The sequence below is a fragment of the Oncorhynchus clarkii genome, chromosome 10, assembly GCF_045791955.1.
Source record: "Oncorhynchus clarkii lewisi isolate Uvic-CL-2024 chromosome 10, UVic_Ocla_1.0, whole genome shotgun sequence".
Classification (NCBI taxonomy): domain Eukaryota; kingdom Metazoa; phylum Chordata; class Actinopteri; order Salmoniformes; family Salmonidae; genus Oncorhynchus; species Oncorhynchus clarkii.
In genome coordinates, this window is record NC_092156.1 from 38,980,313 (window position 1) to 39,557,028 (window position 576,716).

The window sequence follows — 576,716 nt, forward strand, 5'->3', positions numbered from 1 at the left end:
GCGATAGGGAGAGTAATGTTCAGTGAGCTGTTCCCTCTCTCTGATGTCTGGAAGTAGCTGGCAAGATAGTACAGAATGGTTGGATCAACCCTTAAAGAGATGGGACTAAGGCTTAAGAGGGTGTGACCAATACTGAATGGTGTAAACACAGAAGGACTCTCCAAAAGTTGTACCAAAACATTGAAAAGATAGTTCTCAAAAGAGAAAGTTGATAAACTTTCAAAGCAGAATTACTTTCCCATTGTTTCCACAAATGCAGTGTATGATTATACAATTTTCTAGCTCAGTCTGTTTTTATTTTTACATAAGATAAAAGTAGACATTCAAATGTTGCTACATAAAATCAAATCTAGGTGGCGAGTCACATTTTGGGTTAAATTAAAATATTTGTGAAGCTTTTAGAGAGAGGTTTAGTGCTTTAAAAATTTCAACCCACCCAGTTCATATTCATTATATAGATGGGCACAAAATAAATTTACTCACATGATTTATAAAAAAAAATAAAATAAAAAAAATCAGGAGTACGTCGCACCATACGTAGGTGAGTAAACGGAGATATGCCACCTGTAAATATGAGGGGAAAAAAAGGTTAAATTACAAGACTAGTTGGTTTAGCCAAAGAAAAAGGGGAATTCGGGTTTGATAGCTAAGGAGAAAACACGAGTCTGGATTACATCGTCAAACTAAGGCTAACACGAAACATTTTGTAAGCGGCTTGTATCGTAAATTCAGTGTGCTTCAACTTTGGACGTAACATTCGATGTAATTACTCACTCTAAAACGGATGTTTATCGAGCCATGTTTGGTTTCATTGCAATCCTCCGTTTGTTAGTAACACAGCCATACTTCATGGTTTTTTTCCCGGGACATGTTGACCGAAAGGAACTGATTTGAACACACCAAACTATGACCTCATTGCGCACCAATGATATGACCAGTTCTTCGTTGATTGACTGTATTTCGGACCAATGAACACTGATCGTCTTGAAATCTAGCTCGGTAGATAGCCAATGAGATGAGGTAAACAGTAATAGGTAATGGTTCTATCCGGGAAGACTAGAATTTGTGGGAAACTCGAGCGTAAACACAGCCATTCGCCATTGAAAATTCTACCAGAAGCAGCCACGCTGGTTACGCACAGCATTTTTGTTTTGAGAGCATTTTCAGAGAAGAATTATGGCGAGTAAATCTGTAAAATCAAAGACAGTCAAAATATACAGATCTACACGATATTATTGAAGAAATTGATAGGGAATTACTCCAAGATGATATTATTGAAGAAATTGATAGGGATAGGGACAGTGAATTACTCCAAGATGATGATTCGGACAGGGAGAATACTTTTGACTCAAAATCTGAAGAGATGTTCTTGTATTTTTTTATTTTTTTATTTTTATTTTACCTTTATTTAACCAGGCAAGTCAGTTAAGAACAAATTCTTATTTTCAATGACGGCCTGGGAACAGTGGGTTAACTGCCTGTTCAGGGGCAGAACGACAGATTTGTACCTTGTCAGCTCGGGGGTTTGAACTCGCAACCTTCCGGTTACTAGTCCAACGCTCTAACCACTAGGCTACCCTGCCGCCCCGAGAAGGATGGAGAAGATTCCGTGTTGGATTGGTGAGTAACGTTGTTTGAAATTAATATCAAATATTATTCATTTGAGTTGTTTGAGATATTTTATTTGCCATATATAAAAATAATCAGTAATGAAATGTGTAAAGTACACATTGCTCTACATTGTGGGTGCGTGCATGACGGTCTGTATATATTTTTTTACATTTTATTTGATCTAAAAATGGAATGGAACCGCTCCTCACCATAGTGATCGTTTCCCTACTCTTTATATAATCTGTGTCTGTGTGACTGTCTTTATTTCACAGTCCCAGCAATTCTGTGTGAGCCCATACTGCCAAGGTTCCCATCCCCTACTGAAGCTGGTCCATCCAGCCGGACCCCTGCTGTCCCTGGCACCACACCTACCCCCGCCCGGACATCTAGGAAGTGTGAAGTTGGTGACAAAGAAGCAGAGGAAGGGAAGTGTGGAACCTGCTGGCAGAGAGGAGGAGGATGTGGCGCCTCCACCTCCAATATTCAGACCAAAAAGGCCACCAGGATCTCAGCTGGACATGACCTTCAGTTGTTTTTCACCTCGGCAGTTGTTGATACCCTGGTGTTGAACACAAATAAGTACAGAGCTAAGAAGCAGGCAGGCAAGAAAGAGACATGGAAGCCCATTTCCTTGTCAGATCTTTTTTGTTACCTTTCTATGGTCATTTACATGGGTCTTGTAAAGCTAAAAACCCTGAAGGACTACTGCTCCCCTCTATCAACTGCATTTCCCCACCACGGTCATGTCATGCAAAAGGTTTCTGACAATCTCACGGGCGCTTCATATCAGTGACCCAAAAGTTGATGAGGACAACAAGAAGAAGCGAGGTACGGCAAGGTTTGATAAGCTCTGCAAAATTAAACCTCTACCACAACATTGTTGAGGCCTGCAATACTTATTTTCAGCCCACCCAGAACCTTTCCATAGATGAGAGAATGGTAACCTCAAAAGGCCAGAATTGGCCAAAAACAGTACATGCGCAACAAACCAACTAAATGGGGTTACAAACTGTTTGTTTTGGCCAATTATGCGTGTGCATACATGTGCAATTATTATTATTTTTTGTTATCTATGAGGGGAAGAGCAGTTGTGTGACCGGTAAGGGCATTAGCTATGACTCATGGACTTATGGATTTTCAGCTGCTAAGGAAGGGCTACAAACGGTTTGTGGATAACCTGTAAACAAGCCCTACCTTGTCCATAGACCTGAGGAAGCTGGAGAAGTGGGCCTGTGGCACCATTCTGACCAACAGAGTGGGATTTCCGAAAACCAGGGTGAATGACATGCCTAAGCGGGCTGAGCTGGGTAGCATGAGATGGATTCGCGAGGATGGCCTGCTCTTTGTGAAGTGGATGGATACCAGGGAGGTGCTCCAGTATCCACAAGTCCTTCAGTGGTGATACTGGGGCATGGACCACCAAAAATGTCCCCATTCCAGCTGCTGTGAAGGACTACCACAAGACCATGAAATGGTACAAGACATTGTTTTATCATTTCATCGACATTGCTGTGGTGAACGCCTTCATACTCCAGAAGGAAATGGCTAAGAGCTGTGGACAGCCCCCCATCTCACAGCTAGCCTTCAGGGAGCTGCTCATCCAGGACAGCCCCCCATCTCACAGCTAGCCTTCAGGGAGCTGCTCATCCAGGACAGCCCCCCCATCTCACAGCTAGCCTTCAGGGAGCTGCTCATCCAGGACAGCCCCCCATCTCACAGCTAGCCTTCAGGGAGCTGCTCATCCAGGACAGCCCCCCATCTCACAGCTAGCCTTCAGAGAGCTGCTCATCCAGGACAGCCCCCCATCTCACAGCTAGCCTTCAGGGAGCTGCTCATCCAGGACAGCCCCCCCATCTCACAGCTAGCCTTCAGGGAGCTGCTCATCCAGGAGCTTGCTCCAACCAGTGGTGTTCACATGCCAAAATTCATCATTCATTCATTGCCCTGAGGAATGTGCCTCAGGGCAAAACGGGCTCAGTAGGGAGGCTTCGTTGTGCTCTTTGCCACAAGAAATCCCCTGTCACCTACACCACCTGTTCAGTGACCCTCTGCTTCACACCAGAAAGACACTGCTATGGCATCAGCAGCACAATATTGTGTAGAGGACTGAGGGTCTTCACATTATTGTACATTGAAAGTGTAAATAGGTACTCTTGTTATTTAGAAATATTCTTTTTTTCCCCCATTAAATAAATAAATAAATATATATATATATATTAAATTGTTCAAATATATATTTTTGGGGGGTATGTTAGAATAAATGTTTTGTATATAGTTATTTGCAAAATTTCCAACTAATTTGGGAACATTTTGGAAAATTTGTGAGGGACACCTGGGTGACTTCATGCTCAATGGCATGTACCACACTCATTCCTGAAGGTATTCGTCTGAAACTTTGGTAAAATACTGTTGCCCACTTATGTTCTTATTTGAAATGATACCCAGCATCATTTCTGAATGTTTGGCTGTTCTTGTTCATTTCAAAGATGCAACAGTAAACATAGATTATTTCCTTGTATTTACTTCTACCAGATCTATTGTTTTATATTCTCCTACATTCAATTCACATTCCCACAAACTTCAGAGTGTTTCCTTTCAAATGATACCAAGAATATGCATATCCTTGCTTCTGGGCCCGAGCTACAGGCAGTTAGATTAGGGTATGTTTTCAGGCAGAAATTGAGAAAACCTGTTAAGGATGGCCCTCCAGTTTTTAAGCTCTGAGAAATATATAGCCTCTACTTACTATTTTACAGCTGGGTTTGCTATACATAATTTCTACCCATTGAATAAGAGACTACCCGAAATTGAAAATAATCCAGGCATTTATATATAAAATCCAGCCTTACTTTATTAAAGGCCTTTTCAAAATCTGCTATGAATACCAGGCCTGGCTTCTTAGATGTTTCATGTTGTTCTATTAGTTGTCGTATATTATCTCCAATGTATCGTCCATCTAAAAAACCTGTTCTGAACAATACATGGTCAAACTTTTGTTATATCACGCATATTGTTGAAAACAATACAATGGGGGCAATTTTTTGGGGTTAAATGTGTCGTTTAAACATACATTATACAAAAGCCACTGGGAAACTTGGAATAACCTATATAGTGCATTCGGAAAGTATTCAGGCCCCTTGACTTTTTCCACATTGTTACAGCCTTGATTAAATACCAAGAAAATCCTACATCTACACACAATACCTCATAATGACAAAGCAAAAACAGATTAAGAAATGTTTGCAAATTTAAAATAAACATTCAGTATTCAGACCCTTTGCTATAAGAACCAAAATTGAGTTCATGTGCATCCTGTTTCCATTGATCATCCTTGAGATGTTTCTACAACTTGATTGGAATACACCTGTGGTACATTCAATTGATTGGACATTATTTGGAAAGACACACACCTGTCTATATAAAAAAGTCCCACAGTTGACAGTGCATGTCAGAGCAAAATCCCAGCCATGAGGTCAGGTCGTAGGAACACTCCGTAGAGCTACGAGACAGGATTGTCGAGGCACAGGTCTGGGGAAGGGTACCAAAACATTTCTGCCGCATTGAAGGTCCCCAAGAACACAGTGGCATCCAGCATTCTTAAATGGAAGAAGTTTGGAACCACCAAGACTCTTCCTAGAGCTGGCCGCCGGCCAAATCAATCAGGGGAGAAGTGCCTTGGTCAGGGAGGTATAATAATAATAATAATAATAATGATCTGTTTTAAGCAATTGATCATGTTGACTATAAACTTATACCAACATCCCCAATCAGAGGTAAAAAGGGTACAATTCCCCTCCAATTTGATGTGGTCAAAAACAGCAGCTTGTGTAATGTAGTAACACATACTGTCCACATGAAAAGTAGCGTAATATAAATGTATTAGATATTTATTTTTCTATATCTTAAATTAGGTTTAGTAAGATTTTTGTAGTACATCTTTTTTTATAAACACACTTCACATGACCAGAAGTATGTGGACACCTGCTTGTCGTACATATCGTTCCAAAATCATAAGCATTAATATGGAGCTGGTCCCCCCCTTTGCTTCGAACACAGCTTCCACTTTTCTGGGAAGGCTTTCCACTAGATGCTGGAACATTGCGTCGGGGACTTGCTTCTAGTCAGCCACGTTCATTAGTGATGTTGGGCGATTAGGCAATTCATCCCAAATGTGTTCAATGGAGTTGAGGTCAGGGCTCTGTGCAGGCCAGTCAAGTTCTTCCACACTGATCAACAAACCATCTCTGTATGGACCTCGCTTTGTACATGGGGGCATTGTGATGCTGAAACACGAAATGGCCTTCCACAAAGTTGGAAGCACAGAATCGTCTAGAATGTCATGTTGTAGCAAGAAGATTTCCCTTCACTGGAAATAAGTTGCCTAGCCCGAACCATTAAAAATAGCCCCAAACCATTATTCCTCCTCCACCAAATTTGACAGCTGGCACTATGCATTTGGACAGGTAGTGTTGTCCTGGCATCCGCCAAACCTAGATTTGGCCGTCAGACTGCCAGACAGTGAAGAGTGATTCATCACTCCAGAGAACATGTTTCCACTGCTCCAGAGTCCAATGGCGGCGAGCTTTACACCACTCCAGCCGACTCTTGACATTGCGCATGGTGATCTTAGGCTTGTGTGCGTGCGGATGCTCGGCAATGGAAACCCATTTCATGAAGCTCCCGACGAACAGTTAGTGCTGACGTCGCTTCCAGAGGCAGTTTGGAACTCTGTTTTTACACGTTACGCGCTTCAGCACTCGGCAGTCCCGTTCTGTGAGCTTGTGTAGCCTACCACATTTCCACTTCACAATAACAGCACTTAAAGTTGACCGGGGCAGCTCTAGCAGGGCAGATCTTTCATAAACTGACTTGTTGGAAAGGTGGCATCCTATGACAGTGCCATGTTGAAAGTCACAGCTCTTCGGTAAGGCCATTCTACTGCCAATGTTTATCAATGGAGATTGCATGGCTGTGTGCCCAATTTTATACACCCGTCAGCAACAAGTGTGGCTGAAATAGCCGAATCCACAAAGATGAAAGGGTGTCCACATGCTTTTGTATATATTTCTCACTAGTTAAACTATGTAGAGATTTTTTTAAAATGTTCCTAAGCACAATTTAACTAGGTGCTCAAGACTATAGCGTCCAACATTTGAAGTCTCTACTACAAGCCCAAAAATCCCCGACATTAGAGAACCTAACATTGCAATCAGTAGCCAGAGAAAATATATTATCAGTAATGTGGTGAAGTGATGAGAGGGTTAGACAGGGGAGGTAGACTCACCTTTGGCACCTCTATGTCCCAAACTGTAGGTGGCTGGCTGCTGTTGTAACTCTGGATGTATTTTTCAATTTGCTGATCAGTGTTCAGCAGTTGACTTAGCGGACTTGGACTGTTGATATGCTGGTTGTCCCGGGCTTCGTGTTCAACGTAACGGTCTACAGAGTCCATGCTGTTCACACCAGAGCCTGGGGCAGTACGGATCAGTCACTTGTGTTGTGTACACAATGTAACCTCGCAAACACAGCAGCACACAAAACACCCACATACAACAGTAACAGGGGAGAAAGAAAACATTCTGGCATGGCGAGAGTTCTCTTACCTGAAAATACTGCGCCAAGAAGGCAATACAAAAAGTTAAATTAGCATGCAGGGGAATGTTCCCTCATCAGCAACTGTAAAAACTGTATGGTGTCTAGCTAGTACTGAGACTAAACCAGGTTCACATTCTATATGGGAACTCTAGCAGCTGCAGGCTAGAGTATTGCAAAATAAAGAAATTTCTTCACTGCAGTAAAATCAGCCCTGAAGTCATAAGGCAGAGCTAAAACAGGACACCAGCCACTGGTGTGTGACCGCAACACTAAGAAATAAAGGGGACCGGTCAGCTTGAACAGAAAGATACTGATATATTGTGAGAAATTGAAAATCTACTATGAGGCAACTCACCTGGAACAGCCACCTCTGTCCTGTGACCGTTAGGGAGGGCCATGCTGGTGGCCCCCAGTCCTTCAGCGGGTCCCCTGGGTGGTTGCAGGCTCACACTGGGGCTAGAGTATTCGCCACTGGAGCTCTCCTTGGAATGACCTGAGCTGGAGCCAGAATCACCTACTGCAGAATCTTCTGCTAGCTCTGCTTGCTCAGTCGCAGTTCTACTGCTGCAGTCATGTTTCACATCCTCATAGACTATAGGAGATGAACATATGTTCTCCCTGCCAGTTGTTGAACACTGATCCTCCTGCAATAGACCAGGCATCTCTCTCCCAGTCTCACTGTTACCCATTGAGATGATATCTGGGGATGTGAAGGGGTCCCTGTTACAGAGAGGCCCAACATTATGTTCTAGTAGGGTCCTTTCCTTCAGGACTTGACTCACTGCTACTGAGACCACGTCAGTAATCAGACTTGACGCCAGCTGGTTAATTTCCTCTGTGTTACTCCTGCTAAGTTCACACTCCTCAGACTGGTCTTTCTTCTGAGGTGATATCAGAATGCCCAATGGCTGCCTTGAGGGGGACACCTGACTGGTAAGGAGGTTGATGGGAGAAGCCAGACAGGTGTCATCCTGTAGACTTGACTCACAGGTTGGTTCTTCCACAGCAGGCAGGATAGATAGGTTGTCTTTGGAGAGGAGGCAGTTCTCAGCCAGATCGGTTAGAGGCTTCATCTCTGCAAAACAAAATGTAATCTTGTCTTCTCCAACCTCTCCCTCTGGGTCCAGTCTAACCTCCCCTGGGTCTAGTCGAACCTCCACTGCAGCCTCTTTGTTGAAAGTTCTGTTTGTAGTGTCCTCCAGTGTCTCAGAGAGCGGCGGTGCATGTGGCGTTAGGCCTGCACTCTCACCAGGGTTAGGATTAGAGCCTAGGTCAAAGATACAAGAAACTTGTTCCTCATCAGAGGATGGCTGGTGTTTATTTTGTAATGCTATATCCTTCTCAGGTCCCCCCTGGGCTTGGCTCTTAGGTGCAGTCTCTGGGAGTACTTGAGCTGAAGACTCAGTTCTCTCCGTAACGGGCTTCACAGTAGTAGTATTGAGGCCTCTACTCAGACACTCTGCAGCCACAAACGTTTCCTCCGGTTGTGATTGGCAGAGTGGGATGTTAGCCAGCTTTGCTGCCGCTTGTGTGTTTGTACAATCAACACGCTCCTGTTCCACTAACAACCTCTTCCTCACTGCGTGCCTGTCCCGATCTGTCCCAGTGGAGTGGCCGTTCTCCACAACACCAATACCTCTGTCTCTGATGGAGGAGGACAGGTGCGCCTGGTCTGTGGTCGTCTTATCCTTGTCAGTGGGTTGTTCTTTCTTCCGAGAGGTGTACCACCACAGGCCTAGGAAAGCCAACACTCCCGACAGGGAGAGGACCAGAACGGATTGAAGCCTCAGCACCATCTCCTAATCTCCTGCTGCTAACAGCAACACCTGAGAAGAGACATACACAAGTTAACACCATAAAAACAAATCACAACACGCCCAGTCTCTTTACTTCTAGCTGGGCTAGAAAGGTGTGAAGCACTGATGATAAAAATACCATTGAAGGGATGGCTAAGGGAGTATGGCCACACTATTCTAGTTTAGTGAGAAAAAAAAAAAACTCAGTCTCCACCACACCACCCCTCTGAGCAGCAATCCCATTAGCAGCCAGGTCATAGTGACAGCATCTGATTGCAGCGAACAAAGCACACGTGTCACGTTACCTTCTGCAGAAGTTAACTTTGGGAAGCTGGGTCTGGGGCTAAGGGTCCGGGCCATGATAGGACAATGGTAATGCACCACTGTCCAGAGTGGTGCATTACCAATAGAAACTCACTCATTATTACCTACTGTGGGGGGAGAATCAACTTATCTGTCATTATCTGTTGTTTAACCAATAGGCTAAATATCAGTAATTATGTTGCCCAATAGTTTTTTGCCACAGAACAGAAGATTATACAGCGTAGCAAGCTAGTAGTATTGTTTGCAGTTTGGCCAGACCCTGACCGGCTGTCCTACATGCAGGTTGACTCAACCTTTTGGTAGAGAATTATAAAAAGAGGTGAGCATGAAAGGCATGCCATTCGTTCACAGATCCAGTCAGTCCAATTAAACAACGCAATGGGCTATATTGCAGTTCCACTTAAGCCTGTGACCTTCAGGTTGGCATACGGACAAGTTGGCTACGCTTCTCGCCAGGCATGCCAGCCCTACCGTCACATATGCAAAGTCTCAGAGGGCCGTTGTGTGACTTGACTTTGACCCTCATGGAAGAAGTGCCAGGCAGGGTGTGCTGTGGAAAATACTCTAGTACTCATCTTCAAGGAGGAAAGCTCTTATTTCCTAGAGTTCGTTTCAAGTTCCCACAGAACAAAGGAATAATAACCATTAATAGCATCATAAACATCTGAGCCACGCAAATATATGGTTCTGAAAACAAATGCCTATAGGCTACAGCAGTTCATTTATGAACGTGATCTTAGAGACAGGAGAAGAGGTGTAGCCTAAATGTTTGACAAACAAGCAGGTTCATGTGACAGCCCTGTCTTAGTATTCCTCAGAGGATTTCCAAAACTATGCTCAATATCTAATTCCATTTGCAGGGCATCCTCTCCACAACCAACAGGAAAGGGGAGTGACAGGCCCAACGTCCCATGCTCAGCAATATCTACCCTCAACAACTAGCCCTCTGACTGCAGATATAGAGAGCTAGGGATTATAGAGGTTCTATCTGCAAAAAGATGGAGATAATTGGCTTTAAAGGGATACTTCAGGATTTTGGCAATGATGCCCTTTACTTCCCCAGAGTTAGCATGCTAGCAGATACCCAATGACTTCCAGTCAGTGCGCTAACGCTAGTTAGATGTAGTTTTGCGAGTCAATGCTAACTTCCTTCATACTGGATAGAGACATAAAACATGGTATCCACAAGTACACCGGACTATGGGAAAGTAGATAACGGGCCTCATTGCCAAATAAAAGTATCCATTTAAAGTTCAGAACCCTCATTGGTTTAACTTCTTGACGCTACCCATCCCTTAAGCGGGATAATTGTCATCAGCAACCGCTGAATAGCATAGCGCCTCAGTCAAATAATATTACAAAAAATATTCAGATTCACGAAATATGCAATATTGCAAAACACAGCTTAGCCTTTTGTTAATCGATCTGTAGTCTTAGATTTTGAAATTATGCTTTACTGCGAACGCAATCCAAGCGTTTGTGTAGGTTTATCGATCGCATGACAAAACATTAAGTACACTTAGCATCAGGTAGCTTTGGTCACGAAAATCTAAAAAAGCAATCAAATTAATCGTTTACCTTTGATCTTCAGATGTTTTCACTCACGAAACTCCCAGTTACACAAATGTTCCTTTTGTTCCATAAAGATTATTTTTATATCCAAAATACCTCCGTTTGTTTGGCGCATTATGTTCAGAAATCCACAGGAAAGAGCGGTCACGACAACGCAAACAAATTCCAAATAATATCCGTAATGTCCACAGAAACGTGTCAGACGTTTTTTTATAAACAATCCTCAGGTTGTTTTTAAAATATATAATCAATAATATATCAACCGCAAATGTCTTTCACAGTAGGAGAGGGAAAAGCAATACCTATCCAAACTCTGTTGCGCGAGCAAAACTCATGTGACCACTTGACGAGATGTTATCGTTCTGGCTAATTTTTCAAAATAAAAGCTTGAAACTATGTCTGAAGACTGTTGACACCTTGAGGAAGCGATAGGAAAATGAATCTGGTTGACATCCCTTTAAATGGAGCAATGGGAGGCTATGGAACATGGAGTTTTCAAAATAGAAGCCACTTCCTGGTTTGATTTTTCTCAGAGTTTCGCCTGCAATATCAATTATGTTATACTCACAGACAATATTTTGACAGTTTTGGAAACTTTAGAGTGTTTTCTATCCTAATCTGTCAATTATATGCATATTCTAGCATCTGGTCCTGAGAAATAGGCCGTTTACTTTGGGAACGTTATTTTTCCAAACAAAAATAGTGTCCCCTAGCTTCAAGAGGTTAATGTGTCAGCAATCTTTCATCTTGTATTCTTTTGAACTGAACATGAATCAGGGTATTTAAAGTACTATGTCAGGTAGAGAATATTGAACAGAACAAAGCTATGTCAACAAAAATTGACAACAAAACAATACAGATAGGACTAAGTGCTTAATTTCCTCTCTGCTGCGCAGCAGGACCATAGCACAGTCAATAATAATCCAACTGTGGTCTTTGCTAAAGTATGTTTGTTTATATTGAATTGTAGGCTAAACTTATGAATCGATAACATTGGTTGAATCCTTGTAAGGTATAATCAATTATTAACATGCGCCTAGTGTTGCTGTTCAATTTTGATAATGAATGTAACAGTAAACTGAAGGTGATGTCAGAAAAGACGAGACAGTACATGGCATAGGAAAATAGCAATGGTACACATGGAAACAGTTTCTATTTAATGCCTAACTAATTATCCTAACAGGATTGAGGGACCTCTAGCTATTTGCATTAGGTCAAAAAGTCAAGTCAGCAAGCATGGACCAACTGAAATAACTAGCTTTAAAAACATTGGCTAGTCAGACCATTACTACTGATGGCTGATAGCCGTTGGCAGAGTAAAGCATAGCACAGAATTTCCAGCTATACTTCCTGAATTCCCGACTTGGAAGACAACATAGTTGGGTCAGGTGGTTATTAAATAAAATAATTGTTTTGTTCAATGAAGTAAGCCAACAATGTGTACGTCGCCATCTTGTCTACTTCAAATCTTCTCATTTGTCAAGACAGGCGAGTGTTGTTAAACGCACCGCTTGATTTCTAGATGGCGCTCATGACATGCAGCACTTTGGTGTGGACATCCACCCGTCTCAATCAATGAGACAAACCATCTGCATGGAAGGTTAGAAGACCACGCATGTCTTCTAAGTCAGGAATTGAGGAAGTGTTGCCAAGTAAAGGCTGGTCGAAAATGTACTGTGCTATGCTTTATAGTACCTACGGGCAGTTAGATGGGCCGCGGCAAAGGTTTTAGAATTCAATGCGGCAAAACTCAAGCAGTTTCGCAAGCAGCACGGTTCGTGGTGCTCGCTCCCGTGAGGCTCCAAAAGAGGAAATTAGCTGAAGTCTTGAGCGGGTACCGCGTGACTTTGTGAGAAGTATCAGTAGCTTTATGAGGCCTAATTCTGGCACGTATCACCCCCTATAGCGCATGGTTGACCAATTAGCAATCAATGTTTTAATGACAACATTCAAGTTGAGCTGACAACAACCAGGACCGCAGGAAGGCGAATTTTCTCGCAATTCAGTTGCCATTTACCACAGCCTTTGGGAACAGCGCCTTTAGGAACAGCTATCAGCTGCTGTTAGCCAGCTGGAACAGTATTACTTTTTTATTTGACCTTTTTTAACTATGCAAGTCAGTTAAGAACAAATTATTATTTTCAATGACGGCCTAGGAACAGTGGGTTAACTGCCTTGTTCAGCGGCAGAACTACACTTTTACCCTGTCAGCTCAGCGATTCGAGCTTGCAACCTTTCGGTTACAAGTCCAACGCTCTAACTACTAGGCTACCTGCCGCCCCAAATGGTCTGACTAGCCAATGTTTTAAAACCTAAGACAACCTGTGGCCCGAGTTTTTGATGAGGCTGATAAAAACTAAACATAACCGATTGGCACTCACACTGGTGTACACAAGCAGCCCAATTCAAATGTTTTTCCACTAATTGACCAAATCACATTAGGTCTTTTCACATCAGATCTGCTTGGTCAACAGAATATCAGAATTGGGCTGCCTGTGTAAACGCATCCATATTGCACTGACAGCTATCAGCATCAGTTTATTTCCCCCAAAAGACACTGACATTTCATCCTTCATTTGCACGGCCGAAATATAACCATCACCAAATGTTGGCCTCTGCAGTTGTCATTCTGACCGGCTAATGTGTTAAATGGGAATCAGGTGCGTTGGACAACTCGTGTTACTAATTAATAGAGCGCTAACCTTAGCTGGCTCACACTTTAATTTCCGCAGTTAGAAGTAACTAGCTAGCTAAGTAGATAAATTAGCTAGTTACCAAAGCAGAGATGTTTGCGATCATCTTTGCTTGCAACAATCGAACGTTTCCTCTGGTTTCTCCCCATTGACATGCAATGCATTTGAAACTGGTGCAAGATGAGGTTGATAGTTAGCCAAACAAACTGTACACCAGTTTGAGTGCTAACATTTGGTAGCTAGATATCTACTCACCACGTTTTTAATATCCCGAGCAGCTATATAACAGCACACCAGTAAATTGCTCCAGCTACCTCTTGGATATCTCCACCTGTTTCTTTCAGCACACAGTCACTTTTAGAAGTCCAGCAGCTTTGCTCCAAATACTGCAGCCAATCAACCCTCGCGATAGTATTGCCCAGGGAGGGAGACTGCATGGTTTCATAGGTTGTCACCTCCACAACCAGTCAAAATTGGGTAAAGCCTACCGTAAAAATGTATGAAAACAAACAAAGAATCATGAATTTAAGGTAAGGGTTAGGCATAAGATTAGCAGTGTGGTTAAGGATAGGTTTAAAATCATATTTTAAGAATATAATTTGTAGAAATAGAGGGCTTGGGTTTTAGTCGTAATTCTGATTTTGTGGCTGTGGTAACTAGTGACGGCCGGTTTCATGCGCATGCTGATGAGCATAATGGCGGAGTGGCAGGTAGTCTACACCTTTTATTTTACTATTAATGACAATGAGGTGCAGAGATAGAGGTTAGTCATTTTTTAAATAATAAATTAAACAACCATCAAAAGCACACAAATGCTATGATCTACAAGTTTGGACAGAAATGATTTATTAGGGCAACATCTGTAAATGTCAGATGAGGACAGCAACCAATCATACAGTGGAGGTTTTAGAGTACACAGTCATCTATATCCTCGATTTAAACCTTTATTTTCCTCAATATATTTAATGACACAATGCAGTGACATGATGGAGAGAGGTTATCATTACTAACACTAGAATCATTCAATTTGTATGTTTTACATGTACAGCAACTAACTGCTTTACAAAAAAGCTAAATAATACAATATATCATCACATGTATTTACAGTGTAGTAAATATACCTTTATCAATTTTTACACAAAATTATTTACAGAGGTGGAGCTTACTGCATAAAACATGAGGGAAAGAAACAGTAAAACAGTGGCCAATGGTTAAAAATATTTTGCATAACCTTGAGATGTGTGCCAAATTAGGAGATATCACACCAGTGCAATACACAATTGACTTCAGTTGAGAATGATGAAAACCTACAATACATTTACAGAGAGTTCAGTCGACCTTTCGGAGACAGTTTCTGCTCCCAATACTTCTGTCTGTTAAATGGTGTGATAACAGGTGGTAGGGTGCTCTGCATCCAACACTTTTCAGCTATCATTTCTATGCTTTACCATCTTAAAAGGAAGACCAATTGGCCATTACTGTATATTAAAGCAATGTTTGAGGAGAAAAGCTATTTTGACATTGTTTTATCCTTGCATTGAACAAAGTGGTTAACTGCTATCTATAATACTGTCTCTCCTGAGCTACTGCTAGTACATTTTAGAGCCTTCAAGTGACCATTTTCAATTTCACATGAACAGACAAATGTTCAATTCACTCAAATTAGGACAATTCTTTTCAGTTCTTTAAAGTGGCACATTTCCATGCCGTAAAAGCAAGGCAAACACATTCCCTCTGGCCTACCATTTATGAAGAGACACTGAGAAAGAGGGATCCATTGAATATACACTGTAAAATAAATACAAATAAAATCAGTTGGTTGGGTTTATCCTTCAAAGCATATGAGCTAGAAACAGAGATCTGTAGTTCCTAAAGTCTGATGAGGCCAGAACTAAATAAAACGTTTTTTTTTTTTTTACAATACACACATCATAGCACATTATGAAGAATGCTGTGGTTATAATTATCATTAAATGTACAAAAAGCACATACAAAAAGAAAACATTATGGTTTGCATTGATTCATAGCTTGTTCCATCTCTCTTTCACTACTTGAATCATCTCTCACCCCCATATGAAAGCAAACTAAGTTGTGGATTAGTACATTAGACTTCTCTCAGAGGACTGTTTATCAAACACAGTAGTTTCCGAGTTTGTGTGTGTACTATATTGCAGTTCCTAAACTTTGGTTTCCTTTCATCTTTTGAAATGTTGTGTTTGGTAAACTTGTTCCATTTGACTTCTAAAAACTTATTTGTTTTCCCTTTCCATGATGAGGAACTGCTTCTTCTTGACATATAGCCTCCTGATTCAAGTATATTAACATTTGTAAACAAAATCTAGGCATTTGGAATCAACTTCATTACACAAGGTTCATTACCTCTCAACAGCACCAACACACTTTGATTTTGGAAAAAAAGTGTGCACATTGTTCATTTTCTTGTGGTCATCATGTCCAATCGAAACCAGATGAATAGAATAAGAAAATAAATGTAGGGTTGAGCATGGTTGTTGATTGTTAAAATGTCTGGATGTAGGTGAACAACTAAAACTGTCAGTTTTCATATCCTCCCTTCCCCCATCTCTATACACAGACTCCTACTCAGTTTACATAATTCACTTAATGCACACGCTGGCCTTCACAAAAGCAAGTCAAAAATGTCTAATGGAATTGTGTTTGACCCCAGGATTAACATCAATGTTAACAAGCACATTTACGAAAAATTCTGAAGGAGTTGGCACAAGCTTCTGAAACAACCATGACTTCAGAGAGACTCCATGTATGGCACTGGTTGGTTTCTTGGTACACAACCTCAAACAGCAGAAATTAGGAACCAGGCTCCACGAGGAAATTTAATGGTGTGACCAGAGAACTCCTCTGCTGCCTAACAAACTGCACCATGTTGTTAGAGAAAGGAACGTCTCGGTTTGCCACACGTCTATCTGTGCAAGGCCTACTGGACCAACTGCAAAGGCTGAGAGAAAGTCAACAATGATAAAACTACCGAACAGATTTGCCAGTCTTTGGTGCAGCATCCCAGGACCTGCCGCACTGCATCATGGAACTGACCCCTATGTCTGCCTAAACCTTTACACATGCCACACTACGGACTAATGAGGGGAAGACAATGGCAAAAGGGCCAATAACACCCTGTACAGCTGTACTCCCAAATACACACAGTTCTATCTGCGAACAGACAGCCTAACCATAGTCTCAATCCCGCACAAAGTTATTTTTTGGCATTATTTCCTTATGCTGATTTTAAACATGGAGAACACTATTCAGCAGGTGTGTGTCTTGAGGTGATTAATTACAACCATAGTTTAATTAATCCATATTTCAAATCTCAAATCTTTCAAATTAAATCAGACTTTTGCAATGATAAAATTCAAAGCTCACTAAAACAAATCACAACTATGTCATTGTAATTACTATATAACAAATACCTTATTGTACAATTTACATCATAAACAGGGACAGATTTACTAAAGCTTTTGAACCAGAACATAAATTGGCACCAATTTCCCTAAAACAAAGATAAAAACAAACATAAAAGCCATCACTGTTCTGACTTCAATATCATTCACTCTTGACAAAACAGGTGCAACATTTGCACATGCACACACTCAGCTAAATCTGGTCCCTAGTGTCATGGAATTTGTGTGTGAATACTTGTTTTGACAAGAGGTACCGAATGTTAATGTTTTACATAAATATTTAACCATACAAGGCAATTACCAGGCAGCAGATTAATAATGCCTGTATGCTTGTCATTCATAAGGTATTGTTTACAATACTCAACTGTATATATAAATATACATTTATGCAGAGTAACCATCTACAATACCTTTAATGCTGTATGAAGCAATTTTTTCATTTCTCATTTCATTATAAACATCTGAAAACCCTAGAAAAGGCACACAATGAACAAAATAACCTCCCAAGTTTATGGTTTGTATGTGTTTACAGTAAATTGGGGCAAGAATGAAACAATTATTACTGAGAAAGACTACCACTATAGATATATTTCAAATCTCAAAGCTAAGGACAATTTCAAATGTCCAATCCAAATTTCTGACATAGGACAATATCTATTCCTGTTCTCTAGATTTTCCTCCTTTACTTTCCTTGACATAGTGATATAAAACGTGAATAGGGTGCTGATTAAATGCGAAAGCTCAAACCTGCAGGGCTGCTGTCCTCCAACACCAGAGTGGCCCACCTGGCAGGTTAGCGTTTTTCCCATCACAAATCTAGTTCTAGAGGCAGCCCCACAGTGGTCACTAGCTGGCACAGCCACAAAATCATCAAATCTAGCACGTTTTCATGATTTTTTTTACAATATAGCCAATTTTGACTTTACAGCTGGGCTATCTAAGGGGAAAATCGCTCAGTTCTGCCTCTAGGACAAGACTTATGACAATAAACATCAACCTGCCGCCTAGTTGGCGCTCTCTGACTCTCATGTGGGAATAAAAATACTGCCAAACAGAAATCCCCACAGCTTTGACAATCAATAAAGACACACGGCTTGGCCGTTATTAGATTGTCCCCGACAAAGCTCAAAACAGGGCCAATTGATAGTCCAGCCCCCAATAACACAGTAAACCACTAATGTCTGTTGTTGGTCATGCTTTTCACAGATGTTGCTACTACAGGAGGGTTTAGGGTATTCAGCAATTTCCTCCACAATGGTGTGTGTGTGTCAGGGTAGTGCTCTCCTTCTGTAGCGTCTCTCTGGTGGGTGAGAGGGATCCCTTTCCTCAACGCTGGGTCCCAAGGCACAATGCCTCTTCATGGCCATGTGTCCCAATGAGATGCATCTGCAACTTGTCCTTTCATGTCTTTCAGCCCCATTGGCAAAGCTCTCTCAACTTGAAGAAAAATGTCCTACAAACACCACTTAGAAATGACAAAAAAAAAAAAAAAAAACGTACAAGCATGTTGAATTACAGAAAATTGTGCAAATCACAGAAATGGTCTTCTCGTAATACTTTGTCATTATAAAACAAAATTAAAACCAGAAAGAAGCAAGACAACAAAATGGCTTCAGACACAATGTTCCCTACTTTTACTGCTGTGTTGTCAATGTTAATGCTTTCTTTCAATTTTTGCTGTTTTTAAAAAAGGATTCCGATGTGACAAAAATACACAAAACATAATAACCGCCAAACTCTTTCTCAATGACATCTCATACACTGACTGTTTCATAAACAAAACTGCATCATATTCAGAGTTCTTGATCGTCAAGCAAATATGGCTGACTGGACAGTTTAGGGTAAACATCAAAAAAACAACGGAAACTGAGGAGAATCAAGGCTGAGAAAGATAGATAGAACGAGAGATAGAAAGAGAGAGGAGAGTTGGAGTAAAAGTGCAGCATGATGACTGGCGTGGGCGACCCCAGTAAGGGGTCCTAGTGGTGGGCCTCTCTCATACGATCTTCTTGATGCTGGGCCGTTTGAAGCTGCCTGCACTGCGCTGCTTCTGCACCTGGCTGGCAGAGCCGTGGCGCGTGCGTCCACTGTTGCAGTGACCCGTGGTCGGAGAGAGTTCCACATTCTCCTTGTCGATTCCTGCTGGAGGACACACGCCAAACACAGGCCATCAGGTATAATGTGTCACACTAATACATTACAAACTATTCTATAATTCTAAAGTAATGCAAACGCTTTTAAGTTATCTACCTGAAAAACTAAATGTAATCTACCTTTATATGGCTATCAATACTGTGAAAAACACAGGGATTGTAAAGCTACAAATCCAACAGCAGGGGGAGCAGTGAACCCATGTAACCAATGGCTGAAAACAAATCCACCATTTCTGACCTAAGTGCACCAACTTCTGCAATAGGATTGCTCTGTATTTTGAACAGTGGTGAACCATGAGGGCCATCAGGGAAGGCCTAAGGATTTATAAAATATACATTCTTTGAAATATATATATTTTTATTTCTATTTAAATCTTTACAATAAATGTAATTATCTTCTGACTTCATCTCTTAAGTTTATGTTAGAAAGAGAAGTGTTAACGGTGAAGAGAAAAAAAGATCCAATCAGGATTTTCTTTGGTGGTCTCGGGGTAGAAAAATCTAGCTAGCTCAGCCAGCCATTGGCTAAATCTTAAAAAGCTGTACATAAGGCCTCTACCATTCAACTGTATCAGAGAAGAATTTTGAAGTGACAGTGAAATGAACCAATCATATTTTGACTTGCAAAGGGTGGGACCGTTTAAAATCTTGTGGTGCAAGCAGTAGTTTCCCACACTAACGCCCCAAACACCTCTAGTGGCATTGCACAAAATGGTATGCAGCCTCATCTGGATGTGTGCAACAAAAGTTCAAAATTCACCTTTTCTGCTACCATTTCTGTCAAGCCATCTAAGCATAGAATTTGATGCATACTTTCAAAAAATCCAATGTATGCACCACACAGAACCAGTGGTGTTAAGTTCTTCAGTAAAAATACTTTAAAGTACTAAAGCCATTTTTTAGGGTACATCTGTAATACACTATTTATAATTGACAACTTTTACTTCACTACATTTCTAAAGAAAATTATGTACTTTTTAATCGATACATTTTGATTGATTAACAGAAGAGGAAAATAATCAAATTCACACACTTATCAAGGGAAAAACCCTGGTCATTCCTACTGCCTCTGATCTAGCGGACTCACTAAACACAAATGCTTCATTTGTAAATTATGTCTGAGTGTTGGAGTGTGCCTCTAACTATCTGTAAATATAATTAAAAATAGAAAATTGTGCCATCTGGTTTGCTTAATATAAGGAATTTGAAATGATTTATACTTTTACTTTTGATACTTAAGTATATTTGAGCAATCACATTTACTTTTAATAAAGTATATTTAAATCCAAATACTTTGAGACTGACTCAAGTAATATTTTACTGGGTGACTTTCACTTTTACTTCAGTCATTTTCTATTAAAGTATCTTTACCTTCACTCAAATGTGACTATTGGGTACTTTTTCCACCACTGCACAGAACGCACTGCAACTGCCCCTGCAACTCAATTCTGCAAGGCAGCGTTCCATGGGAAATGAATGTACTTCTGGTGTACCAAAACGCAATAACCTGTAGGTGTGATCGAGGTGTAACACTAGTAACGTTAGCTAGCTTGTGAGGTAGTAGTGTGACAATGTTAGCTAGCTTGTGAGGTAGTAGTGTGACAATGTTAGCTAGCTTGTGTTGTAGTAGTGTGACAATGTTAGCTAGCTTGTGTTGTAGTAGTGTGACAATGTTAGCTAGCTTGTGTTGTGGTAGTGTTACAACGGCGACAGCGGCTGCAGCAGCTGTTTTCAACTTGAAGGTGAATGTTGTTGCTAATTCGTTAATATTCCCCATTTGAAGATTAATTCTCAAACTTTGTTTACAAATGATCATCATCTGGTGAGTGGCACCATTTTTGGTTGCAGCTCGCTTCCTGTTTGATATCTATTTGAAAATAATGACTGTAAAACAGTGTTGCGTTTAAACTTTAGATCACCAGTTAGTGTGATGAACGTGGAAGTAATAGCTGGTTTGTTAATTAAATTTTTTAAATGAAATGGTTGTGCTTTTGTATTGTTCTGATTTCATGGGGCCTACTAGAGTGAATGGGCTGCTAATTCTTTAACGTTATTTGATTCTGCGTGTGACTGCTGTAGCCTGTCTATCATCCGTGTCTGTGTTTCACCAAAACTCTCTCCTTCAGCGCCATGGAGTGCACAGGTATGACGGTCGCTGTCCTATCAGCACGCCGAGCCTTTCACCTTTGATGCGACACGGTTGTCGTCGCTATTGGTAATAGTGGTGTTAGGCTACCATAGGTTGTGTAAACAGTGTGTTTTTGGTTTTGCTGGTTACATTATTTAATGCTTTGTGTTATGTTGTGTCCACTGTCCATGCTGGTTCTGTCTCTGTGTGTGCGGGAGCCCAAAGCGCGGCCAGGCCTATTTGATTCATTCATAATATAATCTAAAAGCATTGCTCTTCCTTCACTACAACTAGAACGGTTTGACTACAGAAGATGTGTCGGGCGCATTAAGAGATGCTATGTTTTCTGTTCTTTTCTTGATTTTGATACAACGTATTGGAAGATGTTTTTGTCCCTCTGAAGGCCTAGGTTCTATAGTCAAGGTTCACCACTGGTTTTGTTCAAACAGGACATAACGGTGTATGGGCATTGAAACATGATGTACATCAACTTCCATCACAAATACTCGTAGTGTTGTTGGGCTTTGTGATGGGCCTCTGCTACCCCACACACCTCTGAGAGGCTGTGCCGTGTGCCTGGGAGTGAGGAGCAGCATGGGGAGGAGGGGCTGTAATACCTGGCCGGACGTGGTGTGGGGCGAAAACAGCAGACTTAGAGCAAGGCAGAGAAGCTTCACAGACACAGAGTGGGAAAGAAACAGGAGTGAGTGTCCATGGCAACCCAAAAAGAGGAATGACATCAAACAAAGAGCAACATGATTAACAAAAACAACACTTAACCCAACTTAACAAAGCAGTGACAGAAATAAATCATGAGAAAAGTGATATGAAAAAAAAGGGGGCTCATTCTTTCATCCAAATAGTGGCATAGCAGAAATGACAAAAATGTCTTAAATTAAGAAAACAAATAATGAAACATTTCCAAAAGTATAAAATTGAATAAATGGTAAAGATATACAGTATGACATTACAATACATAAATAAGTTGTTACCACTAATGCACATATTATAGGCTGAGACACTATTTGCCCATTGCAGCTCTATAGTTTAATTGTATCCATCATTTTGGGGGGCACCACCTTGGGGGACCTCAAACGGGACAAAGTTGGAGATCGTCTACAAACTACAACGCATCCAGCACATCAAATGAGGCGAAAGAAAAGTGAACAAAAACATGAAATGAGATGTCTATGATGAACACTAAATAATAAAATATGACCTAAAAACATCATGCAGGGTTAGAGAGAGAATCAGCTGTACACATGGACCAAGTTGGTGAATCCACCATGTAACGTTACATATAAACTGGGTGGTTCGAGCCCTGAATGCTGATTGGCTGACAGCCGTGGTATATCAGACTGTATACCACGGGTATAACAAAACATTTATTTTTACTGATCGAATTACGTTGGTAACCAGTTTATAATAGCAATAAGGCACCTCAGGGGTTTGTGGTATATGACCAATATACCACGGTTAAGGGATGTATCAAGACACTCCGTGTTGCGTCGTGCAGAAGAACAGCCTTTAGCTGTTGTTTATTGGCCATATACCACACCCCCTTGGGCCTTATTGCTTAAATATAGTGGATGGAACTTTTCAGGTGAGGTTGAATTCAGTGGGAAATGAATGGATACTTTATATTTCTCTTTAATTCTATGTATTCGTTAGTGCATGTTGAGTCTCTTGATTGGTCAAATGGAAAGACCTAACATGCCAGAATATTATTATGATGACGACAAAACGCAAATAGGTCAAAGGTCTATTTAGTTTGCGATGGAGTCTACTGTAAAGCATCACAGCTAGTTAATTTGAAATAATAAAAACTGTTGAGAGAAGGGCTAGATTTGGCTATCTCTGTGTGTGTGTACTGTATGTGTGTGCAGACCTGGGGAGTGCTGGGAGGTGGCCAGTGAGGTCATGGAGTTGGAGAGATTGAGGTTGGCTGTGATGCTGAGCTGGCTCTGGCCCGGCGGGGGGTAGGGCGACGTGGGCGTACGCAGACACTCCTCGCTCGTCTCCTCGTCGATCCCCGGCAGATATGTGTCAATCAAAGCATCCAGGAATTTCACTATCAGCTCAGCGTAGTCCGGGATCTGGGTTTGCTGTGTGCACAGCAGAATGGAAAGGAAGTTAAACAGACAATAAACCTTCCATACTCTAAAGAGGCAAACGATTTGTCTGCTCACCTTTGAGAAGGGCCCAGCGAATCTCCATAGACCATTAAACCCAAAGCCTGAGAGAGAAAGTGAAGAAACAACTATTAATAAATGGACATTTTCACCACAGAACCCATAGTTCTAACTGTAATGGTGTGTGGAGAGGGGGAGGAGTGGGTGTACTCTCACTTTGTAGGTAGGAGGGCTGGTAAAGGGGGGGTGACTCCTCATGGTAAACCACACTCTGCACGATACCATGGATGGGGTTTAGGAGGTTAGGGTCCTGGCACAGTGAGAGGAGGGTGTTGATCTTCGAGTCCAGCAGGTTGTGACTGGAAAGAAGACCACAACATGATATGAAGTCTTGTGTACACACTAACAGGAATATACAGTACATGTGAAAAGTTTGGACACACCTACTCATTCAAGGCCTTTTCTTTATTTTTACTATGTTCTAAATTGTAGAATAATAGTAAAGACATCACAACTATTAAATAACACATATGGAATCTTGTAGTAACCAAATAGGTGTTAAACAAATCCAAATATATTTTAGATTCTTCAAAGTAGCCATCCTGCGCCCTGATGACAGCTTTGCACACTCTTGGCATTCTCTCAACCAGCTTCATGAGGTAGTCACCTGGCATGCATTTTCATTAACAGGTGTGCCTTTGTTAAAAGTTCGTTTGGGAATCTCTTTCCTTCTTAATGTGTTTGAAACAATCAGTTGTGTTGTGACAAGGGAGGTATACAGAAGACAGCCCTATTTGGTAAAATACCAAGTCCATACTATGTCAAGAAAAGTTCAAATAAGCAAAGAGAAACAATAGTACATCATTACTTTAAGACATGAAGGTCAGTCAACCTGGAAAATGTCAAGAACTTTGAAAGTTTCTTCAAGTACAGTTGCAAAAACCAAGTGCTATGATGAAACAGGCTCTCATGAGGACCGCCTCAGGAAAGGAAGACCCAGAGTTACCTCTGCTGCAGAGGATAAGTTCATTAGAGTTAACTGCACCTCAGATTGCAGCCCAAATAAATACTTCAGACAAGTAACAGACACCTCAACATCGACTGAATCAGGCCTTCATGGTCAAATTGTGCAAAGAAACCACTACTAAAGGACACCAATAATAAGAAGAGACTTGCTTGAGCGAAGAAACACGAGCAATGGACATTAGACCGGTGGAAATCTGTCCTTTGGTCTAATGAGTCCAAATTTGAGATTTTTGGTTCCAACAGCCATGTCTTTGTGAAACGCAGAGTAGGTGAATGGATGATCTCCACATGTGTGGTTCCCACCCTGATGCATGGAGAAGTTATTTCATAGTTTTGATGTCTTCACTATTATTCTACAATGTAGAAAATAGTAAAAATAAAGAAAAAACCTTGAATGAGTTGGTGTCCAAACTTTAGACTGATACTGTATGTATTTGTTCATGGCTTTATTGTGTTGAAATGAAACACTTACACAACTGGAAAGACCCTAGGGAAGACAACACTAGCTTCAGCTAAAAACTCGTAGAGGATTCTCTGGTCAAAATCATCTGTTGTATTCTTCACCAACGTAGCCTGTAGCATAGAGGCAAGACAGGAAGGAACAGTGAGATCCTTTACACCAGCATGTTAGAAATAGGCACAAACTAATGACAAGGAACTGTGAGATAGGGAGTTTAAAAGAGAGAGAGACAGAGAAAGACAGAGGTGGAGAGCTGAGCGAGTGGTCTCACCAGGACCGTGAGCAGCAGAGCCTGGATCTTGGGGTCTGTGAGAACCTCTTCATCCAGCAGCACGTTGGACTCTGACACAGACACCTTCCTCAGGGTGTGGTGGGAGATTCTTTGGGTCGATTCTGTGGGATGGAGAGAGAGAGACACACACGAGTCAGTGTCAAACCTCTAGCATCCCTGCCACAAACATGTAAGTGTCAGGTGAACAGGAGACAGACACTGACCTGGACACTCACCTATTTCATAATCGTTCTCCGCCACCCTCCTCATCTTTGGTGGCGTAGTGATGCCAGACTCCATATCTGGCCTCTTTGGTGCTTTGTTGTCTGATATCAAGTGATCAAAACTCTTCCTAGTGCCTGGTGAGCCAGCATAGAAAAATACATGATGGCCATGTTAACACACAGGTCAATTCACTTAAACACTAACAATACCTAAAATAGCATAGACCTGGTGGATTCTCTATGGATATCTAGGTCATCATGTCTATATAGGCTAACTCCCTCTGACCAGTTCTCTCTTGATAAAACGCTTCTGTTGATCTCTAGCAGTGCAGAATGATTGACAGGTGTCTTACCCAGCAGTTTCTTAGTGTTTGCCTGGGAAGGCTGGCCCATGTCCAGGCTCATGGACTTGCGTGTGCGGGGGCTGATCTGCCCCACCGAGGAGTAGTGAGCCACTAGGTAGCGTTCTGACACCTTGGGGGATGTCCACGGCTGACTCTCCCGAAGAGTCCTGACACAGGAGGGAAAAACAAAACATTCATGAAAGGTGAACACATATTGTCCGTACAATTCCTTTTTGACATTGTACAATACAGAGAGCTGAAACTAATCTTCAGTCAGCTGCTCTGTCAGCAGGCAGCCCTGTAGACTCACCTGCAGCAGGGGTCGCTGTGGTGCACAGAGTACGTGTCCATGGGAACATTCTCCATGGTAACTTCCGAGAGGAGCAGGGACTTCCTGTGCTTGAGGCTACAGCGGCTGCGGACCTCTTCTGAAACAGTGAGGAGAGCTACACACACAGACAGGCGTCATTTCACTATGAGATCAGTTTGTTTTCTACGCAGAAACCGTTGGCATGCAAATTAAGAATATCAACGAAAATCTGCGCCACCCGGGAGGCAGGAACGAAAATCACTTTTGTTTAAAGTCAATATGAACATGGGCATCCTGAAGATGCAAGACACTCTAATAATAAAATCAATCAATAGCCTCCCGGGTGGCGCAGTGGTCTAAGGCGCAGTGGTCTAAGGCACTGCATCGTTCGAGCCCAGGCTCCGTTGCGGGCGGCGCACAATTGGTCCAGGGTTTGGCCGGCAGGGATATCCTTGTCTCGTCGCACACTAGCGACTCCTGTGGCGGGCCAGGCGCAGTGCATGCTGACCAGGTCGCTAGGTGCACGGTGTTTCCTCCGACACATTGGTGTGGCTGGCTTCCGGGTTGAATGCGCGCTGTGTCAAGAAGCAGTGCGGCTTGGTTGGTTTGTGTTTCGGAGGACGCATGGCTCTCGACCTTTGCCTCTCCCGAGTCCGTACGGGAGTTGCAGCGATGAGACAAGACTACTAACAATTGGATACCACGAAATTGGGGAGAAAAAGGTTTATTTTTTTTTATAAATAAAAATCAATCAATCATAAATATTCGTAGTATGGCTTCATTGAGGATCCCTCCTGAACTCACCTGCCAGGTACGCCACACTCTGGGTGTTCACCTCAAACTTGTCACAGTTGAGGTGTTTTCCCACCAGGGCTAGCAGTGTGTGGAGAATCCGGATGGTCCGCGCCACTGTGTTGGGGGAGGGGTGTCTGTACCCTGGACAGAGACGTGGTTGGTTAGAGAAAGAGCTCAACCATGCCGACCTAATGCTTAGACACCCCCGCCTACTTACCTTTCAACAGGTGACCCACTAGTGCAAAGTTGAAGTTGGAATTGAAGTTGAGGCCCACAAAGTGGTCCATCTGTTTACAGTGCCACTCCAGAGGCTTCCTGATCTCCATAAACACCTCCTCTGGACTCTACAGGGGAAAGAGGGGAAGATAGGGTTTACATGTTTTTATAAATAATTAAATCAAAGTGAAACAGTGAGAAGACCTGGCCCAAAAAAAAAAAAGTGTGAATGTTTGAGCTGAAGGTTTGTGGAAGAACATCCTTTTGAAAAGATGTCTGTGTGTTTAGTACCTTGTCGTTGAAGACCCTGAGGCTGTCCAGTGTGTGAAGGTTCTGCTCCAGCAGTGCGGTGCCGGCAGAGTAGAGGTTGACCTCGTCCAGCTGGAGCACAGCCACGGCCACCCAGAACAGAGCCTTGTGCATGGGGGAGTCCTGGAGGAAACACAGAAGCTGTTATTTAGCCTCACCACTACTACCATCCAACACACACACACACACACACACAATCCAACACACACACAGGGCCCTGTGCGTAGGCGAGCCACCAACAAACACACTTGCAGTCAGAGCGTGTCTCACACGACAATTTACTGCCACCATCTACCATCTATCAGCAGCCTATTTACCACATACAGGCAGGGCCAAAATAACTTCCCTCCTCTCTGCGTGTCAGAAGGAGCTTTGGGTTCTACTTTTTAGAATGTGGTTCATACGCACGCACACACAAATAAGTTAGCTCACCAGAACATTTAATACATCCATCTCTTAAATTATCCCTTGATCGGCCATCTGTGTCTTCGTGTGTGTACCTTGTTGAGGAGAGGCTGCAGCTTGGTGAGAGCTATTACTGTAGCTTCTATCAACACCTGGCTGTTGTAGTTATCAGGTCCCTTTAGACAGCTCTCCAGACCCTATTGACAGACAACAGGTCAATTCAGTTTGCGCAGCACAGGTTATGCTACACACAGCATCTTTCAACAGACAGACCCTAATGAGACAGGATCAGACACTGCTCCAGCATTCACAACTACCAAAACTTGTAGCAGAATCTATTCAAAGACTTGCAACGTTCCCACGAGAGTAGAGGTCATGTCTGTAGATTTAGAACGCCAATTGGCAGATAAAAAGTGCACGAGATGGAAGCACGGTTACTTGAAGTGATATTCTATTTTGACAACAGCGCTGCTTTAAAAAAAAAAATTGCACTGACCATTGTCTTTCACAAGATACAGTACAGTCATTCAAGTGGTTTCAATGAGATGCATGTCCTAATTCTATGTATGACAGAATGTAACGAGGAACAGGGCCGAGTGATGGGACACAGACCCTGTCTATGCTGAGCAGGGGGCTGGCCTTGCTGAGGATCCTGATGATCTGTTTGATCTGGCCGTGGGTCACCCTCTTACTGATGCAGCCAAACACCACCAGGGCTCTGGGCTGCAGGGACGGGTTGTACTGGAACGCAAACCTGACAGAGGGAGAGAAAAGGAGAGAGAGCGGATGAATACACAGACTACTTTCATACGCATGCCTTATGAAAGTCAGTCAAGTTGACGGCGGAAGGTAGCCTAGCGGTTAAGAGAGTTGGGCCAGTAACCGAAAAGGTTGCTGGTTTGAAACCCAGAGCCGACTAGGTGAAACATCTGTCTATGTGCCCTTGAGCAAGGCACTTAACCCTAATTGCTCCTGTAAGTCGCTCTGGATAAGCATGTATGCTAAATATCAAAAGAAATATATATATATTTTTAAATGTAAATGATCTGAAGCCTCTCTACATTGCTCTGACATTAGCACCAATAGTAATATAAGCATCAGAAAATTGATTTGGAGCAAACAGTGTGGTTGGTTCTGTTCATTAGAAGAGTGTAAATGTTGTTACCATACCTCTGAGCCAGCTCTGTCCACTGGTCCAGCCACTTACAGCCAGGGATATCCCTCATACAGGCCTTGTGGAAAAGAGGAAACAGTTTGAGCACATTCAAAAAAATTAAATAAAAAATTGTTTAAACTATTTTTGTTTGCTAGACTGGGCAAGTAGAATATTACATTTGGTTGGTGTTCACCCAGCATCTAGCATCACCCGGTACAGACAGTAGTTTCATAGAGACGATGGAATAATGAGTGACGATGTCAGTGTGGTGATCTCTAGCATCACCCGGTACAGACAGTAGTTTCATAGAGACGATGGAATAATGAGTGACGATGTCAGTGTGGTGATCTCTAGCATCACCCGGTACAGACAGTAGTTTCATAGAGACGATGGAATAATGAGTGACGATGTCAGTGTGGTGATCTCTAGCATCACCCGGTACAGACAGTAGTTTCATAGAGACGATGGAATAATGAGTGACGATGTCAGTGTGGTGATCTCTAGCATCACCCGGTACAGACAGTAGTTTCATAGAGACGATGGAATAATGAGTGACGATGTCAGTGTGGTGATCTCCTGACCTCCATGATCTCCAGCAGGGCCTCGGTGACGGTCTCCAGGGAAGACAGGGCGAAGGTCTCCCTCTCGTAGGACCCGGGGGAGAAGGAGCGGTCGCGGTAGCTGGAGCGGAAGGCGATGACCGCAGCAGACTTGACCTTACTGATGCCGAACAGCAGGTAGAACTTAGGCAGGGAGAACTCTGTCAGGCTCAGCCTCAGGACCTGCTTGGTCTCCTCTGGAAGAGAGAAACACACAGGGGAATAGTTCAGTTAGTTTCAGCAAGGCTATACAGTACATCAATGAAAAATCTCCCAAAAGTGTACATCTCTAGCTATCCATCTACTTTCAAAACACTGAATGACACCCATCAACCCTCTGCCTTTTAAATTGTTTCACTTCTCTCTCTGTCGCTCTGTCTGTCCTCTCTTCTCTACAGCCAGGGCCAGGATATTGTGTGTGTGGCCTCCTCACCACTGAAGTTGAGCTGGGAGCAGGTACAGAGGGAGTGGATTATGTTGATGACCAGGCCGTGTGTGGAGGCGCGGAGGGACAGGGGGCCGGTGGCCACCAGCAGCGTGACCACGTGGAACAGGTAGGGCAGGTGAGTGGCCACGTCCAGAGAGTTGTTGAAGGACAGCATGAGCATGTAACGGGCCAGGATGGCGATGTCATCCCACATCAAGTGTTGCTCCAGGGTGGGCGTGGGAGACAGACACGTCTTATCGATGATCTTACACATGCGGATGATCACCTGCAGACCAGACAAGGGATAGAGTTAAGGTTACATCAAAGGTCTGGTACGTAGCACATCGCATTACCACATTTGACATCCCCATCTTCTATTATCTCTCCCATCCACCGATGATAAAGAGCAGGATGACTCAGGACTCTTTCATGTCATTTAGCTAGCATCACTGTCCTGTAGTTAAAGGTTACAGGCAGAATTGGGAATGCAGCAAGTCATGTTTAATATCCCAGTGTGTGGTGTTAATCAATTGTGCAATAACAATTTAAACCTGTGTTCAGTATTTTGCCTTCACATACAAGTACAGATAGAAGAGAAAAGAGACGTCACCCCACACAGACTGGCCTTTGTATTCAGTTGCCATACTGTTCCTGGTACTAGATCACATGATCAGCATTTTGTGAGGTAAGTTATGGATACTTCATTGGGCAATACACTCAATGCTCTCTTTAGGAGAGAAGTAGCTCAACAGTCAAAAGGAAATGACAAGTAAAGGCAGGACACCACCTGTGACCTAAATAGGGCAGGCACTTTTAAAATGTGTCTGCTTGTATGTTTGGTTTGTGAGATGTTTAAAACAGGCTTTCATACATACTGTAGTGGTATGGTTCAACATCCAACTGTAATCAGGGTATCTGCAGGTTCTATCAAGTTTCATTTAACAATTTGTTAATACTACTTGGAATGCAATTTAATACCAATTTTGAAGTATGCATGCAGCACACATCTGCTAATATTCTCCCATGTTGGCAAAAAGTAGAATTTTTAGGGCTGGCTCTTTCCCCAAAGACTATAGCCTATATGGCGCATATTAAATCAGGCAGATGTGCTATTTTAACAATGAGCATTCACCTCTAGACTGAAGGAGTAGTAGCATAGTGGCTAGGTTATAGATGGCTGAAGCATGGGGTTGCCCATCTGCATTTGTTAAGGCTACCTCAATGGGCTAATCATTAGCTGGATCACAAACTCTTAAGTGTTCAGAAAATTATACTCAATACCAGAACAATACCAATGTGAAAAAATGCCTTATAAAGTCAAATTTACATCACTGTTACTGTATAAAATAGTGGTCAACTCTGGGTGTGCAGGCTTTTAATCCAGCACTGCTTAAACACACCAGGTCCTTCCCTCATTCAATGAATCAGGTATCAAACGGCTGTACTTCCAAAGCAGGGTAGCTAAGCTGGAGGGCTCTTGACTGACTTTTTCCAGTGCCAAGTATGACATGAACATTCATTCAGTTCAGGGAATGCATGATGGATATTTTCATGTGCAACATGTCAAAATAGGATCCAGAGTAATCCAATCTATTTAGAAATTAATTTGCCTGAATGTTTTTTGTGCATATTGGCCTAGGGGCTATAATGCTACATAATTTAAAAACTGAGGAAGTGGGAATTTAAAACACATTAGCTAGATTGCTAACCCTAAATATGCTATTATTGCTAGATAGCCACGCAAAAACGTTCCATTGGTAGGCCTATATAGGCCTCCTGATATATTCACTGTAAATGGCACATCATCTCAACAACATACTCCGTTTGTAAAGTGGTGTTATTTCCTCTATATTGACAGTTTGAAAAATCATTCTTACTCACATGAAGCTCTCCTCTTTTTTAACAATGGTCTTTCCTGCAACTACAGTGCCTTCACAAGGTATTCACACCCCTAGACTTCTTCCACATTATGTTACGTTACAAAGTGGGATAAAAATATATTTCTAATTTTTTTGTAAATGATCAACACAAAATATTCTGTCAAAGTAGAAGAAAATGTTGAAAATGTGTAATAAAAAAATATTTAAAAACACTCATATCTTGATTACATAAGTATTCAACCCCTCGAGTCAATACATGTTAGAATCATACTTGGCAGTGATTACAGCCGTGAGTGTTTCTGGGTACGTCTCTAAGAGCTTTGCACACCTGGATGATATAATATTTTGCACATTCTTAAAGTTGGTTGTTGATCATTGCTGGACAGCCATTTAAGTCTTGCCATAGATTTAAGCCAATTTAAGTCAAAACTGTAACTAGGCCACTCAGGAATATTCAATGTCGTCTTGGTAAGCAACTCCAGTGTATATTTGGCCTTGTGTTTTAGGATTGTCCTGCTGAAAGGTACATTTGTCTCCTAGTGTCTGTTGGAAAGCAGACAACCAGGTTAGTTTTACACACCCATAACATGATGCAGCCACCACAATGCTTGAAAATATGAAGAGTGGTATTCAGTAATGTGTTGTATTTCCAAGAAATAACACTTTGTATTCAGGACATAGTTAATTGTGCATGTTTTGGAATAAAAACTATTCTGTACAGGCTTCCTTCTTTTCACTGTCATTTAGGTTAGTATTGTGAAATAACTAAAAATGTTGTGGATCCATCTGCAGTTTTCTCCGATCACAGCCATTAAACTCAGTAACGGTTTTAAAGTCACCATAGGCCTCATGGTGAAATCCCTGAGCGGTTTCCTTCCCCTCCGGGAACGCCTATATCTTTGTAGTGACTGGGTGTATCAATACACCATCCAAAGTGTAATTAATAACTTCACCATTTTCAAAGAGATATTCCGTGTCTGTCTTTTGGTTTTATTCACCCATCTACCAATAGGTGCCCTTTTTTGCGAGGCAAACTCCCTGGTCTTTGTGGTTGAATCGGTGTTTGAAATTCACTACTCGACTGGGGGACCTTACAGATAATTGTATGCGTGGGGTCCAGAGATGAGGTAGTCATTCAAAAATAATGTTAAACACCATTATTGCACACAGAGTAAGTCAAAGGGGTTGAATACTTGACTCAAGACATTTCAGCTTTTTATTTTTTATTCATTTGTTAAAAAAAATGCAATAAAACAATTAATTGCACTTTGACATTATGGGGAATTGTGTGCAGGCCAGTGACACAAAATCTAAATGTAATGCATTTTAAAGTCAGGCTCTAACACAACAAAATGTTGGAAAAGCGGTGTGAATACTTTCTGAAGGCACTGTACATTTTGAAATGTTGCTCAATCTCTATTTATTCATTTTGTTTGCCACGGTGGTATTAAGCAGCGGCACAATATAATGGAAACACTGTATTCACTCTGTCAAGACCTTTGAAAACTGAATTTAAGACATGAAAATGTTTTAAGGCATTTAAATCAGATAAATTAACTTAACACTTTTTAAGGACCCGCAGACACCCTGTGTAATGTAATCTGTAACATTGGCTAATATGTTAGCTACTCCAATTAATTCAGTGACATTACACAATTACATCTTGCCATAATCAAATCAAATTTTATTTGTCACATACACATGGTTAGCAGATGTTAATGCGAGTGTAGCGAAATGCTTGTGCTTCTAGTTCCGACAATGCAGTAATAACCAACAAGTAATCTAACTAACAATTCCAAAACTACTGTCTTATACACAGTGTAAGGGGATAAAGAATATGTACATAAGGATATATGAATGAGTGATGGTACAGAGCAGCATAGGCAAGATACAGTAGATGATATCGAGTACAGTATATACATATGAGATGAGTATGTAAACAAAGTGGCATAGTTAAAGTGGCTAGTGATACATGTATTACATAAGGATGCAGTCGATGATAGAGTACAGTATATACGTATGCATATGAGATTAATAATGTAGGGTAAGTAACATTATATAAGGTAGCGTTGTTTAAAGTGGCTAGTGATATATTTACATAATTTCCTATCAATTCCCATTATTAAAGTGGCTGGAGTGAGTCAGTGTCATTGTCAGTGTGTTGGCAGCAGCCACTCAATGTTAGTGGTGGCTGTTTAACAGTCTGATGGCATTGAGATAGAAGCTGTTTTTCAGTCTCTCGGTCCCAGCTTTGATGCACCTGTACTGACCTCGCCTTCTGGATGATAGCGGGGTGAACAGGCAGTGGCTCGGGTGGTTGATGTCCTTGATGATCTTTATGGCCTTCCTGTAACATCGGGTGGTGTAGGTGTCCTGGAGGGCAGGTAGTTTGCCCCCGGTGATGCGTTGTGCAGACCTCACTACCCTCTGGAGAGCCTTACGGTTGAGGGCGGAGCAGTTGCCGTACCAGGCGGTGATACAGCCCGACAGGATGCTCTCGATTGTGCATCTGTAGAAGTTTGTGAGTGCTTTTGGTGACAAGCCGAATTTCTTCAGCCTCCTGAGGTTGAAGAGGCGCTGCTGCGCCTTCTTCACGATGCTGTCTGTGTGAGTGGACCAATTCAGTTTGTCTGTGATGTGTATGCCGAGGAACTTAAAACTTGCTACCCTCTCCACTACTGTTCCATCGATGTGGATCGGGGGGTGTTCCCTCTGCTATTTCCTGAAGTCCACAATCATCTCCTTAGTTTTGTTGGCGTTGAGTGTGAGGTTATTTTCCTGACACCACACTCCGAGGGCCCTCACCTCCTCCCTGTAGGCCGTCTCGTCGTTGTTGGTAATCAAGCCTACCACTGTTGTGTCGTCCGCAAACTTGATGATTGAGTTGGAGCCGTGCATGGCCACGCAGTCGTGGGTGAACAGGGAGTACAGGAGAGGGCTCAGAACGCACCCTTGTGGGGCCCCAGTGTTGAGGATCAGCGGGGAGGAGATGTTGTTGCCTACCCTCACCACCTGGGGGCGGCCCGTCAGGAAGTCCAGTACCCAGTTGCACAGGGCGGGGTCGAGACCCAGGGTCTCGAGCTTGATGACGAGCTTGGAGGGTACTATGGTGTTGAATGCCGAGCTGTAGTCGATGAACAGCATTCTCACATAGGTATTCCTCTTGTCCAGATGGGTTAGGGCAGTGTGCAGTGTGGTTGAGATTGCATCGTCTGTGGACCTATTTGGGCGGTAAGCAAATTGGAGTGGGTCTAGGGTGTCAGGTAGGGTGGAGGTGATATGGTCCTTGACTAGTCTCTCAAAGCACTTCATGATGACGGATGTGAGTGCTACGGGGCGGTAGTCGTTTAGCTCAGTTACCTTAGCTTTCTTGGGAACAGGAACAATGGTGGCCCTCTTGAAGCATGTGTGAACAGCAGACTGGTATAGAGATTGATTGAATATGTCCGTAAACACACCGGCCAGCTGGTCTGCGCATGCTCTGAGGGCGCGGCTGGGGATGCCGTCTGGGCCTGCAGCCTTGCGAGGGTTAACACGTTTAAATGTTTTACTCACCTCGGCTGCAGTGAAGGAGAGACCGCATGTTTTCGTTGCAGGCCGTGTCAGTGGCACTGTATTGTCCTCAAAGCGGGCAAAAAAGTGATTTAGTCTGCCAGGGAGCAAGACATCCTGGTCCGTGACTGGGCTGGATTTCTTCCTGTAGTCCGTGATTGACTGTAGACCCTGCCACATGCCTCTTGTGTCTGAGCCGTTGAATTGAGATTCTACTTTGTCTCTGTACTGACGCTTAGCTTGTTTGATAGCCTTGCGGAGGGAATAGCTGCACTGTTTGTATTCGGTCATGTTACCAGACACCTTGCCCTGATTAAAAGCAGTGGTTCGCGCTTTCAGTTCCACACGAATGCTGCCATCAATCCATGGTTTCTGGTTAGGGAATGTTTTAATCGTTGCTATGGGAACGACATCTTCAACGCACGTTCTAATGAACTCGCACACCGAATCAGCGTATTCGTCAATATTGTTATCTGACGCAATACGAAACATGTCCCAGTCCACGTGATGGAAGCAGTCTTGGAGTGTGGAGTCAGCTTGGTCGGACCAGCGTTGGACAGACCTCAGCGTGGGAGCCTCTTGTTTTAGTTTCTGTCTGTAGGCAGAGATCAACAAAATGGAGTCGTGGTCAGCTTTTCCGAAAGGGGGGCGGGGCAGGGCCTTATATGCGTCGCGGAAGTTAGAGTAACAATGATCCAAGGTCTTTCCACCCCTGGTTGCGCAATCGATATGCTGATAAAATTTAGGGAGTCTTGTTTTCAGATTAGCCTTGTTAAAATCCCCAGCTACAATGAATGCAGCCTCCGGATAAATCGTTTCCAGTTTGCAGAGAGTTAAATAAAGTTCGTTCAGAGCCATCGATGTGTCTGCTTGGGAGGGGATATATACGGCTGTGATTATAATCGAAGAGAATTCTCTTGGTAGATAATGCAGTCTACATTTGATTGTGAGGAATTCTAAATCAGGTGAACAGAAGGATTTGAGTTCCTGTATGTTTCTTTCATCACACCATGTCACGTTAGCCATAAGGCATACGCCCCCGCCCCTCTTCTTACCAGAAAGATGTTTGTTTCTGTCTGCGCGATGCGTGGAGAAACCCGTTGGCTGCACCGCCTCGGATAGCGTCTCTCCAGTGAGCCATGTTTCCGTGAAGCAAAGAACGTTGCAGTCTCTGATGTCCCTCTTGAATGCTACCCTTGCTCGGATTTCATCAACCTTGTTGTCAAGAGACTGGACATTGGCAAGAAGTATGCTAGGGAGTGGTGCACGGTGTGCCCGTCTCCGGAGTCTGACCAGAAGACCGCCTCGTTTCCCTCTTTTTCTGAGTCGTTTTTTTGGGTCGCTGCATGGAATCCACTCCGTTGTCCTGTTTGTAAGGCAGAACACAGGATCCGCGTCGCGAAAAACATATTCTTGGTCGTACTGATGGTGAGTTGACGCTGATCTTATATTCAGTAGTTCTTCTCGACTGTATGTAATGAAACCTAAGATGACCTGGGGTACTAATGTGTGCAGGAACGCGAAGCGAGGCGGCCATCTCTGTCGGCGCCGGAAGAGACAATCCATAAAGCAGTATAATAAATGTACAAAACTGATCTTTCATGGCATTTTATAGAACAAGGGACATCTGGAAAGATTGTATTCATGTGTGCAGCATCTGTATTGATGTTTGTAGCATATTTCAGCCACATCCGTTGCTGAGGTTCATAAAATCGAACACATAGCCATGCAATCTCCATAGACAAACATTGGCAGTAGAATGGCCTTACTTACTCAGTGGCTTTCAACGTGCCACCGTCATAGTCAGTTCATCAAATGTCTGCCCTGCTAGAGCTGCCCCGGCCAACTGAAAGTGATGTTATGGGGAAGTGGAAAGGTCTTGGAGCAACAACGGCTCAGCCGCGAAGTGGTAGGCCACACAAGCTCACAGAACAGGACCGCGAAGTGCTGAAGTACGTTGCGCGTAAAAAATTGTCTGTCCTCGGATGTAACACTCACTACCGAGATCCAAACTGCCCCTGGAAGCAACGTCAGCACAATAACTGTTTGTCGGGAGCTTCATGAAATGGGTTACCATGGCCAAGCAGCCGCACACAAGCCTAAAATCACCAGGTGCAATGCCAAGCTTCGGCTGGAGTGGTATAAAGCTTGCCGCCATTGGACTCTGGAGCAGTGGAAACACTTTCTCTGGAGTGATGAATCACGCTTCACCATCTGGCAGTTCGATGGACGAATCTGGGTTTGGCGGATGCCAGGAAAAGGCTACCTGCCCGAACGCAGTGCCAGCTGTAATGTTCGGTGGACTAGGAATAATGGTCTGGGGCTATTTTTCATGGTTCGGGCTAGGCCCCTTAGTTCCAGTGCTTCCAACTTTGGGGAAGACCCTTTCCTGTTTCAGCATGACAATGCCCCCGTGCACAAAGCAAGGTCCATGCAGAAATGTGTGTCGAGATCGGTGTGAAGAACTTGACTGGCCTGCACAGAGCCCTGACTTCAACCATGTCAAACACCTTTGGGATAAATTGGAACGCCGACTGCGAGCCAGGACTTATGGCCCAACATCAGTGCCCGATCTCTCTAACGATTTTGGATGAATGGAAGCAAATCTCCGCAGCAAAGTTCCAACATCTAGTTGAAAGCCTGCCCAGAAGAGTGGAGTCTGTTATAACAGCAAAGGGGGACCAACTCCATATTAATGCCCATGATTTTGGAACAAGTTGTTCAACAAGGTGTCCACATACTTTTGGTTATGTATCGTATATCGCACTGGTAATTCTTGGGGTGTTTGTGTGTGCGCGTTTCTCACCTTGCTGGATACCAGCTTGACATTCCCGGAGGCCAGCGCCACAGCTGTGTCAGCCATGACCTCAGCCTTGATGGAACCCAGGCCTCCTGTAGCGCTGGTCTTGATGAAGCTGTCCAGCACCACGTCCAGCAGGTCAGTTATCTACAGAACAGGGACAACAAGACAAACCATAAACTCATCTCCGTTAATAGCCCACAGAGGTGTGATGCAACCCAGAACTTTCACCAAAGTTCTCACAGTAAACCTATAGATACTGGGACTTGCACAACGGCCTCAGCGTATGCTTTTTTTTTGTCTCAAGTCATTTCCATTTTCAGAATGACTTCTCAGCCAGCATCTTTTTTAGTAATGACGTTCCTCTCCACGCTAATACACAAAGCTTTCAGTGGCAAGCATGATAACTGGTGAGAGCTGAAAAGTACAGAGACGCTGACACAGAAGACAGAATCATTTGTAATGACAACATACAGTGCCTTCAGAAAGTATTCAGACCCCTTGACTTTTTCCACAATTTGTTGTGTTACTGCCTGAATTTAAAATAGATTAAATTGAGATTTTGGGTCACTGGACTAAACACAATACCACATAATGTCAAAGTGGAATTGTGTTTTTCTAAATTTTGACAAATTATTTAAAAATGAACAGCTGAAATGTATTTAGTTAATAAGTATCCAACCCCCTAAATAAGTTCAGCAGTAAAAATGTGCTTAGTCCCAAAATACGTTGCATGGACTCACTGTGTGCAAAATTGTGTTCAACAAAATAATAACACTTGTCTTTTGTTGGACATAAGACTGTAAAAACACCTGGAAATATGCTCTAAGTGATTTTAATTTAAGAAATCTGTTCCCAAGTATTCCCACACATAGAGAAACACATGATTATATACAAATGTAAGCAAGGTTTTACATTCTTATGTTTTAGTCAAACATATCTGTTTGGGCTTCTTGCAGCCAATTTACAGTCAACAAATTATGTTACGGGCCCCCGACCATCCGCTCAAGAAAAAAAACAGCCCATGGCTGAATCTTGTTGATGATCCCTGGCATAGGGTGTCCCTGTCCAGCATCTATAACATCCTGAACAGTGGGTCCCCTGAATCCTTCAGCCATTTCCCAGTGCATGAATCAGCAGTAGCATTAAGGCAATAACAGACACTGCCTAGGCTCAGTAATATTCAATATACCACCCGGTACTCTACCCTGCACCTAAGAGACTGCTGTCCTGTGTACCTAGTCATTGAACACTGGTCACTTTAATAATGTGTACATACTGGTTTTACCCGCTTCGTGTGTACTGTATTCTAGTCATGGCTAATCACTACTACACCTTTTCTATTCATATACTGTCCATACACACTATTTTTATTGATATTTCTTATTTTTAAGATTTGTGTGCATGGTTTTGCTAGGTATTACTGCACTGTTAGAGCTAGAAACAAAAGCATTTCACTGTACCTGTGATTACATCTAAAATATGTGATTTGATTTGAAATACTGGTTGATACATGGGCTAAAACACATACAAAGAGGAGAGACCCCCACCTGTCCTAGACTACCCCAGATCTTAGCCTGGATAGAAGGGTACATCTGCTTCTCGTTGATGGTCATGGTGATGAGCTTGTCCAGGATGGCGGTGACACGCTGGCGCTTGGCATCGTCATTGTGCTTACAGAACCTCACCAGGTTGAGCAGCCAGGGGGTCATGTACTCCAGACACAGGTGTTTCAACTCAATACCTAAACACACATCAGAGAGGATGTTACAGTGTGTGTGTGTGTGTGTGTGTGTGTGTGTGTGTGTGTGTGTGTGTTTGTGCATGTGTGTGTGTGTGTTTGTGCATGTGAGTGTGTGAGCGCATGTATGCGTGCGTTTGGCGTATGTGTGTGGAGGGCAGGAACAAGGATACTGACTAGATTTGCTGAAGCCAGAGATACACTCTTCCAGGAACTCCAGGGTGAGGTGTGGTTCGTTGGCGGCCAGTGTCTTGCTGATGGACACTATGAAGAGGGTGTTGTTTGCAGGGATACACAGGCCCGACGTCTCCAGCAGCTGGCCTTCTATCTTCAGGTTGAAGGTGCAGGTCAAGGCACAGAGCAGGTTGTAGGCCGCCGATCTGAAACCAGCACAGACAGAAAGGGAAGGAGAGAAAGAAAAAAAAAATAGTACGTAAGTAAGCATCATAGATGTATAATTCAAACATCCCTATGAAGCCTAACGGTCTGCTCTCATAGTCCCATCAAAATCTATACTAATAACATGACTATTTTCCACAGCTGTGTTTCTGACCTGAGGCTGGGGTCGGAGCTGCCCAGGTTGAGCAGGGCAATGTTGAGCAGGGTCCCCGGCACGTCTTTGGGCCTGATCTTGGTGTGCTGGGGGATGGAGTCCGGCTGGGACAGCTCCCAACGCGTCCTGATGTGGATGATGGACTGGACGATGGCCTCACACTCCTGGTGCATGAAGGTGAGCGGCGTGCCCTGGTTGGCGATGGTAAGCGTGAACTGGTTCTCATCCACCAGGCAGATCTCCTCTATCTCTGAGGCGTAGTAGATGTCGTTGAGGAAGACCGACTGACCCAGGACCCGGGTACGCTCTGCTGACGTCACCTGGACTGCTGTGGAGCCCACCTAGGGACAACAGAGACAGCTCATTGAGACTGAGTCACGATGCTATATGGTCCACAAAAGAGTAAATATGGTTTAAAAAAACTTCCATTATCAGCCGGAGTCTGGTTTAGCGGTTGACCCTTCAGACCACATCTACTTCCGGGGGACAAGCATTCAATCCGTCTCAGACATTCCTGTCATTCCTGTCTGTGCCCCTAATTACATCCCACAGCCCAAAAAGTATGTAAGAATCATATAACATTATAAAATCTACTGACTCCCCCATGTCCTGACCTTGATGGAGACCTTGGTGTCCTTGTGGGCCAGTTTGAGGGCGTTGTGGAACACCTTGAGGTCCTCCTCCAGGGCTAGCGTGGCCGCAGGCAGCTTCTGCTGGTCAGGCTCCACGTGCTCCGCAAGCCGCACTGGTGAATCAATGAACAGCAGCTTCTTGCTCCCCTTCAGGCCTGTCAGCAGTCTCTCGTGGTACTTAGTGTACTCCCTCACCCACGTGTTGCAGTTGTAGATGTAGATGGCAGCCACGTTCTCGTAGGCGAAGCCCGGGAACACCACAAACCACTTGGACAGGAAGTCGGTCTTGAAGCGGTTGCTGGGTCCGGCGTGGGTCAGGTCCACCACAATCTCATAGGGCTTGGCGTAATAGGGCTTCAAGGTCAGCAGCACGTGGTAGATGAGAAGGTCACCGTTGATCTGGCCCGTCTTGAATCTGGGAGGGTAAAGAGGGAGAGGGGGACGTCACAGAAGCATTGGTGGTTTTCATTGTAATTTAAATAAGGTGCACAAGACAGGAAGTGTGTGTTATGTCAACCTGATTGCGTCACAGTTCAACACTTGATTCGGTTGGAAAATGACAGACAGTGTGAACTGGATTAACAAGCAGACATGGGCTCTCAAATCCTCAAAATGTTCTACAGCTGCACCATTGAGAGCATCTTGACTGGCTGCAACACTGCTTGGTATGACAACAGCACCGCCCTCGATCGCATGGCGATACAGAAGGTGATGCGGACAGCCAAGTACAGTCGTTGCCCAAAATTTTGAGAATGACAAATAATAATTTCCACACAGTTTGCTGCTTCAGTGTCTAGATATTTTTGTCAGATGTTACTATGGAATACTGAAGTATAATTACAAGCATTTCATAAGTGTCAAAGGCTTTTATTGACAATTACATGAAGCTGATGCAAAGAGTCAATATTTGCAGTGTTGACCCTTCTTTTTCAAGACCTCTGCAATCCGCCCTGGCATGCTGTCAATTAACTTCTGGGTCACATCCTGACTGATGGCAGCCCATTCTTGCATAATCAATGCTTGGAGTTTGTCAGAATGTGGGTTTTTGTTTGTCCACCCACCTCTTGAGGATTGACCACAAGTTCTCAATGGGATTAAGGTCTGGGGAGTTTCCTGGCCATGGACCTAAAATATCGATGATTTGTTCCCCGAGCCACTTAGTTATCACTTTTGCCTTGTGGCAAGGTGCTCCATCATGCTGGAAAAGCCATTGTTCGTAACCAAACGGTTCCTGGATGGTTGGGAGAAGTTGCTCTCGGAGGATGTGTTGGTACCATTCTTTATTCAAGGATGTGTTCTTAGGCAAAATTGTGAGTGAGTCCACTCCCTTGGTTGAGAAGCAACCCCACACATGAATGGTCTCAGGATGCTTTACTGTTGGCATGACACAGAACTGATGGTAGTGCTCATCTTGTCTTCTCCGGACAAGATTTTTTCCAGATGCCCCAAACAACTGGAAAGGGGATTCATCAGAGAAAATGACTTTACCCCAGTCCTCAGCAGTCTAATCCCTGTAACTTTTGCAGAATATCAGTCTGCCCCTGATGTTTTTCTTGGAGAGAAGTGGCTTCTTTGCTGCCCTTCTTGACACCAGGCCATCCTCCAAAAGTCTTCGCCTCACTGTGCGTGCAGATGCACTCACACCTGCCTGCTGCCATTCCTGAGCAAGCTCTGTACTGGTGGTGCCCCGATTCCGCAACTGAATCAACTTTAGGAGACGGTCCTGGCGCTTGCTGGACGTTCTTGGGCGCCCTGAAGCCTTCTTCACAACAATTGAACCGCTCTCCTTGTTGTTCTTGATGATTCGATAAATGGTTGATTTAGGTGCAATCTTACTGGCAGCAATATCCTTGCCTGTGAAGCCCTTTTTGTGCAAAGCAATGACGGCGGCATGTGTTTCCTTGCAGGTAACCATGTTTGACAGAGGACGAACAATGATTCCATGCACCACCCCCCTTTTGAAGCTTCCAGTGTTATTCGAACTCAATCAGCATGACAGAGTGATCTCCAGCCTTGTCCTCGTCAACACTCACATCTGTGTTAACGAGAGAATCACTGACATGATATCAGCTGGTCATTTTGTGGCAGGGCTGAAATGCAGTGGAAATGTTTTTTGGGGATTCAGTTCATTTGCATGGCAAAGAGGGACTTTGCAATTAATAGCACTTCATCTGATCACTCTTCATAACATTCTGGAGTATATGCAAATTGCCATCATACAAACTGAGGCAGCAGACTTTGTGAAAATGTATATTTGTGTCATTCTCAAAACCTTTGGCCACGACTCTATATCAGGTGGTGTGAAAGGAAGGCCTGGAAAAGCATTAACGACTCCAGCCACCCAAGCCATAGACTGTTCTCTCTGCTTCCAGTCAGCAAGTGGTACCGGTGCATCAAGTCTGACACCAACAGGCTCCTGAACAGCTTCTATCACCAAGCCACAAGACTGCTAAATAGCTAACATGGCTACACAGACTGAGTTAACCCTTGTATTTTATTTTTGCAGCATCTCTATGCACACTCATAGGACTCCACACACACACACACACACACATTTTCCTGCACATTGTAAATACTGTATGGTATTGGAACTGACCCTGTATTTTGCTTCTTACTTTCTTGTGTATTTTTGTTCTACCTTGTGTTATTTGTAGTGCTACATTGATGATGATTACTGCATTGTTGGGTTTGGAGCTTGAGAGAAAGGCATTTCACTGTACTTGAGCACGTGACAAACTTGGAACTTGAGTCTGCAAAGACAGAAATTAGAAACAGATAGGAGGAATGACTGATGTACAGTAAATTACAGATTTGAATGGCTAATGTACAGTTAAATGAATGGCTAATGTACAGCTTTCAATTACATATTTGGTTAATAACAGAATGAATAAATAATTAAATTAATCTGACAATGCAAGACATTCATTGGTTGAATAACGTCTACCTATAGTAGCATTAGTAGGAGGAGATCGGTGTGCCTTGTAAGGATCCGGCGACGAGTGGCTAATCTGCCTTTGCCATCGGTACTATTGGCCAACGTACAATCGCTGGATAATAAAGTGGACGAACTTCAAGCACGTATATCCTACAAACGGGACATTAAAAAAACGAACATCTTATGTTTCCCCAAGTCGTGGCTGAACGACTACATGAATAACATACAGCTGGTGGGTTACACACTGTATCGGACGGTCAGAACAGCAGCCTATGGTAAGACAAGGGGTGGCGGTCTATGTATATTTGTAAACAACAGCTGGTGCACGATATCTAAGGAAGTCTTGAGGTGTGGGAACGGGACTCTAACCCGGAAGCTTATAAGAAACCCTGCTATGCCCTCCGACGAACCAGCCAACAGGCAAAGCACCAATACAGGACTAAGATTGAATCGTACCACACCGGCTCCGATGCTCCTCGAGTGTGGCAGAGCTTATAAACTATTACAGAGTACAAACAGAAGCACAGCCGCGAGCTGCCCAGTGACACGAGCCTACCAGACGAGCTCAATTACTTCTATGCTCGCTTCGAGGCAAGTAACGCTGAAACATGCATGAGAGCATCAGATTTAAAGACGACTGTGCGATCACGCTCTCCGTAGCCGATGCGAGTAAGACATTCAAATAGGTCAACATTCACAAGGTCGCAGGACCAGACGGACTACCAGGACGTGTACCCCAAGCATGCGCTGACCAACTTGCAAGTGTCTTCACTGACATTTTCAACCTCTCCCTGTCTGTAATACCAACACCAAGGTAACCTGCCTAAATGACTACCAACCCGTAGCACTCTCGTCTGTAGACATGAAGTGCTTTGAAAGGCTGGTTATGGCTCACATCAACACCATTATCACAGAATCCCTAGACCCACTCCAATTTGCATACCGCCCCAACAGATCATGCCATCTCTATTGCACTCCACACTGACCTTTCCCACCTGGACAAAAGGAACACCTGTGAGAATGCTATTCATTGACTACAGCTCAGCATTCAACACCAAAGCTCATCACTAAGCTAAGGACCCTGGGACCTCCCTCTGCAACTGGATCCTGGATTTCCTGACAGGCCGCCCCCAGGTGGTAAGGATAGGTAACAACACATCTGCCACGCTGATCCTCAACACAGGGGCCACTCAGGGGTGCATGCTCAGTCCCCTCCTGTACTCCCTGTTCACCCAAGACTGTGTGGCCAGGCACGACTCCAACACCATCATTCAGATTGCAGACGACACAACAGTGGTAGGCCTGATCACCGACAATGACGAGACAGCTTATAGGGAGGTCAGAGACCTGACCGTGTGGAGCCAGGACAACAACCTCTCCCTCAACGTGATCAAGACAAAGGAGATGAATGTGGACTACAGGACAAAGAGGACCAAACACACCCCCATTCACATCGACAGGGCTGTAGCGGAGCAGGTTGAGAGTTAAAACATGTTGAGGCTAGGGGGCAGTATTTTCACTTTTGGATGAAAGGTGTACCCAGAGTAAACGGCCTCCTACTCTTTCCCAGATGGGAATACATCCTTAGTATTATTACTGGTGGATAGAAAACACTCTGAAGTTTCTAAAACTGTTTGAATTATGTCTGAGTATAACAGAACTTATATGGCAGACAAAAACCTGAGAAGAAATCCAAACAGGAAGTGAGAACTCAATTTAGAAAACAGTGCCATTGGATGTCCACCTTAGATATGGATGAGAATGCACTTCCTAGGGCTTCCAAAAGATGTCACCGTCTTTAGATTCTGGTTGTATGATTCTACTATAAAGGTGGGGCTCATAATAGCTCTTTGAGTGGGTGGTCTGGCAGAAAGCCTCGGTCTCATTACGCGCGGACACGAGAGAGTGTTCTTGCGTTCCTATGCTTTTCTTCAGACAATGAAATTCTCCAGTTGGAACCTTATTGCTGATTAATGTTTAAAACATCCTAAATATGGATTGCATACATCATTTGACTTGTTTCTACGACCTGTAACGGAACTTTTTGAGTTTTTGTCTGGAGGAATTGCTCGTGCTTTTTGAGGATTGAATGCTGGGCTGAACCAGCTAACAACAAGTGGCTAAATTATGGGCTTTTTGGAACTTTATGGAACAAATCAGTCATTTATTGTCGAACTGGGATTCCTGGAACTGCCTTCTGATGAAGATATTCAAAGGTAAGTGAATATTTATAGTGTTTTTTTGTAGCTTCTGTTGACGCCAAAATGGCGGCTATTTCTTTGGGTTCTGAGCGCCGTTCTCAGATTATTATTTTTCTGTAAAGTTTATTTTTTATTTTTTATCTGACACAGCAGTTGCATAGAGGATACATTTATCTTTAATTCTGTGAATAACACTTGCATCTTTTATCAATGTTTATTGTGAGTATTTCTGCAAAATCACCGGATGTTTTGGAATGAAAATATTACTGCACGTAACGCGCCAATGTAAACTGAGATTTTATATATATATATGCACATTATCGAACAAAACACACAATACATGTATAACATGATGTCCTATGAGTGTCATCTGATGGAGATAATCAAAGGTTAGTGATTCATTTTATCTATATTTATGCTTTTGTGACTGTGAAATATCGCTCTGTGTGTTTTTGAATTTGGTGGTCATCTAACATAAATATATGTTGTGTTTTCGCTGTAAAACATTTTTAAAAATCAGACACGATGGGTAGATTAACAAGGTGTTTATCTTTCATATGCTGTATTGGACTTAATGTGTGAAAGTTACAAATATTCTTTAGAAATATTTATCAGCTGAATGGGAGGGCGTGTTCCCTTCAGGGAACTCCTTGTGCCCCCCTAGCCCCAACAGGTTTTAAGTTCCTTGGTGTCCACATCACAAACAAACATCCAAGCACACCAAGACAGTCGTGAAGAGGGCACGACAAAACCTATTCCATCTCAGGAGACTGAACTGAAAATATTTGGAATGAGTCCTCAGATCCTCAAAAGGTTCTACAGCTGCACCATCGAGAGCATCTTGACTGGTATGGCAACTGCTCGGCCTCCAACCGTAAGGCACTGGGGCCAAGCTTCCTGCCACCCAGGACTTCTATACCAGGCGGTGTCAGAGGAAGGCCCTAAAAATTGTCAAAGGCTCCAGCCACCCTAGTCATAAATGGTTCTGCACAGCAAGCGGTACCGGAGGGCCAAGTCTAGGTCCAAGAGGCTTCTAAAAAACAGCTTCTACCCTCAAGCCATAAGACTCCTGAACATCTAATCAAATGGCTATCCAGACTATTTGCATTGCCCTCACCTCTTTTACGGTGCTGCTACTCGGTTTATTATCTACATAGTTTAATAACTCTACCTACATGTACAGTTGAAGTCGGAAATTTACATACACCTTAGCCAAAGACATTTAAACTCAGTTTTTCACAATTCCTGACATGTAATCCTTGTAAAAAAATTCTCTGTCTTAGGTCAGTTAGGATCACCACTTTATTTTTAGAATGTGAAATGTCAGAATAATAGTAGAGAGAATTATTTATTTCAGCTTTCATTTCTTTCATCACATTCCCAGTGGGTCAGAAGTTTACATATACTCAATTAGTATTTGGTAGCATTGCCTTTCAATTGTTTAACTAAGGTCAAACGTTTTGGGTAGCCTTCCACAAACTTCCCACAATAAGTTGGGTGAATTTTGGCCCATTCCTCCTGACAGAGCTGGTGTAACTGAGTCAGGTTTGTAGGCCTCCTTGCTCGCACACGCTTTTTCAGTTCTGCCCACAAATTGTCTATAGGATTGAGGTCAGAGCTTTGTGATGGCCACTACAATATCTTGACTTTGTTGTCCTTAAGCCATTTTGCCACAACTTTGGAAGTATGCTTGGGGTCATTTTCCATTTGGAAGACCCATTTGTGACCAAGCTTTAACTCCCTGACTGATGTCTTGAGATGTTGCTTCAATATATCCACAATTTTCCTTCCTCGTGATGCTGATTTATTTTGTGAAGTGCACCAGTCCCTCCAGCAGCAAAGCACCCCCACAACATGATGCTGCCACCCCCGTGCTTCACGGTTGGGATGGTGCTCTTCGGCTTGCAAGCCTCTCCCTTTTTCCTCCAAACATAACGATGGTCATTATGGCTAAACAGTTCTATTTTTGTTTCATCAGACCAGAGGACATTTCTCCAAAAAGTACAATCTTTGTCTCCATGTGCAGTTGCAAACCGTAGTCTGGCTTTTTTATGGCGGTTTTGGAGCAGTGGTTTCTTCCTTACTGAGCGGCCTTTCAGGTCATGTCGATATAGGACTCGTTTTACTGTGGATATAGATACCTTTGTACTTGTTTCCTCCAGCATCTTCACAAGGTCCTTTGCTGTTGTCCTGGGATTGATTTGCACTTTTCACACCAAAGTACATACATCTCTAGGAGACAGAAAGCTTCTCCTTCCTGAGCGGTATGATGGCTGCGTGGTCCCATGGTGTTTATACTTGCGTATTATTGTTTATACAGATGAATGTGGTAATTTGGAAATTGCTCCCAAGGATGAACCAGACTTGTGGAGGTCTACAATTGTGTTTCTGAGGTCTTGGCTGATTTCTTTTGATTTTTCTATGATGTCAAGCAGAGAGGCACTGAGTTTGAAGGTAGGCCTTGAAATACATCCACGGGTACACCTCCAATTGACTCAAATTATGTCAATTAGCCTATCAGAAGCTTCTAAAGCCATGACATCATTTTCTGGAATTTCCCAGGCTGTTTAAAAGGCACAGTCAACTTCCGACCCACTGGAATTGTGATAGTGAATTATAAGTGAAATAATCTGCCTGTAAACAATTGTTAAAACAATTACTTGTGTCATGCAAAAAGTAGATGTTCTAACCGACTTGCCAAAACTATAGTTTGTTAACAAGACATTTGTGGAGTGGTTGAAAAATTAGTTAATGACTCCAACATAAGTGTATGTAAACTTCCGACTGTACAAATTACCTCAACTAACCGGTGCACCCACACATTGACTCTGTACCAGTACCCCCTGTATATAGCCTTGCTATTGTTATTTTACTGCTGCTCTTTGTTACTTTTATTTATTTTCTTTTTAAGTATTTTTCTTAAAATTGCATTGTTGGTTTATGAGCTTGTAAGTAAGCATTTACATATCTACACATGTACGGTCTACACATGTTGTATTCGGCGCATGTGACAAATACAATTTGATTAGTAATTATAAACACTTCTCGTCTCCAAGACAACACAGCATGTTTCCTCTCCTCTCAACAGCCCACCTGTTGTAGGGTGTTAACCATAGTGCTTACTCTCTGGCTTCTGTGTGACCAAGCTAATCATCACACACACACAAACTGATATACAGGTAACTTCCAAAATAAAGGAAACACCAACATAAAGCATCTTAATAGGGCATTGGGCCAGAACAGCTTCAATGCACCTTGGTAAAGTTGGCATAGATTCACAAGTGTCTGGAACTCTATTGGAGGGATGCGATGCCATTCTTCCCCGAGAAATTCCATCATTTGGTGTTTTGTAGATGGTGGTGGAAAACACTGTCTCAGTCGCGGCTCCAGAATCTCCTATAAGTGTTCAATAGGGTTGAGATCTGGTGACTGCGAAAGCCATGCCATATGGTTTACATCATTTTCATGCTCATCAAACCATTCAGTGACTCCTCGTGCCCTGTGGATGGGAACATAGCCATGGTAGCCAAAATAATAGGGAAAATAATGGCCTGCCCAGCATTTTTATACATGACCCTAAGCATGATGGGGTGTTAATTGCTTAATTAAATCAGGAAGCACACCTGTGTGGATTCAAGTGCTTTCAATATACTTTGTATCCTTTGTTTACTCAAGTGTTTCCGTTATTTTGGAAGTTACCGTTAGCTTCAAATAAAGCAGCAAAGGAGAAGTGAGAGCGGTACAGGAAACATATAATTACTGTGCGAGCCTGATGAAGGCTTCTCTCACACCCCTTTTCCCCCCCCAGACATTTCTCTTTTATAACATTTCTCACACGTACGGCTATTATTTTTAATCTTGGCTAGCTTCTCCCGTGTTACGAAGTACCACAAACAAACTTGTCAACTCCGTCAAGGTAAGTGACATTAACATATTTAAGAAGAGAAAAAAGTTTGGAAATAGTCATTTAAAAAAAAAAATACAAAATTGTGTAGTCTATTATTGTGAGAACCTAACTATAAGGTAATGCAATAGTGAGATTTTGTTCATCATACCCAGAATGTGTAGGTTACGGTCTATATTGACCAGAATGTATAGGTTACGGTCTATATTGACCAGAATCGCTTGAGCTACATTTTCTGGGAGATAGAAATTGCATAATATCAGTACATTTTTTTAAATGTGCTGGCCTAAACTGGAAGTGAACATTGATCGTCAATGATCTAAAATATATTCTGGGCAAAACAAATGAATAATGGTTCAAATTAATCAAGATGTTAAATCTCAGATGAGAGCATTGATCTCCGACTGCTGATTGAATCAGACAGAATGGAAACTGACTCACACATGAAATCACAATAGGAACTGTTACAAAAAAAACAAGCACAAATTAAGATCCTATTATACTTTCTGAGAGTCACCAGTCAAGCTCACTCTTTTTCTCACTCTTCCCCATTAGAAATATGAATGGCTCCCAGGTCTGCCTCTTGCTGTACAGTGTAGTACTAATGGGATATGGGGCTAGCCCTGACACAACCATGGGACCATCTGTAGCTACAGGTTTAACCACAGCAACAAATCAAACCTCACCTACACACTCCACTTGGGCAACATCTGCAACCAACATCCCAGCAACCACCAACATCCCAGCAACCACCAACACACCATCCAGAGCCAATACTAAGGCCCATCCCAATCCCTGTGCCGACTGGCTGTTTAAGTGTCTGTTTAAGGAGATGGATGGCACCATCCTGCTGATAGTGACGGGTTGCCTGGTGGTCCTGTGTACCGTCCTGCTGGTCTCCACCGTGGTGCTGTTATACCAGGTGTTCCACCTGAAGCACCAGCTACGTAGCAGCACCATCAGCAGCCGCCCCACCCGCAGCAACGTAGACCTGGAGAGTGGTTCTGGGCACTGGGGCACTGGGCAGAAGACCAAGGAGAGGCCTGGCTCTGAGCCCAGTGAGACCAGCCTGATGATGCCAGAGCTCAGACAGACGCAGGAGGGGGAGAGGGGCAAGGAAGAGGAGCCAGAGAAGTCAGTCAAGGAGCAAGGGAAAGATGAGACGGCGAAAGCCAAGCCCAAGAAGAAAGAGAAGGAGACAGCCACAGCTAACGTCACGTCAGGAAGTGCTGAAAATGGAGCGGCGACCCCCAGCCAGGAGAGCCCAGTCACCACCAACCAGCCTGCAGAGCCCTCTGACCCCGCAGCCACAACAGCCTCTCCTTCCTCCCAGGCCTCCAGTGATGTGGTGGTGGGGTGAGTTGCGCACTCATGGTGACCTTCTCAGACCGCATACCGATTGGTACAGCACAGTTTTATACAACAGCTTCTATTGACATGCCCTAAAGAGAGTATCTGCTTTCGCACTGACAGGTGTTTGCGTAGACAAATAGAGTGATTTTTAAAATCCACAGTCGCTTTTTTTCATTTGTATTTTTGAAAAACAAAAATAAGTATTTGTTCAAATGTAGAGCATTCAATGTCACTGATCAGAGGAACTGACTCCTATTTTGTCTAGTGGATATATTCACAGCTTGCTTATTGTCACATTTCCCTCACTTTTTTAGACATTGTAAATGCAATAGAAATGCTGTTAATATGACAAAAGCAGAAACAACCACCACTGAACTGTAGTATCAGGTCAAGTAAAGAGACTGCATTTAGAGGATTTTAAGCATCAAAGCTCTTCCAGAAACACTCTCACAATGTATTACTACAATTCAACATCACTTTCTTGGTCTTTTCTCTACAGTAAATAAGAATTCAAATGTTTCTACTCTAGCTCCATCTATCCTTTGTATACACCAATAAAGAATTACGACACCTTGTCAAGTGCTTCCTGAGTGCTTCTCTGCTACAGAGAGTGTGTCTGAGAGACAGCTAAATGTGTGTGTGTGTGTGTGAGAGAGAGAGAGAGTGTGCAAGACCCTCCATTACAGAGCATGTGAGGCTGGGCATTAGTAAGCAGAGCGAGTCCGTCTCTCTGCTGGGCAGTACCACTGGGCTTCTCAAAGAATGCCCTGTTTTCACTGACCAGAGAGGGAATAAAACAACGAAGCAGCACAAAACCACATTCTGAACTTCCACACCGCCACGGATCCCTTCTTTGTGTTCCCAGCGTCTTCCCCAGATAATTATTCAGCTACTTATGGCTGACAACATGATGAATGCGTGGATGTATTGCATGCCAAGTCTAAAATGGGTTGTCTGTGATGACATAATACTGACACCAACATCAATCCAAATGCAAAGGTTTTCCATTACAGCAATATTTGTAGGGGGGGGGCTTCAAATTGGGTACATAACTATTATAGTAAATATGAAAAACATTGCTGTGCCATAACAAAATCAATTCACTTCCATGGTGCAGTGAGTCAGTGGAATTGTATTGGTAGCTTAATATAGAGAAATGGAAAGAGGAAGGTGTGGGGGGAGAGAGAGAGAGAGAGAGAGAGAGAGAGAGAGAGACAGGAAGAGATTTATTTGAATGAGTGAAAGGATAGTGATTATGAAACATTGGCGTCAGCAGCCCCCAGCTCCTCAGTCATCAATAGCTATGAGCCGCTCTGCATCCCTCTACTCTTCTCCTACACCCCTCCCACTTTCCCCCTCCCCAAGACATACACACTCTTCCCTGCACAGAGTCGGCAGTGGCTGCTCAAGCAGTAGGAGCTTACACTGTTTAATGCTCCCTGCATCACTGAACCTAAAGGATAGAAGAAGAGACATATCCTCCTAACAGTCCATCCTCCAGAGAAGAAAGAAAGATGCAGGACAGAACCAGGGGACAAAACAGCCTCAGAAGGTAAGGAGGGAAAAGGAAGAGAGCGTTAAAAACAGTGAATGAGCGACAACCGGTCAAACCCAGGAAAATCCCTCATCAGCATTGCAGCAGCCACTCCAGTGTTTCAGGAGACAAAGGCAGGAGCTCAGCCTGGGCTGGGGACCACAGAGGAGAGGAGAGACTGGAACGCAAAGATGAGGAAAAGGTGAGTGCCTCTACTCTCGCACACCGATGGAATCAAATAGAAAAACAAGAAAGTAGCAATGCACACACACACACAACCTTACATACATGACCGTGGTGCTACAGTAACAATATCTGCACTGCTCACAATACATCCTCTCTGACTCTGGCTTGCTGTGGGACTGGCCGGTGTCTCCGTCCTCTCCATAGTCATTTATAAAACCCATCTAGTCAGCCTGTTCTAGTAAGAACAACTCCCTGCTCAATAGCTGACACTCACTAACTGGGCTATATATCGAACAGGCTAATTAACATCAGTGAAATGGGACAGCAGGGAATTCCCACCTCAAGTGAACTACAACCATCTTCTAAAAAGGTATCCCCTACAGACTAATAACCTAAGCCAATCAGAACAACCTCTTCAAAACAATCTACCAGCCATTGTAGTCAAAGCATGACACTGCCCACTAGTCTGTTGCTAGGGAGGATGGGGGAACTCCCTAAATAAATATGTCCTGGACTGTAGGCGTTAAAGACAAACGTTTAAACCCTACTCACATACTGTGTTGCATGCATGAGCATGCTGGAAAAGGTATATCTGCAGCACTGTGACTGATTGAGTGCATCTCTACACACACTGCCTGATTACTATACCTGCATAATTTTTGAGGTCACAGTCATGTTGGTACAGTGCATGTACTGCCTCCATGTGCCAGATATTAGGGATCCTCCATGGGAGAGAGTTGGGCAGAGCAGAATGGGAGCGAGTTGGGCAGAGCAGAATGGGAGCGAGAGGGGCAGAGCAGAATGGGAGAGAATTAGATCTGAACTGTGGTCTCTAGTCAGTTCAGCAGCCTCTACTCCACTACTGGTGCAGTCTGCCTCTCATTCATTCACACTGCTAGTTCTTGGTCTTCTACCTACGTGGACTATAAGGATTTACTACTAGATGCTGCTGATATGTAGCCTAGCTAATAAAGTGGGTTTGCCATCATGTTTCTAACCCATTCCTCCTGTGTTTCAAGGCGTGTGCTACTGATGCCCCACAGTGGCCCTCCCCACTGTGTGGCCATGCTATGGCTGTTGATGCTGCTGTGTCTCCAGGCCCTGGCTGTCTGCCCCCCCATGTGTACCTGTAACCGCAGCCACAGAGAGGTGGACTGTTCCTGGAGGGGCCTGAGGACGCTGCCCCTGGGCCTGCAGCACAACCTGCACTCCCTCAACCTGTCTCACAACCGTATCCATGACCTGGATGGCCAGCTGAGTACCTTCGCCCACCTCCGCACCCTGGACCTGTCCCACAACAGGCTGGTCCGCCTGCCCACCGCCCTGCCAAAGGCACTGTGGGAGCTCCACGCTGCAGCCAACCACATCCACCTACTGGACAAGAATGACACAGCCTACCAGTGGAACCTGCGGGTCCTAGACCTGTCCAACAACAAGCTGGAGCGGGCCGTGTTCATCAACAACACCCTGACCAGCCTACGCCTGCTCAACTTCAGCAACAACCACTTCTGGACCGTGCCCACCAACATGCCAGCCAACTTGGAGACCGTAGACCTGTCCGACAACTCCCTGGTGCAGATCCTGCCTGGCACTCTGAACCGGATGTCCAGGCTGACCACCTTCTACCTGCACTCCAACCGCTTCTCCTCTGTGGGCCCTGAGGCCTTCAGCCAGCTGGGCAGCCTGAGCCTCCTCTCCCTGGGGGACAACCCCTGGGCCTGTGAGCACCAGACCAACATCACCCACCTGCTGGCCTGGCTCCAGCACACGTCCACCCGCGTGCTTGGCTGCCCCTGCCACACTCACCCTGTCTGTGGAGAGCCCCACCCAGCCAGGACTGGAGGATGGCACTTTGCCTCCTACACTCAGCCTCCCCTGGCTGCTGGTACTCAGGAGGAGAAGAGCCACCCTCCTCCCCCAGAGGCCCTCACCAGGTGGCCTTGGTACCTGTCCGAGTCTGCCCTGCTCAACACCCAGCTCCACACCAGGAGAGCCCCAGTACGCCCCAGTGGACCAGAGAACAACAACCTCTTCACAGACCACTACCCGTTCACTTCAACCCCTCTGGCCATTTCCACCCTGCCCACTGACAGGTCCCACACCGAAAGCAGCACGTCAACCACAGACGACACCTTCATAACAGACACAACCTTTACTACTGACAGCATCTACACTACAGATACAGCCTTCACCACTAACAACCCCTCTACCATCCCAAGGAGAACGTCCACCCTCCGCACCAGGAGTGTCAAGAGGGCCAACCAGGGTGGCTCCCCGGACCACAACACCAGCCCAGCCCCCAGCGCCAGGTCAACACTCCCACTAGTACTGAACCTGTGGCTCCTCCTGACTCTCACCCTGTACGTTCTCTGAAAGTTAAATTAAAATGTCTGGAGTTAATGTCCTTGTCAGTCTATTGGACAACTGCACAAACATACACGAATGAGTGTCATTAAACCAACATTCTGTTTTCTTACCATTCTGAATACTGTGTCAAACACTTACACATCTCTCAAACTAATCAATAACATATGACATGCACAGGTAGCATCGATGTACATTTTACACTACCAGTCTACCACCGTACACATCATTATTGGGATGTTGAAAAAAATTGTTTTAGTATTCACTATCTGCATAACTCTGTTTTCATCGTTAACTTTTAATAGATCCTTAATGGCCCTTACTTCACCTCCGAGATGTGTTTGCCTGTTTCTTGACTATTAAACAGAGTTATTTCCAAACATTCTATAGGCTATGACCTTGTCTCAGCAGCAGGTGGCACCATACTGTACCTTTGTTTCTATTGGCACCACAGTGTGAGTGAGAGTGAGAGTGAGAGAGAGAATGTCTATGGGCTGTAGATGAGTGGATCTCAGGTAGAGGCAGCATTGTGAATTTCAATTGGAAAGGCTCAACAAAAATAATGTCCATCCCCCTTTGAGGTTCGCTGCCAATGGTCAACTATAATGATGTCATTAGCCAGGTACAATAAAACCCCTCATCCCAAACTGTTGGCTCTTCTACAATCGTCACCACTGCAGGTGAGAGGGTTTACTTTGTTCACAAACCACTGCAGGGGAGAGGGTTTACTTTGTTCACAAACCACTGCAGGTGAGAGGGTTTACTTTGCTCATAAACCACTGCAGGGGAGAGGGTTTACTTTGTTCACAAACCACTGCAGGGGAGAGGGTTTACTTTGTTCACAAACCACTGCAGGGGAGAGGGTTTACTTTGTTCATAAACCACTGCAGGTGAGAGGGTTTACTTTGTTCACAAACCACTGCAGGTGAGAGGGTTTACTTTGTTCACAAACCACTGCAGGTGAGAGGGTTTACTTTGCTCATAAACCACTGCAGGGGAGAGGGTTTACTTTGTTCACAAACCACTGCAGGTGAGAGGGTTTACTTTGCTCATAAACCACTGCAGGTGAGAGGGTTTACTTTGCTCATAAACCACTGCAGGTGAGAGGGTTTACTTTGCTCATAAACCACTGCAGGTGAGAGGGTTTACTTTGCTCATAAACCACTGCAGGGGAGAGGGTTTACTTTGTTCACAAACCACTGCAGGTGAGAGGGTTTACTTTGTTCACAAACCACTGCAGGTGAGAGGGTTTACTTTGCTCATAAACCACTGCAGGGGAGAGGGTTTACTTTGTTCACAAACCACTGCAGGGGAGAGGGTTTACTTTGTTCACAAACCACTGCAGGTGAGAGGGTTTACTTTGCTCACAAACCACTGCAGGTGAGAGGGTTTACTTTGCTCATAAACCACTGCAGGTGAGAGGGTTTACTTTGTTCACAAACCACTGCAGGGGAGAGGGTTTACTTTGTTCACAAACCACTGCAGGTGAGAGGGTTTACTTTGTTCACAAACCACTGCAGGGGAGAGGGTTTACTTTGTTCACAAACCACTGCAGGGGAGAGGGTTTACTTTGTTCACAAACCACTGCAGGGGAGAGGGTTTACTTTGTTCACAAACCACTGCAGGGGAGAGGGTTTACTTTGTTCACAAACCACTGCAGGGGAGAGGGTTTACTTTGTTCACAAACCACTGCAGGTGAGAGGGTTTACTTTGCTCATAAACCACTGCAGGGGAGAGGGTTTACTTTGTTCACAAACCACTGCAGGGGAGAGGGTTTACTTTGTTCACAAACCACTGCAGGGGAGAGGGTTTACTTTGTTCATAAACCACTGCAGGTGAGAGGGTTTACTTTGTTCACAAACCACTGCAGGTGAGAGGGTTTACTTTGTTCACAAACCACTGCAGGTGAGAGGGTTTACTTTGCTCATAAACCACTGCAGGGGAGAGGGTTTACTTTGTTCACAAACCACTGCAGGTGAGAGGGTTTACTTTGCTCATAAACCACTGCAGGTGAGAGGGTTTACTTTGCTCATAAACCACTGCAGGTGAGAGGGTTTACTTTGCTCATAAACCACTGCAGGTGAGAGGGTTTACTTTGCTCATAAACCACTGCAGGGGAGAGGGTTTACTTTGTTCACAAACCACTGCAGGTGAGAGGGTTTACTTTGTTCACAAACCACTGCAGGTGAGAGGGTTTACTTTGCTCATAAACCACTGCAGGGGAGAGGGTTTACTTTGTTCACAAACCACTGCAGGGGAGAGGGTTTACTTTGTTCACAAACCACTGCAGGTGAGAGGGTTTACTTTGCTCACAAACCACTGCAGGTGAGAGGGTTTACTTTGCTCATAAACCACTGCAGGTGAGAGGGTTTACTTTGTTCACAAACCACTGCAGGGGAGAGGGTTTACTTTGTTCACAAACCACTGCAGGTGAGAGGGTTTACTTTGTTCACAAACCACTGCAGGGGAGAGGGTTTACTTTGTTCACAAACCACTGCAGGGGAGAGGGTTTACTTTGTTCACAAACCACTGCAGGGGAGAGGGTTTACTTTGTTCACAAACCACTGCAGGGGAGAGGGTTTACTTTGTTCACAAACCACTGCAGGTGAGAGGGTTTACTTTGCTCATAAACCACTGCAGGTGAGAGGGTTTACTTTGTTCACAAACCACTGCAGGTGAGAGGGTTTACTTTGCTCATAAACCACTGCAGGTGAGAGGGTTTACTTTGCTCATAAACCACTGCAGGTGAGAGGGTTTACTTTGTTCATAAACCACTGCAGGTGAGAGGGTTTACTTTGCTCATAAACCACTGCAGGGGAGAGGGTTTACTTTGTTCACAAACCACTGCAGGTGAGAGGGTTTACTTTGCTCATAAACCACTGCAGGGGGGAGGGTTTACTTTGTTCACAAACCACTGCAGGTGAGAGGGTTTACTTTGCTCATAAACCACTGCAGGGGAGAGGGTTTACTTTGTTCACAAACCACTGCAGGTGAGAGGGTTTACTTTGTTCACAAACCACTGCAGGTGAGAGGGTTTACTTTGCTCATAAACCACTGCAGGGGAGAGGGTTTACTTTGTTCACAAACCACTGCAGGTGAGAGGGTTTACTTTGCTCATAAACCACTGCAGGGGAGAGGGTTTACTTTGTTCACAAACCACTGCAGGGGAGAGGGTTTACTTTGCTCACAAACCACTGCAGGTGAGAGGGTTTACTTTGTTCATAAACCACTGCAGGTGAGAGGGTTTACTTTGCTCACAAACCACTGCAGGGGAGAGGGTTTACTTTGTTCACAAACCACTGCAGGGGAGAGGGTTTACTTTGTTCACAAACCACTGCAGGTGAGAGGATTTACTTTGCTCATAAACCACTGCAGGGGAGAGGATTTACTTTGCTCATAAACCACTGCAGGGGAGAGGGTTTACTTTGTTCACAAACCACTGCAGGGGAGAGGGTTTACTTTGCTCATAAACCACTGCAGGGGAGAGGGTTTACTTTGCTCACAAACCACTGCAGGGGAGAGGGTTTACTTTGTTCATAAACCACTGCAGGTGAGAGGGTTTACTTTGTTCATAAACCACTGCAGGTGAGAGGGTTTACTTTGTTCATAAACCACTGCAGGGGAGAGGGTTTACTTTGTTCACAAACCACTGCAGGTGAGAGGGTTTACTTTGTTCATAAACCACTGCAGGTGAGAGGGTTTACTTTGTTCATAAACCACTGCAGGTGAGAGGGTTTACTTTGTTCATAAACCACTGCAGGTGAGAGGGTTTACTTTGTTCATAAACCACTGCAGGGGAGAGGGTTTACTTTGTTCACAAACCACTGCAGGTGAGAGGGTTTACTTTGTTCATAAACCACTGCAGGTGAGAGGGTTTACTTTGTTCATAAACCACTGCAGGGGAGAGGGTTTACTTTGTTCATAAACCACTGCAGGTGAGAGGGTTTACTTTGTTCATAAACCACTGCAGGTGAGAGGGTTTACTTTGTTCATAAACCACTGCAGGGGAGAGGGTTTACTTTGTTCATAAACCACTGCAGGTGAGAGGGTTTACTTTGTTCACAAACCACTGCAGGTGAGAGGGTTTACTTTGTTCATAAACCACTGCAGGTGAGAGGGTTTACTTTGTTCATAAACCACTGCAGGTGAGAGGGTTTACTTTGTTCATAAACCACTGCAGGTGAGAGGGTTTACTTTGCTCATAACAACAGGTAAGTGGCAGCGATCTTTGAATGGTGCTGGTGGTCCTGTTGTTATAATTGGTGAGATGTTAATTGTGATAAATTTACTTGCATTCAAGTCAGTTATTTAAAATGTACAGCGACCTTCACTTCATAAATGTAACTATGTGTAATGTACGTAACCCCTGAAAACAACTATTCAGCATGAGAGGGCCATAAACAATAACTAGTAAGGCTGTTAAAATCTAACCTTTCTTGTAAAAATAGTTATAAATTGCTGAGGTGTAGTCACTTTTTTTTATTTTTTATTAATTTGTCAAATTTCCAAAAACATAATTCCACTTTGACATTATGGGGTATTGTGTGTAAGCCAGTGACAAAAGAAATGATCAAATTTTCCAGATTGACTGGCCTTCATGTGTTAAAGTAATGATGGAATGTCATTTCTCTTTGCTTACTTGAGCTGTTCTTGCCATTATAAGGGCTTGGTCTTTTACCATCTTCTGTATACCACCCCTACCTTGTCACAACACAACTGATTGGCTCAAACGCATTAAGGAAAGAAATTCCAGAAATTAACAAGGCACACCTTTTAATTTAAATGCATTCCACCTCATGAAGCTGGTTGAGAGAATTCCAAGAGTGTGCAAAGCTGTCTCCTAGGCAAAGGGTGGCTCCTTTGAAGAATCTCAAATCTAAAATATATTTTAACTTGTTTAACACTTTTTTGCTTATTTCATGATTCCATATTGATTAACCAGACATGATCTCCTATTATTGGTATTAATTTGCCATTTACCTTGAAACATTATTTTCTTACATTGTTGTGTCTAAATAGCTCCTATTCATAGCCTAGTGGCCTAAGTGCAACTGTCAAGTCACTGAGAAAGACGTCAGCTTGACTTCGAAACGTCAGTCGCCTGTTCTCATCTGTACAATGGATTAAGGTGAGCTAAAATAAATTAATCTATGCCTTTTATTGTTGAGTGCTCCAACTCAATGCCTCGTTTTAAAATGTTTCCAGCATCAATGTTTCTGAATAAATGCATCATGATGAAGTGAATAGAGCGTTTTGTGACTCTGTTGAAATGTGACAGTCTGCAGTTCTCACCTGCGTGTGATGTAGTAGAAGACAGGGTTGCCGTTCTTGGAGGTGCCAGCCTGGTAGAAGATGTTGAGGGTCTTCAGGGCTTTGAACTCCTCTTTCTCATGTACCTGGTGTCTGAGGAAGCAAATACAAGATCGGAGGTACTTTTAGAGTACTAATAAAACAACCCCTGCCTCAGATACTATCATATCCAGTTTTATGAGACCGGCTTGTGACAGTGAGATCTATGTGATTAATAGTAATTTGATGTGTGTACCTTGTCATAAATTCTTCAAACTTGGAGCTGGTGAGGTTGAGGCTGGACCAGTGGGTGTCAGCCACAGGTTTGTGCTCTGGGGGCCCCAGATAGGCTAGGAGGGTGGCCATCTTGTCAAACGGACGTCTCCCTACTGCCTTGTGATCCCTGAAGAAGAACAAGGAAGTGGTTAGCACGACAGACGTGTACTCCCTGCACAATGACACTGTACCAATACCCCCTGTATATAACCTCACTACTGTTATTTTACTGATGCTCTTTAATTATTATTTGTATTTTTTTTACTTATCCATCTTTTACTAAACACATATTTTTCTTGTTGTTGGTTTAGGGCTTGTAAGTAAGCATTTCACTGTAACCTGTTGTATTCAGCGCATGTGACAAATAAAATTTGATTTGATCCAGTCTACTCCGATAAGCCTCTCTCACACGCAGCAGGTACAGAGGTGTACAATAGTTTCAAACAACGCTTCCTGTGAGCTGGGCTTATCAGATTGGTGTAAACAAATGTGGGCTTCAGTTCACCTAAAGATCTGGGTTATGTAAAACATCTTTGTTAATGGGATTTATATGTTTAAATTAATGATTAGAATACTCCACCCTGAAACCATATAATTGTATGAAATTGATTAGAATCATAAAATTATAATTAATGATGTGTGTAGTTTTAGTCAGTAAAACAATATATCTGTACAATATGTCTCTATAGTATCTTAAACACAGGGGCCACTGAGAGGGGGGCCACAGAGATTTGGTCTCACGGCCTCCCCAGGGAGTGCTTCTCACGGTCTCTGTAATCTATGTCGGTTGGGTAGGGAGACCGTATGTGTGCAGGATACCTACTGTTTGTGTGGAAGTTCTTATAACATCGAAGTCGTCCCAAGCAATACAACACAACTCTGTTGGACTGTTCAGCCCACTCACCTGTTGCTGGAGAGGTACTGTCCTATCTTCTCCTGGTTGTTCCAAAGCAGCCGGTGCAGGGCCAGAACATTGCCATCACTGATGAAGGACAGGCTGTGGTTGACGGAGTCACTGGCAGGGCAGTCTGATGCAATGTCCAGGAAAAACCTACAACACAAAAGGACAAATGAACAAGATTCAGCTAGGCCTGATAGGTTAATGAGTATCCAATAAAAACATCCAATAGGTTTCAATGAGGGAAGAGATCCTTATTTTATCATACCTTCTAGCTGCATCAAAGTTGCTTTTGACAAAGTCATTGAAAGGTCTCATGTGCTCCTCTTTGGTGAATAAAACATGGTTGGCAATGCTCTGCAGGATCTGGAAGAGATAAATAAAAACAAGTCAACAACAAGGCAAGATCCTCAAATAGAATACACCATATGTGACTGAATTCAGGAAGGTGAGCTTACCAAAGTCTCAAGACTGACTATTTTAACATTTTATAAAAGTGTAAAAATAATTAAATGAAGAATTTGAGACAAGTAGGAGAAAAAGCCCTTAAATGATATATTTTCTTAGTTTACACCCATTCAGCATCGTTCTCATCCTCTTAAGCTGTAGCCCCAAGCACTTTTTTTTAACCTTTATTTAACTAGGCGATTCAGTTAAGAACAAATTGTTAGTTACAATGACGGCCTAGGAACAGTGGATTAACTGCCTTGTTCAGGGGCAGAACAACAGATTATTACCTTGTCAGCTCAGGGATTCAATCTAGCAACCTTCCGGGTACTAGTCTTCCGGGTAACTTTAATGATTCACATGTAAACATATGAGTCAGAATGGCATTTCATACTGTCTATTCGTTTCTGTACCATACCGGGGTTTACAGTATTCCTGAATGTGCACTATTCCAACAACAAAAATAACAGTACATACAGTGCCATCGGAAAGCATTCAGAGCCCTTGACTTACAACTGTATTCTGAAACGGATTAAATCAGTTTTTTCCCTCAATCTACACACAATAACCCATAATGACAAAGCAAAAACAGGGTTTTTAGAAATGTTAGCTAATTTATTAAAAATAAAAAACGGAAATATCACATTTAAATAATTATTCAGACCCTTCAGTCAGTACTTTGTTATAGCACACTTGGCAGCAATTACAGCATTGAGTCTTCTTGGGTGTGACGCTACAAGCTTGGTACACCTGTATTTTGGAAGTTTCTCTCATCCTTCTCTGCAGATCCATCAAACTCCGTCAGGTTGGGTGGGGAGCGTCGCTGCACAGCTATTTTGAGGTCTCTCCAGAGATGTTCGATCAGGGTCAAGTTTAGGCTCTGGTTGGGCCACTCAAGGACATTCAGAGACTTGTCGGGAAGCCACTCCTGCATTGACTTGGCTGTGTGCTTAGGAATAAGGTCCTGTTGGAAGGTGAACCTTTGCCCCAGTTTGAGGTCCTGAGTGCTCTGGAGCAGGTTTTCATCAAAGATCTCTCTGTACATCTTCCCCTCGATCCTGACTGGTCTCCCAGTCACTGCAGCTGAAAAACATCCCCTCAGCATGATGCTGCCACCACCATGCGTCACCATAGGGATGGTGTCAGGTTTCCTCCAGACGTGATGCTTGGCATTCAGGCCAAAGAGTTCCATCTAGGATTCATCAGACCAGAGAATCTTGTTTCTCATGGTCTGAGACTCTTTAGGTGCTTTTTGGCAAACTTCAAGCGGGCTGTCATATGCCTTTTACTGAGGAGTGGCTTCTGTCTGATCACTCTAACATAAAGGCCTGATTGGTGGAGTGCTGCAGAGATGGTTGTCCTTCTGGAAGGTTCTACCATCTCCACAGAGGAACTCTGGAGCTCTGTCAGAGTGACCATCGGGTTCTTGGTCACCTCCCTGACCAAGGCCCTTCTCCCCCAAATGCTCAGGTTTGGCCAGGCGGCCAGCTCTAGGAAGAGTCAGGACACCCATTGAGCATGTTAAGGATGCTCTGGATGGACATAGACAATAGAGTGTTCCAGTCCCCTTTGTTTTGTACACTGCTGCTACTCACTGTTTATTATACATGTAGTCACTTCACCCCTACCTACATGTACAAATGACCTCTAACCTCTACCCCCGCACACTGACCCGGTACCAATACCCCCTGTATAAAGCCTCATTACTAACCTGTAGCCCAACACATTGACCCGGTACCAATACCCCCTGTATATAGCCTCATTACTAACCTGTAGCCCAGCACACTGACTCGGTACCAATACTCCCTGTATATAGCCTCATTACTAACCTGTAGCCCAACACACTGACCCGGTACCGATACCCCCTGTATATAGCCTCATTACTAACCTGTAGCCCAGCACATTGACCCGGTACCAATACCCCCTGTATATAGCCTCATTACTAACCTGTAGCCCAGCACACTGACTCGGTACCACTACCCCGTATATAGCCTCATTACTAACCTGTAGCCCAGCACACTGACTCGGTACCACTACCCCGTATATAGCCTCATTACTAACCTGTAGCCCAGCACACTGACTCGGTACCGATACCCCCTGTATATAGCCTCATTACTAACCTGTAGCCCAGCACACTGACTCGGTACCGATACCCCGTATATAGCCTCATTACTAACCTGTAGCCCAGCACACTGACTCGGTACCACTACCCCGTATATAGCCTCATTACTAACCTGTAGCCCAGCACACTGACTCGGTACCACTACCCCGTATATAGCCTCCTTACTAACCTGTAGCCCAGCACACTGACTCGGTACCACTACCCCGTATATAGCATTGTTATTTTAGTGGGTCACTTTTTTATATTTCAAATGTTGTTTATTTAGTACATATTTTCTAAGCTCTATTTCTTGAACTGCGTTGTTGGTTAAGGGCTTGTAAGTAAGCATTACACGGTAAGGTCTACACCTGTTGTTTTCAGCGCATGTGACAAATAACATGTTATTTGATATCCAGCAACCTCGCACAGCCATTGAAGATGAGTGGGACAACATTCCACAAGACACAATCAACTCCATACGAAGGAGATGTGTCGCACCGCATGATGGTCACACCAGATACTGACTGGTTTTCGCCCTTACCTTTTTTTTTAAAGGTATCTGTGACCAACAGATGCATATCTGTATTCCAATTCATGTGAAATCCATAGATTAGGGCCTAATGAATATTTAAATTGACTGATTTCCTCATATGAACTGTAACTCAGTAAAATCTTTGAAGTTATTGCATGTTGCGTTTATATTTTTGTTTAGTGTACTTATACACATTTTGGGGACGCACAAAACTATTTAGGCAACAGGGATCTTGATCCAGAACGGGATTGAATGTCACTGCTGTAACCAAGAGGCTTAATCTTGACATCTCGCCACTTAGCTAGCAAGTTAGCAAACCGAAAGAGTAGCTGGAGCCCTGAGCTGGATATCATTTTCTTGATACGTCTTAGATTCCTCATAGCTAAACTTAACTTATGCAGTGGTGTAGCACGCACCCCTGCAGCCTCCGCAAATAAACTAAAGTAAGTAACACAATAAAATAATAGTGAGGCTATATACAGGGGGGGGGTACCGGTACCAAGTCAATGCGCGGCTGTACAGGTTAGTTGAGGTCATTTGTACATGTAGGTAGGAGTGAAGTGACTATGCATACAATAGATAATAAACAGTGAGTAGCACCAGTGTAAAAACAAATGGGGTGGGTCAAGGTAAATAGTCTGGTGGCCATTTGATTACTTGTTCATCTATCTTATGACTTGGGGGTAGAATCTGTTAAGGAGCCTTTTGGTCCTAGACTTGGCGCTCCAGTACCGCTTGCCGTGCGGTAGCAGAGAAAACAGTTTATGACTTGGGTGACTGAAGTCTGACAATTTTGGGGGTTTTCCTCTGACACCACCTAATATATAGGTCCTGGATGTCAGAGAGCTTGGCCACTACCCTCTGTAGCACCTTACGGTCAGATGCCGAGCAGTTGCACGGTGCAGCTGTAGAACTTTGAGGATCTGGGGACCCATGCCAAATCTTTTCAGTCTCCTGAGGGGGAAAAGGTGTTGTCGTGCCCTTTTCAGGATTGTCTTGGTGTGTTTGGACGATAACAGTTAGTTGGTGATGTGGACACCAAGGAACTTGAAACTCTCGACCCGCTCCACTACAGCCCCGTCGATGTTAATGGGGGCCTGTTCAGCCCGCCTTTTCCTGTAGTCCACAATCAGCTCCAAGTTTGTAATTAAGGCATATTAGCGCTTATTTAATTTTTTAACAGCCCTACTGTGAACTAGGAAATAGCGTCAAATGCCTACGATGCTGAATCCGGTCACATAGTGTTAAGTCATATTGTATATGAGGCCTGGGTGCCCTGTCCTCTTACCTTGGACATGAGCTTCAATCCCCTCTCTATCCTGGGAGGAGGTTTCTTATCCAGGATGCCCGCCTCATAGGGTGACACTATGGCAGGGTTGATGAAACGTAGGAACATGGCACTACCCACCGCCCCTATGCTGTTCTGGGGGAAACGCTGGCTGACCACCTGAATGTGAGGGTGTTGGAGGAGGGATAGTAAGAACAGTGGAGGATTCATTGTTAGAGAGAGGGAGAGGAGGAGAGGGCATGGGTTGGAGCAGATCGAGTGTAGGAGAAAGTATTCCACAGGCTAGAGGACACAAGATGGCCACGTCACCACCAAACCACATTCACACCACTAGGCCCGCTTCAAAACTGAGTTAGAGATTAAAAAGGAAAGCAAGGCGCCTGGAAATCTAGATAAAGGGGAGAGGAGAATCTTAGACCAGTCCTAACTACTAGTTTAGACTTGATACTGTACGCTACTGAGAAAGCACTGGGCAATGTTCAGTTAAATCCATCGCCTGAACTGAACAAACGTTCTGCATGTCTGCATACTTTAATGTCATCAGCTGTAACACAAGTGTATTTTAAAAGGGGGATCGCAGCAATGGAATTACTAGGCTGTAAGATGAAAATAATTGTTTCATTGCTGCTGCAACACCACAAGCTGTTATTAACAGCCTGCAGTATTAGATTGCTTTGAAAGGTCAGCCAATTACCAGGCCTCTACAGCTTACTGCTCAGTCCCATGAACACAGGATATTGACCGCTAGCAATATTAACCATGATGCCAATATGACATCTCAACCGATGAAGGAGACACAACTACTCATGATAACAAGCTGCTAGCTCACTTCATTGTGCGTTTCAGATTCGGTAAATGCAGTAGAGGGGGCCTCCCGAGTGGTGTAGCGGTCTAAGGCACTGCATCGCTACAGATCCTGGTTCGATCCCAGGCTGTGCAGCAGCCGGTCGCGACCGGGAGACCCATGATGCGGCGCACAATTGGCCCAGCGTCATCCGGGTTAGGGGAGGTTTTGGCCGGCCGAGTTGTCCTTGTCCCATCGCGCTCTAGCCACTCCTGCGGCGTGCCGGGCTCATTGCAAGCTGACACGGTGGTCAGGTGTACGGTTTCCTGCGACACATTGGTGCGGCTGGCTTCCAGGTTAAGCAGGCGTTGTGTCAAGAAGCAGTGCGGCTTGCCGGGGGTCGTGTTTCAGAGGACGCACGGCTCTTGACCTTCGCCTCTCCCGAGTCCGTTCGATGGGACAATTGGATATCGCAAAATTGAGAAAAAAAAGGGGTCAAATTAAATAAAATATAATAATTAAATACAAATACAGAATAATTCTTAAATAAAAAAATACATATATAAATATGCAGTAGAGGGAACTGAGGGTGTGGTCATCAGATCACCCCTGGGGTGGACGTCTTTCTGCACTGCCAAACGTAGCTAGTACTGAACGGCACAGAAACCTTAGGTCTTCACGAGTGTTCCAAATTCCAGGAATCCAGGAATGATAAGGAATTCCAGGAGTGGATCCCAGGACAGAGTAGCACCACACAACTATCTGCCAAAGTGCTCCGTGACCTGCAATACAAGCCCCTTATCATAGACCCCCAAACTCCTTTCAAACACCAACCCCAAAAAAACTCACACCATTAAGAGACCAGAGGAGCAGTGGATAGGAACATTGTAGCTACAACAGTCCCACCAGTTTGTGGTGAGCGTACATTGAAACCGAGAGAAACTTGTTTGGAAGTAAAAGTATTAGTAGTGGGATTTCAGGTGGTGATTGTAAGGAGGGCGGGAGTATAAAGTAGTTTAAGGTGATAGAAGAGCAAGAGGCCTTCCCTTTCTTTCAACAGAGTGGCCAGGGAGAACGTTCTCTGAACTTACTGCTTTTTTGCTTTCCTTTTTCTCTTTAACTGTGGCTTTATTCAGTAGAGAGTGGCAAGTTGCCTACAGAACAGAGATGGGCACAAAAAGTCACCACAAACACACACACCCCCCAAACTACTACATTCGTATACAGAACCTGCACAAATACTACTGCCTTCGTATACAGGACCTGCACAAAAGTGCAAATGATTCCTATGCCATCAAAGCTTACCTTGTGATGTACATTTACCTAGTTCATAATAACCACTCTGGAAACAGAAATGGTGACCACTGCAGAAAAAGCTCAGATAATTCCTGAGATAAAAGGAACCCTGTCAGTCAGATGAGGGTTTCCAGCCGGTGGAGTGGGTTAGAGTTGGGACTTGAGGGGTCTAATACGTACCTGGAACAGGCAGTGACAGACACTGCGCAGCTGAGGGGGGAACTCTGTGGAGGAGTTGATGATGGCCAGGAAGAAGCGGTTGGTGATTTGCAGCAGGTTGCTCTGGTTCTCCTCCAGGTTCTCACTCTGCTCCAGCCTGCAGCCGGAGACACGGAACCAGTCAGCCATAACCAGAGACACAGAACCAGTCAGTCATAATCAGAGACAGCAAGAGAGCATGGGACAATGCAACACTTCTTCCATGTTGCCGAGAATCTTAACATTTTCCAAAGGTCCTAACTGAAATAAAAACAAGCAGATTATCAGTTAAATAGACAAGCAATTCTCTTGGTTTAAATAGCACAGCTGGAAAAAAAAAGTGGGTGAATGAGTTGAATAGTGTCTGTGGGGTAGGTTACCTGGTGGGATCCACCTCGAAGCTGATGAGCTGCCACTCTGGGGCAGTGATGACCCCTCTGAGGAGAGGCTCCAGCAGCTTCTGCAGGTACGTGGCCCCGTACACCTGAAACAGCAGAGGGAGGGAGGGGTGGACACAGGCATAAACACACTGACAACCTAAACTAGAACTCATTTTAGAAAGCAGGCGCCATGCTTCTTTGAAAGCCGAAGACCATATTGTGTCATGACCCTTGTCAGAGAGCAGGTATTTTGCATAGTCGTAAAAGAGCTCAACCACACTTTCTTTCCTGGGTTGATCAGGACAGGACTGGGCACCTAGCCAGTCATGTTGTGTACCTTAAAGCAGAAGGTCATGATCTTGCTGGCCAGACTGTTTCCTCTGAACAGAGTCTGCATGGAGTCTGCCAGCTCCACCTCCTTGGAGAACATGTTCCACAGCAGCTGGTAAAGGAGGTGGCGCGAGTCAAACAGAGTCACCAGCACCCGCGCCAGCTCATCCTGACAGGGGACAGGAGGGGAGAAAAAAAAATCCCTTACAGAGATCATACCGTTAGTGACACAGCTCACACTCCGACACCCACAGTCTACACATCACTAACACAACACTGACATTCATATTCACACCTATGAACAGTAGGAAACCATTTGCGTTAAATGTTATTCCATTTACACTGCCATATCTAACACCAGGGTCAAGATGATGGGTCACACAGAAAGGACAGTGGGTGGTGAGTAGACTGCATACCCATTGGGAGCAGGGCACTACGTTGGCCAGAGCCATGGCAATAGGCAGCTCTCCCTGGTCTCCCATCATGGTGACCAGCTCTACCAGCCTCTCAAACCGGTCAGCAAGCACCGTCTCTGCCAGTGTGTCAAACTCTGTTCCCTGCTGCAGGATCTTAGTTAGCACCTCCATGAAGGTGGCCCGAGTCTGCAGGTCCTTATGGTAGCCCAGACCTACACACACACACCGAGAGAATGCAAGAGAGAGCGCAATAGGTAAGATAATGCATTTCTCTATGTGGGACAAGAGGGAATATCATTGAACATGGGCAAGTATCGTTTTAACGACCCTACACTAATGAGGAATTAGATGTAATTCACAGAGATCCCATTAAAGCCACTTCCACTGTCAATCTTCTTTCGCATGTGCAGTGAAGCACTTTAAAAAACAGGGACACATGAAGCAGCCAACCAAAGAGCGAGCCCAAGCTTCATTCCTGATAAGTTTCTATGTTAGGCTTCCAGACTGACCGATGGAGTGCATGAGGCCGCTGTCCACGTTGGCGTTGAGGAGGTTGGACATGGCCAGGACGGTGCAGTGTCTGAGGGAGGCCAGACGTCGGGACATGCCCCTCTTCCTCCCTGCCACCTGCTGCCCATCATCCTCCACCTCACTGCAGTCATTCAGCAGGTTCATGAACAGGGTGAAGTACCTGGGAGGAGGACACACACAATCACTACAAAGCTAGTGGGAGTAATGAAAGCAGACTTTGCTTTCTGGAGAATTATGATGTACAGAAGTAATAAAATGCAATAGTAGTAGAGCTTGGCTGGCGTACTTGAGGAAGAGCTGGGACTTGGCCTCCATCAGTTCCACTCCATCTCCCTCCTCAGGCTGGAGAGGCAGGCCAGCTAGCAGAGACACCACCGCCTCCATACTGGCCTGGTCCAGGTCCCTGTATATCACACAGCACAGGGTATAGATTAGGGGTTAGAGGTCACAGAGGTCATGTTCACATCAGGTGTGTGAGGGGGGTACAATCCAAGCAGGGGGTAGTAGAACAGTACCTGGTAAGACACTTGACGTCATCGTCAGCCGCTTGGTTTGAGGTGCCCATCACCCAGTCTGTCAGGTACTCCACCATCTTGTTCCTGCAGGGATGAATGGACATTGCTTTACAGTATGTCAACTAAATGACACCTTTTTTTATTACTCCGTATCAATATGTTGCAGTAAACCTGGACAGTACAGTTTGACAGACAGTCAAAACTCCAGGAGAACATTCTCACCTGAACTTCATCTCCTGGCAGAAGGACAGGTCGTCTCGTCTCTCCATCATCACCTCCACCAGCTGGCACAGCTTGGTCTTGATCTGGATGGCATGCACTATGTTGCCTAGGATACGCACATACCTGCCAACACAACACAGGGCATGTGGAGGATGAGAGTGGGCAGTGGGCTCACAGCAGCTCACCAACATTCTCATGGTCGGGATAGAGGAGAGGACAGGAGGGGTGGCATTTACCTGACCAGGTTGAGCATCATGGTCTCTATGCTGGCCTGTCCCAGGTGCTCTGAGCTGCCCTCAGTGTGGTTGTCCAGTAGGTTCTTCATGATGGCGATGGTCTGCTCCACAAACTGGGTGTTGGTGTCATTGATTGGGACCTAAACAGACACAGAAAAACATATTTTACCACAAAAGCTAAGAAAGACAACAGTTACCTTCTCCATTCCTTCAGTGACATTGGATATAACAGGTATAACCCTTTTCAAAAGCATTGCTCACACCAATGTGATTATACTATAACAAACAGATAATCGATGACGTTTTCTGAGCGTGCGTGTGTTTGTTTGTTCTCTCACCGGCCCCTGTGCGTCGAAGAAGCGGCTGATGCCGTTCTTGAGTTTGTTGAAGAGCATGGGGTAAAGAGCTGGGCTGAGCTCCAGGCCAACTAGGTCCTTAACATTAGTCCGGATCTGAACACCCTTCTCATGGCTGCACACCATGAGGGACAGCAGGCGGTCCAGGAAGCGGCCCAGGGGTGTCTCCGTGTTCCCCTCACAGGAGCCCATGGAGATCATGGAGCCTTTCCTCTCACTGAGAGGCCCCATGGGGGGGCTGTAGGTGGCCAGGCCTGGGGCGCTGCGCTGCTGCAGACACACACCTCCCAGAGCACACAGGAAGCCCGTCATGTTGATCCACTCCTGGACACAGAAGCAGAGAGAGAGGACCAATGAGAGAAGGCAACAGAGAGACAACATCAATCCACAACCAAATAATATGTGAAGTGTATTTTTGATTTGCATAACAGGAATGCATAAGAACAAGGTACTGGGTGTGTGCTTGCCTGGCCATCCTCTAGCTTAGTTTTGGGATGGGTGAGGATTAATTTGGTTGCCTGCTCCCATTTTGCATGCGTGTCTTCCCATGCCTGTGGGGAAGATCGTAAAACAAATGCTGAGTTGATATCAATATCGTGCTTCACAAACATCCTTCCATGATTGAAGCATCAGGGTATGAACAGGAACACAGCAGCAGGCCACTCTTTCACCTCTTTGTTTCCTGCAGTAGGATGTTCGATCCTCCTCAACAGAGCCATCACTCTCTTCTGCAGGGCTGAGCGGCCTGAAAACACAAACACACGATGACAGGAGCCTTCACCTCGCTGACAGCCCCAGCACACACACACACACACACTCAACACACATGCTGCTGCTACTGTCTATTATCTATCCTATTGCCTAGTCACTTTACCCCTACCTATATGTACATAGCTATTTGAATTACCTCGTACCCCTGCACATCGACTCGGTACTGGTACCTCGTGTATATAGCCATGTTATTTTTTACCTGTTATTCACTGTGTAATTATTATTTTTTATTTTATCTTTAAATCTGAATTGTTGGGAAACTGTAAGTAAGCATTTCACTGTTAGTCTACACTTGTTTATGAAGCATGTGACAAATATCATTTGATTTGAGCATCATGACCATGAGCATGAGTTCTCATGGTGGGACTGCCCTCTATAGCAGTGGAGGCTCCTCAGAAGAGGAAGGGGAGGCCCATCCTCCTCAGTGAATTTCAGACAAATTAAAACTGAAACATTACAAAGGTTATCATTTTTAGATAAAACTATACTAAATATATTCACATCACCAAATCATTGATTAAAACACACTATGTTGCAATGAAGGTCTACAGTAGCCTCAGCCGCATTCTGTAGGGTAGCACCATGGTGTAGCCGGAGGACAGCTAGCTTCAGTCCTCCTCTGGGTACATTGACTTCAATACAAATCCTAGGAGGCTCGTGGTTCTCACCCCCTTCCATAGACTTACACAGTAAGTCGTCCTCCAACCTATCAGAGCTCTTGCAGAACGAACTGACATCATGTCCACCCAATCAAAGGATCAGAGAATTAATCTAGTACTGAAAGCATAAGCTACAGCGAGTTAGCACTGCAGTGCATAAAATGTGGTGAGTAGATGACTCAAAGAGAAAGACAACAGTTGAAGAAATTTCTTCTAAAATAAAGGAGACATAAGAGAGCGAGCTAGCTATATTTCGTAATATTTTTTTCACTTACTTAGCTAGTGATTGCAGCTAGCTAGTTTAGCCTACTCAAACATGGAGGGATGCTACAGTATGTTAGCAATGATGTAGGCTGCGGTTAGCGTTTATGGTATGGATGTTTGGCTTGGAAAGAGCTAATGTGTTGTGCACTCTAGTCCACAAGTGAAAGGAAAAGGTGGAGGAGCGCGCGTAGGAATTACACAACGAGCAGATCATGCTGTTTGTATGTGGCAGCTATGAAAGTGAACTGTGTTTGTGTGTATTCGTTCCACCGATTCTGTTGAAAAACATTTTTTAAACGGAAGCAAAGGGAACCAAACAGGGATAAACATACCTGAATTTTCCCAACAGAAACTCTCGTTTGCAACTGTTGGACTAATGATTACACCCTAGATCAGCTAGATGCAGGCAAGAATGTCCAAGACGGTATTGAACGTGTCACTGTCTTGATTACTTACATATTTCTCTTGACCTGTGCACCTACGTTGTAAACTTTCATTCATAGTGTAGGTTGTAGCAACCTCATGACGGGTATAGGGAAAATTTGAGTATCATGTAGCTGCCTAAACCTATCAATGTTACATTGAGCTGGGTGAATGAAATATGAATGACAGTCATCCAATATGCTGTAATAGAATAAAGGCCATGCTCGTAAAAATTAAATAAATCGTCCTCCCTCATCTTAAATGGCACCGATCGCCACTGCTCTATAGGTACAGCGCCATCATTTCTCCCCAAGGTCCCTCTGGATTATTGAACTGACCCAGACAAAGAAATCTTAGGAGGTCATTAGCTTGTGCGTTCACAACTAACCTGTGGACATCATGTTGCTGACGGAGGAAAACTCGATGAAGGTGTTGTAGTTGGGCAGGATAGTCTGTACTGGGACCTCATCCACGCAACAGCGGACCTCAGCCTCCTCACACAGGTGTCTGAAGCAGGACATGGCCACCAGAACGGCCTCCATGTCAGGGCTCCACAGGAACATGTAGAGACACACCTCCAGCTTGGTCTGGGCCTGTCTACAGATGGGGATGCCACTGCCCACCGTGGCCCGCTCCTGGGGGAGGAAGACAGGACAGAGGGTTAGAACAGAGATCTAAACGAGGTCACGTTCAGGAGGGTGTTCAGAATGTATATAGAAATGTCATACATAGAAATGTCGTACATAGAGCTGGCATTTTTCCCTACTCTGCATGACAGAAGTATATATCTGTTATACAAAGAATATTTCTGAACATTATACAATGTTGTGCCTTCTTGGATGAGACACAGAGGTATAAGGAATACATAACACAAAACACAGTAACCTACCTTGTTCCTGAGGAACTTGTTCCTGCAGATGAGGATCTCCCTCAGCCACTTGAGGATCTCTGTGCTGTTGATCATCTGGTGGCCAACCAGCTTCTTACAGATGAAGAAGAGAACCTGAGAACTGTAGGGTACAAAAGTCAATCACAGTCAACTTGGGTGACCATCTCTGCTAACCAATCAGCATCAATCAACACTCAATTTCACCTGGCATCTAATGTGGAGGATCACACATAAGCAAAGGTGGTTAAACAAATGGGGCATTTAGGCTACCTGATATCCCAGAAGGTCTCAATGGGAGCATCTGGGTTCCACAGCTCTATGGTCTCAGGTTGATGCAGGACCAAGAGGGCCTACAAAAGGAAGAGAACGGGAGGAGTATCTATTAGCCACTGTGGCAAATGTAACCATAATGGAGAAAAAGGGGAGAGAGAGAGAGATGGGGTTCACCTCCATGGCCTCCTGTGAACACTCTCCCATGTTGGCCAGAGGCACCAGCTGCACCAGGCCGGTGATCAGCTCTGCTGTACTGCTCTGGATCTCCTGACCCTGCTTACCCGGGTTCTGGCACACACAAAGCAAACCTACAGTACACACGTACACGACTACACAGCCATGTACAAACATGCCAAGAGTGGCTTTTCCGGATCCAGTCTGCCTATAAGTCTTTGATTTAGAAAGTCTTAAGCTGGTTTGGGATTTGCAGTCACTAACCAAACACTTGGCTTATTTGTCTAAATCTAACCCTGCAAGTGGAATTAACCACGATAATCCCTTAACTCAACACAAAAAATGTAGAATTAAAGGATAAGTAAAACTACTGTGTTAAACAGACCATCCTCAAACAGCAAAACACACATTAATTTAGGTCTCCTGGCCAGAAATAAACAGAGTAAATACTAACATGCAGCATGAGTTTAGGGTCAGAGTGGATGAGCTTGACCAGGGCCAGCAGGAGGCTCCGCGTGTCCAGGTCTGTGGTCTTCTCCTTGAACTTCAGACTGGTCATCTTCTCCTTGAAGGTCAGACTCTGAAGGGAACAAGCAGTAGAGACTGGCTGTGAGCAGGAACATTCATTCAATATGAGGGGAGTGGGGAAAAAAAGAAGGAGGGTAAGGAAAACGTGGAAAGGGGAACTAGAGGAGACGGAAACAGATGCAGAGTCTACTGTAATCAGACAAACAAGTTCCCTCCGAGCAGAGACCCACAGCACAGGGATCAGGAGAGCCACCAGGAGAGAAGGGATCAGGGGTCAAAGATAAAGAGGGACTGTTTCATGAGGTCCCTTCATGGGTGGGCCATGAAACAGGAGGTGGGCAACCAGACTGACAGACAGGAGCATGGGGCCATGCCTAAACCATGACACACAACGTCAGGACACGGCAAACCCAGATTATGGATGAGGAAATAATAACCAACTCTAGTAGAGGTGGAAGGAAATATTCAACTATGCACCAACACAATCTACAGGCCTCCCATTTCTTCACAGGTGATGAGATCCCAACCAAGTATCCATCCATAGAACCTAGTATGAAGGCATGTCAACACTTAAAATAAAGGAGATGAACCATCCAAAGACAGTGTGCGAGTGGAGGGCCCAGCCTCAACAGGCTGAGAAGCATGCTCCAGCAGCTAGCCTAGCATACAGAGGAGATGGAGTGGAGGACCCAGCCTCAACAGGCTGAGAAACATGCTCCAGCAGCTAGCCTAGCATACAGAGGAGATGGAGTGGAGGACCCAGCCTCAACAGGCTGAGAAACATGCTCCAGCAGCTAGCCTAGCATACAGAGGAGATGGAGTGGAGGACCCAGCCTCAACAGGCTGAGAAACATGCTCCAGCAGCTAGCCTAGCATACAGAGGAGATGGAGTGGAGGGAGGAGCCGGAGGCAGGCTCACTTCAACCAGAGCACAGAGGAGGTGGAGGACGACAGGGGCTCTCTCTTATCTGTGGTAGCCTGAGGGTGGGGTCAGGGGTTAGAGGTCAGGGGGTCAGCTGCAGAAGGTTCGGGAGGCGGCGGCTTGGGGAGTGGAAGGGGTGGCAGTTATACTTACAGCAACAGATGCCCACTGCCATGCAAAACAGTGACAGTGACAAGTTGGCATCTGAGTGAGTGAGCAGCAGCCAGTTCAAAATGAAGGAGAAGGAAAGAACGAGGAAAGAGAAAAGAAGCACCACCGAGTCAGTGATGTCAGAGAGCTCCCTCTGCAGTCCTCCACCTCCATGAGATGACTGAACCAAACACACCGATGACAGCGAGGTGACACACGCCCGTAAACATACTCACACATTCACACAAAAGGACAGGGACGTGAGGAGTTATCAGAAATGTTCAAATATTCTCCTGCATGACTCTCCAGTAGTGTCTGGGCTGTGTCAAATGGACAGGAGGATTTGTCTCCTGTTGCTGTGGATCTCCTGGTCTCTACAGTTCCTCCATACACGGTCACTGCTGTCTGACATTCATTAACATCTCAGCACATCCCATTCCGGAAAAAACAATCATGCACACTCACGCACCGATAATATTTGGGGTTTGTTGAGCATGTTTTTGTTTCCAAGAGTGTGTGCTGTGTGGTCAGTCTGCGCACAGACGGCAAGGGTGTTTTGCTGTGTGAACGTCTTACCGGAGTAGAGCGTAGGGGAGCGTGTGTACTGCAGCCCCTCATCACGTGGCCCAGTGTCTCAGAAAACATGACCCTCAGCTCTCCTGAGTAGCAGTACACAGCGTCGATCTTCGGCCACCAGTCCAACGGAGACTGCAACAGAGGAATGGACCGGGGGTTAAACTCAACCCTGTAGGTTGATTACGGTGGGTGTTTACGGTCTTGTCCCAATCAAAACTTTCCCAGATAACATGGGGCCTTCAGCCCAGGAGGATTTGTTGGGGTGGAGAAATGGACTTCTTCAGTTAGCCTGGAGGGGAGAAAGATGGTGTCTGACATCTCCTATTTGGTACCCACCCAGACATACACACAGGAATACAATCAGCCTCTAACTTCTGCTCACAGACAGGAAGTGCTTTGGGTAAGGGGGCGAGAGAAAGATCAGTAATACTCCCACTCCATCGCTCTTACACACACACACACACACACACACACACACAGTCTCTCAGGCACATGGAGAGCTAATAAAAAGGGCTCTGAATGAAACCTGCCCTCAGGCACTTCCCATTGAAACACACACACACACCACATAAGTGTCTGCAGCACTTCCTCTCCGTGCATGGCTCACAGCCAGAGTGAGATGGTAGTCCATCGAATGCTGTGTAATAAAGCTCAGTGTGTACAGAATGTGAGCCATTCCTACAGTAGTGACATAATCTATACAGTAGTGACATCATCTATACCAAGTCACCACAGATAAGGTCACCACTGGTCATTGTCGATGGGCACTGTGTGGTCACTTTTATATACTTTGGATGGTGCCACTGGACATTAGTATTGGGTGTGTTGATCGATCCCTTCACTCGGAGTTGGGCCACGACACCACACACTTACATTAGTGATGATTCTGTGTAGGGAGTTGACCAGGACAAAGTGAAAGGAGGGAGGGGAGGATGACGCCAGGCAGACCTATAGTGAGAGAGAGAAATAAATAGAGGGAGACGTTGAACAGAGATCAAACACAGTCCTTACTTCAACACACCAGTATGTGCTTAACATCAGTTCATGATAAATGGTTATCAACATTTCTATGGAATACTACAGTCAAGAGGTCCACAGGAGTCCCAGACCTTAAAGTGCTGGTTGTTGTGGGGATTGATGCGGAAACAGGAGACGAAGCAGTCGATCATGAGGTCCACATCTGCGTTCTGGCTTCCCGCCCCTCTGGAGAAAGGCTTGGCTGGGTTGAAGAGCAGGGCCTGACAGGAGAAGGGAGAGACAATGTAGATAGCATCAGCTGTGACTGGTTATTGCTGGTGACTAAACCTGTATACTACGATAATAATGCTGTCCCATAACAGTGATCATCAGAGGACCATCAGTGGCTGGTGCTCACCTTGAGGTCCACCACGACGGACTGCACCAGGAGGAAGATGACAGAGTGGTCCTCCCAGTTGATGTAGGTGGAGGCCTTGCAGAGTTTGACACAGGCGATGGCAGCACTCTCAGTCAGCTGTTTACTGCCCCCGTGGCCGGCCAGGGCCTTCCTCAGGTTCTCCAGGAACAGTTTCTGTGAGGCAGACAGAAGAGTAGTGTACGAGAGGAGAGTAAGACATAGCTAATTAAAACACTGGTGTGTGTGTGTTTTGTATCGGACCTTGTTGACCTTGGTGTCCTCCACGGTCTCTCTGGAGAGGTCCTGTGTGATGTCGGGACAGAGAATGAGGAGGATGATCTGCAGTGGCCACACGGCTGCCTTCCTCTTGGCACTCTCAGCAAAACTGTCCACCAGGTCAAACAGCTTCTCTGCACAGTCTGGGAGAGACCCGGACAGGGAACAACACGGTCAATGTCACACAGTCTGGGAGAGACCCGGCCAAGCAACAACACAGTCAATGTCACACAGTCTGGGAGAGACCCGGCCAAGCAACAACACAGTCAATGTCAAACAGTCTCGGAAAGACCTGGCCAAGTAACAACACAGTCAATTTCACACAGTCTGGGAGAGACCCGGCCAAGCAACAACATAGTCAATGACACACAGTCTGAGAGAGACCCGGCCAAGCAACAACAATCTATAACACAGGATTCATCTCTGATTGTAACATTAGATCTCTAACAGCATCCTCACCGGCCATGTCTGTCTGTGGCCTCTGGTACAGCATGGTGAACTCATCAGGGTAGTTCTCCACCCAGTTCCAGAAGGCCTGAGGGAGAGAAGAGGGTTACATCAACTGCCTGGAAAGCACTGTCCCTATCCTCAACTCACAGAGAAAACTATCAACGCACCAACTTGCAAGGATGTTTCCCTATCCTCAGCCAACTAAACTATTCAGATACTAATGTCACGCTCTGATGACGAGAGATAAAAAACTGTTTAAATGTACAACTTCATAAAACAGTTGATGTGTTTACACGCCCTCTCAGTGGAGCCACACTCCAGCTCCATGACTGGGGCTTCTGGCGAGCCAGAGACAGTTTGTGTAAACACTAGCGTCCTGACTGCACTGAAGTGTATCCAGATGCCTGAGCAGCTCCATGTAAACTCAGACTACACTAGAGCAGGAGGAGCATGGATACAGGAGGAGAGACACCACTAGGTAGAGACAGCGAGTCTATAGACAGACACTGCAGAGGGCGACACAGAGAGAAATTCACCTTCTCTAAACTGTTGATGACACTTAGCTGGGCAGGCTTCTTGAGGGCTTTGAATTTAAACACCGTCTCTGCAGAAGATAGGGAGTCAACACCGAGCATCAATAACAGAGAACAACTCAAAAGAAAATGTGACATCTGTTGTCCTAAATAAAGCAACGTGACTGATAAGAATAGGCGTATACCTTGGAGCAGTTTCTTAAGCTTGGCACAGTCCACATTGATGTACTGGATGAGCTCAATGTCATGGACATCCACTGTGTCCTCCGAACACACGGTGAGCTCCTGCAACCTGAGGGGAAACGCAGCAGAGATGGATATTTATTAAAGACGATCCTTGTCATCTCATCAAATATTCACATTCAATAGAATCACAGCATTACAAATCTGTAGATGAGTAGCATCATACACACTGTACACTAACCATCATACATACACACTAGCGTAAGGGGAAAACCAAACCCAATGGGAAATGTAATAATAAATGAGGTGGTTCGGTGAGTAAGACTACGAGAGCCTCCAAGAACAAGGTTAAGTAGCAAATTAAGGGTCATAAAGAGCTTTGCCTTCACGTAGCACTAATGACATCAAATAGTTTGGATGACTGGGCAATGCTTTTCAAGGTAAAAGCTCTGAAGAGCAAAAGGTGACACTGGAGAGTGGTTGAGGTCAACACACTCTCCCTGTCCTAACATCGCATAGCAAAACCTCATGTTTTAATAACCAGCTATTTCATCAGTCTGGGGCCTGTGAGTCATGGACCAATCAGACCACAGCACAGCTTGGTTAACAAGTGCCGACTCACAGACATGATAGATACACGAGTGGAGCAGCACTATTCTATAGTACACCAGTACAACGAGAAGGGAGACAAAAGCTGTGCTTTCTAAGCTTCTACAAATAATTCATAAACCCTAGTGGTTAATGGTTACACCAGATGTTATCTCCCCACACGCCTTGTTCAGGCCCAGGTCCTTATGGGACACGGTGCTCACAGTGGAACATTGCTCCATCAGACCCGGACAAAGACCCTCTTTATGAAGGCTGCTGACAGAGACTAGACTCCCTTTATTCATCCTCCCTCCCTTTCTCTCCATCTTAGGTGGGTGATAGAGCTATCGACTCTCTTCCCCCTCACTCTCATTGAAGCCCAAAGGCCTGAACTGGTGTACAGTGCATTTGGAAACTATTCAGGCCCCTTGACTTTTACCACATTTTGTTACGTTACAGCCTTAAACATTTATAAAATTTAAAATGTTCCTCAATCTACATATAATACCCCATAATGACAAAGCAAAAACAGGGGTTTTAGAAATTTTAACAAATGTACTAAAAAAATATATATACATTTTTTTTCTTCTTTAATACAGATTGAGGAACATTTTTAATTTTATAAATGTTTAAGGCTGTAACGTAACAAAATGTGGTAAAAGTCAAGGGGTCTGAATAGTTTCCAAATGCACTGTACACCAGTTCAGGCCTTTGGGCTTCAATGAGAGTGAGGGGGAAGAGAGTTGATAGCTCTATAACATAACAAAACATAACATAACATAACATAACATAAGTATTAAGACCCTTTGCTTTGAGACTCGAAATTGAGCTCAGGTGCATCGTTTCCATTGATCATCCTTGATGTTTCTACAACTTGATTGGAGTCCACCTGTGGTAAATTTGATTGATTGGACAAGATTCAGACAGGCTCACACCTGTCTATATAAAAATGTCCCACAGTTGACAGTGCATGTCAGAGCAAAACCCAAGCCATGAGGTCGAAGGAATTGTCCGTAGAGCTCCGAGACAGGATTGTGTTGAGGCACAGATCTGGGGAAGGGTACCAAAACATTTCTGCAGCATTGAAGATCCCAAGAACATAGTGGCCTCCATCATTGTTAAAATGAAAGAAGTTTGGAACCACCAAGACTTTTCCTAGAGCTGGCCGCCTGGCCAAACTGAGCAATCGGCACGGAGAAGGGTCTTTGCCAGGGAGGTGACCAAGAACTCTGACAGAGCTCCAGAGTTCCTCTGTGGAGATGGGAGAACTTTCTAGAAGGAAAAGTTCAGTACTGCAGTACTCCACCAAACCAGACGGAAGCCTCAGTAAAAGGCACAACAGCCTGTTTGGAGTTTTACAAAAGGCATCTAAAGGACTCTCAGACCATGAGAAACAAGATTCTCTGGTTTGATGAAACCAATATTAAACTCCTCGGCCTGAATGCCAAGCGTCACATCTGGAGGAAAGCTGGCACCATCCCTACAATGAAACATGGTGGCAGCATCATGCTGTGGGGATGTTTCTCAGCGACAGGGACTGAGAGACTAGTCAGGATTGAGGGAAAGAAGAACAGACCAAAGTACAGAGAGATCCTTGATGAAAACCGACTCCAGGGGCCTCCCGGGTGGCGCAGTGGTTAAGGGCGCTGAACTGCAGCGCTAGCTGTGCCACCAGAGACTCTGGGTTCGTGCCCAGGCTCTGTCGCAACCGGCCGCGACCGCGAGGTCCGTGGGGCGACGCACAATTGGCCTAGCGTCGTCCGGGTTAGGGAGGGTTTGGCTGGTAGGGATATCCTTGTCTCACCCACCGTGTACCAGCAATTCTTGTGGCGGGCCGGGCACAGTGCACGGTGTTTCCTCCGACACATTGGTGTGGCTGGCTTCCGGGTTGGATGCGCGCTGTGTTAAGAAGCAGTGCGGCTTGGTTGGGTTGTGTTTCGGGGGACGCATGGCTTTCGACCTTCGTCTCTCCCGAGTCCGTACGGGAGTTGTAGCGATGAGACAAGATAGTAACTACTAACAATTGGATACCACGAAATTGGGGAGAAAAAGGGGGGTAAAATTCAAAAAAAGAAAAGGGGAAAAAAAAAGAAACCCTACTCCAGAGCACTCAGGACCGAAGGTTCACCTTCCATCAGGACATCGACCCTAAGCACACAGCCAAGACAACACAGAAGTGGCTTCGGGAACAAGTCTCTGAATGTCCTTGAGTGGTCAAGCCAGGACTTGAACCTGATCGAACATCTCTGGAGAGACCTGAAAATAGCTGTGCAGCAACACTCTCCATCCTACCTGGCAGAGCTTGAGAGGGTCTGCAGAGAAGAATGAAAAAATACAGGTGTGCCAAGCTTATAGTGAGGAGTGAGGCTGTAATCACTGCCAAAGGTTCTTCAACAAAGTACAGGGTCTGAATACTTATGTTAATGTGATACTTCTATATATTTTTTTATAAATGTTCCAAAATGTCTAAAAACCTGTCTTTGCTTTGTCAGGATGGGATATTGTGTGAAGACTGATAAGGGGAAAAAAACTATTTCATCAATTTTAGAATAAGGCTGTAACAAAATGTGGGAAAAGTCAACGGGTCTGAATACTTTCCGAATGCACTGTACGTACATTTAGTAACCTATCCTCTATGTGCAGCCTGATGCCTTTCATCTTGGCCTGTTCCTAGTTAGAGCAGGTTGGGCTGACAGGAGAGTTGTGATGTGTTTATGGTTAATGTCACCTGGTGGAGATGCGGCTGAACACAGCGTTGAAGTTGTTGCAGCTGAGGGAGAATAGGACCCCGGAGGCGGAGTTACGGAGCTCGGCGGCGTGCTGGTGGCCCTCGCGGTAGGTGTGGATGAAGTGACAGATTTCTGGCAGCAGCTGCTTCACCAGCATGGTCTCGTCCAGACGCATGCAGTCCTTCGGTTGCTGAGGGATGGAGGGAAGGGAGAAGAGGAGGAAAGGAGGAAGGAAAGGTTAGAGGTCAAAAAGAAGAAAACCTTTAAATCGATGTCCGCACTGCCCTCTTAACCCAGAGGAGAGAAACCACTGATAGCTGAGGATGAGGATCAAAGCCATCCCACACAGAGAATGGTCAGTCAGGCTCCAGTGACAAGGCTGGCATCCCTGAACAACTACACCATGGACAGTGCGGAGCACCACAAAAGCAGAGAGAGCTCTGCATAAAAATGAAGTCACACATTCAGTGTTCTCTAAGCGCCTACTTTTTCTACTTCATTTCATTTAAAAGGTTCAATTCCCTCGTCAGAAAAGTCTGTATAGCCTTCCCCCGCTAGAATGAACGATATACAGTACATATTCTAGTAATCTATTGATAGAACAGGCGCCTGTCAGTCACAAAGTGAGCGATGACAAGGTAACTGCTGGTTTGTCAGTCTGCCGTCTGTCCTGCCTCTCGGTATCCGTGTTATTTATGTTTGCTGTGGTTGGCTGCAGTCAAAATTTATTTTCACGGAGCAGGGAGAGCATGGCGCTTCATCGTCCCCTGTGAGTGAATTTACAAGTCCCATGTAAGTGGTAACAATTAGTTGAAATCCACTTAATTAATGTTTAGCGCAAATTATTTTAATTTATTTAGCGTGTTTCATATAGCCAGCCAAGGAGTCAGGGCGCAAAGGCTATTTACTGTGCTTTGATTGACGACCGAACAGCAAGTGTTTAACAGCAGACTAATTTATTTTCCTAAGATTTGAAGTCCATGTCGACACTTGCCAGTGACCGCTAAAGTGACTTGTCAGTGTAGCTTAGTGATGAGTTGTTCACAAGTGACAGCCATTTTTGAACGGATCTTTTAGGTGAATGTCGGAACTGAGTCGGAGAGAGAGCTGTTCATTTGGCTCCCTAATTTACATAGTGGTAGGCTACTACTACTTTTTGGCGATTATCTGCAGATAAATCATGAAAACATTTAATTAAGATGTTGAATCCTCACTGCAGGAACAATAAGTAGCAGAGAGAGAGCCTAATTTTGGTCCAAAATACTGCTGATGCTTTCTGTGTAACCAAGCACATGTTTAACCTGCTTCATTCTTCAAGCATACCTGTAGGTCTATAATGGGCCCCTGACTTCGTATAAAATGGGGGTGCACAATCTGTGGGTCATCCCCCTGAAAATGTTGTTTCTCAACAAGGAATCCATGTTTACTTTACAGAACACAACCTTTTGTCTTAGGTTTTTGCCACAATAAATTCAAAGAGTAGACTACACTAGTTTTTCTGATGAATCTACTGCCTTCCCTCAAAGTCCACCCGCAGTGATTGATTGACAGGTCTGACCCCCTACCAACTCTGTGACTCACAAGCAACCTGCTCCCTCCTCTGACAATCCCACCCACAGTGATTGACAGGCCAAACTGTTAAAGGGATAGTTCACCCAAATTAGGGTCCACAGTCAGAGCCAATAAAATACATCATTTGAAGAACAAACATTGTGGCAATTCATATCTTGCAGTAAAACTAGCAGAAAATGTTAAATAAAAGGTTATCTTACTTAGAAAATAGTCCTGAACATATTAGGGTCGGGACGATACCAGTATCACAATAGTATAATGGCAAGGAAACAAAACAAGAAGCAGATTTAACTTCATTAGGAGAATAGCCCCAATGTTGGAAACAAAATCATTATGTTGTCATCCAGAGTGACATTTACTTATTTTCCAAACAAGCAAGGTGTTGTATAAAATAAGTATTTGGTTGCCTAGGCAGCGCCCTTCTCCCTGCTAAGCAGCACATGCAGTCAGGAGTGGAGGAGTGTACAAAATGTGCTTTAAAAAAATACAAATAAATGTTTTGCTATTCAAAAAATTAGAACGACGACCGCCATCACATGACCAATAACACTCATGACCGTCACAGCCCTGTGTGGAAATAAACTATTTACAAAGGTGAAATAGTCAGCAAAAAGCATTCAGATTTCAAGAACAAGGAGGACTTGAAGAACCCACTAACAGCTGTCCTCCATCCGCCAGCTCCCAGTGATAATATATATTTTTTTTTTAAAGTCCGGAAACTTGGAGGCTGCGAATGTGAAGTCAAGATGAGGAAGCACCTGGAAAAGCAATCTTCAGAAGTGGGCAGTAAGCACATCTTTACTGAGGAGAGGATGGAGAGGAACCAGGGGAATACTGGCTACTAACAGAGTTCACTGAGCCTGAGAGAGAGACAGTACTCAAACACACAGTTCATTTGTGTGGGGAGGGGAAAGGGCCCAGATCCAGGGCAAAGGCCACTGTCCCAACTGAAACAAAACATCTAAACCACAGACAGCCCACCACATCCTATTGTGTTATGCTGATATCCAATGGAAATCTCCTGATAAAAAAAGTGTCTTAGGACTGCATGAGAAAATGAAACCAATCAGGAAGAAGGATGAAGGGAGAGCGAGAGTCTGAGAAATAAAAGCGACATGTATCCATAATTTAAAAAAAAAAAATATATATATATATATATATATATATATATATATAAGGGGAAGGTTTAAGAGAAAAAATAAAACAGGGTATAAAATGTAGATAGCCTTAAGGTTCCTCACCCCAGCAAGGCACTTCTCCAGTGTGTCAAGGATGATGAGCTGAGAGAGATACAGGTTCTTTTCCGCAGCCTCCCCAAATATTCGCTAGGGGAGAGAGAGGAGACGGAGACATGGTTGAGACATCTGCAACACTGTACATGTCTCTATAGGCTACAACTGGTGTTGCTTGCACGCACACACACTTACCATGTTGTTCACATTCTTCAGTATGTTTGTGAGGCCACTGATCACCAGTGAGAACTTATACTTGGAGATGTTGATGAGACATTCCTTGTTGTGCTCCGTGCTGACTTTGGTGTGAGTGTTCTGTTGGCCCACTTTAACTGGAAGCTGCAAAGGGGAGGGGGTGGGGGAGTTAGGCTTATACAGTGTGTAAATCCTTGATGTTGGTGCATTCATCGAAGTTGGTAACTTCTCTGTGTCCAACACACATAACCCTAACCACAATGTCAAGAGCATGGAGTACAGGAATAGCCAAGTGTTGTGTATATCATTTCCTGTCAATAAGTTCATCAGAGAGCGCGGTTACATGCACACAACAATACGATTATTGCAGATAGATTAATATAATAGTTTGTTTAAAACGTTTACATGCCTTGCAAAAATAACAATTTTTCCTAATAATCCTGTTTACTTGAACATCTGAAACCAGGCTACCTGATGGGACTTAAATAAATGCCAAAAACCGTCAATCAAAATAAACATTCTACAACAGCGACCATGTTATTTTTGCAAAGCCTATTTGATTCTGAGATCGGACATATTAAGTGTGTATGTGAAAACTATTTCCAAGATGCATATTTTCAGTTTTTCCGAACTCACTTCACCTGCGCATACGCCTCGATCACACCAACAGCGTCATTGTATACACCAGAAGCACATTCATTCCCAATGAAGCGTTGCATTGCATTGCAGAGGCAGTGCGTTCTGTGTATATACATGTTGGATTTATCAATCAGTTTAATATCGAATGAATCAGTGTACATGTAAACGTACTCAATATGTTTTCAAGGAGGCCTGTCCAGGTCTGGGGGGGTGAACTGTACAGTAGGCCTAACTAGTGCATAGGCCTAACTAGTGCATAGGCCTAACTAGTGCATCACTATAGAACGAGCTAACGGGGGAAAAATTGTCTAGGTAGCAAAACTGATTTTTCTTCTTATGTACTACAAAAGTTAAAAAGCATTGGATTGGTGTAAACATAAGCGAAAGATTCCTTCCATCATATTTTTTTGTGCCAGCATCGGCGCAATTCCTTTTAAACCTAAGTCTCTTGAGATTGACGTTATAATTCTAATTAAACCTATGACCTGACACGTCAGACTTTTAGTGCCCGACTTCCACATCCGGCTTCCTTACATACGGGATCGTCTGAGACCAGCCACCCGGACAGCTGATGAAACTGAGGAGTATTTCTGTCTGTAATAAAGCCCTTTTGCGGGGAAAAACTCATTCTGAGTGGGTAGGCCTGGCTCCCAAGTAGGTGGGCCTTTGGCCTCCCAGGCCCACCCATGGCTGCGCTTCTCTGCCCAGTCATGTGAAATACATAGATTAGGGCCTAATGAATTAATTTCAATTGACTGATTTCCTTATACGAACTATAACTCAGTAAAATCATTGAAATTGTTGCATTTATATTTTTGTTCTGTATAGTAAAACAATAATTGTTCTTATGCAATGGATAGACTGTGTCCTTAGGTTGTCATAAGAAATACTATGTATATTATGTAACACTAGATACAGAACTTCTGACTTTATCATTGGCTATTAAGGAACTCCCCTTTTCTCATGCATTCAGCCACCCCCCTTCCCCCTCACAGCCAGTAGGCTACTCTATTCATACTGTTGGAACGAAAGGCTCATCTGTAGGTGAATGAGGGAAATATATTTTCTAAGGAACAATCTGCTAAGAGATCATTCATATGTTTAAAGGCAAGCCCATCATCCTTTCTTAAATATTAACATTGAATTATTTCCTGGGAGAAAAGAGGCAAGGAGGGACATCAGAAAAAAAGGTTACACAACAGCGTAGAATACCAGCACATATGGCCACAAGAAGAGACTAGAGGTCGACTGATTATCGGAAAACAATCGGAAATAGGTATTTTTGGGAGCCGATTTTTTTATTTTTATGTATACCTTTATTTAACTAGGCAAGTCAGTTAAGAACACATTCTTATTTTCAATGACGGCCTAGGAACGGTGGGTTAACTGCCTCGTTCAGGGGAAGAACGACAGTTTTTCACCTTGTCAGCTCAGGGGATCCAATCTTGCAACCTTACAGTTAACTTGTCCAACGCAATAATGACCTGCCTCCCTCTCGTTGCACTCCACAAGGAGACTGCCTGTTACGCGAATGCAGTAAGCCAAGGTAAGTTGCTAGCTAGCATTAATGTTACAAAAAACAATCACTAGTTAACTACACATGGTTGATGATATTACTAGATATTATCTATTGTGTCCTGCGTTGCATATAATCTGACTGAGCATACAAGCATCTAAGTATCTGACTGAGCGATGGTAGGCAGAAGCAGGCGCGTAAAAATTCATTCAAACAGAACTTCTTCGTTGTGCGTCAAGCATTGCGCTCTTTATAACTCCCTAGATGAGGCTGGTGTAAGTGAAGTGAAATGGCTAGCTAGTTAGCGCGCGCTAATAGTGTTTCAAACGTCACTCGCTCTGAGCCTTCTAGTAGTTGACCCCTTGCTCTGCATGGGTAACGCTGCTTTGATGGTGGCTGTTGTCGTTGTGTTGCTGGTTCGAGCCCAGGGAGGAGCGAGGAGAGGGACGGAAGCTATACTGTTACCCTGGCAATACTAAAGTGCCTATAAGAACATCTAATAGTCAAAGGTTAATGAAATACAAATGGTATAGAGGGAAATAGTCCTATAATTCCTATAATAACTACAAGCTAAAACGTCTTACCTGGGAATATTGAAGACTCATGTTAAAAGGAACCACCAGCTTTCATATAATCTCATGTTCTGAGCAAGGAACTGAAACGTTAGCTTTCTTACATAGCACATATTGCACTTTTACTTTCTTCAACACTTTGTTTTTGCATTATTTACACCAAATTGAACATGTTTCATTATTTACTTAAGGCTAAATTGATTTTATTGATTTATTTTAACTTAATATAATACGTGTTCATTCAGAATTGTTGTAATTGTCATTATTACAAATAAATATTTTTAAAAAAATTGTCCGATGAATCGTTATCGGCTTTTTTGGTCCTCGAATAATCGGTATTGAAAAATCATAATCGGTCGACCTCTAGAAGAGACATCACAAATAAACAAAAAACTAAGCTCCTAGCCCCCCATGCATGCTTTCTGTCCCCAACACTAAAACTACACCTTCAATAATATAAAAACGAAATAAAAAAATATATAAATTAAACTTAAAATATATAAAAAATGTAATGTAAAACAATATATATAAAAACACAAAGCTATAATAACCTTGAGTAGAAGAGGCTAAAGGGATAGGGAGGAGTGTAGAGTACTGGGGAAGCCTGGAAAGTGGCTGGGTGGCCCCTCCCAGAGTATATCGTACCACACACACAGGGGGTGGATGGGCTGAGCTCACAGACACCCGCTACGGGCCATGCTCCATGCTCCGCTCTGTAGGAACAAAGAGGCCTTTGGCGCTGCGCCGCTCCCATTTGGGCCACAGCTGCACACCTGCGGCAGTCTGCTGCTCACCCACATACAAACACGCGCGCGCACCCAGATACAAACACGCGCGCGCACCCACAAACACACAATTCACAAGTAAGACTACTAATGAAAACAAACACTTAGTCTGCAAAGTGCAAAGGAAGTCAAACTTGACACAGTTTTGTACTATGACTTCTTATAAGTATGCTAAACATATAAAGGTATGGAGATTGAGGAGGACACACCAATCCCAACCATCCGACAGGTCCAGAGGAGATTCCTCACCTATAGCAGGACCTAATACCATGTCCTCCAGCAAAGGCCAGAGGTCACCATAACAGACCCGAGAGGGGCTGCTCCTCTCCTGGCTCAGAGACATGTGCATGAAATGAGAGTCCCGAGACTTAAGCATCTTCCCTGAAAACACAGAGTATGGCTTGTTGACATCTATATTCAGGCCAGGCCAACAGACACAGGGCCACTTTGTTTCACTGGCACAGTCAAATTCCTCTAAGGTCAATCCCTTTCCTAATGAGTGCTTTGGCACCAGCCAACCGGGCACTGAACACAAAGAGGGGACGAGAGGCAGAGTACACTTCCCTAGTCGACATAACGCCAGAAGATACACAAACGCGATTTAAGAACATAGAAACACTACTTAGGCGAGCACAGAAACACCATTAGGAGATATTTATGAGCTTCCATCTAAGATGCCATCTAAAAAAAGACATGGCTCTTCACTTGGCTGAGCTTCTCTTTCCAGGTCAGGGCTTGTAAAGCAGCATCAGGGATCAACATCAGATTTCCAATGAAAAGGTCAGAAAGACTTCATGCTCTTTCCTTAGGAGCTTTGGTGTTACAAGCTCAAGCACAATACATGCAAGCACTAGTATAAGACAGTATTATTAGATAATACATTATAGTGCATCATTTTGGAGCTAGCAACACAAGCATTTCGCTACACCTGCAATAACATCTGCCGAATATGTGTATGCGACTAATAACATTTTACAAATATGTTGTTTACACATCAGGGGGAAAGAATCTGCTTTGACTGGAATCCCCGACACACACTACATTATTCTTGAATTTCGCACGAGGAAAGAAGCCTACCTAACATTGGATTTACAAAAGTGAGGGTTGGATTATTTATATGTTAATAACATCCAATTGTATTTGCTTTACTTTTAATTAACTAGGCAAGTCAGTTAAGAACAAATTCTTATTTTCAACGACGGCCTAGGAACAGTGGGTTAACTGCCTTGTTCAGGGGCAGAATGACAGATTTTTACCTTGTCAGCTCGGGGATTAGATCTTGCAACCTTTCGGTTACTACTCCAACGCTCTAACCGCTAGGCTACCTGCTGCCCCAATGCTCTGCTCTGGCCTTAACGGGTCAAGATCAAAAGGAAATGTGATACAGCATAACCTATAACGTCACAGTCGAGGGTTGAGCTGCTAATCTCAAAGCTGATTCTGACAGAAAGCCGTCTCAATCCAACCAGAAGCCAACATACAAAATCCTCTTTAATGATTACAAAGTGGTATCAATAGGCTTAACAGCAAATTAGGCCTGATCTCCATTAAACCTTCATCAAAGTGCAATGAGCCACACCCAGCCACCTGGCCTTCCAAGCACAACTACCATACCTCGTTCAAAGGCACTTAAATCTTATGTCTTGCCCATTTACCCTCTGTATAGCGCACATACACAATCCACGTCTCAAGGCATAAAAATCCTTCTTTAACCTGTCTCCTCCCCATCTACACTGATTGAAGAACAGTGAGCTAATGGAGGGGGGGACACAACTTCAACAGGATATCTGCTACAAGGGACAGGTAGGCCTATCGGCTTGATCTTCGGTGGAATAGTCCTCAGACTATCCCAACCCTGGAAGACGGAGATTACTGGAAGATGGAGATTACTGGGGACATTGGATTAGTTTGGACTATGCAACCACAGACCCTGTCAAAACTATGAATAGCGGATCTCAGAAACCAAGTGTTGTGATACTGTCTCAATAACAGACATCCGGCCTGTTGCATACTGTCTAACCTCATGTCATGCACTGTAGGAATGTCACTGATGTGTTTACCAACAGCTTAGATAGAACTGTTAAAATTAACCATTCATCCGATTAGCCTGCCCTGCATGGAGGTTTGAAGTAACCACATCCCCAAAACAAACCAACTTGGACACAGTAGCCTAAACATCCACAATTACTAATCTCGCTCATATCCACTGAGATTTTATACTAAAGAAATAGTTGATAGTAATTGAATGTGTAAACAAATTAGAAGTGTGTTCCAATATGGTCACACAAGCCACTTTCCTCTTGCAACAATGAACAAGCACAAAAATGAATGCTCCCAGGGCTGAGATTTCCGGTTCGCTAATCCGCTAATTTGTCATTTGATAAGGTTCATTAGCCTATATTTATTTTTACATTTGAAATATGGAATTTCCCATCCCACAGGTTCATTATGTAGGCATAACATATACACTGAGTTCACTAAACATTAGGATTACTTTCCTAATATTGAGTTGCATCCCTTTTTGCCATCAGAACAGCCTCAACTTGTAGGGACATAGACTCTACAAGGTGTCAAAAGCATTCCATAGGGATGCTGGCCCATGTTGACTCCAATTCTTCTCAAACAATTGAGAGTGAAAAACCCAGCAGCATTGCAGTTCTTGTCACACTCAAACTGGTGCGCCTGGCACCTACTACCATACCTCGTTCAAAGGCACTTAAATCTTATGTCTTGCCCATTTACCCTCTGTATAGCGCACATACACAATCCATGTCTCAAGGCATAAAAATCCTTCTTTAACCTGTCTCCTCCCCATCTACACTGATTGAAGGTGACATCATTAAGGGATCATAGCTTTCACCTGGTCAGTCTGTCATGGAAAGAGAAGGTGTTCCTAATGTTTTGTACACTCCGTGTATACTGCAATATACTACAAACGCCACTGATCAGAATTACACAGACTAGCTCGGCCTATACATTACAATGTAAACACGTGTAAGGATGATACAATGAAATCACTGCTTTGCATACAAGCCTAATACTGTACAACCACAGCTCATACTGCATCATATAGGATAGCTATGATGTACGAGAAGGAAAATTAAGATATTGGTGAGATTTTGTGAGGGGAGCAAAGTAGATCAATAAATTCATTCAGAAAAAAAGCTTCGATACCCATCATCACCAATGTTTCCCAATGCAATGGATGAGACCTGCTTGTCAGTCTGCATAGAAAAGTCCACAGTCCACACACACACTGTTGGCTAAACAAACTGGACGCAGCTAAAATAACACAGGATATGACTAGCTAGCAGCTACTGTAATAGCCAACAGGCTATAAACAAACTATTTGTAGTATAGACAAACAATTTGATTTGTAGTCCAAGATGAGTTACTAGGTAGGTAAATGGAAATTGAATTTGCACATGAATTACTGGACACTAGACAAATTGGATATCAACGAAGCTCGCAGTGGCTAGCTAGCTATCTATAGTTAGCACAGTGTTACTGGCAGAAGCTGAATGTATTGCTAACCAAGCTAACAACTCGCTGCTTAAGTCTACATCTAGCTAGTTCTTCCTTTTTAACAGCGAAATGCGTACTCTGTCGACTCCTTTGTTTATATAGAGAGTACATCCTCGTGGTATTATCCTTATGGATTTTAAATGGTATCTCAAATGTTTGGGACAAATTTGCCATGTGCTATTTCGCCCTCTGTCGCTGTCACTTGCTCCCGAGTCCTGTGTGTGATGATGCGGCTCTGCAGGAGCGGTGTGTTGAGCGAGCGAGCTAGATCCGCACAAAACACACCAGTCATGACAGTGCAGCTTTCTTCAAATGATCCCGTCGCCAAAGCCACGACCTCCATGATGTTACAGGGACAAGGCAGGGGCACAATGTCTGATTCTTACCTGCTCGTCGAATCTACTAATTACGGCCTGAACCCATTCCACGGGTTTATGCGCCGCCATGGCCGGCCGGGTGCGAGCCGCGATGGGCCACCTGAATTATCCGTATAAATAATGATTCCTCTCCTATTTGCAACCAGTTAATGCTCAAAATCCGATGTTGATGGGGTTATTTGTCTTTATTTTAGCAGACACACCACCATGTCGCCATGACAGTACCGGAAGTTTGAATCCTCCTTCTCAATGAAATGAAGCAGGCACTGATGCTGCTTTGAGAAACAGCTAACATTACTGCGCGTGCGTTGCAAGAATCTTTGCGGCGACTAGTATGAATGTAAAAACGGGGGATTGGACCAATGCCGTGTGTTTTCATCAATGACAGGCTTTAGATAACAAACCGATGATGTCACACTGCCTTGTGATTTTAGATACGGAAGAAACAGAACCATAAACATTTTGCAGTTACATTATAAGAAAATGCATGGTAACAGTACACCAGATAGCCATTCGATCTGTGTACATCATCAATATGTACAATATAATACTCCAGTCCGTAATATGTGCTGGTATTCTACGCTGTTGTGTAACCTTTTTTTCCTGTTATGTCCCTCCTTGCCTCTTTTCTCCCAGGAAATAATTAATTGTTAATATTTAAGAAAGGATGATGGGCTTGCCTTTAAACCTATGAATGATCTTTTGGCAGATTGTTCCTTAGAAAATATATTTCCCTCATTCACCTACAGATGAGCCTTTCGTTCCTACAGTATGAATAGAGTAGCCTACTGGCTGCTATTTGTGAATGTGTCTGTGGAGTGAGGAGTGGGGGGCTGAATGCGTGAGAAAAGGGGAGGGAGTTCCTTAATAGCTAATGATATTTTTTTTAAATAATGTTTTATCTATATTTATCTAGGCAAGTCAGTTAACGTCCACGGAACGGTTGAGCTAACGTAGGCTAATGCGATTTGCATGAGGTTGTAAGTAACAAGAACATTTCCCAGGACATAGACATATCTGATATTGGGAGAAAGATTAACATGAATTTAAGCTAACTGCACTGGCCAATTTACAGTAGCTATTACAGCTATTGTTTGAGGAGTGTGCACAATTCTGAACATGAAAAGTTACAAACAAACAAACAAATTAGGCACATTTGGGCAGTCTTGATACAAAATTTTGAAGAGAAATTAAATGGTTCATTGGATCAGTCTAAAACTTTGCACGTACACTGCTGCCATCTAGTGGCCAAAATCTAAATTACACCTGGCTGGAATAATACATTATGGCCTTTCTCTTGCATTTTAAAGATGATGGTACAAAAAAAATACAAAAGAACAGTTGGTTATTTCTTTGTATTATCTTTTACCAGATCTCTTGTGTTATTTTATCCTACCATTCTTTCATATTTCCACAAACTTCAAAGTATTTCCTTTCAAATGGTACCAAGAATATGCATATCCTTGCTTCAGGGCCTGAGCTACAGGCAGTTAGATTTGGGTATGTAATTTTAGGGGAAAATTGGGGAAAAAAGGGTGAATCCTTAAGAGGCTAACCACTTGACTACGTGCCGCCCCAATTGGTAAAGTCGGATGTTCTGTATCTAGTGTTACATAATATACATAGTGTTTCTTATGACAACCTTATGACACAGTCTATCCATTGCATAAAAACAATTATTGTTTACCTATACAGAACAAAAATATAAATGCAACATGCAACAATTTCAATGATTTTACTGAGTTACAGTTCCTATAAGTAAATCAGTCAATTGAAATGAATTCATTAGGCCCTAATCTATGGATTTCACATGACTGGGCAGAGAAGCGCAGCCATGGTTGGGCCTGGGAGGCCAAAGGCCCACCTACTTGGGAGCCAGGCCTACCCACTCAGAATAAGTTTTTCCCCCCAAAAAAAGGAGACAGAAATACTCCTCAGTTTCATCAGCTGTCCGGGTGGCTGGTCTCAGACGATCCCGCATGTAAAGAAGTTGGATGTGGAAGTCCTGGGCTGGTGTGGATACATGTGCTTGTAATGTACTGCCAAATTCTCTAAAATGACTTTGGAGGTGGCTTATGGTAAAGAAATTAACATACAATTTTCTGGCAACAGCTCTGTTGGACACTCCTGCAGTCAGCATGCCAATTGCACACTCCCTCAAAACTTGAGGCATCTGTGGAATTGTGTTGTGTGACAAAACGGAACATTTTAAAGTGGCCTTTTATTGTCTCCAGTACAAAGTGCAGCTGTGTAATGATAATGCTGTTTAATCATCTTGATACGCAACACCTGTCAGGTGGATGGATTATCTTGACAAAAGAGAAATTCTCACTAAAAATGTAAGAGAAATAATTGTTTTTGTACATATGGAAAATGTATGGGGTATGGAAAATGTATGGGATATTTTATTTCAGCTCATAAAACAGGGACCAACACTTTACATGTTGCATTTATCAAAGCCAAAGCTAAATTTGCTTTGTAGTAAGTAGTTAGCTAAAATGCTAAAGTTGTCAGTGATGAAATTCAAACACGAAACTTTTGGGTTGCTAGTAGGTAACCTTCTATCAATCTTATGTAACCACACCGAACATAACATACCCATTTGAGTGTCCCGGATTTACGTTTACCATGTTACTAGTCTATAAAATCAGAAGTGTGTTCAGTTCGCTTGATCGTTTGCTAGGTTGCAGAACGGTTTGTACTGAATGTACGTTCTTGAACAGACTTTGAGGTGCATCTGCTCCCGTTTGGTGGGTGTGGCTTGAAACAATGAGTGATGCATTTAAAGGGAAGTGACCGTGCTGACAGCGTTCCCGAACCTCCCTGGTTTTCAACTGGTAGTTCAGTACAGTACCGTTACCGTTCAAATGAACATTCCAGAACATTAAAAACGTACTGAAAGTAGGCCACCCGACATTGCGCAAAATAGTACGCAGCATCATCTGGATATGTATGCAACAAAAGTTAAACATTCACCTTCTGCTGCCATTTCTGTCAAGACGTCTACGCATACAGTTTGACGCATACGTCAACGTATGCACCACACCGAACGCACTGCAACTGCTTCTGCAGCGCAATGCTGCAAGGAAAACGCAGGGTTTCATTGGAAATGAATGTAATACCGTGTACCAAAATGCAATGAGCTGTCAGTGTGTTCGAAGAGCTCAACGCCACAAGAGGAGACTCAGTCAACAGCGTCAATTCCCATACACTGCAGCTTATGCCAATTTAAATTGTCATGAGAATCCATATAAACAGTTGTATTTGTTATGTTCGCTATGCAACCCTTGTATATTTGACTACTTGAGCAACGTCAGCATATTTCCAGGCACTATAGTTTAATTTAGACTAAACAGTATCCTCAAACCAGAATGACTGGGTTAATCACCTCTTTAGGGCATCACTATGGTGCCACCGATAGAAGGCAGGTTAAGAACATTCATAATAACCACCTGACGCGACCGAGTGACAGAGGTGCAACCTATTGACCCTTTTCCAGTACACGACACACTGACATCAGGCAGAGATATGCGTGACTCTTGGCAGCAGTAAGAAAGCCATCGCAATCTGCGCCCATTCAACATAGCCTAGATTTACATTTTTATTATTTCTAAACAAAATACGTTTTTGGGGTTCTCATACACTTACAATTATGTTTTGATTCTTGCATGAACAGTCTCTAACGCTCCAATCACACCTACAGCGTCATTGCATTTTGGTACACCAGAAGTACATTCATTTCCAATGAAACGGCTGCATTTGACTCGCAGCACTGCGTTGCACAGGCAGTTGCAGTGCGTTCGGTGTGGTGCATAATGTATGCATCAAACTGTATGCATAGACCTCTTGACAGAAATGTTAGCAAAAGGTGAATGTTGAACTTTTGTTGCAGACATATCCAGATGATGCAGCGTACCATTTTGCACAATGACGCTGTTGGTGTGATCGAAGCATAAGATTATATTTGGTTGTGATCCTTGTAAATAAACTATTTTGGAGGCAGCAGTTGTTAGCTAGAATGCTAACGCTCATTGAAATTGGCTATGGCAAAAGCTAGCCAAAGAGACATTTTTTAAAAGTAAAATGCAACTGATTTGCGATGATGAGACAAATATTATATTAAGCAGGACATTCATACGAGCCTTAAAATCCAATTATAATCCAAAAGAAGTGTGAAATGTACTCATAAGCAACATGAAAATAGAGCTTTTTTTGCTGCCGTTCTATAATGATGAGTGAGAACGTTACAGACACACAAATATCCTACTGCTGCAAAAATGCTAACCTCCACTGTTATTGTAATGGTGAGAGGTTAGCATGTCTTGGGGGTATGATATTCGTGCGTCTGTAACTTTCTCACTCAACATTATTCACGATTCATTCAGGACTATCTGTAACCATGGTAGCATCCACATGAATGTAAAGTGTTTAGAAACATATTCTAATCTTATTTACAATAAAAGTGACTCCAAAAGGACACAATACATTATTTATCATTCATTTCTATTGGGAACAAAATAATCTGAAACACAAGCAAAACAAACAGCAAACGCAACCAAACAAGTTTGTAGAGTCACAAGCTTGATGTAATCATTGCGTGCTAGGAATATGGGACCAAATACTGATTTTTTTTACTACTTTTAATACATATAAGTGAATTTGTCCCAATACTTTTAGTCCCCTAAAATTGGGAACAATGTACAAAAAGTGTTGTAATTTCTAAACAGTTCACCCGCTATAGAGGAAAATACCCTCAAATTAAAGTTGACAGACTGCACTTTGACCTCATAGTCATTGTTTCATTTAAAATCCAAAGTGCTGGAGTACAGAGCCAAAACAACAACAAAAATTGTCACTGTCCCATTACTTTTGGAGCTCACTGTATCTACTGCTGTACATACCATTCTTAATATCATGTAAATTCAATTCTGTTAAAGTGCTATTTGGGTTGTTAATTAGATTTGTTCTAAATTTCTTTATTTATTTGTATTATTTGTGTACTTGATTGACATTCTACTGCATTGTTAGGAGCCAGTAACATAAGCATTTCGCTGCATCCGCCCTAACATCTACTAAACTGTGTATGCGACCAATAAACTTTGATTTGACATACTTTGTCATCCAAATTTGTTGACATGTAATGTTACCATGCTTTGACCCTGTGTGAAGGGGCTCTTTTTGAATAAGATGCCATTTTGGTCTCCTCAGAAAGCATGTCAAATCACATGCTGCAAAATGAACTCATTTCACTAATCTAAAGAATGTTGCATAGGCATCTGTTTTAGTGAAAGAAAGGCCAACTTGTGCAGCACTGGTCTAAATAATTTTGGTACAACCAGGCAGTCATGGGCAGCTCCAGGGAGGGGCAAGACAGTGCTGAAGCCCTGTAAAGAATAGGCCTAGCACCCCCATGAAAGAATGTATTTATACATGCACAAATGCACCCCATAGATTGAAATCACCCCTACGCAACCACTGAGCTACCTCTTAAATATCGCATTGAAAAATGACTGGTGGCAGTAAGGATGTAGGGCTGCCCGGAGGCCTACAGATGAAAAGGATGGCTAAAAGGTACTTTGTGAGAGAAAAATACACTGCTAAAAAAGTAAAGGGAACACTTAAACAACACAATGTAACTCCAAGTCAATCACACTTCTGTGAAATCAAACTGTCCACTTAGGAAGCAACACTGATTGACAATACATTTCACATGCTGTTGTGCAAATGGAATAGACAACAGGTGGAAATTATAGGCAATTAGCAAGACACTCCCAATAAAGGAGTGGTTCTGCAGGTGAGGACCACAGACCACTTCTCAGTTCCTATGCTTCCTGGCTGATGTTTTGGTCACTTTTGAATGCTGGCGGTGCTTTCACTCTAGTGGTAGCATGAGACGGAGTCTACAACCCACACAAGTGGCTCAGGTAGTGCAGCTCATCCAGGATGGAAAAATCAATGCGAGCTGTGGCAAGAAGGTTTGCTGTGTCTGTCAGCGTAGTGTCCAGAGCATGGAGGTGCTACCAGGAGACGGGCCAGTACATCAGGAGACGTGGAGGAGGCCGTAGGAGGGCAACAACCCAGCAGCAGGACCGCTACCTCCGCCTTTGTGCAAGGAGGAGCACTGCCAGAGTCCTGCAAAATGACCTCCAGCAGGCCACAAATGTGCATGTGTCTGCTCAAACGGTCAGAAACAGATTCCATGAGGGTGGTATGAGGGCCCGACGTCCACAGGTGGGGGTTGTGCTTTACAGCCCAACACCGTGCAGGACGTTTGGCATTTGCCAGAGAACACCAAGATTGGCAAATTCACCACTGGCGCCCTGTGCTCTTCACAGATGAAAGCAGGTTCACACTGAGCATGTGACAGACGTGACAGAGTCTGGAGACGCCGTGGAGAACGTTCTGCTGCCTGCAACATCCTCCAGCATGACCGGTTTGGCGGTGGGTCAGTCATGGTGTGGTGTGGCATTTCTTTGGGGGGCCGCACAGCCCTCCATGTGCTCGCCAGAGGTAGCCTGACTGCCATTAGGTACCGAGATGAGATCCTCAGACCCCTTGTGAGATCATATGCTGGTGCGGTTGGCCCTGGGTTCCTCCTAATGCAAAACAATGCTAGACCTCATGTGGCTGGAGTGTGTCAGCAGTTCCTGCAAGAGGAAGGCATTGATGCTATGGACTGGCCCGCCCGTTCCCCAGACCTGAATCCAATTGAGCACATCTGGGACATCATGTCTCGCTCCATCCACCAACAGACCACAGACTGTCCAGGAGTTGGCGGATGCTTGAGTCCAGGTCTGGGAGGAGATCCCTCAGGAGACCATCCGCCACCTCATCAGGAGCATGCCCAGGCGTTGTAGGGAGGTCATACAGGCACGTGGATGCCGCACACACTACTGAGCCTCATTTTGACTTGTTTTAAGGACATTACATCAAAGTTGGATCAGCCTGTAGTGTGGTTTTCCACTTTAATTTTGAGTGTGACTCCAAATCCAGACCTCCATGGGTTGATAAATTTGATTTCCATTGATAATTTTTGTGTGATTTTGTTGTCAGCACATTCAACTATGTAAAGAAAAAAGTATTTAATAAAAATATTTCATTCAGATCTAGGATGTGTTATTTTAGTGTTCCCTTTATTTATTTGAGCAGTGTACATATACTACCGGTCAAAAGATTTAGAACACATACTCATTCCATGATTTGTCTTTATTTTTACTATTTTCAACATTGTAGAATAATAGTGAAAACATCAAAACTATGAAATAACACATATGGAATCATGTAGTAAACAAAGTGTTAAACAAATCAAAATATATTTTATATTTGAGATTGTTCAAATAGCCACCCTTTGCCTTTATGACAGCTTTGCACACTCTAGGCATTCTCTCAACCAGCTTCATGAGGTAGTCACCTGGAATGCATTTCAATTAACAGGCGTGCCTTCTTAAAAGTTAATTTGTGTAGCCAATCAGTTGTGTTGTGATAAGGTAGACAGCCCAATTTGGTAAAATACCAAATAAGCAAAGAGAAATGACAGTCCATCATTACTTTGAGCCATGAAGGTCAGTCAATACGGAACATTTCATGAACTTTGAAAGTTTCTTCAAGTGCAGTCACAAAAACCATCAAGCGCTATGATGAAACTGGCTCTTATGAGGACTGCCACAGGAATGGGAGACCCAGAGTTACCTCTGCTGCAGAGGATATTTTCATTAGAGTTACCAGCTTCAGAAATTGCAGCCCAAATAAAAGCTTCACAGTGTTCAAATGTATTTTATTTCACCTTTATTTTACTAGGTAGGCTAGTTGAGAACAAGTTCTCATTTACAATTGCGACCTGGCCAAGATAAAGCATAGCAGTGTGAACAGACAGCAACACAGAGTTGCACATGAAGTAAAAAATAAACAAGTCAATAACACAGGATATTTTTTTTTTTAAACAATTTAGCAGATTAACACTGGAGTGATAAATGATCAGATGGCCATGTGCAGGTAGAGATACTGATGTGCAAAAGAGCAGAAAAGTAAATAAATAAAAATAGTATGGGGATGAGGTAGGTAAATTGGGTGGGCTATTTATCGATGGACTATGTACAGCTGCAGCGATCGGTTAGCTGCTCAGATAGCAGATGTCCTCAGTCCTCAGCAGTCCAATCCCTGTACCTTTGGCAGAATATCAGTCTGTCCCTGATGTTTTTCCTGGAGATAAGTGGCCTCTTTGCTGCCCTTCTTGACACCAGGCCATCCTCCAAAAGTCTTTGCCTCACTGTGCGTGCAGATGCACTCACACCTGCCTGCTGCCATTCCTGAGCAAGCTCTGTACTGGTGGTGCCCCGATCCCGCAGCTGAATCAACTTTAGGAGACGGTCCTGGCGCTTGCTGGACTTTCTTGGGCGCCCTGAAGCCTTCTTCACAACAATTGAACCGCTCTCCTTGAAGTTCTAGATGATCCGATAAATGGTTGATTTAGGTGCAATCTTACTGGCAGCAATATCCTTGCCTGTGAAGCCCTTTTTGTGCAAAGCAATGATGACGGCACGTGTTTCCTTGCAGGTAACCATGACTGACAGAGGAAGAACAAGGATTCCAAGCACCACCCTCCTTTTGAAGCTTCCAGTCTGTTTTTTGAACTCAAACAGCATGAGAGCGGGATCTCCAGCCATGTCCTCGTCAACACTCAGACCTGTGTTAACGAAAGAATCACTGACATGTCAGCTGGTCCTTTTGTGGCAGGGCTGAAATGCAGTGGATATGTTTTTGGGGGATTCAGATCATTTGCATGGTCAAGAGGGACTTTGCAATTAATTGCAATTCATCTGATCACTCTTCATAACATTCTGGAGTATATGCAAATTGCCATCATACAAACTGAGACAGCAGACTTTGCGAAAATTAATTTGTGTCATTCTCAAAACTTTTGGCCACGACTGTATTCTGGATAGGACAGGTACTTTTGTAGTACCTTACCCTAGAAGTGAGGACGGAGATAATAGTAACATAATATTCAGTGCGGTGTAATTTGACTATAATGAAGTCTGTTTCTTGTGAGGTTATCTTTCATCAGTTAAAGAGCGCTCTGAAAGCCTATCTACATATGAAGAGGTCCCCATGAAGAGCAGTGGTTCTCAGTCCTTGTCCTGGGGACTCAAAGGGGTGAAGGTTGTTGTTGTCTCAGCACTGCACAGCTGACTCAAATGATCAACTCATCATCAAGCTTCGAGTGGTATTTATGTATTCATTTGTGGTGCTATCCTTGATATGATCCTGTTATTGTCACATGCACATATGTGTGCCCATGCATCTATCAATCCAATGTTTTTATGCTTTAGTAATCCACAATGACCTGGTGATGTAAAAGTCAAATAATTACATTATCTTCCATATTCCTAGATACCTTGTAACTGGAGATTCCTTCAAAACGATTGCCTACAGTTAACGTGTAGGGCACTGCAAGGTTGAGTGACCAGGGCCATCTGGGACTGCCTCCTGGAGGAATTCAGTTGTGTGAAGGCTACCTGTGTCCTGCATAACTTCTTGAGGATGGACACGAGAATGAGATCTGCAGCTCGCCGCCATGTGCCAGAGAAGTCTGCTGCTCTGCAGGATGTTTCAAGAATGAGGTCCAACAATGCAGCAAGAGGCAATCTGTGTACAGGAGATTTCACCTCCTACTTCTTTGAAGAGGGTTCTGTTCCCTGGCAACACCATAGACTACACTATGCACAACCAAAGGCTCTTTTAAGAGCCATTCATATTGCAATAAGAGTATTCTTCCATTTACTTATGTCAACTGCAGTTATTCAGTTCCCAGTTTCTCTCCCTTTGATTTCTTCTTCTCAGGTGAGGATGCTGTGATGTCTGTACAAAAACAAAATAATGAGACACCCTGTAACCCACACCCATTTATCAATCTGATTGGATTGTGTTATGCAGTAACAGGCTCAGGTGTATAACTGTGGCTCCTTCCACCTTCAAAGAATAGGCAAGAGGGCCAACCATGGAGAATAGTAAAACACTAAATAATTTCTATAACTATACTATATTGTTTGTCCTCGTGTGTCCGTTTGTTTTGCAGCATAAAGTACTCTGCAGCCAGCGTGGTGTGGACACCAGGTGAGACCACACACAGATTCCTGTTGAACACTGTCTCTTTAACTACCTTATTTTATCAATAACAGTCTCTGTCCTTCATCCCTCTCTCCTCTTCTTCCTAAATCCTCAAGGTTATATCAGCTGTATTGGTGAACCCCTTCCGCAACTGAACTGGCTACATAGAGGGCACATCATGATCAGAGGTGAGAGATCACTTGGTCAGGTCAACAGGAACAATTATTAAGAGATGCTTTACATTGAAATACAGAAAGAGATGCTGTAGTCCCAGACTTAATGATCCAAGGTCAGTTTAGCATTTCACCTCCTGATTATGACTAACAATGTTACAATAAAAAAATAACAAAAGGCTTAAACATGCTCTCTCTCCATCTGTATGCAGATATGTTTTGATGTGAGAGGATCCCATCATCGCCAGCTCACCTGCTTTTAAGATAAACTTCGGGCCGACTAGAAGCTATTATGTAATTGTGACGAACAGAGAATATTTGGGTAGCACTGGGATTCAATTCAATATGCTGCCTTCCCTGCTCCTATATTCTTACACCTCTCACCTCCTTTCTTCCTCTGTTTTTATAAATGCACAAGAGATGTGCATTGAAGAACAGATTGAACTTGTATTTATAATACTACAATTATAAATGCATGCATTTATAACACTTGGATAATTTACTTATTTCAAAACATTTCACATTCTCTACTGGTTGAAATACTAAACATATCTTGTGTTAATCAGATCAATGCAGATGAAGGGCATTAGATACTGCAATTAACTGGTTTTAGAGTATTTACATGATGCATAGGAAGTGTAGTGTTCTGCTGTTTAAATCATATATGAATTGTAAATCAGCCTTTAACTAGTTAAATCCTTTTTCTAGTCTTCATTACAATGTGTATCCATTGTCCCAGGACCAAGATCAGTAAACACTGCACAAGTGTATAATTGTAATGCAGACACAGCATCATTCAAACACTGGAATTTGATACTCCTGGTATTGGATATGACTGAAATAATCTCAGACACTCATACCTGAACTGCACCTTTATTTGCCAAGGTAGAATACATGATCAGTGAATATATTAAATGTACAGGCTACAGTGTGGGGATGGATCTCATGCATGGTAATAACTACATGTATATACACGACTTGCATCCTAGGCACAAAGTTATATTATATTCTACTCAATCCACAGGCTTCATTAAAATATCAACTTCAAAACCGTCCCTATGACAGCTGAGGTTCATAGCTAGGTTCTGAACTAATATGTATACCAATTGTTTGGGTCCATACACAGATCAGCTAAATAACTAGCTAAACAGCCATACAGGTATTTTTATCCTCCACTGCACAATAAGCAAGAACACAACTAGGTTACTTCATATTCTGTATTGCATGGCAAATATCAGCAAGGCAAGCTTCCAAAATTGTACATTCAATTTGCAGTAAATGCTTTAGCTAGCTAGATTCTTTACATCTACTGATTCACATTACGACAGCCTGGTTTGCTGGTTGTTTCAGGAGTCCCTAAGACATTAAACCAGAATTACAATTTCATACTAATGTCACAACACACATAAAGCTAGCTGACTAATGTTAGCTAGCTTATTCGAGATTTTCGGAAATTAACTTTATGATAAAAAAATATGCATAATAGTTTCTCTAGAATACTGCAGATGTACAGTACTCTCCAAAACGGAGGACCTGTCAGATACTCACTGCAGAGTTGGAGAAGGCAATGGATTCGATCTCCACATCCCCATACACGAAGATGGTGTCCACTTGGGTGATTGACATCCGGTGCAGGTACTCCATGAAGTGGGCACCATTCACAATCACCTGGGATAAGATCGGATTTAGGAGAGACAAGAAATCAATGGCACATGGAGAAAAAAAATATGGTTTGAATCTTTTTTGCTTTAGAATATTGATACAATTCAATAGTAAAACAAAAATGTGTAGCCTAAGTATAAGTGATAAAAGTCTCCTGACCGAATATGTATCTCTGTTGACCAGTAACAGGAGGGCAAATCGTTCCTCCTGGGTATGTAATATTTACGCTCCTCTGGGCCCCACTTAGAGCACAGCATGTTGTTGCAGGCCACATGTTGTCTGGAATCATCATATCGGGGGTTGAAGTGGAGGGCTACGTCAGGTACTTCTTTTGAGCCACATTGCAAATTCACATGAAACCTAGAGAGAAAAGGGAGCCATATTTTAAAGTGATTAGGTTTAACAAGATCCCTTCTGTGCTGATAGTGAGTGACAAGACTGAGCTATAGACGACATGGCTGTCCTACAATGAAAAAGAGATGTACTACTAGGTAGGTCTACCTCTGGGATCCTGGCAGGACTCTCCCTGTCACAGTGATGGTCTTCCCCTCATGCAGACCTCCCTGGATACAGCCTGTGAATGGCAATCTCTAGGGCATGAAGCAAAAAACATTTGACCTCGCTGGGTGTCTCATTTCTTTCACCAGCTAGTAAGTCTGCCTGATAAGGCTAGGGACATTACAAAACTGGGTTGGTGGGTTGCACCAACATGGATTAACTCATAAACTTGTGTAGCAGGCTCAAGGGTGTTGGGTTTCCACATCACCAAGTTCAATAACAAAACATGCACCAGTAGCACAACTAGAACACAAATTGGGAGTTTATTAGGGATTTTTGTACACGGGTGAAGAAGGGGAATTCATCAATTACTTCAGTCCAGAACCTGTTCTCGTTGTTCGTTCCATTCTTCAGGGGTAACCCTAAAACTCAGGTCCTCAGCCAATCCAGTACACAAAGGGGGTAATCTGACAGTCCAGGTCACAACGGGCAATCTCACAGATATTGTTCTCTCTTCATAACTCGCTCTTCATAACCCACATTTTTCTCTCCATTCTCTGCCACTTTATTCAGGCTGCTTCCTCCTTTATCTCCAAGCACTCCCTGGCTTAATGATCCACAGCCTTGCCTCGTTGGGGCAGGAAGTCTATGTAAAGCTCAGGGGTGGAGCCAGCGGGCTGCAAGATATCTCCCCTCAATAACCTCTCCCCTCAATAACCACTCCCCTCAATAACCACTCCCCTCAATAACCACTCCCTGCCATCTGCCACACTGGGTTAAATCAAGGTGTATCTATTCATCTTGCCACACCAAATTTTAAACCTAGTTTTAAATTAATCTTAGTTAAATTAAATCCTTTAGTTTTCACTTTAAACCTAGATACATTTTAAGCCTGTTGCTCAATTGCATTTAAAAAAAATATTAACTTAGATGGAACTGCCACTTGAGGTGGTTTAACTGATCAAATGGCAGCATATTTACTGTGGAGAGATCAAAACGACAGAGTTCGTCAGAGATTAATTATAGACAGGTTGAATCATGTTGAGTTTTATGATAATGATGAGTTTAAGGAGATACCGCTTCTCCAAGGACTCTGTAATGCAACTGGAAAGGAAGGTTGGACCAACCATTAAGCATGGGAGTGATAGGAACGAGGCTGTACCCCCACTACTTCAGCCCCTGGTGATGTAAAGGTCAAATAATTACATTATCTTCCATATTCCTAGATACCTTGTAACTGGAGATTCCTTCAAAACGATTGCCTACAGTTAACGTGTAGGGCACTGCAAGGTTGGGTGACCAGGGCCATCTGGGACTGCCTCCTGGAGGAATTCAGGTGTGTGAAGGCTACCTGTGTCCTGCATAACTTCATGAGGATGGACACGAGAACGAGGAGGGGATCTTCAGCTCGCCACCATGTGCCAGAGAAGTCTGCTGCTCTGCAGGATGTTTCAAGAATGAGGTCCAACAATGCAGCAAGAGGCAATCTGTGTACAGGAGATATTCACCTCCTACTTCTTTGAAGAGGGTTCTGTTCCCTGGCAACACCATAGACTACACTATGTACAACCAAAGGCTCTTTTAAGAGCCATTCACATTGCAATAAGAGTATTTGTCCATTTACTTCGCTATGTCAACTGCAGTTATTCAATTCCGTTTCCCTCCCTTTGATTTCTACTTCTCAGGTGAGGATGCTGTGATGTCTGTACAAAAACAAAACAATGAGACACTCTATAACCCACACATACACACTCATGTATCAATCTGATTGATGGATTGTGTTGTGCAGTAAGCAGGCTCAGGTGTATTACTGTGGCTCCTTCCACCTTCAAAGAATAGGCAAGAGGACCAACCACGGAGAATAGTGAGACACTTAATAATATATATAACTACGCTATATTGTTTGTCCTCATGTGTCCATTTATGTTTTTCAGCATAAAGTACTCTGCAGCCACTTAGTGTGGTGTGGACACCAGGTGAGGCCACACACAGATTCCTGTTGAACACTGTCTCTTGAACTACCTTATTTTCTCAATAACAGTCTCTCTCCTTCACTTCATCCCTCTATCCTCTTCTCCCTAAATCCTCTAGGTTATATTTATGTTTTATTTTATTTCACCTTTATTTCAACAGGTAGGTTAGTTGAGAACAAGTTCTCATTTGCAACTGCGACCTGGCCAAGATAAAGCAAAGCAATTCGACACAATACAACAAGACAGAGTTACACATGGAATAAACAAAACATAGTCAATAATTCGGTAGAACAAAGAAAACTAAAAGTCTATATACAGTGAGTGCAAATGAGGTAAGATAAGGAGTTAAGGCAATAAATAGGCCATGGTGATGAAGTAATTATAATATAGCAATTAAACACTGGAATGGTAGATGTGCAGAAGATGAATGTGCAAGTAGAGATACTGGGGTGCAAAGGAGCAAGATAAATAAATAAATACAGTATGGGAATGAGGTAGGTAGATAATGGGCTGTTTACAGATGGGCTATGTACAGGTGCAATATCAGATATAGCCCTTGGTTCACTCCAGACCTGACTGCCCTTGACCAGCACAAAAACATCCTGTGGCGTACTGCATTAGCATCGAATAGCCCCCTTGATATGCAACATTTCAGGAAAGTTAGGAACCAATATACACAGGCAGTTAGGAAAGCAAAGGCTAGCTTTTTCAAACAGAAATTTGCATCCTGTAGCACAAACTCAAAAAAGTTCTAGGACACTGTAAAGTCCATGGAGAATAAGAGCACCTCCTCCCAGCTGCCCACTGCACTGAGGCTAGGAAACACTGTCACCACCGATAAATCCACAATAATTGAACATTTAAATAAGCATTTTTCAACAGCTGGCCATGCTTTCCACCTAGTTACCCCTACACCGGTCAACAGCCCTGCACCTCTCACAGCAACTCGCCCAAGCCTCCCCATTACTCATTCACTCAAATTCAGATAGCTGATGTTGTGAAAGAGCTGCAAAATCTGGACCCCTACAAATTAGCCGGGCTAGACAATCTGGACCCTCTCTTTCTAAAATGATCTGCCGAAATTGTTACAACCCCTATGACTAGCCTGTTCAACCTCTCTTTCGTATCGTCTGAGATACCAAAAGATTGGAAAGCTGCCGCGGTCATCCCCCTCTTCAAAGGGGGAGACACTCTAGACCCAAACTGCTACAGACCTATATCTATCCTACCCTGCCTTTCTAAGGTCTTCAAAAGCCAATTTAACAAACAGATCACCGACCATTTCGAATCTCACCATACCTTCTCCGCTATGCAATCTGGTTTCCGAGCTGGTCATGGGCAGACTCAACAGCCTTGGTTTCTCAAATGACTGCCTTGCCTACAACTACTTCTCAGATAGAGTTCAGTCTGACAAATCGGAGGGCTTGTTGTCCGGACCTCTGGCAGTCTCTATGGGGGTGCCATAGGGTTAAATTCTCGGGCCGACTCTCTTCTCTGTATACAACAATGATATCTCTTGCTGCTGGTGATTCGCTGATCCACCTCTACGCAGACGACACCATTCTGTATACTTCTGGCCCTTCTTTGGACACTGTGTTAACTAACCTACAGACGAGCTTCAATGCCATACAACTGTCCTTCGGTGGCCTCCAACTGCTCTTAAATGCAAGGAAAACTAAATGCATGCTTTTCAACTGATAGCTGCCCGCACCTGCCCGCCCATCTAGCATCACTACTCTGGACGGTTGTGACTTAGAATATGTGGACAACTACAAATACCTAGGTGTCTGGTTAGACTGTAACCTCTGCTTCCAGACTCACATTAAGCATCTCAAATCCAAAATTAAATCTAAAATCGGCTTCCTATATCACAACAAAGCATCCTTCACTCATGCTGCCAAACATACCCTCGTAAAACTGACTATCCTACCGATCCTTGTCTTCGCCGATGTCATTTACAAAATAGCCTTCAACACTCTACTCAACAAATTGGATGCGGTCTATCACAGTGCCATCTGTTTTGTCACCAAAGCCCCATATACTACCCACCTGTCACGTTCTGACCTTTTGTTATGTCTTTGTTTTAGTATGGTCAGAGCGTGAGTTGGGTGGGTTGTCTATGCTGGTGGCCCTCGCGGTAGGTGTGGATGAAGTGACAGATTTCTGGCAGCAGCTGCTTCACCAGCATGGTCTCGTCCAGATGCATGCAGTCCTTCGGTTGCTGAGGGATGGAGGGAAGGGAGAAGAGGAGGAAAGGAGGAAGGAAAGGTTAGAGGTCAAAAAGAAGAAAACCTTTAAATCGATGTCCGCACTGCCCTCTTAACCCAGAGGAGAGAAACCACTGATAGCTGAGGATGAGGATCAAAGCCACCCCACACAGAGAATGGTCAGTCAGGCTCCAGTGACAAGGCTGGCATCCCTGAACAACTACACCATGGACAGTGCGGAGCACCACAAAAGCAGAGAGAGCTCTGCATAAAAATGAAGTCACACATTCAGTGTTCTCTAAGCGCCTACTTTTCCACCTCATAAATTAACTAGGATTCTTTTCATTTAAAAAGTTAAATTCCCTCATCAGAAAAGTCTGTATAGCCTTCTCCCGCTAGAATGAACGATACACCGTACATCTTCTAGTAATCTATTGACAGAACAGGCGCCTGTCAGTCACAAAGTGAGCGATGACAAGGTAACTGCTGGTTTGTCAGTCTGCTGTCTGTCCTGCCTCTCGGTATCCGTGTTATTTATGTTTGCTGTGGTTGGCTGCAGTCAAAATGTATTTTCACGGAGCAGGGAGAGCATGGCGCTTCATCGTCCCCTGTGAGTGAATTTACAAGTCCCATGTAAGTGGTAACAATTAATTGAAATCCACTTAATTAATGTTTAGCGCAAATTAATTTAATTTATTTAGCGTGTTTCATATAGCCAGCCAAGGAGTCAGGGCGCAAAGGTTATTTAGTGTGCTTTGATTGACGACCGAACAGCAAGTGTTTTAACAGCAGACTAGTTTATAAAAAGGTGTCGAACTGACTGAATAAAGTCAATATCCTATATCCCTTTGCTATTCATACAACATAGTTAAATGTCCATGGTATCGCATCGGGACAAGTAAACCAAATGTTGCTTTTATTTTCCTAAGATTTGAAGTCCATGTCGACACTTGCCAGTGACCGCTAAAGTGACTTGTCAGTGTAGCTTAGTGATGAGTTGTTCACAAGTGACAGCCATTTTTGAACAGATCTTTTAGGTGAATGTCGGAACTGAGTCAGAGAGAGAGCTGTTCATTTGGCTCCCTAATTTACATAGTGGTAGGCTACTACTACTTTTTGGCGATTATCTGCAGATAAATCATGAAAACATTTAATTAAGATGTTGAATCCTCACTGCAGGAACAATAAGTAGCAGAGAGAGAGCCTCATTTTGGTCCAAAATACTGCTGATGCTTTCTGTGTAGCCAAGCACATGTTTAACCTGCTTCATTCTTCAAGCATACCTGTAGGTCTATAATGGGCCCCTGACTTCGTATAAAATGGGGGTGCACAATCTGTGGGTCATCCCCATGAAAATGTTGTTTCTCAACAAGGAATCCATGTTTACTTTACAGAACACAACCTTTTGTCTTAGGTTTTTGCCACAATAAATTCAAAGAGTAGACTACACTAGTGTTTCTGACGAATCTACTGCCTTCCCTCAAAGTCCACCCGCAGTGATTGATTGACAGGTCTGACCCCCTACCAACTCTGTGACTCACAAGCAACCTGCTCCCTCCTCTGACAATCCCACCCACAGTGATTGACAGGCCAAACTGTTAAAGGGATAGTTCACCCAAATTAGGGTCCACAATCAGAGCGAATAAAATACATAATTTGAAGAACAAACATTGTGGCAATTCATATCTTGCAGTAAAACTAGCAGAAAATGTTAAACAAAAGGTTTACTTAGAAAATAGTCCTGAACATATTAGGGTCGGGACGATACCAGTATCACGATAGTATCATGGCAAGGAAACAAAACAAGAAGCGGATTTAACTTCTTTAGGAGAATAGCCCCAATGTTGGAAACAAAAATCATTATGTTGTCATCCAGAGTCACATTTACTTATTTTCCAAGCTTTAGCACAATATTTTGCATACAGCAGGTTTTTAAAGGACCAGAGAGTTGCATGCTTGTTCTCATTTTTGCCATGGAATAAAATATTGCGGTATTGGTATCGTCACAGCCCTAGAACATACAGGCCTAGACCATATCCAAAACAACTTACAACACACTGAATTCTTACATTTTCTGCTATTTTAAAGTCAGATATTTCTACTCAATACCACAACTCATTTCCCCCAATCTAGGAGGCAGTCGTTAAAGAATTCAACAATTTAGCTGTGTATTTCAGATGGAATCAAGGCATTAGAATGTACCAGAGGCCACCAAAATAGTTTGTTCTGCATTTTTCCCCCTGGGATCTGCCATTACCCCAGCACACCGTGGGAGGACTGGGGACAAAGAGGGTTCTACTTGGGGACAATAGTGGTGGATCATTAAGTTAAATATTTCATTGAAAATATAAGGATTTTCTAATTACTAGTAAGGGTTTAATATGTCATGATTTTAAATCGACTGGCAGTGACATGGGCAACAAAGTGGAAAGCTGTATATTTAAGCCGTATATGTAACTCACGATTCTGAATAAATACCATCGAAAAATAAAAATATATAATAAACAAACAGCTGACTGAAGACGGGGCGGGCCGGGCATTGAGTCCGTTTCTTTGGTAGCACGGACTCTTTAAAACGTGATGAAATTTGGTTGCTCCTTGCTGAAACAAGCAAGGTGTTGTATAAAATAAGTATTTGGTTGCCTAGGCAGCGCCCTTCTCCCTGCTAAGCAGCACATGCAGTCAGGAGTGGAGGAGTGTACAAAATGTGCTTTAAAAAAAACAAATAAATGTTTTGCAATTCAAAAAATTAGAACGACGACTGCCGTCATTTGGCTGACCAATAACAGTCATCCAAAATGCTATGACTGTCACAGCCCTGTGTGTAAATAAAAAATTAAAAAACTATTTACAAAGGTAAAATAGTCAGCAGATTTCAAGAATAAGGAGGACTTGAATAACCCACTAACAGCTGTCCTCCATCCGCCAGCTCCCAGTGATGATTAAAAAAAAATGTTTTAAAGGCCGGAAACTTAGCCTCAAGTAAATAATGAAACATGTTCAATTTGGTTTAAATAATGCAAAAACAAAGTGTTGGAGAAGAAAGTAAAAGTGCAATATGTGCTATGTAAGAAAGCTAATGTTTCAGTTCCTTGCTCAGAACATGAGAACATATGAAAGCTGGTGGTTCCTTTCAACATGAGTCTTCAATATTCCCAGGTAAGAAGTTTTAGGTTGTAGTTATTATAGGAATTATAGGACTATTTCCCTCTATACCATTTGTATTTCATTAACCTTTGACTATTAGATGTTCTTATAGGCACTTTAGTATTGCCAGTGTAACAGTATAGCTTCCGTCCCTCTCCTCGCTCCTCCCTGGGCTCAAACCAGCAACACAACGACAACAGCCACCATCGAAGCAGCGTTACCCATGCAGAACAAGGGGAACAACTACTAGAAGGCTCAGAGCGAGTGACGTTTGAAACGCTATTAGCGCGCGCTAACTAGCTAGCCATTTCACTTCGCTTACACCAGCCTCATCTAGGGAGTTGATAGGCTTGAAGTCATAAACAGCGCAATGCTTGACGCACAACGAAGAGCTGCTGGCAAAACGCACAAAAGTGCTGTATGAATTAATGTTTACACGCCTGCTTCTGCCTACCACCGCTCAGTCAGATACTTAGATACTTGTATGCTTGTATGCTCAAGTCACATTATATGCAACGCAGGACAAGCTAGATAATATCTAGTAATATCATCAACCATGTGTGTAGTTCACTAGTGATTGTGAATGTTTTTTATAAGATAAGTTTAATGCTAGCTAGAAACTTACCTTGGCTTACTGCATTCGCGTAACAGGCAGTCTCCTTGTGGAGTGCAACGAGAGAGAGGCAGGTCGTTATTGCGTTGGACAAGTTAACTGTAAGGTTGCAAGATTGGATCCCCTGAGCTGACAAGGTGAAAATCTGTCGTTCTGCCCCTGAACGAGGCAATTAACCCACTGTTCCTAGGCCGTCATTGAAAATAAGAATGTGTTCTTAACTGACTTGCCTAATTAAATAAAGGTATAAAATGTTTTTAAAAATCGGCAAATCGGCTCCCAAAAATACCGATTTCCGTTTGTTATGAAAACTTGAAATCGGCCCTAATTAATTGGCCATTCCGATTAATCAGTCGACCTCTAGTCTCTTCTTGTGGCCATATGTGCTGGTATTCTACGCAAAATCACACAACAATTATCAATAGAAATCAAATGTATCAACCCATGGAGGTCTGGATTTGGAGTCACACTCAAAATTAAAGTGGAAAACCACACTACACTCCAACTTTGATGTAATGTCCTTAAAACAAGTCAAAATGAGGCTCAGTAGTGTGTATGGCCTCCACGTGCCTGTATGACCTGCCTACAATGCCTGGGCATGCTCCTGATGAGGTGGCGGATGGTCTCCTGAGGGATGGTCTCCTGAGGGATCTCCACCCAGACCTGGACTAAAGCATCCGCCAACTCCTGGACAGTCTGTTGGTGGATGCAGCAAGACAGGATGTCCCAGATGTGCTCAATTGGATTCAGGTCTGGGGAACGGGTGGGCCAGTCCATAGCATCAATGCCTTCCTCTTGCAGGAACTGCTGACACACTCCAGCCACATGAGGTCTAGCATTGTCTTGCATTAGGAGGAACCCAGGGCCAACCACACTAGCATATGGTCTCACAAGCGGTCTGAGGATCTCATCTCGGTACCTAATGGCAGTCAGGCTACCTCTGGCGAGCACATGGAGGGCTGTGTGGCCCCCCAAAGAAATGGCACCCCACACCATGACTGACCCACCGCCAAACCGGTCATGCTGGAGGATGTTGCAGGCATTCTCCACGGCGTCTCCAGACTGTCACGTCTGTCACATGTGCTCAGTGTGAACCTGCTTTCATCTGTGAAGAGCACAGGGCGCCAGTGGCGAATTTGCCAATCTTGGTGTTCTCTGGCAAATGCCAAACGTCTTGCACAACCCCCACCTGTGGACGTCGGGCCCTCATACCACCCTCATGGAATCTGTTTCTGACCGTTTGAGCAGACACATGCACATTTGTGGCCTGCTGGAGGTCATTTTGCAGGGCTCTGGCAGTGCTCCTCCTGCTCCTCCTTGCACAAAGGCGGAGGTAGCGGTCCTGCTGCTGGGTTGTTGCCCTCCTACGGCCTCCTCCACATCTCCTGATGTACTGGCCTGTCTCCTGGTAGCGCCTCCATGCTCTGGACACTACGCTGACAGACACAGCAAACCTTCTTGCCACAGCTCGCATTGATGTGCCATCCTGGATGAGCTGCAGTACCTGAGCCACTTGTGTGGGTTGTAGACTCCGTCTCATGCTACCACTAGAGTGAAAGCACCCGCCAGCATTCAAAAGTGACCAAAACATCAGCCAGGAAGCATAGGACTAGAAGAATATAACTTTTTTAGCAGTGTATTTTTCTCTCACAAAGTGTACATAGTAATTCTTATGACAACCTAAGGACACAGTCTATCCATTGCATAAGAACAATTATTGTTTTACTATACAGAACAAAGATATAAATGCAACATTTTCAATGATTTTACTGAGTTACAGTTCCTATAAGGAAATCAGTCAATTGAAATGAATTCATTAGGCCCTAATCTATGTATTTCACATGACTGGGCAGAGAAGCGCAGCCATGGGTGGGCCTGGGAGGCCAAAGGCCCACCTACTTGGGAGCCAGGCCTACCCACTCAGAATGAGCTTTTCCCTGCAAAAGGGCTTTATTACAGACAGAAATACTCCTTAGTTTCATCAGCTGTCCAGGTGGCTGGTCTCAGACGATCCCGCATGTAAAGAAGTTGGATGTGGAAGTCCTGGGCTGGTGTGGATACATGTGCTTGTAATGTACTGCCAAATTCTCTAAAATGACTTTGGAGGTGGCTTATAGTAAAGAAATTCACATACAATTTTCTGGCAACAGCTCTGTTGGACACTCCTGCAGTCAGCATGCCAATTGCACACTCCCCCAAAACTTGAGGCATCTGTGGAATTGTGTTGTGTGACAAAACGGAACATTTTAAAGTGGCCTTTTATTGTCTCCAGTACAAAGTGTAGCTGTGTAATGATAATGCTGTTTAATCATCTTGATACGCAACACCTGTCAGGTGGATGGATTATCTTGACAAAGGAGAAATTCTCACTAAAAAGATAAATAATTGTTTTTGTACATATGGAAAATGTATGGGGTATGGAAAATGTATGGGATATTTTATTTCAGCTCATAAAACAGGGACCAACACTTTACATGTTGCATTTATCAAAGCCAAAGCTAAATTTGCTTTGTAGTAAGTAGTTAGCTAAAATGCTAAAGTTGTCAGTGATGAAATTCAAACAAGAAACTTTTGGGTTGCTAGTAGGTAACCTTCTATCAATCTTATGTAACCACACCGAACATAACATACCCATTTGAGTGTCCCGGATTTACGTTTACCATGTTACTAGTCTATAAAATCAGAAGTGTGTTCAGTTCGCTTGATCGTTTGCTACGTTGCAGAACGGTTTGTACAGAACAAGACGTTTCCCCAAAACGTTCTTGAACAGACTTTGAGGTGCATCTGCTCCGGTTTGGTTCCCCCGTTTGGTGTTGGTGGGTGTGGCTTGAAACAATGAGTGATGCATTTAAAGGGAAGTGACCGTGCTGACAGCGTTCCCGAACCTCCCTGGTTTTCAACTGGTAGTTCAGTACAGCACCGTTTTCCTCTTTAGGGCATCATTATGGTGCCACCGATAGAAGGCAGGTTAAGAACATTCATAACAACCACCTGACGCGACCGAGTGACAGAGGTGCAACCTATTGACCCTTTTCCAGTACACGACACACTGACATCAGGCAGAGATATGCGTGACTCTTGGCAGCAGTAAGAAAGCCATCGCAATCTGCGCCTATTCAACATAGCCTAGATTTATGTTTTTATTATTTCTAAACTAAATACGTTTTTGGGGTTCTCATATGCTAACAATTGTTTTGATTCTTGCATGAACAGTCTCTAACGCTCCAATCACACCTACAGCGTCATTGCATTTTGGTACACCAGAAGTACATTCATTTCCAATGAAACGGCTGCATTTGCCTCGCAGCATTGCGTTGCACAGGCAGTTGCAGTGCGTTCGGTGTGGTGCATAATGTATGCATCAAACTGTATGCATAGACCTCTTGACAGAAATGTTAGCAGAAGGTGAATGTTGAACTTTTGTTGCAGACATATCCAGATGATGCTGCGTACTATTTTGCACAATGACAATGACGCTGTCAGTGTGATCGAAGCGTAAGATTATATTTGGTTGTGATCCTTGCAAATAAACTATTTTGGAGGCAGCAGTTGTTAGCTAGAATGCTAACGCTCATTGAAATTGGCTATGGCAAAAGCTAGCCAAAGAGCCATTTTTTAAAAGTACAATGCAACTGATTTGCGATGATGAGACAAACATTATATTAAGTAGGACATTCATACAAGCCTTAAAATCCAATTATAATCCAAAAGAAGTGTGAAATGCACTCATAAGCAACATGAAAATAGAGCTTTTTTTGCTGCCGTTCTATAATGATGAGTGAGAACGTTACAGACACACAAATATCCTACTGCTGCAAAAATGCTAACCTCCACTGTTATTGTAATGGTGAGAGGTCAGCATGTCTTGGGGGTATGATAATGTAAAGTGTTTAGAAACATATTATATTCTTATTTACAATAAAAGTGACTCCAAAATGACACAATACATTATTTATAATTCATTTCTATTGGGAACAAAATAATCTGAAACACAAGCAAAACAAACAGCAAACGCAACCAAACAAGTTTGTAGAGTCACAAGCTTGATGTAATCATTGCCTGTTAGGACCAAACACTGAATTTTGTACTACTTTAATAAACATATAAGTGAATTTGTCCCAATACTTTTAGTCCCCTAAAATTGGGGACAATGTACAAAAAGTGTTGTAATTTCTAAACAGTTCGCCCGCTATAGAGGAAAATACTCTCAAATTAAAGTTGACAGACTGCACTTTGACCTCATAGTCATTGTATCATTTAAAATCCAAAGTGCTGGAGTACAGAGCCAAAACAACAACAAAAATTGTCACTGTCCCATTACTTTTGGAGCTCACTGTATCTACTGCTGTACATACCATTCTTAATATCGTGTAAATTCAATTCTGTTACAGTGCTATTTGAGTTGTTAATTAGATTCGTTCTAAATGTCTTTCTTTATTTGTATTATTTGTGTACTTGATTGACATTTTACTGCTTTGTTAGGAGCCAGTACCATAAGCATTTCGCTGCATCCGCCCTAAACTTTGATTTGACATACTTTGTCATCCAAATTTGTTGACATGTAATGTTACCATGCTTTGACCCTGTGTGAAGGGGCTCTTTTTGAATAAGATGCCATTTTGGTCTCCTCAGAAAGCATGTCAAATCACATGCTGCAAAATGAACTAATTTCACTAATCTAAAGAATGTCGCATAGGCATCTGTTTTAGTGAAAGAAAGGCCAACTTGTGCAGCACTGGTCTAAATAATTTTGGTACAACCAGGCAGTCATGGGCAGCTCCAGGGAGGGGCAAGACAGTGCTGAAGCCCTGTAAAGAATAGGCCTAGCACCCCCATGAAAGAATGTATTTATACATGCACGAATGCACACCATAGATTGAAAGCACCCCACACAACCACTGAGCTACCTCTTAAATAGCGCAGTGAAAAATGACTGGTGGCAGTAAGGATGTAGGGCTGCCCGGAGGCCTACAGATGAAAAGGATGGCTAAAAGGTACTTTGTGAGAGAAAAATATATATACTACCGGTCAAAAGATTTAGAACACCTACTCATTCCAGGATTTGTCTTTATTTTTACTATTTTCAACATTGTAGAATAATAGTGACAACATCAAAACTATGAAATAACACATGGAATCATGTAGTAAACAAAAAAGTGTTAAATTAAAATATATTTTATATTTGAGATTGTTCAAATAGCCACCCTTTGCCTTGATGACAGCTTTGCACACTCTTGGCATTCTCTCAACCAGCTTCACGAGGTAGTCACCTGGAATGCATTTCAATTAACAGGTGTGCCTTCTTAAAAGTTAATTTGTGTAGCCAATCAGTTGTGTTGTGATAAGGTAGACAGCCCAATTTGGTAAAATACCAAATAAGCAAAGAGAAATGACAGTCCATCATTAATTTGAGCCATGAAGGTCAGTCAATACGGAACATTTCAAGAACTTTGAAAGTTTCTTCAAGTGCAGTCACAAAAACCATCAAGCGCTATGATGAAACTGGCTCTTATGAGGACCGCCACAGGAATGGGAGACCCAGAGTTACCTCTGCTGCAGAGGATATTTTCATTAGAGTTACCAGCTTCAGAAATTGCAGCCCAAATAAAAGCTTCACAGTGTTCAAATGTATTTTATTTCACCTTTATTTAACCAGGTAGGCTAGTTGAGAACAAGTTCTCATTTACAACTGCGACCTGGCCAAGATAAAGCATAGCAGTGTGATCAGACAACAACACAGAGTTACACATGGAGTAAACAATAAACAAGTCAATAACATAGTAGAAAAAACGAATCTATATACATTGTGTGCAAAAGGCAGGAGGAGGTAGGCAATAAATAGGCCATAGGAGTGAAACATTACAATTTAGCAGATTAACACTGGAGTGATAAATGACCAGATGAACATGTGCAGGTAGAGATACTGTTGTGCAAAAGAGCAGAAATGTATATAAAATAAAAACAGTATGGGGATGAGGTAGGTAAATTGGGTGGGCTAAATACCGATGGACTATGTACAGCTGCAGTGATCGGTAAGCTGCTCAGATAGCAGATGTTTGGTGAGGGAAATAAAAGTCTCCAACTTCAGCGTTTTTTGCAATTCGATCCAGTCACAGGCAGCAGAGAACTGGAAGGAAAGGCGGCCAAATTAGGTTTTGGCTTTAGGGAAGATCAGTGAGATACACCTGCTGGAGCGTGTCCTACGGGTGGGTGTTGCCATCGTGACCAGTGAACTGAGATAAGGCGATGCTTTACCTAGCATAGACTTGTAGATGACCTGGAGCCAGTGGGTCTGGCGACGAATATGTAGCGAGGGCCAGCCGACTAGGGCATACATCTGTCGACCGGCCTACTAGCCCATTTCCAACCACCTGGAACTCCCAGTCATTTGAATACACTTCATGTAATTATAATGATTCACAGCTCCGTTAATGTCATCAGTATTGACTTTGTCAAAATCCTTCGAATTTAGTTTTTAATAAAAAATCGGAACCCTCCCACGACAATCTGAAGCAGGACAAAGTTAGTAATTTTATCAGAACCTCTCTGCCCCCTAGCGGTGATGTAGAATTATGACAACATCTTAGTTCCAATATTGAAGTTTATTTGATGTAGAAACATTGTCGGTACAGAGAGAACAGACATACAGTAAGTATGTGGAATGTGATAAATAGAAGACAATATTTTACATAGTCTACTCTAAATTAAATAGTTTATGAAAGAGATACAAATATTGATGAAAACATCTTTCCCAACATGATATCAACATTCGCCATCAGCTACATAGCAAAACATCCACACACAGAAGAGATGATTTCTCACCCATCGGTCTTTATAATGTCCTGATCAGATCCTACCCCTGTTGACCTTTGACCCCAGGGTATGTGACTCAAACCATAACAGAGGACAGAGTCATTACTTAGAACACCACAGAGGACAGGCTCACGTCCCCTTCCACCTCCAGGATATCTATCTGCTGGAGCAGGAAGTGGCGGTGGTTGTAGCTGAACATCTGGACTCCATTCACCATCACCCTGTAGCACTTGGTGTCACACGTAATGGTCACCTGAAACAGAGAGCCCGACATGAGTGCTGAGTTCATCCAAGGAAAAGCACACGGTAGCATTGCAGCTAAAACACATTCAGAACTAATTTCAGCTCAAATTCTTGTCAATGCACAAAAGCAAAACAAAAATGAAAATATAGCTAGCTTCCATAATACAGTCTACAATCAGGTATAATGGAGTTTATACCGTAAAAGGCTGGCCTCTGTAGAAGGGCATGCCCCCTTTCCTCTCCTCTGGACCCCACTGTTCCTTCAGGAAACTATTACGCACGACAGTGTTCTCATCAAACCTGGGGTTGAAGTGGAGCGCCACCTCCGAGTTGAAACGCAGGTTAACATAGAACCTGGAACCATAAATACCATGATCATGGTTATAAGGCTTGGCCAGGAATATGTTAGATGACCAAATAAATGAACGCTCTGTAGTAGATACAGGAAAGGGTGTGCAAAGGTAAGCCTACAAAGAGTATCACCCTTACCCATGTCGGCCATTGATATGCTGAAGGAATGACTTAGTACTGTATAGCTCTGTAATGTACTGTTTCTAGAGAGGGAGAACTTTGCTGGTGGTGAGTGTTACACAATCGTGAATGAAAAATTATGCAAATCATTTGGAGGGTGAGACTAATCTAAAAAGGACCTTTTTCCTTACCATCTATCTGGATTGTCTGTAATGACACGATTCATAGTACCAATTCCGACCCATAGCAGGTGACAAGCAAATTAATAATGCCAGATGTGTTTCAAATGAGTAATCGTTACTTACCTATCAGCGTTGTGGTTGACCACACCCTGGACGATGATGTTTCTGCCTGGGTAAAGTCCACCTACCATTATATTTTTATATGGCACAACCTGAGAACACAGGGTCCATAACATCACCATATCACCCTAACAATCGGTTTCGATACTAAATCAATTCATGTAATTGTTCAGTCTACACTTAGTCTGTAGGTTAAAGAAGGGGTACTTACGAAGGACGGCTGGGGGGTGTATGGAGGGGGTGTCTGTAAAATAAACCTTGTACATTACCATCTGAAGAATAGCACCTTTCAGTACAGTCTCTAAACTATTTAATCTTGTCAGAGCTTCATTTTCATTTCAGCTTTATTCCTTTAGATAGATCAATGATACGACTCCAATAAAATTCCTAATGTTGGCCTCTACTCTACAAATTCTGAACTCTAAAAAGTTGATTCATTTGAATGCAATGCACCTGAAAAAGTCCTGGGGCGCAAAACGCAGCCGAGAAAGCCTACAAAACAAACAAACAGTTGTCAAACAAGTATCAAATTAAACAAGGAAACCATGAATACAAGGAAAGCATGATCAACCATCAAAGTTAAAATTGACTGAATGGAATGAAATCCAGCCATCTTATGACAACACCCACCACAAGGAAAAAGGCTAAATACACCAAATTAGACTCCAACCCAGAATGCTATAATCTACCTGTGTGGCATTACACCATTGAGGAGGAGTTTTGGGACATGATTTACTTTGATGAGATTTAGTTCGGTTCCGTTGACCCTGTAAACAAAATGTCTCTCTTGGGTTATGGCCTATGCTACTGTTTTGTGAGGACACATATGTAGTAATGTGCTTATTACTAATTACAAGTGTTTCCATACAACTGCAGGTCTTATGTAAATCCAAATACTAAAACTCGTTAACACTTGTTTAACTAAGAAACCTGTTGATCAGTCTGTCTGGAGAATACTCACACTGTGTGGATGGACAGGATATCCTGGTTGGGGAGGAGGTGACTGGAGAAAAGAAAACACATTTCATTTCTCTGTGTAGGATATGGATAAACTCTTGGTCAGCACATATAAGTCTGAATACTATTTATTTAAATGATTAAAGTAGGAACTTTGATTAAAGTAGGAACTGCGGGAAATACTTTTTTTGGACACTAAAAATATGTCCAAAACATCCTTACAATCATTATACACTCCGACCATGACCATTGCAAGTTGCAACTTGTTTTGCAGACTGGGTAGCATTCCAAACAACTGACCAAGATCAGCAAATCTGTCCTTGTTCAAGACGGATCCTTTGGAATGCAAAGATTTACAGTATTCTCCAAAACGGAGGACCTTTCAGATACTCACTGTCACTGCAGGGTTGGAGAAGGCAATGGATTTGATCTCCACATCCCCATCCACGGTGATGGTGTCCACTCTGGAGAACGATAGCCGGTGCAGGTACTCCATGAAGTGAGCACCATTCACAATCAGCTGGGATAAGACATGATTTAGGAGAGACAAGAAAATCAATGGCACATGGAGGAAAAATAATGAATAAGGGTTTGAATCTTTTTTGCTCTAGAACAGAGATACAATTCAATTCAATGAGTCCACAGTAAAAATGTGTAGCCTAAGTATAAGTGATAAAAGTCTCCTGACCGAATATGAATCTCTGTTGACCAGGAACATGAGGGTAAAGTTGGCCCCCCGGGTCATGGATGCTGGGTATTCACGCTCCTCTGGGCCCCACTTAGAGTGCTGCATGGTGTTGCAGATCACAACGTCTTTGGATTCATCATATCGGGGGTTGAAGTGGAGGGCTATGTCGGGATTTCCTCTTGAGCCACATTGCAAATTCACATAAAACCTACATTTTAAAGTGATTAGGTTTAACAAGATCCCTTCTGTGCTGATAGTGAGTGACAAGACTGAGCTAAAGACGACATGGCTGTCCTACAGTGAAAAAGAGATGTACTACTAGGTATGTACTACCTCTGGCATCCTGGCAGGACTCTCCCTGTCACAGTGATGGTCTTCCCCTCATGCAGAGCTCCCTGGATACAGCCAGTGAATGGCAATCTCTAGCACATGAAGCAAAAAACAACACTTGACCAGGCTGGGTAGCTAATGTCGTTCACCAGCTTGTAGTTAGGTCGTCTGCCTGATAAGGCGAGGGACTTTGCAATAGACTTAGTTGAAAACGTTAAACGTTAATGTACCAGTATAACTTTAGACCGTCCCCTCGCGCGAACCAGGGACCCTCTGTACACATCAACAACAGTCACCCTCGAAGCATCGTCACCCATCGCTCCACAAAAGCCGCTGCCCTTGCAGAGCAAAGGGAACTACTACTTCAAGGTCTCAGAGAAAGTGACGTGACTGTGAAGTGACTGTTCAGGGGTAGAACGACAGATTTTGTACCTTGTCAGCTCGGGGATTTGAACTTGCAACCTTCCGGTTACTAGTCCAATGCTCTAACCACTAGGCTACCCTGCCGCGAACACCGCCAACTAGCCATTTCACATCCGTTACACTAACAATGGCCACATCAAGCATTGCGTAACCAATAACAATCTAAACGGTTCGTTTCCTTTCTCCTTACCTTCTTTCATTAATTATATCAATCACTTAAGGTTTTAAGTGTCAAAGGTGGATATGAAAATGACAGGAAGTATCGACAAGACCTATTCAATGTTTTTCAGTCCTGTTCTAGTCCACTAAACTAGCAGACCCATTACAACTCATTTTAGTTAGCATCGGATGTGCTAGTGCGTGCTGGGCTAGAGGAAAATCTGTGGGTCCAGAATATAAAAATATTGTGGACATTACACCAAAAATAATCACCAAAATGACTCCTGAAACTCAAACATAATGGGGGCTAAAAAAAGACATGTAAATACTGTCAAATTAGATTTTTACCGGATTGAAGAAGGGTTGCTGACAAGCCATGCTCCAGTGTGTCTGTGCGACTGTTTGGTGAATCAAGAGAGTGCAGCACATCGAGGTCCGGCGGTTCTCTTCTGCCAAAACAACTGGAAACTCGGGAAAATACAAGGGGAAATCATGACGTTAGTGAACTTCAGGTCGGAAAGTCGGAGCTCTAGAAAGAGGCATAAGTTCCCCAGTTGGAATTCCGAGTTGGTTGACCGTCCAAATCGATAATTCCAGGTCGGAGCTAGTATTTTTCCCGAGTTCCGATTTGTTTGAACAAAATGATGTCGGAGATTTTCGAGTTCCCAGTTGTGTTGAACGCGGCATTCGTAAATGATTTAGTATTTTGTTTCCTCTTCCTTAAGTTTCGTTTCTCAGATATGCGATGACTCATGCGGTCATCGTTGTTATACGTATTTTCTGGTAGGGAGACTGAGTCGGATGCACTCTCATGTACAGATAGAGACGATAGCAATCATTCCAAGCAAACAGTTTGAACCGCACTTATTCAATCTTCCATAATCAAAATTATACCAAATCGTTAATTTTATTTTCTTGCCTTATCAAAAATGACTTTGATATCACAGGTGAGGTCGCAGAGGATGCAGTATCCTAACGGGTATGCTGTTTAGCGAATGTTCAATTGTTAAAGCAAGATGTGTTCACGGTCATGACTTACAAACAGCACACACACAAATTGATCAAATTGAGGTGACTAAACTGCTTGGGAGTAATCCTGGATTGTAAACTGTTATGGTCAAAACATATTGATACAACAGTAGCTAAAATGGGGAGAAGTCTGTCCATAATAAAGCACTGCTCTGTCTTCTTAACAGCACTCTCAACAAGGAATGACTTACAGGCTCTTGTTTTATTGCACCTGGACTACTGCCCAGTCATGTGGTCAGGTGCCACAAAGAGGGACTAAGGAAAATTGCAATTAGCTCAGAACAGGGCAGCACGGCTGGCCCTTGGATATACACAGAGAGCAAACATTAATAATATGATTGTTAATCTCTCCTAGCTCAAAGTAGAGGAGAGATTGACTTCATCACTACTGGTTTTTGTGAGAGGTATTGTCATGTTGAAAGCACCGAGCTGTTAGTTTAAACGACTAACACACACACAGCTCAGACACCCATGCATACCCCAAAATAAATGCCACCAGAGTAGAGGTAGACCGATTACGATTTTTCAATGCCGATAACGATTGGAGGACAAAAAAAAGCTGATACCGATTAAACGGTCGATTTGTATTTGTAATAATGGCAATTACAACAATACTGAATGAACAATGAACATTATATAATACATAAATAAAATCAATTTAGTCTCAAATAAATAATGAAACATGTTCAATTTAGTTTAAAAAATGCAAAAAAACTGTGTTGGAGAAGAAAGTAAAAGTGCAATTTGTGCCATGTAAAAAAGCCACGTAAAAAAGTTTAAGTTCCTTGTTCAGAACATGAGAAGATATGAAAGTTGGTGGTTCCTTTTAACATGCGTCTTCAGTATTCCCAGTTAAGAAGTTTTAGGTTGTAGTTATTTTAGGACTATTTCTCTCTATACCATTTGTATGTCATATACAGTGCCTTGCGAAAGTATTCGGCCCCCTTGAACTTTGCAACCTTTTGCCACGATTCAGGCTTCAAACATAAAGATATAAAACTGTATTTTTTTGTGAAGAATCAACAACAAGTGGGACACAATCATGAAGTGGAACGACATTTATTGGATATTTCAAACTTTTTTAACAAATCAAAAACTGAAAACTTGGGCGTGCAAAATTATTCAGCCCCCTTAAGTTAATACTTTGTAGCGCCACCTTTTGCTGCGATTACAGCTGTAAGTCGCTTGGGGTATGTCTCTATCAGTTTTGCACATCGAGAGACTGACATTTTTTCCCATTCCTCCTTGCAAAACAGCTCGAGCTCAGTGAGGTTGGATGGAGAGCATTTGTGAACAGCAGTTTTCAGTTCTTTCCACAGATTCTCGATTGGATTCAGGTCTGGACTTTGACTTGGCCATTCTAACACCTGGATATGTTTATTTTTGAACCATTCCATTGTAGATGTTGCTTTATGTTTTGGATCATTGTCTTGTTGGAAGACAAATCTCCGTCCCAGTCTCAGGTCTTTTGCAGACTCCATCAGGTTTTCTTCCAGAATGGTCCTGTATTTGGCTCCATCCATCTTCCCATCAATTTTAACCATCTTCCCTGTCCCTGCTGAAGAAAAGCAGGCCCAAACCATGATGCTGCCACCACCATGTTTGACAGTGGGGATGGTGTGTTCAAGGTGATGAGCTGTGTTGCTTTTACGCCAAACATAACGTTTTGCATTGTTGCCAAAAAGTTCAATTTTGGTTACATCTGACCAGAGCACCTTCTTCCAAATGTTTGGTGTGTCTCCCAGGTGGCTTGTGGCAAACTTTAAACAACACTTTTTTATGGATATCTTTAAGAAATGGCTTTCTTCTTGCCACTCTTCCATAAAGGCCAGATTTGTGCAATATACGACTGATTGTTGTCCTATGGACAGAGTCTCCCACCTCAGTTGTAGATCTCTGCAGTTCATCCAGAGTGATCATGGGCCTCTTGGCTGCATCTCTGATCAGTCTTCTCCTTGTATGAGCTGAAAGTTTAGAGGGACGGCCAGGTCTTGGTAGATTTGCAGTGGTCTGATACTCCTTCCATTTCAATATTATCGCTTGCACAGTGCTCCTTGGGATGTTTAAAGCTTGGGAAATCTTTTGTATCCAAATCCGTCTTTAAACTTCTTCACAACAGTATCTCGGACCTGCCTGGTGTGTTCCTTGTTCTTCATGATGCTCTCTGCGCTTTTAACGGACCTCTGAGACTATCACAGTGCAGGTGCATTTATACGGAGACTTGATTACACACAGGTGGATTGTATTTATCATCATTAGTCATTTAGGTCAACATTGGATCATTCAGAGATCCTCACTGAACTTCTGGAGAGAGTTTGCTGCACTGAAAGTAAAGGGGCTGAATAATTCTTCACAAAAAAATACAGTTTTATATCTTTATGTTTGAAGCCTGAAATGGGGCAAAAGTTCGCAAAGTTCAAGGGGGCCCAATACTTTCGCAAGGCACTGTAACCCTGATTCAGATGACCATCCTACCCATGCTCGATTGCGGAGACGTAATTTATAGATCGGCAGTTAAGGGTGCTCTCGAGCAGCTAAATGTTCTTTACCATACAGCCATCAGATTTGCCACCAATGCTCCTTATAGGACAGGGCTGCCCAACCCTCTTCCTGGAGATCTACTATCTTGTGGGTTTTCAGTCCAACCCTAATTTAACACACCGGATTCTACTAATTAGCTGCTCAACAATACCTTAATTAGCTGAATCAAAACAGCTAAATTAGGGTTGGAAAGAACCTACAGGACAGTAGATTTCCAGGAAGAGGTTTGGGCAGCCCTGTTATAGGACATACAGTGGCTTGCAGTGACACTGCTCAAAAAAAGAAAGGGAACACTAAAATAACACATCCTAGATCTGAATGAATGAAATATTCTTATTAAATACTTTTTTCTTTACATAGTTGAATGTGCTGACAACAAAATCACACAAAAATTATCAATGGAAATCAAATTTATCAACCCATGGAGGTCTGGATTTGGAGTCACACTCAAAATTAAAGTGGAAAACCACACTACAGGCTGATCCAACTTTGATGTAATGTCCTTAAAACAAGTCAAAATGAGGCTCAGTAGTGTGTGTGGCCTCCACGTGCCTGTATGACCTCCCTACAACGCCTGGGCATGCTCCTGATGAGGTGGCGGATGGTCTCCTGAGGGATCTCCTCCCAGACCTGGACTAAAGCATCCGCCAACTCCTGGACAGTCTGTGGCGTTGGTGGATGGAGCGACACATGATGTCCCAGATGTGCTCAATTGGATTCAGGTCTGGGGAACGGACAGGCCAGTCCATAGCATCAATGCCTTCCTCTTGCAGGAACTGCTGACACACTCCAGCCACATGAGGTCTAACATTGTCTTGCATTAGGAGGAACCCAGAGCCAACCGCACCAGCATATGGTCTCACAAGGGGTCTGAGGATCTCATCTCGGTACCTAATGGCAGTCAAGCTACCTCCGGTGAGCACATGGAGGGCTGTGCGCCCTCCCCAAAGAAATGGCACCCCACACCATGACTGACCCACCGCCAAACCGGTCATGCTGGAGGATGTTGCAGGCAGCAGAACGTTCTCCACGGCGTCTCCAGACTCTGTCACGTCTGTCACGTGCTCAGTGTGAACCTGCTTTCATCTGTGAAGAGCACAGGGCGCCAGTGGCGAATTTGCCAATCTTGGTGTTCTCTGGCAAATGCCAAACGTCCTGCACGGTGTTGGGCTGTAAGCACAACCCCCACCTGTGGACATCGGGCCCTCATACCACCCTCATGGAGTCTGTTTCTGACCGTTTGAGCAGACACATGCACATTTGTGGCCTGCTGGAGGTCATTTTGCAGGGCTCTGGCAGTGCTCCTCCTTGCACAAAGGCGGTGGTAGCGGTCCTTACAGATGCACGTCTTTTGGAGTATGTCTCTATAAGCTTGGCACATCTAGCCACTGGGATTTATGCCCATTCTTCAAGGCAAAACTGACAACTGACATTTCTCCAAAAAGTACCATCTTTGTCCCCATGTGCAGTTGCAAACCGTAGTCTGGTTTTTTTTATGGCGGGTTTTGGAGCAGTGGCTTCTTCCTTGCTGAGCGGCCTTTCAGCTTATGTCGATATAGGACTTGTTTTACTGTGGATATAGATACTTTTGTACCTGTTTCCTCCAGCATCTTCACAAGGTCCTTTTCTGTTGTTCTGGGATTGATTTGCACTTTTTGCACCAAAGTACGTTCTTCTCTAGGAGACAGAACGCGTCTCCTTCCAGAGCGGTATGACGGCCACGTGGTCCCATAGTGTTTATACTTGCGTACTGTTGTTTGTACAGATGAACGTGGTACCTTCAGGTGTTTGGAAATTGCTCCCAAGAATGAACCAGACTTGTGGAGGTCTACAATTTTTTTTCTGAGGTCTTGGCTGATTTCTTTTGATTTTCCCATGATGTCAAGCAGAGGCACTGAGTTTGAAGGTAGGCCTTGAAATACATCCACAGGTACACCTTCAAATGACACAAATTATGTCAATTCGCCTATCAGAAGCTTCTAAAGCCATAACATAATTTCCAAGCTGTTTATAGGCACAGTCAACTTTGTGTGTGTAAACTTCTGACCCACTGGAATTGTGATACAGTGAATTATAAGTGAAATAATCTGTCTGTAAACAATTGTCTTGCATGCACAAAGTAGATGTCCTAACCAACTTGCCAAAACTATAGTTTGTCAACAAGACATCTGTGGAGTGGTTGAAAAACGAGTTTTAATGACTATGTGACAGATGATTTCACTTCACCAATTTGGACTATTTTGTGTTTGCCCATTACATGAAGTCCAAATAAAAATATATTTATATTACAGGTTAATACTTTCGCAAGGCACTGGATCACTGCACTCCTCATCTCTGTATACCCATCGCAAGACCCACTGGTTGATGATTATTTATAAAAACCCTCTTAGGCCTCACTTCCCCCTATCTGTGATATCTACTGCAGCCCTCATCCTCCACATACAACACCTGTCTAACATTCTGTTAATGGTCCCCAAAGCACACACCTCCCTGGGTCGCTAGTCTTTTCAGTTTGCTGCAGCTAGCGACCGGAACGAGCTGCAACAAACACTGAAACTGGACAGTTTTATCTGTCTTTTCATGCAAAGACTCAATCATGGACATTCTTACTGACAGTTGTGGCTGCATTGCATTATTTATTGTTGTCGCTACCTTATTACCCTTTGTGCTGTTACCTGTGCCCAATAATGTTTGTACCATGTTTTGTACTGCTACCATGTTGTGTTGCTACCATGTTGTGTTGTCATGTGTTTCTGCCTTGCTATGTTGTTGTCTTAGGTCTCTCTTTATGTAGTGTTGTGTTGTCTCTCTTGTTGTGTTTTGTCATATTTTTAATCCCAGCCCCCATCCCCGCAGGAGGCCTTTTGCCTTTTGGCAGGCCGTCATTGTAAATAAGAATTTGTTCTTTACTGATTTCCCTAGTTAAATAAAGGTTAAATAAAATAAATAAAGACCATCGGGTTCTTGGTCACATCCCTGACCAAGGCCCTTCTCCCCCGATTGCTCCGTTTGGCTGGGCAACCAGCTCTAGGAATAGTCATGTTAGTTCCAAACTTCTTCCATTTAAGAATAATGGAGGCCACTGGGTTCTTGAGGACCTTCAATGTTGCAGACATTTTTTGTAACCTTCCCCAGATCTGTGCCTCGAAGCAATCCTATCTTGACGCTCTACAGACAATTCCTTCAACCTCATGGCTTGGTTTGTGCTCTTACATGCACTAGCAACTGTGGGATCTTATATAGACAGGTGTGTCCTTTTCCAAGTCATGTCCAATCAATTGAATTTACCACAGGTGGACTCCAATCAATTTGTAGAAACGTCTCTAGGATGATCAATGTAAACAGGATGCACTTGAGCTCAATTTCGGGTGTCATAGCAAAGGGTCTGAATACTTGTTTAAAATAAGGTATTTCAGTTTTTTTTAATTTTTTTTAGAAATTAGATAAAATTAAAAACATATTGCTTTAACAATTGAACAGATGCTAAACATTGCCCCATTAGGATAGGGCTGCCTCACTATATCCGTGATAAAGTATTTTTTTTATAAAGCACGAAAATGAAATAAACGATTTGTTATAATTATGGAAGATCGAGTAAGTGTAATTCAAACTGTTTGCTTGGAATGATGTGTAGCTATGGTCTTGATCTGTGCGTGAGTGCATCCGACTCAGTTTCCAGAAAACACGCAATACCATAAAGTGTTGTGATTTCGCGCATACAAATTCATTTAATGCGTGTTATTTAATGCGTTAACTTAACGAGTGACCGCGTTAACTTAGCGCCTATACCTGCTTAGTTTACACTCGTAGAATTAAAAATATTGCATTTTTAACACGTGCTTTATGACCCAAACGACGTTGCAGACAATTTTGCAAGTGTCGGCTAACCTGACTGTAGTAATTGAAACGGTGACGCTCAGATAAGATAGCAACTGACACATTTTATGCCAAGTACACCTGCATTGCGCAGCGGCCTTTGCCGATTGGTGATTGCAATTCACTTCCCATTGAAATAGTTTCGTTCCATTCCAATTCGTGAGAATTGATAGGTGAATGGATATATTACTTTCACATAAGTTACCCTAGGCCCAGAGGTATTTAAATTGGAAAAGGATTACATCTAGTCTGAAGGCCACCACATGGGCATACCTGGCTTCACAAGTGTCCATTTACATTTAACAGGCCTCTTTGTCTATCGAGCCCAACCTAGAACCTGTATGGCCTCTTTGGTCCATGGCAGCCTCAGCACCACATCATAGATGTTACCTGGTCATATTACCTCCCAGGGATGTCACTAGAGATTCATGGATAGGGTGGCTAAGGGTGCATGTACACTAGATAGCGGTAGATTGCTGCCCATTGTGACTCGCTTGTGGGCGTGCAGGTAGCATATGGCAGCACGTTCCATTGTGCGTCAAGAATTCAGCATAGCAGGTTTGTATGAAGGTCTAGTTATTAAATGGGTACATAGTCTATAGTAATATCCTCTAAAACGCTCTGTTGACAAACAAACGTTTCTGCCCTGTTTCCAATTGTCCACATGGCTGGGAGAACCTATTCAAGTAAGTAAATACATTTCAAAAATGTTTTTTAAAAACGATGTATTATTAGCTAACTAGCTACAGTGCAGACTAACTCAAATGAGCTAGCTAGTTGGCTAGCTAGCTATCTAGTCAACTTCACATACTGTATAGATAGGTAGCTGGTGCTCGCTCCATCATGCTGGGAAAGGCATTGTTCATCACCAAACTGTTCCTGGATGGTTGGGAGAAGTTGCTGTGAGTGAGCCCACTTTCTTGGCTAAGAAGCAACCCCACACACATGAATGGTCTCAGGATGCTTACTGTTGGCATGACACAGGACTGATGGTAGCGCTCACCTTGTCTCCCCCCGGACAAGCTATTTTTCCTGATTCCCCAAACAATCGGAAAGGGGATTTTTTTCACCTTTATTTAACCAGGTAGGCTAGTTGAGTATAAATTCTCATTTACAACTGCGACCTGGCCAGATAAAGCATAGCAGTGTGAACAGACAGCAACACAGAGTTACACATGGAGTAAACAATAAACAAGTCAATAACACAGTAGAAAAAAAATGTAAACAATATATATATTTTTTTGTCTATATACATTGTGTGCAAAAGGCATGAGGAGGTAGGCGAATAATTACAATTTAGCAGATTAACACTGGAGTGATAAATGATCAGATGGTCATGTGCAGGTAGAGATACTGTTGTGCAAAAGAGCAGAAATAAAAACAGTTTGGGGATGAGGTAGGTAAATTGGGTGGGCTATTTGATGGACCATGTACAGCTGCAGCGATCGGTTAGCTGCTCAGATAGCAGATGTTTAAAGTTGGTATTCATCTGAGAAAATGACTTTACCCCAGTCCTCAGCAGTCCAATCCCTGTACCTTTTGCAGAATATCAGTCTGTCCCTGATGTTTTTCCTGGAGAGAAGTGGCTTCTTTGCTGCCCTTCTTGACACCAGGCCATCCTCCAAAAGTCTTTGCCTCACTGTGCGTGCAGATGCACTCACACCTGCCTGCTGCCATTCCTGAGCAAGCTCTGTACTGGTGGTGCCCCGATCCCGCAGCTGAATCAACTTTAGGAGACGGTCCTGGCGCTTGCTGGACTTTCTTGGGCGCCCTGAAGCCTTCTTCACAACAATTGAACCGCTCTCCTTGAAGTTCTTGATGATCCGATAAATGGTTGATTTAGGTGCAATCTTATTGGCAGCAATATCCTTGCCTGTGAAGCCCTTTTTGTGCAAAGCAATGATGACAGCACATGTTTCCTTGTAGGTAACCATGACTGACAGAGGAAGAACAAGGATTCCAAGCACCACCCTCCTTTTGAAGCTTCCAGTCTGTTATTCGAACTCAAACAGCATGAGAGCGTGATCTCCAGCCATGTCCTCGTCAACACTCATACCTGTGTTAACGAAAGAATCACTGACATGATGTAAGCTGGTCCTTTTGTGGCAGGGCTGAAATGCAGTGGAAATGTTTTTGGGGATTCAGTTAATTTGCATGGCCAAGAGGGACTTTGCAATTAATAGCAATTCATCTGATCACTCTTCATAACATTCTGGAGTAGATGCAAATTGTCATCATACAAACTGACAACAGAATACTTTGTGAAAATTAATTTGTGTCATTCTCAAAACTTTTGGCTACGACTGTATTCTGGATAGGGCAGGTACTTTTGTGTAGTACCTTACCCTAGAAGTGAGGACGGAGATAATAGTAACATAATATTCAGTGCGGTGTAATTTGACTATAATGAAGTCTGTTTCTTGTGAGGTTATCTTTCCTCAGTTAAAGAGCGCTGTGAAAGCCTATCTACATATGAAGAGGTTCCCATGAAGAGCAGTGGTTCTCAGTCCTTGTCCTGGGGACTCAAAGGGGTGACCGCTGTTTTTGTCTCAGCACTGCACAGCTGACTCAAATGATCAACTCATCATCAAGCTTCGAGTGGTATTTATGTATTCATTTGTGATGCTATACTTGATATGATCCTGTTATTGTCACATGCACATACAGTGGGGCAAAAAAGTATTTAGTCAGCCACCAATTGTGCAAGTTCTCCCACTTAAAAAGATGAGAGGCCTGTAATTTTCATCATAGGTACACTTCAACTTCAAAAATCCAGAAAATCGCATTGTAGGATTTTTAATGAATTTATTTGCAAATTAAAAAAATAATTTTTTGCCCCACTGTATGTGTGCCCATGCATCTATCAATCCAATGTTATTATGCTTTAGTAATCCACAATGACCTGGTGATGTAAAAGTCAAATAATTACATTATCTTCCATATTCCTAGATACCTTGTAACTGGAGATTCCTTCAAAACGATTGACTACAGTTCATGTGTAGGGCACTGCAAGGTTGGGTGACCAGGGCCATCTGGGACTGCCTCCTGGAGGAATTCAGGTGTGTGAAGGCTACCTGTGTCCTGCATAACTTCATGAGGATGGACACGAGAACAAGGAGGGGATCTGCAGCTTGCCGCCATGTGCCAGAGAAGTCGGCTGCTCTGCAGGATGTTTCAAGGATGAGGTCCAACAACGCAGCAAGAGGCAATCTGTGTACAGGAGATATTCACCTCCTACTTCTTTGAAGAGGGTTCTGTTCCCTGGCAACACCATAGACTACACTATGTACAACCAAAGGCTCTTTTAAGAGCCATTCACATTGCAATAAGAGTATTTTTCCATTTACTTATGTCAACTGCAGTTATTCAGTTCCCAGTTTCTCTCCCTTTGATTTCTTCTTCTCAGGTGAGGATGCTGTGATGTCTGTACAAAAACAAAGAGACACCCTATAACCCACACCCATTTATCAATCTGATTGGATTGTGTTATGCAGTAACAGGCTCATGTGTAATACTGTGGCTCCTTCCACCTTCAAAGAATAGGCAAGAGGGCCAACCATGGAGAATAGTAAAACACTAAATTATTTCTATAAATATGCTATATTGTTTGTCCTCGTGTGTCTGTTTTTTTTTCAGCATAAAGTACTCTGCAGCCACTTAGTGTGTTGTGGACACTAGGTGAGGCCACACACACAGATTCCTGTTGAACACTGTCTCTTTAACTACCTTATTTTCTCAATAACACTCTCTCTCCTTCTCTTCATCCCTCTCTCCTCTTCTCCCTAAATCCTCTAGGTTATATCAGCTGTGTTGGTGAACCCCTTCCGCAACTGAACTGGCTACATAGAGGGCACAGCATGATCAGAGGTGAAAGATCACTTGGTCAGGTCAACAGGAGCAATTATTAAGAGATGCTTTACATTGAAATACAGAAAGAGATGCTGTAGTCCCAGAGTTAATGATCCAAGGTCAGTTTAGCATTTCACCTCCTGATTATGACTAACAATGTTACAATAAAAAAATAACAAAAGGCTTAAACATGCTCTCTCTCCATCTGTCTCTCGTCCTTAGTTATGTTTTGATGTGAGAGAGGATGCCATCCCCCCGTCCCATCATCGCCAGCTCACCTGCTTTTAAGAAACTTCGGGTCGACTAGACGCTATTATGTAATTGTGACGAACAGAGAATATTTGGGTAGCACTGGGATTCAATTCAATATGCTGCCTTCCCTGCTCCTATATTCTTATACCTCTCACCTCCTTTCTTCCTCTGTTTTTATAAATGCACAAGAGATGTGCATTGAAGAACAGATTGAACTTGTATTTATAATACTAAAATTATAAATGCATGCATTTATAACACTTGGATAATTTACTTCTTTCAAAACGTTTCACATTCTCTACTGGTTGAAATACTAAACATATCCTGTGTTTATCAGATCAATGCAGATGAAGGGCATTAGATATTGCAATTAACTGGTTTTAGAGTATTTACATGATGCATAGGAAGTGTAGTGTTCTGCTGTTTAAGTCATATATGAATTGTAAATCAGCCATTAACTAGTTAAATCCTTTTTCTAGTCTATTCATTACAATGTGTATCCATTGTCCCAGGACCAAGATTAGTAAACACTGTTGAAGTGTATACTGCAATTGTAATACATGCATGCAGACACATCATTCAAAGACTGGAATTTGATACTCCTGGTATGGATATGACTGAAATAATCTCAGACACTCATACCTGAAATGCACCTTTATTTGCCAAGGTAGAATACATGATCAGTGAATATATTAAATGTACAGGCTAGTGTGGGGATGGATCTCATGCATGGTAATAACTACATGTATATACGACTTGCATCCTTGGCACAAAGTTATATTATATTCTACTCAATCCACAGGCTTCATTAAAATATCAACTTCAAAACCGTCTGAATGACAACTTGCTATGACAGCTGAGGTTCATAGCTAGGTTCTGAACTAATATGTATACCAATTGTTTGGGTCCATACACAGATCAGCTAAATAACTAGCTACACAGCCATACACGTATTTGTATCCTCCACTGCACAATAAGCAAGAACATAATAACTACGTTACTTCATCTTTCTGCATTGCATGGCAAATATCAGCAAGGCAAGCTTCCAAAATTGTACGTTCAATTTGCAGTAAATGCTTTAGCTAGTGTTAGAGTTGCGTAAATTCGAATCTGGTATCAGGATAAATATAACACTGAGTCACCGATTGTATACTATGTATTTTTTATTAGCTAAGTAATAAATGGCAAATGCAACTTTCGTATATACGGGCTCACTGTAATACCACGTAGGGCAGAACAGAGAACTGACAGGATGTACGTAAACAGTTGTTCTTATACTGTGATAGACATAGGCCAACAGACGGGTTGGAACTATCACAGTAGAGGCTGGGCGTGGTTTAAAGTTGCCTAGCCTATCGCAGGCGCTCAGGTGGGTCCCCGCCTCTTGGCGCTTCTTGGAGTCCTCCCTCCGTCGATGTATAGATTCCTACTGTTCTGGTATCACCCCCTAGTTATAACAGTTGCTCAGTTCCTGCTATTGTGTTGTTCAGTATTTTTCCATCTCAGTTAAACCTCGTGATAACCAACTTTGTAAGATACAGCAAGTCACACCATGTGCTCAATATTGTTACATACAAACACAAGGACAAAGCATCTGCTGGGCTGTTATCTAAGTTTTGCAACATGCAGGTCACACCATGTTACTCAGTTCTTGTCACACACAAACAGGCAAGTAGCAAAGCAGTTGTTTAATCTCATAATGATGCTGCTCCAGTGCACAAATGCAGACACCTCACACAACCAACATCAGATAATATTTAATCATATATATGCTAATAGCTATAATGTAAAATACAGGATCCCACACTAGCTAGATTCTTTACACCCACTGATTCACATTACGACAGCCTGGTTTGCTGGTTGTTTCAGGAGTCCCTAAGACATTAAACCAGAATTACAATTTCATACGCATGTCACAACACACATAAAGCTAGCTGACTAATGTTAGCTAGCTTATTCGAGATTTTCAGAAATGAACTTTATGATAAGAAAATATGCATAATAGTTTCTCTAGAATAGTGCAGATGTACAGTACTCTCCCAAACGGAGGACCTGTCAGATACTCACTGCAGAGTTGGAGAAGGCAATGGATTCGATCTCCACATCCCCAGACACGAAGATGGTGTCCACTTGGGTGATTGACATCCGGTGCAGGTACTCCATGAAGTGGGCACCATTCACAATCACCTGGGATAAGACCGGATTTAGGAGAGACAAGAAATCAATGGCACATGATGAAAAAAATAATGGTTTGAATTTTTTTTTAGTTTGAATCTTTTTTGCTTTAGAATATTGATACAAATCAATAAGTCAACAGTAAAACAAAAATGTGTAGCTTAAGTATAAGTGATAAAAGTCTACTGACCGAATATGTATCTCGGTTGACCAGGAACAGGAGGGTAAATCTTTCCTCCTGGGTCATGGGTATATAATATTTACGCTCCTCTGGGCCCACTTAGAGCTCAGCATGGTGTTGCAGGCCACATGGTGTTTGGATTCATCATATCGGGGGTTGAAGTGGAGGGCTACGTCAGGTTTTTCTTTTGAGCCACATTGCAAATTCACATGAAACCTAGAGAGAAGAAATGGGGCCATATTTTAAAGTGATTAGGTTTAACAAGATCCCTTCTGTGCTGATAGTGAGTGACAAGACTGAGCTAAAAAAGACATGGCTGTCCTAGTGAAAAAGAGATGTATGCACTACTAGCTACTACCTCTTGGCATTTGGCAGGACTCTCCCTGTCACAGTGATGGTCTTCCCCTCATGCAGACCTCCCTGGATACAGCCAGTGAATGGCACGCTCTAGGACATGAAGCAAAGAAACAACACTTGACCAGGCTGGGTGTCTCATTTCTTTCACCAGCTAGTAGCTAGGTAGTCTGCCTGATTAGGTTAGGGACTTTGCAATAGACTTAGTTGAAAACTTGAAATGTTCACAATGGATACATCAAGCATTCTGTAACCTATAACAATCTAAGGTGGGTTGCACCAACATAGATTAACTCATAAACTTGTGTAGCAGGATCAAGGGTGTGGGGTTTCCACGTCACAATGTTCAATAACAAAACATGCACCAGTAGCACAACTAGAACACAAATTGGGAGTTTATTAGGGATTTTTGTACACGGGTGAAGAAGGGGAATTCATCAATTACTTCAGTCCAGAACCTGTTCTCGTTGTCCGTTCCATTCTTCAGGGGTAATCCTTAAAATCGGACCCTCAGCCAATCCGGTTTGGTACACAAAAGGGGGTAATCCAACAGTCTGGGTCACAACAGGTAATCTCACAGCCACTGTTCTCACTTCTCCCACTCGACATATCACACATGTCTCTCTCCATTGTCTGCCCCTTTGTGCGGGCTGCTTCCTCCTTTATCCCCAAGCACTCCCTGGCTTAATGAGCCACAGCCTCGCCTATATTTATGTTTTATTTTATTTCACCTTTATTTAACCAGGTAGGCCAGTTGAGAACAAGCAATTCGACACAATACAACAACACAGAGTTACACATGGAATAAACAAAACATAGTCAATAATACGGTAGAACAAAGAAAACAAAAAGTCTATATACAGTGAGTGCAAATGAGGTAAGATAAGGGAGTTAAGGCAATAAATAGGCCATGGTGATGAAGTAATTATAATATAGCAATTAAACACTGGAATGGTAGATGTGCAGAAGATGAATGTGCAAGTAGAGATACTGGGGTGCAAAGGAGCAACATAAATAAATAAATACAGTATGGGAATGAGGTAGGTAGATAATGGGCTGTTTACAGATGGGCTATGTACAGGTGCAATATCAGATATAGCCCTTGGTTCACTCCAGACCTGACTGCCCTTGACCAGCACAAAAACATCCTGTGGCGTACTGCATTAGCATCGAATAGCCCCCTTGATATGCAACTTTTCAGGGAAGTTAGGAACCAATATAGACAGGCAGTTAGGAAAGCAAAGGCTAGTTTTTTCAAACAGAAATTTGCATCCTGTAGCACAAACTCAAAAAAGTTCTGGGACACTGTAAAGTCCATGGAGAATAAGAGCACCTCCTTCCAGTTGCCCACTGCACTGAGGCTAGGAAACACTGTCACCATCGTTAAATCCACGATAATTGAAAATTTAAACAAGCATTTTTCAACAGCTGCCCATGCTTTCCACCTGATTACCCCTACCCCAGTCAACAGCCCTGCACCTCCCACAGCAACTCGCCCAAGCATCCCCCATTGCTCCTTCACCCAAATTCAGATAGCTGATGTTGTGAAAGAGCTGCAAAATCTGGACCACTACAAATTAGCCAGGCTAGACAATCTGGACCCTCTCTTTCTAAAATTATCTGCCGAAATTGTTGCAACCCCTATGACTAGCCTGTTCACCCTCTCTTTCGTATCGTCTGAGATACCCATAGATTGGAAAGCTGCCGCGGTTATCCCCCTCTTCAAAGGGGGAGACACTCTAGACCCAAACTGCTACAGACCTATATCTATCCTTTCCTGCCTTTCTAAGGGCTTTGAAAGCCAAGTTAACAAACAGATCACCGACCATTTCGAATCCCACCGGACCTTCTACGCTATACAATCTGGTTTCCGAGCTGGCCATGGGTGCACCTCAGCCATGCTCAAGGTCCTAAACGATATCATAACAGTCATCGATAAGAGACAATACTGTGCAGCTGTATTCATCGACCTGGCCAAGGCTTTCGACTCTGTCAATCACCACATTCTTATCGTTACACTCAACAGCCTTGGTTTCTCAAATGACTGCCTCGCCTGGTTCACCAACTACTTCTCTGATAGAGTTCAGTGTGACAAATTGAAGGGCCTGTTGTCCGGACCTCTGGCAGTCTCTATGGGGGTGCCACATGGTTCAATTCTCAGGCCGACTCTCTTCTCTGTATACATCAATTATCTCACTTGCTGATAGTGATTCTCTGATCCACCTCTACGCAGACGACACCATTCTGTATACTTCTGGCCCTTCTCTGGACACTGTGTTAACTAACCTCCAGACGAGCTTCAATGCCATACAACTCTCCTTCCGTGGCCTCCAACTGCTCTTAAATGCAAGTAACACTAAATGCATGCTTTTCAAATGATAGCTGCCCGCACCTGCCCGCCCGTCTTGCATCACTACTCTTTACGGTTCTTAGAATATGTGGACAACAACAAAAACCTAGGTGTCTGGTTAGACTGTAACCTCTGCTTCCAGACTCACATTAAGCAACTCCAATCCACAATTAAATCTAGAATCGGCTTCCTATATCACAACAAAGCATCCTTCACTCATGCTGCCAAACATACCCTCGTAAAACTGACGATCCTACTGATCCTTGTCTTCGCCGATGCAATTTACAAAATAGCCTCCAACACTCTACTCAACAAATTGGATGCAGTCTATCACAGTGCCATCTGTTTTGTCACCAAAGCCCCATATACTACCCACCACTGCGACCTGTACGCTCTCGTTGGCTGTCCCTCGCTTCATACTTGTTGCCAAACCCACTGGCTCCAGGACATCTACAAGTCTTTGCTAGGTAAAGCCCCACCTTATCTCAGCTCACTGGTCACCATAGCAGCATCCACCCGCAGCACACGCTCCAGCAGGTATATTTCACTGGTCACCCCCAAAGATAATTCCTCGTTGGCCGCCTTTCCTTCCAGTTCTCTGCTGCCAATGACTGGAACGAACTGCAAAAATCACTGAAGCTGGAGACTCATATATCCCTCACTAACTTTAAGCACCAGCTGTCAGAGCAGCTCACAGATCACTGCACCTGTACATAGCCCATCTGTAAATAGCCCACCCAACTACCTCATCCCCATACTGTTATTTATTTTGCTCCATTGCACCTCATTATCTCTACTTGCACATTCATCTTCTGCACATCTATCATTCCAGTGTTTCATTGCTATATTGTAATTACTTCACCACTATGGCCTATTTATTGCCTTACCTCTCTTATCTTACCTCATTTGCACATAATTTATGTAGACTTTTCCATTGTATTATTGACTGTATGTTTGTTTATTCCATGTGTAACTCTGTGTTGTTGTTTTTGTCGCACTGCTTTGCTTTATCTTGGCCAGGTCGCAGTTGTAAATGAGAACGTGTTCTCAACTAGCCTACCTGGTTAAATAAAAAATAAAACATAGAGGGCACAGCATGATCAGAGGTTCTAACAATGTTAGAATAAAAACAAGGCTTAAACATGCTCTTTCTCCATCTGTCTCTCTTCCTTAGATATGTTTTGATATGAGAGAGGATGCCACCCCCCAGTCCCATCAGCCACCTCACCCGCTTTTAAGATAAACTTCGGGCCGACTAGACGCAATTATGCAATTGTGATGAACTGAGAGAATATTTGGGGAGCACTGTGATTCATAAATTGTATGCTCCCTTCCCTGCTCCTACGTTCTTACCTCTTTCCCTTTCTGTCTCTTACACCTCTCACCTCCTTTCTTCCAGATGTGCATTGAAATACAGATTGAACTTGAATTTACAATATTACAATTATATTTATAATGTATGTATTTATAACACTTGGATAATGAACTTCTTTCAATAAAGAGTTTCACATTCTTTACTGGTTGAAATACACCTATCCTGTGTTTATCAGATCAATGCAAATGAAGGGCATTAGATATTGTGATTAACTGGTTTTAGAGTATTTACATGATGCATAGGAAGTGTAATGTTATGTTTAAATATATATGTGAATTACAAATCAGCATTTAAGTAGTTAAATCCTTTTTCTAGTCGTAGGGAACCATGTGTAACCACTGTCCCAGGACCAAGATTGGTAACACTGCTGAAGTGTATAATTGTAATGCAGACACAGCATCATTCAAACACTGGAATTTGATACTCCTGGTATGGATATGACTGAAATAATCTCAAAGACATTCATACCTGAACTGCACCTTTATTTGCCAAGGTAGAATACATGATCATTGAATATATTAAATGTACAGGTTACAATACAGGTATTTGTATCCTCCACTGCACAATAAGCAAGAACATAATAACTACGTTACTTCATCTTTCTGTATTGCATGGCAAACATCAGCAAGGCAAGCTTCCAAAATGGTACATTCAATTTGCAGTAAATGCTTTAGCTAGCTAGATTATTTACATCCACTGATTCACATTACGACAGCCTGGTTTGCTGGTTGTTTCAGGAGTCCCTAAACCATTAAACAACCAGAATTACAATTTCATACGCATGTCACAACACCCATAAAGCTAGCTGGCTAATGTTAGCTAGTCAGCTAGTTTGCTAAATCGAGATGATCGGAAATTAACTTTATGATAAAAAAAAATAAGCATAATAGTTTGTCTCTACATGAACTAACATATTCCTGTTATATTTAATATAAGTATACATGCAATCATAATTGACTGTAGCGCATATAAAGCACCCACACGTTACTGGTGGCCGACACCGTTCATCCCGCGATGATTGTGTTAATTAACATTGTAAGTTAGTTTTAACGTGCATTATAGTCATTGATATTTACCAGTTATTTATGTTTACTAAATATCGGTGGGCCGAGTTGTCCGTCGTCATCATAAGGGTAAAGGAGAGGGGCAAACTGCTGGGGAATCATCTCTCAAATCTTCTGGGAGAGAGGATCAATTCTCTTGGACGGAGGCCCCCTCCGGTCTGAAATAGCACTCGCCTCTGCTGCATCCTTTTTTTGCTTTTGCTTTCGCTTTGCGTTTTTCCAGCACACCTTCATTTGATTTGGGTTCCTTTTTTCCTTAATCCGTGTCGATCCATTAAATCTGTGGCATAAAATGGCCCAGGTGTCTTCCTCATTTTTGACAGTCGTGTTGTCTGTCTTTTTATCCTCCAGTACATTACTAAATTCCTCCATCAGTTCCGACGAGGTTTTCATAAGCGGAGAAATGTGAACAACTTTAACAAGCCATGATCAGATGTGTAGCTGACAAATGATACATGCCAAAATAAGTAATGACAATAATACATTGTATTTAATGCTAGCTAGCTTTGTTTATAAACTAGCTAGCTACAGTAGCTAACGAATTAGTTATATGTCTAGTACTGTAAAAATAAAAAATAAAATCAGCCAACCCATGAGATCCTTTCACGATGGAGTTGCAATAGTTCAAACGTTACATTGTTATTATTTTATCAAGGAGCAGTAATTGTGTGGCCTCATTTGTCAAGTAGGCTAGCTACTTCGTATCAACTCAAGAACAAACTCATATATTGGTGCAACACGTCACTAATCATAGTTTAAAACCGTTAATTGTAGATTTACTGAGCCATTACTGAGACATCTCTGATTAATTATAAACCTAGATTTACAAAACATAGATTAGCTCTAATCCTAGATGAATTAAAACCATGTTGGTGCAACCCACCCTAAAAGGTTATAGTTTCCTTTCTTCTTACCTTCTTTCATTGATTATTTTAATCACTTAAGTTTTTAGGTGTCAAAGGTGGATATGAAAATGACAGGAAATATAGACAGACCTATTCAATGTTTTTCAGTCCTGTTCCTGAGGAACCCATTTTTATTCTAGTTCACTAAATGCATCACTAACAAACCCATTTCACCTGATTTTAGTTGCATCGGATGTGCTAGAGCGTGCTGGGCTAGAGGAACATCTGTGGGTCCAGAATATAAAAATATTGTGGAACATTACACCAAAAAGAAGTATCAAAATTACTCCCAAAACTCACACATAATGGGGCCTGAAAAGTACATGTAAATAATGTCAAAGTAGAAATGTTACCGGATTGCAGAAGGGTTGCTGATAATCCATGCTGCAGTGTGGCTCTGATCTGTCGGTTTGACTTTATGGTGAATCTAGAGAGTGCAGCGCGTAGACGTTCGGTGGTTCTCTTCTAGCACTTTTATACATTTCTCTCAAAATGACTCATGCGATCATCATTGTTTTACACTAATTGAAACACGGTCAAGCCATCCACTTTTCTTTTTTCTTTTTTCACTCTCTCTATACACTCTCAAACCCAGATCAATGAATCCCTACCACTGTGTCGCTGAGTCATCATAATGCTTTAGCAAATGTACATTATACAAGGGGCAGTGGTAGACATAATGTAAGTAACCCAATTTATGTCCCTCTAAGTTCCCGAATGCCTCTGCTGATGCTACAGCTATTATATGCCGCAATCACGTGACTATGAACCAGTTTGCCGCAATCACGTGTCTATGAACCAGATTTATGCTGTTAGCACTGAGGCGGTGTGCCCTATTAGGAAGTCCACTGTGTGCAGCTCACCATACACTAACATAAATAACATGAGAATATCTACTTCTGCTAAGCTTCCCAGTAAAGCAATGAAAACAAGCAAGCATCCCAGAAAAGTGCTCAAAATAGCCTACATTAACATATGTAGCAGGGTTCATGAAATGAATAACTTGCAAGTAGCAGACGACATTCATATTCTGACTATCTCTGAAACACACTTAGACAATACCTTTGATGATAAAGTGGTAGCAATACAAGGTCATAACATTTACAGAAAATACAGAAATGCCAGTGGTGGAGATGTTGCTGTTTATATTCAGAACCACATTCCTGTAAAGATTAGAGAGGATCTTTTATTTAACAAATTCTTATTTACAATGACAACCCACTGCTCCCTGGTAGGCTAACTGCCTTGTTCAGCGGCAGAACAACAGATTTTTACCTTGTCAGCTCGGGGATTCAATCCATTATAGGAATTTTGACTCATCAACTATTTCTCTCTATAATCATGTATGTATTTCATATACCTTTTGACTATTGGATGTTCTTATTGACACTTTAGTATTGCCAGCCTAATCTCGGGAGTTGATAGGCTTGAAGTCATAAATAGCGCTGTGCCTCAAGCATTGCTAAGAGCTGCTGCCAAACGCAGTAAAGTGTTGTTTGAATGAATGCTTACGAGCTTGCTGCTGCCTACTACCGCTCAGACTGCTCTATCAAATATCAAATCATAGACTTAATTATAATATAATAAAAACACAGAAATACGAGTCTTTGGTCATTAATATGGGAAAATCTGGAAACTATCATCTATAAAACATAACGCGTATTCTTTCAGTGAAATATGGAACCGTTATGTATTCTATCGAACGGGTGGCATCCTGTAACGGTTTTCTGTATGTGAAGGAGAGTCGGACCAAAATGCAGCGTGTCGATTGCGATCCATGTTTTAATAAACAAACGTAACGAAAACCTAAACAGCCTACCTGGTGAAAAACACATAGACAGGAACAATCACCCACAAACACACAGTGAAACCCAGGCTACCTAAATATGGTTCCCAATCAGAGACAATGACGAACACCTGCCTCTGATTGAGAACCATATCAGGCCGAACATAGAACTAGACAAACTAGACATGTAACATAGAATGCCCACTCAGATCACACCCTGACCAACCACAACATAGAAATATACAAAGTAAACTATGGTCAGGGTGTGACAATACCCCCCCCCCCAAGGTGCGGACTCCGGCCGCAAAACCTGAACCTATAGGGGAGGGTCTGGGTGGGCATCTGTCCACGGTGGCGGCTCTGGTGCTGGACGTGAACCCCACTCCATAATCGTTTTAGTCCACCTCCTTAGCGTCCCTAGATAGGTTACCCTCCTTAATGACCGCTCGGGACAGAGGGACAGCTCGGGACAGAGGTAGCTCGGGACTGATGGGTAGCTCAGCACTGAGAGGAAGCTCAGCACTGAGAGGAAGCCCAGGCAGATAGTTGGATCTAGCAGATCCTGGCTGACTGGAGAATCTGGAAGAGTCTGGTCGACTGGCAGATCTGGAAGAGTCTGGTCGACTGGCAGATCTGGAAGAGTCTGGTCGACTGGCAGATCTGGAAGAGTCTGGTCGACTGGCAGATCTGGAAGAGTCTGGTCGACTGGCAGATCTGGAAGAGTCTGGTCGACTGGCAGATCTGGAAGAGTCTGGTCGACTGGCAGATCTGGAAGAGTCTGGTCGACTGGCAGATCTGGAAGAGTCTGGTCGACTGGCAGATCTGGAAGAGTCTGGTCGACTGGCAGATCTGGAAGAGTCTGGTCGACTGGCAGATCTGGAAGAGTCTGGTCGACTGGCAGCTCTGGCTGCTCCATGCTGATTGGCTGCCCCATGCTGACTGGCTGCTCCATGCTGACTGGCAGCTCTGGCTGCTCCATGCTGACTGGCAGCTCTGGCTGCTCCATGCTGACTGACTGCTCCATGCTGACTGACTGCTCTGGCTGCTCCATGCTGACTGGCGGCCCTGGCTGCTCCATGCTGACTGGCGGCCCTGGCTGCTCCATGCTGACTGGCGGCCCTGGCTGCTCCATGCTGACTGGCGGCCCTGGCTGCTCCATGCTGACTGGCGGCCCTGGCTGCTCCATGCTGACTGGCTGCTCCATGCTGACTGGCTGCTCTGGCTGCTCCATGCTGACTGGCGGCCCTGGCTGCTCCATGCTGACTGGCGGCCCTGGCTGCTCCATGCTGACTGGCGGCCCTGGCTGCTCCATGCTGACTGGCGGCCCTGGCTGCTCCATGCTGACTGGCGGCCCTGGCTGCTCCATGCTGACTGGCGGCCCTGGCTGCTCCATGCTGACTGGCGGCCCTGGCTGCTCCATGCTGACTGGCGGCCCTGGCTGCTCCATGCTGACTGGCGGCCCTAGCTGCTCCATGCTGACTGGCGGCTCTGGCGGCTCCATGCAGACTGGCAGCTCTGGCGGCTCCTTGCAGACTGGCAGCTCTGGCGGCTCCTTGCAGACTGGCAGCTCTGGCGGCTCCTTGCAAACTGGCAGCTTTGGCGGCATCCTGCAGACTGGCAGCTCTGGCGGCTCCTTGCAGACTGGCAGCTCCCTGCAGACTGGCAGCTCCTTGCAGACTGGCAGCGCAATGCAGACTGGCAGCTCAATGCAGACTGGCAGCTCCTTGCAAACTGGCAGCTCCTTGCAAACTGGCAGCTCCTTGCAGACTGGCAGCTCCTTGCAGACTGGCAGCTCCTTGCAGACTGGCAGCTCCTTGCAGACTGGCAGCTCCTTGCAGACTGGCAGCTCCTTGCAGACTGGCAGCTCCTTGCAGACTGGCAGCTCCTTGCTGACTGGCAGCTCCTTGCTGACTGGCAGCTCCTTGCTGACTGGCAGCTCCTTGCTGACTGGCAGCTCCTTGCAAACTGGCAGTTCTGAACTGGAGGGAGACTCCGGCAGCGCTGTAGAGAAGGAAGGCTCTAACAGCGCTAAACAGGCGGGAGACTCCGACAGCGCTGAAGAGGAGGAAGGCTCTGGCAGCGCTGGACAGGCGAGGCGCACTGTAGGCCTGATGCGTGGTGCTGGCACTGGTGGTACTGGGCCGAGGACACGCACAGGAAGCCTGGTGCGGGGAGCTGCTACCGGAGGGCTGGGGTGTGGAGGTGGTACTGGAAAAACCGGACCGTGCAGGCGCACTGGAGCTCTTGAGCACCGAGCCTGCCCAACCTTACCTGGTTGAATGCTCACGGTCGCCCTGCCAGTGCGGCGAGGTGGAATAGCCCTCACTGGGCTATGCAGGCGAACCGGAGACACCGAGCGCAAGGCTGGTGCCATGTAAGCCGGCCCAAGGAGACGCACTGGGGACCAGCTGCGTAGAGCCGGCTTTATGGCATTAGGCTCGACGCTCAATCTAGCCCGGCCGACACGCGGAGCTGGAATATACCGCACCGGGCTATGCACCCGCACTGGAGACACCGTGCGCACCACTGCATAACACGGTGCCTGTCCGGTCTCTCTAGCCCCCCGGTAAGCACAGGGAGTTTGCGCAGGTCTCCTACCTGGCGTAGCCATACTCCCTGTTAGCCCCCCCCCAAGAAATTTTTGGGGCTGCCTCTCAGGCTTCCATCCGCGTCGCCGTGCTGCCTTCTCATACCAGCGCCTCTCTGCTTTCACCGCCTCCATTCTACGGTAACCCTCCTCGCACTGCTCCAGCGAATCCCAGGCGGGCTCCGGCACTCTCCCTGGGTCGGCCGCCCACCTGTCGATCTCCTCCCAAGTAGTATACTCCATACTGTACTCCTCCTTGGGCTGTTCCTGTTGTTTCTTCTCCCGCTGCACCTTAGTGCGGCTACACTCCCCTGGTTTAGCCCAGGGTCCTCTCCCGTTGAGGATTTCCTCCCATGTCCAGAAATCCTTATTGCGCTTCTCCTCGCGCTGCTCCTGCCTGTTGACACGCTGCTTGGTCCGTTGGTGGTGGGTGATTCTGTAACGGTTTTCTGTATGTGAAGGAGAGTCGGACCAAAATGCAGCGTGTCGATTGCGATCCATGTTTTAATAAACAAACGTAACGAAAACCTAAACAGCCTACCTGGTGAAAAACACATAGACAGGAACAATCACCCACAAACACACAGTGAAACCCAGGCTACCTAAATATGGTTCCCAATCAGAGACAATGACGAACACCTGCCTCTGATTGAGAACCATATCAGGCCGAACATAGAACTAGACAAACTAGACATGTAACATAGAATGCCCACTCAGATCACACCCTGACCAACCACAACATAGAAATATACAAAGTAAACTATGGTCAGGGTGTGACACATCCCTAAGTCTATATATTGATGTTACATTGCACAGCCTTCAATGTTATGTCATAATTATGTAAAATTCTGGAAAATTAATTATGGTCTTTGTTAGGAAGAAATGGTCTTCACAGTTTGCAACAAGCCAGGAGGCCAAACTGCGGTATGTATCCTGACTGCTTGCACTGAACGCAAGAGAAGTGACTAAATGTCCCTAGTTAATATTGCCTGCTGACATGCATTTCTTTTAACTAAATATGCAGGTTTAAAAATATATACTTATGTGTACTGATTTTAAGAAAGGCATTGATGTTTATGGTAAGGCACATTTGTGCAACGACTGTGCTTTTTTTGCAAATGTGCTTTTGTTAAATCATCACAAGTTAGGCAAAGTTGAAGTAGGCTGTGATTCAATGATAAATTAACAGGCACCAAATTGATTATATGCAACGCAGGAGAAGCTATTTAAGCTAGTGATATCATCAACCATGTGTAGCTAACTAGTGATTATGTGAAGATTGATTGTTTTTATTTGATAAGTTTAATGCTAGCTAGCAACTAACCATGGCTCCTTGCAGCCACAACGTCCTTTTGATGCTGCACTCACGTAACAGGTGTTCACAGCCTGCCAGGCTGTCTCCTCGTGGATTGCAATGTCCTCGTGGATTGCAATGTAATCAGCATCCAAAAAGGCTGATTACGATTTGTTATAAAAACTTGAAATCGGCCCTAATTAATCGACCATGCCTAACTAGTCTCCTAGTCCCAGTCGCTGAAAAACATCCCCACAGTTTAATGCTGCCATCACCATGCATCACTGTAGGGATGGTGCCAGGTTTCCTCCAGACGTGATGCTTGGCATCAGTTAGCCTATCAGAAGCTTCCAAAGCCATGATGGAATTTTCTGGAATTTTCCCAAAATTTGTGGAGTTGTTGAAAAACGATCACTTAGATTGCACACAGGTGGACTTTGTTTAACTAATTTTGTGACTTCTGAAGGTAATTGGATGCACCAGATCTTATTTAGGGGCTTCATAACAAAGGGGGTGAATACAAATGCACGCACCACTTTTCAGTTTTTTATTTATTAAATTTTATTACATTTTTTAAAATTTCACTTCACTAATTTGGACTATTTTGTGTATATCTATTACATGAAGTCCAAATAAAAATCTATTTAAATTACAGGTTGAAATGCAACAAAATGGGAAAAACGCCAAGAGGGATGTATACTTTCGCAAGGCACTGGATCACTGCACTCCTCTATAAACTGGTCATCTCTGTTAACCCATCGCAAGAAAAACTGGTGATTATTTTTAAAAACCCTCTTAGGCCTCACTTCCCCCTACCTGTGATATCTACTGCAACCCTCATCCTCCACATACAACACCTGTCTAACATTCTGTTAATGGTCCCCAAAGCACACACCTCCCTGGGTCGCTAGTCTTTTCAGTTTGCTGCAGCTAGCGACCGGAACGAGCTGCAACAAACACTGAAACTGGACAGTTTTATCTCAGTCTCTTCCTTCAAAGACTCAATCATGGGCACCCTTACTGACAGTTGTGGCTGCATTGCGTGATGTATTGTTGTCTCTACCTTCAAATCAAATCAATCAAATCAAATTTTATTTGTCACATACACATGGTTAGCAGATGTTAATGCGAGTGTAGCGAAATGCTTGTGCTTCTAGTTCCGACAATGCAGTAATAACCAACAAGTAATCTAGCTAACAATTCCAAAACTACTACCTTATAGACACAAGTGTAAGAGGATAAAGAATATGTACATAAAGATATATGAATGAGTGATGGTACAGAGCAGCATAGGCAAGATACAGTAGATGGTATTGAGTGCAGTATATACATATGAGATGAGCATGTAAACAAAGTGGCATAGTTAAAGTGGCTAGTGATACATGTATTACATAAAGATGCAGTAGATGATATAGAGTACAGTATATACATATACATATGAGATGAATAATGTAGGGTATGTAAACATATTAGGTAGCATTGTTTAAAGTGGCTAGTGATATTTTACATCAGTTCCCATTATTAAAGTGGCTGGAGTTGAGTCAGTGTGTTGGCAGCAGCCACTCAATGTTAGTGGTGGCTGTTTAACAGTCTGATGGCCTTGAGATAGAAGCTGTGCTGTTGTCTGTGCCCAATAATGTTTGTATCATGTTTTGTTTTGCTGCCATGTGTTGCCACCATGCTGTGTTGTCATGTGTTTCTGCCTTGCTATGTTGTTTTAGGTCTCAATGTTGTGTTTTGTTATATTTACATTTTTTAAATCCCAGCCTCCGTCCCAGCAAGAGGCCTTTTGGTAGGCCGTCATTGTAAATAAGAAATTGTTCTGGACTGACTTGCCTGGTTAAATAAAGACCATCGGGTTCTTGGTCACATCCCTGACCAAGGCCCTTCTCCCCCGTTTGATCCGTTTGGCTGGGCAACCAGCTCTAGTAATAGTCATGGTAGTTCCAAACTTCTTCCATTTAAGAGTAATGGAGGCCACTGGGTTCTTGGGGACCTTCACTATTGCAGAAATGTTTTGGTACCCTACCCCAGATCTGTGCCTTGACACAATCCTGTTTTGGAGCTCTACGGACAATTCCTTCGACCTCATGTCTTGGTTTTGCTCTGACATGCAATATCAACTGTGGGACCTTATATAGACAGGTGTGTGCCTTTCCAAGTCATGTCCAATCAATTGAATTTACCACAGGTGGACTCCAATCAAGTTGAAGAAACATCTCAAGGATGATCAACAGGAAACAGGATGCAGCTGAGCTCAATTTCAAGTGTGATAGCAAATGGTCTGAATACTTATGTAAATAAGTGTTTTTTAAAAAAAATTATAAGTTAGCCAAAATTAAAAACATCTTGCTTTAACTTGCTTAACATCACCCCATTAGCTGCCTCACTTTATCCGTGATATCAAAGTATTTTTTGATAAAGCATGAAAATGAAATAAACGATTTGTTATAATTATGGAAGATCGAGTAAGTGTAATTCAAACTGTTTGCTTTGAATAATTTGTAGCTATGGTCTATATCTGTGCGTGAGTGCATCCGACTCAGTTTCCAGAAAACACGCAATATCATAAAGTGTTGTGATTCCACGCATACAAATTCAGGAGGAAACTGAAGAGTGGATGGCTTGACCCAGTTTTGCAAGTGTCGTCTAACTTGGAACGTAGTAATTGAAACGGTGACGCTCAGATAAGATACAGTGCCTTGCGAAAGTATTCGGCCCCCTTGAACTTTGCGACCTTTTGCCACATTTCAGGCTTCAAACATAAAGATATAAAACTGTATTTTTTTTGTGAAGAATCAACAACAAGTGGGACACAATCATGAAGTGGAACGACATTTATTGGATATTTCAAACTTTTTTAACAAAACAAAAACTGAAAAATTGGGCGTGCAAAATTATTCAGCCCCCTTAAGTTAATACTTTGTAGCGCCACCTTTTGCTGCGATTACAGCTGTAAGTCGCTTGGGGTATGTCTCTATCAGTTTTGCACATCGAGAGACTGACATTTTTTCCCATTCCTCCTTGCAAAACAGCTCGAGCTCAGTGAGGTTGGATGGAGAGCATTTGTGAACAGCAGTTTTCAGTTCTTTCCACAGATTCTCGATTGGATTCAGGTCTGGACTTTGACTTGGCCAACACCTGGATATGTTTATTTTTGAACCATTCCATTGTAGATTTTGCTTTATGTTTTGGATCATTGTCTTGTTGGAAGACAAATCTCCGTCCCAGTCTTTTGCAGACTCCATCAGGTTTTCTTTCAGAATGGTCCTGTATTTGGCTCCATCCATCTTCCCATCTTATATATCAATACCTAATAACAACTCCTATTAGTTATTATGCTCGTCAGCTGTTTTGACTCTTAAAAATATATTATTGTCCACACAATGAAATATTCTTTAGTGCAATCACTTTAACCTATAGCCAGGGTTACTTTCTGTTCAGTGAGAGTGCCAAAGGCGTTTGCTCTCCAGATCGTTAATCTGGCCTAGTTGTCAAAGTTTCAAGCTTTTATTTAGTCTGTTTTTTGTCTTATACACATCACAATTCAATGGTTATACAGTTTCTCAATACAACAATAATGCTCAATCAATCCTTAATGCTTTAAGCTATGCCAGATAATATTGCAAAACTTTAAATGCGTTAACACTTCTAACAATATTGACTAAATGGCAAAAATAGTTAAATTACCTTAAATGCTCAGCCCCTTGGTCACTTTCCTGTAATTTGTATTCTCACAGCTATGACGCTAGATTCCGAATTCCAATATCTTAATACACTTCCAACTCTGTGTATGGACTCAATATATTGTAACTGGTACTTTGCTGTTTCCTTGTATTGCCAATCACATCTGTACCTGATGTCTCACTGAGTGACTGCCACTTCGTCTGTATTCAAGAGGCGTTTAGACCACTGTTTCGTAGACTCAGTCTCGAGGTCACTAAATTCCACCAAGTATATTCAGATAGTGATCCAATAAGTACTTAGGCAAAATAATCCAGTTCTCAAATATTGTTATAGTCTAACAAAAAGAGTATAGTGCAATAGTAAATTTACCTGTGATGATTCTCCATATGAAGTCTGTCTCATATGTTAATGAGGATCATGCTGTGTTATGATCTCTGTTCTCTTTATATACCTTTTTACAGGGGAAGTTCCCACTGGTGCTGTAGACCTACGTAACCTTAGGCCTGTGTGTTAAACGGAAGCTTCCTATTATTACCATTCAAGGTCATGCACTACTGACTCTCACATTGCTGCTTCCGTGTTGCTGTTGGCTGATTCTACTCAATCATACCAGCTGGTTGTTTCTACCAATGGAGGTGGCGTAGGTGGTATGTCAAGCGTCAGCTGGGAGAAGTCTATGATAGGTATCTCCTCTGCTTCCCCCTGTTGTCCAGTTTCTGCAGGTGCGGTCCATGGTTCCATGAGGTCCCATGAATGCCCTGTGTTGTCCCCATTGCTTGATGGAGTGGGCAGATTCTTTTCATCTCTTGTCACACTGAGTGGGTGCTGCTATGGTGACCAGTGAGCTGAGATAAGGTGTGGCTTTACCTAGCAGAGACTTGTAGATAACCTGTAGCCAGTGGGTTTGGCGACGAGTATGAAGCGAGGGCCAACCAACGAGAGCGTACAGGTCGCAATGGTGGGTAGTGATCGGGGCTTTGGTGACAAAACGGATGGCACTGTGATAGACTGCATCCAGTTTGTTGAGTAGAGTGTTGGAGGCTATTTTATAGATGACATCACTGAAGTCGAGGATCGTTAGGATGGTCAGTTTTTCGAGGGTATGTTTGGCAGCATGAGTGAAGGATGCTTTGTTGTGATATAGGAAGCCAATTCTAGATTTAATTTTGGATTGGAGATGCTTAATTTGAGTCTGGAAGGAGAGTTTACAGTATTTGTAGTTGTCCACGTATTCTAAGTCAGAGCCGTCCAGATTAGTGATGCTGGACGGGCGAGCAGGTGCGGGCAGTGATCGGTTGAATAGCATGCATTTAGTTTTCCCTGCGTTTAAGAGCAGTTAGAGGCCACGGAAGGAGAGTTGTACGGCATTGAAGCTCGTCTGGAGGTTAGTTAACAGTGTCCAAAGAGGGGCCAGAAGTATACAGAATTGTGTCGTAGAGGTGGATCAGTCAATCAACAGCAGCAAGAGCAACATCATTGATGTATACAGAGAAGAGAATCGGCCCGAGGATTGAACCCTGCGGCACCCCCATAGAGACAGCCATAGGTCCGGACAACAGGCCCTCCGATTTGACACACTGAACTCTATCAGAGAAGTAGTTGGTAAACCAGGCGAGGAAATCATTTGAGAAACCAAGGCTGTCGAGTCTGCCAATAAGAATGTGGTGATTGAAAGAGTCGAAAGCATTGGCGAGGTCAATGAATACGGCAGCGACTATATTAAATGTACAGGTTACAATGTGGGAATGGATCTCATGCATGGTAATAACTACATGTGTGACTTGCATCCTTGGCACAAAGTTATATTATATTCTACTCAATCCACAGGCTTCATTAAATGTCATTCAGACTGTTTTGAAGTTGATACAACTGGCTATGATAGCTGAGGTTCATAGCTAGGTTCTGAACTAATATGGATACCAAATGTTTGGGTCTATACACAGATCAGCTAGATAGCTAGCTACACATCCATAGGCATACAGGTATTTTTATCCTCCGCACAATAAGCAATAACATAGCTAGTCACGTTATTTAATCTTTCTGCATTGTATGGCAAATATCAGCAAGGCAAGCTTACAAAATTGTACATTCAATTTGCAATAAATGCTTTAGCTAGCAAGATTCTTCACATCCACTGTTTCACATTACGACAGCCTGGTTTGCTGGTTGTTTCAGGAGTCCTTAAAATATTAAACCAGAATTACAATTTCATATGCATGTCACAACACCCGTAAAGCTAGCCAGCTTGCTGGCTAATGTTAGCTAGTCAGCTATCTTGATAAATCGTGATTTTCATAAATTAACTTTGATTAAAAAAAAAAAGCCTAATCGTTTGTCTCTACATTAACTATCATATTCCTGTTAACTGTACATTTTTTTTGCATGATTCGTTATGACATAAATCACTTACATTTTCTTCCATTCTAGTATTTTTATCAGCCATCTTTGCTGAAGAAAGCATGCCCCATCAGCATCACCAGCATGTCTGCTAAAGCCCCACTAAAATAGGCCTAGCGACGTCACGGGTACTTACAAAGGACGGCTGGGGGGTGTATGGAGGGGGTGTCTGTAAAATAAACCTTGTACATTACCATCTGAAGAATAGCACCTTTCAGTACATTCTCTAAACTATTTAATCTTGTCAGAGCTTCATTTTCATTTCAGCTTTTTTAATTTATATAATCAATGATTCAACTCCAATAAAATTCCCGAGGATGGGCTCTACACTACAAATTTTGATTTATTTGAATGCACCTGAGCAAATCCTGGGCAACAAAATACAGCTGACAAAACTTACCAGACAAACAGTTGTCAAACAAGTGTCAAATTAAACAAGGAAAGTATGATCAACCCTCGTTTAAAATTGACTGAATGGAATGAAATGCAGTCATCTTATGACAACACCCACCACAAGGAAAAAGGCTAAATACACTAAATTAGCCTCCAACCCAGAATGCTATAATCTACCTGTGTGGCATTACAGCATCGAGGAGTTTTGGGACCTGATTTAATTTGATGAGACATGGCTTGGTTCCGTTGACCCTGCAAACAAAATGTCTCTCTTGAGTAATGGCCTATGCTACTGTTTTGTGAGGACACATATGTAGTAATGTGCTTAGTAGTAACAAGTGTTTCCATACAACTGCAGGCCTTATGTAAATCCAAGTACTAAAACTCGTTAACACTTGTTTAACTAAGAGACCTGTTGATCAGTCACACTGTGTGGATGGACAGGATATCCTGGTTGGGGAGGAGGTGGCTGGAGAAAAGAAAACACATTTCATTTCTCTGTGTAGGATATGGACAAACTCTTGGTCAGCACATGTAAGTCTGAAAACTTTATTTAATTGATTAAAGTAGGAACTGAGGGAAATACTTTTTTTGGACGCTAAAAAGACGTCAAAGTCATCCTTACAATCATTATACACTCCGACCATGACCATTGCAAGTTGCAACTTGTTTTGCAGACTGGGTAGCATTCCAAACAACTGACCAAGATCAGCAAATCTGTCCTTGTTCAAGACTGATCCTTTGGAATGCAAAGATGTACAGTATTCTCCAAAACGGAGGACCTGTCAGATACTCACTGTCACTGCAGAGTTGGAGAAGGCAATGGATTTGATCTCCACATCCCCATACACGAAGATGGTGTCCACTTGGGTGATTGACATCCGGTGCAGGTACTCCATGAAGTGGGCACCATTCACAATCACCTGGGATAAGATCGGATTTAGGAGAGACAAGAAATCAATGGCACATGATGAAAAAAATAATGGTTTGAATTTTTTTTCTCTAGAATATTGATGCAATTCAATAAGTCGACTGTAAACTAAAAATGTGTAGCCTAAGTATGTGATAAAAGTCTCCTGACCGAATATGAATCTCGGTTGACCAGGAACATGAGGGTAAATCGTTCCTCCTGGGTCATGGTTATATCATATTTATGCTCCTCTGGGCCCCACTTAGAGCTCAGCATGGGGGTTGAAGTGGAGGGCTACGTCAGGTTTTTCTTTTGAGCCACATTGCAAATTCACATGAAACCTACAGAGAGAGAAAAGGGGGCTATATTTTAAAATGATTAGGTTTAACAAGATCCCTTCTGTGCTGATAGTGACAAGACTGAGCTAAAGAAGACATGGCTGTCCTACAGTGAAAAAGAGATGTATGCACTACTAGGTAGGTCTACCTCTTGGCATTTGGCAGGACTCTCCCTGTCACAGTGATGGTCTTCCCCTCATGCAGACCTCCCTGGATACAGTCAGTGAATGGCACGCTCTAGGACATGAAGCAAAGAAACAACACTTGACCAGGCTGGGTGTCTCATCTCTTTCACCAGCTAGTAGCTAGGTAGTCTGCCTGATTAGGTTAGGGACTTTGCAATAGACTTAGTTGAAAACTTTAAATGTTCACAATGGATACATCAAGCATTTTGTAACCTATAACAATCTAAGGTGGGTTGCACCAACATGGATTAACTCATAAACTTGTGTAGCAGGCTCAAGGGTGTGGGGTTTCCACGTCACAATGTTCAATAACAAAACATGCACCAGTAGCACAACTAGAACACAACTTGGGAGTTTATTAGGGATTTTTGTACACGGGTGAAGGGGAATTCATCAATTACTTCAGTCCAGAACCTGTTCTCGTTGTCCGTTCCGTTCTCCAAGGGTAATCCTAAAACTCTGTTCCTCAGCCAATCCAGTTTGGTACACTAAGGGGGTAATCCAACAGTCCGGTTCACAACAGGTAATCTTACAGACACTGTTCTCTCTTCTCCCACTCAACATATCACACATTTCTATCTCCATTCTCTGCCCCTTTGTGCAGGCTACTTCCTCCTTTATCTCCAAGCACTCCCTGGCTTAATGAGCCATAGCCTCGCCTCGTTGGGGCAGGAAGTCCATGAAAGGCTCAGGTGTGGAGCCAGCGGGCTGCAAGATATCTCCTCTCAATAACCACTCCCCTCACCTCTCCCTGCCATCTGCCACACTGGGTTAAATGAAGGTTTATCTATTCATCTTGTTGCACCAAATTTTAAACCTTGTTTTAAATTAATCTTAGTTAAATCCTTTAGTTTTCACTTTAAACCTAGTGTCTCGCTTGCTGGAATAAATATCAGACCAAGGCGCAGTGGGTGTCGTGCTCCACATAATTTAATGATAAAGTGAAATTTAGCAAAGACAAAAACAAATAAACAATAAACTAACAACGAACCGTAACTAAGAGGTGTAACATACACTAACTCAAAACAGTATCCCATAAAACACAGGTGGACAAAATGCAACTTAAATATGATCCCCAATTAGAGACAACGATAGCCAGCTGCCTTTAATTGGGAATCATACCAAAACCAACATAGAAAAACTAAACTAGAACCCACATAGAAAATAATAACTAGAAAACCCCCCAGTCACACCCTGACCTACTATACCATAGACAAACAATGGCTCTCTATGGTCAGGGCGTGACACCTAGATACATTTTAAACCTGTTGCTCAATTTAAAAAAAGTAATATAACCTTAGATTGGAGGTTATTTGTGAACTGCCACTTGAGGTGGTTTAACTGATCAAATGGCAGCATTATTTACTGTGGAGAGATCAAAACGACAGAGTTCGTCAGAGATTAATTATAGACAGGTTGAATCATGTTGAGTTTTATGATAATGATGAATTTAAGGAGATACCGCTTCTCCAAGGACTCTGTAATGCAACTGGAAAGAAAGGTTGCACCAACCATTAAGCATGGGAGTGATAGGAACGAGGCTGTACCCCCACTACTTCAGCTCCTGGTGACCGTAAGGTTCTACGTAACTGGATGTTTCCAGATGGTCGTTGGGGATCTTTTTGGACTCCACAAGTCTACTGTCTGCAGGACTGTAGTCAGTGTCCAGTGCTATTGCCGGTCTGAAGAATCAGTACATAAGGTTCAATCCTACAGAGGAAACTGCAGCTGGATTTTACAGGAGAGCGAGATTCCCAGGTGTACCAGGGGCAATAGACTGTACACGCATTCCTATTCCCAACCCTGGTGGTGAGAATGGAGAACTATTCTGTAATCGGAAAGGTTACTGCTCCATCAACGTGCAGGCTGTTTGTGATGACAAAGGTCAGCTCACCAACATTGTAGCTAGATGGCCAGGATCCACCCATGACAGCAGAATCTTTGACAATAGTCATCTGTGTGCAATGCTGGAAAGGGGGGCATATAAAGGCCACCTACTAGGTGACAATGAATATGCCTGTCGTGGGTGCCTTATGACTCCCCTTTTAAACCCCCAGACACCTGAAGAGAGAGAATGCAACACCTCTCATATCCCGGTAAGAGGTCTCATTGAAAAAGGTTTTGGAGTGTGGAAAAAAAGATTCCCCTGCCTAGAGCGGCTCCACACAAAGATGGACACTACACTGACAATCATTATTGCAGTGGCGGTTATGTATAACTTTGGCAAGAGACAAGGACACAAGCTACCTGAGGAGGTTGAAGAGGACCTACCTGTGGAGAATGAAGAAAATGGCCAGGTGCAACATGCTGCCAATGCAAATGGGAATGCTGTGAGGAGAACCTTGATTGAAACCATTTTGCAGCCTAAGGTGTGTATAATGTGACATTGGTAACATGTAAAAAGCAATATATTTTAAGTACAATTCCTAATTAGGCTATCTGTATTCAAATGTATTATTAAGACTTGGTTATTCTCAATCAAATACAGGGTGGAACTAGAAGCACAAGAACACAAGAGTGGGGATAAGACTGGAGGACACAAAATTGGTCAGTGCGGTGTAATTTGACTATAATGAAGTCTGTTGTGGTTTTCTGTCCTCAGATAGAGAGCTTTGAAAGCCTCTACACATGAAGAGGTCCCAATGAAGAGCAGTGGTTCTCAGTCCTGGGGACTCAAAGGGGTGAAGGTTGTTGTTGTCTTAGCACTGCACAGCTGACTCAAATTATCAACTCATCATCAAGCTTTGACTGGTATTTATGTACTCATTTGTGATGCTATCCTTGATATGATCCTGTTATTGTCAATATGTGTGCCCATGCATCTATCAATCCAATGTTATCATGATTTGTTATCAGGGATATTATGCTTTAGTAATCCACAATGACCTGGTGATGTAAAAGTCAAATAATTACATTATCTTCCATATTCCTAGATACCTTGTAACTGGAGATTCCTTCAAAACGATTGACTACAGTTAATGTGTAGGGCACTGCAAGGTTGGGTGACCAGGGCTACCTGTGTCCTGCATAACTTCATGAGGACTTCCGGCGCCGACAAAGATGGCCGCCTCGCTTCGCGTTCCTAGGAAACTCTGCAGTTTTTTGCTTTTTTACGTGTTATTTCTTACATTGGTACCCCAGGTCATTTTAGGTTTCATTACATACAGTCGAGAAGAACTACTGAATATAAGAGCAGCGTTCACTCACCATCAGTACGACCAAGAATATGACTTTCCCGGAGCGGATCCTGTGTCCTGCCTTCCACCCAGGACAACGGAACGGATCCCAGCCTGCGACCCAAAACAACGACATCGTAAAAGAGGCAAACGAAGCGGTCTTCTGGTCAGGCTCCGGAGATGGGCACATCGCGCGCCACTCCCTAGCATTCTACTCGCCAATGTCCAGTCTCTTGACAACAAGGTTGATGAAATCCGAGCAAGGGTAGCATTCCAGAGGGACATCCACGCATCACACCGATAGAAACAAACATCTTTCTGGTAAGAAGAGGGGCGGGGGCGTATGCTTTATGGTTAACGAGACGTGGTGTGGTCACAACAACATACAGGAACTCAAGTCCTTCTGTTCACCTGATTTTAGAATTCCTCACAATCAAATGTCGACCGCATTATCTACCAAGGGAATTCTCTTCGATTATTTTATTTATTTATTTCACCTTTATTTAACCAGGTAGGCAAGTTGAGAACAAGTTCTCATTTACAATTGCGACCTGGCCAAGATAAAGCAAAGCAGTTCGACAAATACAATGACACAGAGTTACACATGGAGTAAAACAAACATACAGTCAATAATACAGTATAAACAAGTCTATATACGATGTGAGCAAATGAGGTGAGAAGGGAGGTAAAGGCAAAAAAAGGCCATGGTTGCAAAGTAAATACAATATAGCAAGTAAAAAACTGGAATGGTAGATTTGCAATGGAAGAATGTGCAAAGTAGAAATAAAAATAATGGGATGCAAAGGAGCAAAATAAATAAATAAATAAAATACAGTAGGGAAAGAGGATAGTTGTTTGGGCTAAATTATAGGTGGGCTATGTACAGGTGCAGTAATCTGTGAGCTGCTCTGACAGTTGGTGCTTAAAGCTAGTGAGGGAGATAAGTGTTTCCAGTTTCAGAGATTTTTGTAGTTCGATCCAGTCATTGGCATTTCGAACCCTACCGTACCTTCTCCGGTATGCAATCTGTTTCCGATCTGGTCATGGGCAGACTCAACAGCCTTGGTTTCTCAGATGATTGCCTCGCCTAGTTCACCAACTACTTTTCAGATAGAGTTCAGTCTGACAAATCGGAGGGCCTGTTGTCCGGACCTCTGGCAGTCTCTATGGGGGTGCCATAGGGTTCAATTCTCGGGCCGACTCTCTTCTCTGTATACATCAATGATCTCCCTTGCTGCTGGTGATTCACTGATCCACCTCTACGCAGACAACACCATTCTGTACACTTCTGGCCCTTCTTTGGACACTGTGTTAACTAACCTCCAGACGAGCTTCAATGTCATACAACTCTCCTTCCGTGGCCTCCAACTGCTCTTAAATGCAAGTAAAAGTAAATGCATGCTTTTCAACTGATCGCTACCCGCACCTGCCCGCCCGTCTTGCATCACTACTCTTTACGGTTCTGACTTAGAATATGTGGACAACTACAAATATCTAGGAGTCTGGTTAGACAGTAACCTCTGCTTCCATACTCACATTAAGCCTCTCCAATCCTAAATTAAATCTAGAATCGGCTTCCTATATCGCAACAAAGCATCCTTCACTCATGCTGCCATACATACCCTCGTAAAACTGACTATCCTACCGATCCTTGTCTTCGCTGATGTCATTTACAAAATAGCCTCCAACACTCTACTCAACAAATTGGATGCAGTCTATCAAGGTGCCATCTGTTGTCACCAAAGCCCCATATACTACCCACCACTGTGACCTGTACGCTCTCGTTGGCTGGCCCTCGCTTCATACTTGTTGCCAAACCCACTGGCTCCAGGACATCTACAAGTCTTTGCTTGGTAAAGCCCCGCCTTATCTCAACTCACTGGTCACCATAGCAGCACCCACCCGCAGCACACGCTCCATCAGGTATATTTCACTGGTCATCCCCAAAGCCAATTCCTCGTTTGGCCGCCTTTCCTTCCAGTTCTCTGCCGCCAATGACTAGAACGAATTGCAAAAATCACTGAAGCTGGAGACTCATATCTCCCTCACTAACTTTAAGCACCAGCTGTCAGAGCAGCTCACAGATCATTGCACATAGCCCATCTGTAAATAGCCCATCCAACGACCTCATCCCCATACTGTTATTTATTTTGCTCCATTGCACCACATTATCTCTACTTGCACATTCATCTTCTGCACATATATCATTCCAGTGTTTAATTGCTATATTGTAATTACTTTGCCACTATGGCCTATTTATTGCCTTGTCTTACCTCATTTGCACATAATTTATGTAGACTTTTCCATTGTATTATTGACTGTATGTTTGTTTATTCCATGTGTAACTCTGTGTTGTTGTTTTTGTCGCACTGCTTTGCTTTATCTTGGCCAGGTCGCAGTTGTAAATGAGAACGTGTTCTCAACTAGCCTACCTGGTTAAATAAAAAATAAAACATAGAGGGCACAGCATGATCAGAGGTGAAAGATCACTTGGTCAGGTCAACAGGAACATTTATTAAAGAGATGCTTTACATTGATAAACAGAAAGAGATGCTGTAGTCCCAGAGTTAATGAGTCAGTTTAGCATTTCACCTCCTGATTATGACTAACAATGTTAGAATAAAAAATAAAACACACAAATAAACATGCTCTCTCTCCATCTGTCTCTCGTCCTTAGATATGTTTTGATGTGAGAGAGGATGCCACCCCCCAGTCCCATCAGCCACCTCATCCGCTTTTAAGATAAACTTCGGGCCGACTAGACGCAATTATGCAATTGTGATGAACTGAGAGAATATTTGGGGAGCACTGTGATTCATAAATTATATGCTCCCTTCCCTGCTCCTATGTTCTTACCTCTTTCCCTTTCTGTCTCTTACACCTCTCAGCTCCTTTCTTCCTCTGTTTTTATAATGCACAACAGATGTGCATTGAAATACAGATTGAACTTGAATTTACAATATTACAATTAGATTTATAATGTATGTATTTATAGCACTTGGATAATGAACTTCTTTCAATAAAGAGTCACATTCTCTACTGGTTGAAATACTAAACATATCCTGTGTGAATCAGATCAATGCAAGTGAAGGGCATTAGATATTGCGATTAACTGGTTTTAGAGTATTTACATGATGCATAGGAAGTGTAATGTTCTGTTTAAATATATATATGAATTACAAATCAGCCTTTAAGTAGTTAAATCCTTTTTCTAGTCGTAGGGAACCATGTGTAACCACTGTCCCGGGACCAAGATTGGTAAACACTGTTGAAGTGTATAATTGTAATGCAGACACAGCATCATTCAAACACTGGAATTTGATACTCCTGGTATGGATATGACTGAAATAATCTCAAAGACATTCATACCTGAACTGCACCTTTATTTGCCAATTGGTAGAAGCTACATGATCATTGAATATATTAAATGTACAGGTTACAATACAAGGTATTTGTATCCTCCACTGCACAATAACCAGCCGCACTGCTACGTTAACTTCGCTTTCTGTATTGCATGGCAAATATCAGTGAAGGCATATTCCAAATGTACAGGTTACAATACAGGTATTAGCTGTATCCTCCACTGATTCACAATAAGCCTGGTTTGCTGGTTGTTTCAAGAACATAATAACTTACGTTATGCATGTCACAACACCCATAAAGCTAGCTGGCTAATGTTAGCTAGTCAGCTACCGCAGCATTGCCCCGCAGCATGCCCCATCAGCATCACCAGCATGCCTGCTAAAGCCCCACTAAAATAAGCCTAGTGACGTCCCTGGTACTTACAAAGGACGGCTGGGGGGTGTATGGAGGGGGTGTCTGTAAAATAAACCTTGTACATTACCATCTGAAGAATAGCACCTTTCAGTACATTCTCTAAACTATTTAATCTTGTCAGAGCTTCATTTTCATTTCAGCTTTATTCATTTATATAATCAATTATCAATGATTCAACTCCAATAAAATTCCAGAGGATGGGCTCTAAGCTACAAATGTTGAACTCTAAAAAGTTGATTTATTTGAATGCACCTGAGCAAATCCTGGGCAACAAAATACAGCTGACAAAACCTACAAAACAGACAAACAGTTGTCAAACAAGTGTCAAATGAAACAAGGAAAGCTTGATCAACCCTCATTTAAAATTGACTGAATGGAATGAAATGCAGTCATCTTATGAAAACACCCACCACAAGGAAAAAGGCTAAATACACCAAATTAGCCTCCAACCCAGAATGCTATAATCTACCTGTGTGGCATTACAGCATCGAGGAGTTTTGGGACCTGATTTAATTTGATGAGACATGGCTTGGTTCCGTTGACCCTGCAAACAAAATGTCTCTCTTGAGTAATGGCCTATGCTACTGTTTTGTGAGGACACATATGTAGTAATGTGCTTAGTAGTAACAAGTGTTTCCATACAACTGCAGGCCTTATGTAAATCCAAATACTAAAACTCGTTAACACTTGTTTAACTAATAAACCTGTTGATCAGTCTGTCTGGAGAATACTCACACTGTGTGGATGGAGAGGATATCCTGGTTGGGGAGGAGGTGGCTGGAGAAAAGAAAACACATTTCATTTCTCTGTGTAGGATATGGATAAACTCTTGGTCAGCACATGTAAGTCTGAAAACTATTTATTTAATTGATTAAAGTAGGAACTTTGATTAAAGTAGGAACTGAGGGAAATACCTTTTTTGGACGCTAAAAAGACGTCCAAAACATCCTTACAATCATTATACACTCCGACCATGACCATTGCAAGTTGCAACTTGTTTTGCAGACTGGGTAGCATTCCAAACAACTGACCAAGATCAGCAAATCTGTCCTTGTTCAAGACTGATCCTTTGGAATGCAAAGATGTACAGTATTCTCCAAAACAGAGGACCTTTCAGATACTCACTGTCACTGCAGGGTTGGAGAAGGCAATGGATTCGATCTCCACTCCTCCATACACGAAGATGGTGTCCACTCTGGAGAACGACAGCCGGTGCAGGTACTCCATGAAGTGGGCACCATTCACAATCACCTGGGTTAAGATCGGATTTAGGAGAGACAAGAAATCAATGGCACATGATGAAAAAAATAATGGTTTGAATCTTTTTTGCTCTAGAATATTGATGCAATTCAATAAGTCGACTGTAAACTAAAAATGTGTAGCCTAAGTATAAGTGATAAAAGTCTCCTGACCGAATATGAATCTCGGTTGACCAGGAACATGAGGGTAAATCGTTCCTTCTGGGTCATGGGTATATAATATTTACGCTCCTCTGGGCCCCACTTAGAGTGCTGCATGGTGTTGCAGACCACATGGTGTTTGGATTCATATCGGGGGTTGAAGTGGAGGGCTACGTCAGGTTTTTCTTTTGAGCCACATTGCAAATTCACATGAAACCTAGAGAGAAGAAATGGGGCCATATTTTAAAGTGATTAGGTTTAACAAGATCCCTTCTGTGCTGATAGTGAGTGACAAGACTGAGCTAAAAAAGACATGGCTGTCCTACAGTGAAAAAGAGATGTACTACTAGGTATGTACTACCTCTTGTCATTTGGCAGGACTCTCCCTGTCACAGTGATGGTCTTCCCCTCATGCAGACCTCCCTGGATACAGCCAGTGAATGGCACGCTCTAGGACATGAAGCAAAGAAACAACACTTGACCAGGCTGGGTGTCTCATCTCTTTCACCAGCTAGTAGCTAGGTAGTCTGCCTGATAAGGTTAGGGACTTTGCAATAGACTTAGTTGAAAACTTTAAATGTTCACAATGGATACATCAAGCATTTTGTAACCTATAACAATCTAAGGTGGGTTGCACCAACATGGATTAACTCATAAACTTGTGTAGCAGGCTCAAGGGTGTGGGGTTTCCACGTCACAATGTTCAATAACAAAACATGCACCAGTAGCACAACTAGAACACAAATTGGGAGTTTATTAGGGATTTTTGTACATGGGTGAAGAAGGGGAATTCATCAATTACTTCAATCCACAAGCTGTTCTTGTTGTCAGTTCCGTTCTCCAAGGGTAATCCTAAAACTCTGTTCCTCAGCCAATCCGGTTTGGTACACAAAGGGGGTAATCCAACAGTCCGGGTCACAACAGGTAATCTTACAGACACTGTTCTCTCTTCTCCCACTTGACATATCACACATTTCTATCTCCATTCTCTGCCCCTTTGTGCAGGCTACTTCCTGTTTGCTTGTCCGTCGTCATCATAAGGGTAAAGGAGAGGGGCAAACTGCTGGGGAATCATCTCTCAAATCTTCTGGGAGAGAGGATCAATTCTCTTGGACGGAGGCCCCCTCCGGTCTGAAATAGCACTCGCCTCTGCTGCATCCTTTTTTTGCTTTCGCTTTCGCTTCGCGTTTTTCCAGCACACCTTCATTTGATTTGGGTTCCTTTTTTCTTTAATCCGTGTCGATCCATTAAATCTGTGGCATAAAATGGCCCAGGTGTCTTCCTCATTTTTGACAGTCGTGTTGTCTGTCTTTTTATCCTCCAGTACATTACTAAATTCCCCCATCAGTTCCGACGAGTTTTTTTATAAGCGGAGAAATGTGAACAACTCCAACAAGCCATGATCAGGTGTGTAGCTGACAAATGACACATGCCAAAATAAGTAATGACAATAATACATTGTATTTAATGCTAGCTAGCTTTGTTTATAAACTAGCTAGCTACAGTAGCTAACGAATTAGTTATATGTCTAGTACTGTAAAAAAATATATATAAAAAAATCAGCCAACCCATGAGATCCTTTCACGATGGAGTTGCAATAGTTCAAACGTTACATTGTTATTATTTTATCAAGGAGCAGCAATTTTGTGGCCTCATTTGTCAAGTTGGCTAGCTACTTCGTTTCAACTCAAGAAAAAACTCATATATTGGTGCAACACGTCACTAATCATAGTTTAAAACCGTTAATTATAGATTTACTGAGCCAGATTTAAAATGAAGTGGTGCCACACATCTCTGATTAATTATAAACCTAGATTTACAAAACATAGATTAGATCTAATCCTAGATTAATTAAAACCATGTTGGTGCAACCCACCCTAAAAGGTTATAGTTTCCTTTCTTCTTACCTTCTTTCATTGATTATTTTAATCACTTAAGTGTTTAGGTGTCTTATGAAAATGGATATGAAAATGACAGGAAATATAGACAGACCTATTCAATGTTTTTCAGTCCTGTTCCTGAGGAACCCATTTTTATTCTAGTCCACTAAATGCATCACTAACAAACCCATTGCACCTGATTTTAGTTGCATCGGATATGCTAGTGCGTGCTGGGCTAGAGGAACATCTGTGGGTCCAGAATATAAAAATATTGTGGAACATTACACCAAAAAGAAGTATCAAAATGACTCCCAAAACTCACACATAATGGGGCCTGAAAAGTATATGTAAATAATGTCAAAGTAGAATTGTTACCGTATTGCAGAAGGGTTGCTGATAATCCATGCTGCAGTGTGGCTCTGATCTGTCGGTTTGACTTTATGGTGAATCTAGAGAGTGCAGCGCGTAGACGTTCGGTGGTTCTCTTCTGGCACTTTTATACATTTCTCTCACAATGACTCATGCGGTCATGACACGGTCAAGCCATCCACTTTTCTTTTTTCTTTTTTCACTCTCTCTATACACTCTCAAACCCAGATCAATGAATCCCTACCACTGTGTCGCTGAGTCATCATAATGCTTTAGCAAATGTACATTATACAAGGGGCAGTGGTAGACATAATGTAAGTAACCCAATTTATGTCCCTCTAACTTCCCGAATGCCTCTGCTGATGCTACAGCTATTGTTTGCCGCAACCATGTGACTATGAACCAGTTTGCCACAATTATTATTATTACTTCATCATAAAGTTGATCAGCTAGCTAACACAGAGGACAGATCTGTTCATGGCTATGCAGCTATGTTGGAGGCTCAGACGCTGAGACAGCAGTGCAATTAACTTAGGCCTGACTTTTTGTGTCGCTAATATTGTAAGTCTGATTAGGCCAAGGGAGTATTTTATATATGTAGCTAGTAATATATATATATATATTTTTTTAAAGGAATACTGGTATTTACATGGCTGGATTGCTAAATTAGTTACTAGTTCGTTTGCTAATGTTCCTTAGCCGCAAACCCCGGCCATCGCCGCAGTGAACAGCGTCGTCTTGTAACATTTTTACAGATAAATTGAGGGAAGTATCTGAGCTTTGTTATTTTGAATGCCTATTTTTAAGCATTGACCTCCAAACACTGCTGAAGTTAGTGAGCAGCAAGGTTCACTCTGTTTTTGTCCCTGTATCGTGTTCTCCAATAAGTGTTACTTATGGACTTTAATGTCCCCCCTCCCTTTCCCTTCTTTTTTCAGAGGGAAACACATACCCTTTGAGAAGGTTCTAGAGAAGGTTCTCCTTTTCACTTCGGTGGCTTCAGCCATTCCTAGGCTGGGATTGCCAGTGGAGCCACAGGCAGTTCTTACACAAACAAGAGAATAAGGCTGCCAGGATCTTCCCGGAAGCAGATACATGCAGTGTTTTAAGGCTACCAATTCACCCAACCCTACACAGCCTTCAGGGAGGAAATGGAGAGTTGAATTCTACAGTCACCAATATTTGGTGTCATTGTCAAAGACTCCAGCCACTCAAGTCATAGACTGTTCTCTCTGCTACCGCACGGCAAGTGGTACCGGGGCGCCAAGTCTAGGTCCAAGAGGCTTCTGAACAGCTTCTACCCCTAATCAAATGGCTACCCAGACTATTTCCATTGACCCCCCTCTCTCTTTTATGCTGCTGCTACTTTGTTATTATCTATGCATAGTCACTTTAATATCACTTTATCTCTACCTACATGTATATATTACCTCAACTAACCGGTGCCCCAGTACATTGACTCTGTGCCGGTACCCCCTGTATATAGCCTCGCTGTTGTTATTTTACTGCTGCTCTAATTATTATTGTTATTTTATTTTTTTATTTTTTTTTCTTAACTACATTGTTGGTTAAAGGCTTGTATGTAAGCATTTCACTCTAAGGTGTTGTATTCAGTGCATGTGACAAATAACATTTGATTTAAAGGGAATTCATTTAAGGGGAATTATCCAAAACGTTTATTGCATGACCACCTAGTAAGGTCGGAATACTGCAGCCAATGTTAATTGGTGATGTGTGCCAAAATAATTGATATTATGAAAGTTTCCGACAAGATTGGCCATCAGCAAAAAAAAGTTGTGTAGTGAAAGTTTTCAAAAACAACCAACCAGAATCAATTGGACAGTAATGCATAATGCAGCTTTAATATTTTAATAAATTTATGATTTCTTAGTAGAGTGGGTAGACTGGGCATTATGCAAAGTAGTTAAGTCATGAATGTCAAGGGGCTATAATATTACAATATGTGCAATGTTACCATAAATCTTACAGTAAATATGGACAACATTTAATTTACATGTGTTATGGCAATAAAAACAGACCCTGTGGTTCATCGGTGGGCAACTCCAGTCCTCGAGGGCCTGATTGGTGTCACACTCTTTCTCCATTCCTACCAAACACAGCTGATTAATCAAATTGCATTCTAAACTGAAGATCATGATTAGGTGATTATTGGAGTCAGTTGTGTTAGCTGGGGCTGTGGCAAAACTGACGCCAATCAGGCCCTCGAGGACTGGAATTACCCACACCTGCTGTAGTTGGTACATAGGTCGTGGTGCAGCAAGTTGATGAGGGTAGTGGAGAAGCACTGGTGGGACTTTTTGAGTGAAGTGACTAAGGGTGAAAAGGATATCAGGGTGCCCAGGAACTTGAAGCTGCTGATCATCTCCATGTCAATGTACCATATATGGGAGAATGGTCTTTAAGTCTCACCATCTACTTTGCTTACACTGAGGCTGTTATCCTATCATCATTATGTCAGGTCCCACAGCTCCTTCATGTACTCGTGATCAGGTGTACCATGGTAGTGTTGTCAGCATGTTTAGATGTTGGGTCCATTCTGGAGATACATATTCTTGTAATATGTAAAAAAAATCGAATTTGTTATTACAGGGTTTACACCCAGGGGCCTGAGTCTGCTAACAAGTTTGTGGGTCAGGATGGTGTTGAAAGCAGAGCTATAAAAGAAAACGCACTCTGACATATGTAAAATGCATATTTGACAAATTTGTTGGGACAATAGGCATTGGATAGGAGTTGGTCCAGTGAATTTTCTACCATGTGCTACACGATATCTATTGTTCCAGTTTTTAAAATCGATATTGACTGGGCTGTAGTGGAGATGGTAAGAAGCTTTGATATCATGGGGACCAAACTTCTAACGTCCTTTCTTGGTACACACCACACTCCATCCTAAGGTGGCTGAAGAAGTTTTGCCTGACGTCAAACATTAAGAGTGTCGGATTGAAGTGTTTGAAAAAATGTAAACAACCATAAGAGCAGATAACTTTTTTTGTAATCATTACTGGCACAGTGATTTTAAAATCATTTCTAATTCTAGTCGCTTTCAATTGATTAATTGACTCCAAGAACCATAGATTGTTCGTAGTTCATAACATTAACACAACTGACATTAAACGTTGCTTGACCGTAGATTGGGATACATGTTTTAATAACATTGGATATTTGATTGGGCTTAATGTTGCATACCTTGCGGTGTTATGCATGCCAACCAGGTGAGAATCACCGGAATTAACTGTGATACTTGATGAATCAGGTCTTTGCTGCTTTATCAGCCTCTCCCTTGCCCACTCCAAGCTCCTCTTCATGGTTCCCTTCTGCAAGACAATTGTGTGATAAAGAGGAAAGAATGGGAATCCTATTCCTTTGAAGCAGTACTTATAGTACTGGGTATATGCCTGAAGTTGTTATTTTACCCTAATAAGCTTAGATGGAATGTATATATTCCAAAAACGAAGTGAACTTGCACATTAAAGTCTAATCTGTTCTAAAGCTGACATGTTGTAGATGTTAGCAAAGGTTTTACAAGGTTGTCACTAGCCAAATTTGCTTTATGTGAGCTTTTCAGTGTCTTCATGCTAATCGCGAGCTAGCGCGGCTACCGCTAGCATTGAAATGACAGCCAGTCCGGCTAAAGAAATTGCCTACCTTCAGCTCTTGTTTTGCTTAAATACAAGGCTTTGGGCTAAAAACGTAACTCAACAAAAATGTCCTGCTTCAGTACTATCCGATAAGTCACATTTAGGTAGCTTGTCTTCCTTTAGTCAATGATAAAGCAAAATAGAGACAACATAGTCCAAAAATCGACAACTACCAGGATTTTGAGCAGGATGTTTTTGGAGTATCCGTTGTCTAACCCATGTGTGCTTGGCGCTTACATTGAAAGATGATGCAGACTGTCTGCTGTACACAGTGATTTCACTACTAGAATTCAACTCTTGTGTCTTGCTTACAAGGTTTTCCCCCACATCATCATCAATGCCGGTTGTAGACCAAATTCTGTTGACACTTGAAACTTTGTTATAGCTGATTTAGCAAGACGCTTCAAAAGGTCACCCGGTCAGGTCAGTAAAATATTGAAAATCTGGATAGATGTCATTGCTGAGCATTACTGAGCACACCAAGGATCTCATTCCATGGCTGCCTCGTGAGATGATAAAGGCTACTATGCCACAGGTTGTTCAGGATAATTTTTCAAAAACAACTTGTGTTATTGACTGCACATTAAGTGGTTTGCAGAAGGCTAAACATCTGGACTCAAAAACTGAATCTTACAGTCACTACTATGCCAGTAATACTGTAAAATATCTAGTGCTACTGCTCCAACAGGAATGGTTATGTTCATTACAGAGGCTTATGGTGGGAAATGTAGCGATAGGTTCATAACACAGAGTTTTATGGGTCTCTCGACCATTTTGCGTGCTGGAGATGAGGTGATGGGGGACCGTGGCTTCACAATTTGGGACTTGCTAGAGGAACGCTTGGTCTTATCAGAGTTGACATGCAAGCAATGCCAGTTGACAAATGAGCAGGTCACTCGCACACAACGCATGTCCGTATTCATGTGGAACGAGAAATAACGCGTCTTAAGGTGTACAAGATTCTCTCAAACTCTGCCTATTAGTTTGGTCCCTAAAATTGACAACATACATTTGTGCAGCTCTTGTAAACCTGAGAGGAGAGCTTATTTCTAGCAAATAGACACAATGTCTAATAGTGGTGGGTGGTTCGCGAATGAGTTGGCTCTAAGAGCCGGCTCTTGTAGGTGAACGTTGGGAGCCGGCTCACATATCAGAAGAACCCGAATTTATTTAGAAAAATATACACAAATTAAGATATGAATAATCAAAAGATTTCAATGAATATAATGAACTAAAAAATAATATAATATTGGGCTAAATGCTCAAGCGCTCACACATTTGTTCTGTCTGCTCAGACTAACAGCCTCAGGTGTTGTTCCTGTCCAATCAGACACACAGTGTCAACCAACGATCCAAAGATGCGTGAGGGAGGGCCGAGCCAACTCACGCATACACATATAGAAGCCGGGGGGAGAGAGGAAGGACAGCTGTGAAAACAATAGCTGGAAAAGGAGTCGGAAGCACAGTGGCATTTGGATGCAATTTAATAATGTAGACAATGTTAGAGCACAGTGTAGAATTTGCCAAAACAAAATCTCATATAAAGCCGGTTCTACGCACAACCTACACCGGCATATGCGAACTGTGCACCCAACTGTGAAGCTAGCTGTAGCGGAGCTTCGAGAAACTAGCGGGCTTGCTAGTGATAGTGGTGGAGCCAGCACCTATCCACTCAGTCAAGTAGGCATACTCCGCAACCCACAGCAACACAGTCTTCTATGGACCAGTTTTTGCGAAAGTCTATGTCTGTAGCAAAACAAGGCCAAATTGATATTGCATTTGCGAAAATGATTGCCACCGATTTCCAGCCATTTTCGATTGTGGAGAAAGAGGTTTTAGAAATTATAGCAATAGTCTAATTCCAATGTACACAATTCCAAGCAGGAAAACCCTTTCAAAATCACTTATTCCACAACTGTATGAGAGCACACAGGCTTCAGTGTGGGAAAGAATCCAAAAAGCTACAGCATTTTGCCTTACCACTGACTGCTGGACATCAAGGGTAACCACTTCTTACATGTCACTTCATTGAAGATTTTTTTTATGTCTAGCTGTCTTCTGTACTACTTTGAGTTCAGCGACAGACACACCTAAGATAACTTGGCAGAGGAACTGTTGAGAGTGGCCAGAGAATGGCAAGTAGATGGAAAAGTGGTCTGCAGCTAAAATAACCAAAGCCATTACTTTAAATGGACCCATCATCCTTGTCTTGCCCACACAATCAACTTGATTGTAAGATATGCTCTGAAGGTGATGACCCACTGTGGACAAAGTGAAAGCAGCTATGGAATACGTCCACAGGAGCACAGTAGGTGCTGAAAATCTAAACAACAGTCACCCACGAAGCATCGTTACCAATCCCTCCACAAAAGCCGCGGCCCTTGCAGAGCAAGGGGAACCACTACTTCAAGGTCTCAGAGCAAGTATCCATTTTCTCCATTGGGACAAATTAGGTACTGTCCATTTTTACCCACCTGAAGGTTGTATCCATCTTTCCATAATAACGAATTAGGTACTGTCCATTATCCAAGCTTTTGATGTCACCATTTGGCCGACTCAGAAATTCTGTCAGAGACGTGGAACTCTTGAAGGAGCACTTGATCTCAAGGAGCTGTGTTGCATCAAGGATCCCATCTGGGCTGGCTCCCAACCAAGGATGGTCAGGGTGCACCACCAGGCCTCTGTTCTCCACAACATGCCTCCAGGAGTGTGATGACATTGACCTAATTTTCTTTGCCATGCTTTGTTGCTGTATTGCCAGTGAAGGTTTGGTACAAATGCTCATTTACACATTTTTTGGGATCTGTGGTGTTTCGTTTGGGGACTCGTTTCGCTGTGCCGGCTGTTAGACGCAGCTTCCTAGCATCATGCCATAGCTGTGAAGCACTTTGGATCTTGGTTTCTTCCATCAATGTAGCTGCTTGTACGGGGGATCATTTGATGTAGGCCTAATAAAACATTGTGCACTTCCTACAGGTTAGTGTTGTGCTGTGTTCAGTGTGTTTGTGTAGGCTGAATAATGTTGTCTTGGGCCTGACTTGCTGCTGCTGTCTACATCTGCTCTGTAACTTAGCTAAAGAATACTATTTGTCTGGAGCCAAAATAGTGGGGCCATTACTGAGGAGTTGATGTGGCTTGTGAACTCTGCATGGTTCCTGAAAAGGGGGAGGTTGTGGAATCGTCCTGTGGCGATGTTGATGGGCCTGGATATGTGTGGTGTGGTCTGTGGTGTTTAAAATGAATGTGTTTCACCTTCCTCAGCCCTACATTCTTCCTCACACCTGAGTTCCACTTCCTTTGAACATTAGTGCATACCATTCCTGTTTCGCCTTGCCCGATTGCACTCTCAACCAACATTGAAGAAAATATTTTTAGTTATTATCTAACCCAGTGTTTCTCAAACCTCTCCTGGAGTATCTGTTGTCCTGTACTTTCATGTCATTTTTGGTCATTACTTTACTGACCTTCCACAGAATTGCTGCAGCATGACTACAAGAGCGTTCTGGCCCTGCAATACATGAGCAACCCGCTGCCTGTATGACACCTGTCGTTGATGCTAGTACCCACACCTTGTGATGAGATGCATGCAGGCTCTGACTCGGCTCTATGTCTGCTTTTTAGGTAGACAAGGTTGTCTCCAACATCCTTCAATAACACCCGACTGACTTTGTGACTGTAGGTATTGGTACGCCTCTGTAACAGTATAACTTTAGACCGTCCCCTCGCCCATACCCAGGCGCGAACCAGGGAACCCTCTGCACACATCAACATCAGTCACCCACGAAGCATCATTACCCATCGCTCCACAAAAGCTGCAGCCCTTGCAGAGCAAGGGGGACCACTACTTCAAGGTCTCAGAGCAAGTGACGTCACCGATTGAAACGCTATTTAGCGCGCACCACCGCTAACTAGCTAGCCGTTTCACATCCGTTACACCTCAAAACTTTTTAAGTTGCTCATCGCTGCGGATTCAACAAAGTAAGTAAGTACGCTACCGTACGTGATACGAGGCCACTTCTTCACGTCATCTTCCCAACCATCCATTACGGAGGGTAAAGGTCGGCTAATATTACCCTTTTTGTTCTCCATCAGGTTCCCACATCATTATTAGTTTGGCAAGCTCTTCATGAATGAATGATGAAACCGTTTGTTTATGTGGAAATAACATCCATAATTCGTGTAAGGCATCATGGGACACGGGAAACTAATGGATAGCCAGTGATGAGAAACAGATCCTTCCACTGTAAACTAGCTGATTAACATTATGATGCAGTTATTTTTTATTTTATTTCATCTTTATTTAACCAGGTAGGCTAGTTGAGAACAAGTCCTCATTTACAACTGCGACCTGGCCAAGATAAAGCAAAGCAGTGTGACACAGACAACAACACAAAGTTACACATGGAGTAAACAATAAACAAGTCAATAACACAGTAGAAAAAATAAAAAAGAGTCTATATACATTGTGTGCAAAAGGCATGAGGAGGTAGGCGAACAATTACAATTTGGCAGATTAACACTGGAGTGATAAATGATCAAATGGTCATGTGCAGGTAGAGATACTGGTGTGCAAAAGAGCAGAAAAGTAAATAAATAAAAACAGTATGGGGATGAGGTAGGTAAATTGGGTGGGCTATTTACCGATAGACTATGTACAGCTGCAGTGATCGGTTAGCTGCTCAGATTGCAGATGTTTAAAGTTGGCGAGGGAGATCAAAGTCTCCAACTTTAGCGATTTTTGCAATTCGTTCCAGTCACAGGCAGCAGAGAACTGGAAGGAAAGGCGACCAAATGAGGTGTTGCCTTTAGGGATGGTCAGTGAGATACACCTGCTGGAGCGCGTGCTACGGGTGGGTGTTGCCATCGTGACCAGTGAACTGAGATAAGGCGGATCTTTACCTAGCATGGACTTGTAGATGACCTGGAGCCAGTGGGTCTGGCGACGAACATGTAGCGAGGACCAGCCGACTAGAGCATACAGGTCGCAGTGGTGGGTGGTATAAGGTGCTTTAGTAACAAAACGGATGGCACTGTGATAAACTGCATCCAGTTTGCTGAGTAGAGTATTGGAAGCTATTTTGTAGATGACATCGCCGAAGTCGAGGATCGGTAGGATAGTCAGTTTTACTAGGGTAAGTTTGGCGGCGTGAGTGAAGGAGGCTTTGTTGCGGAATAGAAAGCCCACTCTAGATTTGATTTTAGATTGGAGATGTTTGATATGAGTCTGGAAGGAGAGTTTACAGTCTAGCCAGACACCCAGGTACTTATAGATGTCCACATATTCTAGGTCGGAACCATCCAGGGTGGTGATGCTAGTCGGGCGTGCGGGTGCAGGCAGCGAACGGTTGAAAAGCATGCATTTGGTTTTACTAGCGTTTAAGAGCAGTTGGAGGCCACGGAAGGAGTGTTGTATGCCATTGAAGCTCGTTTGGAGGTTAGATAGCACAGTGTCCAAGGAAGGGCCAGAAGTATACAGAATGGTGTCGTCTGCGTAGAGGTGGATCAGGGATTCGCCCGCAGCAAGAGCAACATCATTGATATATACAGAGAAAAGAGTCGGCCCGAGAATTGAACCCTGTTATAACAATTTTCAAAGACAAAACCGTTACATTGGGAAGGTCCATACTCTGCTTGCAGTGGAAAATAAAGTTCCTTTAAACTCTGAAATGTGGTTGAAAGGAGGAGCTAGGAAATTGGCTGGTAAAATCAGCATATTAAAGAACACGGTAAGTTAGCGTGTAGGCAGTGGCGGTTCTAGCTTGTTATGGCTCCCTGGGCGAACATATAGCCAATGTTAAGTAAGCTAGTTGGACAGAAAACTAAATATTGTCGCCCCATGTGTAATAACATAGCAAGCAACGTAGGCTAAAACACATAAGTGTTATACTACCCTATTTCATTACATGCATAATATTAATATTATTGCTATATCGTAACTACCTCACCACTATGGCTATTTTATTGCCTTTACCTCCCTTATCTTACCTCACTTGCACACACTGTATATATACTTTTTTCTAATGTATTATTGATTGTATGTTTGTTTATTCCATGTGTAACTCTGTGTTGTTGTATGTGTTGAACTGCTTTGCTTTATCTTGGCCAGGTCACAGTTGCAAATGAGAACTTGTACTCAACTAGCCTACCTGGTGAAATAAAAAAATTGACTCACAAAGAGATGACATAGCTGCATGCCTTTTATCTTATGCACATTGCTGTTCTTTACTCTTTTTCCTAAACTGGGCACCTGATGGCTTAGACCGTTTCTTATTCATTTGTGTTGATTTGGCACTTGAGCATCAATACATTACCCATCCCCCAATACTGTCAACCAAGAGTCAAGACCAGCAGACAGACTGGTTTTATATTATTCTTAACGATTTCACACAAACCAGAAAAAAATGCAACAATATGGCTGTGAAACTATATATTCACCGTATCATGAATTAATTGTGGTTTATTTGGTAGCATTTCATAGTGTGACTGATTTTACTAATTGCATTTGTACTGTACAAAGTTAGAGGTGCGCTATTTGATAGATTCACCCGCTCCCTCTACATCTAGTACTTCTGAGTTGGAGACCTTCTTGCCTAGCTCACAAACTAGAATCAGGGCGCCCACTCCGACAAGGTTAATTGACCAACAGTCCCACACGGTGACGTGATATCATTGACGTGACGTTCAAATGAGCGATAGAAAACCGATCGCGCAAATGTCACCATTCCATTTTTTTTGTTACCAATACCTAAATCCGCCACCGTGTGCAGGTGTATATTTAGCAGCTGTAGGCGTTGATTTGACGTGTGCAGGACTGCTTACAGTCGTTTATTTAGCACGTTAGACCGCCTGCAAGCACATTTGCACGTGCTTATTTGACGCGGGTAGGCGTTAACTTAGTACGTAAACACGTTAACTTAGCGCCTGCACCTGCTTACTTTACACGCGTAGCATTAAAAATATTGCGATTTGACCACGTTCTTTAAGAACCAAACGGCGTTCCATACATTTGACAGCCAACCTTTTTTTGGACAGCCCTGGGTCTCCTCATCTAGAGATCCCACAAAGGATAGCTACAAACTAAAACAAAATGAAAAAGTAATTTGGATAAAACATACTACACCAGTCTCTAGATATGTTAATTCATTTAGATATTTGTTTTTATGGCCTTACTCCCCATCATATCCTTTGAATATATGGCATGGGCACAGAGTGACCAGTGGCAGTAACTAAATATAACTGACTGTAAAAGCCCATAACATAACTGAAATACTTTATTAAATTCAGCTCAAACAAATTATGACATAAGCTTCATTTTATTTTTTCAAGGATGAAAACAGAAACTGTGTTCACAGAATAGTAACCACATGCAATACAAAAATATGAATTTTTACATGACATAAAAAACATGAATTGACCCATTCAAAAAGAAATGTACAGTATTTTTACAGTATTTGTACATGAAAAAATATAAAGATATATACATCTGTAATAGGGGAGCAGTACCTATTTCAAAATGCGATGTATTGTACATATAAAATGTTTGTACAAATATTAAAAGTGAATTAGCTGTACATTAAATAATGTATCTACATGTATATCTTACATACCATTGATATCATCAATACATTTACTGCAGTCTTTCACTAAATCAACCCTATATGTTCCAATACAATACACTCACTTACACTCACAAACACACTAATACAAGCACACCAACTGAAGCTGACCATCACTAACGGAATACACACAAGCACATGTGATCATGTTTAAGGAGTAAATTATACGACACTTTTGTGCCAGGTTCCTGTTCTAATTTTTGGGTGCTGTAAATTAATCTACTATACTACTTGACTTGATATAGCTCTCTACAGCGCTCCCAGGCTGAGAGAAGGCATCCCTGCTTCTCTGTGGCTCCCTCTTATGCATTTTAATAATCAGGGCACTCACTTCATTATCAAATACCTTCAGTCCTAAATAACCAACATGATTCCATTCCCAGTGTGTAGTGAGATGAGAGGAAGATCACATTGCATGCTGACACCTCTTAGCTGTGGTTTCAACAGATTCATCCTTCATTTATGCAATGAGCTGTTTTCAAATGTATGGTTTCATCAGATTCTACTCAGACAAGCAACACAGAGACATGAGTCAATTCAATCATGCTCTCGCAACTCCTGAGACCTTTCAAACTTCATAGAACAAAAACATAAACACTGAATATTATTACTCAAAATAGGAACCAACAACTAAAAGTAAAAGTTTGTATCATTTTTTCTCCTGTTGAAATAATGTGTACAGGTCATGTGCAGGAGGCAGCACGGTGACAGTGTCGCAGTGCATGTCATCAAAAAACTGCAGAGAGCTGAAGGGTAAGAGTCAAGAGGCAGTTGGATTACATCACTCAAGCAGCCCGAAGCTTCAAGACCCACAATGAGAAAAGAGGAGGGAGTGAATGCAGTGGTCCATTTAGGATAGGAGTTACAAACATTGTTTTGGTCCAGCAAGTGTCTGGGTTGCATCGTCTGGGAGCCCCCAGTAGGAAGAACCATATCACAGCAGCACAGAGAGGAGGGAGAGCAGGGCAGGCTGCAGATGGAGCAGAGCACAGCAGAGCAGCCGTCAGCTACCGGGCTCATACCAGAGCACACCGGTCAGTCTCAGAACAGACACCACAAGCCAGTTATTCACAAGCCTCAGATAGTCCAAAAAGCAACAGTAGAAAAAAATGAAGGCAATATGTTTTGAGACGAAGGAAGGAAAGTTGAGGAGAGGTAGCGAAGCACTACCCCCGGCCTCCTCAGTCCAGCACCCTTCTCTCCCACACAACCAGACACTACAGTTTAATAGACATGGAAGATCAGGCTGTGGGTTAGTGGAAGCCGTGTCTGTATCAGGCAGAGTCAATGCTTTGATCAATCCTAAAAGTTAAGGATTTCAGGAGCATGCAAGGCAGACCCAGGCTTTGTTTGTTTTGCATTGCTTATAGTTCATAGTGACGGCTACAACCTATATTAGGAAGAGAGAAAACAGAGAGAGAGAGAACAAATGAAACATGGAGGTTAGAGGCTGTTAGTGAAAATATAATAACAGGTTAAAATTAAGAGAATGATTTGAGAAGACCGGTGCAGTAGAAGAGACAGGTAAATACTTCAACATGAAACAAGGGCCCAGATTTCTGCACCACAGGAATCTCAAATGAGCCTTCTCATCACAAAAACCTCTTTCAGGATTTACAAGCCCATGCAGTGTCCCAACAGACCATTGCAAACACCATGCAAGCTGGTAAGCTCTTCTCTTCCCATTCAAGCACTGGCATGCTATGCAGTCTCAATTTGTTGGGGCCTCATTACTGATAGTGTTGGCAAATGACAGCTTGTTTGAAAACAAACATAAGACCAGTAGCTAGCTCCACTAGCAGAGAGTTGTTAAACTGGTAGGGGCTGTTACTGGACAAGTAGTTAATGTGTAGAGAAGACTCCACCCATGAGCCTTTGAGTGACAGACGTGCAGTATGTAGCGAATGAGGAAGTTACAGAGCGCGAGCAGGAGAGAGATGGCAGGAGATGAGTGAAGGTGCAGAGACAAATCTGGACCAGGTACTGCACACCTAACATATGAGAAGAAAGGGGTAGGGAGGTGTATGGGTACAGAGCAGGTCAGGAAAATGTCCAGGAAAGGGAGGGACAATGCTTTTAAACAGAAAAGTGCACTCACAGTCACATCCTGGAGGAGAAAGTTTGGGAAACAGAAGATAAAACAGAAAATTCCCTTAGCGTCACATATAATGGTTAATTTCTAAATGCTTCACCATTAGAAACCACAGTCACTCATATTACAGTGGTCAACGTATCTGTAATGGACCGTCAAGAGGGTATGTGGCTCATGACAATAAACTACGACCAAGAGTCAACTTGGTCATCCCCTGCCTAGTCCCCATCAGTTTGACAACAGTGGCCCTAAAACCGCACAGCAATCTGGGGGCCATCCTTTACATGCCTTCAGCTGAACCTCTTTGTTTCATACACAAGTCCATTCCAGATGAGTCAGAACCCAGTTAGGGGTCAGAGTGCATGGCAGGGCGGGCAGGCATGTCCTACACCCATACCTACACCTCTAGGATACATACTCTGCAGACTTCCAGAAGTGTCCAGGGTGGGACAGTCTCCGGTTGAGTTTGGGCAGCTTCTCCAGCATGTCTGCCAGTTGGGTGAAGGTGGGCCGCTCCCTCAGGTCGTAGGCCCAGCAGGCAGACAGGATTTCCTGCACAGACAGGAAGGATTAACGTCATCACTTCATGCCAACACAATGCAGAGATGTATCCTGTAGTCAGCTTTAATTTCTTCTCTACTCTATCAAGGTCATCCCTTAAAAAGATAGCATTAGCATGAGCAAATACCCTCACTTACCCTGCTAGGATTAAGAAAGATGCAATTTACCCCCCAGAAAGTATGGGCATAGATTTCCGCATGATTACACCACAATGTGATCTGGCACCAGAGCATGTGAGTGGAGATAATCGTTTGGAAATCCATCCCGCTCATGCTTTCGGGATATGTGTCTTTTCAGATTCCACAATGATTCTTTAGTTGTGGACACTACATCACCACACTCCCTCTCTTGCTCTTGGTCCTCATCTTTGTAAGTCACCTTGATTTAGCACCTGTGTGTTCAATCAGTTTCTTTATGAAAATATTTTGTTAACTCCATGACAGTAGCTAAAGATAGGGGCTATAGCAGCACACAAGTAGACTACAAATGCATGCTGGACCGGGCGTGTCCTGAGCTCGTGAAGTGAGCGCTACTGGAACAAAATTGGGGCGGGCGAGAAGGCCTACGCTCCAGCCATTAGGAATCTCGCACCGGGCTCCAGTCAAATTAGGCACGCTCCCCTCCAGCTCTGCTCACATAAGTGCTTCCCCCCTCCACTCACCGTGACCTCCTTGCCCAGGTTGATCTCTGCCAGGACCTTCTTGATGCCCTCACCGCTCCCCACCTGCCAGATGGTAGCCTCCACAGGCTGGTTGATGATAGGCCAGTCCCTGGCTTGGAGCTCGTACCAAATGGTGCTAAAAGGGGGCAACCAGCAATATGGTCATTCCCCAGAGCCAGTTAACTGTAAAGTGAAGCAGTCTCAAGGAGAAACTATTCTGCTATTAATGATAAAGAAAAGGTACTTCAGAATCTGCTTAGAGAGCGTACCCAAAGGCATAGACGTCTGCAGCGTTGGAGAAGGGCAGGCGGTCCTCGTTGTTTCCAGGGCTCATCCTGCGTACGATTTCTGGCGCCAGGTAACAGATCCAGCCATGTGGAAGCTTCAGCTCGTTGTCTCGCCTGTGAGAGAAAACACACACACGCGCATGCACACACACACAATAAGAAACCACTGTTAGGAGAACACAGACCCACCGAGCATCCACCAGCTGAGATGATAGCTGTAGGAACCAATATGCAGAGTCCATACCTCCCCTCCTGAACCACTCCAGAGATCCCAAACAGGCCGAAGTCTGTAATAATCACTTTATTGGTGTCATGAAAGACGTTCTTTGACTTCAAGTCCTTGTGGACAATGCCTTTGGCATGCAGGTAGCCCATTCCCTGTGTGGATTAAAGTAATAAGGACATACAGTAAATATATATTACACATACTGTTTTTGTCAACATTACCTGTACAAATCTGAAAGGACCGAACAAGAGTAGAAGTTCACCTTTACAATTTCTTGAGCGATTTGCCTCGTCTTGTTTATATCCAGTGTGTTTTTGGTGTCCCGAACCACAGAGTATAGTGTCCTCCCTTTACAGAAACTGGAGAAAAACATTTGAATGAACAAATGGAACTAAACAAGTAAACAACAGCTATGGTGGACTGAATATGCCAAAGAGATATTAATTTGGGATGTAAGTTAACCCCTCCCCCTACCTGGTGATGATGGCGAGGTGGGGCGGGGCCATGCAGGCCCCCATGAAGAGGACCACGTTCTCGTGACGGGTCTGTCTGTAGTTCATCACCTCCTTCTTAAACAGCTTCAGGTGGTCCTGGTTGTTCCCATCTATCTCCAGCAGCCGGATAGCCACCTCGCCATGCCAACGCCCCTTATGCACCTTTCCCCAACGGCCCTGGAGTGAAGGAGGGAGTGATTTAATGACACTTTCAGAAACAGACATTCAATGGGTTTGAATAGAAAACACTGATAGTTTCATGCATATGTAGCTTGATCATTGAAAATGTTCTCTCCAGTGAAAACAGCGTGTTCTATTGCCCTCTCACCTTCCCAATGAGCTCTCCCAGGTCCAGCTGTTCGAAGGGAATGTCCCACTCCTGCAGGTAGACGCTGGTCTGGCTGGCCTTACGGGAGATGGGGCCTTTCCAGCGACCACCCCGTGAACTGGGCAGGTCATCCAACTCATCACCATCACACTCACCGTCCGAACCACCATTCATCCCACTCCCATCGTCATCTTCCTCATCATCATCCTCCTCCTCCTCCTCCTCTACTGGATCTGGGTCTATCTCAGGTTCAACCTCCTCCTCCTCCTCTTCTTCCTGTAAGACATTCATGCATGGCCAATGTTTTTGGTTTTGGGCATGTGTCTGCACATATGTTACAGTTACTTTACACACACACACACACAGTTTCTACCTCTCCGTCCTCATCCTCAGCCAGTTCAGCGTGCATGTCATCTGCTGGTTCAGTCTCACTGTTGGGACGGGTCAAACCACAGTCACAATGTCAGAGTGTTCTGAGTGTTGCACCATTAAAACACTATTGATAAATGAAATAGACAGGCGAGCCTTACACTGTGTCTTGGAGGGCTTCAGAGTGCAAAGTAGTGGAACTGGACACATCTGGGAGAAAAGAATACAAATATTCAGTACGCAATAAAACTGCTCTTTGCTCTTATAGCCAAACTTGCATCCCTCATGTAGTTTCTTTGCCCACTTATATTGGCCCCTTGCCTTAGCAATGTGTTGACAACCACAACCACTATAATATGATAAGACATGCAATTCTGAAACTCCCCAGCAGGTGGCACAGAGACCCATCTCCACATGAGATAATGCAGTCTGAATATCACACAGCAAAACACATTGTTCCAAGGCATTCACAAATGCACAACTTAGTCATATAATCCACTAAACCTGTGAGTACATGCAGGAGATAGACAGAGCTGACAGGGTTGGATGTGGCTGAGGAGGTGGGCATGAGCGCCGCCCAACAGTGTCTGGGACTGTACCGTAAACTCACCAGGGAAGATAAACTGCTGTCTATGCTGAAAGTAGCAGGCAGCTTAGGGAAAAGAGAGGGAAGAACCAACAAGCATGGAGAGGAGAGAAGGACTCTGGGTTAGAGTAGCCATTAAAACAACCCTAGTCACACCCACCCACCCACAGGAGTTCCTCTGTGTTAGTGGTATTAATGAAGAGAGGGAGAGAGAGGGAGGTCGACCACTGCTGCCCGGCCATTCCATTCCAAGTCTAGCATTCACTAAACAGAAAATGTGACTCAGGGAGTCATTCTGTGTAATGAAGAACACAATGCAAGCATGCACCTTGATAGTTGGAGAATGCTGGCTTAACTGTGTGCAGTGGACATGCTTCTGTGGTTGTTTATATAGCCGTGTGTATGTATATTCATGTGTGTGTTTGTGTGTGAGAGCGGTGATTGTGTGTATTCATATAAGGGTGTGAGTGACGGTCAGGGACCTACCTGGGAAGTGGAAGCGGTTTTCCCGGTGGACCTTGGGCGAGGGGTTGGGGGGTGGGGTGGCACTGGGAGGGTTCTGGAAGGGGGCAGGGGAGGAGGGTGTGGAGGAGGTGGTGGAGGACGGGTTACTGCTGGAGTCCAACTGGTTCAGCACAGGAGGGTGATCCTGAGAGAAGGAGAACAAATACACACGGATCAGAGTCAATAACACACTTGTCTGTCCTAACAGCATCATGCACATAATTATCATCTAAGCTGTGATGTAATATCTAAGCAGGTGTGATTGGTTGTACCTTTTTGGTGATGGCCTTTGGTAGTGTGCCAAACTGCGGTGCTTCCAAAGGCCGGTCCACAGGGTTGTTGATGTCAGACGGCACAGACTCAGTCCTCCGGATTTTGGTGACTGGAAAGAAGAAATTGGGGTCATAACCCTCATACTTGTTGAATCTATGTAGGCCCTTTAATAAACTATGGATGAACATTTAACAGGTTGACGTTTATTGGGATGAGTCTTGTCCTGGAGGTAGAACTAAGTGATTTTCTGTTAGATGTGCCAGCTGCAAAGTCAAAATTGTCTATATTGTAAAGATTTATGAAAACAAAATTGAGCTTTTTTTGTTCTTAATTTAAGGTTAGAGGCGGGCATTATTGTTATCATTGCAGTTAAGGTTAGGTTTAAAATCAGATTTATTGACCCGTCTGCAGAGCTGCCTCCAGTACAGGAGTCATCCCAAGAAATACTAACCTGCGAAAATGTGTGGTGTGGAAAGGCTTACTTGGCAGAAAGGAGATTCTGCAGGAGGGAGATTCTTTAGTACACTTATTATGGCACTTTAACCTGCAGACAGGAAACAACCAATCAGAGAACAGCAACAGAAAAACGAACCACCAAAAGAGGATGAAGTTGTATTTTACTGCATTGTACAGACACTCAACCGAACTCCAGAACATCTCCGAGAGCCTATCACTTCACTCACCTGCAGTGTTTACACTTCACCCCAAACATCATGTTCTTCTGACACACCTGACACGTCTGGGACAGCCACGACTTGGTGGAAAACCTGCACACAGAATCATCAATTGCTTAAACCATCAATAGTGTTTTGCTATATCTACTGCAGATTGAAAGTATATTTCATATTTTCATCATGGCAGTTTGAGGCTTAAAGGTGTAGTCAGCAACCTGTGGGTGACGGCCAGGCCTATGTCTCTCCTCACTGCCTGCGGGGAGCCGCGGCGCAACCCCATGTTATCTGGAGAGAGACAGAGATGTCAAACACTAGGAGTGAAACGTAAACCTGACAGAGGAGGATGTGTCTAAACATTGAGTATTAGCGCAAAAACTGCAAATGTTCTATGAAATTTAGAGGCTAGTATCAAAATGAAATGAGTGGTGTTCAGGGAAATGCTCAATTCTGGTTATTTTCCCGAACTTCCCGGGTGGAAGACTCCTGGAAGTTCCCAGAATTTTTCAACCCTAACCCTACCTTGCTACAGTATGTGCCAAAACCAATGAAAAACATTTACTGTTTATTTTACAAGTTAGAACAAATGTAAGTGAGACCTATTGACGTTGTTTTGGTATGTGAATCCCCTACACATAAATCATTATGGAAAGATACTGACACAAAAGCACACACACTCACTCACCACACACACTGTCAACACACATACTCACTTGGTCAACAGACACACTCACACGGTCAACAGACACACTCACACGGTCAACAGACACACACTCACTCGGTCAACAGACACACACTCACTCGCTCAACACCCAACACACTCGCTCAACACCCAACACACTCGCTCAACACCCAACACACTCGCTCAACACACACACACACACTCCCTCGCTCAACACACACACACACACTCACTTCCTCAACACACTCACTCAACACACACACACACACACACACACACACACACACACACTCACTTACTCGCTCAACACACACACTCACTCACTTGCTCAACACACACACACTCACTCACTCGCTCAACACACACACTCACTCACTCGCTCAACATACACACACACACACACACACACACACACACACACACACACACACTCAACACACACTCACTCGCTCAACACCCACTCACACACCCACTCGCTCAACACACACACACACACCCGCCCACTCACTCACACACACACACACACACACACACACACACTCGCTCGCTCGCTCGCTCACACACTCACTCGCTCACTCGCTCAACACACACTCACTCGCTCAACACACACACAATCACTCACTCGCTCAACACACACACAATCACTCACTCAGTCAGTCACTCTCAAAGACACAAATTTGTGGGAGTATTAGACTTATCTCTAAGCTGTGAAATTAAGTGGAGGAGTAATGTCATCTATACAAGCGATGGGGTCAGAGAACGCTCCCCCACATCACAGCCTTCAGATGGAACAACCCCAGCAATCTACCGACTGAAACACACACTGCCTCTGAGCCAAACTGGGACGGCTACTGTGGCCCTACAGCCAGTTACTGGAAAATAAATATATTTCTTTACAAAGAGCACACATAGACAAAGGGTCCATTCTATCAGAGTAGTTCACCATGCACTTACCAATCTACTCAAAGGAAGATTCCTTACATATGGCCTAAGTGGGGAAAGTACACATGTGTGTGAACTCACTCTTGAGGTGGGATGAATGCTCCTCCATCAGGGTAGGGGTGCCAGGTAGGGTGTAGGGGGCAGTGGCGGGGGCAGGGGTTGAAGCCCCGGGAGTGCGGGCAGACAGGTGGGGGGAACGGGAGGGTGAGTCTTCACAGCCATTCCCATTGATCTGAACGTTGAGGAACAACTTATTCTGCTTTGCACACCTGAGGGGAAAAAAGAACACACTGGGACGTCAGTACAGTGGCCCACTGCTGCCCTCACACCCTCATCTCAACACAGTCAACACTGGATTACTCAATGACAATCCCAAATGGGCCACCATACAGATCACCAAAGACAATCATTTAATGGCTATCCTGTACCAGCCATGTTATGCAAGTGGCAGAGAGGAGAGGAGCGAGGCAGATGGGGAAGAAGGGAGACATTAGCAGCAGGTCTTGGCACATGGCAGACTCAGCCACAACCTCCACCACAGCAGAGCACAGGCCAAAGGGCTGAACGTCCTCTGCATGGCACTGGGTCAGGAATGCAGAGTGCTGATCCAGCAGCAGGCAGCCCCACTGCCTTCCTACCTGCTCTCTCTGGGCTCTATACACAGTGGAAAAGGCCTGCGCCTCCCTATGCTCCCGGTCACACTCATCAGTGTCCTCACATGATAGGTCGGTGGTCATACGGTCTACTTCTATATAAAGTATATAGTCTATGTATGTATCATTAAGCTATATTATCAGTCCTGTTTAAATACTTCCATCTAGTCAGGTTCCATTCATTACGGCTGTGCTTTTCATCACTAATGCTACAGTGCCTTGCAAAAATATTCACTCCCTTTGGCATTTTCCTATTTTGTTGCATTACAACTTGTAATTTATGTAACAGACATACACAAAATAGTCCAAAAATTTCCAAAAATATTTTTTTACATTTATAACGGGAAAAGTGGTGCGTGCATATGTAGTGGCCAGAAAAAAAAACATTGCTTAAAGAAAAAAAGAAGCAAACACATTTGGGAGACTCTCCAAACATATGGAAGAAGGTATTCTGGTTAGATGACACTAAAATTGAGCTTTTTGGCCATCAAGGAAAACGCTATGTCTGGCGCAAATCCAACACCTCTCATCACCCCGAGAACACCATCCCCACAGTGAAGCATGGTGGTGGCAGCATCATGCTGTGGGGATGTTTTTCCATCGGCAGGGACTGTGAAACTGGTCAGATTTGAAGAAATGACGGTTGGCGCTAAATACAGAGAAAGTCTTGAGGGAAACCCGTTTCAGTCTTTGAAACTGGGATGGAGGTTCACCTTCCAGCAGGACAATGACCCTAAGCATACTGCTAAAGCAAAATTTGAGTGGTTTAAGGGGAAGCATTTCAATGTTTTGCAATGGCCTAGTCAAAGCCCAGACCTCAATCCAATTGAGAATCTATGTTATAACTTAAAGATTGCTGTACACCAGCGGAACCCATCCAACTTGAAGGAGCTGCAGCAGTTTTGCCTTGAAGAATGGGCAAAAATCCCAGTGGCTAGATGTGCCAAGCTTATAGAGACATACCCCAAGAGACTTGCAGCTGTAATTGCTGCAAAAGGTGTCTCTACAAAGTAGGGGGGAGGGTGACTAGTGATGCACGCTCAAGTTTTTTTAAATTTTGTCTTATTTGTTGTTTCTTTCACAATAAAACATATTTTTCATCTTCAAAGTGGTAGGCATGTTGTGTATATCAAATGATACAACCCCCAAAAAATCTATTTTAATTCCAGGTTGTAAGGCAACAAAATAGGAAAAATGCCAAATGGGGGTGAATACTTTCGCAAGCCACTGTACATTTACAAATGAACAGGATATTATGGATATGTGTTAGTACTGTATGCGTATCTACAGTGCCTTGCGAAAGTATTCGGCCCCCTTGAACTTTGCGACCTTTTGCCACATTTCAGGCTTCAAACATAAAGATATAAAACTGTATTTTTTGTGAAGAATCAACAACAAGTGGGACACAATCATGAAGTGGAACGACATTTATTGGATTTTTCAAACTTTTTTAACAAATCAAAAACTGAAACATTGGGCGTGCAAAATTATTCAGCCCCTTTACTTTCAGTGCAGCAAACTCTCTCCAGAAGTTCAGTGAGGATCTCTGAATGATCCAATGTTGACCTAAATGACTAATGATGATAAATACAATCCACCTGTGTGTAATCAAGTATCCGTATAAATGCACCTGCACTGTGATAGTCTCAGAGGTCCGTTAAAAGCGCAGAGAGCATCATGAAGAACAAGGAACACACCAGGCAGGTCCGAGATACTGTTGTGAAGAAGTTTAAAGCCGGATTTGGATACAAAAAGATTTCCCAAGCTTTAAACATCCCAAGGAGCACTGTGCAAGCGATAATATTGAAATGGAAGGAGTATCAGACCACTGCAAATCTACCAAGACCTGGCCGTCCCTCTAAACTTTCAGCTCATACAAGGAGAAGACTGATCAGAGATGCAGCCAAGAGGCCCATGATCACTCTGGATGAACTGCAGAGATCTACAGCTGAGGTGGGAGATTCTGTCCAATTGACAACAATCATTCGTATATTGCACAAATCTGGCCTTTATGGAAGAGTGGCAAGAAGAAAGCCATTTCTTAAAGATATCCATAAAAAGTGTCGTTTAAAGTTTGCCACAAGCCACCTGGGAGACACACCAAACATTTGGAAGAAGGTGCTCTGGTCAGATGAAACCAAAATTTAACTTTTTGGCAACAATGCAAAACGTTATGTTTGGCGTAAAAGCAACACAGCTCATCACCCTGAACACACCATCCCCACTGTCAAACATGGTGGTGGCAGCATCATGGTTTGGGCCTGCTTTTCTTCAGCAGGGACAGGGAAGATGGTTAAAATTGATGGGAAGATGGATGGAGCCAAATACAGGACCATTCTGGAAGAAAACCTGATGGAGTCTGCAAAAGACCTGAGACTGGGACAGAGATTTGTCTTCCAACAAGACAATGATCCAAAACATAAAGCAAAATCTACAATGGAATGGTTCAAAAATAAACATATCCAGGTGTTAGAATGGCCAAGTCTAAGTCCAGACCTGAATCCAATCGAGAATCTGTGGAAAGAACTGAAAACTGCTGTTCACAAATGCTCTCCATCCAACCTCACTGAGCTCGAGCTGTTTTGCAAGGAGGAATGGGAAAAAATGTCAGTCTCTCGATGTGCAAAACTGATAGAGACATACCCCAAGCGACTTACAGCTGTAATCGCAGCAAAAGGTGGCGCTACAAAGTATTAACTTAAGGGGGCTGAATAATTTTGCACGCCCAATTTTTCCGTTTTTGATTTGTTAAAAAAGTTTTAAATATCCAATAAATGTCGTTCCACTTCATGATTGTGTCCCACTTGTTGTTGATTCTTCACAAAAAAATACAGTTTTATATCTTTATGTTTGAAGCCTGAAATGTGGCAAAAGGTCGCAAAGTTCAAGGGGGCCGAATACTTTCGCAAGGCACTGTATGTCTGTGTGGGAAAAGTGTGTGTGTTTCTGTGTTTCTGTGTCTTGTCCTCTGAGAATCATGCCTTAGAAATGACTCAATCTCAGGGAATCTGTGGGGGATTAGCTCTGGCCTTATACTGAACACATTAAGGCAGCAACGGTCAGGATGTGGTGTGTGTGTGTGTGTGTGTGTGTGTGTGTGTGTGAGAGTGAGTGAAAAGCCCTGTGCTTCAGTTGTAACATCATAATAAGGAAGGACAGAAGTGTGTCCCATATACAAACCGGTTCCAAGATTTTGAGCATTGTGGAAAACTGCCCAGACACTGGTCATGATGACTTCACATGCGTTGCCAAGCAAAATAATCTTTCAGAAATCTCTTGTCGAGTGGGCCACTATGATTACTGTCAAATGGAGTGGATCAGTTGAAATTCTGTGCCTCCAACAACACTGTCAGACAGCATAACCCTTTACTCTAGGTCATAATGGACTGGAACTCTCACAAAGCATGGGGGGCAGGAAGTGACCTACTTGTTGGTGGGCGGCTCCTCGATGCGGTTCCCCAGCTGGGACTCGTGACTCTTGCTGCGGGTCAGGGTGATGTTGGGCAGGAGGTGCATCACCTTGCGGGAGGGCGGCGGCGGGGTGCATGGGGGCTTCAGCCTGTGGCGCCTCTTGGAGGGCGGGGTGATGGGCGGGGTGGAGGTGTGGCCATAGAGTCGCCCCTGATGGGCGGCGGAGAGGGGGAAGGGGTCTGTGAAGGGGCTGTCAGCGTAAATGTACGCCCCATGGGCCTCGGGACCGGGCATTGCAGACACGGAGCCGAACCGGGTTTGGGCACAGGCGGTGCAGGGGGTGGGGGGAGTGGATGGGGTGGTGGGGGGCCGGGCTAGGGGAGAGGGGCTATGGGGGCGCATCGGACCCCCCATCCCCCCCATCAGCTGGTCGGCAGGCAGCAGCAGAGAGCCACTGTCTCGCCGGGTGGGCTCAGAGAACCAGAGTCCCCCATCCTCTCTCAGCTCCCCATCTGTAGGGGAGACACAGAACAGGGTTACAGACCACTAACACACGCCAATCAGTCTTCCACCCCTCAACCGAGTGTCTTCTGTCCTACAATATAACCTTACCCAGGGTGGCACCCTGTTGCTTCTGACGGGGCTAATAGACCAGAAACAGCCTGGCAGAAACAGCCGAGTCCAACAGTCAGTAAAATCCCACAGAGACCCCAGACTGACATGGCAGATCAGGCAGACTCTCCAGGGTACAGACAGACACCCACCTGATTCAGTGGCACTCTTCAGGCAGGAGAGGGCAGCGGTGAGCCTGGCACACTCCTCTGAAGTGGAGCCCAGTCTCCTCACAGTCTCCTGCACCTGAGAACCTGGCATCTGCAGCAAGGCATCCAGGGACAGTTTCAAGGGCACTGCCTGGAGAGAGGAGAAGAAAGAGACAAGGTCGGGGGGGGGTTATTAGTACATCCACACAGTATCCAGTCACAACTCTCCATACAGTACAACATGTGACAGAGAAACATTCAATCTGTATACATCTTACACGAGTATGCTAGAGTCCAACTCACCTATGCTAGACACAAAGGTCATCATTGTTCCTTCTCATAAACCAAAGCCAGCCAGCCCATATGTCTAACTCCGGTTATGTCCACAGAGCAGGACAGGCCAGGCCAGGCCAGAACAAGCAGGGCAGAACAAGCCAGGCCAGGCAAGGAGCAGAGACCAGAAAGTACTGACTGACTGGCCAAATCCCCCTGGAGCCTCCCACCCAGAGAAGAGGTCAGACAACAAGCTGCACAATTGTGCTATTTCGTTATTTTTTTGCGTAGCTTATTTTTTGTAAACGTATTGTGTACATTATGTTGCTGCTACCGTCTCTTATGAGCAAACATAACTTCTGGACATCAGAAAAGCGCGGACCGGAATAAACTTTTTCCTTTAACGAGTCCGACGAAAAGGATATCCTGCTTTCACTGGAACAGGCCCAGATCCACGCCTTCTGCGTTAAGAAAAGACCGGAAAACGGGCTGCAGATCAGGCATCCTTCTGAAAATCCGGAGGCGAGCGAGTAAACTCCATTCATCTCGCTAATGTGCAATCATTGGACAATAAAATGGATGACCTACGATTTAAGATTATCCTACCAATGGGACATTAAAAACTGTAACATCTTACGTTTCACCGAGACGTGGCTGAACGAAGATACGGACAACATAGAGCTAGCGGGATTTTCCATGCACCAGCAGAACAGAGACGCTACCTCTGGTAAGACGAGGGGTGGGGGTGTTAGTCTTTTTGTCAATAACAGCTGGCGCGCGATATCTAATATTAAAGAAGTCTCGAGGTATTGCTCGCCTGAGGTAGAGTACCTTATTTTAATACATGTTTTACCTTTATTTAACTAGGCAAGTCAGTTGAGAACAAATTCTTATTTTCAATGATGGCCTAGGGGCAGGGGCAGTACAACAGATTTGTACCTTGCCAGTTCAGGGATTCGATCTTGCAACCTTCTGGTTACTAGTCTAACGCTCTAACCACAAGGCTACCTTCCGCCCCGCACTAGGCTATAAGCCTGCCACTTACATTAAGATGTAGACCGCGTAGATCTTCCAAGAGAGTTCTCATCTGTATTATTCGTAGTCGTCTATTTACCACCACAAAACTAAGCTGGCACTAAGACCGCTCTCAACCAACTCTATAAGGCCATAAGCAAAGAAGGAAATGCTCACCCAGAAGCGGCGCACCTAGTGGCCGGGGACTTTAATGCAGGCAAACTTAAATCCGTATCATCTCATTTCTACCAGCATGGCACATGTGCAACAAGGGAAATAAAATCCTAGACCACCTTTACTCCACACACAGAGATGCATACAAAGCTCTCCTTTGACCTCCATTTGGCAAATCAGACCATAATTATATCCTCCTGATTCCTGCTTACAAGCAAAAACTAAAGCAGGAAGTACCAGTGACTCGCTCAATACGGAAGTGGTCAGATGACGTGGATGCTACACTACAGGACTGTTTTGCTAGCACAGACTGAAATATGTTCTGGGATTCAGCCAATGAAATTGAGGAATACACCACCTTAGTCATCGGCTTCATCAATAAGTGCATCGATGACGTCGTCCCCACAGTGACTGTACGTACATATGCCAACCAGAAGCCATGGATTACAGGCAACATCCGCATCAAGCTAAAGGCTAGAGCTGCCGCTGTCAAGGAGCGGGAGACTAATCTGGACGCTTACAAGAAATCCTGCTATGCCCTCAAACGAACCATCAAACAAGCAAAGCGTCAATACAGGATTAAGATTGAATCCATCTACACCGGCTCTGACGCTCGTCGGATGTGGCAGGGCTAGAAAACTATTACTATTACTACAAAGGGAAACCCAGATGCGAGCTGCCAACTGACGTGAGCCTACCAGATGAGCTAAATGCCTTTTATGCTCGCTTTCGAGGCAAGCAACACTGAAGCACGCACGAGAGCACCAGCTGTTCTGGATGACTGTGTGATAACGCTCTCGGTAGCCGATGTGAACAAAACCTTTAAACAGGTCAACATTCACAAAGCCACTGGGCCAGACGGATTACCAGGACGTGTTTTCAAAGCATGCGCGGACCAACTGTCAAGTGTCTTCACTGACATTTTCAACCTCTCCCTGACCAAGTCTGCAATACCTTCATGTTTTAAGCAGACCACCATAGTCCCTGTGCCCAAGGAAGTGAAGGTAACCTGCCTAAATGATTACAGCCGCTTGGCACTCATGTCTGTAGCCATGAAGTGCTTTGAAAGGCTGGTCATGGCTCACATCAATAGCATCCTCCCGGACACCCTAGACCACTCCAATTCGCATACCGCCCCAACAGATCCACAGATGACGCAATCTCAATCGCACTCCACACTGCCCTTTCTCACCTGGACAAAAGGAACACCTATGTGAGAATGCTGTTCATTGACTACAGCTCAGTGTTCAACACCATAGTGCCCACAAAGCTCATCACTAGGCTAAGGACTCTGGGACTAAACACCTCCCTCAGCAACTGGATCCTGGACTTCCTGACGGGCCACCCCCAGGTAGTAAGAGTAGGTAACAACACGTCTGCCACGCTGATCCTTAACACTGGGGCCCCTCAGGGGTGTGTACTTAATCCCCTCCTATATTCCCTGTTCACTCGCAACTGCGTGGCCAAACACGACCACAACACCATCATTAAGTTTGCTGACGACACAAAAGTGGCCTGATCACCGACAATGATGAGACGGACTATGGGGAGGAGGTCAGAGAATTGGCAGTGTGGTGACAGGACAACAACCTCTCCCTCAATGTGAGAAAGACTAAGGAGCTGATCGTGGACTACAGGAAAAGGCGGGCCGAACAGGCCTCCATTAACATTGACGGGACTGTAGTGGAGCGGGGTCGAGAGTTTCAAGTTCCTTGGTGTCCACATCACCAACGAACTATCATGGTCCAAACATACCAAGACAGTCGTGAAGAGGGCACGACAAAACCTTTTCCCCCTCAGGAGACTGAAAAGACTTGGCATGGGTCCCCAGATCCTCAAAAGGTTCTACAGCTGCACCATCGAGAGCATCCTGACCATTTGCATCATCACCTGTTATGGGTAGTGTGAACAGCCCAATACATCACTGGGTTCAAGCTTCCTGCCATCCAGGACCTATTTAATAGGCGGTGTCAGAGGAAACCCCATAAAATTGTCAGAGACTCCAGTCACCCAAGATATAGACTGTTTTTTCTGCTACCGCACGGCAAGCGGTACCGGAGCGCCAAGTCTAGGACCAAAAGGCTCCTCAACAGCTTCTACCCCTAAGCCATAAGACTGCTGAACAAATCATAAAATCGTCCCCGGACAATTTACATTGACCCCCCTTTTGTACACTGTTTGTTTGTTACCTGTGCATAGTCAGTTTGCCCCCACCTACATGTACAGATTGCCTCGACTGACCTGTGCCCCCTGTATATAGCCTCGTTATTGTTATTCTTATTGTGTTACTTTTATCATTACTTTTCACTTTGGTCTCCTTGGTAAACATTTTTTTCTTCTTGAACTGCACTGTTGGTTAAGGGCTTGTAAGTAAACATTTCACGGTAAAGTCTACACTTGTTGTATTCGGCGCATTCGACAATTTTTTATTTGATTTGACTTGACTTTTTCCACATTTTGTTACGTTACAGCCTTATTCTAAAAATTATTAAAGAGTATTTTTTTCCCATCAATATACACACAATACACCATAATGACACAGCAAAAATAGGGTTTTCTATTAAAAAAAATAATTAAACATCACATTTACATTAGTATTTAGACCCTTTACTCAGTACTTTGTTGAAGCACCTTTGGCAGCGATTACAGCCTCGAATCTTCTTGGGTATGACGCTACAAGCTTGGCACACCTGTATTTGGGGAGTTTCGCCCATTCTTCTCTGCAGATCCTCTCAATCTCTGTCAGGTTGGATGGGGAGCGTCGCTGCACAGCTATTTTCAGGTCTCGATCAAGTCTGGGCTATGGCTGGGCCACTCAAGGACATTCAGAGAATTGTCCCGAAGCCACTCCTGTGTTGGCTTGGCTGTGTGCTTAGGGTCATCGTCCTGTTGGAAGTTGAACCTTCATCCCAGTCAGAAGTCCTGAGCGATCTGGAGCAGGTTCTCATCAAGGATCTGTTTGTATATTGCTCCATTCATCTTTCGGGGGGGGGGGGGGGGGGGGGGGGGGGGGGGTGTATGCCTGCTCCCCGTAAAGTGCTGATGTAAACGTAAAGTGCTAACCCCCACTCACAGTTCAACACAGGTGTGATCACTGAGCCAAGAGGAGAGGAGCACCTTGTCCACCCCCTACTGGCCTGAAGCATATTGTGTGGATGAGAATGAACCCTGTAACCTTAGAGCTTAAACCATTGTCTCACCATCCTCAACAAGCTGAGAAGATTTTTCTGGAAATACTGTATCTAAGTCAAGAACATACTCCAGATAGCTTCCTTTTCGAGTAACAAAAAACATTCAGTTGCTTACAGATATGTTCGACTATCGTTCCGGGTAACATGCAGCTTGTATGAGCAGGCTCACCCAGTTGGAAGGCTTGCAGGAGGGCTGTCACAGGGAGGCTTTTTGCATCACTTGCAATTAAGCCCATAAGATACACACAGACCTGCAAGAAGCTCTCAACCTAATATCCACAGATCGGCTGGTTATGTAATATTATGTACATAATGAATACAATGAGACAAGCTCCCTTCTTGGCTGAGTACACCCCCAAACAGTGAGCGTGCAGGCATGCAGCACTGGTGGATTCTGGGCCAGCTGAAGTGGGTCACAGCACCCAGGATGCAGCAGCAAAACTGCTTGAATGGCTGACTGATGGGAGTTGTACTGTAAAGGGAACTTGGATGGAAGAGGGCATCATAAAGCTCCACTATAAGCACAAAAGCCCACTGGCATCCCTGGTATTTTGTAGGCTGCATTTCTGTCCTATCCTGCTTGCCGTTTGTTCACAGGGCACAGACAGACCACTGGCCAATGAGTAAAAATAGAGCAAATGATGGAGGGAGAGCATGAGAGAGACAACGTAAGAGAGATGAGAGAGAGAGAGACAACGTAAGAGATGAAAGAGACAACGTAAGAGAGAGCATCAGAGAGACAACATGAGAGAGACATCGTAAGAGAGATGAGAGAGAGAGACAACGTAAGAGAGAGCATCAGAGAGACATCGTAAGAGAGATGAGAGAGAGAGACAATGCAAGAGAGAGCATCAGAGAGACAACATGAGAGAGAGACTGCACATTATGTACTGGCTAGGCCATAGCCTAGCCAGTACATAATGCGTGCGCCCGGGGAGACATGCAGATACAGTAAAGCAGCAGCCAACAGTGGTGTGGTTGAGAGAGAGAGAGAGAGAGAGAGCGAGAGCGAGAGCGAGAGGAGATGAGGTTGCACGTCCTGTTAAAACTAACACAGCTCAACAACTTAACTTCAACGAATCACGACCCGCCATAGGATATCAACAGTGACACCGGTTGGCTACTATTTAAATTATCTGTGCCATTTGAGAAAGAAAATAATAGCTGCGTTCTATGTACACATACTGTCCACATCATGGAAAGTAGCATAAATATAACTTGAAAATTAAATATCTTAATTTAAGATGATAGTAAATGAAGCAAACTCTGATTTGTTCAGTAATCACATACTTTCCACACACACACTTCTAGGACTTACCTCAATGAGCTCAGGTCTCAGGTTGATGGTGCGCAGCCAGTCCCCCAGCCGTGGGTAACTGTCCAAGGCCTGAGGCCTCTCTGTCTCTGGCACTTTCTGCTTACACTGCAGCTGCTTACAGATGTACTTCATCAGCTTTACCTGCAGGGGGCAACAGAAAGGGTCACACAACAGATAAGGGAGGGAGGGGCAGGTTAGTGAGAAGAGAGGAGATGAGCCTGGATAAGCTAGCTGGGAGCAGGCCAGAGCCAGGGCCTGTAGGATATATACTACTCTTCCCTGTGTTGTTGTCAACTGTGTAGTTTAGCGTGACAGGAAAATATAGGTGAATTGAAAAGACCCATAAGCCTAATGGACAGTCGAACATAGCTACAGCAATTATGGCCTGCACAATTTGTATGCGCCATCATTCTTTGCAGAAATAGCACATAGAAAACATTAAATACCAGGGATACATTAATCAGACACTTTAATTACGCTCTGATTATATGTTGCTGAATTCTTCTCTGTGCGTCATACTTCCATAAAAAATGTCCTTGCACATGCAAATAATTTAACAACTGATTAACTAAACAGAAAACCTACAATAGACACTATATTCACTGGTAAATGAAAGCCAGAATAAGACAGCCCCTGACAATGCCAAGCCATGTTTACAGTATGTCTATGCTGGAGTTTTAACATATCCAAAGCCACTTATCAAATATTGGACAAGGCCAAAAAAATGTAAATCCTATAAAACAAACATGGCTGCCAAAGAGACAACGAGGGAATGTGCTTAGGGCTGTTATGGTGATCGCATTACCGCCACACCAGCGGTCACGAGTCATGACGGCAGTCAAATTCCACATGACCGTTTAGTCACGGTAACTTGGCTTCTCAAAGCTGTGATGCTGTTGATGGCCATTAGTAGCCTACCAAACTTGCTAACTACTCGGTACTCAGCACTCTATTCTCATTCTAAATCACTCTGACATCAATGCAAATGTGATTTAAAATTTTATCATTTTAACACTTCATGAGAGCCCATGAGCTCATGTTTTGTAACATTTCTATAGGCTATGCAATTGTATGAGAAAACAGAGTTGATGGCCTCTATTAAAAGGAGGATGTTCCCATTAGCTTTTCACTGGAAAAACGTCCTCCATTCGGTATTTAAGTGCATAGATGACATGTATTTTTCCCCCCTGCCCCTGTTTTGAGACAGGTGCATGATAATGGTCCATTCTAAATCAAAACACATTGACACATATTATTTAGTATATGTAAAGACCAGATTAAATCAAGAACATGCAATTGGGCTAACGAGTGGCGCAGCGGTCTAAGGCACTGCATCTCAGTGCTAGAGGCATCACTACAGACCCTGGTTCAATTCCAGGCTGTATCACAACCGGCCATGCTTGGGAGTCCCATAGGGCGGCACACAATTGGCCCAGTGTCGTCAGGATTAGGGTTTGGCCGGAGTAGGCCGTCATTGTAAATAAGAATTTGTTCTTAACTAAATAAAAAGGTTCAAAAAAAGAACAAAAAAATTATAATCTCATGGGTGACAATATTAGCCTATCACTTGTGAATGATATATTATCACTTGTGAATGATATATTATCACTTGGGAATGATATATTATCACTTGTGAATGATATATTATCACTTGGGAATGATATATTATCACTTGGGAATGATATATTATCACTTGTGAATGATATATTATCACTTGGGAATGATATATTATCACTTGGGAATGATATATTATCACTTGTGAATGATATATTATCACTTGTGAATGATATATTATCACTTGTGAATGATATATTATCACTTGTGAATGATATATTATCACTTGTGAATTATATATTCTCACTCGTGAATGATATATTCTCACTCGTGAATGATATATTCTCACTTGTGAATGATATATTATCACTTGTGAATGATATATTATCACTTGTGAATGATGCTTGTAAGGGAAGAAACAGAGCATGGCTTTTTTAGCGGCCTTTTCTAATCATAGCAGCACACCCCATGTAGCCTAGCCCATAGGCCTATATGTTTCGATAAGGTTTGTATTACAACTAATGTGGCCAAATAACTTCTTAAAATTAAGCACAATCCTGCTTTAGAGCATAACTGGTATACATAAGCAGCGCGTGAGTTTCAAGTTTGGGGAAGATCATTTTCACCATAAAAAAATGCATCTTCATAAGAAAAGCATTATATGCATAATCTCATTTGCAGTCACTTGAGAATTGATAGCATTTTGGAACATTCGCGCCTATAGTCTAGTGTCGTGTGCGCATTGCTGCACTTAGGAGAAGAAATAGCTTAAAATGTTGATTAACTATTAGGCTACGAGTTCTGATGTGTTGTATCAGCCTAATTGCTTAAATAATATGTTTTGTTAGGCTACATGGATTTATTGTGGATGGCGTAGGCTACATGGATTTATTGGATGGCGTAGGCTACATGGATTTATTGGGATGGCGTAGGCTACATGGATTTATTGGGATGGCGTAGGCTACATGGATTTATTGGGATGGCGTAGGCTACATGGATTTATTGGGATGGCGTAGGCTACATGGATTTATTGGGATGGCGTAGGTTACATGGATTTATTGGGATGGCGTAGGCTACATGGATTTATTGTGATGGTGTAGGCTACATGGATTTATTGTGATGGTGTAGGCTACTTGGATTTATTGTGATGGTGTAGGCTACATGGATTTATTGTGATGGTGTAGGCTACATGGATTTATTGTGATGGTGTAGGCTACATGGATTTATTGTGATGGTGTAGGCTACTTGGATTTATTGTGATGGTGTAGGCTACATGGATTTATTGTGATGGTGTAGGCTACATGGATTTATTGTGATGGCGTAGACTACATGGATTTATTGTGATGGTGTAGGCTACATGGATTTATTGTGATGGTGTAGGCTACTTGGATTTATTAGACTTTTTAAACTGTAGATGTTCGAAAAGGTCTGCATCAGTGGCTTGGAGGCTGCGTGGAAGCCAGGAGATGCTAAACGTGTTTATGTTAATTAACGGTAAATTACCGTGAGACCGGCAATTATTTGCTTGACAATCACTGGCTGACAAAATGTCATGACCGCCACAGCCCTAAACAGGATTTACAGTCTTTGATGTTTTGGACTGTGGTAGAACACTGGGGAGATTAAGCAGTTTCAGACACATCTATGCACACCCACACGCACACACAATCCTTCTCCCATAATGTGAGGAGAGGCCAATCTGAAACATGAATTATTCCAATCACGCAGACACACATTTATTAATTCTACAAAGTGGCGTTTCTCCTCCATATATGTTCTCACACAGGCAGGCAGTTATCTGACTGGATTTTATTTTACCCTCCCGCTCTCCTTTCTTTGCTTCGCCTCCAGCAAGCAGGGCTGTCAAGTAGATATAAATAGCTGTTATTATATGGAAGGGAACAGCGAGCTGGCCTTCTCATGAGGGTGTCTGCACCGCTGGCATGGCAACCAAGTGTCATTGGAACATTGCAGCCACTGAAGGCAGGGGCATAGTGACATCACAGTCCTGGAAGACGCAAAGTTCACAGCGAGGCTAGCAGACAGCCTCACAGCCATCACTGGACTGGCCCCCGACTAAACATACCTCCCCCTCAGTGAGCATGTATCAACATGTCAGCCCATGAGCTTTTGTTTTTCTAGGTGCTAACCCAGGTATCACATTGTTCTTTCATCTGTCAAGACCGTGGGATCCATTTTTTTCTATTAAAAGACGTCATAGGCTGTTCACATAATAAACAAAACAGTGAGGATGCTTACATTGCAGAATATGTGAAAGCACTCCACCATGATCGTCTACAAACAAACAGAGCACTGGCTACCACCTTCATTTTCCAGCTCTGCAGAGAGGCTGGACACAGAGACAGGCTGGACAGAGAGAGACAGGCCGGACACAGACAGGCGGCTAGGGGTGAGAGGATATGCCACCCCCCCCCCTCTCTCCTTCTCTGAGAACAGGTAGTGGCAGCACCTCCGTGTTGTGGTGTATGGTGATGACGCAGGGAGCAGGGCAGTCTAAGGGGAGAGGAGGCGAGGCCTGTACAGCTGACACCGGGGAGGAGGGCTCGCCCACTGAGACGGCCTTTTCACCAGCACCCAGGGCAGCAGCTTGCTGACGCACAGCAAGCCATGTTACCATTGGGGACGCTGGCCATTAAGCCAGTCATCCTTTTCACACACACACACCAAACCAGCCACCCCCCCAGCTGCCTGTATCTGCTAATCAGCACTTTAATAAGTGAAGCCTCAGTAACTGGCCTAGATGCCATTCAGGGATGCCAAGTCCACCAAGTCCACCTCATCCTTCACCACACACAAACAGACCCCCCCCCCCCACACCTAGTGACTGCTAAGATTACATGCCCCCCCCATTGCTCCCTTCACCTGATATCTGATGTACTGATAAACATCACAACATCTCAAGCCCTGCTGTGTACCATCCAAACAGCACACCAGACACCACTGCCCTAATGGTGATTGTGCAAATTAACACTGGGATATCAAGAGATGTTGTATGGAACATGACAGTGGAAAAATAAAACAGATGAGACGGAAGCAAAATAACTATGATCAGGCTGGACGCTCACGTGGCATGTTAATGACAGTCTGAACATAGTGGTCTGTGATATAAACACCTCAGAAGTTGTCCAGAGGATGTCTGAAACTTGAGCATTACCACTACTTACTGCTGTACTTTAATATAGCAATATTGAGGACCAGGCAGGCTCCACTCCTTGTTCCGGCCTTCCCAGGTGACTACCGGATGAGTAACTCACAGTACTGTGGTATTAGTTTGCGCTAGCCTGGCCTTCTCAACTCCACGCAGTGCTGGGCTCCAGTATAGTGTGTCTCCTTATCTCCATCTGGGAGTGTCCATTACAGCAGGACGCCTTGGGCTGCAGGCCGCACCGCATGGCCATGAAATGAGCAGCGCACCGCCAGGTATCCCTCTACTCCACCCAACAGCGTAGCCGCGGGAAGATGCATTTCACGGTCAAGTCTACACCTGTTGTATTCGGCACAAGTAATAAATACAATGTGATGTTTTGAGTTGTGGGTGCTAGGAGGGGTGTGCGGGGGGAGAAAAATCCCCTTTATAGTAAAGCATTGCATGCATCGAAAATCGCATTTGAGTAGTGGCATACAATGGAGCATACATGTATTTGGGGATGTTTTATTTTTGCAGGGTCTGGGCGAAAAAAATAAAAATAATTGAATTTAGAAGACATTTTTTAATACCACACAAATGCCCAAATGTAGGCTACTGTGCAACTGACTTTTCAGATAGGATGCAATTGTGAAACTTTCTTAATTTTTTTGTATTTAGAATAATTTGTTTAATCATCATCATCATTATTATTATTGTAGGCCTACTTATTAATCTAAACCAGTTCTTTAATTATGCAAAAGGTGTTGTTTCATTATGTTGGGACATATTCATTGGTTAAATTAAGTTCGAGCTGTCTTTTTAATTGTGCTCAGTATTTAGTTTAAGACAGGTTATAAGTAGGCCTTTTGTAAAATAAATAACATTTGCCTATTGCTGTCATTTGTTGGGTACGGTAGGCAATATCCTTCCCTCGTAGGTTTAAACCAGTTCCCAAGTGTTTTGTTTGCTTCTGTTGAGCCATTTTCTTTGGACAAATTAAGTTCCAGCTGTAATGTTGTGTTTGCTGTGATATAATATCTGCTCATATTTTCCAAATAAACGAATGGCTCGACTTACTTTTGATATGAACTTTTGTGATGGTTTGGTGTGGCTATTAGCCTATTATACTGCAGCCCTATGATATGAAGGCAGTGCGCACCTGCACTGCATCTGACTCTGACAGATGATCTTGGGGTGAGGAAGAATGTTTTAAGCCTACCAGAGTTAATCCTATAATTTAACAATATAATACTTATCTTTATAAAAAATATTGTGATCGAAAAATTGCGAATTAGACTTTCTGTAGGCCTATATCTTTACACAGTAGTATATCTGACAAGGATAAAGAGATGTTGGTGTTGGTATCGTAGCATGCCGCCGGCATATCTCCATCTCTCGCTCTCTCTGGGGCTAAGCCTAAGATTCTCTTCCTTTATCTATATACTTAACAAAAATACAAACACGCAACAATTTCAAAGATTTCACTGAGTTACATTTCATAAGGAAATCGGTACACACACACACACACACACACACACACACACACACACACACACACACACACACACACACACACACACACACACACACACACACACACACACACACACACACACTTAAAGTCGGAAGTTTACATACACTTAGGTTGGAGTCATTAAAACTTGTTTTTCAACCACTCCGCAAATTTCTTTTTAACAAACTATAGTTTTGTCAAGTCGGTTAGGACATCTACTTTGTGCATGACACAAGTAATTTTTCCAACAATTGTTTACAGACAGATTATTTCACTTCATCACAATTCCAGTGGGTCATAGGTTTACGTACACTAAATTGACTGTGCATTTAAACAGCTTGGAAAATTCCAGAAAATTATGTTATGGCTTTATAAGCTTCTGATAGGCTAATTCACATCATGAGTCAATTGGAGGTGTACCTGTGGATGTATCAATCAATCCCAAAACAACAGCAAAGGACCTTGTGAAGATGCTGGAGGAAACCGGTACAAAAGTATCTATATCCACAGTAAAACAAGTCCTATATCGACATAAGCTGAAAGGCCGCTCAGCAAGGAAGAAGCCACTGCTCCAAAACAGCCATAAAAAAGCCAGACTTCGGTTTGCAACTCCACATGGGGACAAAGATAGTACTTTTTGGAGAAATGTCCTCTGGTCTGATGAAACAAAAATAGAACTGTTTGGCCATAATGACCATCGTTACGTTTGGAGGAAAAAGGGGGAGGCTCTAACCCTATTACAGGGGCTGAGTCACTGGCTTACTGGGGCTCTCTCATACCGTCCCTGGGAGGGGTGCGTCACCTGAGTGGGTTGAGTCACAGATGTGGTCATCCTGTCTGGGTTGGCGCCCCCCCTTGGGTTGTGCCGTGGCGGAGGTCTTTGTGGGCTATACTCAGCCTTGTCTCAGGATGGTAAGTTGGTGGTTGAAGATATCCCTCTAGTGGTGTGGGGGCTGTGCTTTGGCAAAGTGGGTGGGGTTATATCCTTCCTGTTTGGCCCTGTCCGGGGGTGTCATCGGATGGGGCCACAGTGTCTCCTGACCCCTCCTGTCTCAGCCTCCAGTATTTATGCTGCAGTAGTTTGTGTGTCGGGGGGCTAGGGTCAGTTTGTTATATCTGGAGTACTTCTCCTGTCCTATTCGGTGTCCTGTGGGAATTTAAGTGTGCTCTCTCTAATTCTCTCTTTCTTTCTTTCTCTCTCTCGGAGGACCTGAGCCCTAGGACCATGCCCCAGGACTACCTGACATGATGACTCCTTGCTGTCCCCAGTCCACCTGGCCGTGCTGCTGCTCCAGTTTCAACTGTTCTGCCTTATTATTATTGGACCATGCTGGTCATTTATGAACATTTGAACATCTTGGCCATGTTCTGTTATAATCTCCACCCGGCACAGCCAGAAGAGGACTGGCCACCCCACATAGCCTGGTTCCTCTCAAGGTTTCTTCCTAGGTTTTGGCCTTTCTAGGGAGTTTTTCCTAGCCACCGTGCTTCTACACCTGCATTGCTTGCTGTTTGGGGTTTTAGGCTGTGTTTCTGTACAGCACTTTGAGATGTACGAAGGGCTATATAAATAAATTTGATTTGATTTGCAAGCTGAAGAACACCATCCCAATCGTGAAGCACGGGGATGGCAGCATCAAGTTGTGGGGGTGCTTTGCTGCAGGAGGGACTGGTGCACTTCACAAAATAGATGGCTTCATGAGGCAGGGAAATTATGTGGATATATTGAAGCAACATCTCAAGACATCAGTCAGGAAGATAAAGCTTGGTCGCAAATGGGTCTTCCAAATGGACAATGACCCCAAGCATACTTCCAAAGTTGTGGGAAAATGGACAACAAAGTGAAGGTATTGGAGTGGCCATCACAGGCCCTGATCTCAATCCTATAGAAAATTTGTGGGCAGAACTGAAAAAGCGTGTGCGAGCAAGGAGGCCTATAAACCTGACATAGTTACACCAGCTCTGTCAGGAGGAATGGGTCAAAATTCACCCAACTTATTGTGGGAAGCTTGTGGAAGGCTACCCAAAATGTTTGACCGAAGTTAAACAATTGAAAGGCAATGCTACCAAATACTAATTGAGTGTACGTAAACTTCTGACCCACTGGGAATGTGATGAAATAAATAAAAGCTGAAATAAATCATTCTCTCTACTATTATTCTGACATTTCAAATTCTTAAAATAAAGTGGTGATCCTAACTGACCTAAGACAGGGAATATTTACTAGGATTAAATGTCAGGAATTGTGAAAAACTGAGTTTAAATGTATTTGGCTAAGGTGTAGGTAAACTTCTGACTTCAACTGTACACACACACACACCAAAAATATAAGTGCGACATGTAAAGTGTTGGTCCCATATTTCATGATTGAAAATAAAAGATCCCAGAATTTTTCCACACACACAAAATGTTGTGCACAAATTTGTTTTACGCTTGAGGCGTCACTACAGACTCCCTGGTTCGGGGCGGTGCACAATTGGCCCAGCGTCGTCCGGGTTTGGAGGGGGTAGGCCGTCATTGTAAATAAGAATTTGTTCTTAACGGAATTGCCTAGTTAAATAATAACATTTAAACGCTCAAATTTAAAAACTACAGATGAAATAAGTAATGACAAACTTCACAGGGTGGTGAAAGTGCACGGCGCTCTTGATGCTCCTTTCCAATAAATATTGAGGGTCTTATTCTGGTGACATGATGATCAATGCTTGACCGACGTTTGCCAAATAAAAATATTCTCACTCTTATCCATTATAATCTCATCATGTAGACTAGACTACCCACACAGCCTACCTGCACTGTACCCACACAGCCTACCTGCACGGTACCCACACAGTCTACCTGCACTGTACCCACACAGCCTACCTGCACTGTACCCACACAGCCTACCAGCACTGTACCCACACAGCCTACCAGCACTGTACCCACACAGCCTACCTGCACTGTACCCACACAGCCTACCTGCACTGTACCCACACAGCCTACCTGCACTGTACCCACACAGCCTACCTGCACTGTACCCACACAGCCTACCAGCACTGTACCCACACAGCCTACCTGCACTGTACCCACACAGCCTACCTGCACTGTACCCACACAGCCTACCTGTACTGTACCCACACAGCCTACCTGCACTGTACCCACACAGCCTACCTGCACTGTACCCACACAGCCTACCTGTACTGTATCTGTGAGCTGTTGGCTAGAGCACACGTGCCAAGACCAGAGTAGACACGTTTGCTATTTAACACAACAGTTTCTGTGACAACTATCGGTACATGAAATCTTAAGCTAAAAAGTAAACTGTGTGCACCAAGTCATCACACAATTTGTTATCCTCAACAAGTCAGTTTGGTGGAAACATATCACTGGTGAAAAAAAATCTGCATATTTTCTTAAAGCGGATTTTAGAATATTCACATGAAAACCTGTTGTCAATTGAATGGAAACCTAGTTAGTAACACTGACTCAACCAATGAAGCATAGGCTACTCATCAGTGATGGCCAATGCGCTCATGCCACTATCTCCAGATAAGCTACGTTGAAAAACAGTGCTGTTTACTCAGAATCGCTCAAAAAGGTAGAGAAAATAAGTGGTTTGCTTCTACAGACAGATCAGTCTTCTCTTTTCAGAAGTAGGTATTTGCTTTCCAAACGGTAGGCCTACGTTTCTCTCGTGATTGTATTTAGATTTTTGTGAAAGGCAAACTGACCGCTGCACCCAAACATAGAAAAAGAATCCATAGATGGCAGTTCCTATTCAAGTCAGGACGGGAAGCCATTGCAAGTGTAGCCATTAGTTTAACAGTAAAAGTGCGAGGATTAGAGGTTCCAAAATCTGTCTATGATTATATCGATGGCCACAACGCAACAAGCTGTTCTATATTTGGTGTATTATTTGGAATAATTGTATTAATGTCTGTTCAGACAGGAGTAATCAAAGAAGAACAATTAAGAACTTTTTTTTCTCCTTCAATTTATCAGGGGTGCACCCCAGCACCCGTACTTTTCACAGCTATGCCCACCAGTCACCTCTCGAGTGCTGGAGATACAATGAGCTAAGCATGCCTTTTCTCAGCTCATTCACTCACACACGTAGTACACACTGTAGAAACATAGTCACACTTTGGGCGAGAGAAAGTGCGGCCTTGGGATGAAAGAGACAGCTTGGCTCTGCGGCAGCGGTTAACAAAGGCCTCTCCACTGCAGGCGAGAGGAAAGAGTAGGAGAGAGGGAAGGGAGCATAGAGGAATAGAGGAAAGGAGAGAGGGCGTCTGGAGGAGGACCTGAGGAGGGGTCAGGTCAACAGCCTGGGCAAAGGGGCCCTCCATAGACCACTCCAGCTCCTCGGCTGCCAGATAAGTACTAATTGTACTGAGGGCATAGATCACCCTCCTCAATAAAAGCTACATTTTTAGTCTTCCCCTGGACGTGTGACTGGGAGAAAGAAACCCAGTCTATTTGAGAAGTGAATAAACTGAAAGTGTGCTAAAAGAGAGTTGACTTGAAGAGAACTTGATATGATCTGACATTGCTCGTCCATATATTTATTTGTTAATTCCATTCCTTTACTTAGATTTGTGTGTATTGGGTATTTGTTGTGAAATTGTTAGATATTACTTATTAGATATAACGGCACTGTTGGAGCTAGAAACACAAGCATTTCACTACACCCGCAATAACATCTGCTAAACACATGGATGTGACAATACAATTTGATTTGAGCAACAAACTCAGACAGAAGGCCAAATATGACTGGGAAGCAGCATTTTCTTTTTGACTAGACCCATTGAAGCCTCAATGGTACGATGTCCAGTGAAGGTAATAGTATATTACTGAATCACTTCAAATACAGACTGTCTGACAGGGCTGGTTAAAGGGAGCCCTATACTATTCATATAGGCTACCATGCCCACAACTCCTTATATTGACACAATGTGTCTGGACTTTAACCATTGTTCTGGGAGCAGGCATTTGACCTTTGAGGTTAGCCAATGAGAGGCCTCATGCTGTGTGGGTGGACAAGAGTGCCAGTAAGCTTCTTCTTGCCGACAACAAGCTCTCTTCACTGTATCTCTTCTCTTCTTTTAGTGGAGTGACAGGATGTGAGCTGAAATTGAGAAGATCCACATGACATTTCCCACAGAGCAGGAATGACACTAGATTCATTAGACTTCTGTCTGAAATTCTCTCTGTGTAGTTTAAAGGGTCAGGAGACATTTTAACTGTAAAAACTATTTAACATTTGTAGTAGGCCTACATAGTAACAGCCAACGTGACAATTTCCTCCTCATATTTTGCAACTGTGCAGATGGTATTTTTCAGTCTCATTTGTGGAACATAATGTTATTATGTAGTTGGACACCAGAGACATCCTGTCACAAGAACCACACACACACACACACACACACACACACACACACACAGAGAGGTAGATGGGGATCATTCAGCAGCACAGTGAACAATACACTGGTACAAGAGTGTTGTCAGGTTACCTAGCAACCTCACTCCAGAGTCGTCAGCAGCATTGTTTAGAGTGGGATTTTCCCATAGACATGTAACAGAAAATCTGAGACCGTACACCTCGATGTGGAATATCTGTTAAAAGTACACCTCAGACTAGACACAATTCTGCAGTTCTGCTAAATAAAACACATATATATTTAGGTAACATTTGAATAACAGCACATTTTCTATAGAAATATCAAAAGCTGGAGTAGCGTTGTACCATTCCACAGATCCCAGACATGACGTGTGTTTTAAAACACTGAAATCCTCAGTGGGCTTCAAAATGTAACAGAGTCAGATTCACAGATCGATAGATTCTTCAGTCAGCCCTGTGATGATCAGCTAACAACAGGTCTGTGTTAGGTAGAGGATGGAACTCATTGACTCATATAGACGGGAACCTGGTGGGGGATGGAACTCATTGACTCATATAGATGGGAGCCTGGTGGGGGATGGAACTCATTGACTCATATAGATGGGAGCTTGGTGGGGGATGGAACTCATTGACTCATATAGATGGGAGCTTGGTGGGGGATGGAACTCATTGACTCATATAGATGGGAGCCTGGTGGGGGATGGAACTCATTGACTCATATAGATGGGAGCCTGGTGGGGGATGGAACTCATTGACTCATATAGATGGGGGCTTGGTGGGGGATGGAACTCATGGACACATATAGATGGGAGCTTGGTGGGGGATGGAACTCATGGACACATATAGATGGGAGCTTGGTGGGGGATGGAACTCATTGACTCATATAGATGGGGGATGGAACTCATGGACTCATATAGATGGGGGCTTGGTGGGGGATGGAACTCATGGACACATATAGATGGGAGCCTGGTGGGGGATGGAACTCATTGACTCATATAGATGGGAGCCTGGTGGGGGATGGAACTCATTGACTCATATAGATGGGAGCCTGGCGGGGGATGGAACTCATTGACTCATATAGATGGGAGCCTGGTGGGGGATGGAACTCATTGACTCATATAGATGGGAGCCTGGTGGGGGATGGGGTAGTCTGACAAGCCTCAGATCCCACCTGTTAGTCTGAAAATGGGGGTTAAAAAACACCATGTAAACGCTTTAGTGCCTTGAGGAGATGAGTGACAGCCAATACGAACCAAGTCACCAGAGAGCAGCCAGAGAGACACCAAAACGCCTGTCCGACACAGGGGACAAAGTCCTACTGTTCCATTTGTTTCCTCAAGATTCGGCAGAAATAACCGTCTTGTACTCTCAGAAACATTGGATGACAGCCTTACTTTGATGTCTTTGCCAATGACAGCATTGCCTCTCTGCAGGAGAATTGTGCAAGACTTCTTTCCCAGGGAAACAGAACGTACACTATGAGGTAATATCAGATTTCTCAAAGATAAAACAATCTCTGTGGTAATAGAAGCCCCCTTCAAATTTACATGACTCTCTGCAGTTTCTATTGTCACATGTTATGTGCCATTATCCTTTGGTCCCCTCAGAACTGTACAGCAGTTTTTAAAGGCATCTGCCGTCTGTGGTCATGGTGGGCATATGACCCACATGGATTCTGAATCTGCGCCACAGAAGCCCACAAACTGCACTATTCCCATCTGGTATTATGTGCTGGCTTTTGTCTTCACAATTGTATATCAAACCATGATCAATGCTCCATTTTCAAGAGCAAAATAAATGTGTCAGTGTGTCCATGAGTGTTTGATGGTTCTCTTCCAAAACATTGTTTTAGTCAGAAAAAAAAATGTACCTCATCAGTACACAATAGTATCACCATCAAGCAAACAGGACCACGTGACAAGCAGGCAGGACCACGTGACAAGCAGGCAGGACCCACGTGACAAGCAGGCAGGACCCACGTGACAAGCAGGCAGGACCCAAGTGACAAGCAGGCAGGACCCAAGTGACAAGCAGGCAGGACCCAAGTGACAAGCAGGCAGGACCCAAGTGACAAGCAGGCAGGACCCACGTGACAAGCATGCAGGACCCACGTGACAAGCATGCAGGACCCACGTGACAAGCAGGCAGGACCCAAGTGACAAGCAGGCAGGACCCAAGTGACAAGCAGGCAGGACCCAAGTGACAAGCAGGCTGGACCCAAGTGACAAGCAGGCAGGACCCAAGTGACAAGCAGGCAGGACCCAAGTGACAAGCAGGCAGGACCCAAGTGACAAGCAGGCAGGACCAAGTGACAAGCAGACAGGACCATGTGACAAGGAGGCAGGACCATATGACAAGGAGGCAGGACCATGTGACAAGGAGGCAGGACAAAGTGACAAGCAGGCAGGAGCAGGCAGGACCAAGTGAAAAGAAGGCAGGACCAAGTGAAAAGCAGGCAGGAGCAAGTGACAAGGAGCAAGTGACAAGCAGGCAGGACCAAGTGACAAGGTGGCAGGACCAAGTGACAAGTAGGCAGAACCATGTGACAAGCAGACAGGACCAAGTGACAAGGAGGCAGGACCAAGTGACAAGGAGGCAGGACCAAGTGACAAGGAGACAGGACCATGTGACAAGGAGGCAGGACCAAGTGACAAGGAGACAGGACCATGTGACAAGGAGGCAGGACCATGTGACAAGCAGGCAGGACCATGTGACAAGCAGGCAGAACCAAGTGACAAGCAGGCGGGACCATGTGACAAGCAGGCAGGTACCATGTGACAAGGAGGCAGGACAAAGTGACAAGCAGGCAGGAGCAGGCAGGACCAAGTGAAAAGCAGGCAGGAGCAAGTGACAAGGAGCAAATGACAAGCAGGCAGGACCAAGTGACAAGGTGGCAGGACCAAGTGACAAGTAGGCAGAACCATGTGACAAGGAGGCAGGACCAAGTGACAAGGAGACAGGACCAAGTGACAAGGAGGCAGGACCAAGTGACAAGGAGGCAGGACCATGTGACAAGCAGACAGAACCAAGTGACAAGCAGGCGGGACCATGTGACAAGCAGGCGGGACCATGTGACAAGCAGGCGGGACCAAGTGACAAGCAGGCGGGACCAAGTGACAAGCAGGCAGGACCATGTGACAAGCAGGCAGGACCAAGTGACAAGCAGGCAGGACCAAGTGACAAGCAGGCAGGACCATGTGACAAGCAGGCAGGACCAAGTGACAAGCAGGCAGGACCAAGTGACAAGGAGGCAGGACCAAGTGACAAGCAGACAGGACCATGTGACAAGCAGGCAGGACCAAGTGACAAGCAGGCAGGAGCAGGCAGGACCAAGTGACAAGGAGGCAGGACCAAGTGACAAGGAGGCAGGACCATGTGACAAGGAGGCAGGACCATGTGACAAGGAGGCAGGACCATGTGACAAGGAGGCTTTGTTGTGTTTTGTCTTTTCGCCTATAGCTTCATCTGCCCTTATCCGCTGGCCCCATGCGGTCCAAAGTAGCATTAATAAAATGTGGGCGGCCCCCGTCACAGTCACTGTGTGCACTGGTCTCAGGGCAGCACAGCACTGTGATCTGGCAGATAATGAACATGGCACATTAAGGCCTTTGTGATGGGCCTAAATGTTAACAAACGGCTGTGACGTGATGCTGCATATTAAGCAGCTCCAGGTAACAACATGAATATGCCACAAATCACCACAGCCCACCACCATTGTGGCACGATGGACGGAGGCACAGTGACGCATGGTGCAGGGAGGGAGGAAGGGTCACATGTGCCACGGGCTTTGTGGCAGGGCTGGGCGCCCATCGTCCGTGGGTGACTGTCAGAGACAATGAATGACCCACTGCACTGACCCCTCCGTCATCGCTGGCTGACCCCACAGGGAGGGGCTGGGGGATTGGCTGGCTGCTGCCACTAATCCTCTGTCCTTATGTTGTGTAAGGTTAGTCCCCGTCTGGTTTGTCCTAGCGACAGCCCCAGCAACACACAGCCCGGCCTTGCCGACACACCATACAAAGCTCAGAAATAGCTTGAAATTTTAAGTGTGTGAACATTACTGCTCATCTTGATAAGCAATAATGACTATGAAATTAATCATTTCAACACTGCTTTATTGTATGCTCAAAGAATATATATCATACCACCAAGACATGCTAACCTCCCCTGTTATTGGCAATGGTGAGAGGTTAGCATATCTTGGCGGTATGATCTTTGACTCTCTGTAGCTTTCTCATTCATCATTAACCACAATTAATTCTGGGTTATCCGTAGTCTTGGTAGCATCCGCATTAACGTAAGTGTTTAGAAACATATTATTTTCTTATTTACAATAAAAGTGATTCCAAAATGACAATACATTATTTACCAGTCATTTCTACTGGGCACAAAATAATTCTGAAACACTGAAAATGCATCCAACAAGTTTGTAGCGTGACAAGCTTGATGCAGTAGGAATATGGGACCAAATACTACACTTTTAGCTACTTTCTTTCTAAGAATCTTTAGGGCTGTCAATTTTGACCCTACCTTTGAGATTTTTTTTTATTACGTGTTAAAGAAAATCTCTTTCTCTGAGCAATTATATTAGTATAAAATAATATTTGTATTATATTAGTATAAAATAATATTTGTATTATATTAGTATAAAATAATATTTGTATTATATTAGTATAAAATAATATTTGTATTATATTAGTATAAAATAATATTTGTATTATATTAGTATAAAATAATATTTGTATTATATTAGTATAAAATAATATTTGTATTATATTAGTATAAAATAATATTTGTATTATATTAGTATAAAATAATATTTGCCCATTTTTTTGGAGTGCAAAATATAGCTCAGTATTTTTAGTAATTATTTTCCACCGTTCTAATTGCTCATTTTTATCAAGCGTGTCAATCATTTCGGACCCCACTTTACTGCTGCCTCAAGACATACAACACAATAGGACAATTTAAGGATTGCAATTGCATCAAGGCCCTGAATCAATTGGAAGATCAATGTTGAGTGTTTTGGGTTACACGTTGACATGAGTCAGTTAGAACAGCACGGGGGCAGGCTAAAGCGTGTCTTCTCCTGAGTTACATTTGAAACCAAACATGCATTATTATCTAACCAGGCAATTCACATAGAACTTAAGCGTAGGTGTTCGAGCTGGTGTTGCATCATTCTCTAAATCTAAGGCGCTTTCTGTTAGAGAGCAACGCATCATTATTTAGGAAGTTAGATTAAACTGAATTCAATTGAGAAACACAAAATGCCTCAAATACATTATTGTGTAACCATGCTGTATATAGAACCCTTCTAACAGGAATGAGGAATAGGCACTATTCCTTATTCCACTTGAGTAATAACAACAAAAAAATGCCCAATTCTGGTACTATGCAATTACAAAGCTATTGCAGATTTATTACACAGGTATAGAATCAAATGTATGTCAAATGTTACCCAAATGTAATATATCCGATCTGGAAATGGAATTATGTCATGGTCCTTGAAGAAAGGAAGAAAAAACAGAAAGGAATGGGTAGGAAGGAAGCTTGAACAGGGCAACGGAACCTCTTGTTTTTTGCCATGTCATGCAAATCCTCCTTCCCCATTACACAAATACTGCAGACCTCAAAATTACCAGATGCAGAGAAACACTACATCCTCAACATGTTTAAGAATAGCTCAAAAGCCGCCTGCTGGGGTAAAACGACCATGGTTTCCACACAATGCAATCCGACTGCTGGATTGTACCGTTTGTTTTCCCAATACAAAAAGAGGAAACTGAAATAGTGTGGATAATGCTGCAATGATTTGCTTGTTACTTCTCTGGAGATGGCCATATTCTCCCCAGTCGGTCTCCTCCTAGGCCTCAGACACAGCAGTTGCTATATTGTAAGAAGCAGCCCAGCTGATTGGCTTTGATCCCCCCTCCCCCCTTCCGCCCTGCTCTCCCCTCTCAGCATAGCCTCTTTGCGCGTCATTTGATTTCCTTATTTAACAACCAACCCTGAAAATGCGTAGGAAGAAAGACGTCTAAATATAGACACAGCCACAATAGCTCACACCACGAGCGGCGCAGCAAAACTCTTTCCAACATCATGAGAAGACAAAACAGATGATGCATTTCTATCTGCTGATCATTAGGTAGGCTCAGGGATGGATTATCTGCACAGATAACATGGTGATGCATTAATCCAAAAGACTCACGGAAGAAAATGTATATCAAGAGACACCTACGCAAGCAAGATTCAAATGAGGAGTCAGAAGTCTGGTTGTTGTGACCAATATAATATCATCTTTATCATGTTATATGTCTATAAAGGCTAGGCTACATACAGCGCATTCAGAAATGATTCATATCCCTCATCTTATTCCACATTTTGTTGTGTTACAGCCTCAAATTCAAAATGGAATGAATATTTTTTTTCTCTCAACACAATAGCCCATAATGATGAAGTGAAAACATGATTTTAAACATTTCTGAATTTCTTTCACGAAATCTCATTTATGCCAATACACGATAGAATCACCTTTGGCAGCGATTACAGCTGTGAGTCTTTCTGGGTAAGTCTAAGAAATTTGCACATCTGGATTGTACAATATTTTGCACATTATTCTTTAAACAAATTCTTCAAGCTCTGTCAAGTTGGTTGTTGATCATTGCTAGACAGCCATTTTCAAGTCTTGCCATAGATTTTCAAGACGATTCAAGTCAAAACTGTAACTAGGCCACTCGGGAACATTCAAATTTGTCTTGGTAAGCAACTCAAGTGTAAATTTGGCCTTGAGTTTTAGGTTATTGTCCTGCTGAAAAGTGAATGTCTCTGAGCATCTGTTGGAAAGCAGACAACCAGGTTTTCCTCTAGGATTTTTGCCTGTGCTTAGCTTCATTCTGTTTCTTTTTTTAAACAAAAAAAACCTCCCAAGTCCTTGCCGGTGACAAGCATACCCATAACATCATGCAGCCACCACTATGCTTGAAAGTATGGAGAGTGGTACTCAGTGAGGTGTTGGATTTGCCCCAAACATAACACTTTGTATTCAGGATGTAAAGTTAATTTCTTTGCCACATTTTTTCAGTTTTACTTTAGTGCCTTATTGCATACAGGATGCATGTTTTGGAACATCTGTCATTTAGGTTAGTATTGTGGAGTAACTTGCGAAGGGTTGGGAAGGGTTGGAAACTAAACGGTCAATTTACAGAATTTTTCCATGAGAAGTTAAGCCCAGGAATTTGGGGAATTTAGCTTAAATTCATCAAAAAGGTTAGCTTATAACAGTGAACCTTTTTTTTGTGGGATACACATAAGGCAATTCTAGGTCTTGTGGCATATTTTGGTTAAACTATCCCCAATTCAATGGAATTGCAACTCTTTGCATGCACAGTGCATTCTTCCACCACATGTGAAGTTCACTCTTCCATGATATGTACAGCTGATTCTCAAGATCTTGCACACTAATGAGATTCTATTGAGCCCACACTACTACACTGTCTGAGCCAAGGACTACATGCTTTCTGGTAAGTTATGATTACAATACTGGGTGGGGTGAATATATTTTATGACATACATAATTTTTTGTTAACTAAATTATTTCTAACTTGTGACAATTTCTGCTAGTTAATTTTTGCTACCATGTGGGATTTAGCTTGCTTGAGCTGTTAATTCACCTGTTTCCATACATGTTTAATTTTAAAACATATATCTTAAAAGGAGTTTAATCTAACTGCTTAACTATTTATCTGTACATGGAATTGTATATGTTTATTTTTTAATCATGTTTTTCTAATGTTTACAGGAAAATGCCACGGGCACTATCTGATGTGTGGAGACATTTCACTGCAGCTAATGTAGATGGAAAAGCTGTGTACATTTGCAAATACTGTGCCAAATAACTTGAAGAATGCAACAAAGATGCAGAATCATCTGGACAAGAGGATAAAGTTCCCTCAGCGCTCAAAACAAGCAACCTCTGACAAAAGTCCCTCTACTTCTATTTGAGGTGAAAATGATGAATCAGACACCTTATCGATAGCAACAGGAATCAGAAGTTTTCTTGACTCAATGGAGGAACGGAGTCAGAGAAATGATGATGAATGTCTTGCTTGAGCTGTGTATGCAACTGGTTCACCTCTGATGCTCACAGGTATTGGAAGATATTTCTGAATGTTCCTAGCCCAGCATACACCCCTCCAACCAGACATGCTTTATCTACTCATTTGCTGGATGCAGAGTTCAACAGAGTTCAAGTGAAGGTCAAGCAAATCATAGAGAAAGCAGACTGTATTGCAATCATCTCTGATGGGTGGTCGAATGTTCGTGGGCAAGGAATAATTGACGACATCATCTCCACCCCTCAAACAGTATTCTACAAGAGCACAGACACAAGGGACAACAGACACACCAGTCTCTACATTGCAGATGAGCTGAAGGTTCATCAATGACCATGGACCACAGAAAGTATTTGAACTGGTGACAGACAATGCTGCGAACATGGAGGCAGGTTGGTCTAAGGTGGAGGAGTCACACCCATTGACTGTTCTGCTCATGCATTGAATCTGCTCCCCAAGGACATCATGGCACTGAAAACAATGGATACACTCTACAAGCGAGCCAAGGAAATGGTTAGGTATGTGAAGGGTCATCAAGTTATAGCAGCAATCTACCTCACCAAGCAAAGTGAGAAGAATAAGAGCACCACATTGAAGCTGCCCAGCAACTCCTGTTGGGGTGGTGTTGTCATCATGTTTGACAGTCTCCTGGAGGGGGAGTCTCTCCAAGAAATGGCCATAACACAGTCTCCCGACATGGACAGCCCCATGAAGAGGATCCTGCTGGATGATGTAAACTCAGCAAAAAAAGAAACATCCTCTCACTGTCAACTGCGTTTATTTTCAGCAAATTTAACATGTGTAAATATTTGTATGAACATAACAAGATTCAACAACAGACATAAACGGAAACAAGTTCCACAGACATGTGACTAACAGAAATTGAATAATGTGTCCCGGAACAAAGGGACAGTCAGTATCTGGTGTGGCCACCAGCTGCATTAAGTACTGCAGTGCATCTCCTCCTCATGGACTGCACCAGATTTGCCAGTTCTTGCTGTGAGATGTTACCCCAATCTAAAACCACGGCACCTGCAAGTTCCCAGACATTTCTGGGGGGAATGGCCCTAGCCCTCACCCTCCGATCCAACAGGTCCCAGACATGCTCAATGGGATTGAGATCCGGGCTCTTCACTGGCCATGGCAGAACAATGACATTCCTGTCTTGCAGGAAATCACGCACAGAACGAGCAGTATGGCTGGTGGCATTGTCATGCTGGAGGGTCATGTCAGGATGAGCTTGCAGGAAGGGTAACACATGAGGGAGGAGGATGTCTTCCCTGTAACACACAGTGTTGAGATTGCCTGCAATGACAACAAGCTCAGTCTGATGATGCTGTGACACACCGCCCCAGACCATGACAGACCCTCCACGTCCAAATCAATCTTGCTCCAGAGTACAGGCCTCGATATAATGCTCATTCCTTCGACGATAAATGCGAATCCGACCATCACCCCTGGTGAGACAAAACCACAACTCGTCAGTGAAGAGCACTTTTTGACAGTCCTGTCTGGTCCAGCGATGGTGGGTTTTAGCCCAGAGGAGACATTGTTGCCGGTGATGTGTGGGGAGGACCTGCCTTCCAACTGCCTACAAGCCCTCAGTCCAGCCTCTCTCAGCCTATTGCGGACAGTCTGAGCACTGATGATTGAGGCATTGTGCGTTCCTGGTGTAACTCAGGCAGTTGTTGTTGCCATCCTGTACCTGTACCGCAGGTGTGATGTTCGAATGTACTGATCCTGTGCAGGTTTTGCTACATGTGGTCTGCCACTGCGAGGACGATCAGCTGTCAGTCCTGTCTCCCTGTAGCGCTGTCTTAGGCGGCTCACAGTATGGACATTGCAATTTATTGCCCTGGCCACATCTGCAGTCCTCATGCCTCCTTGCAGCATGCCTAAGGCACGTTCAGCCAGATGTGCAGGGACCCTGGGCATCTTTCTTTTAGTGTTTTTCAGAGTCAGTAGAAAGGCCTCTTTAGTGTCCTAAGTCTTCATAACTGTGACCTAAATTGCCTACCGTCTGTAAGCTGTTAGTGTCTTAATGACCGTTCCAGAGGTGCATGTTCATTAATTGTTATGGTTCCTTGAACAAGCATGGGAAACAGTGTTTAAACTACAATGAAGATCTGTGAAGTTATTTGGATTTTTATGAATTATCTTTGAAGGACAGGGTCCTGAAAAAGGGATGTTTCTTTTTTTGTTGAGTTTATTTTAAGAGAGTGTGGTAAGCAGCCTGAAACCTATAGCAGTAGCCATTACACGGATTGAGGGAGACAATGCCACCCTGTCTGATGTTCAGACTCTGCTTGCAGATGTAAGAGAAGAAATCCGTACTGCCCTTCCCTCTTCCCTGTGGCTCCAAGCAGAGGAAAATGCAGTTCTGAAATACATCAAAAGTGTGAAGACGTCTGCCTTAAGCCCATACACGCCTAGAGTACATGTTGGACACTAAGTATGCTGTCTCGCCACCTTGGCCTGGATGAGAGCAAGGTTCTTGTCAGTCTGACGAAGTACACTTCCAAGCAAGAACTTTGGAATGGAGATGCAATATGGCAGTCGTGCCAACATATCTCATCAGCCACCTGGTGGAGGGGACCTTGTGTATCTGAGGCTCTTTCCCCTGTTGCTTCCATCATCCTCCAAATCCCACCAACATCAGCCGCCTCAGAGCGCAACTGGTCTTTGTTTGGGAACACACACCAAAGCACACAACAGGCTGACCAATACAAGGGTTGAAAAATTGGTGGCCATCCGTTTGAATTTGAGGCTTTTTGAGCCTGATAACTAGCCATCCTCAACAAGGTTGGAAAGTGACAGTGAAGATGAGGCCTCAGAGTCTGATGTTCAAGAGGTGGACATTGTGGAGGTCCAGGGAGAAGACATGGAAGCCTGAGAGGAAGACAACCAAAGCTTTAGTTTCTAGACTATCATTTTACAGATGTATGTTAAAATCTTTTTGGGAGATGCGATGGATCATTGGGGATCATTCAATATTCCCTTTCTTTTGTTGTTCAGTGAAATCATCCCATGTAAAGAGTCAACTCATTTAATTAAAGTTCAATTCATAAATAAAAAATCTATTGGAAGGATTTACTAATTTGTAATTGTCTACTTATCATAAGGTAAAAGGTTTATGTTTCTGTCTCCATATATGGTAAAGATATCCAATAAAAAAACATATACATTTAAATTGTATTAATATTAATTTGCATACATTTCCATTGTTTCCCATATATTCCCACAGAAATGTCCCACCTCTGAATATTCCCCAAAATGCGCAACCCTAGACACTACAATGTTGATCCATCCTCAGTTCTACTGTAACGGCCATTAAATTCTGTAAATGTTTTAAAAAGTCACCATTGGCCTCATGGTGAAATACCTGAGTGGTTTCCTTCCTCTCCGGCAACTTGAGTTACGAATGACGCCTGCATCTTTGCTGTGACTGGGTGTATTGATACACCATCCAAAGTGTAATTAATAACTTCACCATGCTCAAAGGGACATTCAGTGTCTGTTTTTTATTTGTTTTTATTTTTTAAACACATCTACCAATAGGTGCTGTTCTTTGCGAGGCATTGTAAAACCTCCTTGGTCTTTGTGGTTGAATTTGTGTTTGAAATTCACTGCGCGACTAAGGGACCTTACAGATAATTGTATGTGTGGGGTATAGAGATGAGGTTGTCATTCAGAGTGAGTCCATGCAACTCATTATGCAAATTTGTACTCCTGAACTCTATAACAAAGGGGTTGAATACTTGTTGACTCATGACATTTCAGCTTTTCATTTGTTATTGAAAAATGAAAAAAATTCAAAAAGCATAATTCCACTTTGATATTATGTGGTATTGTGTGTAGGCCAGTGACACAAAAGCTCAACTGAATCAATTTTAAATTCAGGCTGAAACAAAATGTAGAAAAAGTCTAGGGGTGTGAACAATTTGAAGGCACTGTATAACCTGTAAGAAAGAAAAAAAACGACGTTCAAGCTCTTTTAGAGTAACATTCCCTACAAAGTATTTAATCTGTCCCTAGAGGCTGTTTGAATTATTATTGGATATCATCTAGTGTCATTCATTGCTAAAGTGTAACAGACATACTGATTCACAGCCACAGAGACAACGACAGGGAGACATAACAAAGAACAGGCCAACATGGAGACAGAAAGACAGACAGACAGAGGGGGTGTGTGAGAGATGTCAAGAGTCAGACAGGGATTAGTGTGTGAAAACTGAAGCACCACCTTGCAGTACTCCACTTGGAGAGCAAAGCACCATTATCTTTTCACCGGCAAGGCACACAGTAAAAAAACAGCCATGGATGGAGTGCCATAATAAAGCTCTTTCAGTAAGAATATAATGCGAGTTCAAGCCTCTCTTGATTGCGCTCAAGTGCGGGTCTCTGGGAGAGATGCCCCTGTTTTGCAACACAACTGTGACAGACACTTTAACCCGTCGTTATTCACTTCTCTCATTCATCACACAAATTAACTGATCAGTTAGGCCATTTAGCTGGATTTACAATTTATATTTTCCACTCTGCTGTTATATACGGGACTCATGAGAACACTTGTGGAGCCCTATGGGAGTGTCAAGCTGACAGGCTTGTCAGATTTCTGCCAGTTAGGATTTTATGGCCAAGCCCAAGACAGATCTGGGCGACTTATGGTTAACATCTCTCTCTGCTCCAATTGTCACTACAATCTTCTCAAACAAACAGATGGGGGTGATTCAACCCAGATGGTTCGGGCTTTTGGGCTTTTTGTGACTAAAACTAGTGCTTCAGTTTGGTGCTGTAATACTACTTAAATTCTTTCCAGCATCCCCACATTTGTCTGGTTCAGGGGGTGTGTGAAGATGGGATCAGGGTATACAGTGGGGCAAAAAAGTATTTAGTCAGCCACCAATTGTGCAAGTTCTCCCACTTAAAAAGATGAGAGGCCTGTAATTTTCATCATAGGTACACTTCAACTATGACAGACAAAATGAAAAAAAAAAAGTACATTGTAGGATTTTTAGTGAATTTATTTGCAAATTATGGTGGAAAATAAGTATTTGGTCAATAACAAAAGTTTCTCAATACTTTATTATATACCCTTTGTTGGCAATGACAGAGGTCAAACGTTTTCTGTAAGTCTTCACAAGGTTTTCACACACTGTTGCTGGTATTTTGGCCCATTCCTCCATGCAGATCTCCTCTAGAGCAGTGATGTTTTGGGGCAGTTGCTGGGCAACACGGACTTTCAACTCCCTCCAAAGATTTTCTATGGGGTTGAGATCTGGAGACTGGCTAGGCCACTCCAGGACCTTGAAATGCTTCTTACGAAGCCACTCCTTCATTGCCCGGGGCGGTGTGTTTGGGATCATTGTCATGCTGAAAGACCCAGCCAAGTTTCATCTTCAATGCCCTTGCTGATGGAAGGAGGTTTTCACTCAAAATCTCACGATACATGGCCCCATTCATTCTTTCCTTTACACGGATCAGTCGTCCTGGTCCCTTTGCAGAAAAACAGCCCCAAAGCATGATGTTTCCACCCCCATGCTTCACAGTAGGTATGGTGTTCTTTGGATGCAACTCAGCATTCTTTGTCCTCCAAACACGACGAGTTGAGTTTTTACCAAAAAGTTATATTTTGGTTTCATCTGACCATATGACATTCTCCCAATCTTCTTCTGGATCATCCAAATGCTCTCTAGAAAACTTCAGACGGGCCTGGACATGTACTGGTTTAAGCGGGGGGGGGGGGGGGGGGGGGGGGGGGACACGGCTGGCACTGTAGGATTTGAGTCCCTGGCAGCGTAGTGTGTTACCGATGGTAGGCTTTGTTACTTTGGTCCCAGCTCTCTGCAGGTCATTCACTAGGTCCCCCCATGTGGTTCTGGGATTTTTGCTCACCGTTCTTGTGATCATTTTGACCCCACAGGGTGAGATCTTGCCCCCAGATCGAGGGAGATTATCAGTGGTCTTGTATGTCTTCCATTTCCTAATAATTGCTCCCACAGTTGATTTCTTCAAACCAAGCTGCTTACCTATTGCAGATTCAGTCTTCCCAGCCTGGTGTAGGTCTACAATTTTGTTTCTGGTGTCCTTTGACAGCTCTTTGGTCTTGGCCATAGTGGAGTTTGGAGTGTGACTGTTTGAGGTTGTGGACAGGTGTCTTTTATACTGATAACAAGTTCAAACAGGTGCCATTAATACAGGTAACGAGTGGAGGACAGAGGATCCTCTTAAAGAAGAAGTTACAGGTCTGTGAGAGCCAGAAATCTTGCTTGTTTGTAGGTGACCAAATACTTATTTTCCACCATAATTTGCAAATAAATTCATTAAAAATCCTACAATGTGATTTTCTGGATTTTCCCCCCTCATTGTGTCTGTCATAGTTGAAGTGTACCTATGATGAAAATTACAGGCCTCTCTCATATTTTTAAGTGGGAGAACTTGCACAATTGGTGGCTGACTAAATACTTTTTTGCCCCACTGTATGTACGGCCTGGAGAAACGCAGCTTCTGATTGATCATTGCTAGTTGAATGTCTATAAGGCAGGGTGAGCAGACCATAACGATCCAGTTTTCCTCAGTGATGGACATCCTGAACTAACAAGAAAACCCAGTGTGAAGTGAAAGTGGCAGTGTGTGTGGTGACGGTAAAAGGCGTACTGTAGAGTGAGCCTAGAGCACCCACTCATTGCTTTCTATTTCTGACACTCACTTGAAGTCTTTCTTTGTCCTGAAACAGGTTAACCATAACTAGTGTTGCAGTTCAATGACCCCTCAAGAAGTCCGAACCTTTTCACAACTCAGATGTTGAAGATGCATGAAACGTAAGGAAAATGCACTCTTCAAAAACCCCTGAAGGGAAGAGTAATTGCATGTGCTTTCCTCAAATAGAAAACTGACAATCTCATTCAAATGTGATGAGCATGAAAGCATATCAGTAGTATCATTTAATTTGCATAAAGAGTAGGTTATTGATACATCTTTGTGGATGTTGGCGACTGAATGCAGGCTGGACAAATGTCATGACAGCAGAGAATATTCTGAACAAAAATATAAGTGTTGGTTCCAATGTTCATGAGCTGAAATAAAACATCTCACACACACAAAAAAGAAACTCAAATGTTGTTCACAAATTTGTTTACATTCCTGTTAGTGAGCATTTCTCATTTACCAAAATAATCCATCCACCTGACAGGTGTGGCATATCAAGAAGCTGATTAAACAACATGATCATTACACAGGTGCACAATAAAATGCCACAGATGTCTCAAGTTGAGGGAGCGCGCAATTGGCATGCTGACTGCAGGAATGTCCACCATAGCTGTTGCCAGAGAACTGAATGTTAATTTCTCTACCATAAGCTGCCTCCAACATCATTTTAGAGAAGTTGGCAATACATCCAACTGGCCTCATAACTGCAGATGCCAGCCCAGACCTATGCCCCCCCCAGGCCAACCCATGGCTGTGCCCCTGCCCCATCGTGTGAAATCCATAGATTAGGGCCTAAAGAAATTATTTCAATTGACTGATTTCCTTATTAGGAACTGTAACTCCGTAAAATCATTTAAATTGTTGCATATATATATATACACACACAGACACACACCCCCGGAGCACCAAGTCTAGGGCCAAAAGGCTCCTCAACAGCTTCTAACCCCAAGCCATAAGACTGCTGAACAATTAATAAAAATCTCCACTGGACAATTTACATTGACCCCCCCTCCCTTTTGTACACTGCTGCTACTCACTGTTTATTATCTATGCATAGTCACTTCACCCCCCACTACATGTACAAATTACCTCAACTAACCCGTACCTCTGCATACTGACTCGGTACAGGTGTCCCATGTATTTATATTCATTCTAATTGTGTTACTTTTTTTTTTTTTGACTTCAGTCTGTTTGGTAAATATTTTCTTAACTCTTCTTGAACTGCACTGTTGGTTAAGGGCTTGTTATGTAAGCATTTCACAGTAAAGGTATACACTTGCTATATTTGGCACATGTGACAAAAAGTTTGATTTGGGATCTTGAGTGTACAAAACATTAGGAACACCTGCTCTTTCCATGACAGACTGACTAGGTGAAAGCTATGATTCCTTATTGAGGTCACTTGTTAAATCCACTACAATCAGTGAATATGAAGGGGAGACCAGTTATATAATTATTTTTTAGCCTTGAGACATGGATTGTACATGGATTGTATGTGTGCGCCATTCAGCGGGTGAACTGGCAAGACAAAAGTGCCTTTGAACGGGGTATGGTAGTACGTGTCATTTGCACCGGTTTGAGTGTGTCAAGAATGGCAACGCTGCCGTTTTTTTTGACGCTAAACAGTTCTCGGTGTATCAAGAATGGTCCACCAGCCAAAGGACATCCACACACCTTGACAACCGTGGGAAGCATGAGTCAACATTGTCTAGCATTCTTGTGAAACGCTTTTAACCCATGTCCAGACGAATTGAGGCTGTTCTGAGGGCAAAATGGGGTGCAACTCAATATTAGGAAGGTGTTCCTAATGTTCTGTACACGCAGTGTATATGCCCATGAGTATGTGATTGCTCTATAATAGGCTACATTTTCCGTATTATTTTATTACTTTGATATAATATTTTCCTACTAAACACTACCATATTATGGGCCTAAAGACTGGAGCCGATATGTAGGCCATCACCCGTTGCGCAATTTAAACACTGGTTCCTCAGAACTGTTTGCACACGCTACTCAACTCATCCCAGACACGACTGAAATTATTTTGTTCACACAGCCAGGTGCAGGGAACGCAGTAAAAAAACATATTGGCCTTAATTGGCTCAGAAATATACTCAGGGAAATGATCAAGATTATTGGCATGAGGAGCATTTACCATTGCCGATAAATGCTCTGCTATTTCATGTTGCATTTCGTTTTGTCCCCAAACTTGGCTTGTCTGATGCAGAAATGCGGAATCGTGAACAAGAACAGAATTAAAATGTGAGGAATTTGCCCGTTCCATCAACACGCAATACATTGCTGCAAAAATTCCGGGGTTTCCAGACAAATATTTCACCTCGAGAAAGAGGTCACAGTAACCAGATTAACGTCAGTGACAATGTCCATTTATAGCTATATCAATAGTAGACAATGTGGGAAGTCACCGTGCATGTTTAAATGTAGGCCTATTCTTTAAATAATCATGTATAGCATCGCGCAATACAGCAAACAACTGCAGTGTATTGTGCAAAACATGAGGAAATTGATGGAGCGCCTATCTTAGCCACCAAAGAAATGCAGCCCAGGCAGACATACGTAGAACTCCGCAGTTTGGACCGCCGTATTTATGCGTTTTCAAGAGTTAATTACCTCTAAAGTACGTATCTCTTGCTGTGTGAGGTCATTGGACGCGGCGCATTTGGTCCGGAGCCCCTGTAAACTGGAGATGGAGATTTCAATCATGTTCTGGATGAGTTCGCATTGGTGTAGCGCGGCCATCGCTGCGCCACCGCCACTATCCCTCTCCGACTGCTCATCACTCTCGACCATCTTTCCAAATTTATCAGACACACTATCCATTCCTCGGCATTGGGCACGGCTTTAGGGGGTAGATGCACTTTAAAATGCACATGCACCAGCTACGCAATGTTATGGAACTCAACAAAATGTCCCAAAATTGAGCAGAAAAGGCGCCAAATTCGGATATAGAAATAAAAATGTTCGATATCAATATCCTGGTCCAAAGCAATCCAAAGTCCAACAGTGTTCGGGTTGTGTATTGTCCTTGCCGAGAGACTCTCTCCCCCTGCAGAAAGCTCTCGCCTAGGCTTTTATCGTCTGTCAGCTGTTGGAGACATCACGGACCCGTTGCAGTTCGGGAAATGAAGTATTTTAATATGGCTGGGCATCCGCTGATTTGGGGCTTAATAAATACGTGTCTCAGTTTGGGCATATTGTCCTGACTAAACGTCGCTGGTTCTCTAGCCTGTTTGAGAGGACCAATAAAAATATTTTCTTATAAAGTCTTGCCAACAAATTATCCTCACCACACACACCTTGAGCTGAAGTATATCGCTCCATAGAACAAGAAGCGATGATGCTGAGATCTACTGCAGTATACTACCCAGTCATATTAGCACAATAATACTCCACAACCTGTGAACTTGACACTTGCTACTTGACATGCTATAATGTGCAGAATTAGACCCAATCACATTGTGGAGTGAATCAGTGTGAGGGCCAGCAATGTTCACTCTGGATCTGTAAGCACATGTGATGTGTCCCTGGAATTCTCCATCTACATCACTCTCCCACTCCTCTCCTCTCTTATTTCTGACACAGGACTATAAACAATGCCTTGCTTTCCTTAAACACACTGCCCACATCCCACCTTAAATGAAATGACCAGGGTGCAGGGTTTCCCCATAATGTTAACTCTGAGAGGAACAAAACTGCACATGTATGAGAGTGGGAGGGTGATAGGATCACAAAGGCAAGATTTGAGCTGCGAGTCTGGTGAATGTAAGCACTTATGAGTGAACCCTGTCCTGGATAAGCACATGTGGGTGCTGGCTTATGACTCCACACACTTAGACACTACATCGAGAGAGATCAGAGCACAAAATAAGCTATTTTAGTAGGCACTCATCCTAAATGCAGATTACAAGGTAATCCCCTATAAGGTCCCACTGTCACCTTCAGGGTATGTGACCGCTCTCCTCTTGCTTTCTCAGCCCCACATACCAATGCTGACTAGAGACACACACTGACATCAACGTGTGTCCTGGCTTAGACTCCGGAGACTCTGCCACCTTTTACATCACCTACACACTCAAAGAGTAGGTCTCGTTTCCAGAAACGTGCTCTTCTTTTTTTTGTGTATTGGACTGAGCTTGTTACATTCTTGCCAAGGGTAAGGCACAGAGAGCATCAAGGTAAGCAAAGCAATTTCTCAAAGGTAGAATTTCCCCAAATTCAGCAAGGCCTCATTTACAGAAAAGCTGACAATTTGGTCTGAAAGCAATAGGACGAGTGAGGAAAGGAGGCACTTGTCAGCTTGTTGACATGACTTGCTGAGCTGAGGGTAGACACACACATCCTTTGCCAGCCCACTCGGCCTGGCGGCCTTTTAGGCGGTTTGTACTGCAGCCCCATTGGCCAGCCAGGCTGCTGCATCTTAGCGTAGGGGCAAGCCTCCCAGGCAGCGTTGCATCAGATTCAATCTGATTGCGTGTCCTTTTGTGACGGGGATCTCCTGAGCCAACCCTGCAGGTCTGAGGAGAGAGGATGAGCCCAGGAAGGGCCACAGACACTGGGACTGCTGCTCCATAACAACACAGCCTGCTGATCCATAACAACACAGCCTGCCTGTTGTACAATCTAAATTGTAAAGTCTTGAGTGTGAGGTTCACATGTCTAGTTTAGACACACCGCATATGTAAAAAGGGACATTAAACATCCCAATCCCAACCTCGGACAGGGAGGGGGACACCAGAACCAGGCATGATCTGAGGAGCAGGGTGGACAGTCAGGCTTAGTAGATTAAAGCTCCATCTGCAGTTGCCATGCAATTAGCAGCATAAAGGTCTGACAGGCTTAATCACACCAACATGCATGTCACTCAGCCATAGCCAGCCCTGCTTGCCCAGTTGCCACTACAACACATACAGGCTGGAGCCCCCTTCAGGACAGGGGTGGCAATGACTACCGCGGGAGGCCATGCAGAGACAAAGAAAGACTGACGGCAAGGGAGGAATAAAGAATAGAACTACAAAACAGAAGAGCAAGGACAATCAAGATACTGGGGGTAATATGGTAGAGATTAGCATGATAACAAAAGAGAAAAAACACTGATGTGTCATACAGTACTATCAGAAGAAATGCAATGAGGAAAAACTGCACATGGGATGCAGATGCGATGAAGCTAAATACTTTGTGTAGAGCACCATCTACTGGGCAAAGTAGGTTTGTCGTTAGAGCTCAGTGGGCAAACTCCAAAACCATTAAAGATCCAATGCAGCCGTGTTGATCTCAATATTAAATTATTTATGTAACATTTAAGTACTTTACTGTGATTGTTTTAAATGGAAATTGTAAAAAAATAAACCAAAATAGCTTCGTAGCAAAGAGCATTTTCTCAAGGAATAATTTTGCTAGGACAGTCTGGGGGTGGTCTGAGTGGGGAGGGGAAATCAGAAATCTAGCTGTTATTGGAAGAGCGGTTTGGAACTATCTCTTATTGGTTTATTATCTAATTTACCCTCTGGTGATGTCACCAGGCAGGCCAACACTCCATCCCACCAAAACAGGCAGAAATTTCAGGTGGTCATTTCAAATAGCTAGTACACTAAAAGGGCATTATGATAATTTTCACAATATTGTTCCAACGTCTGTGTGGTAATATATATAAAACACAGAAAAATCACATCTTCTGCACTGGGCCTTTAACTTAGTTGAAAAAGTAGAGGCAGTGAGATTGAATAATTTTACTGAGCAGCATTGATTACTATCACAAATAGTCCTTGTCAAGTCAGGAGATGCATTGGACATGAGAAACTGAATAAAATGGCAACAGTTTACATTAGGCTTAATCCAGAGAAATAACCTGTGTAATTACTTTGTACCAAGCATGAAAGCACAGGTATTTACATAAAACAGAAATAAAAGTGATATGTCTGACATACCATATTTAAAATGGTAAACACCATATTTTTAGGAATTAGAATACTAATTCATCCTAGAAATGTAATAGGATATCTATGGTAAATGCAGACTCAAATAGAGCACTTAGAAGTAAACCTGCAAAAAAATCAGTGGCAGTTCTCAGTCAGTGTTGATGTCACTTCCTTTAAATTAGGCATCTAGATACTTAGGCATGAGGCAACTCTGGCAGATCCTTCATTCACACTTAATGAGGAGCAACAGGAAACAGAGACAATAGAGGGAAGGGAAAGAATGTCCGCTCACAATGTTATATTCTGGGAACACGTCTTTAAACTACAGAGCATGGGAGCACACACTGGCACATACAACATACATCAGATATAACATGCCCTACTATAGTTCTATGTTGATTTAACATCTGTCACACAGAAAAAGACCAAGAACACGGGGTATAACACAACTGTATTATTCACGTAGCAAACAAAAGCAGTATAAGAAAATATTTGTTTATGAAAGTTATCTTGAAAATGCAAAAGACAGAAGTGTATATTTTCCTATTTTTGAATTAGGTTGAGAAGTAAAGAGATTCTACAATACTAGATTAGATCATTTCTCTAGATCTACACCAGCATGTCTCTCACAGATACAAATCAATTGTACAAGTCATAAAAAGCATTAACATCCATTTTTTCTTCAACCTGCATTTGATAACATGAATTGTAATGTAATTGGCTGATAAGTTTCCAGCATATATGCTTTTTCAAATAGGAAAATAGAGGAATACAGTATAATGCGTACAATAAGAATCACAAATTAGCATTAAATACATTTTGTCTTCTGATTGGTTTGATGGTGAGTCATTCAGGATAACAAGCCCAAATACGTGCACTCTAAATGGTTCATGTTTTAATCAACATTGGCTCTATACTGTACATTCATGTAACACACAATCCTTTGGAGGGAGCTACGGTAACATGGAAGAAAATATCATTATGCCAAGTCGCAGGTGCCCCCTGACCAACACACAGGACAATAGAATAATTAAACAATCACGCAAATCCAAATAAAAAAAATGCTCAGACTGAAATGAAATCCTGGCTTACATAAGAACACGTAACCCTCTAGTTGTGGTATAGCTAGAACATATCATATTTCAGTGTAACACAATCTATAAAGAGTTGCCAAGTAATCTAGACTTTATAAGTTCACTTTTGTTAAAGTAGAGGGAAGCTACAGCTAGACATGGTGATAATTAGGTTTGTGGTCTGATAAGAAGACATTGTCATCTAAATTGCATTTGCTAAAACATTGAAAAGTCTTGCCATTTGTACTGAATTGTATTCCAAAAAAGGCCAACAGAGTTGTATATTTTCTCTCTTGTATAGCTAGAGAATGCAATAACAAAACCAATTATAAATTGGTCCAAAAAAAATCCACCCACAAGGACTATACCATACTAGGCTATGGAACACATAGAATATCAGAACATATCAGAATATTTTCAGCTGTGTTTAATCAGTTGGGGTAAATAGCAGAGAAGAGGGTGAAACACAACAAGAAAATTGCGGCTGAGTAAGATTCCCTGAGCATTGATTATTTTCTTGCTACCTACGGCATATCTACATAGTTTATGGTAGCGACATCCCCAAGATCATAAATTGTTTAAACCATTTCAATTTATACATATCTAGCTACATACAGTGCATTCAGAGAGTATTCAGACCTTCACTTTTTCCAGAATTTCTTACGTTACATCCTTATTCTAAAAGTGATTAAATACAAAAACTCAATCTACACACAATACCCCATAATGACAAAGCAAAAACTGTTATTTTTATGTTTGTTAATTTATATATATATATATATAAAAAAAGAACAAAGAAATACCTTATTTACATAAGTATTCAGACCCTTTGCTATGAGATTCAAAATTGAGCTCAGGTGCATCCTGTTTCCATTGATCATCCTTCAGATGTCTGTTCAACTTGACTGAGTCCACCTGTGGTAAATTCAATTGATTGAACATGATTTGCAAAGGCACACACCTGTCTATATAATGCCCACAGTTGACAGTGTATGTCAGTGCAAAAACCAAGCCATGAGGTTGAAGGAATTGTCCGTAGAGCTCAGATACAGGATTGTGTCGAGGCACAGATCTGGGGAAGGACACTAAAAAAATGTACGCAGCATCGAAGATCCCTAAGAACCCAGTGGCCTCCATTATTCTTAAATGGAAGAAGTTTGGAACCACCAAGACTCTTACTAGAGCTAGCCGCCCGGCTAAACTGAGCAATCGCGGGAGAAGGGCCTTGGTCAGGGAGGTAACCAAGAACCCGATGGACACTGACAGAGCTCCAGAGTTCCTCTGTGAAGATGGGAGAACCTTCCAGAAGGACCACCATCTCTGCAGCACTCCACCAATCAGGCCTTTATGGGAGCCTGCAAGCTGACTTCAGTCGCCAGTTGTACAGTGTTTCCTTAGAAACATTGGTACGGCTGGCTTACGGGTTAAGCAAGCAGTATGTCAAGAATCAGCGGCTTGGCGGGGTCGTGTTTCGGAGTACGCATGGCTCTCGACCTTCGCCACTCCCGAGTCCATACAAGAGTTGCAGCGATGGGACAAGACTAACTACCATGCTCCACCAACTGAGCAACATGGGACCTATCACAGCATATTGGAAGAATGTCATTCATATTCCATCCAAGAAAACGGTGCCATCTGGTTTGCTTAATATAAGGAACTTGGAATTATTTATACTTGTTCTTTTGATTACTTGGGGTGGCAGGGTAGCCTAGTGGTTAGAGCATTGGGCTGGTAGCCGGAAGGTTGCAAGTTCAAATCCCCGAGCTGACAAGGTACAAATCTGTCGTTCTGCCCCTGAAAAGGCAGTTAACCCACTGTTCCCAGGCCGTCATTGAAAATAAAAATTTGTTCTTAACTGACTTGCCTGGTTAAATAAAGGTAAAATATAAAAAAATAAACTTACAGTGGGGCAAAAAAGTATTTAGTCAGCCACCAATTGTGCAAGTTCTCCCACTTAAAGACGAGAGAGGCCTGTAATTTTCATCACAGACAAAATGAGAAAAATATGAATTTATTTGCAAATTATGGTGGAAAATAAGTATTTGGTCACCTACAAACAAGCAAGATTTCTGGCTCTCACAGACCTGTAACTTCTTCTTTAAGAGGTTCCTCTGTCCTCCACTCGTTACCTGTATTAATGGCACCTGTTTGAACTTGTTATCAGTATAAAAGACACCTGTCCACAACCTCAAACAGTCACACTCCAAACTCCACTATGGCCAAGACCAAAGAGCTGTCAAAGAACACCAGAAACAAAATTGTAGACCTGCACCAGGCTGGGAAGAATGAATCTGCAATAGGTAAGCAGCTTGGTTTGAAGAAATCAACTGTGGGAGCAATTATTAGGAAATGGAAGACATACAAGACCACTGATAATCTCCCTCGATCTGGGGCTCCACGCAAGATCTCACCCCGTGGGGTCAAAATGATTACAAGAACAGTGAGCAAAAATCCCAGAACCACACGGGGGGGGACCTAGTGAATGACCTGCAGAGAGCTGGGACTAAAGTAACAAAGCCTACCATCAGTAACACACTACGCCGCCAGGCACTCAAATCCTGCAGTGCCAGACGTGTCCCCCTGCTTAAGCCAGTACATGTCCAGGCCCGTCTGAAGTTCCCTAGAGAGCATTTGGATGATCCAGAAGAAGATTGGGAGAATGTCATATGGTCAGATGAAACCAAAATATAACTTTTTGGTAAAAACTCAACTCGTCGTGTTTGGAGGACAAAGAATGCTGAGTTGCATCCAAAGAACACCATACCTACTGTGAAGCATGGGGGTGGAAACATCATGCTTTGGGGCTGTTTTTCTGCAAAGGGACCAGGACGACTGATCCGTGTAAAGGAAAGAATGAACGGGGCCATGTATCTTGAGATTTTGAGTGAAAAACTCCTTCCATCAGCAAGGGCATTGAAGATGAAACGTGGCTGGGTCTTTCAGCATGACATTGATCCCAAACACACTGCCCAGGCAACGAAGGAGTGGCTTCGTAAGAAGCATTTCAAGGTCCTGGAGTGGCCTAGCCAGTCTCCAGATCTCAACCCCATAGAAAATCTTTGGGAGTTGAAAGTCCGTGTTGCCCAGCAACAGCCCCAAAACATCACTGCTCTAGAGGAGATCTGCATGGAGGAATGGGCCAAAATACCAGCAACAGTGTGTGAAAACCTTGTGAAGACTTACAGAAAACGTTTGACCTATGTCATTGTTATATACCCTTTGTTGGCAAAGTATTGAGATAAACTTTTGTTATTGACCAAATACTTATTTTCCACCATAATTTGCAAATAAATTCATTAAAAATCCTACAATGTGATTTTCTGGATTTTTTCCCGCTCATTTTGTCTGTCATAGTTGAAGTGTACCTATGATGAAAATTACAGGCCTCTCTCATCTTTTTAAGTGGGAGAACTTGCACAATTGGTGGCTGACTAAATACTTTTTTGCCCCACTGTAAGTATATTTTAAACCAAATACTTTGAGACTTTTACTCAAGTCGAATTTTACTGGGTGACTGACTTCTACTTGAGTCATATTCTATTACGGTATCTGTACTTTTACTCAAGTATGACAGTTGGGTACTTTTTCCACAACTGCATGACAGCCAACTTGGAGTTTGCCAAAAGGCACCTAAAGGACTCTCAGACCATGAGAAACAAGATTTTCTGGTCTGATGAAACCAAGATTGAACTCTGGCCTGAATGCCAAGCATCACGTCTGGAGGAAACCTGGCAACATCCCTATGGGGAAGCACGGTGGTGGCAGCATCATGCTTTGGAGATGTTTTCAGAGGCAGGGACTGGGAGACCAGTCAGGGTAGAGGGAAAGATGAACGGAGCAAAGTACAGAGAGATCCTTGATGAAAACCTGCTCCAGAGTGCTCAGGACCTCAGACTGGGGAAAAAGGTTCACCTTCCAACAGGACAATGACCCTAAGCACACAGCAAAGACAACGCAGGAGTGGATTCGGGACAAGTCTCTGAACGTCCTTGTGTGGCCCAGCCAGAGCCCAGACTTGAATCCTATCGAACATCTCTGGAGAGACCTGAAAAAGCTGTGCAGTGACACTCCCCATCCAACCTGACAGAACTTGAGCAGATCTGCAGAGAAGAATGGGAGAAACTCCCCAAATACAGGTGTGTCAAGCTCGTAGCGTCATACCCAATTAAACTCGAGGCTGTAATCGCTGCAAAATGTGCTTCAAGTACTGAGTAAAGGGTCTGAATACTTGTCATATTTCCATTTTTAATTTTGTATACATTTGCGGGAAAAAAATGTAAATAACTGTTTTTGCTTTGTCATTATGGGTTATTGTGTGTAGATTGATGAGGTGAAAAAAACAATTTGATCAATTTTAGATCTTTTAGATCTTTAGGCTACAACGTAACAACGTGGAAAAAAGTCAAGGGGTCTGACTAATTTCTAAATGCACTTAATGCGATGCAGATAAATACAAGTCTAAACCAGCGTGAGCAATATCAGGAAGTACTGGTATTGTCAAAAAAAAAATATGGAAGACAAAATATAAAAACTTCTATCAAGTCTTACTGGTCTCATTTAAAGCCATTGGATCATTGTGATAGTCTCGAGCTTCCTTTCCCAAGTAGCTACAAGCAACACAGGAGTAAAACGGTTATCTTCAAATAATAAACATAATTTCTTTTTCTTTAAATAACAAAAACATACCACTTGAGTAAAAGTTCTGAGGTGCAAAGAGGTATACTCTGAGAGACATAGCAGTGATATTCACCAGCAAGAACACATGTGGTTGAAAAAGACAATTCATTAAGAATGAAAATGGTAGAATATGAAAATTGCAAGTAGAGTTAACCGTGACAGTTAAGCCTCAACTCACAATTGAAGGTCTAACTGCTCTTCTGTAAGCAAAAAAAGATGTAGGGGCCACAAACAGAAGAAGGAAATTCATAGTGTTTCTAATAATGTACATGAGAAACAGTAAATGTATTATTTTCTAAACTTACTAAATAGGCATAGGCATGCTAAAGGTGAAAACCCATGGATACTGTTACACTGAAGGTCCAGATTCGGATTCAAACCAGGGCTCGCTGGTTACACTGGAAACAGTATTCCCCTACATTAGTCATCTCTGGGAATATACAGTTGAAGTTGGAAGTTTACATACACCTTAGCCAAATACATTTCAACTCAGTTTTTCACAAATCCTGACATTTAATCCTCGTAAACATTCCCTGTCTTAAGTCAGTTAGGATCACCACTTTATTTTAAGAACATAACATGTCAGAATAATAGTAGAGATAATGATTTATTTCAGCTTTTATTTATTTCATCACATTCCCAGTGGGTCAGAAGTTTACATACACTCAATTAGTATTTGGTAGCATTGCCTTTCAATTGTTTAACTTGGGTCAAACGTTTCAGGTAGCCTTCCACAAGCTTCCCACAATAACTTGGGTGAATTTTGGCCCATTCCTTCTGACAGAGCTGGTGTAACTGAGTCAGGTTTGGAGGCCTCCTTGCTCGCACACACTTTTTCAGTTCTGCCCACATATCTTTTATAGGATTGAGGTCAGGGCTTTGTGATTGCCACTCCAATACCTTCACTTTGTTGTCCTTCAGCCATAACTTTGGAAGTATGCTCAGGATGACTGTCCATTTGGAAGACCCATTTGCGACCAAGCTTTAACTTCCTGACTGATGTCTTGAGATGTTGCTTCAATATATCCACATATATCTTCCTCATGATGCCATCCATTTTGTGAAGTGCAACAGTCCCTCCTGCAGCAAAACACCCCCACAACATGATGCTGCCACCCCCCCTGCTTCACGGTTGGGATGGTGTTCTTCGGCTTGCAAGCCTCCCCATTTTTTCCTCCAAACATAACAATGGTCATTATGGCCAAACAATTCTATTTTTGTTTCATCAGACCAGAGGACATTTCTCCAAAAAGTATGATTTTTGTCCCCATGTGCAGTTGCAAACCGTAGTCTGGCTTTTTTAATAGCGGTTTTGGAGCGGTGGCTTTTTCCTTGCTGAGAGGCCTTTCAGGTTATGTCGATATAGGATTAGTTTTTACTGTGGATATAAATACTTTTGTACCAATTTCCTCCAGCATCTTCACAAGGTCCTTTGCTGTTGTTCTGGGATTGATTTGCACTTTTCGCACCAAAGTACGTTCATCTCTAGAAGACAGAACGCATCTCCACCCTGAGCGGTATGACGGCTGCGTGGTCCCATGGTGTTTATACTTGCGTACTATTGTTTGTACAGATGAACGTGGTATCTTCAGGCGTTTGGAAATTGCTCCCAAGAATGAACCAGATTTATGGAGTTCTACAATTGTTTTTCTGAGGTCTTGGCTGATTTATTTTGATTTACACCTGATGTCAAGCAAAGAGGCACCGGGTTTGAAGGTAGGCCTTGAAATACATCCACACCTCCAATGGACTCAAATGATGTCAATTAGCCTATCAGAAGCTTCTAAAGCCATGACATAATTTTCTGGAATTTTCCAAGCTGTTTAAATGCACAGTCAACTTAGTGTATGTAAACTTCTGACCCACTGGAATTGTGATACAGTGAATTATAAGTGAAATAATCTCTCTGTAAACAACTGTTGGAAAAATTACTTGTGTCATGCACAAAGTAGATGTCCTAACCGACTTGCCAATACTATAATTTGTTAACAAGAAATTTGTGGAGTAGTTGAAAAATTGTTTTAAATGACTCCAACCTAAATGTATGTAAACTTTCGACTTCAACTGTACCATTAGATCAATGGGAGAAATGTTCCTATCTGGACCTTGTTGTTGAACCTTAAGGCAGACAACTTGGTAGAGAGTATAGTCTCAGATTGGGAGAATATAATTGCATTGGGGGAAGCATAAACTAGAAGATTCGGTGTTTCACACAGAGAAACTCACATTGGGCCAGAAATGGACTGTTTGAATGTTCCGGGGCTAGACATGTTCAAATCCATTCATATGAGAGTAAAATGCACTAGGGTCCTGAGTCCTATCAGAATTACAACTCCAGCTTTCATTGTGCCTTTACTGTATCACCATCAATAACAATACATTTGACATATAACTTAAATATTTTAAAAAGTGCCTAACTAGCTAGTTGATGATTTCTGAAACATGAAATCAAAAGAGCAATATGCTGCCTTTAAATGCTACTCAAGTGGGAAATACGATGTTCCGACTGGGAAATAAGCACTTGAACAACCCTCCCATGTTGGAATTCCAAGAGTGAAAGTCAGAGAGGATTACCAATTTAAGAGTTGTGACGTTTCATCACTGACCTTTCATCAACCATAAGATGATAAAGCAAATGAATGTTTGACGCTGTCAAACTTATCAATGTGGATAATAGCTAGTTTACCATATTGTCAAAGTTAAGCAAGCTAGCTAACTTTATCATTAGCTAGCTCATCGCGCTAGATGAAATCTCATTGGTAGGAAGAATTGCTCTGACTTCTAAAACAGGACTTACGACTTAATAACTGGGAAATTTCATCTGAAGGTAGTAATATTCCAAGGGACTTGGGACAGGCTGGTTCAGGTCAAGGAGAGGGTAGTGTGAGCCATATTGTTCTTCCATTGTCACAGACAAAACTATATGACAACTCTGTCAAAGAAATAGTTAAGATAATGGTTAGATGAGGAAATCCAAAAGATGAAAAATGTCTAGTTTTCAAGGTATAGTAATTAGTATGTTTTTTGTGTGCAGTGTTACTGCTCTCTCACCATGATAACACTTCCTGTTGGGGCACCTCCTCTTCCTGAGGGCCTGGTCTCTTGAGCATGCTGTCCTCCTCTGTACAGACACATGAGTTAGGTTCATACAAATTAGCATGCGGACTAAATTCACCTCCCTGTTTACAGTTGGACTAGGCCTAAATGAAACAATCGAACAATCATGCCTCATACGATTCAATTACTTTTCTTGATTAGAATGATATTAAAACAACATGGATAAATGTACCACTCAGGTGTCCAGCTTCTTCATCTTCCAAGAGGTTGGCAGTGGAGGCAGCATTACCCAGTCTGGTAGAGGATGTTAAGGAGAGAGGCAGACGTTTATACACAATACTATGAATGCAAGTTCAGAGTCAATGCCATGAAAGGACCTCCTAATTCAGCACAGCCCTAACGGTATGAAAATGTATGCACTCACTACTGTAAGTCGCTCTGGATAAGAGCATCTGCTAAATTACTCAAATGTAAATATGATGAAGCCCAGCATTTGACCCGCCAACTGGATAGTAAATGGGACTTTCCCTGGAACTCAAACCAAATGACATCAACAATAGAAACAAAGGCAGATATTACAGCCACTCATCAACATGCAAAGAAGTCTCTGAGGGATAGTTAATTACATCTGTACAATGCAAGCACATCTGTTCAGTTCATTTGAACCGCACTGTCACTTCTGGCAAGGACAAAAGATCCATTGGACAATGACTCCTGAGCATGGAGGCCTGCCAGAGAGAGGATCGTCTTGTAAACCCGACCCTAGGCCAGGGTCTGGTTTCAATGACCTACTCTTTTGGCAACTTCAATAAGGGGGGAAAAAATGTCTGGGGTGGGTCCTCTCAACAAATCACAATGCAGACATGCCAGAACGTCACGATTTGAAACCAAAGTTTGCAGGCAAAACCTTTGCAAGGGATTTAATGAAGGTTGTTGATGCAAACTAGCCACTTGCAAAATGCACTCATTAAAAATAACCTCTGATCTTTGACTTACTTGCTACTATTTAGTATTTTATTCAAGAGGATAGTATAGTGAGGTAGTTCCTCTATGCCAAAAGAGTCCGTAATTGAAACCAGACCCTAGTCACTATTGCCTAGGGTCGAGTTCTCGAGACTAGGGAAAGGAGGGGGAATCGATGGGTGGTGGCAGGGACCACTGGTGAAGTGGAAGGATACGAATGATGTTTCATGAGGGCCCTCCTTTTTGTTTTTCTTCTTCGGGTGTTTTCAGAGAAAGCTCTAGCGATTTCAAAAAGCTTCTTTCGCGTAGCTGTGGAGGATTACATGATCAAATATAAAGTTTTTTTTAATTGAATATGATTGTTCAGATTTGAAAAAGCATATGTCCATGAATACATCATTATATATTTAAAAAAACATCTTATTAACATCTCATTCAAGTGCAGAGACAGTAGGAAAGTTGGTTTTCCTATAGCTTTCTGGAGCACAGACTGTGAAAGGGTCATGTCCTTCAGCATCCATCATTTACATTTCCACGTACTGCTAGAAGCACGTCATGCTAACTGGACATGCCCAATATGGAAAGTTCTAATTACATTTTGAATTTTGAAATGATAGAGACACACACATTGAGAAAATGATTTGGTTATGGCCCAGAGAGCGACAGATTGAGTGTTCTTACATTTGCCCATGTGCTTGAGTTTGTCACGGAACAAGGCGTCATCTGTAACATTGGTGCAGGCCTCCCCAGAGCCTGAGGCACAATTATCTCCTAGAACACAGACAAGCAGCGTGAAATAGACCACGCACAGAGGCATGCGAGCACAAGAGAAAGACACACAGGGATGCACACAGAGACACACACAACAACTGAGATGCACAACAAGTCACACTTTCTCTGTGTTGCTTGAAAATAAGGCGTTTCACCGCATGAAGAAACCTGGACAGTTTCAGACTGAGCCAGAACGAGAATGGAGCTAAATGCTATGGAGTGCAGATGAATGATATCTACCTGGAGTGGACGTCCCCATGAAAGCTGGTGAATGATGGGACTTGGATGCCTTTGACTCATACTGCAGCCGATCTAAAAACAGAGGGAGCCGATGTCTCAGCATCAATGGAGTTAAAAGCATGGAGGCATGTAGCAGGAGCTGACAAGCTCTCCTTCATGCACTACTAGAGAAGAGGTGGAGGGAATGAGGAGAAAAGCACTGCCATGACAGAGACCTTCTTTTACTGACTCTTCATAGCTTGATTGCTGGGGATGAAAGCATAGTGATATCATCACTAAGTAGTGTATAAGACCTTTGCAAATGATGAAAAAAATGTAAACGTTTGTATGTGTATGCACACCTCTCTCAAGGGCGATGAGGAACTCGCGGTTGCGCTGCAGCTCCCTCATAAACTCCTCGTTCTGCAGGAAGAGGGCTATGCGCTCATCCTCCAAGTACTGCTTCAGCTTTCTCTCCTGGTCCGTCTCCATGCCAACCTGGCCTGCCCTGGCCGCCGCCCCAGCCCCAGGCTCAACCTGCTGCGTCATGGACAACAGGGAGGAAGAGCAGGAGGGCTGGGTCAGACTAGTCGGCGTTAGGCTGCTGTGAGAGCGCTGCAGGAAGGGAGGGACCAGAGTGAACAATGTTAGACGTGTCCAAGTCCTATGTGGAAATGCTTCAGCTTTTAATAAAATTGCACCATGAATTGTAAAATTATTTTTCAAAAATTGGGAGGGGGGGGTGTACCAGGGAATTGAATCTGTATAAATAGTTTAACTGTATTTTTCTTCATGTGCAGTCTGTTGCAAAGGCTGGTAATTATCCAGCCAGTTGGCCATGAGAGCAGAGCGTCAGGCAGTGGTCTGTAAGTGATGGGAGTGTGGGTTAATGGTCCATTAGGGGCTGACCCATAAATCTACCTACTGGCAGACTGTCCAGCTGCTGAGGCAGGATCCGGAGGAAATCATCAGGGAGGTTGCCTAGTAACGGTGGGTTCCAGTTCCTGTAACTTCCAATCTGCCTTTGACTGGCAGGAGGGTGTGTACCAGGAGGGGCCTGGCAGGGACGGGATTGACTGGCATCAAAGCTGGCACAGAGATGGGAAAGGATATTGTTAGTCCCATCAATGCTATGTTCTATAAGAGTACATATCAATAATGACGTGTTTTGGTCATCTTCAAAGGATCGGTCTAGCATAAACCTGTCTGTTTCTCTTATTTCTTCTCACAGGTTCCCTCCTTGGCACACATAAGATTGTCTACATCTAACAAAAGTGTCACTAGCATTATGTCTACAGATCTACTCAAGTTAGGGCACAGTACAGAACATGGACTTCATAGCTAATGCAGTAGCATTCATTAGACAGCAGGTGGAGCATTCAATGTATCACGAACCTCTTGGCATTCAAAGCACTCACAACATGAATCGCTGAGCAGCCATATCATGTATTAGATATTGAGAAAGCAACAACGAAGAATATATGCATCTCATCACTCATGTAAATGATGGTATAAGAGAAAATGCATTCATTCATTCACACTATCCCAGCCATCTATCATTCTCCTTTAAGTGATGAAATGAGGTCAGAGCCACACAGACAGCCCTGAGTCCTCTCTCCCTACCTCCCTCCCTCCCTCCCTCCCCTTCTTCTCTTGCCTGGGTGGTGGTGATGCTGTGGGCAGGACCTGATCTGGGTACTTCCTGTCGTAGATGTGCATGTCATAGGAGGGCGGAGAGTAGACCGGCGGGGGCTCCTCGTCAGAGCTGTCCGGCTCCAACGTCCGCTCCAGGATCTACAGGGTCAGAGGTCAGGGGAACCATTGAGAATGTTCTAAAAGGTCTTGAAAATCCCATCAGATGGCACATGTGGACACTTCAAAGAGCAGATTAAATGTATTATGAATCTGTATTATAACTACTCATTGGCAATACAGCACAGCCTCTCTGCCCTAAATTAGAGGCATTGTGAGCGCTTGGTATTGAGCTGTTTAATTCAACTAGACCAGCAGCACTCTTTAATCCTGTATTTAATAAATGGTTGATTGAAATTAACTTTACTTTTAAAACAGCCTAGCATGTTAGGTAGAATAGACTGAGACTGGCCAGGTGAAAGCTATGATCCCTTATTAATGTCACTTGTTCAATCCACTTCAGTCAGTGTAGATGGAGGGGAGGAGACAGGTTAAAGAAGGATTTTTAAGCCTTGAGACAATTGAGACATGGATTGTGTATGTGTGCCAATCAGAGCATGAACGGGCAAGACAAAATATTGAAGTGCCTTTGAATGGGGTGTTTAGGTGCCAGGCGCACCGGTTTGAGTGTCAAGAACTGCAACGCTGCTGGGTTTTTCACGCTCAACAGTTTCCCGTGTGTATCAAGAATGGTCCACCACCCAAAGGACATCCAGCCAACTTAACACAACAATGGGAAGAATTGGAGTCAACATGGGCCAGCATCCCTGTGGAACACTTTCGACACCTTGGAGAGTCCATGCCATGACAAATTGAGGCTGTTCTGAGGGCAAAATGGGAGGTGCAAGTCAATATTAGGAAGCATTCTTAATGTTTTGTACATTCAGTGTCATTTTTAAGTGCAGCTCTTAATCTTCTCTTTCTCCCTCAAGTCTTTCAGAATGATTGGGGGAAATAAACAGTTCATAACCTGTGTGGTGCATGGTGGAATACAGCCAGAGTGGACAAAGGCTAATAAAAACACTCAATATGGCTGAAACTGAGAGACCTGCAGTAATTTAATCAAATACAAAGTGAACAGCTTGCCAGTCCAATATTGCTCTTGATACAATCTTGTTACTACTCAGCAATAGTTTATGTATCAGCACCAAGGGAGTTCCAAAGGAATGGCTGGTCTTGGCTGTCCACAACAGTCACCCCATTGCACGAGAGACCACAAAGCGTGCACCTCTAGCTCTTGTCAAGCTTTTGAAGATCGCTTTAGGCAGTTTATCAAAGCTTTCTATCCACAACAGCAGTGCATAATCACATGCCCTCCAGAGAAATGCATGTCACCCACAACAAAAGCATATTAAGAGCAACATTAAAAATACTTTTCCCTCCCCAAGAAAAACCATCTGGTTTGAAGAGGCAAAACACAGGGAAATAAGGTGTGTGAATGAATAACTACTATTGGGTGAAAAAGTAGCTGACAACCTTGACATACATTTCATGATATGCTATGGTCTCAGACTGTCTTAGGTTGTGTTTATTTAGTTTTATCTGGGCTACTCACAAGTTCTCATACCAGCGCCCCTGCCCCCATGCAGACGTACCTCAGGGGGGATGCTGTTCTCTGAGTCGGAGCCGTCATCAGAGCCGTGTCCTTCCAGGCTCATCTGGAGCAGCTGGTCGATAGTGGAGTCCACGGCTCCGTGGTTGGCCCGCAGCACACACTCTATCACCTCCTGCTCCATGCTGGGGAACATAGTACTGAAGTCCTCCATAGCCTGGTTGAACTCCAGACGCCGCACCGTTCGCCCACCCCTACTGGGATTACCGTTGTTGAGTTCAGCTGGGACTGGGCTGTCGCTGTGTGACGCCACATCACCATGGTTACCACTGTTGCGGCGGCGGAACAGGCTGGTCATCATCCAGAGTGCCTCCAGCCTCCGCACGGCGCCCCTCCTCCGCGCCGGCCACACCACCCGAGAAATGATGGCTCCTGGCCCTGGACGGTGGGTGCCCACTGCCTGCCTGGCTCAACCCTGGCCTGCTGCTTCAACTGTGTCTGTCCACCTCAGGGCCCTCAGTGCTTGGCCCCGTTATCCTCTTATCATCACAGCACCACAGAAAGCCATTCTCTCTTCTCCTCTGGTTTTGACCCAGCTGCATCCAATGCTCTGAGGATGTGGTGGCTGGCCTCCCCAGGCAGGCAGTGTGTGGAAGACACAGTGCTATGTTCTCTCTGAGCAGAGGTGGACTAGATGTGTTCTCTCTGAGCAGAGGTGGACTAGATGTGTTCTCTCTGAGCAGAGACTAGATGTGTCCTAACACTTCCAACCCACACATCCCTTCAGCACCTGCAGTGTCGGGAACAGGAACAGAATGAAGCAGGCAGGCATCAACACAATGAGCAGCGGTGCAAATGGAGAAGTTCCACTCGAGCAATAGTGTGTCCAAGGAGGTTATAAAAAGGCTACACATTTTTTGAAGACACACACACACACAGAAAGAAGGTCGGCGTTACAATGGCGAAGAAGCATAAAGATGGCAGCCCCCATGTTCTTATCACGAATGCCTCATTTGCTAAGTTTGCCGTATTGTACAATGCTCTGTTACTTTATTTAGATATTTTTGTGTCGGCATTAGCACAGTATACATGATCCCAATACTAGCTCCAAGACGGCGGCAATGAGAAAAAACGAATACGTAGATTGTGCTAATTTATTGGCACATTAAACCATGTCGAGTGTGTAGTTTCCAAATTCATAGTGCTCAAACAATGTCATCATATTTCAATTTCTCCATATTTTTTTCTCCAATCAGCTGGGTCCCTCTCAGGCGCTGTCTGAATGCATTACTTTCCCGACCTCGACACCCTAGGCGTCTGCATTCCCAAGGCAACGCTTGTGTACCCAGGCACCAGAATAGAGTCAGCCAGTGCCAGGGAAGGGCAGAGGCACCACCCGCTGCCAACTGCATCGTGACCCAGAGGGCCGATACATGCACCGCCTAAGTAGGTTACAGGAGCTGAATTAATCAGGCTGCCACTGAGTCAACACTCCACACCGCCATGCGGTAGTTTGTTTCCCAGAGACCTGGGCCAGGAGGTGTGACTATGAAGCCAGCCTAGCCCAGCAGGACCTCATCACAGTCAGTCAGTAGGCATTAGACAGTGTCAGATTAGGGATAATAAGAGTTAACAGAGGCACTGGATCAAGTTGTTTAGATGCTAGTAGGGTCTGAGACTTGGACCAGGTGGTGGAACTGAACCTGGGACACCGCTGCTGCATTAGAGCACAAGGAGAGCAGGCAGATTGTCCCATAACCCTGTTCTAGATCGTACTGCCCTGACAGGGGAGGTCATTTGAAAACATAATGGAGCACTCAGAATGAAATAGGGCAGTGGGACGTGAACCTGTGAATCACAGTGCTGCACCAAGGACACACTGCTCTGCACTGGCCTGCTAACAGTTCTAAAAGTTTCTGCTCAAAAAAACTTTTCTATGTTCTGATACAGAGAAGTGCCACAGTTCAGCAGAGGCAGACACTGAACATACACACATACTATCTTTACATTCCTACTTTCCATTCAGCATAATTTATGTTAGGCTGAACTGACTGAAAGACAGGGTTGACTAGCAGCAACAGATTCACAAGCAGAATCATTGGTCAAGCTCTTCTTCCAGATACTTATCTGGGATAAAATAGGCCCTTGGTGTCAAATCAATCATCTCAGAGCTGGCTGAATGAAATTCCCACACACCGATTCCTCACTTTTCACTATTCAACACTAATCTGAACCTAGCGCACAGCTATATTTAGCACCACAATCCACCACAGCTCTTTGTCCTCATGTAGGCTACTGTAGCTGCTTACCGATATGGGAGCCAGGGGAGGACTGCTTTGCTCTTGTGAATTACATGCAGCATAGGGCTTGCTTACATCACCCATAACTAATGCCTGCTGGTTTAGGCCCTGAGCTGATTACAGATAAGGCCTACCGGTAGAAGACAAAGGACTGTTTGATAAATCTCTGTGATGAAAGACAGACACAATGGACAACATGTGGGTAGGTGGGCCTACACACAACAATAGGTGGGCCTACACACAAATATTATCTTTGGCTAGCTAGGCCTAGTCTAGATGTTTTGGATTTAGCCAATCAATATGAAAAGAGGGGATCTCTTACAGGAACCTCAAAATCCTCCTCCTGAGGTAAGGTATCATTGACAGTGTAGGCTACATGGTATACTTTGTTGGCAGTATGGCCTCCTCTCCGGCAGTGAATAGCTCATTAGGACTATGATGCTCCCCCTTCCATTCGAATCGTTACACAATCCAGGTGTAGAAAGCTCTTAGAGATGTACCCAGAAAGACTCACAGCTGTAATCGCTGCCAAAAGGTGCTTCTACAAAGTATTGACTCATGTGTGTGAATATTATGTACATTAAATAACTGTATAATACATTTGCAAAAATGTCTTTGTTTTTATCGTGCCTTGTGTGTAGATGGTTGAGAAAATAACATTTTAAATTCAGGCTGTAACACAACACAATGTGGAATAAGTCAAGGAGTATGAATACTTTCTGAAGGCACTTATTGAAAATCATACCGTCTGTATATCAAAATAGCCCAGTATACGGTATAAACAGTATATCGCCCAAGCCTAGCACAGTTCACAGTTCCATGATTAGTGAGGATTATTAGGACAGATTCATAGGAATACTGTTAAACAACTACTGTACACTTTACTCACCTTCCAATATTTCATGGGTTACAATTGAATATGGCAATTTTTTAGATTAATCAAACCACTGTATTTTTATTCACCAATATAGTGTACAAAACATTATAAAAATGCTAACCTGCCTTGTTATTGTAGTGGTGAGATGTGAGCATGTCTTCGGGGTATGATATTTGTGCGTCTAACTTTCTCACTCATTTTATTCACAATTAATTCTGGATTATCTGTAATCATGGTAGCATCCACATTAAATGGAGAAGTGTTTAGAAACATATTCTATTGTTATTTACAATAAAAGTGACTCCAAAAGGACACAATACATTATTGGGCACAAAAAAATCTGAAACATAACCAAAACAAACAGCATGTGTATTAAAGTAGTCAAAAGTTTAGTGTTTGGTCCCATATTCCTAGCACGCAATGATTACATCAAGCTTGTGACAACAAACTTGTTGGATGCATTTAAGTGAATTTGTCCCAATACTTTTGGTCCTAGGGGACTATACGCAAAAAGTGCTGTAATTTCTAAACATTTCACACGATATGGATGAAAATACCCTGCACTTTAACCTCATAGTCATTGTATGATTTCAAATCCAAAGTGCTGGAGTACAGAGACAAAAACAACAACAACGTGTCACTGTCCCAATACTTTTGGAGCTCACTGTATTTAGTGTGTAAATACTTTCCAAACTATTTTTTATTTTTTATTATTCATATATATTTTCCTTACCCTAAATAATATACATGATCAGTATTTTTTTTTATCTACCAATTGGTGCTGAACATTTGATGAATATTAGTGCTGTGACGATACCAGTATCCTAATATTTTTTTCATGGCAAAAATTAAAACACTGGTCCTCTAAAAACCTGCTGTTTGTAAAATATTGTGTGCTATAGGTTGGAAAATAAATACGTGTGACTCTAGATGACAACATCATCCAGAGTCAAGCCCCTCGCCCACAGAAGTCTGCATTGTCTACATCAGTGGTCGCCAACCGGTCGATCACCAAATATTTCTATAGAAAAGCCAACAAACGATAAAGGCTTGCGCTCCTTCTTTAAAATCGTGTTGAGCTGTTGCCGGTAAGTGCACTTGATTCAAAAGTCCTGCTCACCGGGTAGAAAAGTGTTCCCATAAGACAACCTACGCCTGCCCGCCGGACCGGCAAATCTGTGACTAAATCGAGTGCACCTACTGCTCTGTCCATTCGGATAGCTCAAATCACTGTGGCTACAGAGCTTCCATGATGAATGAGTAGCCAAGTATCAACAGCCCTGCGTTTTATTATTATTAGCATCTCGTCGTGTCGATTTTAATATTAAGGAATATTTAACTTTCTCTGGTCATAGGAACAACATGAATTTGTGCATGAGGCAGATGCGGTGCGACTCGAGTTTCGCCATCAGGTGGAAGACGGTGTCCCCTCTCTCTGGTCAGTCTCACCGGAGGAAAGGAAGGAGAAAGCAGGGACCGTGAGAGGCAGTTGGGAACGGTCATCCAACTCGGAATTCCAAGTCGGAAACTCTGGCATCTTTCTAGAGCTTCGACTCTTCCACCTGAAGATCACTGATGTCGTGATTTGACCTCGTTGACCATCAGATGCAGGTTCCATCAGTCCAGTAAAATAAAAGAGCAAATTATTTCAAGTCATGCTCCACAGTGCCTCACAAGTGCTAAACCAACTAATGTATTTTGTTATCAAAGCTTGAGTTTTGAAATATAATATGGTCTAATTAACAATATTGGCAGGCCAATCATATAGCCAATATGCTGTGATAATGTATTAGACCTACTGCCCAAACTTCATTCCTACAAAACTGTGTGAGGTTGTATGTGTGTAAAAAAATGTTTAAAAAAAATATCTGAGCAGTAGATCTCAAGTGGTTTTTGACTAGGGAAGTGATCTTGAATCAGAAAAGGTTGGTGATCACTGGTCTACATCTTAATGTATGCAGTCTACTGCCAAAAAATAGATGAGATTTGCTTGCTCGCCAGAAAGAGAAAACTTCCTAATTACCCGAAAGGACAAAAATCAGAGAGAATGGGATGTGTACATCTATGTCAGAGCGGACATTAGTTATGACATGAGAACTGATTTAAACCATGATCGCATGGAAGCAGTTTGGCTAGATATATATTTTACCTAAGGGCAAACCAATTTTGGTAGCGGCTCTGTATAGTCCTCCAGACCAGAGTTACTTTAATGAGATCCTTCAAATATATGTACTGCATATTGTGGCTTTCTTAACTCTGGAGTGATTCTACTGGGTTCTACTCTCAAGGATCTAAGCACTTGCAACAAGCCAAACACAGTCAAACAGCATTGGACTGAACATCAATGGTACTGTAACCTTTGACAGAGCACAGGTGGCTGATCATTTTAATGAATTGTTCACCACCATTGCCAGCAACCATGTTAGCCAACTCCAACCAACCATTCAATCAATCATAATCACTAGTTATAACTACACATGGTTGATGATATTACTAGTTTATCTAGAGTGTCCTGCGTTGCATATAATCGATGCGGTGCGCATTCGCGAAAAAGGACCGGCGTTGCTCCAATGTGTACCTAACCATAAACATCAATGCCTTTCTTAAAATCAATACACAGAAGTATATATTTTTAAACCTGCATATTTAGCTAAAAGAAATCCAGGGTAGCAGGCAATATTAACCAGGTGAATTTGAGTCACTTCTCTTGTGTTCATTGCACGCAGAGTGAGGGTATATACAACAGTTTGGGCCGCCTGGCTCATTGCGGACTAATTTGCCAGAATTTTACGTAATGATGACATAACATTGAAGGTTGTGCAATGTAACAGCAATATTTAGACTTAGGGATGCCACCTGTTAGATAAAATACGGAACAGTTCCGTATTTCACTGAAATAATAAAAGTTTTGTTTTTGAAATGATAGTTTCCGGATTCGACCATATTAATGACCTAAGGGTCGTATTTCTGTGTGTTATTATGTTATAATTAAGTCTATGATGTGATAGAGCAGTCTGACTGAGCGATGGTAGGCACCAGCAGGCTCGTAAGCATTCATTCAAACAGCACTTTAGTGCGTTTTGCCAGCAGCTCTTCGCAATGCTTCAAGCATTGCGCAGTTTATGACTTCAAGCCTATCAACTTCCAAGATTAGACTGGTGTAATGATGTGAAATGGCTAGCTAGTTAGCGGGGTGAGCGCTAATAGCGTTTCAAACGTCACTCGCTCTGAGACTTGGAGTAGTTGTTCCCTTTGCTGTGCATGGGTAACGCTGCTTCGAGGGTGGCTGTTGTCGATGTGTTCCTGTTTCGAGCCCAGGTAGCGGCGAGGAGAGGGATGGAAGCTATACTGTTACACTGGCAATACTAAAGTGCCTATAAGAACATCCAATAGTCAAAGGTATATGAAATACAAATGGTATAGAGAGAAATAGTCCTATAATTACTATAATAACTACAACCTAAAACTTCTTACCTGGGAATATTGAAGACTCATGTTAAAAGGAACCACCAGCTTTCATATGTTCTCATATTCTGAGTAAGGAACTTAAACGTTAGATTTCTTACATGGCACATATTGCACTTTTACTTTCTTCTCCAACACTTTGTTTTTGCATTATTTAAATCAAATTGAACATGTTTCATTATTTATTTGAGGCTAAATAGATTTTATTGATGTATTATATTAAGTTAAAATAAGTGTTTGTTCAGTATTGTTGAAATTGTCATTATTACAAATACATTTTTTTTATTTTTTATTTTTTTTAATAAATATATATATATAATGATTATTATTATTATTATTATTATTATTATTATTATAATATATATATATATATATTTTTTAATTGGCCGATTAATCGGTATGGGATTTTTTTGGCCCTCCGATAATCGGTATCAGCGTTGAAAAATCATAATCGGTAGACCTCTACTCTCAAGGTTCAGTGGCATGCAGTTAGGGTGGCAGGGTAGCCTAGTGGTTAGAACATTGGACTAGTACCTGAAAGGTTGCAAGTTCAAATCTCCCAGCTGACAAGGAAAAAAATAAAAATGTTGTTCTGCCCCTGAACTAGGGGCAGAACAATTTGTTCTTAACTGACTTGCCTGGTTAAATAAAACTAATGAATATTGTGATATCATCCTGGCCCTAACAAACACATCTTTCTTTCATTGATCCCTAATAGTTTCTATGTGAGAATTGACAGAATAATGGGTCTACGCTGGCATGGTGTGATCTTGTGTCCAGAGCCATACTGTAAATATATAGCTCTGGGAAAATTATAAAAGGCACATATTTATTTAGTGCTTTCTGAAACACAATGTATTACAAGAATACAATAGGCGGTGGGAATGACAAATCTGCTAACCCCGGCCATTGACACCTGAGCCAGGAGACCCTGCGGGCCTCGGTGGGCAAAGGCAGCAGCATAAGATCAAAGACCCCGTGATTGCTCCTGCTGGTGGTGCACCCAGCTATATGGCTAGTGAAACACGGTTAGTACTATATAGAATCCTTGGGATGTCCATACCCTGACCTTAACCCTCTTAAATTCCAACTTCAATGGGACGACGTCAAGTATCCCCGATAGCAAGTAATTAGTGCCGTGGACCAGTGAAGTACGCGACTTCTCATCCCCCCGCCTTACCAGACAGGCTATCTTCTAGCTAGCTGACGAGTTGACGGATAGTATTTTTTTTTTACAGGTTTGATTGTTGCTGCTTGCTATCTATAAGATACCTAACATTGAATAGCGTATTCGTATTTAAAACATAAAGCGACACATTTGAACGTTTGCGCAATTGAAATGTAGCTAGACCGGGTTTGTAAGCTACATATTTGATGTGTGAAATGTAAACCCCCTTACCAGGTGAAGAGCGGACGAACATCTGAAGCTAGAAAAATGACGTTAGCCACCCCGTTCCTATTATCAACATTAAAAAACAATGCTTGGTTTACCCGAGGGTAAACGTTGACCAAAAGTGGTGTTTTCTCTTGGCGCAAGTTGCGGTTGCGACCGAATGCTGGGCTGTCATCCATTGACTGATGGTCCACACCGTGACCGGTGTCGTCTCCCTCTTACCACCTCTCTACGACCGTCAAGCTATCACGCAAATACAGTTGGGCGCGGATAGCCTTGCTTGACCATGTATTTGGGCTTCAGACAGATGGCGCAAGAGAGGAGCCTAGCGGAGAAATATGAGAATTGCACATAAGGGCAACAAAGATACTTTTATCAGTGGGCAGGGTCTTATTTATCACACTTTTGTAAGTATGTTTGGATAGGGGAAAACAGCAATTATGCAATCTACGTCCTATTTGATTTTATGTATAAAAATAAATAAAAAATCAGAAGCATAGCAAAATTGTAATCGCCATATTTTTGCTGTTATAGGTTGTTAACTGGTGTTAATTCATAATAGATTCACTACAAAATAGTTGTATTCATTCTCTTTTGGAGAGGAGACAGACAAAAGGCTCAAAACAAAAAACACCTGCTTCCTTCTTCCCACGCTTGTTTTTCATTTGGGGTACTCACACTTCAATTTAAACTGAGCCTCTAAGAATGGTCACACTTGAATGAAATTGGGTTTTTGGTTGGGTAAGCTATGACAGGCTCTCAGATAAATATCAAGAACATTTACAGCAATAAAACCCTAATTTAATTTTAGCTGTTTATGGTTAGCTGAGATAGCATAATACTGCAACACTGCAGAATGTTGGCCTACATGTCAGTCTACTGAATATACTAACCAAATACTGTAGATATTTTCTAAATGAAAACAATATGCAATATTTAAGACTAATCTCCTTTATCTCTTCAAATATTTTACCATTTTAAATAGGGAGCATCATCTAGACACCTTGAACTGTGTAAACATCAAAGGAGGATCAGCTGAAAAGGAGTGGGCAATTGACATTGGACCTGAATAAAACAAACAGCACATCAGTAGACATTTATTCTGCAGCAGGCAATAAAGACTGGAAAGGTCATTCACGCATCATCAGTAACTAAATAGAGCATCAAACCCATCAGGTTTCGCACAAACACACACACACAAAGCTTAGACTTGGACTAGGTAGCAATTTAAATGGTGAATCTCTATTGGAAAATGTTTTGTCTGACTAGGCTTAATCTGTGTCTGGGAAACTGGACCGTTTTTGTTTTATTTTTTAAAAACCTTTATTTAACTAGGCAAGTCAGTTAATAACTAATTCTTATTTACAATGACTGCTTACGTCGGCCAAACCCTAACTCGACGCTGGGCCAATTGTGCGCCGCCCTACTGGACTCCCCATCACGGCCGGTTGTGATACAGCCTGGAATCGAAGCACTGAGATACAGTGCCTCAGACCGCTGCGCCACTCGGCAGCCCCTTGGTGTCTCAAATCACAGAACAAGGCCCCAAATGGCCTAAAAGCCAAAAAAGGCACAAAGCAATCTGACAAGAGGAAACGCAATCTGACAAGAGGAAACACGACTGTTGTCAATTAAGTGTGTGAACATCTGTACTACTGTGGGGTATGAATGTAGAGGCTCTAATGAGTGGAACAGCTAGCCTCCCACCATAGGCTGACTCACCAGGAAATGGCACACAGCCACAAAGCCCACCCATCATGTTTTATTTTATTTAGACAATCCAAATAAAAAAGGCACATAAAACATTGAGCATGTTTACGTAATAATTTCAAACATACATTTTAAAAAATGTAGGAATGTTTTACCTTTCTGCTAATCAGAAAGCCTAGTCTTCATAGGTATATACAAAATTACCATTGTTAATGTTCTAATACAAAATATTTATAAAAAGGTTATCTTTCACATGTCTATTGTAACTATGACATCCTCAGAACTAAAATAGTTTTGTACAAAGATATACATTCAATGCCTTCACAGGAGGTCCAATAATTTCCAAATCATTGTTCTTTTCTTCTTGTTCAAAATTATGAAATATTCAATTCAAAATATTAGCTTATTTGAACCTCATAATTGTATCAAATTTGGCAAACAGAACAGGCAATTATAGTTCATCTACTCAATGCATAATAAAACACTCATCATTGGATTTTCTTTGAAAGAACTTATGTGGGAAAAATGTGCCTGCATCTTGTGTGTGATCTTTCAGGGAATACTACACCTCACACAGCACAAAAACCTTGCAACGGTGATATGGCCAAGTAAGAACGTCTTATCTAGTAATCTATGGGTCTCAATGCCTGAGATGTGCTGGCGAGGCCATGTTGGCTCAACTAAATTGTCTGCATCACACTACAACACTACAACTTTCATACACTTCTCAAAAAACATTAGTGTTTTGTTCTAAATACATCTGTCACCTCATCCATAAATCACCATGACACAGGTGGAGACAATGGATGTTTGATTGAAAGTACAGTTTGCTGACATGATTATTAAAATGGACAGTTATGTTCACAAAATTAAAGAGTTCTTAGATCCCTAGTCTTAAGGACTTCTACGTTTTTCTTTTAGCAAAAAAATGTATATGGAGAGTTAAATATTTACAAGGTAACATGGGAAAAGGATCAAGTTTGTTAGATGTGAATTCAATCAAATAAAACAAAAAATAAAGTTTACAGGGCTACTCTCATTGTGTTATCTGAGCAGAATGTCCATACTATCAGGATCATCAAAGAAATATTTTATACCCTTTTTAATATTGGTTAACAAAACTATAAACCATCACCAACGTGATAATAATAATAATAATAAAAGAAATACACATTTGTGAACTTCAGGATAATTTCCTCAATGGCATTTGCAAGCCACTAGATGGCCCTGTTATTATGTAGGCTGGTTACCTAACACTCCAATTTGATCATTGATAATACTGCAGTTAAGTGACACATGGGATATGCTTTCAGTGCAATACTCATTCCTCTTTCAGTTTGTGTAAAACAATGTACGTCAACTGATGACCAAACAAAAGAAGCACACCTCTGCCATCCCTAACACAGAGAAAAAAAACTAACTGTACACATATTTAACAGTCAAGATGGACAATTTCCAGATATCCACTTCAACAAAATACAGATTCAATTATTGATGGTGAGAATACATTAACATGTACCTCAAGAGCATACCTCTTATTTGAAAAACAAAGTTTCACAGCTGTGAAAAAATAACCTTCCGTCCAAATGGAAGTCTTTGTCCCTTTTGTTTGACTGCTCTCCTAAAAATATTAAATACTGATTAGCAGGCTATAGATAAAAACAACTTAGAAGAAACACCCACTGGCTTTGTAAGAGAACCTATGGAACAATAAAACTAGCAATTCATACTTATTGCATTAGTGCTTTTAAAAATGATCTTCCAATTGCAAAGGTATGGGCGTTTAGCGAGACTTGAGAGGAGTCCTCCCCTCTTGTTCATCCTACCCCGACTAATGTAGGCATCACTGTATAACACTTCATAGACTCACTACATCTATTTTGAAGTAATTCAGATAAGACAAAATCCAATCTAACTTCTACACAACTGTTCTGGTTATCTTTTCTGTGATGTAGCATTGTTTTGGTTGGAGCCATGTGACAGGGAGGTTCTCTCCCGCTGCACGGCACAAGTAGGCTAAACTTTCATTTCCAGGTCTGAGGAGTGGGCTGGGGAAAGATGGGGGTAAGGAGGAGGCATCATCATCTCCTGTTTTGCCTAATTCTCTCCACCTTTTTTTTTTACCAGGGTGGGGACGAAGGCAGGACTTGGGATAGAAAAGGCATACTCTCCATGGACCTCATGGCGATGTTGAGGGGCCCGGACATTGTCATGGCCATTGGGGTACTGATGGCCAGAGGGTGGGAAATATTCATGTGTGCCGTGGTAGGGATGTTGATCGAGGCGATGTTGATGGGTCCAGTGATGGTGACTGGGTGCTGGAGGCTGACGTTCACCGTGTTGGTGGAAATGTTCATCTGCGACGCTATGGTGACGGGGTTGTTGATGGAGTTTCCCCGGTTCATCGTGGTGGTGATGGGGGCGGAGCCTGTTACAGGTGTGGCTGAGGCAGAGTTGTGGACATCATTACTGTCTAGAGAACGGGATAGAAGATACAGTGTTTAAGGTTCACTGCTAAATCAAACAAATACCTGTACACACAGACTTACTGGTTATTCCCCGCCATTAAAACAGAGGGAGGAATGTGGTCTCTACTTGACTATTTTGCATAGATTATTTTTTGCAGTGTACAGAGACTATTTTTGCAGTATACGCCTTCAGCATTCTTCTCTTTACTGCTACTGCCTTAACTCACCTGCAGCACAGATTAAACTAAAACTGACCATAATAGCAATAACCATTTCACACTTCTTTAAATGTGACAAATGCATGCTTTTCTAAAGAAATACTGAAGCAGGTAAATCATGTATAGGTTAAACAGTAAAAATAAAACTCTAGCGGTCATTCTTGCTGTACATAGTATAGTAAAACAGTTGTAAAATTAGGGTACAGAAATTTCTGTGGAATGTAATGATGCAATGTTTGTAAATGAAGTGACACTATCATGCAGCATTTTCCCTATATTAATTTGGCTCTCGGCAGAAATGCACCGCTGCCCCCCTTTTGGGAGTTTACCCACATCCTAACATCGATTTATCCTTGCCTTATACTTGTGTGTGTGATGTGACTGTGTGTAATCTTGGGTTGCAGGCAGGGGGTTTGGGGTAAGGTTTGGTTTTCACACAATGCTACATTATTATTATTATTACCTTTTTGTCCCCCTGAGGAGTTCCACTGCCAGTCCCCTATTCAGAAAGACACACAGGTGTTATAAAAGGCTGTCTGCAGGCCAGCCAAGGCTGCTGCGCTAGGGCCAGGGTGTCACTCTCTCAGTACAGTCTACAGGCCCCACTTCAGGTGGGCAAGGTTGGTACAAACACCAGAACAGTGGCACACACCCTGGCCTACAAGTCCTTAGGGGAAGGAGGGAACGGGCCATAGGATTACTGTGGTGACAAGCAATATCCTATTTGTAGAGTTCTCTGTGCTGTATATGTCTGCCTTGTGTTGTGGACCCTTGGGAGAAGGGTGGCAGTGCTCGTTCAGAGAGCTGCTATGTTTATGCACTATGCATTAGCTGCCAAGGGCTTTCCCTTCAGTGGCCAGGGAAAGGCCTTGTTGCTTCTACTGTCTGAGTAACAAACAGGAATCTGAGAAATGTTGATTATACTTTGTTATTGACTACACCTTTTGAGCAGTGATTCATGTGTAATGCAGTGTTGTCCAGATGGGATGAACACAGTTCATGTTCCACAGCCACAGGAGAATCACAAACACGTGTGCTAACGGCCTGTATCACCACAACTCAAATACAGCACTTTCACAAATGGAAATTCACAGATTAATAAACAGGAATTACAGACACATAGTTAGTGTGAAGGCTGAGGAAGAAACCAGATATTGGGCTGTACTTGACAACATTATTATACACTTGTAGACACAATGTACAAACCATTAGGAACACCTTCCTAATATTGAGTTGCACCCCCCATTTTACCCTCAGAACAGCCTCAATTCGTGGGGGCATGGACTCTACAAGGTGTTGAAAGTGTTGCACAGGGATGCTGGCCCATGTTGACACAACTGTGGAGAGCATTGGAGTCAAGTTGGCTGGATGTCCTTTGGGGGTAGGACCATTCTTGATATACACGGAAAACTGTTGAAAGAGAAAAACCCAGCAGCGTTGCAGTTCTTGACACACTCAAACCAGTGCGCCTGGCACCTACTACCATACCTCATCCAAAGGAAATTCAATATTTTGTCTTGCCCATTCACCCTCCGAATGGAACACACACGCAAGCCATGTCTCAATTGTCTCAAGGCTTAACAATCCTTCTTTAACATGTCTCCTCCCCTCCAACTACACAGATTTAAAAAGTGACATCAAGAAGGGATCATAGCCTTCACCTGGATTCACCTGGTCAGTCTGTCATGGAAAGAGCAGGTGTTCCTAATGTTTTGTAAACTCAGTGTATTTAAATGGTTTACTATGCAGTACAACAAAGTAGACTTGAGTTCATGTCACCAAAGATGTCAATAACACTAACAATAAAGACCCATGGGAGAGCAATCCTCTGACAAAAACCCTGCCCCCTCTTCTAAATCTGTGAAAGTTGCACAATCAATCGAGTGGGGAAGCTGTAAGGTTGTTGTGGTGGGATCAGATCTCACTTAGTGTTCCACTTTCCTCTGCGCCTTTGTGCTCAAACACGAGCCAATTGCTGAAAGCGCTTTACATTTAGAACAGATTTTTGCCTCAGGCTGTCCACTTCTGTCAACCAGAATGTCAGATTACATACCACGTGCAGACAAAACTAATATATTTTTTTAAAGTACGTATAGCATAGCGTATACATCTCTCCACTCAACGGATTGTAACACCCAATTCATGTTTGAAAACAGAATGTAACTGAAGAGAAATGGGGAAACGTAACTAGCGAGGAGGACATGGTCATCTTGGTAAACGTAAGGTGGGCGCTTCCATGTCCCGTAGCTCTACTACACAGACAATGAAACCTGCCTAAGGATAAAGTCGGCACCAATCAAACATGAGATTTTCACTGTAATGTGAGATCACCTAGTGAAGTTATCCCAAGCACTGGCCTCTGGCACACTGTCTTGGTATGGAGTAAAAGACGACTTTTAGGAAAATGTCAGCGATGGGATGAGAAGTGTGGATGTTCAATGTGTATACAAAAAAATCAAGTAAGAACTTTTAAAGCCCTATGAAGTAGTTATTTTAAACCGGTTTCCCACATATTTAAATCTACGTCTGTTTTAAGTACACTATACAGGGCATTCGGAAAGTATTCAGACCCCTTTGCTTTTGCCACATTTTGTTACGTTACAGACAAATTCTAAAATGGATTCAATTAAATAAAACTCAATCCACACACACATGACAAAGCGAAAACAGGTTAAGATATATCTTTGCAAATGTATTGCAAATAAAAAAACAGAAAAACCTTATTTACATTATTCAGACCCTTTGCAAAGAGACTCGAAATTGAGCTCAGATGCATCGTGTTTCCATTGATCTTCCTTGATGTTTCTATAGCTTGATTGGAGTCCACCTGTGGTAAATTCTATTGATTGCACATGATATGGAAAGGCACACACACACACACACACACACACACACACACACACGTCTATATAAAAAGGTCCCACATTTGACAGCGCATTTCAGAGCAAAAACCAAGTAATGAGGTCGAAATAATTGTCCGTAGAGCTCAGAGACAAGATTGTGTCGAGGCACAGATCTGGGGCAGGGTGCCAAAAAATGTCTGCAGCATTGACGGTCCCCCAGAAAACAGTGGCCCACATCATTCTTTAATGGAAGAAGTTTGGAACCACCAAGACTCTTCCTAGAGCTGGCCGTCCGGCCAAACTGAGCAATCGGGGGAGAAGAGCCTTGGTCAGGGAGGTGACCAAGAACCCGATGGACACTGACAGAGATCCAGAGTTCCTCTGTGGAGATGGTTGTCCTTCTGAAAATTTCTCCCATCTCTGCAGCACTCCGCCAATCAGGCCTTTATGGTAGAGTGGCCAGACGGAAGCCTCACGTCTGGAGGAAACCTGGCACCATCCCTACGGTGAAGTATGGTGGTGGCAGAATAATGCTGTGAGTCTTAATGTGAGTCTGGAAGGAGAGTTTACAGTCTAACCAGACACCTAGGTATTTGTAGTTGTCCACATTTCTAAGTCAGAACCATCCAGAGTAGTGATGTTGGACGGGCGGGCAGGTGCAGGCAGCGATCGGTTGCAGAGCATGCATTTAGTTTTACTTGTATTTAAGAGCAATTGGAGGCCACGGAAGGATAGTTGTATGGCATCATACCCAAGAAGACTAGAGGCTGTAATCACTGCCAAAGGTGCTTCAACAAAGTACTGAGTAAAGGGTCTGTATTTTTTTATATAAATTTGCAAAAAATTCTAAAAACCTTTTTATTCTTTGTCATTATGGGATACTGTGTGTAGATTGACAAGGGGGGGGGGGGGGGCAATTTAATCCATTTTAGAATAAGGCTGCAACGTAACAAAATGTGGCAAACGTAAAGGGGTCTTGAAAACTTACCAAATGCAATGTATATACAAAAGTATGTGGACACACCTTCAAGTTAGTGGATTTGGCTATTTCAGCCACATCCGTTGCTGACAGGTGTATAGAATAGAGCACACAGCCATGCAATCTCCATAGACAAAAACATTGGCAGTATAATGACCTTACTGAAAAACTCTGTCATAGGATGCCACCTTTCCAACAAGTCAGCAGTTTGTCAAATTTCTGCCCTGCTATATAGCTTCCCCGGTCAACTGTAAGTGCCGTTATTGTGAAGTGGAAATTTCTAGGAGCAATAACTGCTCAGGAACGAAGTGATAGGCCACACAACCTCACAGAACGGGAAGCACGTAAAAATGGTCAGTTCTTTGTTGCAACACAGTTCCAAACTGCCTCTGGAAGCAACATTAGCACAAGAACTGTTAGTCAGGAACTTCATGAAATGTGTTTCCATGGCCGAGGAGCCCCATACAAGCCTAAGATCTCCAATGCCAGGCATTGGCTGGAGTGGTAAAATGCTTGCCGCCATTGGACTCTGGAGCAGTGGAAACGCCATCTCTGGAGTGATGACTCACACTTCATCTGGCCGTCTGACAGATGAATATGGGTTTAGCGAGAACACTACTTCCCCAAATGCAGTGCCAACTGTAAAGTTTGGTGGATGCAGAATAATGGTCTGGGGCTGTTTTTCATGGTTCGCGCTAGGCCCCTTAGTTCCAGTGAAAGGAAATCGTCACGCTACAGAATACGACATTCTAGACAACTCTGTGCTTCCAAATTTGTTGCACCAGTTTGGGGAAGACCCTTTCCTGTTTCAGCATGACAATGCCCCCATGCAATGCAAGGTCCATACAGAAATGGTTTGTCAAGATAGGTGTGGAAGAACTTGACTGGCCTGCACAGAGCCCTGACCTCAACCCGCTCAAACACCGTTGGGATGAATCGGAACAGACTGCGAGTCAAGCCTAATCACGCAACATCAGTGCCCGACCTCACTAATGCTCGTGGCTGACTGGAAGCAAGTCCTTGCAGCAATGTTCAAACATTTAGTGGAACGCATTCCCAGAAGAGTGGCAGCTGTTATAGCAGCAAAGGGTGGGCCAACTCCATATTAAAGTCCGTGATTTTTGGAATGAGATGTTTGACGAGCAGGTGTCCACATACACTACATGATCAAACGTATGTCTTGTCCATAAATGAAGTTGTGTTGGCTTTGTCCTGTTTTTTGATTTTGTGTGTATGTGTATGCCAGGAGCTACTGTTCACCTAAAGGGACAATAAAAGTATTAAATCAATCAAATCTATTAAATTAGAAAGACAGTTTGAGTTGGGAGGGGGGGCAGTGGCTGGTGAGATAGGGCTAACGTGACTTACCTTTGTTAGAGGAATTAAAGTTGGTCTGGCCGTGTGTCTTTAGATGGCTGGTGATGTAGGCTGCGCTCAGCATCTTGCCGCAGATGTTGCAGGTGACCTTCCCTTCATGTCGGATCATGTGGGAGCGCAGTCTGTCTTTGGTGGCGAAGGCAGAAGTACAGGCCTGGGGGAGGAGAGGAGAACAGGGTCATAAGGTCAGGCCAGAGGCACACTCCTATTCATAGTGCCACCAAGCTTTGTGCCAAGTGCAGCTTTAATCATTTATCCAACACAGCCAGCTTTCATCATTCAGACTGCATGGAACATGTCCAACTATAAAGGCTTATAGATCATCATAAATATCTACTGGGGCCACAGGGCAGAGCCTACTGGAGTATGGTGTCATGAACTGACTGCAATTACGGCTCATTTTAAAGACACTAGTTGGGCACAGTTATCATCATTCCTTTCGATGCTGGAAACTAACAAGTACTGTCAGAGCCGGCAGAGAAGAAAGTGCAAAGTTGGAGAGTTCATGCTAGCTGACAGAAATGCAGTTGTCAATAACGAGCTGCTGACAAGTGGCCCTAATAAGGCCACACAGTACAGCTCTCTCTCTCACCGTTACTTGGCATTTGAATGGTCTTTCTGAGGAGTGGACGTGCTTCACGTGGCAGCTCAGGTGGTCTGGCCTGGAGGAGAGAGGTGAAAAAAAGGGAATCTTGCTATAGAATATTAATAGACACACAACAGACTGTTTCTTAACTTTTGACCTTTCCAGTGAGACTCCACTGTTCACACATCCCACTCATCACAGCTCCCATTAGTTTGACTGAAAACCTGGACAACAGCAGACAGGCTAGGAGCTAAATAATTTCATCACTGTCATAAGGAATGGTGTGGAGAACTCCAAAACTAACAGCTGGGCCAAAGTGAGACAGTTTCACACTGGTAGTGGTTTTGTTACAAAGGAGATGAGTCAAGTGGAATATTTTCAGAGGTGCTGTGAACCATAATGACTTCTCTTCTTTTCACTGTTAACCGAGGAGGACAGCAGCTTCCACACACACACACTCACAGAGAGACAGAAGAGAGGGGCGCAAGAAGAGAGAGGGAGCGCCTGCAGACCTGGCTGGCTGTCTGACAGTGACTCAGAGTTACGTTATTCTGCTGGCCGGCCTCACTTTTCAATGTGCTGATAAACCTCTGCGTCACTGTGTTGGAACCAAGCCGGGTTCTTCCCTTAACTGCCCAGCTCTAAAATTACAGTTTGGACAGAGAGCATAATGTAGGGTGTTCACCCAAACCATAAAATTATTATTTCATTCAATGGTCATAAAGAAATGTTCAGTCAACAGAGAATTGCATTGGAAAAACAATAGTCAAGACCCTGTCTACCATAGATGGTTAACAAGTTACAGACAATTTACACAGAATTTAGCATGATTAGAGTGAATACAATGTCATTACGGTCATGGTCAAAAAGTGGACGCTGCTCAAAATATACGAGTCACTGCTCCGCAGGCAGAACGGCGCCAACTTCAAAATGTCAACTGACAAACTAGCTAGTGGCTGCAGGTTAGTGTGATAGGTTTTTTTTCTAAATTAAATTGGCTGTCTACAAAACAAAATTGGGTCTATATTAATTTACAAAGCTGAGTATAAATATCTACCCTCCCCGAAGACAATCTGTTCCAGTTTTCATGGTGTATTTATGAGTCTTTCCCTTTAAACCGGCATAGAAACGGCCCCGCAACGTTGATTGACCTGGGTTAGAGGAATACAAAACCACAAATCTGTTGATGAAAATGACATGAGTATCAAGTTGATTTTGATTGGTCCAAAGCATGGAAACACCTCCAAATGTTACCAACTCACAACAAACAAATGGAGGAGATACAACCAAGAGCTGAGCAGTTTAAACTAGCAATGGTCACAACAAACGAATGTCTTATTTAATCTAGGGGTGTTAACGTTTCAATGTTAAAACATTTAAAGCTGCAATATATAACTTTTGGGTGATCTGACCAAATTCACATAGAAATATACATTATAGATCAGTCACTCTTTTGAAAGCATGTCTATGTGTGCTATTTCTATGCTTCCCATTCTTACGTTTAGTTTTTGCGCCTTACTTTCGATAACTAACAAACAAGCTTCAATGCCATACAACACTCCTTCCGTGGCCTCCAACTGTTCTTAAATGCTAGTAAAACGAAATGCATGCTCTTCAACCGATCACTGCCCGCACCCGCTCGACTAGCATCACCACTCTGGACGGTTCTGACTTAGGTATTTGTAGTTGTCCACATATACTAAGTGTCTGGTTAGACTGTAAACTCTCCTTCCAGACTCACATTAAACATCTCCAATCCAAAAATAAATCATGAATCGGCTTCCTATTTCGCAACAAAGCCTCCAAACATACCTTTGTAAAACTGACTATCCCACCGATCCTTGACTTCGGCGATGTCATTTACAAAAGAGCCTCCAACACTACTCAGCAAACTGGATGTAGTTTATCACAGTGCCATCTGGTTTGTCACCAAAGCCCAATACTACCCACCACTGCGACCTGCATGCTCTTGTTGGCTGGCCCTCACTTCATATTCGTCGCCAAACCCACTGGCTCCAGGACATCTATACGTTTTCACTGGTCACCATAGCAACACCCACCCATAGCACATGCACCAGCAGGTATATTTCACTGGTCATCCCCAAAGCCAACACTTCCTTTGGCCGCCTTTCCTTCCAGTTCTCTGCTGCTAATGACTGGAAAAATGGATCACTGTACACAGCCAATCTGTAAATAGCACACCAAACTACCTCATTCCCATATTGTTACTTATCCTCTTGCACCCCAGTATCTCTACTTGCACATCATCATCTGCACATTTATTACTCCAGTGTTAATGCTAAATTGTAATTATTTTGCCTCAGTGGCCGATTTACTGCCTTACATCCTTACTCTTACATTTGCACACACTGTACGTAGATTTTTCTACTGTTATTGACTGGACATTTGTTTGTGTGTAACTCTGTTGTTTTTTGTGGCACTGCTTTGCTTTATCTTGGCCAGATCGCAGTTGTAAATGAGAACTTGTTCTCAACTGGCCTACCTGGTTAAATAAAAGGTGAAATACATTTTTTTATATATTTTGTTAATTGTTTTCCTGTGTGAAAAACACACACCTAAGATTAGCTTGCTAGTTGATCTAAGTGAGTGGCTGAATTAAGATGACGGGGCATCATATTGTGTTAGCTTTCCGCTGTGTTTGAGAAGTCAAAGCCCTTTGGATGAGTTATTTGTACAGCTACCACCATCTTGATGCTCTCGTCCTGTTCTCCAAGCAAAGCAGGCAGGCCCGTTGCCCTAGCAACTCTACAGACACAACATGTAGCATACACATGCTGCTTCGGAGCCAGTACTGAAATCTTAACTTGCCATATGACTTGTGATTGGACGACAACAAAAAGCTACACGCACCCCTCTCGTGAAAAGCAAGTGCAGCAGCATCATAAATTATAACATTTTCTCTCTCCGCAGGAAGCACGACAGACCATCTGCATTGTGAATTCACATGGAATTGTATTGCTTTTTCTTAGCGTTTTAACAGAAATCCAATTTTAAAAAAATCCCCGTAATTTAATCAGTTAAGTAAAAGCACATTAAGGTTATAATATTGTAGAGAAAAATCTAACGATTAGTTGTATGTGATTAATAATGTACTCGATTACCCGGTTCCGTTGCAATGCACACCGGGTAGCCGAAGTGTTCTCATTTTGAACCATTTCATGTGTCCACCTCCCCAGCGGGCCCAGAGAGCAAATCAAGTGCACTATAGGCCTACCGCTGGCCAATCGGATGACTCAGATTACCGTGTCTGCAGTAACATAGCAGGCGTAAAAGAAAACTAAAGCAAAGTCGACAGATTAAAAAATCATAATAATAATAAGAATAATCTGATTAGAGAGACTCAATGAATACAGCAAAGAACAGCTGTTTTTATGAATGAGTTCATGTTTAAGTTCTTGCTCAGCACTGTCAGCCCTTTTTATTCAACACAATGCCATAAAATGCATATTCTTCCTAATTCCACTAACATTACAACCAACACTGCAGCTGTAATGAATGAATGAGCAGGAAAGTTTATCGATTTGCGTAAATTATTTTATATCAAGGAATATTTCACTTTCTCTGTTCATAGAACTAACATGAATTTGTGCATGAGGCAGAAATAATGCGGCGCGACATGAGTTTCGCCATCAGCTAGAAGACTGATGTCCCTTTTTGGTCAGTGTCAGCGGTGGAAAGGGAGAGCTCAGTCTGCTGCGCTTTACTTACACTGACCATCAGATGCAGACACCAGGGACGTCTGCTGCTCTTTCCCTACACTGACCATCAGATGCAGACACCATCAGCACAGCAAACAAGCAGGGCAAATAAAGCAAAGCCAATATGCAGTGATAATGTATTGGGCCTATACTGTAGCCTACTGCACAAACCTCATTGCTACAGTACTGTTTTAAACAAGCTGTAAGAGGAGCCCTTTGCTTCTTGGAAAGCGAAGTCAATTTGCCATTCACTCATGCCCACAGATTACTAGTGACGCATAGCTGGAAGTAGTGAGTGGATGTTGCAGTAAATGTTGAAAGAGGAAATCTTACAAGGGCACTGTTGGCTATGCCTGGAAAGAACGGAATGAACAGTCATTCCAGGTGGGTTAGACTTAAAACAAACTGGGCCCTGTAAAGGGCACTAAACACCCTACGCAAACAGCGTGATGGAGCATGGTATACATTTTGGGCGCACAAAAGTACGTAGAACTATAGAAAACGACACCCGTCGCTGCGTTTGAGTAAAGTGTGTAACGGCCTTAAGCAGCAGCACAGGAGCAGAATGGGATCCGCTGTGTGTGTGTGTGTGTGTGTGTGTGTGTAAGAGGAAATCCCAGGCTCCTGCCTACTAGGTCTGTTTTAAATGGCATTCCCTGGGGAAGGGTTGACGAGCTGGCGGGAACCACAGCATGACGCACAGCATGACGAACCACAGCATGACGCACAAATCAAAGCCGCCTTTCCCCTCCCCCTGCCTCACTCCTGCCTGCATACCTGTCCTCGCAGGGGGGAACTCTTGGACGCTGGAGTTGAACTGCACTCTAAAGTGTGACTGTTTAAACATGCTGGGGACCACAAAGGCACTGAGTCAAGAGCATTCAACGCTACTATAAATCCGTGAGGGCAGCAGCCAAATGGGACGTGCACCACTTTAATGTCACATTGAGCAACTGATGGTCATGCACTGAGATGGAGAGTGTCTCATAAGTGCTTGTTTAACACTCTATAGAATGTGTAGACTAACAACCGTGTACCTACATGATCTGAATTAGTTGAGTTTGTAATATATAGCAAGCACTTATACTTGAAATGTATGGCAGCTAACGAGTGGTTGTGAATGTGCATGATTGGGCCTGGGGCCTACCTGGAGAAGCCTTTCCCACACACGGAACAGACATAGGGCTTGTGGACTCCTCCGTCGTGAGAGCGCACGTGGTAGGTCATGCGGTCCTTCCTCTTGAAACGCTGCTGGCAGATGGGGCACTCGTAGGGCTTCTCGTCCGAGTGGGACAGCTTGTGACGGTTCAGGTGGTAGACGTCTCGGAAGGCCTTGCCACACATCTCACAGCCGTGGTTCTTCTTCACTGGCTTGGAAGGCCTTTTGGGCTGGTTCTGCTGGGGTATATTGATCATGGAGGCTGGAGACATGATGCTGGAGGCTGAAGACACAGAGGGGGTGGCCGTGGTGAGGATGCCTGCGATGGTGGATATGTAGGAGGGCTGCCCACTATTCTCCCTGGGCAGGGTGGAGATGAGAGGCACCATGGTGGGGGCTGTCTGAGCCGTCTTCTTGGGCCGGGACACCATCTTGACACCCGTGTGGCAGGATTCGTGGCGACGCAGGTGGTAGCTGTCACGGAAGGCCTTGTTGCAGTAGCCGCAGATGAAGGGTGTCTTGCTCTTGTGCTCCTTCTTCACCACGGGCATGGGTCCCCTGCCGCTGCCAGTCCCGCAGGCCACATTGTCTTTGAGGAGCTCGGCGGCACTGGCAGGGGGTTTCTGGTCCAGGAGGATGGGCATTACAGGCTTCTGGTCCACCGGCTCATTCCCAGAGTTGAGCAGCGGCAGCAGGCTGTTCTGGGCCACCTGGTGCTGGTGGTGGAGGGCTTCATTGGCCTGCTGTAGAGACATCACATCAGAGCAAGGTGAAACACAGATCAACACAAGTTCAATTTTCAATCAACACAATATTACAGTATTTAGTAGCCTGAACGTGTAGCAGGTGGCCTCCCTGTTGGAACAGAGAGGGTAGAATTACAGGTTGAAACTACCATGTGCCATTCTTGCTGTCTGCTACAGGCTAGCTATAAGAGATCGCTCACTGAAAGTTCAGGTTTTATTTGTGTTACTCAAAACAGCCACATTCACTTCACATCCTTTTAGCTCTGTCTTTCTCCTTTATGTAACCTGACACTTTTTGGAGATTAGCCTACATCTTCACATTCCTCCTTTATATAACCGCTCTTGCGGTGGGGATAATAGTTTGGGAGGAAATTAATTTAGCATCAAGCTCTCTTTGTGTTGTGTTGCTGTCTTAGATGGCCTACTGGGAATAGCCTAATCTGGGAGCCATTAACATGCAACAACTATTAGGAACAGCAAAATCTCAATGCCATTCAAAGGCTACATCTTAAAACGCTCCAGTGCTGCTGGGGAGGCTTTGCTTTGGTGACTCGTCCGCCTCAGCCATAGCTTGGGCCTAGAAGCTACATGAGTTTGCACAACACATGGAGATTGAACACACTCTGTGTGGTGGTTATTCAATTTCACCCTGAGAGCTTGTGCCCTTTGAGTTAGTTCACAGCTCCTCCGCTGAAGTGAGGCTGTAGAGAGTTGGAGAGTTAAAGCGTGGCTGGCTGCGGGTGTAATTGCGAGGCAAAAGCCATTGCATCGGAAGCAACACCAAAATAGACAGTTAGTCCTTCTTGGCACATGTGGCATCGCAGAGTAGACCACAGAGGACAGAACATAGCAGTCAGCACTACCGCCACTCTGCTGAATGACTAATGACATGCAAGAGGGACTTCAGTCAGCTGAACATTGCAGAAAATACAACGGGAGGAAATGTACTGGAAAACCTGAAAACATTCAACCAGATAAAATCGCCACAACAACCCTGGCCTCTAGTCTAAAACCACAGCAACTAGGAATATCATTTTCCAAAGTCCTTTACTGCACATAGTTGCTACTGTAATCTATTGACATCCAAGTCCCTTAAAGAATCACCTTTGTACCAAGCCACGGTATTGATGTCTGGGGCATCTATTTGATGAATCATGCAAAATAAGCAGGGTCAGTGACTGTTGGTGTTTTACAGGGACAAAAATAGGCCCTGGCTCTGTCATTAGTGAGGAGGCACACTAGCAGCCTGCTGCTGCTACTGCTATGGAATCCAAACCTGCTAGCATATATGAAAAATGATCCCCCGCCATGATGGTGCACTCTTCATGTGACTGTAAAAGTAGCCTGCCAAAATACAGCAGCAACCTGGGCATGAGCTCAGCCAGACCAGACAAGGCCCTGGTATACTGGGTGATTCGAACCACGGCAGTAGCAAATGGAGTAAGAAAAACCGCGATGCATCTGCAACTATTAACGATCAATCTGAAGAGTAAGATGCCTAGTTTATAGCACAGTGTGTTATTTGAAATACATTCTAGTTTCACCTGAATTTTGTACATTTTCAACCCCAAATTCTCATTCAATTCAGGTCATTTTATAAACAAAACTTATTTGAATAACCTACATGGTGTTTGTCCTTAAATCATAAAACTTGGATACTAGTTGAAGTCTACATTCAATTATAATACGTATTACATGAAAACACTAGAAATGTTTCTCATTACCGTAACACTTGCTATAAAAACTCAATTTAGCCTCAAGTAGATAATGAAACATGTTCAATTTGGTTTAAATAATGCAAAAACAAAGTGTTGGAGAAGAAAGTAAAAGTGCAATATGTGCTATGTAAGAAAGCTAGCGTTTCAGTTCCTTGCTCAGAACATGAGAACATATGAAAGCTGGTGGTTCCTTTTAACATGAGTCTTCAATATTCCCAGGTAAGAAGGTAAGAAGTTATAGGTTGTAGTTATAGGACTATTCCCTCTATACCATTTGTATTTCATTAACCTTTGACTATTGGATGTTCTTATAGGCACTTTAGTATTGCCATGCTGGTATGCTCAGTCAGATTATATGCAACGCAGGAAACGCTAGATAATATCTAGTAATATCATCAACCATGTGTAGTTAACTAGTGATTATGATTGATTGTTTTTAATAAGATAAATGTTATGCTATCTAGCAACTTACCTTGGCTTACTACATTTGGCTTACTACAACAGGCAGTCTCCTTGTGGAGTGCAACGAGAGACAGGCAGGTTGTTATTGCGTTGGACTAGTTAACTGTAAGGTTGCATGATTGGATGCCCTGAGCTGACAAGGTGAAAATCTGTCTTTCTGCCCCTGAACGAGGCAGTTAACCCACCGTTCCTAGGCCGTCATTGAAAATAAGAATGTGTTCTTAACTGACTTGCCTAGTTAAATAAAGATCAAATAAAAAGGTGTAAAAAAAAAATCAAAAATCGGCACCCAAAAATATCGATTTCCGATTGTTGTGAAAACTTGAAATCGGCCCTAATTAATTCCTAATTAATTCCATTCCGATTAATCGGTCGACCTCAAGCGGAGACAGCATACTTAGTGTCCGACATGTACTCTGGGCGTGTATGGGCTTAAGGCAGAAGTCTTCACACTTTTGATGCATTTCAGAACTGCAGTTTCCTCTGCTTGGAGCAACAGTGAAGGGGGAAGAGCAGTACGGATCTCTTACATCTGCAAGCAGAGTCTAAACATCAGACAGGATGGCATTGTCTCCCGTGCAATGGCTATTGGCCAAGTGCATCTGCGCTGTCTGTTTAGCAGCGGTCTCTGCTCAGTTTGCCAGCTGCGTGAGTGAGAGGGAGTTGCCCGTGTGCTTTGCGGTTTACAGCAGTTTTCTTGAAGATCACTGCAACACACACGATGCAGCGCTGTCGTTCAGCAGCAGATGATGCGCCATCTGCCAATGACTACGCATCCCCACTCGCCATCACTCACCGCTGTCATCAAATGGACTCATGCTAGCCACAAGTTCTGACGGAGCTCTTGTCAGGAACCAAAAGATATACAGTGATGAATTTCTCTTTCATACGAATGTATAATGAGGAGCGCCCACAGTGTGTTTTGTGCGGTGAAGAGTTTAGTAATGAGTCTCTCATAACAAACAAATTAATAAATGACAAGTCCTGACCAAACATCCACAGCATGATGGTAAACCCAGGAAGTTCTTTCAGAACAGGGCAGAATGCTTCAGGAAACAGTGATTTGACAGTGGAAAAGTTAGTCAGCTAGCAAGACATTATTGACATTTTATAACAGGTGTTGATAAGTGGAAATAAGGGAGTACTAACTAACTCTCATAGTAGTAGATGTGAGTTTTTCAAACAATCCCCTGGCCTTGTACACAGCTAATCGCTAACATTCGCCAAAGCAAAGTAGCTACTGATGTGCAGCCCTAAGTAACAATACAGATGAAGATGAAAAATGATCAGGCCCACTGTACATCTTACTGTAGAAATTATTGTTGAAAACTAGTCTCTTTTTATTCTTAACTGGAATAAACTGATTGAAGCGAGATGCTTTTTGGAGGCAAACACTCACACAGTTCTGGGTTGTTCATCTACAGCAGGAAGTGGTCTCCTGCTTGACTGAGAAAGCAGTAGATGTTCTGATCCAGTTTAAAAAACAAGTACAGAAACCGTTTCAAGGCTGAGCATAACCTCACTGTCAAAAACAGAGCCCAGAATAGACATGCTCTCAATAGGAGTGTGTGTGTGTTTTCGGGTCCACATCTGTGTGATGTGATTAATCTGTTTATTCCAGTTCAGAATGAAATTATTTATTGTATTTTAACAGTAACAGTTCCAACGTAGACAGATGTGTAAGAGTGTTTTAATACGGGAAAATAAACATTTAATTGTTATTTGTTTATGTTTATATTGCATATGTTTTAGGCTTAAAGGCAATGAAATGAACCAATATTTATGTGTAGTTGCATATTTTCATAAGATTGGGTCCCAGGAAAACACAGAATTTCTCATTTGGGTGCCAGACTGAAAAAGTTTAAGACCCCTGATCTAAAGAAGTCGTCCTTGGAGGAGCACAAGTTCATTTAATTTCTTCACTTAGAGGCTATAACTCCAGAATAAGAATTGTATTCTCAAACAACCCCTTCACGACACTTGACCTTCTCATTAGCGAAAACAACAAAAATAACTAAAATTGGGAAAAACTTAAGAGAGATCCATTAACTTACCAACATAGAGGCATGCATAGGGGTGTTGCAGTGACCATATTACTGCCACACCGGATGTCATGAGTCATGACCGCAGTAAAATTCCATGTGACATGGTAATCTCTTTTTATGCACTCTGGACATGCTTTGGTATTACCCAACTTGCTAACTACCATCAGGTCCTAATGGCCTGGTACTCCGGGCTCTGTTGTTCCTCTAACCACTGTTTGCATTGATGTCACAATTGAAAAGCACAGCATACACTTATCATCAAAACAGTAGGCCTCTCTTACTTCTAAAATGTACCTCACTGAGATGATCAATGATCAGAAGTTCAACAGCAGGTTGAAACAGTGTAAAACATGGTTGTGGATGATGTTTCAAAGCCTAACACAACAAAATGGGCAATGCTTTCTAATGTGATGAATTCAAAAACACCTATAGCATATTAGAGCTTATGCATAGGCTTATGAGCCCACGCCAGAAAGAAAAGCCTGAATTAAAATGATGATTGTGCTGTAAAACAATACATAGCCTACCGCATATTACGCACAGCTGGAAAACATGCAAAAACATAGATTTAAGTCGTCTTTGGTGCATACTTTGTCTAGCCAATACTCCAAAATTAAACAAACTCTAGTAAAGACATTTGAGTGTGGACAGTATTATGATGCATACTGGATGGACTGGTTACCTTATGCTATGCTCTAGACTTTCTATCCATGAGTCCGGGAGAGAAAGTATTCAAACCCCTTCTGCACATTTTGTTTCGTTACAGCCTTATTCTAAAATGGATTAAATACAGATACAGAATACAGATACAGAGATTTTTAAATCTCCACACAATACCCCATAATGGCAAAGCGAAAAACAGGATTTTAGAAAAGCTTTCACATTTATTTATGAATAAAATATTTTTAAAATAAAGTATTTAGATAACTATTCAGACCCTTTGCTCTGAGATTCAAAATTGAGCTCAGGTGCATCCGATATCGATTGATCATCCTTGAGATGTTTCTACAACTTGATTGGAGTCTACCTGTTGTAAATGCAATTGATTGGACATGACTTGGAAAGGCACACCACTGTCTATATAAAGGTCCCACAGTTGACAGCGCATGTCAGAGCAAAAACCAAGCCATCAGGTCGAAGGAATTGTCCGTAGAACTCCGAGACAGGATTGTGTCGAGGCACAGATCTGGGGCAGGACACAAAACATTTCTGCAGCATTGAAGGTCCTAAAGAACCCAGTGGTCTCCATCCTTCTTAAATGGAAGAAGTTTGGAACCACCAAGGCTCTTCCTAGAGCTGGCCGCCCGGCCAAACCTAGCAATCGGGGGAGAAGGGCCTTGGTCAGGGAGGTAACCAAGAACCTGATGGTCACTCTGACAGAGCTCCAAAGTTCCTCTGTGAAGATGAAAGAACCTTCCAGAAGGACAACCATCTCTGAAGCACTCCACCAATCAGGCCTTTATGGTGGAGTGGCCAGACAAAACCACTACTTCATAAAAAGGCACGACAGCCAGTTTAGAGTCCTTTATGTGCCTTTTGGCAAACTCCGAGACCAAGAGAAACAAGATTCTCTGATCTAATTAAACCAAGATTGAACTCTTTGGCCTGAATGCCAAGCGTCACATCTGGAAGAAACCTGGCACCATCACTACAGTGAAGCATGGTGGTTGTAAAATCATTCTGGGGATATTTTTCAGCTGCAGGGACTGGGAGACTAGTCAGGATCAAGGGAAAGTTGAACGGAGCAAAGTACAGAGAGATCCTTGATGAAAACCTGCTCCAGAGCACTCAGGACCTCAGACTGGGTGAAGGTTCACCTTCCAACAGGACAATGACCCTAAGCACACAGCCAAGACAACACAGGAGTGGCTTCAGTACAAGTCTCTGTATGTCCTTGAGTTGCCCAGCCAGAGCCCGGACTTGAACCAGATTGAACATCTCTGGAGAGACGTGTAAATAGCTGTGCAGCAATGCTCCCCATCCAACCTGACAGAGCTTGAGAGGATTCTCAGAGAAGAATGGGAGAAGCTCCCCAAATACAAGTGTGCTAAGCTTGTAGCGTCATACCCAAGAAGACCCAATGCTGTAATCACTACCAAAGGTGCTTCAACAAAGTACAGAGTAAAGGGTCTGAATACTTATGTTATATTACTTATGTAACATTTCCAAATGTCGCCCTAGGCGATGCTGTTGGTTCATTGATTGTGCAGGGCGGCTTACAGTAAGCCTACAATTAGTACATTTGTATTTGATTTTGAATAGCCTAGTAATAGGGCATTGTTAATATTTCCATAATTAATTGGGTGACACACTACTTTCAGCTATACAGAATCTCAGCACCATGAGTTTCCAACTGCTCTCTCCTTTATTCCTTTCTCGACCACACTGACAGGCTCGACCACGCTGACAACAGTTTAGAGAAATAGGTTTTGTTGCAAAAAACATGAAAAGCCTATGGCATACAGAGTGCGGATGGAATATCACCTGTCGGGCCAGCGAGATCATGCTCCTCAAACAGTGGTTGATGCTTGGAGTGAATTAAGTGTTCTTCTATTTATTCATCAGCTGCTAATATGAAGCACACGTTAAAACCGAACTAGCTTACAAAGTAGACCGGCGGAAAGCGTGGCCTCCATTCGCTATTCGAATGCATACAGATGGCTTGTATTTGTCCCCCTGACCCTTTGATAATGGGCCATTCTAAAACAAAACTAATTTGGCATATTAGTAAAGATTAGATTCATTTGAGAATAGTCTGATTGGTGAAAATATGATCACTTGATGAGAGAACAGCTGTGAAGCCTGAGGCAAGGAACAGAGCGCAAGGTTTTTTTGCTACTTTCTCAAATAGTCACATCATGCAGCCCATGTGTTGATTCCTAAGACATTCTAAAGGTTTGTATCAAATCACAACTAAAGTTGACAACTCTAAATCTAGCACATAGGATCTATGATCACTTTTACACTCAACAGACACTTTATATGCCCACTCGCTCTGTAATGGGAAAAATGTCCTTTCTATTTGATTCAGCTAAGTTATATTATATATATATATATATATATATATAAAATCATATTTTAAATAATGGCATGAGACATAAGGATAGCTTGTCAGCTAAATTAACAAGCCTATTCTTCTGAAATACATTTTCTTCATACGTTTCTTTCGACCTGACTAAAATAAATATTGTGTGTATCTTTACTTTACTTACCTGTTGTTCACCTAACACCTTTTTTGCACTATTGGTTAGAGCCTGTAAGTAAGCATTTTACTGTAAGGTCTACATACACCTGTTGTATTGGGCACACGTGGCAAATAAACTTTGATTTGATGGAGTATATTACATAGATTTATTAGACCTTTTAAAAATGTAGATTTTCCAAAGCCGTGCATCAGCGGCTTGTACATCACTGGGTGTACGGCACAGTACATCACTGGGACCACGCTTCATGGCATACAGGACCTATATACACACTAGGCAATGTCAGAGGAAAGCCCCAAAAATTGTCAAAGACTCCAGTCACCCAAGTCATAGACTATTCTCTCTGCTACCGCAAGACAAGTGGTATCGGACTGCCAAGTCTAGGACCAAAAGGCCCCTCAACAGCTTCTACCCCCAAGCCATAAGACTGCTGAACAATTCAAATGGCCAACCAGACTACTTACATTAACCCCATTTGTTTTTACACAGCTGCTACTCGCTGTTTATTATCTGTGCATAGTCACTTCACCTCTACCTACATGTACAAATTACCTCAACTAACCTGTACCTCTGCACATTGACTCGGTACCCCCTGTATATAACCGTTATTATTTTTTTTTACTTTAGTTTATTTGGTAAATATTTTAACTCTTTACTGAACTGCATTGTTGGTTCAGGGCTTGTAAGTAAGCATTTCACGGTAAGATCTACACTTGTTGCATGTGACGAATAAAGTTTGATTTGATTTGCATGAGGAGGCCTGAAGATGCTAAACATTTTTATGCCAATTATCGATCAATTATGGGGAGACCGGTAGACTTTTGCATGACAATAACCGGCTGACAATTTCATGACCGCCACAGGCCTAGAAATGAATGGGCTTTAGCGATGAAGTCAATTGTTTGCTGACTCATTGGCTGTATTCTACTACTTGCAGATTAAGTTAAGGGCCTCTCTTTACTGGAAACACAACTCATTACTGTATAATTTTTAGGTCCTTTTCGGTAATGAGAATAAGTCAATTCTAATGTATGGTTGTGCGGTGCTGCTTATTTTATTTACTAGGACCACTACTTACACCTACTGTATAGATTAGTTAATTAAATAACTGATGTTTAACAGAGGTTGTCAAGAAATATGGGTGTATAAACACCATTTTAAATTTACTTAAAGCCACAATCTAGAATATGTTTCAGCAAAGAGAAATCCCACCTCTTAAAGGAGGATATCCCTCATTGGGACTGTTTTAGCACTTACCTATACTGTTGTTTGATTTCCCAATACAGTCTTGGTCCATACCCCATATATTTAGATACTTTATAGGCATGTCATGTTATGCCATTTGCCCAAAGGATTCCATTCAATTTAGAAATGCATCTAAAGTACCTTAGAACCACACATATCCACATCCTAATACACCAATACTACCTGTTAAGACCTTGGAGAAATAACCTTTCCTATAAAAAAAAAGTAACTTTTTATGCTTAAGTCCACATTTGACTTTTGAAAATACATATGTTAAAATAAGTTGTATTTTAGTCAATTGTATTAAGATCAGTGATTTTAGAATTATGAGTGTAATTTGGGATAAACAAATAACAATTTGATCTATTGGGTTACTGAATCTCTAATAGAGCTCAGTGCAGTTTTTCCAATAAAAAACTACGCAACAGTCCGAAACATGCAGTCTCATCTCTGAAACCAGCTCACCATTACCCAGAATGCACCAATATTAAGGAAATATTCAGAAAAATAAAATGCATAGTTTAGTAATTTTGGCTTAATCTGTGGTGTGTCTTTTGTTCTTTATCCAAATATGTCCAAACATGAGGTGATGACAAAAACAACTCTAATCAGAAAAGTTTGTGTTGTGGTAATGAGAAATTACAACATTTTAATGTAATTTTAAAAGGAATTCCTATCAGTGTTCTGTTTAACTCAGGCCTTTACATAAGCAATATATGCGGTAATGAGAATTTTTACACTGGTAGTAGTGGAAAATATATCATATCTGATCAATAAACACAATAATTATGAAATAGATAAATACAGATCCTAATCTTAGTGATCCAAGAGGAATTATGTTGGAAATGTTTCATTTTTGATGGTACTTTTTAGTGGGTCAAGTGCCAGTTTCGTGAGAATCCCCCAGCTAGTAGCTCAACGTTACAATGGAATTCATTACAAAAGTGCTCCTCAAAACATTAAACTGTTGAAGAACTGACAGAAAAGTTCAAATTAATAAATTAATAAGAAACTGGTTTTCATTAGACCAGGGCTAACGAACTACCCTCATGTAGATTGTCACTCAAACCCGAGTTGTAACTAACCTGATTCAGTTTATTAACCAGCTAATTATTAGAGTCAGGTGATCTAGATTAGGGTTGGAGCGAGAACCTCTCAGTGGTGTGACTGCGTGGCTTTGGAGTTGCGCAGGTCAAGCCACAAGCCTCGTTTCTTTAGCCACCCTTCAGGAAGCAGAGGAGAGACACCAGGTAAGAGTTAGTGCCACAGGAAGCCTCCCATCTAACCACAGCGGTGAATCTCTGTCACATTGCAACAAACACACAGAGGAAACCCGCCACCCCAATAGAGAACAGCCACGTCCAGCCACCACCCAAAGCAGCCCAATTAGAAAAGAGCTGGCGGAGAGGGGAGGGGCCTTAATGTGCTGCTGCTGCTAAAATCAGGCAGTTCAGTTATAAAAGCACATGGTTGTACTGCACAGCAGGCCGAGGTCCCCCGCTGTGGGAAAAGGTTAGTGACGTCAAAGCTGGAAGTTACCCACGTCGACTGACATTAATAAATAAAAATCACACGCAGCGCTGGAAAACCTAGTTTGTCTGCCTGTCTCCTCAGCTTCAGTGCAAACTAAACAGTAGGCTTGGGCGGTATCCAGATTGTCATACCAGGATATTCAGTAATACCGCCACTGAACACTTTTCTAACCACACAGCCTCTGTAATCCGAAGGTTAATAATGCAAACAAGTACATGTAAAATCCCATTGAGAATGCTAACTAAATGCTAACGAGCACATAGCAAACATTTTACAGTCTGACCTAAACTATTTTCAGAACAGATGACATTCCAGCTTATAAAGTCATACAAGTAACTCAAAATTGCTACTCACAGTCTGCTGCACATACAAATATTAAACAGCAAGGCTCTTGATCCAGAAGGGGACGCTCTACTGTTACCAAGCGAATGCTTGATTTTGGAAGAAGCTAACCACCTAGATAGACAGCGAACTTAGTACTAAAATAGCAAACCCCCCAAAATGTAAACCTTTATTTAACTAGGTAAGTCAGTTAAGAACTAATTATTTTTTACAATGACTGCCTACCCCGGCCAAACCCAGACAACACTGTGGGACTCCCAATCACAGATGTGACACTGGAATCGAACCTGGACTGTAGCGACTCCTCTAGCACTGAGATGCAGTGCCGTAGACCGCTGCACCACTCAGGAGCCTCTTGTGTGAGAGGAGAAATGAAGAACACAATGTTCTTTCTCCTAACATATTGCACAAGTTGACTACTGCTATTTACTGAAAAAGTAGCTACAAATAATCAAATTGATAAAAATAAACATCCAGTGGCTATTTTCAAATACCCTGGTATACAGCATACCACCCTGGTATACAGCATACCACCCAAGCCTACTAAACAGCTCTCTAAAATCTAGATCAGGCCTTTGCGCTACACTTCAGCGGAACACACACACACACACTGCACCAGCACCAGACAGGGGCATGTTTTAAAGAAAACAATGTGTGTGCAAGATCATGGACAACAATTAAACATGTGTATAATAATAATTTAATGTGTTTATCTAGCTAAATATAGGCTACTAGGCTATTATGGTAATATGCCCCTCGGTTAAATCTATGATTCAATTATGCAGAAACTAGGTCAATGTATTGTCTTCTAGCGTAGTTCAAACAGTCATGTGACTGTGGCCAGTGTAACATCTGCAGAGCTGATAGGCCTGTCTGGGTGGATTTATTATCCATCTCTAGAACATCATCAGCAGATTGGCAAAAAGAGCTGCTGTGCACAAATACAGCCAAACTTGCCTGTAAGGGGTTCATTTTTGCTGTTAAATGGAGCATCTAAAGTAAGTGAGGAGGATCACACAAATAGTGACAGTTACATTTAAAAAGGCTCTGCTTGTGTCACACACACTCCATACGAGGCCGCCGATCACATAAATTGGCTTTTAGACTTGCCTACCCTACCACTTGACTGTAATCATTCAACAACTTCAGAGGCCAGATTCAGGTCTACAGGCAATTCCACGGCAATGGAATTGCGCAGACTCTCACATAAAATGTATGCAAAACAAAAATCCTTGATTTCAACATTTAACAAACCATACAACTCTATGCACAAGGATTACTTTTAAAAATGTACAAAAACACATTTACTGAAAGAACTGGGCAGAAGTAGTTAGTTAAACAACAACAAAAAACACACAGAAATGTTGTGTCCACATTTTCCTGAAATTCTGTAGAATATCTGCTCTGAATTAAGAGTCAATGTCTGCAGAAAGAATTGATTATTGAACTACAGTAAGTGAAGTGGACTTCCACCCGGTAACGGAATTGCGTTAAAAGGAATTTCATCATGGATTCCTGTTCTGTACTACACAGAAATGCATAATTATGGATATGAATGTCATTCTCTTCATGGTGATGTAATAGGTATAAATATGCACGATCCGCCTTTGCATATTTGGGTATTGTTCTACACACTGGGGTATTATTTTAATGAGTTCTGCCCCACAAAAATACTACATTTGGTTGGTCCAGACCAAATCTGTACCAATCAGACGTCTGTTTTACAAGTTTGGACAACAAAGTACAGCAAACTAGAGTACAGTCCAGCACAGTAAAGTAGAGTTCAGTACAGTAAATTATAGTGCCTTATTCGAAAATGGATTAAAGAAAAAAAACTCAATCTACACACAATACCCCATAATGACAAACTGAAAACAGGTGTTTAGAAATGTTTGCAAATTTAAAAATAAGAAACACCTTATTTGCACAAGTATTCAGAACCTTTGCTATGAGACTTGAAATTGAGCTCAGGTGCATCTTGTTTCAATTGTTCATCCTCAAGTCCTCCTGTGCTAAATTCAATTGATTGGACATGATTTGGAAAGGCTATACGGGTCCAACAGTTGACAGTGCATGTCAGAGCAAAAACAAAGCTACGAGGTCTAAGGAATTGTCCGTAGAGCGCCGAGACAGGATTGTGTCGAGGCACAGATCTGGGGAATGGCACTAAAACATTTCTGCAATATTGAAGGTCCCCGAGAACACGGTGGCCTCCATCATTCATAAATGGAAGAAGTTTGGAACCACCAAGACTCTTCTATAGCTGGCACCCGGCAAAACTGAGCAATCGGGAGAAGATCCTTGGTCAGGGAGGTGACCAAGAACCCTATGGCTTCGGGACAAGTCTCAGAATGTCTTTGAGTGGCCAAGCCAGAGCCCGGACTTGAACCTGATTGAACATCTCTGGAAAGACCTACAAAATATTTGTGCAGCAACGCTCCCCATCCAACCTGACAGAGCTCCAAATACAGATCTGCCAAGCTTGTAGCGTCATACCCAAGAACACTCAAGGCTGTAATCGCTGCCAAAGGTGCTTCAACAAAGTACAGAGTAAAGGGTCTGAATACTTATGTAAATGTCATATTTAAAAGAAAAATGTATAATACATTTGCAAACATTTCTAAAAACCTGTTTTGCTTTGTCATTATGGGGTATTGTGTGCAAATTGATGAGAAAAAAAAACAATTTAATCAATTTTAGGATAAGGCTGTAACGTTGCAAAATGTGGAAAAAGTTAAGGGGTCTGAATACTTTCCGAATGCACTGTACATGCATAATGACATGCATGTCATTGTGTCAGTAAGAGGAAAACACTGCATGAAACCTTCTTTACGCTTCAGTTAACACAGAGTCTCTCTCAAACATGCATACACACCCTAGTCCCAACTTAAAACGTTAGCACCAAACAGAATTGGCATGCTGACTGCAGGTTTGTCCAACAGAGCTATCGCCAGATAATTGAAGGTTCATTTCTCAACCATAAGCTGCCTCCAACGTAGTTTTAGAGAACTTGGCAGTACGTCCAACTGGCCTCACAACCACAGACAACCAGACTGGGTCTGGATCCCCAAGTGGGTAGGCCTATGCCCTTCAAGGCCCACCCATGGCTGTAACCCTAGGGACCAATTTATTTATTTCAATTGACTGATTTCCTTATATGAACTGTAACTCAGTCAAATCTGAAATTGTTGCATGTTGCGTTTATATTTTTGTTCAGTGTAAAATGCGCGCTACTCCCAAAAGAAAGAAAAAAAACATTTGGTAATATGGGTCATATGTTTTTAACCGTTTAGACTAGAGAAGTCGTTGTCTTTACTGTAAAGCTGCAAGCATGGCTGTCGCGAAGCGGCGCTCCACTTTCCCTATCCGACACTGAGGCTGCATGACAGTGAACTCAAAGTCTACTCAGAATGGTCTGTGCTCGTGGTTACAACAGGTGATGCAATGCTACATCAACATAGCTCGCTTTACGGGCTGCTCCAATGTACAAACCTACCAACAGAAGACTCATCAGCGTCTGGTTCTACATCCCAGCTAAAATATATATATACTTTTTTAACTGATGAGGAATAGACGCGCATGAAGAGCGGACGGGGGGAAGCAGGTGAGTGAGGGCTGGTAGAGGATGCGGCTGGCTGATTACAGCTGCTACACCTGATGCGAGTATAAAAGTTAAGTGGATATTGTACCTGTGCATACAAGAGACTAGTAGCTGTTGCTTCAATTCAACTGAATTTATAAACAAACTGACAAAACATTTTATAACAGGTACCAACCAGCAGGTTCTTTAGAGCAGTAGGGATGAAAATGTCAGAATCATATGAAACTGTCCTACGGTATTCTAAAATGTTGGTATCCGTATGACGTTTCGGTATCGTGATATTACCAAGGTACCAGTATACCACGCAACAACTGTGTACTGTACTAGAGCTGGGACGATAAACCGGAAACTACCAACATTGCCTTCCTCTCCCGATGCATTTTGCTTAACTTCTTGATGACAGGGGGCAGTATTTTCACGTCCGGATGAAATGCATGCCCAAATTCAACTGCCTGCTACTCATCCACAGAAGATAAGATATTCATATTATTAGTAGATTTTGGATAGAAAATACTGTGAAGATTCTAAAACTGTTTGTATCATGTCTGTGAGAATAGCAGAACTTATAAGCCAGGCGAAACCCCAAGGAAAAACCATTCAGATATTTATTTTGAGGTCACCCTCTTTTCAATAGAGTTTTCATTGGGAATCCAGATTTCTAAGGGACCTTCTTGCAGTTCATACCGCTTCCACTGGATTTCACCAGTCTTAGAAATTGGTTGAGGTTTTTCCTTTGTGTAATGAAGAAGTAGCCCTGTTCAAAACGAAGTAGTTTGAAATGTTTTGGCAAAGTTTACAGGTAACTTTTGAGATATTTTGTAATCACGTTGCGCAATTTGGAACCAGTGTTTTTCTGGATAAATAAATGGACATTTTGGATATATATATCGACGGAATTAATCGAACAAAATGGACCATATCTGATGTTTATGGGACATATTGGAGTACCAACAGAAGAAGCTTGACAAAGGTAAGGCATGCATTTTGTGTCGCGCCTGTAGGGTTGAAATATGTTTTGTGAAGATGTGCGGTTTTACTGGCCATGTATTTTTTCAGAGGACGCATGACTCGACCTTCGCCTCTTGAGCCTGTTGGGGAGTTGCAGCGTTGAGACGAGATCGAAATTGGGGAGAAAAGGGGGGAAATTTCTTTTCCATTTTTTAAATGTTGAACAACTTCATCTGCTCATGGTGTATGTGTTCAATTATTTGTGACATTGTGGTTACAATGAAGAATGTTAACAAAATCAAATAAATCCTACTCATAATGAATAAATCAGATGCGTGTTGCAAGCTTGTCATTTTTCCTTACATTTTTCTGTAAGATTTTAGTTAGTCTTTTTAGACAAAAAAACAAAAAAAAAACACCCCACCTGCCCAGACCTAACATCTCCAGTGCCCGCATCACTCTCCGCCACACAACCTAAAACCTATGGGTTTAACCTTCTGAATTATTATATTGAAGATCGAATCCATCTCTTAATGAGTTCCGAGAGCCGATCCATTACCCAACAAAATGATATCAATTTATTTAGCATAATTGTTTTTACGACTACATTAATTAAATTGTCTGCATGTCTTTTCATCATTTGGCTAAAAAGAAACCATGCCATGAATTATGAAATATATATATCTTTCCACAATGCGATGCAGCACACTGACAACTCAAATTGCTTTAACTTCTTGATTCTACTTGAGACGCATATGTCTCAAGTAGGCACCTGGAAATGCAAATGCGCTACGCCTAATGCTAAATGTACTCGTTAAAACTCAAACCTTGATCAAAATTCACAAGCAGGGTATTGAATTAAAGCTACACTCGTTGTGAACCTAGCCAACAAGTCAGATTTTTAAAATGCTTTTCGGCGAAAGCATGAGAAGGTATTATCTGATAGCATGCACCACCTGAAAATGCCTGAATGCGACGTAAACAAAGACTCTGCTTATCCGACGCAGCACAAAACGCAGAAATAAAATATAAAACATTCATTACCTTTGACGAGCTTCTTTCTTGGCACTCCTATATGCCCCATAAACATCACTATTGGGTCTTTTTTTCGTTTAAATCGGTCCATATATACCCAAAATAGCTTTCTATGGAAGCTGTGTCATTCAGAAAAAAACATTGTTTTTTAACGCTGCATCATTTTTTTAAATTAAAAAAGTCGACGATAAACTTTCACAAAACACTTCGAAATCCTTTTGTAATCCAACTTTAGGTATTAGTAAACGTTTAGAGTCTAACAGACAAATAAATATACTATGACAACTCCAAAAACAGTCCATTCATCACTGGATTTCTTCAAATTGCTATACTATATTCCTGGCATGAGTAGCAGGACGCTGAAAAGTTGCGCGATGAATGTTCAGACAACTCCAAAAACAGTCCATTCATCACTGGATTTCTTCAAATTGCTGTGCAGGAAAAGGATGTCATCCACCGTGCTTGGTCACAGGCTCGCAGCGGACTTCTCTCTGAAACCACACATCCATCTCAAGGTGACGCTATATCCTTTGAAATCACACAATTACCAGGTGGACAGTAGGGCCCTTGAAGTGAAAAAAAAAAATCAACCAGATCCACAAGTATTCTTTCACAATAGCCTTATGTTTTCTGCAGTTTGAGCGGCACTGTAGAACATCCACTCTTCGTTTATGTAACGGGCTGTAAGGCACAAGTATCCTATTTTCGAAAATAGTCAGTCCACATTCAGGTGTAATTGCGCCACTGTATTTACTCAACTCCGGGACCACCTGCCAGCTGATTTTTGTTGTTGCCTGATGCAGGACTCGTGCGATAGGAGAGACTGAAACATTCACACCTCCATTAACTTCCAAAAGGACAGTCTAATAGGTTGGCTAGGTGTGAGAAAAAACATGTGCCGCAGTTTAGACTACAGATAGGTGCTGCAGTCAGTCAGAGTTGAGTCCTACTGTAAAGTGTAGCCTAATAACCCGAAAAAGGAAAACTTTCAATGTATTCGATGCTTAAGTACTCTAATGTTTTACATTTCTAACTCAATATCACAGACCAGATTTGCCCTAGCAAAAAACACAAACTCCTACAAACATTCATTTATTATAATCTACATAATTTAAAACAAAATTAGCTGTAGTGAGGAGAGAATGCATGCTAACGACAATCAGAAATAATTGGTCTTTAACTCATAATACTTATAATATAACTTATTTTGAACGAAAGCCAGGAATGAGTGAGTCACTCAGCCCTATGCTGTTCCTGCTTCCGTTGCCTATTTGAGTGTTTGTTTAATAAGAATTGCTCATCCTGTCACACGCACACACTCAAAAAAATAAAAATAAAATAACTTTGTTTCGCCTTTGTCAGAAAAAGCTGCAACTGGACCGTAGCTTATAACTTACTAAAACTGTTTCACACTAAGGTTTTTATTCTAAGATAAGAATAGAATGGGAATATAGAATTCCATTTTTGTTTAAAATATACAGTACCATTCAAAAGTTTGGACACACCTACTCATTCAAGGGTTTTTCTTTATTTTTACTATTTTCTACATTGTAGAATAATTGTGAAGACATTAAAACTATGAAATAACACATATGGAATCTTGTAGTAACTTTTTTTTTTTAAAGAGTTAAATAAAAATATATTTGAGATTCTTAAAAAAAGGTAGCCACCCTTTGCCTTGATGACAGCTTTGCACACTCTTGGCATTACGCATAATAATTTGAAAGATTGCTCAGAAAAGTATTAGTGTGCATGTTGTCGTGGCTGAATCAGAAATAGTTAGGTAACATATAAAACATATCATTTATCTCTTATTCTTGTCATTAGAATGTCTTCTTTTGGACTATACTGTTGGCAGATGCAGTTATCCCTTCTCAGCTCGGGCTTAGTCCCTTGGGGCCCAGAGAGGGGAGAGATCAGGCTTGTCTTCGTATGTCAATGTATCTGTTAAACCATGTGATGCTATGAAAAACATAAGGGGAGGACGACAGAATGGAGGCTTGTCTTCTTATGGGAATGTGTCTGTAACTATTGTATGTCCCCTCTGAGGTTGCCCTTATCTTGACCTAGAGGCTCACTTCTCGCCGTGAGCTTGTCCAGGAGGGTTGTATTTGAGATGGGAGTATCTAGAATTGACAATTGATATATGCCATTGGATGAGATAATGTTTTGGTCCTAAGTGGTACCAAGAACGAGATTAGAATCTCATCTAAAGAGACCAAACTGAACGATAATTTATAGCTAATGCTATTGGGATGCTATCCTCTTTCAAGTAAAAGGCCCTTTGTAATGTTCCTAAGATCTGTTATTCGTCATGCGAGTTGAGAGGGGTGTGTCTTGGCTATAAATGATACTAAGAATTGTTTGGTAAGCCCTCTGAGAATTCATTTATAGACACTGAATTGATCTGAGAGTCAAAAAGGGCTATGGTGAAGCTCATATAATTAAAGACGGACTTTATAATATAACTCTGACTTGTGTGTGGTTTGCTCTCTCAAATGTTTAGTAATACAGGAAATTACCACGACAATGTAAACATACTCATTGAAACCCAATAATCTATTGATAAAACTAAATATTAAACAACATGGTATTTTGCATGCCGTGGCCTAATGACAACAGTTCCAAATTATACAGCAAATAAAGGCCGTTATTGTCACCATAAAAGGTGAATGGTGGATTTAAAATACTCGCTAATGCACGCAGTTTTATGACAGACCGGTAAAATTTATAATGGGAAACGTGTGTATGTATGGCGTGCGCCAAGTTCATAAATCTCTATATTTTATACATACACAGATTTCAGAAATGGAAATTGTGTGAAATTTACATAACGTTTATTAATTTAGGCCCCAGGACTTTTGAAAGGACTCCCAGAATAGATACAGGCCTGCAGTTACCTTGGTCTACCTTACTACTTGTCTTGCGTAGTCTGATAATCCAAGCAAGGTTCAGGGGGGATGCTGCAATTAAGACAACCATGTTCTCTTCCGCAAAGAGCACGAAAGGGCAAGATTAAATATCCTACCCTTCCCTTTCACGTTCAGCCATCCAGCCAACAGGGCCAGCTAAGAGGGGAGTGGGAACAGATGAGAAACTAAAAACAAATCCCACATTCTCCTCCTTACTTCATCTGCCCTATTGTGGAAGATGCACCCAGTGCCCAACAGGAAGTCTTTGTGTGTGCGCATCTTCTCTGATTTGGCTCCTCTATTCATGGGACAGGGGCTGCATTTCTCCACACACACACACACACACACACGACTCAGCCCAGACGAGCAGTCGCGCTCTCAGACCCAGGGGGACCTGGTAGCTCAGGAAGAAAGCCACCGTGCCCACCGGCCCCTATTGTCTGCGCACCTGCTCACGCCCAATACCTTCCAGGATTAGTCATCATTTTCTAGCCCTCTTTCTGTCTGTCTGTCTCCGATCCACTGATCCAGACAGCAGCAGACAGCCTGGCCCAAAGACAGAGGTCCTTGACCTGCAGCCTGCTGTGCTTTCATGCCGCTCTGACCATTTTGATACAAATGTGCTCTGAAGACTAAGGTCACTCCAACATAAATAACATCCAACTGGAAGGCAGGGAGAATAAAGGATTCTGAAAAAGACTAAACAGTACTGATTGGCGACTGGCTTTTAATTCCATGTGAAATATACTGAACAAAAATATAAATCGCAACATGCAAAGTGTTGGTCATACGTTTCATGAGCTGAAATAAAAAGGTTCTACATACGCACAGAAAGCTTATTTCGCTCAAAATGTTGAGCACAAATTTGTTAACATCCCTGTTAGTGAGTATTTCTCCATTGCGAAGATAATCCATCCACCTGAAATGTGTGGGATATCAAGAAGCTGATTAAAGAGCATGATCATTACACAGGTGCACCTTGTGCTGAGGACAAAAGGCCACTAATATGTGCAGTTTTGTTACACAACGCCACAGATGTCTCAAGTTGAGGGAGCATGCAAAATGTAATTAGTATTTTAGCAGAAATGCCCTCTGGAACATACTTTCATGTACCTTAATAACAAATTGCATTCTGTAAATACAAATAAAATATTTAAATTACGAGCCTTGTTGGTTAAGCCACAGAAAGCGACAGCAACCTTCACACTAGCCATGACTGGCTGAAATAACGAGTGGGCTAGACATGCAGAGAGAAGAGTTCGGATTGGTATGCCATATAGAAGGCTTCTGTCTATTTGAGCTCGTCAGTCTATTGGTAATCCTGTCGAATGCAGCTTATTTTTTTTCAATGTATTGTGTAGTGGAGCTGCATAAGTGTTCCTCTCCACTTTCTGGAGGATGAGTTTTGAAATCAGTGTAATTAGAGTATGATAGCTAAAGAGAGAGAAAACACCTGTCTCCAGATTACATCTTCAAACTAAGGGCAACAGTAGCATGGCATCCGTGACAGGGAGACCCGTCCATCATGCATTGATGTATATGGGTAAGGTAGGTAGTTAATGCTAGACTTTCAGACATTACACATTTCAAATTTTGACAGAAAGTTATTTAATTTCAAGCTAAAGTGTACTGCTAGCTAGCTAACATTAGCTGGCTGGCTCACTAGCTAACGTTACAGGTATGACATTATTACTCGTATCCCAGAACCGGTTGGTTAGATCCCAGCAGATTCATGCAGGGTATTAATGACATGATTTGGCACTATGTTCATTGTTGTTTAACTAGCTAACATCAGCTGGCTGGCTCGTTAGCTAACGTTACGTGTGTGATCTTACACATTGTCTATCTAGCTAGGTTCCTTGTTTAGCTAGCAAGCTAGCTAAACAAGGAACTAGCTAGCTACATGTCTTAAGCTGAAGTGTACACCAGTTGAAAATGGCAGGTGTCAGTAAACGTCGGCAAACAAAACATTTTGAAGAACATTGATGAATAAATAACCTGCTACTCGCTGTCTATTATCTATGCATAGTCACTTCACCACTACCTACATGTACAAATTACCTCAACTAACCTGTACCCCCACACATTGACTCGGTACCGGTACCCAATGTATATAGCCTCATTCTTGAGTTACTTCATTTTTTACTTTAGTTGGAAAATATTTTCTTACTTCTTCTTGAACAACCAACAGGGCAAAGGGCTTGTATGTAAGAATTTCACTGTAAGGTCTCCACTTGTTGTATTCGGCGCATGTGACAAATAAAATGATTTAAATTTGAATAACTATTGAGCCCAAATGTATTGCTCTGACAATGTTCAATGTCAGATTAGTTACCAAGTCTGTACTGAAAACAGAAATGAACTATTATTTCTGGAACATAACCTCCAGGCAGGGATGTATTCTAGTAGGCCATCTAAAATGTGGAAGAGTCACTGCTCGGGCAGCTCCAACATTATGCTATAGTATAGGCTATAACTGGAGGTATTTCACAGCTGGTACTTAGGTGGAGAGAAAGAAAAAACTCCTGAGGCTAACCTATATGAAATGAATACTTGGGGTAGCCTTTTAAAATACTCTAGGGGAGATTGGGTCATATAGGAGAAGGTCATTGTTGCCATTCTCCTAGCTCATTGCCATGCTACCCTACTGCCAACATACTTGGGATCAATGAGTGAATGAGGGCTCCAGAGGGGAGAGGTGTTTAGCGTGAGTCATGCAGATGCAGAAGCCAGTGTCACAAAGCCTTACTGTCAGGAACAAGGCAGCCTGTGACACAAACAAATCTGGTATTTTGTGCAGTTGCAGGTGAGTAATAAAGGATTATAGTACTTTAGCTCTCTCAGAGAGCACAATAACCTCACCTTTGTCAAGCACCACTTTAATCATAAAATGGGAAATCAAAATGAAAAGATTTTTCCCATCTGCTCTTGAGTAGTGATGGAGAGTTGAACCCACTGGCCCCCAGCTGCTACCGTTTGACTAAACTGTGGTTCAAAGTCTGATGAGATAGCATAAAAGACAACGCTCACTCAGACAACACAATAAACAGTGCTGCTCCATATGGGCGAAAGAATCTGGTAGGAATAGGATCAAATGAAATGTTATTGGTCGCCTACAGAGTTATTGCATGTGCATCAAAATGCTTATGAATCAATTAAACACAAAGACAACTGACGTAGTAATCATATGTTACACTAAGCAGACAGTCTTTTGGTTTGCTGCACTGTCCACAAGATGAGGAAACGGTCCTTTAATCTCACTGAATGTGAAAACGACACACAAGATAATGATTCATGACCACTAGCAGTTGTGTTCGAGAATTCAGCAAGAGTGCTGCATTAACTTTCATCCCATGTGTCACTTCCTAACACCTAATGATCAATGACTGTTGACATTAGCATAATCACATCACACAAACACCATCCCACCCTCAGCAAAATGGCTGCACTGTACTCAGTATTTGGAGACAAACTGCCACTTAGCCTTGACAGGCTCTGGGCCCATTACAATTAGCAAGCAACAGATACACATGTCCGAACGTTGGAAATAGAACAGTTAGCTGGGACAATTACAGTAATAACTTCAAAAGCAGAAACAGGGCTAAGAGCTTGCCCAGAGAGTAAATATTTGAATCACTCCAATAATCTGAGCTCCCATTCAAAATAATGTATTTTTCAAGATGGAGCCATTTGCCACTGGGGGAGATCAACTGCAAGGAATGTTTATAATCGAAAGTATAAAATGTGTGATACTATAACGAGGACATACAGTTGAAGTCGGAAGTTTACATACACCTTAGCCAAATACATTTGAACTCAGTTTCACAATTCCTGACATTTAATCCTACTAAAAATTCCCAGTCTTAGTTCAGTTAGGATCCCCACTTTATTTTAAGAATGTGAAATGTCAGAATAATAGAAGAGAATGATTTATTTCAGCTTTTATTTCTTTCAACACATTCCCAGTGGGTTAGAAGTTTAAACACACTCAATTAGTATTTGGTAGCATTGCCTTTAAATTGTTTAACTTGGGTCAAATGTTTCAGGTAGCCTTCCACAATAAGTTGGGCGAATTTTGGCCCATTCCTCCTGACAGAGCTAGTGTAACTGACTCCGGTTCATAGGCCTCCTTGCTCACACAGACTTTTTCAGTTCTGCCCATAAATGTTCTATAGGATTGAGGTCAGGGCTTTGTGATGGCCACTCCAATACCTTGACTTTGTTGTCCTTCAGCCATTTTTCCACATCTTTGGAAGTATGCTTGGGGTCATTGTCCATTTCGAAGACCAATTTGCCACCAAACTTTAACTTCCTGATTGATGTCTTGAGATGCTGCTTCAATATATCCACATAATTGTCCTTCCACATGATGCCATCTATTTTGTGAAGTGCACCAGTCACTCCTGCAGCAAAGCCCCCCCCCCCCCCCCCCACAACATGATGCTCCCACCCCCGTGCATCACGGTTGGGATGGTGTTCTTCGGCTTGCAAGCCTCCCCATTTTTCCTCCAAACATAACAATGGTCATTATAGCCAAACAGTTCTGTTTCTGTTTCATCAAACCAGAGGACATTTCTCCAAAAAGTACAAATCTTTGTCCCCATATGCAGTTGCAAACCGTAGTCTGGCTTTTTTATAGCGATTTTGGAGCAGTGGCTTCTTCCATGCTGAGCGGCCTTTCAGGTTATGTCGATATAGGACTCGTTTTACTGTGGATATAGATACTTTTGTACTGGTTTCCTCCAGCATCTTCACACGGTCCTTTGCTGTTGTTCTGGGATTGATTTGCACTTTTTGCACCAAAGTACGTTCATCTCTAGGAGACAGAATGTGTCTCATTCCTGAGCGGTATGACGGTTGCGTGGTCCCATGGTGTTTATACTTGCGTAATGTTGTTTGTACAGATGAACGGGGTACCTTCAGGCATTTGGAAATTGTTCCCAAGGATGAACCAGACTTGTGGAGGTCTACAAAAAATGTCTGGGGTCTTGGCTGTTTTCTTTTGATTTTCCCCTGATGTCAAGCAAAGAGGCACTGAGTTTGAAGGTAGGCCTTGAAATACATGTACAGGTACACCTTCAATTGACTCAAATTATGTTAATGAGCCTATCAGAAGCTTCTAAAGCCATGACATAATTTTCTGAAAATTTCCAAGCTGTTTAAAGGCGCAGTCAACTTAGTGTATGCAAACTTCTGATCCACTGGAGTTGTGATACAGTGAATTATAAGTGAAATAATCTGTTTGTAAACAATTGAAAATGACTTGTGTCATGCACAAAGTAGATGTCCTAACAGACTTGCCAAAACTATAGTTTGTTAACAAGAAATTTGCAGAGTGGTTGAAATGCGAGTTTTAAATGACTCCAACCTAAGTGTAAACTTCCGACTTCAACTGTATATCAGCGATCTGGAATGTTATATTCAGGTTGAAAGCAGTTTGAACACCATTACTTGAAATGCCACATTGTAGGCCCATATCTGTGTAGGCCTAATGGGTTGAATAGTTTTGTTGTTGTGGAGCTTGCCACAACTCTCCTTAAGGATCCAATCAGACAAAACACAAGAAGCCAGCTAATGTATAACATCCGAGGCTATGATGTTTCCTTGACCTTAATTTGTTGAAAAACAAGCACTAATCTAAATCTACTCATTCCACCACATATTAGGGCTGCTACGTGCCACTGACCTCACGAAACGATATCACAATACTTCAGTGCCGGTATCATGATTTGATAGTGAATTTATTGCAATTCCATGTTCCAAACATATTGCAGCGGGACAAGAGAGCCATTAGAAAACGTTTATCAGTCACCAAAATAAGTGATGAAAACACATTTGCTCCCTAATTAAAATAGAAGATAGAGAAAAAGTTTAAGGGAAAATTCTGGAATTTTGGTGTAGGCACAGCAAATTAGTGCAACAATTATATTACGAAATATCCAATAGTTTTGACTATCATCAAAAATAATATCCCGATGTATCGCTCGATTTTTTTACTCCCTTACTACCACAGTTGTAGGCTATGCCTGTGTTTATAGCTTCTTGCCAAAACACGCTGTAGCTGTATAAAGTAAACAGGGGACAACATTTGACTGAATGCACACATGGGCTAATAAGAATATGTCCTATTTTATGATAAACCAAATACGATACAAGTTGGTGCAGCGAGTATGATGTAGACTAGTAATGGAAACTGGTAAGAGACGTAATTTGCTTGAATGCAGGCCAAAGACAAAACTAGACAAATGTGACCATGTTGAACAATTTAGTTAAACTTCTAACGTTAGTTCGTCTAGCTATATCGGAGATATGTATACAGTGACGTTATAGATTGAAATCTCCATCACTGAATCAGGATGTCGCACACTGAAATAAATGTGGCAAAAACACTGCTTTCATGCGTACATAGTTTGAATTCTCTCTCTACCCGCAGTCACAATGTTTAGCTAGCTACGCTAGTTAGTTAACTAGTTGGCTATTTCGACTTGAGGTGGTAAGGGAAAAGTTCAACGCTGACTAGCGAAATAGTAAGGAAGTAAAAGTCAATCGGTAAAGTATTTTTCGTTTTCGAGTGATCTCTGGACGAATATTTTAGCTATATGGAGACGTAGTGTATGAAGTAAATTCCCACCATCAAAAACGCATCAATGGTTCCGGGCAACAACAAAAAACAAGAGACTCAGACTGGCTGGCTCGTAACCGTGGCGTTCTTGGAGCCTGCGAGTGATCCCTCGTGTTTGCTGGCGTTGATCTAACAAGCTAACTTAAATAATAATTAACTTATTTAGATCATTAAGTTAAAGAAATATTTACCACCATAGTAATACAAAAAAATGAAAGCGATAACAACTGATTTATCTTAGCGTCATGCCCTAGTTACCTCACAGCTGGAAGCCTGGATGTTATTTACCATTGTTTTGCTTGGGTAGCTTTACTTAAAATTATACATTTGAAAAACGTCAAACCATAAATGTCTTGAGTTTGCTAGTTATTCCGTCAATTGTCGTACTTTTCGGGAATCAAAATGTACTTACTTGAAATAGAAATGTACTCCAGCTCGGTTCCATTGCAACACTTTTAAAAAAATCTGCAGGAAACCTTCAAGAAACCTGAACAAAGCAGCCAAACATGGCAGCTGCTACAACTTCCTGTAACCCTTGGACTGTTCCACTTCTAAAGCATTTTTTTGTGTGGGGGGGGGGGTAGTACTGTAGTTGTCATATGAAAGTGTATCACTTATTTTTAGCACAACAAAGGATTCACATAAATAGTACTTATATAGAATGAATATCCAACATATATCAAATACAATATATAACTACGTGAGGGGGCATTCAATAAATGGTAGAGTTGATCAGTGAGGGTATTCGACTAACTGGTACGGGCTACCTTGCCTGGTTACAAAAACACCTTGCTCCGGCCAAACGCTACGCTACATCGACGGACGTTAGTTTATTCTCGGCAATGAAAGTATGTAGCGAACGGCAAAGCAGCGGAATAATTTAAGCGGGAGCCGTCAGACTACGGGTTGCATTAGTTTTTTGAACCGGGCTACCTCCCGGGCATGAGCCAGGTGCCCCGTTCAAAGTCCATGGCGAAATCGGCTCAAAACAAAAGTGACGTAGCCTAGGCCATATTAAGCATGCAATGAGTATGGTTCTATGTTCTCACATGCACAAGTAATTGCTTTTGATAAAAACACTTTACATTTTTTTTTAACCAGGCAAGTCAGTTAAGAACAAATTCTTATTTACAATGACGACCTACAGTGGAACAGTGGGCAGAACGACAGATGTTTACCTCGTCAGCTCCTGGATTCGATCCAGTAACCTGGCCCAACCTCTGTCAAATTGTTTGTTGATAATTGCTATACAATCATTTTCAGGTCTTTCCTTAGTTGTTCAAGCAGATTTAAGTCAAAACTGTAACTCGGTCACTCAGGAACATTCACTGTCCTCTTGGCAAGCAACTCCGGTGTAAATTTGCCTTGTGTTTTAGATTATTGTCCTGCTGAAAGGTGAATTCATCTCCCAGTGTCTGGTGGATAGCAGACTGAAACAGGTTTTTTTCTAGGATTTTGCCTGTGCTTAGCTCCATTTTGTATTTTTTTTTATCCTGAAAATCTCCCCAATCCCGAACGATTACAAGCATACCCATGATATGATGCAGCCACCACTATGCTTGAAAATATGGAGAGTTGTCCTCAGTAATTTGTTGTATTGGATTTGCCCAAAACATAACACTTTGTGTTCAGGACAAAACGTTAATTGCTTTGACACATTTGTTGTAGCATTACTTTAGTGCCTTGTTGCAAACAGGATGCATGTTTTGTACAGGCTTCCTTCTTTTCATTCTGTCAATTAGGTTAGTATTGTGGAGTAACTATATTGTTGATCCAGCCTCAGTTTTCTCCTATCACAGCCATTAAACTCTGTAACTGTTTTAATGTCACCGTGGGCCTCATGGTGAAATCCCTGAGCAGTTTCCTCCCTCTCCAGCAACTGAGTTAAAATGACATGAAATAAAATGTAAGAGATGTGTGTGTCACTGGCTGCCTTGTTCCTGATCGTAAGGCTTTGTGACACTGGCTTCTGCATCCGTATAACTCACGCTAAACACCTCTCCCCTCTGGAGCCCTCATTCACTCATTGATCCCAAGTATGTTGGCAGCAGGGTAGCATGGCAATGAGCTAGACAATGGCAACAATGACCTTCTCCTATATGACCCAATCTCCCCTAGAGTATTTTAAAAGGCTACCCCAAGTATTAATTTCATATAGGTTAGCCTCAGGAGTTTTTTCTTTCTCTCCACCTAAGTACCAGCTGTGAAATACCTCCAGTTATAGCCTATACCATAGCATAATGTTGGAGCTGCCTGAGCAGTGACTCTTCCACATTTTAGATGGCCTACTAGAATACATCCCTGCCTGGAGGTTATGTTCCAGAAATAATAGTTAATTTCTGTTTTCAGTACAGACTTGTTAACTAATCTGACGTTGAACATTGTCAGAGCAATACATTTGTGCTCAATGGTTATTCAAATTAAATTAAATGTTATTTTGTGCCGAATACAACAAGTGTAGACTTACCGTGAAATGCTTACTTGCAAGCCCTTAACCAAACATGTAGTTTTAAGAAAAATAAGAGTTAATTAAGAAAATATGAACTAAATAAACTAAAGTAAAAAATGAAGGTAACACAATAAAACAACAATAACGAGACTATATACAGGGGGTACCGGTATCGAGTCAATGTACGAGGGTACAGGTTAGTCGAGGAAATTGAGGTAATATGTACATGCAGGTAGGAGTAAAGTGACTATGCATAGATAATAAACTGAGTAGCAGCAGCGTAAAAAAAATAGGTGGGGTCAATGGAAAATAGTCCAGGTAGCCATTTGATTAACTGTTCAGTTGTCTTATGGCTTGGGGGTATAAGTTGTTAAAGGAGCCTTTTGGACCTTGACTTGGCTCTCTGGTACCGTTGGCCGTGCGGGAGCAGAGATAAGTCTATGACTAGGGTGACTGGAGTCTTTGACACCGCCTGGTATAGTGGTCCTGGATGGCAGGAAGCTTGGCCCCAGTGATGTACTGGGCCGTACGCACTACCCTCTGTAGCGCCTTGCGGTTGGATGCTGAGCAGTTGCCATACCAGGCGATGATGCAACCAGCCAGGATGCTCTCGATGGTGCAGCTGAGGAACTTTTTCAGGATCTGAGGACCCATGCCAAATCTTTTCAGTCTCCTGAGGGGAAATAGGCCCTTTTGCCCTCTACATGACTGTGTTGGTGTGTTTGGACCATGGTAATTTGTTGGTGATGTGGACACTAATGAGCTTGAAGCTCTCAACCTGCTCCACTACAGCCCCGTCGATGTGAATGGGGGCGTGCTCGCCCCTCCTTTTCCTGTAGTCCACAATCAGATCATTTGTCTTGATCACGTTGAAGGAGAGGTTGTTGTCCTGGCACCACACCGCCAGGTCTCGGACCTCCTCCCTATCTCATCGTTGTCGGTGATCAGACCTACCACCATTGTGTTGTCAGCAAACTTAATGATGGTGTTAAAGTCGTGGTTGGCTTCGTAGTAGTGGGTGAACAGGGAACACAGGAGGGGACTAAGCACACACCCTTGAGGGGCCCCTTTGTTGAGGATCAGCGTGGCAGATGTGTTTTTGCCTACCCTTACCACCTGGGGATGGCCCATCAGGACGTCCAGGATCCAGTTACAGAGGGAGGTGTTTAGTCTCAGGGTCCTTAGCTTAGTGATGAGCTTTGAGGGCACTATGGTGTTGAACGCTGAGCTGTAGTCAATGAATAGCATTCTCACGTAGGTGTTCCTTTTGTCCAGGTGCGATGATGCAATAGAGATGGCGTCATCTATGGATCTGTTGTTATGCCAATTAAGGTGGGTCTAGGGTTTCTGGGATGATGATGTTGATGTGAGTCATGACCAGCCTTTCAAAGCACTAAATGGCTACAGATGTGAGTTCTACGGTTCAGGAGTCATGTAGGCAGGTTACCTTAGCGTTCTTGGTCACTGGGACTATGGTGGTCTGCTTGAAACATGTAGGTATTACAGAGTCGGTCAGGGACAGGTTAAAAATGTCAATGAAGACTCTTGCCAGTTGGTCAGCGCATGCTCTGAGTACACATTCTGGTAATCCGTCTGGCCCCACGGCCTTGTGAATGTTGACCTGTTTAAAGGTCTTATTCACATCGGCTACGGAGAGTGTGATCACACAGTTGTCCGGAACAGCTGGTGCTCTCATGCATGCTTCAGTGTTGCTTGCCTCAAAGCACGTATAGAAGTCATTTAGCTTGTCTGCAAGGAAGTATGCCTGTATCTTTGTAGTGACTGAGTGTATTGATACACTATCCAACGTGTAATTAATAACTTCACCATGCTCAAAGGGATGTTCAATGTCAGATTTTTTATACCAATAGGTGCCCTTCTTTGCAAAGCATTGGCAAACTTCCCTGGTCTTCGTGGTTGAATCTGTGTTTGAAATTCACTGCTCGATTGAAGGACCTTTACAGATAATTGTATGCGTGGGGTACAGAGATGAGGTAGTCATTCAAAAATCATGTTAAACAGTGTGAGTCCATGCAACTTATTATGTTACTTGATAAGCAAAGTTTTACTCCTGAACTTATTTAGACTTGCCATGAAAGGGGTTGAATACTTATTGATTCAAGACATTTCAGCTTTTCATTTTTAATTCATTTAAATTAACCCACTTCATCTCTGCTTACCTCATGTCAAAATAAATTCCCCCCACAAGTCTGTTTAATAATACAATTATTTTTGGTCTCAAATCCCCCTGCAATAACAACCAAATGTCCTGCCCACCAGCATTGTAGGTAGAAATAGAATAGTATTTAACTTCTGCCTTCCCGTTGACTGTTTTTGTGCAACCCAAACAATTGAAAGCAACACTAGAGTATGTAAATACACCCACGTTGCTAAGAGCAGCTATAGTACCTGGATGAAAGACCAAAAGGTAGCTTTACATAGATATGTTCTCCAGTAGGAGATGATGCCCAGCCAATTGTTTTTTTGTTTTCTGATAGTGGTTATACAGTAACTTTGAAAATCTGCTGTTGTTTTAAAGGTACAAATTCATATTTTACACAGGGTTTGTCTATGTTGAAATGTAGTTACCATGATGACATAATCCTGTGGTTGAAATGTCATGCTCAAAACAACAGTTGATGACTTTTTGATGACTTTTTTCAAATCAAAATGTATTTTCAATGTAGATTCGAATTCAGAATACATTGGCAAATTATGTCGAGACTTGGTTGATTCAACCAGTTTGTGCACGTTATGTTATAATGTTTTGAAGCTTCCTGAAATTAAAACCATACAAAGGCTCTTTGGGGTATGACTTTTGGCATACAGTTGAAGTCGGAAGTTTACATACACCTTAGCCAAATACATTTAAACTCAGTTTTTCACAATTCATGACATTTAATCCTAGTAAACATTCCCTGTTTTAGGTCAGTTAGGATCACCACTTTGTTTTAAAAATGTGAAATGTCAAAATAATAGTAGAGAAAATGATTTATTTCAGCTTTTATTTCTTTCATCACATTCCCAGTGGGTCAGAAGTTTACATACACTCAAATTGTATTTGGTAGCATTGCCTTTCAATTGTTTAACTTGGGTCAAACATTTCAGGTAGCCTTCCACAAGTTTCCCACAATAAGTTGGGTGAATTTTGGCCTATTCTTCCTGACAGAGCTGGTGTAACTGAGTCAGGTTTGTAGGCCTCCTTGCTTGCACACACTTTTTCAGTTCTGCCCACATATTTTCTATAGGATTGAGGTCAGGGCTTTGTGATGGCCACTCCAATACCTTGACTTTGTTATCCTTCAGCCATTTTGCAACAACTTTGGTAGTCTGCTTGGGGTCCTTGTCCATTTGGAAGACCCATTTGCGACCAAGCTTTAACTTCCTGACTGATGTCTTGAGATGTTGCTTCAATATATCCACATCATTGTCCTTCCTCACAATGCCATCTATTTTGTGAAGGGCACCAGTCCCTCCTGCAGCAAAACACCCCCACAACATGATGCTGCCACCCCCGTGGTTGGGATGGTGTTCTTCGGCTTGCAAGCCTCCCCCTTTTCCCCCCAATGGACATTATGGCCAAACAGTTCTATTTTTGTTTCATCAGACCAGAGTACATTTCTCCAAAAAGTACGATATTTGTCCCCATGTGCAGTTGCAAACCGTAGTCTGGCTATTTTATGGCGGTTTTGGAGCAGTGGCTTCTTCCATGCTGAGCGGCCTTTCAGGTTATCTCGATATAGGACTGTTTTACGGTGGATATAGATACTTTTGTACTGGTTTCCTACAGCATCTACACAAGGTCCTTTGCTGTTGTTCTGGGATTGATTTGCACTTTTTGCACCAAAGTATGTTCATCTCTAGGAGATGCATCTCCTTCCTGAGCGGTATGACAGCTGTGTGGTCCCATGGTGTTTATACTTGCATACTATTGTTTGTACAGATGAACGTGGTACCTTCAGGCATTTGGAATTTGCTCCCAAGGATGAACCAGACAATTTTTTTTCTGAGGTCTTGGCTGATTTATTTTGATTTTCCCATGATGTTGAGCAAGAGGCACTGAGTGTGAAGATAGGCCTTGAAATACATCCACAGGTACACCTCCAATGGACTCAAATTATGTCAAATAGCCTATCAGAAGCTTCTAAAGCCATGACATAATTTTCTGGAATTTCCCAAGCTGTTTAAAGGCACAGTCAACTTAGTGTATGTAAACTTCTGACCCACTGGAATTGTGATAAGTGAAATAATCTCTCTGTAAACAATTGTTGGAAATATGACTTGTGTCATGCACAAAGTAGATGTCCTAACCGACTTGCCAAAACTATAGTTTGTTAATAAGAATTTTGTGGAGTTTTAATGACTCCATCCTATGTGTATGTAACTTCTGACTTCAACTGTACCTTTGAAGTCTGTATCCAAAAGTATTATTGAGAAATAATTGAATAAAGCTGGGGAATTTAAAACATTTTGGTCTTACCCAGGCCTTCTTTAAGACACTACAATGATGAGTCCAATATACTCTACAAGTACATTACATTTCCAGTGTGGGGCTCTCTGCTACTTCTGAAGTTATACATGTTTTGAGCACCACCAACACAGTGAATGGGCAAATGGATTCAAAGGGATCTCCCTCTGCTGGTAATTTGCTGAATATGTCATCCAATTTATATGTATGAAATGGCAGTGGAGGAAAAAGTACTCAAATCTCATACTTGAGTTAAAGGTAAGATACCTCAATAGAAAATGACTCAAGTAAAAGTGAAAGGCACCCAGTAAAATACTACTTGAGTCAAATTCTAAAAGTATTTGTTTTTAAATATACTTAAGTATCAAAATGTAGTTGCTAAAATATACCTAAGTATCAAAAGTAAAAGTATGAATAATTTAAAATTCCTTATATTAAGCAAACGAGATGGTACAATTCTCTTGTTTTTTTAATTTACAGATTGCCACGGTCACACTCCAACACTCACTCCAACACTTTGTGAGTCCGCCAGATCAGAGGCAGCAGGGATGACCAGGAATGTTCTCTTGATAAGTGTGTGAATTGGACCATTTTCTGTCCTGCTAAGCATTCAAAATGTAATGAGCACTTTTGGGTGTCAGGGAGGGGGTTTATATGCAGAGAGATATCAACTTGGATATGACCCATTTTTGCATGGACATAGCCATGCAGCACAGTAGTCAACTGGGTGGGGATTACAATGGGTTGGGAGCAGGGGAGAACGACTGCCCCCTCTCAAGAGATAAAGCCGTTCTTGAAGACAATCATGGTAATAGTTTCTAATATTCCAGATGTATGTCTTTGAACTGATTATTTAAACATCTCATAAAGAAGAAGTTAAGGATAAATTAATTAAGTCTTCATATAGGAATGAATGGTGTCAATGGCGTTGTCCATTCATATATACAGTAATTAGTTGGGAGCAATCAGACAATGATCAGAGCAATGTCTTGCTATGATTTGTAAATGGCTTTAAGCTATATCACCGCCATCTAGTGGCCACAATAAATGAATGACACGTATGATCTGGTTCAGGACTCCAGCACTGCAGGTGGCGGTACATCACCAACATTAGCTTTAAACTTCTTTCAAACACAAAAGAAGAAGAATCGGACCACTTTAACATGGTTGTCACTCGTTACCAAAGCCACAAAGTCTATCGTAAAAATTAATAAAGACTAAAATGAGCTTTTTGGTCTTAATTTAAGGTTGGGGTTAGGCATAAGATTAGCTGTGTGGTTACGGTTAAGGCTAGGGTTTGGTTTAAAATCAGATTTTAAAAAGTACATTTTAGAAAGAGGTGGGGTTTAGACATAATTATGAATTTGTGTCTGTGGTAACTAGTGAAGCTCCAATGGCGCTTCCCATGCTGTCACAGTCGCCATAATGGCACAGATACAAAGTTGAGACCTCTTTCCATCTCTATGTTGGTTATAGGTTATTGGTCACAGGTCTACAGGTGACCAGGAAGTGTTATCACAGGTGAGAGGAGAGAGTGTGCTTCTTACCGTCAGACTAAACCATATGGAATGCACCTCTCTTTAAGAACAAGCAAAAACAGATGTTTAGACATTTTTACAAATGTATACAAACAGAAATAGAAATACCTAATTTAAATAAGTATTCAGACCCTTTGCTATGAGACTCGAAATGTGCTCACATGCATAATGTTTCCATTGATCATTTTTAAATGGTTGAAGTTTGGAACCACCAAGACTCTTCCTAGAGCTGGTCACCCGACCAAACTAAGCAATCGTGGTAAAGGGCCTTGGTCAAGGATTTGACCAAAAACCTGATGGTCACTCTGACAGAGCTCCAGAGTTCCTCTGTGGAGAACCTTCCAGAAGGACAACCATCTCTGCAGCACTCCACCAATCAGGATTTTATAGTAGAGTGGCCACTCCTCAGTAAAAGGCACAAGACAGCTCACTTGAAGTTTGCCAAGGCACTTAAAAGGACTCAGACCATGAGAAACAAGATTCTCTGGCCTGATGAAACCAAGATGGAACTGGCCTAAATGCATATATGCCATGCGTCACGTCTGGAGGAAACCCGGCATCATCCCTACGGTGTAGCATGGTGGTGGCAGCATCATGCTGTGGGGATGTTTTTCATCGGCATGGATTGGGAGACTAGTCAGAATTGAGGGCAAGATGAACAGAACAAAGTACAGAGAGATCCTTGATGAAAACCTGCTTCAGAGCACTCAGGACCTCAAGACTGGGGTGAAGGTTCACCTTCCAACAGGACAATGACCCCAAGCACACAGTGACTTCGGGACAAGTCTCTGAATGTCCTTGAGTGGCACAGCCAGAGTCCGGACTTGAACCTGATCGAACATCTCTGGAGAGACCTGAAAAGAACTGTGCAGCGACGCTCCCCATCCAACCAGACAGAGCTTGAGAGGATCTGCAGAGAAGAATGGGAGAAACTCCCCAAATACAGGTGTGTCAAGCTGTTAGCGTAATTTCCAAGAAGAATCAAGGCTCTAGTCGCTGCCAAAGGTTCTTCAACAGAGTACTGAGCAAAGGGTCTGAATACTTATGTAAATGTGATATTTAACTTTTTATGAAAACCAGTTTTTGCTTTGTTATTATGTGGTATTGTGTGTAGATTGATGAGGGAAGAAAGTATTTCATCCATTTTAAAATAAGGCTATAATGTAGCAAAACGGGTAAAAAATCAAGGGTTCTGTATACTTTCCGAATGCACTGTACACCAAATTGACCCTAACCCAGCCTCATTAATAACAGCGTCATTAATAACATTAATAATAATTCTTAGTTTTATTGGTTCATTTGTGATTATTGCATTTATGATAGATGAGGTAAATATTATACTGTTACAATATTACATAACCTTTTAAAGTAAATAAGAGTAAAAGAAGGTATGGGTGTATAAGCAGTCGCACATGATTTATTTTTATTCCAATTCCTCAGCTCTACCTTTTAAAGGCAAACAAATATCTATTTACGAATTAGTATTGTTGACAATTTTTCCAGCACGTTCTTTGAACTCTGTGCTTGTCTGAACGGCTGTTTAGAAAAGGTGCCCCCCATTGTGCATTTAAATCTTTGTCCCACTGTACATTGAACGCCTTTGTTCACATACAGTACAATGAGTGTTTCAGATGGAGTTAGGGAATATGTGTGGTCAGCCCATTCTCTCCTCATCCAGCTCAATAGACTCCATAACGTCCAACGACCAGCTCCCACTTCAAAGATAGTTATGCAGATTGCTTGCTTTGGCATTTTTCCAGATTTGGATCGGAAAGAAAGACATTTTCCCAAGGTAAGTTCCTCCAGTAATCACTCATTAGGATTTTATTTTTGGACAATGACAGTCTGCAGTCAGTGTTTTCCTTTTCACTATGGGCTGTTATTGAATAGGTTGAGTGGAGGGGTAGGCTACATTTACAAATTATTGAGATTTATACAATTATTCAGGTATTGTTATTATTAGTTCATGATGTACTGTAGTTTGTGTGTCTGTCAGGAATAATGTAGAGCGGTGTCTGTCAGGGATAATGAAGACCGGTGTCTATCAGGGATAATGTAGAGCGGTGTCTGTCAGGGATAATGAAGACCGGTGTCTATCAGGGATAATGTAGAGCGGTGTCTGTCAGGGATAATGTAGTTTGTGTGTCTGTCAGGGATAGTGAAGGGTGGTGTCTGTCAGGGATAATGTAGAGTGTTGTCTGTCAGGGATAATGAAGACCGGTGTTTGTCAGGGATAATGTAGAGCCGTGTCTGTCAGGGATAATGTAGAGCTGTGTCTGTCAGGGATAATGTAGAGCGGTGTCTGTCAGGGATAATGTAGAGCAGTGTCTGTCAGGGATAATGTAGAGCGGTGTCTGTCAGGGATAATGTAGAGCTGTGTCCGTCAGGGCTAATGTAGAGCTGTGTCTGTCAGGGATAATGTAGAGTGGTGTCTGTCAGGGATAATGTAGAGGGGTGTCTGTCAGGGATAATGTAGAGGGGTGTCTGTCAGGGATAATGAAGAGCGGTGTCTGTCAGGGATAATGAAGAGCGGTGTCTGTCAGGGATAATGTAGAGTGGTGTCTGTCAGGGATAATGTAGAGGGGTGTCTGTCAGGGATAATGAAGAGCGGTGTCTGTCAGGGATAATGAAGAGAGGAGACTGTCAGGGATAATGAAGCGTTGTGTTGGTATTATGGAGAATAACCTATATTTAATTTTCTCTTTCTAAATAATCATTTCATGTATCAAATTAAGCATTTTCTCATATTATTTAGAATATTCCAGATCCCTAATTTAAACAGCACATACTGTATATTGAGCCAAGTACATCTACATAACACATAGAGACATGTTCCAACATAGTCTACAGTATACTGTGTCTTAAGTATGTTGTGTGACATTGTGAAAGTATTTTGAGGCCCCTCTTGGAGGATGTTGGATGACATATTATGTGTTGACCTGTTTTATGGCTTCATGGTTCTGCTGACTTAGCATGTGCCCCTCCCGCAATAGACACTTCATATTCAGTAGTGAGACTAAACTGTGCTGATGGCTCACTCATTAAAGACCTTGATAAATGACAAGGAAATACATCAGCGCTGCAGATGCGCAGGTTCCATCCATGTTTCACTCCTTCAAAGACTGTAGCACTAATGTTGATTTGCCTGTGGGGCATAATATTGTAGTGTGGTGGGTTCAACACACCATAGGCCTCTGCTGTTTGTTTTTCATCTGTGTTCCCCCAGGTTAAGAAATGGGAGACTGGTCCATTCTTGGTCGCTTCTTAACGGAGGTTCAGAACCACTCCACGGTGATCGGCAAGATCTGGCTGACCATGCTCCTCATCTTCCGCATCCTGCTGGTGACCCTGGTGGGGGACGCAGTGTACAGCGATGAGCAGTCCAAGTTCACCTGCAACACCCTGCAGCCTGGTTGCAACAACGTCTGCTACGATACCTTCGCCCCAGTCTCACACCTGCGTTTCTGGGTCTTCCAGATAGTGCTCGTCTCCACACCGTCTATCTTCTACATTGTCTATGTGTTGCACAAGATAGCCAAGGATGAGAAGTTAGAGCCTGAGAAGATCCATGAGGTCGCCAAGCCTCCTCCTGCACGTGAAAGTCTCAAACATGTAGGGGTGGAGGATGGGGAATCCCTGGAGGCCAGCAACCGCTCCTTCAACCCCTGCTATGAGAAGGAGTGGGGCGCCCGGGAGGGGGGGTGTGCGGAGCAGAGCCTGCTGGAGGAGGACTTGAGGGAGGTGGGGAAGGATCCCACCGAGCTGTCCAGCCAAGTGCTGCTGACCTACATCATCCACGTGGTGCTGCGCTCCATCATGGAGATAGCCTTCCTAGTGGGCCAGTACTACCTGTTTGGCTTTGAAGTGCCTCAACTGTTCCGCTGTGAGACCTACCCCTGTCCTAACTGGACTGACTGTTTTGTGTCTCGTGCCACGGAGAAGACCATCTTCCTCAACTTCATGTTCAGCATCAGCCTGGGATGCTTCATCCTGAACATTGTGGAGCTGCACTACCTGGGCTGGGTCTATATTTTCCGTGTGCTGTGCTCTGCCTGCTCTACATGCTGCGAGCCAGAGAGGGACCCTGTGGAACTTGTGGACCTGTATCACAACCACAATCCTCTGCTGCTGCAGCTCAAACACTCCCTACGAGGCAGGGTGGTCCTGCAGACCTCCCCTCCCATGTCCCAGGAGAAAAGCAGTGGTGTGTTGCCCACCCACACCCCAGCCATCTCCTTCGAGACGGACTCCACAGTAGAGTGCACCTCCAAGAGAAGCCCAGATGAGAAAGAACGCACTAAGGCCAAACTGGCCAACATGACTAAAATAGGCAGAGGCAAGAAATCCTGGCTGTGAACTGTCAAACTATGTATTTTTTTTTTCCGTTGAATATTCTTCTTTTGCTGCTTCTTCCAATCAACTGAAGATGGATTACAGTTGTTTACAGTAAGACTGCAAAAGTAATAGTCCTATGAGTCTTTTGCAGTGAATCTTTAGAAATTCCATAGGAGTACCCATAGCCCGCAAAAGCATTGAACACTGGATGTGCTCACATTTCTGTGTGTACATGGGTAGAAATGATAAACTTTAATATGCAACCACTTTGGTGACTTGGTCGTTCCACCAATTAGGTGCCGTTTGAGTATTGAAAACAAATAAGAAGTTTTATTTCACCTAATTTTAACATTCTATCATAAAGAGCACATGTACAGCTTAATGAAAAACACATTTGCCCATTTCAGTAGGTTACATAAAACAAATGACTATAGTATGTGCCTAATAAGTGCCAAATAAAGTAACAAGGTTGACCGTAACAGGATTGATGATTTAATCTTAAATCAGCAATAAATCCCCTTGTGACAGGGGGAATGGAAGCTTGTTGTGTGCAACAGGGAGGGGCAATTGAATGCAAGCTTCAACAAAAATGTTTAATTGTTAAATCATTTCCGGCCTATCTAGGGGTAATAGGATTGATGTGTTATGCTGGACCTGCTTGATTTTCCACCACAAAACACCAGAAAATGGTCATAAAGAGTAGAACTGGCATTTACACAATGATTTGACTATGAGATCATGTTCAGTGTCTCTTTTGAATAGTTTAACCATACTCAAACAGTCCAGTTGAGATAACAGGGTTGACCTAAAAAAAATATAATCTTAAAATGAATCAGTAATGACATAAAATAAATAATACTCTTCAGAAATGACTTTTCCAACATAACCAGGGCTTTATAATGATGGTGAAAACTTGGAGAAATGTTGTGGTTAAGTGGGTTAAAAATCTTCCTAAAAGTCACAGAGGATGCACAGAGGCACTTTAGTAAGTCTTGAATTCATATACAACATCTGATTGATTTAATTTTCCATGTGGTCTATATTACAGGGCACTTCATTAAATATAACAGGCTTTTATTTGTGCAAAACCTTTACTTAGAATGTCAAAGTGATGCAGAAAGCACTAATATTGTCGAACGACCCAACTATTCATATCACATCTGTAGTATAACCAATGAAATGGTTTCAAAAGGAAATAATACTTGCCACAATTTCAACATATATAATATACATTTTTTTATTTATTTATTTTTTACAATTTATCAAGTTATTATTACAAAAGTGGTTTGTTGGCAGTTTTTGTAATAAAATGTTCTTCTTAGTACACTACCAGTTTTACCTCATGCTAATATCTAGAAAATCTAAGAGAAGACGGCCCCTTTCTCTTGATTAGAAGATTACTTTAGTAACTTTAACAAGGTATCTTTAGAGCAGGTGAGTGAGAGAATACCAGGAGTGTGCAAAGCTGTCATCAAGGCAAAGGGTGGCTATTTGAAGAATGTGTTATTTCATCGTTTTGATGTCTTCACTATTATTCTACAATGTAGAAAATAGTAAAAAGAAAGAAAAACTCTTGAATGAGTAGGTGTGTCCAAACTTTTGACTGGTACTGTAGATAAAAACATTTTCCTTAAAGTATATTTTTAAGATGGGTATACCGAATATTTATATTATGGCAAGAACAGCTCAAATAAGAAAATAAAAACAATGCATCATTACTTTAAGATCAGGTATGTCAAGATGGAACATTTCAAGAACTTTGAAAGTTTCTTCAAATTCAGTCGCAAAAACCATCAAGCGCTATGATGAAACTGGCTATCACGGGGACCGCCACAAGAATGGAAGACCCAGAGTTACCTCTGCTGCAGAGGATAAGTTTAATACAGTTAAATGCATCTCAGATTGCAGCCCAAATAAATACTTCACAGAGTTCAAGTAACAGGCACATCTCAACATCAACTGTTCAGAGGCGACTGCATGAATCAGGCCTTCACGGTCGAATTGCTGCAAAGAAACCACTACTAAAGGACACCAATAATAAGAAGAGACTTGTTGGGTCAGAAACATGAGCAATGGACAGAAACATGAGCAATGGACATTAGACCGGTGGAAATTTGTCCTTTGGTCTGGAGTCTGTTCTGGAGTCCAAATTTGAGATTTTTGGTTCCAACCGCCGTGTTTTGTGAGACGTTGTGTGGGTGAACAGATGATCTCTGCATGTGTATTTCCCACCATAAAGCATGGTGGAGGAGGTGTTATGATGTGGGCTGCTTTGCTGGTGACACTGTCTGTGATTTATTTAGAATTTAAGGCACACTTAACCAGCATGGCTACCACAGCATTCTGCAGTGATACACCATCCCATCTGGTTTGCGCTTAGTGGGACTATCATTTGTTTTTCAACAGGACAATGACCCATCACACCTCCAGGCTGTGTAAGGGCTATTTTATCAATAAGGAGAGTGATGGAGGGCTGCATCAGATGACTTGGCCTCCACAATCACCCAACCTCAACTAAATTGAGATAGTTTGGGAAAGAGTTTGACCGCAGAGTGAAGGAATAGCAGCCAACAAGTGCTCAGCATATGTGGGAACTCCTTCAAGACTGTCGGAAAAGCATTCCAGGTGAAGCTGGTTTAGAGAATGCCAAGAGTGTGCAAAGCTGTCATCAAGGCAAAGGCTGGCTATTTGAAGAATCTCAAATATAACATATATTTAGATTTGTTTAACACTTCTTTGGTTACTACATGACTCCATATGTGTCTTCATTATTATTCTACAATGTAGAAAATAGTAAAAAATAAGAAAAACCTTTGAATGAGTAGGTGTTCTAAATGTTTTGACCGGTAGTGTATATGACTTGTGATACCTGTACTGTACCTGTAACCCCCCTTCTGAGAAAATGAAATTAAAAAATTGGTCACAAAAAAATAAAAAAAATGCCTTATAGAACTGGGAGCTCATTTCATAATCAAACACTGGTTTGGTAAATTCGATCTCCAGGATTTCTTTTGTCATACATTTTTTGGGGGTGTCATGAAGATGTTCTGTATGGTGTTAATTGATGTCATTGACTTTTAAATACTGTGTACCAGGCATCTTTCATCCCTGCCATTAATCAATGCTGTATAAAATCGCTACTGAGCTGATTTGAGCTGTGTTTTTTGCTTATCTTACTGACTTTCACAACAGATTCAGCCCTACTGACTGAGCTGAAACAATGTAATGTTATCATGATTGAGTAGATTATTGAATAAAATAATTCCAGGATAAACAGTGGATACCATTGTGTTTTGTTCCATGTATGAAAATACAAATATAATCAAAACAGGCAAAGAACAAAGAAGGATATAGGCTACACCTACATATGAACTTATTTGGATATGAGGAACCAAATGCCATTCAACTTCAGTCCAGATGAGGATGCTATTGTGTTAAAAAAATCAGTTTTGTTTTCCCAATGGTCATCATGTGAGATATATAGCTTGCCAAATGAGTGTTAATTGTTAATATGAATCGACATAAAAAAAATTGAAATGATAAAATTAGCCTATTAAATTGAAAAACAAATTGACAAAGTTTGGAAGCATGGCTAAAGTAGCCTAGGCCTATATTAACACTTTTGACATTATTACTTTAATATGACATTAAAGTAGCCTAGGCCCATATTAACACATTACATTATCACTTTAGTATAATGCTCATTAAGTCTCCTCTGGTCCCCGTGGTATTGGGATTCTCCTGGCTCCAGCGACACAATCCCCTCATTGACTGGTCTGCTGGTGCAATCATGGGCTGGAGCCAGTTCTGCCACACCCATTGCCTGAAGTCAGAGCAGACTGTCCCGGGACGTCTTCCTGTTGGCTCGGAAGTTGCCCAAGACCTCTCCACCATTCCCACGGAGTACCAGGAGGCTTGGGCCACTTCGCTTCCGTAGCACTGACCATATGACTGCAGAATTGACCTTCTCCCAGGCACCACTCCTCCCCGGGGACAACTGTACTCTGTCGGGTCCGGAGACCAAGGCTATGGAGACCTACATCGAGGACTCCCTAGCTGCAGGGTTCATCCGTCCTTCTGCATTCCCTGCCGGCACAGGGTTCTTTTTTGTGGAGAAGAAGGACAAAGCCCTGTGCCCATGCATCGACTACTGGGGTCTCAACGACATCATGGTGAAGAACCGCTACCTGCCATCTCTGCCTTCGAGCCGCTCCAGGGGCCACCGTGTTCTCCAAGCTGGACCTACGGAATGGCTACCACCTGGTGCGGATATGGGAAGGGGACAAGTGGAAGACTGCCTTCAACACGTCCAGCGGTCACTACGAGTATATCTAGTCATGCCAAATGGGCTTACCAATTCCCTTGCTGTGTTCCAGGTTCTGGTTAATGATGTTCTCCGTGACATGTTGAACCGGTTTGTCTTTGTCTACCTCGATGACATCCTCATCTTCTCCCGCTCCGCCCATGAACATATGATCCATGTCCGACAGGTTCTCCAACGCCTCCTAGAGAACCAGCTTTCTTGGTTACATCATCACCGCAGGGATTGTACAGATGGATCTCGGAAAGGTGAGAGCGGTGGTTGATTAGCCCCAGCCTACGTCCAGGGTGCAGCTGCAATGTTTCCTGGGATTCGTCAACTTTTAACGCCACTTTATCCGGAGTTACAGCACCCTGGCTTCCCCACTGTCTGCACTCACCTCTCCCGAGCTTCTGTTCACGTGGTCCCCAGCTGTTGACCGGGCGTTCTGGGATCTCAAACATTGCTTCACCATAGGTTCCATCTTGGTTCATCCTGACCCATCCCGCCAGTTCGTGGTGGAGGTCGACGCTTCGGATGTCGGAGTGGGGGCTGTCCTGTCCCAGCGTTCTGCCCTTGACCTCAAGTTACATCCCTGCGCCTTCTTCTCCCACCGCCTCAACGCCACGGAGAGACACTATGATGTGGGGAATCGTGAGCTTCTCGCGGTAAAGATGGTGCTGGAGGAGTGGAGGCACTCGCTGGATGGGGTGGAACATCCGTTTATTGTGTGGACTGACCACAAGAACCTGAAATATCTCTGCACCGCCAAGCGCCTCAATTCCAGGCAAGCTAGGTGGGGCTTGCTGTTCACCCGGTTCAACTTCTCTCTCTCATAGATCCAAGAATGTCAAGCCGGATGCGTTATCACGCCGCTATAGCCCCACTGTTTCAACACCTTGAAGAACAATCTGGCCTTAATGGCCGTGTACTCTTTTAAACTTCACCCGGCACAACCAAAAGAGGACTGGCCACCCCTCAGAGCCTGGTTCCTCTCTAGGTTTCTTCCTAGGTTCCTGCCTGTCTAGGGAGTTTTTCCAAGCCACGTGCTTCTACATCTGCATTGCTTGCTGTTTGGGGTTTTAGGCTGGGTTTCTGTATAGCACTTTGTGACATCGGCTGATATAAAAAGGGCTTTACAAATACATTTGATTGATTGATTGATCTAGCTAACGTGAGCTAGTCAACATGTATTGCTTCTGACATGCCACAATCCTGCTTGCTTTACATCTGACAGATATTTAGGTACCGTAGCTAGCTAGATAATAATGGTTTATGACAATTGCAATTTAGTTAATTTAGTTAATTATCTAAGTGTAAAACTGAGAGTCTGGCTGTAAAAAGCAGCTAGCCAACTCGACATTATCAGTTGTAGCCAAGCTAGCTAGCTTGATACTCAGTAACGTGACCTTATCATGCTTTTCTGGCCAACTGGACATTCCTCCTGCCCATCCCGGTCGACTCCATCTTGTCTCTTGGTCTTCTTCTAGGTTCAAAACTATATGGCTGTAGTCCGGTGCCTTATTGTCAAAAGCAACCCAATCGTAACACAGCCACCTGGAGCAGGCAGGGAGTCAATGGCTCAGTGTTCCAAAACTGTTCACCTGTTTCTACGTCAAGCATGTTTCTTTGTGTGTTTTTATGGTGCACGTGCAGCACAGCAGCATATAATAGATTTTACCTCCAATTTCCCCCACAAAAGTTACATATCACATTGATACATAGCTATATGCGCTACATAGTATTGTTTGGGGAGTGCTATTGTGAAACATGGCCTTTAAACCTTTAACATGTTCTGTCATATTGAATGCATCCCAGGCAAATGCAATTGATCAATGTGCCTTAGCATTGATCATCCAAAGTTGTTTCAGATACCAACCACATATGTTTGCTTGACACCCCGCCGTTGTCATATTGGAGGAAGAAATACATAAATAAATGAAATAATATAAATGAATAAAATGAAAGAAAATGGGATGAATTATTTAAATCATTATTTATTTATGTGTGCAATCATTCATTCATTCATTCATTTATCTATTTATATGTGCAATCATTAACTGATTAATTAATCTATATATATGTGCAATCATTCATTCATTCTTTTATCTATTTATTTGTGCATTTATTTATTTATTCATATATGTATCTATTTATGTGTGCATTTATTTATTTATTCATTTAATTCTAATTATGGCAGGTTTGGTCCTCCATATGATCCCTCTGTCCCTATAGTCTAATGTCCCCAAACAAGCCAGTAGGGGTCACTGCAAACCAACTGACCCTAAGTCATGCCTTAATCGACTGGACTGCCCTGCAACGGCAGACACTGCAATAAAACTGCTGAAGCTACTTACAATCTTACTCAACCCTTCATCGGACTGCTCACCAACACTAAACCAGCATATCACTGAGCGGTGAGTAACTTAATATTCGTTTTTATTTTGTAATTAGACCACGGTGTGTATGCTACATCTTTCTGCTCTCGATTAAACTGTTGGTCATGTGAAGCCACCAGTGTGATAAAGAATGAGGGCAAAGCAGCTTAAAGGGAGCGCATTATGACCAAGCTGTGACTACAGCGACAATAAACTCTCCACAGTGTTGGATACGAGTAGGCAATAATTCAGCAACAATGTATACATTCTTGTCAGGAATATGTTGTTGCAGGTATAACCGAACAGCCCAATGCACAGACGTCCTTTTAACGTCTAGTTTTGATTTACAATTGGTTGAGTTGTCAATTTAACATGAATTTAACGTGATCTCAACAAAACGTGTCACCATGTCATTGGATTTAGGTTAAAAGTTAGGTAAAAAAAAAAAAACGAAATGCCCTTTCGTTGACATTTTGCAAATTCAATCAGTTTTTCGCGTTGATTCAACATCATCACAGATTTTTTTGGGGTTGAAATTACGTGGAAATAACATTGATTCAACCAGTTTTTACCCTGGGTGGTTACATTTATGTTAATTTGTTTATAATTCCCACTAGATATATGGCTCGCATAGGCTATAGGCAATCATATCGCAGATAATATATGCTACTGTTCATATTCAGTTTATAGGCTATCTTTTTGTTTTTAGATAGTGGTCAAATTTGTCCATGCATGACTGCTTCTCATAGCAGTGCTGTGCAGCACGAGAAGCATGGGGAGGAGGGTCAGTAGCCTAGTTTGTGTAACTTTATTGATATGCCCATGTACATTGGAGAATGGCAGTGTCTTATTTATTTTTTGTCAAGTGTGGTTTATCAATGTGTTGCAATAGTAAAGAGAACGCTATCCCCACTAATTCACTGACAGCGTTCAGCTGCAGGGTGTGGTTGGAGTGAGGTGGTCAGGAAGGGAATGGCTTCTGATTCAGCAACCTGATTGGAAGATGAAGATCCATGCATGATCCAATATATGATGCTTTCAAGACAAATGGGAACTCTGTATAAAGGAAGGTCAAATCATGACGTCTGTGATTTTCAGGTTGGAAAGTCAGAGCTCTAGAAAGATGGATGACCGTTCAAAATGATTTTTCCCAGTCGGAAGTCGGAGATATCCGAGTTCCCAGTTGTTTTGCGATTATAATTGATTAAGATTAGATAAAAGCCAGCACACTCTTTGGCCCCTCAGGACTGGGACTGTACCGGTGTATAGCGAGTCTACTTCGGAAACCCTGGTCCCTTTTTCTTCGGGCACATTAGGTTTCAATGAAGGGTCAACAGGGACACACTCTCTGACACACTCTCTTTTCCCTCCCACTTACAACTTGGAAAGAACATTACGTGTGTCACGTCAATGGAAACTTACAAAAGTCATATCAGCATACCAACTTGTTTTGGAAACCCCACAGTAATCTGCCTGAAATTGTGGAACATCACTTGTAAGTGTAGTGGTTTTGAACAGTTTACTGACAGAAAAGAAGCAACATTGTTATTTAATGAAAGCCAGCCTCCAACACATTTGATACCTTCGCTACAACAATGGTGTCTGGTTGCTTCTACCTAGCCCTTGGTGACTGAGTTAATTGACACATTGAAATGCATTGCTGTGTAAAGCTGACCCACTCACAGGCCCTGACAGTTTAAAGGCCAAGTGCAGTCAAAATTCTGTTTTGTATCATGTTGTACAACAGCCGATGGAAAAACATTGATTAGTGTTATTTCCTGAAAATAGAATCTACACAGGACCTTCTAAACTGCGGGTTTGCATGAAGTTTCGGCTTTCCATGGTGACATCACCATGCAGTAAATTGGTTAGCAGACCAAAAAGAAAGAGTTCCAGCCCCCTCTGCCAATAAAAGCATGTTTTCAGTTTTCTCCTCCCCACGCAGACCACTCCCAGACAGTCCTAGCAAAATGTTCACTTGAGAAAGAGTTTTTTGCAATTTTTTTTTTGCCAATTTTAATGGAAATAAATTAGTTAGGCACTAAATTGTTACTGGGAAATGAATTGATATTAATATTAAAGCCGCTGCATTGGGTCTTTTAAAATTTTACTTGCATGTTCATGAGAGTACTTTCTATATTCCAGCATAATATACTGTATCTTTAAATTGGAAGTAACTGCAAAAATTAGCTGTTATTGGAAAAGAGGTTTGGAACTCTCTTTTGTTATTGGCCTATTAAACCAGTTAAATATTAAGTCCCTTGTTTAGGGGACCTGCGTGGTTCTGGTACCGGTTCCGACTGACATTTTTGCTTATAAATGGATCTGTGGACACCGTAGATCATAATTGCTTGCATTGAGCGGTAGTTATGGTTCCCACGGACACAGATGTATATCCAAAGATTTTTACAACTAACCCAAGATAGACCACAACCTGTTGTTTCCAATGGGAGCAAATTAATCATATCAGGCAGAACAATCAAGGAGCAGAGCCAAGCACGAGCTAACGAGAGCCTATTAGCGTGTTCAAGCATCTATTTCCATTAGGGAACACCTAGTCTGTGAAGTGCGCATGTGCAATAACTCAATTAGCCCTTGCACTTCTAAACAGCACCCTTTTTTAAACTTTGGGAAAGGGTGAAGTATATAAAAAAACGTAGTCCACTCTGTTCGTAACAGATAGTCGTTTTGGGAACAGAACTGTATTGAGATCAAATGTTTAATGATGAGAAAATGAGCAGAACGTCGACCAAAATCCATCTTGCTCCATATTCTCCCACTGCCGGCCACTGGGCTTCCTCTCATCACCATAATTGGTGCTGTGTGGAAATGCCATCCGGATGCTTCAGATTTATACATCCGGTGAAACATCGGGCTCATTGCAACAATTATGGATATACTAACAAGATACTTGTCTCTCATCCCTAACAATGGGAGTTGTTGTCATCATAGAGGCACTGTGGGCTGTCAAGTTCCTGCCTATTACTCTATTTGGATTGGTGGATACATCTCATTATTTTAACATTTTAAATTAAATGAGGGCTGTTAATGTCAACTCTCTGTATTCAATGGAGAGGGAGATGCTATACTACTAGCCTCATGTCATGAATATGCATAGCCCTCTCGAGACAACTCATATATGAAGTGTTTTTTCACAAAGTTGCCGGGATGTCATGTGTGCTACTTACATCAGTACACTCGTAACAACCTTAGCCGTATGAAACTTCTATTCAATCAAATAAACCTCACGTAGCAAATAAGACATTTTAGATTTTTTTGTTGACCAAATTTGACTCTCTTTGACCTCCATACAAAAACTCCTCACTTGGGTACCGGAAGAAACCTAGCAATGCCACCTGCTATAGTTGGGCCTCTCATGACTAGAAGGGATCCAGCTTGTATCAAAATAACATCAAAAGTTCATTTTATTGTTTGTGTTTTAGCGTTTTGGCCTTTTTCCTAACATTGACCTAATTATTCTAACCTGCTTGGTTAATTAAAGTGAAATCTGATGATAAATTCACAAAAGCTGGATTTATTCTAGCCATGAACCTTTTGGTTGTTTTTTCGCTTAGCCTCTTCCTCTCTGCTCATTGTCTGTCTGTGGGTATAATTTTTTCTGAAGTATGATGTGAACTCTGACACCACTTGAAGATGGGTGTCTCTCCTACAATTACATTCTCTCTTCCGACTGTCCATTAACCTCTTAAATGTAAAGTCCCCATATTTGGGGACCCTATTCAATATAGTCTAGTATGAGAACGGTAGCCCCTATCTGCAAAAGCAGTGTGTCTGCGGAAAGCTAAGTATCTTGGCTATTGATCTGTACCTTCAAATCTTTGTGACTTACTACCATGTATGGACATACTAATTTATAAGGGGAGGCCGAGCCGATGACCTCATTTAAAGTGGGCTGAGACCTACATTCCGGTTAGTGTTGTGAGCATAAACAAAATAAACACAGTCATACACACTGAAAGCCGGGACTCCACAGATCATGAGGATATCTTATTTGTCTGTCTGTGACCTACTGTTATTGATCACCAGCCCCGAGGGTCAAAATGTTTATTTTACACAAAGTTTTCACCAAACAGTAAACATCTTACAAGGTAAGCTTCAATTTGGTCTGTGTTTGAGCTAAAGCTACATGGGGGTAATCATTAGGTTGGTAGAAACAAATCTAGCATATTGCCAATGTTATCTGATGATGTATGACTTAATGGCAACATCGAGCGTCCACCGAATTACTCTTTGCACGTCTGTAGGCATCCATTACACAGGGGATTGGCTACTATGGCACCTTGACAGTCTTGTAGCCAATGAGAAAAGCTTTCCAGGGATATACAGTTGACCTGGGTGGAACAAAGCAAGGCTTAGAACCTTTATGCGTAATGCAAACTATTGCTACCTGGCTCAGAGATGAGACGCACCGAGCACACTACATTACATTGTAAACAGATTTCATCGCTTTAATTTCATCGCTTTAGCATAAAAGATGGCTTCTCACGGGGGAATAAAAAGGTAAAAACTAAGAATATTGAACAGGAAGCTAAAAAGAAGGCAGCTATGAATAAGTAAACAGACATAGAAGCTTTGAATAAAATACTGGAGTCGGACTCAGATCAGGGGAGCGATTTGGACAACAATGAGGATTTGGACTTGGCCGACGAAGATTGCTTTCGAGAAGGATCCACTTTTAGATCTGTAAGCAAATTATTTTCATGACTTTGTATAGCTAATTTACTATATGTATTTCATTTTTTATAAGTTGTCTACTTTTTGTGCTTTGGATTTAGTTTACATTAGCCTATGTAACAAGTCATTTCAATGTTATATAATTCCAAAGTAGTTATTGTCTATGTTTCATATTAGTTTGATGTTCTATGTTTCATCCTGGTAACTTTGGAGAGGCCACTAAACTCTCATGGCTATTGTTTATTTGTGGTTCTCACCTCTGCATTTGTCTCCAACGTGTTACTCTTTGCATTGTGTGTGTTCTTCAGACCTTCTTCGTGAGTCACTGTACAGATAAAGTTTAGTGATGAAACATACACCCCCTTACAGATGTTTCAGCTCTACTTTACCACCTCTGTACCGGGGATGCTAATTAGTAATAACAAGTATGGGGACATGAAGCTGCAGGGGGAAGGAAGATGTCCTGGAAACCTGTCACCATGGGTGACATGATCAACTACATTTCCTTGGTGATTTACATGGGACTGGTAAATGTATCAAGACTAGTTGACAACTAGAGTCCCCACTCTATCGGTTCACGTTCCCCACCTCCATCATGAGTGAAAAACGATTCTTGACCATCAACCGTACTCTTCACATGAGTGACCCACAAAAGGATCAGGGAATGTCCAGAAGAAGGGGGCTGCAATCGTCTTGCAAGAGTCAAGCCCCTTTATCATGGCATGGTGGAGGCATGCAAAACTTACTTCCAGCCTGCTCAAAATCTATCTATAGATGAGCGCATGGTTGCCTCATTGAAGCAATATATGACAAATAAGTCAACCAGCCGATTCAGCCTCCGACTACACATGGAACTTTTTCATTTATGAAGGCAAGGCGATAACACCCACATAACTAAGGGCCTTAGTTATGACTCTGTCATGCAGCTGATGGACTTCCCCTTACTTGGCAGTGGGTACAAGCTCTTTGTGGATCATTTGTATACTAGTTCCATACTTTTCATAGACCTCCTGAACAAGAAAATAAGAGCCTGTGGCACCATTCATCCGAACAGAATCTTTTCCCCCAAGACCAAGGTAAACGACATGACAAAGACAGTGGAGAGGGGGACCCTATGTCGGATCAGGACTAACAAGCTGCGTTTTGTGAAATGGAAGGACACTAGAAGAGTAACCATGCTCACCACACAGCATAAGGTATTCAATAACAACCATGTCTCAAGGAGGGGGGAAAATGCCAATGGGGCATGGGTGAGGAAGAATGTCCCTATTTCTGTGAAGGACTCCAATGCCATCATGGGGGGTGTCGACCTATCTGATGCTCTGATAGGCTACTACCAGGTCCTCCACAAGACCAGGAAGTGGTCACTTTGTGACCACTTTGTGGACATTGCTACAGTCATTGCTACAGTAAATGTTTTCATTCTCTACAAGCAGATGGCCAAAGCAAAAGGTCAAACCCGTCTCCTGGTTGGCCTTCTGAGAGCAGCTGGTGTTGGAAATGGCTGAATTGGAGGCCCAAAGCAACCTCACAACCATCACAAGACTCCCCACTCAAGGTGAGCGCCACTATCCAACACACATGCCAAAAGGAAGAACTGCAAGCATTGAACAAAACACAGGAGGGAAAAATGGGGAAATGCCAGATCTTCTGTTCGAAATGCCAGTTTGCTTTTTGTTTCCTGGCAGAACATGCACAAGAATGGTGAAAGTGAAATCTAATAATTTACACCTGTGATGTAAAACAAATGCTATTTTGTAAATAGTTCAGCTTATTTCTATTTTTGCACCTTCTTTAATAAAGGACAATTGTGTAACCAAGTTTGTTTGATATCTTTGATATATATATATATATATATATATATATATTTTTTTTTTTTTAATGTATACTTGATCTTGTGTATTCTGAACTATGTAACTCCTATCTTCTGATCATTTCCTCATCTCCCAGATGTCTTTCCAAGTTTTTTCATGTCAGAACCATGTAATTACACATGAATAGCTGTTATTTTTGGGTATGTCTAGTTAGGTGGAATGCTACAACCCTACTTCCCAGAGACTGACAAAGCTGTCTGTCTGCAATTGACTGTCTGCAATCCTTACATGGTAGCGCAGCAGGTTTCATCACTAGCAGGTCCATTTTATAGCCAACTTGATCAAAGTCATCTAAAATAATTGATTTTAAACCAAAAACAATTTCTGTTTGTCATAGACAATATTAATATGAGATAAAAGGAACTCTCCTTTTATCTCCTTAATATTGTCTCTCTATGACAAACAGAAATGGTTTTTTAACAAGTTCAGGAAGCCAAGCCAGAGCTCGGTGTGACGTTCAAAACAGTTGGGGCAGACATTTTGATCAAGAGAGATCTTTAGAAAATATGCAAATATGCATTTTACATTTATAAGGAAGGTGGAATCTTACACTTGGCCATTTTATAATTTTATTATATTTAGAAATCTTAAGTCACTTCAATCCTTATTCATACAGTTTTGTTCAATAGGCAATACATATAAAATATCTGTATCATATTTGTACTGTGTAGCTTATGTCCTCAAAAGTGACTACACCTCAGCAATTTAACACATTTTTACAAGAAAGATGTTTACTTTGGTGTATGCAGCAGTACTAGTTATTGTTTATGGCCCTGTTATGCTAAAAGATTACTTATGGGGATTACTTAGATTACAATTTAGATTACATGATGTCACCTGGTAGACAACTTGCTTCCCACAAAAACTGGCAGAAATTGAATGTAGTCATTTCAAACAGCTCTTACACTAAAAGGGCATGATCATAATTTTCACATGTTCACTGTATCATTCCAACCTCAGTGTGGATATACTCTATATAAAACACAACACAATCATGGTTTTGCCTGCACTAGGCCGTTAACATACTTAATAAAGACATTGGAAATAACTATTTCACTCGTATTGTAATTATAGGTCATATTTCATAGAAATCTGGACAGCTACTTTAAATGAGCCTAGACATTCCCGGGTAACAAACACTCTCTGTGATGAGTCATCGTCTCTAGCCATGGGCATGATCTGTAAGGATATCTCATTGCCATTGTATTGGATGATTGTTGGATTATAATGGCATGGCCAAAAACTTACTTGATTGTCTCTTCTCTGTCTCTGTCTCTTCTATCCTCTGTTGATTACATTTCAAAGTGTCACCCAGATGTTTCCATGACCTGGGTCAAAAGCGTGAACTGATACTTCACTTGTGTATGGAACCTCCCCTGGTGTAAACTGACACAAACCAACCTTGAGGGGGTTGCTATCTGGAGCCAAATATGTTCCATCTAATTAAGAAAGACAAGGATGAGAGGAAGAAGGAGAAAAAAGACAGGAAGGACAAAAAGGAGAGGATGTCCCAAGCAGAGCTGACGAGCCTGGACGAGATGAGCCAGAGGCGGGGCTTCTTCAACCTCCACCGAGGAGGCTCTAAGAGGGACTCCAAGGTCAAGCTGGAGATCTCCAGCCCCATCCCTATCAAGGTGGCTAGCAACACAGAGCTCAGCCTTACTGATCTAGATGCTGATCGCTTCAGTAACCGTGGCAGCATGGTCCTGGACCTGGGCCAGGTGAGTGCAGCCAGCTCCAGTGATGACATCAAGGGGGAGGGGGGACAGGACCCCCATCGCATCTCTGTGAAGGAGCGGGCGGCCAAGTTCGGTGGTCTGGCCAAGCAGAACTCCCAGGTGGACCAGATCATGAAGCCCTTCTCCTTCTCCCAGAGAAGCAAAGAGGAGAGTGCCTCTGAGGCTTCCACACCAAGCTCAACTCAACCATCTCCCCAGTTAGAGGACAAGGTGTTTGACACCTACCACAGACAGGGTTCACAGCAGCATCCCCAGGTCCGCAGCAGGGCTGGGAAGAGGGTTCACATCCCAGAAGTGGTGGAGAAGACCTTCCCTGCAGATCTGCGACTGCCTGGCGTCATGGCTCCACCTATGCCTGAGCCCAGGGAACTGGAGCTGCAGCGCCGCAACACAGGAGACTTTGGTTTCTCCTTGCGCCGCACCACCATGTTGGACCGGAGGTCTGACGGTGGGGTCTACCGGAGGGTGGTCCACTTTGCTGAGCCTGGAGCCGGGACCAAGGACCTGGCGCTGGGTCTGGTGCCTGGAGACAGGTTAGTGGAGATCAATGGGCACAACGTGGAGAATAAGAGCCGGGACGAGATCGTGGAGAAGATCCGTCAGTCTGGGGACTCTGTGAGGTTAAAGGTTCAGCCCATCGTGGAGCTGAGTGAGCTGAGCCGCTGCTGGCTGAGGAGCAGTGAGGGGCTGCGCAGGGAGGCCTACGATGTAAGTACTTAATTTATCTTGCCTTTTTAACCTTTTCAACCAAGGTGCTGCCAGTAATAGATTCCACATATCAGTGGACTCTGCTGAATGCTGATGACTGTGAGTCTGTACCTGAGAGAATTTGTGAAGGGCCTGTTGGAAAAGGCCAGTTCCTAATGAGGAAGTGTGGGTATCTTATTTTCTTACAGGTTGAAAACTGCACTGCACATGCTCTGTGCTGCTTTTATCATAAGTTTCTAAACACAATTTTTCAGCAATCTATCAAACTCTATCACTACCCTTCCATTGAACTGAACTGTGTGTGTCAGGAAGAGTTGACTCTTTCTGGACCTGTATATCCAGTTGATGACTAAATACTGTTTAAGTATATAGTTGTCATTAAGAGAAGTAGTGTTTACCTTTCACACTTGTCTCACCTGGGAATGTGAAGCATGGCTGTACAGCCCCATACTGAGTGGGGTTTCTCATGTTTGGCATTCGTCAGCAGGGATGCCTGCCTCTCAGTTAGGAAACCAGTAAGCACAGTACTGCAGTGCCTTCAGAAATGATTAATCCCCTTGATTTATTCCACATTTTTGTTTGTCTACTACCTGAATTCAAAATCGATTCAATAGGTTTTTGTTCTCATCTTTTACACACACTACCCCATAATGACAAAGTGAAAACATGCTTTTAGAAATTTTGCAAATGTATTTAAATTAAATTCACGTGTCATTTACATAAGTATTCACACCCCTGAGTCCTACTTTGTAGAAGCACCTTTGGTGGCGATTGCAGTCTTTTTGGGTAAGTCTCTAAGAGCTTTGCACATCTGGATTGTACAATATTTGCAGTATTACTTAAGTGCCTTATTGCAAGCAGGATGCATGTTTTTAAATATTTTTATTCTGTACAGGCTTCCTTCTATTGACTCTGTCATTTAGGTTAGTATTGTGTAGTAACTACAATGTTGTTGATCCATCCTCAGTTTTCTCATATCAATACCATTAAACTCTGTAACTGTTTTAATCTCTGTGCAGTTTCCTTCCTCTCCAGCAACTGAGTTATGAAGGACAGCTGTATCTTTGTAGTAACTGGGTGTTTTGATACACCATCCAAAGTGTAATGAATAATTTCGCCATGCTCAAAGGGATATTCAGCGTCTGTTCACACATCTACTAATCGGTGCCCTTCTTTGCAAGGCATTGAAAAACCTCCCTGTTTTTTGTGGTTGAATTATGCGATTTGTTAAGCACATTTTTACTCCTCAACTTATTTAGGCATGCCATAACAAAGGGGTTGAATACTTATTGACTCAAGACATTTCAGCTTTACATTTTTTATAAATAAAATAAAACATCTACAAGCAAAATTCCACTTTGACATTATGAGGTATTGTCTGTAGATCAGTGACACAGTGTTAATGTGATACATTTTTAATTCTGGCTGTAACACAACAAAATGTGGAAAAAGTAAAGTGGTGTGAATCATTTCCGAAGTCACTACATTGTTCCACAGTCACCTCACAGAGAGGGTGACACATTTCTCTCTGTATGCCGGGTGTCTATCACAGTGCCATCTGTTTTTTAAATTTTTATACCAAAGCCCCATATACTACCCACCACTGCGACCTGTATGCGCTCGTTGGTTGGCCCTCGCTGCATATTCGTCCCCAAACCCACTGCCTCCAGGTCATCTATAACTCTCTGCTAGGTAAAGCTCTGCCTTATCTCAGCTCACTGCTCACCATAGCAACACCCACCTGTAGCACGCGCTCCAGCAGGTATATTTTACTGGTCATCCCAAAAGCCAACACCTCCTTTGGCCGCCTTTCCTTCCAGTTCTCTGCTGCCAATGACTGGAACGCATTGCAAAAATCACTGAAGTTGGAGACTTATATCTCCCTCACTAACTTTAAGCATCAGCTGTCAGGCAACTTACTGATCGCTGCAGCTGTACACAGCCCATCTGTAAATAGTCCATCCAACCAACTACCTACCTCATCCCGTTTTTGTTCTTCTGCTCTTTTGCACACCACTATTTCTGCTTGCACATCCTCATCTGTACATCTATCACTCCAGTGTTAATTGCTAAATTGTCATTACTTGGCCACTATGGCCTATTTATTGCATTACCTCCTTACTTCATTTGCACACACTGTATACAGATGTTTCTATTGTGTTATTGACTGTACGTTTGTTTATCCCATGTGTAACTCTGTGTTTGTGTCGCACTGCTTTGCTTTATCTTGGCCAGGTCAGTTGTAAATGAGAACTTGTTCTCAACTGGCCTACCTGGTTAAATAAAGGTGAAATAAAACTGAGGAGCTGTCTTCAGTGGAAAGGCTTGACGGCGCTGTCCTGTGTGTGTTTGGTGTATGTAATCCCATACCCACCTCCCCCTTTGACTCCAAACAAAGGCGAGCTGGGGGGGGGGGGGGGGGGGGGGGTTGAAGGACAATGGCACAAAGATTACAACAGCCCCATGGCCATATGTTGTTGCAATAACAAGTGAAGGCCCGGTTTGCAGTTGTCTACAATCTCATGACATTAATTTTGGGTTCAAGTTGCACTGCAGTAGTTACAAGAGAAGCATATTGTCATGGTTTTTATAAGGATTTGATGGACTTTTGGTCAATACTCTATGCTCTGTTCATATATATAACCTTTTAAACCCCACACACTTGTCCCATGTTCCCGTGTAGCAGGTCTTTCTACTGTCTCTCTGGTAGGCTACCAGAGTAGGACTCCTGTCATTCCTACTCTTTTCCTCCTCTCCAGCAGTTACTGTATATGACAAGATTCCCCAACATTTTACTATCCACTTTTTATTACTGGTGATTAGGTCCTAATCAGGTCCATTTGTTGTGTAAAGATACAGGGACATCATCACTAATTCAAGGATCCTGCTGACTCATAATACATGGTCTAAAATGGAACTGAAATTGAATGGGAGTTTTTTTGCTTCCTCGTGTGAAGAGGAAGTGAAGATCACAGCTTCTTTTTATTTTTTATTAGACTGGTGGTACATATCCATGTCAGTCACCAGAGGGTTTGTTATTCTGGTGCACAATGCCTGCTGCACACAGGGCTTCAGCAAGAGTCTGAATAAAAGCCTGGGAAAAATCACTCAAATCTACTGACTAAATGTGAGAAGGGTGTCCAGTCCGAGCCTTTGCCACTCCCTGGACAGAGTATGTATTAGTCTGTATCCTGGTTCACTACTAAGGCAATTCTGAGGTTCTACCCAGATGTGTGCCCTATCTTTCTCACCCCCTGCTGGGTCAGGGCAGTGGGTATGTTAGCTTAGAAGCTTAGTACCAACCACCCAGCAGGCCCATGCCCTCTACAGACAGATGCCCCACTGACTCTGGCTCCAGATAAACCACTGACTGGGGTATTGTTGTCAGATTTAGTAGACTTAGCAGAGCAGCATCAGACTGGTCTGGACTGGTCTTCTGATTTACATAATGTGCTGTACTTGATCATATCCTCTTTTCATACCCTTATATTGTGGCCATTGTCCTCTTGGTCCTGTACAGCAAGCTGTGGGTTGGTATTGAGTTGTGCTGGGAATGTGTGACTTTCTGCAGATGGTTAAAGGAGCTGGAGGGGGAATTTATAATCACGTTGTGTTAATCAGAGAGTTTAGAATGGATTGGGTAGATGGATCTCTAGCTGAGTGCTAAAGAAAGGATCTTTTCTCTGGTTGCTGTACCACTATATGTCATTTTGAGAATATTTATAGTATCAAAGTCCATTTCCTTCTCTTTTGGCAAGGTGTGTGGAATGTTGGCTTTCTTCCTGCATTGCCCAGGAATGTGGACGTTGCTCTGTACTGCTGTCTACCTAGAGTCTACATTTTTAAAATGGAACTGCACAGAATACGGCACTGCCCATTTTGATTTCACAATTCCTCAAATGTATGTGTTCATACATGTGTCCATATTGCCAGTGTGACCAGGTCACCACCGCTAGGTAAATGGATGGGGTTGGGTGGGAATGTACTTTGTGCCTCTGGACTGCACATAAACAAGCAGTGTGAAGGTGTTGTGTTTCTTGTTACTCTCCCATAGCCACCACCAGTACGCAGGCTTGACAGGCAGGATCCACACACCTGGCAACCAGATGCTTAGAGGCTTACACATAAAGGCACTGTGAACATTGTAATATACTTAGCATCATATTTGTTTTTATTCTTGGACCCTTTTTCTATTGTTATATGTAAACATTAAAACAAATATATTTTTTTTACTGAGTGTGAATGTAACTACAGTTGTTTCATGACAAAGCTCACCGAACTACCAACAGTCTATCTGGGCTTTTCTTCCCAAACTTTTTAAAAGCATTTAAAAAAAAGTACAGACTCAGAGTCTGATATGTCATATACTGTAGTTGGGCGAAGTTATGCTACTTTAAAAGTTGATCAACTTGTAACCCAACTTTTGAGAAAAAGCAGCTGAAAGATTTTGAAGAGAATTTCACACTAGCTAGAGAGCTCTTCTTTGTGTATGCCCATTCAGCATTGTTCACACCCTCTTAAGCCTTAGCCCTGCCCATCTCTTTAAGATTTCACATTTATTTTTGTGAATGCGTCTCCTTTGTTTATCTCCAGCTAATTTCTGGGCAGCAATGTTGTTTAACGCTGTAGCATCACTTTAGCAGTTGTCCATAGCCGTGTCTATAAAAATCTATGGCAGCAAATATTATCAATACTGACCAGGGAAGGCTACATTCTTTTTAAATGTTGCACCAATGTGTCGGAGGAAACACCGTTCAACTGATGACTGCAGTCAGCCTGTAGGCGCCCGGCCTGCCACAAGGAGTTGCTAGAGCACGATGACCCGGCCAAACCCTCCCCTAACCCGGACGACGCTGGGCCAATTGTGCGCCGCCCTATTGGACTCCCCGGTCACGGCCTGTTGTGATACAGGATTGAACCCCAGGCTGTAGTGACGCTGCAACACTATGATGCAGTGCCTTACACAGCAGTGCCACTCAGGAGGCAGTCAGATGTATGTTAACAAAAGAAAAGAGAATCTTATCGAAAAGATTGTGAGCACTGCATTATGACTTTATACATATATTGCATTGAGAAACATGTATTTGTAGATGGAACACTGATTTAAGTTTGGTAAAAAAGTGACGATTTTTGTGTTGTACTTAGTCAATTGAAAATGAGGTTAGGGTTTTGAAACGGCCTTTTGGATGATCCGTTTTGAGTTTTGTGGTGAAAATGTACCACATACACTACATGACCAAAGGAAAGTGGACACCCGTTTATCGAACATCTCATTCCAGAATCCTAGGCATCAATATGAAGTTAGTCCTCCTTTTGCTGCTATAATAGCCTCCACTCTTCCGGGAAGGATTGCCACTAGATGTTGGAACATTGCTGTGGGGACTTGCTTCTCTTCAGCCACGAGCATTAGTGAGGTTGGGTGCTGATGTTGGGCGATTAGGCCTGGCTCGCAGTCGGCATTCCAATTCATCCCAAAGGTGTTTGATGGGGTTGAGGTCAGGGCTTCGTTCAGGCCAGTCAAGCACAGAATCTTCTAGAATGTCATTGTATGCTGTAGCATGAAGATTTCCATTCACTGGAACTAAGAGGTCTAGCCTGAACTATGAAAAACAGCCCCAGACCATTATTCCTTCTCCACCAAACTTTACAGTTGGCACTATGCATTTGAGCAGGTAGCATTCTCCTGGCATCTCCCAAACCCAGATTCGTCTGTCGGACTGCCAGATGGTGAAGCGTCAGTCTAGAGAATACGTTTCCACTGCTCCAAAGTCCAATGGCGGTGAGCTTTACACCACTCCAGCCGACGCTTGGCATTGTGCATGGAAACCCATTTCATGAAGCTCCGGACGAACAGTTCTTGTGCTGACGTTGCTTCCAGAGGCACTCGGTAGTGAGTGTTGCAACAGAGTACAGACCAATTTTACACGCTTCAGCACTCGGTGGTCCCATTCTGTAAGCTTTTATGGCCTACCACTTCGCGGCTGATTCGTTGTTGCTCCTAGACGTTTCCACTTCACAATAACAGCACTTGCAGATTCGACTAACTGACTTGTTGGAAAGGTGGCATCAAATCAGAATCAAATGTATATTTGATATCTCAAAGCTGATATCTCAAAGTGCTGTACAGAAACCCAGCCTAAAACCCCAAACAGCAAGCAATGCAGGTGTAGAAGCACGGTGGCTAGGAAAAACTCCCTAGAAAGGCCAAAACCTAGGAAGAAATCTAGAGAGGAACCAGGCTATGAGGGGTGGCCAGTCCTCTTCTGGCTGTGCCGGGTGGAGATTATAACAGAACATGGCCAAGATGTTCATAGATGACCAGCAGGGTCAAATAATAATAATCATAGTGGTTGTAGAGGGTGCAACAAGTCAGCACCTCAGGAGTAAATGTCAGTTGGCTTTTCATAGCCGATCATTCAGAGTATCTCTACCGCTCCTGCTGTCTCTAGAGAGTTGAAAACAGCAGGTCTGAGACAGGTAGCACGTCCGGTGAACAGGTCAGGATTCCAGAGCCGCAGGCAGAACAGTTGAAACTGGCGCAGCAGCATGACCAGGTGGACTGGGGACAGCAAGGAGTCATCAGGCCAGGTAGGCCTGAGGCATGGTCCTAGGGCTCAGGTCCTCCGAGAGAGAGAGAGAGAGAAAGAAAGAAAGAGAGAGGGAGCATACTTAAATTCACACAGGACCCCGAATAAGACAGGAGAAATACTTCAGATATAACAGACTGGCCATAGCCCCCTGACACATCAACTACTGCAGCATAAATACTGGAGGCTGAGACAGGAGTGGTCAGGAGACACTGTGGCCCCATCCAACGATACCCTCGGACAGGGCCAAACAGGCAGGATATAACCCCACCCACTTTGCCAAAGCACAGCCCCCACACCACTAGAGGGATATCTTCAACCTTCAACCAACTTACCATCCTGAACCCCTCCCAGGGACGGCATGGAAGAGCACCAGTAAGACAGTGACTCAGCCCCTGTTATAGGGCATCCTATGACAGTGCCAAGTTGAAAGTCTCTGAGCTCTTCAGATAGGGCATTCTACACCCAATATTTGTCTATGGAGATTGCATGGCTGCGTGCTCGATTTCATACAACTCAGCAACAGGTGTTGCTGAAATAACCGCTTTTGTGTATAAACTCAGCAAAAGAAATTAACGTTCTTTTTTTCAGGACCCTGTCGTTCAAAGATAATTCGTAAAAATCCAAATAACTAAACAGATCTTCACTGTAAAAGGTTTAAACACTGTTTCCCATGCTTGTTCAATGAACCATAAACAATTAATGAACATGCACTTGTGGAACGGTCGTTAAGACACTAACAGCTTAGACGGTAGACAATTAAGGTCACAGTTATGAAAAGTTAGGACACTAAAGAGGCCATTCTACTGACTCTGAAATACACCAAAAAAAAGTTGCCCAGGGTCCCTGCTCATCTGCGTGAACGTGCCTAGGCATGCTGCAAGGAGGCATGAGGACTGCAGATGTGGCCAGGGCAATAAATTGCATTTTCTGTACTGTGAGATGCCTAAGATAGCGTTACAGGACAGACAGTTGATCGTCCTCGCAGTGGCAGACCATGTGTAACACCTGCACAGGTTCAGTACATTCGAACATCACACCTGCGGGACAGGTACAGGTTGGCAACAACTGCCCGAGTTATACCAGGAACGCACAATCCCTCCATCAGTGCTCAGACTGTCCACAATAGGCTGAGAGAGGCTGGACTGAGGGCAACAACGTCGCCTATGGGAACAAACCCACTGTCGCTGGACCAGACAGGACTGGCAAAAAGTGCTCTTCATTGACGAGTTGCGGTTTTGTCTCACCACGGGTGATGGTCGGATTTGCGTTAATCGTCGAAGGAATGAGTTTACACCGAGGCCTGTACTCTGGAGCGGGATTGAGGTGGAGGTTCCGTCATGGCCTGGAGCGGTGTGTCACAGTATCATCGGACTGAGCTTGTTGTCATTGCAGGCAATCTCAACACTGTGCGTTACAGGAAAGACATCCTCCTCCCTCATGTGGTACCCTTCCTGCAGGCTCATCCTGACATGACCCTCCAACATGACAATGCCACCAGCCATACTGCTCGTTCTCTGCGTGATTGTGTCCTGCCATGGCCAGCGAAGAGCCAGGATCGCAATCCCATTGAGCACGTCTGGGACCTGTTGGATCGGAGGGTGAGGGCTAGGGCCATTCCCTCCAGAAATGTCCGATGCCTTGGTGGAAGAGTGGGGTAACATCTCACAGCAAGAACTGGCAAATCCTGGTGCGGTCCATGAGGAGGAGATGCACTGCAGTACTTAATGCATCTGGTGGCCACACCAGATACTGACGGTTACTTTTGATTTTGACCCCCATTTGTTCAGGGACACATTATTCCATTTGTTAGTCACATGTCTGTGGAACATGTTCAGTTTGTCCCAGCTGTTGAAACTTATGTTCATACAAATATTAACACACGTTAAGTTTGCTGAAAATAAACGCAGTTGACAGTGAGAGGATTTTTTTTGGCTGAGTTTATTATATAGTGTACTTGTGAAAATTTAACAAAAGCTATTTAAAAAACTGTAAAGAAGAAATTACTCAGAATAATGGCAGAAAATCAAGAGAATTCAAGGTACCTCTCCTTGACAACCGCACACACCAGCTTCAGGAAATACTTGACATTTCCTCTCCACAAAAAAAGAGTGGGATGGAATAAACGGCAGATTGAAATCGCAGACATTTCTCCCACAATATCAAAGAGGATATGTAGGAGAAATGAAACTAGTTTCAGGGAGGTGGGCGTTTGACGCTGGTACCTACTTCACAGTATTTATTTATTTATTTATTGTTGCAGAAATCCCTTCATGAACATGTGAAGTTTCATTTGGTTTAATAACAAACTGGAATGTGATCTGGAAATATGAATAAAATTGTATTTTACGAGCCTAGTTTAGTCAAGGAGAAAGCCTACCGGTTGCCTACCATTAAAAAACAATGGAGAAAATTAATCCCATAACATTTTCACTTGGAATTAGCTTTTCTAACATTCAGCCTAAAGTAGCAGCCAATGTGTGGTGTTCAATGTAGGCCTACATTCCATGAGGCCAACAGGGCTTGACATTAACCTGTTTATCCACGTGTCCTTCAAACAAGGAGGTGACTGAAAATGTTGTGGTGTTTGATGCAAGAAACCACTTTACAAAATAAAATGCATTATTAGTCACATACCAGTATTATGAGAACCAGACAGTCTGCTACCCTCTGCCTATTGGCTACTTAGCTTATTCATTCCTGTCTCAAAATACAGGGCCCCTTTTAAGACAAAAAAATGCTCCTTACCTGACTTGGTTTTCAAAGATGTCTCAATGTATACGTTTTTGTTCTATTGTAGGAAGCTATCACTCCCCTACTGCTGACTACAAATGATCTATAACTGGGCTAATAACTCACTAACTAGCAAAGGATATGAACAAAATGTGCACATGTTGCAGCTCTCAGCAGCTCTCAGTACACACACTCATTTGTATTTTATTAGGAATCCCCATTAGCTGCTGTTTTAAAATAAATCTGATTCTACTGCTTGCATCAGTTACCTGAGGTGGAATAGAATTCCATGTAGTCATGGCCCTATTTAGAACTGTGCGCTTCCCACAGTCTGTTTTGGACTGGAATGGATTGTGAAGAGACCTCTGGTGGCATGCCTTGTGGGTATGCATGGGTGTCTGAGTTGTGTGCTAGTGTAGTAGTGTAAACAGACTGCTCGGTGCATTCATTTGTAATGAATAATGTGGAAACTGGGCAAGTGGAGGTGACTAAACTGCTTGGAGTAAGCCTGGATTGTAAAACTACCATGGTCAAAACATGTCGATACGACATGTTCCAAGATGGGGAGAAGTTTGTCCATAAGTTTGGTGACTTCATCACCACTTGTTTATATAAGAGGTGATATAAAAACAAGTGGTGATGAAGTCAATCTCTCCTCCGCTTTGAGCCAGGAGAGATTGACATGCATATCATTGTTAGCTCTCCATGTACATTTAAGGGCCAGCTGTGCTATCCTGTTCTGCGCCAATTGCAAATTTCCTAAGTCCCTCTTTGTGGCACCTGACCACATGACCAGGTGCGACAAAACTAGGGCCTGTAGGACCTGCCTTTTTGAGTGTTTTCAAGAAGGCAGAGCAGCGCTTTATTATGGACAAACTTCTCCCCATCTTGGCTACTGTCGTATCGACATGTTTTGACCATGGTAGTTTACAATCCAGGCTTACTCCAAGCAGTTTAGTCACCTCAATTTTCCCAGTTTCCACATTATTCATTACAAGATTTAGTTGAAGTTCATGGTGTATTGAATGATTTGTAACAAATAAAATGGACCAACTTATTCTTTGCCACCCATTCTGAAACGAACTGCAGTCCTTTAAGTGGTGCAGTCATTTCAGTTACTGTAGTAGCTGATGTGTATAGTGTTGAGTCATCCGCATACATAGACACATTGGATTTACTCAAAGCCAGTAGCATGTCGTTAGTAAAAATGGAAAAAAGTAAGGGGCTCATGCTGTAAACACAGTCCAGTTCAAAGTAAATGGCACAGGTCCATATATGGCAATGGTCTATTTGCATATAGGCCTACTACAGCTCTGATTTGTTTATGCCGCACCGGTCTATTTAGAGTATGGACTGAGTAGTGTGTGTCAATGCAATAGAATCCTACTCCGATGCTTTCTGTCTTCAACAAAATCTCTTGCATGGTTATGTCGTGACGTTGTATTAGTTAATGTGACGACTGTTGTTCATCGAATGGTTAAAGTTTCTAATTGCGTGATTAACTGAGTCAAACAATTATTAACTCATTAACCTGGGGCACCATGGGAAAACTAGTTTTTATTGAGTTTCTATTTCCCAAATTAGCTCAAAGAATATCAGAATATCGATTTCACAACAGCCGCTAATTAACCAGTTACCTCTACCAATCTCGTTCTGAACATCGTATAGCCCGTGAATCTGCACGGACCCGGGTCTCGCCAATGAGTTCGTACCACACCAATCTTAGTTGAATATTTATTTACTAAAAAGCTAAAATGATGATAAAAGATACACATTATTGGCTATTGATTAGAACTTTGACTCTTTAGACCTTGGCTGCAGCATGGGTCACGCAGTCTTGTCTGTAAATTCTATACTCACAGGTTTTATACCCTTGGGTCAGAAGTGGGCGTAACCGCCTTTAGGGCAATTCTCTGGGCGTACCAAGTTAATGAGGCAAGGTCTAGATTTTATTCAAATCCAATTTTAGACAACTAACTTAACATTTAATCTTTACCAAAACATTCCCTTTGATTTGGACATTTTCCACACAACGTACAATGTATAAACATCAAACATATACCAGGAAAACTCTTCACGTTACAATGTTTTCGTATGTTTCGTAAAACCCACACATCTTCAGACCCCTAGATTTCTCCTCCTCCTCTGTTGGGGTTGAGAGATAATCTGTAGGGTTGTGGTCTTGTGTAACCTGACCTGATCAGGACTTTTGGATCTAGACTTGGAGGTCTGGTACCATTTGCCATGTGGAGACTTTGGCAATTTTTTAGGGCCTTCCTCTGACACCCCCTGGTATGGAGGTCCTGGATGGCAGGAAGCTTGGCCCCAGTGATGTACTGGGACGTACACAATACCCTCTGTGGTGCCTTGCGGTCAGAGGCCGAGCACTTGCCGTACCAGGCAGTGATGCTCTCGATGTTGCAGCTGTAGAACCTTTTGAGGATATCAGGACCCATGCCAAATCTTTTTAGTTTCCTGAGGGGGAATAGACTTTGTCTATCTTCACGACTGTCTTGGTGTGTTTGGACCATTTTACCAATCGACCGGTTGGTGACCACTGCTCTAGAAAGTTGAATGAAGTTTAATCCCGTGCTTCTATGTGGGCTGAGATTTCTGCGCGGCAGGTCCCATTGCTCGCAAATGTTCCAAAATGCAATTTGCGCTAAAACACTGTTCTGAAATGTGCACTGCACATGCAAGCAGTTTCATGGACAGAGAGGAAAATAGGGGAGATCTAAGGATGCCACAACTATCATAATATGTTAATTTGACTAAGATAATGCCTTTGGTTGCTAGACAATGAAAGAAAGTTGATTTTGAAAACCAATAGAACAGGAGAGTGCATATGATGATTGCCTCCATGTTTTAATGGTGGGATTTTGGGTGTAGGCTACTTTGAAGCAAGGTAAAACATGCCTCATAATGTGATGTAAAAGGTCCAGGTTTCAAACAATGAAGGAACAGTAAAAAATGTTGCGAAGCTAACAATAGGCCTAAACGGTATTCTGGAAGATGGAAAGGCTTTCCCAAAAACCTTCCCAATTAAATGTGCCTGTGCAGTTAAATTGAAAAGGTAACTACACAAAAACATAAACATTTTGCAATTTATGTAGCAGACCCTTTCATCCAAAGTGACATCAGTCCACACATTTTGGTATGTGACTGCAGTGGGAATCGATGTAAAACTTTTACAAGTGTTGCCGGTTGAGTTTTATACTAAGACTTTTGAAAAGTCACCATATACTTGTGAAAATGGCTCCAAATGGTTCCTGTTTTAGATCTGTTTTAACCTGACAATGGAGTTGTTAACTTGATTGAGTTCTACTGGCTGCCTTTCAGGTTTCACCAATTCCAGTCAACTCCAAGAGGGGATAGATAGCTCTACTTTGACCATACAAACCATGTTTCTCCATTCTAAACCTCTTATCTCCTCCATAGAAGACTTTGGTCTGAACTAACACATCATATCAGAGCTCCTCCTTCAGGATCTGTAACTCTGCATCACATGGGCTCTTTGCGATTTCAACCCATAGGGATCAAGTGTAAAAGTGTATGACTCCTGGAGTGTGGAACTCCCTTTGTCACAGGAACAAGACTGTCAGGAACAGTTGTGTGGAATGCACCATGAAACAGGTGTGTATACTCAACATGGTGCAGTCTGTTTGTTCTGAGTGTTCAAACTGCCCATCCCACCACACAACATCGCAACCAGAGAACTTTAGGAGCCTATTGATGCCGGGGTCTAATTGGTCTATGGAGTGTGTTGGTTATAACCAGCTGAGGGACCCCCGTCCCTGGCACTATGTCCCAGATACCACTGGTCATGACCATGATCGTCAGAGACAGGCCATTTGAAACAGTAAGAAATGATAGCATGAGAGTGTGACCTAGAACCAACCAGCAGCTCTATTAATAGGATGTTATAATAAGATCTAGATCAAGTCAGTGCTGTGGAAGTAGAACTCTGTTTTGTTGAATATGGGCTGGCAACTTCCATTTGTGCAAGGATGATCAGGCTATAATTGCCACTTTAAAAATGTATCTATTGGTATGGATACAATGGATAGGATTTGTTTGAAGAGGAAATTAGATCCAGAACACTATCTAGTACTCACTGGGCACACCACATCCTTTCAAAGTGGAAATGTGGGTAACATTTGGTTCAGACATCGATCAATGAAATTTCAACATTTATTCACCCACTCAAAAAGACAGACAGAAATTTGGTGAATTTCCGATGTGTTATCACAATGCAAAAAGCACAACCAAATTTCAATGGAAAAACAATGTCTGATTTTTGGTTTAGTTGTCACCTAAATGTGTTATAACTGCGCTTTCAACCATTTTAAAAGCACATCAAAGTTCAAATGGGAATACAATGTCAGATATTTAGTTTATTTATATAACAACATAATGTGTTATCACTGTGCACAACCAAATGACCTGGATTGTAGTTGAGATTACATGTAAAGTACATGGTGCAAGTGATCAATGTCGTTTGAGATTCTGCACTGATTATTATAGCAATTGTGAATATATCTACAGATCTGCGACATTTGCATGCTATCTTGAACAGGCACGCTTTCTATGAGTACATAAGTTGACATTTATAGTTACAGTTGACCTCAATGTGACCATGGATGTGTTACTAATTTTAAAGTTCAATAAAAGCTGTTACATTTGTTTGTAAGATAGCCTAAAGTTAAGGCTATTTACTATATTACAAAAGTAATATTGTGTTTGGTTGACAACGCAGCCAATATCAACATTTGAAGGAGATGTATCTTTTGTGTCACTGACTTAGTCTCAAATTAAAGTTTAATTGTCATGTGTGCCGAATAGAACAGGTGTAGGTATACCTTACAGTGAGATGCTTACTTACAGGCTCTAACCAATAGTGCAAAAAGGTATTAGGTGAACAACCGGTAAGTAAAGAAATAAAACAACAGTAAAAAGACAGGCTATATACAGTAGCAAGGCTATAAAAGTGGCAAGGCTACATACAGACACCAGTTAGTCAGGCTGATTGAGGTAGTATGTACATATGGTTAAAGTGACTATGCATATATGCATACATCTTTTATGCTACTGCTACTCTCTGTTCATCATATATGCATAGTCACTTTAACCATATGTACATACTACCTCAATCAGCAATTAAACTTTAATTTGAGATTGGGGGTGGTGGGACACAATGCAGATAGCCTGGTTAGCCAATGTGCGGGAGCACTGGTTGGTTGGCCCAATTGAGGTAGTATGTACATTTAATGTGTAGTTAAAATGACTATGCATATATGATAAACAGAGCGTAGCAGCAGTGTAAAAAGAGGGATTGGGGGCGGCACACAATGCAAATAGTCCGGGTAGCCATTTGATTATCTGTTCAGGAGTCTTATGGCTTGGGGGTAAAAACTGTTGAAGCATTTTTGTCCTAGACTTGGCACTCCGGTACCGCTTGCCATGCGGTAGTAGAGAGAACAGTCTATGACTGGGGTGGCTGGGGTCTTTGACAATTTTTAGGGCCTTCCTCTGACACTGCCTGGTGTAGAGGTCCTAGATGGCAGGCAGCTTATCCCCAGTGATGTACTGGGCCGTACGCACTACCCTCTGTAGTGCCTTGCGGTCAGAGGCCGAGCAATTGCCGTACCAGGCAGTGATGCTCTCGATGTTGCAGCTGTAGAACCTTTTGAGGATATCAGGACCCATGCCAAATCTTTTTAGTTTCCTGAGGGGGAATAGACTTTGTCGTGCCATCTTCACAACTGTCTTGGTGTGTTTGGACCATTCTAGTTTGTTGATGATGTGGACACCAAGGATGTTGAAGCTCTCAAGCTGCTCCACTACAGCCCCGTCGATGAGAATGGGGGCGTGCTCGGTCCTCCTTTTCCTGTAGTCCACAATCATCTCCTTTAGTCTTGGTTACGTTGAGGGATAGGATGTTATTCTGGCACAACCCGGCCAGGTCTCTGACTTCCTCCCTATAGGCTGTCTTGTTGTTGTCGGTGATCAGGCCTACCACTGTTGTGTCTTCGGTAAACTTAATGTTGGAGTCGTGCCTGGTCATTCAGTCGTGGGTGAACAGGGAGTACAGGAGGGGACTGAGCACGCACCTCTGGGGAGCTCCAGTGTTGAGGATCAGCGTGGCAGATGTGTTGCTCCCTACCCTCACCACCTGGGGGCGCCCTGTCAGGAAGTCCAGGATCCAGTTGCAGAGGGAGGTGTTTAATCCCAGGATCCTTAGCTTAGTGATGAGCTTTGAGGGTACTATGGTGCTGTGAATAGCATTCTCACATAAGCGTTCCTTTTGTCCAGGTGGGAAAAGGCAGTGTGGCGTGCAATAGAGATTGCATCATCTGTGGATCTGTTTGGGCGGTATGCAAATTGGAGTGGGTCTAGAATTTCTGGGATAAGGGTGTTGATGTGAGCCATTACCAACCTTTCAAAGCACTTCATGGCTATGGACGTAAGTGCTACGGGTCTGTAGTCATTTAGGCAGTTTTCCTTTGTGTTCTTAGGCACAGGGACTATGGTGGACTGCTTGAAACATGTTGGTTTTACAGACTCAATCAGGGACATGTTGAAAATGTCAGTGAAGACACCTGCTAGCTGGTCCACATGCCCGGAGCACACATCCTGGTAATCCATCTGGCCCTGCAGCCTTGTGTATGTTGACCTGTTTAAAGGTCTTACTCACATCGGCTACAGAGAGCGTGATCACGCTGTCGTCCGGTACAGCTGATGCTCTCATGCATGCCTCAGTGTTGCTTGCCTCGAAGCGAGAAAATAAGTGATTTAGCTCATCTGGTAGGCTCGTGTCACTGGGCAGCTGTGCTTCCCTTTGTAGTCTGTAATAGTTTGCAAGCCCTGCCGCATAAGACGAGCATCGGAGCCGGTGTAGTAGGATTCAATCTTAGCCCTGTATTGACACTTTGCCTGTTTGATGGTTTGTCGCAGAGCACAGCAGGATTTCTTGTAAGACTCCGGGTTAGTGTCCCGCACCTTGAAAGCGGCAGCTCTACCCTTTAGCTCAGTGCGAATGTTGCCTGAAATCCATGGCTTCTGGTTGGGGTACAGTGCCTTGCGAAAGTATTCGGCCCCCTTGAACTTTGCGACCTTTTTCCACATTTCAGGCTTCAAACATAAAGATATAAAACTGTATTTTTTTGTGAAGAATCAACAACAAGTGGGACACAATCATGAAGTGGAACGACATTTATTGGATATTTCAAACTTTTTTAACAAGTCAAAAACTGAAAAATTGGGCGTGCAAAATGATTCAGCCCCCTTAAGTTAATACTTTGTAGCGCCACCTTTTGCTGCGATTACAGCTGTAAGTCGCTTGGGGTATGTCTCTCAGTTTTGCACATCGAGAGACTGACATTTTTTCCCATTCCTCCTTGCAAAACAGCTCGAGCTCAGTGAGGTTGGATGGAGAGCATTTGTGAACAGCAGTTTTCAGTTCTTTCCACAGATTCTCGATTGGATTCAGGTCTGGACTTTGACTTGGCCATTCTAACACCTGGATATGTTTATTTTTGAACCATTCCATTGTAGATTTTGCTTTATGTTTTGTATCATTGTCTTGTTGGAAGACAAATCTCCGTCCCAGTCTCAGGTCTTTTGCAGACTCCATCAGGTTTTCTTCCAGAATGGTCCTCCATCTTCCCATCAATTTTAACCATCTTCCCTGTCCCTGCTGAAGAAAAGCAGGCCCAAACCATGATGCTGCCACCACCATGTTTGACAGTGGGGATGGTGTGTTCAGGGTGATGTGCTGTGTTGCTTTTACGCCAAACATAACGTTTTGCATTGTTGCCAAAAAGTTCAATTTTGGTTTAATCTGACCAGAGAACCTTCTTCCACATGTTTGGTGTGTCTCCCAGGTGGCTTGTGGCAAACTTTAAACGACACTTTTTATGGATATCTTTAAGAAATGGCTTTCTTCTTGCCACTCTTCCATAAAGGCCAGATTTGTGCAATATACGACTGATTGTTGTCCTATGGACAGAGTCTCCCACCTCAGCTGTAGATCTCTGCAGTTCATCCAGAGTGATCATGGGCCTCTTGGCTGCATCTCTTCTCCTTGTATGAGCTGAAAGTTTAGAGGGACGGCCAGGTCTTGGTAGATTTGCAGTGGTCTGATACTCCTTCCATTTCAATATTATCGCTTGCACAGTGCTCCTTGGGATGTTTAAAGCTTGGGAAATCTTTTTGTATCCAAAGCCGGCTTTAAACTTCTTCACAACAGTATCTCGGACCTGCCTGGTGTGTTCCTTGTTCTTCATGATGCTCTCTGCGCTTTTAACGGACCTCTGAGACTATCACAGTGCAGGTGCATTTATACGGAGACTTGATTACACACAGGTGGATTGTATTTATCATCATTAGTCATTTAGGTCAACATTGGATCATTCAGAGATCCTCACTGAACTTCTGGAGAGAGTTTGCTGCACTGAAAGTAAAGGGGCTGAATAATTTTGCACGCCCAATTTTTCAGTTTTTGATTTGTTAAAAAAGTTTGAAATATCCAATAAATGTCGTTCTACTTCATGATTGTGTCCCACTTGTTGTTGATTCTTCACAAAAAAATACAGTTTTATATCTTTATGTTTGAAGCCTGAAATGTGGCAAAAGGTCGCAAAGTTCAATACTTTCGCAAGGCACTGTATGTACGTACAGTCACTGGGGATGACGTCCTCAACGCACTTATTGATCAAGCCAGTGACTGACGTGGTGTACTCCTCAATGCCATCGGAAGAATCCCGGAACATGTTCCAGTCTGTGATTGCAAAACAGTCCTGTAGTTTAGCATCGGCTTCATCTGGCTTAGTCTGGCTTTAATTCCAGTTTGTTTTCAAATTGATATGTTGGATTCATGTCTCCATCTCAACCAAGAATCAACGTTAAAGAATTTGCTAAATCAAATCACGTTATGTAAAGTGCAATTAATGTTTATTTTAATATAGTCCTATTCTTTAACTTCAGTTTTTGGTTGAAATGGAGATGTGAATCCAACATATCAATTATGAGTTTGTAGACCAATTGGAATTAAATCCAGACTAAGTCAGTGGCACAGATGGAACTATCCAAGCAGAAGATGCATATCCTTCAAATGTTGATATTTGGTTGCTTTTACAACCAAACACAATTCAATATCCAGTTTGTCTGTAAATGTATATTTGATATGTTGGATTCCTTCTTTGGGCAGTAAACCTGCTTATGGCTCTCGCTCACTATCAACAGATTACATTTTATGTGACGTCTGCTTGGGACATGGAAGCCAATATGCAGCGCCATATACTGTACAGTCAGTGATTGAGGACTCAACAAGTGAGCCTGTTTTGTGAAAACCAGACAGACAGGTTTCAGAAGGTCGTGTGTGTGTGTGTGTGTGTGTGTGTGTGTGCGTGCGTGGTCACGCCTTACCACTCTCTGATGGTTTGCATTTAGCTTGCATACCAAAACCTTCCTCACAGGCTGGAGGCTGTTAGCAAATACTACACAATTCCTCCAACACAGTTGTCACTGCTGGGTTTAAGATATTGAGATGTTTAATGCCCACTGATGTCCAGTGCTCACAGCGTGTTGTGTAGCACAAACTGTTTCTGAATGGATCAACAATGAATGTTTGGACCAAATGAGATTATGTAATGGATAATCAGGGGCCCGGGACCAGCTGCTGAATCAATGGAAACAAGGGTCTGTCTGTTGGACCTCAGCCACTGTCTACACTACAGGGTGCTAAAGATGTATTCTTCTGCACAGGCCTTTCTGTTTTCCTATCTTCCTCAGAGCTGTCAGTGTGCTTCCTGGCCTGTTTTGGTGCTGTGTATCCATAGCTGTGTCCCTAGCTGTGGCGGTTGAGCGCTGGCCTCTCCTCTCTCCGTGGTGTTCAGGAAGACACTCTGTCCCGGGCTACCGGCCTGCTATGCTGCACTCTGGCCACTGCCAGGAGTCCTGGATTAAGTTCTTTGTGTAAAGATGATGGGTCAAGATGTGCTCCCGACAGACTCTGGAAGTCGATGATGTGCTAAAATAGAGACTAGTGTACATTGTTCACTTGGGGCTGTCACTGAATAAAAAATGTAGTGAATGTCTGTCATGGCCTAACTCCCCATGTACTTGGCGCCTAGTTAAGCATTTGTATTTATGCAAGAGTGAAGGCAGTTCATGTTAGCGTACAGCCTCTTCAGCGGCTTGAGCAAGATGGATCAGCTGTTCACATCAGACTACTGTAACGCTACTCACCGAGAGTCAACTGAAGCATCAAATTACAGTTGAGTGCTAGCGTTTATCCTGTGCAACCCTAGTTTGATTTAAATTGAAGGAGATGTTGGTGGAAGAGCTGGAACAATGCTCTTAAAGGTCTCATGTAAGAATCAGATGAGTGTGTTCAGTGTGGAAGGATTAAAAAAAGAAGATGATAGACATTTGTTTCTTTATGGAAGATGGACCTAGTTTGCGTGAGACAGATTTGTGTATATTCTGGGCATGGCTTTGCAATGGGCTGCTGCTAGGTGTACCTCCTTCACAGTGTACATTCTGCTGGTGTTCTGTCACTGACAGTATGGTTTACTCCCTATCTATTAGGATACTCACATCATTGTGGTGTTGAAACGTTAAATGAACAGTCAAAAAGGAGAATGTAAACGTATCATTGACTGTATGAAAATAAGGAATGTATGCATGTTCATGTTTAATATGAGTACTCAACAACAGTATATCATTCAATGGGCTTAACTGGGCCAGGGTTCTACACTAACTTTTCCCACTGGTGGCAATTGTGCTACAAACTTTTTTCAGTTGGTGGCACCAGCACATGATTTGGTCACAATCATTTGTTTTATACAAAATTATACAACGGGTTGGTCGATTCCTGAATGCTGATTGGTTAAAAGCGCATTCCAGCCGGTGTCTATTCCACAAGTTATTGTTCCATCTGACTGCACAATCCACTGTCTCATCAGACCAGCCAGGCAATTTCAACTTGATCTCCACTATAAAAACATCTCACATTTCTTTTAGAACAACATTTCGTTTTCAGCAGGGGAGATTTGTATAAACATTGCAGTCTGTTTCTCTGACATTTTCAACATTGTTTCAATATTCAAATTCCATCTCCAGCTGTCCCATAGTAATGAACATGTCGGGACGAGACAGACAGGCATGCAACGTTTCTCAGCCAGTCTAAATCATGAATCAGTTGGCATCATTTTTATGGATATATATATAAAGAAATGTTAATTGGAAAAAGGTGCAGCTAGTTTGCAGTCTTTTTCTTCAGTTTGAAGTTATTGTGTTCGCTGTGATGTTGGCTCGCTCCTGTGAACAACAGTGTTCTGACGAGAGAGCACATTTTCTATTCCAGGCGAAATTGTGCCTCATTAGCTCATTGTTATGGATGTTTCCAAATAAATGTCACTAGAAAACAGCTTCAACAAATGCAAATGCAGCTACTGTTGTTATTATGGCTTCACTGTTTGACGTGACTGTAAGTAGTTGGCTAGCTAGCAAGCACGGGATAAGAACATTGCCAGTATGGCAATGGAACATTTTAGAATGAATGAATGGGTCGCATCTATAGATACTAGAGACAACGGATCACAAAACTCACGGATCGGATCATTTTTTCGGATCAGCAAAAAAAAAAGGGGGAGACAAATATAACTTTGCTTTCCATTTATTACTTAAAGAACACTTGAAGCAAGGAACTTTTCAATGTTGAAATAAAATCTTTAAATAAAACGTTCAATACTCGATTGTTAAAGTGCAAAATGAGGCATGATACCTTTTTCCTTTGAACAATAGTGAATGAAAAAATAGCCTGTATCCACATCATCAAAGAAAAGTTCAAAAAGAAAAAGCAAAGCAGACCTAAGCTTGGGGCGGCAGGGTAGCCTAGTGGTTAGAGCGTTGGACTAGTAACCAGAAGGTTGCAAGTTCAAATCCCCGAGCTGACTAGGTACAAATCTGTCGTTCTGCCCCTGAACAGGCAGTTAACCCACTGTTCCTAGGCTGTCATTGAAAATAAGAATTTGTTCTTAACTGACTTGCCTAGTTAAATAAAGGTAAAATAAATAAATAACTTCAAATTATTTTTCAAAAAGATGAGGGTGTCAACATTGCCTGGAGAGAGGGTAGACCTCTTTGCAGTCACTTTGTCCCCTGCCGTGGAGAACACCCTCTCTCTAGGAACTGAAGTGTCAGGCACAGCCAGGTAGCGTCTTGCCATCATGGCAATGTGAGGGTATTTACACTCCATTGCTTTTCCACCATGCCAGTGGATCACCATCCACTGCAATGACGCTTGCTGCCTTGTAGGATGCCACCTCCTCTTTGATGGTGTTGGCAAACGTCTTGCCTGTGTTCTTGCTCGCAAAGGTCTCCCCAAAAAGCTCCTTCATGACCAAATTATTTTGTGGAGGAGATGCCTCTGAGTCTGCTCCTGTTGTCTCTGTGGCTTGACCCTGCAGAAAAAAATGACTTGATCTATTCAACTACATATTTATTTTCATATTTCATAAAACCATAATTGTGGCAATAACATTTGATAAAAGCCATTATTATTCCAAATCAAAAATGGATGATTCTAATAGCAATAGCATAGACTAAGATTAGACTGCAGTATATAAATGTCTATAAATGTCTCCCATGTCTCCCATGACCTATTCAGTGGCTACAATCTAAGTGGTGTAGGTCAGGGTCTATGGGAGACAGGGACGTGAACCTGAAGGTAGTCCCGTACATTAGGGGGGTATCTGGGGTTCAGGTCCTCTCTAGTGATAGTGCTGTCTTCCTCACCTGGGGCCATGGATTGTAGAATCCTTGTTTTCAGAAGTAGGATCATGGACACAGACGGTGCAGTTTCAGTGCTCAATAGGGTTGTAACCATTTTGAGGGGTTTGAACACCTGGAGGACCTCCTGCCACTTTCACGTCATCATCAGACAAGGTGACGATGTCTTTATTTTTTCCCGGGTCTTGTCTGTCAGTGCAGAGTATACAACTGCCTGCTGCTCAAGATAGCATTCCAACATGTCATAAGTGGAGTTCCATCTTGTTGTGACATTGTGTGTGAGCTTGTTGGTCGGTAGCTATAACATTTCTTGCTTGGTCTTAAGCACATGAGCGGCTGTTGTGCTTCGGTGGAAAAAGGAAACCACCTTCCTGATCCTCCCAAGGAGGCGGTCCATCTGGTTCACAGAGATTCCCCTTTGGGATGCTAAATTGATCACATGTGCAAAGCAAGTTATCTGTGGCCCCAGTCCAGCCTCTATCACTGCATTTACTTGGCTCTTGGCATTATCTGTGGTAATTGGGATATTTCTTGAAGCCTCTCTAGCTTCCACTCTGCTACCCGCGCAAGATTTGTGCCTGTGTGACTCTCATAGAGGGGGCGTGTCTGTAGCACCGGACTTCACATCTCCCACTCCTCTGTGGTGTAGTGAGCAGGCACAGTCACGTAGCTTTCCATTGCCCTGGAGGTCCACCCGTCTGTGGTGAGGGCAACAGATAATTTGTGGACAATTTTGATATTTTCCTGTTCATAAAGATCTGGCATTATCTTCATACTGAAGTGGGTGCGCGACAGGATTTCCTAGCGTGGCTCAAGCACTTTCACCATATGTTTAAACCCTTTGTTTTCCACAACAGTGTGGCCTCATGTCTGCAGTGATAAACATCCCAATAGATTTGGTGATGGCTTTAGCCCTTGCTGATTCTGCAGCAAAGGGCTGCTTAAATTCCGCGGTGAGAAGTTGTCTCTTGGCTGAGTTGGCTTCCATCACTGACACACCAGGGTGATGACGCTTTAAATGTGTGGCCACGCTCGATGTATTTCCATGATCATACGGCTTTCTTGTGGCACAATGCCTACACACCGTAATGGTGTTGTCCATCACCCTTCTTCCGCTATCATATTTGACAGGGAAGCCAACATGCTCCCATACATGAGACTTAATGAAGCGGGAGGCTTTTCCAGTTCTTCAGCTCCTCCGCTAGCTCCATGTCTGTCACTGCTCTTTTTTCTTCTTTGCTTTCTGCAACGCGAGCATCCAGGATTGATTCGTTGGGATTCAACATGCCCCGTTCACGTGTACAGAACACACAACTGCTTTTTTTAAATGATCAAATCAACCTTCAGGCTTCAGAGTAAAACACAGCATCTGTCTTGTCTTTATCTTTTCACTGCAACTCTGCATCGAGATTTAGGGAATTATTACTTTAAAAAGTAACAGCGGCAGTAAATTCGCAGTAAATTTGCAATTGATCCGCAGTTCACATGTGTGCCAAACCGGGGGGGGGGGGGGGGGGGGGTGATCACGGATCAACTCTGGTCCGTTACACCACTAATAGATACAGAACAAAAAGACTGAACGACTGGGTCGCGTCTCTGGCAAACGAACCGATAGAACGACCAGCCGGCTTGGATAGCAACCCTAGAGTTGTGTCAGGACGATATCTTGTGGAAAGATCAAATAGTATGAATAAATTCAACAAAATAACGTTTTTAATGAGAATATGTCAATCATTATTTGTATGTTGGTAACCAGTTGAATAAAAGTGATAATGCCCTTGAAGCCGGTGTTTGTAGGACATATTGGCACGGTTTGCCGGCCCTCCACTTCGTCTCGGGCCTGACAACACCCGTGCAAATATATCCTCCAAACACCGGCTTCTTGGGCATTATCACTTAAATGTATAATTGATAATGATCTGGGCCCAGTTTCTCCAAAAGCATCTTAAGGCTAAGTCCATCATTCATAGGAGCATTGTTAAATTTCTGAGCCTTTTCCCAAAACCGTTGTTATTAACTTTGCACTTGAAAACACTCATAATCAAACACCTGCCTCAGACCACTTGTAGAACAGCTAAGTGAGTTGTTAGATGCTTTTTTGCCCTCCTGCGTCACTTTCTACACAGAAGATCTCCACTAAACATAGATCTCCGCCAATAACTTCAAAACAAAGTTGACTACAAATACAAAGTTGCCAATGTCTTTGCAGTTGATACAAACAAACGACACAGACACACCGTGCATTCGGAAAGTATTCCGACCCCTTGACTTTTTCATCATTTTGTTACGTTCCAGCCTTATTCCAAAATTGATTCAATAAGAAATGTTCCCCATAAATCTACACACAATACCCCATAATGACAACGCGAAAACAGGTTTTGAGAAATGTTTGCAATTTTATAAAAAATATAAAACCGATGACTTATTTACTTAAGTATTCAGACCGTTTGCTATGAGACTCGAAATTGAGCTCAGGTCTGGGGAAGGTTAACAAAACATTTCTGCAGAATTGAAGGTCCCCAAGAATATAGCGGCCTCCATCATTTTTAAATGGAAGAAGTTTAGAACCACCTCTTCCTAGAGCTGGCCGCCCAGCTAAACTGAGCAATCAGGGGAGAAGGGCCTAGGTCAGGGAGTTGACAAAGAACCCGATGGTCACTCTGACAGAGTTCCAGAGTTCCTCTGTGTACATGGGAGAACCTTCCAGAAGGACAACCATCTCTGCAGCACTCCAACAATCAGGCCTTTATGGTAGAGTGGCCAGACAAAAGCCACTCCTTGGTAAAAGGCACATGACAGCCCGCTAATAGTTTGCCAAAAGGCACCTAAAGGACCCACAGACATGAAAAACAAGATTCTCTGGTCTGATGAAACCCAGATTGGAATCTTTAGCCTGAATGCCAAGTGTCACAATTAGAGGAAACCTGGCACCATCCCTATGGTGAAACATGGTGGTGGCAGCATTTAAAAAAATGTATTTAATCTTTTATTCAACTTGGAACGGCTTATTGAGATTTTAAATCTCCTTTTCAAGAGTGTCCTGGCCAAGATAGGCAGCATCAAGTCATTACACAATTACAGACAGACAACATGAAAAACTTCAGGTAATCTGGTAAAAAAAAGCATAGAATTCATAAGAGTATAACAATCTCAAAACAGGAAATTAAAAACATTAATAGGTCAGTGAATCAGCCTCCACCACATTTCTGAACAATAAAAAGGGCTGAATGAAATAGTAAACCCAAATTGGTAAACCAGTGACTGAGCCTACTAGTGACTAGAGAAGGCCAGCCAACCCTGGTATGTAAAGTGCAGTTTTGCGTAAGGGTTTTGCAGTTTAGAATACATCTCAATGCTCCTTAGTAAAGGGTGTCAATTGATCTGAAACACTGAGCAGAAACATTCATATATAAATGCTGTGGGGATGTTTTTCAGTGGCAGGGACTGGGAGACTAGTCAGGATCGAGGGAAAAATGAACAGAGCAAAGTACAGAGAGATCCTTGATGGAAACCTGCTCCAGAGTGCTCAGGACCTCAGACTGGGGCGAAGGTTCACCTTCCAACAGGACAACGACCCGAAGCATACAGCCAAGACAACGCAGGAGTGGCTTTGGAACAAGTTTCAATGTCATTGAATGGCCCAGCCAGAGCCCGGACTTGAACTAGATTGAACATCTCTGGAGAGACTGTGCAGCAACACTCGCCATCCAACCTGACAGAGCTTGATAGGATCTGCAGAGAAGAATGGAAGAAACTCACCAAATACAGATGTGCCAAGCTTGTTGCGTCACACCCAAGAAGACTCGAGGCTGTAATCGCTGCCAAAGGTGCTTCAACAAAGTACTGATTAAAGGGTCTGAATACTTATGTAAATGTGATATTTGCAAAAATTTCATAACCTGTTTTTGCTTCGTCATTATGGGGAATTGTATGTAGAATAATAAGGGGGAAGTAACAATTGAATCCATTGTAGAATAAGACTGTAACATAACAAAATGTGGAAAAAGTCAAGGGGTCTGAATACTTTCCGAACGCACTGTATAAAAACATTTTTCAAACGGAAACTGAGATGACTGCATTAAAGTATAAATATAGTAGGGTATAGGCCTATATCAATCATATTGTAATGTACTGAGTGTACAAAACATTAGGAACACCTTCCTCATCTTTTGCCCTCAGAACAGCCTCAATGTTTTAAAAAAAGAAATAGAAAATACAATGTTGTTTTTCTAGCTCCACAACCATGCTTAAACCACATTAGGGAACCATTTGTTTAGGTCTGGGAACCATTTTAATTCAGGTGCGCATCAGCCAGGCAGTTTGGCCAGCTCCAAAACAAATGGCCACCAAAACAAATGGCCAGTCTTTGATGCAAATAATCATGCAGCATTTTACCCACACCTCACAGTAGTAAATGGCTTCTGTTTTTCGTATTATACGTTGGTTAGCATAAATTAGCTAGATTTGACCAAGTTGGCAGATGTCCGACGATGGTGCCAATGAATCTCTGATTAGTTGTGATGGCTGGCTACCTGTGACCTCGTTTTGTAAACGATTCTCACGTAAATGTTAAAAAAATATCTATTTTAGGGGGTAGATCAGCTTTAGTATTTTCATGCAGGAGTTGGCATTTATAAAACTGAATTTGATGTGAGAATGTGCTTATCCTCCTGCAAACTTTAGACCATGCGTACGCACAGTTTCTAGTGGTTGAAGTATTGCATTGCAAGAAAGCAGAAGTAGCCAAATAGCTACTTGGGGAATATATGATGACACTCTTACTCATATCAGAAACACTGGTAGCCTAGCTAAATATAATAACAAGATGCAATAATTTGGCGTTAGTGAGAAAAACGAAAATCTATTTCTGTTTGCATTCTGAAATAGAAATCGGCATATATTTCAATGATCATTGCAGAGTAAATTCCTTACCTTTTCTGACTGTTATGGTTTCATAGGCTACTTGCGAAATAGCCTATAGTGATACAAGAAGTTAGGATAGACTACCATTTGTCCGATCTCTCGTTTAATTTAGTTCACAATAGTAAATAGATAAGCTATTTCAAGTTGTCTATTTTTCTCTATGCGATCCGAAGCGTAGTTTAACGGTGTAGACAATATTTCATTTCTAAACCATAATACATGTATCATCACATTGCAGAATCAATTCCGCACCTTTTCTGGCCGTGAGTTTAGATTCCCGTAGTAGCCATAAGAAAAATGGCCATGCACATCTCTCATTTAATTGTAAAGTTTTTTTCAGAGTAGACAATGTTTCAGAATTCGCAGGCAGGGCAGCATATTCAGTTTAGGGAAAAAGTGAACGCAAAACATTATTGCATTCAAACGATCTGTTTGAAACGGTCAGATACCACAAATGTCACTGCAAAAGAAAACAACATTCTGCCAACACCTCCAAAGACATTTGATCAAGTTCACCATTGCTATTTCCTTTAGATACTGTCTTGGTCTAATTCCAATACTTCCAAACTATACAGCAAATAAGGGTGTTATTGTCACCATAAAAGGTGAATGATGGGCCTTTTCAGGCAGAGTAAATGAGAGGTCTGATTTACACCAGGAAACGTGTATGTATGGCGTGCGTCAAGTTGATAAATGTCCATTTTTAAAAATGGCGTACGCAGATATTTACTGTTACTTTTATGCAACACTTACAAATGAGGCCCCTGATCCTTCAGATAGTTACTCAGTAGCAGTGGCGGTCGGTGACGTTTAGGATGAGGGAGGATGATATTTTTATTTATGAGCATGGCCTTATTTCTATTACAACATATTGGTTGACTGCCATTCATATTCCATTCACCGAGCTCAATGTAACATCGATAGGTTTAGGCTACTACATGATACTCAACATTTCCCTATAATGAGGTTGCTACAAACTAGCCTATGAGTGAACGTTTACAATACACGCTAGGTGCGCAGGTCGAGAAATTTGAGTAATCAAGGTGACAGACATTGACACATTCTATACCGTCTTGCACACTCTTGCCTGCATCTAGCTGATCTAGAGTGTAATCATTTGTCCAACAGCTGCAAGCAAGAGTTTCTATTGGACAAATTCTGGTATGTTTATGCCTGTTTTGTTGCCTTTGCTTCCGTTTTAAGATGATTTTTTTCAACAGAATTAGCTGAATGAATCCACCCCTGATCACACGCAAGTACAGTTCACTTTCATTGCAGCCACATACAAACAGCATGATCATTTTCCCCTTGGCTTGTGGACTTCAGTGCACAGCACATCAACTGTCTGTGACCTGGTGAAAAAACCTTTCCAAGCCAAGCCTTCATATTATAACCGCTAACTGCTACACATGGCCTACATCGTTGTCACCATATTATCTAACTTCATAGTCAACATAGCTGCTAGAACTAACGCGTTAGAAAATCCGCTGCAATCATGCAGTACAGTGTACAGTCAGCAAGCAGTTTAGCAGTTACACCCACAGGCCCTGGTTGCAATCAATTAATAAAACCAAAAGCTTACTTTGACTTGGAAGAGTTCCAGTGTTGGATAGCCATAGCCAGCTAGCTAACATAGCATCCCTTTTTGTTTGAGCTGGGTGTTTGTGCAGGCTAAAATGGCTAGCTGCATTCGCTAGCTAAGTTAAAGTGAAAAAAATACAACGAAATATAGCTAGCTCTCTCTTTCTCTCTCTCTTGCTTATCCATTTTTAAAGAAATGAATTTGTTCAAAACTGTTAACTATTGTCTTTCTCTCTTTGATTCAACATCCCACTTTATTTTCTCTCCCTTTGAGTCTACTAGTCACCTCAGAAATGAGACAGTTCGGCCTCCAACACGGTGTTCTTATCAGGGTCCGACTGGCCCATTTTTATATATTAAAATCAAATTTAACAAGCGGAGGCGTATCACGTTATTTACTTGACCTACTATAGAGATGAAAAGTGTTTTTCCCCGTTTTTTTAATGGAAACCCAAAGGAGTCATACCTAACTGCCCAGTGGCTTTCCATAGCCATTTTTTTTCTCACACCGCGGCGTGCTCTGTCCATTATGCTGACACAGTGCAGCGGAGATCGATTTTTCTCCCACCAATCTGTCATCCAATCATTTGAACTTTTTTGCTAGATTTATATAATGACATAAAACTAAAACTGAGGGGGCACAAGTTTGAACTGAGGGGCTAAGCCCCTTTAGCCCCGTTGTGGAGACTGGTATGCCTGTCTATACCACTAGGACCAACATGCTCTTTCTTCACACTGATATTCCTATCTCACTCTGTGGCACAAGACACACCTGGTTATTTTGTGTGTGTTTGTGTACATGTTTAATTCTGGACAACTCACTCATTCTGACTCACTGATTCGCTGATTACTGACTCAGCCAAACGGAGACATTACATTACACTCCTTTTGCTGTCAACACCTATTTCTGTGTGCACAGGTCAAATTCCAGTTTGCCACACATCCCTCCCCTTATTCTGGCCTCAACATTTGAAATGATGCCCGAGGCACGTACCTCACACATAAGGAATAACCTCATAAACATTGTCAGGATGTAGCAGTGGACATTTTCCCTTCAACTGAAGTCGTTACGGTTCAGTATTTTTGACCACCCCCCTTAAACGCACACACTACTCAAACTAATGGGCATGTGACCGCAAGACAGAAGGGCACGTTTCAAACGAGTACACGGTACATATTGACAAACATTATATGTCCATGTAGATTGGTGGAGCAAATAAAGGATCATAGCAGTTGCCTCAAGGTAGATGAACACTTTGCCCTTAACACTATCCACTAATCGTTTGGCGATGCGGGGGCACAAACTTCCCTGCATGGGCCTTAGCTGATGTAGATTAATGGAGCATTCTCTCCCGAACGATGCACAGTGGACATTGGGGTTGTCTCTAGACCTCCCCAGCAGTGACACAACTTCCTTGCCACACCCAGGAACATTTTGCGGTGCAGTCATTTTCTCTCCAAGCCTGGGGAAAGGGTCGGAGAACACCCTCTCTTTTTCAGGCTCCGGAGAGAGCTCGGTCATCATTAATTCACTGTCAGTCAGTGTCGGTATGAAATCCTCACACACCCCATCATAGGCCAGACACTCCTGCACAAGTGAGACAGTTCGGCCTCCAACACAGTGTCCTCACCAGGGCCCGACTGGTAAATTTAACCCCAGCCTTATTAATCAAATATTACAGGCGGAGGCGTATCACGTTATTTACTTGACCTACTACAGAGACGAGAAGTATTTTCTTTCTCCCTGTTTTTAAAAAATGGAAACCCGAAGAAGTCATGCCTAACTGCCCAGTGGTTTTCCATAGCCCCCCTACACACACCACGGTGTGCTCTGACCATTATGCTGACTCAGCACAGCGGAGATACAGATTTTCTTTCATGCCAACCTGTCACTCATTTGTTTCAAGTTTGAACTGAGGGGCTGAGCCCCATTAGCCCCCTCGTGGAGACTGGTATGCCTGTCTATACCACTAGGACCAATATGCTCTTCAGACTGACATTCCTATCTCACTCTGTGGCACAGCAAGACACACCTGGTTATTGTGTACGTACGTTTGTAACTCTGGACAACTCACTCATTCTGACTCACCGATTCGCTGTTTACTGACTCAGCCACACAGAGAGATGAAATGATCCTGTTTTACCATCAACCCCTATTTCTGTGTGCACAGGTCAAATTCCAGTTTGCTCAAGAGTTTTCTTGTGAGGTAATTGACTGAAAAGGGAACCCGTTTTAACTTTGTGTACTTCTACTTGGCTCCTGAGATATATATGCATAGTCACATTTAACTATACATTCATGTATGTATATACTACCTCAAAACCAGTGCTCCCGCACATTGGCTAACTGGGCTATCTGCATTGTGTCTTTGCTTACCTGTTGTTTTTACTTTAACTTACCTGTGGTTCACCTAATACCTTTTTGCACTATTGGTTAGAGCCTGTAAGTAAGCATTTCACTGTTGTATTCGGCACATGTGACAAATAAACTGTGATTTGATTTGAGATGCTCAGTGTAGTAGTGGAGCCCCCCGTCTAACCTGCCAACAAAATGTACTGTAGACTAAAAATGATATTTGAAAGGCTGCTAGGGCAGCTGTATGTGGGTAGGAGCGGCACACAGAAACAGTCTGGTTCTTTTCAAGTGCCAGGTCCTCAAATTATCCCATGATGTTCTCACTGCAGAGAGTCCGTTGTTTCAACAGGGGTTGATTAGTTTAGCCAGTGATCCATTACACTGGCCCACCATGGACATATGCAGCAGCTCTGATATCACCGCCTGTCTTCCCTACTCCTCTCATCTCAGACCAGCTCCCAGGGTCATTCTATGTCATTTCAGCAAGCCTTGACACCCACCATCTCAGATTGTTCTGAAATATTTTCTGTAGTTAAAGACAGATAAGATTAGCATTCCTGAAACATTATTTTGTTTAAATGTTATTTGATCTCTGAGAATTAAAGCTAATTGATTTGCTTCAAATTGGCCCTTTTCATTTACAGCATTCACATTATATTCCACAAATTATTGTACCCAACATCCTGATTTGGACCAAACTTCTCCCTACCTCTGAGTAAGACATGAGGAATCCAATAATATGGTCAGAAGCCAACCATGGACCCCCCCACATCACATGCCAATCCCACCTCCACAACCAGTATAAAGTATCAGTTCTCTGTTGTACAAGTAGTATGGAGCTGCGGTTTCGAGTATTACTTGTTCACCATTTTGTAATGTGTTCCCTGTGATTCTGGTGATGCCCCCCCCCTTGCATTATTTATTATAAATTAGTGTGAAAGTACCTGGTTTTGCCCACTAGATGCCGCGGTTCCTTCTACTTTCGCCACACCTTTTTGTCAATTTAGCTGGTTTATTAAATTAATCACTACATTTTCTTTGACACTTTAGCTTTTGCTCATGATGAAAATACATTGTGTGTGTGGGGTCCGGGGCTGGCTTTTGATCAGTTTATTGTATTCCTCATGCCTTACTCATTGTTAGGAAGAATGTAGGTCCAAATGGGATGTTAAGTACTATATTCACTGAATATTATATTAATCATATAAATTAAAATGGCCAATTTGGGTGCAATCAATTAGCTTAATTTCTCAGAGATCAAATACTATTTCAACAAAATACTGCTTCAGTAATGCAAATTGGATCTGTTCCTACATCAATCGGAGATTGGTTAGTGTCAAAATCCTCTTGTGCTTTTTTTTTGTTGAGGTGGAATGACTCCCAAAAGCTTTTTAGCCCCAGTTAGTACAGTTACCCCAGCCCCACTTATAAGTAGCGGAAAATGAGTGGACTTAATAACTTTATCTCAGGCATATGTCCTGCCAAGCTGCAGACAAGCTTTTGTCATTAGGAAATGAGTAAATCGTCTTAATCTCCCGCCCAAGCAGCAGCCCAGTTCAATGACATCCTCCCCAGTCCCAGTGAGGCAGTGAGGCAATGCTCTCACAGTAAACACTCAGCATTAGTCCACTACAGACACTGGGATTAGATGGGCTGGGCTACTGTGGCTACTAATAAAGCTGTCAGGTTTACAGGGGGGGAGGCAAATTGTTTGTTCTCAGGGCGCCATTGAGAATGTGACCATGGTCTCAATTGGGCTCCCCGGAATAAATAAAAGTTGTTAAAAAATATATAGAATCATGACTCCTACTCCTGTAGCCAGTCAAGCTCTCACATAGGCTAGCTAGTTTAGACCAGGAAGGGAATGCTTTTTTTGCAGTTTAATATCTCTGATAGGAAATCATTCTGAATGAACATTCTGAATGTGGTTGTGCCTGCAAAGTGGGTGTGTCGAGGAATTTCATTGACATAGTCTTCGTCCTCCTGCTGTGTTTGGACATCAGCACTCAAACAGACACACCCTCAGCTTTTCAGGTTTCTAATAGCAGCTGCCATTGCGCTTAATCATCACTGTGTGTTTTATGTCTGGAATGGTCTTAACCTATTGTTATTGCCCCGAAACTCTTTTATCGGTGTAGAGTGATATGTGGTGTTTTGATTGGCTTGATCACCCAGTCACACCCCTAGTGGAGTTCACATTGGAACGAATCTGTTCTGTTTCCTGACTCCCTGAGTGTGGGTCTCTCTGCCCCCCTCTCCCTCTGTTCTCTACTCCATGCTCACCCCTCTATTCAACCCAGTGAATGGCTCCATGCTGCTATTTGTGCCCATGCCGTCAGTCTCTCTGTGTCTGGGGGCTGAATGGTGCCCACAGTGTGGCGGAAATAATAAGCCTGGCCTTGCCCCTCTGCCTGCCTGTGAGTTTTCAGAGTTGGTGTGTGTGTGTTTGTGTTAGTATGCATGTGGACTGCGGAGTGTGTGTGTTTGTGATGGGTGTTGTGCAGTGCCCTGAGAGGCAGGCTGAAGGGGACACAATGGGGTCATTAGTGACAGTGAGGGCAGTGTGGTGGTGTGCCTCTGGTATCCTCACATGTCTCAGACCATAGCCTGATAGCCTGTTGGCAGTGTTCTTCACTCTCCACAGTCTGTGTCAACCTACATAGACCTGCTCTCTGTCTGCTGCCATTTCCCTTCAGCTTCCACACACACTTTGCTCTCGTGTTGAAGTGTAATTCACCTGTTAAATTACTCTATTTTCACCAGCTGAATACAATAGCAATTTGCCATGTGGTTGTCTTTACCTTCCTCTAAAAGCTCATTTTCACCTCGCTAATTGAGCTTGATAATCACTTCCTCTTAAATCATTTGTCAGCCTTGTGTGTGTTCACACCTCTTTCTAACAGAGCTGTAGCAGGTTGTTTATAAGCTACTCTCCATCTGTGTGTTTTCTGATGCTAACTCTTGGCTTTCTATACGTGTGCTGTAATCAGGTCTGTATTTAGTGTATTTACTGTGATTCTTGATAATCTAGGTCATGTTCATGACAGAATCTCATAAATCCTATAGGTTCAGCCTCCATTTGAACTGGGTCAGAATCAGAGCTGTGTGTGGAGTTGGAGGTCAGTAATCGTTGATCAGTGTTTAACATATATAGACAGACACTCAGCCATACATACATACATACACACACACACACACACACACACACACACACACACACACACACACACACACACACACACACACACACACACACACACACACACACACACACACTGTGGGGAAGGAAGGATTAACCGGCTGGGCTGTGTTAGATGGAACAGATAAATTGGATTCCACCAGCCTGGTCTAGCAGAGCCCGGCTGAACCGCCTGCAGTTCCGTGTTGTCCTCCTGCAGCCACTCCCCCTGCTCACCACACCCAATCAGCAGCTGAATGCTCTTCTCTCCCTCCAGGCCCAGACCACATGTTATGTCACACCGGTTTTCCCACAATGGATTATTTTGGAGTAATACTTTTCTCAGCTACAGGCTAAATACGTACTGTTATCAATGTGTCTTGTTGTATTTTTTCAACTCCAATTCTGGTAAAATGACAATTCATATGAATGTTGAATATAGGGCAGTAGAATGATTAACTGATACCTTCCTAGAATTGAAAAGCAGAAGTAAATGTTGTAAGTCTTATAGCTCCCTCTTGTGGTGTAGGACGCAAAGTGAAACTCGGTGAACAAAGAGAAAAGTAATGTCCCTCTAGTGGTAGTCTGTGCGCTCTCTGAGCCCAAATGATTCTGATCAGTATGCCTACTTTTCTGATGCCTTTTATATGCTGTAAACATCATTTGGAAGAAAAAAAACCTGTGATTCTAAATCAAGATGCGCTTTACATTATTTCAGTCATTGGCATGAATGATTTGTGCTTGTACCTGTGTTTATGGCCTTAACACATGAAGGTCCTGTGTTGGTTTGACACATCATGAATGTAGTTCAAAGTCTTTAACCTACTTCTGTGTGTGGCTCTAAAAGACGGAGGGATTAGACTTTCCCATTGCCCCTCCAGATTTACTCTGGCATGCCTACACAGGCCTAGCTAAGACTGGACAAGGAAAGGTAGGGAAGGCCAGTGATTTGGGCCTGAGAGGGACAGAGAAGACCTGAACTCTCTCTCCCTGTCATTCTGCTGGGTGGGGCACACACTACAGGAGATAAGAGAGGGGGTTGGGGGTAATTGGCATGGTAGTGTCATGGTGCTTGTTGTGTGCTGCTATTTATAGCCTCCTCTGTATCCCAGCAGCTGTCCTCCTTCCGTCTGTCCCCTTCCCCGCCCTCCCAGCGTTCCACCCAGGGTCCTATCGCGTTACGACAGATCCCTAACCCAGCTCTGCCTGCAGTGCTAGCTGTGACGATTTCAACTCCTGTGGTTCTACTCAACCTCCTCCTCCTCCTCTACCAGGGCTAGCAACCGCGTTCTCCTCAAACCCACATCCAATTCTTCCCTGATCCGGTGAGGGAGACAAAACTGATCGGGCCTCCAGACGACACAAGGTAACAGAAGAGTGGTCCAGACTCTGTATGGGCCTGGTAGTGTGTTCCTTTCGGAGTGTGTCTGTCTGCTGTACCATGAGCAATAGGGCTCTAGTTGCGTCTCAGAATGGCCTCCTCTGCTGCTGGTAACTATTAATAGGAGTGGAAGCTGTCTGATGAAAGCTAGGGCAGGATGGTGAAACACGTTGCTGAGCCACTCATTTCAGCCCTGCTGCTTATAGAGAATGCCCAGCGTGCCTACTTTCTGTACTGCACAGCCCGTGGCTGTCATGTACCACAGTTTTGAACTTGTTTTTGGCTAAGATGACAGTTGGCAGTGTTCTTGGCTATAACTGAAAGGTAAATCTGAATGGAACAATATTGGAGATGGAGACACAATATTGGAGACTATGTAATACTCTTAATGTATTTAGCCTTTAGAGGTTGACCTGGTAGCTTGTTTACGAAGGATAGCCAGAACCACAGATCTGTGTAGTGCCTCCTATGTGCGGTGTCCATGTCAGTTACACTTCTATGTTGTCATTTGTTTGCTTCTTGTGATGTCATCAACATGAGACAAATCCATATGTTTGTGGTTTTAATTAGATGGCATACAGCGACTGACAGAAATAACTTTTTGTAGCAGGTTAGGAGAACTTACGACCCTGCGATTTTATGCCGCACTTCCATCCGTAGCTATATAAATTCTAGCCACAACTGTTGTTTGTGTGTGTATGACTGTTTGCTTGGTTCTATTTTGGCCTGTACCTTTTTTTCTCCCATATGGAACCAAGCTTTTTAATGCATGCAAATCCTCAATTCTTTACATTAGGGGCAGTTACTACTGACGCAGAAATCTGAGGTCTGGTGACAATTGATTCTCCTGTGATCACCTTTCACTGACATGTTAACTCTTAACTCTCCTAACAACATAGAGAAACCACAGGGTTTCACCTGATAACCTGAGTCTGATATTGCAGTGATCGAGTCAGTGACACTCTTAGCCTGCAGATTAAATCACCGGTATGTCCGACATTTACACTCTAATAACAGGCAGACCTAATGCAGCATTCACAACATTGCACTACTCCCGTATGTCAAATATATGTCATACTGTAGTCAAATAAAAGCGGAGGAGAATATTTGAATATATAATGATGAAATGTAGTTGTGATTCTATTGATATTGAAATACTTTTTTAGAAGAAATAAGAACATTTGCAAAAGATTGATCTATTTCCATGTGTGATTGTGAACTGATGTCCTGTCTCCATGAGGTAAATTGTCTCTCCTGTCTGCCTGTACTGTATGTATCCATTTCATCCTGTTCTTCATGTCTTCTGTCCTCAGTGCTGCCTCAGCCTGCATGGTCCTACTGCCCTGTTGGTAGTAGCTAGTGTGAAGAAAGACGCCAGTCCTCGTCCCCCTACCTACCGTCCACCTCGAAACGCACGCACTCTCATCAGTCCATCCTCATATCCTCTCTTTCTACTCTCCCTGTACTGTCTATCTCGACCTTACACTCTTCCTCTCCCTCCCTCCCTCCTTCCCCTCACCTCCACTCTCCCGGTTCAGCCCATGACTTCTGGGCTACTACCATGGCTTACAGTTCACGCTTTTCATTCTGGCGGCAAAAGGGAAGTCTTGTTTTACCTTTGTGTTTGCACCTTTAGTAGATTCCTGCACATGTACTGTTGTCAGCTGAGCTTTAGGCTGAAGAGGAGGATTGTCTTCTCTGTGGACAGAGGAAGGATGTTCGTGGTAGAGATGTGCATGTTGTTCTTGCATGAGTGAGCTTTAGTTCCGGGTTTGATCGGCCTCTCTTGACCATCCTCTCTTGTAGGTTGAAGTTGAAACCAAGCCAGCCTCAGATGTAAGTGTAACGTCGCTGTGTGCTTTTTAATAGTAGCATCTAACAATCTAGAAGTAGGACCTTTGAAGATTTCTTCTCTCAGCCAAGTGGCAGTCTCTCTTCACCCGTGTCATTGACTCTCAGGGTTTTCAGGGTGTTAGTTGGTTAGCCGTTAGTCGGTTATTCAATATAGCACCATGCAGTAGAGGTGTCACCTGTAGGCCTTGATGTAGTCACAGAGTAATGAACAGTACAGGAAGACTAATCCTGGGCAATCAGTGAGACAGTGCTCCACAGATTCTATCTGAAAGAGGTTTTTGCAATGGGGGACCTGTATAAGCCAACGTAAACCACATTTAATCTGATGTTGACAATCTGCGAGAAAGAAATTCCTCCAGTCATGGTTTATGATCTGAGGTATTATAGCTCTGTGTAGCGAAAGGAAATCTGAAAAAGTAGAAACATTGATGTGTATAAATTACTCACATCCAACAAGTTGGACATGTAGTTTGTGTGCTGGTGGATGTTTGACACAGCTTTCCTTCCTGTAGACTAGACAGATGCTTGGTAAAGAAGACTACGGGATGGCAAACAGCCACTCTAAATAACATAACAATGGCATGGGCTTTGGCCAGTGAAAAATGATGGTGTTTAGTTTATGAAACACAACTCTGCAGCTTTGGGTCTTCTATACAGTATCTCTAATATTGGCTCCTCCTTACCTATACCTGTGTGTGTGTGTGTGTCTAGTCTGATGGTGTGGAAGTTGAAACAGAAACAAGTGGTGACCCACAGCCGTTGACATCATCAACCAGCGACACAACCAGGAGTGACAGTGTCATGGGAGGCCCTGACCCACCAGCTGCCTCCTCCTCCAGGCAGGAGAGCACAGAGGACCAGGGTCCCACTCAGAAGAAGGTGGTGAAGGTTATTAGGAGGGTGGTGAGGAGGGTAGTGCCTGGGGTGGAGGAGCAGCCTCAGGCCCCCAGCACAGAGCTTCCTAAAGCTGCCCCTATAGCCACATCTGTACCCAAGACTGCTCCCCTCTCCGGCAAAAAGGATGAGAAGGATGACATCTCCATGGGTCTGGCCAGCCTGATGGGCCGAGGGAGGACCAAGGATCACCGGCCTCGTACGCGTACTCAAGACCGCAAGGAGGATAAAGAGGAAGAGAAGGAACAGGAGGAAGAGAAGGAGGTAGAGAGCCAGGAGCCTCCAGCAGTAAAAGAAGATGAGGCCCCGTCCACCTCCGTGTCCACTCCTACTCCCCCCAAATTAAACCCCACCATCCCTCCAACAGGGTTCATACCCACACCCGCACCGAAAGCCAACCCCCTCGCCCCTCCTCCAGGCTTCATCCCTGCACCCAAAACCAAAGCCAACCCCCTTGCCCCCCCTCCAGGTTTCATCCCTGCCCCTGTGCCAAAAAACAACCTTTTTGCCCCTCCTCCAGGCTTCATTCCTGCCCCAAGACAAAATCCCCTTGCCCGGCCCCCAGGTTTTATCCCTGCCCTGAAATCCGACCCTCTTGCCCCTCCTCCAGGGTTCGTCCCTGCCCCTCGCTCATGGGCTGTGAAGAAACCAGAGGTACAGAGTGTGTGCCCTCAAAATGCCTGCCTAAAGAGAGTATTACATAATTCAATGGTGCATGCGGTTCTGATGTGTGCACTGAACACCTATTAACCCATTCTGTGTGTGAAATTAACACAATTAATAATTATGCCTATGGATTTGACTTTTCACAATATGCTGAGTGGATAGGGATCATACACTATATATGGAAAAGTATGTGGAAACCCCTTCAAATGAATGGATTTGGCTATTTCAGCCACACCTGTTTGCTGACAGGAGTATAAAATCGAGCACATGCCATGCAATCTCCATAGACAAACATTGGCTGCCCCTGTCAACTGTGAAGTGGAAACGTCTAGGAGCAACAATGGCTCAGCCGCGAAGTGGTAGGCCACACAAGCTCACAGAACGGGGCCGCCGAGTGCTGAAGTGTGTAGTGCGTAAAAACTTCCTGTCCTCAATTGCAATTCTCACTACCGAGTTCCAAACTGTCTCTGAGAGTAACTTCAGTACAATAATTGTTCGTCTGGAGCTTCATAAAATGCGGTTCCATGGCTGAGCAGCAGCACACAAGCCTTCGATCACCATGCGCAATGCCAAGCGTTGGCTAGATTGGACTCTGGAGCAGTGGAAACGCGTCCTCTGGAGTGATAAATCACACTTTAAAGTTTGGTGGAGGAAGATTAATGGTCCGGGGCTGTTTTTCATGGTTCGGGTTAGGCCCTTTAGTTTGAGTGAATGGAAATCTTAATGCTACAGCATACAACGACATTCGAGACAATTCTGTGCTTCCAACTTTGTGGCAACAGTTTGGTGAAGACCCTTTCCTATTTCAGCATGACAATGCCCCTGTGCACAAAGCGAGGTCCATACAGAAATGCTGTGCTGAGATCGGTGTGGAAGAACTTAACTGGCCTGCACAGAGCCCTGACCTCAACTCCATCGAACACCTATGGGATGAATTGGAGCACCGACTGCGAGCCAGGCCTAATCGCCCAACACCAGTGCCCGACCTCACTAATGCTCTTGTGACTGAATGGAAGAAAGCCCCCACAGAAATGTTCCAACATCTAGTGGAAAGCCTTCCCAGAACAGCGGAAGCTGTTATAGCAGCAAAGGGGGAACAACTCCATATTAATGCCCACGATTTTGGAACGAGACGTTCGACGAGCAGCTGTCCACAAACTTTTGGTAATGTAGTGTATGTCTCTCCACAGGATCTCTCTTGTCTTGCTGCAATGGTAGAAACTGCTGCTTCATTCATTTGCATCAGCAAAGTGCTAACTGGCTACTAACTGGCTACTAACTGGCTACTAACTGGCTACTAACTGGCTACTAACTGGCTACTAACTGGCTACTAACTGGCTACTAACTGGCTACTAACTGGCTACTAACTGGCTACTAACTGGCTCATTTACTTCAAACCGTAGTCTTCCTGCAGTGAGAAAAGGTACAACATTAAATAAAAGGTAGTATTTCCCACCTCAGTCTCATCAGGAGGTATAAGGGTCTGGTCATGGCTGGTCCACAGAGAGCCAGGCTGATCTGAGGCACTGAGCCATTACTCATTTTCACCAGGCTCTGGGGAACTCCCTGGGAACACTATCTAGACTTGCCTAACACTAGACCACAGAGGACAATTAATGCAGCCTTATTAATGATGAATAACCATTGAACATTGTAGAGAATAATGTACCAAAATGTTGGGAAGATCCTTGTCCAAAATATGAGGATTTTGTTTAAACTGGAATGGGCTTGAGGAACGCTGTGTGTTTTATAGGATTTGAGCATGACGGGATTGAGTGTGTTGTCCTTATCAGGAGCATGGTGTGTGGAAGACTTTATGTTAGAGGTCACTGACTCTCGTGTGTGTGTGTGTTGATATATCAAGGTGAAGGCAGCTTCTGGTTCCTCTCCTGCTGGGAAGCCCTCCTCTGGGAGTTCTCAGTCCCAGCCTCAGGGCACCCCTGGCTCCAAAGAACAGGTGTGTGTCCTGCAGCTGGTATGCTTCTGATTGTCTGGGTGTTGTAGATTTTAGAATATGCTGTACAATGGTAAATTACAGTATTTTTTAATATTTTTAATGTAGGCTAGGTTGACTTAGACTACATTATGATTCAACATTGACATTAGATGGATCACAGTAAGAGTAAATGACCTGGGATTGGCCAAAGGAAATTACATATACAAGGGGTCCCCAACATGCATAACAAACCTTTAGCACCATGGCAACAATAGACTCTGGAGTGGCTGGGTGAGGACTCACCGGTGTTGGTGGTGTGACCTCCTGTAGGTTCCAGAGCTGGTCCCTACAGACGAGAACCACAGGCGTCTGAGAAAGATCCTCACCGGAGCTGGCTCTACTGTAACTTCACCTCTCTCTTTCAGCCTGTCTGTCTGCCTGCTCTGTTGTGCTATTACCAAATCTTCCCCTGCCATGGGTCCATGCCACCCTGCTGTACTATTACCAAATCTTCCCCTGCCATGGGTCCATGCCACCCTGCTGTACTATTACCCAGTCTTACCCTGTGATGGGCCTGGCCACCCTGTTGTGCTATTACCAAATCTTCCCCTGCCATGGGTCCATGTCACCCTGCTGTACTATTACCAAATCTTCATCTGCCATGGGTCCATGTCACCTTGCTGTACTATTACCAAATCTTCCCCTGCCATGGGTCCATGTCACCCTGCTGTACTATTACCCAGTCTTACCCTGCCATGGGTCCATGTCACCCTGCTGTACTATTACCAAATCTTCCCCTGCCATGGGTCCATGTCACCCTGCTGTACTATTACCAAATCTTCCCCTGCCATGGGTCCATGTCACCCTGCTGTACTATTACCAAATCTTCCCCTGCCATGGGTCCATGTCACCCTGCTGTACTATTACCCAGTCTTACCCTGCCATGGGTCCATGTCACCCTGCTGTACTATTACCAAATCTTCCCCTGCCATGGGTCCATGTCACCCTGCTGTACTATTACCAAATCTTCCCCTGCCATGGGTCCATGTCACCCTGCTGTACTATTACCAAATCTTCCCCTGCCATGGGTCCATGTCACCCTGCTGTACTATTACCAAATCTTCCCCTGCCATGGGTCCATGTCACCCTGCTGTACTATTACCAAATCTTCCCCTGCCATGGGTCCATGTCACCCTGCTGTACTATTATTGAATTATGAGGTGCCCTGTGGTGCTGTAATGTGAACCCCGATTAGCAGCGTCCATTTTATGTCTCATCAGCTTAGAGATCAGAGTCTGTCAGTCTTAGCCATGATGATAGGAGACCATATGACTAAGACATATGGATAAGGGTTCATATGAATGGAGGTTATGTGTGGGTTCATGGTGGGCACTGTCTTTCTCTCTGAGAGGAGGCTTTGGTGTGACTTCACAGCTGGGTTTTCAAACTTAATATAATGTAGTGCTATAACTAACTAATTACAACATGTTTGTACAGTCACAATATAGATTTTAGTCAAGTGAGAAAATGTTAATTATTTTGATATGACATGGCACACACTTTTGGACCCTGTTTCACATATGTATGTGCAGAGACTATTCCTCTCCTCTCTCTCCCCTTCTTTGTCCCTTCTGTTTTAACAGGCAATATCATTACTCAGTCATGTCCTCATTTGCCGGATTCACACATCTATGTCCCTACATTTGTATTCTGTCCTTTTGACATTCACTTTCTGACAAAGGGGTGTTCATTTCCCTTGAAGTCCTAGTCTGTTTTTATCCACTTGGTTTCTTTGATGTTGGATTGAGACTGAACCATTGATCCCAGATCACAGCTGTCACATCCACTCTAAAAACCCCTCTGTGATCTGTTTTTAATATCGCCCTTTCCTCTCATCTCCTGGCTCCTCCTTCCCATCTTCTGCTGTCTCTTCTCCCCTCCCCTCTGTGTGTTGCTCCGCTGTTTGCTGCTGTCCTCGTGGCCGTGGCTATCCGGTGGTCTCCTCATAGGTACTGTCTGTCCCCTGTCACACCGCTCCCCAGGCTGGCCACTCACCCACCGCCCTCACACACGGCCTGGCTGGACTGTGTGCTTGTGTCTCGTGTTGGGGTGTAAGCCTGCTCTCCTTAACTGACCCCGCCATCCCCTACCTCTGTCTCACCCACCTGGGGTTCTGCCTGCACCCCTTACTCATTCCCCCACCATGTTGTTACGGACTGAATTCTTTCCCTATGTCTGTGCTGCAGTGCTGGAAGTCCCAGTAATATGACCTAAGCACTCCCCCACAGACGGGCTCTGCTGGACTTAGTAACTTAGACTGGTAAAGCTAGAAGGATTATAATTTTTCCCCCATTTTTTTTTTCTCACAGCAAAAGTGTGGGTGTCAGTTGTTTTCTTCATCTGCATGTGTTATGCTACCCTCTAGGCAAATTCACGGAATATACTTGTTACATGGCTGTTGGCATGTTTGAGCATGCAGTATGAACTTCGAAGTTGACCTCTGACCTTGATTAAATCCAATTCTTCCTGCCCTCTTCCAGACACAGTTGGATCAGGACCCCGTGGCCCTCCTGCAGGCGGCCCACACGGCCGCCTCTCAACCCAAGGTCTGGCCACTGCTATGCCTGATTGCAATACCCCATGCATCTCCCTCAGTCCCTTCCCTGGAGTGTGCTGTTGTGTGTAAATCACAGAACCAACATCCTCATCTGGGATTTTGTATCTGTGATGATAAACCAGAAGAATAGTGAGAAACTCATGAAATACATGACTTATTAAACTTTTTTTGACTGCCGGTGAAGTGAGTTCCTCAGTATTCTGTAGTAGGTTTGCACTGAGTGTCTATGCTTTACCAGTCTTGCTTTTCACTATGATTTTCAGGTCGTGTTTGAGGAAAACCGAGTTACTCAAATTGCATGATGTGTAAACATATAAATTGTCATAGGATATGTGTCTTTAGTTTGCTCATATTATACTGCAGGTCTACCGCAGTCTTCATAAACATTGTGGTGAAGTATGTGGTACTGATGTGCAGCCAGTCAAGTCATGTGTTGTTGTATTGGGTTATGTACCATCTGTCCTGTTATCGTGAGTGAGAGTGGGTTCTCAGTAGTTTGGTTGCAGAGCGGGATCTGATGGTAAACACAGAGTGGGGACCAGGGGCCTGCCTAGTGGGTCATGAGTGGATGCTAGGTGTGGAGTTGGGGGTTTGGGGTGGGTGGACTACTGGGCGGTTGGGTCAAATGTTGCGAGGGGGAGAACTAGACCTAAAACCCAAAACTCCTCCCTTAAGGAGGTGAAGAAACCAGACCTCAATCCACACCTGTTCCTGTCCTCCTGTTCCACTTTGTCAGGTTACTGCGGTGACAATACCCCCTCCACTGGAGTTATTCATTCATCTAGCTAATTATTCTCTCTGGGTATTCACCTTTGCTCCTGCCTCTGAGCTTTATAGCAGTGAACTAACCCTGTCTGTCTGTCTGTCTGTCTGTCCTCTCTCTCTCCTAGGTGAAGACCGAGGAGCAAATAGCTGCTGAGAAGGCCTGGTACGGCACAGAGAAAGTATGGCTGGTTCACAAGGATGGATTCTCCTTGGGTTAGTAGACCTGAATCACTAGGCCATTCACCACAATAGGGGCCACATTAAAACATATTAAAGGTACATCACAGATTCCATTTGTTGATTTATCTGACAGAGATAGGAAACCAAATTTGTATTGATTGTGCACTATTTCACTCTTGTATTGAATATAACACATCCAGCCTAGACAAACACAAGGTTTTTAGATGACTAAATATGTGGCTAATGAGTGGCTGTAGATCCTATTGACCCTGTTCTGTCACCACAGCGACCCTGTTGAAGACGGAGCCAGGCAGTCTGCCAGAGGGGAAAGTCAAGATCCGACTGGAGAGCGACGGCTCGTTGCTGGATGTGGATGAAGATGATGTGGAGAAGGTTAGCCTAAACTCACCAAAATGTACATGCTGTTTAGCCCCAGCAGGGCACCAAACATTTTCACCTATTGAATTTTTGTCTCATTATCTGAAGTCTGGGATGTATGATCTCTTTTACCTCTGACCCCTGTGTGTAGGCCAACCCTCCATTGTTTGACCGCGTGGAGGACCTGTCCTCGCTGCAGTACCTCAATGAGTCCAGTGTGATGCACTCTCTGCGCCAGCGCTACGGGGGTAACCTCATCCATACCCACGCCGGGCCCAACATGGTGGTCATCAACCCCATCAGCGCCCCCTCCATGTACTCTGAGAAGGTACAGTCCTGGGTGGATCCTGGGGTTAGCAGGATAGGGGAGGGGATATATTCTGTTAGAGTAGCAAGTAAACCAGGAAGGGCAAGTAGGACTGGATTTGTTTAATTTGTGGGGCTTTATATGGTGAGAATGACATCTCTCCCTCTCTCCCCCTCCCCCCCAGGTGATGCACATGTTTAAGGGGTGCAGGAGGGAGGACACGGCACCTCACATCTATGGTGTTGCCCAGTCAGCCTATAGGAACCTGTTGACCACGCGTCAGGACCAGTCCATTGTGCTGCTGGGCAAGAGCGGCAGTGGCAAGACTGTCAACTGTCAACACCTGGTCCAGTACCTGGTCACCATCGCTGGCAGCACTGGCAAGACCTTCTCTGGTAGGTTTCGAGGGGAAAGAACATGCAGTAAGTTAGAACACAGTTTAGGGAACAACTTGTTTTTCTTCTTCATTTCACAGTCCACTGTATGTCTGATATTTACTTGCAACATGTCGCATGTATGGATGTACTATTTGGCTTGTTTCTGTGTGTCTCCCAGCGGAGAAGTGGCAGGCGGTCTATACCATCCTGGAGGCCTTTGGGAACAGCTCCACCTCCATGAACGGGAATGCCAGTCGCTTTTCCCACATCGTGTCCCTGGACTTTGACCAGGCTGGCCAGGTGGCCTCGGCCTCCATTCAGACCATGCTGCTGGAGAAGCTAAGGGTGACCAGGCGGCCAGAGGGAGAGTCCACCTTCAATGTCTTCTACTACATGATGGCTGGAGCCGACAGTTCTCTAAAGTAAGCTGTCATCTTCCTCAGACCTCTGTGTAGAGTGAACCTTTACCTATTCTCTCTTTCTCTCTCTTTCTCTCTCCTCTCTATCTTTCTCCTCTCTCTGTCCTTTATTTACTTGTGAGTGTCCGTTGGTCAGAAACTCTGAGTAGCTCTGTCAGGTATAGTCTTGTCATGGTGACTGACTGACAGCTTGTTTGATTGCCATTCCAGGACTGAGCTGCACTTTAACCACTTTGCTGAAAACAGCGCCTTCGGAATCGTACCTCAACCCAAGGTAACTCTTGCCAGGGCCCCAAAGACCTTTGTCAGGAACGTTTTATTTGGTTTTGAGTGAATAGATTCACACTATGGTTTTTATAATAAAGACAGTCCATATAGATTCCTGTTGTTTCTCTCTCTCTCTCCCCCCCCCGTGCTTGCCCAGTCTGAAGACAAGCAGCGGGCCTCCCAGCAGTTCACCAAGCTGCAGGCAGCTATGAAGGTCCTGGGGATCAGTGGGGAGGAGCAGAGGGCCTTCTGGCTGGTCCTGGGGGCCATCTATCATCTAGGAGCTGCAGGGGCCACCAAGGGTAAGAATTACAGTACAGTACACACCAGGAGCCCACTCAGTCACTATGTCAGATGTTAATTCAGAGGCCTATAGTGTTAATGCAGCTGCGTTCTGTATTAAATTACAGATAATTTACTACTAACAATGACAGATTCAACTAAATATTATGAATTTACATAGTGTAGTTGCAAGAGTAAAGTCAAGGAAAGAGATATTGGGTCTATTCCAAAATAACAGAATTCATGATGCTACAGCTGCCATCTATCTAGGGCCTTTATTTGTTTGTTTCAAGGAGCTTCTCGGGCAGAGAACATTTGTGACAAAGACAGTTGTGAAGTCTAGAGGCCCTGTCAATAATGCCAAGTTTTACTGTCTGCAGGGGAGATGTTAATTGCATTCCTTTACCGTTCAGCCGTGCGCAACACAGAACCAAACTGGTTGATGTCAGTTTGAGACAGTCGTGCAACAACTGAAGAGTTTTAAGTATTCCAGCTTACGAGGCGACAAAGTCCCAGCCCAACATCAGCCTTAAGCTGTCTAAATGCCTTGCCTTGTTCCCAGTGTCTGCTTGCTGCTGTACCTCAGCAGGGAACAACCCAGTATGTTTGATTGCTATTTGCCTGACAGCCCAGAACAAGACAGATTGTTTACACTATAGTAATGAAAACGGGTGTGAGTGCAGTTGGAATGTTTATTCACATTGTCTAACATTGCCTTCTCTGCAGTGTCAGTCATCGAGGAAATTGGTAATGAACCCGAACAAACACCCTTCTGTGTGTTTCTGTGTCTTCTACTGTGTTGATCTCCTTTTCCTCTCTTCCTCTGAAGGGTTAATTGATCAACTACAATCTAAATATACACATTTTGTTGGGTTACAATCTGTCAGATAATTGACACAAATTAGTTGTTTGCCACTTGGTGGAAATCAGTTACCACTTGTTGCCCTCTTGTAATATTAAAACATCTTAGTAGTATTATAGAGAGTTTAGAAACGGGTGAGTTCCTTGCAGGTTTGCAGAAACGCATCCGAATGATAAGCAGTGCAGTTTGACTAGGTAACACCAGAGGGCACTCTAGACCTTTATTCGTGAGTTGCAGTGTCGATACACTAAAGAATTGCATGACTTTATGCACCTCCTTCCAGTAGATCTGACAATGAATGGGAGGTTGATTGGGTGTGCTGACAAGTGTGGGCTGTTTCATTCCTCAACTCTCAGGAGAGGTTTTTCGATAAAGCTCCTGTGTTAGTCAGAACCTGCATCCTCGTTCTCCCCCCCGCATCTCGATGTGTTCTTGCTGCTGTTTGAGGGTCAGTGCCGTGCGTGTATGTTTGTGTTTGTGTGAGAGAAGGCTTATCAGATCAACTTATCAGATCACGGTTTGTCTGCTCATCCACTGTATACAGGACTTCTGTACTAACTGTTTTAACTACCTGTTCTTACTTGCATGTTGCATGCCGCTCCCCTTGCATCGCAGACGAAGAGAAAGGTAAACACACCCCTCTCCATATTGTTATGTCCTGCCTCTGTGCTTTTATCACTGTGAGCAGACATGGCGTCATTAGCATTTTAATGAAGTTCTCAGTGTTTCACTTTGATCGTCTTCACAACTCTCTTGTTTGTCACAGCGCAGCGGCATGTGCCGCTCTCATAGGCCGATGAAACAGGGAGATTACAGCATGCCTCAGTCAGAAACCCAACTGTTCTATGTTCCCTAGTCAGTCACCCTCTTAAGTGTCTGAGGAGGGTTCCTCTCCAATAACGCACTGAAATGAAAAGCCACTCCTATCCACTCACATCACCCATCCACCAGATTAAAGTCAAACTTGGTTTGCAGACCGAGGCTCGTGTTAATGCAAAGTCATTGTACTTTGGAATGATAGTCCCTGTAATCATGTACTGTGGACGAAGGACTTGTAGCTGTGAGAAAAATAACATTTGAAAAAGTAGCAGCAAAAAGGCTTTTAGCTAATGGGACTGTGGACAAATGAGAAAATGTTGGGTTTGTACCATTTGGATGCCCAGTACCGTGCATGTCCTTTGAATGCTACATTTCACTGTCCTGATGAGGGGATTATTATTAGCTTTTATACCATCACAGCGGTGTTAGCCTGGGGCACGGTCGATCAAACCCATGCATACACCTCCTATTCCAGTAACTGTAGTCTCCTGTCGTGTATAGAAGCTGTATGGTTGTTGGCAGAGGGGATAATGGTGCTATTTTTGTGCGTCTCAGCCGGTAGGAAGCAGTTTGCACGTCACGAGTGGGCGCAGAAGGCTGCCTACCTGCTGGGCTGCACCCTGGAAGAGCTCTCCTCCTCCATCTTCAAGCACCAGGCCAAAGGCACCCTGCCCAGAGCCAGCTCTATACGCCAGGGGACAGACGATGCAGCAGGAGAAGCCTCAGGTACACCTGGGACTATGCACGCACACCAGCTCATCACCTAGAGGAGATGACACACGTCTCTGAACGTTAAAGCTTATCTTAGTAATGACTACCACAGAAACAGAGTGGTTATTGATAGGTAGGTATAACGAAAATATATCAGGACAATTTTAGAAGTCCTCCATGCATTGCCCTTGAAATGATAATTGCATTCCATTGATTTTTTTCCACATGTACAGTACCTCTGGGAGTTTTATCAGAGGTTGACGTGCACAGTTCGAAGGACAAATAGGCAGAACCGTATCACAGTAAAAATTGACAGTTAGCCTTTATTTTACCTTGCCCTCATTCCCACCTTGCCCTCCCTCCCACGTTGTCACATATAAGACATGGTTGTGATTCACCTGTCTTCCTCTCACACCATCTCTGAGATTGAAGGGCAATAGCACTAGGCTTAGCTGGTTCCCTGCAGTTCTCCCATTTTCAAATCAAACACTTACTGGAGTGAGCAGAGTATTCCGTGCCTCTGCTGTGATGTATGCGGTCTGATCTGATGACAGGCATATTGCTGTAAATTTGTTTCTCTTCTCACCTGTTCTACCACCAGGTTCCAAGACCACAGCCATGGAGTGTTTAGAAGCCATGGCATCTGGGCTGTACTCGGAGCTCTTCACCCTCCTCGTCTCCCTCATCAACAGGTTAGTCACTACTTTACCAGAGATGGAGGGAGATGACGCACGGACACCACTACAGCTGGCCTCTCTGTTTAGAGTCTGCTGCCTTGTACTTGTTGTCTTGCTGAATTTTTTTGTTGTTGGTTGTCTTCCTATGTGTGTGTGTGTGTGTCAGGGCTCTAAAGTCCAGCCAGCACTCTCTGTGCTCCCTGCTCATCGTGGACACCCCGGGCTTTCAGAACCCTCGCCTGGCCAAGCGGGAGCGCGGAGCCACCTTTGAAGAGCTCTGCCATAACTACACCCAGGAGCGCCTGCAGACACTGTTCTATCAGCGCACCTTTGTACAGGAGCTAGAGAGATACAAAGAGGTATATTAATATGCACATCGCACACACGCACACACGCACACACACACACACATCATCACACATCCACTAACACGCACACTAATGCACAAAAACACTAATGCACACACACACACACACTAACACACACTAACACACTAACACGCACTAACAGACACACACACACACTAACACACACACTAACACACACACACACACACACACACACACACACACACACACACACACACACACACACACACACTAACACACACACACACACACATACACACACTAACACACACACATACACACACTAACACACACATATACACACACTAACACACACACACACACACACACACTAACATACACACACACTAACATACACACACACTAAAACACATACACTGACGCACACCCTAACATACAGACACTAACATACACACACACTAAAACACATACACTAACACACACATACTAAAATGCATACACTAACACACACACACACACTTTAAAGCGTCAATCAGCAGTTAAAACAATAACAAAGCATTTTCCCCGCCCCTGTTTGGGTAGAAAGCTGAGGGATGGGACTGGAGAAATGTAACCACTCTCAAATTCATAGACAGAGCTATGGATGCAAGGACTGACCATTCATGATGTTTTAACCATGTTTTGAGGCTATATAGTGTTTGTTTACATTTAACAAGCTTATATTTTGGGTTCTGATGGGGTACAGCAGTTGAACTAAGCTCACTAAGTTATGTGCTACATAAATCATTGGGTGCATATCATAAATAAATAAGTAAGAAAACTCCTGGGGACCCTAAGGGGTGCACGTTTTGGCTATTGGCCTAGCCTGACACAACTGATTCAAATAATGAAAGCTTGACGATTAGTTGATTTATAGGAATCAGCTGTGTAGTGTTAGGTGAAAAAACAAAACGTGTTCCCCTTGGGGTCTCCAGGACCGAGTTTAGGAAACCCTGATGTAGCAGCTGCTGATTCAAACTTTAAGGCAGGGATCATCAACTAGATTAAGATGTGGATGGTCAGGGGGCGGAGCATAATTACAAAACATGTGTATACTGCAAATTGACTACAAGTAGCCCAAACAGATATAGTGTTTGATTAAAACGTAATCATTTCAAACCTTGCTTATGTTTGTACTGTATATCTCTCTATTATGCGTGGGAATACTTTGGAACATATATTTTCAAATAAGTTAATTATTTGGAGTTGATTTGCTAGTGTTTTTCCAGTCCTTTATGTCCAGCAATAAAACAAACAAAACTTGGGGGGGCAAATCCGAACCGCGGGCCGCCAGTTGTGGAACCCTGCTTTAAGGATTCAAATATACATACTCCCATAGAATCCATACATCAGGACAGAAAATCTGTACTATTCCTGCCTGTAAGCCATGGCAAGTTAGAGCTACATAGAACTCATGGTTTCCTCCCTCTCATTAATAGTGTCACACAGTGAGCCTATATAATGGCCATATGATTGCCATTTCTCCTCCCCTGCCGAGCCCAAAGCGAGGTCACTCATCACTGGCTGTGTGAACTGGGCTGAGCTGCACAGCAGTGGAGCTGCACAGCAGTGGAGCTGCTCGCTCGACGAGGATGAATAACTCCCCACTCTCTAACTCCCTCTCTTCTCATAGCAGAATACTAGACTATACACCCATCATAATAGGGCGGAAATATCCCTGCCAACACTCTGTCCTAACCGATGTATGTCTAATCACTCCCATTGTAAAAAACACAATGCTTTCACTTTCATAGCCTGTAGCCATTTAACAGCAGTTTATGAGCAGTTTCCAACATTGTATTACTATTTATTATGTTATTATGTCTATACTGTAGGTGATGATGAACTAATCCCTATAGTAGAAAACTTCAAACTTGGTGCCCTGTCTTCAGACTTATGTCGTTGTCATTGGTTACTAACCCCCCCCCCCCCCTCCCTGCGTCACCCCTCTAGGAGAACATAGAGCTTCCATTAGATGACATGGAACCTAACACCTCTCTGTCTGTAGCTGCAGTAGACCAAGCGTCAAGTCAAGCACTGGTAAGGACACTCCTTCAATACCTATATTCACACGAGTTTACCTGGTTACAGAGTTTACGGCCATGGCAGTGTCACGCTGTACAGCAGTACTCTCTGTCTCCACCTTTCTGTGCCATTTCTCTTTAGTAATGGCACATTCCAGAGCATCATTATCTAAACTCCCTTCTGAAGCTCTTGCCACTTTGTTTCGTAGTCCTGACACCCTGCCTCTCTCACTGCCCACACCGTTTGTACCGTGCACTGTTATGCACATATATAATTACATTCATGAGTCCTTTGTGACTCACAATGAGTCAGTTGTATGCATTTTTGCAGATTTGAGAGTTTTCTGTTTATTGTAAACATTTTCAGTGAGCATAATATACGAATGCTTCTGTAGAGGAATCAACAGGGAGAGGCTTGAAGGAAAAGGCAGACATTTCATCCAGTAAACAAAGACTAGAAAACCCACTCAGGTGGAAGAAAACAAAATCTGTGTTTTGCTTCTCCTCCAGTGTGTGTGCCATGGAAACCAAAATGACAAGGTGTTGAGAGTGTCATGGTCGGCGGTGTAATAAGTTGGTTTGAGTGCTCTACCTTTTAAGGGGTCCTGGCCCTGCTGGAGCTGTCATCAAAAGCACTGAACCAGGGTATAGCAGATGGCTGCAGAAGGCCAAAGCCTTTGAAGGCTGACAAAAACAAAAGAATGGGACAGCACAGCCCACGCTCTTAGAGATCACTCTCTGTTGATGTCGAGACACTAGGATGAAAGCTGACAGTTGGATTTACACTGACACTTCAAATGTTGTCCCCTGACAGAAAAGACTCAGTACCCATGGGTTCACTGGGGTCTGTTTGCTTGCTGTGAAGGCTTTTAGCGAGGCCCAGGAACAGGTTTTTACTGTGTACTTGTATGTCTAACAGAAAGCTTTTATATGGCTTTGCTGAGCTTTTTCTAGGTCTAAAAGGTCATTGCACTCAACACTACTACAGTAGTTATACTTCTCTATTGATAATAACAATGTGCTAACACTGATAAAAAGCATTTTCTTCAGATTCTACCAGTAGGTGGGTATACACTGTATATTCTTGAATTCAGAAAAGGCCATTTGAAGAGAAAAAGGGGTTAGAGTTCAATTATACCAAAAGGCTCAATTGCGGCCAGCATTCTTGTGGTAATTTCTGAAGTGGCCTGTTTAGAGCAGGCTTCCTGAACGCTCCAGTGCTCTCTGAGCTATTACTCTGATATTAGGCCTAACGAGAGCCATGGCTAATGGCCTGTCCCTCTCTGCCGTCTGGACCTTAAAAAAAACCCGACTGCAATTGCTTATTGAAAAAAAACGGTTGTATTTTTTTGTGGTTGTTATTTAATAAAAAGCATTTAATCTGAAAGCAGTGTTTCACTGTATTGTCAGCGGGGTATTTTGGTGCTAAATATGATCAGCTGACTCCTTTACACTATTTTGTGTCAGTGTTTGTTGTGTTGTGTTATTCCAGGTGAAAGCCTTACAACAAATGTTGATGAAATTTCCTCAGGCTTACGGAATGATTCCCACAAAGTAGATGGTTAGATGATCAGAGCTGACTTCGCTTCAGGCCTTGGAGTTTGAGTAGGAGTGGGCTGGCTGGCTGGGTGTGTTTGCTAAAGTGAGTCAGTATGTGTAGGCTGAAAAGCAAACGGATGCCCAGTTAGTCTGTTTGTGTGTATTTTGGTGAGACTGTTGATTTCTACAACCATCTGAAGGACTGAAAATGTGTCAGAGTACAGTAGATGTTATCTATTCAGTGAGGTGAGGGGTTGGAAGCGAGTCTGACCTGTGTGTGTGCCAGGTGCGGACGCTGAGGACTGATGAGGCGCGGGGCCTGTTGTGGCTGATGGAGGAGGAGGCTCTGCAGCCTGGGGGTTCTGAGGACACTCTACTGGGACGTCTCTTCAGCTACTACGGCCCTGCCGAGGGCGAGAGCAAGGGTACAGAGACACACCCGCCTCACAAAAAAAATCCATCACTATTGTTATACTTCAAATATGATTTATTTTGACTGAATATTTATTTTGATTAAAATAGACACTAACCTACACTTATCACACCTACTATGCCTACCAATCTCGTTTTATATTATCCAATCTTGTCTTAATACTACTTCTCCAAAATAAATCAATAGTAATTCAACAGAGGGGCAGAGATTCACAGGAAGCCCATCTCTGCGGCCAACTCTAGCACCCCTGGAATGGCTTCCAGTTTCGCTCTTCATCAGAAAACAGCAACTTGTTGCCTGAGGTCACACGCTGATCATAGAACTCCCTCCTCGCTTTACTGTCAAATTCAACCTTGCACCTCACCGCTATGTGCTTGTGGAACAGCCTGCGTTTCTCCTGTTCAGGCCAGTGCTGGTTGTGGAAGCGGAAGCTGGTCATATTTAGGGACTGGGACTTCCAGTCGCACTCACAATGCCAGATATCTGAAAATTCACTCATAAAACCAGTTCTATATGTACCTAAGTGCATTCTAAACATACACTGAACAAAAATGTAAACGCAGCATATAAAGTGTTAGTTTCATGAGCTGAAATAAAATATCCCAGAACTGTTCCATATTCACAAAAAGCTTATTTCTCTAAATTTGTTTACATCCCTGTTTATGAGCATTTCTCCTTTGCCAAGATAATCCATCCACCTGACAGGTGTGGCATATCAAGGAGCTGATTAAACAGCATGATCATTACACAGGTGCATCTTGTGCTGGGGACAATAGAAGGCAACGACTCTAAAATGTGCAGTTTTGTCACACAACACAATGCCACAGATCTCAAGTTTTGAGGGACTGTGCAATTGGCATGCTGACTGCAGGAATGTCCACCAGAGCTGTTGCCAGATAATAAATGTTAATTTCTCTACCATAAGCCACCTCCAACGTCGTTTTAGAGAATTTGGCAGTTCGTTAAACTGGCCTCACAATCACAGACCACGTGTAACCCCGCCAGCCCAGGATCTCCACATCCGGCTTCTTCACCTGCAGGATCGTCTGAGACCAGCCACCCGGCCAGCTGATGAAATACTGAGTATTTCTGTCTGTAATAAAGCCCTTTTGTGTCAAAAGGGCCTGGCTCCCCAGTGGGTGGGCTTATGTCCTCCCAGGCCCACCCATGGCTGCGCCCCTGCTTAGTCATATGAAATCCATAGATTATGGCCTAATTTATGAATTTCAATTGACTGATTTCCTTATGAACTGTAACTCAGTAAAATTGTTGCATGATGTTTTTTTTTGTTCAGTATAGAATGTCGATAATACACAAAAATAAGCAATTAACCAAATACTGATAAGAAAAAACTATTTGATAGGAAGATATCGATGCTCCTGTGCCATCCATGGTACAGACTGGTTAAATTGCTGGGTGTAGAAGCTCATTTTGTAAAATGATATCCCATTTAGCAAATGCTTTTATCCAAAGTGACATCAGTCATGCGTGCGTGCATTTTATGTATGGCTGGTCCCGGAAATGGAACCTACTACCCTGGCATTACAAGTGTCATGCTCTACCGAGTTAACAATTGAAAATCTTGGATAGCAGAAACAAGTTGCACGTCTAGTTTTGAGTTTGTTGCCACCAAAACGGATTTTCTAAATCAGCATTGGTGCCTATCAACCAACTGTTCTAACGTTCTTAATTCTACAAACATTTTGATATCATCATTTTCAAATGTAATTGCGTTCTGATGAATAGAATTACCATGGCAAAGCAATAACATGGGTTTCAAATCAACACTGTCACTCTTATCGACCAGACATTCTACATTTAAACATTCTACCAACTGTCCTTTGGATGATTTTTATGATTCAGAATTGTCACGACAATGCAAAGGAGTGAATGGATGTGCATCGTCAGGTAAAGTCCGTTTTACATTGAACCCACCAATACACTAGCCTGGTCCCAGGTCAGTTTGTGCTTTTGCCTCCTGCGTTGTGATTGTCAAGCCAAACAATTGCATGGCAATTCCATAAGGAGTTGGGAAGATAGCATTAACAGACTGGCAGTCCAGCTACCAATGCAGTGGCAGAGTTGAAAGGTTACTTTAACAGAACTGCACTAATCACCCAGATATGTTGTGGTATGCAATTTGCCACTCTGTTTCTATTATTCTTCACTGTAAAACGATGGGGAGAAAACTATAGCAGCAAACAGTGTTTATGTTCAAAGAATTCTCTGTTTTCTAAACTGCCATATTCTAAAATAATTTTACTGCAAAAACACAAAAAAATACAGGTTTATAGAAAATATATTGTCTGCTCAAAGGTGACAATGATTTGTTGTTTTTCTTCTTTTTCACATAATGTTCATTACCACACATACTGTAGACATCCATACACGCAAACATTGGCATACATAATTGTTATCAACTCCTTTATCCTCTCTACTGGTCAGGTCACACCTTGCTGTTGAAGAGTGAGAGACTACATCACTTCCTGCTGGGCCACAGCCATGGTACAGACTGGGTGGAGTATGATGCCCGTGGTTGGCTGAGCCATGCTAAACAGAACCCTGTCTCGACCAACGCAGGGAGTCTCCTAAAGGACTCCCAAAAGTAACACCCGTCCCACATAATGTTTTAGCTTGATTAGCAACACTTGCAACAGACATTTCTGACCGTGTTGGATTTGTCGCTCTCCTCTCTAGGAAGAACATCAGTGGTCTGTTTATGAGTCGAGGGGGTGGGGCCACCATCCTGTCAGGCTCCATTGCTGGCCTCGAGGGCGTTTCCCAGCTGACCTTGCGGCGTGCCACCAGCATGAGGAAGACCTTCACCACTGGGGTGGCAGCCGTCAAGAAGAAGTCCCTCTGCATCCAGATCAAACTACAAGTGGTGAGAGGCTAGGGGTCATCTGCAGGGGCCAGGTCTGGTCGAGGGACTGTGAGAGGGAGAGAGATCGAGAGGGCCCCAAATAACTTATTATATTTTCACTTCTGTTCATGTTTCATTATGTGTATATCCACGTGGTGTTGGGCCCCTCATTTAAATCCTATACACGAGCTGATTTAGTAAATGGAGTCTTTTAATTAGCATTGCCTAATGTACGCCCTCCCTCTGAGAGAGGTGTTCACAGTGTTTGGGGTGGCAGGTAGCCTAGTGGTTAATAACGTTGGGCAAGTAACCTAAAGGTTGCTGGTTCGAATCCCCAAGGCAACTAGGTGAAACATCTGCCTATGTACCCTTGAGTAAGTCACTTAGTCCTAATTGCTCCTGAAAGTCACTCTAGATAAGAGTGTCTGCTAAATGTATAATCTATCTTCCTATGTTTTTGCTATGTTATAACAGCTTTAAAGGGTAGGAGCTAGAAGCCGTCCCAGTGCAGGGTCTAGGCATTAGATTTCCTGGTCCAGAGTACATTTCTTAACTATACCATTTATTACAACTCAAGCTGATTATTTTCTAAGATTGCTTAATGTATGAAATGTGTGAGAGCCACTGTGTGGCGCCTTTGCATATGATTAAAGAGGTTTGGTCTGTGATTAAATTGGGCTACTCTCTCAGTGCACGGTGAGGCCTTGCCCTATCCTCTAGCCCTCTATCACTGTTATCATTTGAGTCCCAGCTAACCCTTCTCTCCTTCAGGATGCTCTGCTGGACACGGTAAGGAGGTCCAGGGTTCACTTTGTCCACTGCTTGCTGCCCAATGCTGATGCCCTGCGGGCGGGCAGAGGGGAGTTGGAGGCCCAGGGGGAAAGTGGAGACTCTGGCCTGATGCAGCTGGATGTGGCCCTGCTCCGGTCCCAGCTCCGCGGCTCCAAGCTGCTGGACGCCCTCAGAATCTACAGACAAGGTGAGAAGGCTGACAGAGCTAGAGGCTGTGGTTGTTAGATGAGGAAGGTCCTGACGGGTCTGACCTGCCTAGACTGGAGTCTGGTTTCTTTCACAAACAAACCAAACGACCAACACTGCTCTACTGTATGTCACGTAGACTATGTGGTTAGAATAAATAGTTCTGTAAAAAATTGTAGCTCCGTAACCTTGCCCCCATGTCGTTGTCTTTACAGGATACCCTGATCACATGGTCTTCTCAGAATTCCGCCGCCGCTTCGATGTGCTGGCACCCCACCTGACCAAGAAACTTGGCCGCAACTACATAGTGAAGGATGAGAAGAGGGTCAGTCTATTTTTCTCTGTGTGTGTGTGTGGAGCATAGCTGAGGTCTGTAGTGTTACATTAATAATCTGAAGAGGCCGTCTCCTTCCTGGCTGTCAGTAGCCCACTGACAGAGGAATAAACCTCTGTTAATCAGAGCTATTGTGATGACCTAATCAACATAGCAGAAGCAGAGACAGGAAGGAAAGGCCTTCTAATTGCACTGGGGTTTAGGGCTGAACTTATCAACTTTGTGAAATATATTGTCTACCCTGGAGGCTGTCTGCCTGGTGGTTTTACCCTAATGATTTTCTTAGGATAGGAACTCTCCACTGCAATGGTTTATGTGCGATGTAAATGGTGAGAGGGCCTAAAAGTATTTTAGTGTGACCCAACCTGTGAAGGGAGGATTGCTAATGAGGGTTCCACTCTGAGGTTAACTATCAATGAGGGTCAATTGTGTATTGGTCCCCTGAAAGAGGAGCCAGGCTGAAGTGAAATGGTGGGGAAAAGAACACAAAAGCTACTCTTTACAGAAGAGTGTGAGAGACTGAGCGAAGGTGGTACAGAGAGAGAAAAGCAGTCAGTGTCTCGTAGCGGGGTTTCTGTGGAAACGGCGTCAGACAAAAGGCCCTCAGTGCTCGGGGCTGCAGCTCCTCTCACAGTGTAATCTAGATGGGGCCTTTCAGGCTGGGGGCTCAAGTGGACCTGTCCACACCACCCAGGGAAAGGGACGGCAGAGAGACACACAGAGACCGACCGTAACACAGAGAGGGAGAGCTGCAGGTGGTGCCCCTCTGCAGAGGCTGTATGTGTTCAAGGCTGCTATGGGGCCGAGACCACCACGGGGCCAGGAGGAACAAGCTTGGAGAAGGTGGATTCTGGAGGACGAGCTGTCTGGTCAGTTTTTGCCTCTCTCCCTGCACATGCTCTGTGTCCTTGAGAATAGAAGAGGAGAGGGTGGGAATCGGGCCGGATGTGTGAGGTAGAATGTGAAAGGACGACAGATCAGGATTCTGTCAATCTGTCTGATTAGAGGAGTGGTTGTTGGGATGCTGGGATTGTGTCAGTTGGCAGCTTGGCGGGACTGCTGTAGAGGGATAATCCGGGGGTAGAGGGGCAGGGAATGATCTGTGTGTTTGTGTGCGTTTCAAGGCGGTAGAGGAGCTGCTGGAGTCCCTGGACCTGGAGAAGAGCAGCTATCACATGGGACTGAGTAGGGTGAGTACCAATACTACCACAACATTAAAACACTTCACACTTTGAATTAGTCACTGGTTAAACTACCTCTGTTCATATTATATTGAGTGAAAATGGGTTATAGAAACCCAGAAAACAGATGTTGTCCCATGCATACAGTAGGTTTCTTCAATTTGTAGCTAAAGATTCCTCCTTCCACTTGTTTTTCCTTGAGGAATCCCAGTAACAATTCTGAGAGAGAACGTTTTCATAATGTTACCCGTAATTTCCCCCTAATGTTTGGGGGTCTAGTTTTCCGTTAGTTAGGGGAACATTCTATCTTTGTTAGCAAAAAACGTTCTGAGAACCTTTTTAGCATGTGTTTGTGTTAGGAGAACATTCCCTTAATGTCAAACAGAACTTATCTAACTAAGAACATGGTTACAATGTTAATGTTCTAGATGTGTTTTATGGGACGTTGCAAGAACATGCGTGTCCAGTTTTCTGAGGGTTTGAAGAATATTACATCAACGTTCTACCAAACATACACAGAACATGGTTGCCATGTTTTTAGAAAAATGTGTCTTTATTACACATTACACCTTGTAACTGTTGCCAAGCCCATCAAGGCCCCGATTGGTGAACCACTGATCCATTCACAGCTCTTTTTCTGCCTGTTGGCAAGGTTAGGGATACACACACAGTGCTTTCAACGTACGTATTTGACACCACATAAATTATTACATTGTGCATGGTAATTTATACAGTAATTATTATATGTCCTTACCTGGGATTTAAACTCACAACCTTATGGTTCACGACGTTCATATATTTCTGCTACGTCACCATGTCTGTGTACATGATCAGTTATTTTAGACTATTCCAGGGGTGAAAGCAAGCTGGAATGGTCCGGTATGAAATACTGGCAAAATAAATAGTGGTGGTACGCCGTACCGGTAAAACATGAGCCTATCACAATAATGAAAACAGATGCCATGAAAACTGTATGCTATCACAGTATTTATCATTACCTCATGTCAGTCGCATGAACAATTTGTGAATAGTCTTGAAAACGTGTGGAATACGCTCAAAATGCGGTGTTTCAACGATAACACATTATTGCCAAGGCAAAGACAAGTGGCCGAGACCAAGACGCACATGGACAGCAGTGTATGCATCAATTGGAATTACAAGACATGTGTAGGAGGCTTAATGAATGACAATCACTGAATATCATTAATTTAGACGTGATGCCAGAATTATTTTAGTCCAGTAGCCTAATAGTTGGAATAGAAGTCTGGACACTGACTATAGGCCTCACATTGAGCCTATTACAATATTAACTTCTGAAGAATGAAGTGTTCCCGGCCTACGTGCAATTTCTTTCAGCAGCATAAAAGCTGACCGTATTTTATTTTCAACCACATAAAATATGCGTCCAAGACTAACTAAAATATCAGAAACATGCAGGATTGTTTGTCACAATTTTTTTAATTCCTTAAATCCGGTCATAATTATGTCATTTGGAATTATCCCTGGTTTCTTTACGTCCTCGCTCCGTGACAGAAGCAGAAATGAAAGAGAACTTTACCGATGTCAACTAGATTGTTGATGATACATTGATCATTCTATCGATTTGGTGAGCATGGTTTTATTTAATATTCTAGACGAGTATCTAGTAATGACAGAAGAGAAGCTGCATGTATCTAATTATAGACAATTTGACTAACAGCCTACCAAATGTCGGAAATTCGAAGCGGAAAAACATATTTTAATGAGGCTTAAAACGTATTTATTCCACACCTCCTGTCATTATGCCATCCATGAGTAACGTGCGCAGGTTGCCTACATTAAGTAATAGTTTGACAATCAGTTAACATCATGACTAGCTGTGTTTATGCCACATTAAAAAGGGGAAGCTAATACATTTTAAGTTAAGACATCTTTACTATTAGGTCCATAGAGATCCTATTAAATTAATATGGATACTGTATGTAATTACTGTATATGATCAAATAGATAAGTGCATGCACACACAGCCCTTCATTTGCTGAAATAATACTTTTTTGTGTAAAAAAGAAAGTCATTTCACATCACGTCTTGTTACTTTTGCCAAGCCAATCAAAGCCCTGATTGGTGAACCACTCATCCATTCATCTCTTTGTTTGGCAAGGTAAGGGAAACTCACACACACACACAGTGTTTTTAACAGAGTGCTTTCAACTTACATATTTGACACACAATTCTATTTGTGCATGTTCATTTATACAGCAATTATTATTCAACATGTCCTCTCCTGGGATTTGAACTCACAACCTCTTGGTTCATGGTACATTGCATGGGACGTTGTACTCCGATCTTCCTGCACTGCCACCATGTCCATGTCAGGTATCAGTTATTCTGACTAGTCTCTCATCATTGATTTGATTATTTCAGCAAATTAAGGGATTTCTGTATATGAGACCTCCCATGTGTGCATGCACATATCTATTTGATCATATACAGTAATTACATACAGTATCCATATTAATTTAATAGGATCTCTATGGACCTAATAGTAAAGATGTCTTTTAACTTAAAATTAGCCTCCCTTTTTAATGTGGCATGGTTATGATGTTAACTGATTGTCAAACTATTACTTAATGTAGGCAACCTGCGCACGTTACTCATGGATGGCATAATTTGATTGAACTTTTATTTAACTAGGCAAGTCAGTTAAGAACAAATTCTGGGCCAATTAGGCGCCGCCCTATGGGACTCCCATTCACGGCCGAATGTGATGCAGCCTGTAATGACAGGAGGTGCGGAAAAAATGTATGTTCTTGCAACGTTCCCATAAAAACATGTTTAGAATATTAATATGTTTTGTTCTGAGAACATGGCGACCGTGTTCTGTGAATGTTTGGTAGGAGGTTTATGGAATAATTTCCTAACTCTCAGAAAACTGGACACATGAATGTTCTTGCAACATTCCCATGAAACCTGTCTAGAACATTATCTTAAGTTCTGGGTAAGTTTTATTGGACATTAAGGGAATGGTCGCTTGGAAGCATTCCTTGAACATCACATGAACATTCCTATGAAAACGTTATTTAATGACCTAATGAGACTAATGTTGTGGGAATGTTTGTTGTTAGCGGGGATGTGTTTGTGACTCTGGGTGAACTGTCTGACAAGTGTTGCCTGTCCTGAAAGTCTCTTGGCTGGGGAGGATGGGTCTGAGAGGCATGCCTGCCTTCCAGCCTCACCGTGAGACGCACAATCATGTCTCCTTTGTATTCATGTCGTTATAGAGTAATTTCTGGCAGGTGATGGTCTTCGATGTTGTCTTTCGCCCTGGCACTTGTAGACTAATCACAGTAAACACTGCTTGGCACACTTCTGTTTAATCCCATCAGCTGAGAAGTGGCCCATAGCCAACAAGAAAGTATTGTAATTAAAAATGGTAATTTTTTGGGAGACAGCTGTTGTTGCCTTCGGGGTTTGGAGATTGAAATGGCCTTTGGAGTAGATTAGCACCAAGATGGTGGTTCACAAAGCATTCCAACTGTGTCCTAGCAACAGCAGTGGCCTCAGCAGAATGCCAATTAACAGCAGCACCAAATCTTCTCCTGACACTGGGTCCACCACACAACTCTCACTGTGGTAAACATTGCCACAACAGGAAGTCACGTCTCATGTCCGCTTTGATTTACCCATTCTGATCATAATATGACGCCGACACCCAGAGATCTCCTAACTTGTGGTTTTCTGATGTAGAGTTACATTATGGACAAAATGCATATGACAAACATGACTTTACTGTTTTATTTTGAAGCCAAATCCATGACATTATCCCTCTAACATTGCTATACAGTGTGTTTTCTGAACCCCTCCTCTTCGTATTGGTAATACAGTATATCCTGCTTAAGTAATAAAGGTGAAATAAAAAAATAAAAAAAGTGTTTGCCTGTTCCACCTACTGGTTCTTTCATGTATGCCAGAGAGGTTTGATCTTTTATAAAGCACTGGAGCCTGTCAACTCTCCCATCCCCATCCATCCTTCGCCTTTAAGCTGACTGACTGACTGCCACCAGTCTTCACACTCTGCCTGACCCTGGCCTGATGATATCTCTCAGAGCGTATGTGAATGATAGGAGATTGTCATGTGACGGCACTTCTACTGGCCCTTTAACTCTGTTTCATCTTTGACCCGGCCAATAAGGACACAATGCTGACACTCTCTGGCAGAGATAACGGGCGCGTTCCAGCGGATCACTTTTGTTAAGTCGGTGACCATCGTTTTTCAGCGCCTTTCAAAGTCTGTTGCATTATGGGGAAGAATGACTGAAACAGGAGCTTTTGTGCGATTCATTTATATGGTGGAGTGATACAAATGAATGTGATATTTGAGGCTCTCTCACTGACTGATTGTACAATGTAGCCCTACACACATATGATTTCAGTTTGTGAGTGTGTGTTATGGGAGTTGGAGACGTATATTTCAACATTATAAATAAAAACTTTCATAAACAACTTTAGTTTCCGACTGTCGGCTGTCAAAGATATACCTCCCCAACTTCCCTCCTCGACCTTCGTCTACAGTCGGTTGCTTTCACCTTACCACTCAAACACGCTCAATTACTTTATTACCCAATCTTCTTGGATTAAAGGGCCGTTGTCTTTAGACTACAGTGGATGGATCTACCTCTTTCTTGTTAATGTAATATATTTGTGTAATAGGTGCTAAAAAGGCATACTCTCTTGAAGTCAATTTCAAGTCAATTATGTGACCATTTTGTTTTATTTAAATCAGCTCCAGACTTGAACAAATGTGACTATCTATTTTGCTTGATGATGTACTAAAAGGTGTGTACCTTCCTCCCCAGTTGTTCTTCAGAGCGGGGACCTTGGCTAAACTGGAGGAGCAGAGGGATGAGCAGACCAGACGCAACATCACCCTGTTCCAAGCAGCCTGCAGTGGGTACCTGGCCAGACAGGCCTTCAAGAAGAGGAAGGTAGGCATGACTCCACCACGGCTTCACTTCATCAGAAGAAAGGCAGGATATAAAGATGGAAGCAGGGAAGGAGACAAAGATGTACTGTGGATGTCAAGGCTATGACTGTGACTGTCCAATATGATCAGAAACGGTTTTATAGTTTGAAATCCAGGATTTATTTTCCATGATTTACATTGATAGTTTTTTGTTGTAGAGAACATTTCAGTCTTCCTACTGTATATTCCCCCTGTTCCTGAAGTCTTTTTTTAGACTACGGCAAGCTCTACAGTAAACTCTACAGAACAATATTTTACTATTGATTTAGAGACAGAGAATACAACTTTCATGTGATCTAAAATAGAGAGATGTGGTTGCCTCGGGGTCTGGAGTGAAGGAGCCTGTTCCAGGTCCCATTTTAAAGGTTGTTTGCTCCGCCATAGGACTACAGCTAGCTCTGCTGTACATCTATTGGCCTAACCCCACCCCCATCCCACCTGAATCACCCTGTCACTATCTGCACCAGGGACAGGGGGGTGACATGTCCCCCTTAATCACACTCTCATTGATCAGCTCTTTTTAAAAGCAGCCCTATTATACATGCCAGCATCTCCTTCTCCTCAGCTCTATCTCCTTGTCCCTCCATTAATCTCTCGCCACATGGTATGGGGCTATCTCTCTGGCGCTGATAGCATTTTTGCAGTTGATGTATGGAATCCAGCACTCCTCTCCTTCACTGTGTGATTGCGCTCTGAGTGAGCAGGCTGCCTTCATCTGGCCTGGCTAGAACTGAGTTCACTGGCTGGTACACAACCACCCACAGGACATCACTACACTCACTGGCTGGTTCACCACCACCCACAGGACATCACTACACTCACTGTCTGGTTCACCACCACCCACAGGACATCACTACACTCACTGGCTGGTTCACCACCACCCACAGGACATCACTACACTCACTGGCTGGTACACAACCACCCACAGGACATCACTACACTCACTGGCTGGTTCACCACCACCCACAGGACATCACTACACTCACTGGCTGGTTCACCACCACCCACAGGACATCACTACACTCACTGGCTGGAACTTTCCTTCACCTCCACACATGCTGTACACTACCTCCATTTCAGCCATGTCTTTGTACTCTCTTTGTTTCCAGGAAGCATCCATGTGGCTTTAAGCTTTCTGAGAAATGGACATACGCTGCAGTATCTTCCCAAGGTGGCCTATGGGAATCATTTTTTAGCTAGTTGAGCAAAAAGCTGAAGTTTTTAGCCTTAATACATTTTTGTTATCTCTGCTTCTATTAAAGATTTGTGCTTCTCGTTTTGCCCTCATGACAAAATAAGCAGCTTTTGAGTAATGGGCATGTGGTGGAAATAGGAACCCGGGAAAGGCCAAGGTTTTCTCTTATTAAGTTCAAAGGCCATCGTTCAGAGACTGAGGGTGAGAAGTGCTTTATAATCCACTGGAAAGGGCAGGAAATCACCACTGAGGAACAGTGTGAAGGCTAACTGTACCATTACTAAATCCATTATTCGGGTCGCCTATTTTTTTTTCTGAATGCTTTCTCCTCTGTTTCTTCCCGTACGTTTATCTTTAATAGAAAGATAAGATTCAATTGATTTTTTTATTGTAAAATCTTTGCCTCTGAACTGAAGTTCAGGTTTTTGTGAGGTAAGATGTAGTACTCAATTATGGGTGACAGCTAAGGTTCTGTGGTTTTTATCTGGTTAGGAGTGGTTGTTTCATATCAGTGTATGGAAACGGTTGTTTCTGTTCCAGTTGAAAAATAGAAGTCTAAGTCTGTGTAATTCTTGGTTTGGTGGTTCATTGTTCGCTGGAAATAATATCAGGTTTTTGACTTGATTTAACATTATATGAACTTTTTAGATAATGTGTTTGTAATGTCATATAAAGTCATAAACATATGAAGTCATGACTTGATGAATATGATGTTAATATAATGTTCAATCAGGTCAAAAACCGGATATTATTTCCAGCGAACATTGAGCCACCAAACCAATAATTACTCAAATAAGACTTTTTCTACTGGAACAGAAACAACCGTTTCCATACACTGATATGAAACAACCACTCCTAACCAGATAAAAACCACAAAACCTTAGCCGCCCTAGATTAACTATAAAACAATTAGTTTTTCATTGCAAACCTCTTGAGTCTGTCTGGTTTAGTCAGTATAGTAATGATGATAGACCAGGCCAAAATATATAACATTTAACAAATATATGCAGTTGGTAAAAAAGTAGTTATTCCAAATGCACCAGCCCAAGAAATAGAAAAGTGTAATTGGAGGAATGCGGTGAAGTGGTATATTACTGTGCGAATCGAGTTCCCTCCTCCCTCTTTCCTTCCTCCCTCTCTAGCAGGAAGATTAACGGAGTGTGTCTCTATCCAGAGGCCTGTCTTATAATAACGATTGTATAATGAAACCCACTAGGGCTCTCACTCCGTCTTCCCCGTTCATGAAATTTGATTAGGCTTCCATAATGTCACTGTATGATGTATCCGTTCTCAACAGATGTGCCGTGGTTAGATGGAAATACACTCTGAGAGTGTTAGGAATGTGTTCTATGGCAGCGACAAACATACGAAAAGCCCATGGTGCTTGATAAGCGGCTGGCTGTGTCATAGAATGTCCTGTAACTTTTGATTGATTTATCATGGTTTCCAGAGCTTTTTGAAGTCGTCCCAGCATGACTTCATCAGGAATATATATCTCCCTTTCGAGAAGCAACAATTTCCCTTTTGAAAGTGTGCCTGTGTCTATCTCCCCTCTCTCTCTCATGCAGTAGTGGAGGGAGGGCATATGGAAGACAGGATGTTTTCTTTTGAAACACAGCCCAGTCTTCCTCTGTGTGATTTCTTTCCTCATGTATACCTCTGGGAGCCGGGGGGAATTGAACAGAGCAGCCGATGAGCTTCCTAATTAAGCGCTTGTTTTAAGTCAGGGAGTGCGCTGCTGAGTGGAAGCAGGTGGTGTGGGCGGGTGCTTCTCCTGCACCGTCAAAGTAGAGCTCAGTCTTCACAAACACAGCGCACGCACACACACATGCATGCAGACCACACACACATTCACGCACAGGTAGGAGAGAGACACACCGAACCAAAGCTATTACCCAGGCAATGACATCCACTCCTACCTAGCCCTACACTCTTACAAAAAAGGGTTCCAAAAGGGTTCTTCGGCGGCTCCCTAGACAACACTGTTTTTTCTAAGAGTGTAGATGATTATGTCAGAATCTTGGCCCACGATTCACATCCTCTCAACAGACTGACATACAGTAGACAGACAGACACCCTCTCAATATGAATAGCCCTTTGTTTATTTCTCTTCTGTTTGCCTCATTCATTAAGGTCTAAACATCACAAATGAGTCCTGTTGAATATGTCTGTCTGAGATTTGCTGAATGTAGCACTGTGTTACGGCTTTCATGGCGTAACAAATCCTAATTGGCCATAGAGGCTGACTTCGGGGCGGAATCTACTTGACGCTGGGAATATTGTGTTGTCTAATTGGGTTTTGCAATAATCTGCCGCCACTACAAATGCTCATGCACAAGCTGCATGGAAATCGTGTAACACTTGGAATCGGCTTCCAAGATATATTGATGTTTGATTTAATTCATCAAAAGAGCTTCCAGCCTTAGACAATGGTCTACAGCAACCCTCCAGAGAAGGCTGACTGATGAGGCCTGGCTGGTTTGCCGGTGCTGCAACACATGATTATTGGATGTGTACATGTCCAGCCATCCTGTATGTCAATAACATGGAGACTAGGGCTAGGGTTTCTCAAGATCAAAAACGGCACGCTATTCAATAGCAAAGAGTAAATCACAGTGACGTTTAGGCTGATAATACTAATCTGATGAGATATTCATTCTCTATAGTGCGTTGAGTGGCTCTGTGTACTCTATTTCTGTAGTAGGGCTAGCTCTACTGTACTGCACTATGCTTCCACTCTCTCCTCTGCTTTCACACTTTCTCAGCCCCATACGGTACAGTCCAGTACCGTCGCACCCACTCTCTTTCTCTGTGTGCTGAGCAGACCCACGACCTGGCCATCCGCTGCATCCAGAAGAACATCAAGAAGAACAAGGGAGTGAAGGGCTGGCCCTGGTGGAAGCTGTTCACCACCGTACGGCCGCTCATCGAGGTGCAGCTCACAGAGGAACAGATTCGAGGAAAAGATGTGAGTATCTCTGTCTCGCTTTCTGACTCTAAGCCTGTTTAGCCATCCAACCTCACCCACTGCAAATCTGCTCCACATGACTAAAGTAAGGGTTTTCATACTTGGAAATGTGTGATTGCACACCCACGACCATGAGTCAAGTCTCCAGAGTTGCTATATGATGTCAGGTGGGAGTGGTGAATATCTCCATAGTGTTGCACAGGATTCCAACATGGCTACCTCTGCTGTAGCTATTTTCTACTGTCTCTTTCCCGTTCTTATATTTGTGCTTGTACTATATGTTCTCTTCCAGGAGGAGATCCAGCATCTGAAGGGCAAGCTGGAGAAGACTGAGAAAGAGAGGAACGAACTGAGACTGAACAGTGATCGACTGGAGAGCAGGGTGAGTCTCCTGGGGCCTTTCTTCTATGCACTGCATTCTGGGAGACAGTGTTTGCTGCAGGAGTAGTATAAAGTAACTCAGTCATACTGTCTTCATTCACCAGAAGCTGTGTCAGGTTATCAACTCAAACAGTCCACCTTTGTTCAATGTTTGACTCCGTCTGTGATAAGAAAAGTAGGCTGAGGATATGACTCTCGGGCTTCATAGGTAGCCTTTTGAGGGTGCGTTTGTAGTGCACTGTGACCGAAGATAGGCCAGGCCATGGGGCATAGACATTAAATACTGTGTGTGTGTTCCTCCAGATCACCGAGTTGTCAGCGGAGCTTGCGGATGAGAGGAACACTGGAGAGTCGGCCTCCCAGCTGCTGGAGACAGAGACGTCTGAGAGACTGAGACTGGAGAAAGACATGAAGGACCTACAGGTACAGACAGACTCACTCACTCTTGAGTGTCTGTACTTACACTAATGTTGTGAGCCTAAATAACAGGACAGAGAAGATGGAGCACGAACGTAACATTTAGTAGGGGGAGTATTCCATTTTCTGTCTACCTCTGTCTACCTCAGGCTAAGTTTGACTTGATGAAGAAGCAGATGGAGTGTATGGAGATGGAGGTGATGGAGGCTCGTCTCATCAGAACGGCAGAGCTCAACGGGGACATGGACGACGACGATGATGATGCAGGTGAGTTCTTCTGCTGCCCAAAAGTCTCTTATCCACACAAACCCATTGAATGACTATTCTGTTGTCATTATGGCTGAGGGAATGAACGGCATTATAAATATAAAAAATCGAATGAAATTGTATTTGTCCTTTGCCGAATACAACGGGTGTATACTTTAAAACCTCTACAGGATCAGGGGGTCCCCTGCGGGACGTTTGAGCTAACGTAGGCTAATGTGATTAGCATAAGTAACATAAATAAGTAACAACGGGGCTTGATACTTGATAAAATGCATGAGAATGGAGCTACTGTATATACAGGGAATACCAGTACCAGATCAATGTGCAGCGGTACGAGGTACTTAGATATGTACATGAAGGCAGGGTAAAGTGACTAGGCATCAGGATAGATAATAATAAGAGGTGTAACCATTTAATGAACTATTTAGCAGTCTTATGGCTTGGGGGTAGAAGCGGTCTCAGAGCCTGTTGGTCTTAGAGCAGATGCTGCGGTACCGTTAGCTGGACAATAACAGAGTGAACTCAGACACAGCCTGATATAGAGGTCCTGGATGGCAGGGAGTTCGGCCCCAGTGATGTACTGGGCTGTCTGCACCACCCTCTGTAGCACTTTGTGGTCGAGGGCAGTGCATTATCATACCAAGCGATGATGCAGCCAGTCAAGATCCTCTTGATGGTGCAGCTGTAGAACTTTTTGAGGACCCATGCCAAATCTTTTCAGCCTCCTGAGGGGGAAGAGGCGCTGTCTTGCCCTCTTCACGACTGTGTGGGTGTGTGTGGACCATGTTTAAGTCCTTAGTGACGTGGACGCCAAAGAACTTGAAGCTCTCAACCCACTCCATAGCATGTCTACTGGTATAAGACTACTGGTATAAGAGGTTACTCACAAATGACATCGGAAGAGTGGGTTGTAAGTTGTATTATGATCACCTTTGTTTTTCAGAGGCTAACAGACACAGCTTAGAAAGGGGCCAATGGTATGTAAAGCTGCAATATGTAACTTTTTGGGCGACCCGACCAAATTCACTAGAAATGCTCGTTATAGATCTATCATTCTCATTTGAAAGCAAGCCTAAGAAGCGGTAGATCTGTTCCATGTGCACTATTTCCATGCTTTTCCTTAAGTTTCGTACAATATTTGTGGTTATGGAAACTATATTTCACAGCGGTTTAGATGGTTCAATGAATCTCTACACAACACTTGCTTGTTTTGTCAAATAGTCTGCCTAATTTCAGTTTATTAGAATTTTTGCAACCTGGTGCGATTTCTGCATAGTGCATCTTTAATAGTTCCAAACTGGTAATATGAGGGTATTGTGTGACTCATCCTTAGTACAATATTTGAGACTCCATACAGTAGGAAATTGGGTCAATAGTTGCATTATAATATAACTGGCCCATGAATTGACCGATCTTCTATGGATTTACAGCTGTGGAATTAAGATGCCCATTGTCAGGCCTGAGTCCTCTCTCTCCTCTGATCTTCTGCATTGAGTGAGGTGTCATGCTGTGAGTGTATTGTCCTTGAGTCTCTCTGTGCCCGTGAGTCAAGGAGCTCGAATACCCGGCCTCCATAAAGCCAGAGTGGGGAGGTTTCAGATAAATGAGAAAATAATCTTGTGGATCAGAGCCGGTGGCCCCTGGAAGCTGTCATTATACTATATATATGCAAATGTCTGTTCGTAATGGAAAGCCCCAGTGTTCCTGTGTGAAGGGGGAATGGACAGCCTCTCAAACGATAAGTCTGAGAAATGAACCTGGACCCGCCTCTAGTCTCTGCTGCTTTGGTGTAGATAGTCTCTGACAGCCACAGCTCTGGGCCAAGTTAAAGCTCTAGATTAGATTGATTAGATTAGTTTATTAGTCACATGCACAGGGTCACAGATGTAATCGCAGTGTACAGTGAAATTCGTATTCTCCGAGCTCCAACAGTATAGGTCAAAAAAAGAGAAGTGAATGATATTATAATATTATTAATAATAATAATAATAAATGCACATTTACAACTGTAGCTATGCTGTTAGGTTCTGCCCTTCCACCATAAACCCTTACAGATTCCATACTCTGTGTTTTCAATGGTGTCAAGTCCATTTTTACATTAATCTCCTTGTAGTTGATGAACTTTGTCATCTTCCCTCAGTAGAGACAATATCTTGAGGGATACTCTTGTTCCCTTGAACAAGAGTATTTTCTTTGTTTTTCTTTGTATTATCAAGCTATGATGAAATGTTTAGTAGAAGTTTCCGTGTCTGTTGTTGGCAACGCTTGAATGTGAGACACAGAAAATCGTCTCTAACCTAATGATCCTCAGCAGCATCCACTGGCTCAGTCACATTGAGCCTCCATCCTCGTTCAGTCAGCCAATCTAGCATTAAAGGATTGGTCACTCCAAATGTCCCATGGTCTGTCTCCGTCACTCCCTGACCGTATGTACTGTCCTCGGTCTGTCTCTCAGGAGGAGAGTGGCGGCTGAAGTACGACCGAGCCATCCGGGAGACTGAGTTCACCAAGAAGAGACTTCAGCAGGAGTTTGAAGACAAGCTGGAGACGGAGCAGCAGAATAAAAGACACCTGGAGAGAAGGGTACAGCCCTGGTCATACACTAATGCTTAATTCCATATTGTTCCCTGGTGTACTGAAGCGATGTCTCATACTGTATGATAGTAGAGTACTCATACTGTGTGTGTGTAGCTGACTGACTTGCAGGCGGACAGTGATGAGGTGCAGCGCTCTGTGCAGCAGCTGAAGAAGAAGTGTAGCAGATTGACAGCTGAGCTGCAGGACACCAAGCTGCACCTGGAGGGCCAGCAGAGCCGCAACCACGACCTGGAGAAGAAACAGAGGAAGTATGTACACGCACGCACACTTGCAGGCACACACACTAATACACAATGGTAAAGCCTTCATTCACCAGCTCTGGTTATTTAACACTGACTATAGATATAAGAGACGGTCACATATAGCACTAGATGACTTACCATCCAAAGAGGGAGAAGTGATGAACCTGTTTCTTTGTCTGCTGAAATGTCCTCACTCTCACTAGGTGACCTACCTAGGATACTACTACACATTTCTTCATTTGAACAGAGAATAGAGACTGGCTGTAATCTGTGGAATTGCATTAGCCAAGGGAATGAGTCAGACTTTTAGAACTTGAGAGGTTTGTGCTGTGACAGAATGTGATCTCTCCCCTGGGGCTAATTGAAGATGCTCTGTGGGAGTAATCATTTTCAGCTGTGCAAAGCCGAGGACGGCTCCTCTTAGAGAAGAAAAAGAGAATTAAGAGACCTGACAGTTCAGAACACTTCACAATTCAGCTGAACACTCCTAAGTATAGCTGGCCCAGACTATTGAATAGAACATTATGCTATTGTAAATTAACAGGCCACTCATAACATTTAAAGGTGAGTGCTGATAATGAGGTTAAAATGGAAGCTATACTGCTAGCTATAGTCCTCAGTGGGATGAGAGGAAGTGAAATAGTTTTTTATTGCAATGAATTCAGTTGTAAATGATTTAACTCAACAAATGGCCCTGGTTAAATATTTGATCTTAGGAGAGGTCTTGAGGCTGTATGACGGCCTGCCAGTAGTGTAACATGAGTGTTGTGTGTTGCAGGTTTGACTTGGAGCAGAACCAGGCCCAGGACGAGGTGCTGAGGGAGAAGAACCTGAGAGAGAAGCTGTGCCGGGAGAGAGACATGATGACTGGGGAGCTGTTCAGTCTGCGCCAGCAGCTGCAGGTACCAGCTGGACAAGAATGATAGATCATAATGTTATCGTTGCCCCTGGGAAGACCATGTTCTCCCATGTCCTCTGTATGTCTGGCCTGGTCCAGGAGTCCTCTGACTATCTCTGTCTATTTACTGCCCCCTGCCTACCTGCTTGCCTGTCTGCAGGACAAAGACATGGAGCTGTGTGCCGTCCAGCTGAAGGTGGAGCAGCTGGATGCGGAGCTACAGGACCTGTCCTCCCAGGAGTCCAAGGACGAGGCGTCGCTGTCCAAGACCAAGAAGACCCTCCGCGACCTGGAGGCCAAGGTCAAAGACCAGGAAGAGGAGCTGGACGAGCAGGCCGGGACCATCCAGATGCTGGAGCAGGTAGTGGAGGAGGAGAGGAGGTGAAGAGGGGAACAATACAGAGCCCTTACAGGAGTTTCCGGTCTATAACAGTCTATTTGTGTGTGTCCTTCAGGCCAAGCTGCGTCTGGAGATGGAGATGGTGAGTCTGCGGCAGACCCACTCCAAAGACATCGAGAGCAAGGATGAGGAGGTGGAGGAGATCAGGCAGTCCTGCAGTAAGAAGGTATGGAGGCCTGCTCACACTCAGCACACAACTGTATTTTCCACAGCAGTCCTATTTGTGTTTTATCAGCTATGCATAACCTCCCTACTTTAGAAAAACAACATGCCGACCCATGTGAAGTATACAACAGCTCTGACAGGCACTTAAACTAAGACATACAATAATGTGTAGGCAATCGTGTCAAATTACGCTGCACTCTGAAATCCTATCTTGACTGCTTTAATTTCCCCAATAGCAACAAGTCATGGCAACCATATCTGGAAATTACTGTTGACGTGATTTGTTGTCATGTGGAATGTTTTGTTTACGTACTTGTATAATTCTTTATACATTTTTACCCACAGTAATTTCACATTGACAGTCAGGCATTTAGTGCCGCATAGAGTATGACATTGATCCCTCTGAGGGGTGGCCAGTCCTATTCTGGCTGTGCCGGGTGGAAATTATAACAGAACATGGCCAAGATGTTCAAATGTTTATAGATGAACAGCAGGGTCAAATAATAATAATCACAGTGGTTGTCGAGGGTGCAACAGGTCAGCACCTCAGGAGTAAATGTCAGTTGGCTTTTCATAGCCGATAATTCAGAGTATCTCTACTGCTCCTGCTGTCTCTAGAGAGTTGAAAACAGCAGGTCTGGGACAGGTAGCACGTCCGGTGAACTGGTCAGGTTCCATAGCCACAGGCAGAACAGTTGAAACTGGAGCAGCAGCACGGCCAGGTGGACTGGGGACAGCAAGAGAGAGAGAGAGAAAATACTTAAATTCACACAGGACACCGGATAAGACAGGATAAATACTCCAGATATAACAGACTGACCCTAGCCCCCCGACACACAAACTATTGCAGAATAAATACTGGAGGCTTAGACAGGAGGGGTCGGGAGACACTGTGGCCCTGTCCGACGATACCCCCGGACAGGGCCAAACAGGCAGGATATAACCCCACCCACTTTGCCAAAGCACAGCCCCCACACCACTAGAGGGATATATTCAACCACCAACTTACCATCCTGAGACAAGGCCGAGTATAGCTCACAAAGATAACCCCACGGCACAACCCAAGGGGATGGCGCCAATCCGGACAGGAAGACCACGTCAGAGACTCAACCCACTCAAGTGACGCACCCATCCTAGAGATGGCATGGAAGAGCATCAGTTAGCCAGTGACTCAGCCCCTGTAATAGGGTTAGAGGCAGATAATCCCACTGGGGAGAGGGGAACTGGCGAGCCAGAGACAGCAAGGGCGGTTCGTTGCTCCAGTGCCTTTCCGTTCACCTTCACACTCCTGGGCCAGACTACACTCAATCATAGGACCTACTGAAGAGATGAGCCTTCAATAAAGACCAAGTCTGCGTCTCTCACACGGATAAGCAGACTATTCCATAAAAATGGAGCTCTATAGGAGAAAGCCCTGCCTCCAGCTGTTTGCTTAGAAATTCTAGAGACAGTAAGGAGGCCTGCATCTTGTGACCGTAGCGTACGCGTAGGTACAGTGCCTTGCGAATGTATTCGGCCCCCTTGAACTTTGCGACCTTTTGCCACATTTCAGGCTTCAAACATAAAGATATAAAACTGTATTTTTTTGTGAAGAATCAACAACAAGTGGGACACAATCATGAAGTGGAACGACATTTATTGGATATTTCAAACTTTTTTAACAAGTCAAAAACTGAAAAATTGGGCGTGCAAAATTATTCAGCCCCCTTAAGTTAATACTTTGTAGCGCCACCTTTTGCTGCGATTACAGCTGTAAGTTGCTTGGGGTATGTCTCTATCAGTTTTGCACATCGAGAGACTGAAATTTTTTCCCATTCCTCCTTGCAAAACAGCTCGAGCGCAGTGAGGTTGGATGGAGAGCATTTGTGAACAGCAGTTTTCAGTTCTTTCCACAGATTCTCGATTGGATTCAGGTCTGGACTTTGACTTGGCCATTCTGTGAAAAGCTGTGTTGCTTTTACGCCAAACATAACGTTTTGCATTGTTGCCAAAAAGTTCAATTTTGGTTTCATCTGACCAGAGCACCTTCTTCCACATGTTTGGTGTGTCTCCCAGGTGGCTTGTGGCAAACTTTAAACGACACTTTTTATGGATATTTTTAAGAAATGGCTTTCTTCTTGCCACTCTTCCATAAAGGCCAGATTTGTGCAATATACGACTGATTGTTGTCCTATGGACAGAGTCTCCCACCTCAGCTGTAGATCTCTGCAGTTCATCCAGAGTGATCATGGGCCTCTTGGCTGCATCTCTGATCAGTCTTCTCCTTGTATGAGCTGAAAGTTTAGAGGGACGGCCAGGTCTTGGTAGATTTGCAGTGGTCTGATACTCCTTCCATTTCAATATTATCGCTTGCACAGTGCTCCTTGGGATGTTTAAAGCTTGGGAAATCTTTTTGTATCCAAATCCGGCTTTAAACTTCTTCACAACAGTATCTCGGACCTGCCTGGTGTGTTCCCTGTTCTTCATGATGCTCTCTGCGCTTTTAACGGACCTCTGAGACTATCACAGTGCAGGTGCATTTATACGGAGACTTGATAACACACATGTGGATTGTATTTATCATCATTAGTCATTTAGGTCAACATTGGATCATTCAGAGATCCTCACTGAACTTCTGGAGAGAGTTTGCTGCACTGAAAGTAAAGGGGCTGAATAATTTTGCACGCCCAATTTTTCAGTTTTTGATTTGTTAAAAAAGTTTGAAATATCCAATAAATGTTGTTCCACTTCATGATTGTGTCCCACTTGTTGTTGATTCTTCACAAAAAAATACAGTTTTATATCTTTATGTTTGAAGCCTGAAATGTGGCAAAAGGTCGCAAAGTTCAAGGGGGCTGAATACTTTCGCAAGGCACTGTATGTACGGCCAGGACCAAATCGGAAAGATAGGTAGGAGCAAGCCCATGTAATGCTTTGTAGGTTAGCCGTAAAACCTTGAAATCAGCCCTTGCCTTAACAGGAAGCCAGTGTAGAGAGGCTAGCACTGGAGTAATATGATCAAATTCTTTGGTTCTAGTCAAGGTTCTAGCAGCCGTGTTTAGTACTAACTGAAGTTTATTTAGTGCTTTATCGGGGTAGCCGAAAAGTAGAGCATTGCAGTAGTCTAACCTAGAAGTGACAAAATCATGGATACATTTTTCGGCATCATTTTTGGACAGAAAGTTTCTGATTTTTGCAATGTTATGTAGATGGCAAAAGCTGTCCTTGAAACAGTCTCTTTGTTCGTCAAAAGAGAGATCAGGGTCCAGAGTAACACCGAGGTCCTTCACAGTTTCATTTGAGATGACTGTACAACCATCAAGATTAATTGTCAGATTCAACAGAAGATCTCTTTGTTTCTTGGGACCTAGAATTAGCATCTCTGTTTTGTCTGAGTTTAAAAGTAGAACATTTGCTGCCATACACTTTCTTATGTCTGAAACACAGGATTCCAGGGAGGGCAATTTTGGGGCTTCACCATGTTCCATTGAAATGTACAGTTGTGTGTCATCTGCATAGCAGTGAAAGTTAACATTATGTTTCCGAATGACATCCCCAAGAGGTAAAATATATAGTGAAATAAATAGCGGTCCTAAAACGGAGCCTTGAGGAACACCGAAATTTACAGTTGATTTGTCAGAGGACAAACCATCCACAGAGACCAAGTTTACGGAGTCTACTTATCTTCTTCCTGGCTGTCTCTGTCTGTATGTCCATTCTACAGCTGAAGCAGATGGAGGTACAGCTGGAGGAGGAGTATGATGACAAGCAGAAAGTCCTGCGTGAGAGGAGAGAGCTGGAGACCAAACTGCTGTCTGCCCAGGACCAGGTACTCCATCACACTGTTACTGATGTGTGTGTGCTCATCACCCCGTCATTGTAAATAAGAATTTGTTCTTAACTGAATTTCCTAGTTAAATAAAGGTTAAATAAATATAATAATTAAATATACATTTTTAAATCACTCTGACAGGCTGTCTACACCGCTCACGTCGCTTTGCAAAATAAATGTAGAAATCTATATTGTTCAATTATTGCACCCACACTGCATGCGCGCGCCAACGAGCTTCTGCATATCCATGGGCTAACACGGAACCTAAACCAGCTGCACGCGTGCGCCATCATGCTTAAATGTATTTTGTCCCCCCACATCAAACGCAATCACGACACGCAGGTTAAAATATCAAAACAAACTCTGAACCAATTATATTAATTTGGGGACAGGTCGAAAAGCATTAACCATGTATGGCAAATTAGCTAGCTAGCTAGCTTGCACTTGCTAGCTAATTTGTCCTATTTAATTAGCTTGCTGTTGCTAGCTATTTTTTCCTGGGATATAAACATTGAGTTGTTATTTTACCTGAAATGCACAAGGTCCTCTACGCCGCCAATTAATCCACACATAAAACAGTCAACCGAATCGTTTCTAGTCATCTCTCCTCCTTCCAGGCTTTTTCTTCTCTTGACTTTATATTGCGATTGGCAGCTTTCATAAATTAGGTGCATTACCGCCACTGACCTCGTTCGTCTTTCAGTCACCCACGTGGGTATAACCACTGAGGAGATTGCATGTGGGTATCTGCTTCTATAAACCAATGAGGAGATGGGAGAGGCAAGACTTGTAGCGCGATCTGCGTCACAAATAGAACTGAATTATATTTAGCCCATGGCAATGCAGACGCTCGTTGGCGCGCGAGAGCAGTGTGGGTGCAATAATTGAATAATATAGATTTCAAACTGTATTTTGCAACGCAACGTGAGCGGTGTAGTCAGCATGTAAAATAGAAGTCAGTTCTACTGAATTGGTGAAATGACCCAGAGACTGTTTGTGTGTTCATCTCTAGGTGGGCTGCAGGGACGTGGAGACAGAGAAGAGGCTGAGGAAGGACCTGAAACGCACCAAAGTGCTACTGGCTGACGCACAGATCATGCTGGACCACATGAAGAACAACGCCCCCAGCAAGAGAGAGACCGCCCAGCTCAAAAACCAGGTACACCAGCCTACATTACACGACATGGCCCGTCTAATTAACATCAGGTCAATCAGGTGCTTCAGTGACATTCTCAGCTCTTCTACTACAAATAGTCCTGTCAAAAATGTATTGCACTTGCTCTTCCGATCCAGGACAGGGTGTTACATTTAGTGATTTCTGAAGATTTCTTATTTTCCCGGACCTTGACCTTCTAATCCTCTCTCCCCCTCTCTTCCTCTACCTCCGCTTCCTCCTCCTGTTATATATCCATTCACAGCTGGAGGAGTCAGAGTTCACGTGTGCGGCGGCGGTGAAGTCTCGTAAGGGCATGGAGATAGAGATCGAGGACCTGCACATCCAGATGGAGGACGTGGTCAAAGTCAAGATGTCGGTGAGTGAGAGCTCCCTCAGCTGTCCCGTCTCAATATGAGAGGATCCCCTACCATTATAGCTGCCTAGTGTGAACTGCACACAGAGTACGGAGTACGTCCACATCCTGTGCTGTATTTCAATATCCTTTTAAAAGGGCTTACAGCCTCGTTAAATCAGTAAAGATAGCCATTTATCTAGGTAAAACATACACTGAGTATGCCAAACATTAGGAACACTTTCCTAATATTGAGTTGCACCCCCCCATTTTGCCCTCAGTACACCCTCAATTAGTTGGGGCATAGACTCTACAAGGTGTCAAAGGATGCTGGCCTATGTTGACTCCAATGCTTCCTACAGTTGTGTCACGTTGTCTGGATGTCTTTTGGAGTGGTTGATCATTCTTGATACACACGGAAAACTGTTAAGCATGAAAAACCCAGCAGCGTTGCAGTTTGACACAAACCGGTGCGCCTGGCGTCTACTACTATAACCCGTTCAAAGGCACTTTTGTCTTGCCCATTCACCCTCTGAATGGCACACATACATAATCCATGTATTTGTATTTATTATGGATACCCATTAGTTCCTGCCAAGGCAGCAGCTACTCTTCCTGGGGTCCAAACACACCAAAGCACGCACCCACATTGCATATAAAACAACAGATAAAACAGGGAACTATGTTCGTACTGAATGAGCTAACGATAACAGCACATCATATAACATCCCTAGACCACCACATATCCACAACACAAAATGTTCAATATCACAATGTGTGTCTGTACTTTTGTGTGTGTCTCAGTTGTCTCGAGGCTTAAACATCCTTCTTTAACCTGTCTCCTCTCCTTCATCTATACCAGTGGTTCCCTAACCTTTTTTAGTCCCGTACCCCTTCGAACATTCAACCTCCAGCTGCATATACCCCCTCTAGACCTGGGTCAGCGCACTCTCAAATGTTTATTTTTTTTCTATCATTGTAAGCCATACACACTATACAATACATTTATTAAACATAAGAATATGAGTTAGTTTTTGTCACAACCCGGCTTGTGGGAAGTGACAAAGAGCTGTTACATGACAAGGACAATAATTATAATATAATAATAATCAATCATTTTGTTCTTTATTTAGCCATCTTACATATAAAACCTTTTATTTGTTCATCACAAATGGTGAATAACTCACCACAGGTTAATGAGAAGGGTATGCTTGAAAGGATGCACATAACTCTGCAATGTTGGGTTGTAATGGCGAGAGTCTTAAATCATTTCCCACACACAGTCTGTGCCTGTATTTAGTTTTCATGTTAGTGAGGGCCGAGAATCCACTCTCACATAGGTACGTGGTTGCAAAGGTTATCAGTGTCTGAACAGCGCGATTTGCCAAGGCATAATACTCTGAGCGCAGCCCAGTCCAGAAATCCGGCAGTGGCTTCTGATTAATTTAAATTTTCACAGAACCGCTTGTTGCAATTTCAATGAGACTCTCTTGTTCAGATATCGATAAAAGGACTGGAGGCAGGGCATGAAAGGGATAACGAATCCAGTTGTTTGTGTCATCCGTTTTCCGGGAAAGTGTCTGCGTAATTGCGCACCCAACTCACTCAGGTGCTTCGCTATATTGTCCGTAAGCTTGAGTTCATTTGCACACAAAAAATCATACAATGATGGAAAGTCCTGTGTGTTGTCCTTGTTAATGCAGACAGAAAATAGCTCCAACCTCTTAGTCATGGCCTCATTTTTGTCCCGCACATTGAATATAGTTGTGGAGAGTTCCTATAATACTTGATTAACATTATTCAGGTGAGAAAAAACATCACCTTGATAGGCCAGTCGTGTGAGAAACTCGTCATCATGCAAGCGGTCAGACAAATGAAAATTATGGTCAGTAAAGAAAACTTTAAGCTCGTCTCTCAATTCAAAACAGAAAATAAACGAGAGTTCAGGGGCCTTACTTTAACATCAAGTGGCATCGGGTACAACTGCTTGCACGCGCTTTACCATTCCACTATGTCTCCCTGTCATGGCTTTTGTGCCATTAGTACAGATACCAACACATCTTGACCACCAAAGTCCATTTGATGTCACAAAACTGTCCAGTACTTTAAAAATATCCTCTCATGTTGTCCTGGTTTCCAGTGGTTTGCATAAACGTCCCGGACATATAGCAGGAGCTGTGCCAGGCCCTCCACGTCTGTTGACACATCCAGCTGTAACACACATATAGCAGGAGCTGTGCCAGGCCCTCCACGTCTGTTGACACATCCAGCTGTAACACACATATAGCAGGAGCTGTGCCAGGCCCTCCACGTCTGTTGACACATCCAGCTGTAACACACATATAGCAGGAGCTGTGCCAGGCCCTCCACGTCTGTTGACACATCCAGCTGTAACACACATATAGCAGGAGCTGTGCCAGGCCCACCACATCTGATGACACATCCAGCTGTAACACACATATAGCAGGAGCTGTGCCAGGCCCTCCACGTCTGTTGACACATCCAGCTGTAACACACATATAGCAGGAGCTGTGCCAGGCCCTCCACGTCTGTTGACACATCCAGCTGTAACACACATATAGCAGGAGCTGTGCCAGGCCCTCCACGTCTGTTGACACATCCAGCTGGCTGTAACACACATATAGCAGGAGCTGTGCCAGGCCCTCCACGTCTGTTGACACATCCAGCTGTAACACACATATAGCAGGAGCTGTGCCAGGCCCTCCACGTCTGTTGACACATCCAGCTGTAACACACATATAGCAGGAGCTGTGCCAGGCCCTCCACGTCTGTTGACACATCCAGCTGTAACGCCAATAATTCACTGGCTTGTATGCGAAGCAGTAATTGTTTCAAAACATCTCCTGGCATGTCTCTGATGTGTCGTGAACAGTGTTGTTTGATAAAGTTATTTTGGATATTCCCCCCAGCATTATCCCAGCCATATCCACGGCAGCAGGAAGAATTAAGTCCACCACAATAGTATGGGGCTTGCCTGTCCAAGCCACTCGGTAGCTCACCATATAAGACGCTTCTATCCCCTTCTTTTTAACGGTATCTGTTGCTTTTATACATGTCTTACTACTTGAAGTCGTCTTTATTCTCGCTCAAAAAACTCCCGTGGCTTATTTTTCTAAATGTCATGTTTCGTTTCTAAATGTCTGCGCAAGAGTGAAGATTTCCCGAAAGAGAGTGACGTTTAGATTGAATGTTAATTATTTGACTAGGCTACCTGTAATTGACATTGTGTTGTTATTTCGCTGAACACTTCTTGGTTAAATGTTATTTTTGGCAGTGAAATTGGGCTACTCAGGCGAGGGGAAAAAACCTCACCCAAATGTATAGCTGGAAATATAAATGTACTGTTTAAAAATAAAATGTGAATCACATTTTTATTTGGCGTACCCCCGACAGCATTGCGCGTACCCCCGTACCCCGGTTTGGGAACTGATCTACACTGATTTGAAGTGGATTTTTAACAAGTGGCATCAGTAAGGGATCATAGCTTTCACCTGGATTCACCTTGTCAGTCTGTCATGGAAAGAGCAGGTGTTCTTAATGTTTTTTATACTCCATGTTTATGTGACAGGAACCATTTCTGTCCATGCAATTTTAATTTAATTGAGCAGAAATGCATATTGGTATATTCTAATATATGTTTATTGTAGTGATACACAATCAACAAATGTTTTTGTTAAGGAAATCATTCCGTATTTGTGTAATTACAGCGCTTTACCCCATTTTTTACACAACAAAACCAAACAGTGTTATTAAAAACAGTAGGAGAGCCTGTCGTTTCTTTTACTCTCCCTTTCACACAGGGTAGACTATTTTAGTGTGTGTTAAAACACTGCCACGAATATGCACAAATCCCCCCCCATCATCATTGACATTTGAGTTTTTTCTGGAAATGGCCCATTTCTCGATTATGTGCTAATGGTTTAATTAGCATTGTTGATGTTTTTTATGTCCTCATTAATGCGTTCCATAATCACTTCCCATGAGAGTGCTTTCTGTGTTTTAGAGGAAATTGCGGGAAGAGAGTGACACTTGTGGTCCTCTGGGGACAGAGAGAGGACAGAGAGTGACCCTGTAGAGCTGCTAATTGGTGTGTTTATGGCTATGAAAGGTATTTTAAATGTCTCCAGTTTGGGATGGCATACTAAGAGGCTGGGTGTCTTTCCCTCCAGAGTAGATCTGATGATCTGCCTTAGGACACTAGTTCCAAGCTAATACATGGTGCATTGGCCACAAAGGTCTGTCTGCAGGTCTAAATGACCCAATCAGGTGTGATTATAGTAAATCACACTAATCCACTACCAGGGTCAGGCCACAGGTAGATATCCATTAGATGACTGGCCAGCTGTTGACCATTGATTACGTTCACTGGCTCTGGTTGAAAAACAGCTCAGCTGTTAAAGTTTGACTTTCTCTTTCTTCCCCTCTTCCTCTCTCTCAGCTTGAGGAGCAGGTGTCCCGCCTGCAAAGGGAGAAGAACGACCTGCAGTCTCGTATGGAGGAGGACCAGGAGGACATGAACGAGCTGATGAAGAAACACAAGGCTGCCGTCTCCCAGGTAAACCCTGCCCCTGAACAGCTTCTGGTCTGTAGACCTGCACTATATCTATGACACATACTGTACATCCCTCTCAGCTACACAGCTTCTGGTCTGTAGACCTGCACTATAACTATGACACATACTGTGCATCCCTCTCAGCTACACAGCTTCTGGTCAGTAGACCTGCACTATAACTATGACACATACTGTGCATCCCTCTCAGCTACACAGCTTCTGGTCTGTAGACCTGCACTATAACTATGACACATACTGTGCATCCCTCTCAGCTACACAGCTTCTGGTCTGTAGACCTGCACTATAACTATGACACATACTGTGCATCCCTCTCAGCTACACAGCTTCTGGTCTGTAGACCTGCACTATAACTATGACACATACTGTACATCCCTCTCAGCTACACAGCTTTTGGTCTGTAGACCTGCACTATAACTATGACACATACTGTGCATCCCTCTCAGCTACACAGCTTCTGGTCTATAGACCTGCACTATAACTATGACACATACTGTACATCCCTCTCAGCTACACAGCTGATTATTATACGTGACATCTATATATATATATTTTTTTAAATAATTCAATACAGTAATATGAAATCTATGTAAAACATTTACATTTGACATTTTTGCTCTTATTCAGAGTGACTTACAGAAAGGGTATTCATCTTAAAATGAAGATGGCTAGGTGAAACAACCACATATCACAGTAAAATATACAGGATACGAGCAGCAGGTAGCCTCGCGATTAAGAGCGTTGGGCAAATCCCCGAGCCAAGTAGGTGAAAAATCTGTTTGTGCCCTTGAGCAATGAAGCTCCTGTAAGTCTCTCTGGATACGAGTGTCTGCTAAATGACAAATACAATGCTAAAAAATATGAACATTCCATTTGAGATAAACGATGTGTCTGTGTGTTTGTGTATATATAGCATTTTGCAAAAAATAAATAGAACATTTCAGACATCTCAAATGTAGGAATTAAAAATGTGACGACAGTAATATTTTACAGACACCTGAAGGTACGCATAATAATTGCTGATGAAAAAACACAAATGTAAAAAATTGGTGGATATAGTGTTTTGGAAGTAAACTTCAAATACTGTAACTATCTCTGTGTGTTTGTGATGTGACAGTCTGCCAGAGACCTGGCCCAGATCAGTGACCTGCAGGCCCAGCTGGAGGAAGCCATGAAGGAGAAGCAGGAGATCCAGGACAAGGTAACTACACACTGCCATGGCTGCCTGCCATGGGAGCCCCAATCCCCCTGCCTGCCCCCCACCCATCCCCATCTACTCACACATTCACCAGCCACTCAGAGGACATCATGCCCTCAGCACAATCATACATGTTGTCCTACACTTTCAGCTACACCAGCACATTCACCTGGAGAGGATCAGAGCTCTGTCTGTCTGCTTACAGCCTGATCTTACCCCTCACTCTGCTTGCTGTAAGGTAGTTTTAAGAGCTGCCACCAAAGGCAGCGATAGATGGCTATCTATCTATCTATTGTATCTATCTAAATCCTGTAGCCCTGCAGTGATTAACAGATCCACAATGAGAGGAACACTGTGTTCTTTAATGACATGAAAGGCCAGCTCTAAATCCTCCTTCTCTCAGATGCAAAGCTCCTCATTAGGAGCCCTGGTGCATTTTGGGTACTTTTAGTTAGTGTATGTCTTTCATCCTCTTATCAGATATGAGAAAAGTCTTAAGACGAAACAAGTTTGCAAAGCATTGATCTTATTCCCCTCCACAAAGCTGTGCAGTGGGATCTGTGATCGTTATTTAGGTCTGTAGAGGCTACTGGGGTTATCCTATCCTCGGCTTATTGGCTATTCACATCAGATAATACTAGCATTTGAGGCAACAAAAATGCTGGCTAGATTCCCAACATTTCAGCCAGGGGGGATGCTATTCACAATGCAGATGAAGGGAAGAGGTGAATGTATTTATTTTGGGCATAAACACATATCTGTTGAATGCAGGCCTAGTATTGATTATAGAAGAATTAGAGGGAGGGTTGCATAGGGCAGAGTGGAGGTGTTCAGTGTGGTGTAATCAGTATTTCAGTATGTCACTGTGTGTGTGTTGCCCCCCTCCAGTTGCAGTCCCTGCAGAGCCAGCTGGAGTTCCAGGAGCAGTCCATGGTGGAGAAGTCCCTGGTCAGCAGGCAGGAGGCCAAGATCCGTGAGCTCGAGACCAAACTGGAGTACGAGAGGACCCAGATCAAACGCCTGGAGGTAAGACGGGAGAGGGAGGGAGGGAGGGAGGGAGGGAGGGAGGGAGGGAGGGAGGGAAGGGGAGAAAGAGTGAGAGGGGGAGAGAGTAGGAGGGAGGGGGAGAAGGAGGGAGTGAGTGAAGGAGTGAGTGAGTGAGTGAGTGAGTGAGTGAGTGAGTGGGAGGGAGGGAGGGAGGGAGGGGGAGGGGAAGAAGGAGAGGGGGAGGGAGGGAGGGAAGAAAGGGAGAAAGAGGGGGAAAGTGTGAGGGAGAGGGGGAGAAGGAGGGAGGGGAAAAAGGAGAGAGTGAGTGAGTGGGAGGGGGAGAGAGTGGGAGGGAGGGGGAGAGAGTGGGAGGGAGGGGGAGGGAGTGTGTGTGTGAGAGCAAGAGAGAGGGGCTTGTATGTGGGAGGTAGAGGGCAAGCTGTGAGGCCACATTTTGGGTCATTGAACAAATGCTGTGAGGGAAATATATTTTACGACAGCCATACTATCTTTCTCTGGCCAGCTGGGATTTCTGCACACCTGAGCTCAATTGGAAATTCTTAGTGACCTCAATTTGACCCTTCTCCAACTACATTAACCACACCAAAAACCTCAAAGTGAAATGTGCTCACTGCTCAGGCACCTATGCTGGATGTCTCAGCTGTGTTCTATGCGGTTCTGACCCAGTTCCATCTCCTCGTCCCCAGAGCCTTACAGGTCGTCTGAAGGAGAACCTGGAGAAGATGACGGAGGAGAGAGACCACCGCGGTAATGGAGAGAACAGGGAGAAGGAGCAGAACAAACGCATACAGAGACAGATGAGGGACATCAAAGAGGAGATGGCTGAGCTCTCCAAGAAGGAGGCCGAGGCCAGCCGCAAGAAGCATGAGCTGGTAAGGAAGAGGGCCCAGTCAGCAGAGTACTGACGTTTGGACTGGACTCTCCTTGTTAGGTCATACAGGGCTAATATCCTCATTTAGGGTGGGGATGTCTTGGTTTACAGGGGTTTGGGGTGACAGTCACTTACTCTGCATCATGATCCATCAGGAAATGGACATAGAGAGTCTGGAGGCAGCCAATCAGAGTCTGCAGGCAGACCTCAAGCTGGCCTTCAAGAGGATTGGAGACTTGCAGGCCGCCATAGAGGATGAGATGGTCGACAGTGACGGTGACGATGACCTCGTGAACAAGTAGGTGCCCCCCTCTCTCCTTCAGTCGGAGGACAGATTCTCTTTGTAATAAAGTTGTAATAAAGTTGACAGAAAACAACTGCCTGTTATTTAATGTCTGTCCTGCTTTAATCCCGTTTCCTGATTCTTTGTTGGTTTGTCCACTTGTTTAGCTGCCTGCTGAGGTTTCTTTTATTGGCATGTTCAGGGTTACACTACCTCTGAGGCCCACTGAAGTAAACACTGTTGCCATACAAGGCCTCTGAGAGTGAGTTTAGACTCCCTTTTAAACAGTGAGGTCAGAGAGAGGATGAGTGAGCTGGTATTCTGAATCACTGCCCAAAACCGTGCAGTATGGAGAGATGTTCATTAGATTTTCTGCAGCAAATTATTTTGAGCCGCCTTGTCTTCTTTTCACACACAATGAAGCTCTATGTATCCTGGGGCACACTACATCCCCGGTTGGGTTGGTCTCAAACTGTTAACTGTATTTCTCCTTTTCTGTTTCTCTCTTTTTCTCTTTCTCTTTTGTTTCCTCTCCCACTCATCGCCCAGTTTACAAGACATGGTGACAAAGTATCAGAAACGAAAGAACAAAACGTAAGAACAGACAATGCATCCTTTCTTTTCCCATTATTGTTTGCTTTCGAGTTTTTAAAATCCTCGTCCCACGAGAGAATGATGCTGTATTAGGGAGACGTTGCACTTCTGCTGTTTAATGATGACATTTTGAGCGGAAGGAACTTAGTTCTAACTACTTTAAGATTAGCATCTCTACAAACCTACTGTTTGAGGGATGCTCACCGCTGTGAGAAAAAAAATGCTATCTATTTTATTTTATTTTTTAATTAAACACGGTCATGGAATACCTGTCGATACTGCATCACTCTCCAATGAAATATCATGAACCATTGTCCCATTTTAGGCAACAACCATGGACCTTCACTCTCTGTTATGTGACATGCTATTTTACATTCATGCTTTTTGAGGACCCACTAACTCATTTCACTGTGTTCAAGAGCATTGGTAGATTTCTATACAGTATAACCTATTAATAACAAAAGGTTGAGTCTTTGTTTACTTGTTTACAACTCTCTGTGATGGTGTGGTTGGCTGAGCTGCTTGTTTTGCAGCGCCTAGCTTGCTCTACTCAAGTCACCGTGCTGTCTTAATCACTTTGGACTCGGACATAAAATAATTTATTCTAAAGCCCCATAATTAAAGTTAACATTCCAATTCCAGTGTAGCTCGTCATGTCTTAATGGAAGAATGCAAACGTGCGTCACAATTTTGAATGAAAGAGGGTGCTTTGTATGTGATTTGTAGTTAGTGTCTGCCGTTCATTTTCGCAGCATGTTTTATTTGTGTCAGTATTAACCTCTAATTGCTTGTTCCAAGAGAGAACACTTCGCTGCCCTGTGAGTCAATTTCTCTCATTGTTATTCATTCATTTGCCATCAGACAGGCAGCTCATGTGATTCAGCACAGTGCACGGTGTCTGTCTGTACATCAGCATCAAGCTTGTGGATTCCTCACTTAGCTGTGCTCAAGAGAAAAGAAAGTGAATCACCATGGTTACTTAGGAGCAAATTTGTTCTCCCTTTTGATCTGTATGTAATAGCAGCGAGCTAAACATTAATGGAAGAATTGATTTGCCATCGAATTGTGAAGGGAATGTTCTGCAGGATTAGGACTTATTTTTGATCTGGATTTGAGTAATTGCACCAATAAAAGGTGACAATGGTAGGAATGGTTTTTGTGTGCGTGTGAAGGGGATAACGAATAATGAATTGGTAGGAAACCTTTGGACGTCTCTTTCCAGGTTATCTGAGATGTACTTTGAAACATTAAGAGGGAAGGAAGGGTGTCAACCTTTCCAGTGCACTCTTCATTTTCAGGCAGTTCTTTATCCAATGTACCCTTTCACGGCCATAAGAAGATCACACAAACATATCCTGAACAGTACAGGCCTTTGAAGACTGTAGAGTATGTGAGTCTGTGTGTACACAGTGTACTGCGCACACTGCTCAAATAACATGGATTTAATGGACCTGTCTCTGCCGTAATCAGTGAACAGTTTGACCATGATAGGAAATGCTGGGACCAAGAGGATGCAAGTGTAGAATACTGTAGACAGGAACCATCCCTATGGAGCTTCATGAGGATGTACTGTAGACAGGAACCATCCCTATGGAGCTTCATGAGGATGTACTGTAGACAGGAACCATCCCTATGGAGCTTCATGAGGATGTACTGTAGACAGGAACCATCCCTATGGAGCTTCATGAGGATGTACTGTAGACAGGAACCATCCCTATGGAGCTTCATGAGGATGTACTGTAGACAGGAACCATCCCTATGGAGCTTCATGAGGATGTACTGTAGACAGGAACCATCCCTATGGAGCTTCATGAGGATGTACTGTAGACAGGAACCATCCCTATGGAGCTTCATGAGGATGTACTGTAGACAGGAACCATCCCTATGGAGCTTCATGAGGATGTACTGTAGACAGGAACCATCCCTATGGAGCTTCATGAGGATGTACTGTAGGTATGTGGGACAGAGATATACAACCAGTGGAGGCCGATTGTCATAAGCGATTAATGTCGGGCTCTAAATTCTCTGTGCTTGTTTGCTCCCTGGAGCCTCAGCGCTGCTTAGCCAGTGGTGTGAGGCCAAAGACATAAATTGTGTGTGACACGATTTGCAAAGCACTCGATTACAAGGCGCCTCTGTCCCACAGCTGCTCCAGTGCAGGTGTTTGTGTGTTTCGGTCTGTGGGAAAAAGAGATTAGTTTTGCCTTGCATGTGGGAGACAGTTTACGGACTATCTTTCCCCAGAAAGCTTTGTTTGATACATTGACAATGAGAGAGACCCTAAATGACTGAGTCTAGTAAGGTAGCTAATGTCCATGTCCAGACGGCCACAATTTTTAGTGATTTATCAGGGGGTGCTGCAGCACCCTCAGCACCCCTACTTCCTGCCGCTGTGTACTGTATGCCTCCATCCATTCTGAGAGCACATCTCTGTCTCTATGCAGGTAAATGTGGTTCTGCACATGCAGAGAGGGGAGGCAACACAAACACTTTGTTCATGGAGACTTGATTGAATGTATGATATACCGCTGTATTGCTCTCTGCAGTGGGAGGCTTTAATAGCAGGCATGTAAATGTGAGCAGGGCGATGCAGCCCAGCGGTCTATACCATTAAAGAAAGCCATCATCTGAGACCTCTTTGAATAAGATGCACTATGTTGGCTCATGATAAGCACTTTGCATCCTGTCCCACAGCCTTGCCAGATAAGCTGGTCAAAGAAGAAAGGAAACCTGTCCTTTGCTTTTGGTGTTTATCACTCGTCTCAAAATAGTGCCATTTTGATTGATGTCACGTCACAACAGACGCTGGAATTGTTGTTTGGATTGATGCAGAGACTGAATGTTGTTGGTTATGATCCAAATTGTTGCTCTTTTCTGTCAATGTTCATGTATAGTTCATTCTGGTACTAGAAACGAATGAACACTGCTAGGCTTAATTGTTCCCAGACGCGTTTGTCCATTACCTAAGACTTTAGCCCCTGTGGGTGGCCCCCTCCCCCTCTCCCCTCACCTCTCCTACTCCCCTGTCCGTCCGTCCCGTCCATCAAGCAACACATGCATAATACAGTGTCAGAGAAGCTTCACCTCTGCAGGATTGAGGAACAGATGAATCAGGATGGAAATGCTCCCGCCGACCTTTCCCAAGCGTGATCTAATATCATTTCTCCTCGGGTTCCCTCCAGTATCTGTTTACTGCTTGTTATTGTCAAGGCCGGGGCTAGAGGGCCATCTCATCGGCTCAGCCCCAATAACAATCTACATCAACAGGCCGCGCTCAGCCACTCGCCACAGACATCCTAAAAGCCTCGCTATGGCCACATAGTTAATTACGCCTTCATGAGCTCCATTCATTTGCATTCCGCTGTGCTCGGAGGCACCATGACTCGTTTCGCCCGACCGCCCCCATCATAAGCGATTATACATTTAACAGGGGAAGAGAAAGCACTCAGGACTATACACATTCATATTTATGTATGCACCAATATCTAATATCATTTTTTTTCTCTCTTTCAAATGAGGCTTCTTGGTTTTTCATCAAACTTACTTTGGCGAACTTTAGCTTTGTGGCTGATATTTTTTTGTATCAATATTCAGGAAGTAGCAGAGTCCAACACTAGATTTTGACTGGTAAACTAGTTTGCGACTGGGTGCAAAATTCTAGGTCTGTCATCGCTCTACGTTAACAGACTGCTGTTGTCTCCCTAAAGCTTGTTGTGACTGTCTGCCTTTGCATTGCTCAACCCCAGGTTACTGTCACAATGAATGGAATACAGATGCTGTCTGACTAACTAAATCAGAAAGCTGTTATCTTTATGACATTCAAAACATAGGATTTGTCTGTGTTGTACTTCCTGTCCAAACCAACAGTTTTCCTCGATGGAGGATCCTCGCTAACCCTCCCAGATGACTCTTTTTAAACAGCTCTGCCTCCTGCCAACACCAACAGCAACATAACAACACTGTTTGCTCTCCTGTCTTCCTCACAGTGGTGATGAGTCGGACACAGACTCAGAGGTGGAGGACCGTGTGGACGGGGTCAAGTCCTGGCTGTCCAAGAATAAGGGCTCCACCAAGACTCTGTCAGACGAGGGCAGTCTGAAGAACTCCAGGTCAGTCTTGTCTTGACTTGTCTGTCTGTCTATCAGCCTCCTCAGTCGACAGCCTCCTCATTATGTTATCATCCCCCTTCCTTCTGGCTGGGCCCTGATAAAGCAGTGATGGCTTCCTCAATCCCATCCCATTTCTATATGAGTTTACCCTGCTGAGAGCTAAAGAGCCCAGGATTAGCTGAGGCAGGGTGGAATGGAAGGGTGAGTATTTCATGAGATTAGGTGTCATTTCTCTCTGCCTTCCTGTCATCCCTCTAATGACAGCAGGCGGCACAGCAGAGGGAAGAGGGATACGGGCGCTGTGCTGCCTGTCAGATTTATTGAAGTGGCCCAAGGCCAGCTGGCAAACCTGCTAAATGGCCCCTCTCTCTGCTCTGCCTGAGATGAATGCATTTCCTCCCCCCTGGCAGACAGCACCGGATAGCCCCAAATATATACCTGCTCTTTTTGACGAGCTTTAGCAGATCGACTCACCACTTAACTTTCCTTATTACACTCACTTCAGAGGACAAAGTGTCATCAGGAACTTCAGTTAGATGCTGCTGGAATATTTGGGGAATGTTGACAAGCATTCTACACTTCAGGGATTCAATCATATGCATTTCATCCTTCTGAACTTTTAATTTCAGAATTTCATTGTCTGTAAATTCTCATCTTTTCTCTCTCTATGTTTCTCTGTGTCTCTGTTGATTGTTTCCATGGTGTTCTTGTTCCTACACCCTCCTCTTCATGGCATCTCAGATATGCAGTGAATGTAGATGTCAAGGAAGGCAAAGAGGTTAAGGAGATTAAAGAAGGTAGCAAGGAAGGCAAAGAAGGCAAAGAAGTAGACAGCAGATCGGTGTCTGTGATGAGTTCCCTTAGCTACAGGAAGCGTTCCAACCTGAAAGACTCCATTGGAGGCCAGGGGGACGAGAGCTCCCTCTTCAGTACGCTAAAGGAACAGTCCGACACCCCGGACCGCTCCTCCCTACGCAAGGCCAAGTCTAAGTCTACAGACCAGGATGACAGGAAGAAGTCACAAGATGATGATGACCGTGGTTCGGTCATCTCCCAGGCCTACTCTGAGGCCACCAGCAGGGCCAGGAAGGGTCTGGAGCGCCGCTGGGCCCCACACAGCCCTGACTTTGACAAGGACTCCATGGTGTCCTCCCTGGCCCCTAGCAGGTCCAGCCGTAGAGCCATGCCAAACATGGATGATGACAATATGTCCACCATTAGCAGCATCACCAGTGTTAGCCGTACCAGCCCTCGTGGCCTGCGACGTAGCACCTCCTGGAAGGATGATGGGCGTAGCGATTCATACGGGACCTCGGTCAGCCCCAGCATGAGCAGGCGCACTGGGGGTCGCAGCCCCGGCAGCGTGAGCAAGGCTGACTCCCGTATATCTGTGGCCCGCAGCAGCCGGCTCAGTGAGTTCGGCCTGCGCATGGACGACGATGATGATGCTCTGAGCATGGCCTTCAGTCAGGGAACCTCTGCCTACAGCCCCCACTCCCTAGGCCGCAGCTTCTCCACCCCGGCCCAGCCTCGCTCCTCTGACGACAACCCCCCAGACACCTCTGACATTAAGGCTGTCACCCACCGCAACTACCTTGACCCTGACCTGGAGAAGGCTATCAATGAGGTCCTCAGCTTCAAGCCCATCAAGTTCAAACGCAGCAAACTGGACGAGTCTGACGACGAGGAAGATAATGAGGTAAATAAAGATGAGGATGACCGGAACAGTGTGAAGGGGGAAGACGAGGGTCTGGGCCGTAGTGCATCCAGCGTGCGTCGCTCAGCGTCTAGCTCGGCAGTGGACTACAGCACCAGGTCCTCCAGCAGCTTCAGCTCCCACAGCACCAGCAGCTCCAGCTCCCGCAGAGGCAAGGCCAAGAAGAAGAGCTCCTCAGACAGCTCCTCAGACTCCGATGACCGCCACAGCAGGAAGAGCTCCAAGAAGAAGGGAAAGAAGTCCAGGAAGGGCTCCAGGAAGAAAGAGAGCGAGTCTGAATCTTCCTCTTCGGAGTCCTCCTCTTCCTCCAGCTCGGCCTCCACCGTCTCCTACCGCAGCTCCAACAGTGTGAAGAGAGGTCCAGCCCGCCCTGCCTCAGATGAGGAAGATGCCGCTGAACAGAGACCCTCAAGTAAGAAGGATGAGAAGAAAAAGAAGAAGAAGATGGACAGCATGGTGATGAAATATCTCTACAAGCCTGATAGTGACTAAAGCCCCTGGCCAGCAGTAGGTGATGCCTGGGAATGGAGTGAAAGCATGGTGTGACTAACCAAGCATGTTGACTTTAAAGTATAGAACAAGAAGGCCCGCACACTGTTAAAGCTCCCAATTCACCACTTTATTGACAAGGTTTCCATCCGAAATGGATTTTCATCAGGTCAAACACACTGAGCGTTCACATCCCAAAACATCCACATTTCACCTCACATGACAATTGCGGCCATGGCACATGGTGGGTGCAACAAACGTTTGTATATCTCTAATAATTAAATAACAATGGAATGGGTGCATGGAATGGTTCCAGAACATAATAAATATCGCCACAACATTCGCTCTGAGATACATTGGCATCGAACATGTCATGACTCCCAGGTGGAGCGGAGATACTGATAATCTATTATCGAGAAGAGAATTGTAATTGGATTCACTGTTTGTGTACCATGTCTCCTAGAGGTCTGAATCAAGAGTTTGATGTCAGACCATTTCTTGCCTGAGTATGTCACTTAACTTTGATTTGTCTTGCCTTCCAGGTTACCCACTTGGTCATTTTGTACATATTTATTATGAGCACTCAGTGTGTTTGACCTGACGAAGATCCATTTCGGACGGAACCTTGTCAATCAAGTGGTGTTCTATACTATTATTCTTTATTAGCCCAGCACCTATGTGTTTTTTAAGGATGTGCGTATGACCACAAACTTATTTCGTAGCATTATTACCATCAACACGTGTATCTGATTTCTTTACATACTTATTCATTTGACATAAACACAAGTTTATGCCATAAGTGTTCCTCCACTCGATGTGTATCCGGGTTGATGTGAAATACCACAATGCCTTTCTTTCTGAATTGTAGTGATGACTCATGACCATTGCAAGATGAAACATGCGTTGTGGCGCCAGGTTCCCGTCCCTGAGGAAATAAAACAGGACACATTGTCTCTGCATGTTAACCCTTCACACTCGTGGGAGTTGGCCTCTATAGATAAGGCTAAATTGAGATACTTCTTACTGAAGAAAATATTAAAAGCTAATGCATGAAAAGGGTAACATTTGAAAGGAACAGTTGAATGGGGAAATGATTAGACCAAAGGCGAGGACACAACAGTTCATCTGACACAAGACTGAATCCAAACATTACACTGTTGATTTTATGTTTTACATTGACTGTACTTTTTTGCTGCATTTGTTGGTAAAGAAATCTGAAGATAGTCTAGATACATTATCAACATGATAAGAATATTCCTGGAAAATGTGAGGTAGATGCGAGACAAAGACAAAAAACAAAGATACGGGTTTGAGAGGACTATCTGGTCTCTCCAAAGTGTGCACAGTTCCTAAGCAATTTCAATGCACTTTTATGACTCAAAAAAAGAGTCTTCAACTATAAGGTGTTTTTTGAGCTCTCCTAGCTGTGCCGTTGAGGAACTAGGGCAAGCACACTTGTAGTTGTTTTGTTTGGAACACAACCCTGCATCCCGCAATTACACAGTTACTGTTGTTTACGCAAACCAAAAATCACAATCTAAGTCAGGTGGGCAGTTTTTGAAAGTCTGTTCTATTGCCAAAATGACTAGGTAAGTTATAAAATATGAGATTACAGAGTTAGGCTTTCACAGTGCAATTCAGGCAAACCGATGATAGTGCCTGTGCTGCTGCAAATGTTCTTCACAATAGACAAACGGGCTCTTTCTGTTCAGAACAACCCAGGATATGATGACATGTCATCTTGTAACTGTACATCAAACATAGTGATCATAGACGTTGACACTGCGTATGACTTGAGCTTTCGGATGTGGAAATGTGAAGTGCACATTTGGATTCACCGGTGTTGCGCATGCTTTTATGGCATCAAAGCGGCATTTATTATAATCCACAACTTCTCATCTTTCAAAACACATAGCCATCTTAATTTATAGCATTTCCCGCACTCCCGACAACAAAACATGTGCCCCCCAAAATGTTGCCAAATTAGCAGGAGGGATGGGGACAACATATTTTTGCGCGAGGTGCTCAAGTTTCAAACGGCTGTCATGCGAAGAGCCAGAGCTTTGACGTCAGGTACAGTATAGCATGTCACTGTACGGCCACTGCGTTCCAATTTAGGCGTTTATCTGTGCCTAAATCTTCCATTTTCAACCCGTATACGGGTACGAGTGCAAAGGGACAATAGAGATTTCTTCTCTGAACATGGTGCTTGGTGATGGTGAGGAAGCTAACTGCATGTTGGTGCACATATTAATAGACAACCATCCATCAAGCATGGCCACTTTAAATGGGCTCCCTCCGGGCCTCAACAAGACATAACTGTGGACCTGATTGAACATGAACACTGATTACTGCATTAGCATATATCCACCATGTATTTAATATGCTGGATTGAGGGGAACCGTTTACATACGGTAGGTCCGTTACTTCAACAGCATGACAATAATAATAGAAACAAGTGGGCAGAGTCACTTGGTCTGAAGAGGTGGTGTTACTCAGCTTTCCTGCTGAGTCTGCGTGCCACACTACATGGCCAAAAGTAGATGGACACCCCTTCAAACGAGTGGATTTGGCTACTGGTGTATAAAATCGAGCACACAGCCATCCAATCTATATAGACAAACATTGGCAGTAGAATGGCCCGTACAGAAGAGTTCAGTGACTTTCAACATGGCACCGTCATAGGATGCCACCTTTCCAACAAGTCAGTTCCTGAAATGTCTGCCCCTGCTAGAGCTGCCCCGGTCAACTGTAAGTGCTGTTATTGTGAAGCGAAATTGTCTAGCATCACAATACCCCCGTGTGCAAAGCAAGGTCCACACAGAAATGGTTTGTCGAGATCATTGTGGCCTGCACAGAGCTCTAACCTGAACCCCATTGAACACCTAATGCCATTGTGGCTGAATTGAAGCAAGTCCCTGCAGCAATGTTCCAACATCTAGTGGAAAGCCTTCCCAGAAGAGTAGAGGGGGACCAACTCCATATTAATGGCCATGATTTTGGAATGAGATGTTTGATGAGCAGGTGTCCACATACTTTTGGCCATGTAGTGTATAGTCACTGTACCACTGCTTTGTCCTTGTTTCATCAACTTCGAAGCTCTGTGTTAGCCCCCGAAGGGTAATGAAAGCGTAAACCAGAACGCTAAACTGTCCTACCTTGGACCTTTTCTATTTTCAGCCTGTCCTTCCATCTCACCATATGGCGATTATGAAAGCTTCAAGAGAAATGAATATAACACTGGACAAAACTGAGTTAGAAAAAACACAGGTCCACATTCTGACTTTGAAAACCTGTACTGTTTTTTTGTGCATGAAACTAGTGTTGTGGATCTAGTAATGTTGCAGTGTTTTGGTTTGTTTGGCTATTGGCAGCCATGCATGATCTTTGCTCCAGCATTGAATGTTACTTTGAAAGGGGTAATGTGCTGCGTTTCTATTCAAGCAGCTTCTACTGCTGACCTTGGCCCTGACCCACGGAGGAAGATGGAGTCAGTAGGCTTGATATGTGACCTGTGACCTCTTCAAATCTCAAGCACCCATAGTTTTCAGGCAGGGTTCAATTCAGCAGCGTTTCTCCTATATAAAAAGCTCTCTCTTCTCCTCTCCTCCCACAGCCCTCCTCTGTACCGGAGACACCTCAGTGAAGAGGACAAAGAGGAGAGGCGTTCGAGCAGACACTCCCTGAAGGAAAGTGACAGTGATAGCAAGCTGGCAGAGTCCACAGCGTAACAGAGACTGTCACATCTCTCACTACCACCACCATCCTACACGAACACACCAGAGACAGATATAATGCTTTATTTAATCAAAATACACCTCCCCATACCATCCTCATTTGAACATCGGTGAGCAATGCTAGCTAGAACCAGATGCAAGAACAGGGGAAGGTCAGAGTGCACATACTGTGGAACTCACCGTGGTTCAATCTCAATGGATGCTACTAAGAGCTTTGAAGAATTCTTTACAGGGTGATTTGGAAAAGTGAAATTCCATCATAGAATCTTACAGCAGAGTGGCCACCTCAGCTCTGCAGCTTTGAATCAATATAAGTATAGAGCTTAGCACCAATGGCATATTTTAAGATATATCTGTAGAGCTTATTACCACTGGCTTATTTAAGAGAACTGCTTTTCATAGGCTAACTTATGCTCCTGCTGTCATCTGTTGTTTGAGGACTGGAGAGCTTGTGGTTTATTCAAATGACTGTAGCAGGATCGGTTTAAGTCTCCCTTACAATGTGACCTCTCACTGCAGGCCCATATGCCTGACAGTCCAGCTTATCCTCCTTAGCACTTAGAAATGCCATTGTCTCCTCTACATGTGTTTGGACTGTCTCTGGTCATGCGTTTCAAACAATATTTAGCCAATATCAGTAACTAGAAGAAAGACTTATCTTGTTTCGAGACTGTTTTGTTTTTCTATCAATGTTGGAAAGTATGGTTCTTATTGAACGGGAAGGGGAGCTGCTTTGAGGGAAAAGGATTGGATCTGCTACATTTGCATACAGTAGTTCATGCTGGAATGGTTTTTGGTCTTGCTCGTTTAAAGCTCTGCCATGCTTTTGTTTCCTCGTGTCATGTCTGTTGGTTTTCAAAGGGAATATATTTACTATCTGTTGTGACGGGGGGCTTTCTAGGGATCTTCATCTTTCAAGATACACATGCGCTGGATATAAAAAAGAATAAGAATTTAATTTTTTTTTTTTTTTTTTTTTTTGACAAATGGCCTAAGTGCTATAAGCCCACCTCCCTTATGGGGAAAAACATGTATGCCACAAAAGTTATAATGTATACTGAACAAAAATATAAACGCAACATGTGAAGTGTTGGTATCATGATTTCATGAACTGAAATAAAATATCCCAGAATTTTACCAAATCCACAGAAAGCTTATTTCTCTCAAATCTTGATTTCTCCCCCAAAAAATGTACATCCCTGTTAGTGAGCATTTCTCCTCTGCCAAGAGAATCCATCCACCTGACAGATGTGGCATATCAAGAGGCTGATTAAACAGTATGATCATTACACAGGTGCACCTTGTGCTGCGCAATATGAAATGCTCTAAAATGTGCACAACACAAAGTTTTGAGGGACTGTGGAATTGGCATGCTGACTGTAGGAATATCCACCAGAGCTGTTGTCAGAGAATTTAATTGCTCTACCATAAGCTGCCTCCAATGTTGTTTTAGAGAATTTGGCAGTATGTCCAACAGACCACGTGTAGCCACGCCAGCCCAGGACCTCCACATCTGGCTTCTTCACCTGCTGGATCGTCTGAGACCAGCCACCCGGACAGCCGAGGAGTATTCCTGTCTGTAAAAAAAAAAACTTTTGTGTAGAAAAAATCATTCTAATTGGCAGTGCCTTGCTCCCCAGTGGGTGGGCCAATCTCTCATAGGCCCACCCACGGCTGCGCCCCTGCCCAGTCATGTGAGGGACAACTTATTTCAATTGACTGATTTCCTTATATGAACTGTAACTCAGTAAAATCTTTGAAATTGTTCCATGTTGCATTTTATATTTTTGTTCAGTATAAAATTCTCTGAGATCCCTGGAATAATTTGCTCATGTAGGATACACTGTATCTGTATTTGGCCTTACTGAGTGACAATGATATCCTTTAGATTAACGTGACCTTATTAATTTATTAATAAATATGCAAATGTTGTATCTCTATGTAGAATAGTGTGGTGAAGGGTGTTTGCGTATGTACACAAGTGTATATCTGTGTGTGTGTGTCCATGTTTCCGTTGCTTCTGTCTGTTCATGTGTGTGGGACAGACAATTTGCATATATTTTCTTGTTTTCACACTTCTAGTTTTTTTTATGCATTAGGTACGAATATAATACAGAACACTGGACACTTTGTCAATGCTTCTGAGTTGGGATTTGTTAAATAAAAATATGTATGTTAAATGTTTGTTTTTGCATCTGAATAGGCATTGTTGGCTTTCCAAAATATTAATATATAACATGTTTGAAATTGATTGTATATTCATCATAGCTTTTCAAACAGGTTTGTTTATTTTCATGATATTGAACAATTGACCACTTGTGATAGGAATGCTTTTTTTGGCATTCATTTGAATGTAAATAAATGCAGGGGTTTGTTTACAGTAACATTGTGTCTTATTGCGTGGTGGAATGGTAATATGGTTATAGTTTGGAGCTGAATTAGTCATCAGACGGAAATGTTTGGATGGAAATAAGGAGAGCTATTTATTGAAAACAGCAGGAACATTTTACTGATGTGCTTGACTTGTTTTTCCTCATCTCCTCAAGTGCATCACTTGATCATACCATCCATCTTCCCCCTGTAGAGGAGAGGGAAAACAAACACAATTGAAATTAATAATTACAACCAGACACCAGACAAATGTATGAACACTGCTCATACTCATTACTATGCAACTAGATCATCTTACATTAAGCTATAAGGGCTTTATTAAATCAGATCCGCGTCAGTGTCATTATTTCTAGAAAGCCTACACACGTTCTGAACTTCTAATGTTAGTGGGACGGGTGTGGCTGCTCACCCATTTGACAGCTCCAAAGCAGTTACACCTCCGACACCACCAAAACATTAGCTATGCGGGTGTCGGCTTTCGCCGGTTAACGATCTGATTGAATCTAGGCCTAAACGTGGTACATTTCCATCAACAAAAGCAATCAATAACAAACAAACTTGACAATCAGGCATTGTGTTAAGAGAAGTGAGGCTTACATAGATGCTAAGTAACTAATGAGTATAGCGCAGTACATTTGTTGACATTCAGACTAACTTCGATGTTCAAACGAATCCCCTGTTTAGTATCTAGAATCCCCCATCAACCCAATCTGGAATCCTCTATTCCTCGAACCGTTCTGTGCTGCACCCTATGAAGGGGAGATGTCCCCATAATCTGACTAGTGTGAGTCTGAGTGGATGTGTGTCTGTCTTTACTTAAATCCTTTCCACTGAGTGGCAGATTAAATTCTCCTGGTTTCACCTCTTCGGCAGTAACGTTGTTACACAACCCGGTGGAGGGGGGTGGGGGGTCAGCCTAACAAAGGCAGGCAGCGCTTTTAGCTGAGCTCTTTAGTTGTTTACCAAATCATATTTTATTTGTCACATTCGCCAAATACAACAGGTGTAGAAATGCTTACAAGCCCTTAACCAACAATGCTATAAGAAGTAAAAAATGGAAAATAAAAGTAAATAATTAAACAGCAGCAGTAAAATAACAATAGCGAGGCTATATATGTACGATACAGAGTCAATGTGCAATATGTACATGTAGGTAGAGTTAAAGTGACTATGCATAGATAATAAACAGAGAGTAGCAGCAGCGTAAAAGAAGGTTCTGGGTAACCCTTTAATTAGCTGTTCAGGTCTCTGACCTCCCTATAGGCTGTCTCATCATTGTTGGTGATCAGGCCTACCACTCTTGTGTCATCTGCAAACTTAATGATGGTGTTGGAGTCGTGCCTGGCCATGCAGTCATGAGTGAACAGGGAGCACAGGAGAGACTGATCAAACACTCCTGAGGGGCCTCCGTGTTGAGGATCAGCGTGACAGATGTGTTGTTGAAGTGTCAGTGATGACACTTGCCAGATGGTCAGTGCATGCTCGGAGTACACGTCCCCAGCCACTAGGAGCGCTGCTGGATGAGCGTTTTCCTGTTTTCTTACGGCCTTATACAGCTGGTTGACTGTGGTCTTAGTGCCAGCATCGGTTTGTGGTGGTAAATAGACGGCTACGAAAAATACAGATAAACTCTCTTGGTAAATAGTGTGGTCTACAGCTGATCTTGAGATAATCTACCTCAGGTGAGCAAAACCTTGAGACTTCCTTAGATTTCATGCACCAGCTGTTGTTACAAAATACATAGAATGCCACTCCTGGTCTTACCAGAGTTCGCTGTTCTATCCTGCCAAAAAAGCTTAAAGCATGCCAGCTGTATGTTATTCATGTCGTCGTTCAGCCACGACTCTGTGAAACACAAGATATTACAGTTTTTAATGTCCCGTTGGTAGGATATACATTATCATAGTTTGTCTATATTATTATCGATTGATCGTACGTTGGCTAATAGGACTGATGGTAAAGGTAGATTACCCTCTCGCCGACAGATCCTTACAAGGCACCCGGACCTTCGTCTTCCATACCTCCATCTCTTTCTCCTGCGAATGATGGGGATGAGGGCCTTGTCGGGTGTCTGAAGTAAATCCTTCTCGTCCGTCTCGTTAAAGAAAAACTATTCCTCCAGTACGGGGTGAGTAATCCTTCTACAACAACTGTTATTCGAGTTTCACTCGCTGTCGTGGCCCCCCGTAGCTCTCTATTGCAATGAGTCGATATGCTGCCACACCATGTTACTAGGGCCACACTTGAAGTATTCAGTGACCTTGCATTTGACACTGCTGTTGGCTCTGCTGTCTAGACTATGCTGTCCAAGTTCACCCAGGAGATTGGGTTCATTCATTCTAAAGTGTGATGCCACTGAATGATAGGGGATTAGTTTCTCACCCAGCAGGTGTTGACGTGTTGCATTCCATTTGATCAGGGGACATTTCCACATTTTGCCCTTGGATGGAGCACCCTCTCTCAGGCAATACGGCCTGTCGGGGTACAGGCAGGCAGAGGAGGGGATGTTTCTTAACTCAGGCCTCATCCTATGTGATTAGAGTGTACAGTTTTCCACAGGCAGCCTTCTGTCAATAACAGGATGATTGGAGGCGCTTGGATACCGCCTGCAGGGACCAGGTGAGGAAGCTGCATTCATTTGCAACTCTGAGAAGAAAAGAGTCAGCAGAGGGTGCTGCTTTGGGCGCTTTCTTTGTTTGCACATGTCAATTCCACTCTAATGAACACTGCACAGTAGTGGGCCTTTGTCAGACGGCTCAGAGGTAAGCTCAAGCAATATTTACATTTTGCATAGGTCTTTACAGGGCCTGAGGAACAATACAACCGTTTTCCCTCTGTGTGTGGAACTTAGCATGAAAGGGATTCAATGATATCATGGAGGAGAAATATTTGATTTCATGTGTTCTTACCACACAGCCATATTAAAGCTGACTGTGAGCCAGAAACAGAATTACTGAAACATTTTGGAGTGGAAAAAAGCAAAAGCTTTTATGACTCCAACCAAATTCAGCACTGGAGTTCTCTTCTTCCATCTTCAACTACTAGCATGCAGGTGGCAAAAACACTCCTGCCATGCTCTGTGTCTCTGCCAAAGTGGAAGTGCTGTGCCTCTGTGATGAGGTCCCAGGATGTTTCCCAGAGCAGCTTGCTCCGTCTTAGGGATTGGAGAGAGTGAGAGAGAACCCTCCCACATGGGCCTCTGACAGTGGGAAGCTGGAGAAAAATCTTTTGACACTTTCACAGCTTCCCAAAAGCACCAAGCTCATTACAATTCTAAATATTGCCACTGGTTTCTATGCTCGCCTGCCCTGTTGGTCGCTCTATTTGCAACATTCATAAGGATGAATACGTTTCTTTTTAAACTTTGATTTGGTGTTAGATCCATATTTGCAGTGTATTTGGAAAATATTCAGACCCCTTCACTTTGTCCACATTGTTACGTTACAGCCTTATTCTGAAATGGATAAAAGTTTTCCCCCCTCAATCTACACACAATACCCCATAATGACAAAGCAAAAACAGGTTTTTAGAAATTTCTTCAAATAAATGTATTAAAAATAAAAAACTGAAAAATCACATTTACATACATAAGTATTCAGACCCTTTACTTTGTTGAAGCAGCTTTGGCAGCAATTACAGCATCGAGTCTTCTTGGGTATGACGCTACAAGCTTGGCACACCTGTATTTGGGGAGTTTCTCCCATTCTTCTCTGCAGATCCTCTCAAGCTCTGTCAGGTTGGATGGGGAGCGTCACAGCACAGCTATTTTCAGGTCTCTCCAGAGATGTTCGATCAGATTCAAGTCTGGGCTTTGGCTGGACCACTCAAGGTAATTCAGAGACTTGTCCTGAAGCCACTCCTGAGTTGTCTTGGCTGTGTGCTTAGTGTCGTTGTCCTGTTGGAAGGTGAACCTTCATCCCAGTCTGAGGTCCTGAGTGCTCTGGAGTAGGTTTTCATCAATGATCTCTCTGTACTTTGCTCCATTCATGTTTGCCTCGATCCTGACTAGTCTCCCAGTCACTGCCGCCGAAAAACATCCCCACAGCATGCTGCCACCACCATGCTTCACCGTAGGGATGGTGCCAGGTTTCCTCCAGACGTGACGCTTGGCATTCAGGCCAAAGAGTTCAATCTTGGTTTCATCAGACAAGGGAATCTTATTTCTCATTGTCTCAGAGTCCTTTAGGTGCCTTTTGGCAAACTCCAATCGGGCTGTCATTTTCCTTTTACTGAAAAGTGGCTTCCGTCTGGCCCCTCTACTATAAATGCCTGATTGGTGGAGCGCTGCAGAGATGGTTGTCCTTCTGGAAGGTTCTCCCATCTCCACAGAGGAACTCTGGAGCTCTCTCAGAGTGACCATTTGGTTCTTGGTCACCTCCCTGACCAAAGACCTTTTCCCCCCATTGCTCCTTTTGGCTGGGTGCCAGCTCTAGGAAGAGTCTTGGTGGTTCCAAACTTCTTCCATTTAAGAATGATGGCGACAATTGTGTTCTTGGGGACCTTAAATTCTGCAAAAATGTTTTGGTACCCTTCCCGAGATCTGTGCCTCGACACAATCCTTTCCCGGAGCTCTACGGACAATTCCTTCGACCTCATGGCTTGGTTTTTGCTCTGACATGCACTGTCAACTGTGGGTCCTTATATAGACAGGTGTGTGTGTCTTTCCAAATCATGTCCAATCAATTGAATTGACCACAGGTGGTAGAAACATCTCAAGGATGATCAGTGGAAACTGGATGCACCTGAGCTCAATTTGTAGTCTAATACAAAGGGTCTAAATACGTATGTTAGTAAGGTATCAGTTTTTTTTAATAAGTGTGCTAAAATGTCCAAAAACCTGTTTTCTCTGTCATTATGTGGTATTTTGTCTAGATTGAAGATGTTTTATTTAATCCATTTTAGAATAAGGCTGTAACGTAACAAAATGCTTTCCCGAATGCGCTGCATCTGACTAAGTACATTCAAGGGCATTGGTGCATCATAGACTTTCCTTTTAAAAGCTATGATGCACAAACTTTCAGATGCAGTAACACATTCTGTGATATAGTGTTTTCATAGCTTTTTCATTTAACTGATGCTGAAGGGAAATATTGTTTGTCTTTAGACTTATTAATTTAGCTCATGCATTTTGTCCCCCACTGGCCAGGTCTGTGATCTTGAACTCCATCTAAAAAAAAATGAATCAGAAGCGAAAGAAGTGAATGTCAATACAGTATAATTTTGTGAGCCCCCACCCCCTTCAAAATGATATACACACTGTTCTTTTTCTCTCAATACTTCCCCTCCATTAGCGTAAGCCACCAGCCCTCTCTACCTTAAAATAATGTGTTGTCATAGTTACCTGTTGACACAGTGCATTTACTATGCCTGTGTTTTAATTTCCAACTTTTCTGCTGTATAAATCAAAAGTAATCTAGGCCACCACGAAATACGGCGTTTAAAAGCTGGAAAGAAACCATTAAACGTTGCATTTCTGTTTCCCTAAAAGCAGCCATGAATCTCACTTTGTCAAATTCGGTTTGAATGGAGGACAGGAGTGCAGCTAGATAAACATTGGTGGAATTAGAAAAATGAGCAAAAACAATTAGCTGAATAATTTATGCCAGGAGCATTCAAAGTCCCATCTGATGAGTTTCTAAATGCTTTTCATTTCATGCTGAACACAGAACCTTAGACCACCGTTTGAAATGTGTTGCAGGTGCTTTTCTGAATGTGTTGCCTGTTTCAATTGACACACAAAAATGACCCTATATACTAACCTAAATTTCAACATGCTATTTTAATACAAGGCACATTGCAGAGATCCAACTGTTCCAAAATAAAAAATCAAACTGTAAAAATGTAACACAGCAGAATATAGGAGGTGTAAAAATGTAACACAGCAGAATATAGGAGGTGTAAAAATGGCCCAAGTGATGGAGTCACCCCTGACAAATGAATTTGTCTGGCAAATGTCTCATGTGGTGTAATGTAATGTAATTCTAGCCTTCTTCTCTCCTCTGATGTGCTGTATTCCCCTGGTTACTCAGCATGAAGCACCACTCCGCCTCTGGCCCAGCCCCAGCTCATGCAGCCTCTGCTGCTGCTTAGGGAGAGGCATGGATTTAGCCCTGTGCTGCTGATGTAATGGCCTTTTAATGTGGCCATTGTCTAGCTCAATCAATACATTCATTTCCAGCACTGTGAATAAATATCCTGGTGATCACTGTATAATTTCCCCATTGAAGCTGATGAACTGTGGTCATTGTGTGACTTGCTGATTAGTGATGAAAATGTTTACAGAGAGAACAGGTACTGTGGAACATTACTGGGTTAGCTGTTAGCTTCCACGGCAGAAAGACTAATGTCTCCACAGCTGATGGCGTTTTAACAATGTGTTTGCTTTATGAGGGGGATTGTCATTACAGAGAGAAACACTGGGGTGAAAATCAAAGTGAGGGCCAAGGCAGGGATTGAAAACCTATAGATAAACAACACAGGTTTCAGTCTTCATCATCTACATTAATTATTATCTTGATTTATAATGCAGCTCTGATGAAGTCAATGAGTAGCTGCCTTGTTTGTAAATCATACAGAAGTCTATGGTATGTGCAACATTCACAAAGAGAGGTGGTATTGGCATCATATGCACTTGGATACTTCACATTCATAACAATGTTCACATTGGACCTTGTCAATCAGTCTGTACTGAGATGAACCAAAGTGGATCAATACTTGCTTCTGATTCCAGTTGTTTACTTTGTGACTAGGTCTATAAAGAGGATTTGGAGTTGGACTGGAACTGCTGGATTTTGAATGGGGAGAGGTCATAGGAGGGTATCTGTCCAAGGCTCAGCTCACACAGCACCTTCTCAATGACTGGACCAAACTTGAAACCATGACCTGGGAAAAGAAAGTGCTCAGTGACCTTATGTCAGTCTAAAATATGTGCATATAATACAATGTCTAAAGATAAATCTGGGTAAAACGTAGAGTATGTAATTTACGAACAAAAGGGTCTACAGAATGAGAGCATTATGTGGTAGACCTTGAATTACTATAATCAGGTAATGGTCTTTTTTTTGCACTTCTCACTTTTTTCCATCTCACACTTTTCTCTAAGAATAGCTGTTCAAGCAGATGAGAGGAAGGAGGCTTTTCGAAGGTGAGGGATGAGCGGATCACTCAAAGGGTGATTGTGCTGCCTGCCCAAAATACATTAATCTTATTGAGGTGAGAGGAGGTCAATGGTAGACCTGGGGGAGCAGGTCCTGGCCGCGACAGGCATACAGTGTCACAAAGAGATGGGGAGGGAGGGATGGAGGGGAAGGAGAGAGAATGAGAGAGGAGACACAATAGGGCCAGCAGAATCTCTTTTGTCTGATTCTGTCTGCTTGATTACTATTCTGGTAGACAAAAGGTAGCACAACCCAATAATTATGAGTTGAGGTTCAGAAAATTCCTTCCTGAAATTTGGCGCTACTATATCTTTATGATTTACCATTGCATTCCAGTATAATATATTTCATATTTTCAAATGACAGAGTGGTAGAAAGATTCAAATCAGATTAATTAGACCTGAACCTAGCATGTAAGCCATTTAGATGAGCACAATATAAGTGGTTTAAGTGCAATATGAGAGTATTACACTGTGAACGCGGTAAACAATATGTGGGTGGTATAAGAGCATCAAACAAATTAATAGTGATACATGGTGACCCCATCCATTGCTCTTAATGCCTTATTAAAGCAATAGAATGCTTGTAATAAACCATAAACCCCACAAATATGAGGAGGCTGGAAGAACAATAGAGCACGCTAAGCGTAGCAGACTGCCGGTTGTTTTTCCAGTTGTGTCGTTACATGCAAGACAATGCACCGCAAGATGAATAGCTTTGGCACCATGCCAGGGCTGTGGAAGAGCTTGGTGGAGTTCCTAACCCCCCAAGTTGTACGGGTCGTGGCTATAAACTTTTAAAGAGCAGAAATGTATTACAAGTTCGCAGAATCGCAGAATCCTTTAGCAGAAGCCGCTGAACAGACAGAAATCATTCTGGGAAGTCTCTCTTGGTCTGAGTTAATGGTCTTCCAGTCTGGATTAGTACACTCTGTCAATATCAAAAGGGAGGCAGCCAGGCTACAAACCTGGCTTTCAACTGAGGGGCTGGCAGAAGCTTACACAAGTTGCCATTTGGCCGTAGGTTTTAGGGATATGGTTCCTCAATGCTGGAATGTGCAGATAGATATTGTAGAGAGATTTGAGAACACAGTACTGTGAGAGGTGAATACACAGGAACTCCTGTAAAATACCTGAGAATCCTGCTCCAATGATGATGTTGTTGTGGTGAGGGTGACGATCTAGAACAAAGTGATGGTCTGGTGTGACCTGCAGGCAACAAGAGAGCATGCATACTCCTTGTAAAGTGTACACCTGTGTACAGTAAACTTATCCACATTTTATCTACAAGTGTAAATCAAGAATATTAAGAGCCTTTGTTGGAGGGTTGTTTTGAGTACTGAAAATGTGTCTCAGTGTTCTCTCTTCAATAATGTTGTTTCTCTCTGAGAGTTTGCCAAATGCTTTTATTCTAATTACATGAATCCAAACTGGATTGCTGAACTTAACCTTGTGTTCCATTCGCATGCTCAACTGAGTCACTCAACAGAACATTGTAATCATAATGTCATGAGTGCTGTTAGAATTAACACATTCTACAGTTATTGTTGATAGCCTCTATCGACGCTCTGAAAATAGCCAATACTAATGATATTGATGGTTTAGTCAGACAGCTAAGTCTCTAGTTAGATTTGTGAGAATTAATCCATCTAGTGAAATGTTCAGCTCTGGGTTACTGTAGTACAGAGACTGCAGCAGTGGCGACCCGTCATTCAGAGCCCCACCTGTTCAGCAAAAAAAAAAAAAATTCAAGCCCCTTGGGTGCTGCCATAGAGTTGGCCACAGATAAAATGACATCAAATCAGGTTATTTCTACTGTAGCTTTGATTGGACTGATCATGTCAACATCATACTTTCCAATCTTAGCTAGCAAGCTAGACAAGCAGTAATCATCATGAATCACGTCGACAATCTACTGGCAAATCCTTTTCAATCCTTGTCATATGAAGAAATAATAGGTAGAACGTATCAGTGCTCATCGGCCATTGGACATAAACATTACACAACCAGTTGGAAATCGCAAATTGAACAATGAGTGGTTTGGAAGGAATGAGTGGCTAACTGCAAGCGTTGCAAAGCAACCACTAGCCTGCTATTCAGTGGAGTGGGTGTGTGGTCAAATTCTGGGTTTAAGGGTCTCTTTTCCTAGCTTAAAAGGATAAATATTCAACACAATGGGCCAGAAAAGGTTGAATACATTGGCCAATGCTGTCAATCCAGCATGAGTTCTGCCGTGTTCAAAACAGCTGGACACTTGGAACTGGGAAATCTCAGACTTCAGTGACTTCAAGACAACTGGGAGCTCTGAAAAAAACGAGCTCCGACCGGGAAAATACATTTTGAATAGCCATCCAACTCGGAATTCCAAGTCGTAACTCGGGCCTCTTTCTAGAGATCCAATGTGAAGATCACTGACGTCATGATTCAACCTTTCAACCTCCCAAGTACCCAGTTGTCTCGAAAGCACAATATACATCCAGAGAATGCCAGACTTTGATGACAAAGTTTGATGACAAAATTTGCCCACAAGGACCACCAACGCAACCTTCCTGTTCATGTGAGCACAGCACAACAACGGGGAGTCCAAAAACATCTTGTATGCTGCTGCATAAATTATGTAATATGCCAGGGATTTATGTATAATGTAGCTAAGAAAGCAATACTAAGTGTATGTTGTGCAGTAAACTGGTAGTTGCCCATGTGCCTCACCCTGATAATTTGGTCCCTTTCCCCCTCAGAACTTAGCTTACTGTTCGGATTTAGAGAAATGTAATCATCGAATATTGTAAGAGCTTTCAGTGTCTGCTTATATACCCTATTTTTTTATCCCACGTTTCTGACTTGGTGTACAGGGAGTACACTGTAAGAGCAGCCCATGTTCTGAATTCCGTCACTGTACATTTCAAAAGTGCTGAACAAATAGTTATATTGACCACGTCCTTTTTAGCTCGCTCATTAATGTCTTAATTGAAATCACGGATGGCCTCTTATCCCCTCGTCGTCCCCTTATGCCATAGTTTGTACATCTCAATTGTCAGTAGAAACCATATTTGTTTAAGCAAGTCAGCCATATCAGATATGTTTTTTGAAGGGAATTAAGTGAGGTTGATTGATCTGTTTCGCTGGCAGACAAAGCTCCGCTGATAGCCAGGTGTAGCAGTGGTAAGGATTCACTCCATGGTGCTGAAAAGAAAGCTCTGCTGTTGGGATAGCTTTATGGCAAGGGCTGATTTGAAGGTTTTACTGCTAACCTACAAAGCATTACATGGGCTTGCTCCTACCTCTGATTTGGTCCTGCCGTACATACCTACACATACGCTATGGTCACAAGATGCAGGCCGCCTAATTGTCCCTAGAATTTCTAAGCAAACAGCTGGAGGCAGGGCTTTCTCCTATAGAGCTCCATTTTTATGGAATAGTCTGCCTACCCATGTGAGAGACGCAGACTCGGTCTCAACCTTTAAGTCTTTACTGAAGACTCATCTCTTCAGTGGGTCATATGATTGAGTGTAGTTTGGCCCAGGAGTGTGAAGGTGAACGGAAAGGCTCTGGAGCAACGAACCGCTCTTGCTGCCTGGCCGGTTCCCCTCTCTCCACTGGGATTCTCTGCCTCTAACCCTATTACAGGGGCTGAGTCATTGGCTTACTACTGGTGCTCTTTCATGCCGTCCCTAGGAGGGGGTGTGTCACTTGAGTGGGTTGAGTCACTGACGTGATCTTCCTGTCTGTGTTGGCGCCCCCCCATTTGGTTGTGCCGTGGCGGAGATCTTTGTGAGCTAAACTCGACCTTGTCTCAGGATGGTAAGTTGGTGGTTGAAGATATCCCTCTAGTGGTGTGGGGGCTGTGCTTTGGCAAAGTGCACCCTCGACAGGGTTATATCCTTCCTGTTTGGCCCTGTCTGGGGGTATCATCAGATGGGGCCACAGTGTCTCCTGACCCCTCCTTTCTCAGCCTCTAGTATTTATGCTGCAGTAATTTATGTGTCGGGGGCTAGGGTCAGTTTGTTATATCTGGAGTACTTCTACTGTCTTATCCGGTGTCCTGTGTGAATTTAAGTATGCTCTCTCTAATTCTCTCTTTCTCTCTCTCTCTCGGAGGACCTGAACCCTAGGACCATGCCTCAGGACTACCTGGCATGACGACTCCTTGCTGTCCAAAGTCCACCTGGCCATGCTGCTGCTCCAGTTTCAACTGTTCTGCCTGCGGCTATGGGACCCTGACCTGTTCACCGGACGTGCTACCTGTCCCAGACCTGCTGTTTTCAACTCTCTAGAGACAGCAGGAGCGATAGAAAAAAAGATGTTGAATTTTTACCTTCGAAACAACATCAGATCTTCTACGTTATATCAACAATCAGAAACTATAGGTTGGGCAGCACCTCCTACTGGAGAATTGATCTATCTACAGTTATCCGTTTGGTCTCCCATGCAGGGTTTTAACCAAGCCCAGCTTTGATAATTGTCCCTGACTGCTTCCAATGTGCTATCGTGAGAATGATTATTGAGAAATTATCATTAACTAAAGAGATTCACCTCTTGCTATCGAAGTCCTGAAAGGGTAGGTTTAAGAGAGCAAATGAAATGTAACCATACTTTATAAGTCGTGTACAGTATCATCCATATTTAGGTATACGTACAGTACCACTTGCGAAGTCATCAACAGCTATTGTTTTATATTCAACCCAGGGTTCATCTAAATATAGACAATACATCCTGTACTGTATATGCCGACGGTTTCAAACTTTGGTTGACTTGAAATTGAATCTTCAATTTAATCATTTATATGTAAGATTCACACATCCATCTCAAACAAAAATCAAAGTTAAAGAATATGACTAAATCACATCAAACTTTAATAAAAGTGCATTTAAAGTTTGATGTGATTTAGTCATATTCTTTAACTTTGATTTTTGGTTGAGATAGAGACGGTGAATCCAACATATCAAATATTAATTATACAAACTGTAATTAAATCCAGACTAAGTCAGTGGCACAGATGATACATCTCCTTCAAATGTTGATATTTGGTTGCGTTGACAACCAAACACAATTCAGGATTACTTTTGCAATACAGTAAAAAGCCTAAAGTTAAGTCTATCTTTCAAACAAATGGAAATATTTATTCAACCTTAAAATGAGTAATACATCCATGGCCACATTGTGACTATAAATGTAATCATAGGAAGCATGCATGTTCAAGATAGCATGTTTACCATGCAAAGGTCACAGGTCTGTGGAGATCTTCCCAATATTGTTATAATAATTTGAGAAAAATCAAACAGCATTGACCACTTTTAATGTAATTTCAACTGCAATCCAGGTTATTTGGTTGTGCTATTAGATGAAGCACAGTGACAACACGTTATATTTAAATACAAAATATCTGACATTGTATTCCCATTTGAACTTTCTTGTGCTTTTAAATGGTTGAAAGCAAAGTGATAACCAAAACTTAGACATTGTTTTTCAATTGGAATTGATCACTGTCTCAACCAAATATTTCCCAAATGTCCATGTTGAAATTACGTGGTGTGCCCAGTAGGTTGTATTACATAGTTTCCTGTAGTTACATTCATGTAGTCAACCTCTCTGTATGTTCAAGCCCTTGTGTCTTGTATTGTCTTGTTTTCCCTAGATGAAGGGTCTGTTCTCCTGCAGTCAGACCTGAGAGATGTGATTATAAATCATCTCAGTTACAGAATTGTAGAAAGTGTTTTCAACTATGACCCTGCTGAGAGTAAGGGAGGACAAATAGAGTTATTTATTCTGGAGACGGACCGGCTGTGTCCCGCAGTGCCTGTTACCGCCCTGTGTCTGACCCTGCAGTGTCTGTCAGAGACACAGACCGCTATAATTCACTGATTATGGTCTCAAGAGGGTGATTATTTATTTATGATAAAAAAACGGAAATATGCTCTCACGTAGTTCCAGGAAAAGTAGAGGTTACAATAGATACAGAATCGTGCTCTTCTTACCTGGCAGAAGACCTTAGAGTTGTGTGGTCCACACACAGTGGAATGTTTAAATACAGGAACACACTTACGTGGATTTCAATTGTCCCCATGTCAGCTTGGTGTGTCAGTGAATGGCAAAATGGGTGAATGAAATGTCAGCCGTTATATACCCTGCATGAACAGAAATATGTGGACACCTGCTCATCGAACATCTCATTCCAAAATCATGGGCATTAATATGGAGTTGGTCCCCCCTTTGCTGCTATAACTGGGAAGGTTTAACACTAGATGTTGGAACATTGCTGTGGGGCGATTAGGCCTGGCTCGCAGTCTGCGATCCAATTCATCCCAAAGGTGTTCGATGGGGTTGAAGTCAGGGCTCTGTGCAGGCCAATCAAGTTCTTCCACACCAATCTTGACAAGCCATTTCTGTATGGACATCGCTTTGTGCATGTGGGCATTGTCATGCTCAAACAGGAAAGGGCCTTCCCCAAACTGTTGCCACAAAGTTGGAAGCACAGACTCATCTAGAATGTCATTGTATGCTGTAGCATGAATATTTCCCTTCACTGGAACGAAGGGGCCTAGCCCGAACCATAAAAACAGCTCCAGACCATTATTCCTCCTCCACCAAACTTTACAGTTGGCACTATGCATTGGGCAGGTAGCGTTCTCCTGGCATCTGCCAAACCCCTACCACTCTGCGACTGAGCCGTTGTTGCGTCTAGATGTTGCCACTACACAATAAGAGCACTTACAGTGGACCCGGGAAGCTCAAGCAGCGCAGAAATTTTACAAACTGACATGTTAGGATGGTGGCATCCTATGATGGTGCCACGTTGAAAGTCACTGAGCTCTTCAGTCAGGCCATTCTACTGGCAATGTTTTCCTATGGAGATCGAATGGCTGTGTGCCAGACTTTACAAACTTGTCAACAATAGGTGTGGTTGAAAAAGTCGATTCCACTCATTTGAATGGGTGTCCATACACTTTTGTATATATAGTGTATGTAATATATATACTGTATATATATTGCATGCACTGTATATATAGTGTATGTACTGTATGTTTAGTGTATGTACTGTATATATCATGTATGTACTGTATGTACAGTATATATAGTGTATATGCTGTATGTGCTGTATATATAAAACATATAATGGCTATATATTGTACGTACTGTATGTACTGTATACATAATGCACATACTGTATATATAGTGTGTGTATATAGTGTATGTACTGTATGTACTGTATTTACTGTATATACAGTGTATATACTGCATATATTGTATATATAGTGTATGTACTGTATGTATAGTGTATGCACTGTATATATAGTGTATGTACTGTATATATAGTGTATGTACTGTATATATAGTGCATGCACTCTATAGGTAGTGAATGTACTGTATGTATAATGTATGTACTGCATATATAGTGTATTTACTGTATGTACTGTATGTACTGCATATGTATGCATGTGTAGTATATGTACTGTATGTACTGTATGTATAGTGCATGTACTGTGTATAGAGTGTATATACTGTATGTATATTGTATGTCCTGGTTGTGCTGTATATGTAGTGTATATACTGTATGTACTGTATATATATTGCATGTACTCTGTATGTACTGTATGTATAGTTTATGTACTATATCTAATGTATATCTAATGTATTTACTGTATGTACTCTATATGTACTTCATATAGTGTATGTACTGTATGTATAGTGTATGTACTGTATGTACTGTATATATAGTGTATGTACTATATATATAGTGTATTCACTGTATATTTAGTGTATGCACTGTGTGTTTATAATATGTACAGTATAGATAGTGTATGAACTGTATAGATATGATATACACTGTATGTATAGTATATGTACTGTATGTATAGTGTATTTACTCTATATATAGGGGATGTACTGTATATACTGTATATATAGTGCATGTACTGTATTTACAGTGTATGTACTGTATATACAGTGTATGTACTGTGTATAGTGTATGTACTGTATGTAGAGCGTATGTACTGTATGTATAGCGTATGTACTGTATGTGTACTGTATGTGCTGTATTTATAGTGTACTTACTGTTTGTACTGTATATTTAGTGTATGTACTGTATTTATAGTGCACGTACTGTGTGTTTAGTGTATGTCCTGTATGTATAGTATATGTACTGTATGTGTAGTGTATGTATTGTATGTCCTGTATATATAGTATATGTACTGTGTGTATAGTGTATGTACTGTATATATGGTGTATGTACTGTATGTACTGTATATATAGTGTTTGTACTGTATGTTATGTATATATAGCTTAGGTAGTGTATGTCCTGTATGTCTAGTATATGTACTGTGTGTAGAGTGTATGTACTGTATATGTACTGTATATATGGTGTATGTACTGTATGTACTGTATATATAGTGTTTGTACTGTATGTTATGTATATATAGCTTAGGTACTGTTTGTACTGTATATATAGCGTATGTACTATATGTACCTTATATATAGTGGTGTATGTACTGTATATGTACTTCATGTACTGTATATATAGTGTATGTACTGTATACAGTTGAAGTCGGAAGTTTACATACACCATTGCCAAATACCTTTAAACTCATTTTTTTCACAATTCCTGACATTTAATCCAAATAACAAGGATCTGTTTTAGCTCAGTTATTTTAATATGCAGTTAGTTTTAATACTAGTGTGATCTATTCCATAACTCCAAATATAGTCGTCAAATCACAAGTGTCCTTGTTTGCCAATTGCGGTCTCGTCATTTCCACATAATGATTCTAGAGCAACACATGCCATGCCAGACACTTCTTCATGCCTGGACACCAACATCCATAATCACTCTGTCAAAGGACTACAACACAGATGGAGCAGACACAGCAGCCAAACACACACAGGCTGCTCATGGAAGGAAAGAGGAGGCTGAACTTTAAAACATATCAGGTAGATTCATGGTGCCTTGTATTAAATACAGTAATAATGGACAGATTTTTGTTTCATTTAAGGATCCGCCCCTTCTTTTCAATTTTCCTAAAATGACATGCCCACATCTAACTGCCTATAGCTCAGGACCTTTTTATACCATTTGAAAGGAAACACATTGATGTTTGTGGAAATGTTAAATGAATACAAGAGAACATAAGACATTAGATCTGGTAAAAGATAATACAAAGAAAAAAACAACCATTATATTGTATTTTTTTTGTACCATCATCTTTGAAATGCAAGAGAAATTCCATAATGTATTATTATGTTCCAGTGCAATTTAGATATTGACCACTAGATATTGACCACTTGACCACTAGATGGCAGCAGTGTATGTGCAACGTTTTAGACTGATCCAATGAACCATTGCATGTCTGTTACAAATATTGTATCAAGACTGCCCAAATGTGCCTAATTGGTTTATTAATGCATTTTCAAGTTCGTAATTGTGCACACTCCTCAAACAATAGCATGGTGTTATTTCACTGTAATAGCTACTGTAAATTGGACAGTGCAGTTAGATTAACAAGAATTTAAGATTTCTGCCCATATCAGATATGTCTATGTCCTGGGAAATGTTCATGTTACTTACAACCTCATGCTAATCACATTAGCCTACGTTAGTTTAACCGTCCTGTGGGGGGGACACCAATCCTGTAGAGGTTTCAAAACAACATTTAGAAGAGGCATTTTAAGACTTCCTCCAGTACCGTATGTCCCGGTGTCAAGAAGCTCAACTCCAGTAACCAAACCATGTCCTCATGCTATGCAATGCTGACTACGTAAAAGTGCAAAAAAAAACTAGGTAGATAGCGAATCGTGATCTCTGTACAGCAACTGTGTCAGACATAGAGAGACACCTGATCCCTGGAGTCACTTCCACTAGCTGACAGAATGGACACGTGACACATCAGGCACAGCCAGATTCAGCCAGGCAGACCCAATGCTGGTAATAAAAAAAATAACAGGCAGGCCCAGGCACATCCATTATTCATCAGCCTTCAGTTATTCATCAGACACAGACAAATATTAACCTGTGTGCAAGCAAGGGGGGACATGAATATTCAACAGGCAGGGCTTATATTTAGACATGTTCAGAAATAAATAGTGTAACTTGTAAATATAAGGTAATTAAGTCCCTTTTGGTTGGTTGAGCTTGAGCTCTCAGCATCATGTTTAATAACACACGGGGACATGGATTAACAATTACATTTCCCTCGTATGTATACGCCCTGGTTTGGATTTCCACTACAGTATCTATAGGAGCTGTTATATATAATATATGTATGTTTATTCCACCTGACTGCTATGTACATTTTAGAACCATTTTAGTACATTTTCGAATTTTGTTTTTCTTCAGTCTAAAGTGAGCTGGGTCAATTATTACTCAGAATCAACTGTATGAGCCCCAACAACAAATCAAATGACTGAATAATGATTTATATTTAATTACAGGCTAGTATAGGAGTTCCCAGGGACATAGGTTATGTGCAGGGACAAAACAAATCTGGAGCTATACCACTGAATAAATAATCTGGGAATGGAAACATGGTTATTGGTTTATATATTATATATCGTAGAAATAGGTTTAGCTGAGCATGTAGAACGCATTGAGGTTGACATGCAGCACACAAGAAAATAGATTGAAGACGATGTTTATAGCCCCTCAAATGCATACAGTGTTGAGCGGTTCTCTGGGACAAAACCCTGACTCAGTATATTTCAAAGAGCTACCCTTTAGACTGCATTGTTTCAGAAGATGAGGTAAAACCCACAGAGTGGGAGGGTGAGCAGGCGTACTACCAGCCTAGATAAAATGCTCTCAGAGAGTCAAATATCAGTCAGCAGATGGTGATTTTGGAGGAGCAGCAGGGTGCCTCAGCTCTTTAAAGGTCCAATGCAACTGTTTGTATCTCAATATCAAATCATTTCTGGGTAACAAATCGTGTGACTTTTTCCCCGATTAAAATAGTCAAAAATAAACAAATATAGCTTCTTAGCAAAGAGCAAATTCTCAAGAGAGAAATTTGCTAGGATTCTCTAGGAGTGGGGAGGAGAACTCTGAAGACTAGCTGTTATTGGCAGTTTGTAACTCTCTTTCTAATTGGTCTATTAATTAATTTACTACCTGGAGATGTCACCAGGTAGGCCAAAACTCCATCCCACCAAAACAGGCTGACACTTCAGGAGGTCTTTTCAAACAGCTCTTACATTAAAAGGGCATTATCATAATTTTCACAATTTCACAGTATTATTCCAACCTCATAGTGTGGAAATATATATAAAACATAGGACAATCATGTTTTTGAAAGCACTGGGCCTTTAAGCTTGAGTGTGTGTGCGAGTACGCATGTGTGTGTGTGCATAAACAAGCGTGCTTATGAGCGTATGTGTGTGCGTGCATGCATGAGTGTGTCTTCTTTCTCTCCTCCCATGTGATAATCAGAAAGCTGTGGCCTTTAGTTTTTGCCTCCTTTCCTGTACCTGAATCCAAATTAGATATATCAAAAGAGAGCTTGTTATTGTTTTCGTCACCCACTCATTCTCACATTACAATGAAGCAGCAATCAAGCAAACAGTGGGGGAAACACTTTGGAGTTTGCAACTTGGAAGTTTGATGTCAGAGTACAGTCAACTCTCCACTTGTTACTCTCCACTATGGTGAATACTTAGTTGTGGAACTAATTTGAATGCCTAGGTGTCATATCAGTGTGTGTGTGTGCAGTCAGCAGTGTGTGGTTGTGGAACTAATTTGAATCCCTAGGTGTGTGTGTGTGTGTGTGTGTGTGTGTGTGTGTGTGTGTGTGTGTGTGTGTGTGTGTGTGTGTGTGTGTGTGTGTGTGTGTGTGTGTGTGTGTGTGTGCGTGCGTGTGCAGTCAGCAGTGTGTGATTGATGATTGTGTGTGCAGTCAGCAGTGTGTGGTTGTGGAACTAATTTGAATCCCTTGGTGTCATATCAGTGTGTGTGTGTGTGTGAGATTGTGGAACTAATTTGAATGCCTAGGTGTCATATCAGTGTGTGTGTGTGTGTGTGTAGTCAGCAGTGTGTGGTTGTGGAACTAATTTGAATGCCTAGGTGTCATATCAGTGTGTGTTTGTGTGTGTGTGTGCGTGTGTACGTGTGTGTGTGTGTGCAGTCAGCAGTGTGTGATTGATGATTGTGTGTGCAGTCAGCAGTGTGTGGTTGTGGAACTAATTCGAATCCCTAGGTGTCATATCAGTGTGTGTGTGTGTGTGTGTGTGTGTGTGTGTGTGTGTGTGTGTGTGTGAGATTGTGGAACTAATTTGAATGCCTAGGTGTCATATCAGTGTGTGTGTGTGTGTGTGTGTGTGTGTGTGTGTGTGTGTGTGTGTGTGTGTGTGTGTGTGTGTGTGTGTGTGTGTGTGTGTGTGTGTGTGTGTGTGTGTAGTCAGCAGTGTGTGGTTGTGGAACTAATTAAAATGCCTAGGTGTCATATCAGTGTGTGTGTGTGTGTGTGTGTGTGTGTGTGTGTGTGTGTGTGTGTGTGTGTGTGTGTGTGTGTGTTTGTCTGTGTGTGTGCAGTCAGCAGTGTGTGATTGATGATTGAGCCAATGTGTGCCAACCCTGCAATTTGCACAGGGGAACAACAACAGCACTACAAGCAAAGTGTCTAGTAATGTCCCATGAATAAAACAAAATGCATCTGAATGCCCAACTCTGCTGTATCACATGTTTGAGTTCTAATTAGACTGGAGCATTTGGAATGCATCTCTTTTGTTCTGGTGCGCAATGCACTATGTATTTCTTCATTTGTGTGATGACTGCAATTGTGTTGGGTGCAAATCTCAATGTGTTGATGATCATTAACATGCTGAACTGGTCTGTTGTGTCTTTAATGCTGTGAGAGTGGTGATTGGAAGTGCGTGAAGCAAAGAGAGCGGTGTATGTAGGCCTACTTATATGGAAAATAATCTGCCCTTTTGACTTCAAATCATTGTGACTTTCTAGCGCTGGGGGGGAAATAACATCTCACTGTTGTGAAGATTGAAAAGAATCACAATCGTCATCTTCTTGTCTCTTGATAAATCAGTTGTGTCAGAGAGAGACGGCCTCAAAAAGGAGCCATCACTACATAATAGCTCAAATTAGTTATTCACAACGACAACATCAATGTTCACGGTGTCATAACATATTATAAAACTATTCCTTCTGACCGATTCTTCTTCTTCAGATGAATCCAGTCAAATCCATATGTTCTATGATCTTCTACATACAGTATCACTATCATATCCTCCCTAACAGTTGAGCCCTACAGACCAAGAACCGTATGTGCCTTTTACATTTTCAGATTAGTCATGTTTTCAAATGACATTATTTGCTGACTGTAACGTCAAGAGTTGTGTACAGACATCGAAGTAGACAGTAGAGCAGGTATCAACAACTAGATTGAGCTGTGGGCCGATTTTTATCTTGAGTGCATGGTAGGGGGACCAGAACATAATTAAAAATAATTTGTAGACTGCAAATTTATGGCAGCAAGCCCAAACAGATATAATATTTGATCATAATAATTTCAAACCTTGCTTGCATTTGTTTATGATCAGTGGGAATACTAATACTAAATTAAAATTGAATTGCTCAGAAAACGTGGGGACCAAATAAAATCACCCTCGGGCCAAATTCAGCCCTCGGGCCGCCAGTTGGGGAACTCTGCAGTAGAGGTTGTGTCCTTTCAAGTGATGTATAACATTCTAACTCCAAATTATTTTGATTGTTTATACAAAATGCAACTACATCAGCTGTTCAAAATAATAAACAATTGAGATATACAGTGGGGGAAAAAAATATTTAGTCAGCCACCAATTGTGCAAGTTCTCCCACTTAAAAAGATGAGAGAGGCCAGTAATTTTCATCATAGATACACTTCAACTATGACAAACAAAATCAGAAAAGAAAATCCAGAAAATCACATTGTAGGATTTTTAATGAATTTATTTGCAAATTATGGTGGAAAATAAGTATTTGGTCACCTACAAACAACCAAGATTTCTGGCTCTCACAGACCTGTAACTTCTTCTTTAAGAGGCTCCTCTGTCCTCCACTCGTTACCTGTATTAATGGCACCTGTTTGAACTTGTTATCAGTATAAAAGACACCTGTCCACAACCTCAAAAAGACACACTCCAAACTCCATTATGGCCAAGACCAAAGAGCTGTCAAAGGACACCAGAAACAATATTGCAGCTTGGTTTGAAGAAATCAACTGTGGGAGCAATTATTAGGAAATGGAAGACATACAAGACCACTGATAATCTCCCTCGATCTGGGGCTTCACGCAAGATCTCACCCCGTGTGGTCAAAATGATCACAAGAACGGTGAGCAAAAATCCCAGAACCACACGGGGGGACCTAGTGAATGACCTGCAGAGAGCTGGGACCAAAGTAACAAAGCCTACCATCAGTAACACACCACGCCGCCAGGGACTCAAATCTTGCAGTGCCAGACATGTCCCCGCTTAAGCCAGTACATGTCCAGGCCCGTCTGAAGTTTGCTAGAGAGCATTTGGATGATCCAGAAGAAGATTGGGAGAATGTCATATGGTCAGATGAAACCAAAATATAACTTTTTGTTAAAAACTCAACACGTCGTGTTTGGAGGACAAAGAATGCTGAGTTGCATCCAAAGAACACCATACCTACTGTGAAGCATGGGGGTGGAAACATCATGCTTTGGGGCTGTTTTTCTGCAAAGGGACCAGGGCGACTGATCCGTGTAAAGGAAAGAATGAATGGGGCCATGTATCGTGAGATTTTGAGTGAAAACCTCTTTCCATCAGCAAGGGCATTGAAGATGAAACGTGGCTGGGTCTTTCAGCATGACAATGATCCCAAACACACCGCCCAGGCAACGAAGGAGTGGCTTCGTAAGAAGCATTTCAAGGTCCTGGAGTGGCCTAGCCAGTCTCCAGATCTCAACCCCATAGAAAATATTTTGAGGGAGTTGAAAGTCCGTGTTGCCCAGCAACGGCCCCAAAACATCATTGCTCTAGAGGAGATCTGCATGGAGGAATGGGCCAAAATACCAGCAACAGTGTGTGAAAACCTTGTGAAGACTTACAGAAAACGTTTGACCTCTGTCATTGCCAACAAAGGGTATATAACAATGTATTGAGATAAACTTATGTAATTAACCAAATACTTTTCCACCATAATTTGCAAATAAATTCATAAAAAATCTTACAATATGATTTTCTGTTTTTTTTTCTCATTTTGTCTGTCATAGTTGAAGTGTACCTATGATGACAATTACAGGCCTCTCATCTTTTTAAGTGGGAGAACTTGCACAATTGGTGGCTGACTAAATACTTTTTTGCCCCACTGTATATTCATCATGTCTGTGGCCTAATATTTATACTCAATGTGTACACATCTAACACAGCTCAACTGACAGCAACATACAGTAAGAATAAAACACTTATCATTGCAGGATAAGCACAAAGCTACAAATCAATATCAGTTCATCAGTGATACCTTTTCCTCATTAATGGCCATTGAGCACCACAGACTACAATAAGAATCATACACTGCAATTTAGAGCCATAAGGACATTATGCAGTGTCATTCTTCCGTTCATCCTACCCCACTCCCGGGGGAGTTCCCTTGGCCAGACCAGGATCATCGGGAAGGCTTATGAACATGACTTTTACACCCACATGATGGAGGAATGCTACCTGCTCTGGGCTAAACTGGAGGCTGAGGCTAATGTCACACTATTCAGGTATGCTGCTACTTTATCTTAATCAAAAATGATGTAGAAGGGGAGCCTGTTCCTCATTATACTGTTATGCCTAGTGTGCCCTGAACTGAGCCTGGGCTAGTTTCACTCACTATGTTAATTTACATTAATAGATATGACAGTAAAGCATTCAATTATGCCACTGTGAGCCAGTTCTCATTGGCTTAGACAAACCAAAGCTGATAGGTCAGTGAGCTTGAAAGGTATCCTATCAGGGATCTGGTGAAGCTATGTTAGTGTGGGAGTGAAATGACACTACAAAACCAGCAAGAAAAATAATGACTTCCAAACTGCATTTGAACCCCAGCATGAATCCCCTCAGTGCAGTATAAGTTATATACAGGATGACATAAGGGCTGAGGCGTGGGGCTTACTGCAGGGATGTCCTTGGCCTATACCTTTAAAAACCATTGAGACAATGAAAGATAGAGGAGGGGAAGCTGTGTAAATCTTGGTGAGCGATACCAGGTTCCTGGAATGTATTTCACCGGCCAAATGGATCCTTCAGTGAGGAGGATAGATGAGAGCTATGCCTGTGGGCAGCCTCCGGACACTGTGCCCATCACTCAAGGACGGGCGGGCCGCACTGGGGTGCAGATCATATTTACACCCACCCAGCGGAGCGGGCTTAGGGGGTTGGGGGAGGAGTGCTGATGAATGGAGCAGTCTCCTGGCTGTGGTGCTGCACATGTATCACAGCAGGCCGCCTGCACCAGAGAAAACAGCAGTCATACATCGCCCCGGAGAGACCATCCCTCACCCAGACCATTCAATTAGAGGCAGCCACTCAGATACCTACAGCTCAGGCCAGCCCCGGGTGGCCCTAGCATACAACACGGCCCTCTCCATAAACCACAAACTTTGATTTTGAGGAACTTGGCCACTGCAATAATAATGGTATTAATAGAAAAATCATAGGGGTTCAGCATAAACAACAAAATAAGGATTCAAACATCAACAACAAATGAAGGGTTCTGTAGGAGCCAAAAGTGCAATGAGAAAATTCACAATGTAACTGAAAACCTTCCTACCAAAACCATAGTTTGACTGTTTGAGTAAGTCTAAATCAAATAAATACTTATAATCCAACCAGAACCAGAATCCCTACCATAAAGTAATTAATCCAACAGAAAATGTAAAGGACCAATGTAAGGTGTCTATTGTTAAAAAAATGTCCATGTTTATTTTTCCACCATAACAGTGGCACATGGGAGAAAAGAGGCCTGAAATCCATCTTAGCAAACAGCAAACGAAGGTCGTGTTCCCTTGCTCAGAGTGAGTGGGACATGTCCCCCCCAATATTCCAGGAGACTATTACGTCATCTTTTTCCTACAAATGTGTCTCTAACTTTTGCAAGGTTGGAGTTATCAGCTATTGTGAAAGCTAAGACTCAATTAATTGTTTTGCACATTTTGAGAAGATGATGGGGAGTCCCCCAAGGGGAATATCAACCAACAGACCATTTTTGAATGCTCCTCTTTATGTACACCTAAAAAGAAAACACGTTTTTTATGTTTAATCTTCTGTTTTGAATATAACATGTAATATTGGGATATACACTAAAACTTAAATACATTTAAACTCATTATCTGACATAGTACAAGTGTCTTCTTCAATTTGAGCCGATAGCCATGTGTGTGTGAGGTGTATTCTTTTGATACCATGAAGATTTGTAAGACTACCAAAAAACACCCTTTGTGACCCTGTTTTAGCTCATTGTGACACAGAGGGTGGCCACTATCTGGCAGTGGTCACTATTTGGCATGACAGCAACCTGACACATTTTCAAAATGTTCAATTAGGGCTCTTACATTTTTTACAGAAAACTATCTTGGTTAGTTTTTATGGCTTTGAGTCTGAAATGTAATAGGTTAAACATTTTCACACCCATTGTCTTCCCACTCAAACGTATCTTTTCTCTCTTTCTATGTCTCTGCAAACCTTCCAGAGGCTTTGCAGTCAAAATGTAAATGTTTCCCTGTATTTTGTATCATACTGTACAACAGCTGATGAAACTAACAATGTAAATGTGTGAAAATCCACACATGCCCTTTAAATCGGCGGGTTTTATATGGGAGGAGTTTTGCCTGGTGACATCAACAGGTGGTATTGGTGCTTTCAACTGGGAACTCTGAAAAATAAGAAGGCAAGCGATGATATCAGTGATCTTCATGTCGGAGTGGGAGCTCTATAAAGAGGCCCAAATTCCCAACTTGGAATTTAGAGTCAGATGATTGTTCAAATCGATTTTTCCCATTCTGAGATCTTTTTCTGAGTTCCCAGTTGTCTTGAACGCACTGAAGTCTGAGATTTCGGAGTTCCAAGTTGTTTTGAACGTGGCATAAACAGATCAAACAAAGAGATTTCCAAACCTCTCTGCCAATAACAGCTAGTTTTCAGGTAATATATCCCTCTCATTAGGCCCCTCCACTCTGGTGGATTGATCCACACTGTGGTTAAAGTCCCAATGCTGACGTTTTTATATCAATATCAAATCATTTCTGGGTAACAATTAAGTACCTTACTGTAATAGTTTTCCATTAAAATGGTCAAAAGGAAACAAAAACATATCTTTAGCAAAAAAATATTTCTTAAGCAAGAAATAGGACAGTCTGGGAGTGGTCTGAGCTGGGAAGGGGGAGGACACCTAAAAGCTGTTTTTGGCAGAGAGGTTTGGAACTCTCTTTGTTATTGGTCTATTAACTTATTTACCGCCTAGTGATGTCACCAGGGATGCTGAAACTCCACCCATGCACAACCTGCTGATTAGAAGGTCCAGTGCATATTGTATTTTCAACCAGAAATTATCAGGAAATAACACTGATCAAATTATTTCACACTTTTACAGTGATCGGTTACAGACCCCATATGTTTTACATTGGTTATCTTGTTGTTATTAGTCCCACCCTTCAGCTCCATTCAACCCCTCCCATCTATCTCTTAACACCATCCATTTTGGATTTCTATTTGCCATATATTTTTAAACTGTGCTGTGATGCTTCACAAAAGTGCTGAACGTTTCTATTCTCATAGTTTCTACAAATTGTAAATTAAATATAAACATGGTTGCTAAAATAATGATTATATTATTGATTGATTGACTATGACTTTCCAAATCACCCAGTATTGCAATCTGCAGCGTAGATAAATGTTGCAATTCTTCAGCCATTCCTGGACCTGTGACCAAAAACGAGCTACATACAGTTCGGACAGTACCAAAGTAAATGATCTAATGACTCTGCCTCCTCACAGCAAAATCTGCCGAGCTGGGAAGATTGTAACATTATATTATATAACATTATATTGGTTGCAAGAATTTAGTATAATAATTTAAATTGAAAAATTCAAATTTTAATCCAGTGTCGTTTTGAGTGTCAATTCATAAACCATGTGCCATGGAATCGGTACATCAAAAAATCTCGGCCCAACTATTTTGCAATTTATATGGCACACCTGTCAATTTTTTGGTACTGAAATGATACTGGTATATATTTTTATTTATCACAATTTTCTTTAGCCATTTTTGGTCTTTAATGCAGGGTCGACAGACAAGTTCCTTACCTTTTCCCCCTTCCACTTGCCTCTTCCATTTGTGTGGTAATGCTGCAATTAGTTGTAATTTTGGGAAGAGCAGACATTTACGTACATGTCTGTGCGAGCTGCATGTGTGACATACTGTAACTCCACCAGTCCTATTTATGATATCATTTACAAAGATTATTTAAAAAAATGTATTATCAAAAACATGTTTTTTTTTTAAATCAATTAGTATATTTGAGTTTAACCACAATATTTGTTGTATTATTTGTTCTGTCTGTTCAGGTGGATTAAACTGAAACTGCAACCAACTTTCTAAGGTTTGTTTAAAAAATAATGATATTTTGGAGATAATTTTGTTTTCAAATAAGTGAAAGTGAGCAGTTGTAATCTGAATAAAGGGAAAAGGGACATTCTTGAACATGGGGTGAGACAGTCTTACAAATTTCCTAGAGAAACATTTACGTAAATATAACTTTTGTATGACTGATGCCTTTAGTGAGAGGTCTAATGTTATTCAGCCATGGATTTCTAATCCCTTAATATTATTGTTGGATCGAATTTTAACAGCTAGCATTTCGATGGCAATAATAAATAGATTTGCCGATAGTGGACAACCTTGTTTAACTCCTCTTGACAGTTTAAACCTTTCTGAGATGTAGCCATTATTTACTATTGTACACCTATGGCTACTATACATAACTTTAACCCATTTTATAAGAGATTCTCCAAAATGGAAATATTCCAGGCATTTATATATAAACTCCAGTCATACTTTATCAAAAGCCTTTTCAAAGTCAGCTATGAAAACCAGGCCTGGTTTCCCGATATTTCATAGTATTCTATTGTTTCCAGTACTTGTCTTTTATTATCTCAAATGTATCGTTCATGTAAAAAAAACTGTCTGATTAGGATGAATAATATCTGACAAAACCTTTTTAATTATATGCACCAAGCATTTAGCTAGAATTTTTGCATCACAACACTGAAGTAAGAGGCCTCCAATTCTTTTAATGGACGGCATTTTTTTATGTACCATTTTGATCCTTTTTCAGCAATAATGAAATCAGACCTTCTTTTTGCGTGTCTGATAATCTACTGTTTATATAGAAGTGGTTAAAACATGCTACAAATGGTCATCTGAGTATATCAAAAAAAGTTTGGTATACTTCCACTGGTATAACATCCAGCCCTGGAGTTTTCCAGGACTTAAAGGCTTAAATTGCTTCAAGAAGTTCCTCCTCTGTAATTTGGCCTTCACATTACTTTTTATATACAGATGTTAATTTTACATTATAAATAGGAAAAAAAATCCATACAATTAGCTTCGGTTAGTGGAGATGGAGGAGACTGAAATGAAAACATATTCTTAAAGTACTTTACTTCCTCTTTCAAAATATAATTCGGTGAATCATGAGTGACTCCATCATAAGTAACAAGTTTCAATACATATATTTTTTAAAGAATTTGGTGCATTCTTCCCCATATTCTATCCAGTTCGCTTCAGTTTATAATATAGTACACTGGATCTTTCTTGAATTAAGTTCCTCCATTTCTTTTTGTTTTTCCTCTTACCTCTGAGCCTTTATGGTACTGTTTTTATTGCTACATTATCTGTATGTACTGTTAGTCCTTCAATTTCCTTTGTTAATATGGACTCTTTTGACCTAAATTGCTTTTGTTTTATAGATGAGTACTGAATTTCATGGCCTCTAAAGGCACATTTAAAAGTGTCCCATACAATAAGGGGATCTGCTGTACCTATGTTATGTCGGAAAAAGCAAGTTATACATTTTTCTGTCCTCGTTAAAAACATGTTTATATCTAGTAGGCTTTAATTACATTTCCAATATCCTCACCCACGTGGAAATTATGTAAGAGTAATATATATGCCAATTATGTGATGATCCGACCACATTCTGTCCCCTATCAACACTTTTTAAACTTTTGGTGCCAGAGAGAATGACACAAGAAAGTAATCAAGATGACTAGCTTGATTAAGCCTGCGCCATGTATATCTCACTAGGTCAGGGTATTTAAGTCTCCATATATCCAATAATTCCAATATATCCATGACATTCATGATTTCCTTAAGTGCCTGAGGGTGATAGTTTGTAGTGTGATCTCCTTTACGGCCCATAGAGGTATATAAAACCGTATTTAAATCCCCCACCATCATAATAGAGTCTAATGTTGCTTGTAGAGTTGATAAATTCTTATATATATTTTCAAAGAAGCTTGGATCATCATTATTTTGACCGTATAGGTTAATAAGACATATCTGTTTATGGTCCAATAACATATTTAAAATCATCCATCTACTTTGAGGATCTGTTTAGACAATTTGCGAGTTTGGATCAAAATTACTGTTAATTAATATCATCACCCGTTTTGAATTTCTTTGCCCATGGGAGAAATATATTTAGCCACCCAGTCATTTTTCCACAAAACTTCATCTAAAATTGTTGAAAGAGTTTCCTGTAAACAATATATTATATTCCTTCCCTTAAAACCTTTTTGGGATAGGGGGCAGCATTTTCACTTTGGATGAATAGCGTGCCCAGAGTGAACTGCCTCCTACTCTGTCCCACATGCTAATATATGCATATTAGTATTAGTATTGGATAGAAAACACTCAAAAGTTTCTAAAACTGTTTGAATGATGTCTGTGAGTAGAACAGAACTCATATGGCAGGCGAAAACCTGAGACAAATCCAACCAGGAAGTGGGACATCTGGGGTTTGTAGTTTTTCAAAGCTTGGCCTACCGAATACACAGTGTCTATGGAGTCAAGTTGCACTTCCTACGGCTTCCACTAGATGTAAACCGTCTTTAGAAACTGGTTTGAGGATTCTACTATGAAGGAGGGGCTCATGAGACCTCTTTGAGTCAGTGGTCTGGCAGAGTATCTCAGGCTTGTGACGCGCGCTCCCGACAGAGTTACCTCTCGTTCCAGTGCTTTTCTTCAGACATAGGAATTCTCCGGTTGGAACATTATTGATGTTTTATGTTAATAACATCCTAACGATTGATTCCATACATCATTTGAGTTGTTTCTATGGCCTGTAACAGAACTTTTCAAGTTTTTGTCTGGACGAAGAGCTTGCGCCTCATGAAGATTAATTAGTGGGCTGAACACGCTAACAACAAGTGGCTATTTGGACATAAATTATGGACTTTATGTAACTTTATGGAACAAATCAGTCATTTATTGTCGAACTGGGATTCCTGGGAGTGCCTTCTGATGAAGATCATCAAAGGTAAGTGAATATTTAGGGTGTTATTTCTAACTTCTGTTGACTCCAAAATGGCGGATATTTCTCTGGCTGTTTTGGGCTCTAAGCGCCGTTCTCAGATTATGCTTTTTCCGTAAAGTTCTTTTGAAATCTGACACAGCTGTTGCTGTTGGATAAGTCTATCTTTAATTCTGTGAATAAAACTTGTATCTTTTATCAATGTTTATTATGAGTATTTCTGCAAAATCACCGGATGTTTTGGAATCAAATCATTACTGCATGTAACGCGCCAATGTAAACTGAGATTGTTGGATATAAATATGCACATTATCGAACAAAACATGTATTGTGTTGTATGTATTGTATTGTGTAACATGATGTCCTATGAGTGTCATCTGATGAAGATCATCAAAGGTTAATGATTCATTTAATCTATATTTCTGCTTTTTGTGACTCCTATCTTTGGCTGGAAAAATGGCTTTGTATTTTTTTGACTTGGCTATGACCTAGCATAATCATATGTTGCACCTTCGGACACGATGGGTAGATTAACACAATGTTTTTCTTTCATTTGTTGTATTGGACTTGTTAATGTGTGAAAGTTACATATTTAAAAAAAATATTTTTGAATTTCACGCGCTGCCTTTTCAGCGGAATGTTGTCGAGGGGTTCCGTTAGCGGAACTCCTGCGCTAGAAAGGTTAAATACTGACCGTCTTTTCTTATTATCTGCTAAGCCATTACAATAACTGGCTATACTTATTTCATCAATGACCATAATGAGACACAAGTTTCAATTATATTTATCAAAATATATGTTTGTTAACGTACCATTAAAAAGTGACGTGATGATTGAGTGTCCAAATAGCTGTACCATGATATTTGCAATCCAACTAAGTAAACCTCCAATTGGTCCCCACTAGTCCAACCGCTAAAACCCCAACCACCCACAACCCCCCGGATCCCGTGGTCCCGGAGAGACCCGGGACCCATCCTTCGAAAAGAGCACACAGTGCCGTCCACAGAACAGAAGCAGATCAACCGCCAAATGCATTCCATTGCCCTCACCTCGATTTGTATTATATATAGCCATTAAAAAATATGTATTTTAAAAATCCTGTTTATCTTATTTTCCATAATTAGCTATTAATATTTGTAGTAATGTAGGCAGTTTAAGCAAAGGATTATTAGGAATAAATATTATTTTAGCAAACAATTGTTGTGATTCATCCTATATTGTCCCTAACATCTTTTACACCCTCGCAACAGTTGTGGGATACACACACACGTACACACACACTCATACACACTCATACACCTTCAACCCCTTTCCCCCACAACAACCATAGAATCAGATTCTCAAAAGTTGCACCATCCGAGAGTCTAACTCAAGAAAGGTCTTGATTTACGAATGTGTAAACAGTTGCATCTGTATGAGAAGGCAGGCAAAACTGTGCAAAAAATGGGCAGAAATGGGGAGATTTGATTAACCATTGTCACGTCCTAGGCGATGGAGATCAGATATACTCCCTTTCCCTGATACCCCCACAAATGGTCCCATCATTGTGACCTTATTCCCAAGCAAGTTCGTGTAGTCAGATTTTGTGCCACAAGGGCCACAATAATATGCCCCCTCTCTGAATGTCCGAGTGTGACCCCCTCCCCATGGTTACTGCAGCTAGTGTTGCCAGCACTGCCACTGCCTGGGTGGGGGCATCCCACCGGAATTCCCACCGGCTAGGTACAAGGTCGTCAAGGTTCTCATTAGCAGCTTTGAGAATTTCCTTGTAAATTATGCTCTCCCATCATGGGGCCGCCGGCTTTGCAGAACCAACCCTGCCAGGCAGGCTCAGAATCTTGAGGGGGCGGTGCTGCTCTAGAAGGTCTCTGACCGCATTTTGTCTGCATACAGGCTGCTTACAGCATAAAACAGATAGGGACTTCTCATTAGTATCTGGGTCGTTCAGGTGGCTATCTAGGGTATAGGGTTGTGGACCATTCCATCAATATAGGACCATAAATTAATTAATTAGATGTATAATTAATTATTTTAAATGTAGTTTCCCATGATAGGACAATAAATAAATTAGATGTATAATTTATTTTAAAATACAATTCCACCATGATAGGACAATAAATAAATAAACAAATAAGATGTATAATTCATTATAAAATGTATATCCCTCGTCTGCACAAAATGGAAAGCTCTCTCACAACCCCTGCTCACAAACATACATTGGTTCTGGGATATGCAACCCTTTCCTTTCTCAGTCACTTAACGCCACACTTTCCCAAACACCAAAAAACACACACCACACCATCCATCTCAATTCATCCACACATGCCCACATACTGTGCCTTCTGTCTGCTGTGTTTTTATCTCCACAATGATGAATTAATGCTTTTGTGTTCCAATTAGTTATATTTGAAGATAGATAGAAAATCATTTTTTTTGTATTATTACAATCCATACCATGGCTAGTATTGTGTGTTTCGTTATTTGCCTCCTCTATGAGAACTTTGTCATTTGTAGAATAGCCATGAAGTAGTCTTTGTGTCTCTGAACAATTGGTTATCAATATACAGTTTATCGACTACGAGAGCAACGTGTTTCCCTTTCAATCTATTTTTCTTGAAAATTGGATACAGAACTTTTACAGAAAATTTCCTTCGGGAACTGGTCATTCATGTTTATTTTTGTGACAGCAAGTCTTTTACCCAGGCTTTTAACCATTATTTTATCTTTAAAGAAAGCAAATTTGGCAACGATGGGCATTCATACCTCTGCCCTCTCTGTCCGAAGCGATGTGCACGTTCAAGTTGGATTTTGTCGACAGCTTCACGTGGGTTCTGAAGCGCTTCACTTGGGTTCTGATGCATTGTAAGGAGGAACCTTCTAACCTTCTTGGATACCTGTAAGTACCAGATTATCTCTCATAGATCTAGTCTGTATGCCAAGCAAGGCTTCTCTGAGAACGATGATCTTCTTTTCAAGTTCATTAACTTCGATTTCAATCTTATTGACTGTCCCTTTTAGCTTGTTTGTGTCTTTCTCGAATATCGCTGCTTTTTCATCACTCATCCTGAGGCTTGCCTTCAACTCTTTTATATCCTTACTGACTAGTTCAAGTATGCCCAGTTTGTCATTTATTGATTTTAACAGATCAGTTTCGACCTTTACCATTCCTGGTGGTGAAAAGATTAAATCGTCTGTGTCTGTAGAAGAGTCACGTTTTCGTTTTGAGACATCATCATGTTTGGGTGTTGCTTGTTTTCGTAATATTTGTCGCTAAATTTCTCTAGTCTTATGATCTGTTTTGCGTTGTTATCTAGATTGAAGGTTATTACCCACCAGATTGTGAAGTGCTAATATTTAGTCTAACATACCGATATTGAATATTACGTTTTTATCTTGAGGTGATCTACATTGCTTGCATTCAGTCTGCCTTCTTTCCTTCACAGTCTGCCATCTGTCTATGGATTTGAGAGTGTTTACATTTCTCCAGCCACATCCCTCAGTTTTTTACCGATACAAGGGCAGGGAATTAACTTTGTTATTGTTTTAACTGCTGATTGCTGCTTTAAAGGGCTACTGTGTTAACATAGTCTTAGCCAAGTACAAACATCAACAAACTATTTTCATAAATTGAAAACAAACTAAATTCATAAAAAATCATTTATTCATTATTTATTTTAGAGGCTATGTTTCAATCCTTTTTCACTATATACTTTCATGGTAACATACGGTGAATTCGGAAAGTATTAAGACCCCTTGATTTTTTCAAAATGTTGTTATGTTACAGCCTTATTCTAAAATGAATTAAATAATTTATTTCCCTCATCAATCTACACACCCCGTTATGACAAAGTAAAAACTGTTTTTTAGAATTTTTGCTAGTTTATAAAAAATAAACAACTGAAAAATCACATTTACATTAGTATTCAGACCCTTTACTCAGTACTTTGTTGAAGCACCTTTGGCAGAGATTACAGCCTCAAGTCTTCTTGGGTATGATGCTACAAACTTGGCACACCTGTATTTGGGGAGTTTCTCCCATTATTCTCTGCAGATCCTCTCAAGCTCTTTCAAGTTGGATGGGGAGCGTCGCAATTTCCTGAGTGCTCTGGAGAAGGTTTTCATCAAGGATCTCTTTGTTCTTTGCTCCATTCAACTTTCCCTCGATCCTGACTAGTCTCCCATTCCCTGCCACTGAAAAACATCCCCACAGCATGATGCTGCCACCACCATGCTTCAGCATAGGGATGGTGCCAGGTGTCATGACGTGGCCCTCTTTGGATATAGCAAGGACCAACTCTCTCTCTCTCACCACCTCTCCCTTCCCCCTACACCCAGGATCTGTTATCTCAGGTCGTACATTCCTGGAGGAGACTCTCTCCCTTCATGCAGTATAAAGAGAGAGAGAGGGTTCACAGTAGAACAAAGGAACTTCTTCTACCTCACAGACCTTGAGAACTGAACAATGTCCATGTTTTGGAGACTGTGTAACCAGTCGGTGGAGAATCCAGCTATGACCGGTCCATTTTATTTTATGATTGTGACCTCAGGAAAGACAATACAGCCACATTACCAGAACTCTGTTTATATAGGAGCCTCTGTTCTGAGGCGTGCATCTAATTATTGTAAAATGAATGAGTAAAGATGAAACTATTTGTGAAATTGTGTAATGTGATTTTAAACCATTAATGTGAGAGAATTGTATTTCTGTTTAGTTTCACTAAGTCATTGGCCCGCCCTCACGAGCACAGACATCGATCTGGCATCATGGGACAGCTTTTCCACAGTTTCGAATAAAACTCCCACCTGGAGAAGCCCACTTTAGACCAAGCGTACCTCGATTACCGAGAGGGCTAAGGTTTGAGGAGAGACCATGCATTCCTTGGTTGCTGAATTCTTAACCATACCACGTGGTTAAACCCTGAGACTATCGATAACGACAGAATAAGAGCAAATCTTCAATACTAATTACTAGTCTGCAGCTAGGAATTATGTACCATTGAATGCGAAGACCCGACAACCGCCGAAACATCTATTCTGTAAGAACATTTCTGAATGTTACTCTGAAGTATACAATCTAACCAAAGACTCCAGGGACGCAGAGAGAATCTCGGATGAACTTTCCAACAGAAAAGGACGATTCCAACAAAGATCACAATGACACACTGATCGTAAATACATATATTGATTGCAATTATTCCTGAATGAATAAGCGTTCATGTGCAAAGGATTAGCATTTCAATTATTATAATTATCAACTGTATAGTGTCTTTTGTCTTTCACGCCCTCTCAGTCCCTTTGTCTACCAAGCCGCCGTACCGGTTTAGCCCATCAGGGAACATCCCCTATCATTTCCTTGTAACCATACCTACTGCTTGGTTGTTTGTTATGCATTTTTGGGAATATTTAGTTAGTTAGTAAATAAATGAATATAACAATTGATATATGGATGATTCATTGCAGACTGGGTTCGTGCAGATAACCAACAATTTACGACGCTTGGAACGAGACTAACGTGAGGTAAAGTATAATTCATTAATTAGAAGCCTAATTGATCAGATATTAAACTATCTGAAAAGTTATATTAGGAAATTATAACGTTGTAATCTGAAGACTTTCCTTGGTGCCCAGACATCCTAGTTAATTACATTTACATGATTAGTTTAATCACGTAATAATAATTACAGAGAATTGATTTGATAAAATAACAGTCTTCACTTTAATGATGCTAAAAACACGACACAGGTTTCCTCCAGGCGGGACGCTTGGCATTCAGGCCAAAGAGTTCAATCTTGGTTTCATCAGACCAGAGAATCTTGTTTCTCATGGTCTGATAGTCTTTAGATGCCTTTTGGCAAACTCCAAGCCTGCGGTCATGTGCCTTTTACTGAGGAGTGGCTTCTGTCTGGCCACTGTACCTTAAAGGCCTGATTAGTAGAGTGCTGCAGAGATGGTTGTCCTTCTGGAAGTTTCTCCCATCTCCACAGAGGAATCCTGGAGCTCTGTGAGAGTGACCATCAGGTTCTTGGTCCCCTCCCTGACCAAGGCCCCTCTCCCCCGATTGCTCAGTTTGGCCAGGCAGCCCGCTCTAGGAAGAGTCTTGGTGGATCCAAACTTCTTCCATTTAAGAATGATGGAGGCCACTAGGTTCTTGGGAACCTTCAATGCTTCAGAACTTTTTTGGTACCCTTCCCTAGATCAAAATGTGGAAAAAGTGAAGAGGTCTGAATAGTTTCCGCATTGTACTGTATGTTACACACAGACTGAGTTTGTAAGGAAGCTTCTTATTATAGATGGTTTATTCATGTACATATTGTCTTTCAAATGGAGACTGCAGTTTCCATTTATGCCATGTCATTATTTTTACTAGGCACTTTAAGCAGGGTGCTTAAATAACTGCCTCTGGTAACAGTAACATTTCCTCTTGATGATACACAAACATCCACACACCCGTAGGACTTCATTTGTTTCTTCCCTTCCCACTCCCAGGCGAACGAACTGGTATCCTGTTGAAGGGCCCTGATGATGTGGACTTCCATTAGTTCAAGAGCATCCTGGAGAAGAACCAGGTTCCCACAGAGACCCTGGGACCAGAAGAGTTCATCCAGAGGCTCCCCCAGGTCAACCTGCTGGCAGGGGAGGGGACCCTCATAGACACCATCGCTGGGGTCCTGTATGCAAACCGGGCCCTCAGGGCAGTACAGGTACAATAAGGGCCCTTGAAGCAACCTTCGTACAACACCTAGGGACCTTGCGGAGAGGTTCAGACCTCTTGGTATAATGGATGAACTAACAGTCACAGGAACTCAGGTTTGAATCTCAGTCAGGCTCCTTTGCTAGTGTCCCATTAGACTGTTAAGGGAAGTAAGAAAGGCTTTTCCATTCATTTCTGCATCTCTTGCATGCATTCCCAGAGAGTGTTCCAGAGTGAGGGAGGAGTGATAAAGGATGGATATCAGGTTACAGACATCCAGCCTGGCTCTACAGTCACCGTGATGACAGCAACTGAGGTCTACAGGGCAGAGAGCCAGGTTATTACAGCTGGGCCCTGTATACTGGACTACAAATACCACTACAGGTGCAGTCACACAAACACACATGCGCACACACACGTATGCATACACATGAGTGAAGACCCATAATTCTGAGCAAAAACTGTTTAGCTGTTAATGTTTTGCATGTTTTGTCTTTAATTCTTGTCATATATAAGTTTACAAACAATGTAATCCAGCATGACTTCTGCCTCATTCAAAACAATTTGAAACTCGGAACTGGGAAATCTCAGACTTCAGTGAGTTCAAGACAAATGGGAACCCTGAAAAGAAACTAACTCCGACTGGGAAAATACTTATTGAACGGTCATCCAACTCGTAATTCCAAGTAAGGAACTCTGGCCTCTTTCTAGAGCTATGACCTGAAGATCACTGACGTCATGATTCAACCTTGTTTTGTCCCCCCAGATTTCCCATTTGTCTTGAAAGCACCATAAATCCGGAGAATACCAGAATTTGATGACAAAATTGCCCATGTGCCTCACCCTAAATAATTTCCCCCTCAGTACTTAGCCTTCTGTTCTGACTTGGTGGTGCACATGTAGCCTATAGCCTGTTTTAGAGAAATGTTACCATCAAATATTGTAAGAGCTTTCTTTGTCTGCTTATATGCCCCATTTATTTATCCTATGATTCTAACTTGGTGTACAGGGAGAAAATTGTAAGAACAGCCCATGTTCTGAATTCTGTTGCTGTACATTTAGGTGCTGAACAAATAGTTCTATTGACTACGTCCATTTTAGCTTGCTCATTCGTCTTAATGGAAATTACGGATTGCCTTAAATCTGCTCATCGTTCCCTTATGCCATTGTTTATACATCTCATTGTTATAGGCCTATTGCTTTTATCTCATTAATACTGTATCTTATTCATAATTGTAGGCAGTGTTGGAATGATTTCATTGTTTTGCTTACTTTGTGAATTATAATTAGCTCATGTGCTTTTCTTGACGAGAAGGAGATACAATATTATGTTGTTGAGTCTGTTCGCCAGTGTCACGCCCTGGCCTTAGTTATCTTGGTTTTCTTTATTATTTTGGTTAGGTCAGGGTGTGACATGGGGGATTTATGTGTTTTGCCTTGTCTAGGGGTTTTGTAAGTTTATGGGGCTGTTTCCTTTCTAGGTAAATTGTATGTCTATGGTTGCCTAGATTGGTTCTCAATTAGAGGCAGCTGTCTATCGTTGTCTCTGATTGGGAACCATATTTAGGCAGCCATATGCTTTGGGTATTTGGTGGGTGATTGTTTCCTGTGTCAGTGTTTGTGCCACACGGGACTGTTTCGTTGCTAGTTCACTTTATTTATTTTGTATTTGTGTTCATGTTTAGTTTTTCTTATTAAAGAATCATGAACTTTGGTCCTCCTCTCCTTCCCAGGAAGAAAGCCGTGACGGAATCACCCACCAAAACAGGACCAAGCAGCGTGGTGACAGGCAGCGGCAGGAGGAGCAGCGATGTCAGGATTATTGGACTTGGGAGCAGAATCTGGACTATACAACTTGGGAAGAGATAGACAGGTGGGCGGTCGACCCAGGGAAAATACACTATATATAAAGTACAAATGCTATATACACAGTACATACACTATATATACAGTACATACACTATAAATACAGTACATCAAGTACAAACAGTACATACACTATATATACGCTATATATATACACTACATATAAAGTACATACAGTACATGCACTTTATATATGCAGTATATACACAAAATATACAGTACATACACTATACACACAGTACAAACAGTTTATACACTATGTACACTGTACATACACTATATATAGTGTATATATACAGTTCATACACTATACATACAGTACATGCACTTTATATATGCAGTACATGCACTTTATATATGCAGTGTATACACTATATATGCAGTACATCCACTATATATGCAGTATGTAAAGTATATACAGTGCATACAGTACATACACTGTGTATACAATATATACGCTATATATACATTATATATACAGCACATACATGATATAAACAGTAAATACATTTTATATACAGTAATGCAGTATATACACTATGTATAGAGTAAATATAGTACATGCACGATATTTACAGTACATACAGTGATAGCCAAGTGTAGCGGTGGTAAGGTTCCACTCCATGGTGCTGAAAGGAATGCGCTGCTGTTGGGACAGCTTTACGTAGGCCCTTACAGTTTGGGGGCACCTCTTGTCACCGTTATAGTGCAATTCATGTATTGTTTAGTGTTTTGTTTTGTAGTGACTTTGCTGGCATGCTTCTAAACATTTTTGGGGAGTTTGCCCCAGCAAGATTTACATGCTAAAATCACCACTGGCACACACACGCATGCAAGCACAAACGCAGACACACAGTTTGTTATACAAACATGTAACAACTACGACGACAAACATAAATACATACGACATAAAGACCTAGGACTTCCTGCAGCTGTTCCTGCTAGCTTCACCTCTCTTACAAACACACATCCAGCTGTGCAGCTGAGTCCCCGTGATGACATCTGCTCCCAGCTCTCTCCAACAAAACCAAATACAGATTGGCCTTTAACATACACTTACATACAGTACATACACTATATATACAGTATATACAGTGCATACACTATAGATACAGTACATAGACTAAAGTCATAGCCAAATGTTTTGAGAATGACAAAAATATTAATTTCCACAAAGTTTGCTGCTTCAGTGTCTTTAGATATTTTTGTCAGATGTTAATATTGAATACTGAAGTATATGCTGAAGTATAATTACAAGCATTTACAATTACATGAAGTTGATGAAAAGAGTCAATATTTGCAGTGTTGACCTTTCTTTTTCAAGACCTTTGCAATCTGCCCTGGCATGCTGTCAATTAACTTCTGGGCCACATCCTGACTGATGGCAGCTTGTCAGAATTTGTGGGGTTTTGTTTGTCCACCCGCCTCTTGAGGATTGACCACAAGTTCTCAGTGGGATTAAGGTATGGGGGGTTTCCTGGCCATGGACCCAAAATATTGATGTTCTGTTCCCCGAGCCATTAAGTTATCACTTTTGCCTTTGGGCAAGGTGCTCCGTCATGCTGGAAAATGCATTGATCATCACCAAACTGTTCCTGGATGGTTGGGAGAAGTCGCTCTTGGAGGATGTGTTGGTACCATTCTTTGTTCTTGGCTGTGTTTTTAGGCAAAATTGTGAGTGAGCCCACTCCCTTGGCAGAGAAGCAACTCCACCCATGAATGGTCTCAGGATGCTTTACTGTTGGCATTACACAGGACTGATGGTAGCGCTCACCTTGTCTTCTTCGGAAAAGCTTTTTTCCAGATGCCCCAAACAATCGGGAAGGGGATTCATCATGAAAATGACTTTACCCCAGTCCTCAGCAGTCCAATCCATGTACCTTTTGCAGAATATCAGTCTGTCCCTGATGTTTTTCCTGGAGAGAAGTGGCTTCTTTGCTGCCCTTCTTGACACCAGGCCATCCTCCAAAAGTCTTTGCCTCGCTGTGCGTGCAGATGCACTCACACCTGCCTGCTGCCATTCCTGAGCAAGCTCTGTACTAGTGGTGCACCGATCCCGCAGCTGAATCAACTTTAGGAGACGGTCCTGCCGCTTGCTGGACTTTCTTGGGCGCCCTGAAGCCTTCGTCACAACAATTGAACCGCTCTCCTTGAAGTTCTTGATAATCCAATAAATGGTTGATTTAGGTACAATTTTACTGGCAGCAAAATCCTTACCTGTGAAGCCCTTTTTGAGCAAAGCAATGATGACGGCACGTGTTTCCTTGCAGGTAATCATGATTGAGTGGACATTTTTGGGGGCGATTCAGTTCATTTGCATGGCAAAGAGGGACTTGGAAATTAATTGCAATTCATCTGATTTCTCTTCATAACATTCTGGAGTATGTGCAAATTGCCATCATATAAACTGAGGTAACAGACTTTGTGAAAATTAATATTTGTGTCATTCTCAAAACTTTTGGCCAGGACTGTACATACAGTACAAACACTACATACAGTATACAGTACACAATATAGAGTTGAAGTTGGAAGTTTACATACACTTAGGTTGGAGTCATTTTTCAACCACTCCACAAATGTCTTGTTAACAAACTATAGTTTTGGCAAGTCGGTTAGGACATCTACTTTGTGCATGACACAAGTAATTTTTCCAACAATTGTTTACAGACGTAGGATTTCATTTATAATTCACTGTATCACAATTCCAGTTGGTCAGAGGTTTACAATCACTAAGCTGAATGTGCCTATAAACAGCTTGGAAAAATCCAGAAAATTATGTCATGGCTTTAGAAGCTTCTGATGGGCTAATTGACATCATTTGAGTCAATGTGAGGTGTACCTGTGGTTGTATTTCAAGGCCTATCTTCACACTTTGCTCAACATCATGGGAAAATCAAAATAAATCAGCCAAGACCTCAGAAAAAAATAAAGTCTAGTTCATCCTTGGGAGCAATTTCCAAATGCCTGAAGGTACCACGTTCATCTGTACAAACAATAGTATGCAAGTATAAACACCATGGAACCACGCAGCAGTCATACCACTCAGGAAGGAGATGCGTTCTGTCTCCTAGAGATGAATGTGCAAATCATTCCCAGAACAACAGCAAAGGACCTTGTGAAGATGCTGGAGGAAACTGGTTCAAAAGTTTCTATATCCACAGTAAAACGGGTCCTAAATCGACAACCTGAAAGGCTGCTCAGTAAGGAAGAAGCCACTGCTCCAAAACCGTCATAAAAAAGCCACACTACGGTGTGCAACTGTACATGGGGACAAAGATTGTACTTTATGGAGAAATGTCCTCTGGACTGATGAAAGAGAAATATAACTTTTTTTGCCATAATGACCATTGTTATGTTTTTTGGGAAAAAGGGGTGGCTTGCAAGCTGACGAACACAATCCCAACCGTGAAGCACGGGGGTGGCAGCATAATGTTGTGGGCATGCTTTGCTAGAGAAGGGACTGGTGCACTTCACAAAATAGATGGCATCATGAGGGAGAAAAGTATGTGGATATATTGAATCAACATCTCAAGACCTCAATCAGGATGTTAAAGCTTAGTCGCAAATGGGTCTTCCATATGGACAATGACCCCAAGCATACTTCCGAAGTTGTGTCAAAATGGCTTAAGGACCACAAAGACAAGGTATTGGAGTGGCCATCACAAAGCCCTGACCTCAATCCTATTGAACATTTGTGGGCAGAACTGAAAAAGCGTGTGCGAGCAAGGAGGCCAACAAACCTGACTCAGTTACACCAGCTCTTTCAGGAGGAATGAGCCAAAATTCACCCAACTTATTGTGGGAAGCTTGTGGAAGGCTACCCGAAACGTTTGACCGAAGTTAAGCAATTTAACAGCAATCCTACCAAATACTAATTGAGTGTATGTATACTTCTGACCGACTGGAAATGTGATGAAAGAAATAAAAGCTGAAAGAAATTATTCTCTCTACTATTTTTCTGACATTTCACGTTCTTAAGACCCATTCAGTACAGTATGTTGGCAAATGTACTAATGCAAATCACATACATTCCAAAGCACACACACATTAATTTGTCACACAATCTAAATACAAACAATTGAAATCCAATACATTGAAATGAACAGCATCCAACAATATCAATTAGCTCCAATTAACTGAAGTGTACTGATATACATCTCTGCATCTTGCCTACCTATGTGAAGGCATGCGCCTATACTCACTCTAATTGGTAAAGGAGATAATGACTGAGGAAGCTGCACCTCTGGAGGAGTTAGTTTGTCAGGAGAGCGAGCAGGATGAGGGGCTAGAGGTTTATCTTGCTTATCAGCAGTGGCGATTTTAGCATGTAAAGACACACTCATGCATGCACACACACAACTCCCCGCCCAAATTGTTTTTATTCATGCCAGCAAAGGCACTACACAACACTAAACAATACATTAATTGCATTATAACGGTGACAAATGGTGCATACAAACTGTTAGGGCCTACATAAAGCTGTCCCAACAGCAGAGTCCCAACAGCAGTTCTTTCTTTGTGTGAATCCTTATCACTGCAACACCTGGCTAACAGCGGAGCCTTGTCTGACAGCGAAACAGTTCATTCAGCCTCATTTACTGCCTTTTAAAAAACAACATGGCTGACTTGCTTAAACAAAATTGTTTTCTACTGACAATTGAGAGGTACAAACTATGGCATAAGGGGATGATGAGCGGATAAGAGGCAATCCATAATTTCGATTAATACATTAATGAGCGAACTAGAACGAACATGGTCAATACAACTATTTGTTCAGCACTTTTGAAATGTACAGTGACACATGGGACGTTCTTACAGTATTCTTCCTGTACTGTACACCAAGTCAGAACCGTAGGATAAATAAAGGGGGCATATAAGCAGACAATATTAGTTGATGACATTTCTCTAAAACAGGCTACATGTACACCACCAAGTCAGAACAGTAGGTTAAGTTATGAGGGGGAAAGGGACCAAATTATTAGGGTGATGTATATGGGCTACTAACAGCTTACTACACTTAGTATTACTTAGCTACAGTATACTTCTCCCTGGCATTTTACATAATTTATGCAGCAGCATACAATGCATTTTTGGACTCACCTTGTTGTGCTGTGCTCACTTGAATAGGAAGACGAAGTGGCAGTCCTTCTTGTGGGCAAATTTTGTCATCACAGTCTGCCATTCTCTGGATTTATGGTGCTTTCAAGACAACTGGGAACTCAGGAAAAAAAACAAGGTAGAATCATGACGTCCCTTGATCTTCAGGTCGGAGCTCTAGAAAGAGGCCCGAGTTCCCGACTTGGAATTCCGAGTTGGAGCTTGTTTTTTTTCCCGAGTTGTCTTGAACTCAATGAGTTCCGAGTTTCCAGTTGATTAGAACGCGGCAGAACTCATGCTGGATTGACAGCACAGCCAATGTATTGAACCTTCTCTGGCCCATGGTGTGTTGCGATTGAATGTATATCCTTTTAAGCTTGGAAAAGAGACACTTAAACCCAGACTTTGACCACACACCCTCTCCACTGAATAGCAGGCTAGTGATTGCTTTGCAAAACTTGCAGTTAGCCACTGATTCCTTCCAAACCACTCATTGTTGAATGAGCTTTTTCCAACTTGTTGTGTAATGTTTATGTCCAATGGCCGATGAGCAGGTTTTTATCTATCATTTCTCTTCACATGACAAGGATTGAAAAGGATTTGCCAGTAGATTGTTGACTTGATTCACGATGACTGCTCGTCTAACGTGCTAGCTAAGATTTTCAAAGTATGATGTTGATATGATCAGTCCAATCAAAGCTATGGTAGATATAACGTGATTTGACAATTTTATCTGTTGCCAATGACCTTGAGCCTTCTTGGTAGGGCACTTTTAATTTAAATCTATGGCAGCATCCAAGGGGCTTGAATTTTCGAGCTCTGTAGATTGTGCGGTGACGTAGTGTCCAAATGAGTGACAGAACATTGAGCCAATCACGGCGCTACTAGGGAACATTACCAACACCACCACAGATAGCACTGAGCTAGGCTGAAACACCTCAATTTTGGAGCTGCCTTACGCAAGAAAGCAAAAAAGAGACCATGTTTGTATGTGGCTTTATTAACTGAAGGATTTTTCTTTTTACATTGTTTGCAAACTGAAAAGTGACACATATTAAAGCCAAAATAACATGCAAAACAGGCAAAAAAAATACAATTGTATGTACAGTGGGGCAAAAAAGTATTTAGTCAGCCACTAATTGTGCAAGTTCTCCCTCTTAAAAAGATGAGAGAGGCCTGTAATTTTCATCATACGTACACTTCAACTATGACAGACAAAATGAGAAAAATAAATCCAGAAAATCACATTGTAGGATTTTTAATGAATTTATTTGCAAATGATGGTGGAAAATAAGTATTTGGTCAATAACAAAAGTTTATCTCAATACTTTGTTATATACCCTTTGTTGGCAATGAGAGGTCAAACGTTTTCTGTACGTCTTCACAAGGTTTTCACACACCGTTGCTGGTATTTTGGCCCATTCCTCCATGCAGATCTCCTCTAGAGCAGTGATGTTTTGGGGCTGTTGCAGGGCAACACGGACTTTCAACTCCCTCCAAAGATTTTCTATTGGGTTGAGATCTGGAGACTGGCTAGGCCACTCCAGGACCTTGAAATGCTTCTTACGAAGCCACTCCTTTGTTGCCCGGGAGGTGTGTTTGGGATCATTGTCATGCTGAAAGACCCAGCCACGTTTAATCAATGCCCTTGCTGATGGAAGGAGGTTTTCCCCCAAAATCTCACGATACATGGCCCCATTCATTCTTTCCGTTACACGGATCAGTCGTCCTGGTCCCTTTGCAGAAAAACAGCCCCAAAGCATGATGTTTCCACCCCCATGCTTCACAGTAGGTATGGTGTTCTTTGGATGCAACTCAGCATTCTTTGTCCTCCAAACACGACGAGTTTAGTTTTTACCAAAAAGTTCTATTTTGGTTTCATCTGACCATATGACATTCTCCCAATCTTCTTCTGGATCATCCAAATGCTCTCTAGCAAACTTCAGACGGGCCTGGACATGTACTGGCTTAAGCAGGGGGACACGTCTGGCACTGCAGGATTTGAGTCCCTGGCGGCGTGGTCCCAGCTCTCTGCAGGTCATTCACTAGGTCCCCCCGTGTGGTTGTGGGATTTTTGCTCACCGTTCTTGTGATCATTTTGACCACACAGGGTGAGATCTTGCGTGGAGCCCCAGATCGAGGGAGATTATCAGTGGTCTTGTATGTCTTCCATTTCCTAATAATTGCTCCCACAGTTGATTTCTTCAAAACAAGCTGCTTACCTATTGCAGATTCAGTCTTCCCAGCCTGGTGCAGGTCTACAATTTTGTTTCTGGTGTCCTTTGACAGCTCTTTGGTCTTGGCCATAGTGGAGTTTGGAGTGTGACTTTTTGAGGTTGTGGACAGGTGTCTTTTATACTGATAACGAGTTCAAACAGGTGCCATTAATACAGGTAACGCGTGGAGGACAGAGGAGCCTCTTAAAGAAGAAGTTACAGGTCTGTGAGAGCCAGAAATCTTGCTTGTTTGTAGGTGACCAAATACTTATTTTCCACCATAATTTGCAAATAAATTCATTAAAAATCCTACAATGTGATTTTTCTGGATTTTCTTTCTCATTTTGTCTGTCATAGTTGAAGTGTACCTATGATGAAAATTACAGGCCTCATCTTTTTAAGTGGGAGAACTTGCGCAATTGGTGGCTGACTAAATACTTTTTTGCCCCACTGTATATACATTGAGGGAAAAAAGTATTTGATCCCCTGCTGTCACGGCTGTTGATTGGAGAGGACCAAGGTGCAGTGTAGTGAGCGTACATTTTCTATTATTAATCAAAATGACGCCGAACAAAACAATAAACACTACAAAAACAAGCCTTTGAGCTTCACGGTTATGTGTCCTAAACAAAGTCAACTTCCCACACCGATAGGTGGGAAAAGGGCTACCTAAGTATGGTTCTCAATCAGAGACAACGATAGACAGCTGTCCATGATTGAAAACCATACCCGGCCAATGTTGTCTCTGAAGCTTCCCGAAGTTGTGTCAAGTTGGCTGGATGTCATTTTGGTGGTGTGCCATTCTTGATACTCACGGGAAACTGTTGAGTGTGAAACACTAGCATCGTTGCAATACCCCGTTCAAAGGCACTTAAATATTTTGTCTTGCCCATTCACCCTCTGAATGGCAAATACAGTATACAATCCATGTCTCACTTGTCTCAAGGTTTAAAAACCCTTCTTTAACCTGTCTCCTCCCCTTCATCTACACTGGTTGAAGTGAATTTTACAAGTAACATCAATAATGGATCATAGCTTTCATGGAAAGAGAAAGTGTTCCTAATGTTTTGTGCAGTCAGTGTATATTTCTCAGCGTAATCATTTTGTACGTTATTGACCCGGCCCATGCCAGTGAATTTGACACATAATCCATATTTGAATTGTTGCATTGATTATGTAGACATGACTGTGCAGTCAGTGATTAACCACTCTGAATGAACATAAGCCACACATGAGCCAGAATCAAGAGCAGCTTTATTGTGACCTTTAAAATAATAACACAACACATTGAAGGGTAAAACGTGTTTCATGAAAACATCTCCAATGATTGATCTATTACAGTTCCCTGAAAGGCAGTCCTCAAGCTTTCTTCCGTGATTTGGTGGTTCCCGGAACGGAAAAGGTTGGGAACCGCTGGTATACAGAATTCCCTGTGAAGGCAATGCAGGCTGGAGTTGTAATAACATATTCATAGGCTCTCTGTGCACTCACTACCTGGTCACCTATTATCACTACAATAACAGTGGATGGATGCAGCGTTCTCAGCCAGTTTGTACATGGTGTAGTACAAGGCAGCTGGTAATGCTGCTGCTGTACCCTGTGTTAGGGCCAGTGAGGGCCAAGTGGGGTCATTGGAAATGTCATTGCCTCTATGTATGCAAAACAGCGAGGCACTGAATGTTCATAGAATGGTGTGTTAAAGCATTCTTGTAATGGGACGTGGGGACTCATACATGGGTGAGACGTTATGGAGGTTATGTGGCTGAGGTTGGATGGATACTCTGAAGGACGTGTAGAGCACAGAGCAGCAGGCACTCCAGCAGCGATGGGGCTGACTTCAGTGTGGAATCAATATGTGGAACCTCCATGCAGAGTGTTGCTACACATGATACACTGTAACGACAGTCAAGCTAATAGTCAATAACAAAGTCATTGAAGTTTTCAGGGTCTCTCTCTATTTGTCAAATAATAGAAACAATCAGGAATACATGTCATGGTCAATGTGTGGGTGTGCATAGGTACACTACCGTTCAAAAGTTTGGGGTCACTTAGAAATGTCCTTGTTTTTAGAAAGAAAAGCAAAACATTTTGTCCATTAAAATAACATCAAGTTGATCAGAAATACAGAGTAGACATTGTTAATGTTGTAAATGACTATTGTAGCTGGAAACTGCTTATTTTTAACAGAATATCATCAGTCGTGGCCAAAAGTTTTGAGTGACAAATATTAATTTCCACATAGTTTGCTGCCTCAGTGTCTTTAGATATTTTTGTCAGATGTTACTATGGAATACTGAAGTATAATTACAAGCATTTCATTAGTGTCAAAGGCTTTTATTGACAATTACACGAAGTTGATGCAACAAGTCAATATTTGCAGTGTTGACCCTTCTTTTTCAAGACCTTTGTAATCCGCCCTGGCATGCTGTCAATTAACTTCTTGCACTGGTGGCAGCCCATTCTTGCATAATCAATGCTTGGAGTTTGTCAGAATTTGTGGGGCTTTGTTTGTCCACTCACCTCTTGAGGATTGACCACAAGTTCTCAATGGGATTAAGGTATGGGGAGTTTCCTGGCCATGGACCCAAAATATTGATGTTCTGTTCCCTGAGCCATTAAGTTATCACTTTTGCCTTATGGCAAGGTGCTCCGTCATGCTGGAAAATGCATTGTTCATCACCAAGCTGTTCCTGGATGGTTGGGAGAAGTGGAGGATGTGTTGGTACCATTCTTCATTCGTGTTCTTAGGCAAAATTGTGAGTGAGCCCACTCCCTTGGCTGAGAAGCAACCCTACACATGAATGGTCTCAGGATGCTTACTGTTGGCATGACACAGGACTGATGGTAGCGCTCACCTTGTCTTCTCCTGACAAGCTTTTTTCCGGTTTCCCCAAACAGTCAGATAGGGGATTCATCAAAGAAAATGACTTTACCCCAGTCCTCAGCAGACCAATCCCTGTACCTTTTGCAGAATATCAGTCTGTCCCTGATGTTTTTCTTGGAGAGAAGTGGCTTCTTTGCTGCCCTTCTTTACACCAGGCCATCCTCCAAAAGTCTTTGCCTCACTGTGCGTGCAGATGCACTCACACCTGCCTGCTGCCATTCCTGAGCAAGCTCTGTACTGGTGGTGCCCCGATCCCGCAGCTGAATCAACTTTAGGAGACGGTCCTGGCGCTTGCTGGACTTTCTTGGGCGCCCTGAGGCCTTCTTCACAACAATTGAACCGCTCTCTTTGAAGTTCTTGATGATCTGATAAATGGTTGATTTAGCACTGGCAGCAATATCCTTGCCTGTGAAGCCCTTTTTGTGCAAAGCAATGAAGACGGCACGTGTTTCCTTCCTTGGTAACCATGATTGACAGAGGAAGAACAATGATTCCAAGCACCACCCTCCTTTTGAAGCTTCCAGTCTGTTATTCAAACTCAATCAGCATGACAGAATGATCTCCAGCCTTGTCCTCGTCAACACTCACACCTGTGTTAACGAAAGAATCACTGACATGATGTCAGCTGGTCCTTTTGTGGCAGGGCTGAAATGCAGTGGAAATTGTTTTTTGGGGGGATTCAATTTATTTGCATGGTAAAGAGGGACTTTGCAATTCATCTGATCCCTCTTCATAACATTCTGGAGTATATGCAAATTGCCATCATACAAACTGAGGCAGTAGACTTTGAAAATTAATATTTGTGTCAATCTCAACTTTTGGTCATGGCTGTACAGAGGCCAATTATCAGCAACCATCACTCCTGTGAACCAATGGCACGTTGTGTTAGCTAATCCAAGATGATCATTTTAAAAAGCTAATTGATCATTAGAAAACCCTTTTGCAATTATGTTAGTACAGCTGAAAACTGTTGTGCTGATTAAAGTAGCAATTAAACTGGCCTTCTTTAGACTAGTTGAGTAGTGTTACCAAAAAAGGTCTGTCTGAGAGTAGACCAGTGATTCAGACTAGAGCTCTGCTACTCAGAAAGCAGTCACCCCCTCTGTGACTGTGAGTGGAAAACAGCCGTTGAATTGAGCAAAGTGAGATGAGCAATGGGCAGAGGTGAGAGGTGAGCAGGGGAAATAAAAAGTGACTTGAGCTGCATTTGACTGAGTGAGTCAGAGCCTTCTCTTCATGGTCAGAGTGAGAGTGTGAGTTCTGATAGCCCATTCATATGAGTGGTCCTGATGACCTTCAGACGTACTGTGGTCAGTGTGTGTCAACCTCTCTCTACTCCAGGCTGCTGCAACTTAGCATCTAATTAGGAGCTGAGGATATCAGAGCTGAGGATATACCCCCAAAAAATCGGAGGGGGCACTAAGTACGTGAGGATGGCTGGGCGGTGGTCCTGAGGTGGAAGTTTGAAAACTTCTCCAACACCTGAAACAGCTTTCTCTGCGATCTAGAGCCCTAATAATTGTTTATTTTGCTGCAAATCTAAGCATACCTTTTTTTTTAAAGAAACAAAATATGCTTCTCTGCTAAAATCTGGGTAAAATATTGAAAGGGATGAGAGTCTAATTTAGTTATTGTTTGCTTTTCTAGTCTACCTACCTTGCCAGCAGGCATGCCAGTTAAGATAGATAGACAAGCTAGATACTCTAACTTGATTGATACCCTGAAATGGCTTCTTGGTAGCTAATTATGAGGTTGGGAGACTGGGAACCTATCTGGGATAGTTAAAGCCAACTTCATAAAATAGATAGGTGGCTAGTAGTATTACAGAGAAACAACCACAAAACATTTAACCACAAATATCTACATTTAAAAGAAAATATGGGCATGCCACTCTGGTGGATATGTTTTGGTTGATCCTCTGATACAGAAAGACATGAGGAAACACATTGGGACCCAACAGAAACGCTGTATATTCGACTATAATAAGATTATGGTGGGGGGGATGTGGTGTAGCTGTAAGGCTGTCGTCACATGTCAGATACAGTGGCCGCTGGCCTTGCCCGGCTAATGTCTGAGAGCGACCAAATTGATAAAACGCTGCAGCCTTGGAGCCGTGTTCTGTCTCAGTGTTCTTAAAGCCATGAGACAGACTGACTAATACAAAGAGAAGGAGGAAGAGGAGGAGGAAGTTGAAGAGGAGGAGGAAGGGTGCACCATGTGAGAAAAGGGACATTTTTCAATATGAGAATAAAGTAGAAATATTGGTAAAGGACAATATGTCAGGGTACAGACTATCCCAATGGCTGTGTGTGTGTGTGTACGCGTGTACGAGTGGGTACATGTATGCGTGCATGTGCACATGATGGCGTGTGTACAGATGTCGGATCTTAATTTGATCACCATATTGCAGAACCTTCCTGTAATGCATGAGGTTTAAAAAGGCTCCTTTACGGAAAATGCATCGGCCCCTACAAAAACGTCTATGAATTATAATCCACATAATAATTAATTTCCTGTCGCTGCAGATGATTTAAATTAAGATCCTACACCTGTATGTGCTTGCCATGTAATCAGCTTGTCAAAGGCACAAAGGCTGTGTGAAGGGCATGTCTGTGTGGGTGGGTATTTTATCACAGAGGCCCTTAATATACTATGGCTTGTTATTGCCATGGACAGCTGACTGCCCCGCTTCAAAGACCTCTTTTTAAATACAAACAAGTTCTGTCAGTATTTCATACAATATGTGGCATGGACTTCTAAACAAGAATGTCATTTTATACTGTAATTTTCTATAAATGCAATGTGTCAGGTTTTACTTGCTACATTATAATAATTTATTCTGGCAAGAGAGGTTAGATTTACTTACAAGTAAATGCATTAAAAAAAAAGAAACGTGAATTAAGGCTGTGGCTGTCATGAAATGTTGCCAGCTGGTTGTTGTCACGCAAAAGACTGCTGGTCCCACGATAATTGACCGTTAATTAACATCAAACCGTTTAGCATCTCCGGGCCTCCAGGCATAATGTACAAGCCGCATACAAGCCACTGATGCGAAGCCTTGGAACATCTACTTTAAAAATGTTTATAATACATTTATTTGATATACACCATCCCAATAAATACATTATTTATTTGAGGTCTAAAGGAACATTATGATGTGAAGAAAATGTATTTCAGAAGAACAGACTATGAGTTGGCCTACTGTATGCTATGTGCCATGCAATAGGATGGAGGCTTTAGCAGACAAGATATGCTTATACGTCCCGTGCCATAATTGAACTTAGCTGAATAAAATGCAAGGCATATTTTTCCCAACATACTGTATATGCTAGATGTAGAGTTATTTGGCAACTTTAGTTTTGAATGATTCAAACCTTAGTTTGTCTTAGAAATCAACACATACAGTGTATTAGGAAAGTATTCAGACCCCTTGACTTTTTCCAAATTTTGTTACATTACAGCCTCATTCTAAAATGTGTTAAATTGTTATTTTTTGCCCTTACTAATCTACACACAATGCACCGTAATGACAGTAAAAAAAAAACATTTTTTTAATTAAACTTAAATATCACAATTACATAAGTATTAAGACCCTTTACTCAATGCTTTATGAATCTACAAGCTTGGCACACCTGTATTTGGAGTTTCGCGCATTCTTCTCTGCAGATCCTCTCAAGCTCTGTCAGGTTGGATGGGGAGTGTCGCTGCACAGATATTTTCAGGTCTCTCCAGAGATGTTCGATTGGGTTCAAGTCCGGGCTCTGGCTGGGCCACGCAAGGACATTCAGAGACTTGTCCCAAAGCCACTCCTGTGCTGTCTTGACTGTGTGCCTAGTGTCATTGTCCTGTTGGAAGGTGAATCTTCGCCCCAGTCTGAGGTCCTGAGCGCTCTGGAGTCACGTTTTCATCAAGGATCTCTATCTACTTTGCTCCGTTCATCTTTCCCTCGATCCTGACTAATCTAGTCCCTGCCACTGAAAAACATCCACAAAGCATAATAATGCCACAGCCATGCTTCACCGTAGGGATGGTGCCAGGATTCATCAGACCAGAGAATCTTGTTTCTCATGGTCTGAGTCATTTAGGTGCTTATTGGAAAACTCCAAGCAGACTGTCATGTGCCTTGTACCGAGGAGTGGCTTCTATCTGGCCGCTCTACCATAAAGGCCTGATTGGTGGAGTGCTGCAGAGGTGGTTGTCCTTCTGGAAGGTTCTCCCATCTCCAAAGAGGACCTCTGGATCTCTGTCAGAGTGACCATCAGGCTCTTGGTCACCGCACTCCCCCGATTGCTCAGTTTGGCTGGTCGGCCAGCTCTAGGAAGAGTATTGGTGGTTCCAAACTTCTTACATTTAAGAACAATGGAGGCCTCTGTGTTCTTGGGGACCTTCAATGCTACAGACATTTTTGGTACCCTTCCCCAGATCTGTGCCTCGACACAATCCCGTCCTCGACACAATTCCTTCGACCTCATGGCTTGGTTTTTGCTCTGACATAAACTGCCAACTGCCAAGTTATTTCCATTTTAATTTTTTTATAAATATGCAAACATTTCTAAAAACCTGTTTTCGCTTTGTCATTATGGTGTATTGTGTGTAGTGTGGTGTACCGCAGGTTAGCCACCAAGGGGAGACTCGTTGAGTTCTGGTGACAGACGGAGTCTATATCACGCGGCGATGGCTCCCTCTGCTGGACGTGCCAGTTCTCGACGGGCCAGGACTAATTGGGGCTGATTGTGGTTAGTGATTGATCAGGGCACTGATTGCTCACAAGCTGTACGAGTCCCACAAAGATGCCAGAAGGGCAGTTCACAGGGGTAGGGACTGAGGAAGAGAGGTTACAGGCCAACATCATGACACCACAAGGGAGCTGCCAGATGGGGGTGAGTGCTGTATCCGAGTTTCCAGTACCCCTCCTCGTGGGCAGAGATTGTCCGCTGTTCACGGCACGAGCTGAGGAAAAAGGTACGAGCCAGCAGAGGACGAGATCGAGGATGACCCGTCAACTGAGCTGCCCAGAAGCAAGGGGTTGACAAACCCGTATCTACTGTTCTCGAGTCCAAGTCCGAGGGGGTGCCGGAACCCGATTCCCCCCTGGTGAACAACTGGAGGAGGAGCCCATCCTCCCCTCATAGACTTCGAGGGACCAGCCGAGACACCCACCATGGGCCTACGGCGGGGACAGTTTGGGAATGCCCAGTGGGAGGATCCGAACTTGAAAGCCGCCGCAGCCTAAGTGATCGCGGTGGATGGCCAGTTACTTCTGTGGGTGAGTGACTGGCGAAAACCCCCATTTTCAAATAAAAAAGAACCTTCTGTATCAGGTGTTGTGCCAACAGGGAGAACTTTGAGAGGTACTTCCTGGTAATAGTAGATTATGCCACCCGGTATCCCGATGCCATTCCAATTCGGGCGGTGGTCTCCAAGGGAATAGCCCGGGAGCTCTTCCACCTCTTTAGCCGGGTGGGCATCCCGGAATGAGATCCTGACTGACCACAGGATATTGGCGGTGCTGGATGCGCTCAGGCAGGCTGGGTTGACAGCGAACCCCAAGAAATGCAAACTAAGGTTTGAGGAGGTTGAGTACCTGGGCTATTTGATCGGACAGGGGAAGGTCAAGCCCCAGGAGAGGAAGGTCCACGCAGTACGTAACTGGCCCGTTCCACACACCAAGACACAGGTCAAGTCCTCCTGGGACTGGCAGGATACTACAGCCGGTTTAACCCCAACTTTGCAGCTATAGCCTCCCCTCTTACCGATCTAAACAGGGCCCACCTCCCGAAAACAGTGACATGGATGTGCGAGACTGAAGTGGCGTTCAGGCATCTGTAGGAAGCGCTTTGGTCCCATCCGATTCTCGTAACGCCTGATTTCTAGGTACCGTGGTTGGTCCAGATGGACGCATGCAACACAGGACTCGGGACCGTCCAGTCTCAGGTACACAATGGGGAAGAGCACCCCATCATGTACATAAGCCGAAAGCTGATACCTAGAGAAAAAATGTCCTTGATTGTCGAGAAAGAGTGTCTAGCAGTGAAGTGGGTGCTAGACATTCTCAAGTATTACCTGTTGGGCACCCATTTCATCTTGGTCACAGACCATGCTCCCCTGGTCTGGATGGCCAGGGGAAGGGACACAAGGTGGTTCTTGTCCCTTCAATGCTTCTCTTTTTCTGTTGTGCACAGGTCAGGGGCGAAGCATGGGAATCGCGGATGCCCTATCGAGAAGGGAGACATACATCACATTGATGACAGCCCCCTCCCCGACCGCAGGTTAGCCACCAGGGGGAGACTCGTTGAGGCCTGGTGACAGACGGCGTCTACATCACGCGGTGATGTCTCCCTCTGCTGGACTTTCCAGGTCTTGACGGGCTCTCCGGCCAGGACTGATTGCTCACCAGCTGGATGAGTCCCATAAAGCTGCCAGAAGGGCAGCCCACAGGGTAGGGACTGAGGAAGAGAGGTTATTCCCATATAGTCATGCGCAGTAGCAAAGATAACGGAGGGAGCTCGGTTTTGTTCTCCACAGGATACAGCAAGAGCCCAGTTGACGGTTTCCTGGGGGATGTCTCCTGGTGGAGACCTATTCTTTTCTCTTTGTTTGTTATTTAAATAAACACCCTTGAATCCGAGCTAATACAATTCTGTCCATGTCTGATCTGTGTAAACATCTTGACCAAACCCCCTGGTCTGCCACAATAGATTGAGGAGGAAAAAAAGTTAATTTAATACATTTTAGAATAAGGCTGTAACGTAACAAAAAAAATCTATGGGTCTGAATACTTTCTGAATGCACTGTGTATGGGCTGTATAATGCAACTATAGGCTATTGATAATTTGAGAAAGTTGCAAAAAAAAGTTTGTTGCCTCGGGGTTGACACACTATTCTTTCATCAAGTGATCATATTTTCACCCATCAGACTATTCTCAATTTAACCTTGTCTTTATTAATATATAAAATGTATTTTGATTTAGAATGGCCCATTGTTAATTGTACAGGAACAGGGGCAGGAACAGGGGCAGGGACAGGGACAGGGTCAGGAACAGGAACAGGAACAGGGTCAGGAACAGGGGCAGGAACAGGGTCAGGGGCAGGAACAGGACCAGGGGCAAGAACAGGGGCAGGAACAGGACCAGGGGCAAGAACAGGGAACAGGGAACAAGAGCAGGAACAGGAACAGGGAACAGGAACAGGAACAGGGAACAGGTCAGGAACAGGGGCAGGGGAAAAGACATGTCATCTGTATGCATACTAATAGCGAATGGAGGCTGCTTTCCTGCTGGTTGCTTTTTCAATGATGCCTGGTAGGCTACTCCAGTTATTTCACTCCATGCATTAACCAAATCAAATCAAAAATCAAATCAAATGTATTTATATAGCCCTTCGTACATCAGCTGATATCTCAAAGTGCTGTACAGAAACCCAGCCTAAAACCCCAAACAGCAAGCAATGCAGGTGTAGAAGCATGGTGGCTAGGAAAAACTCCCTAGAGAGGAACCAGGCTATGTGGGGTGGCCAGTCCTCTTTTGGCTGTGCCGGGTGGAGATTATAACAGAACATGGCCAAGATGTTCAAATGTTCATAAATGACCAGCATGGTCGAATAATAATAAGGCAGAACAGTTGAAACTGGAGCAGCAGCACGGTCAGGTGGACTGGGGACAGCAAGGAGTCATCATGTCAGGTAGTCCTGGGGCATGGTCCTAGGGCTCAGGTCAGTTGAAACTGGAGCAGCAGCACGACCAGGTGGACTGGGGACAGCAAGGAGTCATCATGTCAGGTAGTCCTGGGGCATGGTCCTAGGGCTCAGGTCCTCCGAGAGAAAGAGAGAAGGAGAGAATTAGAGAACGCACACTTAGATTCACACAGGACACCGAATAGGACAGGAGAAGTACTCCAGATATAACAAACTGACCCTAGCCCCCCCGACACAAACTACTGCAGCATAAATACTGGAGGCTGAGACAAGAGGGGTCAGGAGACACTGTGGCCCCATCCGAGTATGCCATGGGCTCTTCAAACGTGTTCCTGCATCTATCCAGTGCTTAATTTCTGAAAATAAGTTAAATCTGTTCTGGAACATCGAGAGTAACATGTTTTCACAACAAAGCATATTTCATTAAACTGTTGACAGCCCCTCTCTTGGCGAGCTCGAGAAAGAGATGAAGGAGAGCGAGGAGGAGATGGAAAAGCATGGTGCTGAGATATTCTGCAGCTAAAGGTCAGCCTCATAATGCCCTAGGCTATCAAATACAAATTCACTGTAATTGTAGGCTAACTCTGTAAGCCGCCCTGCACAATCAATTAACCAACAGCGTCACCTAGGCCTATACGTTCTCTCCCAAACTCATGGATAGAATGTTTGGAGCATAGCATAAGGTAGGCCTAACCAGTCCATCCAGTTTGCATAATACTCCACACTCAAAGGCAATTACTGGAATTTGTTTAATTTTTTAGTATAGGCTAGACCAACTATGTACCAAAGACACCTTAAATCAGTAAAAAAATATATAGATTTTTTTCTGCCATGCATAATATGCTGTAGGCTATTTATTGTATAATAACACAATCTTTTAAAATTCCGGTAATTTTTTGGGGGGCTTGCATAAGCTCTAATATGCATGTGAGTGTTTTGAATTAATCATCACCTTACAAATTGCTGTACATTTCATTGTGTCAGGCATTGAAACAACACCCACAATGACCATGTTTTCCACTCATTTTCAACCTGTGGTTTAACTACTTTCTTCAAATTGATCATCTCAGTGAGAAGAGTTTTAAAAGAACGACACTGTTTGAGTGTTTGATGTGATTTTGGATTGCATTGACATCAGAGTGGTTAGAAGGACCACAGGGCCCTGAGTACCAGGCCATCAGATCATTAGTTAGTTGGCTACTACCAATGCATGTCCAGAGTGCATAAGAGGAGATTACCTTGACGGTCACTTGGAATTTGACTGCGGTCATGACTCATGACTCCCTGTGTGGTGGTGATATGGTCAATGCAACATCCCTAACGTCAATACATTATGGAATTCATATACATTCTATTTGGAATGTTATTAACAAGGTGTTTGATGTTCATTTTGGACTTGTCAAGCTGACATTACTGAGCTTGGGGATACAGTGGATCTCATTAGCACAGTCTGCTGAATCGATTGGCAGAATCCCACATGACTGGGAAGACGCTACTCACCATATATATGTCAGATAGAAGCAATGATCAGGGAGCTTCATTTGGTCAAATGAAGACTGAATTTTCAAAGTGGAAATTACAAACTTTAGAAGCCTTTTTAAAACTACAACACACTACACGTTTCCATTTCCTGCTGTGTAGAAAAATTGTCAGCAACAAAAGAGTGATCAAATTAACATCCTACATCTGTAAGTGCAGAATGCAACGTCTATATATATATTTACTTCCCCTATCCCAGACGAGAGTGATCAGTTTGATTTGGATGTGTTTTATCAGTGCATCAGCAGGACCAAGTTACGAGTCAGTCTTAGGCTAACAACGGCTGGGAGCCATTAACACATTGTGCAACCTGCTGGAGCCACACTGTGCGTAGGCTTGGGTTAAAGGGCTTCCCACCTCTCAATTCACACAGCCCTCCTAGGCATGGCCACTATATACAGCTACATGATGATTTATGCCATTAAACCCATAGTGTGAGCTCTATAAACACATTCTCTAAATACATCCCTGTTCAGCAGGGCTGTAAGGAAGGAAAAGGCCCAGAAACCGAATCACACAAAGCCCATATAGAGGGCACAAACACTAGCCAAGGCATGGGTGAATCAATCGGGGATGGTGTTCACCGAAAAGCATCGCAAATAGATTGCATTTTCTGGGGAAATATTATTCAATTCCCTTGTTCTGCCAGATGGTCCGTGCAGCTAGAACGACTTCATCAGGAAGCGACTGGTGATCTATCCTGCGTGGAGAATGGGAATGTATTCAGGGGGAAAAGGAGCTTTATTAGAGCTCTGTGAGGGCACTCCAGCTTATTGAGACAAATACGGCTGGCAGCTGAGGAAGGGAACAGAGCCTGCAGCCGGGGGCCTGGAGCCCTAGACCCTGCAGACTGGAGCAGGCCACATTTGGGGCAAATAGGAGGGGAGGGCAGAACCACTTCCTTCCTGCTTCCTGCGTGTTCTCATCCCAGCTGAGTCAGGTGGGTTACCCTGTTGTTTTAAACTAGCCTTATTCAGGGTGACTCAGCTCCCATTTATACTGCTCAGCTGGAGAAAGTCCATGCATTTAACGCAACTTGATGATGCACAGCAGTTTTTAACACTGGACTGGGCGAGAATGACTCCTCCTCTACGCTGCTGATGTAAGGAACACAGAATAATACTGCAAATAAGTTAGAAGCTAATGATAACCAAACTCAGGATAGAGAACATCTGTGTGCATGGTTATTCATTCAGAGCTAATAGATTTCTATACAATGGCCTAATGGCTGACAGTTGTTCAGTGAAAGTATAACTTAAAGGGGTTGCAGGAGTCAGCTCTATGGTATGAATGTGATGGGAGCTGATTACCCCAGCATGCTTTTAAGAAATCCCCTGGAGAGTTAATTCTAGTCTGTGTGGGTGGTAAGAGGCCCTCTGATACCATGTGACATCCTGTTGTCTGGTTTGGCTGAAACACAACAACAGTACAGATAAACATCTAGAACATTGCCTCCAGTTTGCATCTGTTGTGTGTCAGTTGCACGTGAGATGAAACACAGTAAGCCCCAATTACAGAAAACCTGGATTGCTGATGCTATATAATGGCAAATGAGAAGCTTTGAAGTCACTGGCCACCATAGGAATGAATGGAATTCTACGGTATTTCAATAAAATGTTTCAAAGAATGTTTCAAAATTACATATATGTATTTGTTGTAGTGGGGACAGTTTTTTTTTTTTACATTTTCATGTTCAGTTCTTAATATAAAGCATGCATTAAGGTATAGGTAATAGAATAAAGTTGTCAAATATTAATGTCGACATTAATAAATGCATTTCTATAGCTTCCAATATATATATATTTTTTACAATGGTGGAGTACCAATATGGCTGCTTGGTGGCTTCAAAACAACACCACCCTGTCAGTTATCTAGGGTTAATACATATCATTGGTAAGCCCTTACTTCCAATGCGAGAAGTGAGCTCAAGATGCTTTTAAAACATCATGCCATCGAATATTACCTTAATGCTTGTAGCAGCATGCCACTGATGTGCGGCTCATTACCTCTAGACATTGGCCATTTCATTTCACGGGCTCGGTTTTCATTAGCTGTCCGGGCCTCCTGCCCATTAACTAAATTAAGGCTTGGATGCAAACTTCTGGCTCCAAGCAAGACCTCTGAGCTGCTTAACTGGGCCAGTGAGCTTCACTGACAGAGGGACATATTTATTCCAAACCAAGGCCTGACTCAGCCATGAGAAAGGGGGTGGATGAGAGAGAGAGAGACAGGGAGAGAGACAGGGAGAGAGAGACAGAAAAAGAAACGCAGAGAGTAAAAAAAGAGCTAGAGAAAGCAACGGAGGGGTGTCTCTGAGATGACCATAACATCCAATTTACATACATTACCGTCACACAGCCACAGGAAATGAAGTAAACATAAGTCCCAGCAGAGAGTTCTAGCCAGTGAGTTCTTAGTGAGTGGAGATATCCCTTCTAGAGGAGTGACGGTGTAGGCAGGCGCTGCCTAGTCATCATGACACACCACACCTTCACTTATCAAGAAGATGACTGGAATGTCTAAGACAAATGGCTGTGGAGCAGCTACCAGGAAGAGGAAAAACATGTAGCTCCATGTACATTATGGCTTCATTTGTTTTAATATGTCTCCAGTTAGACATGATGCTGAAATAACAATAACTTGCATTCCTGGTACATTAGATACGATGGGTCCTGTTTGCTCCCTGTTATCCTATAGTTCCTGCTTCCCAGTCTTGTCTTCCTCTCCGTTTCTTTGTTCTTGTGAATGGTTTTTCTCCTGCATGATGGACCTGTAACGGTATGCACACCATTTCCGTCCCTGCACTACTTTATGCGCAGGCACATGGTTACTAATACTTTAGGTGGGAGCACTGAGACTAAGTGAGTACATCATATGCATTGTATTGATGCAATCCATGTGGTGTCATAGCTCAATACCATCAAGGTGAGATTCCCACTCGGATGTGTTAATCCATGATTCAGCTTGTGAACCAGAGTCAGGCTAGAGGTGCATTTAACAGATACACATGGAAAATAAACCCATCTCACCATAGGAGCATGAAAAGAAGTACCTAGTGAACTATTGTACAAGGAGATACGACTACTTCAATACCACAGTGTACATGAGGCTCAGGCAAGTTGATTTATAATGCAGAATGTCCTCACTATTTCATTATTGCTACTGTCCATCAAGACAAGAGGCTACAGGGATTTAACCACCAACAATACTTTATAATTTATGATTGTTCTACACAATTGATGAACTTTCCCTATACTGTTGGTTGCCCTTTTTAGTATTCAGTGAATGCATGATGACAGAAAATACATTGTTATGTGAGTTATATGAAACACTTTTCCCTTGTTGTTAACAGTAACTGATATAAATTACAACAAACACTGGAATGTAGCTATTGCTCACTTTTTTAGTTTTGATATATGCTTATCATCGAGTTCTCAAAATTATAGCAATAACATGCATGCATACATGCCAGAGTCATTGAAAAGTTGAAATATCTAACCACAAAAAAGCATGTGATTTGTTGCGCATTTGAAATGCACAGTCCTATACGGAGTAGTAACTTTTCCTCGGGGCGGAAGTTGTACCGTTTGCTGACGCTAGGAGCTGTCCATGGTGCTGAAGCGTCAGCACCGTATTAGCTGTCTTGACGGTGCTGACAGCACAGAGAGCCAGGAATCCGTTTACTGAGCGTTACAATTAAACGGGCTCTGCGTTTCAGTTGATTGTTGTCAGATCTACTTATTGCTCGACTTGCTAAATAAGTGCAAAAGCAGCACGGCTTTTCTCTGTGTTTCACAGACCTCACGGACATTTTATTTATCCGTTTGCTTATTTTGCTCTGGAAAGTATTTAATACAAGGACGTATTCTGTGAGCAGAGAGCGACTTCGACTTCAGTAGACATGTGTATAAGAAGAGACGACCAATTACACGTCATCTTTACGGTGTTGGTTTTTGCTGCTGCGGTGACAAGCATACATGGGCAAGGTAAGAAATAGATTCAGTCCTACGTGGAGTTCTTGGGAAAATTACTATGTTTTAATGTCAGTCTGCTACGATAGTAGACTATTTGCGAGATCAGCCCCTACGGCTCTGCGTACGGTATCAACTGTTCCTGGCACCAGATCTACAAGTGTGTTTGTGCTCTTAGTATAGATCTATGTTTATATGCATAAGTCCATTAAGGACAAGGATCTGTATTCTGTCCCTGATATCCCCGCATGCATCCCAGTCTGTCTACAATAAAGTAAAATCCCCCAAAAGCCCTTAGTACTTGGAAGCAGAAAGAAAACGTCACAGGGACTTAAGTTACTTACTTAATTCCTTTAAAACATGATGTAATATTCAAAAATGTTTCACTGGGTGTGTTTGCATCATTATATACATTTAATCAAGCTAGAGCTCTACTTAGTCATACTAAACTCATGGAACAAAAGTTAAGCATGCCCTTAGTTAATAAATAAATATATGCTATAAATATATGGAATACAAATGTAAATATTGCACCAAACATAACATACACTCTCAATTAACATAGTTACTGATCATATTGCTTGATTCATTCAAATGGGTAAGGGGTTTGTAAAAAAAAAACATTTTAGGAGTCTACTTTGTACTCTCTATCAGTTTTTGACAACCGGATTCAAAGGACAACTGTAATGGAATATAATAATTATGGCATGCAATACTGCCTTTCTGGTTAAGAAACATCAATGAAAAGTCCTATTCAATAATATAGCATACAAGTAGGAGTAGCCTAGAACAACATTTTACGCAACACCGGGGTGAGCAGACCTTTACTGTTTGTGTGAGATGGTCCATGTGGCAGACGGTGAATAAGAGTCTAATCCTCAGGAAGATGAAGATTACTGACCGAGCTGTTTGACACAGTTGAGTGCTACAGCGGGAAGCGCCTCTACCCATTGCACAGTGCAACTGTCTTTAAAACAAATATATATATATGTAATTTTTTTTTATAGGTGCAATGGTCTCACTTATTTATGTTCTGTCTACACAATTTTATAAAGCCATGTCACTCGAACTTTGTAGTCTGTAAACAATATCCCAATCTTTCTTCAATTATGTGACTTTTAAATGTCCTAAACCAGTTTAGGCTAGTCTACTATTTTCTCTCCACAATAGTCATCCCTATGATTATGAGAAACCACATTATTTTTTTCCTTTTGCCTCTGAGCAAGTGAATATTTAACCTGTTTGCTTTCACCTGCAGATCTATGAGTTTAGTTTTTCAGTCGTCGTTTATTTTTCATAGAAACTGGAGCCAGTCTATGCATCATGAGACATGCAATTTATTCTGTATCCATAATGCCATGTAAATAACTCATGCCATGCACTGTTCTGGCCCTCCACACAGAGATCCCATCAAATACTTTATGAATAAGACCCTATGAATTGCAAATTCCCCTTTGTGTGAAACCATTAGCTATTTGTCTAAGGAGCTTAGAGGATTGCGTATAGAGTACGAACTGTGAGAGTGTATAAACAGGCCGACAGGCTGCGTCAACAGCTTTCCCACTCTTCTCTCTATTGCAGTCATCCGGTACAGTAGACCAATATGTTCAAGGGGTATTTCAATGTCATACACTGATTTCTCATCGGCATAATGTGTTGTGTACGTTCCCTTTATTCACAGATGATGACATACCAATAAATACTTATATAACTAGATTACATTTTTAAAAAGTCTTCACTCCTGGTGTCAAATTATGACAACTGACTTTACAAGCTATTGATTTGGTTGACCGATTCAGCTGACCAATTACATTACCAAAATAACAGTTAAAGACTTGATATGAAGTCACAGTAGCTGTCAGCTGACACCAGGCATAACTGTTTATGTCATATGTTGAGTCATTATTATGACTGCATTATTTAGGCCTAACGACGGGGCATCAAGTAAACAACAACTTCTCAGTGTCGTGACAGCCCATAGTGCTTAGTATGAGATCAATTAATTGCTGACTGCTTAAAGAATTACAACAGCCTCCCCGTAAACACACCAGCTGACCAGCATCCCTCGCTCACCGTTGAACACTCCTGGAAGAAGGAACAAAATGCACACAGTATTTTTTTTGAGCAAAGTACCTTTGATAGTTTCCATTAGTGCATTCAAGGCTGAAGATATTTAATGATAACAATCAGCGGTGTAAATGGGCCCTTGTGGTGTTTTATTCTGTGTAAACTTGAGCAATGTTTTTAATGCATGAGACTTTCACGGAGCAGAACACCAAGCCTTGCTTCACTTTTCTTTGTATGGCTGATGTCAGCCTGGATTCAAAGCTTTGGCTAGAGACAAATTGCTTAACACCTTGAAATACAATGGAATGGTATTCATCTTGACAGGGTAATTACTGCTCAGTGATCACCATCTATCTTAAGCTATTTTAAGGTCTGACCTTTCACCTTTCTCCTTTGTCTTTAAAGAGCGGCTATCATGCATGCTATTCATGCTCTCTACAATACGTACGCACGCACGCACGCACGCACGCACGCACGCACACACACACACACACACACACACACACACACGATTTCCCTTTCTTTGTTTGGATATCTTGGTTTGTGTGTGGTAGTTTGTGTTTCCAACATTTTCACAGTAATTCGGAGCCCATTATCTCTGTACAGTGTCCCACATTATCTGAATGTGCTAACATGTGCGGGGTGGGATCTAGGAGATTGAGTTTGGGGATGTTTTATGTATCCTGCAGCTCATTAAATGAATTACAAGCCCCTCCTGGTTGATGGAGCTCTCCTTGACACGCTACTGTTGGTTTGAATATTGTACTAAAGATGAAAGTCTATGATTAGAATAATGAGCCATTCAACAGAGCCTTGTTGTGGAGGAATGGAGGATTATTACCCATGGTTTGTGCTAGATGGGGGTTCAGGGGATGGAATATGTCTGGAAACAGGTACTTATTACTCTAAGGATTGCAAATCAATTTAAATTGCACCACAGAGGTTTTCACTAAAAGTCCATATTTTATTTTTGCTCTTGGGGACACAGTTATCCTCCCAAAGTTTTGTGGGAGCTTGATATTGAGACAGGGTGTGGGGTAGCTAGTTCCACTTTCAGATAGATGTACTGTAGACAACATAGAAAATCAAATATTGACAATTTCTCAGTAGAATTACAAGCTTATGTAAGTTGATGTACTCTTAATCGATAGCATGCAGTCAGCCAGTCTATAGTCTAAAAAAAATCATAAAGCCACCATCAATTTAGAGATTATTGAGGGACACCCCCACCTCATTTTTGAGCGAGGAGAGAAAGCCTGTCATTCATGGTGATCCAGAGTAATTGTTTCCTCACAGCGTTTTTAGGAAGGTGGTGGGAGGGGGTGGCACACAGGCAGGCAGCAGACGTCCCATTCAATTATACTGCACGTTCTTGAATTCTGATCATCCTGTAATTTCAGAGGAGGGGATAGAAAATGTTCAACACCTGTTTTCTGGATTACTGGTGATTAACTTCATCAAGGGCCATTCAGCATCTGCACGCTGTCATAATTAGTTTCGCTTTCCTTCAGCTTGTCAATTGTAAATGAGAGTCATTATGCCAGAATGACCCCTTTTCCGGGCTTGGCGCCTGACAGTTCTCTGCCTCTCTGCCTCTCTGCCTCTCTCGGCCTCCCAGGTGCAGCATACAGCCTTGCTTTATGCTGCCATTTGTCAGGCTTTCTGCTCTTACAGTATGTCGCGTGCATTGTAATGTCCGTCATCATCTTTTTAAATGTGGTTTAAAAGGTTTATATTTTTGTGGAAACTATTCTGTAAATATCTCTTTTAAAATAATCTACATTTTATTTTACTCTGCAATGATTCTCTCTATTTGACATTTTGTTGCTGTATGTACTCAATGTATAATTAATTCCGTTGTTCTGGTATAAATAAGGGGTTGCTTTAGTCGTCACAACCTTAGCCGAGAGAAAACAGCCTTTCATGGCTGTTTACCATTGCTTCACTCTAAGTGGCCCTGGGTATGGCTCTTTGGTGATAGATAAGGATTTGATGAGCAGGTTCTTCAGGAGGACTTATCATCCGTTTTCAGATCGTGATGGTTCCTCTCGTCACTCTCCTGGTAATCTCCAGTGGGGTGAAGCACATTTAGAGGGTTCACACCGACCGCAGCCCATTTCACCCGGGCCATGCGTGCAGCGACGGAAATAAGAAATCTCTTCAGAGGCGGATCCCATCACTCACAGCCAATCCTTTTATGATATATCACTCTCAACAGAGAGGGTCGAGGCAAGAAGCGGTTGAGAGAGGGTCAGGGATTGAAAAAACGTAACTCGCCAACATCAGTGGCAATGTAGATTAAGTGGATTCTCCCTCCATCTCTGCCTCTCGTGTCCACCTCCATTTGACCTCTGACCTCCATCTCTCAGCTGAATAGAGTGCTGCCTGCTGCTACCTTGTCAAGGCAGAGCAGAGTGGGCTGAGCTTTTAGCTGCCGTCCCTTGGGCCTTTTGCCTTATCAATCCTACAAACCTTGTCCCACAAAAAAAAACAGTCAGTGTGGTGAGCCCCTCCCCCAGTCCCCCACCCCAGTGTTCACGCTCTGCCAGGCTGCGTACACACCTCTCTAATCAGGAGTGGCGTGTGCTTGGGCTGCAGAGGAGCTGGCTCTCTGAAACAATTAAGCCCAGGGATAGCTCCAGCTCTCTTCCCCCTGTTCTGAATGCCAGATCCCATCTAGAAAGCACTTCATCTGGGCCGGCACAGAGGCCCTAGCTCGACTGGGTAGCACCGTGTGGAAGGCAACAGGTAATGTGTTTGGAGGAGTAGTTTTAGTATTCACAGGCAACGTTGACCTCAGCCAGGCAGGGCCACCCCCACAGTAATTTCCTCTGAAAAGATGTAATTGAATTCATCAGGAAGGGTAAACATATTGTAAGTAGCAGAGTGAGATAATGATGTTGTGGATAGATCATGGAATGGGATAGCAGCTTCACAAGTAATTGAAAATGGGCAAAGCCAAACACAATGGTATTGGTAGTGTGTCTGATTTATGCACTTTTCTTTTTCAGACAAGCTAGCTAAATACTACCACACTTTGTGGTGTCCTACATTGACTCAGATGGCAGATTTCTTTGTTTTACCACACCAGCCATGGGAGCTGACTACGAAATTCAGCTTGACTACTAAAAAAGCTCACTCCAATCACTCCCCCTCACAAAACTAATTCCATTTTAGGAGAACCTTTTTGTGATTTGTTTAAAGGAGGCAGTTTAAAGGACACACACATAAGCAAACACACACAACCGAACCTGCACACCCTTGCACAGGTACGCATTCAGACAACGATTGCAATCGGATAAAGCAGAATATTAGATTTTGGTGATGTGTTTTCTGTAGATATTGCTGTTCAAGTACAAAACAATTCAGGCTGTTATCTCAAACTGATTGACCATTGCAGAAGAGCTTTCTTCCCTGAATAGCAGGCAGTCCAGTGGATGCCTATCCATCCAATCCTAATTTTAGGAAAATAAAACATATTAGTTTATTTCCAACTTCATACTACTTCTTGCTACATATCTATATATTGATTGTGTTGTTGTCCCCTGTGTAGGTTTGCTTGGCTTTTCTGTTATAGAAGAGTGCCACTCGGTTCCTGCCATTTACCTCCTAGCACTCTCCCTACCAACAGGGCTATGATGTGGTTGTGAGCATCTCATCCCTGTGTTGAGAGGTATTTAACCATGATCCCAGAGGATCCTGCCGCATGTATAATTGAGAGGTTTTCACATCTGCTGCCATGTCAGAAATATTGAACATTGTCGCTCAGGGGAACCACGGGGCAGCCTGTTCTGTTCTGTTCTGTCACTGCAGACTGTGCAGTGAGTGGCCTGTAATTAGGACGCTCTTCTTTCGATTAGTTAGCAGAGGAGCCGGATCTCTGTTAGGCCCTCACATTGATTGGTCTATTGGGCTTTTTTCAGGTTAAATCCGTCCTGTGGTAACCTAACGTAGCAGGCGTGAAAGAAATGCCTGAAACTACATACTCCATATTCTGGTCATGACGAGAAAGGAAAAAAACTGTCGGGGGAGGTTCTCTTCTGCGCTGTCGTGTAAATGTGGAGGAGGAGTTAAGATGGAGTATCACAATTCCGGTTGGAAACAACTTCAGAGAGCCAGCTAGCAAACGTGCCATAGCTAGCTGCTATACAATATGTATCACTGGGACTGTATGTAAACAGCGAGGCACACGTCCAGAAGCAGAAGACGTGTCACAGGCTGTCTACCTTTTCCCCTGAAAAGTGGATGTTGCCTACTCAGCTGAAGGTGGTCATGTGGTGCCAGACGAGCCCAAGGCTTTCTGTATTTATTAGGCTATAATGACAAAGCCCAGCTGAGGTCTCCTGTGTCCCTCGTTGTTGTTGATCAAATAAAAACGTAAAGAGATGTATTGTCTGCATTCAGTCATTATATCATCGCTTTCATTCATTTATGAATGTTTTCATCACTGAGTTGACCTATTGTTTTACCTTTCTTTTGGTTGACTGATTCAATATATTATGTAATATGGCTGCATTGGCTAAAAGTCCATTTTGTTGTACTTGTAAATAACAAACTAATCATAAACAAACCAATCAATTTTCCTTGGACTACCCACATCATTCACACTGAAACAAAACCACACACTCCCAGGACAGCCACAGCCTATATTTCTGTAGAGCGGCCACTGCAGTTGAGAGGATTGTATGTGTGTGGTGAGATGAAAGCCTGGTGTATATAGCCATTCTGCCTAGCCAGCGCCCAGCAGCCCTGACGAACAGCGAGACAGGCAGACAGTGCTAAATGTCAGTGTGCTGAAGCTCCCTCTCCCTGCTCATTGTCAATGCATTGGAAAACAGAGAAAAAGCTGCCTTGGAGGCTGGTGTGATTATAGCATATGTGAAATAGTACTCTTCTCTCCAGCCATGTTTAAAATGTATTATCTATCTGCTGTTCCTTGTGGAGCACTTGTATGTGAATGTGATCAGCCTACTTCACTTCAGGGACCTGGCTTTGAGTGGATGGCTCTCCAAGTAAATGTATGTGTGTTTTTATTTTCTCAAGCTAGATGATTCACAGGTAGAAAACAGAGGGAAGGGAGAACGACATGGAGACATTGGTTTGTTTTATAATTTTTTATTTTCTTCTTCTGGTATTCAATGATACATGTATGTGAGTGTGTTATTTTCCCAATCGCGCCCAACACCCACATAACATAGAGAAGTTAGGCTATCTGGTAGGTGTGTGTAAATCAGACCACTACAGACAACCACACAGGCTACACCTCTACATGTATATTGTAATTGTAAATCTCTGTACAGTTCATAGATCATTGGATTTAATGTGCTTGCTGGAGCCATAATTATTAGCTGTAGACCTTGTCAATAATTCACTCAATACAATTTAGTCTGCAGTTTATTTTCTAACGTATTACTGCAGTGTGATTTCCTGAAGTCGAGACAGGAACGTCGACTCTATCGAACAAGCCTGACCGTGATGGTAAATCCTGTACTCTTGCATATGTATTTTTTCATTTGTCATGTTTTATTCACTGTTCAGAAAATATTGCAATATACAAAGCAACATATGGATGGATAAAGTGTGTGTAGGTCCGTGTGTGTCTATGCACAGGTGTGTATGTAGGATATTATGCATGCATGCGTGTATGAATGCTTGAGTTTTCAGCTAAATCGAATTCCTTGTATTTTTTGTATTTTTATTTAGCCTTTATTTAACTAGGCAAGTCAGCTAAGAACAAATTCTTATTTACAATGACGGCCTACCCCGGCCAAGCCCGGACAACGCTGAGCCAATTGTGCGCCGCCCTATGGGACTCCCAATCACGGCCGGATGTGATGCAGCCTGGAATTCAACGTAAGATCATCAACAATTGTCACCATGTCATTGGATTTAGGTTAAACGTTGGGTGAAAAAAGACAAAATGTCCTTACAATAATGACTTTTTACAAATCCAATCAGTTTTCCACGTTGGTTCAACATTATCACGTTTTTTGTTGTTGTTGAAATGACGTGGAAACAACGTTGCTTCTGCCAGTTTTTGCCCAGGGTGCAGTGTGCGTGTGTGCCCTCAGGGTCTTTCTTTTTTTCTTTTTTTTTTTTTCTTTAAAAAAAAAAATGTTTTTGTACATTTTTTTTTTACCCCTTTTTCTCCCCAATTTCGTAGTATCCAATTGTTGTAGTAGCTACTATCTTGTCTCATCGCTACAACTCCCGTACGGGCTCTGGAGAGACGAAGGTTGAAAGTCATGCGTCCTCCGATACACAACCAACCAAGCCGCTGCTTCTTTAACACATCGCACATCCAACCCGGAAGCCAGCCGCACCAATGCGCCGGAGGAAACACCGTGCACCTGGCCACCTTGGTTAGCGTACACTGCGCCCAGCCCGCCACAGGAGTCGCTGGTGCGCGATGAGACAAGGACCCCCATACCGACCAAGCCCTACCTAACCCGGGCGACGCTAGGCCAATTGTGCGTCGCCCCACGGACCTCCCGGTCGCGGCCGGTTACGACAGAGCCTGGGCGCAAACCCAGGGACTCTGATGGCACAGTTGGCGCTGCAGTACAGCGCCCTTAACCACTGCGCCAGCCTCAGGGTCTTTCTGTCTAACTCTCCGTGCATCTAGCCCTCGGCAGCGTGTTATCAGCCCTATGTCGGCAGCGTGTTATCAGCCCTATGTCGGCAGCGTGTTATCAGCCCTATGCCGGCAACGTGTTATCAGCCCTATGCCGGCAGCGTGTTATCAGCCCTATGCCGGCAGCTTGTTATCAGCCCTATGCCGGCAGCGTGTTATCAGCCCTATGCCGGCAGCGTGTTATCAGCCCTATGTCGGCAGCGTGTTATCAGCCCTATGTCGGCAGCGTGTTATCAGCCCTATGTCGGCAGCGTGTTATCAGCCCTATGCCGGCAGCGTGTTATCAGCCCTATGTCGGCAGCTTGTTATCAGCCCTATGTCGGCAGCGTGTTATCAGCCCTATGTCGGCAGCGTGTTATCAGCCCTATGCCGGCAGCGTGTTATCAGCCCTATGTCGGCAGCTTGTTATCAGCCCTAAGTCGGCAGCGTGTTATCAGCCCTAAGTCGGCAGCGTGTTATCAGCCCTATGTCGGCAGCGTGTTATCGGAGAAATCCAATCTTGTCACATCAAGCGAGGCCCCTGTCCCCTGCCACAATGGAACAGACTGACGTCTCCTGGCCGACGAGACATAGTGCTGTTCTGAGCTGTCATTTGAATGGCAGATGACAGCCCGTCCGTCAGTCACAGGAGAGATGCGGCGAGAATAGGGATGGCCAATCATCACATAGATGGCCTCACACCATCGCCTCTGGAGACACACTACGCCTCAGCAAGGGCAGGTTCAGATTCACACTCACAGCAGACACAGATTCTGTTATAGTTTCTAGTCTGGAGAGAAACGCACATGCGCAATATTTCGTTGATGAAGCATTTTGCATGTTATTTATTTATTTGAACTTTTCCAAGATCAGATACACACACTGTTATTTTACTTGGCGATGACATATTCAGCTCTTCCTTGTCTTGTTGTGAAAGAGACAAAACAAGTATCAGTGAGTTTGTTATTTTCAATCAACTCCTCCCTGAATTGTGTGCAGGTTAAAGGGTCCAGTGCCCAATCAGAGGGAGGATGGTAATCAGAGGAGCGTTAGACCCTGTCCTGCTCAGTGAGATGTGGGGTCTGGATGGTTGAGCTCACTGGAACATTATCCAGATGTACCATGGTAGCATCTAGCTAACCCTGTCTCATAGTCTGCTCCATTAGACTACAGGCCTGTTATTGTAGCACACAGTAGTCAGAATGGCAGAGGCAAACAGACAACACCCTGAAGACTGCAATCTACTGGTCCAACCCAACACTGCAAAGTTTGTTAGATCAATTTTAGTCTGGTGTTTGGGAGTCGGAGTTAGTCAAAGGATATTGTCTCAGATGTTCTCGACTCTATGAGGAAACACAACAATGGGCAATTTATTCAATTCACTTTTTGTGTCAGTTTACGTATCACAATAAAAGTGATATTACAGTAGTGTGAGGGAAACACATGTTGCAACACAGAGCTGTTCTCTCTCCAGTATCATTTTAAGAGGACATTGAGATGGGAAATGAGGATAGTGGGGACTGGGGTGTATTGAGAGTTACCGGGCGAGTGTGTCTATCAGGCAAGTGTGGGGGAGTCTCTGCACATGAGCCTTTGCTGTGTGTTCATTCCAGGATTAAATCTGGATTATGAAGGCAAACAGAGAAAGGGAACTATGACAGTAGGGGATGATCCTAGCCAGGGCTGGAGAGTGGGCTGCCCACAGTTCACACACAACACACACTGTCTGTATGCGGGGCTGGGGTAAAAATGCTTATTCTCTTGTCTATCTGTTAGAGAAAATAACATAGTTTGTTTTTAAGCTTTGCTGTTACAATTGGGAGTCAGGTAAACACCAAAAACTGCCTACCATTGAGACATGCATCAATTCAAACCCTAATATTCTCACATTGTGAGTCATCTTCTGAGAACGGTGGGGAAAGTAGGGAGGAACATAAGAGAAATCATTTTAATGGACTACGCGAGGCCCCAAAAGGCATGTAATGTCATCCCAAAAAGACAGTATGTACTATAATTGCTCTGGGTTGTTCTAACAAGCTCTTAGCCAAAGAAGAAACTTGCAAAAATATGCCTCTCTAGCAGATGGTACCATTGTTGCCCTCTTGTTGCTTTTCACCAATAACATCAGTAGCATTATAGACGTAACTCCTGTGCCTGGTAGCAGGCACTTCTTTGAAATGACTGCTATAATGGGGAGCCCAGATGTTTATCGCAGACTGGCTGAGGAGCGGGACGTGGGAACGAATACTGTGCCAAAGATCATCTGAAGGCTTGATGTCCTTGATGTCGCTATCAACTCATCTCACATGCTTTTCCTGAATTTGCACAATTTGCTGCATTTCCCTGTAAAACGTCCCTCTCCTCTTCTCTGTCCTTTTAGCAGAACAAAAGGCTGCTATCACAGTTGTCTGTCAGTGTGTGGTGTGTGGAGAGGCCCAGAGATGGTCCAGGTACAGAGACTCAGATAAACAAGGCATGTCTCTTATCATTCCTCCCAAAAGACAGGGCCGGCAAAGGGCGGATTCTGTCCATCGATATTTGTTTTGTAATATTTTTTCTGTTGCTATTTATTTACCACAGTAGCACCAGATGTGTCATAGCACACCATACACACACACCACATAGAAGCAGCAGATTTCACACCAACGTAAGTATAATAACATCTGTAATAAGATTACAGTAGTGGAGGCATGTGTTGCATTTTCATGGCAGGAATCGCACGATGGTTCATCTGAGGTGGAAGTTTGTAAACAATTTGACAGAGAAAGATAGTGAAAGGGATGAAGAGAGAGAGGGAAGCAAGAGATAGAGAGAGAGAGAGAGAGAGAGAGAGAGAGAGAAAGAGAGAGAGAGAGAGAGAGAGAGAGAGAGAACGTGGTACATACCCTTTGGGTAGGATGCCGACTCATTCTCTCTTGGGGAGGTGGAGGTTGTGAACGTGCTGTCTGAGGTGGCACCCCCATAGGCATGCCTGTCATACAGTTGACTGCCCGTGCTCTGAGTCAGCACAGAGTCTGGCGACCCCTTTGACCTCTCCAATGTGGGGATGACTTGTTTCCTTTTTGTTTACTGCTATTAGCAAAACACAACTCCTTTATAGTCGCCTTCATTTTGAGAGTAAGTAGCAACCCTAGAGGGTTTTGAGACACTCGAAGATCTTACCAAGACGTGCCTGCCTGCCTGCCTACCTCACAGCTCCAATGCAATTACCTTCCGTTAATAAAGCTGCCCAGTCCTGAGGCTGGGTCGCCCTCCCCTGCTCCCCCCGTCCGTCCTCGCCCCCTAGACACTCACTGTGTAATCAAACTGACGAAGACCTCTGCTCGTGAGGCGCCAGGCTGTTTACCTTTGCTGCTGTGTGGATTGACGGCTGGGCCGTCTGACCTGAGGCATGGCTTGATGTGAAAAGCTCCTCGGTTTCTGCGGGATGGAGGGAAAGGCAGGCAGAGGCAGCCCTCCTCTGAGGGGGTAGGCTAACTGAGTTTGACAGAGCTGTTTCTGCTGAGAGGCTGCAGGGATGCTGCTTCCTGGGCCAACTCCAGGACCCTCAGCTTTGTGTCTGGATGTGGAGTTGAGGAAGTGGTAAATGGTAATGCAGAGGGAGGAGGCCCAGTAACCCCTCTGTGGACTGTCAGCGTGCAGAGGGCAGCAGCACATCACTCACTCCTCTCTGTGAATCTGCAGCCTTTCTGAATGTTCCCCTCTATTTATATTACACTAAAATGTTCTTGGTTCCCAAGAGCTTAAGTAAAGCTTTCATTTAGAAATCCTGGGCTTAAAAACAAAGGTGTCATTGTAAAGCTGATGATTCATGTTTTCTTTTAAATCCACAATGTGGATCCCGCCACAGCCTCATAGAGGATCTAGACACTTTATCTAACCTCTCTTGAGTGTACTATATTACGTGTTGGCTCACAATTTTTTTTAAACTTTTACACTATCGTGTAGTATACCAATAAAATGGTCTGATGGTGATGTGGATATACTCAGTATACATATCCCAAAAGAAAGAATTAATCTCACTCTATTTAATAGAAAGTTAACAAAAATAGATAAGATCTTGCTGCCACGGAAAGGTAAATACCTGTCTATTTGTGGAAAAATCACCCTGATGAACTCTTTGGTCATATCCCACTTTACATATTTTCATATGGTATTGCCTACACCTAGCGCACAGTATTTTAAATTATTTATTTTTATTTATTTTTTTTTTAACTTGGAACGGCAAGTTAGACAAAATTAAATGGGCTAATTTATATAATGAATATGAATTTGGAGGAAATAAATTATTAAATATTAAAGCATTACACCTCGCAATAAAGGCTTCAGTCATAAAAAAGTTATACTTAAATCCAAACGGGTTCTCTAGCAAATTAGTAAGAATGTCTCATCCTATGTTCAAGAATGGCCTTTTCCCTTTATTCAGATCATCTCCCAAATATTGCTATTTTTAAAACAAGCCGTTGGTTGAAATTTCAATTTTATCCACCAGAAAGGACAGCACAAATTACACAACAAATATTGTGTTAAAACTCAAATATACTACAAAAAAAGGTAGAATCTTCATGAATTATATCATAGGACTGGTGAATTTATGTCATACATGCAGCTAACTAAAACATATGTAAATGTGTGCTTTACCCAAAATTACAACCAACTAATTACAGCATTACCGCAAAAATGGAAGAGGAAGAGGAAGGAGAAAAAAGTAAAGAAACGGTCTGTCGGCATTAAAGACCTTAATTGGTTAAAGAAAGTATGCCAGTTTCATTTAAGGACCAAAAAATGGACAGGCGTGCCATATAGATCAATTTAAATTATTGTGCAGAATTCTTGCAAACAACATAATGTTATTTATATGGCGGATACAACCTTCCCAGCTCTGCAGGTTTTGCTGCGAAGAGGCAGAATCATTAGATAATTTGTTTTGGTACTGTCCATACTGTATGTAACTTGTTTTTGGTCACAGATCCAGGAATGGCTGAAGAATTGCAATATTTACCTGGAGCTAACCCTGGAGATAGCTCTACTGGGCGATCTGAAAAGTCATAGTCAATTGATCAATAAAATAATAATATTTTTTACAAAAAGTTTTATTTTCAATTTACAATCTGTAGAAACAATGAGAATAGAAATGTTCAGAACTTTTCTGAAACATCACAGGACAAACATATGGCAAATAGAAATCAAATATGGATGGTGTTAAGAGATAGATGGGAGGGGTTGAATGGAGTTGAGGTTTGGGACGAATAACAACAAACAATAACAAGATAACTAATGTAAAACATACTGTGTCCGTAAAACGTTTATGGGTTAAGAACTGTTGTGAAAGAGCACAGTTTGAAAGATATGGCAAATATGAATCAAACCAGAAGGACATCAGATATAGATGGGAGAGGTTGAGGGTCGAGGAAGGACATCAGATATAGATGGGAGAGGTTGAGGGTCGAGGAAGGACATCAGATATAGATGGGAGAGGTTGAGGGTCGAGTAAGGACATCAGATATAGATGGGAGAGGTTGAGGGTCGAGGAAGGACATCAGATATAGATGGGAGAGGTTGAGGGTCGAGGAAGGACATCAGATATAGATGGGAGAGGTTGAGGGTCGAGGAAGGACACCAGAAATAGATGGGAGAGGTTGAGGGTCGAGGAAGGACATCAGAAATAGATGGGAGAGGTTGAGGGTCGAGGAAGGACAGGAGTAGAAATAAACAAAATATACAATTGAAGTCGGAAGTTTACATACACCTGAGCCAAATACATTTAAACTCCGTTTTTCACAATTCCTGATCGTTAATCCTAGTAAAAAGTCCCTGTCTTAGGTCAGATAGGATCACCACTTTATTCTAATGTGAATAATAGTAGAGATAATGATTTATTTCAGCTTTTATTTCTTTCCTCACATTTCCAGTGGGTCAGAAGTTTACATAGACTCAATTAGTATTTGGTAGCATTGCCTTTAAATTGTTTAACTTGGGTCAAACGTTTTGGGTAGCCTTCCACAAGCTTCCCACAATAAGTTGGGTGAATTTTGGCCCATTCTTCCTGACAGACCTGGTGTAACTGAGTCAGGTTTGTAGGCATCCTTGCTCGCACACGCTTTTTCAGTTCTGCCCACAAATGTTCTACAGGATTGAGGTCAGGGCTCTGTGATGGCCACTCCAATACCTTGACTTTGTTGTCCTTAAGCCATTTTGCCACAACTTTGGAAGTATGCTTGGGGTCATTGTCCATTTGGAAGACCCATTTGCGACCAAGCTTTAACTTCCTGACTGATGTCTTGAGTATATTCAATATATCCACATAATTTTCCTCCCTCATGATGCCATCGATCTTGTGAAGTGCACCAGTCCCTCCTGCAGCAAAGCACCCCCACAACATGATTCTGCCACACCCGTGCCTCACGGTTGGGATGGTATTCTTCATTTTGCAAGCATTCCCCTTTTTCCTCCAAACATAACGATGATCATTATGCCAAACAGTTCTATTTTTGTTTCATCAGACCAGATAATTTCTCCAAAAAGTACGATCTTTGTCCCCATGTGCAGTTGCAAACCATAGTCTGTTTTTATAGTGGTTTTGGAGCAGTGGCTTCTTCCTTGCTGAGCAGCCTTTCAGGTTATGTCGATGTAGAACTCATTTTACTGTGGATATAGATACTTTTGTACCCGTTTCCTCCAGCATCTTCACCAGGTCATTTGCTGTTGTTCTGGGATTTATTTGCACTTTTCGCACCAAAGTAAGTTCATCTCTAGGAGACAGAACGCATCTCCTTCCTGAGCGGTATGACGGCCGCGTGGTCCCATGGTATTTATACTTGCATACTATTGTTTGTACAGATGAACGTGGTACCTTCAGGTGTTTGGAAATTGCTCCCAAGGATGAACCGGACATGTGAAGGTCGGCAATTCTTTCTTTCTTTTTTTTCCTTCTTTTTTTCTTTTCTTTTGATTTTCCCATGATGCCAAGCAAAGAGGCACTGAGTTTGAAGGTAGGCCTTGAAACACAGCCACAGGTACCTCCAATTGACTCAAATGAGGTCAATTAGCCTATCAGAAGCTTCTGATGCCATGACATAATTTTCTGGAATTTTCCAAGCTGTTTAAATGCAGTCAACTTAGTGTATTTAAACTTCTGACCCACTGGAATTGTGATACAGTGAATTATAAGTGAAATAATCTGTCTGTAAACAATTGTTGGAAGGATTGCTTGTGTCATGCACAGAGTAGATGCCTTAACCGACTTGCCAAAACTATAGTTTGATAACAAGATATTTGTGGAGTGGTTGAAAAACGGGTTTTAATGATTCCAACGTAAGTGTACGTAAACTTCTGACTTCAACTGTAACTATTGCAAAATAGACTGTGTCCATAAAATATAAATAGCATGTATAAGCTGGTCGTAGAGGCCTAAGCGTTGTTGTTCACTCGTTTGCTTCAATTGAGGGAGGAGTGGCAGTGTTAGAAAGTAATAAAGGAAAATATATTGAAGAAAATATGTGTATATGCAGTACCAGTCAAAGGTTTGGACACACCTACTCATTAAAGCTTTTTCTTTATTTTTACTACTTTCTACATTGTAGAATAATAGTGAAGATATCAACACTATGAAATAACACTTATGGAAATCATGTAGTAACCCAAGAAGTGTTATACAAATCATAATATATTTTATATTTGATATATTTGAGATTCTTCAAATAGCCAGATTTTGCCTTGGTGACAGCTTTGCACACTCTTGGCAATCTGTCAACCAGCTTTTCCAACAGTCTTGAAGGATTTCCCACATATGCTGAGCACTTGTTGGCTGCTTTTCCTTCACTCTGCGGTCCAACTCATCCAAAACTATCTCAGTTTAGTTGAGGTTGGGTGATTGTGCAGGCCAGGTCATCTGATGCAGCACTCAATCACTCTCCTTCTTGGTCAAATAGCCCTTACACAGCCTGGAGGTGGCATATCGCTGCAGAATGCTGTGGTAGCCATGCTGTTTAAATGTGCCTTAAATTCAAAATAAATCACAGAGAATGTCACCAGTGACGCACCCCCAAACCTTCACACCTCTTCCTACGTTTTTCACAGTGGAAACATGCAGAGATCATCCGTTCACCTACTCTGCATCTCACAAAGACATGGCGGTTGGAACAAAAAATCACAAATTTGACCAAAGGACAGATTTCCACAGATCTAATGTCCATTGCTCGTGTTTCTTGGTCCACGTAAGTCTCTTCTTCTTATTGGTGTCCTTTAGTAGTGGTTTCTTTGCAGCAATTCGACCATGAAGGCCTGATTCACACAGTCTCCTCTGAACAGTTGATTTTGAAATATGCCTGTTACTTGAACTCTGTGAAGCATTTATTTGGACTGCAGAGGTAATTCCGGGTCTTCCTTTCCTGTGGCGGTCCTCATGAGAGCCAGTTTCATCAAAGCACTTGATGGTTTTTGCGACTGCAGTTTAGGAAACGTTCATAGTTCTTGAAATGTTCCGTTTTGACTGACCTTCATGTCTTAAAGTAATGATGGACTGTTGTTTCTCTTTGCTTATTTGAGCTTTTCTTGCAATGATATGGACTAGGTATTTTACCAATTAGGGCTATCTTCTGTATACAACCCTACCTTGTCACAACACAACTGATTAGCTCAAATGCATTAAGAAGGAAAGAAATTCCACAAATGAACTTTTATGAAGGCTTACTATATGATTCCATATGTGTTATTTCATAGTTTTGATGTCTTCACTATTAATCTACAATGTAGAAAATAGTAAACATAATGAAAAACCCGTGAATGAGCAGGTGTGTCCACACTTTTGACTGGTACTGTATGTACTGTATGTGAATATGTTTGTATCTATATATATATATATATATATATATGTATGTGTGTGTATGTATTAATATAATATTTGCAAAAAATATATGGGGGATTGGAAGTGATTTTCAATAGGTCAATTTATCCATTCCATAACAAACAAGTCCATTAAACATACAGCCAGACACACATTCTAGTGATTACCCTGTTTTGCTTTCTGTAGTGATGATAGAGGTATATACAAATGCTAACGAAGCTTGCAGTATTAGTTGGCAAGAGGCCATCCCTCCCTGACTTAACCATCTGTCCCTGGGTATGGTCTTTCTCATCACTTCATAGACCACTAGCCATAAGATTAAGGCTACAAAGTAATGCTTTAGCCATCTCCATTTCATTTTCCAATGTCTGGGCTATAGGAATCACCATTCAGCTGTTCAATGTTTTGTTCTTTGCGTTCGTCTGTTCTCCGTCACAGAGTTGGATATGGATAATGCTTCCTGTGTTTTGGGACAGGGGATTGGGCAGGTGACGAGGCACACCAGACTTTTTAGGATCAACCAGCTTGTGACTTTTACAGACTCCCAACTGCCAAGGAGAGTGGATTAGCCGCCCGCTGTTATTTTGGGCTCAATTTATCCCCCTTTAGAGAACGGTCGAGTCGTCTTTCCGGCCTCTTGTTCTTGTCAGGCGCTCTCCCTCTCTTTGTTCATATCCATTTGTGTTGTCCCGCTGTACTATACAAAAGAAACAAGGGTAGACAGGGCTGAAATTACTGCAAAAAGCCAATATTTTGCTACTTGCCAAAATGTGTAAGTCACCAGCTACTTAAAGTGCTTCGTTTTCTGTTTCAATTTCAATGAGCTACACTACTGGTCAAAAGTTTTAGAACACCTACTCATTCAAGGGTTTTTATTTATTTTTACTACTTTCTACATTGTAGAATAATAGTGAAGACATCTACACTATGAAATAACACATATGGAATCATGTAGTAACCCAAAAAGTGTTTAACAAATCAAAATATATATTATATTTGAGATTCTTCAAATTGCCACCCTTGTGGATTTTATAAAACTTTTGACCAGTAGTGTATATTTAAATTACAAAATGTGTATAATTTCAGCAAGAAGTTCTGCTTCTGATCTCCATGACCTTAGCTTTCCCTCTATTGTGAAAACAACATCAGTTTACGGAGTGTGTGAGAGATGGATATAGTGAGTGAATGGCTATGTGAGACCCAGATTAAGTTGAAGAATAGATGAGTAAGCGTCACCTCTTCCTGGAACCCCTGCCTGTTTGTCTGTCTTTCTGTCTGTTTGTACCAGACAGACAGGAGGACTAATCCCTCCAAACAACCTCCCATGGAGCAGCAGCTTGTGTAACATTCACAATGAGATGGTAATCCTCCCAAATAAGAAATTCAGAAGGTCTGGCACTGTAAATATACAGTATGGCATCCCAGACAGGTAGATTATGCTAATGATGTTCTCCATGTTATTGTTTCATGTCAAAGCTAGATTAATGTTTAATAGCTGAAAAAGGGGTGAAATTATAAGGCCCTTTTTGAGGTCATGAGGTTATTTCTGATGTAGAATAATCAGATAGATTAGAATTATCCCCATAATGTAGACCACAAATTTCATAACTGAACACTACTGTTCATTTCATTTCCAGAAACAGAAGCCCTGAGTGCCAAAAACAAATAAAATACCATACACAATGAGATACTCACCCAGAACCACAGTCTTGCTCAAGGCGATATGTTCTATGTTTGGGAAATTTTACAATAACAGAATGGCTCGGAGACTTAGATTTGTCACTTTAATAGTGTACCATACAAAAACCATTCATTGCTAAGTTAAACAAACCATACAACTCTATGCACAAGGACTACCTTTAACAATGTTCACTGAATACTATTCAAAAACACAGTGCAAATATCAAGTTTGGTAACAGAATGACGGTAAAATTTTCCACCTTTTTATATGTGACCATGTTTTCCAAAAACTCTGAATTAGGATTCAAAGATGTCTGCAGACACAATAGGGTGTCAGCTACCCTACATGACCAAAAGTATGTAGACACCCCTTCTAATGAGTGGATTCGGCTATTTCATCCACACACATTGCTGACAGGTGTATAAAATTGAGCTACAGTATGCAATCTCCATAGACAAACATTGGCAGTAGAATGGCATTACTGAAGACCTTAGTGACTTTCACCGTGGCACCGTCATAGGATGCTACCTTTCCAACAGGTCAGTTCGTCAAATTTCGGCCCTGCTAGAGCTGCTCCTGTCAACTGTTAAGTGGTGACAGTGAAGTGGAAATGTCTAGGAGCAACAACGGCTCAGCCACAAAGTGGTAGGCCACACAAGCTCACAGAACGGTACCGCCGAGTGCTGAATCGCGTAGCGTGTAAAAATGGTCCGTTCTCGGTTGCAACACTCACTATGGAGTTCCAAACTGCATCTGGAAGCAACGTCAGCACAATAACTGTTCGTCGGGAGCTTCATGAAATGGGTTTCCATCATGGGTCCCTGACATGTAATATACAGAAATGCATAATTTTGAATGTCATTCTCTTCATGATGATGTATCCTGAATAGGTACACAAAGGTAAACATGTAATATCCTTCTTTGCATGTTTAGGTATTATTCTACACACTGACTGGCTATAGACGGGTTGGTCGTTTAGCAACAAAACCGGAGCGGGCGCAACTATGGGGCAAAACAGACAGGGTTGGCTTGGACTGTTGACAACATGTCAACCATATTTCGTCTCCATTGTTTATTGAAAACAAACACATTTGCATAATGTCTCTCATATACATTGTTACCGTTGTGGGTTAGCTAGCAAATTTGAACCATTTCAGTATAGACGTGATATCAGTCAAAACGCCTAAAAACAAGACATGGTATGAAAACAAGATAAATGTAGCTGAAACGAGCCAGCTATGATTCCCCACATGGCAGCTTCTTGTCATTGTTGCTAGCTATCTGGCCATCCAGAATCACAACCACATGCAGCCTTCTGCCCCATTGAAACGTGCACATAGTTTTCATGACGTTGTCAGCTACCTGTCTATGATTCTAATGAGCTCTGGCCCCAAACAGTATCAGATTTGTACCAATCATAGATGTCTATGTTTCACAAGTTTGGACATCACAGTACATCACAATAGAGCACAGTAGAGTACAGTACAGCACACTACAGTAGAGTATAGTTCAGTGCAGTAAAGTAGAATAGATTTCAGTACAGTAGAGTTCAGTACAGTACAGTATAGTATAGTTAATAAATTATATTGTACTCTACTCTAGTGTGCATGTAACCCGATTACAAAAATAATGTAACTGTAATCCGTTACATTACAAACAAAAATATTCTAATCAGATTACAGATATTTTTGAAAAACTAGATGATTACTTAAATTCAGAAAGGATGTTTGTGAAAAATACCTTGCGACAAATCTCTCTTTTCTGAATGACATTCAATTAAGATTTGAAAAAGGTGCAACTTTGTTCCACCTGAGCGAGAGTCAGAGACCGCTATGATGTCAGAGACCACTATGATGTCAGAGACCACTATGATGTCAGAGACCACTATGTTGACACACCAAATTCAATTGGTGGATCCTTTTTGTTTTCTTATAATGCCCATAAAGGGAAAAGTATTCCAAAAGTAACTGAAAGTAACCAGATTACTTTACTGAGTTATGAGTAATCCAAGAGTTACGTTACTGATTACAATTTTTGACAGCTAACTAGTAACTGTTATGGATTACATTTAGAAAGTAACCTACTCAACCTTAAAGGGTTTTTCGACTGTTCCCATATGAGAACCATTTGAAGAACTCTTTTTGGTTCAAGATAGAACCTTTAGGTTCCAGATAGAACCTTTTTGGGTTCCATGTAGGGTTCTACATGGAGGTAATCAGATTACTTTACTCTGAACCTGTCATAGAAAAAAAGGGTTCTAAAGGGTTCTTTGGCTGTCCCCATAGGAGAACCCTATTTGGTTCCAAATTTCATCTACTTTTCTACGTCCATGGACATCCGGTGTTGATCGGTGCTCAGTGGGTGAGAGAGCTGGTTAGAGTAAATGGAAGGAGAGGGGCTCATGGGTAGGTGTCAGTAAGAGCCGGAAGAGTTGACATTAACTGGAGAGAGAGAGAGGGATGTTCAGACTGTTTTCACACTCTTGCTTTGACCACCATGCGACAAAAATAAAACGTTGAGCTGAACATAACAGTATGCCAGTGGAAGGGAGGACAGTAGAAGGTCACCCAACTGTGTTTTGTGACTACTATGAATTCCCATTGTATCCAATTCAGTTGCAGCCATTATGTTACTGATTTTTCTGTCATTCTGTTACCGATTTGGTAACCTAATGTAGCAGGTGTAAAACAAACGCCTGAAACTAGATTCCCTACATACTGGTCTTGACGAGAAGAAAAACAACTGTTGGGGGATGTTCTCTTCTACACTGTTGAACCAATCCAGTAAATGTGGAGGAGAAGTTAAGAAGAAGTATTGCCTTGTTAACCTCCAAAACGGGAAGTTGCGTCACAGGCTCTCTTTCCATTTCCCCTGAAAATCAGAACATTCGGTTGTTGGGGACTCAGCAGAGGCTAGTAACAGAATGACACGTTTTAATCGTTTAATAAATCATAAACCAAATTGTTATCACTAAAAACACCATAACTAATTGGTATGTCTACCTTTATTTCTTACTTCAGTGAACTTTCATTATCCTCCCTCCTCATAAGGGAGAGAAGTTAGAAAATATCTAAAAGATATGTGGGTTTTTGGAAACAGAATGACATTACACTAGGCAATATTTCTTAAACTTACAGAAGGCAAACAATTTCTGCATAACTAATTATAAATGTTGATATTAGTTGGCAGGCGTCTTCAACATTATTGTGTTTTGATGTATTTTTAATACCTTTTAAGACCTTTTCTGGTCAACTTTTTCTAAGACCCCTTTTCCATCCGTTTGACCAGAAATCAACAGTAAATTGACTGTTAATAGTATCATAAGTCCATTTGCTGTGATCCGGTCATGGAACTTGTTCCAGGGATGCATCTGCTCCACGTCAGTGCCCACCCCCGGTCAGCCCTGGTTGATTGCATTGGCATAGGCATAAAGGAACTGTGGAGAGGAGACAGACAATAGGTACAGCAGACGTGCCAGTTTGGCTGCAGGGACACAAAGGAAATGACTTGTATTACAAATTGCATTTGCTGGAGGTTTAGCAGCTTTTCCTCTGTCATGGGGGGTAAGAAGGAAGGAAGGAGAGAAGAGAATACTGTCCATTTGGACTGGAAGGGAAAGAGCAGTTATATAAATTGTATTTAGAGACTAAAGAGTTGGCAAAGGTCTATTCGTCTGTAGGATGCCTCATCTACAATAGCCTGAATGGAAGGTTGCTCTGGAATTGGACAGAGAGTGTATTTGTACAGTATCTTTAAATTTTGTGAATTACACAGACAATGCAGATTTTTTTTTTTTACAGATTTGCCATCCAGAAGTTGTCCTTGAGAAGTCTATAAAGTAGTCTCAAGTGTTTTCTTTCCACAGTGATTTATGCTTTGTTCTTTATTACCAAGGACAGCATTGAAGGATAAATATAGTTGATCTGATTGATTCATTCTCCTCTACTCTATACAGAAGGACAAAGGATGACTCACTCACTCACTCACTCACTCACTCACTCACTCACTCACTCACTCACTCACTCACTCACTCACTCACACACACCCTCATAAAGATAAAAGAGCTTTGACTGTGTTGCCAGGTACATCAGCAGACCTTTCTTCTGTGTAGGGACCACAGACTAGATACTCTGCTTCTCATCTATCAATTGTATTTAATTCTGTGTCTCTTTTTGTCCTCTATATTCTCTATCTGTATATGTCCTCCATATTCCTCATTCAAGAGAATTCCAGTTTATCACAATACAGTCGCCTTCACCCATATTTTTCCTCATTCATTTGTATAATTTATATTATACTGTAAATTGTTAGTTCTACTCATGAGCATACACAAGCCTCCTTATCCCTCCCTAGTTGATATTCATTTGTTTAAACTAAGTTTGTTTCTTCCTTGTTTACCTAGTCAGTCAGACAGACAGACAGACAGACAGACAGTGACACAGTGAAGATTCAAATTCACATATTCATTATTCATTGCATAAATTGAATGGATCCACTGGGACAAAACTTAAAGTTGTTTCCATGGTAACTCAAGGGAGAATTCTCAACAAAGCAGGACCCTGAGGGGAGGTATAAATAAACTGGCAGAGAAACTTGAGAAAGTTAACAAGACACATAGGGAATACAGACACTACCATTAGCAGCAGAGCAGTCTCATCATTTCATGATGTCTGATGTTGGATGACAGTACAAATGACTGTTGAACTTCAAGTCTCCAACTGATAAAACCAACATAAACAAACCTCTCTCCATTCTTTGATTAACTGCACAACTCTGAACAATTATTTGTCATTGTTTTGAGAGAACCAGCGCAGCACAATAGCTCATCTGTTTTGTGTTCAATTTGATTTCATTGAGCTGACAGCACTTTTGCACTGTTTTGCTATGGCTGTATTCATCAATCTTGCAAGATAGCAATATGTGACCGACCGGCTCGTTTCGGTCTTATGTACCAACATTTTAAATTGTTTTTTTTTTTACATCGTTTAAAAGTAGAGCTAGAAAATGGTATATCATACATTACAGTTAAGAAACAATGGGAAAGGATTTCTGCTTTTAAACTTGTAATCTCACCTTTGAGAAAATGGCACATAAATGTTTTGGTACACCTATTGGAGAGCTATTCTTTGTCTACACCCATTCAGCACAGTTCACACCCTCTTAAGCCTTAGCCCCACCCAACTCTTGAAGGATTCACATACTGTATGAGGTCATGTGCTAAACAGAGTGAATACGGTAGTGTACTAAACAACCAAAGATTTCAAGACTAAAGGCTGGTTTAAACTACGTCTATCCACATGTCTGTAGACTGTTGTCGCAGTGACATCGTGAACATTCGATTGTCATCCAAATAACCTGTCGTTGTCGTTATGACAAAGTATAAACACGAAAAGTACAGTCTGCATGACATCATGCAGGCCTGGTGGTCCAAAATGGCATAACTGGTGTATCTTAACATCAGTTCAAATATTGACCATATCATATTGCTATGTCTTAACTGTAGCAAATTTGTATTCACTATTACAGGAAAATAAACTCACAACAGGATCACTATTTACAATTGACTATTGAAGGCCGAAATGTCAATCTTTTACACTTGTCTAATAAAACTCTTCATTTTTAATGGTGAGCGAGCTTTGCGCCTTTTCCTGTCCATGGTTGTGAGTGTGACGAAAAGCAGGGCATTTTACCTGAGAATTTTAGAACATGGACACTGTGTCGTTGGCCTAAAGTTATATCCTAATTTGACTTTGGTGCAGGTCATGTTGTTATTCACATTACTGTCTCTGGTAAACACACACTACATCAAATACAATCTATGTTTATTTGTCACATGAACAGCTCACAGAAGGTGTAAACAGTACAGTGAAATGGTTACTTGCATAGTAATGAACCATAATCCCAATTTACTACCCTTCATGAATCTGCATGTGGCTAACCAACTAGGTTCAATGTTAGCTAACTAGCTACAATTAGGTTATAACTAGTAATGCAAATGGCTCTCAGATACAAATAATATTACTACACAGATTATAGACGTAACATTATCTAGTGAGCCAGCCAGCTAACTTTAGCTAACTAGCTAACAGTACTCTTTGCAATGAAGCCACATTTCTGGCAAAATTTGAAACGTATAATATTTGAAAATGTAGCTAGCTAGACTGTCTGACCTGTATACATGGATGAATGATTCACCCTCTCTGTCATGGATGCCATGGTTGCCCTTAGTTTGAAGATGTAATACGGAGACAGGTGTTTTATAAAACAGCCTTCTGTGTGTTCTCTTTTCTACTCACTCTGCATATTTGCAATAAAACGCCAGAATTTTCTACATTTCCTTAGCTATCATACTCTGATTCCCCCGGGCATTCCACTGATTTCAAAACTCAGTCCTTCAGAAAGCGGAGAGCACCACTGTTGCAATTCTTTGTGATATCTTTAAAAAAAGCCACCTTAGAAAGGATTAGCTACACATACTGAGCAGCTCATGTTATAGACAGACTCGTGCTACAGGGCAGACCAATCCGAACACATCTCTCGGCTTGTCCAGCCCAACCATTACCTCAGCCTGTCATGGCTAGCAGAAACGTTCCTGTCTTTTTCTGCCGCAAAAATTACCAGGCTTGTAATTGAACAATTTTATTTGTATCTACAGATGGCATACACCTTTGTTATTAAGCCACATGAAAGTTCACATGTTCCAGAAGGCATTTCTGCCCTAAAACGCATTTTCTGTAAAGTAGTGACATGCGACATATGCCTAGTTTCCTGTAACGAGTAACAAATTGTGAATAATGTAGTTGTTTCCCCAACCCATAGGATCTAGTACAGTGGTTCCCAAACTTTGTATAGTCCCGTACCCCTTCAAACATTTAACCTCCAGCTGCATACCCCTTCTAGCACCAGGGTCAGCGCACGCTGAAATGTTTTTTTTTGCCATCATTGTAAGCCGCCCACACACAAAATGTACAATACATTTATTAAACATAAGAATGAGTGTGAGTTTTTATCACAACCCGGCTCATGGGAAGTGACAAAGAGCTGTTATTGGACCAGGGCACAAATAATAATGTAATAATAATCAATAATTTTGTTCTTTATTTACTGGAGGCAGGGCATGAAAGAGATAACAAATTCAGTTGTTTGTGTCGTCCGTTTCGGGAAAGTACCTGCATAATTGCACACCCAGCTCACTCAGGTGCTTCGCTAAATCACATTTGACATTGTCTGTATGCTTGAGTTCATTTGCACACAAAAAATCATACAATGATGGAAAGACCTGTGTGTTGTCCTAATTAATGCAGACAGAAAAGAGCTCCAACCTCTTAGTCATGGCCTCATTTTTGTCCCGCACATTGAATATAGTTGCAGAGAGTCCCTATAATACTTGATTAACATTATTCAGGTGAGAAAAAACATCACCTTGATAGGCCAGTCGTGTGAGCAACTCGTCATCATGCAAGCAGTCAGATAAGTGAAAATTATGGTCAGTAAAGAAAACTTTAAGCTCGTCTCTCAATTCAATAAAAGGTGTCAATACTTTGCCCCTTGATAACCAGCGCACTTCTGTATGTTGTAAAAGCGTTACATGGTCACTGCCCATATCATTGCATAATGCAGAAAATACACGAGAGTTCAGGGGACTTTCTTTAACAAAGTTAACCATTTTCACTGTAGTGTCCAAAACGTCTTTCTAGCTGTCAGGCATTCCCTTGGCAGCAAGAGCCACTCGGTGGATGCTGCAGTGTACCCAAGTGACATCGGGAGCAACTGCTTGCACGCGCTTTACCATTCCACTATGTCTCCCTGTCATGGCTTTTGCACCATCAGTACAGATACCAATACATCTTGACCACCAAAGTCCATTTGATGTCACAAAGCTGTCCCATACTTTAAAAATATCCTCTCATGTTGTCTTGGTTTCCAGTGGTTTTCAGAAGAGGATGTCTTCCTTAACCCCCCATAAACGTAACGAACATATACCAGGAGCTTCATATGCGAAGCAGTAATTGTTTCTAAACATCTCCTGCCATGTCACTGATGCGTCGTGAAACAGTGTTGTTTGATGAAGGCATTGTCTGTGTAGTTTTTTGGATATTTTCCCCCAGCATTGTCCCAGACATATTCACGGCAGCAGGAAGAATTAAGTCCACCACAGTAGTATGGGGCTTGCCTGTCCAAGCCACTCGGTAGCTCACCATATAAGACGCTTCTATCCCCTTCTATTTAATGGTATCTGTTGCTTTTATACATGTCTTACTACTCAAAGGTCTACTTTATCCTCGCTCAAAAAACTCCCTTAGCTTATTTTTGAAATTGTATTGTTTAGTTTCTAAATGTCTGTGCAAGAGTAACGGTTAATGTGATTGGATGTTAATTATTTGACTAGGCTACCTGTATTTGACATTGTGTTGGTTTAATTTTATTTTTGGCAGCGAAACAAGGCTAGCCAGAAGAGAAAGAAAGCTCAATCAAAACTTTTTATAGAAAATATAAATGTACTTTTTGAAAATGTGATTTAATTTTTTTTATATATATGTATAAATAATCACATTTTTATTTGGCGTACCCTCGACGGCGTTGCGCGAACCCCAGTTTGGGAATACCTGATCTAGTACATAATAAAAGTATAATAAACCATATACAAATATGATATCATGATGAATTCATGACTATATAAGCCTTTTCATACTTTATAATATGTCCATATATAGTTACAATCAGTTATAGGAACATCTTCAGAAAATATTTAACCTTCTTTATTACTTTACCTAAAATATCATGATATTAGCAATAAGAAATCTGTGAAATTTGTAAACATCTAAATCAACATTTTGGCCATGCTTTCAGCATGCTTTCACCCTGTTGATGTCACGACTTCTGCCGAAGTCGATACCTCTCCTTGCTCGGGCGGTGCTCCGCGGTCGACGTCACCGGTCTTCTAGCCATCATTGATCCCTTTTTCATTTTCCATTGGTTTTGTCTTGTCTTCCTACACACCTGGTTTCAATCCCATTCATTACCTGTTGTGTATTTAACCCTCTGTTTCCCCTCATGTCTTTTGTATAGGTGCGCGACGGGTCCTCGTACCCATGTTTATTATGTATGTACATTTAGTGTTTGGAGCATGTTTAGTGGACATATATTAAAACGACTCGTCTGACTTCCCTTCCACCTATACACACGACTCTGACAGTTGACAAGGGGAGATGTGCTGTGAAAAGGGCTCTTTTTCACTTTTTTTGGTTCATTGTAAGGATATGCAATGTGTCTGCCTCATACCTAAAAATATTTTTTGAGTTCCGCAGAAAATACATTATTTACTTATTTAAGGTTTAATTTCATTTTTTTCATACAGCTATGAAAGTTATATATTTCGATCCGCCTGATCGAGAGGAATCTGAAGAGTCCATAGCCATGTCTGTGAGTGACTCAATCTGTATTACTGGTTTTCTAAGGACCCCTCTCTCTCTCTGAGACGCAGTTGGAGCCAGAGTGATGGAGGGAAACATACTGTAGATAGAGGGTGAGAAAGAAGGAATGGGTGGTGGGGTGTGTGTGTGTGTGTGTGTGTGTGTGTGTGTGTGTGTGTGTGTGTGTGTGTGTGTGTGTGTGTGTGTGTGTGTGTGTGTGTGTGTGTGTGTGTGTGTGTGTGTGTGTGTGTGTGTGTGTGTGTGTGTGTGTGTGTGTGTGCATGCACTGTTCTTTCCCGGAGGAGAGCCAGTGAGTGGGGTGGCAGGTGGACAGGCTGAAGGGAGAGTGGGCTCCATCGGAGGGCCCTCATGCCTCCTCCCTCTGCCTCAGACCCCCCACTATCAGATGGCAGGCTTCTGATATCCTACAGCCTCACTGGCTCTCGCTGGCCCTCATGGACACACTGACCACTGAGACATGGGCTAGGAGAGAGCTCTCTGATGTTGGCAATTACTGGTTAGAATAAGACAGACATTTATTTTGATATTTTAGCACACAGTTCTACCAAAAGTAGTAAAAGTACTGCTTATACGTGTTCCATTGAAATGTCTTTATATTGTATCCTTGACATTATAGCAACATTTTCATTATGAACAACATGACATATTATACCTTCAATAATATGTTGCAGGTCTTTGCAGGTGCTCATCCTTGCTGCAATATTAATATGGGATTAATAAGTATCCCAAGCTGACTTCAGTGCTTTATACCAAACAGTTCCTACGAGAAAGGATATCGAAATTAATTATGTTTGCCTTATGAATAATTGAACTGTGGAGAATATCATTTTGTGTTCCACAGTGTATGAGTCAGGCCATTGTGGGTGTTTAAGCAGTGTGCTGTGCTGCATGTCTGGCTGATTTCACATTAAGAGTGTGACATGAGCATTAGCAGACAAATGTGCCTCCTGTTCCAGCCCTCCCCATGACTAAATTATTATCACTGATTGTCTCCTTACATGTGTCATTCTAACAAGTCCATGCTATTCCTGTAGCAGACCCACGTTTTTCCCCCTACATCATTCTACTGGGTTTAAATTGCATTATAATAACATCTGAATATGGAAATAAAAGTAGTCATCGTAAGTTAAAGTAAAACATGATTTTAGACACTCTGGGGTCAACATGCCTACTTCATTTGCAATAGGAGAAGCACAAAAGGGTAATGAAGGATCACGGTGGAACACAGAGAGATTTAATTAGCTAAAGAGAACCATGCTGTTTGCAGCAGTATTGACAACTTTGGTACTGTTGCTATGGAGATTGAACAATCATTCAAATGGACCCAGCTGTCTTGGAGTAGACCATGATCAAAGTAAAATCTCTCAACTCCTGTATTCCTCTGCAGGGTATACAGACATGTCACTGGTTAGGGTGCAGTGTCCAGTCCAAAGAGTACCATGTAGTTCTAACTTGGCTTAGATCAGTAAAGATCCACGAGTAGAAAGGGTTGTTGTATGATGCTCTGAATCTAATGGGATAAAAAAAAACTTGACTAGATATGAAAAACATCTCAGTATCACTCTGAGCCTCTTGATAAAGCTTATGATGCAAAAAATAACACAACCCATTTGCCATCACAAGAGACTGTCATCTAAGTTTAAACTGCTGTTGATGTCTCTGTTCTCAGAGATAAAAATAGACTGTTCATCCGTGCTTCAAACTTGTAGTGGATTCAGTATAGCAGGAACAGAAACAGAGCTGACAGTTTCAATCTTTACTCCCCCCGAAAGTACATGAACATAATTCTGTGTACATGCACGCATGCTAATTAATAGATGTTATGAATAAAAACACTTTGATTTAAAAAAAAATGGTTGCCCTCCACCTCCTTGTGGGGTTGTCATTTGTATGAGGACACGTGTGGTGAATGACTAAAGCATCAGACCATCAGCACTGCCAGGAGCCTGCAGAGAGACGGCTCCAGATGCCCTCCATTGATTAAATCTCCCCCAATGTTTTATTCAGATCCTGCTGCATGCCCCATGCCCCTGCTGCCTGCCCCCTCGCCTCGCCCTCTGATTGGAATGGGTCGTGCCAACATGCGGGACAGGGACAAGTGGAATTAGGGGGGGGGGGGGGGGGGCTGGTCAGGGGTCAGGCCCACTGACACCCTCATTGACAGTGCTCGCACCCTGTACCCCTTCACCAGGACCCTCCTGCCCTGTCATTTACTTTGACTGGCTCCTCTGGCACCATTGTAGCACCATGTCTTCTCTTTTTCACATTGTCTCCCTTACCTCTACTGTAGTGTCCTGTGGTTCAGTTAAAGGTCTAAGAATTTATGTGGAAAGTGCTTATTCTTTCCCCATATCGTGCACAGTCAACATCGTCGTTGCCAATCTCGTCATCATCATGTCCCTCACATGAGACAGATTGCACAGCAGACACATGATTGTTGACGCTGTTGGGTTTCCTCATGCTTTATCGATCATGTGCCTACTGCCTGCCCGATAGCAGACCGTCATCACACAGTGTTGTATCTATTGTCCCTAAGCTGCCACTGATCGCACTGTGTCAACATCTGGTTCCCAACCCAGCCTCCTCCTCCTCCCAGAGGGACCGGGCCCCCCTGAAGGAACCATCTGTATGTTGGACAAGGCCATTCATCAAGCTCCCTGTAGCGCTCTATATGGGCCTTTTCTGCAGACAACCTGTGGCAGCAGGGAACAGCTACATGTGTGCTTGTGGCGTATTGAGAACCCTTAAAGCCTCTGGCGTCTGGACTATGGGAAATCACTGAGACCCACCATCCCCTGGGTTGAGCCGAGCGGTACCAATGCTAGTTCACCCATCCTCCTCCGCGCTAGCTCAGAGGAACTTGGCTAGATGTCTAATGGTCCAGATAGCAGCTCAGACGGAGAAAACAAAAAGCAATTAGCGCGTGACGGAGAGGGCAGTTGAGTCCTCCAGGTAACCCATGGTCTTGATGTCTGTCTGAGGGAAATAGTCAGTTTACTCCCCCTTCAGACTTCAATGTGCTTAGTACTGCACATCCCTGTCTGACCTGACCATCTGTCTTCATTCCAAAGTGTTTATGTTACAGTTCTTCGGAGTGTGATCCAACAGAGAAACACTTCATTATATTGTGTTGGAGAAGAAGACACGTTCAGGAATCAAACAGCTTCAAGCAGGCAGGAATATACAACCAATGGCTAACTGTTAACACCTCCCTAGCTTTAAAGCAGAAACAGGAGACCTCTCGCCTTCAAGAGCCCTCACTGAGTTTACTGGGCTTACTGTCTTCATGCTTTACAATAAGTCCTGTGATATTTGATTTAGCTGAAGGAGTGTGTTTATCCTGTCATTGGTGTGAGTTATCCGGCTGCAGCATCCTCATCCTGGTCAAATCCTGTCTCAGACAAGTGTCTGCACGGCCGGGGCTCAAACCCTGTCAATAATGCATTTATGTGTTATACGAGAGAGAGAGCACTGAGAATCCACATGTGTGGCGCCTAATTCAATCAGCTTTAGCTGAATGGAGCGTGTTGACCGCGCCCCCGGGGGGCAGTGGGGTTTGGAGATGGGAGAAAACACTGCAGGAGAGATGGCAGGTTGGCAGGTGAAAAACGTCATATCCCACTGCTCTGGCCAGAGGAAGCAGTACTCAACTGACTTGGCCACTCACACACTAGCTACAGCATCACATCTAAGCTGGCGAAGTGAAGCCAGGCATTCACACACACAATGTATTCTTTTGTCCATATTTGTCAACATTAAATCACATTCTTTATGGGATTGTGCTCAACCCCTCTCACAACAGCCCAATATAATACCCAGGCAGGCAGCTGCGTTTCGGCCTCTCAAACCGCCACACAACAACAACATCTCTAAATTGTTCTCCTCCCTCCTGTTGATGTGATTTGTGGTGATGGTCTTGCACTGCAACTGTGTAAGTGTTGCATCATGCACACACATGGTCTCTGAGAAGCACGGAGGTCCAAGGTTTATACGCTGGGATGGGGCAAGGAAAACCACGCATAGCCTCAGGACATCACATATAGAAAGGTATCATACCAAATTACATTTTCTGATCAATGCGCAACAGTAGAATATTTCAGTCTGTATTGGAAATCACGCTAAATAGCACTTGGAGTCGCATCCCTGTTGATACATATTAGCATGGCATGGCTCTGGAAGTAGAGGCGGGTAAGACTCAGTATGAGGCTCCCACACCTGTCAAATCACCTTTTTAAGAATGTCTCCTGACTGAGTTGCCATTACATGTCATTAGTGTGAAGAGAGTTATCCACACTCTATGGCTGTAGATGGACTGACTCAGAGGAGACGCAGACTCAAGGTCAACTTTGACTTTCTCAGTCAGTCTGTTACTTGCTCTGTGTGTCTAAGAGTGCACCAGTGTTCTTGCCCGCCAGACTGATTTTATCTAATTTTCTCCTTTTCTATCTTGATCTTGTGTGATGTTCAACATTAAATGTAGCCTAGCTAGGTAGACGATTTAGTGAGTTGGAGTGAGTGATACCTTGAAATACACTATATATACAAAAGTATGTAGACACCCCTTCAAATTAGTGGATTCGGTTATTTCAGCCACACCCGTTGCTGATGTGTAAAAATCGAGCACACAGCCATGCAATCTTCATAGACAAACATTGGCAGTAGAATGGCATTACTGAAGAGCTCAGTGACTTTCAACGTGGCACCGTCATAGGATGCCACCTTTCTAACAAGTCAGTTCGTCAAATTTCTGCCCTGCTAGAACTGCCCCGGTCAACTGTAAGTGCTGTTATTGTAAAGTGGAAACGTCTAGGAGCAACAACGGCTCAGCCCCAAATGGTAGGCCGCACAAGCTCACAGAACGGGATCGGCGAGTGCTGAAGTACGTAACGTCTGTCCTCGGTTGCAACACTTACTACCGAGATCCAAACTGCCTCTGGATACAACGTCAGCACAAGAACTGTTAGACGGGAGCTTCATGAAATGGGTTTCAATGGCCAAGCAGCTGCACACAAGCCTAAGATCACCATGCGCAATGCCAAGTCTCAGCTGGAGTGGTATAAAGCTTGCCACCATTGGACTCTGGAGCAGTGGAAACGCGTTCTCTAGAGTGATGAGTAATGCTATCACCATCTGGCAGTACGACAGATAAATCTGGGTTTGGCAGATGCCAGGAAAACACTACCTGTCCGAATGCATAGTGCCAACTGTAAAGTTTGGTGGAGGAGGAAAAATGGTCTGGGCTGTTTTTCATGGTTCGGGTTTGGCCCCTTAGTTCCAGTGAAGGGGAATCTTAATTCTACAGCATACAAAAACATTCTAGACAATTATGTGCTTCCAACTTTGTGGATACAGTTTTGGGAAGGCCCTTTCCTGTTTCAGCATAACAATGCCCCCATGCACAAAGTGAGGTCCATACAAAAATGGTTTGTTGAGATCGGTGTGGCAGAACTTGACTGGCCTGCACAGAGCCCTGACCTCAATCCCACCGAACTGAACACCTTTGGGAGAATTGGAACGTCGACTACGAGCCAGGCCTAATTACCCAACATCAGTGCCCAACCTCATGAATGCTCTTGTGGCTGAATGGAAGCAAGTCCCCACAGCAATGTTCCAACATTTAGTGGAAAGCCTTCCTAGAAGAGTGGAGGCTATTATAGCAGAAAAGAGGGGACCAACTCCATGTTAATGCCCATGATTTTGGAATGAGATGTTTGACCAGCAGTGTAGTGTACGTTTATTTGGATTTGCAGCACCTTGCTCAGTTTTCAAGATCTTTGTTGTGGTTTCATTCTATTCTCAGAAGACATCATCTCTATCTCTCTCTCTCTCTCTCTCTCTCTCTCTCTCTCTCTCAGTGAATGGTAGCTGGACGCACAGTGATTTGGAAGGCTTAACTTAATGCATTGATGATAGCTCGATGGCTTATTTTCATGTCATCAGCAATGGTTTAACATGCAGAAGTAGCAGAGAGGAGTGTGGGCCTTAGAGTGAAGCTGCTGGATGGGGAGAAGGGTGGGTGAAGTGGTGGAGGGTAGGGGATTGTCTATAATGGCGGAAATTCAATTTCTGTAAATAAACAAGAGTGCAGAGGCAACCACTGCAACAGATTGACCACATGTAGCGTTGGGTTTTAATCTATTCCTTCTCCCACATCAAACACAGGCTGTGAAATTAAACGCAGCACCCGCTGAGGTGATTGCTCTGGTTGTTTGGAGGGATGCACAAGTGCGTACACACACAGCAATTCAATTAGTGCATTTAATCATCTTCTCTACTCTGATGTGGTGTGAGATCACCATAGAGGGATATAGGCTGCACTTCACAAAGAGATGTTATGTGTTCATTAGGAGCTTTCTCTCCAATTCCTGCTCAATCAGGAACTTCATGAACTTCTTCTACATACTGTAGGAAAGTATGACTCCGATTTTTCACTTTAAAATATATGCCAAACAGAAATCATACAGTGTATTTCAAAGTTTAACAAACCATATAACTCTATGCACAAAGACTACTTTTAACAATTTACACTGAACATTTTACAACATTTACACAGGTACTTTTACTTAGTTTTTAGCAGAATATCTGTAAAATCGCCCTCAGTTATTCTGTGACTACGTTTTCCAAAAACTCAAAGATTCAAAGATGTCTGCAGAAGGAATTGGGTGTCAGCTATCACATGACACCTTGACTTAAAAGAAATTGAACAGGAAGTGAAGTGGATTTACACCTGGTAGCAGAAAGACATCATGGGTCCCTGATCTGTACTATATAGAAATGTATAATTATGGATATGAATTTCATTCTGTTCATGGCAAAAGACTGTAGCCTGAACAGGTACACAAAGATAGAAATATGCACTATCCTCCTTTGCATATTTGGGTATTATTCTACACACTGGCTATTATTTTAATGAGCTCTGCCCCCAAACAAGAACAAATTTGGTTGGTCGAGACCGGAACAAATTTGAACCAAGCATAGACTTCTATCTTTCACAAGTTTGGACATCAAAGTAAAGCACAGTGTAGTGTACTTTATAGACTGGGTGGTTTGAGCCCTGAATACTGATTGGCTGAAAGCCGTGGTATATCAGACCGTATTTTTACTGTTCGAATTAGGCTGGTAACCAGTTTATAATAGCAATAAGGCATCTCTGAGCTTTGTGGTATATGGCGTTGCGTCGTGCCAAAAACAGCCCTTAGCCGTGGTATATTGGCCATATACCAAACCCCTTTGGGTGTTATTGCTTAAGTACAATACAATACAGTACAGCACAGTACAACACAAAAGAGTAGAGTAGAGTTCAGTACAGTACAGTAGAGTTCAGTACAGTACAATAAAATACAATACATTATACTGTACTCAACTCTAGTGTGCTCTACTCTACTGTACATTACATTACAGAAGGAGATCCCAAACTTTTTCACTTAGACCCCCTTTCAGTATTGGGGAACATGCCCCGACTCCCCTAAGCGTGTGCACATGCTACGTCTATTTCTATGTGCACAAGCACTGTTCATGACACAAACTGTTCACACCACTCTTGTTGGTGGAGAGAACATTTTGCAGGTTTAAAGCAAATGTTCTTGCAATTCTATACATTTTCCCTTGTCTAATGTGTATTCATGTGACATTTGAGTGACTCAAACATTACAACACAATCTATGGGCTAAAAGACCTAGCTAAAAAATGTTAGTTGACGTGGGCTAGTTGATCTGCACATTTCTGACAAGTTATAAATAGCTCTCTTAGGTATGCAATGACTGTCACGACGAGGTAAACTGATGATGCACTTCCCATTACACCTTGTGCATTCTACTATTACAAATTTCAGGAGTAAATTGAAAGTCGGGCTGAGTTTCTTTCAGAGTTCAGGGCGAGTTCAGTACAGTAAATTACAGTACAGTACTTTACTCTACTATACTGTACTCTACTACTGTACTCTACTGTGATCAACTGTACAGTGCTGTGCTGTCCAAACTTGTAAAACATCAACGTCTATGATTGGTTCAGATATGGTCTGGTCCGGACTGGACCAAATCTGAGCCAATCATGGACGTCTATGTTTGAGCCAAATCAAGACCGATCCAGAACTAAAATCCTAAAATGACGTCTGTGGACTTTAAAATCAAGGCCAGAGCAGACTGACCAAATTTCAAATTCATGGACCCTACGTCCATGAATTTGAAATTTGGTCAGTCTGCTCTGGCCTTGATTTTAAAGTCCACAGACGTCATTTTAGGATTTTAGTTCTGGATCGGTCTTGATTTGGCTCAAACATAGACGTCCATGATTGGCTCAGATTTGGTCCAGTGTTGGTCAGTGCTCATTGGTAAGGATGCCAGCAACCTGGTTATAGTAAATGGAAAGAGAGGGCGCTCATGGGTAGGTGTCAGTAAGAGCTGGGAGAGGTGATGCTAACTGGAGCGAGAGAAGAGAAAGAAGAGAGTAAGAGGTAGAGAGAGAGAGAGAGAGAGAGAGCGACAGAGAGAGAGGGAGGGGATGTCCAGACTGTTTTTACTCTTGCTTTGATCAACAGATGACAGAAAGAGAAAGAAAACAGTTATGAGCTGAACATAACAGTATGAGAGTGGAAGGGAGGACGTAGCAGGTGACCAAACTGTTTGTTTTTAAGAAGGAAAATGGTTGAAAAATGTGTATTTGCCTTAAAGGAAAAATCCACTCAAAAATTGTTTTGGGGAATTTCTGTCATTAGTCCACAGTTTATATAGTCCCAAAATGCTTTGCATGTCAGCAGCCAAGTTTTCAAGATATGGGACTTTCAAAAAACGTGTCACTTGCCACTAGTGCTGAGCGATTAGGGCTTTTTGAGATTGGTTCGGTTTCAGTTATTAAAAAAGAATCATGCTTTTTGATTTTGGTTTCGCTAATTATTTTTAAACATTAAATGCATGATGAAATAAGTACGTTACAATTATTTAAGAGCTTTTAATGAAAATTCCAAAGCCAAAAATAATGAACCTTCAATTGCCAAAACATTGAAAACATTCCATTGTCTCTGTCAGGTCCACATTGGGTAGACATCAATAGAAACATAGGAAATGACTATGAAAAAATACAATATTTCAGTTGTGTATATTACTTAGCTTTTATTTGATGACTTTATTATTTTTAATTCCTTAAAGTCGTCATCTCATCTCAGCTCAGGTATTAGCAGCCAGCCAGACAACCATCTAACGCTCTCTGTGCTCCCCATACTGTAGTCTTTAAGTCATCCTATTTAGCTAGGCTAGTAACTTGCTCGTACCTGCCTATGTCTGCTGCAGAGCTGTCTGACAAAATAATTGTACAAGTTTTTCAAGGTACATAAGTCATATTGTACTTTCAAGACTGCTTATTACAAACTACAACAACTATCAATCCGGTAGTCTCTATCCCTGTTGTCTTTGGGTTGTGTACATTTCTCTCTCTATGTAGGCTATCCATCTGCCTGAGCTGGGAAGAATAGACTCAATGGATTATGGTCAACTAATATTTGCCTAATGCAAACTACAACAGCCAGCGTCCCACATAGTTCTTGACCTAGTGGGCTCATTTGAATGGTAAGGCTGAAGCAACTGACTGCAGATGAAAGTCGGGGGAGGTGCACCTGCTACAGGCAAAAGTTGGACGCTGATGTGGTTTTCCAACAGCAAGGCTCAGTGCATGCAACGTGGCAGTTTTCCCATTGTATATAAAAGTGTTTCTTTGTAATGTCGAACATTACAACCCCACATCTCACATTCACAACTGTAAATACTGTATATGTGTACATTGTACTATCAATTGGGGAGAGAGAGCCTCAAATATCACATGAATTTGTAGATATCCACTGTATACTGTACACATGAATTGAGGCAAAGGTGCTTCTTAATGCAGTCACATCTTTGATCCTGTTTGCATGGGTCAAACAAAAACATTCTAATGATTGGTTGACAAATAGGGCCTCCCACAATGCACGTGATGGCTGCAAGTTGCAGCTGGTGAGGAGAAACTGAAGAAAATGTAAGTCGACTGCAGTCGAAACCTCATGACCTTTGATCACATGGTTTTTGTAAAGTTCATGCAGTCGACATGTAGATGCAACTCTAACAATTTTTATGTCCATAATGCAACACTCTTTGAAAGGTGGTGGCCAACGATGGTCACCGACTTCACAAAAGTGATGCGCTCGAACATGCCCAATTTCTCTCATGAATGATTTGATTTCTCTCTAGAGAAATGGCATGTTGAGCTCACAAAAAAACAGAACTAAATGGAAGTAATTGAAGCCCCCCAAAAATGGTTCATCGCTCAGCAGTAATTGATACATCATCATATGATGCAAAATATATTATGCAAAACAATTTGCTTTATGAAAGTCCTATATCTTGAAAACTTGATTGCTGACATTTATAACATTTTGGGAATATATCAATAGTGGACTAATGAAACAAATACCAAAAGATAGTTGTTTTAGAGTGGATCTTTCCTTTAATAAAACAATACAATACACACTCTTAGCTGTCATTTGACAGCAAATTTGACTTAACATGGAAATTACTTGGTGTCATGGGTCGTTTACATGGAATTTACTTAGTGCTCTTGGGTCCTTTACATGGAAATGCCCGATAAGAAAATTCGAAGAAAATGCATGAAAAATTGAACTATAGAAACAGGACTCTGTGGTCCCCAAATCCACTACGAACCCTACATACTGGTACCCCCCCCCCATCTTGAACTGGATTCAACATTAAATATTATGTCAGTGTTTCTGAGGAAGGCAAGTGGGCTATTGACATATCAGAAGGATTAAGTTAGAGCAGGTAGGAGCGGGTAGTGCCAGGCGGCAGCAGCCTGCTTTACTGGAGTAGATACTCCTCCATAATAGAAATGTCAAAATGGGAGGGAGGAGGGGAAGCTGGGAGGAAGAGAAGATTAAGGATGGGAGGAGAGGATGAGGGGAGGAAGGGAAGATCGGAGGAAGGGAGGAGCAGGCAGGGGGTTGCCTTTCTCTTCCTCATTGCGGGGTTTAAAATCACAGCTGGCATGCAATTCATCATCATCTCTGCTCTCCCAAAATTGCCCATAAGACTGCATTAGCCTCTGGTCCTTTCCATCTGAATATTTATACAAGTTGAGCATGACAGTGAATTGGAGAGGCCAAAACTCCTGTTATTTCAGCCGAATTTCACAAATACACAGATCCGTGGAGAAAGGCAGTGAGATTGTGCCTTGATGCTTTTTAAAAACATAAGGAGCTCTTAAGTCACTGCTTGGTATGTTGCTGGAGGTATTCAGACTAGACTCAATGTGATGTCCAACATGGGAGCTGCTTGGTATGTTGCTGGAGGTATTCAGACTAGACTCAATGTGATGTCCAACATGGGAGCTGCTTGGTATGTTGCTGGAGGTATTCAGACTAGACTCAATGTGATGTCCAACATGGGAGCTGCTTGGTATGTTGCTGGAGGTATTCAGACTAGACTCAATGTGATGTCCAACATGGGAGCTGCTTGGTATGTTGCTGGAGGTATTCAGACTAGACTCAATGTGATGTCCAACATGGGAGCTGCTTGGTATGTTGCTGGAGGTATTCAGACTAGACTCAATGTGATGTCCAACATGGGAGCTGCTTGGTATGTTGCTGGAGGTATTCAGACTAGACTCAATGTGATGTCCAACATGGGAGCTGCTTGGTATGTTGCTGGAGGTATTCAGACTAGACTCAATGTGATGTCCAACATGGGAGCTGCTTGGTATGTTGCTGGAGGTATTCAGACTAGACTCAATGTGATGTCCAACATGGGAGCTGCTTGGTATGTTGCTGGAGGTATTCAGACTAGACTCAATGTGATGTCCAACATGGGAGCTTGTCAAATATTAAGATTATTTTGTATCGTATGAGAGTGAAGATTAAGCGTTTATGAGGCATACTGCTGCTGCTACAATAGAACAGTTTATAATTCTGACTTGGCATGTTTTATATTACTCATGCAGTAAATCAGGTTATAAGTGGGTTATGTCTACTCTAAAAGTACGTAAATCAAAGCCTGTTGCTGTCTCGTGTCCATGTCACAAGATCCATGTCAATTAGCTGACATAATGTAGTATATTACTGGTTTAACTAACAGCCACGTTGAATAAGTGCTTTACTCGTTTTGAGACCAGAGTGGGTGTTGTTTCAAAGCCCTTTTTTTTTGCTCCTTTTATGTTGTTTTATCTCTCCCTGAGCGATCATTTTGTCAGTATCAGTAATGCCAGTAAATCCTACAGTGGCAGGGATTCGTTTGGGAGAAGTGGAGCAACATTAATTAAAACTGCTCTCTCTCTCTCTCTCTCTCTCTCTCTCTCTCTCTCTCTCTCTCTCTCTCTCTCTCTGATTGTAGTTTTAAACCACTTACAACAATTTTATGATCTGATATAGAATGGAGAACTGTGTGCTATCTGAAGGGATGATAGGCTGGGGGTGAAAATTAATAATGGGGATAGTTTGGAAAAAATAAAACTATCTTATCACTATGGAGCTGTGGGGATAATGGGGATTATGGCAATGAGTACTGTTACCCTTGAACTATAAATTTAAGCTCCTGAAATCTGAATTCTATCACTGAACATTTTCTCCAGAATGTTGATTTAAAGTGGATTATTAAAAAAAATATGTTATGTTCTGACTTCTGAGGTAATACCAGCTTATAATGTTAAAATAATTAGCATGTTCAACTTGTTTAGTTTCGACAACTTCATTCTGTTCTCAGACATCTGCCTGGTTTACAAGATAACTCCAAGTTTTCTCGACTGAGACAAAAAAATGATAAAGTCCAATCAGTCATGCACTCATTGATTTCAACTTAAAAGGCTAAACTGACTTTCAATGCAGCAGAAGACACACTAGTACATACACAGGTATCATTGCAATACGTGAAATAACTGGGCTATGTACAATATATATATATATTTTTTTATAGGTATATTACATGTTTTGTCCAATAGCAATGTGTTTCTATGGGCAATGTTTTTTTTTTAATGTATGACGTACAGTATTTATGTGTTTCTGTTTTTGTGTATAATGTTTCCATGTCTAGATGTTCACCTATATCTAGATGTATATAATGTTTCCATGTCTAGATGTTTATAATGTGTCCATGTCTAGATGTTCACCTATGTCTAGATGTTCACCTATGTCTAGATGTTTATAATGGTTCCATGTCTAGATGTCTATAATGTTTCCATGTCTAGATGTTCACCTATGTCTAGATGTTTATAATGTTTCCATGTCTAGATGTTCACCTATGTCTAAATGTTTATAATGTTTCCATGTCTAGATGTTCACCTATGTCTAGATGTCTATAATGTTTCCATGTCTAGATGTTCACCTATGTCTAAATGTTTATAATGTTTCCATGTCTAGATGTTCACCTATGTCTAGATGTTTATAATGTTTCCATGTCTAGATATTCACCTATGTCTAAATGTTTATAATGTTTCCATGTCTAAATGTTCACCTATGTCTAGATGTTTATAATGTTTCCATGTCTAGCTGTTCACCTATGTCTAAATGTTTATAATGTTTCCATGTCTAGATGTTCACCTATGTCTAGATGTTTATAATGTTTCCATGTCTAGATGTTCACCTATGTCAAAATGTTTATAATGTTTCCATGTCTAGATGTTCATCTATGTCTAAATGTCTATAATGTTTCCATGTCTAGATGTTCACCTATGTCAAAATGTTTATAATGTTTCCATGTCTAGATGTTCATCTATGTCTAAATGTTTATAATGTTTCCATGTCTAGATGTTCACCTTTGTCTAGATGTTTATAATGTTTCCATGTCTAGATGTTTATAATGTTTCCATGTCTAGATGTTCACCTATGTCTAGATGTTCACCTATGTCTAAATGTTTATAATGTTTCCATGTCTAGATGTTCACCTATGTCTAAATGTTTATAATGTTTCCATGTCTAGATGTTCACCTATGTCTAAATGTTTATAATGTTTCCATGTCTAGATGTTCACCTATGTCTAGATGTTTATAATGTTTCCATGTCTAGATGTTCACCTATGTCTAGATGTTTATAATGTTTCCATGTCTAGATGTTCACCTGTCTAGATGTTTATAATGTTTCCATGTCTAGATGTTCACCTATGTCTAGATGTTTATAATGTTTCCATGTCTAGATGTTTATAATTTTTCCATGTCTAGATGTTCACCTTTGTCTAGATGTTTATGTTTCCATGTCTAGATGTTCACCTATGTCTAAATGTTTATAATGTTTCCATGTCTAGATGTTCACCTATGTCTAAATGTTTATAATGTTTCCATGTCTAGATGTTCACCTACGTCTAGATGTTTATAATGTTTCCATGTCTAGATGTTCACCTATGTCTAGATGTTTATAATGTTTCCATGTCTAGATGTTCACCTACGTCTAGATGTTTATAATGTTTCCATGTCTAGATGTTCACCTATGTCTAGACGTATTTAATGTTTCCATGTCTAGATGTTCACCTATGTCTAAATGTTTATAATGTTTCCATGTCTAGATGTTCATCTTTGTCTAGATGTATATAAAGTTTCCATATCTAGATGTACACCTTTGTCTAAATGTTTATAATGTTTCCATGTCTAGATGTTCACCTATGTCTAGATGTTCACCTATGTCTAAATGTTTATAATGTTTCCATGTCTAGATGTTCACCTATGTCTAGACGTATTTAATGTTTCCATGTCTAGATGTTCACCTATGTCTAAACGTTTATAATGTTTCCATGTCTAGATGTTCACCTTTGTCTAGATGTTTTAGGGACATGATGGAAATTATGTATAAGCTAAATCTGGTGTGACATGTTTTCTCAGTCTCTGAGACTTTTTCTTGTGCATTTTCCCTACCAAATAAACATAATAAATACAAATAATGAATCAAACTTGAACTTTAATATAAAATGAGTGTCTTGGGTTTAGTTCTGATTTGAAGGTGAATGGTAATGGTGCAGTCTGAAATCTCATGCTGTTGCCCAACCCTGAGCTTTAGTGAAAATTGTGGTTATTACTCTGCTTAAGGCTGAAGTATTTTTTACAGAATGCAAATGCAGTAAAGAGGGACACTTGGGGGGTGTATGGTATGCCTACACTTCAAAGCAGAATAGTATACAATGCAGTAGCTATTGACCTTTACATACTGTACAATCCACATTCAAAGTCATTTGACCCGATTCAACACTTGAATGAATAAGCATGGCAAATTACTTTACACCCCACTCCTCATTTGACCTATTGGTTCAGGCCAAACCACACAAAGTAAATACCTCACATGACATCTGTGGTTACTCTTTCTGGCCAGCATCTCAAACAACCAGGCCTCAGAATGAAAGTCCCTCTGTTGGAAACAGAAACCTCCAGGTAGACTGGCAACCTGTTTACTTAATGATCTGTTTATCATGTACATCATAAGCCTTTGCCTCAAGTCAATGTCAGACTTTCAAAGCACAGAACATGCTTTTCATATGTTCTAATGACTTGACCTGTTCTGCTGCTTCCAACTGAACCCACCAACCAACCATTATTTTTATACTTTGGAGTCGGAATCATTGGTGAACAGCAGTAGACATTCACATTTGCTTGACATTTGTTGTCGACATTGGGATGAACCAAGGTTCTGAAAACTGTAGAATTGACATGTGCTGTCTTTTTGGTAGAGATGATTTCTAATTTCACTAGTTACAGACCTTTGATCTGTAGTTGACATTTAACCCTATCAGTTCCGAGACCCTAGCAAAAATCGTCTTTTCATTTATCTGCATGTCCAGCCCTTATATTTAGGCTCACAATGAAATGTTGTACCTTTTTATTTTCAGGACAACCAGAGTTACAAGTAGAACACAAAACAAGTTGAAAAACAGTTGCATTCATGAATTTTAGTGACAAATGTCAACAAAAGAATAACATCCGCGGAAGCAAAAACCTTTATATGAATACTGTCAATACATTTTTTTTTTGCTCAGTGGAGGCTTCGTGCCATGACTCCTCACTGGAGGCTTCTTGCCATGAATCATCACTGGAGGCTTCGTGCCATGGATCATCACTGGAGGCTTCGTGCCATGGATCATCACTGGAGGCTTCGTGCCATGACTCCTCACTGGAGGCTTCGTACCATGGATCATCACTGGAGGCTTCGTGCCATGGATCATCACTGGAGGCTTCGCGCCATGGATCATCACTGGAGGCTTCGCGCCATGGATCATCACTGGAGGCTTCGCGCCATGGATCATCACTGGAGGCTTCGCGCCATGGATCACCACTGGAGGCTTCGTGCCATGGATCACCACTGGAGGCTTCTTGCCATGGATCACCACTGGAGGATTCTTGCCATGGATCACCACTGGAGGATTCTTGCCATGGATCACCACTGGAGGATTCTTGCCATGGATCACCACTGGAGGCTTCTTGCCATGGATCGTCACTGGAGGGAGGAGACATTTGGGCGGTCTGGTATGTGGAGCTGCCACAGGGCTCAACAGGCTGGGGAGACATACAGGAGGATTAGTTCTGGGCGCAGGCACAGGACTCACCAGGCTGGAGAGACATACAGGAGGCCCTGTCCTTGGCAGAGGCACCGGATACACTGGCCCGTGGAGGCGCACTGGAGGTCTCGAGCTAAGAGCCTGCACAACCCATCCTGGCTGGATGGTGACTTTGGCCCGGCACGTGCGGGGAGCAGGCGCAGGACGCACTGGGCTGTGCAGATGTACTGGAGGTCTGGAGAGCAGGGCTGGCAAAATCCGTCCTGGCTGGATGCTCACCCTAGCCCGGCAGAGGCGGGGAGCTGGGATGTAGGGCACCGGGCTAAGAACGCGTACTGGAGACACCATGCGCTCCACCGCATAACACGGTGCCTGACCAGTACGACGCCCGCCACGGTAAGCATGGGGAGTTGGCTTAGGTCTCCAACCTGGCTCAGCCATTCTCCCCGTGTGCCCCCCTCCCCATTTCTTTTGGAGTGGCCTCCCGGTCTTTAGTGCCAGCCTTGTCCCCGTGTAATCCCTTTTCCTAGCTCCCTCCGCCTTCCTTGCTGCTTCGACCTGCTCCCATGGCAGGTGATCTTTTCCGGCCAGGATCTCCTCCTACGTGTAGGATCCTTTTCCGGCCAGGATCTCCTCCCATGTCCAGTCCTCCTTACCACGCTGCTTGGTCCTTTGGTGGTGGGAAGTTCTGTCACGGCTGTTGAAAGGAGAGGACCAAGGTGCAGCGTGGTGAGCTTACATTTTCGTTTATTAATCAAAATGACGCCGGACAAAACAAATAACACTACAAAAACACACCGTGAAGCTCAAATGCTATGTGCCCTAAACAAAGTCAACTTCCCACCAAGAAAGTAGGGAAAAAGGGCTACCTAAGTATGGTTCCCAATCAGAGACAACGATAGACAGCTGTCCCTGATTGAGAACCATACCCGGCCAAAACATAGAAATACAAAATCATAGATAACAAAACATAGAATGCCGACCCCAAATCACATCCTGACCAAACCAAATAGAGACATTAAAAGGCTCTCTAAGGTCAGGGCGTGACAGTACCTCAAAACATTCTGACGTTTTTGTAAAAATTTGCCGGTCCCGGGCCCCTTCATGATCCACCCTTTTCTCACAAGTACTGCTCTAGCTCAGCCCCCGTTAATCACACAGACTAATGTTACCAACGAATGCAGAATAAATAGACTAATCCAATGGTACAACCCAGAAGTCTGTAGCTTAAACACACATTGTTTAAAAAGGTTTAACAGTCCCACAGTAAATCATGCCGGCGTGACTGTGGGACTCATTGGGCTAATACAAAGTAACATTGCCTCAGTGAGACTGAAGTTGCTGCTTTGTTTAAAATCAAGTCAAATTATTCAAACATCACAATGTGTCAAATGTATTTCTCAAAGCCAGCTGTAGATGGCAGTTTAAGCTGATAGTGTATTGAGTGGAAGACCCAACGCTTTTGTGGTAATTAGTAATGAAAGGAGGCAGACGTACTCACATTCAGTACTGCAATTTCTGACCGTTTTTGTCAAGAAAGAGGTAAAGATAATTGTTGGTAAACAGTTGCGAATGAATTATTGATCACATCGACATTCTAAGGGACTATCTGAAAATGTTTCTTTAAAGACAAGTGTGTTTTTGTTTGTATTGTCTGACTCATTCTGTCTGTCTGTTGACATTGAACACTCCTCTGTCTCTACAGACTGGTGTAATAGCAGGCAAGCTGCACCTCAGACAAGGGAAGGCACACCTTAAAGTTAGCGCAATATATTCTACTCATATAACCCTGCACTGAGAAGTGAACTTCTCTATACTAGTTCTAATATCGGAGTCCTAATGTCCCACACTGCAGTCCATGATGTCACTGCTGTCCTTGAGTTGTGCCTTGAGTGGCTGAGATATGCCAGAGATCACAGCATAAATCTGTTGGATGGGTCCATCACCTAGTCCCACCATGCCACCCACCCTGCTCCTCAACTATCAGGAGTAATGGAAGCATTAATGTGAGCTATGGACAGCTCCTTCTATTGCATCATCTCTGCTGTTACATTTACTGCCAGCTCAGTGTGACACCACCAGACATCTTCATTTGAATCAGTTGATATTTGGCAGAATCCCACTGCAAACAGCAATTGACTTTCAATACTTTGAACTCGCTTTTCTGTTTCTGTTGTGAAATCACCCCCTCGATCCCAAATGTGCTTAAAATTTGCCTTCTGTTTTCTCCACTGACTCAAGCTCTTTCATCTCACTGGCTGCCTATGAAGGCTTACCAATGACTGCTCAAGTTTAGATCCTCCCCGAGAAACAAACATAGCCTTCCCGTGATTCCCACAGACTTCACATGGGAGCCAGACCAGCATGGGGGCAGGGCAGCCATAACAGTCTGCCCCTGCTACCACCACCACCCCACCCACATTAAAAAATACTTAAATGTAGAGTACTAGGGGATAACTAGCCCCTCCTAAGAACAATGTCTAATTGCTGACACAAAAAAAGCTACGTTTTGGAAAAAAAATGTTATGTGGATAAAGGTCATGCTTAGGTGAATATACTATAAAGAGAAGCATGTCTACAGTTTACACTTTTTTGGTTATTTCGTTAAATGTTGTTTTTAGAAAAGGGGCATAGGCATAGGCTGTTCAAATCCATTTAATCAGTTCTATTTATACATTATTTAGTAAGTAATAGTTAAAAGTTAATTCTAGTTGTCTTATTTTAATTATTTAAATACATATGGTGGGGTGGGGGGGTGGGGAGTGTTGCACATGTTACCATTAATATCTGCACTATGAGAAGGTTTGATGTAAAGTCCCTCTTTTTAACTCACCTGCACATACATTTTCTTTGTTCTTTCTTTGTTGTTCCTTTTCCATACAGTTCATTATGTACAACTGCACTAAACATTATTTGAATAATGCAAGATTTTAAATCCCATCAGTCTTTAAAATGACATTCAGGAGCCAAAGGTTTTCAATAGTTGTTTTGAATTAATTAAAAAAATATTAATTGGAATATAATATTGGAATGGAATATAACTAATAACATTAAATACCATTGGAATATAACATTTAATAACAATAACGTGACTAAATTAATTCAGTGTAACATTAATGTGGAAACTCTCTTATGCTCTGCCGTTGCATGATTCTAGTTTGTACATAGGTCACAAATAAAGTGATGCCCCTAACACACTCATCCAACATATTACTACTTTACTCAAAAACATTTTCTCTCTAAACAAGTGTATTTTTTATTTTAAGGTTTTCCTACTTATATATATCAACTTCATTGGAATATATCGACAAACTTATGATAAACTTACCACAAAATTGTTTTGTTGAAATATCTCCAAACGTTGTGAAGACACAGAGGAATTTTTGTTGTTGAGCAAGAGCAGTGGAAGCCGGGGAAAAGGGTTGGGAAAATGACCCCCTAGTACCCTACTACAGAAAACTACAGTACTTACTATCAAATTCTGTAGTAAACTGTTGATTCCTATAGTAAATACTACAGTTTTATCAACAACAACAAAAACACTGTAGTAAATAGTACAGTAATGTCTACAAAAAACACTGTAGTAAATAGTACAGTAATGTTTACAAAAAACACTGTAGTAAATAGTACAGCAATGTACACAGAAAACACTGTAGTAAATAGTACAGTAATGTCTACAAAAAACACTGTAGTAAATAGTACAGTAATGTCTACAAAAAACACTGTAGTAGATAAGTCATAAGCTGTTATGACATATTACATAGTTATGGCCGTGTTATGACATATTACATAGTTATGGCCGTGTTATGACATATTACATAGTTATGGCCGTGTTATGACATATTACATAGTTATGGCCGTGTTATGACAGATTACATAGTTATGGCCGTGTTGTGACATATTACATAGTTATGGCCGTGTTATGACAGATTACATAGTTATGGCCGTGTTATGACAGATTACATAGTTATGGCCGTGTTATGACATATTACATAGTTATGGCCGTGTTATGACATATTACATAGTTATGGCCGTGTTATGACATATTACATAGTTATGGCCGTGTTATGACATATTACATAGTTATGGCCGTGTTATGACATATTACATAGTTATGGCCGTGTTATGACATATTACATAGTTATGGCCGTGTTATGACAGATTACATAGTTAAGGCCGTTATGACATATTACATAGTTATGGCCGTGTTATGACATATTACATAGTTATGGCCGTGTTATGACATATTACATAGTTATGGCCGTTATGACATATTACATAGTTATGGCCGTGTTATGACAGATTACATAGTTTTGGCCGTGTTATGACAGATTACATAGTTATGGCCGTGTTATGACATATTACATAGTTATGGCGTGTTATGACATATTACATAGTTATGGCCGTGTTATGACATATTACATAGTTATGGCCGTTATGACATATTACATAGTTATGGCCGTGTTATGACATATTACATAGTTATGGCCGTGTTATGACATATTACATAGTTATGGCCGTGTTATGACATATTACATAGTTATGGCCGTGTTATGACAGATTACATAGTTATGGCCGTGTTATGACATATTACATAGTTATGGCCGTGTTATGACATATTACATAGTTATGGCCGTCTTATGACATATTACATAGTTATGGCCGTGTTATGACATATTACATAGTTATGGCCGTTATGACATATTACATAGTTATGGCCGTGTTATGACATATTACATAGTTATGGCCTTGTTATGACAGATTACATAGTTATGGCCGTGTTATGACATATTACATAGTTATGGCCGTGTTATGACAGATTACATAGTTATGGCCGTGTTGTGACAGATTACATAGTTATGGCCGTGTTATGACATATTACATAGTTATGGCCGTGTTATGACATATTACATAGTTATGGCCGTGTTATGACATATTACATAGTTATGGCCGTGTTATGACAGATTACATAGTTATGGCCATGTTATGACATATTACATAGTTATGGCCGTGTTATGACATATTACATAGTTATGGCCGTTATGACATATTACATAGTTATGGCCGTGTTATGACAGATTACATAGTTATGGCCGTGTTATGACATATTACATAGTTATGGCCGTTATGACATATTACATAGTTATGGCCGTGTTATGACATATTACATAGTTATGGCCGTGTTATGACATATTACATAGTTATGGCCGTGTTATGACAGATTACATAGTTATGGCCGTGTTATGACATATTACATAGTTATGGCCGTGTTATGACAGATTACATAGTTATGGCCGTGTTATGACATATTACATAGTTATGGCCGTGTTATGACATATTACATAGTTATGGCCGTGTTATGACATATTACATAGTTATGGCCGTGTTATGACATATTACATAGTTATGGCCGTGTTATGACATATTACATAGTTATGGCCGTGTTATGACAGATTACATAGTTATGGCCGTGTTATGACAGATTACATAGTTATGGCCGTGTTATGACATATTACATAGTTATGGCCGTGTTATGACATATTACATAATTATGGCCGTGTTATGACAGATTACATAGTTATGGCCGTGTTATGACAGATTACATAGTTATGGCCGTGTTATGACATATTACATAGTTATGGCCGTGTTATGACATATTACATAGTTATGGCCGTGTTATGACATATTACATAGTTATGGCCGTGTTATGACATATTACATATTTATGGCCGTGTTATGACACTTGGTGTCAAGTAAAGTGTTACTGTAAATACTTTAGTATTTCATTTGCATAAACCCTGCCTATTCCCCTCCCCCATATACCAATTTATCCCACCCAATAGTGATTAACCTACATGCCAAGTATAGACCATATATTGGGTTTCCTACAGGTTATAGAGCAGAAGCTCTGAACGATCTGTTCAGACCCCAGTCCTACCTATCTACAGGTTACGAAACATTTTCTCTTTTAGTATACTCCAGTAGATTTCCTAAAGGAGAAAGCCTCCACTTCTATGTTAAAGATAATGAAACAAAACAAAAACACTATAGTAAAAACTACAGTTATTTCTGCAAAAACACTACAGTAAATACTACAGTATACTACAATCCGCAAAACACTACATGAATAACTATAGTAAAATAAAACTGTTTTATATATTAGAATAGTAATAATATAGCTAACTGTAAATACTACTAAAGTCTGCAAAAACGCTAGTATTTTTACCATAGTATACTATAGTATCTTTTCATGTGGGCAGCCACAACACACACTCTCTCTTCAAAAAACACATCTCATCTATTGATGTTGCTGTTTCTAACCAGTCCTGGTCTTACATCAGCTCTGCAGCTGAAAACAAGCTGCATGTATTATTTCATTTTTTTGCATTGATATTTGAAGTGAGGTGTTTCATAGTTTGAGGCTCATGGAGTGCTTTACATGACTGTAGAGCCAAAAGTACAGTACATAGAAAAGTGACGTTTTCCAATCTATTGGAGAACAGCTGTAAAGATTCAGCTACATACTGTAAGCAGAAACATAACTGCTTTGTAATGGCCTTTCTCTCAGAGAAATGTCCATCCTTGTCCACCATGGCCTTCCAGCTTGCTTTTCTCCACAATTTTTATTTAAAATTATCTCTTACATTTCTTAGATTTTCCCATATCAGGAGATCTGCTGATGGGAAGAGGTACTGTAGAGGTATAGGACAGGATGTTGTGTGTTTCTTTGCTGAGTTCCTGGATGAGTTATGATCTGACCACAGTTCTAATCAGCAGTCCTTTTCCAGGGACTCTGCATCTGAGTTGCTTTATGGCAACAGTGACCTTTTCTGAGCAATAAAACTTGTCTGCCAATGCCAAACTCTGTAATGTCTCAGGGTCATCACTTTGTCCCTTATCTCCCCACTAAAAACATGAGCACTCCTTAAACTCTTTCTCTCTCCAACCAGATGGATTGTTTTATCTGTTAACGTACGGTAGCTCCTGCGCTGTATACCACCAGACATAAATTCTCTGCTGATAAGAAGACGCTTTTACAGACCAATCGATAGGTCAGGGCTGTTTCTGTGGCCCGCTACGCTGCATGTAAAATAGGACATCAGGACGCTGTGCTCTGGAGCATCAGAAATAACCATTAAAACACACACAATACCTATCAAAGAGCTGAGACGAGACATATTTTTGTCAGCAGTTGCTACGTCGCACACATTCCATATATCCAATTATGATTCTATGTTAATCTCCCAGGCAAATTATATTTCAATGGGGGATTTCAATATAATACAGTATGTTGAGGAGAGGATCCTCAGCAGTGCTTCCTATACAAAGCCAGTGTTTCACTGCATGGGTCTCCCACTGAGTTTCTGTTTAGTGGATGAATGAGGAGCTCTAAGAACCAACAACCTTGTCCACAGAGACATAGTGTAGTCAGCAAGGGTGATTATTGATGTTTTGATGTCATGGACGTAGAGACAGTATCAGGTTCATGATCACAATCATTGTTAGATTCCCTAACGTCCCCTTTTGCCTTAACAATTGAAAAATGGCTATGCAGTCTGGAAAGCATACATTGCAATTGCTACAGTTTAGATTTATTCAGAAATTATTATGTTTGTTTGACAGAATCTAACTATCTTTTTTGGGGTGATTCAGAATATGTGTTCCATTCCTAAGAGATACAGAGTACTAGATTGTGTGTGGCAGATCAGTACCTATCCAAGTCCCCTCGAAATCTCTGCTCCCATTTGGGTGTAATTGTTCTCCTGGAGGTGCATATGAGACTACTGATCTGACGGCCTACTGCCAGATAAAAAATAACAAATCAAATCAAATTGTATTCATCACATGCTTCATAAACAACAGATGCAGACTTACAGTGAAATGCCCTTCCAACAATGCAGAGAGAAAGAAATTAGATGCAAAATAGAAAAGTAAAAAAAGTAATAAAATTATAAATACACAATGAGTAACAATAACTTGGCAATATACATGGGGTACCAGTACTGAGTCGATGTGCAGGGGTACGAGGTAATTTATTTAGATATATACACTGGCTACCAGTACTGAGTCGATGTGCAGGGGTACGAGGTAATTTATTTAGATATATACACTGGCTACCAGTACTGAGTTTTTTGTATTTATTATTTTATTTTTGCACTGAATCTCTTGCACTGGGCTCTATGTACACTCACTGGACTCTACCCACACACTCACACAAACTACACTGACACTTCAACAATCCAACACACACACACACACACACACACACACACACACACACACACACACACACACACACACACACACACACACACACATATTGACCCCACACAAACGCACGCACGCACGCACGTACACACACACACGTACACACACACACACACACACACACACACACACTTTCACATAGACACACTTTCACCCTCTTCACCCACTCTTCACATACTCTGCTGTTATTCTGTTTATTATCCAGCCTGATTACCCAGACATTTTTACCCCTTACCTCAATTACCTCAATTATTGACTTGGCACTGGTAGTTCTTCTATATAACCTTGTTATTGTTCTTTTATTGTGTTACTATTTCCCTTTTTTATTTTGCTATTTTGTTTAGCTTTTTAGCTCTGCATTGGTGATAAAGGGCTTGTAAGTAAGCATTTCGCTGTAAAGTCTACACCTGTTGTATTCGGCGCATTTACAGTTTTTTACAATCGCTAGGACCCATTTCTCAATACTTACAGTAGGTCACTTTTTCAAAACTCTTCACACAGTTCTTCTAACCAACTTTCAGCTTGGCACAGCAGTTAATTTCACATCCAAAATGCACTAAACTACCAAAACACATACATGTCTCAAATCAACTCATTCTTCCATAACACTAGCAAAGGTTGTCACTCAGCAAGTACACTTTGTCACTCATAAAACAATGACCTAAAAAACACCAACAACAGGTAGCATTACACAATGTTTTCTTTTGCAAAATGTCTTTACAAAACAAGAATGACACCTCTCAGACATGATGCAATATGCTTCAATATTTTTTATGTCATTTTTTGGCATTGAGTGATTCCAAAATACAAGAATTTGTGTATACACCATCTACCGATACAGATACAGTAGCAATGCTAGTCAACCCTGTCTTCTGCATTTGGCCACAGGTTCTCATCCACGTCACATCTTATGTCATCTTTGGCAATACACCTAGGAAATAATATTTTGGCATGCCTGGTCCATCCTTGGCAATCTTCTGCAGATATGTCCAGGCATCCAGCATTCATTGCGTCCAGGAGGGACATTTGATCATGTGGATGGTGGTCATAAACCTCCCACCTCCATGAGGAACATAATTACACTATTGCGTTGAGGAATGGAGAGTAAGGTGGGAAGAAAAGTTACACCATCCTGGGATGGGCTGCAAACCACTCTGTGACTGCATGGGAGTGGTGAAATGCCACATTGTCCCATACAATTACAAACGTTGGCCGATTTCACCTCACTGCAACCCTTTCCTCACCTGGCACAACCCTTCCATAGAGGTCATCCAGGAATGAAATGAGATGCTCGGTGTTGTATGGCCCAATTAGCGGTTTGTGTAACAGCAATCCATCAGCGGATATTGCTGCACACATTGTGATGTTGGCCCTCTGGCCCGGGACATCCACTGTGGCTCTTTTCCCAGTCACATTCCTTCCTCACCGCCGTGTTTTGGCCACGTTCAAACCAGCCTCATCCACAAAGATGAATATGTGCGATGTTTGCCTGGCTTCAATCTCCATGACTCTCTAAAATAAATCCACAAGGCAACATAAGAGTTAGGTAGTTTCCATTATACTTAAACATACCATTGTGTGCCTCTGCCCTGTTTGGTTTTTTTCAAAACCAGTTCTGTATTTTATAGTCATCTTACCTGGACTTATTGGTTCCTGAGGTGCTTGACTCGTTCAGAGTTCCTCTCAAAGGGGACAGTGCACAACTGCTTCATCCTGACTTGATGTTGTTTCAGGACTCTAGAAATAGTTGTTATGCTTACATTGTGAATATTTCCAAATGTAATGTTGTCTGCCAACACTGTCCCGAATCTCTGTGAATTTTATGCCATTGTTTCTGATGACCATAGTGAAAATCCTGCCTCTCCCGCCTGTGGGAGGTAACCGTTGGGTCCTAAGCAGAAATACAAAAACAATTACACAAAAGTGGGTTTGGAGGCTTTGCTCAATTTACTTCTGTAATGTGCAGCTCAGTCAGATGCCTTTGCAGAATGCACATCTTATCTATTGTTTTGCTGGAAATTTCTCACAATAGATGCCAGTTTGGCTGCATTTTCAGACCAGCCTCTCTCATTGATAGACCATGATTTATTGCATGATCAATTATAGTAACCGTAATCTCATCTGAGACAGCTCTTGATCTTCCTCTTAGTCTTCTTCCACCACGCATATGTCCTCCTCTACCTCTCCCTCTCCCAGCCACTCTTCTTCCTCTGTCAGCCTCTTCTCTATCTCTGGCTGGGTCCATGTTTACATTATAGTACAGCATTATTCCTAAGATGTCCCCTTTTGTATAGATGGTAATGAAATTGAAAGACTAACACCTGGGTAGGTGTTCAGCTACAATGGAATAAGTTGTGGTTGGTCTAATTGTTTTGATAGTATTTCATTTTTTAGATTTGGAATACATTTCAATATGGTATTACTGTAAAAATGTAGCATATTGCTGTCTTATTCAATTTTGTGTTATGTTAGGTTTTGAACTTAAGTTTAACAGTTTTGAAAAGAGTATGTAAACATGTGCAAATTGGCCTGTAGGTGCATAGTGTTTTGGTGGTGGTTGTGTCTGAGTGAGAAAATAATTCATGAAATTTGAAAGATGTAGTCATTGAATGCATTTTGTGCCAAAGCAATAAAAAAGGATCCACAGTTTAGCCCACATAGACTGCTGTTGTGCACACTGTGTGAAGAGTTTTGAAAAAGTGACCTAAGTATTGAGAATTGGATCCTAGCGTTTGTCAAAAACTGTAACAAATAACATTTGATTTGAGTCTATGTGCAGGACTATGAGGTAATTGAGGTAGATACAGTGCCTTCAGAAAGTATTCCTTCCCCTTGACTTCAGTGGCAGTCGGTGTCGTTTAAGATGAGGGAGGACAGTTTTTTTTTGTCTAATTTCTAGCAGATTGGATGGCTGTCATTCATATTCTATTCACCGAGCTCAATGTAACATCGATAGGTTTAGGCTACTACAGGATACTCAAATGTTGCTCTATACCCATTTGATCTAGGGTGTAATCATTAGTCCAACAGTTGCAAATTAGAGTTTCTATTGGACAAATTCAGATATGTTTATCCCCATTTTGTTTGCTTCCGTTTAAGAAACGTTTCTCAACAGAATCAGCGGAATGAATACACCTCTGATCACACGCCTAAAACCCCTGTTTGGGGTTTCTGTACAGTACTTTGTGACATAAGCTGATGTAAGAAGGGCTTTATAAACAAATTTGATTGATTGATCAGCTCTCGGTGACCAGGGAAAAAAAACTTTCGAAGCCGAACCTTCATATCATAACCGCTAACCACTACACACAGTCTACATTGTTGTCACCATTTTAGCTAACGTCATAGTCAACATAGCTACCAGAGCTAATGGGTTAGTAAACCCGATGCAATCATGCAGTACAGTGTACAGTTAGCAAGCAGTTTAGCAGTTACAACTGTGGGCCCCGATGGCAATAAATTATTAAAACCAAAAGCTTACATTTACTTGGAAGAGTTCCAGTGTTGAATAGCCATAGCCAGCTAGCTAACATAGCATCCCTCTCTGTTTAAGGTGGTTGTTTGAGTAGGCTAAACTAGCTAGCTTCATTTGCTAGCTAAGTAGGTGAAAGTAAAAAATAAACTATGAAATATAGCTAGCTCTCTCTCAATCTCCCTCTCTCCCTCATTTTTGAATAAATTAATTTGTTCAAAACTGTTCAACTATTGTCTTTCTCTCTCTTTGAGTCAACTACTCAAAATCATGGGTTGGTCCCTCCTTTGCTGCTATTACAGCCTCCACTCCTCTGGGAAGATTTTCCACTAGATGTTGGAACATTGCTTCGGGGACTTGCTTCCATTCAGCTACAAGAGCATTAGTGAGGTCAGGCACTGATATTGGGCGATTAGGCCTGGCTCGTAGTCCAATTCATCCCAAAGGTGTTTGATGGGGTTGAGGTCAGGACTCTGTGCAGGCCAGTCAAGTTCTTCCTCACTGATCTTGACAAACCATTTCTGTATGGACCTCGCTTTGTGCATGGGGGTAGTGTCATGCTGAAACAGGAAAGGTTTCCCCAAACTGTTTCCCCAAACTGTTTCCCTAAACTGCACAGAATCATCTAGAATGTCATTGTAAGCTGTAGCGTTAAGTTTTCTCTTCACTTGAACTAAGAGTCCCATCCCAAACCACGAAAAACAAACCCAGACCATTATTCCTCCTCCACCAAAGTTTACAGTTGGCACTATGCATTCGGGTAGGTAGCGCTCCCCTGGCATCCGCCAAACTCAGACTGCCATCACTCCAGAGAATGTGTTTCCACTGCTCCAGAGTCCAATGGCTGCGAGCTTTACACCACTCCAGCCAACACTTGGCATTGCGCATTGTGATCTTAGGCTTGTGTGCGGCTGCTCGGCCATGGAAATCCATTTCATAAAGCTCCCGACGAACAGTACTTGTGCTGACGTTGCTTCCAGAGGTAGTTTGTCACTCAGTAGTGAGTGTTGCAACCGAGGGCTATAGCACTTGGTCCTGTTCTGTGAGATTATGTGGCCTACCACTTTGTGTCTGAGCTGTTGTTGCTCCTAGACGTTTCCACTTCACAATAACAGCACTTACAATTGACCTCAGGGCATACATTTGACGAAAGTTCCTTTTGTCCAGGTGGGAAAGGGTAGTGTGGAGTGCAATAGAGATTGCCTCGTCTGTGGATCTGCTGGAGCGGTATGCAAATTGGAGTGGGTCCAGGGTGTCTGTGATGATGGTGTTCATATTAGCCATGTCCAGCCTTTCAAACCATTTCATGGCACCAGATGTGATGGCTAAGGGGCGATAGTCATTTAGACAGGTATTTTTGTGTTTTGGGGCACAGTGACTATGGTGGTCTGCTTCAAACATGTAGGTATTACAGAGTGGGTCAGGGAGAGGTTGAAAATATAATTGAAGACACTTGCCAGCTGGTCAGCGCATGCTCTGAGTACATGTCTTGGTAATCCATTTGGCCCTGCAGCCTTGTGAATGCTAACCTGCTTAAGGTCTTACATCAGCTACTGAGAGCGAAATCACACAGTCTGCCGGAACAGCTGGTGTTTTCATGCATGGTTCAGTTTTGCTTGCCTAGAAGCGAGCATAGAAGCCTTTAAGCTTATCTGGTAGGCTCGCATCACTGGGCAGCTTGTGGCTGGGTTTCCCTTTGTAATCAGTGATAGTTTGCAAGCCCTGCCACATCTGACGAGTATCAAAACCGGTGTAGTAGGTTTCGATCTTAGTCCTCTATTGACGCTTTGCCTGTTTGATGGTTCATCAGAAGGGCATAGCAGAATTTCTTATAAGTGTCTAGATTAGTGTCCCACTCCTTGAAAGCGGCAGCTCTAGCCTTTAGCTCTGTGCGGATGTTGACTGTAGTCCATGGCTTCTGGTTGGGATACAGTATTTTCCAGTCTGAGCTAGCAAAATAGTCCTGTAGTTTAGCATCAGCTTCATCGGACCACTTCCATATTGAGTGCATCAATGGTACTTCCTGTTTGAGTTTTTGCTTGAAAGCAGGATTCAAGAGGATAGAGTTCTGGTCAGATTATCACCTCGAGTTGCACACGTGACATGCTGTTAGATCTTGGGTAAAAATGGATTTAAGTTTTCCTGCATTAAAATCACCGGCCACTAGGAGTGATGAGCATTCTCTTGTTTGCTTATGGCCCTATACAACTCATTGAGTGCGATCTTAGTGCCAGCATCGGTTTGGGCTGCTAAATAGACAGCTACAATAAACTATAGATGAAAACTCTCTTGGTAAATAGCATGGTCTACAGCTGTTGTTAACAAAGAGTCACACACCTCCTCCCTTGAGCTTACGACGCTGCCGTTCTGTCCTTCCGATGCATAGAAAAAACAGCTAGATGTATATTATCCATGTTCTTGTTCAGTCACGACTACGTAAAACAGGATATTCCAGTTCTTCAGGTCCTGTTGATAGGATAGTTTCCTGTTGATAGGATAGCTCATCCAGTTAGTTCTCCAGTGATTGTAGAACAGAGGGCAGTAAAGGCAGTTTATGTACTTGCCGACGTAGTTTCGTCAGGTTGCCCACACGTCGGCCTCTCTTACGCTGCCTTTTTCTTTTCCGTGCCTCTGGGATTAGGGCCTGGTCCGGGTGAGCAGTATGTCCTGCGCCTCCGACTCGCTGAAGTAGAAATCTTCACCTAAATCCAGGTTAGTGATAGTTGTTCTGATGTCCAGAAGCTCTTTCCGGGTCATTGGAAATAATGTCGGAAACATGTACATCAAAAGTACATCAAAAGTTGGTCGGGAGCCCGTAAAACAGCTGCTATCCAATGCAGCGCCATTCGTAACAGATCTCTCAGGTGTGCTAGTGAGGTTATGTGACTGGCCCCTATCAAGTGGATGAGTGACCTTGCAGTAAGCTCTGCTCCCAGGCAGAACTCACACACAGATGACGTCTGCCTCCCCTATAAGATGTAGTCTGGTGCTCTCTGGCTCTGTGCTGTCTGCCTCCGTCTATCTGGGGGCTGCAGTAACCGCCCCAGGGTAGTGAGTCCTCATCGTTTCACCCACAGGCTCCCTTTAAAACCGATAGAACAGGCCCAGCTTTAGAACTTTAACCCTCCCTCAGGCTAACACCATTCTCTCCTCCCCTCAGGGTGGGAGCCATGCCTGTCATACGGAGGCTACTATACACCTGTGTATTCTGTCTCAGTGCTATACTCACACACAAATGACATTGAGTCAGTTCAAATCATGCAACATGCCTTATATTGACATCCTTTGCCAATGTCATTGGACTTGCTAGGTACTGTAGGAAAGGTCAGGACATTGTACAACACTTCCAAAATTATGTAAATTGCATAATGAATTCTCTTGTGCCTTAAACCAACAAACAAAGATGGTATTTAAACTAGCCTCTCTGGTAGTGGAAAAAGATTTACACATTAAACAAAATAATATTGAAGGGAGGGTGAAGAACAAGCCTGACATTTAACAATACATGCCACTGCAATTTCCTCCCGGCTCTCGCCTGTCAGTCTGTTTCACGCCATGTTGTGCTCTTTGTGTTTCATTTCACACCATTTTCACCTCTTACCCCATAGTGTATTTTATTCTCTAAATTTTTTACGATACTTCTGGGATAGGATTGTAATGTTAAGCTATCGTTTTTTCCCCATTGGGTACTGAAGCCTGAGGCTATTAGCTAATATAAGCGATAGCGGTGCATATGGAAATGTTGCACATGCAAATTGGATTTACTTTTGGATAAAGAAGTGCTAATGTTAAGATAATCATCAGTACTTCAAATTGAATATTGGATGAAAATGATTTTTTTTGGATGAAAAAGATTATTTTTTTTCTATGTGGAATTTTCAACTCAACTTTCAAAGTATACTGTACATGGTTCTGTTGATTATGTTGAAATTAGATTGATGTAACAACCTGTCAGGCAGGTGAAGTCAATGTATTAAGTTGAAGTTTTACCGTAATTTCAACGTTTACAATGCTGGCTGCAATCAGATGAAAACAGATGCTGACTTTTTTCAAATCCAATGTATTTTCCATGTTGATTCCACGTTACAATACATTAACAAATTAAGTTGGAACAACTTTGATTCAACCAGTGTGTGCCCAGTGGGCTCTGATGGACAGCTCTTAATCATTCACAGGAAGCGACGAGGAAACATTGTATAATAAATCAGTAAAGTTAAAAAGACTTGCCAAAGCCTCCCCCTTTTCTCCTTCACCCAAATCCAGATAGCTGATGTTCTGAAAGAGCTGCAAAATCTGGACCCCTACAAATCAGCTGGGTTAGACAATCTGGACCCTCTCTTTCTAAAATGATCCTCCGCAATTGTTGCAACCCCTATTACTAACCAGTTCAACGTCTCTTTCGTATCATCTGAGATCCCCAAAGATTGGAAAGCTGCCGCGGTCACCCCCCTCTTCAAAGGGGGAGACACTCTAGACCCAAACTGTTACAGGCTTATATCTATCCTTCCCTGCCTTTCTAAGGTCTTCAAAAGCCAAGTTAACAAACAGATACCCGACCATTTCGAATCCAACCGTACCTTCTCCGCTATAAAATCTGGTTTCCGAGCTGGTCATGGGTGCACCTCAGCCACGCTCAAGGTCCTAAACGATATCATAACCACCATTGATAAAAGACAATACTGTGCAGCCGTATTCATCGACCTGGCCAAGGCTTTCGACTCTGTCAGTCATTGGACACTTATTGGCAGACTCAACAGCCTTGGTTTCTCAAATGACTGCCTCGCCTGGTTCACCAACTACTTCTCAGATAGAGTTCAGTGTGTCAAATCGGAGGGCCTGTTGTCCGGAGCTCTGGCAGTCTCTATGGGGATGCCACAGGGTTCAATTCTCGGGCCGACTCTTCTCTCTGTACACATCAATGATGTTGCTCTTGCGGCTGGTGATTCTCTGATCCACCTCTACGCAGACGACGCCATTCTGTATACATCTGGCCCTTCTTTGGACACTGTGTTAACTAACCTCCAGACGAGCTTCAATGCCATACAACACTCCTTCCGTGGCCTCCAACTGCTCTTAAATGCAAGTAAAACTAAATGCATGCTCTTCAACCGATCTCTGCCCGCACCTGCCCACCCGCCTAGCATCAATACTCTGGACGGTTCTGACTTAGAATATGTGGACAACTACAAATAGCTATGTGTCTGGTTAGACTGTCAAACATCTCCAATCCAAAATTAAATCTAGAATCGGCTTCCTATTTCGCAACAAAGCATCCTTCATTCATGCTGCCAAACATGCCCTCGTAAAACACCAAAGTCCCATATACTACTGTCATGACTTCAGCCGAAGTCGGTTCCTCTCCTTGTTCGGGCGGCACTCGGCGGTCGGCGTCGCCGGTCTACTAGCCATCGCCAATCCACTTTTAATTTTCCATTTGTTTTGTCTTTGTTTCTACACACCTATTCCCCTATTATTGTTAATGTATTTAACCCTCTGTTTCCCCCATGGTGCAGGATTGTTTTATTTGTCATGTTCGGTGTGTTGGTGACTGGTTATTTCGACAGGTGCTGTTTCTTGCCAGTGCGTAAAAGTTGATGTTTGTGTGTTTGTGTTTGGGCAAGTGTATTGTTTTATCTTGCACCATTCATTATTCTGAGTAAAGTTACGTTGCTCCCAATTCTCTGCTCTCCCGAGCCTGACTGCATACACCTGCTACATCCACCATTCGGACAACTACGCAGCACTGCGACCTGTGTGCGCTCGTTGGCTGGCCCTCGCTTCATATTCGTCGCCAAACCTACTGGCTCGAGGTCATCTATAAGTCCTTGCTAGGTAAAGCCCAGCCTTATCTCAGCACACTAGTCACCATATATTTAACCAACTCTGTTGGAATGCTGTCTTTAATTTCCTTTTGCTGCTCTTTCGTTCATTGTGGTGCTTTATTTCCCTTTAATAAGTTGTCACTTCCCCCAGCCAATTGTCCTTTAAGAAAATTCCATGAATTATGCAGCTTGCTCTTGCCTTTGATGGTGCCGCTATCAGTCCAAATCACTTTGGAAAACAGAAGGGAGAAAAGTCTTGGGGTTTTGGGGTTCTTTGTTTGTGAAACCTGCTAGAGGGTGTAGCTGATGTGTTTTCTATTAAAGTGTCTCTCAATGAGATCCCTGCACAGTAGCGGTGTGTGGGTATAATCACTGGGGAAGCCTATGTGTTGTGATAATTGCGTTGTTTGCTCTATAATATCCTGTTAATTCATATGCCTTGCGACCGTGATACACATATAGGCTAAAAGGCTGAAACAATAAGAAGACATTGTGGCAGAATAAATTCAACCACACCTTTGTTTTATCACATAACCGGATAGCAACCTCTGTCCAGTGAAGTCCACAAAGCATATTGCATGTACAGTAACAGACAGTTACATTACCTACAGCATGGTCAAGCAAGTTAATGTTTCCGCCACTAAACAACTATTGATTTAGAACCACAGAGTTACAAAGCTGCCTCCACTATTCCAGCGCCATTCAACTTCGACATTTCAACATCATCAAATCTCATCTGCTTAGTCTAATACAGTGACAACTAAAAGATACCAAAAAACAATTTAGTCCAATCAATGTAAACTAAATATGATGTGGCTGTCCATGGTTCGGATTTCAGTGTGTGTATAGCGTGTATGTGTGTGTGCGTGTGTGTGCACGTTCGTGCAAGTAGAAAAACATATTGACCCTACCTGTAGAGAAATGCCAATGCCATCCTCCTCTCTTCCATGTTGACAAAACTATCTATCACTCTGTCATACAGTGCGCGCTTAATTTTTGCTGTCCTAGGCTACCTGGCTAAAATGCTTGCTCACTAACCTAACTTCCATTTATGGGCAGTGTTAGCTAGTTAACATTAGCATTCTACATCTAGCTACATATTGAACTTCAATCCGATCAGGCCAGGGGCACAAGAATGTAATGGTTGGATCAGAATCGCCGTTATTATAATTTGCCAGCACAGAGAATTATGTAAAACCACAAGTCCAGATCCCTTTCCCCATCCATTTCTAATTTAGGAAAGGGACAATTTTAGCTAGATAGCTATTGGAGGACAACAGCACAACGAGATGCAACAATTCAAGTGTTTCTGTCAATGACGTATGCCCTCAATGGGATTTGATAGGAGTGACGCCAAAATTCAAGCTGGCTTCCCTTGACACTTTTTTTGGTGGACCATTCACAGTTGAGCTCGCTCAAGTTTACCTCAACACTGCTTAATGCTTTTTTTATCAAGGGAGGCCAAATGCTCTCTGGCTTCCCTTGCTTTCAATGCTACAGGCGGCAACAATGTCATACTCGTTTGGACGAGACAGCATCAGATAGATGGCCTACACTTCGAGACAGAGGGGTGCTGTTTCACTCGGACGCTTTCTCCTGTGAGTGTCACGAATCCCGCTTCCTGAGTCTGTGTTTGCCTGTGTTTCTGTCCTGGAGTGTGTTTCCGGTGTCCTGGAACGCATCCTGTCTGGTTGCCGGGCGAATTAGCTTGTTGGGAGATCGATGTTCACCCGTACCTGTATCCCATCAGTAATCTGCACACCTGTCCTGATCATCACCTCTCCCCTTCAAAAGCTCTGACCTGACATCCATTCCCTGCCGGATCGTTAGCCATGAACAGTATGTTGTGCCATAGTATCAGCCTCAAGTTGGATAGAATTTGTTTTGTTGTTTTTTACGTATTGCTTGCCTTAAACTTACCTCCGTTTGTTCTGTCTTCAGTTACTCACCCGGATCATTTACCCCATTCCCGCCTGGTCGTCGGAGGATTCCGCTACCCCATTGGATCCACCTATTTACTCCCATCAACTCACCACCGCTACCCGCTACGCCACCTGGATATATCTACCCATTCACATTCACTTGTAAATAAATACTCACCTTCTTCCTACTCTCCTTGTCCTGGTCTGCTTCTGGGTTCGATTTTGAAAGAACGTGACAGTGAGATACATTCAGCCTCTTACGAATTGAAGGAAAACTATGAAACACAGAGAGAAGAAAGATTTAAATATATATATATACAGTGCCTTGCGAAAGTATTCGTCCCCCTTGAACTTTGCGACCTTTTGCCACATTTCAGGCTTCAAACATTAAGATATAAAACTGTATTTTTTTGTGAAGAATCAACAAGAAGTGGGACACAATCATGAAGTGGAACGACATTTATTGGACATTTCAAACTTTTTTAACAATTCAAAAACTGAAAAATTGGGCGTGCAAAATTATTCAGACCCTTTACTTTCAGTGCAGCAAACTCTCTCCAGAAGTTCAGTGAGGATCTCTGAATGATCCAATGTTGACCTAAATGACTAATGATGATAAATACAATCCACCTGTGTGTAATCAAGTCTCCGTATAAATGCACCTGCACTGTGATAGTCTCAGAGGTCCGTTAAAAGCGCAGAGAGCATCATGAAGAACAAGGAACACACCAGGCAGGTCCGAGATACTGTTGTGAAGAAGTTTAAAGCCGGATTTGGATACAAAAAGATTTCCCAAGCTTTAAACATCCCAAGGAGCACTGTGCAAGCGATAATATTGAAATGGAAGGAGTATCAGACCACTGCAAATCTACCAAGATCTGGCCGTCCCTCTAAACTTTCAGCTCATACAAGGAGAAGACTGATCAGAGATGCAGCCAAGAGGCCCATGATCACTCTGGATGAACTGCAGAGATCTACAGCTGAGGTGGGAGACTCTGTCCATAGGACAACAATCAGTCGTATATTGCACAAATCTGGCCTTTATGGAAGAGTGGCAAGAAGAAAGCCATTTCTTAAAGATATCCATAAAAAGTGTCGTTTAAAGTTTGCCACAAGCCACCTGGGAGACACACCAAACATGTGGAAGAAGGTGCTCTGGTCAGATGAAACCAAAATTGAACATTTTGGCAACAATGCAAAACGTTATGTTTGGCGTAAAAGCAACACAGCTCATCACCATGAACACTCCATTCCCACTGTCAAACATGGTGGTGGCAGCATCATGGTTTGGGCCTGCTTTTCTTCAGCAGGGACAGGGAAGATGGTTAAAATTGATGGGAAGATGGATGGAGCCAAATACAGGACCATTCTGGAAGAAAACCTGATGGAGTCTGCAAAAGACCTGAGACTGGGACGGAGATTTGTCTTCCAACAAGACAATGATCCAAAACATAAAGCAACATCTACAATGGAATGGTTCAAAATAAACATATCCAGGTGTTAGAATGGCCAAGTCAAAGTCCAGACCTGAATTCAATCGAGAATCTGTGGAAAGAACTGAAAACTGCTGTTCACAAATGCTCTGCATCCAACCTCACTGAGCTCGAGCTGTTTTGCAAGGAGGAATGGGAAAAAATGTCAGTCTCTCGATGTGCAAAACTGATAGAGACATACCCCAAGCGACTTACAGCTGTAATCGCAGCAAAAGGTGGCGCTACAAAGTATTAACTTAAGGGGGCTGAATAATTTTGCACGCCCAATTTTTCAGTTTTTGATTTGTTAAAAAAGTTTGAAATATCCAATAAATGTCGTTCCACTTCATGATTGTGCCCCACTTGTTGTTGATTCTTCACAAAAAAATACAGTTTTATATCTTTATGTTTGAAGCCTGAAATGTGGCAAAAGGTCGCAAAGTTCAAGGGGGCCGAATACTTTCGCAAGGCACTGTATATATATATATATATATATATAGAGAGAGAGAGGAAGTTTCATCAGCTGAATTCACCTCTGTAAGCACAGATGGTTAGTGCTGACAGCAGAGGACAATAAGGTAATCATGTCAGTCTGTTTAGAGTAACTTTAAATGGCACATAGAGCTTACTTTTTGAGTGGGTGGGCACATGTGGGATGTAGTGAGATTATTGGTTGGTATCCTAGTTCTACACATATACAAAGCACAAGGTGCACAATGTGCAGTACCGTTATCTATGCTCCCTCCACAGGTGGTTGGTGGCACCTTAATTGGGGAAGATTGGCACGTGGTAACGGCTATCATTAGTGGAAAGGTATTAACCGGCCATTCCATTCTCTCCGTTCCAGACATTATTATGAGCCGTCCTCCCCTCAGCAGCCTCCACTGCTCTGCTCTTACTTACACTGTGCAAGGTTATGATTGCCTAAGATACTGTACAGTATGTCTTTGGTGGGCCACACTAAGGTAAAGGAGAGCATAATATGGAGGATTGCAGGTGTATTGAAACCAATTGCACCTGGCAAGTCTCATTATAAAATGACTGGCTGTTGTGGGGAAATTGAGTGTGAACTGCGCTCCTGAATGTTGTGGTGTGTTATGGCATCTGAAGCACTGTAATTATACATCAAGGCTAATCAGAGTGCTGTAACTGATTGTATAACACCGTTTGTTTATCCTACAGTGATGTCAGATCCCAGCGGGGAGACATTACAGGAAGGTGGCTGTTGTGACTGGAGCGTGTCTGTGTGGTCTCAATTAGGATTACAAACACAAACAAACAGGTTCAGGTGTTGAATGTAATTTCCCCTGCATGTTTATTAGCTACATGATGATATGGGGTGAGGGTGGGTCAGAGCTGGTCTTTCATGAGTATACCTGCTGAGTTTAAAGGGTTTTGAAGAGCTCCCCAGAGTCTCAGTGCAGTTTGGCAGGACGGAACAGGAGGGGAACCGAACAGAACGGTGGAGATCTGAGGGTTGGTAAATAAAAAGAGAGAGGCTTGCCCTTTCAACAGAGCTCTGTGTGTTGTGTGTGTGTGTGTAGTACTTGACCTTGCAATAACATTCCTCTAGATGTCTTGACATTTCTATCGTGAAGCAGGAAAAAGGGCAGCAGATCATCTTTATTATTTCTCAGGAAGTGATCTCTGCTCCCTGCTGTGTGGCGAGAGACCAAACCACATATAATTTACTGGATGCAGCCAGCCTGCCTCGCCGCTTCCCTGCCCGACACTCGCCTGCTGCCTCGCTTTGTTGATTTGCTTATTTTTCTGTGTGTGTGTGTGTGTGTGTGTGTGTGTGTGTGTGTGTGTGTGTGTGTGTGTGTGTGTGTGTGTGTGTGTGTGTGTGTAAAACATTCAGGGGATAGTTTCCTGCCTCAGTCAGTCTGGGGTGGACACAAGGAAATGTCCTTCTAGTAACCTCTACATTATCCCCCCAGAGGCCTTCATACATATTGATTGTAAAATAACCAATGCAGGTTTAGACCCCAGCGGCTCTAGTGGTCAGACTTGGATGAATGCCGCCTAATCTTTCGTAGCTGTCATTAGTATATGTGTGTGTGTGTGTGTGTGTGTGTGTGTGTGTGTGTGTGTGTGTGTGTGTGTGTGTGTGTGTGTGTGTGTGTGTGTGTGTGTGTGTGTGTGTGTAAAATCTGTTTTGTACAGTGTTAAAGCTGTATGCTCTCTAAACGCAGAAGAGTTGAAAATGTCTCTGATTCTACAGAGATAAAGACCCATTTTATCACCGACATTGTATTCAATCAATCATTGTGTCTTACCATTCAGATTACTTCCAGCAAATTTTCTGAAAAAGACCCACACAAAATGTCAATGGTGGGATTGCCTCTGTGCTTTACAACAAGGATAGATTGGCCCTGAAATTGTATTTGTTTGGAAAATTGAAATACTGTTCAGGGAAAATCTATAAGCCCCGCTGATGATCGGCATGCAATTTTGAAGACAGATTTCAGTCTAGGCCAGAGTGAAACAGATAGTTTTGCAAAGTTTAACTAATGCAGTTTTCTTGCTCTTGAATCTCTGTTGGAGACACTCATCTACCTGTCTCCATTTGACCTTTCAATCACAATGCCAGCTATAGCTATATTGTGTGGCAGGCATTGCTCATATCAATGACTGGCATGCATTGAAAAGCTAGATAAAGTGTTGTCCTTGGTGTCAATGTGGAATTTATACCATGATTTAATCGTAACCCAACGTTAGTACCCGACAGCAAACAAACTCTTTACCTAAGCTTTCTATTTGCTCTATTACCCTTTACATTATTGTCTGCAGAGACATTTGATTAACCTGATTGGATGAATCTCGTGTTTGTTTAAAGTCGCCCACACAAGTAGCAAACCCTCTGTGTGATGGGTCAGTCGGCAACAGCACACTGCTGATGGTCTCCTCAGGCATTCTACTGGATTCTGTATCTGTATCTGCCTCTGCATATAATGTATAATTTATAATTTGTTATAGTTGCCATTAATAACTACAGTATGCAGGGGCAGATTTCTAACACACTGGCCCATTTCTGGCCCATGAGATCCCCACAACGGCCCATTTTATTCCTTGAGGCCCCCATTATTAGCCAGATCATTTTCATTTTGAGCAAAAAAACAACAAGTTAAACAGGCCCACTAGGCAAAAAAATTGACCAGACCATCTGGTATTTGCCCGAAATGCCAGATGTCCAATTTGCCCCTGACAGTATGTCAGCAATATCAGCAGAATGAACAGCATTCCACTAAAACCTTTACTTCTCTTGTTTCAAAACCTTCCATGCTGAACCACTTGAATCTTCACTTTATTTTTCATTTACTTGTTCTCCCTCTGACTCTCTCCCTCTTGCTCCACTTCTCCTTCTCCAGATCTTCCCAAGCTAGCCAGGCTTGAAATCCAATTTTGTTACAGTTCTATAGTGAAAAATCCTAATAAGCTAACATGATTCTTTTCATTACACAGAAGCCAATAGAAAATAACACGGTATTGTTGTATGTCTGTGATGCTAACAGATGTAGTTAGTGCAGTGGTAGGAGTCTGGGTGACTGTCTAAATGGATCTTCACAGCCAAAGCTTGTTTAGGGTACAGAACACTTTCTTTCTGAGAGTCTGTTCATTATCCAGACTCTGTTCTTACCATCTGCAGGTGCTTCAAATCAATTGGTTTGTTGATTTTCTCTAGCTTGCAGTACATGTAATATACAGCCCTTAGTAATTTTATATTAAGTACCTCTCACACCATCAGGCAGCTCTCTGCTTCTTGCAGCTAGTAGAAGTCCAACACAAAGATACAGTACCTACCATATTCACAGATAGTGCACAACAACATCAATAGTGCACATTCCACCATCAGAACCAGCAGATGTTTTTGCACTGGGCGACTGGGGTTCTACATGCATTCTATATGTGTAAGCTCTTACTTATTCCAGGCCTACACTACACGACTTTCAAAATCCTAACGTTGATGAGCGTCTTATGTTTAAAAATGCTTTTGTCTTGCCAATGTATTGGTGCGCACACTAAACAATGTGGCACAGACGAGGGTCACACGCTACAAGACTCTTCACTTGGTCGTGAGGATTCTTGAAACCACTCTATCTCGCGAAAACAAAAACGGAACATGACTTTGTTTGTCACAAGACGAGACAGACAGTGCCAAACAAAGATTAAGCTTGACAGTGAACAACAGCTGGTCGCACTTGTTGTTTGTGTACTGATTTGTCTGCCAGCTCTTCTCTTGGAAGCCATTTTGTTTTCCTTTTTTTGGGCTACGCTAGCTAGGTTACCTCACATGCTCTGATTGGCTAATGCTGATCACTGTTACCCGAACATTGTCGTTACACATCTCGCACTACAAGAGCATTGCAGATTTTGTGCCGATAAAATGAACTGTTTGAAAATACCGGGACGTCTGGGATGGCTCAAAGACGGGATCGAGAGCCGGGATCAAGAGCCCTCAGATTGCGTCTCTGACCTGCTCATACTAAACAGGCGTCGTGATGGCCACACGCTACCGAGTAGACAAATCTTAAAAGCGTAACCTCTAAAAATAGAGTAGTGTACGCCCGTCTTTGTTCTACTACACTACATGGTATTGGGTAGACTAGGAATAGAGCGGTCTAGAGCAGAACTCCTGCAGTGCTGTCTCGGCATGGAAAGGCCGAGGATAAAGCACTTCAATCCTATTATTTGGATTATTACATTTACTGAAGACAGCTGTTTGTAAATGTACATAAGCTGCACTTCTACAGACACAGCAATTCCAACATAATTTAATAAGCTGGTCTCACTCTGACTTATGAAATGCAGTGCTATCGTCAGAATACACCATTCATTTATATAGTGGCTATGTGGTAGTTTAATTTATTTTCTCATTGCTTTCACTTTGAGAGATTGATATCTGCTTTCTCTGGGTTCATGTGACAGTTTGTTATGACAGGAGAAAATATTTGATATCCAAGCATTGAGAGAAGAGTTCTATTCTGATGATGATCAGAGAAATCTGAAACTTGCCTTTGAACAATACTTAATTGGCAGGTAACTACATTTCTGTCAGGGCCAAACCGCTACTAAACACGACAATGACAGTGGAAATACAGTTGGATACACAGGAATCATTCCAGACTCATAACAAGATCCTGCCTGACACGTAAATATTGGAATAGTATGAATTTTCAGCGGGCAGGGAAAACATTTATTTGAGCTATAGTGAGTAGCAGCAGAAGGCAATCTATTGGCCGTGGACAGGAGGCAGTGGGAGGGAAGGATGGGCTCTTGATCTCTCATAAATCTGCCAGCCACTCTCTCTTCCCACAGGCCTCCATATTTCTTCATTAAACTGGACTCTGTCAGGACCCAATTTGTGCCCAAGACCCAAGCTCTGGATGCTAACTGTAGCATTGTCACCAGCAAAGGGAGTCATGCTATACTGTACACATCCACAGACAGACAGACAGACAGACAGACAGACAGACAGACAGACAGACAGACAGACAGACAGACAGACAGACAGACAGACAGACAGACAGACACACACACACACATTACACATACACGTAAACACGCACACAATTGTGGTCAGTTGCTATTTCATTTTCATCAACGGCAACTTCTTCTCTGGCAGTAAATGAACTACTCCATAGCACTATGGTATTCAGCTCTGGTCACCCCCTAATTGGCCCAAGCTCCCATTAAACACTATGTACATTAACCAGAAACACATGGAATGCCTTGTGATAGGCCAGACACCTGCCACAGAGTTATCCCTATGGTATTCTACTTCCCGGTGGAGCTCAGCTGTTTTATCTAGACCTGTGCATCCATCAGTGTCAACTCTAATATTGGGTTTCCCCGGCTCCCAATAGGCACCTAATGTTTTTGTTTACGCCGTTTATGTTTTCAGACTTGTGTACTCACAGGCCCTCGCCTGGTGTTGCTCTCTGACATTCTCCTGCCAAACTGCGTGAAAGCAATTTCAGTGTTACATGCACCCAGCCTATTAAAATGCCTCAGCATGATGACATGCGTCTGCAGCTTTGCTCTCTCACTCCCCCCGGTGGACTGGGATCTGACTTCAGACCAGCAGACAAGGAAAAAAGTCTCAAAATCCAGTTTTCCACCAAATTCTGCTCTGTCCCCGTGTCTAATCCTCCATGCTATACTTCACACTCAAACAGACCTCCCGGTGTTCTGTGGTGAACTATTAATCCATGATGCACCACAGAAACAGAAAGTGGTGAATTCCTCTTCAGTCTTTCAGAAGGATGAGGATTGTACACAAGGGGAGGTATTGGCTGAGGACTGGCCATGTTGACTGCTAATTGAGAGGCCTCATGCTGTCTGTCTGTTCCTCTCTGTCTGCCAACTCTGCCAGATCCCCTATGAAGATTCGCTGCCAAACACACACCTCCATGTCCTGCAGGTAGCAGACTGGAATGGGTGGGCCGGGCTGGAGGGATGGACTATTCTCTCAGTGTGGAAAGTTAATCATTTTTACGCTGCTACTCTCTGTTTATTATCTGTGCATAGTCACTTTACCTCTACCTACATGTACATATTACCTCAATTACCTTGACTAACCGGTGCCCCTGCACATTGACTATGTACCGGAAACATCTGTATGTAGCCTCGCTACTGTTATTTTATTGTCGCTCCTTAATTATTTGTTATATTTATTTTATTTGTTCTTCTTCTTAAAACTGCATTGTTGGTTAAGGGCTTGTAAGTAAGCATTTCACGGTAAGGTCTACACCTGTTGTATTCGGCTCATGTGACAAATAACATTTGATTTGATCTGATTTGAAAAGCTGGGCATGGCTGGCCTGGTATTGCTGTATATGCGTGAACAGCCCAACCAGACAGGCCTGGTCACAGTGAGTGTAATGAGCTTTATGAGGCAGTCTCTGTCCTCTCCTCTCACTGGGCAACGTTGCTTCCATGTCATTTCAACCCCAAAAATCGATTGAGTCAACGTGGAAAACTACTTGATTTTGCAAAAAAGTCATCAACGTAAGGGCATTGTATTTTTTTCACCCAACTTTTAACCGAAATGACGTGGTAAAATGTCTTGTTGATTACACTTTGAATTCACGCTAGATGACATCTCAACCAAATGAAATCAAAACTAGATGTTGAACTGACGTCTGTGCCCAGTGGGCTGTCTGTCTGTCTGTCTACTGTAAGAGAACTCTACTGGGCAGCTGGCGCTACACTGTGCTACATCTGATCCAGCTGGGAGATGGAGAGATAAGCAAACCAGGAGAGAGGGGGTGCTGTGAGTGAGGGGGGGATATGGTGAGCTAGGGCAATAGAGGGAGGTAGTTGGATGGTGTGATTCAGGCCCTGATGTCAGAGTGCTGATGAGAGATGTGCGGGAAGTGCGACACATGAAGCATATCTGATCTGCTCCAGTAGCCCATCTGGGGGCCTCCGGCAAAGAGCTGCCCTCCAGACAAGGCCATTTATCCCACAGCCAGAGCAGCCCAGGCTGGCTCTGTTGCTGACATGCACACACACACATACACACACACGCATACACACACACACGCACGCACGCACACACACACACACATACACACACACGGCGAGAGATTGGACTTTCTCGTTTTTTCTATTTACCTAGATTATTACAGAGTGTGGCTGACATGTTCAATGGGACAAAATAAACAAATCCAGTTTACTTTCAGTTTATTTCTGTCCTTAGTGTGATTGTCACCTCCTTCGTGTCACTTTTTTCTAAGAATAATGTTTATGGCAAATGTACAGTTAATGTTGTGGGAATAGCAACAATCCCAAGCTGTCTCTCTCCTTCTCTCTCTCGCCACCTCTTATCCTACTTTCTCCCCTCTCCTTATCTGCTTCATTGGCCACACTTACGACAGGCGTAAAGAGTATAGGGAGAGTGCTTGTAGCGTTCATATTGCCCTCATTTTGGTGGATGAGATTTAAATTTGATCTGGATAACTCTTCCCTCAGTGAAGCGGGAGGGAGCGGGAGCCATTGAAGCTAATGACAGTACTTTATTCCCCATCACTCTGTTGGCTCCCCCTGGCTGTCCTGCTCTGCCTTAGGCCCTGGGCTGATTACACAGGCAGATTGATGCCTGTCATCAGTTCCCTGGGAATTGGAAAAGGATTCTACTCTTGACGCTCTCTGTGACAAGTCAACGATTGAACTAGTAGTCTGGTCCCGTGTGGCTCAGTTGGTAGAGCATGGTGTTTGCAACGCCACAGACGTGGGTTCAATTCCCACAGGGGACCAGTGAGAAGGAAAAAAAGTTTGCGTATGTATGCACTGCATAAGAGTGTCTGCTAAATTATTAAAATGTTAAATTGTCTCTAAACCCATAGAACCTGCAGTCAGCTACACTAACCTTCATCTTGGAGTGTTTCAAACACCATAAGGTCAATGGTTGGCTTGAGGAGTAGATTTATTCTTAGAAGGGATTGGTTCTTGCCGTTGCTTTTCATCTGTCCTGATTGAATGGTCATAGCCATTGAGATCAGTGGAGGAGAGGGAGAAAGGGAGGAGAGAGAGGAGACAGTGAAATTAGTCAGGGAGCTAGAGGAGGTCTTTCTGTCAGATGAGAGGGCGATGCTCCATCTGTATTCACACAGTACTCTCCATCCTCTCTTCTCCCCATTCCTCGCTTTGTGTGCGTGCGTGCACATACTACTTACTGTATGTGTCATTAGAATGTACAGTACATGCTTTCATCACAGAGAATAAGACACAGACCCCAGAGGTGAACCCAGCAGAAGAAGCTTACTGGAGTGTCTTATGTACTGTAATTTACATACTCATATGTAGGGTTGCAATAAATTCCCTGGTTTTCCAGAAATCCCGGTGTGCGGATCCAGGAATCAGCAGGGAATAAGAGAGATATCAGGAAACCTCCAACCAGGATTTATGGCAACCCTAATCATATGGCATATGGGTTACATTTATGATAGATCAAAGTTATCACTGTACACAGAACCAGGCCGTACATACTTAAAATATATATTAGATTAATTGGAATTTATTGAGCTATTTGATACTGACAGAAAGCGACACCTGGGCATTTTCCATTTTATAACAGGGTTGGGGTGAATTCCATTTAAATTCCAGTCAATTCAGGAAGTACACTGAAATTCCAATTGGTTTCATGGGTTTTCATTGGTTTTCAATTATGAATTGACTGCATTTGAAAGGGAATTGACCCCAACCCTGTTATAAAATGGAAAATGCACAGCTGATGCTTTCTGTCAGTTCTCATTATTCAGTACTTCAGACAAATAATAAAGGTCAGCAAAGCATAAAAGTATTAAAAGTATATTTTATTGATCAAACGCCCTTTCTGTTTTCTGACAGCAAACTTCCACGATGAGCTACCCATAGCCCATTCATTTGCATGCTGTAACGGTTCTCTTGTTGTGAAGTAGAGTCGGACCAAAATGCGGCGTGTAGATTGCGATCCATGTTTATTAAACTGAAGCAACACGAATCTAAACACAAACACTACAAAACAATAAACGTAACGAAAACCGAAACAGCCTAATACTCGTGCACATAAACACAGAATACGGACACTAAGGACAATCACCCACAAACACACAGTGAAACCCAGGCTACCTAAATATGGTTCCCAATCAGAGACAATGACTAACACCTGCCTCTGATTGAGAACCATATCAGGCCAGACATAGAAATAGACAAACAAGACATCCAACATAGAATGCCCACCCAGCTCACGTCCTGACCAACACTAAAACAAGGAAAACACACACGAACGATGGTCAGAACGTGAGACATGCTTTGCTTTGCTGTCAGGAGGTACACCAGTCATCTCTTAGGATTCCTAGAGGTTTCACTTTTGACTCCCTCTTCCTGGGTTCATGTCTGTTTAGGGTTAGTCCATCTCTATCACAGTAGCTACATTACTCTAACACCCTGTACAGCTGTCATGCTAATGGTGGTGCTCCGTGCCTCTGCCTGGGTTCCGCTCCAGCTAAAGGTTGTGTCTGATGAGGTTATTGGAGCCATTGAGCAACAGTTTGTTCAAAGCCTGTCTGAAGGACGGCGGCTCGATAAGCTGGAACACGGATAGAAGCCATAATAAATGAAAATAAAAGTTTTGGTTCCACTTAATGACGCCAAAGGGCAGATGGAGGGTGTCTGGATGAAAGGGGAGGGCAGGTGTTTCAACTCAATGAACTGTTATCCTTTCCACTCTAAGGCAGTTGCCTGCCGGAGCTTTTGAAGGGAATTCTTGCTTTTCACATAAGGGTATGTCAAAGCCACGGATCCTCAACCAACACTTTTACTTTTATAAAGGCAATTACTGTCTGAGGGAAGAGAATGTGAGATTTTCTTTGTTAAAGATTCCACTTTTCTTTCCATGTGTGCTTTTCGTTCTTTTGTTTTCTATTATTTTATAGAATCTGACATGCCAAACAAAGTTTCCCCTTGCAGTACTACGCTTATTTTTCACTTCTCCATGCTTTCATTCTCCTTCATTCTTTCCGTATCACCCTGTCCCACCTGCACCATATCCTCACCAGCAGTAGGCAGCCATATATACAGTGGGGTCCAAAATGTATTGACACCATTGATAAAGATGAGCAATAATGACTGTATAAAATATACAATTCAGATAATGAAATTATGTGATTTTATTCTAATAAAATAGAATAAAATCATAAAATAGATGTTGTTTAAAAAGTTATAAGACTAACCTCTCACCTTTACCAATAACAGTGGGTGTTAGCATGTCTTGGGGTTATGATCTTTGACCCTCTAACTTTCTCACTCTTCGTTATTCTCGATTCATTCTTGATTATCCGTAATCATGGTAGCATCCACATTAAATTACAAGTGTTTAGAAACATACTCTATTCTTCTTAACAATAAAAGTAACTCCAAAATGACACACTACACTATTTACCATTTATTTCAATAGTGCACAAAATAATCTGAAACACAACCCAAACAAACTGCAAATGCCTCCAACAAGTCTGTAGAGTCAGAAGCTTGATCATTGTAGTCATTGTATGCTAGGAATATGGGACCAAATCCTAAACTTTTGACTACTTTAAGTATTACTTGTTCAACAACCTCTCTTTCTCTGAGCAATTGTATTAGTATAAAACAATATAATACAGCTTTGAGCATACAATATAGCTCAGTATTCATTATTGCTCATCTTTATGAATGGTGTCAATCATTTTGGACCCCACGGTATAGAGCCCACTTGGCAGACGTCAGTGTAATGAACACGAGGGAGACAGAGAGCTGCTTTCAAGCGCAGAGTGCAACAGGTGTTTAACGAAAGGGACCATAGGAGGAGACAGGTAGCTGGGTCCAGGGGCAGGCATACGCGGTAGGTCCTAAAATGGCAACAGTACAGGCAGGGAATAGGCAAAAATCTTTGTGAGTGAGGCAGGCAAAAACTATCATACACAGGAGGAGAGACGGACGGGAAAAACCAGCGCTCCGAAAAAAAAGTGTCTCGAAACAAACAATACCTCACAGTGGTGGGGTGCAAGGAACTGAAGTAAATAGTGTGGGATGATGACATGCAGGTGTGTGAACAGGTGATTAGAATTCTGGTGATTGGGATCTGGAGAGGGAGCTGGAAAGTGGGCTGCAGACGTTACAGTCAGTTCAACCTCTATTTTTCTTATTTACATTTAGTTGTCAACTAACGTCAATTCAATGTGGAATAAAAACAAATGCCACCATGTCATTGGATTTAAGTTCAAAGTTGGGTGAAAAAAAATACGTTGAAGACTTTTTGCAAATCCAATCAGTTTTCCACATTGATTCAACATCGTCACATTTCATTTTTTGGTAAAAATTACATGGAAACAACATTAATTCAGACAGTTTTTTGCCCAGTGAGAGAGTTGGGCCAGGTTTTAGAATGGCTGCCATGTTAGCACCTTTATTCTCAAAATGTTGGTGATGTAACAATACTAGAGCACCTCCAACAATTCCCTATGAAATGACCCGCTGTAAAGAAGTTAAACAGAGCACCGAAATGAACAGACGTTTTTATGGTTTAGCATTGGGGATAATGTTAATACAAGTCTGTACAGTGTTGTAGTGCCAATAAATTGCATATCTGCTTTCACTGGACATCTTCATCGGCTTTGAAAACCATCAGAAACAAACAGCGCAACGCGTAAGCGTCAATTATCACTAAGCAAACGACTATGAAGGAGAAAGTGGCACTCTCGAAATGTTGAGAAAGAAACCGCATTGGCACAACTCTCTCGATTCAGAGCAATCTGAAAGTGTTCAGACTCCTTCACTTTTTCCACATTTTGTTACGTTACAGCCTTATTCTAAAATGTTTCTAATAGTTTTTTTCCACCCTCATCAATTAATACACACAATACTCCATAATGATGATGTATTAACGATTAAAAATTGAAATATCACATTTACAAAGTATTCCAATCAAATTGTATTAGTCACATGCGCTGAATACAACAGGGAAACAGGGAAATGCTAACTTATGAGCCCCTTAACTAAAATACGAGTAAGAAATAAAAAGTAACAAGTAATTAAAGATCCGCAGTAAAATAACAATAGTGAGACTATACACAGATTAGATGATTAGATGTTCAGGAGTCTTATGGCTTGGGGTTAGAAGCTGTTTAGAAGCCTCTTGGACCTAGACCTGGTGCTCCGTTACCGGTTTCCGTGCGGTAGCAGAGAGAACAGTCTATGACTAGGGTGGCTGGAGTCTTTAACAATATTTAGGGCCTTCCTCAGACACCGCCTGGCATAGAGGACCTGAATGGCAGGAAGCTTGGCCCCAGTGATGTACTGGGCCCTACGCACTACCCTCTGTATTGCCTTGCAGTCCGAGGCCGAGCAGTTGCCATACCATGCTCTCGATGGTGCAGCTGTAGAACCTTTGATCTGAGGACGCGTATACCAAATCTTTTCAGTCTCCTGAGGGGGAATAGGTTTTGTCATGCCTCTTCACGACTGTCTTGGTGTGCTTGAACCATGTTAGTTGGTTGATGATGTGGACACCAAGGAACTTGAAGCTCTCAACCTGCTCCAGTACAGCCCCGTCGATGAGAATGGGGGCGTGCTCGGTCCTCTTTTTCCTGTAGTCCACAATCATCTCCTTTGTCAAGGATGATTTAGACCCTTTACTCAGTACTTTGTTGAAGCACGTTTGGCATTCAGGCCAAAGAGTTCAATCTTGGTTTCATCAGACCAGAGAATCTTGTTTCTCATGGTCTGAAAATCTTTAGGTGCCTTTTGCAAAATCCAAGTGGGCTGTCATGTGCCTTTTACTGAGGAGTGGCTTCCGTCTGGCCACTCTACCATAAAGGCCTGATTGGTGGAGGACTGCAGAGATGGTTTTCTTTCTGGAAGGTACTCCCATCTCCACAGAGGAACTCTGGAGCTCTGTCAGAGTGACCATCAGGTTCTTGGTCGGATTCTTGGTCCCCTCCCTGACCAAGGACCTTCTCCCATGTTTGACTCTTAGTGGTTCCAAACTTCTTCCAAATAAGAATGATGGAGGCCACTGTGTTCTTAGAGAATTTCACTGCTGCAGAAATATTTTGGTACCCTTCCCATGATCTGTGCGTCGGCACAATCCTGTCTCGGAGCTTTACGGACAATTCCTTCGACCTCATGGCTTGGTTTTGCTCTGACATGACCTGTCAAGTGTGGGATCTTATATAGACCGGTGTGTGCCTTTCCAAATCATGTCCAATGAATTGAATTTGCCAAAGGTGGACTCCAATCATGTTGTAGAAACATCTCAGGGATGATCAATGGAAACAGGATGCATCTGAGTTCAATTTTGAGTCTCATAGCAAGGGGTCTGAATACTTATGTAAATAAGGTATTTCTGTTTTTTGTTTTTAACACATTTGCAAACATTTCTAAAAACCTGTTTTCACTTTGACACAATGGGGTGTTGTGTGTAGATTGATGAGGAAAAACGTGTATTTAATCCATTTTAGAATGAGGCTGTAATGTAACAAAATGTGGTTAAAGTGAAGGGGACCGAATACTTTCCGAATGCACTGTATATTACTCTGCCTCAGACCATTGCTCATTCTGACTCATAATGATCCAGGTCCCTAGCTACAACAGCCTGGCCAGCCCAGTCATTTAAATGAGTTCACTATGCATTCAATCCATCTTCAAGACCTCCTAAGGAGGGGATGAGAAAGCCTGTCGCGTAGAGCCGTCTTGTGATGGCAACAATGTAACTTCAGACAAGAGGAAGGCCACTATAGATTTTTTTGTTGTCTAATGCCTCTCTAGAATAATAAGGAAATTAAGGCCTGGATATTAGAGGATTGGTGCCAATCAGAGCTTGCCTGAAGCCTGATTAGTCTCCCAGTCCGTGCAGCTGACAAACATTGCCACACCATGATGCTGCCACCACCATGCTTCACTGTAGGGATGGTGCCAGGTTTCCTCCTGACGTGATGCTTGGCATTCAGGCCAAAGAGTTGAATCTTGGTTTCATCAGACCAGATAATCTTGTTTCTCATGGTCTGAAAATCTTTAGGTGCCTTTTGCAAACTCCAAGCAGGCTGTCATGTGCCTTTTACTGAGGAGTGGCTTCCGTCTGGCCACTCTACCATAAAGGCCTGATTGGTGGAGGACTGCAGAGATGGTTTTCCTTCTGGAAGGTTCTCCCATCTCCACAGAGGAACTCTGCAGCTCTGTCAGAGGGACCATCAGGTTCTTGGTCGGGTTCTTGGTCCCTTCCCTGACCAAGGACCTTCTCCCACGTTTTACTCTTGGTGGTTCCAAACTTCTTCCAAATAAGAATGATGGAGGACACTGTGTTCTTAGAGATTTTCAATGCTACAGAAATGTTTTTGTACCCTTCACCAGATCTGTGTGTTGGCACAATCCTGTCTCTGAGCTTTACGGACAATTATTTCGACCTCATGGCTTGGTTTTGTTCTGACATGCACTGTCAAGTGCGGGATCTTATATAGACAGGTGTGTGCCTTTCCAAATCATGTCCAATCATTTGAATTTACCACAGGTGGACTCCAATCAAGTTGTAGAAACATCTCAAGGATGATCAATGGAAACAGGATGCATCTGAGTTCAATTTTGAGTCTCATAGCAAGGGGTCTGAATACTTATGTAAATAAGATATTTCTGTTTTTTGTTTTTAACACATTTGCAAACATTTCTTAAAACGTTTTCACTTTGTCACAATGGGGTGTTGTGTGTAGATTGATGAGGTACATGTATTTAATCCATTTTAGAATGAGGCTGTAATGTAACAAAATGTGGTTAAAGTAAAGGGGACCGAATACTTTCCGAATGCACTGTATATTACTCTGCCTCAGACCATTGCTCATTCTGACTCATAATGATCCAGGTCCCTAGCTACAACAGCCTGGCCAGCCCAGTCATTTAAATGAGTTCACTATGCATTCAATCCATCAGCAAGACCCCCTTAAGGAGGGGATGAGAAAGCCTGTCGCGTAGAGCCGTCTTGTGATGGCAACAATGTAACTTCAGACAAGCGGAAGGCCACTATAGATTTTTTTTGTTGTCTAATGCCTCTCTAGAATAATAAGGAAATTAAGAGCTGGATATTAGAGGATTGGTGCCAATCAGCAGCTTCCCTGGAGCCTGTCCCGTTCTGCCTGATTAGTTCCCCTTCTCTCTCTCTCTCTCTCTCTCTCTCTCTCTCTCTCTCTCTCTCTCTCTCTCTCTCTCTCTCTCTGCTCTGATGCCGTACGGGGGAGAAATCCCTGTGATTTTTCACTCTTTGTCTTGCCGTAAAAAAAGAAAGACATGGAATGTACACAATGTACTGTACAGGATTTCAGTGCTAAGCAGAGGTTTCTTCCAATCAGAATGTCACCCAACATAACACTTCCTTTGGCTGAGAGGGTTGAAAGGAATTGTTAAAAGATTCCCTCAGTAGGATCAGATAGAGTGAGACAGAAATTCAGGTATTACGCTGCAGTGCTGCTCTACAATTTCTCTGATTGCCTCAATCGATTTTTTTGTTCTCACCTTAACCAACTCTCTTTAACAATCTCTCTGTCTGTGGCTGAAGAAGAGTTCTTCTAGTGAAGCATTGTATTTTTCTTTGCCTCATTCTATCCTACCCTAGCTATGTGGTGTTTAGCACCCAATCCAAAGTTCTTGCAACCAGTCTATGGTGAGACAATCAGTGATTTTCTCTCTGCCAGTCAAATGCAGTCAGTGCCAGAAAGTATCTAAGTAGAGCACAGCCAAGAAGAATCCAATAAAACAAAATACTGCCTGGATTAGAGTTTTTTAAGAGGAACAAAAACAATCCTTAATTGCTTTGCTATTCTGCAGTCTTATTCAGGTCAGGATTTCAAATCTGCTGTGGTCAGGTTGACTGTCTGCCGCATCCTAAAAAATAGATCCAGGCTATTGCTGTGGAATAGCAATCCTAGATATTTTAAATGAGGTCTCCGAGGCTTGACATTTCCTTCATCGCTTAGCTCTCTCTGTGTCAGATCTCCACTGCCCCTGTGTAGCCCTTTCCCACACTATTACTTTGTGGAGGATACAGACCTGGAACCCTCATAAGCTGTTTAGTTGAAACAGTCATTTTGAGTTTGTTTACTTAGCTACCGTTTAGCTTTCACATTATGCCAAGCCTGATGATACACTGGAGAAACAGACTTCTGTCTCATGTACTTTAAACAATCCATTCTCCTCTTTTCACACCCTCTCTAGTCTCATCACTCATTGTCCTGTAGACCTTGGTGGATTGTTCTTGACTGATCCCTGTATCTATGGGTAAAGCAAGTCATTCCCCCATCACACAGTCCCAGAATGGGCATGTCTGTCAGGATCACATCTATCTGACAGTGAAGCAGCACTCTGTCAGCCTCCCACTCCTGTCTCCCGTCTCTCTCAGGGACACTTAGATTAGTCGGCATATTACATTTACGCCTGATTGGTAAAGTCCTTCAACCACTCAAAGTCCTTGAATACTCCATCCCTCAAAAATAGAAATCCCTGAACTTTTAATTGGTTTGTTCAACAGAATGTGTTGATCTGGGAAAAATGGTCACTGCAAGTTCACAGTTTAGGTTCACTGTACCATATGCGTATGTGTGTTTCTGCATGTCTCTCCACCTGCTCAGCCAATGACTAGGTTGAAGGATGGAAGGTGCTTCAGAAGGGGAAAGCATCTCCTCTGAGCAATAGCTTTAGCATATACAGTATGGACCCTTTACATTGGTCATTATGCAGATGATAGGAGGTGACCTTCACTATCACCACAGGAGGACACAGCTAAACAGGGCATAGAGAATGGAAGTATTGAGCCATGCTCTCTTAAACTAGACCCTCCACCATGGACCACTACTCACAATCACCAATTGCAAAGAGAGGTTCCTTAGTATGTGTGCCATTTTAATGTTTGTTTCACACTGTTGCATGTCTGCCCTGATACTGGTTTGAGAGTGGATTGAGATCATTGAGATCATCAATTAGCCTAGCAGCTCTGACTCTGAGTGTAAAATCACCATGGTGATGCTTCCTGCCTGTCCTCACTGGGTAATGTTTCCCTGAACATTGATCCGCTATTGATCTGAGCATGAGAAACCCTGGTTTACCCGGGGGGATCATCTCCCACTCTCCACTCTCACTAAATATTCCCACTGAAGGGCAGGAGCTGTACGGTCACTGACCAACCTCCATGTTCCTTCTGTTCATACAGAGAGGGAGAAATTGAGAGAGAGAGAGAGAGAGAGAGAGAGAGAGGGAGAGAGAGAGAGGGAAAGAGAGGAGGAGAAAGAGAGCGAGATGAATAGTTGAAGAGATTTGAAGAAGTATATAGTCTTTCACGGCTATGCTCTGATCATTAGCTACATGACAATCCAGTTCGGAAAGGGAGATGATTATGGAAAAACAAAATAATGAATGCCTCTCACATAGTTTTCAGAAGTCTGCTTGCGATCGTATATATATTCCTTTAGTGACTTCCTTTACATTTCTCAAGGCTTCCGTCAATACATTTTTTGGGGGGCAATCATGTGTCTTGGGTTGGAGGAGGCAGGCTCATGTGTACAGTCAGACTTTATGAAGATCTCCCTTTACATCTTTTATTCTCTCTAGTTTGTGCGAGATGTCAAATGTGTTTAGTTTGCTTTTAAGAGCAGCTTGGGCTGCTCCTGTTGTGACAGAATAAGGCTACAAGGAAATGTTTCCCACTCCTAACCCAGAACATCAAAATACCTTTGAATTGCTTCTGTCACCCAGGAAGATTAATGACTGGTGTTGAGTCTGTCAGTAAAATGTAACGCTATGTGTCAGCTCTCTGTCAGCCAGAGAGAGGCTTTGTAAAGAAATTGTTTACTCTGCCTCTTGAATGGTGCGATCAAACTTTTTTATTATGGCACACACTATGGCAGCAGTAAAAGCACTCTGCATCTCTGCTTTAGCAAATGCTACATTGACTTATACGCCTTCTGTCTGGGACTGATGGGGGACGCAGTGCTTCTGAAAATGCTGAGACCATTCAGATTTTCAGAGCTAATGTTGATTCCATTTCCCATTTGTAATGTATGAATGTGTGTTTCTTGGTATGGGAGTCATTTCAGGATCAATAGAAACAAAGGGAGATTGCAAGTGAGAACATCTGGCCTCGGGGCAGAAATAATTGAGCATCTATTCGTTATGCATTGAAATCAACCAACCTCATGATCAATCCTTCCAAAATGACTTTGCAATTTGTGGAAAACACGAGCATAACAATTGAATGGCGCATTAATAATGAATCTGCAACTCAAGACATTTTGGGACAGACAGAGAGTTGGCAAAGAGACAGAGATGAAAAGAGAATTGATGGTTGTTTACTCTAAACTGTCACCACATCATTCCGGTGATACTAGACTCCATTTGGACATAGTTGTAGACATAAGTGCTATATTCCAGCTCATTGCATTGAGTCCATCTAAACTAGTTTATAAACGTTATACTGTTGCCCAATTTGACCAGCTATGTCAAATGTATTGAATTTTTGGAAAAATCTAGTCTTCAATACAAGAGTACTTACTACCTGCTGTATGTCACTTGCACAGTAAAGTATTATATACAGTTGAAGTCAGAAGTTTACATATGCACATCTTCAAACCATGATAAAGCCGAAGAAAACATGCAATTCTGGTGAAGCACATGCGGCCTACAAAGCTACAAGTATAGGCTAGCGGATTAGATTTTATTTTTTAAATATAATAAGGCAATTTGCATAATTATTAGGCTAACGCATGTGTACAGTTGAAGTCGGACGTTTACATACACCTTAGGCAAATACATTTAAACTCAGTTATTCACAATTCCAGGCATTTAATCCGAGTAAAAATTCCCTGTCTTAGGTCAGGCAGGATCACCACTTTATTTTAAGAATGTGAAATGTCAGAATAATAGTAGAGAGAAAGATTTATTTCAGCTTTTATTTATTTCATCGCATTCCCAGTGGGTCAGAAGATTACATACAGTACATACATATAGTATTTGGTAGCGTTGCCTCTACATTTTTTTTTAACTTTGGTCAAACGTTTCGGGTAGCCTTCCACAAGATTCCCACAATAAGTTGGGTGAATTTTGGCCCATTCCTCCTGGCAGAGCTGGTGTAACTGAGTCAGGTTTGTCGGCTTCCTTGCTCGCACACGCTTTTTCAGTTCTGCCCACAAATGTTATATAGGATTGAGGTCAGGGCTTTGTGATGGCCATTCCAATACCTTGACTTTGTTGTCCTTAAGCCATTTTGCCACGACTTTGGAAGTATGCTTGGGGTCATTGTCCATTTGGAAGACCCATTTGTGACCAAGCTTTAACTTCCTGACTGATGTCTTGAGATGTTGCTTCAATATATCCACATACATTTTCTCCCTCATGATGCTATCTATTTTGTGAAGTGCACCAGTCCCTCCTGCAGCAAAGCACCCCCACAACATGATGCTGCCACCTCCGTGATTCACGGTTGGGATGGTGTTCTTTGGCTTGCAAGCCTCCCCCTTTTCCCTTAAAAAATAACGATGGTCATTATGGCCAAACAGTTCTATTTTTGTTTAATCAGACCAGAGGACGTTTCTCCAAAAAGTAAGAGCTTTGTCCCCATGTGCAGTTGCAAACCGTAGTCTGGCTTTTTTTTATGGCCAATTTGGAGCAGTGGCTTCGTCCTTGCTGAGGGGCCTTTCAGGTTATGTCGATATAGGACTCGTTTTACTGTGGATATAGGTACTTTTGTACCTGTTTCCTCCAACATCTTCACAAGATCCTTTGCTGTTGTTCTGGAATTGATTTGCAGTTTTTGCACCAAAGTACATTCATCTCTAGGAGACAGAACGCGTCTCCTTCCTGAGCGGTATGACGGCGGCGTGGTTCCATGGTGTTTATACTTGTGTACTATTGTTTGTACAGATGAACATGGTACCTTTAGGCGTTTGGAAATTGCTCCCAAGGATGAACCAGACTTGTGGAGGTCTACAATTTTTTTCTGAGGTCTTGGCTGATTTCTTTTGATTTTCCCATGATGTCAAGCAAAGAGGCACTGAGTTTGAAGGTAGGCCTTGAAATACATCCACAGGTACACCTCCAATTGACTAACATTATGTCAATTAGCCTATCAGAAGCTTCTAAAGCCATGACATAATTTTCTGGAATTTTCCAAGCTGTTTAAATGCAGTCAACTTAGTGTATGTAAACTTCTGACCCACTGGAATTGTGATACAGTGAATTATAAGTGAAACAATCTGTCTGTAAACAATTATTGGAAAAATTACTTGTGTCATGCACAAAGTAGATGTCCTAACCGACTTGCCAAAACTATAGTTTGTTAACAAGAAATTTGTGGAGTGGTTGAAACCAACCTAAGTGTATGCAAACTTTTGAATTCAACGGTATTTCCTTGCATCACAGATTCATGCTTTTCAGCTTCCAGGTTGTGTGGCTAAAATACACTCCACTAGAGAGGAAAAGGGGGATACCTAGTCAGTTTTACAACTGAATGCATTCAACTGAAACGTGTCTTCCGCATTTTACACAACCCCTCTGAATCAGAGAGGTGCGGGGAGCTGCCTTAATTGACATCCATGTCTTGGGTGCACGGGGAACAGTGGATTAACTGCCTTGCTCAGTGGCAGAATGACCGATTTTTACCTCGTAGCCTGGCGGGTAGGAGCGTTGGGCGGTAACCGAAAGGTTGCTGGATTGAATCCTAGAGATTTGCTTTTCTGTCAGTATTTTCAGCTCTGTGGCTTACACTGCCTCTTTGGGTGCCGTAGCTTCAAGAACCCCCCGCTCTGGGATATCTCACTCATTTTCTGTCTGTGTCAACAACACCCTTTCATCTCTCCCCATGTGAAGTGTGCTTGCAGCTCTCCCGCCTTTTTAAAACAAACTGTCACCCACAGAGCGCAAGCTAATTAAGGTGTCAAAATAGTCTCCAGATCCATGTGTGTTTGCACACGGACACACATAGTAATTCTGGACATCATTCAGCATCGGAAGATGGCTAAATGATACAGTTCAATATGTACCAAGGAATTCCTTTTTGGATTTTTTGGGGGAAGGCAGTGAAGTCTATAGAGCATCAGTGGTTTTGTTCAGTGTGTCTTAATTGCCTTGGTGAAACGATTCATTCTCACCATTTCGCTTGCTCATGCTCCAAGTCACAGTTCTTGATAGAGAGATCCATTCCAAGAAATGGGAAAAGAAAGGAGAATGAAAAGGTGAAGATAGAGATGATTGGAGAGATGTACCAGGAAAAGAGAGAAAATAGGAGATGGTATGAGGGAGAGGGTGTCAACCTGTGAAAGAGCGTGAGGTGAAAAATAGATCGAAATCAACTGTGGTAACTGTCCCTGGGCAGCCATGCAGGCCCTGGGCGTGTTGGCTGTTGTACATTGTCCTGTGGTTGGTCCGCTTGCCACAGAGCCATCTCTGCCTGTATTTACTCTGATTCATAGACCAGGCTTCCCTCCAGCACTAAACACAGCCAGTTCAGAGGGGAGTTGTGCCCAGATGTCACCAAGCGGCTAGATAATGCAGCATGTGTTTGTGACATGAAGTAGAGATGGAGTTTTCTGGACAACTGAGAACAGTCAGAGCAGAGCTGGGAGATGTAGGGTGAATGGCTTTGTTTGATCTCTTTTTAGTCTACTGTAGCCCAATATAAACAGTAGTTACTGTAACTACAGGATAATGCATACAATATGAATGAATTATGTCTTATCTATTTCTGTAACAACTAATTCATGCAGACAGCAAACCAAAACACAGCCAACAGTTCAACCTGGGTTCAGTTTTCTCTGCTATAAGTTACAGTTGTGTTCAACTGGCAAGCTGGAGTCTGCTTGAGGGCACACAGCTCAAGTAAAGCATTGTGTTTCTTATGATTGAACTATTCTGTGAGAAGTATTGTTTTTGATCGTTTGGTCGGTTTTGCTGGTCTGTAGAAGTCAATTTTTTTTTTACATTTCACCCCGTTGGATTTGTAAAGGGTTTGTTTATCCTAGTGCTACTGACGTGGAGTTTGTGTTTGTGGTTAATTTCTTCCTTACCTCACATTGCTGGTAACTCCAACTGACTAAAAAAAGGTGGTAGAGATGTTGTCTCTCACCAGTAACAGGATGATTGGATCCCCTGGATCGCTGTATTTTTCCCTCTGAAAAATATCAAAGCAAAGTAATTTCTAAAAGATCTAAAACTGTGAGTCAACGTCTCCATTTGAAAGGCTTCAGACAGTCCTGCTCACAAAAAGGTGTGCAAACATCTTCGTTTGACTCCTCACTGTCAACCCTAAAACTACCATTCAGCCACAGGGAGAGTTAGTATAATCCATAATACTTAGCGTCTAAAGAGTGTGTAGTAACACCTAGCATGAGTGCACAGTGTCAAGAGGCAAATTCAATTACAATGGCAGATAAGTCTCTGGAGGGAAGCTCAGGTCTGTTTCGGAATTGAATTGCACTCTGAAATTGTGATCATTATTATCGACCAAAATCGGATTCTCCTTAGTCATGGCGTGATTATTTCTAACAACAGCGTGGATTCACCATTGCTGATCAAATCTTGGAGGGAGCATAAAGCATCCGCTTACATGGCTTTGCCTCAAACTATTTTATTTCGGTTATTTATTTATTTATTATTTAGCATCTAAAGTTGAGAGCTGTAAAGAGTTTATCTTTTATTTTCTCAGAGGATAGTGACATTGAGAAGTTTGAGATAAATGTCAGACTTACAGTACATGTGTAGCCTAGCGGTTGAACCATATTTTGTCATTCATCTTGGGTTAAATTTAGACATTAGACACTTCATAATCACAAACTTACTATACATTCATCCTACTGAATAGTTGTATCTCTCTATTTGTGACCGACCGACTCGATTCGGTCTTATGTAACAACATTTGAAATGTTTTTTTTTTTACATTGGATAAAAGTAGAGACTCAGAGCTAGAAATCATACACTACAGTTGATCAACAATGGCAAAGTAATTCTGCTTCGAAAGTTGATAAAGTTGTTAGTCCACTTTTGAGATAATGGCCCTTGAATGTTTTGGTACACCTACTGGAGCGTTTTTCTTTGTCTACACCCATTCAGCCTCTTTCACACCCTCTTAAGCCTTAGCCCCACCCATCTCTTCACATGTGATGCCATGTGCTAAACAGATTGATTACGGGAGTGTACAAAACAACCAACGATTTCATCCGTTTAAAAATGTATTTAGTATAGGTCAATCTAGCAAACCAGGCAACTTTCTAAACAATGTTTTGGTTAGTTTCTAGCTTGTTAGCTAGCTAACATGACGTTAACTGGCTAGCCAGTTCAAATAATGATCATATCATAAAGCTGACATCATCTTAACTTTAGCTAATTTGTATTCATTATTACAGAAAAATACTCACAACAAGATCGTTATTTTCAAGTTTATGGCTAAATACAGAAAACAGCTTACGGCTGTGAGTATGATGAAATAAAAGCAGGGCATTCTACTGGAAAAATGTAGAACTTGGACACTGCCTCGTTGGCCTAACGTCATATCCTAATTTGACTTTGGTGCAGGTCATATTGTTCTTCACATTCCTGTCTCTGGTAAACACACACCACTGTATATCAAATCAAATATATTGTTTAGACATGTAGATAGCTAGCTAGCTAGCTAAACAATAAACTATAATTCCTACTCATAACGCTAAAGCTAACCAACTAGGTTCAACCAACTAGCTAACATTATGCTATAACTAGCAAAGCAAATGGATCTGAGATACAAATTATATTACTACAGAGATCATACACGTAACGTTAGCTAGCGAGCCATCCAGCCAGCTAACATTAGCTAGCTAGCTAACAGTACGCTTTAACTTGCAATAAAAATTATTTTCTGCCAAAATTAGAAACGTATAATAATATCTGAAAATGTAGCTAGCTAGACTCTCTTACCTGTATACATGTATGAACGCTTCTCCCTCTGTTACGGATGCCATGGATGCCATGGTTTGAAGATGCAATTCAGAGACAGATGTTTTATACAACAGCCTTTGTGTGTTCTTTTTTTGACTTCATCTGTATATTTGCAATCAAATGCCTGAATTTTCTAAGTTTCCTTAGCTATTATCCTACTCCACCGGGAATTCCACTGATTTCCAAACTTGAAGTGGAGAGTGGAGAGCATTTGCAACATTATCACAGTTCTTTGTGATATCTTTCAAAAAGCCACATTAGAAAGGATTATCTACACATACTGAGCAGCTCATATTATAGACAGAAGCGTGCTACATGGCAGACCAAACCCGAACTCATCTCTCGGCATGTCCAGTTCATCCATTATCTCAGCCAACCAGTCTCTACTTCCTGTCTTTTTCCGTTCCTAAACCAACTAGGCTCGTAATTAAACAATGTATTCGTATTTACAGATGGCATACAAGTTTGGTATTAAGGCAAATAAAGTTTACATGTTCCAGATGGCATTACTGCCAAAAAACGCATTTTGATAAAAAAAAACTAGGTTTTT

At 42.7% G+C, this 576,716-nt stretch overlaps 12 protein-coding genes, 1 non-coding gene and 2 pseudogenes across 29 annotated transcripts in view; 6 read left to right on the forward strand and 9 right to left on the reverse strand.

Moving 5' to 3' along the window:
- The window catches only part of LOC139419547 (A-kinase anchor protein 1, mitochondrial-like), a 26,837-nt gene extending 12,866 nt beyond the window's left edge, over positions 1-13,971 (reverse strand). The window contains exons 1-3 of the mRNA XM_071169516.1: positions 13,847-13,971; positions 7,562-9,032; positions 6,896-7,080 (exon numbers count right to left, since the gene is read on the reverse strand). Coding sequence (XP_071025617.1) covers positions 6,896-7,080; positions 7,562-9,002 — 1,626 coding nt within the window. The 5' untranslated portion in view covers positions 9,003-9,032; positions 13,847-13,971. The remainder of the gene's footprint in view (positions 1-6,895; positions 7,081-7,561; positions 9,033-13,846) is intronic.
- Positions 13,972-14,426: 455 nt separating this feature from the next.
- LOC139418444 (neurofibromin) lies at positions 14,427-94,137 on the reverse strand. Of its 3 annotated transcripts, none has more exons than XM_071167869.1 (58): positions 93,899-94,137; positions 86,476-86,619; positions 86,290-86,373; positions 83,476-83,666; positions 80,162-80,268; positions 79,980-80,047; positions 79,453-79,528; positions 78,979-79,136; positions 78,718-78,891; positions 78,452-78,580; positions 78,216-78,290; positions 77,343-77,474; positions 75,621-75,746; positions 75,167-75,280; positions 74,990-75,069; positions 74,720-74,840; positions 74,219-74,465; positions 72,385-72,458; positions 72,181-72,264; positions 71,696-72,037; positions 71,358-71,497; positions 71,122-71,244; positions 70,900-70,983; positions 70,671-70,787; positions 70,363-70,544; positions 69,854-70,065; positions 69,445-69,606; positions 69,108-69,211; positions 68,710-68,845; positions 68,325-68,387; positions 66,450-66,608; positions 62,350-62,447; positions 62,088-62,234; positions 61,164-61,310; positions 60,911-61,021; positions 41,124-41,556; positions 40,510-40,850; positions 40,134-40,336; positions 39,766-39,959; positions 38,222-38,362; positions 29,990-30,269; positions 29,539-29,753; positions 28,972-29,033; positions 28,414-28,555; positions 27,897-27,998; positions 27,379-27,519; positions 27,089-27,215; positions 26,881-27,012; positions 26,077-26,212; positions 25,776-25,933; positions 25,435-25,557; positions 25,199-25,320; positions 24,940-25,040; positions 23,658-23,800; positions 23,499-23,545; positions 23,198-23,414; positions 21,927-21,980; positions 14,427-19,167 (listed from the first exon to the last, which is right to left on the reverse strand). In XM_071167869.1, exons 1-58 carry the CDS (start codon positions 93,956-93,958, stop codon positions 19,025-19,027), a joined length of 8,328 nt encoding a protein of 2,775 aa, XP_071023970.1. In that variant the 5' UTR covers positions 93,959-94,137; the 3' UTR covers positions 14,427-19,024. The 3 variants fall into 3 exon arrangements, with proteins under 3 accessions (XP_071023970.1, XP_071023969.1, XP_071023971.1); XM_071167868.1 differs by having other exon boundaries at positions 21,863-21,980; XM_071167870.1 differs by lacking the exon at positions 21,927-21,980.
- LOC139418446 (uncharacterized) lies at positions 49,999-52,109 on the forward strand. The gene is made up of 2 exons (XM_071167871.1): positions 49,999-50,193; positions 50,737-52,109. The coding sequence occupies exon 2, from the start codon at positions 50,741-50,743 to the stop codon at positions 51,539-51,541; it is 801 nt and encodes a 266-aa protein (XP_071023972.1). The 5' UTR covers positions 49,999-50,193; positions 50,737-50,740; the 3' UTR covers positions 51,542-52,109.
- On the forward strand, positions 53,040-55,627 carry LOC139419548 (oligodendrocyte-myelin glycoprotein-like). The gene is made up of 2 exons (XM_071169517.1): positions 53,040-53,270; positions 54,274-55,627. Exons 1-2 carry the CDS (start codon positions 53,125-53,127, stop codon positions 55,625-55,627), a joined length of 1,500 nt encoding a protein of 499 aa, XP_071025618.1. The 5' UTR covers positions 53,040-53,124.
- Positions 94,138-105,705: 11,568 nt separating the features above from the next.
- Positions 105,706-107,693, reverse strand: LOC139419229 (galectin-9-like; annotated as a pseudogene).
- Positions 107,694-120,852: 13,159 nt separating this feature from the next.
- Positions 120,853-125,299, reverse strand: LOC139418447 (galectin-9-like). Of its 3 annotated transcripts, XM_071167873.1 has the most exons (12): positions 125,084-125,297; positions 125,004-125,043; positions 124,077-124,165; positions 123,744-123,951; positions 123,450-123,575; positions 123,060-123,101; positions 122,788-122,865; positions 122,552-122,590; positions 122,310-122,342; positions 122,102-122,190; positions 121,523-121,679; positions 120,853-121,335 (listed from the first exon to the last, which is right to left on the reverse strand). In XM_071167873.1, the coding sequence occupies exons 2-12, from the start codon at positions 125,031-125,033 to the stop codon at positions 121,189-121,191; spliced, it is 1,038 nt and encodes a 345-aa protein (XP_071023974.1). In that variant the 5' UTR covers positions 125,034-125,043; positions 125,084-125,297; the 3' UTR covers positions 120,853-121,188. The 3 variants fall into 3 exon arrangements, with proteins under 3 accessions (XP_071023974.1, XP_071023973.1, XP_071023975.1); XM_071167872.1 differs by having other exon boundaries at positions 125,004-125,299; XM_071167874.1 differs by lacking the exon at positions 122,788-122,865 and having other exon boundaries at positions 125,004-125,299.
- Positions 125,300-137,855: 12,556 nt separating this feature from the next.
- LOC139419230 (galectin-9-like) lies at positions 137,856-145,291 on the reverse strand. Its single transcript, XM_071169201.1, has 6 exons — positions 144,960-145,291; positions 138,917-139,005; positions 138,624-138,774; positions 138,568-138,591; positions 138,270-138,389; positions 137,856-138,077 (listed from the first exon to the last, which is right to left on the reverse strand). The coding sequence occupies exons 1-6, from the start codon at positions 144,987-144,989 to the stop codon at positions 138,036-138,038; spliced, it is 456 nt and encodes a 151-aa protein (XP_071025302.1). The 5' UTR covers positions 144,990-145,291; the 3' UTR covers positions 137,856-138,035.
- Positions 145,292-157,173: 11,882 nt separating this feature from the next.
- LOC139419231 (galectin-9-like) lies at positions 157,174-166,995 on the reverse strand (annotated as a pseudogene).
- Positions 166,996-179,744: 12,749 nt separating this feature from the next.
- LOC139418448 (kinase suppressor of Ras 1-like) lies at positions 179,745-229,001 on the reverse strand. 3 transcript variants are annotated; one of them, XM_071167876.1, is made up of 21 exons: positions 228,580-229,001; positions 199,532-199,672; positions 193,565-193,712; positions 192,817-193,312; positions 188,818-189,005; positions 187,331-187,400; positions 187,125-187,208; positions 186,924-186,985; positions 186,441-186,550; positions 186,151-186,313; positions 185,689-185,730; positions 185,240-185,288; positions 185,083-185,140; positions 184,710-184,985; positions 184,362-184,558; positions 184,150-184,246; positions 183,906-184,039; positions 183,644-183,775; positions 183,375-183,510; positions 182,571-182,704; positions 179,748-181,450 (listed from the first exon to the last, which is right to left on the reverse strand). In XM_071167876.1, exons 1-21 carry the CDS (start codon positions 228,787-228,789, stop codon positions 181,444-181,446), a joined length of 2,934 nt encoding a protein of 977 aa, XP_071023977.1. In that variant the 5' UTR covers positions 228,790-229,001; the 3' UTR covers positions 179,748-181,443. The 3 variants fall into 3 exon arrangements, with proteins under 3 accessions (XP_071023976.1, XP_071023978.1, XP_071023977.1); XM_071167875.1 differs by having other exon boundaries at positions 179,745-182,704; XM_071167877.1 differs by lacking the exon at positions 185,689-185,730 and having other exon boundaries at positions 179,745-182,704.
- Positions 229,002-237,590: 8,589 nt separating this feature from the next.
- On the reverse strand, positions 237,591-254,167 carry LOC139419549 (CUE domain-containing protein 1-like). Its single transcript, XM_071169518.1, has 11 exons — positions 253,930-254,167; positions 245,932-246,678; positions 244,302-244,438; positions 243,570-243,732; positions 243,007-243,259; positions 242,666-242,737; positions 242,336-242,425; positions 241,870-241,963; positions 240,924-240,985; positions 240,686-240,755; positions 237,591-240,566 (listed from the first exon to the last, which is right to left on the reverse strand). Coding segments are annotated over exons 2-11 (1,260 nt in total). The 5' UTR covers positions 246,250-246,678; positions 253,930-254,167; the 3' UTR covers positions 237,591-240,565.
- Positions 254,168-254,993: 826 nt separating this feature from the next.
- LOC139418449 (vascular endothelial zinc finger 1-like) lies at positions 254,994-295,937 on the reverse strand. Of its 2 annotated transcripts, XM_071167878.1 has the most exons (6): positions 295,807-295,937; positions 268,971-269,725; positions 264,111-264,180; positions 263,510-263,672; positions 258,783-258,818; positions 254,994-258,106 (listed from the first exon to the last, which is right to left on the reverse strand). In XM_071167878.1, the coding sequence occupies exons 1-6, from the start codon at positions 295,837-295,839 to the stop codon at positions 257,754-257,756; spliced, it is 1,410 nt and encodes a 469-aa protein (XP_071023979.1). In that variant the 5' UTR covers positions 295,840-295,937; the 3' UTR covers positions 254,994-257,753. The 2 variants fall into 2 exon arrangements, with proteins under 2 accessions (XP_071023979.1, XP_071023980.1); XM_071167879.1 differs by lacking the exon at positions 258,783-258,818 and having other exon boundaries at positions 255,670-258,106.
- A 9,631-nt stretch (positions 295,938-305,568) lies between these two features.
- LOC139419550 (gap junction delta-2 protein-like) lies at positions 305,569-308,205 on the forward strand. Its single transcript, XM_071169520.1, has 2 exons — positions 305,569-305,641; positions 307,076-308,205. The coding sequence occupies exon 2, from the start codon at positions 307,084-307,086 to the stop codon at positions 308,203-308,205; it is 1,122 nt and encodes a 373-aa protein (XP_071025621.1). The 5' UTR covers positions 305,569-305,641; positions 307,076-307,083.
- A 6,562-nt stretch (positions 308,206-314,767) lies between these two features.
- Positions 314,768-423,976, forward strand: LOC139418456 (unconventional myosin-XVIIIa-like). Of its 7 annotated transcripts, XM_071167906.1 has the most exons (46): positions 359,174-359,397; positions 360,726-361,010; positions 361,217-361,248; positions 361,978-362,814; positions 364,691-364,783; positions 365,093-365,164; positions 367,303-367,368; positions 368,270-368,357; positions 368,611-368,717; positions 368,854-369,030; positions 369,194-369,404; positions 369,565-369,808; positions 370,016-370,079; positions 370,230-370,374; positions 372,591-372,761; positions 373,348-373,438; positions 373,590-373,782; positions 375,745-375,831; positions 377,641-377,779; positions 380,233-380,392; positions 380,485-380,671; positions 381,422-381,629; positions 381,844-381,953; positions 383,087-383,152; positions 387,979-388,107; positions 392,165-392,308; positions 392,601-392,690; positions 392,993-393,112; positions 393,256-393,373; positions 395,829-395,956; positions 396,065-396,219; positions 396,992-397,115; positions 397,272-397,472; positions 397,567-397,677; positions 401,380-401,484; positions 402,500-402,646; positions 402,906-403,019; positions 407,455-407,571; positions 408,704-408,787; positions 409,673-409,810; positions 410,479-410,664; positions 410,819-410,961; positions 411,496-411,540; positions 415,527-415,649; positions 416,391-417,873; positions 421,472-423,976. In XM_071167906.1, the coding sequence occupies exons 2-45, from the start codon at positions 360,974-360,976 to the stop codon at positions 417,856-417,858; spliced, it is 7,575 nt and encodes a 2,524-aa protein (XP_071024007.1). In that variant the 5' UTR covers positions 359,174-359,397; positions 360,726-360,973; the 3' UTR covers positions 417,859-417,873; positions 421,472-423,976. The 7 variants fall into 7 exon arrangements, with proteins under 7 accessions (XP_071024010.1, XP_071024013.1, XP_071024007.1 ...); XM_071167910.1 differs by lacking the exon at positions 416,391-417,873; XM_071167907.1 differs by lacking the exon at positions 411,496-411,540.
- Positions 423,977-485,316: 61,340 nt separating this feature from the next.
- Positions 485,317-576,716, forward strand: part of LOC139418451 (seizure protein 6 homolog) — a 200,997-nt gene continuing 109,597 nt past the window's right edge. For all 4 annotated transcript variants that reach the window (XM_071167883.1, XM_071167880.1, XM_071167882.1 and 1 more), the window contains exon 1: positions 485,317-485,627. In XM_071167883.1, coding sequence (XP_071023984.1) covers positions 485,543-485,627 — 85 coding nt within the window. In that variant the 5' untranslated portion in view covers positions 485,317-485,542. The remainder of the gene's footprint in view (positions 485,628-576,716) is intronic.
- Positions 559,897-559,972, forward strand: trnaa-ugc (transfer RNA alanine (anticodon UGC)). The gene has a single exon. It is a non-coding gene; the product is annotated as a tRNA-Ala (tRNA).

Coding starts and splice junctions, on each gene's coding strand:
- LOC139418446 (XM_071167871.1), top strand. CDS start 50,741: ATGAATGGCTCCCAGGTCTGCCTCTTGCTGTACAGTGTAGTACTAATG.
- LOC139419548 (XM_071169517.1), top strand. CDS start 53,125: ATGAGCGACAACCGGTCAAACCCAGGAAAATCCCTCATCAGCATTGCA. Junction 53,271..54,273: donor AACGCAAAGATGAGGAAAAG/GTGAGTGCCTCT, acceptor CTGTGTTTCAAG/GCGTGTGCTACTGATGCCCC.
- LOC139418444 (XM_071167868.1), bottom strand. CDS start 93,958: ATGGCGGCGCATAAACCCGTGGAATGGGTTCAGGCCGTAATTAGTAGA. Junction 75,070..75,166: donor GTTCACAGGAGGCCATGGAG/GTGAACCCCATC, acceptor TTCCTTTTGTAG/GCCCTCTTGGTCCTGCATCA. Junction 72,459..74,218: donor CAGCAACATGATGTCCACAG/GTTAGTTGTGAA, acceptor TTGTGTTTTCAG/GCCGCTCAGCCCTGCAGAAG.
- LOC139418447 (XM_071167872.1), bottom strand. CDS start 125,084: ATGTGCTGCACTCTCTTGATTCACCAAACAGTCGCACAGACACACTGG. Junction 122,343..122,551: donor GCGCCCCAGGACTTTTTCAG/GTGCATTGCATT, acceptor TTTATTTTACAG/ACACCCCCTCCATACACCCC. Junction 122,191..122,309: donor ACACCCCCCAGCCGTCCTTC/GTAAGTACCCCT, acceptor CTGTGTTCTCAG/GTTGTGCCATATAAAAATAT.
- LOC139419230 (XM_071169201.1), bottom strand. CDS start 144,989: ATGGATTATCAGCAACCCTTCTGCAATCCG. Junction 138,775..138,916: donor GTCCTGCCAAATGCCAAGAG/GTAGTAGCTAGT, acceptor TCTTCTCTCTAG/GTTTCATGTGAATTTGCAAT. Junction 138,592..138,623: donor GCGTAAATATTATATACCCA/TGACCCAGGAGG, acceptor ACCCTCCTGTTC/CTGGTCAACCGAGATACATA.
- LOC139418448 (XM_071167875.1), bottom strand. CDS start 228,789: ATGGATAGTGTGTCTGATAAATTTGGAAAGATGGTCGAGAGTGATGAG. Junction 193,313..193,564: donor GAAGAGTGCCACTGAATCAG/GTGGGTGTCTGT, acceptor TCTCCCCTACAG/ATGGGGAGCTGAGAGAGGAT. Junction 189,006..192,816: donor GAGGAGCCGCCCACCAACAA/GTAGGTCACTTC, acceptor TTTTCCCCTCAG/GTGTGCAAAGCAGAATAAGT.
- LOC139419549 (XM_071169518.1), bottom strand. CDS start 246,249: ATGATGACCAGCCTGTTCCGCCGCCGCAACAGTGGTAACCATGGTGAT. Junction 242,426..242,665: donor CATGGGGACGTCCACTCCAG/GTAGATATCATT, acceptor TCTGTGTTCTAG/GAGATAATTGTGCCTCAGGC. Junction 241,964..242,335: donor ACTCAAGCACATGGGCAAAT/GTAAGAACACTC, acceptor AATCCTCCACAG/CTACGCGAAAGAAGCTTTTT.
- LOC139418449 (XM_071167878.1), bottom strand. CDS start 295,839: ATGGAACCGAGCTGGAGTACATTTCTATTTCAA. Junction 264,181..268,970: donor TGTGGGAAAGGCTTCTCCAG/GTAGGCCCCAGG, acceptor TCTCTCCTCCAG/GCCAGACCACCTGAGCTGCC. Junction 263,673..264,110: donor CATTCAAATGCCAAGTAACG/GTGAGAGAGAGA, acceptor CTCCTCCCCCAG/GCCTGTACTTCTGCCTTCGC.
- LOC139419550 (XM_071169520.1), top strand. CDS start 307,084: ATGGGAGACTGGTCCATTCTTGGTCGCTTCTTAACGGAGGTTCAGAAC.
- LOC139418456 (XM_071167906.1), top strand. CDS start 360,974: ATGGCTTACAGTTCACGCTTTTCATTCTGGCGGCAAA. Junction 362,815..364,690: donor GGGCTGTGAAGAAACCAGAG/GTACAGAGTGTG, acceptor TGATATATCAAG/GTGAAGGCAGCTTCTGGTTC. Junction 369,405..369,564: donor CACTGGCAAGACCTTCTCTG/GTAGGTTTCGAG, acceptor TGTGTCTCCCAG/CGGAGAAGTGGCAGGCGGTC.